The 576,716-nt window shown below is 42.4% G+C and overlaps 11 protein-coding genes and 2 long non-coding RNA genes across 19 annotated transcripts; 4 read left to right on the forward strand and 9 right to left on the reverse strand.

The window, feature by feature from the left end:
• Positions 1-16,089: 16,089 nt before the first annotated feature.
• LOC139223471 (lysine-specific demethylase 6A-like) lies at positions 16,090-42,411 on the reverse strand. 2 transcript variants are annotated; one of them, XM_070855374.1, is made up of 30 exons: positions 42,233-42,411; positions 42,032-42,095; positions 34,933-35,041; positions 34,666-34,715; positions 34,084-34,142; positions 32,257-32,377; positions 31,776-31,830; positions 30,882-30,916; positions 29,988-30,081; positions 29,296-29,422; positions 28,981-29,079; positions 28,585-28,804; positions 26,905-27,042; positions 24,760-24,891; positions 24,524-24,595; positions 24,329-24,436; positions 23,336-23,713; positions 22,051-22,937; positions 21,189-21,318; positions 20,845-20,950; positions 20,547-20,752; positions 20,373-20,434; positions 20,198-20,272; positions 19,941-20,089; positions 19,716-19,830; positions 19,440-19,627; positions 18,812-18,953; positions 18,596-18,722; positions 17,798-17,968; positions 16,090-17,349 (listed from the first exon to the last, which is right to left on the reverse strand). In XM_070855374.1, the coding sequence occupies exons 1-30, from the start codon at positions 42,409-42,411 to the stop codon at positions 17,320-17,322; spliced, it is 4,428 nt and encodes a 1,475-aa protein (XP_070711475.1). In that variant the 3' UTR covers positions 16,090-17,319. The 2 variants fall into 2 exon arrangements, with proteins under 2 accessions (XP_070711475.1, XP_070711476.1); XM_070855375.1 differs by lacking the exon at positions 26,905-27,042.
• Positions 42,355-46,925, forward strand: LOC139223474 (FUN14 domain-containing protein 1). Of its 3 annotated transcripts, none has more exons than XM_070855383.1 (5): positions 42,355-42,437; positions 43,744-43,909; positions 43,997-44,072; positions 44,995-45,129; positions 45,604-46,925. In XM_070855383.1, exons 1-5 carry the CDS (start codon positions 42,410-42,412, stop codon positions 45,679-45,681), a joined length of 483 nt encoding a protein of 160 aa, XP_070711484.1. In that variant the 5' UTR covers positions 42,355-42,409; the 3' UTR covers positions 45,682-46,925. The 3 variants fall into 3 exon arrangements, with proteins under 3 accessions (XP_070711484.1, XP_070711483.1, XP_070711485.1); XM_070855382.1 differs by lacking the exon at positions 42,355-42,437 and adding an exon at positions 42,621-43,331 and having other exon boundaries at positions 43,741-43,909; XM_070855384.1 differs by lacking the exon at positions 42,355-42,437 and adding an exon at positions 42,621-43,331 and having other exon boundaries at positions 43,741-43,909; positions 44,995-45,123.
• Positions 46,926-47,124: 199 nt separating this feature from the next.
• cenpl (centromere protein L) lies at positions 47,125-49,893 on the reverse strand. Its single transcript, XM_070855799.1, has 5 exons — positions 49,826-49,893; positions 48,837-49,011; positions 48,462-48,716; positions 47,671-48,252; positions 47,125-47,588 (listed from the first exon to the last, which is right to left on the reverse strand). Exons 1-5 carry the CDS (start codon positions 49,843-49,845, stop codon positions 47,514-47,516), a joined length of 1,107 nt encoding a protein of 368 aa, XP_070711900.1. The 5' UTR covers positions 49,846-49,893; the 3' UTR covers positions 47,125-47,513.
• A 3,026-nt stretch (positions 49,894-52,919) lies between these two features.
• Positions 52,920-88,831, forward strand: LOC139223472 (peripheral plasma membrane protein CASK-like). 2 transcript variants are annotated; one of them, XM_070855376.1, is made up of 27 exons: positions 52,920-53,768; positions 62,245-62,357; positions 66,240-66,345; positions 67,355-67,432; positions 67,559-67,631; positions 71,943-72,045; positions 72,187-72,362; positions 73,461-73,583; positions 73,937-74,020; positions 74,286-74,385; positions 77,186-77,307; positions 77,506-77,583; positions 77,705-77,785; positions 79,208-79,396; positions 79,854-79,932; positions 80,253-80,338; positions 80,556-80,624; positions 80,722-80,790; positions 81,020-81,055; positions 81,707-81,745; positions 82,198-82,394; positions 82,987-83,102; positions 84,228-84,308; positions 84,414-84,494; positions 84,943-85,145; positions 85,768-85,851; positions 86,938-88,831. In XM_070855376.1, the coding sequence occupies exons 1-27, from the start codon at positions 53,704-53,706 to the stop codon at positions 87,112-87,114; spliced, it is 2,808 nt and encodes a 935-aa protein (XP_070711477.1). In that variant the 5' UTR covers positions 52,920-53,703; the 3' UTR covers positions 87,115-88,831. The 2 variants fall into 2 exon arrangements, with proteins under 2 accessions (XP_070711477.1, XP_070711478.1); XM_070855377.1 differs by lacking the exon at positions 81,707-81,745.
• On the reverse strand, positions 68,288-138,512 carry LOC139223473 (probable G-protein coupled receptor 34). 3 transcript variants are annotated; one of them, XM_070855381.1, is made up of 2 exons: positions 138,483-138,512; positions 68,288-69,996 (listed from the first exon to the last, which is right to left on the reverse strand). In XM_070855381.1, exon 2 carries the CDS (start codon positions 69,950-69,952, stop codon positions 68,666-68,668), a length of 1,287 nt encoding a protein of 428 aa, XP_070711482.1. In that variant the 5' UTR covers positions 69,953-69,996; positions 138,483-138,512; the 3' UTR covers positions 68,288-68,665. The 3 variants fall into 3 exon arrangements, with proteins under 3 accessions (XP_070711482.1, XP_070711480.1, XP_070711481.1); XM_070855379.1 differs by lacking the exon at positions 138,483-138,512 and adding an exon at positions 70,501-70,933; XM_070855380.1 differs by lacking the exon at positions 138,483-138,512 and adding an exon at positions 70,430-70,933.
• Positions 122,440-123,078, forward strand: LOC139223452 (uncharacterized). Its single transcript, XR_011585999.1, has 2 exons — positions 122,440-122,481; positions 122,949-123,078. It is a non-coding gene; the product is annotated as an uncharacterized lncRNA (long non-coding RNA).
• On the forward strand, positions 136,436-137,474 carry LOC139223835 (nuclear receptor subfamily 0 group B member 1-like). The gene is made up of 2 exons (XM_070855836.1): positions 136,436-136,964; positions 137,236-137,474. Exons 1-2 carry the CDS (start codon positions 136,436-136,438, stop codon positions 137,472-137,474), a joined length of 768 nt encoding a protein of 255 aa, XP_070711937.1.
• A 7,761-nt stretch (positions 138,513-146,273) lies between the features above and the next one.
• LOC139223664 (interleukin-1 receptor accessory protein-like 1) lies at positions 146,274-381,648 on the reverse strand. The gene is made up of 12 exons (XM_070855634.1): positions 381,588-381,648; positions 348,834-348,927; positions 282,515-282,794; positions 265,766-265,952; positions 263,297-263,450; positions 229,091-229,165; positions 171,245-171,377; positions 162,697-162,842; positions 159,214-159,360; positions 152,896-153,066; positions 150,007-150,051; positions 146,274-147,648 (listed from the first exon to the last, which is right to left on the reverse strand). Exons 2-12 carry the CDS (start codon positions 348,913-348,915, stop codon positions 146,921-146,923), a joined length of 2,148 nt encoding a protein of 715 aa, XP_070711735.1. The 5' UTR covers positions 348,916-348,927; positions 381,588-381,648; the 3' UTR covers positions 146,274-146,920.
• A 50,073-nt stretch (positions 381,649-431,721) lies between these two features.
• On the reverse strand, positions 431,722-433,430 carry LOC139223899 (uncharacterized). The gene is made up of 6 exons (XR_011586052.1): positions 433,390-433,430; positions 432,984-433,087; positions 432,545-432,763; positions 432,264-432,361; positions 431,945-431,986; positions 431,722-431,778 (listed from the first exon to the last, which is right to left on the reverse strand). It is a non-coding gene; the product is annotated as an uncharacterized lncRNA (long non-coding RNA).
• Positions 433,431-442,408: 8,978 nt separating this feature from the next.
• Positions 442,409-445,680, reverse strand: LOC139223885 (uncharacterized). The gene is made up of 6 exons (XM_070855899.1): positions 445,424-445,680; positions 445,034-445,138; positions 444,776-444,906; positions 444,492-444,653; positions 443,946-444,172; positions 442,409-443,022 (listed from the first exon to the last, which is right to left on the reverse strand). Exons 1-6 carry the CDS (start codon positions 445,488-445,490, stop codon positions 442,932-442,934), a joined length of 783 nt encoding a protein of 260 aa, XP_070712000.1. The 5' UTR covers positions 445,491-445,680; the 3' UTR covers positions 442,409-442,931.
• Positions 445,681-447,671: 1,991 nt separating this feature from the next.
• LOC139223938 (FERM and PDZ domain-containing protein 4-like) lies at positions 447,672-512,804 on the reverse strand. The gene is given in 18 exon segments (XM_070855942.1): positions 447,672-448,814; positions 448,867-448,928; positions 448,931-451,078; positions 451,392-452,411; positions 452,988-453,132; positions 453,265-453,447; positions 453,567-453,656; positions 456,238-456,364; positions 457,649-457,785; positions 458,355-458,474; positions 459,332-459,463; positions 460,193-460,300; positions 460,578-460,682; positions 461,675-461,720; positions 462,866-462,968; positions 464,059-464,210; positions 468,315-468,437; positions 512,542-512,804. Coding segments are annotated over 18 exon segments (6,159 nt in total). The 3' UTR covers positions 447,672-447,719.
• Positions 512,805-515,080: 2,276 nt separating this feature from the next.
• On the reverse strand, positions 515,081-524,710 carry LOC139223872 (MSL complex subunit 3-like). The gene is made up of 14 exons (XM_070855880.1): positions 524,460-524,710; positions 523,177-523,259; positions 522,897-522,992; positions 522,584-522,678; positions 522,401-522,498; positions 522,079-522,207; positions 521,699-521,856; positions 521,321-521,479; positions 520,993-521,228; positions 520,282-520,371; positions 519,833-519,942; positions 519,574-519,673; positions 519,371-519,455; positions 515,081-516,870 (listed from the first exon to the last, which is right to left on the reverse strand). The coding sequence occupies exons 1-14, from the start codon at positions 524,556-524,558 to the stop codon at positions 516,771-516,773; spliced, it is 1,638 nt and encodes a 545-aa protein (XP_070711981.1). The 5' UTR covers positions 524,559-524,710; the 3' UTR covers positions 515,081-516,770.
• A 781-nt stretch (positions 524,711-525,491) lies between these two features.
• Positions 525,492-531,143, reverse strand: LOC139223591 (cyclic AMP-responsive element-binding protein 1-like). Its single transcript, XM_070855560.1, has 8 exons — positions 531,010-531,143; positions 529,894-529,984; positions 529,602-529,748; positions 529,299-529,399; positions 528,887-529,026; positions 528,181-528,360; positions 527,884-528,037; positions 525,492-527,529 (listed from the first exon to the last, which is right to left on the reverse strand). Exons 2-8 carry the CDS (start codon positions 529,975-529,977, stop codon positions 527,385-527,387), a joined length of 951 nt encoding a protein of 316 aa, XP_070711661.1. The 5' UTR covers positions 529,978-529,984; positions 531,010-531,143; the 3' UTR covers positions 525,492-527,384.
• Positions 531,144-576,716: the final 45,573 nt, after the last annotated feature.

Consider the following 576,716-nt stretch of genomic DNA (forward strand, 5'->3'; position numbering starts at 1 on the left):
CAACGTCTTACTCTGCACTAAATCTGATTCTGATCCTAATGATGACCACCAAAGTCCTTATTGCTCATCCTGTGGGGAAAATGAATATCTGTACCAAATTTCATTGCAATCCATCCAATAGTTGTTTAAGACATTTCAAACAAAAGCAATAACTTCAACTTTCAATGGTGGAGCTGCAGGAAAAGTCAGGAGTTCGCCAAAGTTATTAGTGTTCATCCTCTGGGAACCATGAATGTCTGTACAAAATTTCATGTCCTTCTATTATTTGTTGAGATATTTCAGCCTGGAGTGAAGTGGTGCCTCAGTCGAGCAATGCATGAAGCTGAAGCACTGATGGCGTATTATGGTAGACAGGTTATCACAGAATCATTACTTTTTACTGTAAGCTTATTCGTTGTAACATAGCAACTCCAATTGTTTGCTCAAATTGCTCTTCTGCAGCACTTTGTGCCTCTTAGCTTTACAGAATTATGATTTCTGCTATATTACCGCCAAGCATATGGACAGAAAAGGCCTCAGCTGCTTCATCTTGGGCAACAAACTTGTAGAATCTTTGAAATGTCATTCTTTTTAATAGTTTAATGATGGCGAAAAGTTCCATTTTAAAGCTTAAGGGCATAATTAAAGACATATTTCTGAGCTGAGAACAAAACGGTTTGATTGATCCTATTTATTTACCTGAGAGCTTTGAAACTGCTTCCTCCGAGGTCAGCAACCATTTATTCAGCATGACTCATTTGCCTAAAGCACAAATTCCTTGAAAGTATAAACTCATGTTGAAATAAATGGAGCTGCTCTCGCACTCGCACTCCCACAATCCTGCTTGCTCGCTTGCCCACACACATGCAGACACACCAAAGCATGCGCGCGCGCGCTCGCAACCCGACGCGAACACACACATGCAGACTGTGTGTGGAAGCGAATGTTGTTCATGCATGTCTAGTAGAGTTGAGCTATGCGGAGAGGATCTTTGATCTCACCCAGGCAGCCAACCAGCTTCTCCACTATTTGCATTTAGTCTCCTGGGTCTGTTGGCTTCTTGGCCCCTCACCAGCTTCAGATGCAGGTTACAGAGGTAGCCAGAGGGAGATTCCCACACATTCCTGTTTGGGAGAGTGTGTGTTTAAGGTTGCGTGTGTGTGATTTTGTGCATGCGCGAGCCTGTGTTGTTGCAGGCTAAGAATATAGCCATGCTTTGTGTGTGTGTTGGTGCGTAAGGAGGGAGAATGAAGAAAGAGGCCGAGAGAGAGTACCTGGGCCAGCAGCACATCAAAGAGCAGCAGCCTGACAGAGAGAACGAGTGAGTGAGAGCGGAGAGGGCTTTCCAATATATATATATATATAGAGAGAGAGAGAGAGAGGGAGAGGAAGAGAGAGAGAGAGGATAAGATACGAACAGAAAGAGAGCAGACAAATGAAAAGTGAGAGGAGAGGAGCAGGGAGAGTGAGGCCTCTCCAGGAGGTCACTGAGTTTCTGGATCTCCGCTCCTTTTGTCCCACAGCACATTCCATAGCAACAATCTGACCAGTCAGCCAGGGAGCCGCAAAAATGAAAAGAAATATAGTGGGGGAAAAAAAAAAAAAACTCACAGCCCACCTCAAACTGGTATAGAGTACGCTCACAGAGTTATTCTGCAGCACAGATTTGGTTTTAGCCCCTACTACCCGAAAACCCCAAAACAAATTATTAGAATTTTTATTTGACCTGCTTCAGAGGCATTTAGATTTCCAGAACTCCCAGTGCCTTGAAAGGATTAAAAAATGTTCTCACCTGATATTAACTGTTCACTTCTGGTAGTGATTCTCACACTTGTAAGTTCATATGATAGCTTAAACCAAAGAAAAAATGCAAAACATGGCTTACATCACAGGATGAAGCATGTACAGTACATAAATCACCCCTGTTTTGACTGAAGATCATCAGATGGATTTAGTGGTTTTGTGGTTATTTCTTCCTCAGGTATTTGGGCGGAGAGCTTCATTGGAAGCTTGATTTCAGTTTCGAACGATCTCTTGCCTGTACGACTGTAAACCACTAATGAAGTTGGCTAATAGCTCAGACTAATTTATTTCATTTCAAATATAATTACTGTATATTAAAGCTGCTGTCTATTTCTACTTTCAACACTCACTATCGTAAAAACTCCACAGTGCAACTTTAATACAACACCAGTTTACTCATTTAATATCAGTACCTGTGCTTTGCTAGTTTTAGACTGAAAAGACAGGTGTGTTTTCATAGTGCAGCTTTAAACTTCAGGAATTGGAAATATCCCACTTTCAGTGTTTTCAGTGTCCGCTTCCTTTTTTCTTTTTTTCTTTTTTAAAGCCCACAGACAAACTTGCTAATTCTGGAAATATACTGTAAGTCCAAATATCATTGTGTAACAGCATCTGAGATGAGATGCAAAATAAACCTGATTTGTTGTTCAGTGAAGTGGCCCTTTAAACTGGTATTTTCAGCTATGCAAATCAGAGCTGCCCAAACACAGGAATTCTAGAAATTACCTATCGCTCACTGATTTCAGCGCTCTTAATGCATTTTCCTGCGCTCCAAAGTCAGGGAGTTCGCACTTGTTCCCATTGGTAATTTGAAATGTAATTACCCATCATTTTAGAGTGCTTCAGGAGCCTGACACCTACATCTCCCCCTCTGCCTCTCTTTCTTTCTTCCCTTCCTCTCTCTCTCTCTCTCTGTGGCTGTTTTTGTATGCTGCTGGAGGATTGTATATTTTCCACCCCCACACATTTTTGAGCACTACCCCTACCATTACCTATGTAAATGGCTCGGGCTCAGACAGGCGGTTCACAGAACCACCTCTCCTACACCGTGACTAAATGAGCGCTTTTACATGCACACAGGATAACAGATCGTATCTCTGCCGGGGTTATGTTCATGTTCATGTGCATCCTCATGGCTACATATGTCAGTGTGTGTGTACGAATGAGCCTGTAGTAGATATGTAATGTTTCAACATCAGAATGAATGAGCAGGAAATGGTGTTTCGATGCATGAGTAATGTGTGTTAAGATGCATTAGCATGTAGCAACTGTAGTTTTGGGGTCATTAATAATGTGCATATGAGCTTTTATGCTATCATAAACAACAGTATCTATGATTCTAACACACTCATGAAAAATACATGACTTTATTTTGAAGTGTTGTAAAAATTACCCCACATAATGGTGGATAAATCATGTATTGTTGAGCTTTATAGATGAATTATCTGCCAGAAAATATTGTCATTCATTAATTTTACTCTTCAGTTCACTTCAGAAGTCCAGTTTACTAATTTCTGAATATTTTTAATAATGTTTTGACATCTGGTCCTTTTCTGAAGATCCAGCCTGTCCACATCTTTTAACCATGCCACTTTTTATTATGTATCATTCCCAGCCTGCCTTGTAAAACAACCCTAAACCTCACAAGCTCAGTTTTCAAGATGAGATATATTAGTTTGGAAAACATCCACTGAGTATTTCGGAGTCTGCCAGTTTATTAATGAAGCAGGTCCAGGGTCCGGCCCCGAAGACAGAGCAGGTGGAGCCGAGGCCGGTGTTATTACAAGTGCCATGCAGTACATACGCCACAGGAACACCAGACTATTAAATTCTTCTCCTGTCACTTCCAGCACCAGCAAGTGTCTTTGTGAGGACTGTAATCCAATAGTGGAAGTAAAAAACGTGCGCCTATGGTCATTTCATTTTGTCTTATCAACTTTGATTAGAAAGAAACACACATCAGAAACTATAGAAGCTATATGGTGATAGAATCAGGCTGCTTGATTTATGGGCTTTTTTCACTTCTCTGTCATTTTGTGAAGCTCTTTGTAGCAGATTTTATATATCAAGAGAATCTTTGCTATATAGGAGCAGATTATTTGTATACAGATGTGTCCAGATGGAGCTGGGCGATAAATGTACTCTGATTCTTTCTCTCTTGTCTTATTTTTTTATGCTATCGACTGGCAACACCCCAGCACAGGAGCTGCAGGAGTGTTTTTTTGATCCCCGATCTCCAGCAGTTTGAAATTGTTTTCAGCCCACGCACCACCAACTACCTGTGAACTGAGGGCTTTTCAGAATGTCCTTGCTTTTATTTACACTTGTTTGCATTCACCTGCCTCATGCGCAGACAGAAAAACAGCAATGAAATGCTCGCTGTCCGTCAACCCCACCTCCTATCTCATAGGCAAATGTTATCAGCACAGCGGGAGAGTTGTTAAACAATATTGACACCATTTATTTATCATATTTATCATCATTATACATCATCATTTTTTATCATCTCTGATAGTGAAGTTATTCAGCTTAGATTTAAATCAATCAGCTGCACCACTGATGACCTGCAATAGATTTTAATCTACAGAGCTTTGTTGCTATGTAGAAATCAGGCAGCAGCTGTCCTGAACACCTGACACAGAATCAAATATTATCATCTCCTGCCTTTCCTGTCATTTTTCAACATTCTGTCTTTTTGTTTTGAGCTTTATGTGTGCACATATTCAGACAGGCTGCGATCTGGTCTTAGGTAACATGATTTGGACTTGAGTCAAACAAGTCATCAGTTAAGACACAAAAAAAACCCACTGTAACAACGTGAGTTGTTACAGTTTTCTTTTGCGTGTTGTTACGACCGGCTCTGAGCTGCAACACACGGAGCAACACAACACTTAATTACGTGCAAAAGTATATCATTTATTTAGCCAAATGAACACAACCAAAATGCTGGGATCTGAATCAGGTGCCGGGGAGCTGAGAGAGAAAGGGAGAGTGTGGGGGAAGAACTGCTTATATGGACTGCCCACAACTCCATGCAGGTGTCATCAATTAGTCATCAGCTGCACCTTGAACACAGAACAGAGTGAAAGACACACATGCAAAACAATAACAAAACAGTGGCCTGTAACAATGTGCATGATATTTGAATCCAATGCAGGAATGGCGGACTCCGCCACTAACTACTACATAAAGAGGTAACCAATGAGTGAATATTCTTCTGGCTGTAGAGGAAGAAAAAAGAAAAATATTCATTCCCACACAATGAATGAGGAGCTGGGTCTCAGGAGGGTTTGGGTTAGAGAGTTAGAGGGTTTGGGTTAAAGTTAGAGGGTTAGAGGGTTAGGGTTAGGGTTGGGGAAGGGTTAGGGGTAGGGGTAGGGGTAGGGGTTAGGGTTAGAGGGTTAGGGTTAATTATCTGCCAAATGTTCTGTGATATAATCCAACCTCCTGCCAAATCACTGGCTTGAATAGATTTTTTTGAATTTATAAACCACTAACCTGAATTAATGTTTTTCTTGTTAGTAATATCAAAAGGATTTTGAACGTGTATAATTATAGATATTGTACACCTTTGATGGTTGTGGGAGTCATGGGTGAGTGAGCTGTTGTGTGGGATCGTGGACACGCCTCCAACACAGCTGACTATCAAGCAACTATGGGCTGTAAGACTGTCACTTTATGATCGTGATTAAAGTCCTTGTGTTCAAGGTATAGACCCTTTTTTTTTAAATCAATGCAGAGGTGATTGGACTTTGTAGAAGAATAAGGAGCAGCCATATATAGCATCAAAAATGTGGGTTTGAATTTATAAAACATTTAAGGATTATAACTTTGAGATGCCTGGTGGCAGCACTCAGCCTCCATAGACTTATGAACATTTCAACCCCATTTCCATAACTGCCCAGTTCCGTGTGTCGCCAACACCCTTTTTCTGTCGCCATTTTGCACAGGTGGATACTGATATAACTGTAATTATATTAAAAGTAGGTCTAGATTCATTTTCTCCTTTAATTTTACCTCCATCTTTGATGCTGAACGACCATTATTATTGTGTTTTTGCCCGACATCTGTCACCTGTCAGCCTCCCTTGCCTGTTCAGCCATGATGCCAATCATTGCTCATTACCCACCTCTTCTTATATTTGCTACAGCTGCATGAAACATTAAGCGTGTCATTTCCAACTCATAAACCAAATTCACTTCATTGTTTGCGTAATAATAATAATTTGGCCCCTTTTTCGTCACCATTCCACGGCTCTGAAACGCTGTTTCTCTTAGTTTGCTGATGTTCGGTGGAAGCGCAGCACTCAGGGGCCTCAAAGCGGTAATTTCTTTACTGTTATTAGATTTAACCCCTCGTAGTGCCACCGTTGAATCGCCTGTGTGTATTCTCATCTGATGGCTTCTCCGCCTCACACAGCAGGCAGTACTGGATGAATTTAGATCACTATTTATAACCCTGTTGCAGTGCAGGTTGCTCAGATTCTCTTAATTCAAAATTAGCTTGAGCAGCTGATCCAAACTGAGTCTCTATTTCATTTCTAAGCTCTAAAAACTCCTTGAGAGTGTGTGAAAATGATATTCTGTGATGCTGATAGCGTTGCAGCGAGATAAGCTGCTCTCCAAAGTTGCCGGATGGCCTGTAGCTGCCTATTCAAGCCACCTGGTTATGCATATAACTGATATAACTGCTGCCATCATGAGACAAGATGAGTCACAGGTGTTCAGAGCGCTTTGCCGAGGATGCTGTACTGCCCTTCTCAAGAAATACCCCCCCCAAAAAAATTAACTTCAGGTGACACTGAAATGTGGGCTTTGCCTTTAATGGCCCTGCTGTGTGTGTAGGTGTGCGCACATGCACACAATTGATGCGTAGGGGTGTGGAGTGGTCAACTGATGAGGCACTGTGGAGGCTGAGAGCTCTGGAGAGTGGTGTGTGGGTTGGAAGCCTCCTATCCTCACAGCGAAACACACACACACACACACACACACACACACACACACACAAAAGCTGGGGGAGGTGGAGGCAGCAGCGCTTGCTTCGCCGGCTGTCCATTGATCAGTGGAGAGGTTGGTAGACTTAAAAGATCAGTGTGGAGACTGGTGGAGAGCAGAGAGGTGGAGGGATGGAGAGGAGGATACTGGGGTCCTGTAGGATACAGCAGAGACAGAGAGAGAGAGAGAGAGAAAGAGAGATAGACATCAGCAAAGTGTGTGAAGAGATAGAGATGAGGGGAGAAATAAAGAGGCAGATCACGGCGTCTGGGGTTGCCCTGGGTTTTAACAGTCTGGAGGAAGCCTGCTGGTAAGCACTTGATGTTTCTGTGTTTCTATATGCTCTGTATGTGCTCATACCGCCTGAGTGCCTATTTGTATGCCTGCCTGTGTCTCGTGCTGCCCATGCTTCGGTGTTGAGCCACTGCAGAGAGAGGGAGAGATCTCAGTGCAGCAGGCAGCAGCAGGAGGAGTACAAATCTTCAAGGCTTCCTTCCACTGCAGACAAAACCATTCAGTCTGTTATCTGTTCAATTAAAAACAGCAGCGTGCTCCGGGCTGCCGCTGCTGCTGCTGCTGCTGCTGCTGCTGCTGCAGGAGTCATTCAGACTGCGTGCGTTAGTGTACATGTGTGTTGGAGAAGGTGTTAGGGTGGGAAAATCACACACAGGCTTGCTTGCGTCCTCAAGTTGTCGCCCGTGATGAGAAAGAAGAGTGATACTCCCCAGATGCAGCTTGTGCGTGTGTGTTTGTGCATGATTTGGCTTTTTGGTGTTTGGTCTGTGAAATGTCAGATTGATGTGATGTAGCAGAAGGGACTGACTGAGTGACTGTTGCTTTGCGTTGTTCCATCACATCCACACGTCCGAAATAAATCACCATATGGGACATTATACATATTTCTTATGCTGCAGGCAATTTTGAAGAAAAAAAAACATTTACTGTAGTGCTCTTACTGTAACTCCAGCTCAAACACATTTATGGTATTTCTTATGTCTCCTGTGGTGTGATAAGAATATGTCTCTTTTCCATAAAGGTACCAGCTCTGAACGCTGAATACAATACAGCTACAGCTACAGCTGCAGTCACTTATGATGCAGTTAGCCTTACGACCATCAGGTGACCCTCACAGACCACCATTCAGAGCCACATCTGAAATTCCACATTAATTAACACAGACTTTGTCCATAAAACACATGACAGGTCATTGCTGCATATGCATTTCGAGGCTACGGGGAAATCTGATTGGCTGAGCTGTTAAAATAGCCAATAAACGCACATGTGCAACAATAAAAAGTCAGCCAATGCCAAATGAAAATGGAAAAAAAAAAAGCTTGTCAGCGAATAGAACAACAGTAACGTTTGAAATTTTTTTTACAACAAAACTATTATTTCACAGACAAAAGATCGTGCACAAAACACCCAATTTATTAAAAGTTGCATGTATTCAACAAATAGATCCACCTACATGTAATATACAAGTCTGATTTCCCCTTAAACTTCTAACCTGACCGATGAGCACATAGTCCATTCTCTTATTGGTGCATTATTATTGGTGAATTAAATATCAGAGGTTGGATCTTTTTACTTTAATGAACTGACACTGATTTCATGCAACATCGCCTCAGAGCTGCTCCACATCACTTCGAACCACATTCACTTGTGGCTCCACTCGTTTTGCTACACCCCCCTCACACACACACACACACACACACATACACACACATACACGCACACACACACACACACCCCACCCCTCCACCCCCCTCCCCGGAGGTCCCTGGACCCCAGTTTGTGCACCACTGAGCCAGGCAGCAGCTGAAGAATCCCCCTTATGATATGGAGGCAACACGCGTTGACGTGTCGCGCTGCGCTTCCGACCTCTAGTATCGGTATGCGTCTTCTGCACACACACACACACACACAGACACACACACACACACTCACGCACGCACAGCACTCTCATGGGGACATGCGGCCAGCAGACGCAGCCACGGTAAGTGGAGCCACTTTTCATACGGCACTTTATCTCCCGGGGGTTTAACAACTTTCTCCGGGCTCGGTGCGTCGTTGTTCTTGTTGTCCGTGCGGGGAAAAGGGAACTTTAACAGACTTTTTCTCGCTCGTCGGCACCGCTCCGCCGATCACAGCCGATCCACGCAGATTGCGCAACGCGGCGTGTGATCGGACTGAAAAACGTGAAAACAGTTCGCTACTGTCGCTTTTATCCAACATTAGTGTGGTTACTAAACGCTCACTTTGGCCAAAGTCCACCTCATCATCTCAGTTCTGCTTTGCTTTGGCCATGCGGGGCTTCTCCAGGGAGCACATTTCAGCCTCTCCACTTGGCTAAAAAAAAAAAAAGAGGGGGTTTTTACGCACCAAACTGTCGCTTTTCCAACCCAAACACATCTACGGTGTTGTTGGACAATCAGTTGGGCTTTTCTTTTTCCCAAACTTCAGTGTTTCGCTACTTTAAGGGCCAAGTGTGCGGCTTGGTCCCGTGTGTGTGTGTGTGTGTGTGTGTGTGTGTGCAAGGGGGGGGCTATGCGCAAAGTGTGTGGTCTTCAAGCTCTCCACCCCCGCAGAGACGCACGGTTTGCACGCACACGCACACACACACACACACACTCTCTCACACACACACACAGGCTGTGTCTGTCACGGTCGGGCATGGGTGTCTCTGGGTCTGAGGAATGCGCCCGGCGTTTTCTCTGTATTTTTCACATTAAGAGCAGTTTGGGAACCGCTCTCAAAGCCGCTCTCTGAACCGCTGCCACCAGCGGCAAGTGTGCCGCAATAAAACGTAGACTTCCGGTTACCTATTTCAAAATAAGGGTTGGACTTGCAATAGTGACGCAAACAAAGGAAATATTTTTCCACTTAAACAGTAAAAATAATAATAATTCTGGCAGTCTGTCAATGTAACCTCATGAAACTTGCTGTTGAATCCTGTGACTCTGTGAAGAGTTTGCCGAATTTTGTTTGACTTACAATAGTTCATATTCAAATTATTTTCATTATTGATCAATGTGTGGATGAAAAAATGGTAAAAAAAAAAAGTCTTAATGCCAAAATGATGTCCTGAAAAATTGTGCTCTCTGGTCAAACAGTCTAAAACTGGACAACTACAAACATCTGTTCAGTAGAAAAGCCGGAACTAGAAAATGTTTGGTAATTTTGAGGTTATTCAATTATCAAAATAACTGCAGACCAATTTTCTGTTCATCAACTATCAAGTGATCTAATCTCTCTAATATTTCCGCTCTGATAAATGCGATGAGTAATGACACTAAAACTCCACCTATATATTTTACCATGTTTCATAGATTAACAGCCTGCGACAATAGTCCATAATATCTGTTTGTTTAAGGTTATGTTTTTTTCAGTTTAGTTTCTTTTCTTACATTTAAGTGCACTTTAGTTCTGTAATTGTTCACAAGAAATAGGTGCTTTTAATTTGAATGCGAAGAATTGCACAGCTTCCGGTTTGTTCCTGGTGAACTAAGGCTAGCTTGTAGATGGAGGGAAGGGGGGAGGGAGGGTAGCCCCTGCCTGGAGAGGAGAGAGGGGGAAATTCTTGTGTTTTTGGTATGCGATTACCCAGCGGAGAACCCATGACTGAAGGGGAGGAGGAGGAGGAGGAGGAAGACGGGGTTGAGTTTAGGATACATTCCTGGCCTTCCTCTTTAAGTTAACCACATTATTGGAGCTGCTGACATGTTGCCTCCTCACATGATACCCATAAGCTCCCAGCTGATGCATTTCAACTGGGGAAAGTGGTCAGTTGACCTCAGCACTGACAAGCATGACAGTGATACAAGGACGGCACCGGAAAACTACAACTCCCAATAGAAAACTGCACCTGATTGACGAAAAAAGAAAATCCCCACACTTCTTATTGTACTGACACCACAACATCTATTAGCATTAATGCTAAAGAGTGTTCCTGCTGTTTATTAATGACAGGTTATGTCTTTAAGTAAGGGATTTACTGATGGGTTTGCTGAACCTTATGTTTAACTTTAAAACAAAGAAATCTGTGGTAAAGACTTCCCTTTGACTTAGAAACAAGTGATATCATGATACATTTAACTTTGTTGTTCTGTTAAAGAATGACGTGACGACAACTTCTAGCTAGAAAATAATAGTACAATCGTCAGAGTGATGAAGTTCAATCCTTGCTAACTAAAGATTCACATTTACCGACATACTACCACAAATAAAGTCCAAAAAAAACTAGTTTTTCTTGTTTTTTGAGCAGCAAATAGGGCTCGAAATGCAATAAAATATAAATCTAGTGCATGAAAAAAAGAACGACCTTTCCCCGCTCTCCCAAACATGTCAGCCCAAGAAAAAGAAAACCGCCATAACCCCTCCCCTTTTCTGACCCCACCTCCTCTCTGATCCTGTCCCTTAAAAGTCTGAATTCAGTCCATAATTTCTATCAAACTCTTTTTTACTGTTAACAACACCTGCCTGTCAGCCCCCAGGTGGCCACACACACACACACACACACACACACACACACACACACACACGCTCCCTCGCTCGGCGTTAACTTCAGAAATACAGCCACATTACATCTGACATATTAAATGAGGCTTGCCAGATTTGCATAAAAACCAGCGGCGCTCTGCCTGCTCTTCTGACGAAGCCGTAATCGCCCACTCTGTAATGACAATTACTGTAATGGACTGATTGTTGGATTATACCACCAAAGTGGTTTTAGCACACATCTGCATAATTGTTCTTAGCATATACGCGCCTGTGGGCTCCTGGCTGCCATTAGCTGTTGCAGAGGAGAGAGTGATTGAGGGGCCGTTCGACGCTTGAAGAACAGGATAATTGTTTGCCAACTGTGTGGGTGTTTTGAGTGTGTGTGTGTCTGTAGACTCTATACAGTGTGAAAATGCACTGAGCATTGTCTCCTAAAGATTGTTTTTGGATTCTAGATTTGATTTGTTGTTGACAGCTGTCTGAGGGGGCGAACACTCGAGCAAAGATCACTTTCAGGCATCAACTTAGGGGTCCATGAGCAAGGCATCGGACCTATAACCTCCAGCTGGGTGGCAACCGGTACCTTCCAGCTGCTGCTGCTGTCCAAATGAGTAGAAATGTTTGAGATATTTGTGGCAAACAGCATCATGCTGAGTCAATTTCATGAATAATGGTTCAGAAATGAAGGTTATACAAGTAAACATGTCATCCTCCAGGGCCAGTGGGTGACGTGATGCCTCACTGCGCCCAGATTTATCAAAGTTGCAGCTACTGTCTTTCCAGTTTGAAACTGTTAACTTTAATAGTTGCACCTCCACCAGGCCAGCAACACTGAACCATCCCAAACTCCCGCTGGCCTGCATCTAATCAGACAAGCAACACGAGCGTAGAAACTCTGCTTAGTTCTATAGTCTTCGTTCAAAAGCTGTGTTCTGTGTTCAGCTTGTCGTGAAAAATCAGATCTGCGAAACTAAAGTCACGTGACCAACAGATGGACAGACACATCCGTAGTACATGGGGGACTGTGGCAGCGTGAGCCAGATCAACAGCTGAACCCAGCTTTCCAGTAACAGTCCCTGTTTGAACATGCAGCGAGGCTTTGGGGAGGAGGACGTGGGGGGGGGGGGGGGGGGGGGGCTGAGCTGAGCAGCTCTGTGGAAATCTGTCAGACTCTTTGCTCCAACAAAAGTGTTAATTTCATAATCAAATTCAGCAGGGAAAGATGGAGCCAGCGTAGAGGAAGTCATTGTCTGTGCCGGTGTGTAACGATACCTGAAACCTGCACGGAGGCCGGTGTTACTTCATCTCCTCTTCCTCCTCCTCCTCCTCCTCCTCCTCTTATTGCTCATCTCTTGAAAGCAGGCCAACATCCCACACACACAAAATCATGCTCCCTCTCACTCTCTCCTTTTCTCTGAACAGCACTCTGTGCTAATTACTCCCCGTTGCCATAGTGATGGGTAGCACCTCTTTTTTTTTTTGTTATCTTGGATTTGTCCGTTGCAATCATGCCTCGCATCCCATCATTCGACGGAGGCACCAGATTATATTGTTGACTGGATGGAATTCATCTTACTGCTAAGCAAGCGGCATTCATCCCCAAATTATTCAGTTAATAATCATGAAAAGAAATTTTCTTTTGTGATTTTTAAATGTAAAAAACACCTTCATATAATGTAATGGTTTATATTCATCCTCCATTCAGCAAACTCTTTTGTGATGAGGTGTATATTTTTGACTATACAGGTGTATCTACCTGAGCTAGTTATTTTCCTACATTTCCCAGAATGCCTTTCGACAGCTGGTTATATTATATTGGGGGAAAGAGGGGGTTAGAAAACTAGCAGGGGTAGTAATTACAGGGGGAAGGAACAACACAGATGGATCCATGTGTGTGTGTGTGAGGGGTTGGGGGGGAGTGAGAGAGGGATGGAGGGATGGAGAGAGAGAGAGAGAGAGCGATACAGCCTGAGAAAACAAAAAAAAAGGGGGAGATCGTCACAGCTTTAGTGGCGCTCGTCTCATTATGCATTAATTTTTGTCTCTCTGTGAGCCTGAACGAACACATTTAAAACCTCTCGTTTAAAGGAACTTCACTTGAAATTCCACTAATTTAGGGAAGAGATTTGGAGACGGCGGAACGAACAAACAGCAAAGTCTGAGCAAATAGATGACAGTAAACATCACATCAATACAGATTCAGTTCAGATTACACCACCAATATGTGTAACTATCAGTAACAAACCCATCAAAGCATCAGTTTATTGTTTTTCTTTCATCTGTATTTATGTGACATACATTCATTACTAATTAATATTAATTTGTAACGTCAAGATCTAGTTAAATGTTCTCCTCTATGCATGTGCCTTCATGCTACATTATTCTCAATGACCCTGGGTTTTATGAATGGGCAGCAGGACACTCTGCCATTGGCTGAGAGTGACAGCCAATCAGGCAGGATCGTTTGCAACCAAGGCGGGAGTGGATGAATGGACGAGTTAGACATTTTTAGAGGTCAGGACCCAGTGTGTGTGTGTGTGTGTGTGGGGGGGGGGGGGGTATCACACACTGACCTACTTGGTTTATTGCAGGCGTCTATACATAGCTGTGGGAAACGCAGGCGGACAATCAGCTCGGCTAAAATTAGCAGTCAGGGCCACCTGTCTGTTTCGCACAAAGGCGGAAACGCAGGAAGGGCAGAGATGGAGGGAACAGGAAGGAAGGAGATGGGGGGAAAAGAGGGGTGGAGGGGTGGGAGGGCATTGATCATACTGCTGGGTTAACTCCTTCTCTTGTGCTCTTTTTTCTCCCCACTGCGACACAGGGAGACATTGTTAGGCAGTCTGGAGTTGAGGATTCGAAGGGGTGGGTGGTGGTGGTGGTGGTGGTGGTGGTGGGGGGTGCTGGTCCTGGCCAACCAGAGTTCACATACCTCTCTGCTGGATCATTGCCAGACAGAGTAAAGCACTAGTCCAACTTGTTGGGCCTTGAGTGTTGGCAGTAGATATCTCTGTATAGGATGTCAGTCCTTGACAGAATGTTTAATAAAAATGTGAAATGGCCCTTTATTTTTACTGTTAATAATTGCAGAACCCTTCAGCCACCTGCACCCCCCCCCCCCCCCTCCCCCTCTCTGTTAACATATAGCACTATTGTCACTGTACCTCAAAACTCAAGCTTCCTGCCTTTGTCGTCTTAGACAGCCAACAGGAAGTCTTCATCTTCTTAACTGATGAAGACTTCCTGTTAAAACTAGCACCTCAATTCCTAGAATCACAATTCAGCCCACACTGCGTGCCTTCGCTGAAGTAGAAGAGGAAATACATGCAGCATGTAGCAGCACTGCTTTATTTCCACCAGAGAATTCAGCTTTTATTGCTGCTTTCAGATGCATTCAAATGTTGGATATAAAACGGTGGAATCAGAATTTCCTCGAGGGGTGAACTCCTCCGCCTTGTTGTCTTACCTGCAGTTTCATAGTCAGACCTCCTCACACGATTAAAGGGATTCTCTTTCTCTTTCTAGGACCTCCTGTCGGACGTCGAGCAGCAGATGGACACCCCAGGAAAGGCGACGCAAAGTCCTCCAGCGTCCATCTGTGGCAGGCAAGATGGACGCTGCAGCAGCCGGAGGCTCGGGCGGCCATCTTGGGACTGGCGGCAAAGAGGGAGCTGAGGAGGGAAACGGCGGTTTAGCTTCTTTGCTGTGTGCACTTCAGCCTGTAAATACTCTGACTGTTTTAAAACCCTTCAACTACGCCGGTGTTTCCAACATTTTTGGCTCGTGAGCCTCGGTTACTAGCAGGTCAACCAATTAGTGGCTGTTCTTCCTTGTGTTAGTTCAATAACATGTAGAAGCCTGAAGAGGTCAAATCATCCGGTGGAAGAAGGGAAGATTAGAGAAAAGTGTGAAAAAGATATATGTCATGTTAATCATCTTACCTTCTCACATATTGCCAACAGTAGCAGAGTATTTGTGGGTGAAGTGCAAATGGTAAAAAGGGCTTCTGTCTGTTTCAGACCGTTTTTGAAGGACTTTTTGTATTAGAAGTGTATCACAGTGTTCAACAGACTTTTTAATTACCAACTATGTTCTTGGTCAGCGGCCAACACGTCTGATACCCAGGGAACCTGCTTGTTTGTCATATTCCCTCCGCATGACACTGTTTCCCTCCTCATCATTTCCTGGTTTGGCTGAAGTGTGGCGGCCATTTTGGCTCCAGCCGGAGCCGCGGAGCCTCAGGGTGCCCAGCGGTTGCTCAGTAGTCAGTGTAGATCCTGTGGGGCTGGCAGCAGCTACATCTGGCTACTGGGTCTCTGCCGGCTGCCATGTTATCCCCCATAACAAACTGTACGACTGAAGTTACCTTTCCTAATGTACTCTGTAGAGGACTTTTGACATATTTGGAATTCCTTTCTAACAGGATTAGTGTATTTTCTCCTGGTGTTTTCTGTGTAGTTCACACCCTCTGTTTGATCTTTTCTGCCACGCCGCTTTTAAATTTCAAAGAAATCTCTCTAATGCCCACCCACTGTGAGGAGAGAAGCTCTCAGCAGAGTTAATCCGAGGCTGCTTGGGCACTTTGAGACAGCAGGAATTTTAACTTTAAGTAAAACTGGAGATCCTGAGTAAGTTCTGGACCTGGCATACAGTGTAGGATTCTGTGTGTGTCAGTCTACAGCTACATTGTCTGCTGGGTTTCAGGCCGCTACTCATACACCACAATGTCTGCATTATTCTATTTTTATTATTACTATAAATGATTTGTAGGAAATTCATATTGTGGTGTGTTTGAGGAACCAAAAAGCATGGATGATTTGACAACTTTGTGTTTATTGACTCATCATAAAACATTCTTCAAACAATAAAACAATTTTAAATGTCCGTTTCTGTACAATGCTTGCTAAGCAATTTTATTTATATATAGAAAATGTAAGAGGAGTCGTGTTAAAATGACAAAACTCCTTCAAATTTAATGGCAGGTACTCTGGAAAAAATAACAGCATTCCATCAACAAATATTTTCAAGCAATAAATATGTATTTATAAATAGTGTAAATTTACATCAAGATTAGAAACAACGAAACAAAAAAAATCACAAATTAAACTTTATTCCATAAGTCTATGTGCAACCCATTCTCTTTGTGACTTGGCTAGTAAGTTTTTTTTTTTTTTTTTTTACTAATTTTTTCTTTTTTTTTTTTTTTTTTTACCTAAGAAACAAACAAAACGTCATAGTTTTGAAAAGAACAAGACGAAGATAAAAAGTAAAAGCTGTAAAAAAAAAAAAAAAAGAAAGAAAGAAAGAAAAGAAAACCACCTAAACTCTTCACATTACAAATTTTTTTGGAGATTTTGCTGTCGAAAGAGTCTTAAAATTACTATCTACCATAGAAAAAGACCAGTTAGGCTAGTGCTCCTTAGAAGGAAAAGAACTGAAGAAAATCTGGGGAGAAATTCTAGAAATCAAAGCCAACATTTCATCCTGTTACCAGGATAGAAAAAGAAAAAAAAAAAAGGGAGAGGAGGAGAGAGAAAGGTTGTCAAGTCAGTAGTCTTTTACGGGTGGTGTTGCCAGTTGTGATAGTTAACAAGTATCTACAAAACATTTTTATCACGCATTAAGAATCCCACTCCTCCCCCTCGTCCCCCTGTTCCCAACCGTTTTTGATTAAGTCCTCCATTAAAACTGGGCTGAACCATTGTCGCTAGAGGGGGCCGGGAGGGAGGGGGAGGGAGAGGAGAGAAAGAAGTCCTGTTAGCGAGCTCGGTAGCGCCCCCCCCTGGAAGGGCAAGGCTCCAGCACTTCAAAACAGGTTGCATAGACAGACACACTAGGCCGCCTCAGCCTCCAGCCGTCGCTATGGAGACCAGCCATGTGGTGAGGGTGGGGAGACGGCCTTGGCTTTCCTGAATATCAGAAATGGTCCGCGTATGTGGGTGTTTTTTTGTTCTTTTTTTAAATTTTTTTTTATCTTAATACAAGTTCCTGTAAATGGGCTTCATGGCTCCACAGCAGAAGAAGAAAGAGGTGTCACCTAATGTCAAGATGAAGATGAATGAAGAGGAGGGGCCTGGGGGGGAAGATGATACATGAGAATTAGTCAGTTCATCAACGTGGGGCCTTTACGGTCAACATGTCGATAAAGCACAGACAGAACAAAGTGTTTGGTCTCGGGTATTTCCCTGTCACACGTTACAAAGTGCTGCTGTATGACGATCGACTGCAATAAACGTCGAGCTTTAAGCTGGTTTTGTTAAAATCTCTGTGCTGAAAAAGTGTCAAGAGGAACCACACCCGTCAGCAGTCACCTTAAAAACCTTTATTACACAACATCCCCGTCTCCTCGTTAGAGGGTTAGTTGTCAGCGTGGCTTAAGTCCATACAGTTGTAGCTATAAACATTTCTGATAAACCAGTATTTGTTTGGTGGATTCACAGAAAAGTACTGGGGTGTTCTTTCAGTTTGAAAGAAGCAGCGGAGCGCCTCGAGTCCGTCTCTTTGCCCGTCTGGTGACTTACTAATGTGAACTGGTCGTAGACCTGCATCAGGTCCTCCATCCTGTGCTGCTCCAGCACCACAAAGTCGTCCAGCGTGGCGCTGCCTTTCCTGGCACAGTCCTGGCAGTGGACCACGTACTGCTTCTTGGACAGGAGCTCGCGGCGCACAAACAGCAGGTTGAACACCTCCACCTGCACAGACCGCACACACACAGGCGCATGTAAGGGGTGGCATTAACAGAATCTCCGTAGCATTTCTCTTGTATTGTCTGAGCTCTGCTTTGTTTCATCCAGTCCAGACGCATCCCGGAGCTGCGAATGATGGAAGAGTCTCTACGACACAATGACAGCAGACACTTCACGGGATATGGCCACATTCCTGCATTCAAATGAGCCGTTAACATACCCGCTAATTAGCTCTAACAAAAACTGAATTGGCCTTTGATTCGATGTCTGATGCTGTCCAAAATCCAGAACTGACATATCAATAAACATCCCTGTGTGCATAATGAAGTGAACTATCATATCTTGCAGACGTACTGAAAACAGTTTGGTTTCATTTCTTCTTACTTTTCAGATATTCCGTATAAATCTTTAAGTATTAGACCAGCAGCATGACACACCATCAGGGGGCCGATACATTTGGTTCTAATCCAACATGTCCGGTGCAGAGAATGATTCACACTGTGAGCAGTTAAGCACAGTGAGAGCTTTTTTTTTTTAATACTAGAAATAAGTGTGAGCTTCTTACCCAGAAATGTGAAATGCTGTAAAAATTCACACCTTTGACGCTGAAATGTTCCTGGTGTGCTTACTGACCTCACAGATGGTGCAGTAGTGGGCCGGCTCGTCCCTGGTCCTCGGCCGCAGCACCGTTTCCTTGCCGGCGGACGCCAAAGCTTCCTTCACCCACTGGCACTGCTTCAACGTCCGCAGCAGGCAGTACCTGTGACAACAACACGCCGTGTCCGGTTACCAGCAGCCCCGGACCACAGAACCAAACGTACGGCGCAGAGAGGTGACTCCGTTACTCACTTGATCATCTCAAACAGCTTGTGGTCGGACACTTTGATGTTGCGCGCCATGTTCCAGGAGAGGTGCACCATGGGAACCATGGACTTGACGCTCTGGAGCTTGTTCCACTCGTACCGCTCCACGGCCAGCTTGTACTGGTGGGCTGAAAAAGCAGCGGTAAAACATACTGGACATTACCGAACATGAACACAAGAACCAGGAGGCTTTTATAATCAATGACAGACATCATCACAACTGAAAAATATATATATACACACACACATCAGGGGGGGTAGCTGTGTAGTGTTGCACTGGTTAACATGGAGGCGCGATCCTTCCATCATGCACACAACTAAAAATGTGTCTGTTGTAGACAGGAAATACAATCCTGCTGCAATCAGAGCAGCTATCAGCTAAAAAGGTCAGTAATCAGCTAAAAAGCCTTTCAAACATCACAGTAAAGGTCACTGCATCACACATGACTCCTATAGGATGAGCAGTACATACAGAAACTAATGATGAAGAATCTAAGAAATGAGGGGGAAAATGGAGGAGGATGTGTTGACAATAGAAAGAGTTGCTGGAGGAAAGATTATGTAAGCGCGCCCGTCCCATTAACATGAACCATATCCCATAATCCCAGGCGTACCGGTGAGAGGTCCTACGTTCCAGGCGATGTTGTTGCACCAGCCGATGGCCTGCACCCAGTGGACGGTGCCGGTGTTGAGCCACACCAGGTCGCCTGGGCGCTGGATGAACCGGTAGACGGGCACGTCGGCCTCGTACAGGTCCTCCAGGTTGGGCCACCACGAGCCCATCAGGAAGTTGATGTTGTTCCTGCAGGTGAAAGAGGGAAAGAGAGATGTGACGGACGTAGGGCTTGAGGGCGATGGCCAGATGAAAGGAACCGGGAGGTGAATTTTACTTTTCACAGAAGTTGCTCATCACTCCCCAGTAGGGCTCTGGAACTGCAAACCATTCACAGTCTCCTGGTCCGATGTTGATGTTGACGGCGCAGAAGTTGTTGTGCTCCTGGTGACCTACACAGACGTACACAACACCCGTCACTGCACACATCCATGCTCAGAATAGAAAAGAAACTGTGGCCATCAGAAAGTGCCAGTGTGAGTGAGTGTGTGTGTGTATTCACCTGCTATCCTGCTCCCAGGGACCTTCATGTAGAGCTGGACTGTGTTCATACCCAGGATGGTGTGCCCCACGTGGCTGAGCAGGTTGCCGGCGGATACGACTCGAGCGAAGGCCGGCAGTTTACTGAGCTCCTGGAGCTGCTGTTTCCACCTGGTGGTGGGCGGGGCCAGACAAGGAGTCATTAGAACGGCAGACTGTAGCGCTTGGAGGGTGAAACGTGTTCCAAAGTATCTTAGAAGGTAACAAGTCCGTACTCACTTCCTTTCATCGGACACGTCGATGTTGGTTCCAAACTTGATGTGCTTTAGGGGTCCTCTCCTCTTACGGGCAACACTGAACACACACACACACACAAAGAGAATGTAAAACTATCCACATGCAGTTGGCTTCATGTGATGTAAGTCAGGGCACTAAACAAAAGAACATTGGGTACCTCTCTGCTGATGCTGGTTCTGTGTCCGAGGGCTCCTTCAGTGCCTTCTTCTCATTTTCCTCCTGAAAACAAACATGAAACGCATTAATCCGGCCGTATGCTACCAACACATTGTCTTAAAGAAAACATCAGGAACCGCTGTTAAGATGCCCACACAGATAAAGCAGAACTGACCCGTAAGGATTCCTGGAAGGAGGCGGCCTGATACTGGGCGTATTTGGCGATGGTGGTATGAGCGCGGGCGCTTTCGCAGCGCCACATTTTCTTGACGCCGCTCGGGTCCCAGTTCTCGTCCGCGGGCTGAGAAAGCTGAGTCCAGACCTCCACCAGGTGGTCTGGGTTGGCCTCGACCAACGTCTTTGTGGAGAACAGGCCCAGGTCTGCAGAGAGGGGGGGGGTGATTACAATACTGAAGTCTCTGTAGTTGAGACACTAATAACTGCAGAGTACATGATGCAAACACAGCAGTTACCCAGTTTGAGCGCTCCAGCCAGTCCTCTGATGACAGTGACGGGGTTGGAGGGGTTTGTGCAGAACTGGTGCAGTGGGGGGAAGAAAGCGTCCCTCTTGTTCTCCAGCTGGACAGGAAACAGGAAGTTAAAAGATCGCATGATCATCTGCTTATAAAGAGTGAGACTGGCTAGGTTACAAAATGAAATATTTTTTTTCTGGGTGTGCACATAAAAACAGGCAGAATCTAGACAAAGGTTGTCATAGCGATACCTCTCTGCCCATGGACATTTCTGAGCAACACTAACTCACAAGCATTTCACAGCAGTTTTTAAACTGGCTTGCAGCCCTCTGGGTGATACTCACATAGATGCTGGGCGTGGGAGGGTTGAGCTTGTCTTTGGGCAGGGCTGGTGAGGGTGGAGGGGGCAGCCGGGGTGGGGGGCACTTATCGAGGAGGATGCTGCTGTTGGAGAGGCCGTTCCTCCCCAGGTTCCTGCACGCACGCAATGCAGAGAGTGTTTTTAGCCACAGTGATACAAACAGAGATTATAAAGCAGCCAGGGCACAGCAGACAGATAATACTGGCTGTCCCACCTCAGGTCAGCAGTCAGTTTAACTGAATAATCAGCCAAACGCAGGGTGTGATGCCACATTTTACCAATCAAATGTAAATTACTCATTTCCATTTGATAAAAGCAGTGCAACCATCTATTCAACTGAATAATATGTGCTGAAAAATATCTGCATGGCAACAAGACTGCCCAGTAGCCTTCGGTGTTGTTTACAGTTACATAATTATTTGCCTCTGGTTCTGTAGTTGCGCTGCAATTCCACTGGGAGGAGACATCTTCAAAGCAAAAGCGCACAGTCCCACTGATCTGCTCTCATTTGCACCATTTAATAAACAGCAAAAAGCCTTTTAGCTATCTGATAGATTAATCTCAAGCTAATTTTACCACAACGCACAATACAAATGGCTTATAAAGATAATGAAATTGCTGGAGGGGAGCTTCAAGCCTTCCACTGTCATTACCGTAGAAACCAGGCTCACCTGGACCCTCCTACCTGTCCTGATAGAAAACATTCCACAGAACACAGCAACAAAAAACTACCAAACTCATGTCAAACCCATCCAACAATACAGCCAACTGCTCTCTTTATTATAAAGAGCTATCCCGTGCATCTGCAAGACACTGTGATGTGACAGAAAAACTTTCAGTCTCACCTGCAGGCCTTCAGCACGTCTGTGGAGCTGGGGTAGATGGATATTGAAGATGACGATGACGAGGAGGAGGAGCTGTGTGCGTGCGGAGGTGTAGCTTTGAGACTGGCGACGGTGGGCGGCTCCGCCTTCAGCGGGCTCTGAGAGTCCTCAGAGATGCCTCCTTTGCCGTTGCCGTTCACAGCAGGCGCAGCGGGTGTGGTGGTGGCGGGACTAGGGGCGCCCGTTTGGGTGTGTTCTGAGGATTTGGGTGACGGCGTGGCGGTGGACATGGCGGAGATGGGCGAGGAGGCAGCCGAGCTCCCCTGCGCGTGGGGGGTGGAGGGCAGGACGGCCGGGTGGATGTTGTTGATTTTCTTCTGGGACTCTGGCGTGGTGGACGCTGTGGAAGTGGCCCCTTCTGACGGCCCCTCAGCCTCCTCGGGGCCCTTCCCCCCTGCCAGCAAGGCAGATAGTCTAGGATTGTCTGTGCTAAGGCTCGGCTTCTCGCCACCTTCCGCCATCTTGCCACCATCCCCAGAGTGTACGTGATTGGCTAGGCCATCCGCCTGCGCCGTTTTGCCATCAGTTGACGGCAGCGGCGATGGCGTCTTGCCCTCGGAGCCCCCGTTGCCGAGGGATGCGGCGTCTGTTACAAGGGCGGCTGCGGTGTTGCTATCTTTGGTAGCGGACGCACCGGGTGCTGCTCCACCTGAGGTAGAGGAGTGGGGCAGGGAGGGAGGCGATGGGAGGTGGTTGTGAGCCTGCTGCCGTGGCGATGGGGCGTTAGTGGAATGTCCAACCTGATTGTTGGGGTGCACGGGGGCGATGGAGTTGGGGGTCTGAGGGTGAGAGAGGGTCCCCTCACTGCTGGAGCCCGTCACATATGGAACAGACCCCTTCTGGAGCCCCTGAAGGAAGAGGAGAGCAGCTGTTACACATATAGTTCACATTTTGCCAAGTATGAACCTGATGATGATCCGCGCGTGGCTTAAGATGCTGCAAGTTAATAAACAGGAGCTGTGAGCCGTACCTTTTCTATTCTTTACACGTGTTGCATACATCTTTTGGCTCAGTACCAGACACTGAGGACATGAGCAGGAATTCCTGCATACTTTAAATTTACACAAAGTCTCAGGGGAGGATTTCACAGCTTGGTTCATGAAACCTCTTGATGGATTTTCGCAAAAGGTCTCTGACAGTTTTTACAACAGAGCCAAGTGGGTCAGTGGGATAAAACAGAATTACATCCATATCCATTCCTTAGCTGAGCAGCAGATAACATGATTAATTTTCAGTGGTGTCTAACCTGAGAGGAGTTTAGGTGCAGGGCCTGGCGCGGCGTGGCGTCCTGTGTTAGCGTGCTTGTGCAGGTGTGAGGTAGCAGTGCTGCGTCGCCGCTGCCGGCAGGTTGCAGGTAAGGCACGTCTCCGTTGGGTCCTGTGGCCGTGGGCCCCGACTGATTATTACTACTACTGTTACTACCCACAGGGAGGGGGTCTGAGTGTCCGTGTGTCCCGGGGCCCACGGGCCCGTTGGCCAGCGGCTGAGGCGGGCACAGGGGCCGGTGGAGTCCCAGGTGGGGCCGGGTGGGGTGGAGGCTGGGGTTGGGTGAGGGGAGGGAGTTGGTGGTGGGGCCGTTGGGCAGAGAGGGGCGCACCTGACCTCCTGAGGCATTCTGTCTCATCTATAAATGGAAAAATCACAACCAGTTTGAGATTTAACCAAAGCTTAAAAATTAACATCTGAAAGCAATTTATTCTGATTGTTTGGGGAACCAGATGGGTGAACTCCACCACCAAAACCCTCACAATCATTGTTTAAACTTTCCTGCACTAACTTGTGCTGCACTAACTGTGTTATCTGCCAAAACAGACCGGTCTAATGCCTTCACATGCAAGTCTGAATACACACTCTGGATTAATGAGTTTATTTATTAACATCATGGTTTAAGTGATCTCTGTGCGAGCCACTAGATTGTTTCCACAGCAAACGCTTGCCTGACTGCATGCATGCATGCATGTATTTGTAAAACGTATGCATCTGCATCTAAAATATTCATGTTTCTTTATGGTACAATAAATGGACTCTAAATTATTCACATTTCTGACAATTAATTATTTAAACTGATTTTTTTGTGCAAGCATCCATCGGTACATACGTGTCATGTATGAAAATGTTTCTGAATAATGCATACACACACACACACACACACACACACACACGTTGATTTGGAAGTTAAGCGGCATGATCCTCGTCTGGTGTGTGTGTGTGTGTGATCTTACACCCTGGGAGGTCTCACCTGGTGCTGGTGCTGCTGCATCATGGCGAACTGAGCCTCCAGCTGCCCCAACATCTGAAGCTGTGGGGGCTTCAGGCTCGCCCGGTTACTCCGCAACTGTTCCAGCACCTGACGGTGGACAAAGAAAACCTGGAGTCAAACTAAAAGTAGAGATCAGAAATAAAGCAGCATATGGAGGTAAGGGGTATTACTGACCTGTAGTTTCTGCGGGGAGAGGTACCAGCTGGGAACTGGCTGCTGTGCTGGGTTGTTGGCCCATGAATCACCCTGAAATACACATGATGAGGATTGAAAATATACAGAGCATGTGTGGCGTACGGGTTTGATTGAGGACAAATTACAGATCAAAATGCATGACTGACTCAAAGAGGAAAGAGGAGCCTCAGGGAAGCCTACTAGTAGTTACATGATGCTGTCACTGTGGTGTTTACCTTGGCAGGGCTAGAGGCTCTCCGTCTCTTGGTTGGGCACGCCTGGTCCTCTGCTTGGCCCAGCGAGCCCACGTGAGGGGGCAGAGACTGACCGGAGCCCCCGCCCTCTGCACTGTGATTGGGCTTACAAGCCTGGAGGGGAGGGAATGGCGGGAGGCGCAGGCAAAGGGAAGCGAAAAGAAATTTAAGTAGGAAAAGAACAGAACGGACATAACCAAAAGGTCGTGGGGGAGAGGGTGGGTCGGGGGGTCGGAGAGAGAGTGAAGCAAGTGTGGGAGATGAGCAGCGAAAAACAACCACAAATGAGGAGGATGAAAAATAAAATGGAGAGAACACAGACAAAATGCAATTAAGCATGTTTTTGTGAAGTGGCGAAGAGGGAGAAATCAAAGTGCGGCACCAGAAAGAGGTCAAAGGGCGAAGCAAGCGATGGAGAATAAGGAAGAGAGAGAAAAAGGAGAGCAATACTGTGATTCTGCGTTGGCGCTTCGACAAACAAGCAGGACACGTAGAGCAAAACATTCCTGTGTATCTGAAGGCGTCACCTCATCGGACAACAGCCCCGGGGCAGTTCAAATTCTACTGCTGCTCATCAACACCTGCAGCGCTCAAAGCTGTCCTACTGACTCTTTGACAGCAGTTCTGTCTAATTCCTTACTGCGCTTTTAAGACGATGTAAAAAGAAAAAAAAAAAAAAAGGCAGTAGCAGCTGTTTAAGGGCACGATAGCATAATTCAACCTTTAAAGCAAAAGGTTACGACACATTCCACACACTGACAGCCTCACCGTTACCTCTGAGGGAGCGTATGAGCCAGATGTGACTGGTTTGCTGTGATTTGCCGCATCTGCCTTAAAAATCTCTAAACTAGGAGACTATTTTTCTGCATGTGGTCACGCATCGAGTATTATTTCATCATTATGTATCAGGTTAAAAGGCACAAAGTCACATCTGACCCATTAAACTACACAACCAGAATCCCCTTTCACACTGGAATAGGTTCTTACAGTGAACTGGCTCTCAGCAAGTCAAAGCCAACATATTCCAATGCTACAAGATCAGTAACACGATAATGATCACACACAAACATGGACACAACAGGGCTACTCGCATCTACTGTGTGATGGGCGTGAATGCGTGAGGTGGTGATGAAACACTAGGGGGCGTTGCTGAGGCTTTGTGAGCAGCTGCAGGACATCTAAGGTCAGCTACCGAAAGGGGGTGGGGGAGGAAGATGGACAGAGCCAATGGGGAGGGGTGGGGGGGGTACTCTACGGCAGCACGACCTCACCGATCACACTGGGGCCGGGTCAAAAGCCAAAAAGGCCAAACGTCAATGAGTGTGGGGATTACGAACACAGCCACTTGATTTTAGAATTAGAGCACTTTAATCTCATCAGAAAGGCAATCTCTCCCAGTCTGAACCAAAGCAGATTAAGAGCAAACAGCGGTGTGGTGCAGGTTCAACAAGCTTGCCACCTAAAACTGGATTTGTTAATGAAGTGTATGGGGGGTAATCCTGAATACCACATTAGATTAAAAACAGGATTAATAGAAGGAGAATTGAAATGGGAAAGAATTTACCAGAGCCTTCGTTTGATTTACTTTTTGGTTTGCTTGAGCGGAGCATGATGGGTGAAGCCGAGTGACTACTGTGCTGTGGAGAAGAGAGGGAGTGCAGGGCTGGGCAACACTTGGCTGGACCCCTCCTCTTTCAAAAACAGATGCCATAAAGCAGCCACGACCCTGGACGCATTGTGAAATTAAGAGTACCATGAATGGCTTGTTATCAAATTTCTGCTACCATGAAGCTCGAGCTCTCCGATTCGAGTAGAGAAGCGTTCATGTTGCAGCGGAGTAGAGAAATTATTTTCCAATGGGAGCAATTTCTTCTTGGCTTCTTTAGACATCTGCGTTCACACGTACGTACGCTCAGGGCGGAAGGTGGAGTTGAGCTCAAGTGTTACCCATCAGTATGAACAACAGGGCATGCGCATGTGTTGGCCTGCAGGTAGGTCTGCGTGAGTGCTACGGTGGTGTGTTTGAGTGCCTGTGTGTCGGAGTGTGCACTCAGTCAAAAAAAAGGGGGGGAAGGGGGAGGAGGGGAGGGAGGCGGGAGGTGTAAGTTGCTCTATCTGGTCTCTCACCTGCTGTGGTGCACTGCTCAGGCCTCCCTGCCTGGAGGTTAGCTCAGCTGGGATTGGCAGACTCCATGCCTCCTCAATAAGAGGGAGCATTTTACTTTTACCCTGTAGGCTACTGAGCTGGGGGTTACTCAACTGAGCCTAGGGGAATGGAAAACGACGTGAAAAAACAAAAAAAATAATAAAACACAAGGCTTTTTGTCTTTTGAAAAAGCAAACAAAACCAAAAAAAAAAACGATGACCTCAAAACAAGGAAATGATCAGCAATGTCAAATAGGTAGAGGTTATAACACAAGTGAAGCTAAGTTGGAAACTGCGATATGCAAACTTGTGTCTTGGCTGGCTAACACACCTAAGTCATGTACAGTATCAACCACACAAAAGGAGGCATTGCTACTTGAATGGCATTCAGCGACAGTAATCCCAAACACAGTCACAGTTCCATTAAAACAAGCCACTGAGCTTGTCTTAATGAATTTGCGCTAACTGGTGGAAATGTAACATACCTTCATGCATATGTAAAGGAAAATGACATTGCTTGGACAAAAATAGAAATGAGTAAATCAACACATGAGATATGGGGATTGTTAGAGCCCCGGCTGTTAAACCTACAGGAGGAAGGGCCGGCTATCATAAGCTTCTGCATCTCAAAAGGTCAAATTATCCGTAAAGTAAGTAAATGAATTTATATCTCCCTGCACAGCACACACAACAGAAGCCTGCTGAAAGGTTAGCGCTGCTCAAAAAAGGTTCCATTAGGGCCAAAGCACCTTCGGGTCCTCTGGGTTTGAACGTTTCCTTTGTGCCCAATTGGATGCTCTGATCACATCCCCGTGGAATAATAATAGACTTATTCCACACAGTTGTGGCTGCATAGGGGTGCTAACAAAAACAGCAAGGACAGGAGTAGCACAGTAGCACCTATTCTAGTGGAGGGGAATTTAAACTCTAGGAGAGAAAGAGGAGGACGCTGCTGCTGCTGCTGCTGCTGCTGAGGGAGTCAGCCATCTTGGTCAAACTTTTCCAGTAATTCTCAGCATCCAATTGAAGTTGCATGACGACTAGGAAATGTCAGTTATTGGTCAAAGTCAGAGTTCTATCTAGTTTTTGTCTATATGTCGTGGTGGAAATGGTTTTTGGTGAAGCTGGTTCAAGAGAGTGAACCCCAGAGCAGCATGAAGAAAAAACAGCAGCCAGCAGCTTCAACCTGGGATGTCCCAAACTGACCCAAGCACCTTTTGATGGATCAGGAGCTGCTGCACAAATCCTGACACTTTTCTGAACCTGTTTGTTTGTTGCCGGCTGTCAAATCGTTAAGCTCTGTTATAATACGATATGACTTGCGTGTCATTGAGCAGAGCAGAGTTGGGAACCAATTGGCGTTCTTCTCTCAACACCATTATAGAAAATAGGAGAGGACGCTACAGAGCATACTAAAGGAAAGCTGGGGTGTAAACTACGGCAAAAACACATCGTCCTAACTTTGAATCAGTAATATCCATGCTGGCAGCGTGTCTGAACAAACAGCCACTCTGGTTTTGAAAAAGGTGCACCACACCTGTTAAATGCTGTTGCTGGAAAACAACTGCATTTGAGTGCATACTGCTACATCTGCTTCATGTATAGGATTATCGAACTGAAGCTGCATCCAAGCGGTGCTCAAAATTCCTCTCTCCACCCACCTGCAGGCATTTGATGCGGTGTGTCAGCGCGGCGGTGTTGGTGCACCCCTTGCTGCGCGTGGCGTTGATGTAGCACTTGATGGCGTCGTGCGGCTGGTTGCACGACTCGTACAGCGTGCCCAGATCCATCCAGGCGGCGGCGTGGCTGTGGTCCAGCTGCACGGCGCAGATGTAGGCCTGCAGGGCGTCCATGGGCTGGTTCTGCTGCTGGTACAACACCCTGAGGAGGAGACAGGGGTGAGAAGGAGGAGGAAGTGACGATGAGGATAGAGACAAAGTGTTTTTTCCACTTAAAGGGAAAATAAAGTGATTAGGTTGTTGCATTAGGACATTGAAGGTAGTTCAGATAGAGAAGTGTAGACATGACTCCAAAATATCTGCCAGACTGAGCCTTACCCTATAGAGCACCAGGTATCTGCACTGGCCTCTGATTTGTCTATGGATTGCCGATAGGAGATGAAGGCGTCCTGGACCTTCCCAATACTCGAGTAGCACCTGCAGGAGACACGGGCTGTCAGTGCTCACACTTAAACAAATGAAATATTAAATAGCTAATATACAAAGCTTCTTTCTGCACATTTTCTTCATTTGAACAACCGGACTGAGTGCAACAGGAATTTCAGGTATATATCATTATATATGTATACATATAGACAGATTAGCTTAATTATGGCTTCTGATGTGGTGTATGTGTGTGCGTGAGCAACGTACCTGCCAAGGAAGTACCAGGACTGTCCAGAGTTGGGGTCGGCCTCAAGAGATTTCTGCAGACACTGGATGGCATAGCTGTCCCTGCTGGCTCTGTCCCCGAGCTGCTCCACCGTGTGATGCATCCAGCCTGGAACATTCAGTTTTGGTTCGGGTCATCTCTCAAATAATTAATTTTCAGCTCTGATTTCCTGAGTGTAACACAACTAAAGGTTGAAACAATGTTATCTTTGTTAAGACAGACGAGAAACTGAAGTCGTCTCACTTTCACAGGAAAAGGAAGCTCCCCTAAAGTGTTTGAAATTGATATGCATGGTTCTTTATACAAGGTTCCCACTGTCGGTTAAGTGAGAAACTCCCCGACTTTTCCATGACTAAAAAGTTGAATTTCACGTTAGATTAGGCATGTCAGACTCAAGTCCACAAGGTTTCATGTAACCACAGCTAATCAGAATACACATAAGAACCATAAACAACCTGAAGAAGAAAATTACTAACATTACAAAAAACTGGTTAGATGCACAAAATTCCCTGATTTTCCAGAATAATTTATAATATTTCCAGACTTTCCCAGTCTGAATTAGACTTTTCTGAAATTCCACCAATGGGCACCCTGTTTATACGTCAGCATTCGTGTCTTCTTGCTCCACCCAAAATTCTTGCCATACTTAACTTGAGCAAACTAAGTCTCTTACCTAGCTGCTGCAGGGTAGTGGCCTTCACCTGTGCAGGAAGATCCTCCGTCTGCAGGAGGCTCTCGTAGGCCTCCTTGGCGGCCCGGTATCTCTTCTGTGAGGAGTGAAAGAATGAATAATGGGAGAGGAAGTGTACCACGGGGAGGATAATTAGAGGGTGATGACAGGGGAGAACAAAACACTAATTACAAAGGGTCACGTTGTTTACAGCGTCATGGATTCCTTTTGAATCCATAACTTTTGCTCAGCCCTCCTGTCAGTCTCTCAATCTCTCCAACGTGCAGCCTCAGAAAACAGGAATGCCAAAGTAATATTCCTGACGGTTCTTCCCAAAACCACCAAATTTAGTCACATCCAAAGCTTTACTGCTCAGAGGCAGCACGCAGCCGAAGCCTGAGCCTTCCACTGCAGCGTTGTGTTCTGACACAGCACAAAAAAACCCCCAAACACATTAGTCGTGAAGCGCTGCTGCTCCCAGAGCTGGCGAGAGCTACTGTACTTCTCTACTGAAACCGACATAAAGAGAGAGAGAGAGACCACCAGCATACAAAAGAGGGGGAGACGGACTTTCTTGTTTCCGTGGCAACTCCGCCGATCGGCTGAGAGTAATCTCCTATCCCCTCCCGCATGCCGCCCACTCACGCACCCTGCTCCCTCCTCAATTTGTCAGCACCTGGCTGAAAATACAAAAAGAACAGGGCTATCCCCGGCTTTGAGATGCTCTGTGATTTCACAGTGGTGGCTGGGTTATGAGCCATCGCCTTAGCGCCCAACATCCAATCAGCATGCGGCACCTTTTCTCCCAATTACAAATGACAGAAACCAAACAAATGTCTTGTGTCCTTGGGAGAAACAGAACTGACGAACAGGTTAAACAAAACAGAGAGCACTTACCTGAATCTCATACAAATGAGCAATGTGGAACTGAACTGTAAGAGAAAAAGGAGAGGAGACACATTAGGTAGAGGTCAGTTAGCATTTAAGAAAAGGTTTCCCACCCCTTCTGAGAGTTAGTCCTGCTAACATTCTGTGTAAGTCTTTGAAAAGTAGTGCTGCGCTGTCAATGAATAGGTGTCAGAAACCCAAGGTTGCCCATCTACATTAAGTGTAACAGACCAGATAGGTAGCTGTGCTCCTGGCGGCACCTTCCTTTGTCTGGAGCGCTGCAGTGTCTGATCTAAGCTGCCTGAGTGACTCTCAGCAGATGGAGGGAGAGAGGGAGGAGGGAGGGAGACAGAGAGGGTGGGGGAGAGAGAAAGAGAGAGAGAGAGAGAGGGGAAGAAAGACGGGGGCTGCCCTTGCTTCGTGTCTGTGTCTGTGTGTGTGTGTGTGTGTGAATGAGGGGGACACAATGAGGCAAAGGCAAACAGCGAGATGCTGGGCAAAAAATGGATACTGCTGTCGCCAAGGTAACAGGTACCGGGGCGGGAGAGATGAGATGGCAGCGGAATATCAAATAATGCCAGTGCTCTACCCAGGCTGAACCCCTGTAGCTCAGCACACGCCAACACTCAGAAGGCAGACAACACAATAAGACGCTTGGTTCCCCTGCTGCTGAGAACATGCAGGAGACTTTTCCATTCTGGGACCAAATGTTGAGAGTGGTCTAAAAATAGCTCTTTGGATATTTATACCCCAATAATTCATGTAATGTACATATAAAAAGGGGGAAAAATACACTAACAGCAATTCTATTAATCCTCAAATAATACATGTCCAAAACATTCACTGCATATTTATGGGTAAAAACATGGATTCATGTTTAAAATAAATAAGAAAGGTGCTTACTTTCAGCTTTGGACAAAGTGCAGGGGTTGGAGTCAATCAAAGCCAGCTGAAAATGCTGAGAGAACATGATAGAGATCAGTAAATGCGCACACACACACACACACACACACACACACACACACACACCAACCAATTTCCTCCTGCAGCAGACCCCCATGCAGAATACTGCTTTATTTATTACTAGTTGCCAGGAGCCATTCAGCCACTGAATGGCATTGTCACAGTGGGACGCCCGTCACTGTTCGGCTCTGCTCTGCTGAGTTAATCTTAAGCATAAAGCTGCTGTTAATAATAACTCTACATTTCCTGCATGTGCTCCATAGTAAATGCATCAGGGTAAGGGCATTAGTGTGCTAGCGAGGTTAAAACACTGCTTATTTCCACATAGAAACTCAGGTATTATTGTAACATCACCACTGCTATTAAGATAAGATTAATTAGTCAAGCTGGAATAGGTATTCAAGCTTCGGGGTGGACCTACCTTTAGGCTTGACTCATAGTCTGTGTTGACCTTGAACATGAGACCCAGGCGTAGGTGGATCTCCTTGGCCCTGGAGAAGCCCGGATCAATGTACAGCACCTCCTGGAATGCTTTGATCGCCCTGTGGGACGAACAGCGGATATGACAAAGAGAAGGAGCGGTATTAAAAACAGACAGATTGCTGGACCAGGTGGAGGTCCGGTTCATTAGGAATCTCTCTGTGCAAACCCTAAATAGATCCAACTAAGACGAAAGCGTCTTTCTTTGATTTGTTCTGGACCAAAGGAACAAACAGGTGTGAACACGACCTCCGATGCGGCACAGCTGGTGCTCATTCATGTCACGCTGTGTGTTCCACCTTGCACTGAATACTAAAGATGTTCCTTCAACAGAACCTGAGAAGGTAGCCCACTTGTTATTTACTTGTTCTGCTGTGCTTGCTCCACCATCAGGTGGCAGCTGAATTAACTACTGCTGCAGCACAATCTTAGCCAGCACAAGCTTTATTTGCTTATACCTTCACTGTGGTGGCTGAAATTTGCCATTAGAAGCACAGCAGGCGAGCAGGACGTCCTTGGCCTGTTCGAAATATTGGATTTGTCTTTGACTGTAGTTTGCCTGTAGGCGCTAAGAATAGCCATTTGTTTCCGCTGATGTTTGCGTCTTGATGCTGTTTAATCAATCCAGGGGTCCAAGCGGGCCGATTCGCAGCCAGAGCTGAGCTGTAGTGTTTCCATGGAAACAAACATAGGACGGCTTCGCTCACAACCATCATTTTCAGCTGGTAAAAAACAAATAACCATCAACAGACTACAGCTGAGCTCTGATATCCTGCTCTCGCATTCACACAGATGCTCTACTGTGGATAAGCACTCTCTCTCTCTCTCTCAGGGACCAGTCTATCTGCTGGCCCATTCAGCATGTAGTGTTCGCTTTGTCATTACCAACAGCTTTGCTTTACCCTTTGCGATAAAATGCACAACAGAAGGAGCGGTTTGTGTTGAAGAGGTTAACTCCGGGTAACATGATTTAACGTTTGTTTTACTACTGAAATATTTCATCTTTGCGTGTCACAGCTGGTGAACAGAGTGGTTCTCCATCAGCCACTTTTCCTCCTCTACTATAAAGATAAAAAAGTGTAAAATGCACATGTTGTGGTTTTACAGGGGGTTATGAGCTGGACTATTTCGTGACTGGGTGCTGTTGCCAGGCGACCAGTGGAGACTCCGAGAAGCCAGGAAATAGTCAGGCACACAAACCCCCCTGATCACGACAAACTGATGTTTTGTCACTTTGGTTTCTGCAGGGATTAGACAAAACAGCTCCTGTATAGGATGCTAGTGAGTGCCGGTGGGTGGACAGAGCCAGGCCGTTTCCAGTGGTTATGCTATGCTAAGCTAACACATATTTACTGGGATAGACCTCAGAGGGGCGATATGGCCCTGAAATAATATCTGGAAATTTCAGGGTATTTCTGCAGTAACCATAATTTCAAGAACATTCAATTGCTACAAAATAAGTGTTAAGTGAAAACTACACACGATCTGTCAGTTATTTAGTTCTTTAGCAGGTCCGTGCACTACACAGCACTGCTCCCGGGGTGCTCCTCTGACCACATCCACCATGGAGCCTGTAGCAATGTTACTTTCGCTTTCGGCCATGCTTGTTGCTGCGGTGAGTAACTGTATGATGTCATTGTGCCAACAAGCCGGTATATTGTCGTTACCGCAGGATGGACTCACACCCCTAGTTGAGTGTTATCTTCTCATCCAAGTCTCAGCAAAAAGAGAGAATACGCGAGAGAAATAAAAGACAGTTGGTACTCACCACTGAAAGGCATTATAGTGGAAGTAGACCATTCCCAGGCCATACAGAAAGGCAGCATTCTGGGGGGGGGGAGGTGCAAGGTCATTATGATGAACAGTTAACACTTATTGGACGATGCTGCTAAAATAAATAATATTCATAGAATATCGTATAAATTTACAAGGCCGACAACTTAACAGACCTGGCAGCTAGAACGCGGTAACATGGCCGACAAGACTGACTGAACCAACCCAGTTTGCAATGTTATCAAATGCATCCGTGTCCTTGTAAACAAAAGCCGTACATATTTACATAACCTTGCAGCTGCTTCAGCAATCAGAAAAATCAATATCTAGCAATCGGCCTCGCCGCAAAGTGTCAACTTCACAGGAGCGACGCTCGATATGACTGACACGAAACGTGAAACCGCATCTCACCCCAGGCCATACATGCTTCCTGTGTGTAAGCGAGTCAACGTGTGGGAAAGAATGCAATATTGTGTGTGTTTGTAACGGGAGGGGCGAGAGAGTATCGCTAACTGAAAGAGAAAGTGAGCATGTGGGCACGATTGTGGTTGTGTGTGTGTGTGTGTGTGTGTCTTACCTTCCAGTAGTCTGACTGTAAACTGTAGTACCTCTGGTATGCCGATAATGCTGTAATTAAAGAGAGGAAGCCGGAGAGTTTATCTACATCGCTGCAACGCCGCTAAGTAACACAACATGAGTCAGCACTTATGTGCAGCTGGAGTGGAGCCAAGTGGGTGTGTGTGTGTAGATGCTCATAACGTGGATCCACAGAACACTGGACGCACAATTGTTGTGAGCGCTTAAAGCCGCACTCAATCTTCTTTTTTATACTGAGGTTACTCACCTTTCGGGTAATCCTCCAGGAGGAGGTTGAAGTGGCCTAGCTGGCAGAATAACTCGGGCTCCACTTTGCCCTCGGCCTTAAGGATGAGCGAATCGTAGCAGCGAACAGCCTAGGAGGAGAGAGGGCAGGGGGGGCACAGAAACAAATTGGCTCAACTGTGCGTCTGTATTTGATATGTGCATTGCACGAGCATTGAATCATCCATGTCTGTGTTATGCAAAAAAAAACATGGGGGGGAAAAGAGTGTGAGAGGAAACTAGAGAGAGGAAATCATAGGCAGTAATGTCACACAGAACTTTTGAAAGTCACAGCATGGCTGACGTCAGCTCCTAATTCTGGCCAAGTCCACTCACATTCAGCAGATAAATATCAGCTCTAGAATTACTTGCTGGAATGAATTTTGCTGCAGATAAGGACTCGTGCTTCAAGCTTTTATTGGACTTCCATTACAGATCTTCCTGCCCTGATAACAAGAGATACAAAAGTTTCTGCAGCCTCTGAGTCACACTACAAGATTTATGGGTATAAAAAAAAACAAAAGGGCCATGCCAGTGTTTTCACCGGTTTACTAAATAACAATACAATAAGCCAACAATTTAAGATGTTTTCAGATGATCTTGGATCTTCACTGAGCCTCAGTGCAGGCTCGCAACACTAGAACACTTCAAAAGTTAAGTTGCTTTGCATTTGACGGATTCCAACCAATTAAAATCAGTTGGCAGCTGCAGCGCAGCAGTGGGGATTTTTTTCTGCCTAATGCACAAAAATAAAAAGAAGGTACACGTCGAAAGGGTTGAATGTAACACGGGGAGGTCCGGCCTTTTTTGGCCATGATCCAAATCCTTTAACATTAAGTTTCTGCCAATCTGATACTTCTATTTACCTAAATGTTGATTAAATGTTTCTGACATATTGAAATAAAAGGTGGAGTCTGCTAAAAATCGACCCAACCCTACCCGATCCAAATACTGACTCATTGTAAAACTGATAAATTATTACTATGATATGATATGAATGAACATTTAACTTGACATGACCTGGTAGAGATAAGACTCTACTCTGTTGGGACAACAGAAACACTACAGAAGAACTTCATAACCTCAGAAAATAAAGTGTTTTCCACGTCTCTAAATTTGCTGCGTTAGAAAAGAGCTCTTCAATCTGCATTTGCCACATTAGAATTAAACAGGAAGCACTGAGAGTCACTAAGTGGTATAATAAATATGAACTAATTCTACAAGCATACAGTTTTCCCTTCATATTTCTCCATTATAACGACCTGTTTTTCTTGGCTGAAGTAGGCAGTACGCAATCAATCATCAATCGCTCCTTTTTCCCGGTCTTTATTGACAAAATATTCAGTGAATTTCTTGCAGGAGAGGAGCCGAATGGCGCTTTAAATGGCCCTCTTATGGGAACGCACGCAACAGACTCAACACAGGAAGTCGTTGACCACCTCGGTGACACCCGTTATCTGCAACTTTAGGGTTTGTGGAGCCGGCTCATGCAAAGAAAGCCTAACAAAGCCTGGCTATGTTGAACTTACAATGTGCCTGGATTTCTGGGCCAAATGAGATGTGCTAGTACTCTGGGTTCAACAGTGTTTGTATAATCAGGATACTGTATACACATGATCTGGGCTTACAGTCTTTATTTACTCTGCTGCTCTAGTTCAAAATTCAAATCCCAAATTATCAAGTCTCTTCAATCAGAACCAGCGATGAAAATTCTGGCTAAAATTTGGCACGTTCAAGATTCAGATCTTTATTTTGCTCCAGAGGATTTATATCTCAGGCTACAGCAGCATTTGGCCTTGCCTGGCTTCAGATCTTTGAATCCAGCGGTTTTGTTAATTGAAAAACAATCGGTACTATAAGCGCTTTTGGGTGGGGGGTGGGGGGGTAACCATTAGCCAATCAGCACCACAGGCTAAGGCCGTTGCTAAGCTGTGCGATGGCCTGGGCCCACACCTTTAAACCCACCCACTCCACTGAGCTGGCTGATGCGACCACAGAGACAGTCTTCACAATATTACCCCACATCGTAGTTTAGAACCCCAGCAAAAAACCACTATATTGGCACAGCTATGACTTAAAATAACATATTGATCCCCCCCGTTAAAATGGAGACAGCGTCAGACAGAGGATAGAAACGGCCACATTTGGCCCACAGCACCGTAAAACCTGCTGCTCTTCGCTCTCCACTTATCCAGCTAAAACGAGGAGCCCCTGACAAACTGAGCACACAAATCATCCATGTCACTCTCCTCACTGAGGCACCGATGGCCTGGTGCCACACTGAGATCACATCAAAGACAGCTCGGCTGGTCCGCAGTGCTCATTCTGCCATTCAAAGCCGAAGAGGGGCAGCTGCGTGATCAAGTGAAACCGAGGAATGGCTTCCAAGTTTATACGGGTGTGGATAATATTTCACGTCTGTCTGTTTTTATTGGAGATCGTTTCTTCATCAGGGTTTGTACAGCGTTAGGAGTAACATACAAGCACTTTCAAGGTAACTAAATCAAAAGTTTCCAGACTCCAAGACCGAATTCCTTGACACCCACAGCAGTAAGAATGTATATTAACACCTTTAAGCAGCTGCTCATATTATCTTTGATTCTATCTTTTGATCATGATAACTTGATGCTTGCCAGTTTCCAGAGGAAGGGGTCGACTGAGGACATATCTAGCTATGTATGGCTGGCGAGTACCGACTCCTCCATCGCATACAGTCCACCTCCTTTCTGCAGGTTGTGCAGCATGCCTTCCTGTCTGCGGCTCCTCTCCACAGCCACAGTGAAAATCAAGCATTTTTCAGGGAGCATATTCGAATTCAACCTTGAACAGATCAAATTAAAAGCACTTTGCAAACTTTTAACACTTTTTGCCTGCTTTATTTGAAATTGAGGCCATTCATCATCACAGAAGACTAGCGGTTTGGCCTTGGTGAGCAGCGCTGTCGCTCCCGTGAAGAGCTTACATAATGAAATCCTCTGATTACAAGTTGTTAACAGGAGACTGAAAGGTAAAAATCTTTTGCAGCAGACGCAACTACCGAGACAGACGGAGGGACAAACTCACAAAAGCCGGACGATGAAGCGCTGAGTGACGGAGTGGCTGAGGACAGATGCTCCTGCAGTGCTGCTGAAGCATGTTTTGTGTTGAAGATCTCATAATAATAATGCATTCTTCACATTACCTAGTAAAAGGCACAACTGTTCAGTCCACACCACGAACATGGCAGCCCTCTTCACAGGATTTAGGTGATGGTGATGATGATGATACCACCTCAGCAGCACCACCAATGTACATGATCAGGATGTATCATTTGATTCTTCGCAGCAACTGTATTCATATTTACTTTGATATAAAAGTAGTACAGAGTAGCTACAGCCACAAGTAAGAGCTGCATTTATGTTCTTTCATCCCGGTTTAAGTTTTATTCAATGTCTTAAATTATAAATTTGAAAAGAAGTGAATTCTTTAGAAATGAATTGTACAGTCATCTAAAAACTGGAAGTGAGAAGAAATACGTGTTTTGAAATCGGAAGTAATATTATGCTCAATGTGTGGAGAGACTTATAATAACACCTGGGAACACCTGGGGTATCAAATAAAAGAGCTTAAACAGTCTTTTCTCCGTCTTGTCACATACATCAGACGTGTAAAATCATGCCCTAAAGAAAAATATGCACATTCTTTTAGACACAGACTAAAACAAATGGCATAATCACAGCCATTAGCCAAGTAGGACAAGCACCAAATAAAAGGCTAGCTCAGCATCCTTGTGTTGATGCACCTTTGTCTCTACCATAAATCCAACAACGCCATCCCCTGAGCGCCGATTGATTTCACCTTCTTGCTGTGAGGCAATGGTCCAGAACACTGAGCCCAGACAGTCAAAATGAAATGAAACACAACATGTTTTCACTTTCAAGCTACCAAACACTGGCTTATTCAGAACTGGCTCACTACTCCGCTTGCAAACGCAGCACCAAACTCATCCTGTGTCCACGGCAGTTAACTTTCTATCCTGTGTGCATCCTAGTGAGCTAAATAGTATGTTAACTGGCTGTAATCCCTGTGGGAAAAACTGTCCTCTGCAAAGACCCTCTCTTAATTATTTCAGAGCAGAGGTCAGCCACTGCTCAGCACTCAGCCGGTGCCTTAGTCAAGGGCAATGCAAGAGCACCTCTAATGCCTAACATGCATGTCTTTTGCGTGGCCATGCAAACACGGGGAAAACATGCAAACTTGACCCAAAATAGCAGCCCATCGTGAGGGTTAAACCAAAAATTATCTCCAATACAGGCACATAAGTTAAATAAAAATAGGACACTCAAGTTCAAACTGTATCTTCTGCCCAGTTTACCTCATTGCCACCTAGTTACTGGTGGTGATACAGTGACCTAGTTCTGTCAGAAATGTTGAACCTAGTTATCTACGTGTAGATAGAGCAACAGTGCAGCGCGGCCATTGGAAAGTGTCAGACAGGGCAGTCACTCAAAACTAACAGGCAGAAATGGCGGCACAAAACGCATCGAAAAAATAAATGAGGAAATGTGACAAACTGGGATAAAATTCTCAGCAGACTCAAACAGCGATTATCTGACAGTGGAGTCAGCCGTAGGTGAGGTTAATTGTCTGTGAGGAGACATTCTGGCTCATTTGCTTTTTTTGTTTCCAGAAGCCATTCTCAGGTGGGAGCACAAGAAAGCTATTAAGATTCATTGGGTCAAAAATGCAATAGAATCTTTACACAAGCAGAGAGCCTTTACTGCAGCCACGTAAAGCCTATAGTGGGATTTCGGTTCCTAAGGCGTCAAAAGCGAATGGTTTCTTTGCTTTTGAGGAAAAATAGAAAGCAAAAATTCCACACTAATAGAGCTGATGTAAGCTGTTGATCTTGCACTCAGCAATTTCCATAAAGTTACAGTGCTCAGTATCACAATCAGCATTATAGCTATACCGTTTTTTCTCTATACTATGAGTGGCCAACAAACAAAGGTATTCAGTGTATATCAGTCACCTTTCGCAGGCACTTGATTTGCTTATCAAGGCCAGTTACTGCTCTGACGATCTTTACAGGGCATCACTAAAGTATTTCACGCACTAGATGGGTAGGATTGGTGTTAGGTGATCTTTTAGCAGAGGACCTAGGCATGTCTGAACGGATGTAATGACAGCCAGTTGGGCACAAGCTGCATCTACATTCAGGGTCCATCCAGCTTTTACAAACCGCTATGGTATCAGATATGAAAATCTGAGATGTGCCTGACATGATATCAGCCATGCTGGCTACATGACATATCCGGCTGGTGTTGCTGTCAGGCTGCAATAACTTACACATGTGAGTTAGCTGGACTGGGCAATTGCCCCTAGGACAGACCTGTGTGTATTTAACAAGGGTGCGCAAGCCAACAGACGCTGACTCTGGAGCAAGGTCTGGCTTAGGACAATGTCAAACGTTACTGCTACCGTAACCGCCGCTGTCATCAGCCACAAATTCACCTCATAGTGAATAACATAAGCAGTGTCTCCATTGACAGTTACATGCAAATGTCACCGATTCCACAGGGTGCGTGACAAAACAGTTTTTTTATGACAGCATGGGCTGTTTTAACAGGGCTGGTGGCCATTTTTATTGCAACATTACCAAATAACTTAAATCAACAAACTGTGTGTTAAAGCATTCCATCAGAAAAGCAACACATGCTGATGAGGCTGCACTACTTTGATCACAGGAACTGTACAGTTTGATTGAAGCCTAATACACGGATTGCACTGCATGCATGCAAGTATGGTACGCCAGTACTTTCTGCAGCTTCTGTGCAGCTAATGCTAGATGAGTAGTTACACTTCCTAGGTATCCCACACCACCTAGCGAGCAGATACGTGGATGGCCCCCTCAAACCACGAGCTGTCAACAGCACCGTCTTCCCCACATCACCCAGCGTTCAGGATACATTCACACTAGGGGGGTTTGGGGTTTAGCTAGCCCAGCAGTGTGTTCTGCACAGGTGGGCTGAGCCGGTTTAACACGTAGCTTTCTAGTCCGAGAGCACATGCAGAGCTAAACAGGGGCGATGGAAACTGTAAACAAAGGACCCGAACAGCGCCGAGGTCGGCAGGAGGAACACATCTTTACAAAGAGCAGAGACCCGAGAGTTAACTTAACACGCACTGCAGCCACACACAGACGATTCAGAGCAATATATTCACATCAAATTGGTTATATAGCTATCGGTGTCACTCCGCCATGTCCCGCCATCTTGGACAGGCAGCCAGCCATTAACGTTACTTGTAACGTTTGTCAACTCGTTCACACGGAAAACGAGCAGCACACGTCCAGTGGAGCAGCACAATGTCAGAGAAACAGCCCCACACAGCGTGCTGGACACCGGGTCACTGCAAAATGCTCCGCTCGCAGGCTAACCTGGCCGGAGAGTTACCGTGAGACGGCTGTATTCGGTGCACCGTGAAGGCTACCACGTTAACGTTACTTCCACTAACGTTCAAGCAGCTGTACGCGGATAAGGCCACTTATGTGTTTGAGGTCAGATGAGAGTCCAACCACTTTGCAATAAAAAAAAAAACACAACCTCACCGGGACATAAAAGTTTCCTCGTTAAAGTGCAGCGTTTGCACTAATCGGCGTGCTAACAAAACCGTGACGACGTTGTGTTGTTGGTGGTACCACAGCACAAGTGCACAAGTGTGGAATAACGTTAGCTGTCCGGCTAACGGGGCGAGGGCGGCTGCCTGGGAAACATTAACATATGTTGACGTTAACGAGCTGGTTTAATGAAGAGAGCGGCGGCTAGCTGGCTAACTGTTATCCCGGCGTGTGACACCGCGTAGCCGCAGGTGCAGGGTCGCTGTTCATCGGATGAGAGTAGCTAACTAGCCAGCTAGCTTGCTGGCTAAAAGAGGGGCTGCGGCTAGCTGGCCTTGGTCTCCTTAGCGAGTGGGCCACTTGCGCTCAGACTGCTTAGCTACTTTGACAGCAAATTCACTGGAAATTCACTCGAGCCGGTGGAGTGAGTCCCGTGGATCAGTGTGCTGCTTGCTTGTAAAACACATCCAGTTAGATTTGCTACCTTCATCAACAGGGCCTTCGTTCTGGCGCCATCTTCATGAAGCTTCTGAAATCCAAACAGTGAGCTGCAAGCAAGAAGACAACATAGGCGGCTCAGAATCAGTTGCACAGCGGCTCGGACGCATTTTCGACATGCAAGGAGAGAAAACACTTAATTTTCAATCTGTGCGTCTGTGTGAGTGCACGGGGCTGCTATTCTGACCTGTCGATCCCGGCCAAACTGTCCCTCTCCTGGGCTGTCAGTGTCGGAAAGTCCTCCTCTGTTTCACTCGCTTTTCCCGCCGCCATTTTCTTTCCCTCATCACCACCAGAAGAAGCCGAGCCGAGACTCCGAGCAGCAGCGCAGGCAGCAACGGCGAGAGACACACCGCACGATTGCATGGAAAATCGCGACGCGGGGACGAACGGTTTGCTCCGCCGAATCAAAAAAGAAAAACTGAAGAAAACAAAATGATCAAAAACTTTCTTCCAGGATGAAAAGATGAGATTCGATATAGTAAATCCTTTCGGGGGGACAGAAGCGCTCTCCGGGTAGCTCCTCAAACGTCACATTTTTCATCACAAAGTGACACCGTGCCGCTGTTTGAATGCGAATAACTGAATAAGATATCCAAGATGTGAGTATTTGACAATAAAACGCGTTTCGGCCGCGAAGATAAAGTTGTTATAATTGTGTCACCCAAGCGAACCCACGCGCCGCTCTAGCCACGCCCTCTCCCTCCTCTCCAGCCAATAGGATCGCCCGCATCCCACCATATGACTTCCCTGCTATATCATTCTTTTATCTCAAATATTCATATTCTCCCTGCAAACCTCATCTTTTTACATCACGATCATCATGGAAGCATTAAAAAAATATATATATTTTTCCTCTGAACGCGTTTGCCACTCGTGTTCTTTAAAGTGACATATCTTTACCTCACTGGTAAATGTAATAACAGGGTAAAATATAATCTGAGTGATGTGCATTGACACTTGGTTTGTCAGTTGTCGTTTCCCCTTTAAAGACTGCTTAAACGATGACTGCAATGCATCATTCGCTCCCAGCCTGCCGCGCCATTCAACCTCTGTTTGCACTTTCCAAACTTTCCGCCCTAATTCGTGTACATCTCCCCTCGCATGGGGGAAGAAGTTGCAGCATTTCGGTAATAACGTCGCCACATCGCTGAGCCCAATCAAGCGAGATCAAAGCATTTTGACTGACGTGGCACGGCATCATAACGTGGGCGGGGCTTAGCATTGTCAACATCCTGGTGACATAACCAGTTTCTCCAAAATGGCGACGGTGGACCACAGAGAAGGTTAGTGATGTTGTTTGTTAGAAATACGGCTTTATTATCCCAATTAGATTGCTATTTTTATAGTTTTTCCACCAGCGTTAATGACACTAGGATGCGGTCCTGACCTCTAAGCTCACAAAAGTCCGAAAAGGAAATTACAGCGTGTGATATACTGGTTTTGGTAGCCATTTGACGCTAGCTAGCTAACATTAGCTTCCCAAGTCATTTAAATGGAATAAACCAGCAGCACTCACAGCCACGACTGCCCCTACGGCTAGTTTAATAGATGTGAAGGGCCATTTTTACGTTTTGGGGTTGAACAGACTAATACAGGGCGCTGTTATTAACGTCCATCATGTTGTTCCCCCTTTCTCTGGGGGGCTGCTGGTGCTATCTGTAAAGGATTTGAAGTTTCTACCTTGTCTCACAGCAGGTCCGGACGACCCAGAGAGTGAAGATGAGGTGTACGAGGTGGTGGACCTGACAGAATATGCCCGGAGGCACCAGTGGTGGAGCAGGGTGTTTGGGAGCAACTCCGGCCCGATTGCTGAGAAGTATTCCGTGGCCACCCAGCTTATGATGGGAGGGGTGACCGGATGGTAAGGTGTGGGGATCGATCAGTGAATGTCTCCAAAGCCAAAAAATGACAAATGTGAACACTCCTGTCTTCCTCTGAACACATACAGGTGTGCTGGTTACCTCTTCCAGAGAGTTGGGAAGATAGCTGCTACTGCTGTAGGAGGAGGGTTCCTTCTTTTACAGGCAAGAGCACCACAACACTGTGTTGATGTAGCCCTCAGTAACTACATAATTACTACATCTACATTGTCTCCAAGCGATTTAAAGTGCATCCGTTGGAAGATCCACTTTTTTGCCAACTCCATCTTCACTCAAGATGGCAGTTGTACAGCACGATGCTCAGCTGCTGTCCTCTCTACAGCAGAAAGGCCGGCATTGTGTGTCAGCTGGCTCTAGATGGACACAGGCCATCTGGACGCTTGTTTAGAGCTGAGATTCTCTCCGTGTATAATTTTGTCTCTGAAAAACATTCTTGTAAAGAAGACAGCCAGTTGACTTTACAGGCTGAATAGAGAAAGAAGTTTAGATGTTGTTCATGGATAATCTGAAGAATCTGCCTTGAAAGATGCTTTTTTTCCCCACATTGCTTTGTGTCTTTTATGTGTTTTTGTTATTATTTTATCAAGGCTTCGCATGTCGAACAAGGACAGATTTCTGCACCCAGAGAGAGAAGGATTTTCAGTTATTATCTTTTTTTCATTCACTCAGAGTTCATTTATTGTCAGTGTCACATCTGCATTCATGCTCATTCTACACATTTCCAACAACCTTCATATTTTAGTGAAAGTTGAAATGATTACATAAAGGGAATTTGTTTTGCTGACACGTGTCTCAAAGATTTCAGACGGTGATGGAACACAGCGCAGATAAGACCAGACAATGGGTCAGTAGCTCAGTAGAGTGCAACAAAAAGTTACTTATTAGTGGATATGTGATTATTCCAGCATATCATGACACGTCAGAGGGCAGTTTTGAACAGAATATTCCCCAAAAGATGTATTTGGCTTTAGAGTGGAAAGCTGCGACAAAGCCAAATGCTGTAGAGCAAATATTTCCAGATTACTTGTACAGAATCAGTCGTGAGCGCGACTCTTGTACCCCACAGATCGCCAATCACAGCGGCTACGTGCAGGTGGACTGGAAGAAGGTGGAGAAGGATGTGAACAAGGCAAAGAAGCACCTGAAGAAGAAGGCGAACAAAGCAGTCCCAGAAATAAACACATTCATTGAGGAGGTAAAGGTACCTGCACAGAGCTTGCTCTTTGTTTCACGCTTGCGCTTGTTTTTAATTGACTGAATCAAACATTTCTGAAGAGTACTTTGTATGTTTGGTATACTACAGAAACACTAAGCTCCACACCCATCTTAATTCCAATGTGTTATTGGCACAAATACCTTTTTCTTTTGATGTCCTTGTCTTGGTGAGGAGGCTTATTTCATTATTTGCAAAGCAACAGTGCCCTCTAGTGTACCGTTAGCCACACTACATCCACTAGCTGTGACACAGCAGACTGAAGAGAGATGGTAGATTAATACATTTGTGTCCAAAAATAAGTGTGTGTGTGTGTAAATCTTTAGGTTAGAATGAGTTGATCTTGACATGCACTCATGAGGTGCTATCTTATGCTTAACACCTGCTCACTGGTTGAGGCAGCACTGCCTTCTGCAGCTCTTATTGACTCACTCCCCGTCTCCTCTCTCCCGTCCCACGCAGGCCACAGACTTTATAAAAAGGAACATCGTCTTGTCCAGCGGCTTCGTCGGCGGTTTCTGTCTGGGTTTGGCCTCCTAAAGCTGCTGCACACGCCGCCGTCTCCATTTACTGTGAATGACATCACCATATAGGTCACTTGCCTCGCTGTTGTTTACCTCCCAGCCCCGTGTGTGCATCGATTCGCCTGTTGACAAACCAGACGGGGGAGGGGGTTATGTGGAACATCAAAGCATGATCTGTTGTGACAGTGGTATTAACTGTGTTACATCGTCCTACTCCCCCTGTTTTAAATCAACCCTAGCTAATTATTTCCTTTTTGGGAGTGTGCGTGTGGTGGGTTGGTGGGGAACTGAGGTGTTTGGATTATACTGTGAAGACTTCCTTCTGTGGGACCCATAATGGATCTTGGTCAAGCTGCCACAAACCAGCAGATTCCTCGTCGCTGATCTGAGTCGGGGTCCATCCCCTCATGTCTCAGCCCGGCGGATGCTGATCTCACATCGTTCTAAGGTGGTACGTGTGGGCGCCGTTGTAAATATACAGCAAACCCCTTTTCAGAGCTGTAAATACCCACAAGAGTAAATATTATATAAGTGCCATGGAAGGCAGCAGAGTGGGACGCTAACACCACCCCCCCAGTCTAGTGCTTACAGGGATTTTTTTCTATGTAGCTGTGAAGTCTTGAGTTTATGTGCCATTTAAGCCTGCACGCTAACACAATTCAGCTTTTAAAGTTTGCCAGCGGCTCGGGGGGGGTTTAAATAAAGCTATTTTCCCACTCTGAACAGGAGTTGTTATTGATATACAACACATATCATGAGCATAAATCACAACTAAATGTTACATGTGTGAACATTCAGTACTTTACACTTACAGCAGCATATTAAATCCAGATCCTTTATTCCCACAGCGGCCATTAATGACAGGATCGGCGTCTGCTGCACCCTAATTACCACCAAACGAGGCCCCAGTCCTGTCATTAAAGAGCATAACGGAGCGGTGATTGTGACTCCTACGCCCTCGCTATTGTTATTGTGCATTTAGTAGTGGCAGTGTAGCAATAACACAACGGCGATGCTGCAGAATCACAGGAGTTATCACAAGTTGCTTATTTTCTTTTTTGCCTTTTTCTACGAGTGCAATATATACAGTCATGTTTCAGGTGTACTTTTTTTTTTTTTTAATGAGCTTGTTCCACCTCCAACTGGCATTTTGTATGCTAATATTCCCCCATTGTTTCTGTTTAAAGTTATTTTGTAATCTGAACTGTATGAATTTAGCTTGATGTCTCTCTTAAAATAAAGTTGCCTGATTGTTTTGAATAGCAAGTGTTTTTTAGCTTTTTCCAATTTAATGCCATTAAAAGGCCGAAATGAGTGAACGTGGAGCTACAACTTTAAGTTGGTGAGTTGATGTCGAGCACAAATACTAACATGGACCCACAGATATAAGCGTCATCCACAGCTGTTTGGAGTTAGGTCATTTTATTTTTCTTACCAGTCAAACTGATAATCACCACACTGCATCCTTTTTCCTTTTATTTACAACTATAAATGACAAAAATATGTACAGTAGAGTATTTACAAGAGGGGGTAGAACCTCAGCATGTTTGCCAGCTCAAAGACGGTAAACTGGGAACACTAGTGTACTATAATTACTATAATTAATGGCCACTAGATGACTTTTGCTTAGATGCAGGAAAATGAGAAAGAAAAAAAATAGCCTGAATACGACTCTGTTGTCCCTCCATTAAGACAATTGTTAAACAAAAAATGTCATGTTTAGAGAAGGGGTTTAAAAAAAAGGTGTTGGCTTTGATGTTAATATTTATAAAATATCAGTCTGCAATATAAAGCTGCATATATCTTCCTAATGGATGCTGCTACTGTAATGTAAATCTGTCCTGTCACTCAGATGGGCATTTTGAGGAGCGCGCACTCTGTCAGCAGTGTCAGGGTGGTGATCATGTATCTGCTGTTGGAGATCTGAAACAAAAAGGAAACAAGCGTTAGTCCTGTGCTCATCTTTGTGTCTGATGAAAATCGTGTTGTCTGTGTCAGGAGGTACCTTGATGGTGCCGTTGAACTTTGCTGAGCCCAGAGCCGTGGAGACCTGGCTCAGGCTCCCCGCTGACAGATCCAGCCTGAAGTGTCTGTTGAAGTGGCTCTTGAGCCCCTGCATGAACCTCATCACCTCCTCGATATCAATACTATTCTCCTCCTCCACCTCCTCCCCGGCTTTATTCTCCTGCTGCGGGTCCTTTCTCACACTGCTCCACAGCTCCCACGCATCTTGGGGGTGGACGGTGTAGGTGACCTGCAGCGGTGGCGCAACCGGAAGAGTCCAGATCATTTTGAGGTGCTGGATGCTGGACTCTGTGTGGCAGTTGGTCCACAGCGCCACCAGCCACTGTAGGCTCGTGTGGCTGATCTCCAGCGGGCCAAAGCAGCAGTCGAAGGTCCTCTGGAACCAGGATTTGACCAAACTGGTGAGTCCTTCGCCTCCGCTGCTGCAGAACAGGGGCAGGCAGGTGAAGTCCTTTGGGAGGGAGCGCAGGTATTCAGGGTTGCCGTTGATGCAGGTCAGCCAGCCGCTCCACACTGGCCTCTGTGGCTCGTCCTGCCTGCCGTGGGAATGCTTGGAATGGATCTACGGTCGAGGAGGGAACAGAGAACACAGGGCATGTTCAGGGTACAGAATACAATTCAACCCACCAATTTAGTTTTCTCGTAGCAAAGATATGAGACATTCTGCCCAAGGTTTAATGTGATTTTTCCAAAAGCATCTAAATAACTGCAGTTATCTATGATTAAAGCCAGCCTGAAGTCCTCCTCTCTGCCTCTACATGCCGCTCCTACCTGTATGAGGACGGTCTCGGGGTCATCTTCCGCCTCAACCATTCCCTGCACCGCAGACAAGGAGACTCTGAAGCTGCTCTGTGGTCCCTCCACCTCCACCGCCAGGCCCTGCTGCTTCTCTGCAGCAATGAATGCTGACAGCTGCCTGGAGTAGCTCTTCAGCTGGGTGTGTCTGAACTGATAGAGCGGAGTAACGTAGGACAGGTGCCACTCCGTCTTCACCAGTAAGGCCAGCTGGTCCGGACTCACCTTGTCCTTGGTAAAGGAGAGGAGAGGATAGAGAAGATGACCATTCAGTGCGTCTCTCTTCGGAAATTAACATGTTTCCGTTCCCGTCAGTACAAACATGGAGAGCAATAGTCTGAGTTGACTCACAGTGATGTTGTGTGACTTTGGGGCCCTTCTGCTGGTGTTGAGCCTCCGTGCTGTCAGTGCCGGAGTTAAACCAAGTCTTGAGGCAGCGCCCAAGCAGCTGCGGTACGACTGTCTGTAACTCTTGCTTTTGCTCCTCCTCTGGACTACGACACTGTTGAGGGGAGTCCTCGTTGCACTGGAAATCACACAGATCACCACATCATTTCCAGTTAGTGATACAGGCAGTCGGTGTGTAGAGCCTAGTTGTGGTACACATAATCAAGACTGTGTTGAAAATCCCCCCCCTGCATGGAAAGTTGCAGTGATGTCTCTTAGCGTGCATGATGAAATTACACACTTTAGTAGCGACCTGACAACCCCACAGGGGACCAAGATTTGACACTCACAAGACTGATTTTCAGTGGTGTTACCTTAAGATCAGATGGACCCACTTCAAGTTATGTTTTTTTTTTTTTGTTTGTTTTTTTAAACGAAAGCAGCAGCAACGAGCAACTTAGTTCATGTTTGGAGACAACATAACGTGAAATGTACAACGAGACACTACATAGAGCCGTGCTTTGTCAGTGGAACTGAATGCAAAGCAGCATCAGTACGTATCCCCTTCCATCTTGTTTATCTTGGAGATAAACCATAGTGAGAAAAGGTGGAGAAACAATCATAAAATGTGACATTTTGATTTAATGCAGCGCTGCCTTTTGTATGGGATGTTTGCCGAATTGAATAGTGGAAGCCATTGATTCGTAAAATGTCTTTTAACTGTATCATTCTACCACACTGGTGTATTTCAAAACAATGAAAACCAAAACGTCTCGATTATTGAATGTTATTTGGTGTGGCAGCGTCTTCATACGGGCGAGGACAGCAAATAATGGGGCTAGAGAAGCCTTAACACGCCGCTGACACAAATGTGCTGCTTTTGTTGAGGCGGAAGCAAACATACGGTAGAAAAATTTATTTTCAGCAGTAAATAGGCAGAATTTTAGCGTTACCTGTTTCGATGTCGCTCCATGTCTGCTTTATCAGCCGAAGCGGAATGAAACCGGAAACAAATTTGAACACCGCGCTTTCCCAGCAGTCTGCGCGGTTAGAATCCACCAATCACATCAATCCAAACAGGAAGTGGGGTTCTCTTCATACATACATGTCTGTATGTATGTAATTTATTTATCAATTTATCTATTCATTTATTCAGTACAAATATTTCTCACTGTAAATCAAAATATGTTAAGTAACATAATATATCAATTAAAAAATCAAACAAAGTGAATGTGATAAAAGACAAAAGAAAAAAATAAGCACACACATAAGATAAAACAAATACATTATTTATCACTGAAAAAATATCTAATAATAATTTTAATGCTATTATTTCTAGACATGATGTCCATTAAATGAAACCAGCACTACACATCATGAAACCTTGTATCAACCTTTTGCAAGTATAACACTGTTAAATACTAATAAAGTCATCAGTCTGTGACGTGACTGACTATGACCACAGCACTACAATAAAAAAAATGGTTGGAATATAAATAAATTAGTATTTTTCAGTTATTCCAACACTGTAAGTACCTAATGTGGATGTTGAATGAAGAATGCCACGCTTGAATCACGTTGCAACCTGAGGAGCTGCCAGTCCAAAGCTTGTTTTTTCTTTTTGCCCAGTCCTGACTACAACTGTGCACAAATTGAGCAGATTAAATGTCTAATTTCTTGGGATGTTTCCAGTTTATACCACAATATCAGAGCACAGAGAACGAAAGAATGTATAATACAGTGGTATACAGATTAATTAAGAATAAATCTATACCATCCAGGAAAGACAGCACATGTCAAATTATAAAAGGGGAGACAGACTAGAGTTTGACCATTAGGACTGATTCCAATTAGCTTTAGAAGGGAAGGAAAGAAAAATGTGAAGATACATGTGTGTGTATGTGTGTTTGCATGTGTGTACACTTGCATAACTATTATGTATTTTCAACTTCCAGGACAAGAAACTGATCCCCACAAGATAAACATTATATTTTGGGATTAAGAGACAGTTTTTGATTCAGGCTAAGGTTTTGGGTAAGAGGCGGGGTGAGGTGTGTAGTGGTTAAGGTTGGGGTGAGGGTAAGTCTCCATGGGAGGAATGTAAGTCAGTGCTACTGCCCCCTAAGTGACAAAAATAAGCGTGTGTATTTGTATTGGTGAGTGCGCATGTTTCACGGGCTGCCAGTTTCACAAGCAACCACCAAAAACGTTCCCCTCCCTGTTACCATGGAAACTGTGCTTTTTCCTTTTTTCCCTCCCCATGTATGGTCCTTCCCCATTTCCTCTCTATTCATCTTTTCTTGCTATCCCTCTTCAGCCTACACCTTCCTCCACATCTGTGGTTTATAGCCTTCTATATGCCCTTTCCCTACAATGCTGTGAGCTGGTGTGTGTGTGTGTGTGTGTGTGTGTCTGTACATTTGTATGTTGCAAGCACCTGTGTATTGAATGGAGGGCTGTTCAATAGCACACACACACAATCATACATACAATATGATGACCACATCATCAGCCAATCGGATCATCGATAGCCGCTGGTGGGGTTCAACCAATGAGGGGAGCTCGCAGATAATATGTGAGCAGAAGGGATGCAGCGCCATGGAAACTGCAGAGGGTGCCATCAGAGTACAGCGCGCTCTAGTGGCACCAGATGCCTTTTATTTATCACCAACTGCATGACTGGGTTCACCTTTCTGCTTGAGAGAGCTCCTACAGCCGTTTGGTTCTTATTGTCGCCCCAGATCAAACATTTGTCTTTATCAATTACATTTTTTTAAAATCTGATTTCTATCTTTTTAGTATCCAGTTTCATTAAAGGGGCATTTTGCACTGTTAGGTCAAACAAAACACCATTTGAGTGGTTGCCACGCACACTTAAAATCCTAATTTAAACTGTTGAATGTTCAGTCATAAGCTTAAAGCAGCAACACAATTAGTTAGATATGTTTTATAGTGTGTGTTTGTAGTGGAAAAGCTGCATCTCCCTAATAAAAAGGCAAATAGCTTTGGCCACTTTAAGAGATTATGCTGAATGATAATCGTGTATTAAGTGATCAGCTTTCTGAATTTAACTGAATTTTAGTTCATTATTTATCATTCATGGCAACAAGGGTAAAGCTGGATCAAGTCAGACTATTGTTCTTTAACAAATCTGTGTATTTTCTGCTTTGCTCTAAAAACCCATTCAGAACTTCACATTTCTTCCACTTTTCCTCACGCTGTGTTGAAATGGACTGCACTTGGTTAGAGGACGATCAAAATGGAGCAGTGGGAGGCGCAGGGCTTCTTCCATCACCTCCAGGGGGCGTCGCGGACACGTCTCGGCCCGGCCTTGTCTTCCTCACACCTGCGATAATCCCACCTGCGTCCCAGCACCTGACACCTGCACCAAAGGAGCTCCTGCACCTGCCGAGAGATTATTTGAAAGCAATTCGACTTAATCCTGGCATTACTGCACACTGATCGCCCCTAACACGCTTCTCCAGAGCCTTTTGCCTGAATGTTACTATTTGATAATTGAGATTTGCTTCATGATCACACAAAACCCAGCGGGTGGAGGTGAAGATCATAACAATATAATCACCTTTGTCACAATCCCATTATCAAAGTCATAATAATGACATAATACAGACATCAAGCTGCACTGAGGAGCCTCCCTAAGGACCCATGGGAATTAAGGAATCACTGGAATTTGCCATCTCCCCTTTTTGCATTGCGCCTGTTAAATCGCACGGCTGGCAGTCAATATGAGGGGAAATGCATTATTGCTGTCAGAGGTATAAACTGCATATTAAAAGGATGGAGATAAGAAGGGGAAAGGCTGACGTAAGGTAATGGGGTTTGGATGGTCGACGCTTGCGCGGGATACACTGGATGCAACCGTTGGAGGAGATTAGGAAACTGCACCTAAATCGGACCCCCCGACGGACGCCATCTTGGCTCGGGCGACGCTGGGCCCAGCGTCGCTCTCCGCGGCCATTCCGGCTCTGAGCGCGCCAGTTTCCGGGACGATAGAGGGAGGAGTCTGGCATTTCTGGAAGTCGGAGGAGCAGCCAGTAAAAGCCAGCCAGCATCTGAGCCAGCGGAGGAACTGGAGCAACGGTGGACGGAGGTTCGGCTGTGTTGGGATATAATTTCAATATTCACAAGCGCAGACGGTGTATGCTACGGAGCGGTCGTCGACATGCACGCAAAGGTCTTCCATTTGGGCTCGGGAAGCTGAAGCATATTGCAGCCCGGTCATATTACGTTTTCGGTGGGATAAGCCATCTGTGATACACTGGGTGTGCACAGCGCAACAACGGAGCGAGCCAACCGGTTATTTCATCGACAGCTAGCGCGTATTAAACCCAGCTAGCCAACCATTTTCCACAGCCCCGTTAGCTTGCGGTGAAAGGAGCATCTTGGTCGGTGCGGGAAGCGTCTGTGGATGCTGCCGAGGGAGTCCTGTGTCTGGCAGCACCCGACAGTAAGATTCAAAGCCGAGGCATGCAAAGAGGGGGGTTTTTCTGCAAACGAGCGAGGAAATCTCCACGCCCTGGGGTCTGGTCCGTGGCTACTGTTTAGCTAGCTCGCTGGCTAGCCAGCCTACCGGGAGAGCAGCTCAAGTGAAGGTGGGGCCGCGGAGTGACAGCCTTGGACGCCAGCTAATGTGGCTAGCCGGCTAACTGGGACTCTTGAGCGGCCGCTGGTTTCTTAACAGTGACATCGGGGGGGTTTAGATCACCCGGAGTGTGCACTCTGGCACATCAGTAAAGAAAATACATAGAAGTGATTCCTCCATAACCCGTGTGGGTGGGATATCTCGAGGAGAGCATCCTCGTTTACCTGTATGACCATGGCGGACGACGACGTGCTGTTCGAGGATGTCTACGAGCTGTGCGAGGTGATTGGCAAGTAAGTAACCCGCTGCCATGACCGACTCTCCCTCCTTGATCATTTTGGCTGATTTACAGTGTCCTCTCATTTTGCCACGCACAACACTGCACAGCTGCTGAGTGTGGCTCTGCTCACTGCTTCAGGCCCGCAGGTTTTGCAACTGCAAAGTTGGATGTCTGGATGAGGTGAGGTCTCCTCAGAGTGCACTGCAATCTCACTTTACATGGGCTTCAACAACAAGTACATCACTTCCTAGTATATGAGGAGTTGCAGCCAGCGCCTGACGTGGTGACCTCCACAGTGTGATCATGTAGCAATCATTAAGTTGAAGCTGATTGCAGGTTGTGTATGTGTCTATATGAATACTTTAATGCTTTTCTTTACAGCTGGTGAAGAAATTAATTCTCAGTCTGGGTTTGAAACACGCAGGACATGTGGAAGAATCATCTGGCTGCACGTCTAGAGTGTCTGGAGACGGGATTTTCCTTCTCTTAATCCCTCTGTGTGACAGTAGTCTGCTAAACAAACTCATTGAAGGTGTCAGAGGAGGCCTGGCTTTTTTTTTTTTTTTTTTTTTTCTAAACAGCAGTGAGGTGGTCACATATATGGCTTCCTATAATCCAGGAGACCGGCAGGGATGCGTAGGTGTACAGTGCCGTGAACACTGCCACAGTATGCATGTAACATATGTGTGTGGTCAGAGATGGCTCCTCTGCTCCTGCTGGGAGGGAGGCAGGAAGGCTGAGGCACAGTCCTGGGCTACCAGTCAGTCCCCTCCCCCCTCTGAGGAGCCATTAAGTTTGTTCTAGGGGAAAGAGAGACGCTCTCTCCAAACCCTCAGGCCCCGTCCTTTATCCTGAGACTTCCTGTTGCCCTGGTTACTAATTGATGGTTGGTGCAGGACCACTACCTTGGCGTCTCAGTAACTGATACAAGGCAGAGTTGGTGTGGAAACGTTGCCAGCCATCCACAAGTTCGTATGGCTTCACTTGACAGTACAAATCATCTAGTGGCTTGTAGATACAGAGGAGTGGAACGCTTTTTTTTTTTTTTTTTAAACCCACAGAGCACTGTGAGTGATGGATGAAAAAGTGTTTCTCCGTTTTAATTTACTTCACATTACCCCAGGCCTGCAGCAAACAATATTTAAATTTTTCTGATAGTTTGTTTTATCTGCCCTAGCTGCCAGACGAGCGGAGTTAGACGTGTAAGCTGTCAAATAGATGCCTGCTTCCACATAATGTCTTCTCTGCAATTATCAATTGTACGGCATGCACTGAGAACCGCGTTTGTCGAGCTAAATAAATCCAGTCTACCTTTCCAGCCAAGATGTAATAATCTCCACCTGTTTGGTACTCCCTGCAGGCTTAAGCAAACACAGAGGAATACTGTAATTGTAAATCCATCTTGAGTATCCTGAGCAGCTGGTGCAGGGTATGGTCACACGGTCTTTACAGGTCAGTAGAGGAGTACTGCATGAGTTGCAGTCTGGAGCATATCTAAAGCTTTAGTTAAGAAGTGCGATGCCACATTCATGTCACAGAAAAAGACCAGAAAATCCTCCTCATCCTGCCAGTTCTTTTGTGAAACTGCAGCTGATGGATCAAGTGTGTTGAGTCCTGGCGTCCTGGGATGTGTTGCAGGAAGAAAGGGAGGATCATTTTTCCTCAGCTTCGAGGTGGGAGGGGAAGGGAGGCTGAGGCAGATCAATGGAGACAAGTGGAGTTGGGAATGGGATGGCCCTGAGGCTAAGGATATAAATAATGCCCGCAGACAGTGACTGCAGTACTCTGCCATCTCCCACTTTGTGTTTAACCTCAGGTTTTACTGTCAGCATTACTGTAGGTAGTGGGCAACACGTCAGGCAGCTCGAACCTGAGGATGTTAATTAATACAAATTTGAAATGGAAATGCTTTATAGCCACAGGGAACCATCATAAAAACCTTATTTCATGTTATCCTTTCTGGTTAGAGGGGCCGCTACTACATTCTAGCCTAAGTATGTTTTGTAACAGAAGCAAAGCCGTAAGGACATAGCTAAATTTATCTCCACACAAAATGGATTGGCCATTCGTTGGGTTAAATGGTTTGAAAATACTATGTTAATGAAGACCTCCCCACGGCTTTCATTACTTTGTTTTTTAATGCTTTTCCACCTCAAATGAAAGTCAGGATGTTCTTTTTTTGGCAGACTTTTTCTGATCTGTTGGATCAGAAATGTTCCAACAACATGAAATATTTGTAGGTGAACTTATTGTGTGTGATCAGGGCACACTAATTAAAAAAAAAAAAAAAATATATATATAATAAGCAGGAGTGGGTGAAATGAGCCAGTCCCAATTAAGTTTGTAGTAATTGTCCATGACCTCCTGCTATATATTGTCTCATGTTATTGGATGATCTCTGCGCTGTTGTATACCCACATGTCCCTTGCTGACCTTTGACCTCAGATCCTTTCAAACTTGAATATAAACCCTATTATCCACCCAGTCCCTCCTTCAGACTGGTATTGTTGCTCAGAGAAGTCATCTATTGTTGTCCCTGATCGGCTTGTGTCGGAGAGGAGCAGCCTGGCTGGGTGGGATTGAGAGCACAGGGGACGCCATCACTGTCCAGTAATCTCCTCCTCCTTGTAAAGCAAGCCATGTTTACGGTGATTTCTGCTGAAAGACGGTCAGTACTTTGATTTGGAGAGAGATTTTTTTTATGAAGAGATGGCCTTTATATTGACATTTCCCCCATATCTCTCTTTTCTGACAATGTTGTCTCTGTGAGCTTTTTAAATGCCGTAACCAGCCTCTGTGATAGATTTAAACTTTGAGTTTAGTTTGTGTTTAACGCACTATGCAAATGCATGTAGAAGCACTGAGATAGGATTTTGTCTACTGGGATCCTCGCCTTTTGGTGCCGTTTCCTCTCATTATTTTTGATGGAAAAATGCGTTGCTGGCAGCTTAGCAAGGTTTTAGAACGAAGAGCCAAAGAACAAAAAGTCAGAAATATCTGAACTTTTAGCAAGTCGGACCCCTGATTCATCAGGGCTTATAGTTGCATGGCAACAGCAAGAGCTGCACATGTCTGTGTTAGCATTGCTATGAAGAGACACCTGGACTGTCGGATTTTACAGTTTATGCATGTAAATGTTCATTCAAACCTCCTGCGGGCACACTAGCCTTATTTCAATAGATGAAGAAGATCAGACAGGTCAGGTGTCCGTTCAACTTCTGACCGGATTAACTGTGGTGAAAGATGACACGAGCTATCGAACGGTCATCGGCAGCAGGTCCGGCCCATCCTGTGCTCACTGTTTGCAGTTAACATTGTAAATATGTGATGTGAACACAATGCGCTACCCACAGGCCTGTGTTTGAGATTTTGGCTCTATCTGAAGTGTTGCCAAAGCACTGAAGCAATTCAATTCATTTCTGCCTGTAGTGATCGTGTTAGAATAGGACTCGGGTTGTTGAGGAGCACTATTGGAGTCACAGTGCTCTTTATTTCAGCCTTGAGGTGCTCATTAGAGCCAAGAATATTGGGATGTGCGACTCACGCTAAACCAATGAAGTGATCAGTCCTCTGGCTCGTTCTGGATGGGATAATTAAATTCCTTGGATGACATTTAAATCTTAAATTTTCATTGATTGCTTTATAGTTGTAGTTTTTAGTGATCTAATGAAAGTTTCTCTCCAAACAGATGCAACCTTTAGCATACAAATATTACACTGAACGCATTTCTGCAGGAAATTGCCAAATTGTTAAGCCACTAGTAGCATTTCTTTCAGCTTGTCTTAACTTTAAGCACATTAATTTAAAATGTAGTTGTCAGTCATCATATGGTTTTAATAGCTTCAAGCAGGTTTAACCAGTAAAGTAGATGGGGCACAGTTATTCAGGAAACGTTGCCTTTTGCTGCCATTAAATACACAGGAAAGAAAAACAGACAAATCTAACCACCAAATTAGAGAAGCTAGAGGTGGGGTCTGCTCACTGAAACCAAGTAACCACTTTGTTCCATCCGATCAGGAGCACATCTGATTCCACTAATCAGCCGCTTCAGTTGATTAGATGGGAGCCTGGAGTGCTGCTGCTAAGCTGGAATCAAAAGGTGAAGCTACACGGCCCTTTATGGCACAGTTTGGACATGCCTGACATGTCGAGCACAAAACTGTTGCTGCCAGTTTATTAGGCAAACCTGTAATCAATTTGAGGCAGCTAATTCTGTCTGAGCCAGTATTATGTGTTTTTGTTGACATTGTGTCGGAGTGGTGTAAATCCATCTCTGTAGTGATTTGGGAGGCCACAGTTGGTGTGTGTGCTGCTCTGGATTGCTCAGAGATATCTTTCCTGTATTCTGTTCCCTCATGTATGTAAGTGGCATTGAAGAGCCTGTCGCTCAGCGAGAAAACTCTGGGTTCAAGCCTGCAGCTTGGCAAGCATCCACTCAGCTGAAGTGTCCTGAAGCAAGACACTGAACTCCTGCTGGGATCAATAAAGTATCACATTACTGAATGTGTCATCCTCCCATCTGTTTTGTAGAGGAAGATATCAAGAGAGAGCGGCGTTTGTGCCACGAAGAAGTAACGATGTCAGGTCTTTTCACGTTGGCTTGAACAGTGAAAGACGTTTAGTGTGGTCTGAATCGGTGCCAGCTTGTGCTGCAGTGTAGGCTTTTTTAAAATAACTTTGCATAGCCTATATAATATAGTAATCTGACTTGTTTTGCTTCACTAGCACACTTCCTCTCTTCGAACTGTCATCTGTGTGTACAGTATATGCTCCCTCTAGCTGCCCACGCACAGCAGATCAATAGTTGTGAATGGAAGGTGCTGAGTTGAAGCTTTCCGTCAGAATGAAAGGCTCAACTCTACCGGGTGGTTTAAACAAACCTGGATCCTCTTCTGGCTTATGTAGAGGAAAGGATTTTCCTTCAAAGCTTTAGAGCCTCCTGAGGGTATTTCTGCTCCAAATTTCAGTCTGCAGCTGGAATGCTAATTTCTTTGCTAATTTTCAAAGGGTTGTTTCTCTAATTTGCATAAGGAAGCACTCTGGATTATTGTTGCTTAGACTTTCACAGACAGTTAAACAGCACTGAACTTTGCTGAACTTGTTAAATTAACAGCTTTGCACTTGAGCTCGGTTTGGGCAGTAGGGCAAGCGGCACTTATCCTTGAAGTCCTCTGTTGGAATCCCTTTAGTGTTTTCCCTTTCAAAGCACATGCCTGTGTACACATCTCTGAACAGACAGTTGTCACTTCTGTGCATCCATAGGCATCAGCACGAACAGAGTGGAGACAGTTCCCAGTGTTGGTCTGTCAGTGTATGCCACGGCTGATAATGTGCACAGACAGACCACTTAAGATACAACTTACTTGGCCTGGGATTAGAACAGCACCAATAGTTTGCCTACCTGAGAAGCTCCTGCTAATTATGCTTCAGCTGCACAAATATTTTCCCACCAAATATTTGGAGGGAGTGAATTCTGCTCGATGCTGGCCACAGAGCAAAACGCTGCTTCAAGCAAAGACTGTTTTTCTCAGGAGAGCTATACTGGTAATGTTGAGTCTGCAGCTACAGATGTGTCCCGTCCCTGTTTGGGAGTGAAAAAAACCTGAGAGGGAATCTGGCTCATAGCCCACATGGACGTTAAAAATGCACCTAACACCCAGTGTTTGATTTACATAGAGCGGAGAGTTGAAACGAGCCCAGAGCAGTCTGTAAAGATTGCCACTTTGGGCTAATGTTTGATGACTGCCGCTGTCGGATGTGAGCCATGTGTGGGCGTTTTGTATGAGCCCACTCAGCACAGCTGCGGTGATGTCAGTACAGCATGCGGCTTCCTCACACTCAGGCACACACAAGACAGACACACGCACACACACACACACACACACACACACTGTCTTACACTTCTTGCTCTCATATAATGTCCCTATAATAGCTACTGTACATGGCTGAATGGCCAGAGAATTTTTTATTCCAGATGAGATGAATTGCTTTCTGATTTATTAAATTAGCAGCCCCTACCCCCGTTCACTGGCTATACACAACTGCTGTAGCTACAACCCCATTCGGGAATTGATTCCCTATGCCGCTCCCTTGAATTGGCAGCCAAGATTACAAATGGGGTTGATGCATGAAATCTGGCAGGTTGACCCAACCTCACCTCATTGCTTAATGGCGGTAATGAGTTTTATTGACAGACATTAGATCAGTGCCAAGACGGCCTTGCTCTTACTGCATCATTTGTATCCCTGTGGTCGCTGCCTCTGACTAAACTCCCCCAAACCCTCACCAGTGAAACACAGAGCTGAAACCATTATAAGGTTGGAACAGGGGTGTCGGACGTGCTCAAGAAGCACCCCACACAGCTGCTACAACACGTCAATGCTACAGGGCAAAGGTCAGGGGGGTTGTCAGATCCTCACAAGGATTCCAGTGAACTCTGAAGGAAAGAGTGCTGTGTTTTACGGGTCTCTCAGCCCACAGCCTGCACATGCTGCCTGCGTTTGTTTGTTTGGGTTAATCATTACAGCAGATGTGAGAGCGAATCAGCTGCAGCTCCCATACTCATGCAATGGACAGACGCTTACACAGGACGGCTTTCACTCTTGGTTTGACATCAAAGTTCATTTGCTAATTCACTTTGCCCATTAATGGCCACCACTCTGCTTTAGCAAAGTAGGTGCTGGTGTGTGTGTGTGTGTGCATGCATGTGTCTCCAGAAGCACTGGTTCCACCTCTGAGGGTAGTGGAGTTGGGAGATGTGGAGACAGCTGTAAAACAGCAGGGGTGAGTGTGTGTGTGTGTGTGTGTGTGTGTGTGTGTGTGTGTGTGTGAGTGACTCAGTGGGCTAGGAGACAGAAAATGTGCAAATGTCTCAGCTTTCAGTGTCTTTGTTACTGATTGAATCCTATGCTCATTGCTTTGGCATAATGAGAAGGAATTACCATACATCTGTAAGACTAATGTAATACAAGGTATTCTAGATTTTACATTGACTTGACCTGTGCGTCCATGTGAGTGCCACTTTGAGTATTTGGACTCTGTCCAAGCCACACTTAGAAGGTCTGTGGGAAGGTCCAAGGTTGTATACAACAAAGCAGTGTGTTGTTCCATGAGTAGCATTGTAATGATTAATCTAATAGCCATTTAATCTCTAAGTCAATTGACATAAAATGAATCAAAGACAATATCCGATTAGTAGTTAATGTACTGAGGCTGCTGATAATCCTCACTGTGAACTGCATTCCTTGGCAGACTTTGAAAAGAACACTCGAAATGCAGCAGAAATGCGAATCAAACTTTTTGGGTGGTGGTCGGCATAAACCTGCTCAGGTGGCCTATCCAAAAAAATTGTGTCTATGGGAAATACAGATAATACAATGACTTAATACAGCACAATGTCGGACAGTCTGAAATCAGGCTGACACTGGCATTGCCCTCTACTGGCTGACTTTACCCAATGGATCAATTGATCATTATTATTTATTGGTTATTCACAACCATGAAAGAGAAACTACATGTCTGTTATTCACCACAGTTTGTACTATAGAGAAATGTAAGTCCTATAAGTCATAAATCATAACACTAAAGAACAAGTACATTAGATTCAGCTCAAACATCAACTGAAGCATCAACATAATTTTTGTTTCAATTTATTTATCTGTACCGAGAGTGTTTTCAGGAAATGGGAACGTATTAAGCAAGAATATATAATGTTGCCTGTGTTTCACATAAGCTAAAAACATGTTCACATTGTGTCTAATGGGATGACACCTGCCACAGCTGTACGGTGTTGGCTCTGTAATAACTTTAATTCTGTGTGGGGCTTAGAAATGGTGACGTGACACCTTTTGTCTGACTGGAAGAAATGTGTCGGTGTAACTTTTCCTGTGCTACAGAGCGGCATTCCTCTGGAAATTCTAAACCTGCCTTGAATGCAGCTCACAACTGGGTTACCAAATCATGGCTGGACTACTTCAATCACATTTTTATTACAAAATCTTGAGAATGACTTGGATCCTGTTGAATAAAGGACAGGAAAACATGTTGGCATCCACTCCTAACTTCCATATGTCAGCCCCATTGCTGCTATATCAGGAAACCCAACCGTACAATAAATGCCACCCCATTTGCCCAGAAATAGCTCTTGTAGGGCAGGTCTCCCTTGCTCAGGTCTCTATAATAAAGCCTTTATTTTAGCTTTTACAGCTGTGCTGCACACCACTGCTCTATAATTCCCACTGGCACGACTGCGGAGGCTACGTTATGTAGCTAACCACCCACTGTAAATCCAGAATACTTAAAAAAAAAAAAAAAAAAAAAAATGGCACGATGTCTGCCTATTGCCCCATGCTGGTGTGTGTGTGTAGGTGATAATGTGTACATGTTTTTCTGCTAAGTGCTAACTGAATTTGGGCTTTTCCTGTGTTTGCATCTGAGAAATCATGCTTCCGATGTGTGTCTGTGACTAACTTGGCATGTGTGTGTTGCAGGGGTCCCTTCAGCGTGGTGAGGCGCTGCATCAACAGGGACACAGGCCAGCAGTTTGCTGTGAAGATCGTCGATGTGGCCAGCTTCACCTCCAGCCCTGGCCTCAGCACGGAAGGTGAGGGACGCCGCAGACCTGGTTTGAACTGTAGCTGCAGTTAAATCTCAGTGTCTGCTGTCTCACTCGGAGCACCAGATGGGTGGGGTTAGGATTGGAATCAGGACAGGAGAGGATAGCTGTCAGGGATGTCGTCAGTCACAGAGAATTACTCCTTTAAACACACTTGCTTTCATCTATGAAAAGTTGAACGAAGTCGTAAATCGTTTTCTAGACTGCAATACAAACCCCACCCACCTTGTTCTCCCTGGGGGTTAAAACGAATGTTGGGGATAATCTGCAAATACTGTTTGGCTCAGAATTCAAGCACCCAGGCACACACAGAGTGTATGATGGCACTCACACACACAAATAAATGAGGCATAATGTCACACATGCTGCATCCAGATGAAGAATATGTAGGAACTGCGTTTGTTTGCCTGTGTGTGTGTATCTGTGAGATATTAAAACATTCCATGTCTCACCATATGGTTTTGTGCTTTGTCATGCTGAAGTCTATATGCGTATCTAAGAGAGAGAGAGAGAGAGAGTGATAGAGAAGAAAAGATCATAGGTGTGTGTGTGCTAATGCTGGCGCTCACTACATGCCATCTGTGTTGCCCCAGTCAGAGATTAGCCTGGTAGCCAATAACAGCAAGACAAGGAAATTACTCAAGGGAGGAGAAACAGTAGAAGTACAGATTTACACCAGTGTTTCCCAAAAAAAGCTCTGTGTGCTGCATCATTTTGGACATTAGTATGCTAGCATTATCCTGGGACCGAATCTCTTCCCCTGAAAATACAAACTATCAACCAAAAGAGGTCTGCTTTATAGATAATAGCTTGGAATAATGCTGCGGGTGTCCTGCGTCACCTTTAGCATGCTTCGCCCTGTGGTCAGTTGCAGGATCTGTCCAGAAGGGCGGAGAAGTCTTCAAATGGATAATGGGTAGTGCTTCTTGTCGTTATCGAAGCACTCCTGTCATGGAAATGGATTCAGAAAATGAAAATAGTCATGCTTTGTATGTTTTGTCGAAATGTGAGGATGCCTTTTTATCAGAACAGTGTTTTGGAATGAAAAGCCTCTAATGAGCATTGATTTATTGAAACTGTATATATGAAAAGTGGTTCAAAGGATATGACGAGAAGCACATTCAGAGGAGGCTGTGAGGAATACACGAGGTGAACAGGCCATGTTTATGTCCTCTTGTATCTGTGTGGACAGACACCACTTTTCTGCCAGTGTTTAGTGATGGAAATATGATTATTATGGTGTCAATGAACCTTTCAGAATAAATATGTAGGGATAATGATATGATATTAATGACCGGTCTCAATAAGGGAGAAAAAAAGCAAATCCTGACATGTGGGAAGTTGCAACCACTGATATTTATTCAGACTTATATAGACCATTCAGATTTATTTAGACATTTTTGCTTTTTTGAAGACATTTCAGTGCAGTTTTCTGCTTAAGTATGTGTCAGCTAACTAATCAGTTAACAGACTGATCGCCTCAGCTCTGCAAATATTCCATCATCAGGACTAACACTTGCCATCCGTGGGACATGTGCGTCAGCTCGTATGCTAACTTGACTATCACGTCACTGATTTTCACATATCATTAATATTCATGTGCATCGAAATGAAGCCGGAAGAAGTGAAACACTGCAGATGTTTAATTACCTTTTTGACACCCACATTTTCAAAAGTGTCACGAGAAGAAATGAGCAAGGGGCCACTCAAAGCGGCAAGGTAGAGAAGTGGAATGCAGCCAGATCTGGAGAGATCTTATGGAGAAAGCGTCTGTGTCAGCATAAATAAGAGTGAAAAGGAGACAGAACTGCTACAAGCTGAGTAACAAACAACGGTAGTTATGTATGATGTATCTGGTGTGTGTGTGAGAGAGAGAGAGAGAGAGAGCTGTGAGGGAGTGAGACGAACAGTGATTAATGGTGTAATTAAGAGTTTGGGAGTGTTGAACAAAAGGAGAATGAGTGAGTGTTTCTGGAGTTGTAGAATTGAATAAAGAGAGTGAACTAGTGCGCACGGGCAAGCAACATTAAAGCTTTATGGGTATTGAATTTCAGAGAAAAATACAATAGTGCAATTTGCAGTGTTAATAGTCAGATTTGTATTTTAAGTTTAGGTAATAAACATACAGGAAGTGTATAATTCATTATTACCCCAGACAAACTGCCACCAGTGCATGGCCATGATTTCTACTAGCTGGTTTGGCTCCACAGCTATGAGGTGTGCATCTGAGGCAAATAACAAGACCTCCTCTTCAAAACTAACAACGTAACAAGCTGTGAAATTATTTAACATTAGCCTCACAAAGCATGGCCGAGCCTACTCCTCGCATACAAGAATTGATTTGGAAATCAGACATCGATTTGGAACGGGCCCAGTGGACGGTGCTGCTTTCATTCAGCCTGTTCCAGGCCTCTCTGCCTCCCTCCCTCCATCTGAGTGGTTTCCTCACTGCCGTGCGGACACTGGGCAGCATTGTTGCCTTCAAGAATAGATACTCGATGAGACGGGCTGAGGACGAGCGCAAAGAGAAGAGGAGAGAAATAATGAAGGCAAAGGAACAGTAGAATGGGGCCTCTGTAGTGGGGACACAGCGTCGTTTCTGTGTGTTGCATAATGATACTGGTCTGTCACGACACAATGAGCGAACACACACACACACACAAAGATCAGAAGACGTGCAGATGGAGAGTGGAGTGTGTAAATGAGGTTTTTATGGAGCGAGGAGCTCAACAACAGCACATTATGTCTGTCAGCAGTCTGCGTCGCTCTCTCTTATCACTTGTCTCGCCAGCTGTTGGTCATTCTATTCAATATTGTTCACGTCCTTTTCTTTAAAGACAGACGACTGTCCACTCCTCTTCACAGCTCTCTCCCGTCGGTATTGTTTTCTGAAATGAGGCCGTCGGTGGATGAGGGATGCCAGACATGTTGTAATTGTATTTGCACTGTGGATGTGGTGATAATGAGAGGCGATGGCGTTGATGATGTTGCCAGATGTACATTTAAACATGCAGTTAAAATGGTTTTCTAGTGGTGCTACTACTTCTGGTGTCACTCATGAAAAGTAACAAATGTGAAATGACATTTTAAAACTCACCCAGTGTCTCAGGGTAGAGTGGAAGTGCTCTGTGACGCCCTCTGGTGGTGACGTCGAGCGACGGCAGGTCTGCTGAGGTGTGAAAGGAGGAGGGTGGCATGCCGGGCTTGTCCTCTTTGCTTTTCATCTCCTTAGCTCCTCACCATGGGATGTGAAATGAGTCGACAAAGCACCAAACAACCACAAATGAGCATCAGAGTCTTTCTTTCTCAAATGGACATCAGGGAGCTCTGACGCCCAAAGGCCATCTGATGTTTTTGTGCAGTGTGTTCTCTTCATAACACCTCCCACCTCTCGATAACGATAAAATTGAAAATGCAATTTAATTTTAACCACTCTGAACAAGGCAATGCCTCCCAAAACTCATTCTGCTGAGAGTGTATTTATTCCTGGTGTGACAATATAACACCATTTTGTGCCTCATCATCATCCTCACCAAGCCTTTGGAGCTTTAGAAATTCTTTTAAGAACTCTCCACCTCATCTGTCCACAGCTCTGCATGTTTAGGACCTCATCTGTTCCTAAGGGCTGTCATTTAGTGGCATGTTTGTCTAAAATATAGTGGTTTGACTGGATGAATGAGCCAAAAGGGGAAGCTCGCAGTGAAATGTAGATAGATAGATATATAGATATAGATAGAAATACTTTATTGATGCCCATTTAAAAGCACAAACACTGAGCAATGAATAAGGAATATCAGTTATTTCTTCCTTTGTAATTGTTGGATGTGAACAATGTCTCACCACACCCCCTGTCTGATTTCTACCTGCCAGATCTGAAGCGAGAGGCCAGCATCTGCCACATGCTGAAACACCCCCACATCGTGGAGCTGCTGGAGACCTACAGCTCTGATGGCATGCTCTACATGGTCTTTGAATTGTAAGTCTGTGCTGCGCACTCATACTGCACTTTCACCAGGGCAGGAAAGTCCTTACCACCAACGCTGCTGCTGACCTGTCCCACATACAACATCGACAGAAACCAGTGTATAAATGCTGTGTGGTTACTTAGTTGCTGTAAAATAAATAAATCTAACAGCCATACACTGAATTTAACAGCAGCAGGCAGATGTTTCCTGTGAGTAATTTCACACCCTAACACCAACACCGTCAGCCCCCTCATTTTAGCTTTTAATACGGATATATTAGGGGCCCAGACGGAACAAAAACTTTGCAAATATACGCAAAGGTCTTAAAGCCCACATATTAGGCATCAGTGTCATTTAGTTTTACAGTTATTTATATGCAGAAGATCCATGCCTGGGCAAAGAGGAATAAATAAAAAGATTATTATAGTATATGTTTTTCCCCATATCACCCAGCCCTGTTTTAGCCTGACCTCTTGTCTTTTCTAATAAAAATTGGTGTGCTGGAACAAAGGAAATTGATTGCGAATGATATTTATATGACAATTTGCAACGAAATCTGTCAGATTATGTGAGATTGCAGCCCTGCCTACTTACACAGTAATTCTGAGAATAACGTGTTGTTACCTAAAGCGTCGGTGTGAAACATAAAATCCACAGGAGACACTGCAGAGTGTGAGAACAGCTCTCTGCTCCTCGCCCACAGCCTTTGTTGTAAATATCATTTTCTTAATCAACTTGCCTGGTTAATTTGTTTCCTCTGTGTGGATTTCATGTTGGAAGTCTATATCCCATATCGTCATGAAAGCTGCACTGGAAAGCGCTACAATGAAAATATAGTGCCTCTGCGTTTATGCCAGTCATAAAATTGCACCGATGGTCGTAGATTGATGCTCTCTGTTTTTCAAACTACTTTGAGAGCTGGTAGTTCATCTGAATTCATGTGCAAACTGTTCTCTACAATCGGAAGAAACCTCATTTTGACTTGCCCTCATCTCCTCCTCTTTTCCTCACCCTCCTCAGTATGGACGGAGCAGACCTGTGTTTTGAAATAGTGAAGAGAGCCGACGCGGGGTTTGTGTACAGCGAAGCGGTGGCCAGGTAGGACACGCAGTCTGGGAACTGTGGGTGGAACATTTTAATATTAATAGATCTTGGAATAAACAACAGTTTGTGGATGTCCTAAATGATCTGTCCCTCGTCTGTCTCTGCTTCCCATCCGCTCAGCCACTACATGAGGCAGATTTTGGAGGCACTTCGGTACTGCCATGACAACAATGTGATTCATCGCGATGTAAAGGTGAGATCTCTCTTGTGTGCCAAAGACTAACACGCTGAAAGCACCAAACATGTTTGGGGTTACACCAGTTTACTAGGATGGTATCACAAAAAGGGAAATATAGATGCTGTGCAACACAGACTCACACGGCCTGTTATCTCTGTCTAAAGGTCAAACGCATCACAGTTTACCAGAAGACACTGTTATCTTCTTTTGAGCTTTATATTCAATTCTAGTTATTATGTGGCATGTTTTTAACCTCCAGGAAACCTGCCTAGTTTGCAAGGTGTGTGACACTGGGTGGTATCGCACATCTCATGCTGGTCCAGCGCTTTATGAGTTCTCATAGTCAGATTAGCATCGAGCAGCGGTCCCTGAATTAGGATTAGCCATCTAACAGGAGCAACACACACTACCAGACCAGATGGAGCGCTCCAGAGTGACGCCCTTGATCCACACACCAGCCGTTTGACAACACAGCCCTCAAAGGGATCTACGCAGCCTTGTCTTCAGTGTGAAACCAATAGCTGTGTGTGCTGACGACAATTCAGAGAGAATGTAGGAAGTAGGAAATTGGCAAGTGAACTGTTATTGACTAAAGATAGCTTTGTCTTTGTCTAGCCTGTGTGCTGTTGAAGTTTGAGGAAGTAAAACAACAGGTCTGCATTTTTGTCTTGCTATGCATCTCTTTTCTTCCAAATGCACAAGATTTTATTGATAGTAAAAATGTGTTACATACACTCAACATGTTTGCACTGTCTGATGGGGAAATTCACATTCACTGCATTCTTAGAAAAGCAGCTGTCATTGACGTGCACTTCCTCAGACATTTCTTTACTTTCAGTCTGTCATTCAGCTGTTAAACTCATTTTAAGTCTTCGGTCCCACGAGACACAGGTGCCCAGAAGCAAACACCCAGAATAGCTCAGTAGTAGCGAAAAACATTTTTTCAACAGGAGAAGTGTGTGTGTAAAGAAATGCTTTGCTCAGTTTTACAGAGAAGTGACCCACCAGTCCGGCCCGTGCTACAAATGTCACACATTTATGTCTTGTGCTCAATGTTGGCCAGCTGGCGGAAGCATGGTCAGTCCTGTGTGGCGGAGGGTGGAGTTGATGACACACATGCTTGCTCTGGGGGTGCTCAGGTCAGGGTTAGGTAAAGCCATAGGCATAGATGGACGCCTGAACTCCATCGTCGAGCTGTTGGATGTCGCGTCATTTAGGAAGAGAAGCCTGTTGCCAAGTCGGTGTCCAAGTGCTTGGAGGGCGGCTTTGCGCACAGAGCCAGATAACAGAAAGTACATGACGGGATCCAGACAGCTGTTGAAGGCGGATAATAACAGCATCACCTCATTGGTACGATCCACCAGTTGCAAGTAGTCACAAGACACCGTGTCGCTGAGCTGGGAGAGGATGTAGACGGGGCGAAAGGCGTGGTAGGGTCCGAAGCAGACGGTGAACAGGAAGAGGACAAAGAAGGACTTCTTGGCAGTCCGTTGGTATCTCGTTGCATTGGGAAGGTCTGGTTTGTCCCGTGACACCCTCAGCAGCTGGGAAGCGATCTTGGAGTAGGAGACCACCAGCATGATGAAGACTAGCCAGAAAAACAACACCAGCAGCCCGTTGAAGTAGGCTTTCCCTTTGGCTTTGCTGCTACGTGGCCTGTACTGGAAGCATTTGTCCCCGTCCTCCCTGTCCTCTGCTGTGGCAATCATGGGCACCAGCGCCACCAGTGACAGGCCCCACAGAGCCCCGCACGCCACCAGGCTGCACGGATGGCTGCGCCCCCACAGCGTTATCCTCATTCCTCGCCGTGCTCTGCCTTTCCCCTTTAACCTCAGCAATCTGTCCAAGCTGATGAGGCCCAGTAACATAATACTAATGTACATGTTCATGTAAAAGAGATTTCCCACCAACTTGCAGGCCACAGATCCCAGTGCCCACTTGTTTCCATTGACATGGTAGAAAACCCTGAAGGGCAGACACGTCAGGAGGACCAGATCCGCCACGGCACAGTTGATCAGCAACACCCGCACAGAGTTCCGGCTTGTGTGGAGGAAAAGGAAGACCCACAGGGCGAAGAGGTTGCCGACGAGCCCAAAGAGGAAGAACAGGGAGTACATGACTGCCAGCGGCAAACGGAGGGCCTTGTCATCAAATGAACACGCAGTCTGGTTTTGGAAATCGACTGAAGAGGTGCAGATGGAGGAGGGAGGGGGGAGAGAAGTGGCAGCGAAGGGCGACATCGAACTAGGGAGGTAGGAAGCAAAGGTAGGATGAGAAGAGTTGGACAGAGCAGACGCAGAGGAGAGGAAAGAAGAGGCAGAGGAGAAGGTGTTCATCGTGTCTGAGGTGGGACGACTTCAGGGCTCTTAATCATCAGGCTCTGAGAAAGGGGGGAAAAAAGAAGAGTTCAGTGTGTCTCTGAATGAATACAAACAAGCATCAGCTAAAAGGTTTCTCTCAGTCCCTAGAAAACTGCAGTGACGTATTTAATGAGTAATGCACTGACAAGTGAGTCATATGTGGGTTGCACTGGTAAAGGTCACACATGTAATACTCAGTGAAAGGAAATTATAGTAATTTATGTAATACCATGAAAAAGCTACAGCACCTGACAAAAGAGGAGCTCCAGGAGCTGTGTACTGAATACTCTGGTAAATGTACAAAAATGTGCCTGTGAAAAACACGACTCTCTGCTCTCTGAACTTTGTAGATGTAGTGTTGGACTGGTGGGAACTGGAGTCATGACCAATTGAAACTGTCATGCCCGTTTAACACACAAATTCCAGCTCTGCGATGAAGCCGAGGACACTCACTGCCGCTCACACACGGACGCTCGCTCTCTGACTGCTCCACACAGGTGTTTGGATTAAGGCAGAACACTCACCATCAGCAGTCCTCGTGCAGGAGAAGGAGCACAGCTGCAGTTAAAATGTGTGGGAATGTGCACAGAGATGTAAGCGCATAGCGGTCCACTGGGTTTTTATTCTCCATCAAGCTCTAACTTGTTGGAAAACTGGAGTTACATTAATGATAAGATGTAACACAACTACAGTCCTTGTCCGTGACACTTCTCTTCTGCTGGCTTCACCTTTCTCTTCAGTCTCCGGATGAGTCATAAATCCAGCAGACTCCTCTGTTTTTCACATCCCGTCCCCCTCTCTCTATTCTCAGCTTCTTTCAGTCTTTGTCAGCACTGGTCCTCGTCCTCCCCTCCTCCTGATGAAAAGCTTTTTCTTGCCCTCTCCGCTTTCTGGTGCTCGCAGACGTGACTGCTGAGTCTGCCGCTCTTCTTGCCTCTGCCTCTTGTTTTCTCTCTCTCCCCCCTCTCGCTGCATCTCTCTGATCTCGCACCGCCTCAGTCAACATTCTCCCCGCCCCTCAACCCCCCCTACACACACACACATTACCAGATGTGCAAAATCATGAAGACAGGAAATGAGCCCACCACCAGCCTACACCCTGTTCTTTAACTTCATCTGTCACGTAACTCTCCTCAGTGCTGCACTCCTTTCACAATAAAAGCTCCTTGCACTTAAAGTGTAATAGAATGACTGCAAGTAATTGAATATTTGCAACTGTTTGTTCAAATAATCTGATATTAAATAAAATATCTGAAAACTCTGTTTTCCAAACGAATGCTGTCCTGTAAAATGGTGTACTTGCTACCTGCCTCCTCCTGCAGTATTAATCCTACACAAATAGGACTCAAGTGTGAAAACCTGGCAGACGTATTCTCATTTAAGTGCAAATATAGTGAAACAAAAGGGGCATACATTACCATACGCTTTATATAATGGACCATAGCATACACACTGCTGCTGGTCCATCCTGCTCATTTTTATAATTCATTTTGACAGCACTGCCACTAACGCAAGGGATTGTAATATGCAGAACAACAACAATTCTCTTCCACTGTATGTTGTAAATAGCATCATAAGTTGAGGTTCTCTCACTCTCACTCTCACTCTCACACATCTCACTTTTCACATGCCTTATGCACCGACCCATTCCAGGGGCAGGAACGGTTTCCTGTCTGATCAGAAGAAATTGTGGTCATAGTTGCACAAATGATCTTGTCATCATGAAACTGAGCAGTGAGACATATGGGATCTTGCACTTTTGCACAGAAAGAGCAAAGCAATGCTCTGCACAGTGTCGGTAAAAAGAATTAGTCATAACCACATTAGTTAGTTGTTAGATTTTGTGCAGTACCTCTCACTGAGTGAACATAACTGAAGGTCCCACTAGAATAATTCCTGAAATATATGGACCATAGATCTGCTGTTCAACCTTTTCATCTGCTGTTTCTCTGTTATTCCTCCATAGCCTCACTGTGTGCTGTTGGCCTCAAAGGAGAACTCTGCTCCAGTCAAACTGGGAGGTTTTGGAGTGGCAATACAGCTGGGAGAGTCTGGTTTAGTGGCTGGAGGTACAGTAGGACGTTTTTCATTTATGCCTCTATATGCATAGCCTGTGTATTGTCATGTCAATGTGCGCTTTTAACACCAGCTATCTTCTCACCAGGCTTCCATTTCTCATTAACACTTAAAACTCTGCCTGCCCTCTTCAGGTCGCGTTGGTACTCCCCACTTCATGGCCCCAGAGGTAGTCAAGAGAGAGCCGTACGGCAAGCCGGTGGATGTGTGGGGGTGTGGAGTCATCCTCTTCATCCTCCTGTCTGGCTGCCTTCCCTTCTACGGCACCAAGGAGCGTCTGTTTGAGGCCATCATTAAGGGGAAATACAAGGTGAGGTAGGAGCGGATGGGCCAGATACCATCCCAGTGTGCCAGTGTACACGCTCCGTATGTTCATCAGTGCACCAGAGCTGGTCCCTTTAGCTGCAGCTGGGTACAAGTGAGCTGCTCTTTGTCACTGTGCTGCAATGTGTGTCAGGGCTGGACTGGACTAAGTGTGAGCTACATCACTTCAGAACCAGCAGGGTGTGGTGTTAGGTGTCGACACTTTCTCATTCATATAAGTTTGACATTTGTTCTGTAAAGGTGAGACATGGCACTGAATCACCTTGGTCAGATCTTGGCATCTCTGAAGGGCCATCCACACCAGGAAAGATGTCTGTAACGATGGCAATAAGGATGTGAGCATCCACACTGAGCACATTCTGTTAACGGCAGGCGCTGTGTGCTCCAGCTGTGGGAGCAGCTTCGGAAAATGGATAGTGATGTCTTGTTACTGATTCCAAGGGTGTATGTATGCCGTCGTCTTCTCCATCCGCTGGAGTCGGAAGGATTTTTCAAATGATATATTGATAGTTATAGATTATAGTATAGTTCTAGTTCTGTCTGGTGTTAAGCATCAGTCCCAGATCTTTGTGGCCAAAGTCACTGTACAAAAAAATCCGTACAATCAGACATGATTCAATACAGGACTAAATAATTAATGTCTGTTCTGAGCTGTTTTGCCATACCCACTGCTCATTTGGTTCTGTGAGTGCATCAGGTAGGTCATTGTTCCTTCCCTCTCAGCTCTAAGGAAGCCAGCCAGTCAGTCAGTCAGTGAATAAACTGACATTGTCAGCACATAGATAAGGGGTTAAGTCTTCTCATTTTTCTGTTTTCAACTAAGTGTGTGAATTTCCTGCTCAGTGCACTAATCTGCTAAATCTCTAGATTTCATTTTACACAATAAAATCAGTAAATATCTATAAATCTTCCATCAGTGCAGCTTGGCTTTACAGTAACATTATAGACAGTGATATTCTAAATAAGGATGTATTGTAATTGTTTTATTTTCCTTTCCAACCCTCATTATCACCAGTGGCTACAGTGATCTTGGCTGCCAACGTTCTACATGCTTCTAAAGGTGTTTGTGTGTGTCTGTGTCCAGATGAACCCGCGCCAGTGGGCCCACATCTCCGAGAGCGCCAAGGACCTGGTCAGACGCATGCTGATGCTGGACCCTGCTGAGAGAATCACTGTCTACGAGGCCCTGAACCACCCCTGGCTGAAGGCAAGCTCACACAGACACACACTCACAAATACACACAACTGCTACTAATACATGTACTACAAGGTAGGAGCTCTCGCCGCACGTTTCCAATTTTAGCGGGTTATTATCCTTGAACTTCAACTTGATGTGGACATTTGTTGATTTAATGAAATAATCTCTGGTAGCTCAGTCACCTTTAACTGATGCTGACTCAAGAACACTTCCTTCTGCGTGGAACCACAGCTCTGCTTTCATATCCGTTCTGTGACTGCTCTATTGCTGGTTTGTGAAGCCCAAGGACACTTACTTATGTCTTTTAATTGCACTTATGGTTCCTCCATATGCTATCTGTGTGTGTGTGTGTGTGTGTGTAGGAGAGGGACAGGTATGCCTACAAGATCCACCTGCCTGAAACGGTGGAGCAGCTGAGGAAGTTCAACGCCAGGAGGAAGCTGAAGGTCAGCACCGTGCTGATGTTAAACTCACATCTACAGGAATTGAACAGGAATATATTCAACATGAGAGGAGGTGTCACCTTCTCCACAGCGTGTAGCTGTTTCTGAGAACTGACCCAGATTAATTTCTAGTCAATTTTTTATAGATTCTCTGCAGGCCTGTCCTTTTCAGGCCTCAGACAGACACATGAAATGATTGTATCTACATCCTGCAACACGGGGCTCTGGCCTTAAGTAAAAGCTGACTTGTCCCTACTCTGTATCCCAGGGTGCAGTGCTGGCTGCCGTCTCCAGCCACAAGTTTAATTCGTACTACGGTGACCCCCCCGAGGAGCTCCATGACTTTTCAGACGACCCCACCTCCTCAGGTAAACCGCACAACAGAGCACTGGCCTGGTGTAGGTAGGTCTGGTTCTTTCCAAGCATAATATTTAACAGACATTTAGTTTGTGCAGGTTACACTGAATTGTTAATTAATGTAAACTACAGATCTACCTGTACATTTAGCTCTCCACTGATGTGTCATGCAAGATCAAAGATGAATCTCACCAGCATGCATCTGCACTAAAGACCACATTCACTTTTCTTGCCCGGTTTCTAGTCTCAAAGTTTCTATTTTACTGTTTAGATCGCCAGCTGTCTGTGTAGAACTTCCTCTGTGTGGACGGACACAGATGTTGCCACACAGCCTCACTTCCCTGTCTCAGCCACTGGCTTTCACTTCCTCTGATGAACACACTGCCTTCCAATAATTATCAGCAAACAGAAACCGCTGGCGCTGTTGTCATAAACAGTAGAAAATGAGCAGCGTGTTACATCATCACCTAACGAAGCAGTGCAGTGAGCTAAGCTCCTCTCGTTCTCTGCTCAGGTTCAGATGTAGCTGCCGCAGCCAGATACTCTTGTGCCACGAGTGCGTCCTTTCTGCTGAGGCTGGCAGTCTGCTGCAGTCATGCTTCCTGGAGACGGGCTTATTTTTGCCCCTGCAGACATCCAGACATGTTGCCGGCCGACACTTGTGCAGCAGAGTAGATGCTAGCAGCAGCCTGACAGTTTATTCATAGACGTGGCTGCTTTTGCTGATTTCCTCTCTCTGTTGGTGCTCTTTCCTCTATTTCTCCTCTGCTTCCCTATCGGCCTTCATGCTTCCTCACAAAGCCGGGACTCTGACTCTCTCTTGTCTGCCTTCTTTATATTTCTTTTTCTCTCACTGAGGTGTAAAACTCTACATCCATAGTTGCTGTAAACCCCCTCTAATCTCAGCCTCTCTTTCTTTGGTGTTGTTTTTCTTCTGCTGTGCTGTCTGTAGGACTGCTAGCTGCTGAAAGTACGTATCCCGCTCCCCACCCATAGAATCTTGGTGTGATATCATGACATCATCATCATCATCATCATAATCATCATCATACACCTTTTTTTCCTTCCTAATCCTCCAAAATGGCTTCCTCTGGTGTCCCCCTCTGTCTTCTCTCCTGTAAATCCATCTGGTTTGAGTGTGCTTTACTCCAAATGCTGCTTCTTGACTTGTTAAGATGACGTTCTGTATACATGCACGTCATTATTCTAATTACTGGGATCAACAGATCGACAAAATATTCAGATTGTTAAACAAACAAAACAAGAAACAAAGGCGAGGAGGCTTAGATGCTTACGTGCTTTTGTGCCCCGACCAACACGGGGATTTTCTCTCCTCGCCAGGTTTCTTCAGTACGACACTCAGCAGAGTGCCAATCAGATGTTACGTTAAATGCTGAGAGTCTCCAAGAAAGTCTTTTTGGCCATTTGTTGATTAATTACCATAGAGTGGGAGAGGAGCAGTCATTTTAAGTGACAATATCATTTATTTTCATTAATGTCCTCCAGGAATAGTGAGCATTTTGTATTTCACAAGCTTTAAGTGATTAAGCACTTATTGATCTGTACATGGCTGAAAATCATTTATGGAGATGGGTTCAAATTAGGATCCCTAACTGGAGTAGTATGATGCATGTAAACAGGCCTAGAACAAGGTTTTTCCAATGTTATTAATGGCTTAAGTAGCAGGTTTTCTCCTCTGCTGTGTCTCTTTCACGCCTCACAGTAACAGTTTTTAGAATTGTCATTACTAGCCCAGAGTTCAACATGTTTGCAATTGAGATTATTTTCTCCATCTCCATCAGTCATCTGTTATTCCAGGGCTCCCGTCTACACTTTTCTTGTTAACCGGAATCAGACAGAGCTCATCCATGACCGTGTTTAACAGTTGGGGTCGTTCAGGATTATAAAGTTTCAAGGATGGAGTCTCTAGTTTGAACATATGAAATATGTATGAACTCATTTGGGAGAGATGGAGCTCATTTCCTGGTCTGGCTGCGGAGGCCTTGGAAATCTCTGATTATAGTCATGTAATATCTCCCCTACCACTTATGAATTCTGTGCTGATTTAAGGATCGACTTGCACCTTCAAATGAATCAGAGAGTCAAAGCTCATCTCGAAATGACTTGCAGAGCAAAGCTCATGCCAGGGAGAGGAAAATGTAGTCTGACCACGCTGCACTGTCTGTCATCTGAACATGTCACTTCTCCTCCGACTCCTCATCAACAAGGAGCTCGTTCACTATGTAGGCTACTTGTATTTTTGATGCCTTGTAAATTCTTTGTTATTATATACAGTACATGTCATTTTACACTGTTGGCCTTTCTAAAAAAAAAATGGCAAATCCGATTTGAAATCTGTCTTTAGCCTTTCCTCTGCATAGTTTAGCATTTTTGTATGTTTCTACTTAGCCTTTTTCTTGGGTGTACTGCTCCTAACCCATCATCCACACTGTGACTTTCTGAAGTGACTTTCTTCTGATGTTGTATTGATGCCATGTACCGCTGTTTCTCTGGTTTTGCTGCATGTGTGGGCGATGCAGCAGGTACTTGGGGTTAAATAGTTCTGAGTGTTTGTGTGTTTTCTGTCGTGACGTCTGTCGTTTGTCTTTTTTTGGTGTTATTGTTGGCATTTCTTGTTTTTTGCCTGTTTGTGAATGTGTATCAGGTAGTGTGTTTGTGGATCTGTCTGTCATGTTCAGTGTTTGCATTTTGTGTTGAGTGTTTGCAGGGACTGCCTGGTGTAGTTGAATGTATCTGTGCATGCGATTCAGCCTATATTTGAGTGTATAACCCGTGCGTGCATGTGTGCAGGGGCAGTGTCACAGGTTTTGGACAGTCTAGAGGAGATTCACGCATTGACGGACTGCAGTGAGAAAGACATGGACTTCCTCCACAGCGTCTTCCAGGATCAGCACCTCCACACCCTGTTAGATGTGAGTAAACCACAATACCACGAGCTCTTCCTCTGTAATACCAAGATTGGCCGGTAGGTGTCATTACAAGCCAAAAGTCCCTCACTACTGCTGTTTGGGTTTTTCATCTTTTGGTTGAGGTAAAACTGTGCTGCTTCAGTTGTCTCAGGCATTATCAGTGTGTCTAATTGTTGTGTGTTACACTGTGTGTCGTTTCAGCTTTATGACAAAATCAACACCAGGTCGTCCCCTCAGATCAGAAATCCTCCAAGCGATGGAGTGCAGAGAGCCAAAGAAGTGAGGACCTCACCGCTCATGTTCACTACATAAAGCATTCTCAAATGTGACTTTAAAAGCACTTAGTCTGATGTTCAGTAATGTGAAAAGTCCCCGTCTGTGTTATTTACCATGAACCTAGGTACTGGAAACCATCTCGTGTTACCCAGAGAACATGGAGGCCAAAGAGCTCAGGAGGATCCTTACACAGCCACACTTTATGGTGAGATATCTCACACACACAAACACAGCAACACGTATATTTGTCATGTAGAGCTGTTTATTGGTGTGTGAGATCACAACCTAATGTGTCAGAAGTAGGGTTCTTTTGACAATCCTCGTAACTCCCCCGGTCGCAAAGCTGCTTAGCACCTGAGCTGGTGGAGCCCTCGGGCAGGGATAGACACATGCAGGGAAACAGAACAGGGGCAGACGCACTGGAGCGGTGGACCACAGGAAAATGCGCTGAAGGGCTGCAGCCGGTAGCTTCTGCGCCAACAGTCAGTACCACGACTGTTAACAAAGTGTTGCAGCTGAGGCAGACCTGACACAAGGAGAGGACATGGAAACTGAAAAGTGAGGCAGAGGTGGTGGATTTCATGTTCAGGTATAACACTGTCGGAATCTGTGATTGTCATATCAAAAGGAGCGGAGCTTGTTTTGTGGCTGCAGTTTTCACATCAGTTACATGTTAATAAAATGCTATAAAAGCAAAAGTATTATTTAGTGGAGAACTGGACTTTTACTGTATGGAAGCTGGTCTGTATTCTTGTGAAGACACTGACATTTATTTAGTTAGAAGCCCCAGAGACCGACTGCTGATTCAGTCTGTGACACTTAGTGGAGCTGTCACGCCTCAGGTTTGGTTCAATCCAATTAGTGTGTCTTGCTCTCTGACCTGACTGAACAGTGCTGCCAGCTGAATGGGTGTGAAGGGCTTTTGTGTGGTAGCATATGTGAAGAAAGTTGAAGTCCTTCCCTGTGTGGTCAGACTTTATTTAAGAGGCAGTCATCCAAGGACATGCTTTGTTCCTGTTAATTATGAACTCGGTGTGCAGTCAAAGTCGAGCACTTGTTGGAATCCATTGTTGGTGCCTTTGTAAACCTATTTTCTAACAGCTGTTTTTCTGTGCCACACTAATGTTCACCATGTCAAAAGCCTTCAGTGGCAGCTGTTTCAGCTCTCTGAGTGTCATGCAGCATCAGTGAACATGTTGCTCTGGTGAGCATTTGTAAAAACCCAGTGTGTGTCAGTGACATGATTAGTGCCCAAAGAGGATTAGTGTAAGCCACACTCTTGCTAATGGTGGAGCTGTTCACTCACATATACACAGTGATGCTGTGTGTACGTCCACATGCACCTGGGATTTGGTAGCATGTGTTTTACTTATTAGATATTCACACAGACGTGTTTTCTTCTCCATTTTTTTCAAGGCTGGGTCTGTCAATTTCTCTGGGCTTTACTACCACACACAGCAATTATCTGCTTTGCTTGAGGGTGCCACACACTTTGTCCTGTGTGTGTGTGTGTGTGTGTGCAGCGTTACATTGATTCTCATTGTGTTAATGGGCTTCACCTGCCTGTAGAAAAAAAACAGGGATGTCCATGAGAGTGAACACTGATGACTGTGTGTGTACACTCCAGGCTCTGCTGCAGACCCACGATGTGGTGGCCCATGAGGTCTACAGTGACGATGCTCTGAGGGTGACCCCCCCACCCACTTCACCTTACCTGAACGGCGACTCCCCAGACAGCACCAACGGAGACATGGATCTAGAGAACGTCACCAGGGTTCGCCTGGTCCAGTTTCAGAAGAACACCGATGAGCCCATGGTGTGTATACAGAAACAGAGACACACATGTCATGACAGTTGCTACTTGACCATATATATAAAAATAGTGTAGGCCGTTGGTGGCCCAGGGTTAACTTAGTCACCGGGACAATTTCACAGTAAAATATTTTATTTGTTGTGAAGCAAGAAGAAACCTTTTGCATTAGCATATGCAGCGTCACTCTCACAGAAAAGGAAAACGGTGAGACTGATATCTGGTCGACGAAAGTAACAGAAACACACATGTGAAACCACACTGCAAACCTCAGTGATGCTAAACTGACACCACACTTTGAGCACGCTCTGTCCTGCGGCCATGTAGGACAGGAATAATGCATCAGGGTGCAGCTTCAACCGTGGCTCAGCATGCTGAAGTGGGACTGTACTGTAGATAGAGTTTGTAGCAGGGGGTTTGGTCACCGCTGTAATCTCTGACCCTCTCTGTCTGTCTCTTCTAGGGCATCACTCTGAAAATGAATGACCTCAACCACTGTATTGTAGCCCGGATCATGCATGGTGGAATGATTCATCGACAGGGTATGCATCCATGGAACAGTACGATTTGCAGAGGCACATTCAGCCGTTCATTTTGTGGAGCAGAGATTTTCTCTCAAATAAGAGTAATTATAGAGATGATAAAGTAAGTGGAGAGATAACGGTAACTGTCTTATAGGACAAACTTGTGGTAATTGAAGTAACAATGAAATGTAACTCTTCCTTACATTAGTAGTCCTCCCCCTGCAGCTATCTCACTAACCCCGGGGGGTTTTCTGGCCTCTGGTTTGTGAAGCGCTGATTCTTGAACACCCCAGAACCTCATTTGCAGCCCTCATTAATCTATTATTTCTCTGCTCCAGGGACTCTGCATGTGGGAGATGAAATCCGAGAGATTAATGGCATCAGCGTTGCCAATCAGACAGTAGAACAGCTCCAAAAGATGCTGGTAAGTCACACAGATGACACTTTCGACAGTTGGACTGTATTACACTGTGCTTGCACCAAGATTATTTTAATAGACTGAAATATAGACTGAACACAAAAGTTTGGAGTAGATAAGTGTAGTTTTTGAACCAGTTTTGTTATGATCGGGTTCTTGTTGTTGGCTATTGATTCTGTTAAGATCTCACATCACATGCATTTCTTTCCTTTTGTCCTTACAGAAGGAGATGAGAGGTAGCATCACCTTCAAGATAGTCCCCAGTTACCGGTCCCAGTCCATGTCTTGTGAGGTGGGCTGTCACAACCACACACACACACCCTTGCGTACATTTTTGCTTATTCTGTGGGGGAAACAGACTCTGAACTATTTCATGCTTTCTGTTGCAGAAAGAGTCACCGGATTTGTCCCGACAGTCGCCTGCAAACGGTCATGCCAGTGTCACCAGCTCCATCCTGGTATGTTCCTGCTTCCCCTTTTCACTCACACACACCACTATATCTTGAATTTAAATCTGGGCCAGGATCATTATGACATGTTTCCTCCTAACTGGTAACTATCAAAATAAAAGCATACAATGTCATCACAAAGGCAGCTTCAGCTGATCTTGCCCTGTTGTCATGTTTTGGTTAGTGTGCTCTCCTATAAAACAAATACTCACACAAAAACGTCTGTCCCCCCATCCAGGACCTGCCATCAACGATCCAGCCTAAAGGCCGTGTGGTGAGACGTCCTCACTCTTTACACCCAAACACCCAAACTCCTCCAGTTAGATCTGTGCTCCTCCTTTTGCCTCACAATCTGCTACTTACATGACAGACTGACACTCATTCTAACAAGTCCAACTCTGCATGCATGTTCTGATGTGTGTGTACCTACAATCACTCATGCATTCACATTACATCCATTACATCCAGCACTGCTCTCCAATGTCAGGCCGTCACTCTGGTTCACTTTGGCCCCCCCCGAACATTGGAAAGGATTCCTTACACAGATGTTAAAGAAAAAAGCTGATAGTTTCCCAGTCAGGGCAGGTAGTTCACTGTAGTGTAACATGGCCTTGTATTTCCTCACTACATTGTATTGATAAGAGATGAAAGCTCTGTATAAAGTGACCAAGTTTGAGATAGAAAATGTTGGGAACCCTGATTTGTCTGTCACAACTTCCTCTTAAACACATTTCTCATTTGTCTGGTTTGTGATGTGTTCATCATCCCCGAAGATCACACGCACAGAATGCAGTTCAAACATTGTAATATTAGATTGAGCATCCAGTTGCGGGTCCCTCGTCACACCACCTTTGTTAATGCCCCCCAACGTTTTCTACTGCATGATATATGTGTAAGTGTGTGTGTGATGCTCTCAACCCCATAGATCTCCAGATCTGCTATCAAGGACAAATTGTCCATCAAGGTAAGATGTCTCCAAGTGGACCCTTGGTAGAAGTAGATCCCAACTCCTCCCATCCCCATCGCAAAGTTTGGTTCCTCGTCATTGTGGTGTCTAGATCCCATGCTAGCTATCAAGGCTTAATCTTCATACCTGGTTCGTCAGCGGACATAAAAAGGCAAGGAAAATGTGGATGTGTGCGCTTAAGCAGACGCTAAAACGGCCACGCCCACAGGCAGAGATGCGGTAAAACGCTTTGTTGGATCATTTTCGTCGTGCTGTTCATTTATCTATGTCTGTGTCCTGTCCTGCTCCAGCTTACATGCTTTTGGCTTTCCTGCTGCTGTCTTTTTATCTTTCAATGACAAGCGTCAGCGCTGCATTTCTAACTACACATTTTACCAGCCAGTCTCCTTTGGTAGTCTGTGACCCCGCCAGCGCCGAACCATTCTTCTGTCTCTGTCCTGCCCTCACAGATTTATGTACGTGCTCAGTTTGAGTATGACCCGGCGAAAGATGACCTCATCCCGTGTAAGGAGGCTGGCATTCGCTTTCGCGTGGGTGACATCATTCAGATCATCTCCAAGGACGACCACAACTGGTGGCAGGGAAAACTGGAGAACACCAAGAACGGCACAGCAGGCCTCATCCCCTCACCTGAGCTACAGGAGTGGTGAGTAATAGACTGCTCAACCAATCACCTCGTCCATCCACAGGAAACACCGGCAACTAGTTAGATAATCCACTAATTATTAGTAATAATTACACATTGATGCTTAAAGAATTAGCCCCACTGAGAAGAACCCTGAATACTAAACAATACCCTGTACTGTATTTCTGGGCAATTTCAAACTAATTTTCCGGTTTATTGGGTAAACCTCGCAGAAAAGATGCTGACATTAAAACTGTGCTGTAGCTTCGAGCTGTCTGTTAGCTTTTGTGTGTCACATGAGGGATGTTCGAGTTTTTAGGATGTTGAAATGACAAAAGAACACAGATCCTGGTCCTCTGGCTTCATGAGTTGCCTCTCTCTCATGTAGGGATTTTTATTGTGTTTTATGTTTCCTCTCTCATATATGCATGAGTAGTTTTTAGGAAGTTGAATTGCGCTCTCTCTCTCTCTCTCTCTCACTCTCACTCTCACTCTCACTCTCACTCACATGTGACAGATCAGAGTCAAATATGTATTTCCTGTCCATTAGCAAACCCTTGTGGTCTTTAGCATGTCTAATAAATGAAATGACCTTACCTGTGACTGTTTTCAGGCGCGTGGCATGTATAGCGATGGAGAAGACCAAACAGGAGCAGCAGGCCAGTTGTACCTGGTTTGGCAAGAAGAAGAAACAGTACAAAGACAAATACCTGGCCAAGCACAATGCAGGTAAGCGTTTACTTCTACAGCAAACGCAGAAATACCCCTCCTGCCTATATAGCTGACCCCTAATCAACAGTCGAAGAAATCCACGACTACATTTTTGCCGGGGACCTGCTGCTAATTATGCAAGTTGAAACCATAACTAATTAAATTACATTTATAAAAATCTGGTATTTAGTTTCAAGTGTCACCTTTGTAACTAACGTCTGATATGTGTAACTGCTGCACGCCTGTTGCCTTTCCCTCTGACAGACCTCTCCTACTGCTGTCCACTCTCAGTAACTAACAATGTTGCAATTAACAGCTTTTGATGTTTACAATTTTTGTTCTGGTGTTTTTTTGGTTACTTCTTCTTGTACGGTGTCTTTTAATTAACCCTTCCGCTCCCACCCTTTGTCCATATTTCATGCTGTCTCTTACCCAATGACATGGCTGCATGTAAGTAACTCCACACAGCTGGCGTCCAGCTTCTGTGTTTTTCTTCCTCCTTTCTGCTTTGAAGCCTCGTCCTCTTCCTAATGTGTCCTTGACTTTAGACTGACGGCTGCTATGTTTGGTTTTTTATTAGTTTGTAATTCAAATTGACGAGATGCTAGTCAGCTCAGCTTAGTTGTGTTTTTCTGTGTGACCAAGGTTGGTGCAAATAAGGAAGCTTTAATGCTTTCTCAAGGTGTTTGAACCAGCGTTTGGTGCACATTACGGCATTATGTGAATAACTCAGCTCTAAGTCTTAAAAAAACATCCTATTGAGGATTCAATGCATGATTTAAGCCACAGGGACTAAACATTGAAATGAATATTAATCTCATTAGCATTGGCTTTGCTCATGTCCCCTCTGATTCTCTATTAGGTTCGCATTTATTTATTGAGATATATTTGTGTTCATGCTATTGTGGAGTATGTTGACACCAGTTTGTTAGCAGTAAATCCTACCGTCACATTTTTTTAGAGAGATGTTGATTCAACTTCATGGTTATTTTGGCATTAGCTTGTGGTGCTGTTGAATTGGATTCTCCAAAGTAACCATCAGTTCAATCAGCACCTTTGTGCAACAGGTCCAACTACTGATACTACTGATAAACTTCACCTTATTTTTGGGTTGCTGGCTCAATGTTTCTCTCTGTTCTGCAGTGTTTGACCAACTAGATCTGGTGACATATGAGGAAGTGGTCAAACTGCCATCATTCAAGAGGAAAACACTGGTTTTGCTTGGTAGGTAAAAGTTCCTGTTCTGAGCTCAACTTGTTATCACATGACAACTGAGTTTACTACTGGACTGACCAACTTGTCTAATTCAACTTGTCTCCTTTCACTCAGGTGCACATGGAGTTGGCAGGAGGCACATCAAGAACACACTAATTACCAAACACCCTGACCGCTTTGCCTACCCCATCCCTCGTAAGTGAACACACACACTAAAACAGCATGAGGGGGTTACTTATAGCTGGTGGTTAGATTTGAACAGACAACAAGCACAGTACAGGTAAGATCAAAGTCTTTAGTGGAGAGAGAGGAAACATCACTAGGGGGTTACATGTGTCGCACTGGCTGGTGGTTAGATTTGAACAAACACAGTAGTAGACACACCGACCACCATTCTCATCTAACGCAGTGGGGTTTTAGAAAAAGTAAAATTTGAAAAACTTGTCGAGAGACTGTTATTTCCTTCCTCATGCATACACAAGAGAGAGAGAGAAATTCAACATCCTAAAAACTACTCATGCACATGAGAGAGAGAATTCAAGAATCCCCACATGAGCAGCATCAGATATGAGAAGGAGAGAGAGAGAACAGCAACTAATATCTCTGTCCCTCTTCCCAACTGTGTGTTCATCTCTCTGCTCAGACACGACTCGGCCTCCTAAGAAGGATGAAGAGAACGGGAAGAACTACTACTTTGTGACTCACGACCAGATGATGCAGGATATCAGCAACAACGACTACCTGGAGTACGGCAGCCATGAGGACGCCATGTATGGAACCAGGTTGGAGACTATAAGGCAGATCCATGCACAGGGCATGATCTCCATCCTGGATGTGGAACCACAGGTAACAAAGGAAAGAAGCCCCTTTTTAAACATGCAGTTGACTTCATAAATCCACTGATGGTTTTACATGACAACAAAAAAAAGGCCTTTGGTAACTTCTCCATAAAAGTCATGACAGCAATCCGACTAGTGTGGACGGTGACACTTACACTGTAACGCAGCCAATGTCCCATTTCAGGCCATGACACACTTTTAAATTAGGCATAGACCCAACGAGTGAGGATTGAGCAGCTGAAAAGGTTATTGCTCCACATGAATTTGTTCAGAATCAGATTGTGGTGGACTGCTAAGGTGAAATAAACGGAAGTTTACGTAGCCTGCTACAGCTTTTACATTGTGGGACTCAGCAGGCGAGCTAGACTGGTCCGATGTGGGTTTTTCCCTGAATCACTAAGGCATCGGGGTATTCTGGAGTACTGCGTGCTACATTTTGGCCAAATCAGTGTACACAGTTTGTATACAGCCTTTGTTTATGTCTCACTATTCATAAAGTTAGAATGTATGGAATTTGAAGTAGCTTTCAGTAGCTTCACCTCTTTCTAACACATTTCATTTCAAACACTTGCTTAGAGTTTGGGATGAACAATTACAATAAAAATCTCTCTCCCTCTCTCTCTCATCAGGCGCTAAAGATCCTCAGGACAGCTGAGTTTGCTCCCTATGTTGTCTTCATCGCAGCTCCCACCATCACTCCAGGCATGACTGAGGTACAGCTCCAAATACTGGTCTTGCTTTTCCTCATGCTAGTCGTTAAAGTTTACTTTCTTTGCACGTACTAACTCTCATTCAGTCCAAATGCAGCCACACTGGCATTTTAGTCTTAATTCAGAAGCATTTCACTTCAATGTTTAACAACACCTAACACCTAACTTGCACTGCTTGCAAAGACAACAGATGCACTGCCTCACCAATCTATGAGTAGACTGTTCAGTTCCCCATGACAGTGGGATCTTCATTTTCACACATCAAAACAGGAGTTAATGTTGTGTATTAGTAACAGTGCTACAGTAACAGTTGACCAGCACCACGCTCATTTCTGTTTGTGCTTTTTGCTCTGCTCAGTGTTTCTCTCACTGCACGTGACGTGTCCTGTGTGCTTTAAGCATGTTTGTATTTTCTTTGGCATGCCTATTTACATTTGCACTCAAGGTTCCAAAGTGGTGCAGGAAACTGCCTGTGAGTACTGCTTAACTGGTGTGAGTTCAGCTTGTCTGGAGACTAGAAAGGCACGTCTGGCCTCTGTGTTTATGTAGTAGTCGTCTGGCTTTGTCTGCTCGTATTCCTCTCAATTTCCCCTAAATCCTCTAATCCCTCCAACAGTCCTCTTAATTGTGTGCTTTCTCACTTCGTTGATGTCTCCTGTGGCCCAACCATACCCCTCCATCTACTCTCTCCCCTCTCCTTCCTGTGTCCTGAGGCTATTTTTCTGATCAATATTGTGATCTAGATTGCAGTTACTTTCTATGAACTTGAGGCCTGCATTGGTGGTTTACGTACCAAGCTTGATACCAGCTTAACAAAACTATTTAGCTCACTTTATATATGGTAAAGTTCACATTACTCAGTAACATTTTAAAGTGGCTACTCGAGCTAACATTGACTTTACCTCAAGTTGATTGGCTACTATAAAATGTAAGTGGTTAGACACCAACCAGTTACTGTCAGCAGTGAACTTGTTTATCTAGTCGTTAAGTAACAGCATGGATATATGTGGACCACAAATGAAGCCTTGAGGCCCATCAGAAGTAACAACACGAACCAGAAGCCGTCACTGAAGTCCCCCTTTTTCTCAGGATGACTCTCTTCAGCGGCTCCAGAAGGAATCGGAGATGCTACAGGTGACCTACGCTCACTACTTTGACCAGACCATCATCAACAATGAGATTGATGACACCATCCGACTGCTGGAGGAGGCTGTAGACCTGGTGTCCACCACCTCTCAGTGGGTCCCCGTCTCCTGGGTCTACTGACACACACTCAACGGCAATTAGCTCATCACCCTCGACGCTCCATCTCTGATCCAACTCGGATGATAAACGTCCCCTCGAATCACGTCTCTCTCATCAGAATCATGCATTTCTGTAGATAAACTGTTGTTGAAAAAGAGGGAAATGAAGAACTGACTCTGACGCCTCACTACAGAGACTTCCTCCTGCCCCGGCCCCCTTTTTCTCAACAGCCTCAAAGGCATATTGTTGTGTACATATATACATATATATATATAAATGATAAAAAACTACGTGAATATGGTTCTGTCCTCATATAGTTGAAGGGTGGGAGTGGAGGGGCAGTGTGGTAGATATTTTGTACTTTTCTTTTGTAATTGATGGATGGGTGGTAATACTGGAAAGGCAATAGTGAGCATGACCATGACGCAGTCTTTATGTGGGTGCCTGTGTGTGTTGACCTTTTAAGGCACTTCTTGTGGTACTCTGTGTCCCTCCTCTCCTAATCTCCTCGGCCCCTGTGACAAACAAGCCGAACTTTGAAGCACATTAGAAGCTGCTATAGTGGCAACAAGTAACTCCCTCAGCTCCAAATGCAAGTTTGAGTGAAGCAAAAAGCACAGGAAACTTGGCAGTTTCTTTCTCCCTCACCCACCTCCCCCCTTTATTTATTTTGCTGGCCCTCTGTGCCTGTCAGTCTGTTGAAGGAGCACACTGCATCCCTCTGCGCTGTCTTTCCGTGTGTTGCTGTAGCCTATCGTCCCATGCTTCCCTCCTAACCTCCAACGGTCTTTGTTTACATCTCAGTTTGCACAAAAAGGACAATGAAGAAGACATGTACTGCATCTGGCCAACTCACACTTTTCATTTTGTCTTGCCTACCTTCTCTGGTTGCGTTTACCCCTCTCCCTCTGTACATGAAATGCTAATCAGCGGTCAGCGGACCTGGAATATCGTTCTTGGGGCATGATCGGCTATGAAAAAGCACTTCCATCCACCACTAAACATTGCTCCTGAACTGGAGGACAAAGGAAAAGGAAAAAAAAAAGCTGAAAGGAGAAAAATAAACTGCCTTATCAGAGCCTCGGGGAACAAGTCGGTAACACCTATGCACACCCCTGGTTTCTGCCAGGCAGACTGCCACGACAACCAGTTTCTTCTTTCCTCACACTCAAAATGGTGAGCAGCACTTGTTAAAATCAAAGTGTTCCTGGGAATGTCTGTGTGGAAGGGGAGGGCCTGATGTAGGTCAGATAAATCCAATCCCAGAGCCACCATTTTGGAACTGTTAACTGTTGTCTTTAAAAATATAAGGAGTATTCTTGTTTTGAGGGAGAGAAAATAACTAAATTTTGTGTGTAAATGTTTCAATGGTGCGTACGTCATATGAGTGAATTACCAAGAGCCAGTGTATATTAATCCTTAAAAGAAGCTCAGTATGTGACATAACCTCTTCATGCTTTACCAGAAGTAGAACAACGCTGCCCCACCGACAGTCGCTCAGTACGCAGACGCATCAGTTGGAGGGTCTTTAAAAAAAAAAAGAAAAGAAAAATCAAAAAAGTCAATATTTTCAGCTGTGGTGTGGTTGCTGTTGTTCCACTTCAAGTAAAGTGTTTTCATTTCAAGTCCTGTGTAAATTACCTCTGCAAATGACAAAAGCAGCTCTTCTGTATGAAATGTTGTTCTTTTTTGTTATTTCATTTTTAAGAAATATATTTCCTTTTACGTGTTTAAAGAACACTGCCTCGTCTTCCTTTAAATGTGTGTGTGTGTTTGGGCATAATGATTCTGTAGTGGATCTATTTAAGTCTAACAACATTTCTGGATGTTGTCTCACTGGTTTTGCTGTAACGAGTGAAGATCTGTCTATTGGATTTCCCAGTGATCCTATTTTTAATGAGACGCTCCCACAGACACGACTATGTAAATCTACTTGATATCCAATGTCATGCCCAGAAGGGGAGCATAATGAAGGTCTATATAAAATCACATTCTTCTCATGAATAATACAACACTGCATTGTTTGCTGTAGTGCTAGTTCCACTTTCTACACAAGCCCTGTTTGAAAACTCATTGATATCCGTGTCTAGAAATGAAGCTCAGTCCAAACAGCTGCCAGGCCTCAGGTAAGTAACAGGAACACATAACAAACCGATTTCTTTCCGTCTGTACACAGTTTTCAAGGAGAGACAAGTGTCTGGACATTCAAAGAGGCTAGCAGAGCTTCAGTGGACTCTGTTCAGGGTTTACTGGTGGAACTAAAGGCCTCACCGCTGAGGTGCCCTTGAGACTGATAACTAATATTTAAGGCGTTCAGGATTACTATGCTAGTAGTCATCATATCAGTACATTTAATGTTGCTGATTTCCATACTAATCATTATCAGAGTCCATCAATCTTTCAACGATAATAAGAAATTAAAGTTCTTGCAGGAAGGAAGAAACTCAAATACAATCAAGAGGTTCATTTGATGCAAAATGGAAGACTAAAGGATGGACTACAAATGTGTTTGTTCATCAAAAACACACTCTGGTTGCCCTTAAAAGCAACAACCATGAAGAAGATGGAGTTCTCACAAAGTTCAAAATGATATCAGAGCAGCCGAGTGAGGTTTGGTCATCAAGGACCTGTTGAGGATCTGCCTCCAGGCTACAGCTACAATCCAGTGAATGATGTAAGAATAGGAGCGGTGCAGTATGGGAAGTTTAAACAGGATACCACCATCAAGACAGAAACACAAGTCAGCCACTGAGACCCTTCGAGCTGCTAGGTCTCTGGTGTTAAAAGATCAATCAACGTTTAAAAGGGCAGTTCACCCAAATTACAACAGAGAAACAGACAAAAAGCACCACTCTTGGGATCCAGCCAAGCAGATGGTTTAGGGTTTCCATCTCCGAGTTTCCTGCCTCCACTAAATACAGCAGAGATGAATGAAAATGCATTTGCGGTGTTCTAAGGATTATAAAATACATTTAAAAAACCTGCATCTCCTCACGTAAACACAGTACCCACTTCTCTGGATAATCCACAGTCACTGTTGACACTTCTGTGGATTATCCAGAGTGACAGCAACACTGATTACAGGAAGAAATGTTGCCGTTGCATATTTTAAATCTAATAATTTAATGCTACAAGTGCCACAAACAAAATGCCATTGTACAAGGGCGGAGGCAGAAATCTCAGAATATGTCAAACCCAACATCTCAAACCTGCAAATGACATAAAAAGGATTCTTTGTAATTTAGATGAGCCAACCATTAATTTAGGTGCACAGGAGCCTAGAACTGACTTATTAAAACACTTTTAGTAGTCCGTCTCTGGTCTGGTGAGTGACATCCATGGACAGAACCTCAAGGTGTAGCTGAAATGAGGAGTGTCCGCTTTGGGAACCTCAGCATTGCATCTCTGCTTTAGGTGGACGATGTGGTCCCATTGGTTTCTTCAGACTGTGACCCCCAGCATGCACTGGGACACTTTGCGTCTGTCAGAGAATGGTAGACTGATGTGTCTAATGTGGAGGCAGAGGAGGTCAGGTTAAAACAAGATGAAGCAAAAGTCCAGAGGACGACCAGAAGGCTGGGCAGGTGGGAAGAAACTATTCAGGTTGATGGAAACAAGGAATGTAACACAGATTAGGAGGCTGGGGAGACATAAGGAAGAGGCAGGGACACCCAAACTAATGTGGCTGCACTGAAGAGAGTCTGGAATCAGACAGACAGACTGCAGGGCTGCAGTAAGACCAAAGCATTCATCAGTGGATGCAACCAGACCTCACGAGTCATGCAGGAATAGCAACAAGAGTCTCTCTTTGAGGATGGACTGGCATAAGGACTACCATATATCATTTACATGTATGCCTCTAAGTACGTATGCATGCACACAACTCTGACAGAAATAGTGAATTACAATATGGAGAAAGATGTACAATGGTGAAGTAGCAGGCTGGAGGCTTGCTGACCCGCTGCCACTCAGGAAGCAAGCAGGCAGGAAGGCAGCTGGAGACACAGCAGGAGACCAGGGCAGGTGGCTAGCTGTTGATCAGAGCGGTCCGGGCTGTGGAGAGACCAGAGAGAAACCACCTGCTTCACCAGCATCGCTCCTCGTTTCAGAAAGTGTCTTTAGTGGTCCCAAAGAATATGCCAAGGGAACGGTGCTGATGGCCTGCTGAGTCCGTCTCTGGCCAGAAATCAAAGGCAAGTAAATGAGGTGGACTTGGTCAGTTTCCAGAAAATGCCCCAAAAGGGGCAGCAGCATGCAAACACACACGATCCAGAAACAGGATTATTAATTCTTTGCACGTTATTTTCCCTGTTTTTCTAGATTCCTGAAGAGTTGACAGTTTGGAGATAAAAGGTCTTCCCCTGACAGCAGTGATGTGCGGCCTGTCTGATCGCCTGCTGTCCTCATGTCCAAGGTTGAGCCCATCAGTCAGCTGATAGTTGAGTGATGCTCTCCCTCCAGAGACAGACAGGCCTGATGGAATAATTCAGTGCTAAATGGACCGGGGAGTTTGCTGGCTCATCTCTGGGCTTCGCTTCACGGCAGACTGTTGTTTTTCCTCGGCAGTGCGTTTGCAGAGATGGCTGTTTGACTGTGTACTCTGGCTCTGAAGTGCAGATAAGTCATTGCTCACTGCTGCAGTTATGAATTGGTCGGCTTTGAGCTGAGAAAGCAGGAAATCCTGTCATATGATGAGGGGTCAGCAGCGACTCGTGAACCATAGTCTGGAGGCTGTCTTGTTTTGATTTACTGGATATTGGAAGCATTTTTCTTCACTTGGATTTTGCCTGAGCAACATTAATAACCTCAGCAAAGACTGTGGCAGCTTAACAAGAGTTTTTAGAGGAAACAGAAACTGTGACCGGATGTTTATTCATCAAAGGCTTCATTTCATTACCCTGCAACTTCCTGAGGACAGAGTGATGAAAAGTCTGATAAAAGAGTTTTAAACGTATATTACTGGGCTGTTGGCTAAAGCTTAAATTGTAAATTTGATCCACAAAGCTTCCAGATGATACAGTAAATAACACGGACAGAAAAGCTCTTTAAGGCCCTTGAACAAACAGCAGTGGGTCACACTGCAGGATTGTGCTGTTTGGTTGGCAGTGCTACTGTACAAAGCAGGCAACGCAACAACGCCAACGGGTAAACCACACGTGTTTGAGAAAGACCTGCATCAGTTTGAACACTGCTTGTTTCAGCACAAGGTCTTCTTCTCATAAGCTGGGTATAAACACAAAACTGTAACAGAAGGAGAGCTCTCCATGTCTGGACTCAAGGCTTTTCTCTGCATTGGAGCCTGTTTAAGTGCAATGTGAAAATGTGTGAAAGGCCCTGATGATGAATCAGGCTGTTCATGAAAAAACCCTGAAAAATACAGTAAAGGATTCGTTAGCACAAACTTTTATGAAAAGCGTCCAAGTCCTTCATAATTCTGCATAATATTCATCCCACTTGTGTCCCAGAATGATCTTTGTATAATCATCATGATTTGTTCTTGGGTTGAATTCAGACGTACAGTATGTTTTCTGCTGCACCGTGTTACTATAGAAACAGTTTCCTGTACAAGGAGAAACATCTGGCCTTGTCAGGTAATTAGGACTCTGATGGCTACATGCCTCTGTCGAATAACTGGTCATCAGGTGTGATTAGACTCAGTGTCAGAGCTCTTTACTGTCCTTCACAGGGAGAAAAAACCTTTACTGAGGAGAACTCTGCTCAAACACCTTCACAGACAGAATTAGTAGATGACTGAGTTTAACGCTGACATTGTCACTGGTGTCTTCAAAGATGACAACGAGCAGAAAACCAGGAAAACTACCTCAGGGTGAATTTGATCCTTTCAAAGGGTTTCACAGGCCCAAAAGGTCAGGACATTCAGAGATGACAGGATCATTGATCCTTCAACTGAGGTGAAACTGACACTTAGTTAATCAGGGATCACCAACAGATCACCAACAGACTGTGTGCACTCAGGTTTGATTGCTGAAAAAATCCAGACAGATTTAGTTTCCTACTTGATTTCGATCAGGGGTGGCCAAAACTACGGCCCGCGGGCCAACTGTGGCCCACATAACCTCTTTTTTCATTGGCCCACAGGAAATTGTAAAAATGTATTGTAACACAGCCCACACATGGAACCTGCACTGGACTGTACTGTACTTCTTAGTCTCACCACTAGGTGGAGTAATGGTCTTGAACGAGGCAGCTTCTCTAGAAAATGAGTAATAGAAGAAGAAATGTGCCACAGGTGATCCAACATGGCGGAATTAAGGAAACATAAGAGAGCAAGTGATTGTAGAAAGTTTCAGACGCGGTGTGCGATGAGAGAACAGCTGAAAACTAATGAAGATCACTTTTGCGTTACAGAGGAGCTGCTGGATGTTAGCAGTCTAATGAGCACCAGGACAGTGAGGATGTTTTTGAAGCTGTGCCAGATGCAGTTGGCATGATGGGACTTAAATGGGACGAGCTGTGTGGAGGTACGACTGATGGGGCTCCAGCTGGGACAGAGGAGCGCAAAGGAATCTACGGTGTCTGCCGAGGGGCAATAAAGTGGAGGTAAGGCTGCTGATTGGAGCACCAGTTCTCTAGCACAGACTATTTCAAGCTTCCCTCTCTGATGCTGATGCTGGTGCTGATGCTGGTGATGATGCTGGTGATGATGATGCTGGTGCTGATGCTGGTGATGATGCTGGTGCTGGTGCTGATGCTGGTGCTGGTGCTGGTGATGATGCTGGTGATGATGCTGGTGCTGATGCTGATGCTGGTGATGATGCTGGTGCTGGTGCTGGTGATGATGATGATGCTGGTGCTGGTGCTGATGCTGATGCTGGTGATGATGCTGGTGCTGATGCTGATGCTGGTGATGATGCTGATGCTGGTGATGATGATGATGCTGGTGCTGGTGCTGATGCTGATACAGGTGATGATGCTGGTGCTGATGCTGGTGCTGATGCTGATGCTGATGCTGGTGCTGATGCTGGTGATGATGCTGATGCTGGTGATGATGATGATGCTGGTGCTGGTGCTGGTGCTGATACAGGTGATGATGCTGGTGCTGATGCTGGTGCTGATGCTGATACAGGTGATGATGCTGGTGCTGATGCTGGTGCTGATGCTGGTGCTGATGCTGGTGATGATGCTGGTGATGATGCTGGTGCTGGTGCTGATGCTGGTGATGATGCTGGTGCTGATGCTGGTGCTGATGCTGGTGATGATGATGATGCTGGTGATGATGATGATGCTGGTGCTGATGCTGATGCTGGTGATGATGATGATGCTGATGCTGATGCTGGTGCTGGTGCTGATGCTGATGCTGGTGATGATGATGATGCTGATGCTGATGCTGATGCTGGTGATGATGATGATGCTGGTGCTGGTGCTGATGCTGGTGATGATGCTGGTGCTGGTGCTGGTGCTGGTGCTGGTGCTGATGCGGGTGCTGGTGCTGGTGCTGGTGCTGATGCTGATGCTGATGCTGGTGCTGGTGCTGGTGCTGGTGCTGATGCTGATGCTGGTGCTGGTGCTGGTGCTGGTGCTGGTGCTGGTGCTGATGCTGATCCCTGAGATCAGAAATCGACCAGTTTTGAAGAGAGAAGGACCTCTTCATGAGCTCAGTGACCCTCTGTGGTTGGCATGTTTAGTGGATCTCACTGATCACCTGAACACACTGAAAGCCCACTAATGGAAAGGCTGTTTTTTCTTGAATCATATTCAGTTATCAAGCAGAATTTACCTACATTTGATTGATTTTGCCAACTTTAATCCACTAGAGGTCATGTATATCGCCTCACCTTACCAGTTAGCAATCTAGCTCACTTCTAGTGAGTGGCCCAGCCCTTTGTATGTTTCTCTGTATGTGGCCCTCAGTGAAAAAAGTTTGGATAATCCTGATTGGTTGAACATCACCAAGAAGGAAATCAGAATCATTGGTGCAGCGTTTAAATCCATCCATCCATCCATCCATTATCTATACCGCTTATCCGTCAGGGTCGCTGACTTCAGAGAGAAGCCACGCTGGCATGCAAAACTCCACACAGTCCAGGATTCAAACCTGGAACCTTCTTGCTGTGAGGCAACAGTGCTGACCACAGCAAGTGTTTCCTATCTAAAGGAGAAGTATTGTGCAAAATGTGCTGTTTAATGTAGATTTAGCCCCTTTAATGTGACCTCTATCAGCCCTTCAGAAGACCACTGAAAGCCTGAATCCACCTCGCTGTCCTCCATTGTTGCTGTCTTGCTAACACTAGCTCTGGTAATACGATGTCGAAGGTACGAGAAGAGCAAGCAAATTGTTCTGCTGGTGGCTGCAGAAACACACTTTGGATGGACTTGTGAGGGAGATGTGTCCGCAACAATCAGTGTGTGTGTGTGTGTGTGTGTGTGTGTGTGTGTGTGTGTGTGTGTGTGTGTGTGTGTGTGTGTGTGTGTGTGTGTGTGTGTGTGTGAAATGTTACTTCACTTTCTACTGCTTTCTTAATGAGGGCCACTTTCTGTGACCCTTCTTCTGACTTGGAAGCTGTTTCATGCCATTTATTTGGCTAATGAGCCTGAGGAACTTGTGGGAACTGACCAATCAGAGCAGACTAGGCTTTTCAGGAGGGGGGACCTTCAAGGAACAGCAGCTAAAATGGAGCTTTCAGAAAGAGGGTAAAAAGAGCAGTGTGCACAGTATTTGTACTCTGCAGCATGTTAAAATATTATAGCAGGACCCCCAAATACAAGTATGAGGCTGATAGCGTGTCTCCTGTAAGGGCACTTTGACTGACACACCAGCTGTACTGTGAATTAGAATAGAACCTTTTGGCAATAAATAATCTGTGAGAGAGCTTTCAGTACTATAATGACACCAGTGCTTTATGAATCCATATTAAACAGCCAGCTGGTTTTTGTTTGTGCCGAATTAATGAAAAGAACCTCACATTAACATCTAGTCCGTCCTGCCCTCTGAAACCCATCTGCAGGACTTAGCATAGACAAACAGGACCCAGCATAGCGCCCTCTCCCCCTCTGGCAGCGTTCCACACCGATTCAAAACATCTCAAATTAGGCCTCTGAGGTGGAGCACAGGGACTGTTGCCCTCCTATGTCTGAAACTCAGAATGTCCAATAAGCTCTGTTGTGTGCTGAGCATACGTCTGTAACACACACATGCTGCTTTATGCAAAACACACAACACTGATGTTTCACACACACACACACACACACACAATGAGGTAAATCAAACCCTGCTCAGGGTACCTCAGCTCTGATTTGGCTTCTAAGCCTATTGGAGGTTACATCAAGCTGCCAACACACAGCCACACTGAGACAGGATGTTGGCCTACTGTGCTTTCAAAATTAAAGGCACATATTTACCACTGTTAAGTGAAACCGTGTCGAGAGTCAAAATCAAAAGTAACTTGGACACAACGAAAAATGGCAGTTGTGTTAATGAGGGCCCGAGGACCCTATTGAAATGTAAGGAAGTGCATCTGAAATTAAAGCTGCAAGCAGCGTTGAAGGGCCCTCGCACATTTGTGCATGTCAGGGTGTGCGGTGGCTTCGTCCTGCTGCCGGACACCGACTGTTCCATACGGCTCAGAATTTTCATGTATTTTGTTCAGGAGTTACACGTCCTGTGTCTCATATGTGGCGCTAGAGAACAGCCACTAATCACATCCTCTAGTTCAGCATATGACTATGGTTCAAAATTGGCATGTGCATGTCTTCAGAGCCGGACAGTCATCAAACAGTATAAAGGTGGTGAAGATAGGACCTTGTAGAGTTACTGCACGTTTTCACTATGGACCAACATGGTTCAAAGTCACCAATTTAAACCAGTCACTCCTGGCAGGGATATTAAAGACTGAACACCAGTTAGTGAGCAAAGAGGTTGAAATAGGCAACTAAAAGTGTCTGACATAGTGAAATAATGAAACAGCTCAAAGTGATGGATCAACAGTCTGAAGTCATTTGCATGTGGATTTAATCTAACTGTGTCATTTCTTTTCAAACTGCCAGATTTCTCCACAGAGCCGTGGCTCAGGGCAGACGGGCTCTGGCTCATGAAAACTGGCCAGATGAGGCTCCCTGGACAGAAAAGAGCACGACGGGCAGGTACACACACTTCACACTGTTTTTATTTATAAAGTAAAGATATATAAAGATCTAATAAATGAAAAGAAAAAACTGTGAAAAAGAGCCGGGGATCTGAACCTGGAACCTTCTTGCTGTGAGGCAGCACCATGCTAACCACAGCACCTCCATGCTGCCCCTAGAAAAGACAGTGACAAAGAGTAAGAGTGGAGGAACAGTGATAAATTTAAGGAAAAATGTAAGGAATTTCCCCTCTGGGATTAATAAAGTATATTGATATTGATTGATTGAAATAGTTACTCCTACAGGACACAAGAGGGCGCTGTGTCCTCACAAATGCTGAACACCTGAACCCAAACTTCTACCTGCACTGTGGAATGAACTATCTGAAAATAATTGATTACATTTTTCTGTGAACGATTAACACCCGTAGTTACTGGATCTATACAGTTATTGCTAAACTTTCCTGCATGTGTCACTACGCTGCGACGTTTCTCAGGTCGAGGAAATGACCAGTGCTGCCGACTCCTCAGTGAGGAAAGTAGCTATAATTATAACAATTTTTTGTAAAGACGGTTTTAACTTGACAACATTTCTATGGCAGGTTCATCAGCTGAGGGAGCTGACTTCAATGAGGAAGCAGCTGATGTGCCAAAAAGTTGCAAAACATTATCAGGCAGCTTGTGCTCATAGCAAGCCTCAGCAGACAACTTCAGGATGGAGTTAAGGGTCTGAAGTTTGCTTCTTACCACCCTCATCTGGCTGAATAATGGTGGTGCTGTGGTCAGCACTGTTGCCTCACAGCAAGAAGGTTCAAATCCCAGTTTGAACCCGGAATCTTTCTGTGTGGAGTTTTGCATGCTAGCATGGGTGGGGGAAATGTTGAGACGATTGTGTGTTTGGTGTCACTAAAGTACCTCATCACAACCCCCAGGTCCTTAGAAACACCTCCATCAGTGGACTCATGGAGGAGGAGGAGGCTGAAACGCTGCTCACCCACATCTGGACCATCTTTTTTAGAAAGTCTGGTGCTAGAACACCATTCATCATTTCCGTGCACTTTGTCCTGAGCATTTTGAAGTGAGTCCACTCTGTGAGCCAGGGCGCAGTGTGGCTCTCTGTCCTCTCTGCGGCTGCGCAGCTCCTGTGAGAGTTTAGGGAGGGGGCGGGGCTAACGGCAACACCTGCTGTCGCCAGATTGAGCGAGAAAATCGCCCAATTAGCAGCACAGGAAATAAAGTCAGGACACTTCCGCAGCAGCGGATGAGGTCGGAGCCTGAGCAGATTGTTGGAGCCTTTTTTGCGGCTCGTTTTCCTGCTTAAAAAGATGTTTGGAGGAGGAGAAGAAAACTGGAAAACACCATGAAGACGCAGAGTTGTCTTTGGTTAAAGAGGTCAGTATGAGGCTGAGTGGCCAAACGAACACCAACATACATACACAACACACAGCTAAAACTGTGTTAGCTAACGCTAGCTAACGAGCTAACGCTAGCTAACCATGCTAACACGTGGCTGCCACATTTGACTGCTTTTTGAGGCGGATAAACAAACCAGCCAGCGGCCAAGTTCACCAGAATGATGACTAAATGTAGCTCATTATGAGAAGGAACATGTTTTATACTTCACACTGTTACTATCAGAGGAAATCAGCAGCACCTGTGGATTAGCTTCACTACAGTGACAAACATGAGGAAAGAAAAGCCCAGCAACAGACATTAAACACTAAACTCACTATTATTTCTAGTTTGTAACTCTGTGAATGATGTTTATTTAAATAACCAAGCTGCTTGCTGTTACACAGCAGCAGTGTTTCTAGTTTTGGCTGGATTTTTACCACCTTTAGGAACAGAAATAGATCATTCAAATATTGAGTTACTGAAGTTTAACAGCAAGTTTAAAAATGTATCTCAACAGTGTAAATGTAAAGGGAATGAAATGAGAGAAAAGTCATCAGTGCAAATATCCACTTTGTTTATTTCATCCATCAAATGTGTGCAGCCTTGTTCAACATGAAGGTGATCCAGCTGTAACTTGTGATCACTTATTGATTCATTCTTTCTCCTTTCATGCTTCAGGTGGGCTGGTGTTCACTGCTGAGGAGCCGAGGAAGATTCTTCAGGTTCGTCCACATCCTCATAACTTCTTCATCAGCATCATTGTACTATTTGATATATTGTTTATAATAGCTTACATTTATATAGCACCTTTCAAAAAAGGGATTCCACAACCTGAATAACATCTTTCACCTTCAAAATGTTGTGCTTTTTTTTTTTAGATTTTCCAAAATGCAACCTGAGATCATCTTCTAGTGTGACAGGGCTTGTGTTCACTGCTGAGGAAGATTCTTCAGGTTTGTCCAAAGGCTCATTATTGTTTGAGCTTATGACCTGATAACATATTTCACTTTAATAGTATTGTGCTTTTTTTTTTTGGTCTCCAAAAATAAAGTTTGTTTATATCCTGTGTTTCCATGCAGCGTGCTTATATATATATAGAGAGAGAGAGAGAGAGAGAGAGAGAGGAGAGAGAGAGAGAGAGAGAGAGAGAGAGAGAGAGAGAGAGAGAGAGAGAGAGAGAGAGAGAGAGAGAGAGAGAGAGAGAGAGAGAGAGAGAGAGAGAGAGAGAGAGAGAGAGAGAGAGAGAGAGAGAGAGAGAGAGAGAGAGAGAGAGAGAGAGAGAGAGAGAGAGAGAGAGAGAGAGAGAGAGAGAGACTTTTTAAGCAAAAATCACAATTTAAAAATAAAAGACAGAGTTAGAAAAACAAGGAGGAAACAAGAGTTAGACTAGTTAAAAATCACTCAAAATATAAAAGACAAGATTTTAACAAAACCAGTTTTTTTATTTAAGACACAGTGAAGATGCTGCTTTGCTCACTGGACATCCAGCAGGAACATGGAGGCAGATCCTGTCAGACAGAGGAAGACAAGTTTTAAAAAACAAAATTGTTCTTCATTTTAAATAAAGTTTGACATAATGACATCCTGTGTTGTTATTTACTGATACTTTAGATTCTACCTTTACAAACAAGCACCAAGAGAGACAACATGTGAGGAGAAAATAAAAGCTCACATTTCATGTCTAAACACATTCATCTGATGTTGGAGGTAAAGTTGAGCGTTCTTACCAAAAGCTGTTCCTGTCACAGGTTCTTCAGTCCAGACAGGAAACACCACCTGCAACAGAAGACATTTTCACAATAAAACTACAGCTCTTTACTCAAGTAAAAAGGAAATGACATCATAGGTTAAGTTCACCTGCAAACAGACTAAATGTGATACAGTTTGTGATTCCTCACTTCAAAGCTGCTGGTTAAACTTTGTGGTTTGGCTCCTGAAGAACATCCCGTTATACACAGCTACATGCTAATGCTACATGCTAACACTAGCCAGCATGGTAGCCACTGATTAGCCACATGGTGGAAGTGATCAGTGATTATTGATCCTGTAGTCCAGTCATTAGCAGCAAACTCACTGCAGACACTAAAGAAACAGAACTTTAACTAACATTACACTAAGTCTGAGCTTTAACTCTCCTGCTGCAGCAGCTGATTAACAGCAAACAGCTGCAAAGATCAACGAGGCCTGATGAGGAACTTCTGTTGGTTCTAGTGCAAACAGAGAACATTAGAACAGTCAGTGTTTATTACAACAGTAATCTGGTACTTTTGTTCCTAAACAGGTTCACCAGCCACAATGAAACCACCAATAGATCCAAAAATCACAGAGGAAGACTGCTGTGCCGTTATTAACATATACAGATCTATATTAGCATAAATCCTCCTCAGACAGCAGTGAAATGTATCAGCCGTCCACATTAGCATGTTAGCTAGCATTAGCTAATTAGCTTGCTACTGAACACAGATTTGTTTGCCTTTGTTCAGCCATTGATCCTCAGACTGACCTCATTAACCAAAGACAACTCCGCGTCTCCTTGGTGTTTTCCTCTTCTCTCCCTCCAAAGACTTCATGAAGCAGAAGCAAACCGTCCGGTTCTTCGTACCTGAAGGAGAAAAGCCGTCTGGCACCTGGAGCTGTGAACCTTCAGCCTTTATAGAGATGGACACACCGTGCGGCCAATCACAAGCGAGGACAGAGTTGGATCATACCATTATGTGGAAGTACTAATGGAGACCCTCTGAAGACAGCTAGTAGTGGTACAGTCCAGGTACAGAGCCGCAGGACTTAAACGCAGGCGCGTTGGGGAAGAGTGAACACTTGAGTTTTAGGAGCCGTCAGAGCTGAATCTTTGTAAAGAGCCGGACTTCCTGTCACGAGCGTCCTGACTTCATTTGCTGTAGGATGACTGTTTCTGTCCAGTTGGGGAGGATTTAATCATGGTCAGATGAGTTTCTTTCTTCATCTTTATATTCTTTAAACAAATAAAGGCGTGAAATATTTCATTTTGTGTGTAACGAATCTATATAGTATATGAGTTTCACTTTTTGAATTGAATTACAGAAATGAATGAACTTTTTCACGATATTCTAATTTTTTTAGATGCACCTGTATTAATGAACACAGTCACCAGTTTAAACCAGTCACTCCTGGCAGGGGTTTTAAAGACTGAACACTAGTTAGCGAGCAAAGAGGTTGAAATGGGCAACTAAAAGTGTCTGACATAGTGAAATAATGAAACAGCTCAAAGTGATGGATCAACAGTCTGAAGTCATTTGCATGTGGATTTAATCTAACTGTGTCATTTCTTTTCAAACTGCCAGATTTCTCCACAGAGCCGTGGCTCAGGGCAGACGGGCTCTGGCTCATGAAAACTGTCCAGATGAGGCTCCCTGGACAGAAAAGAGCACGACGGGCAGGTACACACACTTCACACTGTTTTTATTTATCCCACATGATCAGTGCTAACACACATCACACGAAGGGAGGCAGCACACAACAATAGCCATCAGCAAATATTTTATTTAACTGACATAAACCCAAAAATAATCCTAAATATGTAAAATGTGTAAAGCTTAACTCAGTAGTGTCTGCAGTGTATGGATGTGTGAACATGTGGGTGGTGGATGTTGAATGATAAACAAACCAAGGCATTGGCTGGGGTGGCAGGTGCAGGTCTAGCTGAGAGAGAGAGAGAGAGAGAACAACTATGCAGGCAGCCTTTTCTGCCAACTGGAGGCCCAGCCCTGTTGGCCAGGTAGCTCAGCCCCTCCTGTTAGATTCTCCCGGTTCTTTTATTGACAGTCCGAGGATTTCAGCCGGAGAGTTCTGCAGTTCCCAATAGCAGTTTTATTCAAGTCACAGAAGTCACAGGTAAAGTACATACAGCGCTGGGCTCGGAGTGACAGAGGCCTCATGGACCTCTGGCAGTGAGCCCCGACTCTTTCATGCATATGCTTTTTAAAGGGTTGGCTGGACCGAGTACTATACGTGACTGTCTCTAACTGGCCATTTCATTGTGTGCGTCACAGATAGTGCATCCCTGGTGTGATCATATAATATTCAAACACTTGTGGATGTTGTTTGCGTAGGCGTGTATCTCTAATCATAACTTTAGAATATGATTAGCACAACAAAATTATTACAATCAAGGTCCGTCTGGTACATTCTGTCTATCTTCTTCACAAAACAATACAGGAGAAGCCACGTCTGTGGAGGTCAGATTGACATATTCTGTTCACTCTCATGAGGAGAGAGTAACTTTATTTGAGAAGGCCTGAAACATTCTATGGTCATATTAAATTCTAATTCAACACTCCCAGCTCCTCCCAGCTCCTCCATCTCCCAGAGACTGCAACAAAGAGCAGAGTGAGACACATGCAAGGGGGAGGAGGAGGAGGAGGAGGAGGATCGGGAGGGGTCGTCACACCCCTACCCTTAAGAATGGGGAGTGAAAATAATTGATTACATTTTTTTGTGAACGATTGACACCCGTAGTTACTGGATCTATAGAGTTATTGCAATTATTACACTGTAAACATGTTTAGAACTACAAATGAACTTTCTTCTGTTGATTCTTGGTTTGATTGTTTTTTATTTTGCCATTGAAATAGGCCATCACTTCTCAAGATAACTTTGTGACTTAAATGTTGTGTCTAGACCCACATCACGTAAATCAATGTTGTCCTGTATCGCTAAATGTTAGAATATCACATTTAATCAAAAGACTGTTATGTGGGGTGGAATTGCTCGCTCTACGTCCAACCCTCCTCCTTTATCCGAGCTTGGGAGCGGCAAAGTGACCCAAAACAGACACTTTGGTATTTATTATTTATTATTTAGTTTTTTTTGGTTTAGTTTTTTTTTAGTTTTTGGTTAAGGCTTTCTATGGCAGGTTCATCAGCTGAGGGAGCTGACTTAAATGAGGAAGCAGCTGATGTGCCAAAAAGCTCCAAAACATTATCAGGCAGCTTGTGCTCATAGCAAGCCTCAGCAGACAACTTCAGGATGGAGTTAAGGGTCTGAAGTTTGCTTCTTATCACCCTCATCTGGCTGAATAATCTCTCCACTTCTGCATTGGAGTGTGGCAAGGACAACACAGACGCAGCAGCCATGGCAAGTTCCTGAAACTTGATATCAGCTGCATCCCTGAACTTCCACATCTCACTCCAGAAGCCCAAACCATTGCTGGACAATCTTGTCTCTCTCTGCAGGAGAGTAGCCAAGGAGCTTGGCTAACTTTCTGTTTCTCCCAGGCTCTTATTGTGCTTTAGAGTTTCCTCTACATTGAAAACTGACATGTGCTGCAATGCTTCAGTGTTGTCTGTCAGTCTCACCCTCAGCTCATCAGTGAGGGAGATGCTGAAGGCTACACACCGCTTTCTCACATTGTTCTTCTCCTCAGGCGCAAAGTGGAGCTCAGCTGCCTTTGACTCAAGAAGGTAACCAGGGTACGGTTTGGGACTGATGGATCCATCAGTTGGCTCTTTGAGTACATCAGTGTTTGCCAGTGGATTCAGCACCCTGCTACTCACAGACTCTATCAGGCTAACCAAGCTGTCAAGAAGCTGGAGAGGATCTACCTGCTCTCCCTCACAAGCCCTGATGGCCAACTGTACCTCATCCAGCACTGACTTCAGAAAAGTCAGACACAAGATGTTTTGAGGATCACTGTACATGGAAACGGGGGCAGCATGATGGTGCTGTGGTCAGCACGGTGGTGCCGTGGTCAGCACGGTGGTGCCGTGGTCAGCACGGTGGTGCTGTGGTCAGAACGGTGGTGCTGTGGTCAGAACGGTGGTGCTGTGGTCAGCATGGTGCTGTGGTTAGCATGGTGGTGTTGTGGTTAGCACGGTGGTGCCGTGGTCAGCATGGTGCTGTGGTGAGCACGGTGGTGCCGTGGTCAGCACGGTGGTGCTGTGGTCAGCATGGTGCTGTGGTTAGCATGGTGGTGTTGTGGTCAGCACGGTGGTGCTGTGGTTAGCACGGTGGTGCCGTGGTCAGCATGGTGCTGTGGTGAGCACGGTGGTGCCGTGGTCAGCACGGTGGTGCTGTGGTCAGAACGGTGGTGCTGTGGTCAGCATGGTGCTGTGGTGAGCACGGTGGTGTTGTGGTCAGCACGGTGGTGCTGTGGTTAGCACGGTGGTGCCGTGGTCAGCATGGTGCTGTGGTGAGCACGGTGGTGTTGTGGTCAGCACGGTGGTGTTGTGGTCAGAACGGTGGTGCTGTGGTCAGCATGGTGCTGTGGTCAGCACGGTGGTGCTGTGGTCAGCACGGTGGTGCTGTGGTCAGCACGGTGGTGCTGTGGTCAGCATGGTGCTGTGGTCAGCATGGTGCTGTGGTCAGCATGGTGGTGCTGTGGTCAGCACTGTTGCCTCACAGCAAGAAGGTTCTAGGTTTGAACCTGAAATCTTTCTGTGTGGAGTTTTGCATGCCAGCGTGGCTTCTCTCCAGGTACTCTGACTTCCTCCCACAATCCCAAAGACATGCAAGCTGGGTTAATTGGTGACTCTAAATTGGCCATAGTGTGAGTGTGAGAGTGAGTGTGTGTCTGTCTCTGTATGTGGCCCTGTGATTGCCTGGCGACCACTTCAGGGTGACCCTGCCTCTCACCTGAAGTCACTGAAAACCAGCTCTAAGTCTCCTGTACCAAGTAATCCACACTACGGGGGTGGTGTCATTAGAAGCATGACTTACAGCAAGACTTAGACTTTCTTTATTGATCCCCCATAGGAGGAAATTCACATGTTACAGCAGCAACAATAGAGAAGAAAGAGTGAAGAAAGCAACAGTAGAAAATAAGCAATAGCAAATAAATATATGTTGTGATGATAAATAAATATTTACACTATGGACATAAAATGTAAAAGTATAGACAGGAATATGAAAGGAATGGAATGATATGAATGAAAAACAGTGTGCTAACATCAGCCAGTGATGCTGATGTTAAAGAGTGTGATGGCTGATGGAAGGAATAACCTGTGGTAGCGTTCCTTCTTGCAGGGTGGATGCCTCTGCCTGTTGCTGAAGGAGCTGCTGAGGGCCCCCACAGTCCCGTGCAGGTGGTGAGAGGGGTTGTCCATGATGGACTTCAGTTTTGTTAGTGAACCTGCAGAGAGTGACACACACAGTGAATCAGAACCACATCTTTGAGGCCACACTCCTCCTTCAGCACTTTATGGAGCCCATTGTTAATCCCCGTCATGACGGAGGCATTGTCAGTCCCTGTCCCCAGGAGTTTGTCTTTTTCAAGACAACACTTCTCCAGGAAAGCCACAACAGCTCGGGCTATAGATCTGGCATCTCCTCCCTCCAACTCAACAAGCCCCAGAAATGTTGAGACGATTGTGTGTTTGGTGTCACTAAAGTACCTCATCACAACCCCCAGGTCCTTAGAAACACCTCCATCAGTGGACTCATGGAGGAGGAGGAGGCTGAAACGCTGCTCACCCACATCTGGACCATCTTTTTTAGAAAGTCTGGTGCTAGAACACCATGAATCATTTCCGTGCACTTTGTCCTGAGCATTTTGAAGTGAGGAGCAGCAGTGGAGTCTGAGGAAGCAGCTGTGGATCAGTGGTAGAGTGGGTCCTCCCTCAGTCAGAAGGTCGGGGGTTTGATGCCCAGCTCCTATGGGTCAACATGACAGCATGGAACAGTGTTCAGCTAATGTCACGGTGGCTCCGCTCAGTGTTTTCCTCATTAATGGCAGCTTGCTTTGGGTGGAACTGTTGGAAGGCTTTGTCTTTTCACTATGTTTTTGAGTTGTCATGCTTTTTTTTATATCAAAGTTTGGACTAGAAATCATCCTTACAATCCAGGCAGCGTGCTCGTGTATCGTCTCCAATAAACGGCTTCAACCAGATTCCCACTCCTTTCTCTGTTTTTGATCGAACACTGTAGACCGACACATGATGAGCCAGCTAGCTAGATTAGCTTCTGTCCCAGAGAGGCACACACACAGTGGACCAGGTGAGGAAGTGACTGAGGCTCTGTGGCTCAAATGTGGCGGCTCTGCGCGTGCGCGATTCATGAGCAGCGTGCACGCGGAGTGGCTCTCTGTCCTCTCTGCGGCTGCGCAGCTCCTGTGAGAGCTTAGGGAGGGGGCGGGGCTAACGGCAACACCTGCTGCCCGGTGAGGACAGTGACTGATGTGAAAGCAGGTATCACTCTGCAGAGTCTCCAAAACACCGGAAAAGTCTCCAGATTTAGTGAAAGTCGACAATTTCCCCATTGTGGGATAAATAAAGGAATATCTTATCTTATCTTAGCAACACGGGAAATGACGTCAGGACACTTCCGCAGCAGCAGATGACGTCGGAGCCTGAGCGGATTGTTGGAGCCTTTTTTGCGGCTCGTTTTTCTGCTTAAAAAAGATGTTTGGAGGAGGAGAAGAAAACTGGAAAACTACCGGAGGAAAACACCATGAAGACACGGAGTTGTCTTTGGTTAATGAGGTCAGTCTGAGGCTGAATGGCCGAACACAAACACAAACAAACATACACAACACACAGCTAGCTAACTAGCTAACGCTAGCTAACCATGCTAACCATGCTAACACGTGAACATTTTGCTGCTTTTTGAGGCGGATAAACAAATCAGCCAGCGGCCAAGTTCACCAGAATGATGACTAAATGTAGCTCATTATGAGAAGGAACATGTTTTATATTTCACACTGTTACTATCAGAGGAAATCAGCAGCACCTGTGGATCAGCTTCGCTACAGTGACAAACATGAGGAAAGAAAAGCCCAGCAACAGACATTAAACACTGAACTCACTATTATTTCTAGTTTGTAACTGTGTGGATGATGTTTATTTAAATAACCAAGCTGCTTGCTGTTACACAGCAGCAGTGTTTCTAGTTTTGGCTGGATTTTTACCACCTTTAGGAACAGAAATAGATCATTCAGAGTTTCAGACTTTAGACTTTAGACTTCTTTATTTATTCCTTAAGCTCATTTGCATTGAAATGTCAGTAATCACCATTAATGACAAAATATTGAGTTACTGAAGTTTAACAGCAAGTTTGAAAATGTATCCCAACAGTGTAAATGTAAAGGGAATGAAATGAGAGAAAAGTCATCAGTGCAAATATCTGCTTTTTTATTTCATCCATCAAATGTGTGCAGCCTTGTTCAACATGAAGGTGATACAGCTGTAACTTGTGATCACTTATTGATTCATTGTTTTTCCTTTCATGCTTCAGGTGGGCTGGTGTTCACTGCTGAGGAGCCGAGGAAGATTCTTCAGGTTCGTCCACATCCTCATTACTTCTTATTCATCGGCATCATTGTACTATTTGATATATTGTAAATTATTGTTAATAATAATAGCTTGCATTTATATAGCACCTTTCAAAAATAAGTGATTCCATAACCCGATTAACATCTTTCACCTTCAAAATGTTGTGCTTTTCTTTTTTTAGATGATTTTCCCAAATGAAGATGCTAAATCCAACCCAAGATCATTTTCAAGTGTGACAGGGCTTGTGGTGTAGTGGGTTATGTCGCAGCCTGAAGAAGCAAGGAGGATCTGAGGTGCCAGGTTCAATCCCAGTGTGTGGCTGCTACCTGCAGCCGAAAGGAACCTTTTCTCCCCAGTAAGGGGTTATGCAGCTCATTTTATTCAAAACCCACAAAAGCATTCTACAAAAACTTTAGGCAGCCATTTTGCTCATTATGCACTTCATTTAAAGCGAAATGTTTTGGCCCACTTTCAGGCTCCAACCAGGGCCTTTTCTCTACAGTTAAATTTAACCTAGTTGGGATCACACACCATTGCTGGTGGTTCTAAAATTACCCGTTTCACATTACACTCAGGATTCTGCTCCAAAATACTGATCTTAGGTGGATCAAGAGCTAAGCCAATGCAAAAAAAGTCACACAATATAAAAGACATAGGAAACAAGATTTAGACAAAACCTCTTTTTATTTAAGATTTAAGACACAGTGAAGGAGCTGCTTCGCTCACTGGACATCCAGCAGGAACATGGAGGCAGATCCTGTCAGGAAGACTGATGAAGACCAATACAAACCTGTCAGGAGGAGCTGCTGGTCTACTTTTACCACAAATCAGTTTGACAATTATCAAGCAACTTTCTTGTAGCAGCATAAGTAAAAAAACCAAACAACTTGCATTACTTTTGATATGTCTTTATTTAGAAATCTGTGCTAAACTGAGGCTCTCATGCAAACAGTTCTGTTTGGATCCACGGCTGATTCAGGTTCTCCTGCTGCTCCTGGGAAAACACAAACACAGCACAGCTTTCATCAAAGAGTGACCAGACAGAAGGTTAAACTTGTCATCTGTTCATGGATCATTTGGAAATTGTTCTCTTCATTTTAAATAAAGTTTGATGTGACATCCTGTGTTGATATTTACTGATTCCTGATACTTTTATTTTAGAGTCTCCCTTTACAAACAAGCACCAAGAGAGACAATCATCTACTGCAAGAGTTTACAAGTCTTCAATGTTTACTGCACTCCAATCCCAACATTTAGTGACATTAACATTATAGAACTGTTGGTGTGTTTGCTACCTGTAAATCATCAAATCAGAGTTTGAGCTGGATTAAAGTGTTTAGTTTGCTCTGAGATTTTCACAATAAAACTACAGCTCTTTACTCAAGTAAAAAGGAAATTACATTATAGATGAAGTTCATCTGCAAACACAGACTAAATGTGCTAATAAGCAGAGGAGCAGACACACCTGAGCTCCAGGTGACGCTGCAGGGAGCAATGTCACTGCTGCCTGATCTACAAACAGGCCACATGCTAATGCTACATGCTAACACTAGCCAGCATGGTAGCCACTGATTAGCCACATGGTGGAAGTGATGAGTGATTATTGACCCTGTAGTCCAGTCATTAGCAGCAAACTCACTGCAGACGCTTAGTAATGAAACAGGACTTTAATTAACGTTACACTAAGTCTGAGCTTTAAATCACAGAGTAAAACTGCTGTGCCGTTACTATCATATATTAGCATACGTTAGCATATAGCCTCCTCAAACAGCAGTGAAATCTATCAGCTGTTCACATGGTTAGCATGGTTAGCTAGCATTAGCTAATTAGCTTGCTACTGAACACAGATTTGTTTGTGCCTCAGACTGACCTCATTAACCAAAGCCACCTCCATGTCTTGTTGATGTCATGAAGACTTGATGAAGCAGGAAAACGAGCCCAAGCAAACTGTCCGGTTCTTCGTACCTGAAGGAGAAAAGCCGTCTGGCACCTGGAGCTGTGAACCTTCAGCCTTTATAGAGATGGACACACCGTGCGGCCAATCACAAGCGAGGACAGAGTTGGATCGTACCATTATGCGGAAGTACTAATGGAGACCCTCTGAAGACAGCTAGTAGTGGTACAGTCCAGGTACAGAGCCGCAGGACTTAAACGCAGGCGCGTTGGGGAAGAGTGAACACTTGAGTTTTAGGAGCCGTCAGAGCTGAATCTTTGTAAAGAGCCGGACTTCCTGTCACGAGCGTCCTGACTTCATTTGCTGTAGGATGACTGTTTCTGTCCAGTTGGGGAGGATTTAATCATGGTCAGATGAGTTTCTTTCTTCATCTTTATATTCTTTAAACAAATAAAGGCTTGAAATATTTCATTTTGTGTGTAACGAATCTATATAGTATATGAGTTTCACTTTTTGAATTGAATTACAGAAATGAATGAACTTTTTCACGATATTCTAATTTTTTGAGATGCACCTGTATTAGTGAACACAGTCACCAATTTAAACCAGTCACTCCTGGCAGGGGTATTAAAGACTGAACACTAGTTAGCGAGCAAAGAGGTTGAAATGGGCAACTAAAAGTGTCTGACATAGTGAAATAATGAAACAGCTCAAAGTGATGGATCAACAGTCTGAAGTCATTTGCATGTGGATTTAATCTAACTGTGTCATTTCTTTTCAAACTGCCAGATTTCTGCACAGAGCCGTGGCTCAGGGCAGACGGGCTCTGGCTCATGAAAACTGGCCAGATGAGGCTCCCTGGACAGAAAAGAGCACGACGGGCAGGTACACACACTTCACACTGTTTTTATTTATCCCACATGATCAGTGCTAACACACATCACATGAAGGGAGGCAGCACACAACAATAGCCATCAGCAAATATTTTATTTAACTGACATAAACCCAAAAATAATCCTAAATATGTAAAATGTGTAAAGCTTAACTCAGTAGTGTCTGCAGTGTATGGATGTGTGAACATGTGGGTGGTGGATGTTGAATGATAAACAAACCAAGGCATTGGCTGGGGTGGCAGGTGCAGGTCTAGCTGAGAGAGAGAGAGAGAGAGAACAACTATGAAGGCAGCCTTTTCTGCCAACTGGAGGCCCAGCCCTGTTGGCCAGGTAGCTCAGCCCCTCCCAGCTCCACCATCTCCCAGAGACTGCAACAAAGAGCAGAGTGAGACACATGCAAGGGGGAGGAGGAGGAGGAGGATCGGGAGGGGTCGTCACACCCCTACCCTTAAGAATGGGGAGTGAAAATAATTGATTACATTTTTTTGTGAACGATTGACACCCGTAGTTACTGGATCTATAGAGTTATTGCAATTATTACACTGTAAACAAGTTTAGAACTACAAATGAACTTTCTTCTGTTGATTCTTGGTTTGTTTGTTTTTTATTTTGCCATTGAAATAGGCCATCACTTCTCAAGATAACTCTGTGACTTAAATGTTGTGTCTAGACCCACATCACGTAAATCAATGTTGTCCTGTATCGTTAAATGTTAGAATATCACATTTAATCAAAAGACTGTTATGTGGGGTGGAATTGCTCGCTCTACGTCCAACCCTCCTCCTTTATCCGAGCTTGGGAGCGGTAAAGTGACCCAAAACAGACACTTTGGCATTTATTATTTATTATGTAGTTTTTTTTTTTAGTTTTTGGTCAAGGCTTTCTATGGCAGGTTCATCAGCTGAGGGAGCTGACTTAAATGAGGAAGCAGCTGATGTGCCAAAACATTATCAGGCAGCTTGTGCTCATAGCAAGCCTCAGCAGACAACTTCAGGATGGACTTAAGGGTCTGAAGTTTGCTTCTTACCACCCTCATCAGGCTGAATAATCTCTCCACTTCTGCATTGGAGTGTGGCAAGGACAACACAGACGCAGCAGCCATGGCAAGTTCCTGAAACTTGATATCAGCTGCATCCCTGAACTTCCACATCTCACTCCAGAAGCCCAAACCATTGCTGGACAATCTTGTCTCTCTCTGCAGGACAGTAGCCAAGGAGCTTGGCTAACTTTTCTGTTTCTCCCAGGCTCTTATTGTGCTTTAGAGTTTCCTCTACATTGAAAACTGACATGTGCTGCAATGCTTCAGTGTTGTCTGTCAGTCTCACCCTCAGCTCGTCAGTGAGGGAGATGCTGAAGGCTACACACCGCTTTCTCACATTGTTCTTCTCCTCAGGCGCAAAGTGGAGCTCAGCTGCCTTTGACTCAAGAAGGTAACCAGGGTACGGTTTGGGACTGATGGATCCATCAGTTGGCTCTTTGAGTACATCAGTGTTTGCCAGTGGATTCAGCACCCTGCTACTCACAGACTCTATCAGGCTAACCAAGCTGTCAAGAAGCTGGAGAGGATCTACCTGCTCTCCCTCACAAGCCCTGATGGCCAACTGTACCTCATCCAGCACTGACTTCAGAAAAGTCAGACACAAGATGTTTTGAGGATCACTGTACATGGAAAAGGGGGCAGCACGGTGGTGCCGTGGTCAGCATGGTGCTGTGGTGAGCACGGTGGTGCTGTGGTCAGCATGGTGGTGCTGTGGTCAGCACTGTTGCCTCACAGCAAGAAGGTTCTAGGTTTGAACCTGAAATCTTTCTGTGTGGAGTTTTTCATGCCAGCGTGGCTTCTCTCCAGGTACTCTGGCTTCCTCCCACAATCCAACAGACATGCAAGCTGGGTTAATTGGTGACTCTAAATTGGCCGTAGGTGTGAGTGTGAGAGTGAGTGTGTGTCTGTCTCTGTATGTGGCCCTGTGATTGCCTGGCGACCACTTCAGGGTGACCCTGCCTCTCACCTGAAGTCACTGAAAACCAGCTCTAAGTCTCCTGTACCAAGTAATCCACACTACGGGGGTGGTGTCATTAGAAGCATGACTTACAGCAAGACTTAGACTTTCTTTATTGATCCCCCATAGGGGGAAATTCACATGTTACAGCAGCAACAATAGAGAAGAAAGAGTGAAGAAAGCAACAGTAGAAAATAAGCAATAGCAAATAAATATATGTTGTGATGATAAATAAATATTTACACTATGGACATAAAATGTAAAAGTATAGACAGGAATATGAAAGGAATGGAATGATATGAATGAAAAACAGTGTGCTAACATCAGCCAGTGATGCTGATGTTAAAGAGTGTGATGGCTGATGGAAGGAATAACCTGTGGTAGTGTTCCTTCTTGCAGGGTGGATGCCTCTGCCTGTTGCTGAAGGAGCTGCTGAGGGCCCCCACAGTCCCGTGCAGGTGGTGAGAGGGGTTGTCCATGATGGACTTCAGTTTTGTTAGTGAACCTGCAGAGAGTGACACACACAGTGAATCAGAACCACATCTTTGAGGCCACACTCCTCCTTCAGCACTTTATGGAGCCCATTGTTAATCCCCGTCATGACGGAGGCATTGTCAGTCCCTGTCCCCAGGAGTTTGTCTTTTTCAAGACAACACTTCTCCAGGAAAGCCACAACAGCTCGGGCTATAGATCTGGCATCTCCTCCCTCCAACTCAACAAGCCCCAGAAATGTTGAGACGATTGTGTGTTTGGTGTCACTAAAGTACCTCATCACAACCCCCAGGTCCTTAGAAACACCTCCATCAGTGGACTCATGGAGGAGGAGGAGGCTGAAACGCTGCTCACCCACATCTGGACCATCTTTTTTAGAAAGTCTGGTGCTAGAACACCATTCATCATTTCCGTGCACTTTGTCCTGAGCATTTTGAAGTGAGGAGCGGCAGTGGAGTCTGAGGAAGCAGCTGTGGATCAGTGGTAGAGTGGGTCCTCCCTCAGTCAGAAGGTCGGGGGTTTGATGCCCAGCTCCTATGGGTCAACATGACAGCATGGAACAGTGTTCAGCTAATGTCACGGTGGCTCCACTCAGTGTTTTCCTCATTAATGGCAGCTTGCTTTGGGTGGAACTGTTGGAAGGCTGTGTCTTTTCACTATGTTTTTGAGTTGTCATGTTTTTTTTTAGATCAAAGTTTGGACTAGAAATCATCCTTACAGTCCAGGCAGCGTGCTCGTGTATCGTCTCCAATAAACGGCTTCAACCAGATTCCCACTCCTTTCTCTGTTTTTGATCGAACACTGTAGACTGACACATGATGAGCCAGCTAGCTAGATTAGCTTCTGTCCCAGAGAGGCACACACACAGTGGACCAGGTGAGGAAGTGACTGAGGCTCTGTGGCTCAAATGTGGCGGCTCTGCGCGTGCGCGATTCATGAGCAGCGTGCACGCGGAGTGGCTCTGTCCTCTCTGCGGCTGCGCAGCTCCTGTGAGAGTTTAGGGAGGGGGCGGGGCTAACGGCAACACCTGCTGTCGCCAGATTGAGCGAGAAAATCGCCCAATTAGCAACACAGGAAATGACGTCAGGACACTTCCGCAGCAGCAGATGAGGTCGGAGCCTGAGCAGATTGTTGGAGCCTTTTTTGCGGCTCGTTTTCCTGCTTAAAAAGATGTTTGGAGGAGGAGAAGAAAACTGGAAAACACCATGAAGACGCAGAGTTGTCTTTGGTTAAAGAGGTCAGTATGAGGCTGAGTGGCCAAACGAACACCAACATACATACACAACACACAGCTAAAACTGTGTTAGCTAACGCTAGCTAACGAGCTAACCATGCTAACACGTGGCTGCCACATTTGACTGCTTTTTGAGGCGGATAAAGAAACCAGCCAGCGGCCAAGTTCACCAGAATGATGACTAAATGTAGCTCATTATGAGAAGGAACATGTTTTATACTTCACACTGTTACTATCAGAGGAAATCAGCAGCACCTGTGGATTAGCTTCACTACAGTGACAAACATGAGGAAAGAAAAGCCCAGCAACAGACATTAAACACTGAACTCACTATTATTTCTAGTTTGTAACTCGGTGGATGATGTTTATTGAAATAACCAAGCTGCTTGCTGTTACACAGCAGCAGTGTTTCTAGTTTGGGCTGGATTTTTACCACCTTTAGGAACAGAAATAGATCATTCAGTGTTTCCTTAAGCTCATTTGCATTGAAATGTCAGTATCATCATTAATGTCTAAATATTGAGTTACTGAAGTTTAACAGCAAGTTTGAAAATGTATCAACAATATAAATGTAAAGGGAATGAAATGAGAGAAAAGTCATCAGTGCAAATATCCACTTTTTTTATTTCATCCATCAAATGTGTGCAGCCTTGTTCGACATGAAGGTGATCCAGCTGTAACTTGTGATCACTTCTTTTTCCTTTCATGCTTCAGGTGGGCTGGTGTTCACTGCTGAGGAAGATTCTTCAGGTTCGTCCACATCCTCATTACTTGTTATTCATCATTGTACTATTTGATATATTGTTTATAATAGCTTACATTTATATAGCACCTTTCAAAAAAGGGATTCCACAACCTGAATAACATCTTTCACCTTCAAAATGTTGTGCTTTTTTTTAGATTTTCCAAAATGCAACCTGAGATCATCTTCTAGTGTGACAGGGCTTGTGTTCACTGCTGAGGAAGATTCTTCAGGTTTGTCCAAAGGCTCATTATTGTTTGAGCTTATGACCTGATAACATATTTCACTTTAATAGTATTGTGCTTTTTTGTCCCCAAAATAAAAACTCACAATATAAAAGACAGAGGAAACAAGATTTAAACTGTTAAGCAAATGCAAAAAAACAAACACTCAAAATATAAAAGACACAGGAAACAAGATTTCAACAAAACCAGATTTTTTTTTATTTAAGACAGTGAAGATGCTGCTTTGCTCACTGGACATCCAGCAGGAACATGGAGGCAGATCCTGTCAGACAGAGGAAGACAAGTTTTAAAAAAACAAAACACAAAATTGTTCTTCATTTTAAATAAAGTTTGACATGATGACATCCTGTGTTGTTATTTCCTGATACTTTAGATTCTGCCTTTACAAACAAGCACCAAGAGAGACAATATGTGAGGAGAAAATAAAAGCTCACATTTCAGGTCTAAACACATTCATCTGATGTTGGAGGTAAAGTTGAGCGTTCTTACCAAAAGCTGTTCCTGTCACAGGTTCTTCAGTCCAGACAGGAAACACCACCTGCAACAGAAGAGATTTTCACAATAAAACTACAGCTCTTTACTCAAGTAAAAAGGAAATGACATTATAGGTTAAGTTCACCTGCAAACAGACTAAATGTGATACAGTTTGTGATTCCTCACTTCAAAGCTGCTGGTTAAACTTTGTGGTTTGGCTCCTGAAGAACATCCCGTTATACACAGCTACATGCTAATGCTACATGCTAACACTAGCCAGCATGGTAGCCACTGATTAGCCACAAGGTGGAAGTGATCAGTGATTATTGGTCCAGTCATTAGCAGCAAACTCACTGCAGACACTAAAGAAACAGAACTTTAACTAACATTACACTAAGTCTGAGCTTTAACTCTCCTGCTGCAGCAGCTGATTAACAGCAAACAGCTGCAAAGATCAATGAGGCCTGATGAGGAACTTCTGTTGGTTCTAGTGCAAACAGAGAACATTAGAACCATCAGTGTTTATTACAACAGTAATCTGGTACTTTTGCTCCTAAACAGGTTCACCAGCCACAATGAAACCACCAATAGATCCAGAGTAAGACTGCTGTGCTGTTATTAACATATACAGATCTATATTAGCATAAATCCTCCTCAGACAGCAGTGAAATGTATCAGCCGTCCACATTAGCATGTTAGCTAGCATTAGCTAATTAGCTAGCATTAGCTAATTAGCTTGCTACTGAACACAGATTTGTTTGCCTTTGTTCAGCCATTGATCCTCAGACTGACCTCAGTAACCAAAGACAACTCCGCGTCTCCTTGGTGTTTTCCTCTTCTCTCCCTCCAAAGACTTCATGAAGCAGAAGCAAACCGTCCGGTTCCTCGTACCTGAAGGAGAAAAGCCGTCTGGCACCTGGAGCTGTGAACCTTCAGCCTTTATACAGATGGACACACCGTGCGGCCAATCACAAGCGAGGACAGAGTTGGATCGTACCATTATGCGGAAGTACTAATGGAGACCCTCTGAAGACAGCTAGTAGTGGTACAGTCCAGGTACGGAGCCGCAGGACTTAAACGCAGGCGCGTTGGGGAAGAGTGAACACTTGAGTTTTAGGAGCCGTCAGAGCTGAATCTTTGTAAAGAGCCGGACTTCCTGTCACGAGCGTCCTGACTTCATTTGCTGTAGGATGACTGTTTCTGTCCAGTTGGGGAGGATTTAATCATGGTCAGATGAGTTTCTTTCTTCATCTTTATATTCTTTAAACAAATAAAGGCTTGCAATATTTCAGTTTGTGTGTAATGAATCTATATAGTATATGAGTTTCACTTTTTGAATTGAATTACAGAAATGAATGAACTTTTTCACGATATTCTAATTTTTTGAGATGCACCTGTATTAGTGGACACAGTCACCAATTTAAACCAGTCACTCCTGGCAGGGGTTTTAAAGACTGAACACTAGTTAGCAAGCAAAGAGGTTGAAATGGGCAACTAAAAGTGTCTGACATAGTGAAATAATAAAACAGCTCAAAGTGATGGATCAACAGTCTGAAGTCATTTGCATGTGGATTTAATCTAACTGTGTCATTTCTTTTCAAACTGCCAGATTTCTCCACAGAGCCGTGGCTCAGGGCAGACGGGCTCTGGCTCATGAAAACTGTCCAGATGAGGCTCCCTGGACAGAAAAGAGCACGACGGGCAGGTACACACACTTCACACTGTTTTTATTTATCCCACATGATCAGTGCTAACACACATCACACGAAGGGAGGCAGCACACAACAATAGCCATCAGCAAATATTTTATTTAACTGACATAAACCCAAAAATAATCCTAAATGTGTAAAATGTGTAAAGCTTAACTCAGTAGTGTCTGCAGTGTATGGATGTGTGAACATGTGGGTGGTGGATGTTGAATGATAAACAAACCAAGGCATTGGCTGGGGTGGCAGGTGTAGGTCTAGCTGAGAGAGAGAGAGAGAGAACAACTATGCAGGCAGCCTTTTCTGCCAACTGGAGGCCCAGCCCTGTTGGCCAGGTAGCTCAGCCCCTCCCAGCTCCTCCATCTCCCAGAGACTGCAACAAAGAGCAGAGTGAGACACATGCAAGGGGGAGGAGGAGGAGGAGGAGGATCGGGAGGGGTCGTCACACCCCTACCCTTAAGAATGGGGAGTGAAAATAATTGATTACATTTTTTTGTGAACGATTGACACCCGTAGTTACTGGATCTATAGAGTTATTGCAATTATTACACTGTAAACAAGTTTAGAACTACAAATGAACTTTCTTCTGTTGATTCTTGGTTTGTTTGTTTTTTATTTTGCCATTGAAATAGGCCATCACTTCTCAAGATAACTCTGTGACTTAAATGTTGTGTCTAGACCCACATCACGTAAATCAATGTTGTCCTGTATCGTTAAATGCTAGAATATCAAATTTAATCAAAAGACTGTTATGTGGGGTGGAATTGCTCGCTCTACGTCCAACCCTCCTCCTTTATCCGAGCTTGGGAGCGACAAAGTGACCCAAAACAGACACTTTGGCATTTATTATTTATTATTTAGTTTTTTTTTAGTTTTTGGTCAAGGCTTTCTATGGCAGGTTCATCAGCTGAGGGAGCTGACTTAAATGAGGAAGCAGCTGATGTGCCAAAAAGCTGCAAAACATTATCAGGCAGCTTGTGCTCATAGCAAGCCTCAGCAGACAACTTCAGGATGGAGTTAAGGGTCTGAAGTTTGCTTCTTACCACCCTCATCTGGCTGAATAATCTCTCCACTTCAGCATTGGAGTGTGGCAAGGACAACACAGACGCAGCAGCCATGGCAAGTTCCTGAAACTTGATATCAGCTGCATCCCTGAACTTCCAGATCTCACTCCAGAAGCCCAAACCATTGCTGGACAATCTTGTCTCTCTCTGCAGGACAGTAGCCAAGGAGCTTGGCTAATTTTTCTGTTTCTCCCAGGCTCTTATTGTGCGTTAGAGTTTCCTCTACATTGAAAACTGACATGTGCTGCAATGCTTCAGTGTTGTCTGTCAGTCTCACCCTCAGCTCGTCAGTGAGGGAGATGCTGAAGGCTACACACCGCTTTCTCACATTGTTCTTCTCCTCAGGCGCAAAGTGGAGCTCAGCTGCCTTTGACTCAAGAAGGTAACCAGGGTACGGTTTGGGACTGATGGATCCATCAGTTGGCTCTTTGAGTACATCAGTGTTTGCCAGTGGATTCAGCACCCTGCTACTCACAGACTGTATCAGGCTAACCAAGCTGTCAAGAAGCTGAAGAGGATCTACCTGCTCTCCCTCACAAGCCCTGATGGCCAACTGTACCTCATCCAGCACTGACTTCAGAAAAGTCAGACACAAGATGTTTTGAGGATCACTGTACATGGAAAAGGGGGCAGCACGGTGGTGCTGTGGTCAGAACGGTGGTGCTGTGGTGGTCAGCACGGTGGTGCCGTGGTCAGCACGGTAGTGCCGTGGTCAGCACGGTGGTGCTGTGGTTAGCATGGTGCTGTGGTCAGCATGGTGGTGCTGTGGTGGTCAGCACGGTGGTGCCGTGGTCAGCACGGTGGTGCCGTGGTCAGCACGGTGGTGCTGTGGTTAGCATGGTGCTGTGGTCAGCATGGTGGTGCTGTGGTGGTCAGCACGGTGGTGCCGTGGTCAGCACGGTGGTGCCGTGGTCAGCACGGTGGTGCTGTGGTTAGCATGGTGCTGTGGTCAGCATGGTGGTGCTGTGGTGGTCAGCACGGTGGTGCCGTGGTCAGCACGGTGGTGCCGTGGTCAGCACTGTTGCCTCACAGCAAGAAGGTTCCAGGTTTGAACCTGAAATCTTTCTGTGTGGAGTTTTTCATGCCAGCGTGGCTTCTCTCCAGGTACTCTGGCTTCCTCCCACAATCCAACAGACATGCAAGCTGGGTTAATTGGTGACTCTAAATTGGCCGTAGGTGTGAGTGTGAGAGTGAGTGTGTGTCTGTCTCTGTATGTGGCCCTGTGATTGCCTGGCGACCACTTCAGGGTGACCCTGCCTCTCACCTGAAGTCACTGAAAACCAGCTCTAAGTCTCCTGTACCAAGTAATCCACACTACGGGGGTGGTGTCATTAGAAGCATGACTTACAGCAAGACTTAGACTTTCTTTATTGATCCCCCATAGGGGGAAATTCACATGTTACAGCAGCAACAATAGAGAAGAAAGAGTGAAGAAAGCAACAGTAGAAAATAAGCAATAGCAAAGAAATATATGTTGTGATGATAAATAAATATTTACACTATGGACATAAAATGTAAAAGTATAGACAGGAATATGAAAGGAATGGAATGATATGAATGAAAAACAGTGTGCTAACATCAGCCAGTGATGCTGATGTTAAAGAGTGTGATGGCTGATGGAAGGAATAACCTGTGGTAGTGTTCCTTCTTGCAGGGTGGATGCCGCTGCCTGTTGCTGAAGGAGCTGCTGAGGGCCCCCACAGTCCCGTGCAGGTGGTGAGAGGGGCTGTCCATGATGGACTTCAGTTTTGTTAGTGAACCTGCAGAGAGTGACACACACAGTGAATCAGAACCACATCTTTGAGGCCACACTCCTCCTTCAGCACTTTATGGAGCCCATTGTTAATCCCCGTCATGACGGAGGCATTGTCAGTCCCTGTCCCCAGGAGTTTGTCTTTTTCAAGACAACACTTCTCCAGGAAAGCCACAACAGCTCGGGCTATAGATCTGGCATCTCCTCCCTCCAACTCAACAAGCCCCAGAAATGTTGAGACGATTGTGTGTTTGGTGTCACTAAAGTACCTCATCACAACCCCCAGGTCCTTAGAAACACCTCCATCAGTGGACTCATGGAGGAGGAGGAGGCTGAAACGCTGCTCACCCACATCTGGACCATCTTTTTTAGAAAGTCTGGTGCTAGAACACCATTCATCATTTGCGTGCACTTTGTCCTGAGCATTTTGAAGTGAGGAGCGGCAGTGGAGTCTGAGGAAGCAGCTGTGGATCAGTGGTAGAGTGGGTCCTCCCTCAGTCAGAAGGTCGGGGGTTTGATGCCCAGCTCCTATGGGTCAACATGACAGCATGGAACAGTGTTCAGCTAATGTCACGGTGGCTCCGCTCAGTGTTTTCCTCATTAATGGCAGCTTGCTTTGGGTGGAACTGTTGGAAGACTTTGTCTTTTCACTATGTTTTTGAGTTGTCATGTTTTTTTTTAGATCAAAGTTTGGACTAGAAATCATCCTTACAATCCAGGCAGCGTGCTCGTGTATCGTCTCCAATAAACGGCTTCAACCAGATTCCCACTCCTTTCTCTGTTTTTGATCGAACACTGTAGACCGACACATGATGAGCCAGCTAGCTAGATTAGCTTCTGTCACAGAGAGGCACACACACAGTGGACCAGGTGAGGAAGTGACTGAGGCTCTGTGGCTCAAATGTGGCGGCTCTGCGCGTGCGCGATTCATGAGCAGCGTGCACGCGGAGGGGCTCTGTCCTCTCTGCGGCTGCGCAGCTCCTGTGAGAGCTCAGGGAGGGGGCGGGGCTAACGGCAACACCTGCTGTCGCCAGATTGAGCGAGAAAATCGCCCAATTAGCAGCACAGGAAATGACGTCAGGACACTTCCGCAGCAGCAGATGAGGTCGGAGCCTGAGCAGATTGTTGGAGCCTTTTTTGCGGCTCGTTTTCCTGCTTAAAAAGATGTTTGGAGGAGGAGAAGAAAACTGGAAAACACCATGAAGACGCAGAGTTGTCTTTGGTTAAAGAGGTCAGTATGAGGCTGAGTGGCCAAACGAACACCAACATACATACACAACACACAGCTAAAACTGTGTTAGCTAACGCTAGCTAACGAGCTAACCATGCTAACACGTGGCTGCCACATTTGACTGCTTTTTGAGGCGGATAAAGAAACCAGCCAGCGGCCAAGTTCACCAGAATGATGACTAAATGTAGCTCATTATGAGAAGGAACATGTTTTATACTTCACACTGTTACTATCAGAGGAAATCAGCAGCACCTGTGGATTAGCTTCACTACAGTGACAAACATGAGGAAAGAAAAGCCCAGCAACAGACATTAAACACTGAACTCACTATTATTTCTAGTTTGTAACTCTGTGAATGATGTTTATTGAAATAACCAAGCTGCTTGCTGTTACACAGCAGCAGTGTTTCTAGTTTTGGCTGGATTTTTACCACCTTTAGGAACAGAAATAGATCATTCAAATATTGAGTTACTGAAGTTTAACAGCAAGTTTAAAAATGTATCTCAACAGTGTAAATGTAAAGGGAATGAAATGAGAGAAAAGTCATCAGTGCAAATATCCACTTTGTTTATTTCATCCATCAAATGTGTGCAGCCTTGTTCAACATGAAGGTGATACAGCTGTAACTTGTGATCACTTATTGATTCATTCTTTCATGCTTCAGGTGGGCTGGTGTTCACTGCTGAGGAGCCGAGGAAGATTCTTCAGGTTCGTCCACATCCTCATTACTTCTTATTCATCAGCATCATTGTACTATTTGATATATTGTTTATAATAGCTTACATTTATATAGCACCTTTCAAAAAAAGTGATTCCACAACCTGAATAACATCTTTCACCTTCTAAATGTTGTGTTTTTTTTGTAGATGATTTTCCAAAATGCAACCCGAGATCATCTTCTAGTGTGACAGGGCTTGTGTTCACTGCTGAGGAAGATTCTTCAGGTTTGTCCAAAGGCTCATTATTGTTTGAGCTTATGACCTGATAACATATTTCACTTTAATAGTATTGTGCTTTTTTTGTCCCCAAAATAAAGTTGGTTTATAGCCTGTGTTTCCATGCAGCTTGCTTATATAAAAAAAAAAAAAGAGAGAGAGAGAGAGAGAGAGAGAGAGAGAGAGAGAGAGAGAGAGAGAGAGAGAGAGAGAGAGAGAGAGAGAGAGAGAGAGAGAGAGAGAGAGAGAGAGAGAGAGAGAGAGAGAGAGAGAGAGAGAGAGAGAGAGAGAGAGAGAGAGAGAGAGAGAGAGAGAGAGAGAGAGAGAGAGAGAGAGAGAGAGAGAGAGAGAGAGACTCACAATATTAAAGACAGGAAACAAGATTTAAACTGTTAAGCAAATGCAAAAAAAAAAATTCACTCAAAATATAAAAGACACAGGAAACAAGATTTCAACAAAACCAGTTTTTATTTAAGACACAGTGAAGATGCTGCTTTGCTCACTGGACATCCAGCAGGAACATGGAGGCAGATCCTGTCAGACAGAAGAAGAAAAGTTTTAATAAACAAAACTGTTCTTCATTTTAAATAAAGTTTGACATGATGACATCCTGTGTTGTTATTTCCTGATACTTTAGATTCTACCTTTACAAACAAGCACCAAGAGAGACAACATGTGAGGAGAAAATAAAAGCTCACATTTCAGGTCTAAACACATTCATCTGATGTTGGAGGTAAAGTTGAATGTTCTTACCAAAAGCTGTTCCTGTCACAGGTTCTTCAGTCCAGACAGGAACCACCACCTGCAACAGAAGAGATTTTCACAATAAAACTACAGCCCTTTACTCAAGTAAAAAGGAAACGACATTATAGGTTAAGTTCACCTGCAAACAGACTAAATGTGATAAAGTTTGTGATTCCTCACTTCAAAGCTGCTGGTTAAACTTTGTGGTTCGGCTCCTGAAGAACATCCTGTTATAAACAACCACATGCTAATGCTAAATGCTACATGCTAACACTAGCCAGCATGGTAGCCACTGATTAGCCACATGGTGGAAGTGATCAGTGATTATTGATCCTGTAGTCCAGTCATTAGCAGCAAACTCACTGCAGACACTAAAGAAACTGAACTTTAACTAACATTACACTAAGTCTGAGCTTTAACTCTCCTGCTGCAGCAGCTGATTAACAGCAAACAGCTGCAAAGATCAATGAGGCCTGATGAGGAACTTCTGTTGGTTCTAGTGCAAACACAGAACATTAGAACCATCAGTGTTTATTACAACAGTAATCTGGTACTTTTGTTCCTAAACAGGTTCACCAGCCACAATGAAACCACCAATAGATCCAAAAATCACAGAGTAAGACTGCTGTGCTGTTATTAGCATATACAGATCTATATTAGCATAAATCCTCCTCAGACAGCAGTGAAATGTATCAGCCGTCCACATTAGCATGTTAGCTAGCATTAGCTAATTAGCTAGCATTAGCTAATTAGCTTGCTACTGAACACAGATTTGTTTGCCTTTGTTCAGCCATTGATCCTCAGACTGACCTCATTAACCAAAGACAACTCCTCGTCTCCTTGGTGTTTTCCTCTTCTCTCCCTCCAAAGACTTCATGAAGCAGAAACAAACCGTCCGGTTCTTCGTACCTGAAGGAGAAAAGCCGTCTGGCACCTGGAGCTGTGAACCTTCAGCCTTTATAGAGATGGACACACCGTGCGGCCAATCACAAGCGAGGACAGAGTTGGATCGTACCATTATGTGGAAGTACTAATGGAGACCCTCTGAAGACAGCTAGTAGTGGTACAGTCCAGGTACAGAGCCGCAGGACTTAAACGCAGGCGCGTTGGGGAAGAGTGAACACTTGAGTTTTAGGAGCCGTCAGAGCTGAATCTTTGTAAAGAGCCGGACTTCCTGTCACGAGCGTCCTGACTTCATTTGCTGTAGGATGACTGTTTCTGTCCAGTTGGGGAGGATTTAATCATGGTCAGATGAGTTTCTTTCTTCATCTTTATATTCTTTAAACAAATAAAGGCTTGAAATATTTCATTTTGTGTGTAACGAATCTATATAGTATATGAGTTTCACTTTTTGAATTGAATTACAGAAATGAATGAACTTTTTCACGATATTCTAATTTTTTTAGATGCACCTGTATTAATGAACACAGTCACCAATTTAAACCAGTCACTCCTGGCAGGGGTATTAAAGACTGAACACTAGTTAGCGAGCAAAGAGGTTGAAATGGGCAACTAAAAGTGTCTGACATAGTGAAATAATGAAACAGCTCAAAGTGATGGATCAACAGTCTGAAGTCATTTAATCTAACTGTGTCATTTCTTTTCAAACTGCCAGATTTCTGCACAGAGCCGTGGCTCAGGGCAGACGGGCTCTGGCTCATGTGCTCGCTGCAAAACTGGCCAGATGAGGCTCCCTGGACAGAAAAGAGCACGACGGGCAGGTACACACACTTCACACTGTTTTTATTTATCCCACATGATCAGTGCTAACACACATCACACGAAGGGAGGCAGCACACAACAATAGCCATCAGCAAATATTTTATTTAACTGACATAAACCCAAAAATAATCCTAAATATGTAAAATGTGTAAAGCTTAACTCAGTAGTGTCTGCAGTGTATGGATGTGTGAACATGTGGGTGGTGGATGTTGAATGATAAACAAACCAAGGCATTGGCTGGGGTGGCAGGTGCAGGTCTAGCTGAGAGAGAGAGAGAGAGAACAACTATGCAGGCAGCCTTTTCTGCCAACTGGAGGCCCAGCCCTGTTGGCCAGGTAGCTCAGCTCCTCCCAGCTCCTCCCAGCTCCTCCCAGCTCCTCCATCTCCCAGAGACTGCAACAAAGAGCAGAGTGAGACACATGCAAGGGGGAGGAGGAGGAGGAGGAGGATCGGGAGGGGTCGTCACACCCCTACCCTTAAGAATGGGGAGTGAAAATAATTGATTAAATTTTTTTGTGAACGATTAACACCCGTAGTTACTGGATCTATAGAGTTATTGCAATTATTACACTGTAAACAAGTTTAGAACTACAAATGAACTTTCTTCTGTTGATTCTTGGTTTGTTTGTTTTTTATTTTGCCATTGAAATAGGCCATCACTTCTCAAGATAACTCTGTGACTTAAATGTTGTGTCTAGACCCACATCACGTAAATCAATGTTGTCCTGTATCGTTAAATGTTAGAATATCAAATTTAATCAAAAGACTGTTATGTGGGGTGGAATTGCTCGCTCTACGTCCAACCCTCCTCCTTTATCTGAGCTTGGGAGCGGCAAAGTGACCCAAAACAGACACTTTGGCATTTATTATTTATTATGTAGTTTTTTTTTTTAGTTTTTGGTCAAGGCTTTCTATGGCAGGTTCATCAGCTGAGGGAGCTGACTTAAATGAGGAAGCAGCTGATGTGCCAAAACATTATCAGGCAGCTTGTGCTCATAGCAAGCCTCAGCAGACAACTTCAGGATGGAGTTAAGGGTCTGAAGTTTGCTTCTTACCACCCTCATCTGGCTGAATAATCTCTCCACTTCAGCATTGGAGTGTGGCAAGGACAACACAGACGCAGCAGCCATGGCAAGTTCCTGAAACTTGATATCAGCTGCATCCCTGAACTTCCAGATCTCACTCCAGAAGCCCAAACCATTGCTGGACAATCTTGTCTCTCTCTGCAGGACAGTAGCCAAGGAGCTTGGCTAATTTTTCTGTTTCTCCCAGGCTCTTATTGTGCTTTAGAGTTTCCTCTACATTGAAAACTGACATGTGCTGCAATGCTTCAGTGTTGTCTGTCAGTCTCACCCTCAGCTCATCAGTGAGGGAGATGCTGAAGGCTACACACCGCTTTCTCACATTGTTCTTCTCCTCAGGCGCAAAGTGGAGCTCAGCTGCCTTTGACTCAAGAAGGTAACCAGGGTACGGTTTGGGACTGATGGATCCATCAGTTGGCTCTTTGAGTACATCAGTGTTTGCCAGTGGATTCAGCACCCTGCTACTCACAGACTCTATCAGGCTAACCAAGCTGTCAAGAAGCTGAAGAGGATCTACCTGCTCTCCCTCACAAGCCCTGATGGCCAACTGTACCTCATCCAGCACTGACTTCAGAAAAGTCAGACACAAGATGTTTTGAGGATCACTGTACATGGAAACGGGGGCAGCACGGTGGTGCCGTGGTCAGCACGGTGGTGCCGTGGTCAGCACGGTGGTGCTGTGGTCAGAACGGTGGTGCTGTGGTCAGCATGGTGCTGTGGTGAGCACGGTGGTGTTGTGGTCAGCACGGTGGTGCTGTGGTCAGCATGGTGGTGCCGTGGTCAGCATGGTGCTGTGGTGAGCACGGTGGTGTTGTGGTCAGCACGGTGGTGCTGTGGTCAGAACGGTGGTGCTGTGGTCAGCATGGTGCTGTGGTGAGCACGGTGGTGCCGTGGTCAGCACGGTGGTGCTGTGGTCAGAACGGTGGTGCTGTGGTCAGCATGGTGCTGTGGTGAGCACGGTGGTGCCGTGGTCAGCACGGTGGTGCTGTGGTCAGAACGGTGGTGCTGTGGTCAGCATGGTGCTGTGGTGAGCACGGTGGTGTTGTGGTCAGCACGGTGGTGCTGTGGTTAGCACGGTGGTGCCGTGGTCAGCATGGTGCTGTGGTGAGCACGGTGGTGCCGTGGTCAGCACGGTGGTGCTGTGGTCAGAACGGTGGTGCTGTGGTCAGCATGGTGCTGTGGTGAGCACGGTGGTGTTGTGGTCAGCACGGTGGTGCTGTGGTTAGCACGGTGGTGCCGTGGTCAGCATGGTGCTGTGGTGAGCACGGTGGTGTTGTGGTCAGCACGGTGGTGTTGTGGTCAGCACGGTGGTGCTGTGGTTAGCACGGTGGTGCCGTGGTCAGCATGGTGCTGTGGTGAGCACGGTGGTGCCGTGGTCAGCATGGTGGTGCCGTGGTCAGCACTGTTGCCTCACAGCAAGAAGGTTCTAGGTTTGAATCTGGAATCTTTCTGTGTGGAGTTTTTCATGCCAGCGTGGCTTCTCTCCAGGTACTCTGGCTTCCTCCCACAATCCAACAGACATGCAAGCTGGGTTCATTGGTGACTCTAAATTGGCCGTAGGTGTGAGTGTGAGAGTGAGTGTGTGTCTGTCTCTGTATGTGGCCCTGTGATTGCCTGGCGACCACTTCAGGGTGACCCTGCCTCTCACCTGAAGTCACTGAAAACCAGCTCTAAGTCTCCTGTACCAAGTAATCCACACTACGGGGGTGGTGTCATTAGAAGCATGACTTACAGCAAGACTTAGACTTTCTTTATTGATCCCCCATAGGGGGAAATTCACATGTTACAGCAGCAACAATAGAGAAGAAAGAGTGAAGAAAGCAACAGTAGAAAATAAGCAATAGCAAAGAAATATATGTTGTGATGATAAATAAATATTTACACTATGGACATAAAATGTAAAAGTATAGACAGGAATATGAAAGGAATGGAATGATATGAATGAAAAACAGTGTGCTAACATCAGCCAGTGATGCTGATGTTAAAGAGTGTGATGGCTGATGGAAGGAATAACCTGTGGTAGCGTTCCTTCTTGCAGGGTGGATGCCGCTGCCTGTTGCTGAAGGAGCTGCTGAGGGCCCCCACAGTCCCGTGCAGGTGGTGAGAGGGGTTGTCCATGATGGACTTCAGTTTTGTTAGTGAACCTGCAGAGAGTGACACACACAGTGAATCAGAACCACATCTTTGAGGCCACACTCCTCCTTCAGCACTTTATGGAGCCCATTGTTAATCCCCGTCATGACGGAGGCATTGTCAGTCCCTGTCCCCAGGAGTTTGTCTTTTTCAAGACAACACTTCTCCAGGAAAGCCACAACAGCTCGGGCTATAGATCTGGCATCTCCTCCCTCCAACTCAACAAGCCCCAGAAATGTTGAGACGATTGTGTGTTTGGTGTCACTAAAGTACCTCATCACAACCCCCAGGTCCTTAGAAACACCTCCATCTGTGGACTCATGGAGGAGGAGGAGGAGGCTGAAACGCTGCTCACCCACATCTGGACCATCTTTTTTAGAAAGTCTGGTGCTAGAACACCATTCATCATTTCCGTGCACTTTGTCCTGAGCATTTTGAAGTGAGGAGCAGCAGTGGAGTCTGAGGAAGCAGCTGTGGATCAGTGGTAGAGTGGATCCTCCCTCAGTCAGAAGGTCGGGGGTTTGATGCCCAGCTCCTATGGGTCAACATGACAGCATGGAACAGTGTTCAGCAATAGCTAATGTCACGGTGGCTCCGCTCAGTGTTTTCCTCATTAAGGGCAGCTTGCTTTGGGTGGAACTGTTGGAAGACTGAGTTGTCATGTTTTTTTTTAGATCAAAGTTTGGACTAGAAATCATCCTTACAATCCAGGCAGCCTGCTCGTGTATCGTCTCTAATAAACGGCTTCAACCAGATTCCCACTCCTTTCTCTGTTTTTGATCGAACACTGTAGACCGACACATGATGAGCCAGCTAGCTAGATTAGCTTCTGTCCCAGAGAGGCACACACACAGTGGACCAGGTGAGGAAGTGACTGAGGCTCTGTGGCTCAAATGTGGCGGCTCTGCGCGTGCGCGATTCATGAGCAGCGTGCACGCGGAGTGGCTCTGTCCTCTCTGCGGCTGCGCAGCTCCTGTGAGAGCTCAGGGAGGGGGCGGGGCTAACGGCAACACCTGCTGCCCGGTGAGGACAGTGACTGATGTGAAAGCAGGTATCACTCTGCAGAGTCTCCAAAACACCGGAAAAGTCTCCAGATTTAGTGAAAGTCGACAATTTCCCCATTGTGGGATAAATAAAGGAATATCTTATCTTATCTTAGCAACACAGGAAATGACGTCAGGACACTTCCGCAGCAGCAGATGACGTCGGAGCCTGAGCGGATTGTTGGAGCCTTTTTTGCGGCTCGTTTTTCTGCTTAAAAAAGATGTTTGGAGGAGGAGAAGAAAACTGGAAAACTACCGGAGGAAAACACCATGAAGACACGGAGTTGTCTTTGGTTAATGAGGTCAGTCTGAGGCTGAATGGCCGAACACAAACACAAACAAACATACACAACACACAGCTAGCTAACTAGCTAACGCTAGCTAACCATGCTAACCATGCTAACACGTGAACATTTTGCTGCTTTTTGAGGCGGATAAACAAACCAGCCAGCGGCCAAGTTCACCAGAATGATGACTAAATGTAGCTCATTATGAGAAGGAACATGTTTTATATTTCACACTGTAACTATCAGAGGAAATCAGCAGCACCTGTGGATTAGCTTCACTACAGTGACAAACATGAGGAAAGAAAAGCCCAGCAACAGACATTAAACACTAAACTCACTATTATTTCTAGTTTGTAACTCTGTGGATGATGTTTATTTAAATAACCAAGCTGCTTGCTGTTACACAGCAGCAGTGTTTCTAGTTTTGGCTGGATTTTTACCACCTTTAGGAACAGAAATAGATCATTCAGAGTTTCCTTAAGCTCATTTGCATTGAAATGTCAGTAATCACCATTAATGACAAAATATTGAGTTACTGAAGTTTAACAGCAAGTTTGAAAATGTATCTCAACAGTGTAAATGTAAAGGGAATGAAATGAGAGAAAAGTCATCAGTGCAAATATCCACTTTTTTATTTCATCCATCAAATGTGTGCAGCCTTGTTCAACATGAAGGTGATACAGCTGTAACTTGTGATCACTTATTGATTCATTCTTTCTCCTTTCATGCTTCAGGTGGGCTGGTGTTCACTGCTGAGGAGCCGAGGAAGATTCTTCAGGTTCGTCCACATCCTCATTACTTCTTATTCATCGGCATCATTGTACTATTTGATATACTGTAAATTATTGTTAATAATAATAGCTTGCATTTATATAGCGCCTTTCAAAAATAAGTGATTCCATAACCCGATTAACATCTTTCACCTTCAAAATGTTGTGCTTTTTTTTTTTTAGATGATTTTCCCAAATGAAGATGCTAAATGCAACCCGAGATCATCTTCAAGTATGACAGGGCTTGTGGTGTAGTGGGTTACGTCACAGCCTGAAGAGGCAATGAGGAGCAGAGGTGCCAGGTTCAATCCCAGCATGTGGCTGCTACCTGCAGCCGGAAGGAAGCTTTTCTCCCCAGTAAGGGGTTATGCAGCTCATTTTATTCAAAACCCACAAAAGCGTTCTACAAAAACGTTAGGCAGCCATTTTGCTCATTATGCGCTTCATTTAAAGCGAACTGTTTTGGCCCACTTTCAGGCTCCAACCAGGGCCTTTTCTCTACAGTTAAATTTAACCTTGTTGGGATCACACACCATTGCTGGTGGTTCTAAAATTACCAGTTTCACATTACACTCAGGATTCTGCTCCAAAATACTGATCTTAGGTGGATCAAGAGCTAAGCCAATGCAAAAATCACACAATATAAAAGACATAGGAAACAAGATTTAGACAAAACCTCTTTTTATTTGAGATTTAAGACATAGTGAAGGAGCTGCTTCGCTCACTGGACATCCAGCAGGAACATGGAGGCAGATCCTGTCAGGAAGACTGATGAAGACCAATACAAACCTGTCAGGAGGAGCTGCTGGTCTACTTTTACCACAAATCAGTTTGACAATTATCAAGCAACTTTCTTGTAGTAGCATAAGTAAAAAAAACCAAACAACTTGCATTACTTTTGATATGTCTTTATTTAGAAATCAGTGCTAAACTGAGGCTCTCATGCAAACAGTTCTGTTTGGATCCACGGCTGATTCAGGTTCTCCTGCTGCTCCTGGGAAAACACAAACACAGCTTTCATCAAAGAGTGACCAGACAGAAGGTTAAACTTGTCATCTGTTCATGGATCATTTGGAAATTGTTCTCTTCATTTTAAATAAAGTTTGATGTGACATTTACGGATTCCTGATACTTTTATTTTAGAGTCTCCCTTTACAAACAAGCACCAAGAGAGACAATTATCTACTGCAAGAGTTTACAAGTCTTCAATGTTTACTGCACTCCAATCCCAACATTTAGTGACATTAACATTATAGAACTGTTGGTGTGTTTACTACCTGTAAATCATCAAATCAGAGTTTGAGTTGGATTAAAGTGTTTAGTTTGCTCTGAGATTTTCACAATAAAACTACAGCTCTTTACTCAAGTAAAAAGGAAATTACATTATAGATGAAGTTCATCTGCAAACACAGACTAAATGTGCTAATAAGCAGAGGAGCAGACACACCTGAGCTCCAGGTGACGCTGCAGGGAGCAATGTCACTGCTGCCTGATCTGCAAACAGGCCACATGCTAATGCTACATGCTAACACTAGCCAGCAGGTTAGCCACTGATTAGCCACATGGTGGAAGTGATGAGTGATTATTGACCCTGTAGTCCAGTCATTAGCAGCAAACTCACTGGAGACGCTTAGTAATGAAACAGGACTTTAATTAACGTTACACTAAGTCTGAGCTTTAAATCACAGAGTAAAACTGCTGTGCCGTTACTATCATATATTAGCATACGTTAGCATATAGCCTCCTCAAACAGCAGTGAAATCTATGAGCTGTTCACATGGTTAGCTAGCATTAGTTAATTAGCTTGCTACTGAACACAGATTTGTTTGTGCCTCAGACTGACCTCATTAACCAAAGCCACCTCCATGTCTTGTTGATGCCATGAAGACTTGATGAAGCAGGAAAACGAGCCCAAGCAAACCGTCCGGTTCTTTGTACCTGAAGGAGAAAAGCCGTCTGGCACCTGGAGCTGTGAACCTTCAGCCTTTATAGAGATGGACACACCGTGCGGCCAATCACAAGCGAGGACAGAGTTGGATCATACCATTATGTGGAAGTAGGAAGGGAGACGCTCTGAAGACAGCTAGTAGTGGTACAGTCCAGGTACAGAGCCGCAGAGAGATGGGGAGCCGGATTTAAACTCAAGGAAAAGAGTGAACACTTGACTTTTAGTTCAAGAAATGAACGAAAACCGTACAAGAAGCAGCATCTGGCCTTTATTGATTTATTTCATGTGTTTGCTGTGGTTCTGTGTTCAGTTGATCATTCAAAGGTTTGATTCAAATATTAAACAATAGTAACTGTGTATTTTTTTGTCTGAGAATAAAACATTGCATGAGCATTAAAAGTGCAGTAACTCCACTCTACAAGGTCCTATCTTCACCACATTTATACTGTTTGATGACTGTCCGGCTCTGAAGACAAGCTAATTTAGAACCATAGTCATAGCCCAACCTTTGAACTGTACCACTACTAGCTGTCTTCAGAGCGTCTCCATTAGTACTTCCACATAATGGTATGATCCAACTCTGTCCTCGCTTGTGATTGGCCGCACGGTGTGTCCATCTCTATAAAGGCTGAAGGTTCACAGCTCCAGGCGCCAGACGGCTTTTCTCCTTCAGGTACAAAGAACCGGACGGTTTGCTTGGGCTTATTTTTCTGCTTCATCAAGTCTTCATGACATCAAGGAGAAGCGGAGGTGGCTTTGGTTAATGAGGTCAGTAGTAACAGCACAGCAGTTTTACTAATTTTTGGATCTATTGGTGGTTTCATTGGGAACAAAAGTACCAGATTACTGTTGTAATAAACACTGATGGTTCTAATGTTCTGTTTGCACTAGAACCAACAGAAGTTCCTCATCAGGCCTCGTTGATCCCCTCAGCTGCTTCTGCTTCAGAGGGAGAAAGGAGACGGTCATCACACACTGCTGCTGCAGGAGAGTTAAAGCTCAGACTTAATGTAATGTTAATTAAAGTCCTGTTTCATTAGTAAATGTCTGCAGTGAGTTTGCTGCTAATGACTGGACTACAGGGTCAATAATCACTCATCACTTCCACCATGTGGCTAATCAGTGGCTCCCTATGGCATCACCTGGAGCTCAGGTGTGTCTGCTCCTCTGCTTATCGTTTAGTCTGTTTGAAGATGAACTTCATCTATAGTGTAACTTATTTCCTTTTTACCTGAGTAAAGAGCTCTAGTTTTATTGTGAATCTCAGAGCAAACTAAACACTTTTATTCAACTCAAACTCTGATTTCTAAAACATTGAAGACTTGTAAACTCTTGCAGTAGATAATTGTCTCTCTTGGTGCTTGTTTGTGAAGGTAGAATCTAAAGTAAAAGTATCAGGAATCAGTAAAAATCAACACAGGATGTCACATCAAACTTTATTTACAATGAAGAGAACAATTTCCAAATAAACAGATGACAAGTTTAACCTTCTGCCTGGTCACTCTTTGATTAAAGCTGTGCTGTGTTTGTGTTTTCCCAGGAGCAGCAGGAGAACCTGAGGATCCAAACAGAACTGTTTGTATGAGAGCCTCAGTTTAGCACTGATTTCTAAATAAAGACATATAAAAAGTAATGCAAGTTGTTTGTTTTTTTTTTTTACTTATGCTGCTGCAAGAGTTGCTAGATAATTGTCAAACTGATTTGAGGTAAAAGTAGACCAGCAGCTCCTCCTGACATGTTTGTATTGGTCTTCATCATTGTCTTCCTGTCTGACAGGATCTGCCTCCATGTTCCTGCTGGATGTCCAGTGAGCAAAGCAGCTCCTTCACTGTGTCTTCTATCTTAAATGAAAAGAGGTTTTGTCTAAATCTTGTTTCCTATGTCTTTTACACTACTCACAAAAAGTTAGGGATATTTGGCTTTCAGGTGAAATTTCAGGATGAACCACCACCAATACATTTCCTGCTTCAGTTAGAATTGGTATTTAAACAGTCCTCCTCATCCTGCTGTTCACATTCTGACATCATGAGACCAAGACGACACCTAACTATTGATCGGCAGCACCTCAACACTGGAGGCTTCAAACAGGAAGTCCTCAGACGGAGGTGTTCACTGAGCTTAGAGGGTCACAGAGTGTCATCAGGAGGTTGGAACAGTGATACAGAGACTGGAAGAGTCACAGAAAGGAGAGGAGTGGACGTCCTTTGGCCACATCCCAATTTTACATTTATCCTCGTTTACCCTCCACTGTTAGATTCTTTCAATAAATTGTTTAAGATGAAGAAACTACCAGTGCATGCTGATACTTAAATGTCCTACTTTCATGATATAATATCACTGTAGCATTAACTTTTTACGTTTTCCATAAATTTCACCTGAAAGTCGAATATCCCTAACTGTTTGTGAACCCTGTATAGTGTGAGTGATTTTTGCATTGGCTTAGCTCTTGATCCCCCTATGGTCAGTATTTGTATAGCTCATTTACATGACCTCCTGATTCACACACTGACCCATAGGAGCTGGGGATTAAACCTCCAACCTTCTGATTGAGGGATGAGCCACAGCTGGCCCCAATTTGTTTTGGAGCAGTAATGTGAAATTGGTAATTTCTGAACCACCAGCAATGGTGTGTGATCCCAACAAGGTTGAATTTAAGTGTAAAGAAAAGGCCCTGGTTGGAGCCTGAAAGTGGGCCAAAACACTTAATTTTTCCCCCCTCTAAATTAAGTGCATAATGACTGCCTAAAAGTGTTTTTGTGGGTTTTGAATAAGATGAGCTGCATAACTCCTTCTTTGGGGAAGACAAACAACAAACCCACCTTCCTTTCCACTCCAGGTAGTAACCACACACTGGGATCGAACCTGGCACCTCTGATCCTCAATGCCTCTGCTGGCTGCGACTTAACCCACCACACCACGAGCCCTGTCACACTAGAAGAAGACCTCGGGTTGCATTTAACATCTCCATTTGGGAAAATCATCTAAGAAAAAAAAAAAATTTTAAAAGTGAAAGATGGGGTCATGGAATCACAAACTAGCTCCAACAATAATTTACAATATATCAAAGTACAAAACACAGCTGAGGGGCAGAGGGTCCAGGCAGCAACTGCACTCAGGAAATAAACTACACAAGCATTTGAGCCATTAAGTCTTTTTCTTAAGCAAGAAATCAATATGTTGAAAATATCCTGAGTGTTTTCAATGTTCTCTCAGCATTTAACAGAGCTGCTGGTAACACTGAGAACAAATCTCCTACCTGAGAGCTTCAGCACAGAGCATGTGTTCCCTCAGTGGCTCCTCTTCTTCAAACGTGTCGACGCTTCAGTCCGCACATCTGCAAGTGGGAGAAAATGGTACGACAATTACATTTTATACAAGTTGTGTTTACAGACTTACATGGTATGTTCAATTTGAATCAGAAATAATTATTAATAATTATCAAAGCTAACAAACAATAGGGAGAGTGTGTGTGAGCGATTAGGCAGGAGGACTGTGAGATGGAGGAACCATAAAGGTGGGGGAGAGGTAGACAGAGGTAGGCTAACTGCTGTAGCTGTCAGCTTAGCTTTGTCTCTCAGTCGAGGCTTATTGTAAACTGTATGTATGTGTGTAGATAAAGGTGCAGGTTAGAGGAGAGGATGGTTAGTCTGTAGACTCTGTGTCTGTGTGAGCAAGCTAACATCAACTAAACTTAATGGCTGCACAGTAAACTACAACACATCACAATAATCAAACTCCATGAACATTAAAGCAAATCAAATACATTAACAAGGTTAAACCATGTATGCAGTAATGTTATGCTATTCATTTATTAAAATTCTGAGCCGCATGGAAGGGGCCCTCCAACGCTGCTTGCAGCTTTAGTATTAACATTACTATTAAAGTAGAAGTAAATGTATTTCTGCAACAGTCCAACATAACAGTAAATCACCACCACTTTAACTAATGAAAACAAATGAATTAAGTATTTAAAGTAAACCAAGCCATCAGTTTACACATTTGCAGAATTAAATTTTCTTGAATTTCTGCTATAAGATATTAATCATATTTTCAGGCTTTGGAGCTTTAAGATCCAAGTGACTTCTGAGCCACAGGAGCACATTCACCTGCTGCTACCCTATCGTGCTTTTATTGTGAAAATATTGGCCGGAAACGGGTGCCCCCAGTCTGCACTATAAAAAACGATAGTGGCCAAAAGCAGCCCATAATCAGACGGGCAGCCCTGAGAGGAGTCATGTCGTGCTGTGAGGACCCGGCGCAGGGGAGCATCCTCTACAGCATCCTGAACAGAGGCGCTCCGTACCCGCAGACAGGAGCGCACACGGCCGCTGCGCAGCACCGGTGCTCCTGCGCGTCTACGAGGAAACTAGTGGCGATCCGGGCTCCGCACTTAGTTTTCAAAGCGGCCTCGGAGGTGCTTGTGAAAACTTTCAGGTTCGTGAAAAATGTTCCGTGTTTTCGGGGTTTGCCGGCGGAGGACCAGCTCCGGCTTGTGCGCAACAGCTGGGCGCCGCTGCTGGTTTTGGGCATGGTGCAGGACTCCGTGGACTTCGACACGGTGGAGACGCAGCAGCCAAGTCTGTTACACAGGATTTTAACGCACAGCAGAGAGCGACGGGAGCGCACCGCCGCAGAGATTCAAGACCCAGGGGTGCCCGTGAGTGACGCAGAGGGGATCAAAATGTTCCTGGTCAAGTGTAGAGGACTGCGCATCAGCGTCAAAGAGTACGCGTTTCTGAAGGGAGCCATTCTGTTCAGTCCGGGTAAGAACAGGCACTGAGCTCAGTTCACCAGGACCCACAATCCTTCTCACTTTCACTGGAGTGGGGTGTTTTAGTAATGTTCTGTTTATGGTTTATAGTGTTCACACTGGGCTGATTCCTGTAATGGTTAGTGGTTAAGAGGACTCCATCACATTTCTGTGTGGCACAAGAATGAGCTCACGTGTCTGAGTGTAGGATGGCTGAGCAGACAGGACCGAGATAACTGTCACTTGATGTCTGTCTGTCTGTCTGTCTGTCTGTCTGTCTGCAGTGACGGAGCTGGAGTGTCGGGACTACATCCAGGCGCTTCACAGGGAGGCAGAGCGCGCGCTCTACGAGCACGTGCGGGCGGCCCACCGGGGGAAGGCGGGCCGGTTCCGCAGGCTGAGCGCGCTCCTGAGCACGCTGCGGGACGTGGACCCGGACACGGTGGCGGGACTCTTCTTCAGACCCGTGACTGGGACGGGCAGCATGGACCAACATGTGCTCGCTATGTTTTATGGACGGTAGATTGTAAAGCTAAAGGACGACCGGGACTCGAAGCACTGCACTTCTACATGTCACACTTTTCCGTTTCACTGACAGCTTTAGATGCACACAGTGCTGGGGGAACCCGTCCTGCTGCACATCATGACTTCATGGTTTTTATGAGGACCACTCCAACCATGCTGACCTCAATAAAAGGGAGACTGAGAATAGCCATGATTACTTCAGACCTCTGTGCAGTCTTCATGCCTGCAGCGATCATTAAAGGCCAGTGTTCAGAGGTGCCCACAGAGCTCTACCACAGTCCCAATAACCCCCAATAACCCCCCCCAGTGAGTCTCCACAGACCTGACTGAGATAACATGACACCCCAGCAACCAGGTTGCTTAACGGAACAGCATGCTGTCCCAACAAGAGCATCAGCTACAGGATAATACAAACATCCTTACAGACGCCTACACACACACACAGTCAGCCCTTCTCCTCCAGCTCCACACTTCCACTTCAGCCAATCACAACCTTCCAGCCACAACCATGTGCAGCACAAACAGCTCCAGAACATCAACTACAGCTGCAGAGCATCTGCACAGCGCATTAAAGCTTCTAGTAAAACCAGTCCTCATGCATTCAAATGCAGCACTACTCGATGGGCATCAGCAGCCAGCGAGCGCCGCCTCCTGAGATCCCACGCTTCAGGAAAGTTACACACACTAAACAAAGCAAGCAAAAACCACTGCATAGAGAGCAACACAGGAAGCATAAAAAAGTATTAAAAACTAAAAACCAAAGTGTTGGATCAGGTGCTGTTTAGTCAGTGATATTCATGAACAGTGCTAGTGAACTCCTGCAGAGACCCTGTGGTCTGATTGGCCCTTAAACATTTTGCAAACAGGCATCAGAAGCATCAGCACTTGGCTGTTGTAACAGATATTTCTCACAGCTCTTAAAATGACTCTGTAATATTACAACACCTACAAACAAGTCATGGGTATCAATTAAAACAGCTGCTCGACAGGCTGCTGTGGAACGCACCGGGGGTTTGGGCTCCATCTCTCTGCTCAGACGGCTTCAGTCGATGCATCTCTGCACGGCGAGGATTCACCACACTCCTCGTTTCATTAATATCGTTCTCCCGGGCGTCGGGGGATGCTGGTACCTGGGAAACAGCAGCCTGAATTAAACCACACAAAGTGATACTGCGGATACTGTGCTCATAGAGAGAATTAGCATTTGGCGCTGAATCACCTCCCATGATGCACTTATGTCCCATCTTTGTCTCAACTTTCAACATGTGTTGTGCTATTTAAGGTTCTAGTAGTGGATGTGATTATAACATGACACTAACCCTCCTGTCTGTGTTTCTTTTTCAATTTAATGCCATTTTTAAAAAAAAAGTGTCCAACTAACGATTATTTCAGGATCAATTTAGCCGGCAATTAAAGCCACTCAGCATAATTTCCCAGAGAACACCATGAGAAAACAGCCTCATAATAAAATTGTTGTTGTCAGTGCTACTTCAGCAACTTATTTTACATCACAAAATCCATCCAAAACATTTAGATGGTTAAATAAACTGTGCGTTGCAGATCAAAATGTGCAGAACAACTGTAGTGCAGCCTGATGAAATTAGCTGCACCATTTAAGAAGATTAAAACAAGCGAGCTCTGCTAGTCTAACACCTATTAGTCTGGCTACTGGTGGCTCAAAAAGAAATAAGAGTGGATCTCCGCTGACAGGCTACTGTGGCTTGATAAATTAAGTCTGACTCACTCTGTAGTGTCCTTGGAAAACACATACTGGATTCTTTAAGCGCCTGAGCTGATATTACAATCGTCCAGCAAACAGAAACTTTTAATCACAGTGACCGCTTGACACGTCTGGGACCTCTTCACTTTTCAGTCTCCCCTCAAGGCTCAAGGTCAGGTGAGAAGAAGTCTGAAAAGTTACCAACTCCATGTTCTCTGCTGCTTATGACAATGACCGTATGCTGAGTGCAGCTTCTCGGTTCGTCCTCTCAGGGCTTTTCTTTCCTCCAGATGCAGCCTTTCATGGCAGCAAAAGAAGTTTAAGCTCAGCCTGGAATATTACCGCCACAATCTTTTTTGCATTAATGCCCGTTTTCTCCTTTCAGCTACTGAGTCCAACACTCGTCTCAGCACAGGATGTCACATCACAAACAACACGACCAGCCTGCTTCAACAGCACAAAGCCTTAAAAACACAGACAGATCCTGTGCTCACACACACTTGTACTTCACACTAGATGTGGACTTCCTTCACGTGCACAGTTAACACGAAGCTGGAAGGATGAGTTGATTTCAGACAATTATTTCTGACTATTATTTTGTCTCTCGTTAACACTTCTGCATGTGGAATTTCTTCTTTTCTTAATCTTAAATATCACTGAATTTTGGCTTCCTGGTCTAACAAAACGAGCCACCTGAGGACATCAGGTCAGGCTTTAGGAAACTGTGACTTTCTTTCACTACTTTCCAACAATTACAAACCAAACACTCAATCTACTAATTGAGAAAATAATCAGATTGATCCATAATGACAAAAATCATTTGCCGTGTTAGTTCTGTGAAACCACATTTGATGTAACCATGGATGTATTTATAATAAAAGAACCCCAGAAAACCTCTGACTGTTACTGTAGTTTATAAACACTGTTCACACATAATGCAGGAAAATGTTTCATCCAGCGTTAAGGTTATATTATAATGAAAGGTCTGATGGAAAATAGCAGTTGATAAATGAACAAGTTAAATCTAATGAGCCACCACGACGAAGCTGAACCAAAGATGCTTTAACAATAATCCTGTTTTTATACTCTGGCTGAACATTAAATTAAGAACAAAACATAAAAGTTGCTGCTTCCACAGCAGCAACTGGCGTTACGACAATTCACACACTTGACGTTACGACAATTCACACACCTGACGTTACGACAATTCACACACCTGACGTTACGACAATTCACACACCTGACGTTACGACAATTCACACACTTAACGTTACAATTCACACACCTGACGTTACGACAATTCACACACTTGACGTTACGATAGTTCACACACTTGACGTTACGACAATTCACAAGCTTGACGTTACGATAATTCACACACTTGACGTTACGACAATTCACACGCTTGACGTTACGACAATTCACACACTTGACGTTACGACAGTTCACACACTTGACGTTACGACAATTCACACACTTGACGTTACGACAGTTCACACACTTGACGTTACGACAGTTCACACACTTGACGTTCTGTTGCCGGTTAAACTAATTGACCACAAAACAGTTTTAATCCTTCTCACTGTGCGCTACTTTTATTTAGAGGTGCTAACTTCCTCCTTTGTCGGTCCCGTTTCTAAAAACACGTCCAACAGTAACATCTTAGTAACGGAGCTGGTAAAAGTCAACAAGTGCTGCGTTCAGTGACTCCCACGAAACTGTTTGATTCAAAAGTCGAAGCTCACAGGACAGCGGACATGTTTCCAGGAGGTTTGTTGCCTTTCTGGCTCTTACCTGGTCAGAAACTGGACCCCCACTTCCACAGGAGCCGACAGAAGGTGGAGCTGAGGCGGCGTGTAAACATGCGCCTCACCTGGCCTACCCACAATGCTTTGCAAACTACACGATGCCTTCACTGTCCCAATAATAAAACCACCTGCAGCCCAAAATATTCTCAGATATAGTGTCAGACTACTGATCTACTGCAGCTCAGATCATAATCATCATAACATGGCATATTCTTCATTATAGATATTTACTCTGTGTTTGCTGTGGTATTCAGAGAGACAGAAAAAAACCACTGCTGGTTTAGGAGCTATAAAAAGTGCTTTGTAAGTAGCAGCAGCAGTTTGTCTAATGGCCGATAAAGCAAGTTTAAAGGAAAATGTGCACATCTCCATTCATCACTATTATAGGTTTGAGACGGCAAAGAGATCTCAGCTGGGGCCATTTAGAGAAGATGTGTGTGATTTGTGTTGCGACTGAATGATCTCCCCATCACCACACTTTCGCCATAATGGCTCAAATTGGGTCTTTCTCTCCCAGCATGCCTTGCGAGGGACGGAGTCAGCTGGGGTGCAGGGTGAGGTCTGACCAGCAGATGGCAGCGTTTCACTTTCAATTTCCCGGTGGCCACTTTTCTCCCTCCATCTCTCCATTGGAGGAGAGGAGCTGGCCACGGCTCAGACTCACTGTAGCAGAGTTTTATTGTGATTATAATGAGATAATGTGATTTCACTTGTCATTTTTGATCTGTTCATTTAAGACATACAACAGTATTCCTTAGACAGCCGGCTGGATCCACAGTCAAATCAATACCCAACCTCCCCACACAGACATCGATACTACTGTAAAATAATACAAAATTGAAGATGGAGCCTCTCTTGCAGGAAGTAACCATGAATTAAAGGGCTTGGTAGGTGATCAGTGATCCATGACTTGCATCTTACACTCTGCATGCACTGGCAATTATGCCGTGTTGAACCATGGTGAGCTCAGAATTACTCCAAAACTGGGTTAACAGCTGCCTGCATCCACTCTCCAAATGCTTTCAGCACACACTCACTCACTCACACACACACACACATTCACACACAGCCTCCACCGCCACCTATCCATGCACAGACAATTGACCTGGTTCTTGGAGTGGAAGACATGTCACACAGGGCACCGAGCACAGAGCTCCACGTAACAAGGCCCTGTGGGACGTGGAGGGGCATGGTATACCTGCCAGAGTGACTAATACTCTCCACCAGTAAGTGTGTTTGTGTGTGTGTGTGTGTGTGTGTGTGTGTGTGTAGGCAGAGGAGGAAACAAAACATCTGTGCATGTGCACGTCTGCTCAGAGATCTGATCTGCTCTCTCTGCAGCGAATGTCTCCACTTTCCCCCACGTCGCATGCTTTTGTTCAGGGAGCTTATTATGCTGTGACACTGTAATGAAGTGAAAATGATTTCAGTGGAAGAGAGGAGGGGGGGGGGGGTGCCAAAGCTTAGGAACTCCCCGTTTTCGCAGACACACACACCATATGGCACTGTGTCAGCACAGATGAAAACATCTGGCGGCTTTCTATGTTCACATGGGTGCAGATGATTAGAATGCAGCTTCATGTTATGGCCACGGCGGCAGAAAAACAAGAACATCATGCTTCCTCCGGTTCAGGTGGAGGAGGACGTGATGAGGACGAGGATGCAGCTGCTCGGCTCTGCACGGCGGAGCAGCGGTCTGACTCATCTAGTGGGGCTATTTTCACCTGTGGGAAGACATTCGGTTTTCTTTACATTGCTGCTGCATGCTGGAAGGCTTCACTCAGCTGGTCTGTGAGAGAAAACAGCACAATGGGAACGGCAATGACTTCACACAACACACTGATTATATTTAAGTTGAAGGGAGCTCTGGCGTGTGCTGGACCGGACCAAGATCGTAAAGCGTAAAAACATCAAGTTTGTGGTTTTATGAGGGATAAAGTTATTATTTCTTGGCTGTGCACAGTTTGTGAGGTTGCTAGGCAACCACTGGCCCCGGCCAGCATGATCCAACACATTAAATTCTGCGAAACTACAACTTAACTTTTGACATGTTTTTGTGCAGCTTAAGCAAATTAAATACAAAGTGATAATCAGTAAGTCGGTCTAACAGGTGCTGGTAGGCAGCCAGCTGTTACTTGGTGTTTTCTAATCTGGCTCATACAAACATTTGATCCTGATGTGCAACCAAATCGTGACCAACGTTTCGAAAGAGCACATTGAGGTTAGTTAACACTGTCTGGCAGAACTCTAAGATTCCTCCCAACATGCATTTGGTTCTGCTTTTCTCTTCAGTGCTGCAAAATAAGTAAATGGCTCCACTATGGGCAGAGCACTCTGAGGCAGAGGGGAAAACAGAGGAGGGCTGTTTATCTACCTTGAAGCTGGAAGAAAAAGAATCCTGTTTTCTTGCAGACATTAGCTGTGACAGTTTAGCTGGACAAACTGAGCCGTGGATTAACTCCTGCTGGAAACATCTCCCCAGTTGTCTTCTAGAAACAAGCTGACAACAGTTTAAAGTGTTTTACATCATTAGGTATGTTTGCAGGTATAAAACCAGTCCTGTTTGAGCCAATAATCAGATTCACAATTTGCATGATCATTTAAAATGAGAGCTGCATCTTTGACTCCAAACAACAAATCCATTTCCTGTTCTGGGAGCCGGTCTGTGCCAGCCGTTTGTGTGACTTCAGCCAAAAGTGCACTAAGGTCAAACAACAATCAGTACATGGACTTTTTAAAGTGTTTCTCAATGCACCGACTCTCCTGATTTAGTCGTATTCCAAAATGAGGCCGGGCTGATTCAGTCTCTGAGTGGAATAAGGAGACGTATTGATTGTTGTTTCAAGGTTTTACGGGAGACCGCAGAGTTATGGCGGTTGGGGCTGCGTTGGCCCCCCGCCAGGAAAAGGGATCCGGGGCAACGTCAGCAATCTGTGCCGCTGCTCCATAAACAAAGTGGGCCGGGTGGCAAACAAATACAGCGCTCTCACTCTCTCCACACACACACACACACACACACACACTGAGGAATCACATTACCGTAAATGTGGTTTTATTAATAATAACAGTATCTCTTTTAATGAACATTGCAGATACATAATAGAAAATAAATCAGAAACAGGAGAGACGTCGTCTCAAGAGTCGTGAAAGTGCCTGGAATAATTCTGTGCTATATATTGTCATTGTTATTCATCATCATCATCATCATCATCTTTATCATCAAAGCCAAGTCGCCAAAAATGTTCAATTCATCATGAAACAAAAAACGTGTATCGCCCCACTCAGAAAATGCAAACGTTTGTATTCACACGGCCTCCCAAAGCCGGGGGGGCCGACGCCAAACTCCTGTCGAAATCTCATCGATTCTACGCGTGAACCTCCAGTCAGGGTTAGTTTTTCTGCTCTGAGAGGCCGTGTGAATAATGACCACTGGTTTCATGAATATGGCTCGATTGTCTTCATCTTAATCACGTTATTGTCTTGATTATATTTACACAACGCCACGTCACAGAGCACGACACAAGGCTCTGCTCACAAATGGTGCTCTTGAACGGAGTCCATGTCTTGCTTTTCATTGGCGGGGGGCGGGGGGTAGGTCTGATTGAGGCGGATAAAAAAAACAGGCCTGGCTCCTATAATCTGTTGGTCGATTGAAAGATCTCCCCACAGTTTACAGCAAACACTTAAAAAGAATGTCAAAAAAAAAAACCCAGGCCTGTTCTGAAATATTCCAAAATCAAAAAGCAATAACGGAAGATTGCAGGAAGATAAACGGGGGAAAAAGCACGATTTTTCCATTTATTGTTTACAAGTTCCTCACTTTGCATATTTTATGGCACTAGATGAAACACCTCTACGTTATGAGATGCTGCAGGTATTTTAGTATGAGGTTAGTTTCTTGAAAAACAAATGGTATGGCACAGCTGCAGGAGGAGTAAGTACACGCGCCGCTTTTACAGGTCTGGGTGGATGTGTGAGAATAGCTCTTGTTTCGTATGATTTGATGAGATCATACCAATCGCCGTGGAAGCTTCCCTCAGAGAAAAAAAAAAAAAGCTCTGTGAATGAGAATGGCTCGCTGTAGCTTGCTTTGGTCTAACGTGCTCTAAGTAGCATTTCTATTGTATAGTTACAAATACTCCAGATTTTAGTTTGCAGTTTTTTTTCACTCTTAGGCATTAATTACATCCTATTCAGAAGGGTTTCATTCGAAAAGGCTATTGGTTTTGAGCTGACACCCAATTACTGGTCAGCAGGTCAAAAATATAAGTGATTACATCCTCTAAAATGTTACTTTTTAAGATTAATAACTAAGCATTTCAAGTGTATCATCACGTCGGTAACTTTTTCAGGTGTTACAGATGTTTTCAGCCTCATTTTGGAATGAAACTCTTCATCTTTATAGTGGTTATGCTCCTTCGACTCCGAGCGTTCACAACCGGGATGTGAAAGGCCCGTTTTATCTGCCTGAGAGCGCAACTCAGCTGGCAAATCATTTCCGCTGACAAGGGGGATGGCAAACAAATAACAGAGCTGTCATTTAAAGAGGAAATGAATAACAGAGGTAATGCTTTAGCCCTGGACAGCCTTGTTTGGTCCTACAGAGGAGACCAGGTGTGGTAAATGCTTCAGGTGACACCGGATGTCGAGGCTTTCCTCTCCTCCGTCCCTGCTGACATCATCTATCGCGTAGCTCCATCCTTACATCGGCTGCAACCCGCCGCACGTTTTAAATGTCAAAACTCCTATTTTTTAATGATGAAAACACAAACACACTTCTTTTTTCTCTCTTGCAATATAAGGGTAAGACATTTAGTGACTGACCTATCGATTTTCGTGAGCTGTGCAGTTCCACATAACAAATCATTTTTTTATGCATGTTTCCCCGATTCCTTCCATCAGAAACTCTGTAGTATAACTTCTCTAAGCAAATATCCCTCAGTTACAAAAATAGACTTTTCTTTTTTCATAAAATAATACACATAATTAATTTTTCGGTGATATAATCATCTGTTAAGGTAAATAGCAAGGCTTTTTTTTTTTTTTTTTTAAAGTAAATCGTGAGAGAAACAGAGATGTGAAGCCTAGCACCATATTCTTCATATCCCCCTTCAAAGATATGACTTTTTCTGAAAGCAGTGGAATATGATCTATTTGGGAAAACCCTTCTTCTCCTGCTCTCTGGACTCCATATTTTGCATATTCTGGTTGAGTCCAGATTCTCAACCTGTACGGCAGCCGGCGGAGCTGAAACTCCCGGAAATCCAAACTGAGTCGTTCTCGTCTCCCAAAGGCTGCGACTTTTAGCCCCTAAACCCCCCCACCCTCCTGAAAAAAAACCCCAAAAGCTTTATAAACTACACCAGCCAACAAATGAAGATAAAGGTAACAACGGTTTATCCAAAACATCTCACAGGCCATTGCTTCACTTTTGTACAAACTGAAAAAAACAGAAAGAAAAGAAAAAGAGTCCCAACTGATGTTAAAACATAAACAAGTCCCAAACACTGATGCTACAAAGAATTAGAAAAACGTATGTACAGGACCCTGTATTCCTTGACTTTCTGGGTAAATTATCATAGGTGTTGGCTTGTGTTATGTGAGTGTTTATACAGGCATACAAAAAAGTTCTCCTTGCGACTTTTTTTTGTTGTTCAGTTTCAATAAAAGCTCTTATTGGACCAAAACAAAAACAAAAAAATCTGCCACCACCTCCATCACTATCCTGTCCGTGTGTCTGACGCTCCGTCCTCCCTCCCCCTGGTGTTTCCTGGTGCAAATTCAACAGCAGCAAGTAGCTTAGTGCTATTCAGGTCCATCTGGCTCCGGTGCGTTCAGGGTCAGAGTGCCAGTGGTGACTCCTGCCTGTGACGGACATCATAAAGGTTCAGTCTATCCCGCCCGACGCCGTCTCTGTCACCAGATGACGCTGGATATACTGGTCTCTCTGGGCAGCAGCGGCAGCATGGCGTTGTTGCCGTGGGCCTCCTCCAGGCTCTGCTGGCGCGGCGACTTGGACTGCGGCCGCTGTCCGTTGATGAGCGTCATGGGGATGTTGCAGTAGGTGTGCTGGTTGCCTAGCGTGGAGAGCGGCGGGAGCGTGCCGCCTGGCGGCAGGTCGTAGTCGTAGCTACGGTAATAGTGTTTCTGCCTCATCTGGGTGTGGCAAGAGTTGTGGAAGGTCGAGCGCAAGTCCGGGTGTGCCGTCGCCATGGCGGTGGAGGTGGCCGCCGCCATGGAGATGGCCGAGACGGTCTGGAGCTCGCTGAAGGGGCCCTGCTCGCTGACGTCCAGCACCTGCTCGTGGGAGATGCTCAGGGGCTCCATGCGCTTGAAGGGCATCTCGTAGAGCAGCTGCTTCCAGAACTTGGAGTTGAGCTTGTTGCTGGACGGCCCGCGCCACTTGATGACCGTCAGCATCTTGATGGTGTGTTTGAGGGCCTCCACTTCCTGGTAGTTCATGATGCCGCGCAGCTCGGCGCACTCGATCAGGATGACTTTGATCTCGCCGGTCACCAGCATGTTGCGCAGCCTCGTCTCCAGCTCAAAGATGCTCCACCCCCTCCGCACGACATAGCTGGGCGTCATGACGATGATGAGGCGCTTGCTCTGGTCCACACAACGTGCCACGTCCTCGATGTAGGCTGAACACACAGACAAAGATACACACACGGATGGGTAACTTGGATAAACAGCAGCACAAATGAAAAGCTCAACTGTGTGTATGACTTATTTCTATTTGCTTGTGTGCTGTATTCATTTTCTAGATGACTTTGATTGTACATGAAGTACACAGAGCTAATGGCTGATGAAAATCTGATGAAATGCATCACGGCAGCTATTTGAAGAACTCTCTTGGCCTCATAGCGACTGCTTACCAAACTACTCCCTTTTATCAACATTTCAAAGAAACCAAACCCAGTTAACTTTAGATGATAAAAGTGTGATTTTTCAAATAAACAAAAGAAGATTGAAGTTGTTTAAATTAAACATTGGATGAATTCTAACATCTACAGTAACACTAATTTATTCCACGCTCTGGCACAAGGATACTGACACATACAATGAAGATAGATATGGTATCATTTATTCTAACATCTAAAGCAAACATTTCATTAAAAGATGCATTTGTAAACAAGGAGGGGATCACTTGGTTTCACTGTAAGTTGACAATAAACATAAAACACTCAAAGGTAACTGTGCGAACCTACATTTGCATCCTAAGGCCTGAAGAGGAGGTGGGGAGTGTGTGTGTGTGAGTGTGTGAGTGTGTGTGAGTGTGAGTGTGCAGCTAATGTCAGCTTTTAGCCCTTCTTGGTGGAGACAGAGTGGCTCCTCAACAGCAGCTAGACAGGATTAACAGGGCTTCACTTCCTAATCAAAGCTTATGACCCTTGTGTGTGTGAAGAAAAAGTGTGTTTCTATTTTTCTGTCTCCTCTCTACGTGTGTGTGTGTGTGTGAATAATATGTTGCTGGTCTTTAAGCTAACAAACGCCACATCTCCTCTCCGTCCTCCTCCCCACATCTCTGAGAATTAACTCGTCCTTTCATGCCACGCTCTGCCTGAGGCTTCATCATGACAGAGACCTGATTAGAGTAAACTTGGATTTGAAGTCGCCCTTTGCTTAGACACAACAAGTCAATCTCTTTGCTGTTTGGTAATTGGTCCTCATGCACTAATTTGTCCCAATGCGTCCCTGGAGCTAAATCTCCTTGGTAGGGTTCCAGCCTGCTCAGTTCAGGTCAAACCAATCAGGAAAAAACAAGTTTTTCCTTTATCTTATCATGAATAAAACAAATGGGAATGGATAAATGGATACTATATAATTAGCTAATGAGTTGCAGTTTCATTTTATGTTTTGAATTGATTAAACTGAAAGTAAATCTGCCCTCTTGGGGTGCTGCCTGGTAACGCTTTATAGCTTTATAGATTAAATTCCTCCTTTCGGAGACCTCACAAGCTTTACAATCAACGTGTGGCATGTGTAATAATTGATTCCTCTCTACACAATAACAAAATCGATGCTGACATTATATGAGGCAGAAAGTCATTCCTACCTTGCTCTCTCATCAACACATGTTGGACTGCCAGAAATTCCAACTTCCTACTAAAAAACATCTAATGGGCGTCTGAGTTCTCAGTGGCACAGTGGCAGTAAGGAAGCACATGAAAGTCTGGTTTGTAAATGACACTGAACTACAGGTGTTACACAGTAGTCTTTTGGTACTGAGTATCTGAGGTGTAGATACAAATAAACAGAAGAATATAAGGGATAGAGGAGGCATTTAGAGTTTATTCCCTTTGCTAAGCAGCTGGACCTCCACTTATACCAGTCAGTGATAAATTCTGTAGCCATCTGTCCTCCATACTTTTCCTCTGGTTTTGTCAAATTTAGTTGCAGCCGCCGTCGGTAAGAACAGTTTGTCCCACCAGAGCCACAGCTCCACCACAGGGGAGGGTCAGAGGTTGTGACACTGCAGTCACAACTCTCCTGAGCCGCCACATGACGGAGTAAAAGATCATCGCCTCACGCCTCCTTTCATCCTGATGTGTCTTCATATGACTTTTGAGCTCACACCTGAACTTAAGAGTGTTTTTGCTGTATTTGGACACACAGGAATGGTTGTTGGATGTTTAACTATAAAGTTTAGACACCAGAAAACCTTTTGAATCTATTTCTGGGACTGACAGTGTGTTAGAATGGTATTGATGAGGTGAACCCTAATTTCCTAACTAAAACAAAAACACAAAAAAAACTGTGTGACTGATATTTAATTTAGGTAAATACAAGTAAAAAATATCTGTAATAATTTCTGTTGTACATAATGGTTTTATAAATGTTAATAAATAGTTGATTAATGCAGTTTATTACCCACTAATAAAGCCATTAGTAACAACTGATAAACCCTTACAAAGTATGACTTGACTGATTTGATCAGAAAAGCTGATCAGTGTGTGTTCATAATAGCGTCAAAATAAAAATCTGGGGAAAATAAGTACCTCTAAGTAGTCTTGTGTCATCCTGGAAATGATCATTGGTGAAACCTAAACATAGATATTTACATTCAAAGTATGATCAGAAGATTGTCAGAAAGGCATGTTTAAAAAAAACAGTTCTGTCAGTGTGGGGACATAAACTCTGGCATAAACTGTGTGTCTCCACCGATGTTCCACTAGCGACCAGTTTATTCCAGCTTAATATGGGACATGTAGCATAAAAACGCCAAGGAGAAGCCTTTGATTTTGGTGACAGGAGATTCAGCAAGGTTGTGCTTTTACTGCTTAAATGTACACCAGATCTGTAAGATAATCAGATATCAGACAGTGGTGGGATGTTTAACATGTTCAAAAAGATCCAGCAGTGTGTGGAGTAGCACGTTACTGATCAGAAGGATTTTTGAGACAAACTGAAGCCCCAAATGGCCAAACTGTGTGTATCTATCGCTGTGGATTAGTCTTCATTAGATCGACTGTTGAGACGCTAATACATTCCCAATGGGAACTAAATGTTTATATATAGACACAGCAAACCAGCGAGCTGTGCCACTGAGCTGGAATAGCACTTTAGATTCCTCTCAATCCTTGCATTTTTATGCCATTTTTCCCATATTACAACAGTCCCCCCCGCATCGAGCACATAATCACAGCAAGGGACTGACTTTATAACCTTGGCACAATGCCACGGAAGAGGAGCATAATTAGTAATGGCGGTATGTGACAGGCAGATGCAAGTATTCAAATGGAGGCTAATAACATAATGGTATTATCAAACTCATCTGTGTGATGGGTTAATCAAAGATAAGCAGAGGGCACGGTGAGGCGCTCCATTAGAAATATACTGTGTAAGACATGCATTAAAGTCCATGCATAGAGAGCTTTTTGACTGTACAGCTGACGTCCTTACACAGCAGCATGCGCAGGTACACTCTGTCTGGAGCCTGGGCTGTAATAATACGGCTGGATTGTTCTGCCAATTATGCTGCATATGTAACATGGGCTCTTATGCCTCCCACAGACTTTACATATGCACTTTAAATGCTTGAGTACATAAAGAAGCAACTAATTCCTGACCTTTCCCACTGAGCGAGCATTTTTAAGGCACAACGTAAAGCTCCTTGTAATTCTCTCTGACAAAGAAAGCCCGAGCAGGTCAGAATGCAGGAGAGGCAGCTGGACTATAGTCAACAGTTGCTGCAGATTAGCTGCTGAGCATTTTGGGAATTCAAGAGCAAGTCATAGGTCGGAGAAGTATTTAGAAGGTCCTGCAATGGAAACCTCCCTTCTGTAAAAGTACAGTAAAGTATTGTCTGCATAAGTTACTGATAAAAATACTCTTTCAAGTGGTATTATGGGTATTAAAGAATGCTATTGGCTGATTATCACTGATGGATTAAGTATAAAGAGCAGATTTGACTCATTTTATAGTTTAAACTGAGAGAAAATCCTAGCCTGCAAGGTAATTTGTGACCATTACAGTTAAATAAATGTAGTTTAACAAGTGCAATATAAAGTAGAAATAAAGTAGATGGTAGCAAAAAAAAAAGGAAATAAAGGACAGCACTTGAGTAAATGTACATAGTTACTTTGCACCACTGGTAAACTCATATGAAAGTTATTCTCAGTCTAGTATGACTCATCTGTTGATCTATTGACACCTACAGGCTAAAACAGCAGACTGTAAAGATCACTTTCATTACTATTATCTGAAATCAAGCACACATTTCTCTGGTCCATTGAGCTTCTACTATATTGTCTCTTCCTAAAACTATGTGACTATGTTTTTCAGGTGATTCTAACTGATGTGTCACCAATGTTTCATTCATTTAGTGTTGGACTCATGAAACATTGTTACATGTAATCAGTTGCTCTTCGACCCTGTTTCTTAATATACGGCCTCTCTGCCAGACATGCAGACTGCAGAGAGGAGCCATTACAACAAAGGCAAACTAAACTTCAGGGGTTCTTCAGAGGCGCTGCTAAGAACACTGGGATACTTCCAAGACCAAAAACAGATTGTTATTATGACCCCGTTGATTGGAGGTGTTTTAGCAGTGGTTCCCGACCTTTCCTTGCCAGACCTACCACAGCCCTATCAGATGAATACCTTTTTTATTTACCATTAGTGATCTATTTAAACATTTATCCATTAGCTTTTGCTAACTACTTGATCCATTTATCCATTAACTGTTTCAGCCTCTCTGCTGCCTTTCTCACTACTTTCCATGCGCTCTTAATCACAGCACATGGTGTTCAGGTGTCACGGCAGACTCCATATGAGGATATATTGTTGAAATCAAATAATAATTTAATGTATTTATTAGCTAAGCTACTCCTCGATCTTTCCACATGCTTCCTAGCAACTACAGAAGTAACAACATAGTGAAAATAGTGTCCACACACTACTGCCTCTAACTATTTACCCCCTGGCGCATAAGTACCTGTGGTTGGGAATCACTGCTTTCAGGACTTTAAAGAGGTGCAAAATGATTGTTCCAAACTATTTTTAGATGTTTTTCTCATGGTATTGTGATGTCTGTGTTGCTATATATTCTACCCTTTATAATATATTGACAACAGCAGTTGCATTAAATTAACTGCACGTGTCAGAAATAATGCAAAACAGTATTTGCTGTTTCCTATCCTAGGCTGAAGAACCCCTAAATGCCAACTCTGAGCAGACTGATCAGTTCAGCCAGTGGTTAGAAATGGCTAATTTCATAATGACTGGATTGAAACAATGATGGTCGTACAGGTCTAGTTAGGCCACAACACAAATGCATAACACAAGACCACAAACAAGGCATGTGACCACTGCACTGACACCACGAGCAACACCAAGCCACAAAACATTCGACACAACTCGACATCGCCGTGAGAGAGAGAGCTTACTTCCTGTGGGGATCAAGTCCCTGTCTGGAATGAAGAGTTTATACCCATAATGCTTCTCCAGCACGTCGGGGAGGATCTCCAAGGCAAAGCGCTCCTCCTCCCGGGTCTCCTGGCTCCACTGGTCCGGGTCCACTTTGGTGTAGGACAGGTAAGCGTCATAGTCCTTGTTATCTGCAGGTGGGGGTGGGGAGACACAGAGATGGGTAACATATCATAGCTCCTGTTATCCACCAGGCACACCGGCAAAGTTTGTTAGCAGAATCTTTATTCCTCAGGTCCTTCACACCAGGCTCTTTCATTTAGTTTTATAACCTCTGCTATCACGCAGGTACAGGGTGAGAAAATAAAGCCTTGCTCTCAGCAAGCCGAATAAAAGAAAGTCTGTCCCCTTGAATACTTGCATCACTTCGTGTATGGGCATTAAAAGGCTCCCCAAACCACTTTGCTTCAATTAAATGAGTATATGTTTTATGATTTGGACATAATGTTTCCTGCTTTGCTCAGCAAAGCTTTGTGCTGCTATACCCCAGATGCTCACAATCTATTTTCACACTGCTGCAGAGAGGGCTATTCACTCACTGGGAGACTTCATTGAGACATGACGCCTCCATTACACTGACCTCTGGGCACCTCTGCCCATCTGTGTGCTTTTCATTACAGCTCCGTCCCCACTGACGAATAATGTTACCTTGATAGCTACTTTGCCCACTGCAGGCAAAACAAATTAGACACCAGCCCGAGCTAAATGCCCAGCGCTGCCTGCTAGGCCGACGCATGGCATGGCTCCATCCCACATGAAAGCTCTGATTGATGACGGATTTGAAAGGAGTGAGCGGGGAGACGGAAAGTGAGGAGTGAGGGAGGACTTTAGCGTTCTCGAGCCGGAGCACTTCAGCACAATGAGTCAGGAGGTGGAAGTGGAAGACATGGAAGCGAGATATCCCAGAGCCTCTGACTACTACAGGAGGGAGATAAAAGCCTTTGGCTCCTGCAGTAACAGCTCAGCTCCAATGTTGTGCTCAAAGCTCACTGAACAGCTGAGCCACTTCATCAATTAGAGTGATTTGGTCCTTGACCTGGACTTTGAGGCATTTTTTTTTTTAAACTGCAGCCATATTTTACTGCAGACATGCTCAGTCATTTCAAGAGTCAATTTACTATTTCCACTTTCTTCCAGTCTGGTGTGGAAGAGTTTCTGCCTCCATCACTGCACAATGGAGGATTGTGTTTTCTGGTTACTCCACAGCAAACTGTTTCATTTTGAGTAAGGAAATAGTGAAGATGAAGTGTTCAAGTGTAGATTTCTGATGCTTTGACAAAGCCAAATTAAGTTCCATTCACCTCTATTGAAGACAAACATTTTAGAAGAGAATATTTCACATTGTCTGCACATAAAACTGAGTGATAAAATGTGTTGCGTGTTGCTACTCAGCCACAAATCAGATTCTGTCATTTGGGGTCATTCATAAAAAAACAATACTAATATCAGATTCTACTGTATGTGTGTCTTTATTTATGAAAACTCTCATATCTGTGCCACAAAAGGGGGGAAACAGAATTGGGACAGTCTGAGCTGCAGTGTGAGCACAGCCGCAGCCTTTGAGGTAAACTCATTAGAGACACGAGCAGGGTTTGGATCTGCGAGTCTCTGCCTTCATTACGACTCTGGTCCCTCTGCTTTTGGAGTGGCCTCCTGCGGTGCGAGAGCCGTGAGGTGATGTTTAGCTCGTCAGGACACCGCAGAAGAAGCAAGCTGAGGATGAGGGAGCCGGTAGAAGGAAGCGGAGGGGTTCAAGAGGAGGGGATTTTTGGGATCAATTCTCAGCACAGTATCCCATTTCTGAAGCTTTTAATATCCTCTTCATTTTACATTCCTGTCTCTCTCAGGGCTACGAGACTGTCAACAAGATTCACTCACTTCCCGGTGGGTAATCTTGATATTTGGCAAGTGCTCTCCACTCTTACAGGACAGAATGTAATTAATCTAACTCGTTTTTATAACGTGCAATTCATTTTACAACATCAGGGACATGTAAAAATAATTGAAATGTAACCTCATAATCACTTAGTATAACCAACTGTGAGGCTTATACTCTGCTGCACTGTGACATAAATCTCCCTCTCTGTTTTTCTCTGCTAGCTTTTAAATGGGAGCTGTGTAGGCAGATCAAGGGCTATTTCAGTGGAGCTCATTCACTCGTCTGTGGTGAGAAAGAGAGGGAGGGAAGGGAGAGGAAGAGGGAGAGGCAGAAGGTGAACCTCGAAGGCGGAATGACCCTCCTCTTGCATCCCGAGAAGTCACTCCTTGCAGGAGACTGGTGAGGTGTATCCGGGGGTGTATCACACCTCCGGAAAGCGCATCCAGCACTCCTCCGTCCCATACTGCAAAGGGAGCGGCTTGACTGACACTCGCTGCTTGTGGAGGGAGGCATAATGTATGCATGTGCGTAGAGAGCCCACAGTTAGCTGGTGAACTCTTGAACTCGCAGTGGAGAGCACCAAAGAGAGTTGGAGGCGTAATCTCTGGGATATCTCTGGGCTCCATCACATTTAATGGAGAGTAGATTGGAACGTAACACACATACTTAACTCTGAAGCAACAAAAGCACATGGGGTGGACTGCTAATGAGACGCTGAGCTCTTTTTTTTTTCTTCTTTTTTTTTTTAAACATACTGTTTTGTTTTCCATAATTTAATTTAGCCAGAAGAATAAGGCTTTGCATCAGACTGGAAAACACAGACTGCCTTAGAGATTCAGTGACTGAATTGAGTTTAAAAATGTATTTCCTTACATGCATACAGTAGGATTTCCTGTGCTCTGTGTTCTTCACGTTTAAACCTTTCCTCATACGCTCTCTGTTGTTAGTTTGTCAGGCGCACAATGCAGTCTCGTCTACTTTTATTGAAATAAATGGGGAACACCAAACATCTCTCAGGATAACATAATATAATTCAACAGAACCATAAACTACAGCCACCAAAGTGATCATGAACACCACTTGGAAGCAATTTCAACAAAAACTGAACATTATGATCTTCATGAGAGCAGGGCTGTTGACTTCACTATGTTAGTTTTAGCTGGGTGTAACAAAGAGACTGGTGCCCAAGTGCATATAGGGCCGTGACTGACAATCACTCCCTTTATCAATTCAGCCTTTAGTCGGTAGAACATGAGGAAAAAGTGCCTTGTCTGTATTTTCCGAATGATTTCCTAGAGAGAGCTGCATGTAAGATGTAAGACTGTACTAATCATAAGCAGGCACAGTGCACATGTACCGTATGTTTGAAAGGAGATCAAAGTGATGAGTATCATTATATGTTAGATTTGACTGTTTATCATGATGAGACAAACCGAATAAACACAGAATTAGTCCGGGCCTATACATTTGACTCAGATGGTCAAAAAGTTAACCATATAGGAATCTAGCTCTCAGCAACATATACTGATAAACTCCTTGTGGGGTTCGTAATAATTGCATGCAATAAACAATAACTCTACTTGCAGACAAATAACTTGGACAGAGAGAGAGATTAAAATTACATTTTACGTTTACTTGGGTTTAAATGGAGCTTTTCTTTTAAAGACACTCACATTTCCCCCATAATTGGTGGCAAATTACAAAGTTTGTTCAAGAAAACTTTCTAAGAAATTAGCCCACCAGAGCTCCTTCAAATGTCTTGTTTGGTTCGGTTCAAAATTCAGATGTATTCAGTTTACGGTAAGATTAAACAGCAGCAGATCCTCACAAGTGTTTGGTAAGTGTCTGTTTACAATATCTGTGATGATGACTGTTTCACATGCACTGAAGCAGTTTAGTGCAAACTCTCCACTTGTCTCCACTTGTCATCCTCCTTTTATTACATCTGATACTTTGGAAAAACAAGTCACCACTTGACCTTCTGATTACAAACGAGATACATGCTTCAACTGATGTTTACCTCTGCATCTTAAATATGCAAATCACACGGGATGCATTACAGCTGCTGTGTGTGTGAGGTGTGAAAACTATTAATGCCGGGTATTGCCAAAGTACACTGAACACAGACGGAGCCTCATAATTCCACGCCGCGCTGACAACACTGACATTCGTATTTATGGCGGAGTGTTGATGAGTTCCCACCTCCGTGACAAGCTTGCTCGGCTGTTGTCATCGTGAAGCCTATTATTGATTCCACTGACACCCACACAATGTGACAACTGAGTGGTCTTTAACTAAATTGCACCGCTGACAAATAGCTGACAGTCCCTCCTATTGTTACGTAAAGCTTACAGTTTTACATCTGGCAGAAGAGCGAGGCAGGCGTTCAATTAATTCTTGGAGTGGCCACGATGAAACACAAGCACTTTCTTGGCAGTGGGTGCAGAGTTATGTTAGGGGAAAAAGTCTCTGTGCATCCCAGACACTAGCTCAAGGGCTTTATTAATGAAAAATGTGTGTGTGTGCAACTATATCTTACATGCAGCTATTCTCCCTGTCAGTGCAGTGGTTACCATAGAGATGGGATCTCGGTTAACCACCTCCTGCCAAAGCTTAGCGACTGTTTGTCTCCTTTCGACGGGCAACCATTTCCAGCTGGGTTCCTGTCTCACGTCGTATCCTCCGCTGCTCACCAACAGCACACTGTCATTGGGAGTCAGAGATGACTGGCTGGCGCAGATATGAGTGCATACATGCTTGCGAACGCGTGCGCGGCAGAGTCGGCAGTGAAGTGATCTAATCGACCGCGGCGTGGAGGAAAGTATCAGGGGTCTCCTGAGAGCTCTGGAGGCAGCGTGCTGTGTCTTATTGAACCTGATCCCCTTATACTGGAGAACAAATTGAAAATCTGTTTCTCTCTTCAAGCACTCACTCGGGTGGCACAATTAAAGGAGACAATTGCTGTTTGGCATTAAGTTCAAGGCCCCGCATTTTTTCCTTCCCTTCCTCAACACAACTGCCTCTGGGCCATCCATTACGGCAAAGCTCGGCTTTCCGGGGCCGTAAGCCCAACACAGCCAGAGGTAATGACTTTCATTGAAATGTCTGATGTAGCAGCCATCACAGTTAAGCAGAGCTGGGAGTGTATGAGGAGAAGAGCGAGGTACGGAATACTTTTTACCTTTTAACGCTCATAACTCTCTCGCCGTCTCTCTTTCCACTACGTACAGTCCCTCAGCCTCTCCCGACTAATCTCATTCCCCCAGAATTCACTGCTGCACTGGTACTTGAGAGACTCATTACGGGGGAATCAAATTAAAACTTGCTCCTTGTCTCAGTTTGATGCATTCTCAAGGCAAGACTCATCCACCAGGCCCAATCAGAGGTCTTTTTTCTTTTACTGCTGCTGATGGGGCTTCAGAGTTAATGTTTTTGTCTGGCACTGGGACTGTGTTTTGATTTGCTTTATGGAGGGAATTCAGTAGAATATATCATCCTCTTGCACTTGCTCATATGGAGTTTGCATGCAGATCTTCAACAGTAGACACATACATGTGCAGAACCAGCCCAGCCCCACTTGATAAAACAATGTTTCATAATTCTGCTCCTGAAATGGGACTTTTGTCTGCTGCATTTTCAGCAGTTATCCACTGGAATAATACCAAGAAAACAACAATGAAATGTACCCTGAAATACAAAGCACGTCGCCAGCAGCTGCTGTATTCACCGTGTTTACATGATCAAGGCTGCATTTTTCCTTTTAAAGCTAAACTCGACAACTGTGTCCATCTGAGGCTCAGAAAGCCAGCCAGAGGGAACTGTTTGAAAACCAAGACTTCATTACCCAGAAGTCAGGTATTGTGATGTCAGGAAACAGCACCCAGCATTAACATTTTTACAAGGCCCCCTTGTGATTGGGCTTTACATTGATGCCAATACAGAATGACAAGAAAAGGAAGCAGACCAGAGATTGGTGAGCTGCTGTTTAGGAGACAGTTTGCAGAATATTTTGCATACAATTTTTGATCTAGCTTTTCCAGTGGGCTGAGAAGACTCCATTAGGAGTTGTGAACGATGGGAGGCTCTTATCTGTGTCATTTAGGCCGATAAAACAGGTGGACATTTACATAAAAATAGTGCCACATGCAGCTTTAAGATATGAAAAATAGCTCAGCTGTTTTCAGAGTAAAAATAAATATGCGTGCAGAGAAACTGCCTACTGATACGGCTCAGGTTTGGGATTTGAGTGCTACTGGGGACAGAAAGGATGCTTTCACAGCAGTGGAAGGCGCTTTAGAAATCATCCACTAAACAGAAAACACTGTGGTATCACAGATTATGGAGGATTATTATATACTGGTGTAAAGGAAATAGCGTTCTGCACCTTATCTCATCTTACCTCCATCTATATCCTCGCTGCCAAAGTGGTTCCTGTAGAAGAGCATGAGCTCGATCCTGTAGCACTTGTATAGCGTCACCAGACAGATCAGCAGCAACAGGATGGCTCCCAGACCTCCGGCCAGCTCCACCGTGTACATCAGCTCTGCTAATATGGCAAACACAGTGAGAGGGATAGAGAGAAAGAGAGAGAGTTTAATAACTTGTGTACAGTAAGCGAAACTAAAAAAACAAGCACTAGTACAAGTGGAGCCAGATAACTTGCCAATGACATAAAACCCTCATTTTTCTGGTCTCGTCGTAGACTTTTGATGCTGTGAGACCATATTTATTCTCTTCTTAGACTCTCCAAAACTCAAACATTTGCACAGTTACACATTCTTCTTGTCTGCCCTCCACTGGAGGCCGAACACCACATTACACTTTAGGCAAAATCTAATCGCAGAGCATCAATACAAGACAAATTATGCACGATGCAGTCATGGCGGATAGGAACTGACTTTGCCGTACCTCCATGTTGGTTTGTTTGTTTTTATGCATCTCCTGCGGCTGTACTCATTCAGTCTATGTTTGTATTGATTTTTCCTGCTTTTTCTCTCCATCTCCTCATGTTGCTTATGTTCTGATTGTGGCTGGATTGTGTCCAGATGACACGCGACGCCAACCGAAATGAAAGTACAGCCACTTCTTTACCTGTCACTTAATGCCTCCTGGCTTGATCGGGGAATAAGAAATTCCCACTGAGGCAGCCGCTGCGACAATAGCGTGTGACAGACCAGAGCGCCACGCTTATGAAGATCGGTTACATGTGTACGCTGCTGCAGAGAGGTGCGAGGCGAGGGAAAGCACTTGGCTGTTAGCTGAACTGCCTGTTGTTTGGCGGATCGAAGCGATCCCCTCTCCCCGCTATCCGTCATCACTGTAGCCTGACATGAACTCATGAGAGGCATCGGTCGCAGCTAAATACAAGGAACTGCCGGACTTCACAGTTGATATTTCAGTTTTACACAACAAATACATTTAAATTGTGTCTTTAGAAAGGCCCACAAAATTTTGAGTAGAGGCCAGACTAGCGGCGTTATTCAGGGGGGAAGAAAAGGTGATATTTTACACTACAGGACAATGGGCTCAGCCATTAAGCTCCATGCTCTGGTAACTTGCCTTGAAAACCAAGTCGCTTGCTTTATCTTTTCATGATCTTGTCTCTTTTTCAAGGCTTTTTTTCTTTCATTTGCAGTGTTTTCTGTCGAATGTCACTCCATCTTTTACAGTTCAACATTTCCTCTTGGCTACGCCTCAAAGAATCTGGGTGGTCAGCCTTCATTGGCTGACTAATGGACAACAGTAAAAGGCTGGAATTGCTGCAATACCGCGCACGCACACATAAACATGGACGGAGAGGGCTCGCGTGCATCACCATCCATCACAGATGCACATTTAACCTCGTTGGAGTGCGCGATGCCCATTCCACTGCAGCGGCCATCAGGCTGACAGCTCCCATGATGAAGGATGATGTTCTGAGGAGCTAACGAGCGTGGCCCGCGCCGCTTCATCACGCCTGTCTGGGCGTCGACCTTCAGCCAAACGTACGGACGGGCGTACGCAAACATAAGGCCGAACAAAACTCAGGGCAGAAGGAACACCATTGAGCCTCTGACCTCCTCTTCATGTGTCAATTTCTCTCCATCCTGAATTAGCTTACTTTTCGAACAGAGGTGTTGCAGCTAACAAGCCCTGTGAGAAGCTGGAGCCAAGCAACTCCACTTCTTCTCCTGCCTCAGTGAACACTGCCTCAGATATCTGGACAGTATAACGAGCCAGCTGCTCCTCAAGCAGCAGAGATTACAGTGGAGGAGGCCAATTCTTCTCTGCCTGGCATCCATATTGTAGCAGTGCTGCAGTGGGACGGATTAAGACAAATTAGCTCCCGACGACTAGGAGGCTGGATTTGATGGAGCCACATGGCATCAGGCAATTCATCACCCCTTTCTCTCCCTCTACTTCTGCATATCCCTCCCTGGTGTCTTCGGAGGGAGATGACAAAAGAGAATCGGCGGAGGAGGAGTAGGAGTTGAATAGTAAAATAAAACAGTGAAAAGACTGAGAATTGTGAAAGTGAAGTGTGCTGCTTCTCTTATTCACAAATCAAGAACCTTATTTAGCACATACAGTTCAGGCAGCTGTCTGCTACTTAATGTTGCTGCTGTTGTGAGAAAATATCTGAGGCCATGTTGCTGCGGGAAAAAAAAAGTTGGTCAGGAGGACTTGGAGAATCACAACTTCCTGACTACAAGAAGTTGTACAAGAAGTAAAAATAGGACACAGCTCCATGCTAACTTTACATATAAGTGAAGACATTCTGATTGATGCTGCGCCAAGACGACCAAATTCATTTGAAGTGTCATGTGCTGTTTTCACAGCTTCAAGAGACAAGGAAGGCGAGGAAAACTTTGACTCATTTTGAAAGGCAGTGTAAACACTGACTGGCCTTGCACTGCACCACGCCACGAATGCGGCAAATAACAACATGGGAACTGCTCGATTTCCCGGAGACCCGCAATCCTGTGAGGACCAGGCTAATCTTCTCTGGTTTATTCTGAGTTTCAACTGTGCAGCATAAACCCCTTTAATATAGCAAATGGAAGGGAACTGGGCTGCCATCAAAGCTGGATCCAAAGCTGCGAGCTTAAAAGAGACGAAAAATATCTTACTATGTAAATGTATTCAACACTGACAACTTTAAGGATGCAGAGACCCCCCTAGCCTCTCCAAAAAAACTCTCACTTATATAACCACACTGGAAAGTGCGCATCTCTGTTTAAAATCATCACGGAATCAACTTTCAAACAGTCATCCTCAGTGAGGCGATATCAGAGGAAGAACTCAAAAATGTTTGCTTGAATAAAAAGACAAGGGGGAGGGGGAAAGGCAACAGTAGCCCGTGATGAATGGTGAGAAAATGTCTGAGTGAGAGTTTGACGATCAAAGGAGGATTTATGTGTGTGTGTGTGTGTGTGTGTGTGTGTGTGTGTGTGTGTGTGTGTGATGGGGGAGGTCATTGCCAGACAGTCAAACAGCTTGTCTGGAATCATAACACCGAAGGCTGCCTCTCTCCAAAAGCGCTTTTTCATTCTCTTCAAACTAATACTACCTCAGGCTGAGGTGGATGAATAGGCTTTCTGCACTATCTACAATACTGTCCCATTTCTTCCCTCCCGGAGGCGAGAAACAACTGGTCAACTCCCAGAATCCCGCTAGTTGTTCTTCTTTGTACTCAGTAAATTGCTGTGAGAGATTAACTCTATTGTCAGAGCGAAGGCCTGTGGTATTAAACTGTATTTTCACCTCCAAAGCTGTAACGTACCATTATTTAACTTTGAGGCTTCTACATAATGTAATTCATGGTAAAATACTGTTACTGCTTTAGATACCTGGACTGTTTTTTCATCTTACAAAGGAATCTCAATGCTTGTGCTCGCCTCACCTTTCTTGGTGAGCTGGATGTTGGCCTGTCGCCGGCCGTTGCCGTTCTCCACGTGGCAGGAGTAGTTTCCCAGGTCGGTCTCCTCCAGAGAGTCGATAGTCAGAGAGACGGAAACCTCCTGCTCCCCCAGGTGCTCCCGAATTGTCCTGCAGCGAGAGAGCAAAAAAAAAGGGATGCATGGATGTTGGCGGCAGTTGATGCAAACAAAACACTGGCATTGGCAGCAGTGAGGAAAGGAGGATGATGAGGCCTGGAATTAATAACCAAAATGGTTGCTGATAAAGAGTCTTCACTGAAGACCAGACACATCTTTTCAATACCTGAATTGGACTGAATTAATTTAATGTTTCCTGAAATTATTCTCATAAAAAATTACTTTCAGCTGCATACTTCTACATCTAGCAGACAAAGAGCAACATTAGCAACTCATTGGAGATGTTTCTGTCCACCTGATGAATGTAAATATAACATTCACCACCAGCTCTGGAAGGAAAACGTCTAATTCTTTAGCTGCCACTTTCTTCACTTGCCAGTCTCCAGTTTTCTGCTGGGCAGGTAGCTTTTCTAGAGTTGTGAAGACCAAAACAATGAGCTAAAAGGGACCAAAAGGCTCTAAAGAGCTCAGTAGTGCTGAGCAGAACTGCTGAATCAGGTGAAGTGGGATTGTCACAACTAATCTCTATAAACAGATATCTGCATATGAATACAGAATCTGTGGGCAAGGGACAAGATTTTGGTATCAGAAGTGTTCTGGTCTCTGTTTGAAGTTTGTTTGTAGTATGAGTGGTATTGTCCAATAATGTGTGAGCACCAGTACACGTGGAGAGCAACAGAGGCTGAAAGAAATAGCCAAAATGCAATGCTGGACTTGCTTTTTTATATTTAATTATCTTCATTCATATGAAGACAACTGTTTATAGAGATTAGCCGAAATGTCGTCGGGTCATCTCGCCCAAATATTCATGATCCAGATATCTGCTGGCTGAAAATTAGCCACTGACCCAAGAGGCTAAATCGTCACCAGACAATAACCGAGGCTGCTCTGAGATTGTGTCACAACAAACAAAGTGACACATAGTCATTTGATTCATTGTTCATACAAAAATACGGACTGCTGCAGCTTTAATCAAGGCTTTTCAAGAGACCAAAAAAAAAACACAGTGGCTTAGAAATGATAAAACATTGGTCTTAACTGGGTTTGCCTCCTACCTCCCTTTACCAGGATGGTAATAAATGTGTGTGGCTGTAGAGCAGCTTTGAGAGACCGTGTGAAAACCAGATAAATCAAAGGAGGAAATTGTTAGATTGTTCATGTTCACTCTAGCTTTGAACATTTTACCTGAGCAAGAGAAAGAGTCGAGAACTGCCTGGTCCCCTCATTTCCCCTTCATTCATTGGAAGAAATACGTGTTGCCTGGTGCAACAAAGTAGATAGTGTACCCACTCCGTAGCTGTAATAATCAGTTTGAGTGTCAGAGTGATTTGAACCCAGACAGATCAGACAGCACGGTGCTGTTGTGGTGTTGTTGAAGGGAAGATTCACTGCTTAAACCAAAGACAAGTGTGTGAACGCTGAGGGTCGGCTGATGCATCGCTGTCTGCTCATTACATGTTTAGCACTCATGGTTGGTGAAACAAAACCACTGTACAAGCGGTTTGGTAATATTTAAACACCAACATGACTTCAAACATTTGCCCAAACCGGGAGTCCAACCGCCTCGTTACGGCCTGTGAGGCGCACATCAAAGTATGTTCGTTTAAGAAGTCTGATCAGGATGTGAAAAAACACACAGAACACAAAAAACCAGACTCAGAACATCAGAGAACATGCAGTGGTGTTTTTTTTGTAGTCCCAGTCTTTGCAGGTATGCTCTGTGACACCTTCCCAATAACAATGTCATATGAAATTTTCTGATTCTGCTCCAAAAAATAAAAATAATATAAAAACTATGGAAAATAATAACTCTAGACTGCAGGCAGTCAAAAAGTCATAAGCAGAAAGTATTGACTCTTTAATAAAATATGGATTTTTCTGACAAAAAAAGTTTGCCCAGAGGAAATTTGAGTTGCACACAGTATGCATCCTAAAATCCATAAATCATGACCTTAGAATTATAAGCTTCCATCTGTGTGGACGATATTCTGAGACATTTAATGATCCACAGAAATTTTCTGGGTGAAACTACCATGAACTTCGCACGTTTACATCTTTCCCACATCATAAATATGCAGATGACTACACCAGACAGAACCTTATTGAATTCCAGGCTCTGTCATCTACTGATGTTTGTGGCAGCTTTTACTTTCCAGGGGTAACTTTTTAGTTCATCAGCAAAACAAAAGTACATAACAAAGGTAGGAGGTGACAGTCCGTGACTGACAAGGATTCAGCATCATATGAGTTATGACAGATTCCCCCTGTGAAAAATACGCCTTTGTTGACTCGCTGAGGCTCTTGATGTCAATTGGTTGTGACATGTTGGTACGTGGATAATAGTGCGACTGTCATGATGCACTACAACGCCAACCTATCACACAACATTTTGCCAAGAGGGTTAGTGAGAGTAAAAAAAAGACCTTTTTGATGTTTTTGTTGCTTAGAATTCAGCCTTTTCCCAGAAATCTATACAGTTCTACTACACCAGCACATGCAAAACATTAAAATCCACTGCTCTGACTATTAGATCACAGCGACTGTGCTAGGAGGACACTATGACACTTCGGCACTTGTTTTTCTTCATTAGACACTTATCATCATTATCAGTGTCTTTCTCATTCCTCATAAATAAGCTAGAGGAACTGCCAGAAGCTGAAGTTAACTAGCTTCAATGAAAACCACTGACAACGCTCACAAGCTGTCAGGAGGAGATGGTACCCAAACCCTCAACATGTCACGATATCCCTTTAACACTTTGGAACAAACTAAACACTTTCCTATAGAGCCCCGCTGCTATTCAATAATCAGTGGCTAAAGGACAAGCGATTTTCAGCGTAGAAGTCAGACTGTAGCTTTTGTCAGTCTATGGGAGGGTTTTTAAAAGCTTTTTGACATCATGACATTACTTTACTTACTTACTTTGTCACAATGCCTCAGAATCAGCTCATGCTAGAAACACTTGTACGTGTGGAGATAAAGACCCAGTCATTCTTAAAACCTGGTTAAGACATTTCTAACAAATCAGCACGACAAAGGGAGAACAACAGGAAAACCACGTTGATTAAAAGAGGTGAATCTCTCCTGCTGGCCCGCTGTGCAAAAGTAGAAATGATATATGGGCAGATAATCTTTTTAAGGTTACAAAAAAATGCAGCCATTTCAAAGCCCTGTTTAATGATGCATGGGACTAATAGCGTGAAAAGGTATAAGTGCCACTTGGGCATTCATCTGCTGCCTGCCGCGGGGCATGTGAATATGAAAACTCTAATTCTTGTTGATCAATGGACGGTCTAAACAAAGCAGATTGTGAAGTGCAATGCAACCACTGCTGCCATGGCAATGTCTTACATTAGTTTTACAAAGTGCAGATAATAATTGGTATATCACATAGAAAATATTACACCCACAGTGAAATTTCTTTCATTGACCATGCACAATGAAGACCCATTAGAGGTAATCATTTTGTAGCTACATGGACTAGCTGCTTCATAAAAACCAATTATGAAGTAGTACTTTTTAAGCTCATCTTCTGCAGGAAAGCACAAAGGTTACTTCCTGGGTTAAGGCTTGTGTGAGGGGAATTAATGTAACCTTTTCTTTTCACTCCTGTGAGCTTCCCCACCACTCATCCTTCTCCATTGAACAGCCAACCAGGCAGAGACACTGGGCTCCACAAGGTTGGGATATAGATCCAGGCTGATGGCTTTTTAAAGAGGGGGCACCCATGTGTGACTCAGCACGGACTGGGCTGAAACACTGTAGGTGTCGGCTAAGACCAAAAAAAAATCTATCTTTGTTTACAAAAAGGCTCGAACCCTATATACTTGTCAGTGAAACTTTTGAGTGGAGGAATATCTGTGTTTGCGCACACGAGCGAGGATTCATGTGTGTGAGAGATAAGAAAGCGTGTGTTCGTGGAAAAGAAGAACCATGAAGCATGAGTTCACCCACACACACACACACACACACACACACACCAGGCAGGTGGTGTGCATAAAGGTCGAGGGCAGCGGTAAACTGGTGCCGTGTTGCTGGATGGAGATGAAAGTGCACAAAGATCCTGGATGCTGTATAAAGTGAGGAGGCAACGCAATGACTCACTGAGATGCTCAGGAGATAAAAAAACATGTACATTCCTCTGGGTCATCTTTAAAAACCTCTTAGAGTTTGAGTTAGGCTTTGTGACTTTATGTTTCATACAGTAACACTAACAAAGATCCAATTGCACTGTAAATCCTTTGTTATAAAGGTTGCTTGGGTACTGTCCAGAAAACCTGAGCAGGATACACCTGAACTTCAGCAGCGATGAAAGTATTCTGCTCCATGGCTGAGAGGCAAGATATTACAGCATCCTGATTCATCTCAAACATGAGCAAACATCTCACATTAGCCTGAAACCTTTTACTGGACAAAAACACCCTCTTTGAACATGCTGTAGCAGGATCATAGAGTCCCATCATCATCTCTCCGAACAGCCTCAGTGTGGCTCCTGAACTTTTGAACTGCACCATGTTGTCATGCTTTGCTCTAAATGCCTCGCTGGCTGTTGCTTCATGAAATAATTTCCCCCACTCTCTTCACCTCTCCTGGCAACATCGGGAATGTTATTCACTTCTTGCCAAGAGTCAGATGAGAAGAGCGATGTCACTCGAGTTTGTACGGCCTGTATGAAGCCGCAGTCACTAGCTGCTTAGCTTAGCTTGGCAAAAAGACCCAAAACAGGGGGAAACAGCTAGACTGGCTCTGTCCAAAGTCAAGATAATCTGCCTACTAGCACCTCTAAAGCTATCATTAACATTTTATATCCAGATGACACCAATATATCATGCCGTGGCATTGGCCCGTTTAAACTATTAACAGTTTGCAAAATGCAGACTTCCTCCTGAAAATTGCAGCACTAATAGGCAGTGGAAGCATTGCTGGACTCTGCAAGTACCCTGATTTCCCACGAATATCTTTAAGGGAATTAATTAAAGTTAGAAAATGAAATTTTACACTTCAACTGCTGCTCAAAAGGGTGCTGCATGCCCGTGCACCAGGGACTGAAACTTTTTCTGGATTTAAACTTCAGCAGCAGGGTCTTTATGTCTGCATTCCACGCTGTGACTTCACCTCTGAGATCCATCAAGTCTTGTTCTGCAGCCACAAAATTTTATATCAACCCAGAATCTCAGTGGTGAAACATTGTGCCAAAAGCTCCATTTCATGTATTACAGGCAGCCCTTTGGGGAATACTCCTGTGTGATTAATTTCCATTTCAAAGCTAAAAGCTCACGGAATGATGTCAGGGAGTGGGTTTGAAGTGGTGCACATTCAAATGGGAGCAAAAAATAAAATAAATAAAAACACACAGGGAGACAGTATCACGCGGTGGCACACAACAAAAATATGCACTTCAATAACTTGAGTATGCAGATACTGTGGGCACCGACTATATGCACTCTGTCTTCGGCCCCTGCACACACATTAACACACACACTCAAGCTCAGGGTCACAGTTTTGATCTTTTCGCTTGTTATGTCGTTGGACTATCATATGAAAGCAGGGTTTCTAACTGCATGTAACACACTCCTCAGTATACTTCACTCTCATCTTTATTATACCTACCCAACGCTGCCACCTGCGCGCTCCCCCCACCCCCCCCGAAATCCTGTAGGCTCTAATTGGCCTGGTGTCCTTCACAACAGTGAGCGGTGCTGAGAGCTGGGCGAAGTGTGCTAGAGGGCTAATAGGGACATCTCGAAATGCCAGGTCACTGACTGGGCTGCTAACTCTCCTCCAGCCTTGTCATGCTTCTTACAGTTAACCTTTTCATTAGACGGCATTTGTTGACAACAGGGATTTTCTAGTTATACGTGGGGTCCATCAAAGCAGTACAGTGGGGCAGGACATGAAAGGGTGTGTGCATGTGTGTGATGTGTGTGTTTCAGTACAGACTCTCCAGAAAAAAATATCTATACCTATATCTGAACAAGTAATTAGCTTTTATTTCTTTAGATTTAGACTGGTCCAATTATAATATTTTCAGGGCATCAGAGCCTGATTTGATACTATTTCTAATATTTATTGCCATTCATTGTATTAACATTCATTAATTAGTGCTCTACATAGTAGAGTGCTAAATTCAAACCACCTAGCTGTGCATGAGGAAACAGGATATGAAGTATGAATGTAATCCAGCATTACTGTTTGCAATTTTGATCCATCTCCTAGCTTACTTATTGCTACTAAAAGGGTTGGTTTACCCAAATTATAAAATTGAATTACACATTTCTCAGCTGCCCTGGTGGCATCTACTCACACAAGTAGCTTGATTCTATTTCCTTACTTTGGAATATCAATCTATGAGATTTCTGCCAAATTTAATTTGAAATGCTTAAATCTTAAATTAAACAGAAATATTTCTTTCCAGAGACCCTGCTAGTCTGTTATATGACACACACCTCACTATGAAACTGTTCTAGTGAGGTGGGTGGATATCCACTGTGACCAGGATATTCTATTTTTCTAGGGAAGATGTTACTAATACATTTGTTCAGTGCCGTGTGCATCACAACTACTGGGGTGGAAACGGAAATCTCAGAGAAACACGTCTCACATCCTTGACAAATAAAACCAAAACGATCTGCATGGCTGGATGCCACTAAACAGGGAACAGTTTCTCATGATTTTGTTTGAATGTGAAACACTTTCCTTCCTCCACCTTATTTCCTGAATGTCCTGGGATGACTGCAGAGCAACACATTCGCGAGGATCAACACTTTCCTCTTCGCTGCTAAAACTCAATGCCAGATTATTTGTTGCCCACATTTTCTTAACAGCACCTGGGACACGGTGACCACGCCACTGCACAAATACATGGCATTCACTTACTTTATGCTAATTTTGAAGCGACACCTTCCCCACGTGGATGTCTGTTGAGGTATGCATTCTGTTTATTTGATTCATTTTTTGATATTTTCTAATCCTCTTTTCTTCAGGAAGTCTCTTGTCTTTGCTGTGCTCCCGCTTCATCTGACAATCTGATCATAATCAACCTGTCTGCATGAATAAAGGTGAAATATAATAAATAACAAATAGTTCTTCTTTCTTGTATTGTGACTCGTAGTCTCGTTTGGCTCCAGTGAGTTCCATAAATTACCCATCAATGTTGTAACAAGTGCTTAATGCAACAGCTAATCCATCAGTGGTGACAGTAAAAGATAAACAAAGAAGAATTATATCACAGACTGATACAATCAGCTATAATAGCAAAGGTAAGCATCGTCTGCTGGGGTTTCTTTATGGCTGATTTTAATGTAATCATTGAAAGCATATTCTGGATGAGTTCCATATGTTAATGTTTTCAAGCTAAAACAACTTTGTCTTTCTCTTCTTCCACTTTTTCCCAGATTGAACTCAATGTAGTGTGAGCCAAAGCAAAGAGCCACAAAACCAGAACCACCATCAGAAAACATCAACTTGTCACTCAGCCAGCTGCTACATGACCTGGAGCTGTTTTCTGTACATTCTCCTCAACAACTTTTCTGGACTTTTTGTCTCACTCTTAGCCCCGCTGGTTAGACCATGAATGAAAAATCCATCCAGAATATTAACTATATGTGATTCTCATGTTTAATATGCAATCCAACTTGTTGTTGAGGTGAAGAAACTGAAGAATCTATGTTCTATATTCTACCTGAAAGCTTTCACCACATTTTAAAGATAGAAACTTGTGTTGTTTTTGTGTCATAACCTAAAGTAAGGAGAGCTCCTATTAAAAAAGCAGCTTCCTACCAGCCAAGGGTACTGAAGGGTGGTCGTCCAGCTTTGGGCGATATGTGTGTCTGGCTGTCAGGTTTTCACCTGATTTTGGAGCAAACAGACCTCTATTTCCAGGGATGAGTGTGAGCCAAAAGATGGAGGTCACCCAAATGGAAAGGGAGGCTAACACGGACATTCAATTGGAGTTTCCATCTGCTATGCTGCTCCGCTGTTACTGCTCCCACTCATATCTCAGTGCAAAGTAATCGCTGATCACTAACGGAGTAATGCCTGAAATGTGCATATATATATTGTGTATGATAAAGAATGCATAGCTATCTACATTATTAAACAGCCACATAAAACATTCATGAATATCATTTAAATTATAGCTTGGGAGTGAAAGGTTCCTTTTTATTGTTCTGTGTGTTCACGTGTGGTCACACAGCTGTAGTAACTAGGTTTAAATAGGTGTTTACCAGTTCACCCCCAGGGTCCTTTGCTGCTTTTGAAGAGATTAGAAGTACCTCATGAATTTGTTATGTGTTGTTCAAGCTTTGTTGAAAATATGCACATTCACTGGATTTAATGAATCTTTTATTCTGTTCCTATCTTATTTTGTATACTACCGTCATACTGATGTCTTACCTGATGTCACTCTCCTGGACCCACTCCTCATCCAGATCCTCAATGAACTTGTCCCCCTTCATCCAGTAGATGAGTGGGCTGATGTCTCCGCTGTATCCAAAGAATGCTCGGCACGTCAGGTTGACAGGACTTCCTGTGGAGGACAAAAGGCAGGATGTGAGGTAACACCTACATGAACATGCATGCCTGGAGAGAAGGTGTGAGTGAGATTGTAACTGCTGTAGCTACTTTTTGATTCCCTCAGAATGATATATTTTTTTAATGTAAATATGAAATAACACATTTGCACCACACAGTTTTCCCAAAGTTACTGCAGCAGCATCTAAGCGGTATTCATCGGACAACAGGTGTTGGGTGACACTCGCATGGCCTCCACATGGTCAGCAGCTGAGCACCAAAAATCTAAAACTAGAAGATCACAATGTCTGTTCTTCCCCTGTGCAACTCATGTGTTGGATATCTGGTCCAATCTGTCGCAGCATGTGCTTCCTGTTATGATACTCATTCTCATTCCAGACTCCAATTTTTACCCTTCAAAGACTCCATAACAGCCTCCTTGAATCCATCAATTCCAAAAATGCTTTCCAGAGGTGCCATCTTAAACCACCCCAGACCCCTTTCCAATTCCCCGACGGCCTCTTAAACTTTAAAACACACACTTGAACCCTCTTTCGCTGCAACTTTGCAGCACTGCTGTACCTTCATAAAAGCTCTTATGCTCTTCAGCAGCCCACTTCTCTGTCAGACCCTACTTTTCAATTTCAATCACAGTAATCTGCAGGAAGCACAGTGGAACACAGTACAGCTTTTAAGGACAGTGATTTGCACTATTAACAAATTAATATTGATATCTCTCTTCTATAGACACTACGCAAGAGTTAGAATTGAGCATCAACTTAATTATAAATATCATAAACTACACAGATTCTATAACACATAAAAACACAGCTTTCAATAAAGAAAGAAAATGAAGGCTGTTTATTCACTGCACTGCTTGATCACACCCCGGTCTAATCATAGCCATTCCATTTTTATTTTTTAAATGCTGTTAAAGAGCTATGGCAAAGTGTGAGTACAGTCAGGTGGGATGATTAGATGGAGACTGCATAGTAATGGTGGTTATACGGTAAACGTGGCCACCATCTGAGGGCGAGCACGTTCCAAGAAGTGGCTGAAACTGCTGTCGCTGTCAAATTGAAGATACTTTTAGATCCCACAGACAAAAGGAATCATAAAAGACGAGTGAGAGACACGAAGACAGACTTGTCTGTCATAAAGGTGAATGAAAGTTTTAAAATGTGACACCTTCATTGAACGTATGCTGTGCGTTCTGCACTTCACTCTTTTTTAAGGTGAAAAACTTAGATGGAAAACATGATACAAATATTTAAGGTAGAAAATGAAAATCAAGTTTAGAATATAATCACGCATGTGGAGCGAGCACTTTCACATTACATATCCATTGGTAATGTAAATCTAATTATTCATTAGTGCAGCTTTAATGTTCTAATGAAGTCTCTGTCACCAAAGCACTTGCACATACTTTGCGCTTTACTTTTGACAAGTACCAGTGTTAAAATCTATGTGTGCTCACCTCTGCTGAGAAACTGAGAATGAAATATCTGAAACAGCTTCAAGTTCTAAAGTTGTTCTAAAATGCTGATTGTTGAGACGTATCAGTTTGGTAGAAGTGGCTAAAGTTGAGGCCGAAGGAACAAAAGCACAGAAAAGCACAGCTGGACAATGCGAGACTTGAGACCTGAAACAATGGAAGAGAAGGAGAGGAGTGAGCTGCTGTTGTACTAGCAGTTATTGTGATGTACAGATAGGCTTCCTGGGATGATGAAGACCATGAGAAAAGAGGAATGAGAAAGTGCACAGAAAACACACATCAACAGACAAACCCCCTGCCTTCACATCAGCAGGGGTTCTCCTCTCTGCTCGGCTCATTTTGAACACACATCCTATGTGACTGGAGATAGATAAACCCCTTTTAAACCTGCTTTCTCTCTCTGCCTTGGATTACAGACCTCTCATTCTTATCACACACATGCTGCAGCTGACGGCACATCCATGAGTGTGGGGCCTGTGCTGCGACAGGCTCACCAGCGGGGGGGGAAAAAAAAAATTGAAGCTCATCATCAAAGCCTGGGAATGACTCTGATGCATAAAAAAGCTGCCGCTGATCAAGGAGGCTCCACCAGTCGTGCGTCCGGGAAGGCAAAAAGGTGATTCAGCATCTCTTCATTAGCACTCCTTGCTCATTGGCCCTGTGGCGAGGACTCAGAAGTCTGTGAGATGGGAGATAACTGTGGCGTATAATTGGGTACTTGCTAGTTCAAAGATAATAGGGATTTTATTTTACCAAGGCCTGCTCTAATTTGGCCCTCTAGTGCAGTCTAGCACTCTCAGGTGATAGCTAAAGCGTTACCAGGGAAAATCAGGTTTGGAGATTCAAACAAGGCCCTGAGTTGGAGGACAGTTTTGTCTCACGGCTCAACAAAAATATTGTTCGCAGCTGAGACGAGAGCTGCGTGTGTGCGAGGGAGTAAGAGACAGAGTGTTTGGGGAATGCTGGGATCTGTCCTGGACCACACACACACACATTCACAAACATACACACATGTTGCTATACTTCCCAAGTCCACCAGGGGTCTCTGTGGTGCTACAAAGCAGGAAGACCAGTGTGTAGGAGGAGCCCATAAAACAACAACAAAAAACACAAAACACACCATTTTGACAGGTGCAGACAACAGTAAAAGGAAACAGGGATCCTTTTGTGTGCCACCTTTGATGTCAAGCCGTGGATCCCAACAGCATGTTGTGTTGTAGCATTGACAGCTTCACTGCTGTGCTGACAACAGCCACGGTGTCACTCTCCAAGACTTATTCCAAGGGGCTCCTCGTGCATATGGCTGCATGTTGTTCCCTTAACGACGGCGTGTTAATTTGTGCCGGCTTTACTGTGAGCAGCTAAGCCTGCACGGGCGGAGGTTGTGTGCTCCGTTTGGGAAATGCACCAACAGCCATGCAGGGATTTAAGTGCACAGATTCTAACATTCAAATCCCAACCTCTGGTCTTGGTCAGGGGGGTAAAGTGAGACTTAATGCGATTGTCTCCTCTCTCTTATCTCCCCTCGCCTCTAGAGCATCTCTCTCAGTTGCTGTGGCTTCAGGACGGAGACGTCAGCAAAGATTCCCGTGGCTAAGCAGCCAGACTGGAAGCTATGAAACCATGAAACAGGAAAAAAACAGGGGAAGAGACAGAGAGAGAGCAGGCGTGAACGCATTTCTGCATCTGTGTGCATGTGACAGAGGTACAGGCCAGCATGAGAACAGATGCATATGTGCATGTCAGTGTGGATGTGAGTGAGAAAAAACAAGAGCTTGACATGGGGAATCACACACAAGGGAGAGAACAAACAATTCTTCTGGGAGAATTGAAAGACTTCCCACACAGAGCATCGTATCGCCCTTGTGCACTGAAGATTACACAGATTACAGATCAGTACATTCGCATGCAGTGCGAGTACCATCCACGTCGACTTAATCTACCAGCATTTCCCATTCAGATCCAAACAATCCAGCTCTTGAGTGGGGAAGCGTTTCTTTTTTGCTTTTAACAGCCTTGAATAAATTAAGCCCTGCAGCTAGCAGGAGTAATACTTCAGAGAGGGAAGCTTTTCGGAGTTTTTTGGGGTTGTTTTTTTTTTTTGGGAAGGGCATTTGCAATCTCAGCAGCAATGAGGACACAAATAGCTTCCTGTTGAATGTTTTTGGTGAGATGGAGCTGGTAATTCATGACAAATAATGCCGCACGAGAGCGGCACACCTTTCAAATTATCAGTAAACTGTAAACAAGGTTGAGTTCTCCGCAACTTGGCTTTTATACCACACTGGTATTAGTGGAGGCCATTGGCTGTCTGGAACATTATGCAGCACACACGCATAAACATCTAAGGACGCTGTTTCATTTATTCTCGCAGCTGACAAAAACAATCTCAGCAGCAGCTAAATGAACGATCCATTACCATAACTTTATTAAGGTTGAATATATAGATATATAGATACGGAAGGGTAATAAATTAAAGTATCAGATGTAGTGAATCAGATGGCAAAGCCTTCACAGTCACCTAATCTTAACCCAACTGTATACGTACCAGTATACGTGTGAGACCACCAGCACCATCCAAACACCAAATGAGGGAATATGTTTTGGAGGAAGGGTATTCAGCCCTCCATTAGAATTCCAGAAACTTGGGGAATCTATGCCGAGCAGCACTGATGCTGCCTTGGAGGCTTTACTAAGCACTTTACTTTGGGTTTTCATTCAATTTGTCACCCATCTGTGTATACTCCTGAATTTATCAAGGTAGAATGTTAAAGGTATTTCTTCAATCATAAAAGGTCTTTGCCTTTTTGCTTTGGACAAGATAAACAGCCTGTGCTTTTAAAGCACAACCAAAACCTCTTCACAAAAGGTCAGAATGACACTTCTGTTGCTTCTGGCATTGATGGAAAATTTCTGTTTCCTGCCTTCGTCCAGACGAAATGATATTCCCTCTACTCTCTAATTAGTCTTTCCTTTAATGCAACAGTCTGGGCTCTACATAAAAGGACTTGAAGATTGCCCTGTAGCTTGTGATCAGCGGGATAGCGAGCGACTGATCTGGACTGAGAAGAAGCCCAGGAATTGAATCAGTGGATAATATGATTGTCGATGGTGAGAGGAGGTTTCACAGATTCAGCGGGGCATCGAGGCAGCATGAAGCCATTCCTGAAAACATTTTTATAAGCTCTGAATGAGAGCAAGCATCATCTTTATCATCTGCTCCAGGACAACATCCAGGCAGTGAAGGGTTACACAAGTGATGTAGCCCTCTAATTGCGGTGGCTGGTTCCCCACTATCATGCCAGATGTGGCGCTTTAATTGTCTCTCTGTTCAGCATTCCCTTTGTTTTGTTTATTACAGCCAGAACCTCTCCAATCACGCATTTTAAGGCAGCCATTGACTGTGCTGTGTTCAGTATTCATTTAGCTACCCCCCCCTCCCGCGTATGGTCAATCTCCTGTTATTCATACTTGGCATTGCACCTCATTATCGCTAAGCAGGCAAACTGCTGCCACCGTTCCCCTTAATTAATGCAAGTAAAGCAGATATCAAGAGACACAATACAGTGTTTAAACTGTTTCCCTGAATTTTATGAGCATGTTAACATGCGGCAATCATAATAGGAAATGCTCAGTGATGTGTTGTGAAATTACAATTTTCTCTGCTCCGTGTTACTTTTGCAGAAGACAAGCAATGTCTACAAATTATTTAAGGTAGTACTGTTGAATATTACAGGGCGCTGGGAAAATGAGTGGGGGTTGGGTGGATAACAAGTCCAATTTGAGCCTTGTGGAACAGAGCATGACATTTGCAAAGATCAACACCGAGTCTTTGCATTGATGTTCTCATAATACAATGTTCTTTAGCACTAAAGAAGCCTCTATTATTGCCACCGATCCCGGCGAAGAATCATTACCAATGTTAAACCTCGTGTTGCTTATAATCTTGCATTGAGAAGTCACAGTTGAATTCTCCTAATGAAAAGCTAATTAGACATTAATGAAACACTTAAAGGGTACTTCACAAAACATTAGACAAATGTCATGTTGAATGGAGGAAACAAGGTTGTGCTACAATTAGAAAAGCATCAGATTTTGAAGCAGATGCTATTTTTGCTAATGACTTTGTGAGCCATTGTGAAATCTTTATGTGATGTGGCAATTGTGACTTAATTAGTTGTGGTTATTCTGCAGCAGTTATTTCACTGTAAGGCCTCTCATCCATCTTGTTACACATCCAAATGTGTACAAATACTCATAAAAAAGCTGCCCGTCCTGTCTTTTCAAATGTTCCTGTCATTTACAATGATGCAGCAGCAAGAGTTAAGTCAAGTGGAAACTTCATTGAAGTCCCAGTCTTCTAGCAAAACCTGAATGTTAGTGTGAAAGGAATTTAGAAAAAGCTTGCCTTGCATTGAGAAATCAGGGATTGGATACCAACAGGACCTGAACGCTTACTGGGCTTTGGTGCAAGACTATGCAGGCACAGGAGGGACTCCTGGTGGGCTTAGCGCAAAATGACAAAGACATCTAGAGAAATCCTAAGCAGCAGCGTGTACTTCAGCTACTGATGCAGGGCTGGAGTGCAGGAGAAAATGGAACATGTGGTAGAAACGGAGGCAAAATAGACAGAAAGAAAGTGACGGCACTAAATAGCAGGTTCTTGAGGCCTTTGTGGGTCACCTCTGAAGCGTGCCGACACCCCCAACAGTCCTATTTCCTAACTGAGGCTCCCTGTGGTTAGATGCGCAGCTTGGGTCCACTTTAGTAATACTTTCAATGAATTCTTTTCTTAACTATCGTCCAGGGGATCTTGAAGTATTCTCTACCCTAATGCACTTTACTCTGTGTGTGCTACATGACTGCAAACTAAATCTAAAATTGAGGTTTTCTGCTCAAAAAGTGGTCATCCAGCATTGCTTATGTACACTCAAATTTGCTTGTTAAGGATGAAATGCTATGACTCATGGCAGTAGCATGGCTGACTCTCAGGAGCTGCTGAAACTATCATATGCTATTTCTAGCACCAGTCTAGCTCATTCGTGACAAATTACAGCAGTGTAGATTTGTGTTACTCACACTAACACATGCTAAAGCAGGTCAGTGTGCTCCCAGTGAAGGGAGTACCTTCATGTACATAAATCTAAAAATCTGCTTCAGGATATCAAAGATGTCTGTTTGCTGTGTCAGACAACACAATATTATTCTGGACCTGTTCTAATCCATGGTCATGAAGATGGAGAATGAGTGTAAGGCGCCAAAAGAAGTTGGGCTATCCTTTGGCCTGTGAGGGGTGAGTCAGGGCTTAGGACATGTTAGAGATCCAGATGGGAGAGACTTTATTAGTGAGTCCGTAGTAGAAAGATGATGGAAAACGAGGGAGAAGAGATGGATGATGACTTGGACTCATGGTTGGTGTCTTATCCCACAGGCCACAGGGATGCCAGCTTGCTTAATTTAACAACGTCGATGACACGTTCTCTGACACGTTCTCTGACACCGTGGCTGTTTGACAGTCGTGATCCTGGAAGTCTCTGGACCTTTCTGCTCCAGAACCTTTGCATGCCATGCATGTCTTGAAAGGCTGCAAACCATTGGCCTATTTTTTGTCAGGGTTCTACATCCATGTCTCTACTGATTGAAGGTGCCTTATTGTAGCAAAGTGGCCCTTGTCTTCTAATCTATCAGTGAAAAGAATCTTGTCCCTAAATGGTCTAGTGGAGCAAACTCACCAACTGAGATCAAGACAGCTTACTGTGCTCTGTTACTGAGAGAAAGAATGAGAGAGAGAGCAGCTACATTCATACCCTCTCCTTGGGAGTCTATGTAATAAAAGCAGGACACAGCAGAGTAGTTGGGACTGTAGGTGCTTTTCCCAGCATTTCAGCAGGCACCATGGTGGATATCTGCAGCACATGTGAGCCGAATGAATAAGGGAGTCCGGGCAGCGACTTTAGTGAGGCAGCAACGTGAAGTGAATGAGTGGAACAGGTTTGAAAAAGCAGGAGGAAAAGCTGCTGTAACTTATCACCTCAAATCTAGCTGCAGAATGAGGGAGGGAGGGAATGAGGGAGGGAGGCAGCGTTAGTGTGTTGGGAAATCATTGCATCACATTTCTCCAGGGGCAGGCAGGAAAATCAGAGAACCCGGGTTTACATGGTGTGACTATGGCACTCCGGTGGCAAGAATGCATGTACTGAGATTCACTTCATTCTAAAATCCATGTAGACATGAGATGTCGATGCTTCATCATGTTTTTCCCTGAAATGATATCGCCTGTTCTATACAAGTGGGAAAGACAGAAATTCTGGTTTTCCTTTAAGCCCTTCAAGTCATAATTTCCAGATGCAAAGTCTGAGAATTCCAAATGGTTTCATAGATATTTTAAAGCAGGTAGTTCAGTGGTAGTAGGAAGGAGAAAAGCTGTGACAAACCCACTAAATGCCATCTGTCGAGCACCAAACAATGGGCAGACAAAATGAGCAACTAGCTGTTCAACAAGGTCAAACATAGTGAGATAAAGAACAAAATAACTGCTATTAGGAGTTGGTGGAGACCAAAAACCAGCTGACACGAGAGTGAATATTGGACATACATGTGTCAGGTGACCAGAAACAGCACTCCAAATAAGTGCTAAGGCTTCTCTCTGTCTGTTGGATGTGGAAATAGGCAACCAGAGACAAGAGTAGTGTTCATGATAGCAACTTTTACACTCTCCCTGCAAACAGTAGCTTGTAGCTTTAATCAATTAATAATGTTTCTGATTAACTCGTTAATCTACACAACAGTGACAGCAGCATCACAAGTTGAATGCTTGGCATTGTTGCACAAGAAATGACTAACGAGTATTGTTGATTACTTCTCTGTTAATTGACTTATTGCTTGTTTGACTTCTCTTTTTAGCCCTATTTGTGCTAATGCTAATGCTGACAGGTTAACTAAATTGCCCATCAGCAGTTACAGTATATTAGACGTTTTGACTACTGCATTTGTTTCATTTTTCATTGTTCATTCTTTTCGCCTTTTCGATGTCTACTCCTCCTATTCATCAAATCTCCTTTGTCTTCTCCCTCACCTTTCTTCCTCCTCTCTCATGCCTTGCAGCATGTCTTGGGAAAGCTATGTGCATAAACAGGTTTCTATAATGAGTGCAGAATCAGGACAGGAACAGACAATGGGATTGTGTGACAGAGGGGCCGGGAGGGAAGAAAGACTCTGCAGGAAGGACGCTGAGGGAAAGGTTAAAGCTCTGGTGAGAGCAGGCATCATCTCCACAGAGTCCTGCTGCTTTTTCCCTGTCCGTCATGTTCACAGAAAAACACAGTGTGAGATCTCTGCCATTGTGTGTGTGTTTGCATGTGTGTGTCTGAGCGAGTGTGTGGCGTTCTGGTGCATAGGCGGGATAATTACAGGGATTTGTATTACCTATGCTTCTGTCCTTACAATTTGCATGAATGTACTGTATAGAGGTAAATAAATTCATGTTCACATGTTGAAAAGGTGCATGTTAGGCTTTTGGGCCATTTGGGTATATCTGTCATGCTCCAACCGTGGAAACAATGTAAAATTGATAATGTGTATTTGATAAACATGTCATGACGAGAAATGTGTTTAAAAGTCCCCGATGAACCCATCTGGATACATTACCATAAGATTGACACGAGTGTCTGGGGACGACAAAATGTCACCATGATAGGAAATATCTGCTATGAAAGAGGCGGCAGGAATTCTCCTTGGGGGCGCCAACATGGCTGTCTGAATGGTGCATTTGCAAAATAAAAGATTTCAATGTTTTAAGGTCAGGAGGGTCATCGGGCTGTGATTGTTGAATGTCAGATCGCCACTGGAATAAAATCAGCGTCTTGTGAGCGGCTACCTAGAGCAAATAACCTTTGAGGCATATTCTCAAATGACCTGATATATGGGGAAATCACATTTAACGCCAGTCATACAGAATAAACCTTCGGAGTCCATAGCTCACCCTTTGATTATTCAGACATACATCTCAGCGTAGACTGTGGGTAATCGAATTGATTTGCTCGTTCCCACCCACGACTCCTAGCTGCAGTATATTTTCCTTGTTAAGCACCGCGGTGGTCTGACCATACTCTTGCAGGTTTGTGCTGTAAGGAGTGAACTGCATACATAGATTATGGAATCAAGCAATTTGATGTGATATTTTTACAATGGACATGAAATTACCCTTATTTCTTGCAATCTTGTTTTATATGACATTATGTGCTGAAATGTGGTTCTGTTTTTAAGGTAGCAGTGCTGCACTGAGACGGCTGTGACTCCATTTAATTTAAAGTTCTTCTTTATCAGGGCAAGCATCTCTGTAATCCAAGGCTGTTTCCTCTCTGATCCTCTATGCCAGACTGAGAATACACAAGCCAGACTGCTGGAGCCGTGGATCTGTGGTGTCCTGATGTCTGTGAAGTTTGTATTCACCACTACCAAGCCGTCGCTTTATTATCCCCACTCTTCTCTTCCAAAGGTGACATTTGTCTAACTGTTCAATCCCTCTAACACGCAGCGCAGCAGTTTGGGACCTATTCAGCTTTATAGTCCTGCTTTACAGTAGGTGTGCGCTGAATTTAGAATTCAGATAAGAAATGGCACGTCTTGGAACTGCTGGGCACTTAAACCCCCTTGCCATCCATTTAATTAAAAACAATACAATAAATTAGAAGCAATGCTATCAAGAGGTGGGAGGGAGGGAGAAGACGAAGTAACTGGAGGCAAGGTAAATTATGACCTTATGCTGGAAAACATTTTAAAGGGGGGATATCATGGTGTGTGCATAAATTCAAGAGTGCAAGTGCTGACCTGTCAATCATGCACTGCTTCCTGACTGCAACAGTGGGGAGCCTGAGGATCAGTATGCATCCATATTTCATGGTGCATTTCATACTGTAAATACCGCAAAAAATGTAATTTATGCATGTATGTATGATGAATGAGAGAAACATTTCTTACCATATGTGGTCTGGAACAACACACACTCGCTGATGCTTGGTGACCTTTCATTAATAGAATTATACATACATAGGAGAAGCTGAGTAAGGAGAGAATAATGATAAACTGCAGATGTGGTCAAATAAAACAAGAAGTAAAATGTATTTTTGAAATTTTTAACCAACAATACACAACACAGTGATGTGATCCACACTCATCACCAAATACCCCTTATCACCGTTTGCAGCCACCACTTTTCACCACCAAAACAGACTGACACACATCTGTTATAATCTGTTAACCAGCAAGCACATTAGGAGCTTTTGGGCTTATTCACTTCATCCACGGTTAGACTACTACCTTCTCTACAGTAGAGACCTAAGCAGTGTTTCCAAATCCACTGTGTGATCGGTGCTCAGTGATAATCCACAAAATTTTCCAAATACTGTATCAGCATGATTTTCCAATAAAATCACAAATAATAAAATGTATCAGATGCTTTGTTCATGCCCACATAATCAGTTCAGATGAGGCTTTGAGGGCAAAATGAAATGAGAGAAAATGTGGATGAAGTAAGTTTTTTTGCCGGAGTAAGGGATATTTGCTAGAATTAAAGGGGTACTACGCAAATATTTACACACAGAAGTCAGTTTACGAGTCATACAAACTAGTGCTGGCCTGTAACAACAGCTGCATAACACCACCTGTGGTTGGAGGAGCTTTACCAGGTCTGAGAAAACAGAGCCTGCACCGCAAGTATGATAGAGATGATAATGAAATATGTTCTTGTGTTGAATTGTGGGAATTGTAGGACGCAGCATCTTTGGTGATTCTTAATGCATAGCAGGGAATAAAAGTCAGGAACATTCTGCTCTGCATTAAGAAGTATTGAGGTTCAATAATCAGCCATAAAAATACGTGAAAACAGGTACACATGAGAATAACTGGAGCAGGGTTTCATTATATTTATTATGACAAAAACATGCGTGTGTGTTTGTGGAAGGACTGGGAATGCTGAATCAGTGGGACAATGAGAGTGATGGAGTGTTTACATGATTGCATTGGTCTGTTATTTGCCTATCCTGACTACCATCCTTGTGCGACTTCTAGACGTGTGTGAGTAGCACCGGGGGATGGGGGCGTACATGAGCAGCATACTGATGAGTTCCCAGCATGTGCCGATCAAATTACACTACCTACTCTCCGTCTTTCCCTTTGCTTGTCTTTCAGTCAATCTTGCCTGTTACTCCTCCCTCACCCTGCTTCTCTCTCGGCAGGTAAACAACTCTGCTATTCCCCGGAGTGATGCTTCTGACTGGCTGCTGCCACAGTATTTGAATTCCTGATGACCCGAAAGCCTTGCCTGGTCTATAGGATAGCTATCAGATGCACCTTCATGTATCAGTCGGACCTACAGCTGCTTCAATATACACCGTACTCTATATATACTCTATACCTCTGACAGGCAGACAACTATGTGGCCCTTGGTTATTTAGGCTACATGTGTCTGAAAGCTTCTGGATGAGAACAAGTTGAATGAAAACTTTATGCAACTAATATTTTTTAATTGACAGTTAACTGCCGGCTCTAACAGGATGAAACACTGATGTTAGTTTAGGAAACTTGGCAGGATAACATGCTGTTATTATTTGTTTATCGTACCATTTCTGTGCACCTCTTTGGCATCATGATCATCGTGGTGCTGATGTGCATGAAAACTTATCATAGTTCAATATCAAACAACTAAAACACGTTGAAATAAATAGTCATTGGAATAAACAATATAAATCTGAGAAATAATACATATTAAAACTCAGCTTATTAGCAGAAAATCTTATGTTATCCTGCTTCTTTTCACAAAAACAGAATTTACTGCAGGTTTTTCTTTCAAAATACCCTTTTTCCAAAGTTGTTTAACTCACCAATAATACTGTATTATTTTGTATTACTGTAATGGAGCATTTGCAGAATTGCAGGCCCCCTCTGGCTCACTGAAGCTGCAGGGGTGTAGACTTTAAAACCCAGCTGCTATAGTGCCAGTGGCACACCTCACTCACATCACTTAGACAAATTAACTCTGGGATTATATAAATCAAAACTTTGAAAGAGAGTTAAGCAGAGTAAGAAGGGAGAGAGGCAGATAAAAGAAGGTTGAGAGTCTACAGCCATGCTACTGGCTCTTTGAGACTGTGCTTTATGCACAGTGGTGCTTTGAGCTGAGTGCTAACATCAGCATATTAACACAGTCAAAATGATAATGCTGATGTTTGCAGGTATAATGTTTATCATATTCACCAATGTATTAATACGTTGCTAATTAGCACTTAACACAGGGTTAATAGGATTCATCAAGTGGGAAACATGAGTATTTGTATTACATTTTGTTCCAGCCTGTCATGTGGCAGTTCAGACATTTCACTGGACAAACAAAAACATTGACCTGCTGGTGGCAACAGATGAAGTCAGAGGATACGTAAAGTCGGTATTTCAGTCGGTATTTAAGTTACCAAAGTGGTGGACTGACGGACCGACTGCCATACTGAGAGCTGTGGCTGTTAAAAAAGACTTTGCTCTTCAAAAAGAGAAATGGAAGAAGCTAAGATAGCAGACATAGATAGATAGATAGATAGATAGATAGATAGATAGATAGATAGATAGATAGATAGATAGATAGATAGATAGATAGATAGATAGATAGATAGATAGATAGATAGATAGATAGATCAGTTGTTGCGCAGTAACACTGACGTGCAGACTGGAGGTAGAGTCACGCTGCGTCTCTTCACGCACTGCAAGCTGGGACACCGAGAGCTTGTTTGGAATTGGTGCTGAGCACTGACAGACGAGAGGCTGCTCTGAATGCTGATTGGCTCAGCGCAGAGCTCGACATCAGGTCTAGGTCAAACGCTTTCAGAGGTGAAGCACAGCAGGGTCGATTGACCCGGAGTTTGCGGGAGTGGATTGGAAACAGAGATGAGGTGGAGTCCGAACACAAGAGGAAAGTATCCTGCCACCGTGGCTGTACTGTGGGAATTTATAGAAATGGAGTGGGATACGAAAAGATTGTGCGTCACTTCTTTCATGAGTCACATCTTCAGTGGATTACATTTAGGGCGTCAACTAGAACATATTATCACCATCATTTAATCTCTAGATGAGGTTTTGTTAAACTGTTTAGTCTGCAAAATGTCAGAAAGGTATGAAAAATGCCATCACCAAGTCCTGAGATGATGTCTTCAAATGTCTTGTTACGTCTGAACAGCAGCTAAAATCAAAAGGTATTTTACAATGTTTTAGTACAAGGAGAGAAGCACATTTGTGAATCTGGAACCAGTGAATGATTGCTGAATAAATATGAATTACTTTAAACAACTGATTATCAAAATAACTGTTGAGTTATGACAGATCTGTTTCAGCTCTAATTGCATGTCAAGGGTGCATTTGTCATGCTTACTTATGCAAAGTAAAGAAAATAATTATAAAGACAGATTAAATGCAAAACACCCAAATGCTTGTAACGTAGGTGGGGATCTTAAAATGGGTTCTAATATATAATACCGGTACTGGACTGTGATCTTACAATGCTATTAGCTAATAAAGTGCATTTGAAAAGCAGAGGCACCTTTGAAGACATCAAAAGGACAATGTGCAAGCACTGAAATGGAGAGGCTAAACTAGCATGGTGAAGCCCTGAGCTGCAGTGCTGTGAGGCCGGGGGTGGGGTTAATCTTAGGCTGGGTAGTGAGGCAGTAATGCCAGAGCTCATGGGGAATTACTGGGGAGATTTGGAGGAAATCTGCTGGCAGCAATTTCCCTGTCGCTTTTATTAGCTTAGATGTGCAATTTGCTGCTGGCTGCTTTAATATGACAGGCTACGTCTTGCTTGTGTTTTTTTTACCCCCCCCCCCCTCCCTTTATATAAGCTGGGTGGTGATTCAAGTTCAGAGATGCAAAGGAAGAAAAGAAAATGTGTCACTGTACTGTATGTTTGTTATGTAACACAATATGATACTGTACTTCCACCCTTAGGGCACTTCTTCATTTCCTTGACCTCTTTGATAAAATTCAAAGGTCAGATACTTGGATTAATGTTCTATGCTTCAGGGCACTTTCAAATCTTGAACTTGGGACAAATGTGGGTGTCCCTGTTTTGTTTGCAGGCCACCCAGCTGCCACACATAGCTTTGTAGTTTGTGTGTGCGTTCGTGTGTGTGTGTATGTGGCGACAAACCGTATCTGTACCAACCCATATCGCCCCATAGGATGCATCCACACATCAAAGCATCCCCCGGAAACATGCTATACATGCACCTGAGCACATATTGTCTATCTTCCTCTCACACTCACACAGAGTCCCTGTCCAGGCCCACAGGCTCTCTGCTGTTTAGTATGTAAAGCATAAAGAGGTGACTGACATTGAATATGGAGAGAAGAGCACTGTCAACATAACTCTCATAGTAAAGAATCGCGGTCAGAATGGAGGTTAAAAAAAGCTGCAGATCGGCAGCAGGGTAACCAAGTGTGAATATTTCTGAAATAATATTCAGGACCTGCTGACTTGCTTAAACATTACTTGGTAGGAAATTCAATACTTTCAGATAGAGAAGCATGCTGGAGCTTAATTACTAAATATTGTATCTTGCTGAGCCCTTGAAATTAAGTTTCATTCAAAGGAAAGCAAATCAAACACCAAGGAGTGAATGATTAGCTATGTGCAAAGATGTGAAGGCACACAGGGCAGGGAGTACATGTGCAGCATCTTTGTTCTGATTACTGTTTCTGACGCTGAAGATAAGCAGCTATCCCATACCTCCTCGTGTCTCATTAGACCAGGAGGTAAACAACACCATATTTCATTTCCTACAAACCGCTAAAACCCCCTGCATTTGTTTCTTATTAGGAAGGAAAGCTACACTGTGAGGAACGACTGCAAGGAAGCCAAAAGACTCGACAGAACGGAGCTGCGCCAAGGCAAGAGGGAGTAACGGTGGGAGGAAGAGGAGCCGCAGCGTATACCATCGATGTATATCAATCAACAACAGCTTTGCTTTCTGATCCGGAGATGGAGTCGGTACGACATACCAGATTAAGGCACATTCACAGACATTCAAACTGCAAAATCTTTGCTGACTTCATATGTAACTCTTTAGATATTGTGTTATATTGGTTCAGTTTTGTTAAAATAAAAAGATCAGTTATCAGTGTGAAACATGTCACGTGGCGGACACATACAACAGGTCAAATCATGTCATGCCAAATACTTTGGGGGGAATAATGAGTGCTATTGCTCTGTTTTCACTTCATTACATGAATCTTGATTTAATGAAGCTCTGACTATAATGGCGGTAGATACCGTGACCGCAAAACTGCTTTTTTAGTATGCAGAGGCAACGGTGTGTGAGTGCTTGTGTGGCTCTGCGATAAAGTCAAACTGTTGTGCCAAAACCACAACTGGCCCCCAGCATCCGGCCCACGGCGACTGCATTCAGGCCTCAGTCCAGCGGCTCTGGACTGACTTCATAAGACCCCCCTCCAACATCTCAGATGATGTGTGTTTGTGTGGCTTCACATTTCCATGCATCTGAGTCCTCAGGACTTCCTACTACTCTGTGGGGTTCTGTCTGGTGCAACCACACATCTTTAGAGCTCTGAACAAAACACTCAAGCGAGCAAGTTGTCTAAATAAGAAGGAACCAATTAGAACAGCGATGGGTGGTAAACATAATCAAAGGCAACATTTCAGCCATCTAAACCCAACTTCAAGGCATAATTAGAATATAAGCAACTCTAGAATACGTAAAATATAATTTGCAGTATTTATATTTTTCCACAGATAGAAAAAAGCTGTTGTGATCACAGTGGAAGAAGTATCCAACTGGATTTGAACACGCAGTGTTTGCTGAGAGGATGTTTCCTGCTGTGATGAGTCTCTTACTTTTTATGTATTTCATAACCGGCGTTTGCTTCTGCATGCTGTGAATGCATAAGAGGGCTGGATCCCAGAAGACCAAAATAATAACTATCTGTGTGAGATTCCCACTTTTTTTTTTGCGGGCGGACATTTTCTCCGTAGACAAGGTGAAATGAGATATCTTAATTTGATTTTGGCAGGTGTGTATTATTTTAAGGTGGATTGATAATAGAAATGATAGTTTTCTGCTGTATTGATGCAAATAATACTTCTAATGACTACACAGGGACCAAATTGTGACAACCTCTGATAAAATTATTATTTTGCCCTACTAGATCTATATTTCCATGCTCAGTCAAGCAGATGCAGTTATTCACTCCCCTCTGTGGATGTAAAGCCCCCGAGGGACACTGCGCACAGAACTGCTTGTCTGGCATTCGTTGGTCAAAGTCTTGGAAAATGTGGTGTTTGAGGGAAAAAAAAGGAGGAACACAGAAAGGTGCCATACCTTGAGGGACAGAACTAATGAAGCAGGTAATGAATGAACCTGCTTCCTAAAACATCAGCTAGCACAGCTGGAGCATAATGGACTGCAAAAACAAATGAGTCACTTATCAGCTAAGTTGTGTCTCGCCCAGTGGTGTTATTGGCGTAAATACCAGAAACTATTATTGTCCAACTCCAAACAATTATAATAGAAGACAAATAACACAGTGATAAATAGAGACTAAGAGATGGGTGATTATTAAAAGGTATACAGACCTTTTTTTTTTAGGTGCAAATGGAAAAAATTAGCCATTTTCGCAGTAATGGTCTTAGAAACTGGGGCGAGAGTCTAATCTGTTTTGACAGTCCATCAGTGTGTTTGATCTGTTTGGATTGTTGCTGCTATAAACATTAGGGATTTTGGGGAGGGGGGCAGCTCTTGGTACCTTCAAGGTTACATAACGCTAGGGTTTAGCTTATAGAAGAAGTGGAATTAACATTTAAGTAAGGGATAATTCACTGTCCTAGCAGCAGTCAGAATGGAGCCTTAAGTTCCTGACACAAACAAGGCAAAGGGTTAAGAAAGCAGGCAGATTCATCATGGGTGAAACGGAGTGGCAGGTGGCCTCCCTACTGGCCTGGTCCTGTTGTCCTCTGGTGTGCCTCTGCCCCCTCCCGGCCCGATCTTGCTCACCCGTCTGCTACCCTTCTGGCCCCTGTTACGGCCCATCAGGCCAGGGAGCCGCGGCCAGGAGCCCAGACCTCAAACACCCCTGCCTAAAGGATATGTGTGTGTGTGCGTGTATGTTGCTGTGGACCTTGAGGGCGTTTCCGCCTCTATCAACACATCCCCTGCTGAGGGTGACACCTGCGAATAACAGTTTAATAGCTGAGTAATGTCTCTGGCCTCCTCCCCAGCTGTGCCGGGGCAGCCTGGTGGGGCATGAGGCAATTGAAAAGCTTTTTCTCTCTTTAGTGTATACACACAGACATGTCCATACGCACAAGTGTAGATATAGTGTATATATTTTTTTCTATGCACACAGAAACGCACACTGATGTGAGCTGATAAAACAGTCAGGAGGCTGTAAAGCTGGGGCAGAAGTGCTAGCAGTCGGCTAACAAATGGGCTTATACATCATATATCTTCATACTCCTCCTGCTCCTGATGCTAATGTTTTCCCTCCCATTACAGGTATGCGTGTCCGCTGGGGGAATTATATGGTACAGAGCAGTTTCAGGCTGTGCAATCTCTGCAGACCAAACTTTATTATGGTGTGAGCATCCTGTTTTGTTCAAATCCATACATTTTGCAGAATAGCGATATTAAAGAAAAATGCTGCTGCCTGCCGTAAATATTGATTCTGCGATCTGATGAAATATTCCAATTCATAAAGCCCACTGATTATCCAGCCATTGAGATTATAAAACCGCCTAAGTCAACTGTACACACATTCAAGAGATGCTGGAGAGGATAAATATTTAAAACTATGAAATTAAAGATTTTCAATGGTAAATTGGCCGCAGAGGGATGCAAGGATAAGCAGAAGCACTTTTGTTTCTATTCAGTTTGTGAGCATGGCTGCATCTGTGTCTCTCACCACTCCAATGAAGCCACATTCATAACGCATCTTATCCCCACCCCTGTGCATGCTGCAGACTTTTCATCTTATAGTACACAAGGTTTAAATTGGCCTTTCTGTCGGCATGTGAAACTTTGTTGGGGAATTTTCACTGAGTCCTTACAGACCAAAGCTAAAAAGATATCTGGAACACCGAACCCTCCTTTGAGGAATGGGAAATAAGTTTAGATGTTACAGAGAACCTGCTAGGAGGCTGAATGCAAGTAATAAAGGACTAAATCGCTACTTATGAAATCTATAAAAACACTCGTAATAGCTGAAACAAGAAGAGGTGTTTCTCCAGACAGTTCTACATACCTGAATGATAAATGGTTATAAAAATAATAAAATAATAAGAACAATCTTTACAACAGATATATCCTGTTGGGCTACTGTTTTTAAATAGCTTCCATACCATATAAAATCTCACACTTTATGGAAGTAATATTGTACTTGACTGATCCTGTCTCTCTCTTCCTCTACATAAATAGATACTTTGCTTAATTTTCCTTCTTTTGCCTCCATTCCCATGAAATTAGAGGGGCTTTCTGTGCCTGTCAAACCAAACACACAGTAATAAAGGTCTTTACCGTAGGTGCACTCTCTAGGATTGTACTTGATGCGTAGAGGTAAGAGATCAATTCCTATTTGGTTTCCCAATCTCTGAAACAAAGCCAGCACGGTAGAGATCTGCTGTGTTTTTATCAATCCTTAACTCTCAAAATAACATGATTTATCTACACATTTACACATGTTGTTGTTCTAGTCTGACTTTGAAAGATGTATTTGATAATGTAATAAGACCACCACAGAGAACTGGGCACGCCAAGTTTGGAGCAATAGAAGAAATAACAACAAAAACACTTCCTTGGCTGCAAGAACAACACAATCAATTCTAAAATATTACTTACTCACCTAACCACAGGCTTCGACTTTCAGCATGATGTGCTGCACAGCAAATCTTTTTGACTGAGGCATTTTGTGTATCTGTGTGTGGACTCTGTGTGAGGACGTGTTTATTTCTAGCATTAGGTTGACTGATTCCAAAGCTTTGTTAGAAACAGCATGTTCCTCCTTGGCCATGTCCACCTCTGCCTCACATGTTGATCTATGAGGATTTATCTCTTAAGCCCAACTTTGTGATGAGGATTCACTTGAACTAATGATAATGAAAATAAGACTCATCTTACTATATGTGGGATAATGGCATCTCTGGCATTTGCCCGAATAATTTGTGCTTTCCTAAGCAGTCAAACAGATGTCAGCATATAGACAGACAGAATGCCGGGTTCACTTGTCTTTTGCTTCCACAGAAAGAATATCCTTCGAGCAGCCTAATTATTACAGACAGATGGATGGCAGGGTCACAGCAGATGCACCCACTTAGTATTAAAACCACCACTGCACCAATTGATCTTGATGTTCTTGTAATGTTAAAACCTTAGAGGACTGAAATGAGAACGGCAGCAGTGAATAATGGTGGTGGTGGTGGGGGGAGAACAGATAACGCACTGACCGAGCAGACTAATTAACGAGGGGAGAATGAGAAAACCGGAAACTAAGATGAGGAATGAAATGGGTTTGATAGCTAATCACAAAATCTTGTGATTTCCATTGAGTGATAATTACCCTGCGTAATTTCTCCAAGCTGCATGTTCCATCCAAACATCATTGGAGAAAAAGTAAAACAAAGAGACAGACAGAGAAGCAGTGGGAGCACTTCTTTACATCTTTGACTGTCAGCTGTGGTAGCTGAGTGGCATTCATCCTCCCCTCTGCTTTTACCGGCCTGGTCAGTAAATCACAGTCTCTTTTTTTTTTTTTTCGCTTTTCCTGCCTTCTGCTGAGGTCAGCTCAGAGCAGTCCAGACGTAAGGACAAGGCATCCATCACCTTTTTATATGTCCAAAGCCTCGGCCGCTTAATGCAGCCTGAGATAGAGCAAAAGACAATCCAATCAGCCAGCTGAGATTCAATCCTGCCACATTCCTGTGATTCCCGCTATTTCTGGACTGAAAAATGCAGAGAGTAGCAGAAAGAGGATTTCGGGGAAAAAAAAAAAGAGGGACGAGAAGAGTAACTACTTGCTGCCTGGGTTGATATATTTGGGATGGATGCAGGTAAGTATGGGCAAGTTAAACACAATGTTTGTAGAGAGGGAAATAATTTCCCAGGAGACAGTTCTTTAAAGAGAATGTGATTCAACATAAACACAAAACTGATGAGCACTCTCATCATGTCATGGTAAAGAATTCTCCTCACATCAGGCTGGAACTGGAGCAAGATAAATTTGGAGCCATTTTCTGGAAACAGCCTCTTGAGACTAATAAGACGTTCTCAGAAAGAGAATTAATGTCCACTGCATTGTCCCCCCCATTCTTCATCCCTTAAGATGTGTGTGCATTGTCAAAACAGGGAACGAGAGAGTCGGTGTAAACAGATTATGCCTACTAGAGACAATGGCGGATAGCCGACATTACGCCCCAGTGCTGAAAGAGCCAATTAACCTCCGTTTGGATGCCAGGAAAATAGGAGATAATCTACTGTCTCACCAATTTTAAACCCTCAAATCCTTGCACAGTCGATGGCTACCTAACCTCCGTTTGGTTGTCCAAAACTGGGTGGAGGGAGCAGCTCCGGGCTGATCCCAGAGATAATGACAAGATTTGGAAGGATAAGCCGGTCCAGTATCTGCTGTTACAAGGCAGCCCCCCAACCACTCCTCTAAACGCTGCCTGTATTACCTGGCCATTAAGTTGTTACCAAGGTATTACACAGGCAATAAAGGTTGTTGCCAAGACAACTTTCCACAGGTTGAGTGGTGCATGACTCCAGGACGTCTTTTCATGGCTGTCACATAAATTAGGTCCTTGGTTTCAATGCAAATGGCATTTTTTTCTTTTGCTTTTTACAAAATGAATATGACAAGTGAAGACATATAGTGTATGTGTTTGTGTGCAAGAAAGGAGAGACAGTGACATTGATTAGACACAAGTATGAAGGGAAACAACAATTGATTGGAGCAAAAGTAATGAGGGGAAGTGGCTGTGTACATAAAAACCAGTGAAGGAAAGATTAGAATCCAACAAACAACTGCATTATTTTATAAAAGAAACTTTATTTAAAACTCTGGCGACCACAAATGCAATGGATTATCTAAAGATTATAGTAATACTTTCAATTGCCACAAGTAAATTGTGATCATTTCCCTTCCTGTCTGCAGAATATTACCACTGAGTGTGTTAGAACACACACATCACCATCAGTTATGACGGCCTTTAGCTTTTCAATTTGTTGTCCACGCAGTTTTGTAGCTGTACTCACTCATCGGCCGTGGGGTTGGGGGGAGGGATAAGGGTGTCATGTGAAAATGTGTCATCGCATTATTCATTTTCTGTTAGTCAGCAAAAGTTAGTAAGCAACATTTCTGAGATAGTGAGTATGCTCCATGGTTATCATGATCAAAGTTATCGGCCCCTCCCTCTGAATCACCCTCCATTAGTCACCTTCGTTTCAGACAGTTGGAGTCGAGCAGTGGAGTGTTTGAGGGCTGCCTCTACATCCATAAAGTTAGGCTCCATTAACAAACCAACACAACAAAGCCAGTTCAATCCTCAAACATTAATTTTAAAGACCTTTTTGTTCTTTCATCTTAAAAATGGAGCATGTGTGCATACACAGAGCGATAGTTCGCATGTATGCACTTGTTTGTATTCTGCCACAAGGACATATTAAGATTCAAATCATGTCTGCCTCCCATCTTGATGAATGGAAAGAGTCTGCAAAAACTTCCCTAAATGGCCCTCTGGCATGGCTGGGGAATAAATTGAGCTAATCAAGGGTGGCCTCACAATCACTGCATCCACAAAGTAATCAAAGAGTTGAAAAGGAAACACACTGCGCATGTAGATGTAGGAGTGTGAGTAGATGTGTGTCAGAGTCAGTTTCAAGATATCTCCTTGTCTGAGCACTAAAAGCCACTTTGGAGCGTTGCAGTCATAATTGGTGCTTTTCCTCCATTCATTGTATGTGCATTGTCACGACACACGTAAAAAGCCTCTCTGTCACAGCTGTATGGACGCAGTAAGCACACAGGCAAGTGTCCACATTAATAACCACCTCATTCAGTTGACAGACCGCTCTGGGGGACCCCAGAGAAATGTAGATGCACACAGCCACAGAGTAGATGCATGGTAAACTAAATGCTCACAGTCAATAAAAATGAGCTCTTCTGCTCAAATGGCATCTTCATGTCAGGATCCAAACCTCAGTGGACGCAAACAAATGACTGAAAGGGGGATGACTTCGCAAAGTCCCAGTTAGCTTAACCCTCCTCCTTCCATCCCATGCGGTTTTATTCTGTTCAGTATGAAACATGGCCAAATAACAATTTATTCCTGTGGGCCTGATGACCGTGGAATAAATCCTGGGATTTGGGCAAAACAGCGCACCTGCTTTCCTTGCTAATGGGCACGCTCGCACTCCCTCCAAAAAGTGTTTCCTGCAGCCAATTTAGTCACTGGCGAGGATATTCTCAGAGGTGGCAATCGTAGCAAACAAACAGTGGGTGTGTGTGTGTGTTGCTTTGACCGCATCCCCCTGTGGAGGTAGACTGAAGCGTGATGGATAACCACTCGGCCGAGCTGCTGTTCTTTTCTACGAGCCTGGGTCCAGTCCCGTGGGCGTCGCTGAATAAAACTACGCTGGAAAGGCAAATTCTACACAAATTCAACTTGATCATCTCATACATTTTAAGCTCACACCTCTGAATGGCACTTTAGGTCTGAAGACTGTTGACTTTATCTGCGGGCACAGGCTAATTTTTAACATTGTGACAGCTCCTGCTGGTGTTTTAACGTCACACATTAACCTTGTGACATTGTCTGTGCAAATCTTTGTTACTTATGCTCGTTTCCTCCAAAAAAGGCTTTTCCCTAACAAGCACAGGGAGCAGCATAAAGCCAAAACACATGAGCAAATGTTAAAACTGCAAGCAGACATTTTACACATAACCGGAGGCAAGACTGTCCATAATCATTCAAAGGTTAGGGTGCTCTTAGGTGCCAGCCTTTGCCAGCATAACAATTTTGCACACTCGCTCCAACACATTACAATGCCCTCACCACCAATGTTAAGCATCAACTAAATATGTAAGTCACCTTCTCAACTGTCATCAAAAAACAATCAGTTCCACTAAATCAACAGGCAGTGCTCAGCTGCAGCATAATGAAAATGTGACATTGAAGTCCGATGTGGGAAAAGTCAGAGAAAATTGAACCAAATCATACTGTCTACGAAGGACAAATGCAAATCTCTCATTTGAAATGGAAAGTATGTTTCACCTACACCGACTTCAAGTTTCATTCGCAGAACAAAGGCAAATGTTTAACAGCTTTCCCTTCACTATTCTTTGTCAAATACTTTTAACATCCCAGTGGGAGACCCAGTGACTTACGATTCTGTACAACCAAAGGGCGAAGACAGATCTAGTCAAGCTGACATCCTGCGAAACATAAGGACACAAGTCTCTGCAGGTACCACAAAAACCTGCCTTTCTCATACTACCCTGAGTGGCCTAAGTGCTCAGTCAGTCTGTTGAAACAGGCGCTGGTGTGCAGCATGTTGGTGTAATGGCTCAATGATGGGAACATTACTGAGGGGACAGAGAGAGGCTTTCTCTAAAGGCAATGGTCCATAATCCCTCTGTTTGTCACAACAAGAGGGTAAATCAAGACTACGTCAGACCTGAAACAACTCTCCCGTCTGCTCGCTCTCTCTGTGAAGAGCTCTTGTAAGAGGCTTGCTGAATGAAGGGAACTGAAGCGAGGGAAATAGACTTGCATTTGGAAAGGAATTACACAGATATCCTTGTGGATATCCACTCTTCGGAGGGCAACCAAATCTATGTTGGGATTAAACGCGATGTACCTTCACAAATCTCCTTTGAATGTGGCAGGGCTTCACATATATTCTTTTTTTTCCAAGTGCAGTTGGATAATTTGGACTGTGTGTGTGTTCAGGACATAATACATTGTGTTTTCATACCTGGTGCAACCATACATGGTCAGTGGCAGACCTCAGGAAATACAATTTCCTGTCTGTTTGCATTACTCAGGCAGGAAAATGAATGCAGTATTAGATGTCTTTGATTTACAATGAAAAGACAAGACAGTGATCGGCATTTCGCTCTCACGCGCACTCACACACACATCTGCGACTCACTGACCACGTTTGATTGTCCGTATTCCTCGCCTCTGCTCCCTTCCTTTGCTTCATCCCCCTTTCACCGATACTCGGTGCATCTTATCTCTGTCGACCCATGCCTCCCTCGCTCACACACCGCTGCCTCTCCTGTTAAGAGGCGGGACTGCTGTGAGTGAACAGGCCCTTCCTCTGCACGGCGCTGATAGAGCTTTAATCTGAGGACTGATGCTCAGGAAGAGGCTGATTAAAGGGGACCGATGAGAAAGAGGCAGGGCCTTATCACGGTGAGTGAAAGCATCTCAAGTCTCCGGGCTAATTGGCCGGGGAGCGAGTGGCCAGCTGCTGGCCAGAGATTGGGTCACCTGATGGCTCTCCTTTCACACTGTCACTGGGTGTACTTTTACACATTCTCTCCCTCGAGTTTGCTCCCATTTAATGAACTCGGCCTTGTGATCCGCAGAGCTCTCTCGAAGCCGGGCTGAATGTGCTCCAGCGAACTTCCCCGCCATATGGGGAAAACCTGGGAAGCCTGATGTAATTTTTTGAAAACCCGACTGGAAGGGGGCGGGGGTAGCCATCCTCGAGCTACAACTCTAGGTAAAAGGATTAATTGAGCTTAACAATAGGGGCCGGTGAATCACTCACGGGATCGCTGATACAAATGCCTTGTTTACACAGGAACATTTCCTCGTGACACCCCCTTGATATTTGCACAAAATTGCTGAGGTAATTTACCCACTAAAATGTGTCCAAACCTTCAGGCCTCGTGACAGTGTGGGTTTGGACAAGAACTAGGGCAAGAAATTAATTACTTTCTCTTTTTTTTTTTTAGTTTCCTCCAAGCTGAGCTCTGTGTCTGGCATCCTAGAGGCAAGACCTCTACACAGCAGCAAAAACTCAGCGCAGAGAAATAATGAATCACAAGAGTGAATTTTCTTTATTTTAAATATGCATTTTCATAAAAGGTACAATGCAGTGCCCACAGTATCTAAATGCAATCAATGTTATGTTGTTTTCTTTCTTCGTTTTGACCATTTCTGCCCTGGAGGGACGGTTAGATTCGCACAAAAATCTTGTTTAAATAATATGTAACCTGACTTGACTAATAGGTTATGATAATTTGGTATTTATGGTAATTGGACTCTTTCTTTGTTCCTTAATCTATGTAAATTTCACTGAGATATGGGGAAAAGACAGGGAGTACATTCCTTGCAATCTCTCCAACCCTTGTACTTTACATTGTTACTTTCTGGCAGCTCATGTATAATTAGGCCTTAAGAGGAGCGTTTTGGACATAAAATGAAATAGCTTAGACCTCAAATGAGGCGAGGAGCTCTGTTCTACATGCTACCACTACAAGATGTCTGTTGGATGAATCCCGGTCCCTTGTCATCGCCCCTCACTCCCCCCTTTCCAAACTGCTTGCATTAGCATAAAACTCTTGTCAGACAGCATGCGGGATTCAGCAGAAGTGTGATTGGAGAAAGAGAAGGCTTTTCAGAAAGGAAGAGTGCAAGACTCGCATCGGGTCTGGGGGGAAAAACTCATTTTCCCAACCCAGATCTGCACCACAAGCAGAACGGATGCGAAGCCCCTTAAACGTGCCAAGTTCAAGCCCATTTCAATATTCGCTCTTCAGCAAACCTAATACCTGTGACATTAAAATAAAGCTGCTTTCGCCGGATTTGTGCACTAGCTTCCCTGATAAGATCAACAGGGCAAGGCAACACTTGAATACTGACAAGGAGAAATTGGCTGCGAGTGCACTTCAAATCCGCATAAAAGCGAGACCAGACTCTCAGTCCCCTTGTACATGCAATTTTGAGCATAAAATCATTGTAAAAGTCTTGAACAGAGAACTGATTACTAAGATTTAGTGTTATCAGAGGTGAAATAAAAGCACTTGTCAGCTATTCAACAAAAAGGTGAGATATAGCAATACAATGATAAATGTATAAACCGACTATCTTAGGGATCATGACTGACAAATGAGAATCTCCAAGGTACAAAGCACTTGTGCTGAATCCAGTAAGTGTTAGATCACTTTGATTTGCAGTATGTGATGTGTGGCGTCATGTTCAGTAAGGATAAAAAATGACTTATCAATCCATGACATTTTTTTTTGGGGATGTTTTACATTATAACTGCTGAGGTAGAGTATTCTTCCAGTTATTCTTATGGTATATTTCAACAAGAACCCCAACAATTCCCCAGTCGAAGTAGAAATGAGCAAATCAGCAGGAAAATCCAGAGGAGGATATCAAAGATAGAACAGTCAAACGTCTTTGATTTAACAAATGCACTGCAGCATGTAGCCTCTCACTAAAGCTGAGTGATAGCTGGTGAACAGAAATACTGGAAGACACGTTCATATCCACAGAGGTTTAGATGTCCGTTCTGTATGCAACGAGGCACTCAGTGTTCACACAGAGGCTCACCCCACCCTTACACATCACACTTGAGATGGAACAGTGTATTTTTACTCACTATGCCAGCCTGCAGAGCTTTGTTTATGGTGAAGATAATTGAGTCTATAAAGAGAAACGGATCACCTGAAAAGCAGCACAACAATTCATTACCCACTATGTACTGTTCCATAAATTCACACAAAAACATATTTGTTATTTACCCAAGTCTCTATTGCTGTTCTCTATTTCACAGTTAGTGCCACAAACCTTAAATAATTTCTGATGAACATATTTAAAAATAACTCTGGCATAATTAAAGAGAATCAATAATGCTGGATCCTTTAAAGCCCTGGAGCTTTAGTAGAGATGACAGAGAGACACTTTGTAAAATGTCTGTGAACTTGGGTGTTTTAACTTTGCGGTTTTCCTACCCTGAGGCAGAATTAATCACAACACTGGAGGGTCACAACGTCTGCCAACGCAGGTAAAAGGTCTTCTGCTGCATTAAAACTCTTTATCTTCAAAATGCCAACTTTTTCAGGAATTATGAAAAGAGAAAGAAAAGAGTGAAGAGACCAATGTAGATATGGAAGAACGTTATTTATTAACCAGAAGTTTCAATGGGACCTTTGGTCGCAACACATCCTGAGGGTATAAAAAGGAATATTTAAAAAGTCAGATAAGGAAATATAACTTCTATTTATTGACGTTTCTACAGCTGCTCCGTCTAGTGCAGAGCTAAAAACTGAACTTTTTGTTGCAAAGAGCTAAAAACGTCAATGTTTTAATTAATTCAAAGGTTTATCTTCTGGTTTTAGTGTTTTCTGAAGGACACTTCATCTTGGTGTAATACTGGTTTAATCCATATTGCAGCAATGATCAAACTCTTTTTTGAGATGGTCTGACCAGGGGCACCAGCAGCTCCAAGCCAGTAGCTGCTGATGTTTTAAAGTTTTAGTTATCTTGGCTTAATCATAGGGAGCCCTTATATTTTGGTGTATGCAAAAGCATCTGAGACTTGAGAACCTTTCTCTTTGAATGAAAGACACTACTAAATTCACATTATTTTCTACATGAGATTTGTTAAGAGTTTTTGGTTACACTTTCAGGTTTGATTTTGTAGCAGCTTTACTGAGAGAAGCAAGAAGGCTGGATATTCCCTGCAGCATAGAAAAGAAAGGGTGAAAATCAAAAACGATGATATACCAGAGCCTGACAACATAACCAATCACACTGTCTGAGTCTTAACAAATAACATTTTGACTGCTTGGCAAGTTTGTCTCAACATACTGACCAGCCACACAGTGGTGGAGGGAGTAAAGTACTAATACTACACTGCAAAAACACTCTGCATTGAAAATGTCAAAGTATGGAAGTATTATCAGGAAAATATAGTAAACTATTAAAAGTAAAAGTACTAAGTTCAGAAAAACCCTCTCATTTCAGACACTGGAGACATTATTCTACATGAAAAATTACTGAAACAATCATAATAGTTGGCAATTAATTTTCTGTCAACCATCAACCAATTGATTAATAGGCTAATCACTTTAGCTGTACTTGCATAAATTGTTGGGTAGTTTATATCAAACCATCATTATATTTTATAAACTCATTCATTTATTATGTGTAAAAATGTTAATGTGTAAAGCAACTAAAGCTGTCAAATAAATGTGGAGGAGTAAAAATACAAGAGAAAGCAACATGAAAAGAAAAGATGCAGGTAAAAGTATCTCAAATTTGTACTTAAGTGCAGTACTTGAGTAAATGTTCTTAATTGCATTCCACCATGACACCACAACATTAAATGATGGTTTAATGTCTGGTCAAACGCCTGTTTTGTGCTTTGCTAGACGAGCGGAGACAAGCAGCAGGAATTACAGGGGCACAGACACTGAAAGAGACAGACATTGAGAATTAGAGGTACACAGAAGCTGAGCGAGACAGAAAGAGAGAGAGGCTTTGCATGGTGTAAATCACTGGGCCTGAAGCATGATGCCAGGCCTGCCAAGCAGCTGTTTGGTATGCAGTGTGTAAAGCCTGTTCTCTATCGGAGCTGACATCCCGGGCAGAGGAATTATGATGAGAGATGATTGTATCATGACTGTAATTGTAAATGTAAATCCTGCAGCGCGGCCACCCTCTTTTTGTGCATAAAGATGAGTTGCCCAAACAAAATTTACATTCCACTTCATATCGTGCGGCGACTGCATTACTTTGACAAACAATAACCATTGACAAATGAATAACATAAAAGGAGATGATTAACTCCAGAAAAGCAATCTGGGCAGATAATTTACGCTGTGCTCACGTGCTGAAGCTTCCGCAGGCGCCACTTGTTTTTTTGCTGCATGTATGTGTACGGCTATGGCAGCAGAGATTTGTCTTGTGTAGAGTTAGTGTGCATGGAGACCCACACAGTCACTTGGCTGTCATTAGAGCACTCAGTTTTAGCCTCAAATTAACAAATGCTACACTGGAAAACTTCTAATATTCTGGTAAATTCATTCTGGTAAAAATAAAATGCCACATGTGTGATGAAACAGCTGCTCATTATCAACAACAAATATGTGCCACAGTAATTAGAGCAGTGTAATCACTGGTCTATGGTGATTAGACGCATACACAGACAGAATAGAAGGTATGGTCTATCGCCCTCTGTATAGGACTCCAGAGGCATCCATCTCATGCAGGCAGTGCAAGGAGATTCAACACCGCATTGATACAACAACCGCAATTAGCATACACAAATAGCTGTGTGCTGCTCCTCATTTTTCATCAGCCAAAGAGGTAAACGAGCTAACAAAGTTGGCTCAAATTAGCCTAATTAAAGAAGCTAATTGATCCTCCTGTCTTTATATTGGTATTCTTGTCTGTGGAGGATTGCTTATAACACTGCTTCACAGGTTTGAACATACTTGCTGCACTTACAGGCTTTTATTCATCTCAGAATTATCCATAGGAATGGTGCCAAGAGTCAAAGGGCCAGTTCACCTAAATCACTCAAAAAACCTTTTCACACTTGCATCTAATAGGAAAGCATCCAACGATAGAGACAGCCTCTGTTTTTTTTTTAATCTTATTTCTGTTTTGAGAAAGCTTCCTGACAACTTCTGACAACAATGCAACAGAAATAAAAGGAGTTTCAATTATGCTGCTCACAGCACTGACAAAGACATTTGAACTGGCCAGCTGTGAACAGTTCTGAGTGGAACTATTTTCTTTCCTGAAAGGGAACAAAGATGTAAATAACATCTGTTTTACCTCTGCTGCAGTGAGGTGGCGGCAGAAATGTCTGAAAACCTCAGCAAAGTATTGAACTGCTTGTTTTAGCAGTGTTCAGATTATTGACAAAAAAAAACACAGTGTTATATTATTATCCACCGCAAGTGTTACCAGCAAAATGATCAATTGCCATGAAAAGCATAGGAAAGATCCCTGTATTTTCTTTTTAGTTTTGACGACCAACTTAGAAATTTTGAGCAAACAAACAAAAAAGCAGCTGTCAGTCACTGCAAAGAGTCAAAAATCTACAGTCTGGTCATCAAAGTCTGAGCTACGTCACTTGAAAGTCTGCTACCTATCAGACCCCTTTCCATTTCCCCACTTTACTTTCTGCCCATATCCCCTCTCAATGAGGTGATTGGCAGCTCTGGTTAAATCAGCGACCCAGAGTCCAATTACATGGAGGGGGTGTGAAGTATATAAGTCTGATTACGGGTCCATCTTCCCAGAAATAAGGACTCTGTCACTGTGGAGCTCCGGGCCTCACAGAGCCAGCCAAGCCTGGCCACAAACGAGAGTGGTATTCTCTTTTCTGTCACTTCTCATTGTTGTGAAGCAGCCGCCCAGAATGCGAGCAAAGTAACCTGCAAACAGGCAACGTAGCAGAAAATGCAAAGACAAAGTCTGGTATTTACATTTATCAAACACATGAGCACAAGCAAGCAAAAACACACACACAAACACTGTGTTTCTCTCTCCTTCTCAAGTGGCATGCATGATTGCACATCCATGCATCCTCGGACACTAAACAGCCTATTTTTAAACGTTAATAAACTGAATTCCAGTGGAGCTCCGTCTCACATCCCCAAACACAACGTCAAGTGAACACTAACATTAATAATGCAGATCCCATCACAGTGGTTAGTCTTATCTACTTATAGTAAATGAAGCCCATAGCATACTGCAGCAAGACTACTAAAAAGCAATTATTGCTCTCAGCTGTGGTGAGCCCCAAATTAATGAGGGAGAGTGAGACAGCGGAGGTTTGGGTAAAAAATCTGCAGGATAATTTGTTTAGAGTGTTAGGAAAAAAAAGTTCCAGGAGCCCAGCTGACTGTATTGTTCTGGTAAAGTTGGGGAAGTGCAAAGGTAAGAGTTCCCTTGGTAGAAGAGACCCAAATCTAAATGTATGCAGCTCTTTTTAAGAACATAGAAACATTTATTCTGCTCATAATTTTCATGCTAATGACACATTGCTGCAAACAGGTTCTTGTTTTACAGAGATGAAGCAGCAAAATGTGTCTTCATTTGAGAAACTGCAAAGAGAAAAAGATAAACATGACAACAAAAGCAGGTTTGAGTGTTCTGGTGCAGCGTTCGAGAACATTTTCTTTCTCCTCTGTGTGACGAGCAATGATTCCTCCCCCTGTCTAGCTGACACACGTTTCAACCTCTCAACAGTGTGAGTATCTCCCGCACTGGTACCACTGGGGCCAGAGGAGGCTGACTTTCAAGTGGGGGCATCAAGTCAGGGCTAAAGCCTTCTTCGAGTCCCCTGGCTCTAAAGCTTAGGCTGCACACACATATCTGTGCATGGGTGAGTGAGTGTTTATGTGGGAGGGGTGTGCGCTGAAAGGTCAAGAATCAGCCCACATCCTCCCTCAGAAGGAGGAGAGGAGAACAGAGGAGAGCTGGGTGCTGGGTGTGGGTGGGCAACTGAATAAATACAATAAACATCATGAGAGTATGCCTGCCCTGTTCTCAAACTATTTGCAATAAACATGCATATAATGTCAGTGTGTCTTCATTAGTTTGCACAGACTGATAGAGAGAGAGGTTGACATTTGACACTGTTGCATAAGCACAATAAGAAAATCTGTGTCCTCCCACTATTTACGAATGAATACAAAGATTATATTCTAATGAGTGCCACAGGGTTTCAATAACACAACATGGAAGTCAGTTCTTACACTCATCTAATAATATATGAATGACAAAACAGTCAGACTCCATCCACTGATAAAGGCCATGAGATGTGATTACAAGGTTGGGACCAAAGAGATTGATTTTTCCTATTAACAAGTAACTTTTCTCTCATTCCTCTGTGCCACTGAGCTCCGATGATGTCCAAAAACTATTCAAAATACATTGACGAGCCACTGTGTTGCACTGACTGGTGTGTTCCTTCACACACACACACACACACACACACTGTAGCTTATTTTAAGTCTGTCCCACATTTATCATCCTGCAGCTTGCAACATTCTCACCAGCGCACCAAATGTGTATCCATCCATGGCTTAAAATAGTCCCCAAAGATTTTCAAATACGCTGTTTACTGTGGTTTGAGTAACATTTGCTAAGTGGCCAGCTGTTTTAGGAAATTATTTAACCTTTTTTTTAAAAAAAAAAAAAATGAAGCTATGCATTTTTGACCTGTTTTTACAGATTTGCATCTTAATGGATAAATGAGCTTTAGGCAGGGTGGGGAAGTCAGAAGGTGCTGAGAGATGAGGGTAACACAGTGTTGCTTTGGTCTTTTCATGAGATTCATTGACAATAAGACAAATATTGGGTAATGGCAGCCTAATCCTTTAACTCTTCTGCTCTTAAAAAATGCAGCCTCCAATCTATTACTTCACTTGATTGCTAACGTTAAAAGTGTGTTCAGTTGGCCCCTAGTGGCATGTAGCCATGCTCAACAGTCTTGGTTTTATGTGCTGAGGTTTCCAGATATCTAGCTCTGACATTTCTGCCTTCATCCCCATATAATAGAAGCAAACTAAAAGTACTTTGTGGTGTTCCAAACATTGGATGTTAAATTACCTGGAGTAAAACACATTCTATTAATAATTCAATACTGAGAGCTCCAGGAAGGAAACACCAATAATCTCCATGTCCTATATGTTTTTTTTTTTTTGCGATTTAGTGACCCTTTAAAACAGATTGCATTTTCCTCTTTTGTTCAAACACGGCACCTATGATCAACACCTCTATCTTTCAGTAAATGTCTTTGCAGTCCCTGCTGTGTTCCATTGCCTCACATCTCAGAGCAAACGCTGCCATTACAACAATCTACTTTCTTATGAGCAACTTTGTTTTCTTGACTGCACTGTAATCTCTGCAAACCAGACTCCTATATCAATGCCACCCTGCATTACCTCTGACACTCATCGGTGCTCTGGTAAAACATGAAATATAGTCTCATAAAGGTCTTATCAGCCAGACAAGTGGACCTAAGAGTTCCAGACGAGTGCGCTTAAAGGCTCATGGTGAGTTTAAAGGATTTAATGATGTCTGGCCTTAGAATAATTTGAACTGGATGCAAGCTAAAAGACTCTTTGGTAAGCAGTGCAGTTGCCAGGTAACTTTTATCAATATATGTAACACAAATGGGAAACACGTGTCGCCAGACCTTCAAAGTATTTTCTATATTGGTGCGTGATGAGATAATTTTGGGATCATTTAATATGATCCACTTAGAGACTCTCTCTCAGATAACCAATAAGCTGATGTCAAAATCTCGAGAACATGCCGGGGAACGAATAGCACGATGCTTGTTCGAAACTCATCTATTTAAATCCACGCTGTACTGATCAAAAGCCTCAGCTGCCATCTCATTTAGCACATGAGACAGCTTTCAGTGGCAAAATTCAGACTCATTAAACAGTGGACGCAAATTCGGCTCCTGCTGTCCAACTGTTTGTAGTTTACCTGTCCACTCAATCAGCTTTGATTCATGTGGATTTGTCCAGTAATCACTAATGTTTGTTTATGCTTTGCCTTACCTCCCCACTTATCCACTCAACAGGCACTATTCAATCACTTCACCATGAGGCAAATTAAAAAAAAAGAAACACAATTACTTCTCCCCAGGGTGGTGTTCTGTTGTGCTAATGGTTTGCTTTAATCTTGTATGCGCTCATGACAGTATTGGCAAAAAGTCATAGAGATATGGAGATCTTCTCCTTACGCCAAATCTTGGCAATATTCCTCCATTTAACACTACAGAGACCAAAATACTTAAGCACTTGCAATGATTTTAAAGTCTCTAGTTGATATTGCAAGGTGAATCAAATTACAAAAGCAGTATTGAAATCATCTCCTGTATTTTATAATTAAGGCTGACACACCCGTCTGTGTGCTCTGTATTCTGAAGAGAAAAAAGTCCTGTTTTAGTGCTGGCCTTGGGCTGCCAACATCAACAGTGTGACAGAGGAATTCATGCTGATAAGCAGGTTGAGAAATCCTTGGCACTACAAAGCATTGTTAAATGAGACCTTGATTGGTTTTTAACGATACTGAAACACAGTCACACACAAGGTGTTCTTATATAAGAATATGATGAGCCAGGAAGAGGTGAAGAGACACAGTTTGCTCCACATTATCACACTTGTTCCACTGAACAAAAGGGGGAAAAAGTCACTTTGAGTGAAAACATGGAAGATTTGCTGTGTAAGTGTGGAATGCTAACATGTAAATGCAATAAAAGCAATATTTATTTTAAGTTTACTAACTAACATAAGCTACTGATCATTCATCATTAATTCATGACGTATTCAAAAGTTAAATCCATATTCAAAGTAATACATACTTGTTCAATTAAATACACTACATCAAGTGTGTGTTGCTTTGATTGTGTATTGAACTTTTCATTTCTAAAAGGAATATTCTCTTACTTATTTCCTCTAAAAGTGACACAGTCTATTGGCATTAAGCCATGGTTTAGTTTAGCAGTGATAATAGAGACCTACCATCAGACACATATTTCCCTCGGCCAAAAAGAATCATTGCTCTTGTGCACTGGATATCTTCACTATATTTTTTATGGAACTACTGCAAAGTTCAAGTTGAGTTCAGCTGAAAGCTCACAGCAGTCCATCGTTTTTCGGTTTGAGCTAAATTGACACAGTGTGTAAAGTCCTGACAATCTCATCTGCTTCCAAAACTGCTTGACCCATAACCAATTGAAATTTCAAATTTCTATGTGCACACATGCTGTCTTCAGACTACAAATGCAGACTGTAGCAACACCTATTTTCTGTTAATTGGCAATACTTTTGTTTGCTCACAATCTCCAAAAGAAGCTTATTACAACAAGTGCAGGCTAAATTATTGGATTGGTTGAAACCTGGCGAGCCCTTTGCACTCCTCATTGTTTGAGAAACTACTGTGTAATCAGCTGCTGAGTGGATTCATTCATTTTCATCGTGTCCATGCTCCACAACAAGAACTTTGGTCCACTATGCTACAGCAGTGTTTGTGAGGAAATCAAAAAGGGCTAAAAAGTAGGTCACTCAAACAATCTACTTAGACCATAACTTCAAAACATTTTTTTTTTCATCCAAGTACACTGGTGGATATTAAAGTTTCTCCTTTGCTGGTGCCTGAGAGCAACCAGTGTTGGCCAAATGTATTAGCATCAATATGGATTTCCTTCAAACACCTTGGGTGTTAAAAAGATGATGGAAGAAGCCAAAAAATGGAGTGAGACTTTTGACAGGGAGAAGGAGCCAAAAAATTCAGTGTGGTTTGCAATATAATATTAAACAAAGGCACTATCGGAACCTATGGAGACTTCATAGTATTCATAGTATAAATTTAATGAAAAATAATGGTAAAATGGTCTACTGCATTAAATGTATATTTCACTGCTGTCGAGCCACTCAATAAGGGAGACAGGCTCCCAGCTGTCAGAAACTATTGCACAGGGCCCTTGAACATGCCGCATTTCCCTTGTAGTAAACTTTGCTTGTAAAAGTCAGTTTTTAATAATGAAGGAGAGTGGAAATTCCAGCTCATACTGTATTACTTGCAATGATATGGTGTTGTACAACTCATAACTCACTGGATCATTTGACTAGTGAGGCTGTGATTGACAAGGTAGACTAAATATATTTTGGTGAATTATAAAAACAATCCTCTGTACTTTTGTTTCACAAAAAGAGCCCCAAGTATCCGATCAAATTACACATGCTTCCTACAGTTGGCAGACCAACCTCAGGCACTACTGCACCCTTATCACTATGAATTACTGTTATACTGTAATGCAACTGTAAAGTGTGGACTGCATTAGAAAAAGAAGCCATGAATGAGCCATTTCCCTCTGGGCTAGAAGATTATAACCCTACTGCTAAACCCAGGGATAATCGGAATTTTCTGTCCTTGGGTGCGGAGTAGCTCGATAGAAAAGTCCTTCAAATTATGTCAATCTCTACCTGTGGCTATAGATATTTCAAAAGAGTTTTCACACCTCAATATAATTGCTGCCATTGAACCACACAGTGGCATCTGTATTTCTGATGTTCAGCTTTGGGAGGGAATGAGAAACATACAATTGCAATGTTTGATGTTAACCCTTAGCTTTCAATCGCATACAATCCAAGTCAAAGACGTTAGCATTTAGCTGCTGAAGACCCAGACATTTTCACCATGAGCTGCCAAACAGATTATGAATTTTGGACTCCAAGTGAATGTTAATGTCTGTCCATGTCTGTTGAATATGTAAATAGACAACTGTTTGCTAACATGTTAACCATAACGACTTCATTAGCTGGATAGTCCAATGTCCCCAGTGACAGTGTCCATATCCTCAGCCTGGGCTGTGATGTGTAGGTCTTTTCACTGAATCTGCTCAAAACATGCTAATCACAGCTAAAGGTCATGGTACATTTGCTGCTGTTGCTCCCTGGCATTGGAAAAACCTCCTGTAAAACCAAATCAGTGCCTATTTTTAATAAGCATGGTAAAACTCAATTGTTTTGTCTTGCTCGACTGTATGACTTATTGTGGGATTTGTATTCTTGTTATATATCTATACGTTACTAAATATCAATGGTTTGAACTTGTATTAATCATACAGGCTTGTGACTGGAAAAAAAGAGTCTACTTTCCAAATCCCGTTCTTGTTTACAATCCCTGCTTGTGTATTTATGATTTGTATATTGTGGCCAATGACTTATGACCTTGATCCAAAGCTGGGAAACTGGGAGCTCCATCTCCTTTTGCTTCGTAGGAGGAGGATGTGCGGAGCATGCAGCTGACCTGGATGCCAAACGGAGCGCTAAATGTGAAACGATGTACATTAAACATGGTGATGTATGGCATGAAAGGGAGACGACTTCAAAAAAGGAGAGGAAGCAATGAAAACAGAACTGCCTTAACATGATAACATGAGAAAAGAAATTTGTCTTTTGGTATGATGGGTTGGTTACAGATTTGCCCCGCATGCCCAGAAGTGACAGCTGGAACCTTGATCTTATAAGACCACATATATGTCCCAGGAGGTCCTGGTAAGTACCATAACAACACGGATGACCAGATCAATCTCAATCAATACCCATAACGAGCCTACTTAAGGTCCCCTCATAATCATGGCCTGTATTCATCTTCGACATGAACCCATAATCGCAAGTTTTCTGTACTGCCACTTGATTATGGCTTAACTGCTTAGCCCCCCCACTCTCTAAATCAGTCGCTATTGTGTCCTGTGAGGCACGCACCCGCTCGAACACCTTGAATCAATAACCTTGCCGGTGTTTTAGCTAAAGTCACAGAGGCTGTAGTGACGCTTAACAGCCCATTAAGGTGATGGAGACCTTCAGTCTGGTGTGGGTGACATTTCGGGGACAAGCCATGAGCTCTGAACACCTGAAGGAGGTCAGGTTCACAAAGACAAACTGTCCTTTACATGGTAAACACATTTGTAATTTCAAAGGAGTTTATTCAATCTTGACATCCTAAATATCAGGTTGAGTAAGTTAAAGATTTGAAAACATTCTTTCTCTAAAATCTGTGATTATGAGTAAATGGTAGGGAATCCTTTCTCGGCATAGAACAAACACAAGGTGGTTAAAATGTTTATTTAGCAATCCATGACAGGTCTCTGTGTTTCCTTAGCTACAGTGCAAAACAGCTCCTGACTAAGTTTCTTTTGTCTTCGCTCTATTGTTTCATGACCTTAGTTGTATAAGAGACTTGTTCTCCATTGTTTTCCTTGGCGGTGAAATTGATTAACATTGGGCTATAATTGCAGCAAAGATTTTGGGCCAAACATTGGGCACCATTATCTTTCACAATGTGTGACAAAATGGAGTCGTAATTGCTATCAACCATTTCAGACAACAACCCTTCTAAATTCAGTGGAAGTGCAGTCCATTAAGTTGCGCATTTGCACTTGCATGTGTAATTGATGATTACCCCTTGCTGATCAAAAGGGACTTAATGTTGCTGCAGACGGCAATAACAGAAGAGGAAGAAGAGGTGGGAGAGTGTGAGCGAGGCCGCAAAAAAGCCGGAGGAAGACCATGAGAGAGCAAATGAAAGGTTAAGTGCAGGCAAAGTCCAAGTGAATATTCATGTATGTAAAATGATATATTTGCTCCCTGAGCCTGAACGAACCTTGTTATTAAAAAGGACACTTGGCTGCCAACAGATTATCTGTTACTATTCACTGACATTGCAGAACTGTTTTGTACATATGTTTCAGCCGTAATTCACAAGAGGCAACTTCTAAATCCAGCTTTACAATGTTGATGGATGGGTTTGAGTGGTGCACAATAATCTGTGCTACTTTTGATAAAACCACCTCAATTTAGCTCACACTCGTGCATGCATCCTTGTGCATGATGACAGACGCACACACACACGTTTATATGTACATTAATGTACACAACGGACACAATTCACGAGATTACACAACGCTCAACTAATCCCACATGGCATAAATACATGTGGCCGACAGGCAGATTTCACAGCCTTCAAAAGCCTCACCGATGGGGGAAAATATAACAGCACACAGACCTTGGATGTTCCTTTGAGTTTTAGCAGCCAAGTAACACATACTGTAAATAGCACCCATTTCTTTCCAGTCAACAGACTGTGTGGGTCAAGACTCTGCAGAGCATAAACCAGACATTACACAACTGACTATGGACTGTCAGCTAAGAGAACTGGTGTGTGCGTGTGTGTGTGTGTATATGTGTGTGTGGGGGGATGATTTGCGTGCGGAAACGTCACAAAAACGCACATGCATTTCTGCACACAAACACACACAGATACACACATATAAAGACAAAGACACTCAAGCAGTCTACTGTGCGGCTCTCTGCCTTTATGCAGGTTGACACACTCGTTTTAATGCTTCAGGCACTGACCGCATTTCACCACTGGAAGAGAGAGAGAGAGAAAACAAGGATCTCCATGGCAACAGCTTCTGCAGTGTGTTGGTTGTAACATGTGTGATGACATCATCCAGACATCATCAAACAACGTGCATCTGAGATACCTGCTGATGCGTATCCCCTCTCCTGTCAATCAAAACCGGAAGGAAGACGAAGAGGAGGAAACCCATTGCAAAAAGAGATGATATTTAACATGTTTACAAGATTATTGATACAATTAGACATTTCATTTGTCAGATGTTAAAAGTAGCTCTGGATGATTTTTAGGGTTTTTTGGCAGAAAGCAGCGATCCGCCATCTCTTGAAAGTGGGTCGATGGGAGCAGTGAGAGTGAATCAAAACATCGTGGGCTGGAATAACACAATAAGATGAAATACACCAGGAAGAGCCCAGATGAATTGCAGATTCTGGTGACATTTCTGTATTGGTTTGCAACTGCGAGCGACTCCTATCTTGTAGTCATGTGATCCATTGTTTATGTATATTCTTTATAGCTGGTTTAAGTGTAGTTTGCCGTGAAAAATATGCAGTAAAAACATATGGGCGACTTCCTGATGGATTATTCATGTCAAATGTTTCAAATATCAATGACTTGTTTTGGAAGTTATGTAGTAAATTGGCTACAAAACAGGAAAATACATTTGTTATGGTCCTTTAAGTTGCTGTTTAGATCCTTGCTGATCACATTTCAGGGAATAAGGCTAGAGGTAATTTGTCTGCTTTGTAACTACACATGCACATTTGACTAAATTAATGAATGTTTCCAATTTTAGGAATCACTGTACCCAACAGAAGGTACAATCATTCTTCTCACCTGAAGGAAATCCTCCTCTGGGAGAATAACAGTGACACTGGTAGAAATCACACTACAGGTACACATGGGGAGTAATGGTTGTTGAATTCTACCACAGCGAGTAAAAAAGAAACTTTATATGTCTGCGAGAAAGGAACCACGAGGGCGGTTAGTGGTGTGATAGAAACATGTGAAAGGCAGCAAAAGGAAAGCTACACAAGAGGGAGCAAGGATAAAATGTTGGGAGAGTTGAGATGAGAAGAGTGAAATATGGCAGAGAGGGAAGACAGATAGAGAGATGCCATAAGCATGAACAGATGGCTGAGAATGGAGTCAGAGAGAGAGAGGGAGAAGGAGAGAGGGAGTGAGGGAACTACAGACAGAAAGAGAGAGAGTGAGAGAGGGGGAGGGAGGGAGGGAGAAAAATCTGGATCAGGCTGAAAAAGGCCTCGAGTTCACTTTGGGGAATGCAGTAAGTAGGACAGGCAAAACTTAAATTCCAAAAAATGAGACCCAAAAATAACCCAAAGGAGAACAAACCACTGAGGCCTGGGAGCTATGTTAGATGGTCAGTCAAAACAGAGCTGGCTCCCCTGCTTTGAAGAACCATCCCCTCTTTAGGATTCTTAATCTACCTGAGGATGAGCACAAAAGGGGGTTGAAATCTTAATGGTAATCTATGCAAATTCAGCTATGATGGAAAAATGATAAACAGGGACAGTCCTGATGCAAATTAAGTCTCTTAAAGGAGGCAGATTCATCCATATGTATGCAAAGGTGGAGCTATATCATATATTGTATATAAGGTATAAGATTGAAGTCACAGCACAACTTCTTCAAAGTTGGACTCCGTGCTACACTGGAGAGCCTGTTTGGTCTGCAAGCCAGCGGTTCACCATTGTCTACTGACACCTTTTTGCATGCAGCCAGTAAAGGAACAGTTCTTATTCTTTCCCTCACGCTTAAGGCAATGACAATATACAGTAAGAGCTAGTCATTAACTCAACAATTCCTTCATATCGTTTAATTCCTGAGAAGCCTATTTGACCATAAGAAATGATGTGACTCATTAAGTGGGTTGAACCAATACCATTATATTGTAATATGAAACCAACCCCCATGGCCGATATAAAGCGGGCCTGTGGCGGTCGTCTACCCGTCTCCACTAAACTCTGTGCATGTCCTATCTCTGCTGTGTGTGCTCTCCACTGCTTCACTACGCAATCTCTAACCCAGTGCTCCCACTCACACATCCTCACACACAAGGCACCTCAGGAAGTAGCCTGCATTGGTATTCTCCACCAGACGTGGGATGGGAGTGGAACGGCTGGCAGATTGACAGCTGCTGGATGAGCACAGATTTGCTGCATTAGACCCCTCGACAAAAATGACACGGACATATGAAGATGCGACGCCACTGTGCACGTAAGCAGCCATCTCAATTATGGTGGAAACCCTGCATAACCCCCCAAACACGTACGCACATGAACGGCACGATCCAATTTGAATCAGTGTTTACCATTCGTGCCTTTGGGGATCTGCTGGTTCTGCCTTTCACCTGATGAGTCATACACTTCTGTGGATAAGAAACATGATGTTGTGTTTGAGTGTAATATGGTGTAAGCCCTTGATTTGTATGCCCCCCAGAGAAGATATGCTTTTTTAAAGATGAATATCTTTTAGGGGAGCTCAGTGTACAGTATACGAAGGCTTCTCTTGGTACGTTTGGCTCTTGGTCATATCACTACAGATGCATGTTAAAGTAACTTCCATTTAATGTAAGAAGCCTTGAGCGTTGCCCAAACTCCACTTTAAAACAGAACTCACTCAGTCAGTATTTATGAATGGGAACAGCTATCACCCAAGGCCAAACACTGGAGATCCGATCCCAGACAAATGTGTCTGATTCATCGCTATTGAACTGATGTAGGGATGATTTTTTAAAACTTTTAATTGTATAACACCAGCAGTCAGTTCTGGTCACAGGCCAATGCTTTGGAACAGTATCTGACCATGAGTTGTATATGTGTTCATGTAGAAAGCATTAAGGTAGTGTTTGGACTGAGCTAACAAAAGTCATGCCTTCATCCGAGCTAAACCTTCCCCCTCAAACCATTTTTTTTTCAACACGATTGACGTTTAGCTGACATTATTACCCACCTTTAGAAAATAAGCAGTAACATTAGCTAGTAAAGGCCAAGTTCAGATGGTAACAATCATGACAACCCGTCAGAATCTGTCTACTGGACATCCTGTCTGACAGGGAAAAATCAATACAGCAAAAGCCATAACCTATTGTCAGATTCTGACAAATTCCGGGAAAAATGGCTCTGTGTGTGTGTGTGTGTGTCTGTCTGTGTGTGTGCGATATTTGGCTTTCTCTCAGTCAGCTGTCAGACATGCTGCCTTCAAGTCATATTGGAAATACAGAAGCAGAGAATATATGAATACCCAACAAACTATTAAATATGAAAACATACCTAAAACAACACGTACACACTGCACAACATACACGTTAGACCACTGTCTGTTAGGGGGGGTGCAGCCTAGAGGAAGCAACTATTATTCAGGTCACATTAAATTTATTTTTAGATAGCTTGCAAACTGTGGCAAAGACAGTACAGCACCTTCTCCATTTGAACTCAGCCATACTAAACCATGTGGAAAATATATGCTACCTGTCTCTATTGCTTTCCATGCAGTAGGTTAGTTTAAGTTGCAGCTAAAATGGTCCCAAGCCAATTTAAAATGTACTCCTGTTTGATTAATGTTTTCTAAAAAAAAAATGCAGTGCTCAACTGTTTTAGGAAATTGCTGAGATTGTTTCAAAATGATATCATATATTAGTGGCCTGTTTTTAAAGATTTAAGTCTTCTGCAGATACTAATGGACTTGGAGCAAAATGCCACACACTAGGAGAAGTCAGAAAATATCGACTGCTGCGTTGTTGGTTTTAAGTCATTTCATTGGATATGTTGACAATAAAAGATACTGAATCGTGCCAGTCTCATCTTTTGACATGAGCTGCTGTTGAAATTCATGCTGGACTTAACAGTGTTATACAAAATACTGTCGCGCACTATACCAAATATTAGAAGAACCCATAAAATGAAACCTGTGGTGCAGGCTATAGCGGCGGTTGTATAGCTTAAGTGTGCACTGTGCAGCTGTATCGTATAATGAGAAAATAAACAAATACATAATAAAAATAGATCAGACTTAGCCCCTCGGGTCCATGTGCCTGTGCCCAGTAGTCCAGTAGCACTTGCTCAATAATCCATCCATGTGTATACACGGCATTTTATTTTCTTGCTGCACAGGCAATCAATTCAGGTTGGCAAGCATCAAGCACTGTTGGCATGTGCTGATTTCAAACGGCGTGGAAACTGGCACAAACCGGCACTGTGTCCACAAAGCCATCAGGTTTTTTGAAATATGCTACCCGTCTGACCCATCAAAGTGCCTCTCAGTCACCGACTATGTTTAAGGGACTGATGCATCACAGTGCTACTGTATGTCCCATGTGAGCGTCCTGTGTCAACAGGAAATATATTACATGTATTATATTGAAGAATTTAGGACACAACTTCATGTTCCTCTCATTGTGTCAAAAACTAATGTGGAAAGTGATGTATTATGTTATTGTTTAGTAATCTGGATGAGTAGCTACATGTGGTACTGCTCTATTATTCTGTATTCTATGCTGGAAGTAGTCCAGCGTGCAGACACTGGACTCTATTATTTTTAATAGAGTTTTCTGTAGGACACTGATAATAATGTATTTAATGGTGAGTAATGAACTATAAGCTTCAACTAAACAAACACTGAGAGGAGAAATTAACATAAATGATCGTCTCTATTAGTCGTGCAGCAGCCATGTATGTAGCATCACCATAAAAACACAACATGCATAAACATCAGCTAAAAAATCCACAGTTGCTCATATCGCTGCAGCTACAGCACTGACTCTGAAACGTTTGGCAGAACAAAGAGCGTAGACAAACCTCACAGTGCAGTGACGACGACTACACACACAATTTACAATTGTTTTAAATGGATGCTACACTGTTTGGGTATTTATCTGAATACATTTGCTGTATCGACTAATGGAAAAGGAAGGAAAAGAGGAACTGTGTGTGTGTTCAATGTTTAAAGGGGCACCAGGTATAGTAGTGAAAGCACTAACACACCTGCCCACATGGTTCCCCTCCACTTTTTCCCTTTTAACACACATGAAAATACGAGCGCACGTAGAATCATCAATCAAAAATCATAAACACATACTGGCACAGACAGTCACGTGGGTATACTTGTCTCTCTCTCTCTCTTGCTCACACACACACACACACCAACACACACACTCGCTCCCCCTTCGCCTCCTGCTTTATTAGTTGATGACTCATAGCTCTGGGTCTCCTAAGCTGGGACAATCCACACAACTCCACACACACTGCTTATACAATGGAGCACCGCAGACACACCTACAAGCACACACAGAATGCAAACAGACACATGCGCAGACACGTGTGCGCACACACACACACACACACACACACACAGACACACACAGACACACACACACAGACAGGGGCGACTTGGCAGCATCCAACTTCACAGCCTGGGGACTCTGAAGCTGCCTGGTGTTGATAGGTTAGTGCTGTTTTTCTTTTACACATCCAAAAAACTGAGTGTGCTAAATATCAGTGCCACCTGCTTCTTCCATGAAATGGGCTAATTGAGTTTATCCTGGGAAAACCTTACTTATCTACTAAACCTACCACCCTGACTGGTTATTGATTGTGCAAATTGACAACTCAATATTGCGAGGTGGACCTAATATTTAGGTGTAAATGTCACAGAAAAATAAATTTCCCCTGTGGCATCAATACAAATCCAAAATTTTGCTTCAGTGGTATTTTTCCTCAAGAGTTGATTTATTTATGATACTTTGATGCCACTGTGAATTTATAATTTGTTTGTCTGTACAAAAGCAAGACCACAGTATAGCAGCTCAGCCAAGTTCTACTTCTGCTTGCCAAATAAACTCAATCCAAACGTTTGTTGGAGTAACTTTGGAGTGTGAGCGCTGACTTTCATGCCTTTTAGTAAAGCTGCACTGTGCAGTTTTGCACTTTGACGGCCCCAAGTGGCAACGGGAGATAACTGTTTGAATTTTTGAGAGTTGGAAGGACTTTATTACCAACAAAATATGCATGTGATGTCAGGAAGATGCATTCTCCTAATCTTTAAATTCACTCTTCTAAGTGGCTGCAAGAGGAGGAGATGGTGAGGAAGAAAAAAAGCCTCTGGCTAACACTGAGCCATCCTTCTGGAGGAGTTTGGTTTCTCTGTATATTTGCTCTTTGACTGCTAAACATTTGGACTGCTTTTTGTATTTTGTTACAAAGAGTTGATCTGTTAAATTATGTGTGGAGATTTCCTGACAGTGCCCATACTCAACAGCCAAGTCTGGATCCAAACAGATAAATAAATCACACTGATACACACTGATGAAGACAGGATATACATAGCCTCTATACAGAGCCTTTACATTATACATAAACCTTTTATGACAAACACTCACTATTGTGACTGACAGCAGTGGAACTGGGTGATACTGGCTGCATATGGAAGTGTTCGCCTTGTGTCATTATTTGTCTGAATATTATGAGCGTCAGAGCAAGGGAGACAGGAGAGGATGAAAAAAGACAGACAGTGAAAGTGATAGACAGGCAAATGAAGAAGTAAAGGAGAGACAGAATGAGCTCTTCCTATTTCTTTGTACAACGATCCTTCTGGCTGTTTTTATGAATATATGTTGCCAGTCTGCGTGCAAGGAAATAAACCTTCCTCAGACATAAAAAACATAATGAAATCACCAAAGGGTGCCAGACAGGGTGCATGAAATTAACTGATCCTTGGTAACACAACATGCAGAGCAGCCAGTCACGACTGAAAACTATCAGCTTCTGCCCACAGTGTTGGACTAACCTCATGGAACCATGTGACTGTCGCCATGACAATGACCTTCCGGCTAACCTTAACCATGTGGTTTTATTTGCTTTTACTTAACCATGCTGCCTTAATGGAGCTTCGACAAGTACATGACTGCATTTGGTTTGTTCTTTGTCTCAGTGAAGCGTCTTGTGCAAGAGCTTCAACAGGATGTCTTGTAAGATTTTAGAGTACTGTGAATAAAATGTCAGGGACATGTTAAAAACCTCAAGTTGCTGCATGTTATGAAAATAAAAAAAAGAAAAAATTTAAATTCTGCCTTTCCACCAGCTTCAGCAATTAATGAGCCAGCGACCCGCCGATGCCGATGCACAAGTCCTCTAAAAAATGCTTTGTCTTAACTGTGTTGCTGTCATAATTGAAATCAATATCAGTGCTGTGGTACTGCGTGGAAGGATGCTCAATATCTTCTGTCTGTCCAGAGGTTAGCAGGGACAGTGAATAGCCTGGTGTGGGTTTGCTAAAGTAGAGAGGGAGCCTTCCATGTTACGGTTAGCCTGAGTCTCGGAGATTAAACTCTTGTGCTGCCAAGACAGCTGGCACAGTGGCTGTGCTTTCTCTCACCAGGAACCAGGGAAAGAAATGAAATCTTTGTACAATGAAATATTTTCTGGGCACTTTGGTTTCATTGTTGGGAACATTTTGGTCCCTTCCAAAAGCAATAGGTTTGACTGTGAAAAGACAATTTTGAATTTCATGTTGGCAAGTACATCTTGTGACTCTCACACAGAATTGCTTGGGGAGGCACTGCCTACACATAAACTATGCCCCAACTGCACACTACTGTATGAACTTATTGAATTCAACTGTGTATTCAGGGGAAAATTACAAAACTGGGTACACTGAACAATTCCGGCTAACATGCAGAGTAAAATTGCTCCATTTTTGAGTGTAGAGTTGATCTTTTCTCCTGCAATGCAATTTACAACATAATGCAACAAAACAGAAAAAAACAACCAAAAAAGTAGATTAATTATATATAAATGATGTATAATATATATATATATATCTTCATCACTAAATGCTGTAACATATACTACAAACTGGGATACAGTGGTTATATGGCACTGTTAATGCTGTGAATATGATGTGAAACAATGAACAAATTCAGACATATTTTAAATGTATTATATTTGCTTTATGAGGATGGTGGTGAACATTTTCCAAATTTCTATTGGTGTAATTGAGCAGCACAATTAAGAGCCACGATGTTTTGATTCTTATATTCTTCAGAAATTCCATGTGTGGGATCTGAACAGAATATAACCTCTGCTCTACCTTGTTTTCAAATACACAAGTACCTAGGAATAACATCACAACTGTTCCCGTTCTCTTGAATTTGGGGCACATGCTACTTTAAACCTGGCAATTCGGACCCTGCACTTACAAACTGGGCTGAAAAGGGAATTATTGATCTAAACAACAATGACAGGCTCTCCACATTTGGGGAATTAAAAGTATAGAATTTCAAACACCCACTTTCAACAAATAAAGAATTTGACAGCTAAAACACAGCACGACTTTCCACTTAACTCATCTCTCTTCTCTTTGGAAGAAACAATGAATTGAAATTGTCAAATACGCAACCTTCATTCATTGTTCACTCTCTCACTCCCACAAGTCATCAGAAAGCGGAAGAGTAGCTTTGAATAATGATACTGCAGAAGAAATAATGAAGGCAGAGTGGAAACATATTTGCTCACAGTCATACATTTTAATTATTAACCCCAGATTCCAATTTTTGAAATGCAAGTCGTTAATGAGGACCTATATTACTCCATGTTTTTTTTCCTACAATTAGTTGGTAATAGTAGATGCAGAACAGAATAAATTCAGTGGTTTAAAAAAATATCACTGAAAATTGGGTGAAATACACGTGAAGGCAATCAAATAAAACTAATCAGTGCAAGAAATGTCATCATGTTCCATATCATGAAGCTGTAGAGATGACATAGTGTGAGGCCAACCACAGTCCCTATTCTATTTTATTCTATTTTGGTCTGCAGAGAGGTCAGGGCTTATCCAAGCGTGTCATAATCCCTCCCACTGCCGAGGAAAAAATATTGTTTCTTTACCCAAGGTATAGAAACAAGGTGTTGCCTGACTCATAGCAGTTATGAGACAAATATCCGCAACATTTCATCTGACACATTCATATTCCCTGTTGCATGACCGCCCACGGTCCAAACAGAGGATCACAACTGTAGATACAATGGACTAACACAAAGCGGACGAAACACTGTATCTGTGTGGAGAAAGACAAATCTGACCATATCGCTTCGCTTTAGTACATAAACCCCTTGAGGTGACAGTGTGAGGTGGTAAAAGACCTTTGTGTGTGAGTGTGTGCATGTGTGGTCGTTTGTGTGAATGCTGAGCATTAGCTTGTGTTTCTGCTTGTTTAAAGAATATTGCATTTTGCCTGTGATTGCTCAAATATCTGTGTGTGTGTGTGTTTGTGCGTGTGCAGCAGTTGTATCATGACATCATAGATTTGTGCTCTCATGTGTCACTTGCTAAAGTTTGCTGCCACTGTCATCTTCCTCCCCTCCTGACCGTGATCCTGGCCCTCTAGCTCTCTGGCAAGACATCAGAGGCTGCTCTATCTCTCTGTGTCTCAAACATACACACACACACACACAGACATTCACACACATACACAAAAAACACATACACAATCGGAAGTTGGCCCAAAAGACCAATGTGAGACCAAAGACAGTGCAGAGGGAGCATTGCGGAACCAAGGTCACGCTCCGGGCGGAGAGGAGACACTGTCATCTCTGTCCAACCTGGACGCACAGTTACATAAATGCAGCCAGAAGGAAACCAATATGGCCACCTGTTTGGCTGGAAATACAGCGAAGGCAATTAGTTCAACCAGGCAACACACATGTGCTGCCAAGGGAATGATGATGAAGGGAAAGTTTGCAGGGTTTGCATTTTGGCTGTGGGTTTTTGCTGTGGAACTGGCTTTACAGGGGAGGCTGATAAAGCTACACTGCTGCTCTTAGCATTCAGGGGGAAAAGCTGAACAAAATCCAGGGATAAACTAAAACTTTACAGAAAAAAGGCATCAAACAACCCAATAAATTAGAATAAAAAGATTGTCTTTGAGTCACCAGACCAAATTAATGTCTCCTCGCCTGCTAGCAGTGTGAATAGTGGCTCACAAAAGAGCAAGGTGACACCACTGTGTTGAGGTTAAACTGAGGGCTAATCTAATGGCTGTAAAAATCACTGTGCTTAACTGCCACACTAAAAGGTGAGCTTAATTTTAAAGCAGGTGGCTCTTGGGTGCCAAGCTGTCACACATTGCCGAACAAGTCACAGAGCGAGTCTTCCTGCTGTCTGTAATCCATATGCCGGTGGTTGGATGAAGTTGACTATCAGAGAGTAGTGCTGCTACAGCGCAGAAGCTACTGATACATGACGGTAGGAGCATGAGAAAGTAGACATGAGGCAGTGAGTGTGTGTGGAGAAGGAGGGTTTTCAATTTAAAACTGAAGCTCTGATTTGAAGTACGCAGCTGATCATAGAGCAACAGCTGGATGGGAACTGCACAGACTGCACTCTGTTAGTACATGGGCTGTGGAAGCACTGGAGATATGAGTCAGAGAAAGGCTAAATAAAGCAAAATCCAATGCTAACCCTGAAAAACTTGTGGCTTTAAAGTTACACAGTGCTGGAACAAACCCAAAAGCACCAGAGCAAGTGCCTGAGGGGTTTGTTGTACTGAAGCATAAGGTCTTACAAACACCACTACTGCAGCCTTGACAGCCTGAACAGCTAGTCCACAGCTGTTAAATTAACTTAAACTCTGGTAACTGTAATTTATGGTGTAATACAGACACACATGCAGAAGTCAAAACACCACAATAACTGCAGCGGTACCTTATTTATAAACCTGTGCAATCATGCTGTAGTGTTTTATTTTACGTCCACGTAGGATACAAGTCTGACAAAGGAAGAGGGCTTGTGAACTTCTCAAATTGCCTACATAGAGGAACCCTTTAGCCCTTAAACATAAATATAGAAAACAACAAACCAGACTTTCTGTAAACTACATGACAAAGCCCAATTTATGATTAATAGGTCTACCCAGAGATGAGAAGCATTGCTGGCACAGACAAGAAGCAGTATATCTTAATACTCAAGTGCCTTGACCAGTTCTTGATGCTATTTTCTGCTAAGGAGAGCAAACGCCTTCAGCCATTTTTCCTCTTAGTTTGCAGAGACAGGTACAAGGCTGCAGGTGGGAGCCGCTGACAGGAAGCAGAGCGGGGAACGGTCAATGTGGGATGATAGCTTGACTTTTGAGGTCAATCATGATCCAAAATGTGAACATGGTATCAGCCCTGCAGTCACGCTCTAGTGAACTTCCTCAACTATTGAGGGAAATTAGCCTCCTGTGGTCCAGTGGGGTGATCAGGTCTCGTGAAGCACTTGCAGACGCTACCCCTCATTACGGTACTTATGTAAAACACTAATGGGAGTATTCCTTTGCCAAGAATCCCTTCAAATCACCACTAGAAACCCCCTCCTCTAATATGACAGTCACGATTTATGCCTCCACGCTGCAGGGCATATTAACCATTTGGGACAGCGTGCCGTCTTGTATCCACTTTCATCTGCAATAACTCAAGGTAAGACACCATCATTTTTCATCCCCTCTCTGAATCTTAAATGATCTTGCTCACTTTTTCTCCCTTGCTCCGACTCTTCGCCCAAACTCCCTCTACCTTCATTTCTCTCTCATTCTCTTTCCTCCTCTCTCTTCATCTTTATCTCACTTCGTCTTCCCTCCCTCCAGGGCCTTGACTCATGTGGAGGCTTGCCAGGAATGTAGATAGGATCACTCGCAGATGTACAATAACTTGAGGGGAATAAATATGCCCTAATTGAGAGAAATGATGTAATATTGATCCTAAGGCTTCTGAACCTTTGGCATCATTGGAGCATTCTGCCGAGCTTGTGACATTTAGAGGGATGGCTGCTGTGTATGTGAGTGTGTGTGATATTGAAGATAGGTGTTGTTGGGGCCTATGCTGTGTGAAGCTCTTTTTCTTTGTGGATCTAAAATGCATCTCATGCTTTGTTGAGAACGTCCTTGCTAAAAAACACTAGACACACGAGACTAGCCGAGAAGAAGCTAGATGATGATGTTTCCCTGCCTGCAGAATGTACTGAATTTAACACTGAGCTGCTGCATTGTATGAAGTGATGCTTTGAAGATGTGTTTAATTTAAAACTTGAGTTGGAAAATATCAGCATGTGTTGTATGTACCTGTGCCATAAAGCCTGGTGAGTGGCTTTAACACTTGAGTCTGGTTCCAGGCTGCCTTTAGACTTAAAAGTGGTACGAGTGTTGCATTCTGCACACATTCAAGAGAAGTTGTGCAACTTTAGGTTGAAATACTTTGTGATTTCATTATTATTTATATTGTAGCATTATGTAAATCAAGCCCAGTATTTGCTAATCCTTGTCCTTAGCTACAGAAATAAACTCGGCAGAAACACTACGATGCTTTCATCCATCCCGTCTGGTGTATTTGCCGGTTTAGTTTAGTTTGTTTGGACTGATTGGAGAGCTGTCAATCAAACGCTGCTGCGGCTCTAAATAACCTGCGTGAAATGGCTTGAAAAGCTTTGTCTCAGTCCAGTTCTAAACAAACTGGTGGTGTGATTAGTATGGGAAACCACAGGATCTTATGGTAATGAATAAGTGATTTTAGCATGAATTGAAACCTTTAACACCTTTGGAGGATAGGTGTGATGTAAATTTGATCATCTGTCAATTAGAGTGGCTCTCAGCTCTGCTGTCCATAGTGGAATGCATCCGGGCTTTTGCATATCGACATCCATTGTATTTATTTCTGTTTTTTTAATTTAAAATGGTTTCCATCCTTTTACTTTGTGTTATTTTATGCTGTAGTTTTTCTTTAATGTACTTATTGCTTTATGTGAAGCACTTAAAATTGTCTGTTTGAAACATGCTATATGAGCTGCACTACAAAGTGAGCAGGTGTCATCGGAAGACAATACCTGATTTCTACATTACAAATGAGGAAAAAATAAAATCAATGAACCCTCATGTGAGCATCATGTCTTCCTGACCCTTTGACATTTACATCCTGTCTCCAGGACTCTTGGTATTTACCTTGAACATGATCTGTCACACAAGTCTACCTATCTGTGGCATGGTGTGCCTTCACCCCACAGCAGATTGTCAACAGGACATCCAACATATCAATATGAATTATTAGATATTGAAAATGGTGCCTGAATCAATGTGAGAAGAACCAAAACATCACAGCATCACAAGATCCATACAGCTACGGGAAGAAATCTGTTCCAGCATAATGGGATGATCGACATCCATAGATTGATAAAGTCAAGTAAAGGTTATACGTTTAAAACCATCTGTTGGACTGAGTTTCAGCCACAATCACACTTAACAAGGTGGTGAAAGCTGACATTTTGCCTGCTGTCCAAGTGTAGTTCATCATTTCTCCCCAATGGTGCTTAGTTCTACGGAGGACGTAAAAAAAGCACACACAAGTGGGATGAGTCTCTCAGTTTAGATGTAGTTTCATGTGAGGGTTTCAATGTCAGTTTACAGGAAATGGATGTCTCACAGCAACCTGACCTGCACAGAATAACACTAAATTGATGTGGCTAACCTCATCATTAACAAAGGACTGCAAATTCTAATTTGATGTGACTGCAGACTCCAAATCAATTCAGGATAATGATGGTTTTGCTATGAGCTGCCCTCAGTTCATACTATTAGACAATACAGCTCCTACCGACGATGGATTTAAGACCATTTTCCAGTTTACACTGTTATTATTCACCAACCAAAAAATGAGGAAGCTTAACCTCTGAGAGTAGTGCAGAGTGTCACATTGTTATAGAGAAGCAGCGTAGAACAAAGACATTCACAATGGGTGAGGGGGTGATATGATTTTCAAACTATGTAATTAAAAGAATGTTTTTTATATTATTTGGTAGGTGTTCCAAATGTTAACTCTTCATCAAAAAGATATTTAACAGCATGTGTACACTTACATGATATGAAAATCATAATTTCATGGTCAACAGAACCTGGCTGGAGGGATTTGCTCCCAGATATTGGATGAGGTTGAGCTCTCTGTGCAGCCAACAGCTACTACACCAAACTGAGAAAACCATTTCTTTACTGACATGGCTTTGTGCATTGGTTATTGTCATGCTGACACATGACACATGTTGCAAGTGCTTCAACTTACAATTCTACAATTCAACCCATAGGGTTATTTGGCAGTGTATTTGTATGACCCACCCATGAATAAGTGGACAAAAATTGGCTGTTATACAAATACAAGTCAATACAATAATAATTAGATGATCTAAAAACAATCATACGTATTTAGTTTTGCTTTAAATCCTGTACTGCCATTCAGGGGACATTCATTCTAAGAAACGCAGGGATAATTTGGTAATAATGGATGTTTCCTGACATAAGGATGCATCCCAGACCTTTGACCCATTCTTGTGTTCACAGATTGTTGCTGAGCTACTGCCCATCTTTGACTGAAAATAACAAATTCACTTTCATCCCTCGGAGAGTCCCAAAAGGCATTGTGGGAAACAAAGCAAATCACTAACTGAGCCACAAGAAGATAAGAAGACAAAGCAGTTTGGGGGAAAGAGAATACAATGAAAGAATCAATTCAATTAGTCTGACATAAAACAACTCTAGGGATGCATTGAATATTACAGACTGATGATGCATAACAGCACTACAGAAAGGTGTGCTTTATGGCTTCTTAAAGTGAAGCATTCATGAGAGACTTTAAAGGAAAACTGTGAAGACTTTTAGCAATGAGTCTCAGACACAATCACAGTTCTTTCTCTCTGCTGCAATTTCAGAAAACTTGCTGCTGTGTCGTAATGCCAAGTGTCAGGGGATGAAGTGTGATATCCCGAGGAGGGAAGCAGTTGAAATGGCTTGAAGTTTCAACAGCCAATCAAGGTCGCAGGGGAGCTTGCTGGGTATTCCCAGAATGAGCATCACAAACAGTGCCACAACGGTCGCAAATTCAATCTAACCTGAAATAAAATGTCAGTATAGGTAGTCAAGTAAGGCTGAAAGTGGCAGGTCAGCTCTGCATAGAAAACAGTACCAGAACAAATCAAACCTGGCAGCAGAGTAAAGGCAAAAGAAGGCGGCTTGTGTCTGGAAGTTGGTTTGAATCCCTGGTTGTGTCGTGTTCAAGAACGCACAAGTGGCAAAAACATTTTTGTGCATTCATTCGACAGAGAAACACAAACATGTTCATGCATTAAGGAATTTAATCACCCCGTTGTCGAACTGTTTAGTGTTTACAAAGCATGCACATTAGCACTCTACTAGAATCAGACTTGCACTGCAGTTAGTCTGCTTGGCTAGACTGCAGTCAATTATTCTACACAAGATAGAGTGAAAGCAGTGCGCATTGAACTGTCAGACTGGATTACAGAGCCAAACTGTATCTGATCTGTCCCGCAGAGAAAGCAGTGGGAAGACATGCCCACCGAGGGCTGCGAAGACCATTTATACAACGTGTTTTAATCAAGCATTTTAAATTTAATCAATTATAACTGAGGAACCACATCCATTAGGAGACAAAAAAAGGGAGTGGGCCGTGGACGAAAAGTGTACGCTGATTAATTGGGACCCCACCAATTTACAGATTGCTCTCTTCTCTCTTGAGTTTCTCAACAAGAGCTTGAAAAGTGTCTCTCCACATTTGCCTTTCCCTATTCCCTTCGCTCTCTCCCTCTCACCTGCTTAATTAACTGTCAACCGAAGCCATTTATGCTTCTATATTTCATGGGAGAATGAATATTAAAATTCCGCCAAAACTGCCACAACTCTGGAAGGATATGCTGACAAGAGCGTGCTAGCCCAACATTGAGAAGAAGTGATAGGCTTGTACAGGCAGAGAATCAAATAGGTGTTCATATATTATGTACACAGAGCTGCTGACTCTGTGTAGAATATCAATGGGTGCAGAGGTGTAAGGAGAAGCACAAAAAATACACAGATTCTACTAATCCTCATCCACGGGAAATAAGAATTGGGATGAAAATTTGATCTGATACAGTTAGCTAAGGGGATGAAAGTCTAGAAAGCTCAAAAATAGAAAATCGGTGAATAAAAAATACAGTAAAAAAACGACAGTTACAATATTATCAAAATTATCCCTAAAACGGAGCGTAAGCCTAGTTTGCATGTGTATGTATGTGTATGGGAGGACTGGGGGATGAAAAAGGAGGAAAATGAATTATGTATGATGTTTCTTTTTTGTACTTTTTTCAATAATAGATTAGTAAAAAGAAAAAAAATCTAAGCTAAAACAAAAAAGTAGCATATTTTGGGACCAATAATTCCTGTTCTCTCAGCTATCAGGTAATGGATTTTGAAAATCACCATCATCCACTGGGAACACACTTAATCAGATGAAATAAGCCAGAGAGACGTTTATCCATCATCAATTCGAAGCTGCAATGATTTGCGCCTATTTTCTGATTGCCACCTTTTACCTCTGCGAGCCAGTTGTGTTCATCGTCCATGACAAATTTACTTCAAAGGAAGCCTTCATCATGACCCATTTTCCGTTCCACCAACAGCTGAGCTCTCGCCCAATAAGGCACAAAGCGGGAATTTTCCCATGAGCCCCTGTGCATCAAAAGCTGGTAAGGCAAACGAAAGACTACCGTTCCGAGGCACCCACATGAATCAGAATTAGAGGCAATCATTTGAAGTAATGTTCAAATCAGAAATTTGAAGGTAATGTGAGGGAAGACTGTTTGGTTTCACAAAAGTACCACATAGATTCATTACAGACTCATTGCAGTTGAACAAACATGAGCTCCGTGCATGTTGCACAATAACCGAGTTCGATGTGATCAGTGTAATTACAAAGGTGAGGTTCTCCATAGGATAAGAGGAGAAAAAACAGGGAACATGGCTTTCATACCCACTGAATCACTTTCTTTTTCATACACAAATAAGTCGAATGACTCATCCTGTTTTTCTTCTATCATTTTAACAACTCAAGGTCCATTCACAAAAGGACACAGACAGAGAAAGACCTAATTGAAAATCTTGTCCTCAACAAGCTGCAGGCTGCTTCAAGTCAGATCTGTGCAGGTTCAAAACACAAATGAAACCTATAGGAAGGTATATGGAGATCAATACAGCTCAATTGCTGCAACAGTCCAATGCCATTTATTAAAGGGAGTGGTAAATGTTTATTGAGACAGCACCGGACAGTTAAAAGGGTTCGCTACATAACAAATGAAAGTCCATTCACTTCAATTGTATTGGAGACATAATGCTAAACCTGTGCAAGTAAAACCAGAAGTGTCAGCATGACTAGACATTTGACTAAATCTGCACTTCTATCAACAACGAGGCGTATCACACATTAAAAGGGATTAGGTAAAGGTAGGCTAAACTAGTGTCTCAAAAAATGTGTCAAATAATATGAATAAAAAATGAACTGAGGGTTTGGAGTTCCTGTAATAGTTCATATGGTAAATTCAGCATCATCTATGATTCCATAGGAATAATTCCATTAGTACAACAACAGAGTCGTACTAACTAATCTGCTGAACCTTCATTTGTAAAAAAAAAAAGGTTTTTACAACATTACTTTGGATCGCTCTACTTTGCCATTCTTTCGTGCAGCTTTGAGCTACTCTCAGTGAAACTCAACACTTCCTGCAGATGTTTCACATCAAAGACCTGCTAGAGGCATTATTCAATTTAAGCTGCTGGAAGCCTTTTATGTATGTGAGACATTTGCAGGAAGTGTTGAGTAGCTTGACAGGGATCGTAATAACATTAAAGTAGGAGCAATCTGAATTAGTAGAATTGAATATAGCTTAGAAATCAGTGCTTCTTTTAAAATAGAAAAACTAAGAGCAACAGAGTGGTGAGTGTGACATGACTATGTCATTCCACTGACAGAATTAGCACTGAGTATCCTGAAATGATCGAGACAACAAATAAGCCAGGAGGACGTGTTGAGTTTGCATTAACGGCAAACAGCATCAACAGCTACTTCAAATGGGAGCACATTGGAAAACAGGGAGGACTCTCCCTAAAACACAATGATAAATAAAGAACAAACAATAAATGCCAGAAAACAATTAAGATTATTTGCTTATACCAGCAGACACCAATATTTTCACCGTAAGGAGGGACTCTACATGTATCGCTGAAAACAAAGCCACAGTTAAGTAGAAAGGGCTCTACTCTGAGGGAATTGGCTTTGATCGACTAATCTAGAAATTTGAAGCAATGCCACTGTGTTGAGCAGTCCACAAGTATGATGCCGCACGCTTCATCGACGGACCGAAAAGGAGATAACAATGTAAGAAATGAAACGTGTACTCTTACCTATTGCCATCTCCATGACGCTTATTTGGTTCTCTGAAGGGAAAAGGATTTTTGGCGGCTTGTCTGTCAGGGGAGCTGTGAAAAGACAAACAGAGAAAGGAAGAGCACATTAAATTCCACATCTTTCTCCCCCATGGACAGTGGGTGTATGATTTATTCATTAAATACCACAATAAAGACTACATTAAAATGGGAACAAATACATAGAAATATAATATTTAAAGAGTGGACAGAGAGAAAAAAAGAGGATAAATTACTGTGACTCAGAATTAGCGATTCAAAGCTTTAAACATCAATGCGCATGCTTTCAAAGCAGCAGCTGCTTCAATACTAATGCTATTCATTCCTTGTAAAAATGAGTGTGTCAGTGATGATATGGCTTTGACATGGTGTGCAATATAAACTGTACTGTATATAAAGCAGCTGTGCAACTAGTCAACCATTTCTGAATCTACAGTATACCCTGAGGTAAAAATCATTCACAGCTGCAGTGGGCATAGGAAGGTTAAGAGCTGCTGTGGGAAATGCAGCATTTTCAGCCGTGTACAGCTAATAGAGCTGGAAAATGTGAGTTTCTCAAAATACCATAAATGCTATCTATTAGAACAACACAAATTTAAAAAAAAACTGGGAACAAAAGCAGATCAAACCTTCTAAACAAGCAATATGATATATGTCAAAATGTCTGCCATGTGTGAGTTGCTGATTTGAAAGTGTATCACAGTTACATTGGAACAGCCTTCGTCCCAACTCGAAAATACACCAACTCCAATTAGACAGCTGCTGAGTAACAAAAGACGTGCACTTAGAGGCTTCTCATTATAATGATTCCCTAATTGGTTCTAGTCTTCAAAGTGGTATCAGAGAGGTTTTCTATCTGTGCACGCTTGGAAATACTTGGAGGGGTGAAGCTTGCTACAGTACAAATGACTTGCGGTTCGACTGCAGCAGTGATTGCTGAAAATGAAACTGGAAAAATGAGCAGTGTTTAGTGAGAATGGAGGAAGATTTTCCATGTTCACAATGGACGGGTTCCTCCATACACAGGTTCACAGCAGAAAGTCAGCTACAGTTGAATGCCGTTATTGACTAATAGGATAAAAATCAACCCAATAAATGAACAGAGAGGACCAGTTTTCTGAAATTCTCTTTCCATAGTCTTCAGCTACCTGTGAGAGCATTCAAAACTCCATTTGGTCTCCATGATTGTGGATTCCACGAGTAAATTTAACTATTTTGGCATTTATTTCACCAAGGACAGTTAGATTTGACATTAACCCCTGTATACTTCTTTATCTCCTTCTTTCTAGAGACCTAACACGGATTTACATTTCAACTTCCTTCCACAACAACACATTTGACCCGTTTTCTCTCTGCCACCCTCTTGTGGGGGCTTGGTCTCCTTGGTTATGGTTAAAGAAAGCTCACAGTCATGGTTAAAAGAAACCAACATTACTGCTGGTAGGAGACAGGATGCAAACGATGGTCTCCTGTCACATGCTTTGTTGACTCATTCATCCACCATAACCCCTCTTCCCCAACAGGCTTTGTGGCCCAACATTATGCTACTTCCAACTTGGTTCCCAACATAATTAGTGAGGCCGCTTGAGGTTCCTGCCAGCCAAAACATAAGCCAACACTGGCAGTTAAACTACAATTTTTGAGTCTGCACTTGTAATGAAGAAGCATAAATGGCTTCTGATTGGCTTGATTTACTTTTAGACACTATGTAATCAGTGGAAGATGGTGAGACTAAGTTTTTCATGAAATAAAACATCATCTTAGAGAAACATTGCAATAAATGCTAGAAATCAGCATACTTTTAGTAGCCATGTCTGATGAGCAAATCAACTCAAAATGTCAAATGTGAAATTAGTGAAATATTCAACGGGGGCTGTATGTAGTCTGCTTTAAGTTGTCCTCTATTGGTACCAGCCTTTGATTTGTTTGGGTGCACCTCCTACTTCAAAGGTACTGTGCAGTATTTTCAGCCAGAGATTCAGCCCTCCTTTAGTGGTGTCCACTCACTCTGCTAATGAAAGAACACTTCCATAGTCCTGATGTCCAATTAACTGACAGACAAAACCATAACGTGGTCTCAAATAAAGGATCACGCGATTTGTTATGAGGAGAGCCATGAAAGCAGATAAAATGCCTATGTGAGCTCATTAATTACAAATTCAAAAAAGAACCATAGCGAATTATGCCTTTCCCTGTGCCTGGCATGTTTCGATGCTGTGTAAAGAAATCTCATTACCTTAATTACCTTTTTCTTGATGAAATATGCTTAGATTATTTTGTTTCATTACGACTTGGAAAGAAAAAAAAAAGTTTTTCCACTCTGATGGTTTGTCTTACTCGAGACAATGCTGAATTTGAAGAGAGAAAATGGTGCACGGGAAGGGATGTGGCTGCATGTATTTATAGTAACACGAAAAGAGAGCTCAGCTGGGGATACAAACATCAAACCACAGCTCTTTGCTTATACTCTTCAAGTGAGTTTGAGAGTTACACATATAATTTTGCATTAATGTTAAAACAAGACAAACAAGAAAACATTGTCTTAACCCATTTGATACTGAAATAGATATAATATAAAATAGAATAATTGTGATAACAAATCCAACTACTAAAATATGTGCAGCTGGAGCACTGTAGTTAAAAGTAAAATGGATATCTTAATCACTTCTGCTTTTCAGGTGATGGAGATTAAATCAGTCAAGTGTTATACATTAGTGAGAAAACCTCCTACTAACTGCCTCCAGTAGCTCCTGGATATAGGAAAGAATGATAGTGTTTAAACAACTGACTTCCAGGACATTAAAAACAGGGAAACTGAGGTTCATAATAACCTGATAGCTTTAAAAGCTAATATTGCACATGCTAACCAGAATATCTAGAAATGTAATGATGTGCTACACTGGGAACCAGACAAATCTGCCAGTTCATGTTGTATTTGCTCTGGCAGATGTGTCTGGTCCGCCTCCCGTTCAGGCAGATTTCCAGCCGACCTGACCCGACTCGTGCCAATCACAACCGTTTATCTAATATGGGGCGAGTTTGATAGGATGGATATACAGAGGAGCGCTGTTGTGGCATTTTCCTAAACAACCAAGATGGTTAATACTGATGTGGAACCTTCTGTTGAATCCACTATTGAGAATGAAATGAACTGGGTAATATATTTTCTCTAAAAAAAACCCCTGCACTTTCAAGCTTTTGTTGATAAAAAAAGATGAGTATGCTATACCTTTGATAACAAAGTTTCATACAATATGCTATGCTGTTGCTCTGACTGGTTGAAGGTCTATCAAATTGCATCCAGAGGCATTCTGGTCTGCGCTCGATTGAAATTGAAAGTTGATTGAGAGGTTCCAGGCTAATTCGCATTTGCGATTTGTCTGGCGATGACATGGATAATCATGTGCTATTCATGCAGTATTAAGGCAACACAAGTGCACACAACACATTTAGGTTTACCACATCAGCTAGTTTCTGTTTAAATTTAAGTGGAGAGAAAGAAAAGGCATTATAGGGGTCTAACTTAGCATGCAGGCTTGGGCCCCTAGCTTCACAGCAGACCCAGGTAAAGGTAAAGCCATCAGCCTCCATACAAACAAAACACATTTACTGGCTGGACAAAGGTTCAAAGGAAAAACTTTGACTGTTATATCAAGAAATGTTTCACCACAAACAGTCTAATTCTGTACAAAAATAACATACTGCTCATAATATGCAACTCTGTAGTAGAACAGTTAGTTTATGATACATTACTTGTTAGAGGGACTGTTTGTAGGACCTAAAGGCTCTCCAGACGTGACCGTCAGTGTCCTTTAAGACCAGAGGGAACACACACACTACTGCTGGGTTATGTGCTATTTCGGACGTTTTACCATCTCGAAACTGAAGCCTAGTCTCCTGTGTCCTTTGCCTGAGACAATTCCCTTCTTCAAATTTCATCTGAGCAAGATTAATATAGTGGATCTCAATTAAAAGGCAAAGACATACCGTTCTCCCTCACTTTGCAATTTAAGCTGAGAAGATTGATGTGTTTCAATTTGAAAAAAAAAAAAAAGAAAGATGCCTGGACAGTATCGGGAACACAGAGGCTCTCTCTCAATCAACTGTGGATTCTCATTTTGATTTGCAGGTTGCCCTGAGCCAGGTGAAGGTGAAATCCCAAACCTGGGAGGTAATCAGGTAATCAAAGTTCTGGTGACATTTTTAACAAGCTCATTTTTAAGCTAACGGTAACAAAGTAGGAAAAGGCTGTTTAGCTCTGGTAGAAACGCTGCCCTTCAACCAAATCAAGGGCACGCTGCTGCTCATCAGTGGGATCCCACCATGCTGGAAGGCATGCAAACGCACACATTCACACAAAGACACACACATTTGAGATGCATTAGTGAAGCTGGCTGGTCTTCAACTACAAAACCATAATTCTGCGGTGGGTTATTATGAGTGGGAGTGGGCAGGCTTTTTCGCTGAGGGGCTACAAACACATCCAGCCTGACCTGCTTCTCTGCACACAAACACACATACAGTATGAACACACTCCGCACGTGCACACATGCATGCACACATAAACACTGAAAGGCCTGACGTCGGTATCAGCTGGGGAGAAAATCTTTAAAGTGTCCCTCACAGGCCCTGTGATCTGCTCGCGCTGTGATCACATGATGATGGATGTGGTGATGGAGGAATAAAATAGAAAAAAAAGACCTTGTTCTCTCCCATTAACTCTACCATCACCTTCTTTCCCTTCACCCCATCTGTCTATCGCTCACTGTATGCCTTTGTCGCTCTGTCTGTCTGACTGTCACTCTCAGGGGTTAGAGAGGGAAGATGAAAAAGGAGGGAGAGTAGGGAGAGGAGGGAGGGAGAGGGTTGTGGTCCTCTGTTCACACCTCATTAAAGACCACTTCAGCAGACATAGATTAAGAGGAGTGCTGTGTGTGTGTGTGTGTGCCTGTGTGTGTTTGTGAGCATGAGATCGTTAGAGGGAAAGATGCAGTTCTACAGGGGAAAATAAATGAAAGCGTTTTCGAGAACTTGAGAGGCAAAATTTGTAAGTCATACACATGCACAAGGAAAAATCGCCCTCTCAAGAGTAACAAATTCCCCCCGTTATGCTACTGATCGAGTTTCTTCCCATCAGAAACCACAATGGGACTGACATGACACTCTGTCTTAAGATTTTCAGTCTTGTGTAGGTAATGTGTACGTACATAAAAAATAATTGAGCATTTCATGTTGATGTTGTTAATTGGCTCAGGCTCACTGGCGATGAAAAGATGATTATCAATCTGTGTATTTGATCAGCTGTGGTTGCTAGGGAACCTCTGGGGCGTTATGACAATTCTGAGGTGTCGAGACTTTTCACAATCATAAGGATTCATTCAACACAACAATGACTAGTTTTTTGAGACCGTCCGGACCAAAGTGGTGGAGTGCCGACCATTATTGTCATACCTAAAGGCACGCTGCTGGGGTGGCTCAGACCGAAGCAGAGATTCACTGCAGAGTAAACAGCTTGTTAAAATTAGAGCCGCAGTATCGATGCAATATCCACCAGGAGAGTATAGGAGGCTTAATTCAGGTAATAACTTCTGAGAGAGTTCAAATATTGTCAAAACAAGATGAAGGGAGATCTGCAGCTATGTAAATGGGAAATTGTCAAAGCTTTTATTTTGAAGATATAATTTGACTATCAAATCAAAGAGAAAATCTACATACTAATGAGCTTAACAAATGATTTAATTACATTGTCAACTCATCACTGACTATAAAAGAGGACAACAGTTGGCCTAACTTCAAACACTATGGCCTTTAAATGCCTCTTTTTTCATAAACAGAATTTCAGTATCAGTGTGCCAACCTTCCTGGCTAACACCTGATGTATTAGCAGATATGTCATTAAAGTCATGTATATGTACCTGTGGACACTAATGTGTTGAATAAGTTAACAACAAAACTGGACCTAGGCCTAAGGGAGCTCCTGAGCCCTGGGAAGGAAAAGACATTTGTCAGCAGCTGTCAGGGACTGTTAAAGTTTTGAAAAAGTAACTGGTGTCCTCAGGGCAGAGGGGATAAATGGACCACGATTCCAGATAACCCACAAACTGAACTCACTTTGTCAAATACAGTTTGTGCTGCTAGATAATCAAAAGGAGATTAAAAGCCGATGAAGACAGTTGTACTTATTGTACAGTACAATATTGTGTTTGTGGATGTATATTGTATATTTGAGAGGCTATCATCAAGTACTTACACGGTGTTATTGTGCCCGTTTCATAGCGAAATATACAGGTCAACCGACTGGAAAACTGCCATTGTAAATTCTTAATGTGACCTCATCTGAAGAAAAAGTGCTTTCATTACGACACAACAGAACCGGTACAATTTTCCTACAGCAAACAGATTTCACAAACAGCAGTGACTGCATAAAATGTGCAGACCAGTCGGATAGAACAGTTCAGTATTCATGAGAACAATGATGCTGCTGATGCCTGTGATGATGCTGTGTGGGAGTTAAATTTTATAGTTCAGGCAAAATAACTGTTATTTTAGCAGAGGGGGGGGGGGCCTTGCGGCTGTTGCCATGAAACATCTGCCTGAGGGCAGCGGGTGAAATGTAGCTGTGTCAGGATGACTGCAGTCTCAGATGATGTCTTTTATGAAGTAGATGGCGTTTAACTACTACAGAGGACAACGGAGAGCGATGAGGGACGAGCTGTATTTGTCACCTGATACAGATTTCTCCACAAGCTCTATCATTTAGCAATTTGACGTTTCTATTGAGAAAATAAACTTAATTGTTTTCCACAATCTCTCCAATTGCTATGATAGCAACATTGCAGGTTCAACAACAGTCACTGTCTGGCCTTATTGGACTTCACCTTTTAGACAACAGCAGCAACTCGACCATCTCAACGTGACATTTCTCTGTTATTCCCCCCCCCGCTCATACATCTGTATGTGTGATGCTTTGCCGCCTCTTGGACACCAGATCAAATTATTTGTTCAGGTGTTCATTCCCCGTCTTAATTAAAAGCTGCTCTGATTTAAAGAACTTGTGTGTCTAGCAGAATGGCGTCTGTGGTGACTCAAATTAATTGCAGCAACTTCTCTCAGAACAAAACTGTTTGTGGTCTCCTTTTGCAATTGAGTCATCATGGGAATGCTTTAGAATTGCAAGCAAGTTGTGTGCTGCGTGACGGGCTCAGGTACTTTGGGCATATGAAACACTGGGCACATAACAATGGATCTGTTTTGGTTTCACATGAGAAAGTGCATTAATTGGCTCAATGTGTAAGAAATTATTCTAATTTGACTGGACAACACAAGGTTTTGCTGAATTCTCCACTGGCCCTCTGTTATGGAGACAAGCAGTGCTACCCTTGATTTTCTGTAGTCACCATATATCAACATTTAAACATTTCATGGGATTATAAATAATCATAGTAGCCAGTGAAAACAGACTGATCTAGCTGCATATTGTTTCCTTGTTTGCATGCTTTTGTTACTATCACACTTTGCATGCCAGGTACTGTAATGACCAAACCACTCTGAAATGGACAGACTAGTACAGATGTGTCACAAAATACTTTGGAACAAAAAGTTGGATTTGTTGTTTGTCACCTGCCATTCAATCCTCATCCTCAAACCCCCTGGTCCACCTCCTGCCAAAGCTCTGTTGGCTTTAGCTCTGTAGAGTGTGTAGGTTTATTGGACTAAATTGAATCCACTGTCATGTTCCTGGTGCCATCCTGAGATGATGAGTGCTTTGTGACATGGCAGCTTATACTACTGAAAGTACACAAACACGGTGAGTAATGTTACGAGTAAGCTGTGGCTTTCAAATAATGCTCGGCTGGCTTTGAGGTGTCTAGTGTGGGCCCAGAAAAGTATCTCCTCACCATTACATTCTCACCACGAGTGTGCAAACAAGGCAGGGTGCCTCTGTGGATTCAAGCTTTTTTTGACAGCCTACTATCCTGGCATGTTGGACCAAAACTGGTCATACTTGGAGATGTTTTCTTCTCCTCAATCATCCAGTTGTGGTATTGGTTTGCCCGCTGTGGCCTTATTTTCTTGTTCTTAACTGAAAATACAGCAGTGAAGGCCTGACATGGACCTGCTTCTATCTGCTTCAGTGCTGAGATGTCCTTGGGCACATCACTGTTGAGCTGTGCTTTCATTTACACTTTCTAATATCTTTATGACTGGTCAAATACTCCTGACCCCGCTCTTTGATTTCTTCTGCGGCACTGCTGCTAACTGCTTCTATACCTGTAGTGACTGAGAACCCCATAAGGACGGCAGTATCAGAGATTCTGCAAGTGTAACAGAACCTCTGTGAGATTTGTTATGCTGCAGTCACTTGTTATGATGGATATTTGTGAAGTGCAAAAGGTAAATCTTTTATCTGAAAGAGGATACTGCTTGTTAAAAATGAGACAGATGCACTGAGAGACTGAAATGGTGGTCTTTGAAAGCACTGAAAAATATACTATTGGAAAAAAATGAACCCTAAAGAAATGGCAATGCAACACTCTGTGTTGACTTGTTGAAAAATACCAATATATAAACCCTGAACAGAACACAATAAGGGCATATTTCCTCATTGAAAAGGGTGTTGTTTTAGATCCATCAAAACAATTGAATATGAGTGGGCTCATAGGATGGGACAATACATTCTGGGGAAATCACATAAATCATAACTGCAGGCACTGGGAGTAGCTGAACTGACTCCCCAGTGAACGCCTTTGAAAAATAAAGGCACTCCACATAATTACCCACAGTGGTCATATATGGTACACTGAGATTTTTGCTGTAATGAGATGTCTTTTTCAATCTGATGCATACTTTTTAAACCTTGAGCAACTGTAAACATTTGCACTGCTGAACAAAACCTGTCCACACATGGATCATGTGCGACTAACCACGCATGGTGGAGAAAGAGCTGCTTGTTAATTAGAGAGGCCTGTACTCATTACTCACCTGTTTCCTCAGCGGGGCCACCCGCCTCACAGACGTGTTATTCACTTGACGATAAGGAGGGTGGGAGGCGGGGGAGGAGGGAGGGAGGGTGATATGTTTCAAGCCGCCTGGACTAAAATATCCCAGAGGGGAGGAGTTGAGGATGAGTCAGAGAGGAAGGAGATGGTGGTGGAAAAGAAGTGGAGCTGCAAGAAAGCTTGAGGTGCTTTATGAAAAGGGTTTTGCGGCGGATAGAGTGGGAGAATGAGCTGGGAAGAGACTGAGAGGAAAAAAATGGAGATAAGAAAGTAGAGCCGACGGGAAACATCAACATGTAAAGGTGCTGTTTGCTGCATCTTGAACAACAGGGAGAGTGTGTTTGTTGGGTGATTGTTTGGGTGTGAATATGCTTAGTGATGGCGGGGGAGAGCTGGCTGGGTTAACACGTGCATCTTGCTCTCAGATTCCTTGCTGATTGCCATCCTGTCATATTAGTCTTGTATCTCATGCAGGCCTAGTGGGTGAGTAAAGGTTTAGATATCAAATTACAGTCAGCGACAGTCAGTGATTCCTAGTTCACTTTGTTGTACAGGATCACATTGTCTCAAACAGATGCTTTCACATCTAAAAATAGATAAATAGATATTTGAGGATGCCAAAAAAAGATATTGATGAAGATCCTTATTTAGAATGAAAATCATGAGTGGAATAACAAGAAAATGTATGGAATCAAAAAAGTATCTAAAAGATTTCGTGCTTTGGATGCTACTAATGCTACAGCCTGAATATTTGTGAGCATGTGACACTACTTGACTTGTCAAAGCAGGGTTTAAAAATGTGGCTGGAACTTCAGTGACATAAATGCAAATATGCAAAATGCTCTTTTTTTTTTTTTTTAACAGTTCATATAGTATATATGGACGAATCTTTACAGACGTTTAAAAGAAGTGCTTCATTACCTGATTCAGGGTTTTTTGTGCTCAAATTCCAGATGTTTCTACACATAAAAATAATTTGTACATATGTAAATATTCTGCATCTGTACAAACATCCTATCAATCATGGCTTTCTTCACTTAATTACAAAACATATTTGATGGTGACTTTGTGATTTCACAAGCACAACGAAATGAAACACAAATATACTTCAAATACTTTTTTGATCCCATAAGCGTTTAAGCTCCTGTATTTTGCACATGGCTTTGAACTGTTGCATAGCAACGGATGTGTGTACCTCCTCCACACATAACTCTGTTCAGTGTCACTAGTTTGAGATGCTAGTTTGACACGGGTCCTTGCAGGGGTCATTAATCACATATGATTACATGACACCTGCTGGACTGGTGTTCTTTACAGCATCAGCTATCACTCGTGCGAAGATGTGACTTTTGACTGAGGCTTAAATGCCAGCTGGCCTTCATGAGTGATGACAAGGCAGCAGGTGGGATGTTGAACTCTACATGTAGGTTATCAAACATTCTGGATGATGAATGATCTTTAGCTGAAATCCAATATTTTCACATGAAATACACAGGGTTCTGTTGAAGGGAGTTTAAGTAAGAGCTGCACACCAAATTACACAAACCGTGAAAGATAGTGATGGCGTGACAAAAGTGATTACCACCATGTTGGCATGATTTCCTTTCTCAAAAAAAAAATGTAACTACTATTTTCTTGGTATCCCCATCAACACTATGTTAGCTAAACACTCTAATGGCTCTTCTGTAGTGTCTGGTGTGAAAATAGACTGGTGGTCTGATGGTCGTCCCAGGCTCAAAAGCACTAAACCATGTTAACATGCAGGTTTCTGCTTTTACACTGCTTACAAAATACATTAACATTCTGGAAAGCTTTTTCCTCTGCAGGGGAATTGTATTCCTGCAGCATGAAAACAACAGAAAGCCAAGTGAATTAATAAAAAGACAGAATGGAAATGATGTAACAGAAGTTTTCCTATGAAGGGGTTGGTGTACAGAATTGTCCACTTGACAGTTTATATGCAAAGAAAGAAATAATGGAGAGAGAGCACATTGCTCTGCAATTTCCACTGAGCATGAATATGCTTGGGAACCTTATACAGACACCGGACATTTCTATGAGGCAGAATCAAGGAAAAATGTACTATTGATTCATACACTTTCTTCCATATACTGCATTCTCAGCAAGCATTGCTTGCCGTTTGTCTTAGCTTTAAATTTAACTACTTGACAGGCAATACCTATGTACTTCCCTGTAATTAAAAAGTGAATTAATCTTGAGCGCCGGCTGTCATAAATTCCCCCATTTTCCCCACAGCCTGCTTTCCGGTTCCCCTCAATAAATATATTCAGAGCAATCAATAGGGGTATTACTATGTATATATCGCTGTGGGAATCAGCTTGGCAGGTTGCCTTTGGCAGTGCAACACGTCCCGCTTTGCCCATGTTATCCTCCAAAATGGCTGTCTCCAGTTCTATATGAGGACTTGGCTTGTGTTGAGGGGACGGTGGGAGTAACATGTGTAGGAGTGTTTGAGCAAAGGGTTGTTTACCTGGAATTTGCTTTAAAAATGTTTGAGAAGAAGTTGAAGAAACTAAATGGCAAAAAATAGACTTTCAACGCTCGCCTGGGTAGGAACACACCAGAGACGGAGAGAAGAGGAGAAAGGAGAAACACCGCTAATGTGACAAGTTCTGCTTACTTGAACATTTGAAATAAAGTGAAAGAAAGTTGCAATTAGGCAGATGTGTAAACCAAGACTGTGTGCTGTAATTAATCATGATTGCGTTAATTACACTTTGTTTTTGCCATAATGAGGACTAAGAAGAGACAAACAGCGGAGGAAAATATAGAAAATGAAGGATCTTATGCCAAATGACACTCTGCAGCCACACAGTTGCTATATTGAGATTTCATTGCTGTGGATATTAAAAATGCCAATTCTCTCCCTGCGGCAAATAAGTTCTCTCTCATTCCAGCTACTCCAGCATAGTGAATTATTTCTCTGCTCCGTCTGTAAAAACTTGTCTTTTAAGTCCATTATTTCCCTATTTTCCATAAGCAAAGCTATGTCTGATACAATCTTTTAATTAAGATTTTACAAGTTGCTTCCTCTAGCTCAAAAAAATGATTTTTTTAGGGCTACAGCACACTTCCCAAGGACAAATTACATCTTTGTTTAGCTTGGCAGATCACTCATCTTGCCGATCTCATCTGTAGTGAGGACTACTTCTTTATTTACCCTGTGCTGCAGGAAGTTCATATTACACAGAAAATAGAATGAGGAGAGTCCTATGAACCTTTAATAGAGATTGTTCAGAGGGTCGGTGTTTCAGTAAAGTTGTTATGAATGTAATCGCACAATCAAACTTTGATTACTGAAATAAGTTCGGCTGAGCTTGATTTTTAAACTAACTGTCTGTGTTACGCCCAGTTTAAAACATGATTAACTACATACCAAATATCTAAACACTTAAGTGGTGACGAACTTTCCCCTCAATTTTATCAATCATTCACCAGAAACCAGCTGGAAAAAGCTGCCTCCCTTAGTCTTAAGCCTGGTTTATCTACTGCTGTACCAATTCTTGTTGCCATTGCCTTCTTAACATGCTATACAGTACATGCACTGACTGTATTTTCTGGGCAAAAGGGTTGGTAAATAGTAAATAATAAATGTGAAAAAGGACTTTGCAAGAGCTTCCACAAGCCACCGAAGTCAACCTGAGTGCCAGTTATCAGTATGTGTCAGCTTGACTGGGAACCACCACTGTTATGAACTTTTAAAGTAAAACTGATGAAAATAATTTCATGTGGCATATGGAGCCATCTACAAACTCATCAAAATAAACGCTAAATAAACTAACAGCATACACAGGTCTGGACTGGAAAACCTGCCAACTGCTCCAATGAGGTAAAAAAAAAATAGATGATTACTTTTGTTTATTGTCATTTTGGGTTTATTGCGTCACGAACTCACAAGGTCAAGTCTCAGTAGTTAATCTGACTGTCCAAACTTGATGACCATGAAACAGATTATGAAAATTAGCTTCTCATCATGAATGGGGGAGATCATTGCCAAATGAGAAAGACCTGATCAACAAAAACCTTTTTTAACATTTACAGGATACTGTCCAAAGCAAAAAGCAAAATAGATCCCAATCATATTCAACCTTATAAAATGTTTTTGGGATCCAATATCCCTCTCAGCACAGTTTAGACTTTGATTACAGTAATCTATACACCCCTTGTGTGTAAGTGACCACTGTATGAAATCAATACGATGCTTCAGGGCTAGCTTAACTGTGATGGTGATGCAGTATCTACTAGGCCCAGATAAGTATTATTGCTGTATTAGTGTGTACCTCTGTAATACAAAACAACCTGTTACAGCCTCTGTTTCTCTACAGTCCATTCTGAGCAAATACATCCAAACTGGACATGAGCAAACATGTTGCCCTCCCAGCGTTCCTGTCAAACAAACTGGGTTGATCAAATATTGGCATTTGACTTTAACCACTGCGAGGTTTGATTGCTGGTGCCTGAAATGATTTGAGCCAATGTTTTTGGCACTCGGCTCGGCGCTCAAACATCCTTTGGAATGCGCATTGAGTATAACACAGACCCCCTGAATTATTCATCAAAGCTACCTCCAACATACCACTGGAAGAAAAATAAGATTAAACCAGTGGGCTTAAGCACTTCCATAAACAAGGATATGATCGTCTTTAATAATAAAATGCTCTCAAATGGATGTTACATAAGCAAAATAAGAAATCCTTGGCCAGGCAAACAGTGAGGGGGCATGCATCTCAGAGGTGGCATGACATCATCTACTGAAAAGCAACCAAAATCTGCTGGTAGCTGTTGTCCAGCTACTGTTACATTATTACTTTCACTATTCAGTTTTTCAGATATGATGTTAATACCTGTGCAGCTGCATTTAAGAAAAGTGTTTCTGAAATCCTTCACACTAACCCTCCTCCTCTAGTAATATTCCAACATCCTTTGGCAATATGACTAATAAACCTGACTGAATCATTGTGATCTGTGCAGCGATAGCTTCTCCTCTCTCACACTCTCTTTCATTGGTCTCTGAGCCTTGTATCCTTCCTCTAGTTGAAACCTTTCTTATCACAAACACACACATGTGAACTTCGTACATAGCCATCTGCCTGAGGACCTGCATATGAACCTGAGTCATCAGTGACATTCTCTTGCATCAGCATCGCGAGCTCGAAATGACACCATGACCCCGATTGTGATCAAGTGACATCACAAGGGGAGGCTATGACCATGAGATAACAGCTATTCTACCTGCATGGCCAGTGCACAAAATACTGCAGAGCAGAGGTAATCATGGGTCCACTTGGTTCCCAGTGACCCAGTGAATTGATGTTATACAAAGATACACATAAATGTCTAAAATGCAACTCAAATGCAGACTTCATTTGTCTCTGCCAACCAAGATAATCAGTGTTATCTTAGGCACAAAAATGATGGTTGGATTTAGCAAAAAATGGTTTGGTTAAGTGACCTTTGTTGTCAAGGTTACAATAATAAACACGTGGTTAGGTTATGAATCGATAGTGGTCATGGTTAAACCAGTCTTTGACAATGTCCTGAGACCTCCTCTCTTGCTTCACACATAACTACTGTATAATGGCCGCTGGGGGGCTCCGTCACTTGAGCGTAAACAAGAGTCAGATGAAACAGCTGGTACTGTTCTCCATGGGACGACAGTCTTCTACAACTGTAGGTCACACTGGACGTCATGTGCATCTCTGAATGACATCTGTGCAAGTTCCCTTCTTTGAAGCCCAGAGAAGATTTTTCCAGCCTTCAGTTATTCCTTGTATGTGTTCTGATGCAATTTGGTCTGTTAGTCAGTCAGCGAAGTAACCAGTGTCTCTGGTGTAATTGTTGAATGTTGGAGCAACATGCCGACTTTGGAAAGAAGCCTATCCCCTTTGATTCAAGCTGACACCAAAATCTGACATTTAAAGATGATGTTTTAAATATTAAGCTCCATTGCAGCTTCAGTGGGAAGATTTTCACACAATGCAAAACCCACTCATCTGTCAATCCAAGCTCTTACTCTGCCCCTCATAAAATATCCATTACACCTTTTTTTCTGTTTTATTACTATGCATTATCGGCTTCCGAGTATGAAGAGCACTATAAGATTCAAACTTGATTTGACTAATGTGAGCGAACACTCATACCACAACTCCACTGCTGCTTCACCTTCTGCCTCCAGTCTCTTTGTCCCACTAAGTCCAAGCTGCCAGTGACTGCTTAGTTTTGGTTCAACCCCTGCTGCAAGCTACTAAGTGCTCCGTTGTGTGAGTCACTAACCTCCCACGCCCCTAACACACAGTCTGCACCCCTCTGAAACACAGGAACTCCTCTTTTCTTAATGAAAACAAAACAGTTGACATAGAGGCTTCTCGACAATCTGTTTATTATTTGTCCTGCTCACCCATTCGTTGCACTCTCCAACCGAAAGGACCTCCTACACTGGCCAGCCCCCTATTAAAAACTGTGTCTATTTGACTTGAACTCTGTTCCAACCTCCTCCTCCTCAGCTTGTTGCCAGTGGCCTGTTTAATTCCTGCTTGGTGCCATTTCTGCACAGTGGCCCCCTATTGCTGAGCTATGAATCCCTTCTCCGAGCTCCGCCACCATGCCTCCCATCCCCCTTCCTTCTCTCCTCCCGCACCCCCCCCCCCCCCTCTTCCTTCCTCTCAACCCCTTTGCCAGTGGCCCTGCAAATCTCCGGAGGCAGGCAGTGCCAAGCGTTCCAGCTGTTTAAACAGGTCAGTGGTTGGTCTTGTGTGCCAGCCGGGGTAGCTTTGCCATTGTGGTGCCCTACATCGCTGGTTTGTGCTAACCCCCCTGAATCCATTGTCCCTGAGGGAGCTGCAGTGCCCAAACTGTACTGGTACTCAGCTAAGAGATGCTGGATTTACACACATTTCAACCCAGTGGCACCACCAAGGGCGGGGCAAATGGTTTTAAGACTGAAAAGATCTGAGCTGTGTCACAAAGGCATAAAAATACACTAATTGAAGCTGGCAGGATAAATTCACTGAGTGTGCAGAACGTTTGGACAGACAGCTCTTTCGATGAACTAAAATGAATGTGAAAGCTGTGAACCTTTAATTTCACCTTTTACATCCACTACAGTCATTCAGGGGAGATGCCCTTTACATGGAAGAAGGGAGGAGGAAGAGGTGTATTCAAGATTTAAGCCTCTGAAAACCTTATAGAACTAATTACAAGCATGGCATTTTTGACATCTACTGTTCACAATGCCACATTGTTATGTTACCATGCCATGAAGTCAGAATAGTGGAAGATTGGAGAATTTGGAAACTGTCCATCTCATATAAAAAACAAAATAAAGAAATAATATTTCTCTCTGAAACATGGCAGTCAGGTCATGACAATCTGACAGTATTTCATGGTAACATAAAGGAGGATATGTGATAATGTGATTTTTTAAAAATTTGTGATAAATTGAAGAACAATTCTTTGATGTCTTAGATTTAAAAAATGGGCACTAAAAAAGGTCAAAGTAAAGGTCACTGTCACACTGAAGAAGATTTTAAAAATAAATGAATGAAGGCTACAAAGTAGCTGAGAGATAAAACATGTCTGAGACATGTGCACAAATTTGACAAGTGGATTGTAAGAATAGAAATAGTCTTCTTCTGTATTTCCATATATGGCCTCTGAGGGAAACGCATACAAGGACTGCACAGCAAACATGTTTCCAGTGTAATTATGCAGCAACCCCTGCAGGCTAATCAGTACAGAACACTACTACATTACTGTTTGAGAATATCTGTATTTTGCTCAATATAAGATATTTTATGTTTATTGTGGCATCAAGATTTAATTATTTTTTGTTATATCAAGATTATTTGCTTTAATGAACATTACGAGAACTTTTCTTGATATAAAACCATATCTCATCATTTTTGTTTGTTAATCTGAGATCTAAATCATACTCAACTATTCTTGTTGATGACATTTCTTTCCCTTAAAAGACTTCTTCTGTTGTTAGGAAAATGTTATGTGTTATGAGACTTATCTTGTAAGACATTTGCTGTGTTTATTGCAGTTGCATAACATGCCCGTGGCTACATTACTTGGTTGATGCCTCTTTGGGGAAATTATTATTCATATTTTTTTCTTCATGTAATTTCATGTCTAAACCCAAATTTAAAGGTTTATATTCTGTCTCTGCCTTATATTCTGTGTGCGTTATAATCTGAGCTTCTCCGTCCTTTGTTTTGGTCATTGGGACGGCTGTGCATCCATGCTAGTGCATGTCAGTTGCTGTGAAACTGAGCCGAAAAACACATCCCAGTGACAGACCCAGCCAGTGGTTGTGTACAGAACAGATCAGAACAAACAAGAGAACCAGCTGTGGAGCCATGGCGACAGGAGACCTCTCCTTTAGAGAACCTTTAACGCTGCACTGATAGTTTTTTTCAACAAGGCTGGTGAGTGTTCAATGTGCAGGCCAAAACAATAAATCAGAAGAGGCTAAAACACTCGATAGAACTGGCAGTCTGGTGATAATTCTCAGTGGGCTAGTCACGAGGAACGACCCATTTCACCACGGTGTTTTCACTGCTTGCCACTGTGGCAGGCAGTTCTTTTTTTTGGTCTGTACTTTTGAAATCTATGTGCTCAATTGAGAACAGCATGTAGATTATCTACACATCACTTGTTTCAAGGAGTTGGTTCTTTGAGACAAACTGTAGGTGGCGTACTGCAGGTTAAACCGTTGCGAAAGGAAAGGAACGAGACGATGTAATCAAAAGACTGCCGGTCAAACCTCAAACGGTGAAAATGCAATCATATGCTAACATTACTAAAGGTTTCCTTCTGTTCCCCGTCCTCCAAAGTGAGACGGCCTGATGATTTTACCTGCCACTGCATTTAGCATGTGCCAATTCCACATCTTGGCTTTCACATTACAGATATTGATTAGGAATATTAACAAAACATACTGACTTCAACAAACAAAATGGCTGACTCAAAAAAGCTCACATACATAACTTTTTGTTAGGCACTGACAAAGTATTCTGTCATTGAGTAAACATATAAAGAAAGAAACCCAAAGCCAAAGGCACTTTCTAATGTCAGCGAGGGGGCACTTAGTGCTAATGATAGGTCTGACCCGTATACAGTATATTGTGGAGAGATAGTTCATTTGAAATTACAATCTAATTTAGACATGCTCCAGATCCGTCACAGAGATATGAGATGTATTAAATCTAGATCTATAATCCCACAACTCCATGTGAGTTGAATATGAATAAAGCATATTCGAAGTAGACGAGTAACTCCTCATTGAGTATATGGGGGTGGCTTTCTCTCTTTCTCTCTCTCTCTCTCTCTCACTCTCTCACTCACACACACACACACACACACACACACACACACACACACACACACACACTCCTCCTCTCTTTCATATCTCTGCATGTGGCAAACACATTTCGCCCACAGACGCAGCTGATCAGCCACCTCTTTCCCCCTCGCGGACCTGAGCAGCTCGCCCACAGACATTCAACATCAAAGTTAATTTCCGGACTTGTTCAGATGATCGAGCAGTATGTGAGTGAGGTCTTGGCTCTACTGACCAGTGTGATGAGGCTTACTGCTGCGCACCGTGGACAGTGACACCAGCGCTGGGCAATCAGCACAGTGGGTGTGCGTGTTTGTGCGTGTATGTGTTTGCGATTCTGCTCAGAATCTGATTTGATACCTTCATCACTGTTAAGCATGACAGCTACACTCCTTCAGGCCAAAGTGCGAGATCATTTTTTACAATCGCATTCAATATGCTGCCCGCGCAGTCCGTCCAACCCACATATGTGGTAATGATCACTCATAGTGGGCGGTGACGGCTGTTTTAGCCCAGGTGCAGGATTTTAATTGGCTGCTTTAGCTGTCAAGGAGTGCAGGGACCTTTTGATTTGGCCAGACTGTCACACAGAGAGCCTTAATTGGCCTGCGGACAAAACATGAGGGAAAAGCATTACTTGAAGTGCTCATGCATGAGCCATCATAATTTATTACAGAGACATAGCAATCTGAAATGCCATTAAACTCAAAATGCCATTAAACTTTAAAATAAATTAGGAACTGATTGTGTTATGAGGCTCTTAAGTACTCAACGCTAAATCCTGTATATCTTCTGCTTATAATATAAATCATTTTGTTTATTATATAGCAACTAAACAGAGTGGGAAAAAGAAAAAAAGAGTGGAAAAAAACAGGAAGGCAGACTGAAAGTAAACAGCCTCTGCAGAGGTTTGCCCATGGCAAGGAACAGCCAAGTCTCCTCCAATGATACAAATGCACACGTCAGCAAGCCACAGACGACCTTTGCTAGGAGCTGAATGCAACTTGTTGACAGGACCTCACCTGTGGTACACACATCACTGAAGAAATGGCAGCAGGCTAAAGCCTCAATTATTAGTACTGTATGTTTTTTCAAAGTCTAGATAGGGAAGGACAGACAAGCTGGAGGCACAAGGAGAGCCTGGGACGTCCCGTCTGTCATAGCTCTTATGTTGCAACCATTACCTGTATGAGGGCAATAAAGAACAGATTTCATCACGGTTGAAAATTTCCTTCCTCCCTACTTGGCAGGTTACTGCTTGGATAAATGGGCATATACAGCATGGCCTGTATGTACTATACTGTACCATCATAGAACTGACACCTAAATGGACAGAGAAAAGCACAAATCATTCTTTAATTATAACCTTTGTGGCTCACTTCAACAACCTTTGTTGATGTAACTCTCAAGCTGGCAGGAAAATGGCTCTGAACTGTCACCCCCATCACACATCCACCCCCATAACTTTCTTCTCAATCTCTCATTGTAAACTCGCCATCTTTATTCATTTTTTTTCTCGAGAAACATTGTGCTATCTTATAAATAAATAAAAAGCCTTGCAATGCTGAAAATACGCCCCGAGTCACTATTCTGCCTCCGCCCCCTCCTTTTAAACTTCAACATAAGCCCGCTTTAGTGCCATTAAAATAACGTGTCATGACAGTGTAGCCTGGGAGCAGTGCAATCAATTTCCATTACATCAAGGCCCAACTGGGCATCGCCACTGAACTAAGCGCTGGTAAGCAATCTCCCTGACCGAGGGCTTGTGTGGTGGTGTGCCTGTTGTGTGTGTGTGTGTGCGTGTGCGCACGCGTAAACCGTATTAAGGGTGTGTGTCAGCGTGTGAAAGGAGGACTTACTAGACTTCACTAACACAAGCTTAAATTTTCCTCCATAAGTTCCTTGCTTTGCCAGTAGAGGGACTGAAAATAAGGTTTCCTCCCACATTCTTTTCATAGGGAACACTTCATCCTTTCAAAACATTTTGGTCACGCTCCAAATAAGGAAACAAGCCAAATTTTCACAAGATAATGCAAAGTTATCACCTGATGAACAATTCTGTCTTGTCTAGGAGCAGTGAGTCTCTCCCTGAAGTGATTTAGAATGCACCTTTTGTAAAAGACCAATCTGCAACTAATTAACATCAGAGTAATTTATGCCACAAAATTGATTTTTGCTCACTATAAATTATGCAAGAGTCCCATCCACCGTCCCTTCCCACCTCCTTATCTCTCTGGTGGAATCAGTGGATTGACACGTGGCTGAAGTGTCCTTGATGGGGCATTTCTACAAACTGTCAGAGATAGGGGAGGCAGAAAAAAGGGGAGAGAATATCTTCAAGGCTACAGACACTTGCACTTGTGGCCTTGAGATGGGCAATAAATCTTAAGGCACTGAAAATCAACCGAACAACAGACGTACAGACACTTAAACACAGCATTTAAGTGAAAAAAACACAGATGTGTGTTTAAAAAAAGTCTGGTTTTCTAAAAAACCTTCTGGCAATGAGGAATTTTGGTTTTCCACATCTACTACTTAATCCCTTCCTCCATACTACAGTGGTGTGGAATTACATTAACACTAGTTTAGCACCGATTTTCACATCTCAAAAGCTAAGGCACTAAGTGAGCGCTAATTAGTAGAGCGAAGGCATTAATTATGTAACACGTCATCTTAATTAGCAATCCCAGATGTACGGTGTGTCAGAGGAACATTTGTAAGCACAGTTTGCTAATTGATAGATATTTGACAAGATGTATGACAGCAGCCCGCTGAAAGGGTCCTAAATCAACTGGAATAACACTGAAGATTTCAAGGAGGGAATAAGTCGATGACAGACTATATCAATGTTGTGTGTTATTCATCTGTGCATATTTTTTACTTATAATGTGAGAAACTTATCTTTTCTGTGGTTCACTTTCAGCCGTCAGCGTACAGAACAGTAAAAGCATCACTATACCTGTCAAATCATGAGGAATATGTCAAATCGCTGCCCACTGTTAGTAATTAGGGCCTTTAAGCTCTTGATCCTACTTTCATGCTGGGGGATTATTGGGAGAGATTCTGTCTTCCTTCTTAAAAAAAGCTCAATCAATGTGCTGCAGTAGCAGCACAGGCAACAGACCACCTGACCTTTTTGCATTTTTGCGCCATCTGTTCAAACCGGCATCACATCTGTTGCTTGGTTTCACCTGCTCCATGAAGACTTGTTCATGGGGCTTCATCTCTGAGGGCAAAGGGGGGTTTGGTAAATATCCACTCAAAACAGTTCTGTATTCAGATTTCTACACACAGGCTGGTTTAATCACACATTCCAGCACAAGCAGTGTGTCATGAGGATGCAAACAATGAGGGATAAACCAAGTGCACCTGCCATTTTGGTTGCCATTTTGTGTGTTCATGGGCACCACAGGCAAAAGTGTTGGCAAATGTGGAGGATAAATAGGTGGGTGCGGTCATGAATAATTTTCTCAGTCAAATTATTTGTCCTACACCTCTGAATCGCTGTGCTGATCACACATGAGAAATCTGGGGCTGAGTACACCAAATGATTGGTGCTCCCTTCCACAATGCAAACCACAGGCAACAGACATACAATTCACATCAGTGATTGGGATAAAAGTTATGTTCACTGCAAGTGTTTCTGAGTGTTTATTGCCATGGTTTGCTTTATTTTGCGGCATAGTTAGGAGCAGAAAAACTGTCTGTGAAGATTACTGGCATATGACACACTCCAAACACCAACAGCCATTATTTCCTGCTGTATATTTGGACACACACTGGTAACGTCTTGATGCATCTCACTGCTCATTAGGATAGGCCACTGTTGTACTTCCCAGAGCTGGCAAGCGTCAGATTTCCATAAAAGCAGTTTTTAAAATCCCATTCATTCCCTGTATGTGCAGGTCCCAGCTGCCTACTGACTACTGACTACTATTTTGTTCTGTATGGCATGATGTACTCAGTATGTCTTTACTTTCTGCATCATCACCACTTTCTACATTGTGAACGCTGGATGTAAATCGTGCACTGCAGAATGTGTCATGTACTCAAGTGATAAGAAAGATGGCATTCAGTTAGGTTGGCTGCTTCCACTGTGCATGCAGCAATGACGCCACTATTGCCAAAACTGTGAGTGATGCAAGAAAAGAGCGTGGTCCATGTCTGTTACTCACTCTTACATGTTATAATCTTTGTACTTCCAATACTTTGTTTTCCCATTCCTGATAATGATTTGTAGAGCTATACAACACCAGGTGTCCAGATACTTAGCACTAAAAATGCATTAAATTCTCCAGTCCAGCCTTGCTAGCCTTCTGTCCTAAATCTTGTGACAAAACGCCAAGGGAGATAGTCCTTTGTTTGCTTAAAACAGCATTTGTGCCCAGAAAGTGCCACCTCATCAAACAAGGGGACACTGATCAAAGTCATTTCACCCTGTGGAAAGCTGGCCAAGTCAAACTAATTCCTGGAGCTCTTCCTCTGCGGTTTGTTCATGGGGCTCAGAGAGGGGAAAAAAAAAAAAAAAAGAATCCAGAAAACGCTGCCAATTACCTGTCACTGTTTCATTCGAGCAAACAATAATGCACAAATATGGCAGACGACCTTAGAATATAAAGGGATATCGAAGCAGGAGGAAAGCTTTCCCAAAGCTCTGTGTCCATTATTGTTTTTTAAATCTTTATCTTTGGGATCCACAACAAATCATAGTACTGATACCTCCTTTTCATGCAAGTCAAAAAACATGTTTGACAGCTATACACACATTGCAGTGGAATTACAGCCTTTTCTGATATACAGTAACCAAGTAACCACTCCAGTCTGAGAGCACCATGCTCAGATATTTTCTCTCCAGTTTCGCCCACTTCCTCCCCTGCTGTAAGCTCTGCCATCACATCTCCTGTGTGCTGCTCCTTTGATGGCGCCAGCAGGTGGAAACCCACTGGGATGCTGAGTGTGCACTACAATGTACACATACCGCTACTGGATTGATCAGAGCACAGGGTCGGGTTGACTCACCGGGTTGGGTAGTTATGGCAGGGGAACGCATAACAAACAGCCTGCCAAACCGCGGGGGATGGGGGCATCGCTGGAAACATGGGAGTTGTGGCAAACAGCTGGACACAGTGGAGAGCTACAACACTGACTGGGGGAACTGTAACATGTGGAAAATCCACAGAATAGAGCAACAGCACTGACACACATTCTTTTTTATTTCAACCTGATTCAATGGGAATGTGGCTTTTACATTTAAATAAGCTGCATGTTAGTATTAGTCAGATCAACAGAAATAATTAACAATTAGATAATTAATTCATCATTTAATTATTCATTGAGCAAAAAAAATGTCTTCTGGTTCCATCTTCTAAACATTTGCTGTTTGTCTGTTTTATATGATTGCCTAGGAGGGTCCAATCTTTTTCATTTAACTAAAATAAAGAGTTGTATCTAACTAATATATAAAAATATAACTGCTGTAACTGTATGGAAAATAAAAAGAGTGGGAGAACTTACGGACTGGACGCTGACATTATCATATATTATTTTCACTTCAGCACATAAACAGGCAGGTTGTTTATGTGACTTTTGAGTCAGCTACATATTTTCTTTAAATTCATTAAGTGACTATTAGCTGTCAGCAGACAGAACCCGGCAACAGTGGCTGTTTTGCCCAAATATATTTTATGTGATCATTCACTTTGCCATGTCTCATACAGTATGTTTGCCAGCTCAGAGTCCCAGTCAGACTCACAGTCACAGTATGGTTTGACTATTTTTGATAATAATAAGTCATGTTGGTGGTTAGTCATTGCATTTTGAACTGGTCTTGCCGCTTGGTCCAGTGTGCATTCTGGTGCGTCTCTTGAATGTGATGGTTGCGTATGGAAAGTTCTATGTGCCTGTTCCTGAAAAGTCAGTGACCTGCTAGGAAACCACCTGATCCTCCTGTAATCACACTAATGAAGAGGGTTTATCACCAAACGTGTCCCGAATATAAGGGTTAGTGGGGGATTACTAAACCTACAAGTAGATTCAGGAGGCTGTTATCACCCAAAGCTGCAATGACCCATATTAACATCTATTGTTAGGTGACGACGTTCAGGGGCTGTAGTAATTATGAGCAAAGGAGAAGTCAGATGCCACAGAATAAAGAGCAACAAAGACCATGTAGGAAGGTCAGATGTGTCAAACACAGGCTCTTCATCCAACAGACCGCCGTTTGTGTCCTGTATGAAATCAAAGGTCAACCCAAACTTTTCAACCCAAACCATCACCTGTTCCTGAACCTAACCATGTAGTTTTGGAGCCTGAAACGTGACCAATTTTCATTGTTAATCACGTGTGTATTGTTGCCACGGCAACAAAGGTCTGGGCATCCCTATTGCTGATTTCTCCAAGTAGTGTCGATAATAATAGAAGATATGCACCTTCTGGCCTACTGCAGCTGCCAGTAGATATGCCTGTATATCCCATAGTAAGGTATAAGTACACAGTCTTCAGTTCACTGTACTGAGATGGACATTGTTGTTTGAAAAGTAGAGTATCCTATTATGGCAGTATAACTGGCATCATAATATAAATACACTATTACATCTTATCACATTTTGTTTTTTGGCACATTTTCTAGCACCTACTATTACTAATTAAGCTCCAACTTATCTCCTCCAGCTCCTTCAATTATCTGCTGCCGCTACTGTTGGTCTGACAAAAGACATCATCAATTTGTCATAGGCACTGATCATAACTTTGACATTTTATAGACAAAAACTTTTGATCAATTAAAAAAAAAGAACAAAAGAGATGCCCATATCATGACATTGTTATAAAAATAAGAGGTTTCTGGTGCTTCAGCAAAAAGGCAAAAAGGTAATTGTCCATCACTGAAAAGGCAACATTTCACAGATCATCCTCAAAGCAGTTTTGTTAAAAGATGTCTGCCTTGTGCAAATTAAAGCAGCACAAGACACAGTTTTATCTAAAAATACACCTGCCTCATCAGCCTTAATCACAAATAAGAGCTGCAACAGAGAAGAGCTCTCATTCTCCACCATAAATGAGACCCAATTATGTCATAAACCCAAATTAAATCCTGACATGCGGTATGGTCAGTGGTGGGAAATCTTCACTGGCGCACAGCTAGTAATGAATTGAAGCTCGGGAAAATGCAAAACTTCCTCATTGATAGCAGTGCATGAGTGAGCCGGTGCGTGACGCTTCTGTGAAAATTATTTGTTCATAACCTCCGGCCTTTCCAACCATTAAGAAAATAAAATGCTGGTTGCATGACTTTTAGTTAATGAGTTCCATCACACTGTTTCAAAGATAACTCACTGCCGCCCAGGATTTCTAAAGGGCAAAGTTGGCTAGTGTAGAAGGGCTTTTACAAGTTTTCCTGCACCATTTTTAGTTGTGCCAAACACTGTTCATTCAAGGTAAGAGTCCTCTGCTAAAACTCTCCCCAGTGAACTCTGGGCCTCTGTCTGCATGGAGGTACAGGACAGTTTATTAAGAAGAAAAGGCCAGAGGTGGAGACTGCTTGCAAAAGCACTTCTAATAAAAAACAAACAATAAAGGTCCTTATGCAGAATTAACATTTTGTTCAGTCTGTGCTGAAAACAGATGCCTTTCAGCACGTTAAAGCCTCCATTTGCACAACATAGTCTTATTTGTCTCATTCTGCATTAATCTCACTTGACCAACCTACATTCACACAGCTCTTGTTTACTTTTGAACTTTAAGATGTAATGATATTGATCTCTGAATGGCGTTTTCATTGCCTTTCACAACAGGCACTTCAATTTGGTGCCATAGTTGACTATACAATTTAGTCAGTGGCGGGAGAAGAAAACAGTGGGGAAAAAAGCCACTGTCAAAGCCCAGCTTAAGACTTTCCATTATTGGCTGTAAAGGAAAGCCTCGGGTTCTGCCTTTCACCACTGATTGATATTTGGTCTTGACTGGGGTGAGAGACTATGGCAGAGGTGGGACGTGACAAATGGTGAGACCACGGCTGAGGCAGAAAAAGGAGATGATAAAAAAGATGCCGTCATAAATTCTAAAAAACTAACGCTACAATAACAAAAACTGCCATTTTAGATTTGGTATTTTGTTTTGCATTGTCCTGCTGTTTACTCTAGTGATGTAGTGTGCTTTTTCTAAGACAGACGAGCAAACGGTGTAACACGTGCATTTAGTGTCCTCCTCATATTCTCCAGGGCCACACAACCAGTATTTCATTTTGGAAAACACATTTAAAAAAGCCATCCATTATGCTTTATGCTTTAAGACCTCTTTACTGCTTCTTTCTTTCTATACAGGTCCTTGTGCTGTGACATGATTATACATGCTTTTCTTTTTTAAAAAGGTCAATCAGCTGCATGGTGTTTCACTCATGTATTAGGTCAAGTGCTTACTAACTTGTAGAGAACGTGAAATTGCATCTTGTAATCTTGTAATAACAGGAAATGGAGATTGCGACCTCACTCACATAAAAATATTGGTCATTAATGAGAAGTAAGCTCTCCAACAGCTTGTGAAGAGAGATCATTTTGTCACTCATACCGTTTCCAAGACAAAAGAGGTGCTTTCATGCTCTTTTCCCATCATAACCTTCCAACACTCACCGTAATACATTCAAATATAAGGTGGCTGAATATGGACAGTTTGCCTTTTCCTCTGAGGTTAAATATAAAGAAACACTAATAATAATAATAGATTAAATGACTATGTGTATGTGAAAGGGGTTTCCCAGTGAACCACAAATAATTGTGACTCAATCTAGCAAGTTTCCTTGGCCCTACGGAGCAGTCTGACATCTGTTAGCTTGGTGCTTTGGTTTAACGACCCACAACTTTACTGTTTTGGTTCACTCTCACAGCTCTCATCAGAGTTATTTCCTAACTCACCGGCCAACCGTTTCCAGCGAAAGAGCTCTAAAAACCCACTGAATGCTACCTGCTCAGCACCAAGCGGCAGTTGGCATTTAGCAGCCATATATTTGCTTGTTGGTGGAGAACAAAATGACTTAAATTAGTACAATTTTTCATGTACATGTACTTTTGGACTATTTGCACATTCATGGTTCGTTTCAAATGCAGTTGAGTAATCTGTTATTAGCTGGACTACGTTCATTAAAGTGCAAATTACTGGGTAAATGAAATAATGGAAACTATTTAAAAAGCCAAGTAATTATAACAGCTCCATCACCCACACTGTTAATGTGGGTCTGCCCATTCAATATGCTATAGTAACTGTGGTGTGATCTTTACTGTCTGGCAGGCATGCAATCTTTAATTCAGACATATTGTGCCACTGAATGCTTCCCTTCTCCTCATTTTTATCATCACGCCATCATATGGATCATCATGTGAGATAACACCAAACCTGGTCCAAGTGCTCATGGAAAAGCCAGAGGGTTTCAAAAATATTCTAAGAACTAGCCAACTGGCCAGTGCCACTGCTTCAGAACATAATGAGGGTGTGAAGATGATAATGCCAAGGGTTTGACATATACGCAATCACTGAGTACCAAGCACTGAAATCCACCATGTAGCTGTGTGTATTTCTCACAGGCAACTTCCACAAATATAAATGGGCTTCGACACGAACACAACACAAAGGAAGACAGCAAGTTATAAATCTCCCTCTTGAAGATTGAAGAAGAGTCGAGATGCACCATCAGCCACAGCAGGAGGCGATGAATTGAAATCACAGCAGACTTACAGAATAATGACAAGCTTCAAGTTGTATGTTCTCTGATAAAGTGACAAAACATCAAAGGTAATGATGTAAAAAAAGCAAAAATTAATAAACCTCATCAAGCACCTGCTGATTACACTGTTACTTTCTGAATCCACTCAGTGCATCATCTTCTCTTTTCAACCAGCACCTTGGCCAGATTAATTATCTTCCATCAATTAAAGGAGCAATTACATTCCAACCTCCTTCATATGCTAATGAGTCAACTCAGGGATGGGAGAGGAAATTGGTAATGGCCACCAAATGGTGCTGGCAGGATATATACTTGCAGGGTAGAGGTTTACGAGAGGCAGTGGTGTCATATTACGCCAAAGAGGTAAACTGTTCATTAAGATTAACAAGAACACGGAGGCCCTGTTAACATTTTAGTGTTCACCAATTGAGTTCATAGTGTGCCTGATGTAATACTGAATGGTTCTTAGCAGTCATTTAAACCCTGCTGCTGGTGTTCTTGGTGTTCCACAAACTCTCTGTGTTCCTCTCGCTGCCACCACCAAAACAAATGCCACATTTATTTTACTCAGCGAAACTAAAGTCATTTGGCTGCTCCTGGAGAACAATAGACTCGACTGAAGTATAAGAAAATCAATATGTTTCAGCTTTAACAGCATTCATCATGGTGGCAGTATTGCATATATTATAGGTAATGACATCCGAGATGTGCCAGGTCAGGATGCAAAAAACAATGATTCCAATATTGAAAAGAAAGCAAACAAAAGTTTTGCCCAAAGTGTCTGATGCACATATTGGACGGACTTCAGTTTGGGAGATGCTGCTTGTGTTTCTAAACGATGACGTTGCTTACGGAGCACTATTGTATTTTTATGGCAAGGGGTAAATGGACTGTATTTATATAAAACCTTTCTGCGTTACAGGACAAAGTGCTTTACAATGCTGCCTCTAATTCTGATGGCTGCAGAGCTGCCATGCAAGGCGCTGGCATGGGAGCAACTAAGGGTTCCATAGTAACGGCCACCATTATTGATAATTCCAGTTTGTTATTTTACTAACACAGCATGGTAAGGTAGCCTGAGCAACCCTTGGCGTAAAGACTAGGAGTATGGTGGAAAACATATGCTCATTCTATTATTTTACATTGTTCATATGGTAAAAGCACTATGTCCTCACTCTAACTGGGAATGATTACATAAGTGAACTCAGGACACACACGGGCTGTTTTGATATGAACTCTTGTTTCCAACCACAGCGGTTCTCAAAAGGAAAGACATGTTTTCTTGATCATTTTTGACTTGAGTAAAGGGAACATTATCTGGGTGGAGCAAAGGTCGTACTGAATGAGATCATAGTCGAGCACTTCCACTACGAACTGAGGCTGTGACAGATTGTATTCAGGTCTTTGTTTGTTCAAATAAATGTCTCCTCACCTGCACAAAAAGACGACTATCTGTCTCTGTCATTATTTGGTGTTCCATCGAAGAGTTTGGTCGCTTTTTGAACAGGAGCAGATTGACTCCATTCACGATATGTTAGGATCCATCAACAAGCATAATACAGCAGCAATAAATCCCTGTTTCCCTGTCTCTTCTGCATCAGCTTGACTGTGTGTTTTTTTAAAACAACTTAATTGAAACAATTTTACAAGTTCAAGACACCCTGTGTATATAGCTTGAGTCAATTACAAACTCTGTAAACTGCAAAAGCCATGAATAGTCTTGTACTCTACTTAAAATGAATGTTCTGAACTTGTGCTGCACTTCTGTTATTCTTTATTGTCTACATTTGCAGAAAATAGCCTCTAGCTTACAAATGCACAGCAGAAAAACGCATATCAAGGGAACAGTTCCCATCATTCAATAGTGGTCGCTAAGCTGAGGAAGCAAAACAGTTCCTTTCATTTCCAACCAGTCAAATCTGTGCAATAATATACAATAGTAAGCAAGACACTGAAATAGAATGGTGCTATCCAGCAAGACACCACTTGCTCACTCGAGAGAAATTAGTTTTGAATGTGCTTGATTGAAACACTGTTGAAACAAGTGTTGCGGTGAGAATCTCTTTAAGTCACCAAGCTACCAAAGTATCAGATCCGTCCATTTGAAGCACTCGGATGTAACGGACGGGAGCCTGTTTGTCTGGCGTGCGATGCTGAGGTATCAATTGTATTACCACCACACAACAGAGCAACTTCTTTCCTCAGGCTGCAAGACTTCTCAATTCATCCACCCCCAGTCCACCATAAGAATAGGGGTTTTTTTTTGTGTAGAATAAAGGAACATTTATTTTGTTGTGCAACCCTGTGTTGTAGAATGACAAATAAATGAACCTTGAGTCTTTAGGGTTAAAATATCAAGTGAATGCAACAGTCAGACATTTTATGTATCATGATTGTTTTCAGCCTCTCAGGACTTTTGGTTATTTACATTCTCCCTCTGCAAAGCACGTCCCTTCTCTTCCTCATCAAAACACACCTCATTGAGTGCTGGTTCATATTAAGAAAAGCAGGTTAACAGCATCAGTCCCAGCTCATTAGCTACACCGACAGTCTATTTTACACACCAAAGTTGCTGCTCCGCTGTATATCTATTTCATCACTGCTCCTTTATTCTGTGGTGTTTAATCTAGGACATCAAACGGTGCACCTTACAAAGAAGTCATAAAACCTCAAATTTCATTTTAAAATAAATGAATGTTGCTTCCAATTATCCAGCAAGGGAGCTCATTATGATTTTAGTGGTGCTCATTATAATAAAATAGAGTCTGACCTTTTGTCCCATTGCAGCGCTTTGAGAGGGCCTGTAGGCTGTTGATAAAGAGGGGAGTGACAAGTGTTTTGATGGTGAATGGAATTGTTATTACAAAAAAGTTCATATATACTTATTCCAGATTTAAAAAAAGAAAGTAGGCCAATGAAAAGGTCAGGTCTGAGCCACAGATCTTTATGTGGAATACTAAAAGCTCTTTTCCACTGCAGGAAAGTAATGACATGTATTATCACAGATTCCGCTTCTGCTTCTTCACCTTGTTTGGGGACAAGGTGCCAGAGCTGAACATCTGGACTGCTCAGGAGGCGATACTGAGTACAATTTGCGGGTACCCTCAGGGGTTACCAGCAGTGCTGCCGAGCGTGATTGGTCGATCAGACGTGCATCACACGCCATTTTATTACTGCCTCTGTATCAATTAGGACCAATCCTTTAAAAAACAACAACAGAGAACTTTTGCTGGATGATGCTGGACAACAATATCACCCCTACTTTTAACACTGCTGCCTGCCCCACAACTGGTTGTTGTACTTGCTACAACACATAAAAATTCCAAACGTTGTTACAGCTTTTGTGTTTGTAAGTGCCATAAATCCTAAATGTCCCAATTTGTAAAAAAAAGTAGAGACACAATAACAAAACTAATACCAAAGCCTCTCATGTTTACTAAAAGTTTTGTTATGGGGGGTCCCTATTTGTTAAGCTCCTACAAAAGGGATAATAAACATGGTTTGTAGTACACTCTAGGTAATGGCTCACTTTTGAAAAGTTCCCTTTTCTGTCACAGTTGGTAGAGCTATTATTTGGCTCTGTTGTCATGCTGTGTTGTTACCCTTTTTCAATTTCATACTTCTTCTCACTGGCCTAGATGGGCATATAATGGGGATAAATGGCTGACAATTTCCTAAACAATTGAACCTTAGAATGCTTCTTAACATGATTAATTGTGAAAATTAGTCAAACTTGAGTGTACACAAACAAGTAATGTGGATTACAACTAGTGGGGGACACTGATTTAATGTGAAATCAGTTATACAATTTTGAGGGAAACCAAGAATGATTCACCCAGTTTGTGAAAGCTACTACAACTGCTGGTCTAAACACCACACGCAGCAGTTTTTTGCAAGAACAAAATCTTCTTCCTTATAGGATGTGATGTGTTGCATGTGTACTGAAGCAGCAGACCAAAATAGAAAGCAGATCAAAAGCACTGGGTAGTTATCATGATCAGTACAGCCACTGTGTCTGCACAAAAGAAAGCACCACTCACACAAACTCAAAACTTCTTCAATCGAAAAACTGAAAATAAACAAATAAATCCAGAACTCAGAGGAAAGCAATCCAACCTAAATGGAAAGCAACCAAGCCAAAAGCAGAGTGAACGCTGGCATTACTATCCAAAGATAAAACACACTTCAAGCTTCAGAAAAGAACAATGAGATCTTGTATTACACTTTGTTACCTCCAGGCAAAATTGTATCTTGTAACTTACAGTAAAAGACAATTTGCTGTTAGTTATGCTGTTTATTTGCATCTCTGCATCTTAAAAGTATATCTAAGTATACCAATATACTACTGTGGCCCGGTGTAACCCACTGCTACGTGATGGAATTGTTTTAGGTGCTATTTTTTCTACAAAACTGAAATTCTGTCAAAACAAAAGCAATCTCTTCCTTTCCTTTCACACATACTGATAATCTATCAAACCCTCAAATAAACTTATATGCATGCATCTGCTTTCTATACCGCTTGAGGGTTGTGATAGCTGCAGCCTGTCCCAGCATGCACTGCAATCCTGGACATGCTGCCAGTCTATCAGTAGGCTAAAAAGAGACACACATTCACATACAGGCAGGCTGGATGTGGGAGGAAACCCACAAAGACACAGGGGAAGAGTATATTTCTTTCTAAAAAAAAAAAAAAAATCATAAATGCCACTTCTACTGCCGTGGCCCAATCATCAATCATCTTTTGCCACCTTTTTTGAAATGCTGAATGTCTCCAAAGTAGATAGAGAGATTAAGACTATTCCCCCAGGATGACATTTTGAGGCTGGTGAGAAAATGATTTATGACTTAGCTCGGCCTTCACTGGAGTCTGTCTTTAAGTCTTTAAAGGGACTATAAAGTGTAATCAGGTAGCAGTTAACAGTAAACACTTTGTCTGACCCTCACACCCACACTGTGCGATGGCGGCTGCACCGAAACAGCCCCCCTGTATCAATCCAAAGCCTCTTCTCTCTATTTTGTCTCAGTCTGCGTCATGCGGCACTTCTTCGTATCCTTGCAGACGTGAGCCACCACAGGAAATGTGAGCTCAGCCAAGTGAGTCACAGAGAGAGAGGGGGGGGGCTGGGGTCGTGTGAAATTATCTAAAGCGTGTGGACAAAGAACGTGAGCTACACTTTTAAATTAGCACTTTATAAAGGAGCGGATTCTTTGCATTTAAACCATTTTAAATCTAGACAGCGACATGATGGCCCCGATGCTATTATGATTATTTCTCTGATGATTCATTATGTTCAAAGCTTGGTAGAGGCAACCTGAAAAAAAAAACAACCTTAGAATTTAAAATAACTGCTAAAAACGTAAGCTAATTTAACTAAACACTATTAAAATACAAATTATAAAGTCAATATTAGCTCTGTGTTGTTTATTGATCACAAACTTGACGAAGCAATTTGACATGGCTCAGGACGAGGACTAATCCTAATCAGATAACCTAAAAATGATGTGCCTATAATTAAGTTGTACATTTTGGGCCGTCCCTATCCACAGTGCCCGCTGTGTCAACCTTGGCGGTGACAGTGTCAGCGGCAAGCAATCTGTCACCCACTTAAGGTTCAGGCTTAAATATTTCAACAGCCTTAAGAAAAAGTGCTGAACTGGCTCTGTGTGAATTCCACTACTTAGCAATTAAAGCAGCCTAGAAACCACATAGACAGTGACGCTATTGACTGCGGCACTTGGCAAAAGGTGCAGGGATCAGCTTGACAAAAAGCTTAATTTTTTAATACCAACAACCTCAAGCCACATTTTCTTTTTTTTTGCCAGATCACAGTTGAAGGAACACAATCTGGAGAAACAAAGGCATGAGCAACAAGGAGGATATTCTTTGGTGAAATACCTTTGTTTTGAAACACATTAAATATAAATTTGCATTGAGGCCTTAAGTGTACATTTACTGGCATGCCTTTGCTGCAGCTAGCACAGCATCAAATCAAGCTCTCTGTACCTCTATCAGTAAATGCCAGCAGTTAAACATCTAAGCAAAAATCAGCACAGATGATTCTGCAATCAAAGAATTTAACCCTTTGAAGGAATATAGAAGATTTCTTTACCTCTGACGGATAGCTCAGTAGTCCTCCGTACCACAAAGTTCCCAAACTGTAATTCGCAGGTGTAATTCCCATTGTCGTCTTCCCGTACTTCCTTGATAGACAGAGTGTCCCTCCTCCTCTCTATGGTTTGCCTCCACTGCTTTGGCTTGCATTCCTTTATTGAAAACACAGGAAAAGACCGTGGGGATACAGAATGTCAGAATTAAGTAAATACAATGTGTCACTGTCGGATGTCGAGTATAAATTATGGTTAAAATCAGCAGGAAACACACTTTTACTTGCACACCTCTAATCATTACGAGCACAAGAGAGACTTTATATTTTGTCGTATCTTTATGAAAACAGGCTGAGTCCATAGAGAACCCTTTGTTACTAAACATCCTGTCATAAAGAACTACAGTGGCTTTCTACACTGTTATTTTAAGACCACCAATACACAAACGTTCTCAAATTATGCACGATTTAAAACATTAATTTTGTGCACCAAGACACTAAACCTGTTTTAAACTGTGATTTATGGGATTGAATGGCTGTGTAGGGAGGACTACTGCACAGGTTTGCATCAGCTATTCGTAAATACTTGATACTTTCAAAGTAGTGATTTACTAAAGCGGGTATCAGTACTAAAGACATTTCATAGCTAGTAAAGATTTATGTCTAATGTGTAAATGAGTTACAGGAAACATCTGTGTACAGCCTAATCACAGCCCAGGGTTATGGTTTGTCTAGCCAAACCAAATCTTGGCTTTTTTAACAACAAACCTCTGCTTTTGATGTTTTACTTTGCAGGTGACGAGTTCTGGGATTTAGGAGAAGAAGTGCCGAGCTAAGGATGTTCATGAGGACAACACTTGATGTACATTTAGGTAACTATTTCTTCACCACAATATCCCGCAAGAGACACATATCAAATGACAGGAGGAGGGGAGCAGACATTTAAATTGTCTACAGCTAAGATACTGTATCTTCCAGGTTCCATAAATAGTGAAAATGGAGGACAGGATGGTGAATGTGTCCAGAACTACTGAGGCTAATGTGTTTAACAAGACAAATCATATCTGTGTGGACAGAGAGCAGAGATAGGGAGAACCTGTGTGACTGTGTGAGAGAGAGATAACTAGCTGTGCAGTGTAGTTGGTTCTATCAAAAGCTGTGTGGTGTGTAATGCACCATTATTTTCTAATCCCGCAGGTTATGTTTGGATTCGAGAGCAGATTATGTGTGAAATCTGGTTTTATATGTGCGATGCAGTGCAGTGTCATAAGTCTAAAACAGTCAACCTTGCATCAGCTGACAGGCTGTCGCTTGTTTCATTTATGTTTCAGCATCTGTGGCTCATTGATACACTAGCTTATCAGTTATCAGCTGGCTTGTAACAGACAATCATATTCAAACAGGTGTAATCTGGCATCCCCACTTTCACTCTGCTGCTGCAAAAGGGAAAACTCTTTGTATTCACAGGAGTCATGTGGGTGCTATAATTTTCATCTAACACTGCAACATGACAGTAGGCAACAACTGGGTAAACATGGATTGAATGTGTCCTTTAGTGTTGTTTAGAAGGCTACTAGTGACAAAAACCTCACAGAGATTCTTTTAAACTTCAGCGTACCCTTTCACCAGTATTCAGGTAACAAAGGACCCAGGGGATGCCACATAACAACCTAAGTATAACACAGGTTGACTCTTTATTTCTGCAGTATCCTGTCATGTAGGCGGTGACAATGAAGCAGGTATGGACTTCCAGGGACAGCCAAGGCCTTCCAAATTTTGGGCCACAGAAAACCTGAGGCAAAGGAAACTGGGGCGCAGTGGGTTCAGTTTTCAAATTGTGGTCCAAGACAGGCCTCCCAGAATTCAATCAGCCCCCACTGGCAAAGCAAGAGCCAATAACTGGAGGGTGAGGAGCCACAGTCATTATGAGCTATTTTAATTTGATTCAGTGGGAAACCGAAGAAGCAATGTAACCACCTAATCCAGCACACTTTCACGTTTGATGAATTGGCCCCCAAGCTTCGCCTAACAGCTCTGTCAGGAGTGGCCTGTCGGACACTGGAGGTGTGAGTGGGTCAGTTACACTGTGGGCGTCACAGCTCTCCATGAGGAAGAAGAACAAGTTGAAGTTTAAAACACAGGAAACAAGAGACATGCATGTATGTATGCAGTGAAGAGCTTTATTTTTGTTGGTTATATATTTATTTAGTTGCAGTCCAAGTCCAACAGGAGATGGTATATGAAGCTAATTAGTTCTAAATATAGCTGGTCTTATCCAGGTTATTCTTCAAATAAATAAAATAACTTCCCTTTAATTCTAATTGAAATGCTGCATTTCTATAATGTGCGTGTTGAGGTCCAGGTGACGGACAAATTCCTTGTTTAGCCTGCATCTCACACCATTTAAAAAGAAACGATACAAGAAATAATGTTGATTATTTGTGCACATGCCACATAAATAGGGTATTACCTTACCTTGTACCACACAAGCTCAGGCTCCACTCCCGGCTGTACATAATCCTCAATGCCCTGGCAGATGATGTCTTTGCTTTTGCTAAGTTCGGCCTTCTCAAAGAACCTCATTTTGGAGTTGTAGCAAAGGTCGGTGTCATTCTCTGCCACAGTGAGAGACATGGACACCTTCATGCAGTATGTGGAGTTCCTGCAAAAATACAAAGTTAATGAATCAGTCTGGGAAATAAATGAGTTTGTATCATACTGAAGTCTTGCCAGTTGCAGCAAAGAGAAGCTGCTGGCAGTCCATCTCTGGCTTCACATAAACCCACAGTCTGCGCTACCAAAATCTCCACAAGGCTCATTCATTAGATTCCATACGAATTACTGAATGCAGCAGAGGGACATAGAAAGGACCGTCCTCAAATTATCATCCACATAATTTATTGTATATTTCTTCATTCTAGGAGAAAACTTTCCTTTTGCTGAATCTTGAATCCCCGTTTACTATTTGACACTTAATCCGGACGATTACAGGTTTTTACAATGTTTTCTCATCCATTCAAATATGAATACCATAATGCATGATGACCCTTCTTCTCTAAACTATTAATGGAAAACTGAAAGCATGTGTGTATCTATATATATATATATATATAGTGTACATGTGTGTGTATAAGAGGTAGGGGCTCGGGCAGTAATATGGAGTGACAGCTCTGAATGTCAACAGCACTTGAAGATTGATTGAGCCTTTTGTTTTCACGTGTTAAGCAGATACAGTGCGAGCTAGCAGAAAATTACTTGCTACAATTGATGTACTGTAACTGCTCAGGTCATATACATAAAGAGAATTTATTATGCAAGAGAGAAGGAGCGTAAAATGCAAGATTACTTGTAATGTTTGGAGACTACATGGCTGCCTGGTCTCACAGATACTGGCAAATATTCACCCCTTGTGGAATAAACATTTCATTTTACTGCTTGATATTTCAGTATACCTTCAGTGATTTGTGTTGCCTTTCTTTTGGGATCACTTGTCTCGTAAACACTAAACTGATCTGGGTTTAATGTCCTCTTGTGCATATTTAGAACCTTGTAGGGATCCTGATCAGATCTACTTGTGCTCCAGAGCCACAGCAGAGGGAAAGATACAGCTGCTAAGCATTTACAGCCATCCTGTTTGGGTCATTAATGGGACAGCGATTTTGAGATTGGATCTGCTGCTTGAGTAATTCTTAACAGAACATGGGAATCAATGAACACATTGATTCACTGTGAAAGTGTTGCTATTTGAAGGAGGGGAACAGAAGCAAAGGTCCTTGATGATCAATAAATTCAATAAAAGCACCTTTTCTTTGCCCAAACTGGCTAATAAGACTGTCACAATTGACAAGTACTCTGGTCTGACTGCAGTAAATCCCTCCTGGTTAAAAGACCAAACAAATTGGCAGTGTTTAGGAAAATCTCATTGCTAATTTTCCAACTAAAGCTGGTTACACAAATTGAGCTGAACCAACAAACAATTACAAACATGTTAAATCCTTACATAATTGCGCAGCATTAACTGCCTCGCGGATTAGTACAACACACACTGGTCTTCGCTACAGTGTCGGCAAACAATCCCTTGCCCTTCGAACTGGCCAGTGCCGCGCGCTCCGCTTACAGTGAGTGTGCCATTTTCATGAAGCCCGGATGCAAATGTGACATGATGTGGAGATTATCCCAGACAACTTCTACCAGATGGACACCTGTGCAAATGAGATCCCACGGGTGCGCTCTCTTCCCTGTTAAATATTCTGGGCAGCAATGATAAACTCGCCCTCTGGAAGAGAGAGAGAGAATTGTGTCATCTGCTCCGCATGAGTGATCGATGGTGTGGGCCAACACTTTGTCCTCCGATGTCTTTCCAACATTTCACATCCATCACGATGCCTTTTGAGCCTGAAGAGCCGAGTGATCTTTTGACTATTCACGCAGCAGGTACAATATTCATGAAGCCTATCCAAATAACTAAGTAGGAAAATGATCCTACTGCTGCACACTCCAGAGACTTGACTGTGTTCTCCGCACAGAGCGTTCCATCCTTGTGGAACCCTCTGCGTACTGCAGATACAGTGATAACAAGCTAGGTGATACCATGGCATTAATGGGCAAGAGTGTCTGTCAAATGTGTCAAACTGAAGGGGATATGCAATGTCATGGCAATGATAGATAGCATCCTGCATACATCAAGTGAGAGAAGTGCCAGGCTGACAGCTACTGTATACAGCTGGAGGGCAGGCAGAGGACTTGAGCTGCAATATGCGGCAAATGCAGTGAAATTATGTGCAATGGTCAGTTAGGAGTTAAGCAGCCTGCTAAAAAGATTATGACTGGCATACTGTGGAACAACACCACAGGCTCTACTTACTGCGTAATACTCATGAGATTTAGCACGAGGGTTGATTTATAGATTTATGTATGCAGTCTGTGCATCCTCCAGAGTTAAATCTCTCCTTACTATAACCATTCACCATCTAATATATATATCTTTAGTTTTGTTGACTGTCAATGAATGTAACCCATCAAAGAATGAAACCAGATGGAACTTGCCCTTTAACTCAGCAACTGTTCCCTCTGATATTAAATAATAGGCAGCAGAATTGATTTGAAATTCTCCTGAGAATCTACGGCACCTGTGGGGAAATTAATGAACTAACTTAATGAATCTCTTAATTAAAAAACTCCTCTCTAATAGAAATTGGATGATGAAATAATCGCTGATTACTCATTACAGCTGACTTTCGATGAACAATAACGTTCGATGAGAATTGTCTCACTGTAACCTACACATGACAAGGCAACGGGGTCAAAGGTTCATTGAAGGTTACACCTCGGCATAATGTCATTACAGGGCAGTGAAATAAACCCACCACAGATAATAAGCCTTTAAAGATTTAGTATAGCATGTTGACCTACAGTATGCTGTACAGTAAGATTAAGGTCTTGACTCTGGATTGCATTAACATTTCAGAAGGGATGACTGAGGTTTATCTTAATGCAGATGTAGATTGACGTAATACAAATCACTCGGCAATAAAAAAATAAAATGAAATAAATGCACACAAATAAAGTTGTTTGGATGTGCTCTGAGTGGCTTTAGGTGTTACTGTTGTCTTTTCACTGCCTGACTAATGTTTAAATGTAATGTCTAGAAGAAGCAAGCAATGTCTTAAAAACTACTTACAAATGAGAACTACATAATCAGTGTACTTTAAGAATTTGTCACACCAAATCCATCTAAGTTTTAGATATTCTTTATGTTTTCTGAGGTGTGTCCTTCGTCTGTGGAGGGAACTCTCTAAACCCCATACATTTTTTTTCTCCTTCCATTCGGCATCACTTTATATCAGCGTAAAGCAAAAGCTAAAGGGAATCACATCAACAGGGGCACGAGTCTATGAGTGACATCAATCGTACAATCCATCTTGTTGCCACTGGCGTCAGCATATACCTGAGATCGGATCTGAATGTCAAACCAAGCCTGCGTCAGGATGTGGAGGGCAGATGTAAAAACAGCCAGAGATCTTTCCTGAGAGAGCGCGCATACGCAGCAGTTAATGCAGCCTGGCATGATTAGATGTGCCACGTCCCTTTACAGACAGATGTAACGATCGCTACAGACAGGAAGGAAAAAGTCTGGTCAACATCAAATAGAGGGAGAGATGAAGGCAGGTCTAAACTGGCACAAGACTGAAAGGTCAGAGAAGTGGTCTTGATGCTGAGCTAGTTTCTCAAGCACTGCACCTCTGGACATAGGTGTCAACCTATAGCACATGAGCATTACATCAGCTCCCAATAGGCTGTTACCACCTTCCCTGTCCACAACAAGCAAAGATTAACCCAGACCTAGATAGGGCCGGCCCAGTTATCCTAAATCAGTATTTTACAGTCCCTGCATTATTTATGGCCAGAGCGAAGGTCATAGTGAGCAGTGAGAAGACTAGGGCTCCTACCTGTAGCGCTCGCTCATAATTCACCTGTCAACCCTAGAACCAAGCCCGGAATGATTAAGCACCCCGTCTCCCCAAATCTGACTGTGGGCCAACATGCTCCTACTTAGCCTCTGTCTAAGATTGTGGCACTTGTCTGCCATGCTGGAACAATCGACTCCTGCCTCAATTATAATCCATCCACCTCTTCTCTCTCTCTCTGCTTGTGGTTCATCCCTGTCCCTGCTTCCACATGTCCAGCCAACCTTTTTTCTCGTCTTGTAGTACACAATTTCTCAGGGAGGAACACGCAGCTCGGCAGATTATTTAGTTTGGCCACGCTGTGAAAAACAGCACCCTGCAAACTGCACAGCAAACTGCACCCATCTACAGTTGTGTCCACACATATGAGCATGGACGTACAAAAATAAAGCAGTATCTCTGCAATCTGTGTTCCCTGCCAGACCAACAACATGGAAAGAACAGCCTCTACTGAATTTAAATAGAACTTTATTTACAGTATGTGGTCGATAATGCATATATTTTACTCTTTACACTGCCGTATTTTGATCCTTCGCAGTAAAGGTGGGATTACTGGAGAACTTAAAGCTGAAGAAAATAACAAACACAGAAGTGATTTGAATAAACTTTAAAAGGAAATTTTCCAATTGCTAAACCCAAGCTTTGAAAATGTTTTCATGAGTGGGCATCCATTAGACCCTACAGTTTCCAACATGATAACATGGACCAAAATGGGTTCCCCCATTTTGTTGTTACCACTTGGATACAAATGTGGCCTGTTTGTGCTTATGTTTTACAATTACGCTTCAGTCAGAGAGCCAAGGACAAGTGTGATTTCCATCCTTAAATCCTTTGGATTAAGAAATTGAGTCACAATTTGGGAAGCAGATTAAAACTATTTTTCATTGTGCCGGAAACAGAATATTTTTCATCCATATGGTTTATGGACAATTGAGGATTCTTAGAAAACATTCAAAACAGAGGTACTTGTTTAACATCATTATCCTGCAGGTTTATCTCTCAGAAAATAACAGATGCTTTGCTTTGTGACGACATAAGAGGCATAAATTAGGGCTAGTGCTAATGTAAAGACGCACACATATACACATATACACTGACATATTTCCAGCATAGACCATTCAAGCCCCCCCCCCGAACCCTTGAAGGACTCCCCTGAGTCCCCAAACCCAACCTTGGTAACTACTGTTCTAAATGAACATAATGCAGTACATATAAAGCTGCAAAAGCAATCATCTCATCCCCAAAACCTACATTAACCAAAGAACTTATTTTCCAACAAGTCGGAGAATTCCTCCAAGCCTTCCCTCGAGTTGTGTGTCTTGAATTGACAGCAGCACTTCTTGTGTGCAAACGCATTAGTCAGTCATTTCCTTGTCGTTGCCTTCAGGGAACTCATTTTCCATTCCACGACACCCTCAACTCATCGTTATGCTAGCAACCTGATTTCATAACAAGCATAAACAATTTGTCTCCATTGTATTCTCTTCTAACTCCGTCATGACCTTATTCATTGGTCCCCAGGCCATCTGGATGTAATGTATGAGCAGCCATACTGCTGTGCATATCAAATACAAATCGTCTCAAACTAGCAGTACGGCTGCTGAAATGGGCTGTCGCAGTAAGAGTATGTGCTATATTGGTGAAAAAATGTAAACAAATTGCGCTTGTTGGGCGATTGAGAGGTCTGTTGTTCTGTTGCTGAATGTCATTATGGCTTTGGACAAACTAAGCAGGTTTTTGGGGGGAGATGTAAGTGAGAAATGTTCCCTGCAACTGACCAAAAAATGAATTAAAGCTTTGCAGAAGCACTTGTATCAGTTTTCACAAGTTTTGTTGGGCTAGTTGTGTGCTGGCTCGCTACTATCTATAGCTCATATACATTGTTTTCCTTGCTCCTTTTTTAATTACACATGTATAACTTTTACATTAAAGATTCATTTGTGAAATTTTGTGTTGGCTAAAAAAATGAAAGGTGATGCTGAATGAGTTGTTCATGGCTGATTTCAGCACAGATGTTTATTCCTTGTGAAGCTATGCGGACTTAACATATTAATATCATTGCTTGTGACAATGACTCTAAAAAGCCACTTCATCAGTAAATCTCTGTAAAATGCTTTACAATATATAGTATCAGTTCGGTATCAGGAAATTGGCTCTCTCTGCTTTATGCATTTGGAAGGAAGCTTCTGTACCACGTCTTAGCCACTTTTCCATTACACTCTCATCCTTAAGATACAGACAAGCTGTGAGTTCTCTCCTATATCATGGCTTGACTGATAGCTGTGCTATTGCAGACGTCTCGCTTGGAGCTCCACCGTCCATCCAGGGGGAAGGGAGGGGAGACGGGGAGAGGCGGACGGAAGGTTGGCTGTGGTGCCAAAGTGATTGTGCATGGGGAATGGTATTTCTGACATTTGTCTGGCAGATAAAAACCACCATCAGATATGAGGAAGAGAAGGTCAGTGTCCCTGCTATCAGATAGCAATGGTTTGGCATCTTGTTTGATGACTTTTTCTGCTCAGAGTGGACCAGGAGAGCCAAGAGGATGGATATATGGGGAGGACATGCAGAGGATGTGACTATATAAAATCCCTCAGTTAGTGATGTGGAAATATTTAACCTGGATGTCATGTGGCACTTCATCATTCGTAGAAAAATAACTAACTGAAATTAATAAAAACCCTCCGTATGCCAGAATTAAATAAATAAATAAAAATATAATTTTCTGCTCAATTGTCCCACATGCAGATTGTGACAATTGATTTGAGTCAAGAGTCTCCTAGAATAAAATCTCTGCTGGCCCTCTCTCCCTTTGCTCCCTGTAGCCAGGAGCCATTTGAGCTTAGCTTAATCAAATGGAATCAAGCATGGGACAAATGTCCAATAAGAGGGAGCGTGAAGGGCATGCAATGAAATTGGCTGAGACCGAAATTCAGGCACATGGTGGATTAAATTTATATTCCAATTTCTACAAAGAGTACCCAACATACATCAAAATGAGCATATGTAGGCCTGGTTAGAAATCACAAGCTCTAGACACTTATTCTGTGCAATTCAATAAATAGAAGCTGAAATCTATTCAGCATACTCAAGTGTTCTGTTTTTGAAAACCCAAATGAGATATCTGGAATATAAGAATATTACAGCTTTTCTGCTGTATGTTTGGTTTCTATTGTTTAAACTGTAATTCTGATTAGTATAGGGACTGTTATTCTAAATACTATGTGCATCTAAAGTCAGTAAGTATCAAGACTTTGCAGTCACTGATTTGCCTGGAAATGAAAGAAATCCAGAATGATTTTACTAAGTGTTTAGAAATGTTAATGTTGTTGAACTTTTCCTTTTCCTTTGAATGAGTCAATGTTGTGTCTTCCTCACAGTGACAGTACAATCCAATAAATTTGTCTGGTTTTCCATAACATGCTAAATGCCAATCAATGTTATGGAACGGAAATGCTCCTCCACAGCACGTTAATATCTGCAGATATAGATCAATTCAAATACTAAAATGTTCAAGTTAGGCGCAGCATGAGTGGAAACAACTCAACATTTAGAGCAAAGGCCTCACAGGTAGTCACTGGTGAATTATAAAGGTGCTGTATGAGGCTTTACACACATAGTAGTCACCTTTAAACAAGCAAAGAATGTGTGTTTCTCAGCACCCCATGAAGAAATGAAGCATAAACAGACCGTAGAGCTGTTTTTGCAGTTATAGATAGCGTGATTCATGTCATACGCTAATCATGTTTTCTGGCTCTAAAAGCACACATTTTGGGTGGCGCATGAAAAATGACACTTGTTTAAATTAATATGAATCCAGCCCATGAACTAGTCTGCACAAACACAATATAATGTTCTCCTTATTGGAGCTTTTATTTATTTCCCTCTTGGCAGTATAGCAGATCACGGGATGACGACACTGACATACCAAATACACACATGGAAAAACATCCATCTGCTCTGTTTTCAACCTTCTGTAACATACTTAACACTAAGATTTTTGCTATAGAGAAAGAGTTTGAATAAAGATCAGTGAAAAAGAAAGAAAAAGATACAGATTTAAAAGTAATGAAAAGTATTTTGACTTCATTTTTTTTCCATTTGAGTGCCTGATGAAAGTCTATTAGTATGTAGATCCTGGCCCCAAAATGGTTCCATGTACAAACTCTTCTTTGACACTTCCATTGTAACATCTGACGTCCACGGTGAATATCCGGCCAAGTTCACTCTGCCACTTCACATGGCTGAATAAAGCACAGTGTGAAAGGTGGACTGAGCCCAAACAGCAGCCCATACATCATCAGACAATGGCTGCTGGACAACAGCCTCCACTAAACTGCACAGAGCCAACTAAAAGGCTGTCCAAACAGTGTGTGTCGACAGAGCAGTCTCTCCATACAGCTGTAAGGAATACTGAATATAAGGGAACTTCATCAATAACCCCTGGCTGGTGGATGGAGCAGCTTGGCAAATCCATATCACACAATTATCTAAAACCCCACCTGGGCGCTGTGCGAAACTGCTGCCAGAGGTTTGGCACCAACTCTTTCATAACCTCTTAAAGGAGTAATGTGGAAGATGCCCTTCTTCTCAGTCACTGCTGTGGTGTGTCTGTGCTGCACTGCTGTTGTGGATGATCTCTTGATGAAGTTTATGCTGAGACACTGTGACCATCACAGCTCATGTTAACTGTACTTTTGCTCTCCGGACAAACTGCTGCCAGACACATAAATATATCGCAGCACCTTTGTGGGTTGCTAGGCGCTAGGGATGGCAAGTTCACCACTTCCCACACCTGTTCCCAGAGCACAAATTCTAACATCTTTGCTGACTATAGTTATCCATTAAAATATCTCAGCATCCACTACATGCATTGGAACTATTCCAGCTATTAACTATTAACAGCTCTAATGTGAAATATGCCAATGACTGTTGATCCCAGTGAATTTCCATCTAGCACTACTGCAGGTCAGAATTTTAATTTGTCCAATACTTTGGTTTATGATCAAATCATTTCCCCATCAGCCTCGGCTGTGTTTTGTACAAAGAAGCCAATGTTATGTGCATGCTAACAAAGATGTTGAACATATTGGAGTATCTAAAGAGAGTGAATTCTAAAAAAAATCAAAACACGTGGTAAATTTTAAGATTCCATATTTTGTAGGCAGGGTATTTTATGTTCAGTAAGATTAACGGGTGAAAATGTAATTTTTCATTTCAGCGCGACTTCAAAATGTCATCCATATGTGTCTCAGCAGTGCACAGCACTTAAAAATAAACTCTATTAATAAACATCAATCAGGGCACCATTGTTATAGCCCTCCTCTGCGAAGCTATTCCACCGAGCCACAGCTAACTGATTGTCTCCTGCCAGGTAGCTTATAACACAAACACCATCCTTATATTATACATCATCCATAACCCCTGGCAGCACAAACCGTCCCTGCTGCTCCTTAGTCTAGCGTCTCTCATTGGCTTTGACAGCTGGGTTGGATCAATTGGACAGGCCCTGACTCGAGCTGAATGACAGAGTGTTCCAGACGGCCCATTCTGACTGTCACTTCCCTGAGAGATCACCAGCCACTCCTGCCTACGAATACTAACACAGTCAACATGGCTGCGGTCTGGGACGGGTGGGAAGTGTTTTTTTTTTTGTTTTTTTCAATGAATGTGTGCTCTCTGTTCATGGTGTGTCTGTATGCGCACAGGTGCCAGGTGAGGTGCACTCACAGCAGCGACTCGGGCTTAAATAAGCAAATGGACGCGCGCACACACACACACTCTCACACACACTCACTCCTTTGTTATCTTCCCCTCCCATTGTCCTTTGCTGGTGACAGCCCAGGCATTGCAGGACATGCAGGAAATCCATTAATAAGGCTGGGGCAGTGGCAGCATGCCAACACCGGTGAACAGGGTCGAAGGTGAAACATTAGCTACCTGCCAAGGAGTGGGATCCTCCCTGCACTGCTACATCTGTCCTTAATCTGACGCGGTAATCCCTGTACTTTCCACAGCGATCGATGCACCGTGGACGTGTGTGTCTGCTGTGGCATTTGTATGTCCAAGTGTGTACTGTGCATGCTTAGATCTGTGCCTCTGTCTGCTTAAGTTTGTACTGGGGAGGAATGTACTTCTTGAAACTGTTACATCTAGCAGGAAAAAAAATGAAAAGAATAAGGTGCTTGCAGTCATCTTCAGTGCTTCAAGTGCTAAATGTTTGTCTGATTTCTCTATAGTGGACTCAGATGATGCCACAATTCAACATAGAAGATAGTGAACATGTCTCTCAAACATTGCACATGACCACAACAGACTTGAATGGATGTGTTTGGAAGCTGACATCAGGACACACCATCAGTTTCTGCTCAGAATTCAATACATAGTAAGTATATAGAGTCCATGAGTGATCAATCAAGTATTCCACACAGCTAGCAATAACTAACCTGATGCAAAGCTGGGGGAACACTTTAGGATTATTAAATCTTTCTCCACGAAGACTAGAGAGCCCACACTTAACAGAAAGATTTCTTTAGTCTCAAAAGTCTGAGAATGTGATTAGAGTCATGTTGCCGGCCAAACCCAGGAATTCCACATGAATGTGAAATCTTGCGTGTGATTGCATTGAAACCAGAAACAGACTAAATCAGTTTGCTTTGATAATCTGTGAGGCATTTGAGCATAAATGACAAAGCAATGGAGAAAACGTGCTTCATTATGATGAAAGGGTGAATGGAGAGATCGGGCCGCAGAGGACTTTAAACTCTGTGGAGAGCTGTCAGTGAGTGAACTCCATGAGACTGAGGTGAACCTCAGGTGAGCTGTGCCATTTTGTGTTCGCTTACCATTTCCTTCTAGTTTTTAAAACAATCATTTACATGTGTGATGTGGACGGTCCTGATTCCAGATCCTAAATTGGCCCTGATTTCAATCATAATGAGAATCTTGCAGTGAAATACAAAACACATTTAAATAACTGAACGAGCGTGTGTGATTTTATGTAACCCAAATCATTACAAATGCACTTACATTGTTAAACGTTCAAATCCAAATCACATACTTTGAGAACACTAGTGAACCGTTTCCAAACATTTAGACCATGTTTTTCCTTTTTTCCTGTCATGCTGTCAGCCAGACCAGCTTTTACTTGGCTGTCTCTGCTGTCAGAGAGGTATAAAATAGCTGGAATTAGCAACTTTGTAATGCTAATAGGCTTATAGAGACACTTGCAGCAGTACTGGGGAGTTAGTGGTATCCTCCAAGTACCTGACTGGCCCGTGTGTGTATGTGTCTTTCTACAGTAAATGACATACTTTGCTGCTGCATACGACTGAGCCCCTCTGGGTATAACATCTGAAACACCTCGGTTTGACATACAGCACTGCTCATCTGCTCCCTTCCACTCCTATACTGTACGTGGTCTATGCAGTCCCTCATCTTATGTCCGTAATGCATGCAGATCTGTGTGTGTGTGTGTGTGTGTGCATGAGATTGGATGCACGAGAGTAAAAGAGACATGCTCGGAATGTGGAGTGTGTGCATGTGTGTGTGCATTGAAGTTGGCCTGCTTTTACATACAGATTGGATGCACATTAAGTTCCTGTCAGTAGCAGCTAGTCTCAGGGGAGCAGAGACCTGACATGTCGTGTTTGTGTCTGTGTGTCTGTCTGTGTGTGTGTGTGTGCACGTGCACGTGTGTGAGCGCGCTAGCGTACGACGATGCCCTCTGACACCCCTTAAGTGCAGCTGAGCAAATACGGAGATGTGACGTGCGCGGGCCCACTGCTGTATGTGCTCATGTATGTTAAGTGTAAAGTCACAGGGTGTAATGTAACATATGAAACGAGGGCAAAAAGACTACATTTGTATGCATCCGTTTGTGTGAGAATGCATCATAGACAATGAAAGAAAGAAATGAAGCAATAAAAGGGGAACAACATTACACACCGCAAAAAAATCCATCCTACAAGCAATTTAACGTCATATTTAGTCTAATGGTTCAAACAAATGACAAACTGTAGTGCTGTGAGATAGCTGTACTTCAGTGAATGCACACAAAGCTTGATACAAGGAACAAACAGAAAAGGGAAGATGACTCAAACGCTACTATTAACATGCCTCTTGATTAAGAAAGTACTTGAAACTAGATGATTTGAATTGGAAATAATTGTGTTTATCTGCGCCCTGCTAGCACATTCCCCCAGCTGCTTTTCAAACACAAAACTTTGCTAAACGCAAAACTTATTAAGATGTTTGTGTATGTGTTTTTTTTTTTTTCATTTCGTGGTGCAGATGTGTCTCTGTCATAATTTTTATCATGCCACATGGTGTCCAAGCTGCTCACAAAGCGTATTTCTATTATATTTTACAAGGCTTTCTTTCACATGGGCAATACGCACAGATAAACGTATCTACTGAAGTGTTGATTATGCGACATTTGTCTTGTTTTTTTACTTGTAACCCTGGCAGTAATAACTACTCGGGTAGAACACTGCTGTTTTTTTTAAACCTCAATCTTCACAAGTTCTTAAATACTTATATAACTCATTTTTGGCCTACACAACCTTCAGTATGATATAATTGAACTGAATGTGGATAAACTCACAAGATATAAAGATATAAATTCTGATGTCAGACAAACATAAGAATATTTTCAAATATTAGTGGCATTGAAGTGTAAAGTGTGTTAAGTAAGTCACCAAACAAACGACATATGTTCCCCTGTGGGGATACTATAGAAAGCTTGAAGTGATAATGCTCCGGATTTCTTTATTTTCTCTCGTTAATGCATTTTCATTGCAGTCCTGCTCAATGATATCTGCTGCTGTTTTCCTGACAGAGAGACATGATCAAAAAGGCATTCTAGAATTTGTTTTGTATGTATAGGGAAATGATTTAATAAGCCACCTATAGAAACAAAACAGTAATATGACTGGACGGGATTTCGGTAGATTAGGGCGAATATGATAAACATGTAACTATAACCTATCTTCAATTGCCATTATACTGATTCTTGAATTGGAGAAGAGAAATAGTGAATGTTGACAAATACAAATTATAGTAAAAAGAATTTCTAGACAAGAGCCTGTTCATCATTTCTGTGTATCTTGAATACATTAGTCTCTATCAATACTTGCTTCGAGACAATGACATCATGGCAGCCCATAGTAACTGGGATGGAATTGTTATAACATGCTCAAGTATGAAATGTATCCTGTGAGAGACAATTTATTGTTGTGCTGTTTATTCATTCGTTCCACTACTGAGCTCTCTAATTCTTTAGGTCCCTTCATGTTTCAAAAGGGTGAGGATCCTCAAATAAAAACACTGCCAAGAGCCTAATCCAAATGTGATATGTTAACATATGCATGTGTTGATCATCTATAGGACCCACGCTAGCTGAGACAAAAGAGAAGAGCAATCCTCTGATTTGGCTGTGGTGACTGGAAATTGAAATGACTCACGTCAACATAACAGCTCGGCATGCTATGTGGTTGTAAAATTGGATGAATCCATTCCTGCGATTTTTAACACGTTGTCACACTTGAGTGAAAAATGAGGAGAATGTGACTAAAGCAAATGTGGTTGCAAACGTCATACTTAGCCAGTTTAAGGTTAATAGCTTAGTCTTTATAAGCAACGGTTCAAGTGTTATCACAGCAAAAGTACTTTGGAGTGGCTCTCTTAAACCTGAACTACTGAATGACAACATGTGACATGTATGGACTACAGGGGCATTTTCAGACAATCTCTGCCATATATAGATTCAGTTTTAGTTTTATTTCCTGGTTTCCTTGAAGCCATTGTTCTGTCATTCATCTGGACTGAGCCTCAGCTTTGTTAATGCGGCTCCACTCAACAGAACTCACAGTGTATGCTAATACAGGCCTATAAATCATTCTAATTTGATGGTCCCATGTGGTCAGTTCTGATGCATTGCTATGCACTTCAGGATGCTGCATTAAACTAAACATGTGAGACACACACACACACACACACGCAGTACCCAATAACCTAATCCTCCCAAGCCTTTCCAGCAGGCCCTTCCCCCTGTTAAAAGCCACCTTATGTCGCTGTATAGAGCTGACTAATGAGCCAGTCAAGAGGAAACGCCCTTTACCTACAAGGTTAATAAGTTATTACTATATAATAAAGCATATGCAACGTTGCACATTATTCAGCTCATTGCATCAATTCAACTGTTGCAAAACTGACAGTAAACACACTGTGACAAATGAACGTTTATCCCTTTATTTTCTATCCTCTTTTACAGCTGCTTACCTTTAAGCAACGCCAGTGTAACTTCTGGTTTCAATGGACACTTGTCGATCTGATTCTTTTAAAACATGCACTAATCAATATTTTTAAACTAGCAATTAGTCAAATGATGATGTCTAATATGAAAGGAGTCACTGTGTCAAGCCCACAGAGAATTATCATCTGATTATGCCCCTCTGACTCTTCCACCCAGCGATAAAACATTTGGCTGACTTTCAGCTCGTTGTTTGGGATTTACTGAAAGTAAAGTCCAGCCATTGCATCCCACTGTGCACTACCTGCTCAGTGCCAAATGGCAGACAAAGTTAGCAGCTAGTTAATGAGCAAATGGAAGGATCTAGCAAGCTGGTGGAGACCAAAACAGAGCTAAGAAAGGAGAGTTTATATTGAACTCAAGTGGCAAGAACCACAACTCCAAATGAATGTTACTGTCTGCCACATGAGTTGCTTGCTTACTAACACCTTTGCCATATCAACTTTACAAGACCATGTACTAGAGTTCAAACGTGTGCAATATTTAGTTTCTTGTAGAGCTCTTCACCAAGTGGCCAAAATAATGGATTAATGCAGCTTTAGAAAATTATGTTGACAAACTGAATGGACATTTCATCTAATCATAAAGTCCTTTATAAAGGAAATGAAAACAAAACACTGCCTCATGATTCCCGAATGTAAGGATTTGCTGTTGCCTTTTTGTGTTTTATTTAATTGTAAATTGACTATCTTTTGTTTTGATGCACTGTTGGACAAAGCCAGCTGTTTGAGGAAGTCAGCTTGGGCTCTGGTGTATTTTGTAATTAACTGATAATTAGTGATGGCAAAAACATGGTGGTTTTTAAAGATAATTTCATCACTGGTCTACATGCAATCACATCATGAACTTGTGGGAATATACACATAATAATACTGTCTACTATGTGTCTCTTTCCTATAAAATGGTGTAGATGTGAACACCCTCAGCTGCAGTGGATGCTTTGAGAGAAAATCAGTGGAGTTGATTGTAGCATCAATGCTGGCATTGTAGATAAAGCTCAGAGTTGTAAATATTCTCTTTGAGTGGCAAATATTTGTTGAACATCAGGCATAAAAAAATAACATCCTTGTTCTGATTCTACCATGTGCACAGTTATAGTAAAACCATCAACTATAGCAACTATGTGTAACAATAGTCCAAAGAAATGCCCACAGAGAGAAATGCTGTGCCATGGAAAAGAGCTCTGTATTCAAAACTATTGTTATTTCTCTCCATGATGGGCAAATAAGTGGGCAAATAAGTGTTGCCCCTTAATTTGTTTCTGAATGGTAGAGACTGGCGACAAAGCAACTCTACTTGTCCAAATCAAATCTCATGGCTCTACTTTCTGCATGATTACACAATAACTCTGAGCTGACTGATTGTCTACCTCCAGAAAATGCTGCCAATGTTGCTGAATAGAGCCATGAGAATTGTTGGACTGGTCCTCCCAGTTTCTATTCATGGCGACCGCTACAGCAAAGGGAAGAGTGCTAATGGTGATGAATAGCAATGACTAAAACCTCTTAGAATTGAGTTAGTGAAACACAAGGAAACCTATGCTGAATGCAACTGCTCAAGAGTGCATTATTCAATCCATTTTTTGTCAGTGTAACCAATGTCCTAAATTGTTAGTGTTTAGGTTGAAATATGAATAGTTCTGTGGATTTTTGTAATTATAAAAAGATTACACTTCTATCTTTCAGGAATATGTGTTTCAAAGTTTCCCTTGTCTTGTGAAAAAAGGAATTTTTATGGCCGTAGAGACAGTGGCTTTGCCTTTTCTTTCTGACTGGCCACAGACAACCTCCACGTTAATGAAAGCTTCTGCCAATATGAGGTAGGAAGCCAGAAATTCCACCACTTTATACAACTCATAAATCAAACAATCGTCTACCTCCACCATCAGGCAAGTGGAAAAGGAAGATAGTGCGAGTCCCCTTCACTTTTTCTTTTTATCTTAGCTGCCTTTCCTCAATCTTCCTGTGTTGAATTACTGTCCATTCTCTTTCATCTCACTCCTCGCCCTTTCACGTTTTCAGAGAGAAGGACTTGTGAGGGCCAAAGAGTTATGGATTTACCAATTGCACCTAATGGCTTACTGTCCCCTAGAGGAGAATAAAGAAATAATTTAGCATACAAAGCGAAGCAAAGGGGCCTCATACTGTTAAATGGTGCTCCGTGGACCAAAGACCAGTGATCTTTTGGCCACAGATGAGAGACTTCATTAGAAATCAACAGGGGGGACTTTAACATAGCACTACTGGTGCCCGCAGGGTTCCAAGAAATGTTACCTTCACTATTTTACTGACACACGGCTGGTAAAACATGTCTAAAATGGTGGAAGAGCTTCTTGTGACTGCTTGCTCCACTTAAAAGGAAAAACAATGAAAACAACAATTTACATTTTATAGCAAAGAGGAGAACAGTATACACAATATCTCCAGGTAATGTTGGTTTACTCACCTTAAAACACAGGAATAGTACCCCACATCATCCAGCTCTGCTGGTCGAAACCATATGGCATCGTCCTCCTTGCTCATCCTTGTGCCGTCAAAACTGATGGGTTCCTCAAAGTCCCCATGTCCCGCACTTTTGTACCACATAAGGCTAAGTCCTGCACTCTGTGCATGGGTGTAGTTGGCCCGGATATATCCATAGAATAAAGCGCACTTAATCCGTACAGGTTCCCCCAGAAGTACCTTGTATTTCAGGTAGTCCACTGACCAATCCATGCAGCCTTCCACTGAAAGAAAAGGGCAGAGAGAAGGACAATTAAGCAGGAGTTACCCACAAAAAAAAGCCCATCAGAGGAGATTTGTAATCATGAAAAGTGTACGTGGCAACCAGGACAAGATCACTTTCAGTGCTGGCATCAGCCTGTCTGTGATACAAGGATTGCTGGCAAAGAACATGAACAATCAATCAAGACGCTCTTTCCCTCCATGCAGCACAGATGCCTACAATGTCTCCTTTTTGTGTTTCACAAGAACACACAAATCAAATGAGGCTATTACTACATATACACATTTCACACGTATGACTAAATGAATTCACAGCAAATGTAAATGGCAGAGAGCAAGTGGGCATCCTTATAATGTGTATACATGTTTAAGTGCTTCATTACCATCCTTTTGAATGTTAAACTGACCTCTCAACATATCAATTGCTGCATTCAATCATTGTTTATTGTTTGCCACTACCTTCACCCATAACTTATGTGTCACCATCTCATACATAAATTGAAGCTACTGTGTATAAGCTATCACCAGTATGTGCTTAAATGGCGGTGATGGCACCCGTTTACTTTTTACCTGAGAAAATTAGAAGCTGCTGAAGTCTGCATTTATTTCATCATTAGGTCTCATATGCTGTTTTTAGGTATACTAATGGAACTAGTGGCTTGTCTCTTATGGTGCCGTTGCACACTGAGCAATAAGGCTCTTCCTGTTAGGGCATCTAATAAAGCCCATCAACTGCCAGTCAAAGACGTTACAAAGACTGAATAATAACGCCTTCTTCATGCACAGCAGACAAAGAGATGGTTTAGATTCTCAGACTTATTGTCCATATCTGGGCGTATAGAAGATTCATGAGAAACACCAAATATTAAATTGACACTTAATCCAAACCAAGTTCTCACACACCAGTGAAAACTCACACACACTACCAACTCCTGAGTTTCTGATTGAGATTTTCACACACATTGTGTACTGTGACAGGGGTACAGCAAGCAACAGTCCATGTATCAAGCAAGCAACACATACGCATGGTTCTTAATAATGGGGTTCACACAGAAATGAGAGTCCTGTGTCCTGTATCACAAAGCAAGATTAGTGGGTTAGCCAGCTATCTGCGGGCTTAACTCAGGCTTTCGCTTTCCTGAGCCTTTTCATCATATTAACTATGACTTATAAATCAGATAAGTGCTCTCTCACTGCTTCATCTTCCCATATCCATTTTTTCCCTTCCTGTTCCTGACATCCTCTTTTCCCTCGCTTCACCTCGCTGCATCACTCTTCCTTTAAAAACAGCTGGCGAGCACAGCTGCCGCAGACTCAACAGGCTTCGCTAATTGAGCCTCTATAAATGTTTTATTTACCAAAGAAGCAACTCGACCGCCAATCAGCGAGGTGCAGCGCGTGCAGCAGTCGTTGGGGGTACTGTAACTGGGGGAGGGGTGTTGGTGGGGAATTGATTTAACCATGCTGATTTATGTTTATTGTATCGCATTGTGTGGAACTGCAAGGGTCATGCTGGGAGCGGCAGCAACAACACTGATGCTTTAGGTGCTGGAGAAAAGATGAAAAAAGGGAACAGCCTCCGCTGAATCACCTGAACAGTGAAAAATGAGGACAGCATAATGTCATATTGAGATACTTCCAGGGCAGCTGTAGTGGGGTTTAACAGCAAAAGGTCCATCAGTCATCAAGAACTTGCAATAAGAGCTTTTGGTGTCAATCCATCAGAGTCAAAGCTAAGTTCAATAGTCAAAAATTGTAGGGAGAAATGCAGAACTGAGGCAGAGAGAGCGATTTCTCCTCTAAAAGCAGCCTAAATGTGCCAGAACATGACATGGAGTTATGACTGCCATGCTGTACTGTGTCTTTTTCCATCACTGTGAAACACGTTCATGCCAGAATGAGGAGGTGATTGATTCACCAGCTAGTGCAGCTGATTGGCTCCCTTCAGATGACAGCGCACCATATAAAAAGGAGCCAAGATGGCGCCGCCACTGCACAGCAGTAACACTCCTCTCCCTCCTCTCTCTAACTAATTTAATTAATTAGTCAATGGGGGCCAAATTGGTCATTTTTTTGCCCTGGTCCTCTAGGACTTTAATCTATCCATGCTTGATTTGTGTGGCCAACAGTCCAAAACCTAAAGATATTTCATTTACCATGATGTAAAACTGAGAAAAGCAGCAAATCCTCATATTTTAGAAGCCAAAATCATCGAGTTTTGGCACTTTTGTTCGATAAATGACTTCAGAATATATCATGTATGTATGCATGTATACCAATCTTATATGTATACTTAATGTAAGTTCTCTTGCAGTCGTTGAAAGGCTATCTAGGAAATCAGTTCGGAAGATGAGGCAGGTGAGATAAGAACTGGTACAACAACAGATTAAATACAGCACTTTATCATAGAACTGGTTCTCGAATTTTTCAGCCCTGTCATTTGACTGGTAGGCAGATTTGACAGCTCATTTCACCTGTATAATAAAATCAATTCTAAATCAGCAATAATAAGTTGCTTTCTTCATTTGATGTGCCTAAGAACGCTGTGCTGAGATGCAAAACACTCTCTGAACCTCTTTTTGATTTCCTCATTCAATTGGATCCTAACTTGTATAACCTCAACCTAAATTGTATGAATGAACTAGAAATGAAATTGAGCAAAAAAAAACATTGGTGGAGAGGGCGGCGTGTCCTCTCCTCGTAGTGATTAAGTCTAACTGTTGCTATGGCAGCAAAGGGTCTACCCTCGCTTATCAAGAACTTGCTAATTAGTTTGTGGACGATAATAACTTTGAGGCTTAAGGTAAGACAACCACAGCCAAGATGGTTTCACTTCTAATCATGTGTCCTAATTGAGAGTCTGGAGTGTTTCACTCTCACAACTAATAAAACCAGCAGGGGAGTGTAAAAGGTCATATACTGTAAGCAGGCGGAGGCTCAAACAGAGAACAAGATTAGTCTGGCAAAAGTGCACACGAAGTAAAGCTAATCTTTCTGGTTAGTCTCTTAGGTGTACATACACACAACAGACTCTTAAAATACTGAACATGTTATAGAGGAGTTTATGCTGCAGTGGCACTCTGCAGTACACATGCAGGGACTAAGAGCCCACACAACCAGTCATGATACTATCAAACAGTGATAGACAGTAACTAAGTAAATTCACTATATTACACATCACCCCACTTAAGCTCACACACAGCCGTTCACATTTTTTTTAAAAATGCATTCAAAAACAAGGATCCGAACTACTGAAAGTTCTTTTCCTCCCATCTCTGTGTGAACCCCATGAGAGCCATGTGAACCATGTAACTGCAGTGGTAGGAATTCTGGATGAGCACCAGAGCCGCTGGAATAAAACAGCTACATTGCAGAGAGTAACCCGGATCACACTTAACATGATGTTGAGCAGCACTTCAGGGGTGTGGAGTGCAAAGTGACACCACAGATTTTTTCACCTTTTTGTATCTAGAGGAAAGATTTCTTTGAATTCTCTCTGTGAATAAATACTAATGACAAATAAACTCGACAGACGGGAAGCAGAATGAGATGTAATACAGTACATGACTGGATAAACCTGTAAAGGGGCCAAAAGGCAAAAATTCATTGGTGAGCCCCAACTGGTTCCTCCCTACCACCTCATGAATGTATCCTGTTACCTCTAAGTTTCCATTGATTCCAGTGCAACAGTTCTCATATGCTGTTAGCTTGTGGTATTTTCATTCATTTAATAATTCCATATTTTAAATTGTAATGTAGGCACTTTTACTTATGCAAAGGAGCTGAGCACTTACTGCCTTTGCACCTTTAACACACTCTTCTGGCCCCAAAGAAAGAGACACATTTACTCAGAAGTGCTCTCAGTTTGGCTGCACATACCGGCTTTGGTACCAGAAACTGAAAGTAAATGCAGGAACCAGGAACAACAGACAGCCTGACTCTGTCATTGCCTTTCTCATCAGCACCACAAATAATTGCTCGTCCAATCTTTTTTTTTTTTTACCAGCTGAACATTTTCCCTCTTACTGAACAAAATTAATGTCTTACAGAGCTTGATTTTATACGAGTACCAGATATTTGCTACTACACTGTAATATATTATGTCGTGCAAAATGATGCAAATGCCTCTGCACAGCTAGTTTAACAAAACACAAAGTGACAAATACTTAAATCTGGATATTACAATCTTTGGAGCAAATAATTAAATTACATACATATTAGTGAGCATCTGATAAAAAGACGTTAAAGAAATGGAAAGTGATAAAAAGTGAAACGGTTGATTAGAGCTGAAAACATACGCAACATGTAACAGAGCGGCTTTTCAGCAGTGAAATTACAGTCGGATAAAAGATCCTCCTTAAACCACCCTAAGGCATTCGATTACTGCACAGGGTTTTGAAAATATCCCCAGTTTAAAAGCAAAGTTAAAGAAAAAAAATTAAAAGCATCAAAAGCCCTAAATTAATTTCCCTTTAAGGGTGAACTTCAGCCCAACTGTTTCAAAGGACTTGCTGTATTTATCTCTAATACCGCCACGAGGAGCTTGCCAGCACCAATATCTGTTATCTTCCACCTATCCTCAAATTGCCCGTTCCAGACTTTTGACAGAGGGTTATCGTTCATTTCAGTAAGTGAGGGTGGGGATTCTGCATAATCTGTTGGCAGGAAACAAACATGATACAAAGCATAATTGAACTCGATTAACATTTCCCTGCTCACCAGATTTCCATTCTGCCGGATCACAATTGGTAAGGGAATTGGCCAATCTACTGAGTGATAATAACAACTCCGGCAGCTCTTCAGCGACTGGGACCATCAGGCATAAGCAACATTTGCGGCTGTGCTACACATGACCCATAAGTAAAAATGAGTAATCCTTCAGTAAACTATCCCCGAGTGTGTCCGTGTTCCTAGCAGTTCTGTTTGTCAGCTGGAAAAATGGTAACTGGTAAGTGTCAGCTGTCACGCTTTGCCAAAAGATCACAGAACAAATGTCTGCACGTCACTCTGCATGGAAATCAGGATTTAATAGAGCCACATTCACTGACACCGCATTGAAATGGGGTCTTCTGGCCATATCTGGATTTAACCACACCATTAAACAAAGACAGGGCCGTTTGTCAGGCCTGCCTTGTTTTTATGTTTGTCATGTTCGTCTCATTTGTCCAACTGTGTAAAAGACTGGGGCCTCATTTATAAAAAGGTTCATATCCTCGTGTTTTATGCTTGTGACCAAAAAGAAACAACAGACCTGATGAAAACGGGGGGAAGGAAATGCCAAAAGTAATTGGCTGCACAGATGCATTTCCATATCTATGGTTAAAATGCAAATATAGAGAGAAGTAAGCTTTAAAATCAAGGTATGGTGGAAAACAACTTTTGGGTCTTGATGGGCTAATCATAATTTTAAAATATAGATATAAACCATTATTCACAACATTCCTCTCTGAAACACAACTTGTTTTAATTTGACCCTCACTCTTAAAAGATTCATATTGGAAAATCAGCCTCAAGGCAACTTGTGCTTACCTACTGAAATTGTTTTTCTGATTTTCAAATGCATTATGATGCATATAGTTTTATAGAAACTATCCTGTTTCAGCGGAGCTTCTTCATGCATATATAGGGAGGGTGTACTAAAAGTAACTCCTGTGTGCAGCTGACTGCTGAAACGATGTAACACAGATGTGACCAAGATGCTAGTAAACACACATTGAAAAAACAACTATGATGCATTTCAGGTTTAAAGGGCACCACAATAAAGCTAAACAAATGTTATGTCATCGTGTCCCTGCTACATTTTACTGTCAGTTGGGACCGAACGTGTGCTCCTTCTGGAGAGGAGGTGATCAGCTCATAAATTGGGTTACAGGTCCTCTGAGGGGTAATCGTATGCAGATTGAGTCAGGTCACCACAGAGACTCCCACAAAGTGTCTGTTCTCTCATAAGCACTCAAGGAGATGGTTCGCTACCATTTTTCTCCATAAAAGCTCCAGCGTAATTCAATCAGAAAGGCGCGCATACATTAGACCTAGGCTGATTGGATAAACACACAAGCATTCGTACACACATCTACACACAATCTATGAGGTGACGCGACATCAACCTTTACTTGCCCTCATGAAGTGTAGCGTCTTAGCTGGCCCTGCTCCAGGGTCCCTAAAGGAACTTATCAACTTCACAGCCATTTTAGCTAGAGGATGGAGACAGGGGAGGAGAGAGATGTCTCGAAATCTTGACCTGCCATTTTCCACCTTGTGAAAACGCTGTCGCAGCAGAGTGGGTCTCAATTAAGAGGAATATGGCTCTGATGTGTGGGAAAGGTAACCTCTCTGCTGCCGACACACAGGGGGAGATTACCTGCATGATTGAAGTACCTCCAGCAGGTTGGAAAAAAAGAATGAGTCATCAGCCAATAAAGCAATCAGCCAAGGCCATTTGCATGTGGTAGCATGTTCACACACACACACACACCATCGGACCTCTCGACCACTGAGAAAGAGTCAGGTCTTGTGGACCGTACACTGTTGGTGTTACGCCAACGCAACAATAAGGAACTGCAAATGCTAAAATGACTGAGTTATGGGCCATATGGTGATATAAAGGAGAATCTATAACCACCTGGATGTGAACATTAGCCTATAAATATACAGAGAGGCAGTGCAGAGGAGGAGGAATGTTAAAGGAATAGTGCAACATTCTGGGAAATATGCTTCTTCACATTTTATTTAAGAGTGAGATAAGAAGCTCCATCTAGTTTTTGCATGTTATGTGTGGAGCTGGAGTGAGTATGTGTTTAGCTTAGCATAAAAACGCAACACTAGGAGCTGACTGCAGCTCCTTAGTTTAAGGAAAACTACGCTTTATTACAATATAGGGTTTACGCTTGTAGCCACAGGTTGCCCTTATGTGCCCTTGAGTGCATTTCCAAATATTCCTTTTCCTTTAAATTTAACGGAAAGGAACCCTACACTATTCTAAGGTTTCTTGTTTTGAGAAATTACAAAAAAATGTTTGATTTCATGTAGATGAAAAGATTGATATTTTGGCAGGGTGACTCCAGCTGCCCAGCTCATTTCATGATTGCGGTGACATTTACCTCCCATCCTCCTCCCCGTCCCTCACGAGCAGATAAAACGGCTCTATCTCTCCCCGTCTCGTCTTTACTCTCATGACACTTCATCTTCATTTGCCGTTTGTCTCTCTCTCTCCAAAACTCCTTCTCTTCCTTGACAGCCACCGGGCTGTCATTTATATGCAAATACTCATATGTGATTGGGAAAAAGAAAAAACAAAAGAGAAAAAAACAGGTTTTCTTCCTGTTGCAAAATAAACATTCCACACAAGCTTTCCAGCTTCCCCTTCTGTATCAGATTCAGCTACCCTGATTGGACACGGCCTCCAGACAGAGCGGCACCTGCTGTCTCCAATCATGGGTTAAATGCTGACGGGGACGAGGCCGACTTCGCCAGGATGGACCCTTGCGGGGAAGAGAATAAGGAAGAAGGCGCAAAGGAAAAAATAAACACACACACACACACACACGTAGAGGTAGGTAAGACTAGTTTGGTAGAAATGATTCAGCTAAAGTAGAAGCTTTTCTGATTTTGTCTTCAAATGCATAGACACCCATTTAGAATTATTTTGTGTATTGCAAGAGCCATTTTTTATTTCAATAAGTCTTTTTTTGGAGAGAGATCTGGTTACATTTGCAGCTAAAACACACCAGAAAAGGCACTGAATTTGACTTCCATTTCAAACTACAGCCTATTTTGTCTTTGCAATGCAACAGAAGAGGAATCGTAATGGCTGAGCTTCATAAAGCAAACAAGTACTGCTAATGTCTGCAGTGCATTTCAGATGCACATGCCAGCAAATACGGTGATAAGTGGCCACTTCTGGGCTGTTTAAGCACAACACTGGAATGCCTTAATTTATGTTTCTGAAGGTAGCGCTCTTTGTTAAGCAATAGTGGCTATTGCCACTCATGCAAAGCCAAACCTTCTGTATGAAATGCACAAACTTCTAAGTGGTAATTGACTAAATCGCTGTTACATAAACTGGCATCAGAGTAGCAAAACATTATACACGATACATCCTCTAAATATTACTTTAACTGGCAAAAATTGTAGCCTATAAATGTTTCCCTAATTTTATTACATTTGGTGAGGATGCAGAATACTAATTAAACTCCTAACCTGCATATGAAGTAGTGCTACACTCATCTGCACAGAAACAGAAGCACAGTTCTCTTCAAAGAGGTTTGCAAATCAGACAGTTTGACTCTGTATAGGTGATTAGGCCTGTTTTCCCGTTCATGCTCAATAGCACTCGTATCAAATTTGTAATCCAACACTCGTCTATGTCCAAATCTGACAAAGTGACTTAACATCCCATCGGATCATCTCTGCGTGACAATCTGTGATGGTTTCTACTCTGACTTTAAAGGGGTGATTATATCTCCCAAACAGCATTTTGATTCTCCTTGGCAATCAAACTATGAAAATTGCCTTGTATCCATATGTTTACTCCCAGTTTGTGCCTATTTCAGGGGAACATTTGACAAGGAGCAGATGTAAAAGTGATCCTGTTATAGCTGGGGTGTCTCCTCCACAGAGAGCACTATATAATCAGAAAATCATCCTTCTGTTCCCCACGGCGCCAGTAATCCTCTCATCTAACAAACAGCCTTGGGAGGCGTCGAGACACACAACATAAACAATACTGACTCCTGAAAAAAAAAAATACCCGAGTGCTGCATTGCAGACATGACTGCGCACATAGGACAAGAGTGTGGATAAGACTTTTTTTTTCCACACACTCTCACCCACCCACACAGGTACAAAATACACGCCAGGAACACACACACACAGAACGGGCCACACAATCCGCGCTGCCTCCGCTGGCAGCCCTGTCAGCCTGTTATTCTGTGCTGTATCATGGTGGTGTGGGTGCGCTAAGCCGGTGACTCAGACCCTCGCCAGTCCACTACAGACACCGACACACCATTTGGGCGTTGTGCTCCGGTGCCCCCGCGAAATGAGCGTTGGTGAAAATAGAGCGTGCCCAGATGGATAGAGAGCCTTGTCACATCAGCCTCTGCGCCAGCCGTCTGTGAAATGATAAGATGGCAAGAATATGTAACAAAGCAAGCAGCGGGCAACGTCCTGATGGGCGCTGGTGTCAGCTCTCATACGTCAACTCTGACCTTATTTTTGTCTCTCGTTTTTTCCCACACTGTTAACTACCAGAGCAGCATCTCTTTCTCTTGTATGCTTTTGTACTTCTCTCTCTCCTCCTCCTCTGTCTCTATTTTACCCTTCCTCTATCTCCAAGCTATTCAATTCTTGTCGAGAGGAGTGGGAGGGTGAGGGGAGGCTGTGCCAGTTCAAAGAGAGAGGAAGAAAATTATGATAGAGAAAAGATTCAAGCTGCAGATCAGCAAGGACAGTAAGGTCCCCAAAAGCCACACAAGTAAGGACGTCTGTGCTTTAAATCACTTTGCCATTGGCAGTCGCCAGTAATTCAGCAAGAGTGGATGGTGACTCAGTTTCTTCATAGATGTCTTCAAGGTCAAGGAATGTTGAAAGGAATTTAGAGGTGAGGAAGTGGAGCTGCGGAGAGATCCATTTCCGCCTGGCGCACACAACCTGCTTATTTGCAGACACCTAAAAACATGACGGCACTTACATTCAGTGTGCACAACAACATACACACACATCCACGCTACAGTCGCACACTCACACAGGCAGCAAGGGATCCAGGGAAACCTAGTGGCCTGGAACAAGAGTAGAGCCAGAGCTTCCCATTAGAGGACATTACTGTCAAACACTGGAACGAAAACTACCTGCTGTACACTGATTACCAACCTACCCCCCGCTACAATTCAATTACAAACTAGATAATATGATGCACTGCACTCATTCTCTGTGACAGTGTTCAGCCAGTGACATGGGGAAGTGAGGACAGCTGGCTGAGATGTTTCCTGAAAATGCCAATGCCTGTTTAAGTCATATCTCTGCACCAGAGGTGGTATTTCTGGCTTTGTCTTGCCAGCAGGTCCATTGCTTTGACTGAACGGGGAAGCACGGTCTCACAGTGCAAGAGGGCGCGCAGCAAGATTTCCACCTTAAGGATGTCACAGGTAATAAACAGGGTATTAAACTGAAGCTTTCGGCTGGTTTGTTGTTCCAATGAAAAGTTAAACCTGCAATTAGAAAATAAATAGGCAGGGTTGAATTCACTCATGATTGACAGCATTGGAGCACTTAGCCTACGAAGAAAGACAGAGAACGAAGACAGAGTTAACTTCTGGACTTTGCCTGGAGCTGATGGTGCAACTTGTGCAAAAGAATATTTCTCTGTGCTCCCTCCCCAGGACAAGACTGAGGCCTATCAACAACAAGGGGAGCAGTGCGAGGGGAGTCGCTCATTCCAAATCTGGGGATGAAGGAGAAAAATGCAGAGCAGTAATTGGTAGAGAATGCACAGACTCTGCCACAAGTCAATCATCTCCCATTTTCTCTCCAGACTGAAGATGACTAACAGCCTCAAATGAGCCTTTTTAAAACAATTTTACCTTTGGAAGGAGATTCTCCTGACATTACAACACCAATTATAGTGAAGACTGGGGAAGAAAGCAGGTCTGCAAATCACACATTAACTTCATACTGTAAATCTAAAAAGGCAAGTGAGTCATTTATTCTATCAGTCAAGCTGCCAGCCTTCAGATAGTGAATTATAAGTTGGTCTGAATGTAAACTGTTCGAAAATCTCTCCAAAACAGCCTGAGAGTAAAGTTAGTACAATAGAATAAAATATGATTTTAATTTGACAGTTTTTTCCTTTGTAAGAAAATAAATAAATAAAAACAATGCAAATTCTAAATGAATAATATTAAAACACTGCAAATAGGGAGCGCTTGTATTTAGGTCAGAAACACTTTCAACTTCATGAAACTAATTAAATAAGAGATGACGGTCATTTTGAGCTACTTTTTGGTTATATAACCATGCAGGCATACTTTGAGCCACACAAACACAGCTATATGTTCCACTTACTACACACACAAAAAAACAACTCCCTCAACACACAAACTGCAATTCCCTTATCCCTCAGCCAACCAGCTGATAACAAGCAGTTCATTTTCCTGATTCGAAATAAGCCATCCTATTCTGCTCCAATTAGAAGCTTAGTCAGAATTCCATTACCATGTGCTGCACCCCATGTTCTCCCTCCAAATGCCCCCATGGATCAGGCATGGGGAGCGGGGAGGGCTGAGCAAGTTGTGGGTGCCGAGGTGCATAACAGTTTAAAAAATGTATTCATGCACGGTGTCAGCAAATTAGAACCTTAATGCAAATTGAATTTACAATAAATCCACCTGGAGCTGCCATAGAGGGAGAAAAAAAGGAAAGAAGAGGCAGAGAAGGGAGAAAAAACCCTAGAAAATGAAAATGGAGATCCTGGCAGTATGAGCATACATTTGCATATACATAATTAATTAAACCGGGGTTCACTGCTTTAGATGGATGACCGTCTGAGGGGAAACCGGAGAGCTACTGAAAGTGGAACAGTAATAAAAAGGTTAAAGAAAAGGTGATTCTTATTTCAGCTAAAGGGATAATCGCCAACTCATCAACTCATCAGTGTCTGTGTGTTTATAAATGCATGCTGTATTGTATGTACTGTAGGTTTGTACCACCAAAACAAAATATGAATGCCAATTATCACCACTCACTCAGTTTGACAACAGCAAAACAAAACTCTAAAATAATCTGCAGTCCTCCAGTGAAAGACTCGGTGGGCTTGTTAGTGAGAACTGCAGGTTCGGGCGAGGTAACAATGGGGTAATCCAATATAAACAAACTATCCGCAGAGGTGGTTGAGTACACTAAATTAATGCAATTGTTCCATGGCTGTTCAGACTGGCTCTCTCATTTGGCAAGTGCTCCCACTGCTGAATGTGGGCATGTAGAGAACTGAGGACTTTGAAGGTGTCACCAGCTTCCAAACATACAACAGTAGTGGGGTAAAAAGGCTTATTTTATATTTCCTTCCAAATATGCTGGTTTACATTTTGTTATAGCCGCAGGAAATGGTGGTGGTGTTTGGGAGCTGGCGAGGACCATGAGTCTTTAACTCCTCCCAACAAGCTACATCTAAGATTCATTTATGCAGTTTGCTGGAGAAGAATCTAAGCATGAACGTGGCGAGTTATTCTTTTTTTTCTCCATCTGAAGCACTGAGAACAACCAGTGTGACTTACATTCTGAAAAAAAGTCTGGACTTGAATCGAATAGTAAAAAGTGCCACAGTGTCAAATCATTATCAAACATCCTGCTGTCAAAAACATCACTCTGTTATCACACACTGTTAAATATGTTGAAGTATTGCAGTTCTGCAAAAGCTATAAGAAAGGGCTCCCTTTTGGCGCAAAATAATGGAAACAACAGCAGATACAGCAAGTGTGATAACAACCACAAGACTTTAGGACATAAATAATATGATAAAAAAATACAGACAAAATGTAATAACCATGAAATTGTGAAATTTTTCAATTTTGAAACTCAGCTCATTATCGTGAAATGTTATTTCTTCTTTTCACAAAAAGCCGCTGCGGGTCATTTTTATCCCTACCGCTTTTAATTTCAAAACGTCCCTTAACCAAAGTCTGTATTTTCTTCTTAAGGTATTTTTCGCCCAATGTGTGTTAAATTTAATGCTGCCCATTTTTAATCGCAAACTTTTTATCTGTCGATCAAGACAGACGGAACAGATCAAGTTTTGTGATTGGCTGTTGCTTTGGCCTGAATGAGTCACATCTTACATACTTTGTCCATATTTTTTCATATAATTTACAACTTCATTTTCGGGAATTCCTCAGAGGTGCACTTTGCAATGGGCCAAAGTCGCCACCTCTTTCTTTTTCTTTGAAGAAAAGCTGCACTCACTGCAGTCGTTCCCATTTACTAAGAAACTATGTGCTTCGACACAGAATGGTTGACCAATAATGACTAGGCTGTTTTGGCGCTGAAAATTGGATACCAGATGGTTGCATCAACATCCTCTGACCTTGTGGTAGAATCAACCTGCACGTACATCTACAAAAGACACGTGGGAGGGAAAAATTTCACTTTTCTTCCACAGCTAATAAAGACAGAACATTCAGAGTTCAGCTACTTGGACCTGCTGAACTTCCTCTTTCCCTCCCAGGCTACTTCAACAGATAAGCTGAAAAAGGGCTGGAGGTCAGAGTAAAACAACTCCAACTACAGTATATCTGTGCAGCAGCTGCACTGGATAAAAAGCAGTGGCTCTGATATTGATCAAGTGCTAAGACCAGTGCTCTAGTATATCAATCAAACCAAACCATCTCTGTTGTTGAGCCATCAATAGTAAGGTATGCCTACCTGGATTGCAACATCAACACATTTTAGCGTCTTTTGATATGACTGAAAATATGAAGACTCCTTTTTTTTTTTCCTTTTTTAATCTGCTTCTGCTTCATTCATCCTCCCTCGGCTTTCTGTCCCCGGTAATCAAGGAAAATCAAGGAGGCAGTGCCCTTGGTTGGACATCAGACAAAAAAACATGTTAAAGCTTTAGGCTGTTAGAGAGCTGTGAAAAACCCTAATTCCCCTGCTGAGATGAAGAGGATGTCATAAAGAAATTGAATTAGATTTTTCAGCCGTTAAAAGGCTAAAAGTGGTCTGACGCGATGAAAAAAGGTAGTCATTGTTAGACTGACAAAGCATCGTGCTGGTACTCGCTCAAAGGTTTGACAGTGAAACAAATTAATTCTTAAATCTCACTAATGTCGAGTCTTTAGATCAAATTTAATCAGTGCTGCATCACTCCAACTCTTTTACCATGAATATACTTTGACAAATAAAACAACCAACAAACAGTCTCCCACTAATTCTTGTAATGACGAACTTTTGAACCTCAAAGGATTAAAACCTAATTAGGTTTCAAACAAAAGCCCTCACTGTAAGCTTCCTTCGGGTCAGTCACACCTTCATCATTCATTTTTCCTGTCAATCTGTTTGAGTTTAAAGTCAGAGCAAATGAAACGTGGTAGGCAAGTTGTCATCTCCCTTTTCCCTCTGCAGAGAAAATTATAATATGAAATGCAGCGTCAGTATTTTAAGGGGGACACTGTCTTTTTTTTTTTTTTCTTCTTTCCACTATGACAGAAAGTTGCGGTTTGCAAACCACTGTCATTTGTGTGAAAGCTGCCTCTGTTTGTCCACAGTGTGTGTGGAGCAGTACGAGTTAAATAGGAGTAAAGACCAAACCACTCTTAGTTACAGTATTAGTTCCTGTGTCAGTGTCCCTGAGCAAGACACAGGGCTGATATCTGGTCTCTACCCCTGAGCTCTGACCTCTCTTTGAAGGGAAGCAAACAAATCATTTCTCTGAAATTATGTATGAAACCGCAAGGCATGAGGGAGAAGGCCAGAAGAAAATAAATATCAAAGTTTGTTATTTGACAAAAGACCTCTGTCATTTGTCATTCCTCCTCTCCTTCTATCTCTCTCTGTCTCTGCCATCTTGCGCGGCTAAATCTAATAAAGCAGAAATGCCATAAAAATAACCTTAAAAACCCTTCAGCCTGCCAAATTCCGACACCGGCCCAATTGAGATGCCATCATAAATTCTGAAGTCTGTGATTCTTTTATAGACAGTATGGGAAGAGGTGAGCTAAATGGATGAGGGAGATGGTTGCCAGTAATGTATGAAAGGGGGAGAAAAAAGGGGGGAAAGAGAGGAAAGACATAAAAGCAGAGTGAGAGGGAGACAGAGAGAGTGTGTGTGTATAAAGGGGGATAGAAGGAGACAGACGAAAACAGACTCAAAGACAGGCTGAGAGCCCATCTCCTAACTGCGTGCATATTAATGCGGCACTGCGGAAATCCAGCCAGGCAGGCAGCAGCCAAGGTCACCAGAGATTACCAGGACCATGACTAAACAGGCTGGCCAACGATTACCGGGTGCACCCTCTTCTCCTCTTCCCATCAGCCAATTCATCCAGTCCTCCATCCCCGGCACCTCTCTCACCCCGCGTCCGTGAGAGTCCTGGCTCAATCTGATGGGTGATCGCTAATAAACCAACAAGTCGCCTCTTTCTCAGCGATCCGCGAGAGTGGGAGGTGGGCTGCATACATGAATTTTGATCAGGGTGCACATAATACCAGGGGTTGTGATGATGTAACAAGACAGAGTTTCTTGCCTCTTCTTCACGGTTTCTCTTGCTGCCACCCTCTCCCTCCTTCCCCTCCCTCCCCCATGCGTTCCTCTTCCCAGCAGTGTGGGTGGGGATGACACAGAGGAAGGAGGGACGAAGGCAGTGGGCGGTGGTGACGGTTGGTGTGGATTGATTACTTTAGCCACCAACCACAAATGAGTCTGTATCCCCCCCCCTCCATCACCTCCATTAAACAAGCGGTGTCATTAATAGGCTATTTTAGGCCAAAGCGTTCCATTAGTGCTCGCCGTGCCCGCTCATCTGTGGAGGCAGGTTAGGATAATATACACATATATGTCATAAAGCATTGTGGGAAGCACTGCTGGCAACAGAAGGAGTGCAGAGGCTCTGGGGTAGAGGACACACACATATAGTTACAGATGTATTCGGAGGCACCCTCAGTTCCTTAAAAAACCTCATTTACTCACACGCTGATCGGAGTGGGGCTATAAAAACGCTGAACGTGCTCCGACACACACACTTTCAGAGTTTCTTTAGACGGCCTCGGCGCACGACTCCCTTTCGATTAACAACCAAAATTTCCTGCAGAGTCTAAATATATGGCTCCTCGCTGAGCGAGTGCTAGACAATCGATTCTAGTCTTTGATGATCTTCTAATGAAAGCAGTAAACATGCAGATTAGAGACTGCGAGTAGCCTTTCTAAATGTCTTTCCTCCTCCCACTTTATCTACTATCCACTACTTAAGAAACCATCAAGAAGGGTAGAGATCCCAAGATAAATAGCACCATTTGTCAAAGTAGAAAACTCATTTCTGGCTTATTTATCTTGTAAATATTATGCTGGAAACTATAAAAAAAACTGGAAAAAACTTTTCCAAACTGGCTAATGTTGATATGACCATTAACTGATGCCGTCTACTGGAGCAGGACCTTCCACCACAGTTATTGACACATGTCTACTGCACATGTGTAACTTATAATCACTAATAAAGAGCTGCGTGAATTTAGCCTGGTTCCAGACCACTGAACAGCATTTCTGGTTCTACTCACTGACCCCCATTTCAAGGTTGGAGCCATGACGAGAGATATATTCTTCTATTTGCTCCACTGCATTTATATGATAGATAACAAGGAGAAAAGGGCCTCTGTGTAAGGGAATGTATTTAATCGTAGTTTGTCAAATTTTAAGCCCAGGTGCCTGTGCAGGCTTGACCTTTGTGTGGTTACTTCCCACCAGCAGGGATTCATGTGTTACTTCTGTGCACCACATTAGGTGCTTAGATTGAAACTTTTGGTGCAGTATCACCATCACCACGCTCTGTGTAACCTGGATGCCAGGTGTCACCTTTTCAAGTCAGAATGCCAGCATCTGTTGGGGACGACTTTTAGTGAGTTAGATGACAGTTTTATTGAATTTAAATATATCAACATGCTATTTTTTTCTTAAATAAGTTTCCCACCATAGGAGATAACTGTAATGAGGTCCTGCAGTACATTTCAATTTCATTTCCTATCCTATGAACCTTGTAAACAGCTACTCAGATCAACACATTGACAAGTCGAGCTGGCGGTAATGACTTCTCTTTTTTATTGGAATTAATCTGTCTTGCAGAATGTTGGAGGAGATAATTAACTGGTGCTTTCATCTTCATTTTAACTGGCATGTTCATTAACGTATTTGCCGTATCCGGTAAGAAAAGAGACCTAATGTTTCTGTTAATGAAAATAAACAAATAAATTACTTGGACCAGAGGCAATCAAGTTGAGGCAAGGTTTTGGCAGGGTGACAGGTATCAAGGCGCGCAGAGCCAGCTTCATTTGCTGGGAATAGGGCAATCATGTAAGGATCATGCGGGTGGCACGGACGTAATGATCGTGATAATGTCAGCTGGCGAGTATTAAAATAAACAGGTCCCGAAGGTTTTGCTATCACCACTGTATCCTATCCAGCCTTCATTGCTTCCTCTGCATTTTGACGTGTAATGATAATCACAAAATTATTGCTTTTTATAGCATTATTTCCAGTGGCTACTGCACTGACACTGTGTTGTTCAGTATGTCTTAGAAAGCAAAAAATACCTTCAACATTTCAGGAAAACAGAATGCATTTTCCCATTAAAAATTCCTAAGAGAAGATTTACAACCCATGAGGAGAAGACAGCACTCTTGGGCACTGAAATACACCTGAAAAAAGTCAAACTCCCTCTGTGTCACCTCGTCAGATGACTTATCTACCCTCAGTGCTTGCCCAAAACCCAATATTGGGTAATGGAGCCCAGCTGTCAAAGATGCTTAATCTTTCTGTCAAGAAGGCAGATATATTCTAAGAAGGGAGAACATATTTTCCCCATCTATTCCCCGAGTAGCTTCCGTATCTCTGCTGGCAGTCAGAACAGTATCTGAAATATCATATTAAAATAATAAGGATGGTTAGATAGCTAGCTGGGCAGAATGAAAACCAGCAGAAATATAATACAGAATGGATGAAACCCATTGTTTATAATAACACTTTTTAAATGATTTAAACAAATGTGCAGTCTTGTATCTGTCTTACACTCATTTTTCTTTTACATCTAATGTTTCCACACATTAAAATTTAGCTTGTTTTACTGCTGCAAAAAGACACAGCTTACAGTAACCACGGTCTTCTCATCATAAGCGCCAAAGATATGCTTCTAATAGGATGCAAAAAAGATGGTGATTATGCAGCTAGTCCCTTTATGATGAAAAAAAAATAGTACGAAAAAAAAACTACATAAACTGTAGATTTGTTTGTGCACTGCAAATAACATTTTCACCCAGATCGGATCAGATCAGATCTTAAAAGAGATTTTTTGCTTTATTACAATTTTTCAACTATTTTGAGGGGAAAGAAACGCCTAATGGAACTATTATGCTTTCCATTTAAAGCCTCTTGAAAAAGCACCTTGCAATTTTGCATACACATGTTTAATGTGCAACAAAATCAATACCAGTTTTTAGTATATAACAGTATTTTTCTTATCTTATTATTGGTCTGCCTTTCAACACATTTCTGACTTCCCTACCATGTCTCTGACGCTCAGCCTAAAGCCCATTCCTTCCTAATGAAGATGTAAATGTTTAAAAATGGCTCAAAATATGAATAAAGAAGAATGGCTGAGTGATTTCCATGATACACATTTGGTGCTCTAGTGAGTTCTCACATCAGCAGGACTTTGTCAGTGGGACTGTCTCAAAATATACTACAGCGCCCGTGGTCATCGTAATGAAGGAGTATGTCACCCAGTGGAACAGCGTGGCTCACTCATGTGTTTTTCATAGTGTTTGGACTACGCAGGTCTTTGGCACAGAGGAATAAAGCTATATCAGGCTTTGGATACACAGGCAGCAAACAACACAGCGCATCTATTCCTGATTCCAACTTCCAAGCTGGAGTAGTAAGAAGAGCACAGCTATGGAAGACCGTCATAAAGGAACGTCAGCCTCCTGTATGTGCAAAATCTGTGATGTTCTTAAAGATTTAGGTCTTACATAACACATACACAGCAGACACTCTCAGCACATACATAATGTTGTTCACTATTCTTGCTGTGTGCACAAACAGCATTGCATTAAACACAGCATTTGCATATTACCTTGTTCAACCTGCAAAAGATCTTAGTGCAAACTGGAATGCTCCCGTGCTGCTCGGTTAGTTCCCTGTTGCACTTTCAGATAGCTTTTCATTCAATGGCACTCTACTGGCTTATCGCCTCCCGTCTCATCCTCTTCCCTCCCTTTCTTCCTCTCTCCCTTCCCTTCAGCCCTTCTCCTCCTTTGACTCCTCTTGCGACCCTCCCTCCTCTCGTCACTATAGCTGTACACAGTATTTGTATATCAGTCGCTGAGGAGCTGTTTCTCTGGTGGCAGCAGTTGTCGCCCTAGAGTATTCTTGTCTGGCATCACAACATAACTCAGAGATCAGAGAGCTGAGCACTGTGCCTCTTAATGGGAAGATCTCCCCCCACAGGCTCCTCTACCGCATGCATTCTCTCCTGCTTTCATTTAATCCTCTCTCCTCGCTTGCTTCTCTTATTTTTCCCTCCTCTCCTCTTTCCTCCAACCTGCTTTTTCCCCTTCCTTCTACTCTCCCCTCCTGCAATCCTCTCTCTGCACCCCCCTCCACTTCTCTAGTCTTCTATCTCTCTGAAACCTCTCTTAACTTTTATTCCCCCCCTTCTATCTCTTTTCTGCTCTCTTCCTCTCGTGTGCTTGTTTTGAACACACTAGAACCAGGACATGGGTCTCTGGGGGTGCCGGGGCTTCTTATATAACATTATAAAAAATTCACACATTGCATGTTCTTATTACGGAGAGGAGAAGAAGAAAAAAAAAAGAGGGAGGAGAAATGTGGTTGGTGGGGGGAGTTGGGGCTGCAACCACAAATTAAAAATAACTTAGGAGTGTGCAGAAAGGGGGGGTTGAAAAAATACAAGTACAAAACAGCCTTCAGTGCCATTTTGGCAGTCGGGATGTTGAATCCTGCCACCATGAATGATCAAAAACAAGCTAGCCAGCTTATAAACCGCCTCTGAAATACAGCACAGGAAAGTAGAAATGCTGCAAAATTCCTTTTCACATCCACCACCGCATCTACATAATGCGTACTGTGTTGCACAATGCAAACTCATTTCTTCCCGATATTACTTCTCCGATGGAGGTTTCCTCATGAAAAAACAATACAATTACCATTACATTGATGCCTGTCAAGCCACGGCCTTATTTCCGCATGATCAATCCTCAAGGGGGAGTTATTGTGGAAGCAGCAAAGGATTCTGGTGCCTAATGGTCCTCCACTTACAATATTCCCCTCGTCAACAGATATGAAAGGCATTCCAAACAAATATCATAACAAAGTCGAGCTTCACTTTCATGAGGCTACTCATTTTTTCTGCTAGCCACAACAAGTTGAATTGAAATTGCACCAACAATGAAGTCATTGGTCATTTTCTTTTTCGTGCGGGCATGTAATATAGCTGATTTAAAAGCCATAAAGGCCTGTTTACCACTGCTATTCACAGATCATCTGCAGAGCATGAATTATTAATCGGCCAGAGTGTCTCTTTCTCCCTTCTCCCTGTTCCTTTCTCACTGTTTAAAACGCCATTCCATAATGTCATGCGGAGGCATTAGTCATTACTCAACAACCTGCTGGGGAGCTGGGGACTCTGGGTAGAAATGTACAACGAGAACCGATGTCTCCAAATCATTTGACTCTAATGAACATCTGCAAGGTCAAGTCAAATAAGATAGAGAGAGAAAAAGATATTAGATTAAGCAGACATGCTTAATTGTCTTTTTTTTTCTTTCTCTGGCTCCTTCACAGTATTTTTCTCCTGCACACACACACACACACACAAAGACAAATGTGAAGACAAACATTCACACAATCATCTCATCTCACTCTCTCTTTCTCCTAAATGTTCTTTATTCCCTGTTTTTTCGTCTCTTGGGTAGAGTTAAGGCCCGGCGTAGCTCTAAATATGGCCTAGCATGGTTGTTACTTAGCAATGGAGCCCTTATGTCTGCAATGTTAATGAGGAATTATCAGAAATTAATTAAGATTAAAAAAGGTCCCAGGTGAAGGACTTGCTTATTACAGTGCCATGTAAATCTTCTATAATCCCCTAACATGAGAGGAAGCCAAACACTCCAAAAATTGTGAAAATACACTGCAAGAGTGCATTGTTCACTCCCACTCACACTCACATGTACTGCACATGCAAACCTCCTCAGTCCGTATATCTAGTAGGAATACAGCGTATACACACATACTGTACAAATAGGGCCAGCTGTTGTTTCCTACACTCACCATACAGGCTCACTGAGAATTGTAGCTGAGAAAAATGAGAGGCAGCTATGGGACGATGGGACAGGGCCCTGTTTTCTGCTAATGAACAGGTGAGGAAAACAGCGCCGGCACTGGATTACACCATGTCACGCAGGGCCACAAATCCCGCATTAGCGATCCATCCTGTGCTGTGTGCTGATTTGTTGACTAATGGACAAATGCCAGTGACACATTTTCCAGTTGCCTTCCTGCTTGCAGCATTTGCTGCTTCTGGCATTGCTGGTTCCACCAAGTCAAAAGGGGTCGCAGCATTACAGTTAGACTAACGACCTGCTTGTGCAGTGCTTTTTAACTACACAAATGCATGCTGAGCTTCCTGTCAGGGGCTTTCCTTCTGAGGTGGGTTTATCATCATTCAAAGGTGAAGGAACTTGCTGTGTTGCCACAATGGACGGCAGCTCAAGGTTAATCAGTGCATGAGGAAAAAGTGTCCCTCCCTTGTAATAAGGCCTCTGCCTGTTTCCTCTCAACTGGTGGCGCATTATGTGGTAGACACCAGCGGAGCGATGTGACAGTTTACATCAAACATCTCTGTCTCACCCATCATGCATCTCTGGGGTACGGGCCAAGTCCTTGTTGAGATCTGGATGCCCAACATGGAGTCGACAGCAGCTTGGGCTCAGATAACACAACAGAGTCATCTCTCACAGACACATGCACACACTGACACAGCAGTATTCTCCATAATAAATAAGAAATGAAAGCATGAGGCACTGGCTGGCTGGCCTCTAAAAAGTTCAGCATCAAAGTCATCTGCTTCTGGCTTTTTAAAGATTCTATTCTTGCTTTCTCCCCTCTTGTTTTTGGTTTTGTTTCTTGCGAGGAAGACATTTTATTGATGCTGACAACATGCTGCAGTGTAGGAGGAGTGCCCCAGCAGGGAGATGAAGGAAGTTTAATATCCAAAATCTGTCTAGTGGTGTGCACCTATGAAGTGCTCCATTGTGAAGGAATGAAACCAAGCGATAGAGTTTCTGACACCGTCCCAGAACCACCTCAGTTCATAAGCTGTTGCCACTTTAGCAGAGAACTAAATTCAGTAAGATGGAGTGCATCTGTCTTGTCGAAACCTCAAAACCAGTTCAAACTGAAAAATCTAAATAATAAGTTTAAATTATTTGCTTTACAGTATTTCAATACTTAATTAATTTAATTAAACACATTTAATTACAAACACAAATTACACAGTATGTTACTGGTAGCAATTAGCATTCACAAATGTCAAAGCAGCCTTCATTCCATGGTGTTACTGTTTCTGTCTACAAAATATTTGACCTTCTTGATGCTCATTTTTGTGAGACTGGATGTCCCACATAACAAAGCAATGATATCAAAGAGCAACAAACAGGAAGTTGCGTAACTACATAGCACTGCAGCATGGTACGAATGCCGAATTGTGCAGATTTTCCACATACTAACCCGGCGCTCTGACACCCCAAAGCCAATAAGGCTCCCATTATGAAGGGAAGGCATTCTGTGGAGCTGGGTAATACCACAGAAAGGCATGTTAAGCCTGTTTCTAAAATGGCTGAAAGAAATGGTCTTCTTCCCCTCCCTCAGTCCTGTTTTAGGAAGCAATCTAGCATTTGGAAATTTGCATTTCTTTGCAGGAGAGACTCATTAATTCGGAATGATTGTGGAAACTGTGCCATTTGTTCCACTCTTGTGACTTTTAATGCACCAGAGAAACAGGGTTGTTGCACAGGGGAATGATAATCTGAAACCACACTGTAATTCTCTGGTTCTAACAACAAATTCATGTTACTGCACATTCATGCATACCTGATAGGAATAACGCTGATCATTAATACATTTACAATGCTAACTGCCCATTTATTAATTATTTACAAATTTCACAGTTAGCTTTTGTGGTCTTACTCTGACGTTTAGTTTAATGAATTGTGGAAATAATTTATATGTTTACTTTGACTTTACCAAGCTCCATTTCAAGGAATTGATCTTTTGATTGGCAGAAAAATGATCAATTGAAACCTAATCAACCAAATCTAATGATGACTAACATATGATTTGAGTTTTAATGACATTAACTGTGCTCTCATTTGAAGAACAGGCTGTTGGTACTATGGAACTGGCTCTAAGAATGCATTAAGCTGTATCAACCTCACTGGTCAAAAACATACATATAAAGTATATTTTTGTTCATGTCCTCATATTGAAATGCACAGTAATGTTATAACAGCAATCTCTCCTTTTTGGGGAAAGCACCTAGACCAGATTACTACTATGAACTTGCCAACATATATACAGCACTTTCGTGAAGTAGTAGGGTAGTAGCACATTTTTCATTGTAGTTGCTCTGTACTCTGATGCTTTAATTTAAGGGTGTTAAGTCCACATGAGATGAATTATGTAGGAATTTCACTCTATATATAGTTCCTCAATAGCAAGGGAAAAAGCTATGTGAAAAAGTTGGAAAAGATAAACTACAATAATGTTCTAATGTTTAATATTTGCTGTCAAAGCCTGAATTGTTAGTTCCACAGACACCTGATATCTTCCATGGTGATGTTGTATCGGAGACAGCTTCTCTGTATACTTGTTTCTGGCTTGTTGTCTGGTTGGTTTGCATAAAACAAATGTGGACATAGACACTGGGTGTCTGCATACATGGATGTGTTACAGTAGTCATACATTTTGGGCTACACCTGGATGGTCCACGTGGGGCCTGGCAGCCAAAATCTCCATGGTTTCCTTGTCTGAGTGTGAAAGGATAAAGCTTGTAACTGTAGACATGGGCCATATTTTTACATATAAATTACCAGGTGTTAAGAACATTTTTGGTCCAGCAGGTCTTTCTCCACAGAGATAGACCTGTAAGGTCATTTGTGTTTAACCTGAAATAGTGCTCGGTTCAAAGCCATCGTACTCAATTGACAAGAACAGGAATTTTAACATGGGAGTTGCTGCTCTACTGCTGTCTCGATTAGATTGCATGACTTTATTTTTTCTGAGAGTCAATTCAGGTCCAGTACAATATTTGTGTTACACACAATAACAAAATCAAACTAACCAACTGGCCGGTTTGCATAGTGCAATACAACGGCTGTTTCAAGTTAAACAAAAACGATCTTATGGGTCTATCTCTGTAGGGATGTTGTCAGACACTTCCAATGACAATCTGAGTCTTTCAGAAGACTCAGACAGTGGACAGACTTTGATCTGATGCAATCGCCGCGAAGGATTACATTACAGCCATTACAGCCTGTTTGCTGTCTGTCCTGAGTTGCTGGTGGAGGTGAGCTAATGGCCCAATTCCATAAATTTTGTACCTACCAGTCAATATGAAATCAAAATATGTAAACATAGCATCCAAGCTTGCGAATACAGGAGTTACACTTTCATAATCATCGTCCTGCTCCACTGTTCTAAAATTGGGGTACCAATGTGCAAAAATGGGCAACAAGTAATGAGCTATTTATTCATGTCAAGTCAAATGTGCTGGAGTATGCAGCCAAAACAATGATATACTTTCTGCTTGAATTGTACAGTGTGTGTGTCTTCTTGCAAACCAGAAACACAAATAGAGGAATTTAGCCAAAAGCAGCTACGTGTGTGTCGCATACAGCAGGTATGCACACTGTACAGACCCAAACTGCAGAGCTTTGAATTTCAGCCAACAGTAACCATTTAATCTTAGGTGTCATCACAGAAAAGCAAGGAACCGGAGAGCCCACACAGCGTCTGTATCCAACCAATTTACCCACAATGCTATCTGAGCTGAAAATAGTCCAGTGAAGCACATTTTGCTGCTTAACTACACAAAATAGAATATTCAACATATCAGTTTTTGATATAGGTGGCAAGTTATCAAATTACCTGGCCAGGCTCACTGTATTTTAAGTTACTGAATATCATACAGCCAGGCATATTGAATAATGTTTATATTCAACTCAAGGATAGCAAAAGCAATTTATTCACACTGCATAAAAGCAGCCTAAACTCTCTTTGAATACTGTGGATGTTTTTATATGGACAAGAATGCTTTGGACATTTTTTGAGAACTGTAAAAATCATCCCAGACTTCTCCATTACAATAGCTGTATACTGGGTTGGGCATTTGAGGAGTCTATGAAAGATTAATGTGCTAAAAAAAACAGGCACTCCATCCATCGGGGCTTGGACAGGCTTGAATCCACCACAAAATAGAGCTATTTCCATTCAAATATATCCACAAGTTACTTGATGACATTTATTTTCAAACTGACAGCACTGCTTAACCCTCCATAATTGGCAGAGGCCAAAATAAAGGTAGAAAACACAAATCTCAGCCTTGCACACCCCAATGAAGCTTCAAAAGAAATAAAAAAAACAGAAACAGGCTTTTCAGGCTGGTATTCTAACTAGATACAGTTTGAATACACAGTAGGATTTCAGCACTCTGTCTTGGCCCTGATCCATAATTTAACTAAGAGCTGATTCAGAGCGCAACTTAAGAACTCTGTATAAACTTTTATTATTGGAACACAGAATAAGAGCATGTTTTCTCCCTTATCTTAAAAAATGCTGAATGAAGTTTTGCTTGGTCGTTAAAATTCTGTTTTGTGGAGTCGACAAAACGGCTTGGCCCTCAAGCAGTTCTTATTTACTTGCCAGCCAACGTTGCCCGCCATGTTGTAGGGTAAATAAGGAGTCTGTGTGTGACAGTCAGGGATAAAGCTCTGAATACAATCATCACTGGCAAAAATCAACCAAAACAACACCACGGCCATAACTAGTTGCATTAAAACAGTAAACAAACATTTGCACCATCTTGAGATAAAAATGCTGATTCAATACACCCCCCCCCCTGAATTGTTTTCTGCCAACTCTGCAGGTGTGTGAAAGATTCACATTTTTTTATTCTAGGCCATTTAAATGAATCAGTGTCATGCATGGCTGGCGCCCTCAAGACTCGATGAATACTTTTGCACATGAAAAGCGAAGGTGGGGAAGAGGCGGCGGTGAATCCATTAGCCTTGCTATGTCTCACTGACTCCATTGTTTTATTCTGTTTCCTGGAAGCAGAGGATTCACCTCCGTGATGCTGCTGCACAGAGAAGAGGGGAGGCGATGAAAAGCATGAGCCCGGGCCACACACAGATACAAATGGGAGAGCAGGCTACATGGCAGGGAAATGAGCGCTAATGGTGGTTGTGTAGGAGGGTGTGAAGAAGGTTGGGGTGTTCTATGTTGTTATTCACCAATGGGGATTTAGCACACTGTGACCTAAGACCAAGCACAGTAACCTAAAAAACAAGCAAACAAAGAACTCACCATAAAGGGAAAGTCCAGTATTTGTCAAGCTGCACCTCATCTTATTAAACCTCACACTCTCAACCATTATGACTGTATCAGTAAGAAGTATGTTCACATTGAATGACTCTGCACCGCATAAATTAAACCCAGAGCAGAAAGTCGCATGTCCTTTATGTAGTGAAGCGGAAAGTGAGGGTGTGGAGGTTGGAGTGGTGGAAGGGCATATAGCCCATCCAACTTTCATGGAGGAGACTACAGCTTGGATCATAATCCATAAATCATGATCCGCGGATTCTGCAGAATCAGCTAATATCAACGTTCTTCTTAGGTGATACATTTGGTGTTGGGCTGCGATTGAAATTAAACACAGGACATAGTCCCCTTCCTTAATGAACAGATCTACTTCCTGTTCAATTTTCAACAAGCTTGGGCTTGATTGCATTTCTTTAGAGAGGCTGGTGAGTAAAACATTGTTGGGGATTTTCCTTCAGAGCACAAATAGATCATAAGATATTACTAAGGTTACAACTCCATTGATCTGTAATGAAACAGCGCCCTGATTTCATTGCATTTGTTGTCATATTAATGGGTGGATGACTGGATCACTAAACTCACATAAAAAGTAGCATCTTAATTTGCATCTCTTATTACCTTACCCTTTGAATACAATAAAAATGATTTACTTAATTTAGAATAAAAACAAAACTAATAGATCAAATTGTACAAAAAACACAGGAGCCATGTAAGGAGCAGTGGTTTAGTCAATACCCTGGTCCAAAAATAATAAAACAGCTTTTAAAACTTGGTTTAATATAGGCCGACTTCAGGCCTATTATGTCTAAGCTTTGGCTGTTATCATACGGGAAAGCACGATTCATCAATCAAATTTGTATCATCAGATACTGACAGCCTCGGATCAGGGACCAAAAAGGGGATCGTGACATTCCTACTTTTCACTTGTCACCTTAAATCATTTATTTACTGAGCTGAATTCATCCACCAACAGGGATACTTTTCTACAGATGTCAATGGGCCTCCAATCTGCAGCACCTCTGAGTGAATTTGTGTCTTCACACCAACCACACATTTACATCCGGCCCTCTGACTGTGATTGTTGTAATTAACAGGAAAATTGCTGAGAAAACTCCAAACTGGTGCAGCTTTGTTCTAGCACCCACTGTGCTGGGCTTTAAGGGGTGCTCTTGACATTTATATTCAGCTGAAACACTGATTGCAAATAATGGCAATAGAGCAACATGCAGATGCGAAATGGACAAAGTTAATGATAGCACCGTGGGACAGAGGATGTTGGCAAAAGGAAAAAACAGGTTGAGGTTATCAGAGAAGAAACAGGCTGCTTGATAAATATCAGACAAAAACGCAAAGAGATAATGAAAAATATTCAAATTAACAGACTTTCACAAAAAATGACGCTTGATACATTTCATTAGAGTTGAGAGAGTTAGTAAGTGGCATGACAATCAAAGCCATTCATCATTAAAGACGTGATCAAATTAATTCTTCTGTCATGAGCTGCACAAGTAGTGACTGTGTTATGTAGTTCTTCATGTGAGCGATGTTCTCCTGAGCGGTGCTCACTAATCTATTCAGCCATTTGCTGTGGACAGATATAACAAAATGAAGGCCTGATGGGAATGAACAGCTGAGGAGTGTGACTTGTAGAGTGAGGGAAAGGTCAGCCAGAGTGATGAACTCTTCGGGTCAGGTAGCATCAAACTGAGCATTGATCACTCTCCTGTATGGATCTGTGTAATCAAGCCGGTGTCTTTGCTTAATACAGCTATTTGTCTACACAACGCGGCTGGTGTCTATAAAAAGGCAGGACATAATAAGCAATTCTGCAATGCTGTATGCACACAAACACACACACACACACACAAGCCGGCCTTTGTCCAGCCTTAAATGAGGCCTGCAATCCGACACACAAGGCTTTACTGCTGAAGACTGCAGCTACAGGATGGGTGTCGCAGTCCTAAATGAGTCCAAGTGCCCAAATGGGAAAACTGTGGATCCTAAATGAGGCATTACTAAAAGAATTTGGATTCCTCCCACTGCACACAGAGAGGCTGGAAAATAATATTTTATTTAGAGTTTAATTGCAGCTTGTGGCCCTGAGTGCCTCATCAGACAAACTATAATGGAATCTAATATGATCGTAATGGTTACTGTCTTCACTCTGCTTCTCTGCGTGATCCTGGAGCATATGGCACCGCAAGCATTTGTCCTTTTCTCTTACAGAATGAAATGACGGCTTGTGGAACACTAACAAGACAGATGCATTGTTAAGCCTTTAGATTATCTCAGGCTCGTACCCAAAGCAGCATGCAGAAGAATACCGGTTTCTGCAACAGAAAGAGCTTTAGAGTGTACTGTACAGGGTCCTAGAGTCATGACAGCAGCAGAGTGGCACTGAAAGTGAACACTTTGTCACAGATGCTGAACTATTCTGCCTCTACAGTCAAAGGTCATGTTTTCCTTGCTTGGACAGAAATACAGGCATTTTTTGTAAGTTGTACAACATGCTTTTCATCTATGTGTAGTAAAATGAAGAACATTGAGATGATGTGAAAAAACATGCTAGATTATGAACTCTTGTCATTTTATTAAATTTGCAAAATGCAATAAGGTATCATTTGTCCATTTGCACCTGCATTTGTATCCCCTGGTTATTGCTATTCTTGTCTGGCTGTTGGAGTCATGAATTGGAACGGTACAGTCGATGCTGCAAATAAATGGCCAAAATTGCTCCAGCACCTGCAAAAACCATGTGCCTTCTCTGCTCATTATAGCTGTCTGACTGTGAAGCCCTCAAGTTTCACTCACAGCAGGATTTGTCATGCGGCTGGTGTCCACTTGCTTCACTTCCAGCTGCAATTGTGAAGAATTCATCACAAGAGTAGCCTTTGACTTCACCCTTTGTTGGCGTGGATAGAGTTCAGCTGAAAGGATAAAAGGACGAGCTCACCCGGCACCCTGAAGGCCTAGTCGGGATGTCGTCAAAAGGATCCCAAACTGTTTAAAAGGTCAACGCAACAAAAGTAACATGAAAAGAGTGTTGTTTTGACATCACTCTTTTTAAAGTCAGTCTCATCCACTTTATTCATAGTGGAGAAGATAACAATACCGAGAGACAAGACCGCCTGAGAAGTGATTGTCGGGAGGAGGGAGGCACGCGGCAAATGACATGACACACTTCCAACGGCTTTCTGGCGGAGACAACAAATCCACCCACATCTTTATCTGTGATCAAAGGAAAGATTTATGATTCTCTGCATTTGTAGTCCACCCTCCTTTCTCCTATCTCCCTGCCTCTCACACATTATCTCTCCAAGTTAGGGCTATCAGAATGAATTTGCCAGCCGACATTTTTGACCCTCCACCAATCCAAAGACGAAATTTCCCCAGAGTGACACTTTCATCAGGCCACTTACTGTCTTGACCTTCTGCAACTTGTGCCCTTTCTGTGGTATAAACATAGCTAATGCGCATTAGCCTCTGAGTCTCGGGGCTATCTAAAGGCTCATGGTAACACAGGGCATATGCTGGAGTCACAGCTTGTCTCGCTCTCCTTTCTGGGCTGACAGACAGCTAGCAGGCCGAATGGACGGCAGTACGGCTGAGACAGTGATGGGCTTACAAGGTTAGTGGTGCTCAAAGAACAGCTGTGTGGACTAGCTGACATTTCTGTGTTTTCCGTGTTCCCTGCTACCCGTGGTGGACATTGGGTTTGCCCCAGGAGTATCAGAAATCATCACAGATTCAGTGTTAACATGACATTAACATGACACTTGCAAATACAATTTGTCATATTTTTGTGACTTATAACCCCTTAAAAAATACCATGACTACTCTTAAACCCTGTCACAGACACATATATGCAGAGTAGTACACAGTTCAGCCGAGGGATGACCTGTCCAAGCTGTTTCATTTAGACCATGGGGATATTTTACAAGAAAATACTGAGATGTATAAAAAAATCACAGGTATTATGCAAAAATCACCAAACCTAAATGACAGACTAGGCGGTGATATGCATAATACATGCTCTGCTGATTGGGATATTTCTATTTTTTCTAACTAAACCTCTCACTTAGACTCCATCATGCCTTCCCAGTTCCTGTTATTCATGATTCACTGTCTGGCCAGTCGTCCCCATGTTCTTTGTGCAAACTGGTTACTTTGTGGAGCCTATCACCTCCTCCATCAGCACCAAAACCTTCAGAACTCAACAGAGGGGGTGCACTTTCCCCTGCTGACTCTGCCCCACCACCCCTGCGTCTAGACTGCAGAGGGATCCTGCCTCCTCTCTTACCTCCATGGGCCTATGTGCAATGAAAATGCTTCACACTGATGGACCAAAATGTTTCTGTGTTGCTACCTTGGTAATTACTTTCCATTTCTCACTGCCTATTAATATTACCCATATGACCATTACATCAACGACTCGTGAGGCTTTTCTTATCTGTCAGCCTATGGTTAAGGACTGGTTAGTTTAGGCAATTAAAGCTATGTGATTGAGGTTAAAAAAGGTTGTAGTCATGGTTTAAAGAGGTCAAAGTTGACTGTAGTAGGAGAAGGAGGGTGCAAACCACAGTGATATTAAACTCACAAGCCATCCTCGCTGATCATCTCTCTAGCCAGACGTTTTGTGTGCTACTCCTCTGGCAATGCTCTCTACATCTGTCTTTGCTACATGCAGAGGACAATCACAACTCAGCAACTGCAAGAGCTTGTTTTTTTCCAGATAATGCAAACATGGGTTATGCTGGGCATTTGATTAAATGACCAAAGCTATTGACGTTCTTTTAATGAATGTCTTCATATATAAAATAGGCTTTGCTCTGTCTGCATTTGTTTGTATTGATGGTTAAACCTCTTTCCTCTCTCATAGCAAATATGTACACACACACAAAAAAAAAAAAGATTAGGACCAAACATGAGAAAAAGAAACATATCCAGAAGCAGCATACTGTCCTCAGAGTTCTTTAAACCCACTTCACCGCAGCATCTCACTAAATGCAGAGTATACTATCATTATTTGAGAGCTGCCCTTTTCCCTGGTGGACAGAATCGCTTATCAGCAAGAAATGCATTAGCACAGCTAATAAACTACTCGCCTGTAAGAAACTTGGAGTGACACTCCACTGCCACGGACTAAACTTTATTTAAGCAGGCAGGTTGACTAACAACACACTTTTATTCACAGTGACAACCTAGCAGAGTTTGTACAGAGAAGAGCTCCTGCTACAGTCTTTCAATACCAGCCACTGATGCCAGTGGGGTTAAATGTCTTGCTCAAGAGCAATCTGGAGGCACAATAGAGGGAATAAGTTTAGCATAAGTTTCCTTTAGCTCATGTGCAGAATTTGCTTTCTGCTTTGGGGATTTGAAAAAGCTACTCTTTTAACCACAAATACACTTTCTTTTCCACTGGGCTATCTCTGCCCCAAAACTTCATATTGGTTTTCTAGCAGACTGGAACCAATCTGCACGACAGGAAACCTTCCCCAAAGCTAGTGCCAGACTATCTCTGTCTCACAAACAGCTCAACGGGCCTCTATTTGTGCTCCCGATTCTATTTTGCTGTAGCAATTGCATGCTGTTGTGAGCAGGTAATGCATGATGTATCTACATATGGAAAGTGTATTCATATTGGGCATTTTTACAGATTATAAGCAAAATCATATGATTCTACAAACAAAAGCACAACATTATGAAAATATACCATAAGTAGTGCAGAATGCCTGAGAATTACATAAGAGTAGCACAAACAGGGGCTCTTTCACTGCACAACTCTGTTTACTAAGTGTCCCTGGTGTTCCTTGGTCTCAACAACCATTTCCCAAATCCGAGGCAGGTTAAACATGATTCTAACCTAGATGGCTTTCTTTCAAAGGAGGGCTAGCCCCGATTTTTACTGGGTTATCCTCTGAAAGTGGAATAAACCCGGGGTTAATTGTTATCAGTGAGAACTAAGGATTACAGTTCAAAATGACAACTGAATCACACTTGTATTATTCAGTTAAACTTACTGAATAAATGTTGTCAGCCTGCCTGAGTGTTTTTGTGTGTTAGCCAACAGAGAGACCGTGTTCAAAAGCTCTTAGCCTGTCCTTCACTGTAGCTATGGTTACTTTAAGCCATTCTGTCCACTTGATGTCCTTTGGCTACAATGACAACAAAATTAAGGTAAATAGGATGCCAGCTTTCCCTTACAGTACACAACAGCAGTAAACAATTGCATAAGTGATTCTTTTATTTGTGGTTGTGAGTGGATTTGGTTTATTTTTGTGTCTTTGCACACAGAATCCTGAACTCCAATGATGAAAACAATGTCACAAAATACATATGATCAAATAAAAAGTCAAAAAATTAGGTCCAGGGGCCGGTAGCACCGATGAGGCATACCCAGTGTGCACTGACAAGGCTTAATCCCTCTTCTCACTAAGACCAGGAGTAAATCTCACACCTAGTCAGGAGCAGGTGTCAAGTAAGAATCTGGGCCATTTTGACTGTAACTGCACAGACAATGACGTGTCTCGTACAGGATGCTACGATAGATTGGGGACAGAAGCAACCAGTTAAGATATTTTCAATGAGGAGCTGATTGAGAGGTTTGGATTCTGCAGGAGAAATCTATTTCAGCTGTCACTGGGCAGCAGTTTGTGTCGGACCATAGCGCAGTGATGTCAGCTGTGTCCAATGCTTGCCAGGCGGTTACAAATAAAGTAAACAAAAAAGTTAACAGATTTAAGTCAGGTGAGTTATCCTGATCAGCACCATGGACAGCGTCATAGGCTGAAGGCGCAAAGGGAGGAAAGGGAGACAGAAATTAGCGTCCACTGTGCTTACACATTGACCAAAGATCACAGCACAAAGCAGAGCTGACCAAGATATGCGCTCATCACCTTATGATATTGTTGTGTCGCACTGGTCGTAACATCGGACAGCTTTCACCAGCTTTCATCACTGTTTAGTCAGCGTTTTCTTGTGCTGCCTGTACAGCTCTGCTCATTTTTGAACTCCGTGACCATGAAACTTCATTTTCTTTTTCTCTGATCCTGCATATTGATGACGCAAATGAGAAGTTATCAGCGACAAGAACAGCAAGAGAGCGGGAGACTGTTAACAACGTATCCTAGCAACACAAGCTGCTAAACAATAGCATTTGTGGTGTTGGCATTCACATGAATGTGCATGTTAAGACCTGGCGTAGTTATGACTAGGCTTAAGTCTGGTTGGTGCAAATGACTTAAAGTTCTGTCTAAAGACTAACTTAGCAGTTAGGACCAGGCTTAGTAAAGACCAATTGGTGCAACCTGCCGCAGAGAGTTAGGTGTGAAAAAGGTTTCTGTGCATGTGTTGCTGAGTTAGCTAGATGTGTTATCTGTGTTGGAGCAACTATTCCACAGCTGAGATATACTGCACAAATCTCTCGTAGAGAAGTAACAGTGAGTTACTTTAAATCAGCAGTGCAGATTGTCAGTGTGTCTGGTGCTGCAAGGATGAGCCTGTGAATGGGAAGAAACTGAAGCGCAGAGGAAGGCACTGAGGCTTGATGGATGTATTTCAAAATAAACATTTGACAGATTGGAGGTTGAGTTATTTAAACATTTCTCAGTGGCAGGGCTGCTCTGGAGGATGAAATGATCTGACTGCTTTAGTTAAACCGTGCTGAGAAAAGGAAGCGCAAAGTCAGCTCACTGGCGAACATGAACGTCCAACAAAGGGTAGGTACAGATGATATTTTGGGGATTTGGGGAACAATATCAAAACTGTATTTTTATGGCCTTGTTGCATTTTTGAAAACAAGGTAATTGGTTGATTGGTAATTTGTTTATTCCGCTAAAGTCAAAGAATGGATTCTGAGCCTATTGAATAAAAGATTATCATTCAACAGACACTGCCCTCACTCACGATGCTCAATCTGCAGCTGCAGAGTAGCTTGCATTACATTTTCAAGGTATCATTCGTTTAATTTGGTTCCTGCAGACAGTTGAAACTCTGGAAATTCAGCCAGGGTGGCATCAAATGAGAATGTTCCCAAGCTTGATTTCCAGCAACCATCTGCAGTGTATCTACACAAGTGGAACTGGAGGAAACAAAAGTAGAAAAAGCACCAGCGGGAGCTGTGTAGCATGAAATTTCTCTGTGGTCTCTGAGGTGCAGTAGTCTGAACTACTACAGCACATTCTATGATTGAGACCTGTGTCCATGGCGCCCGTCTACTATGCAAGCAGACGGATACTTTCTGGAGAATAAATGTTAAATCTAACTCAATATGGATCATCCCCAAAACACAGGGATTCATTGGAATGTAAGATATGTAATTGGAGACTGCAAGTCACTTACTGTTTGGCACAAATAAAGTCAAGCTGCAATCAGCTCAAACATAGACTTTAGTTTACTGTTAGTCTGTCGGAGCAGGTTTGTTGCTTTCACAGAATGCATTACAGCCTTAACACCATGACAAATTGCCTCAAACTGCAAAATGTAAGAATAGCAAAGTATTTTCTGATTATTCCTTTCAAAAGTCTATAAGGAACGAGAAAAACTCTCCAAAGCCGGCACACAAAAACTAACAGGAAGAGGTTTTCATATATTCTCTGCTGTTCAACTGCAAGCAAGAATCTCGAGTTAAAGCTAACCCAGGTTATAAAGGGTGTGTGAAAAGGGTTAACATGACTGAGAGCTGTGGGTTAGCTGGGTTTTAAAGATGGGGCACAGTGAGAAGTGGCCTGTGGAGAGTTAAGTGCTGAAGCACAAGCTTGATGTGAGCACATCAGGTCAAGATGGGCAACTGAGACTGTCAGTGGACTGACTGCGCATGTTCCGTCTGTGTTCATGGGTGCATCAGTGTAACTCAGATTGTGTTAGGTGTGTGACTGTCACAGCAAAGTAAATGTGTGACTGTCAAGTAGACAGCTGAGACCCGCCGCGTCCTGATGTTTGCAAATCCGCCCACTCCTATATGTCTGTAGAGCCCTGCGAAAGCTGCTCAAAGCCCAAAGAAAAATATTTGAGGAAAATGTCTTCCATGGGTAATGATCCCTGTCTGTTTAGTAGCTCAAAAGTGCAACAAGACACACTCTTATAAATCTACAAATATGTTTTTAGGAGGACATTAAAAAAACAACCCAGCAAAAACATATAAACACACAAAAACAGCAATTGAAAATAAATGAGCCTTCACTCACCTAAAGTATGATTTTGAACCATTTGAGGCCAGTTTAGGAGAGGTTATCATTTCCCTCCAGCATCCATCAAGCACAAAGTACTGTGTTTTCACTCTTCTAGTCTTATCTGACATCTATATACTTTATTATCTGACACCTGCAGCTGCACGCAGCCTTTAAGAAAGTGAGCTGTTCAGGAAAATGAACATTTTTGACTCGGGGCCATTTAGGAAGCAATCCCAGTGAGCATGAATGGACCACAGACCCCTCTAGCTTAATCCAAAGAGGTTAATGCATTAAAGATGGAACACTTCCAAGCACTGAAATACAATGACATTCTATTGAAGATTTGCTTTTACTTTGAATGCTTAAATACACCATCCTCAACACCTCAAGACTTAGTAATCCAAATTTTGAATCTGGAGTTGTTGATATAATATAATTCCACCAGAGAACTTTTCCACCAGAAAGCGGTTTGATTACCTACATGCGCTCACACACAAATCATAAAATAGTTGTACTACTTACAGACAGGGGGCAAATGAAAGAAAACATTAGGAATGGAACAATTTACCTTCTGTTCTGTGACATGCAGAGACCTGAGGCACAATTGATGGAGGAAGAGGGTCTAAGTGACCGGCCGGTGACATACAGTGAGTGTGTCTTGCATTTCCATCATCACTTGGTTCAAGAATACACGTGGTCGGACACAAAGCCGACCAATCAGAGCTTTTGTGAAAGGGATAAAAGGGAACTGTCATCTTCCTATATAGCTAGCAAGCAATGAAAAATATCTACAGAGAAATGGTGACAAGTGTGGATGATATCAACACAACTGTAGAGGTGTATGGGTCGACTTACAGAAATAGCAACTCTTGCATTTTTTTAATGCTATGAAAAACATGACGTTAACCCCTCCTAGCAATCACTACTGCAGCTTCCATATCACTGAAATGGTGATTCAGGATGGTCGAGCCATTTGTAACTGAGTTACAAGTCGGGCAAAACAAAAATGGAGAATCGTGACAGGGAGCTTTGGGGCCGTTCTGCAGGATCATGGCGGCCCGACTCCTTATCGAGACACTCTATTATGATGGTTTTTCTATTCGTCAACCACATCTATCATTTATATTGACAAAGATTAATTCAAACGCAATCCTATTATGTAACTTGAAACTCAAATTGTCACTTGCTTGTAAGGGCACAAAATGAACAATACAAGTGTCTTGCAGGCTGTCAACAGCACTCCTTTGCTGACACATTAAGTACACAGTCACAGTGAGTTTAAGCCTCCATTCACAGTGGCCATCGAAGACCACTCAAGAAACATTTCCATTACCAGAGAGAGCAGCAGGGCACCATTGGGTGGGGGACTGCTGGAGCGGGAATGTATATTGAATCAATAGAGGTCTGCACAGTGCAGCGAGGACAAACATACAGCAGAGCTCTGCAGGGTCTGCAACAGGCAGTGAGCACATAACGACAGGGGTCTCTGATGTTAACCTGCAGGAATTGAGGAGGGACAAGGGATGGTGTCAGATGGAAAGGAGTGGGTTTATATGAAGGAGTCACAGAAAAGGCCAGATGGCACAGACAAAAAGAGATGCATATGTGTAGGGACAGGAAACACACATAGATGGAGAATAAACAGAGCAGGCTGAGCGTGAAGCCGTGCTGTGATTGGTTGAGAGAGGAACAAATGTGCGCCCTGTCACTGGGAGCTGGGCGGCGTTAGTGACAGCAGAGTCCATGCCAGCGGTGGCAGATGAAGGAGCAGGGGGCGCTGGAGCTGTCAGGCACCCCTGTACCCACATATACAGCTCTTTGTGCCATTGGGAAAGGCCTATTTGTCACTAAGAAACAAGGCTGTGCACAAGGTTTGAGTTTTAAATGTACAGCTTTACAAAATGGCCACAGAATGCACTATGTTAGAACCTTGAAAGGGGCCATAGAAAAGCGATTTCCCTTTCAATTTCATGTTTATTTTACTGGCAGCTGTCATATTTGCCAGGAGATATTGCCCTCTTTGTTTTCAGACTCACTGGCTTTCCTTTATGGGAAAATGTCAAATATTATCTTTCACACCGTGGGGATTACTCGAGTTGCGCATGCAATGAGTCAGGTCCATGCACAATGATATCCTTACATAATTTAAGGTACTCAAGTATTCTGTTTGTTGACTTGCCCCGCATTTATAACAATCCTTATGAGGTTGTATCCAAATTATGCAAGACCCACATATGATGAGCAGTGATATGCTGATTTTAGCAAAAGAACTGAGGCATGTCATCACTTTCCTCAGTTGTTTCCTGCAGCCTAAGCAAGTGTAGTCTACTTTATTTCAAATATTGTTTCTATCCAGGTAGACCTCGAAGAGTTGTCACTCAGTCTCAAGCATAGAGTTGCAACTTACATTTTTCCATCAACTTTGTCTGCATCTTCTGCTTATTTTCCTTTTGGTTATGATTTCCTACATTTCTGACAACACTTAAAGACTTAGCTTGACTTGCTTGTGTTCAGCTGTGGGTTATACTTAATGTGTGGGTGGACAGAGCAGCAGTGATAGCAAAAGTGGAGGAGGAGAGGTTTTCTCTGCTCAAGAAGAGGTGAGGGTTGGCTACATTGCATTCTGGGCTATTGAGTCTACTGTCGGTAAAGAAATTGGTATCTTTGCAACCCCTTCTATGGATTTCTCCCTTTCTGATGACTGAACGCTACTGAGAAATGTTGAGTGGAGAAAAAAGCCTCTGCACTTATGATTCTGGGCTGAAATGTTTGTGCTATCAATTGCTATTGTAGCGCCACTGAAAGTATCTGGACATAATGTCATGATGCCCGTTGGACCACTTATCTACAGGAAGAAGAAAAATACACAGCTGCCAAAAGGATGACCCAGGATGCAGTGCACATCACCAACAGCTATTTCACAACAGTGTGAGGCGGAATTTTTTCTTGAAGCACGTGTGCTGCAACTTCGCTCATTTGTCACCATGTTAAATCAAAATGTTGAAAAACGTATTTAACCCAAAATAACCACTAATAACCCTGAGTCTTTTTACCATTAATTATTCCACAACTTATGGCCAAAAAACTGTACACAGCAATAATATTAATCTTGAGGAGGAGGGTAATTTATTTTCTCCGGCATGTAGCATGTAAAGATAATTAAGTAGGGGGGCGGAGGGGATTTTCAGCATGCTCACTTGTTGCCGTCTCATATGTCTTGGCATCATTCCCAACACTTTAAGTTGATGTCAAAAGTTACCCCATAAACCACCTTCTGCTCCAGTGGGAAGCACTAATCTGCTTTTTGTTATATCGCAGCTACGATGCATTTGAATGAGCGTAGTATGGACATGTGTGTGTCTTGTAAAACCTATGTCTTCAAAGAAAATTGTCTCCTATTTGGACTTCCATACTCATAGATATACATATAAATCTATATGTGTGCCCATGTTGAGCTTTCATTTAATTTCACCTCTGCCACTTAAAATAACCTTCAAATTTCATTCAAGCTGCAAAAAGTCCTTTTTGCAGACTAAAGGGAAAATAAACCCTGTTCTTCCAAGGATCCATACTGGCCACTCACCCAGAGGGAAAAGCGGGGAAGTGAACATGTTTGTCATAATGGGATCAACATGATTTAAGGTCAGTGTAGTGTCAAATAAATACACTAACACAGACTTTCAAATATAACACACACTGCCACATCTTTTAAAAGTAGGGCATGATTTCAAATTTGTTTTGATCTGATACAGTTAAGAATACCAGTAATCTTACCTTGGTGCCCAGTATGTGCTTAATTATGCTTTGGGCAAATGCATTATACAACTATAATTCAATATGCTAATATTAAGTTGATGTTTTGCATTTTCATTTTCCTGAAACTTAGTGTTAGATCGTAATTGTAAAAGCCTCAATAAATTAGTTCAGCTGACAGATAGTGTACTGTACAGTATGCATGTACACTATTCTTCTTACTGTATAGTTATAGTACTAGTTATAGTTGTATAGTTCTTATTTTACATCTAATTTGGGTGTCAGTATTGGAGAATTATGCTTAGACACTGCCAAAAGACAGCTTCTTTACACAAAGTGCCTACAAATACAGGTCTGACATTTTGCCTGGAATATTTTTTTGACTCATGAGTTGAAGATGAGACGACATTGAAGAAGAGATGAAATTCTCATGAGAAAACATGGGCTAATTTTTAGCCCAATTAAGACAGTGAGAGGGCGAGTGAGCACAGTTCAATATGATCTGATTATAGTGCCTGCTGAGAAAACACAGCCAACATATCCACCACAACAGCTTTAAGGTTTCCATTGTGCCTTTGTTTCCCATGCTGAGGTATCATAGGATTCCTATCACTGTCAGTGGACATGCTGGCAGTATGTCGGGTGCACTGTGGCCCGCCTGGGGGGACACTGACTTCCCTAAAGCCGTTCCCTGTCACAGAAGCCCATAATTGGCCCCCTGCTTCTCACCACAGAATGCGTTTGTGTACAGTATGTGTGTCGGTGCACGTACGTGTGGGCGCCTGCGCACTCGCCTGTCAAACTCTTGGATGACGCACAGATCCATGGGCACCGAGGAGCCCTGAACTGCTATGAAGACATTCTGTCAGCTTAGAGATGCTGGGAACTGCTGAGATAGTTCAATCTGCAAGCTTTTTCACAAGGTTAAAGTTGGGGATTTTCGGGGAGGATGTGCCATATCTGATCGCAGCGGAATAGTGCAGAAATAATAGATGTATGCTGTGGAAATGCACTGCAGGGAGGGAGATTTGGCCACAATGGTGGAAATGTGATACAGAAGAACAATTCGCTGTTATCTGTTGGAAATGCTGGGTGTGATGCTGAATGAAGCAGTTCATACCCATGTCGTGACTTTAATTTGAGATGGGTTTTAGAGTGGAATATAGTGGGTACATGAAGGGCAGGACTTTGCTTTTGCTGGACCACATAAACAGAGTTGTATGAGAGCTTGTACCCAACACAGGGAAGAAAGCACAGCAGGCAGAATTCAGCCTCGATTCAAAAGTGTGTTTTCTGTGCAGAAAACACAAACAGTCCATTAAGCCCAAACCAAGGAAAATACTGCAGCACATTAAGTCAACAAAGAGGCTGAGAAACCCTGCAATAAATCCACACAAGTCGGATACATGACACATCTATGTTCAGCCAACAGTGGTAGTTATCAGAGGGTAACTCACCGTAAGGTGTTATTACAACAAAGCCACCATGATACTGGTGATTCTGCAACTCTATACAAAATCCTATCTTTGTTTTTTTTCTTTTTCTTGAGGAATACTGGTCATTTGTTTCTGCAAAGAAAAACAACACTATTTAGTTATCATTGTATGCAACCAGTGGAAGGAGACTCTAAACACATGCAAGGGGGTAAGCTAATTTCAACTGGTCAAAAGCCAAAAAGGTTGGGAACCATTTCAAAGAACAGATGAAACAACGTGAAACACAGAGCTATTTTGGATTATGCATTAGTTATTATGTACCTGAATTAGTGAACCACCTGACCCTTCAAAATAACAAATGCTGTGGTTACACATGTAATTAATCATTACCACAGATACTTTTACTAAGATCTAATTTTACCAGACATCCTAGCCAGCCTGTTCTGGTAGTCACGGAACAACTTAGTTTTATTTCTTGCATGTTACTCTATAACGTTTCACAGTCTAAGCAAGCAATATAGAAAAGGTCAGACAAGCGAAAAACCAAAATAATGATCCAACTTGAGAATGTATTTTTGGCTACTATCCAATGTCTATCTACACTTATCAGTCCGACCCCCCATCCCCCTCCTTTCTCTGCTCCCTTGGGGTCAAACATTGGAGGTGCTGCTCTTGTTGACAAGTGAGCGCTGAGGGAGATGGTGTTGGCGGAGACCTGTGATGTGTCCATCCTCCGGAGAGGTGAGTCTGACAGTGAGAAGACCCATAAGTGGAGGTGCTGTCAGATTATGCAGTAGCCCTGAGGCGCAATGCATTAGGAGTAGGGGGGGGTGTCATAAGAAGAGTGTAGATGTATATGTTCAATGATAGCTGTCGAAAAGCTGTCATTTATGCTGGACAAAATCCTAACTTTTGGGGGGAAATGAACAGCTTTCTATGTGAGGAGAAACACTATGTGACTCGAATGACACACCAAGATGCCTGTTGAGTAAAACATATATATACATGTATGTGTATGCTTGTGTGTGCAACAAGGAGAGCCAAGGTCAACGAGAAATCCAGGAGATTGTAAGCCAGAGAGAGATAGAGAGAGATAGAGGCCAGATAGAAAGACAGAGTGAGTCATCACAACACTAAAATTTTACAATACTTCAATCTGTAGCGGTAAGCACATCAAGCAATAATTTTAACGGGACTGTCAGCACGGCAGCATCAGTTTAGTGAGGTCGATACAAAATTTAATTAAGGAGAGCGTCACAGTTATGAAGAACACTGCTCCGTTTGGTGTCAGAAGACTGCAAAATGTGAATCTTTCTTGATAGCAACGATTTACATTAAGATGAAAGTGAAAGGCAGGAAACAAGGGAGACATGTTTGTTTACCTAATTTCAAGATGTGAGCAAGAAACCATAGAAAATCATCTTTTTAGCTGCGGTGCATGACTCTACACTGTAATGTGTTGTGTGTAAGAGCAGCGTTTCTAAATTATATTAACGAAACCAAGAGGAAAAATGACTCCCTCCAGTTGTATTTCTATGTTTCTTCTGTGTTTTCAAGTACTCACATGCAGGACTGGCTTAAACAAAAGCATGAAGCCTTTTTCTTAATATCTAAAAGGGGGTTGCAGTTGTCAAATCAACCATCAAATCATTAAAGTAAGCATTTCCATGACATAATCTAACAGTATGTTTCTTTCTGATGAAGATTACATTTACAGCGCAGCATCAAAAAGAAGAAAGGCAACGAATGATCACAAACAAACTGTCCAAAAAACAGCTATGATTGGAGAACAGCAAACCATGGAGGTTTAATGCAGTGATGATCAATGTCAAATATAGTCAGAGCTACAAATTCCAAGACAAACCATCAATAATTTATTGCACGTCATTACATCAGTTATTCCCATTTCTAAGCTTCAAAGTTTCTGGATCCTGCTGCTGACCTTATTCAGTGTTTTTAGACAGTTGATGTTTGTAACAGTGAAAAAGCTATTCTGAAGGGATGAAAGTTTTATTGAAGTATTTTTATGTCTTATCGGCAGCAGCCATATCCATTGCCTGCTGGTACAATCCTGTGGGCAGCTCCTCAAGGTTCACAGGCTAATCTCTTTTACCCAAAAGTGCCATTGCACCACCAGACCTTACACACTGAGCACTCCTACGACTCTCCAATCACACAGGAGATGTGATGTGCGGAGAGGAAAAACCTACCTGAAGGACTACATTATTTTTACTAAAGGAGATAATGTGATATTAGATATTGCATATTATTATAGTGTTTGTCTGTATGTATTTTCACGAATAGTACCATGTCTTTCAAAACAGATAATACAGTGTTTCTGATAAAAAGCACATTTGATCACTGACTGGATTTCGTGGCTAAGCTGCCTTTTTCCTCTGCCTTACTGCAAGACCAGAATAGGAAAGGCTTCTAATTAGCTAATGTAGGTTAAGAGGAATGATTTACATTATGTTTGATGCACTGTCAATCATCAGTCACAGGGTCAGATTGTGCAGGAGACAGATGTATGAGATAGATATGGGTAGTAGGAGCACAGAGGGGACAAAAGCAAAGCAGAAATTGACAGACTGAAGAAGGGATGTCTAAAAATGAGATGAGACGGTGTGAAAAGTAAGGGCGAGAGAAATGTAGAGAGAAATTCTTAGAGCCAAAAGTAAGAGTGGAAGCGATGGGGTGAGAGTACATAAGGAAAAAAAAAATGGGGGGAGCAGAGCCACAGCAGAGATTACAGATCCGCACGCAACCACTCTTTTCAGCTGACACAGGAGAAAAGCTACACTGTAGATTCGCATAACGAGACCACTGGACCATCATTAAAATCCAGGGGCCGCAAGACAAACTGAGCCCCACCTGACTGTCGGCTGTTGTTGGCCCCCAGAGAAACGCGCCTTGTTGAACCTGCTCCTCTTCTGTCAGCACTTTCATAAATAATTCACTGAGCACTCTGGGGCAAGAGAGCCATACAGTGTACAGTACTTCTCCCCTGTCTTTCTCTGCATCATTTTATTGCCCCATATTTGCACCACACAAACAAGATGCACTCATTTACATAGCTTGAGGAGACCTCGGGGTGCAGGTCATCAGAGCTGTCCATTCAGAGAGCATTTAAACAGTGCAGCGTAAAAAGGACACAGCTCTGGGCTCTGTGCTATCGTGTAGTTGGTTTTCATATGTGTTCATTACAGTAATGCAAACTGCAGAGATTTCCAGCTATGCTTCAAAATCCTGATCACAGGTTTATAATGTTTTGGACAGAACAGTAAAACGTACTGTAGAGCAGAAAGGCAGAATGCCAGCATTACGAATAACAAAGCACCTTTATCAGTTGGGATGTATTTTGGAAAAACAGCTAGTTCTCCCCACCATTACCTCCATCTCTCACAGTTCAACACAGGTTGCAGCGACATCCCTGTTCACTGCCTCATCTACATGATCAGCCCCCAACACTGGCACCAGACACTTAAAGCGACACTGAGGCAGTTAGGGCAACCTCTACTGATTCAAGTGTTAAAAAGGGGCCTTGCTTAAAGAGAAAAAGCAGCAGGATATAAGGAAGTGCACATGATCTTCCTGTGTCATTCACTCTCTTAATCCCTCGTGCTTTTCATAAAATGGTAAAAAGATATTTCTACAATTGGTCCTGATTCTGCATCAAGTGCACGCTTGCATGTGAGAGCGTGCTGTACACATGTTGATGTAGCAGTGAGGCTTGTGTTTGACAGTGACATGCAGTGCTGCAAGGTCCACAGAGCATAAAGTTGTTCCTGGACTATTCCAGATGTGAGGTTCAAAAGGTTTCTGGGTTCCTGGGAAAGCTCTTAGAGTTGGAAAGAGCAAAAATACAGTGAGTAAATATACTTAGAAGATAAAATTCAGAACGTGATGTATTGGAGGAGAACATCCGTTAACTACACACGCTGAAACTCTTGGTAAACTAAAAGTGTAAATTGGTCCTTACTGCCAAAGAAAGATTAGCTTTCCTGCCTGTTCTATCTTGTTCATATCTGCTCGTCTCCACATCCACAGAGAATAAAGAGATTGAGTTGCTTAGGCCTACTGAGAAACTGGATGGCTCCCTGTACAGTATACAGTATATATATTTTCTTATTCTACAAGGCTATCTCAGAATCAATTCAAATGATTTACACAGAATCGAGGGGGAACAAAGGATGACGTGTGCTCAACATTTAATGTGCACTCCCACAGCATAATATGCATTATAGTTGTAGCTGTCTATTGAAAGCTAGTTTGATAAAAGATAAATGACTCACACAGCAGCACATGTAATAGATTATGACTGAGGTTTGTCAAGCATCATATAGAAAACTGAGCCTTGCACCTCATGTAACACCCAACATTACTAAAGCCTGCTGAGATTGACACCCCTGTTTATTGTTACACAACACTATGTGACCAGAAAAATTCATGGAGGCGTTAAAAGAGTGAAATGGAGTCTTCTTGCCAGGTATCAGCATCTGTAATGTCATTCCTCGCCATGTACCTGGCTGTTTCTTGCATCAATGCTTGCATCACAAAAAGGATGAATTCATAAATACACATGATGCACACACACACACACTCTCCACCACCAATCTACGACTTTAAGATCCTGTTCACCCAGAGACTTGAATACTATAGCAAGTACGTGTCAGTTTTAGTTTAATCGTTAGCCAATCTGCTCTGGGGAAAGTGGGTCATGTGGAGGCTGAACGGCTTTATCGTACTTGAAAGTTACTGAACCGTCCTTCCTCACTGTCCTTTTTCCCTGAGAATGCACCCCTTCATTTTTTTTAACATCACAGCCGCCTCTGCACACATCCCTCAAATCTCTCCTCCTCACTCACCCACCCACTACCATCCCTCTCCTGTCTTATCTTCTCCTTCACTCCCTCGCCCACCGCCTTTATTCTAAGGGATTGAAGTTAAAAAAATAAAAGTTTCAGCCTAACAACTGTGTACATGTGTTTGATATTTCTATGTCATATGTGCGGCTTTTTCAACATCTACTCATACCAAACGACAAAAGGCTGATTTTCATGACTTCCAAACGGACATATATAAGTGTTTTCAGAGCCCTCTATTGGACACAGGAGGCCAGCCACAAGCAAGGAAATAACATGTTACATTGCGTACGTGACATAAGTTAATGTTGTATAACAGCTGCAGTTTGGCTATGATCAGGCACCAAAAGTACTTGGTTAGGTTTAGGAAAAGATGGTGCTTTGGGTTACGTTAAGTTAGTTATAGAAGCGAATTTTACGTTGTATACATAACATGTGACTGTGTTACTTCCTCCATTGCTCCCGTCATAATTGCTATGCACTGTTTTTTCTTTTTTTTTTGTGGGGGCTTTTTGGAACATCTGATACAAATTGTTGAACTAAGGTTCAGGATTCAAAACCTTGATCTGCCATCATCTGGCATGATCTAAATCTAAATCTGCTACTGTAATCTTTGAAAGAAAGTTAAATAAATACAATAAATGTGTAACAAGGGCCTTTTTTTCCACAACTGATTGGGTTTGTGCCATTAGAGTAAAGTGCACTTCAGAGTTTTGTGCAGTTAATCAAAGGGAATGTAGCTCTTGTCCACAGTCTCATTTGTGATGTATTGTTCATGCTTGCCCCTACATACAAATGAATTAAAAATACACTAAATGGGCAAAAGTATGTATAGTTGAACATCTCCTTCACATTAATATGCTGCTAACAACCTCCACTCTTCTGAGAGGGCCTTCCTCAGTATTTGTTGGGTGATACGGCACGGCTCAAAGTCGACATTCAGATCATACCAAAGATGTTGGACGGGGTTTAAGTCAGGTCTCTATGCACGCCAGTCAAGTTGCTCCATACCAATCTAGGGAAACCATTTCCACCACTTATATCTGAAACATATACTGTATATACGTATACTGTAGAAAGATTTCACTTGAACCAGAGGCTGCTTTATGTTAAAACTGAAACAATGACTCACCAAAGTGATCTTGAAATTGTCAAACTTTTCATTTAACATTAGAAAGACAAGTGGATCATGTCTAATTTTCTGTGTTGTCTAATATCTGGAACAATAGAAGGTCCATTAGCCACAGTGCACAGACTTTAATTGCTGTATATGATAAAGTAAGACAGAGGAGATGGAAATTATGTGCATTTAAGTCTATTTTATGTGGAGAATTCAATTTACCCCGTCCTTTGGTACTGTGTATTTAAAAAAAAGAAATAAAAATCCCTCTGTGTAATCAAAAACTACTTACTCCTACTTGTGAGAAACTTCATATTTGTGTGTTCTCTAATCACTAAGAGTGAGGTACACTGTGATCTCTAAGCGCTGACATTTGCATATTCTCAGTAGCTCTCTTTGATAATCATTTATCAAACTGATGAATGGTTGTCATATTATGCGTGATTTGTATAGACGCTTCACAACCGCCTGACTGAAAAAGATTCTTTACAGCAGCGACTCAGTAAGAAGTGGGGGGTAAAACCAAGCCTTATTGGTGACTGAAAGGTAATTAGTATCTTGGTGTTCTGTGTTTTACAAGGGAAAAATATGCTTCAGCTGCTAATGATGAGCTGCTGAGTAACACACGATTCCTTTGCTGAGCTGTTAATAAGCGGCAACAAAGAAGGGAATTAAAGCAAAAAGTAAGAAATGAGAGGAGTTTACAGTCAGACCACCGGTGTTCCTGCCAGCATGCACACCCCAGAGAGTAATTCAAGAACTTAATACAAACAAGGTCAACATGCAGATACACAGCACCACTCCCCCTCCCAGGTCTTATTACAGTAATGCATTTAGACAACTAGCCTCATTCTCCAATATGAGCTCATATATCCCTGTACTTGAAGCCCCAGAGAGCCATTGCAGTTTACCATGTAGTGTTGAATTCCTTCAAAGAACCACACAGTGTCCTCTCTCATCAGCCTCCTATTTTTCATACAACAGTTTCACCCAGTACTGGTTCTTTTCTATACACAAGCAAACAGCCCTGTTTGTTATCAGGTCAGAGGTCTGCTGAGACGCCGCAACGTCTCTGCAGTGAAAACCAGACAAACAGCAACTGGGATTTGGTCCGATTTCACGGTAGAGCAGAGGTGACTGACAACTTGTAAGATTCATCCCCGGCGCATGCTAATGGAGGCTTGGAATATAGCAAAAAAAAAAAATGAATTGGGTCTCATAAGACTCGTGTTTTTTGGTGAATTGCTTTGAACTATTCTTAAAAGAAAATCCCTCAAGTCATGCTGTGAATATTTGCTGTGGCATCAATGGTCTTACTCAAGTGCACTATAAGTGTGTTCCATACGCCTGTTTTGATGTGGTTTTTACATTTGCAAGAAAAAGGGCATGTCAGGATTTTATTACTTACTATTAAATGTAAATTAAATTGCTCAATACTTCAAAAATGTTTTCTTTTTAAGTTTGACAGTCTACTCTTGACCTTAAGTGCGGCAGCTGGCAAAAAAACAAAAGGAAAAAAAACCTCAAGGTCAATTTACTAGCTTATTATGAAGCTTTAGACCGTATGGTGTGCATTAGTAGATTGAGTTGGTCAACTTTTAAGCTAAAATTGATGTAAAGTCCCAGAGGTGCTCAGAAGCAATGTTGTGTTTGTTGTACTACTTGAAAAGCAAAGTCATTCATGAAAGTACATAACATAACATAACATAACATAACATAACTTAAATGCCATATAACAATGACATGTTGTAGCAGGTTTCCTGAAGACGTCAAGTTGTTCTTTTGAGCATGTAATCTTGTTGCACCTTTTGAAGAATATCCAGATGATGAAAACATGTGACAATTTGCATTTAATTTGACCATATTTTTGGACATTTGCACTAAAATTTCAAGGACATTATGACAGCATCCCAAATCAGCAACTTCGTTTGCTCAGAAAACACTCAGTTGCCTCAATGGTTAAAGCCCACTGCTCTTAAATGGGTGTCAAAACAGTTCCATCAGTTCTGTAAGTGAAGAGAAAACAACTACTACTTCAGGGCAGCTTCAAACTTAATACTGTTTCTGGACAATTGGACTGTTTTTGCACGAGGGGTGGAAAATCCTTCAGGTGAATCCCTGATCCCCCTTATCTCTTCTCTTACCCTCTCCAACCAGGTCTTATCACCTCCTGGACAGTAATTAACAGGAATTACACTGAGCTCCTATCTGCTGAGCCCCCGTCGTTACCACAGAGAGCCCTTTAGGGCCTGTCTGCTGGGAGATTACCGCAGGAGAAGGGCTCCTCGATCAACAGGCACCACACCACTGTTGTGCTTTAGTGCCAAGCTCGGCCACGGCTTTGGTCACTTGTGCAGATAAAGGTAAAGCTGGGTGCTAGGGTGAATTTTAGTAATATCTGGAATTTGTCTTCACACAGAAATGTAAGAATGAATCCCCTTGGTGACTATTTTGTTCGACAAAATTGGTAAAAAAAAAAAAAAAAGACTGAAAAGACTATTAAGACTGAAATCTACACAAATGCAGTTTGTATTCTATTTGAAATGCACCTCACTTCCTCTTTAGATCTTAAAGAGATACTGGCAGGGTTAGCAAATTCAACTGTACTATAAAAATGATGCCTTTAGGTGAATTGGAGGTTTGTGAGCTGTATAATTGTATGACTTCCAACTGTGTTGCTTGGTTCATGGAAACTGAACCTTTACCTTAAAACCCAATTGTGCAAATGTACCTAGATACTTTGTACTAATAACAGAAGGGTAAAAAAAAAGGGTGGATTAAAAGATGGACAATTGTTCATGACACATCTCTTTCACCATTCCTTTGCTCTCTCGCACTCTTTCTCTCCCCAAGCCCTGCACACTCTAAATGTTTAACAGGATCCTTGAGAAAAGCCTCTCCACTTCTGTTTCCGTGGCAACTGGCATGCATTGGAATTGATGACATCTACTGATCGCCCACTTACTTTGCACTAAAAACGCTCTCCCAGTGAACTTCGCCAATGCCATTTCCCTCGCAGAAAGATGACGCTACTATTCCCACAGTCGAAGGGAGACGGGAAACAGGAAGAGGCTTTCCATGTGACAAACATGCCCAACATTTTTATTCTGTCTATCTTAAGCACTGGGAAGGTTGACACGGGACATTATTTTAGACAAGCACCAGTGACCAGTTCTTTGAATAATGTGTAAAGGAAATGGATTTAGGGAAAGAGACTGGTCAATCTCTCTAAGTTTAAAGGATCCAACATGACAAGCCTAACAGCACCTCAATAATTCATGGTCTGCTGAGTGCCTGTGGGGAGATTTGTATACCTCACTTACCTATGTGAATCAGGGACTCAGCATGAATTGCTGTCTATTTAGCTCAACTTCGAAGCTGCAAACTCATTTGAGAGAAAGAGTGAAACTCCGTCCTTATTCGGACCATCTAGTTAAACGTTTTTGTCGAACAGTGTCCCCATACCTCACACTTTCATTTTCTTCCTTAATTAACATAGACGGCCAGCCAGACAGCTCCGGAGGCCAGAACCCGTGGCAAGACCACTCGCTGTCACCTTGTTACCACCCTAATGGGTTCAGACGAGGTCCCGCTGACACAGGAGGGAGGGGAAATGAATTCATGATGCCCAGCATCGCATACTTTCCACTTTGCCTTTGTCTCCCTTTGCCCTTCCTTCCTACCCACCATCCCTCCACCTACACAGCTTTGTTTTAACTGTTGGCACCACACAACAGAGAGAACATATTCGACATAATCACACTGCACGCACCAGCAATCTGATGCACAATTCATTCAGCTTCATTAAAACCAAACACAGTCACACACACGGACGCTGACAACAAATTAACAAACACATTCCTAGAGTGTCCTTTAAAATCTATTCATTAACTCTGAGCCACATTTCATCCGCTGTTGGTTTTGTTAGTAAGTGTTTACAACTCAACAATAAAAAACTACTCAAAAAGCGTTTGGTGAAGTCAACAGCGTTGAGGCGGCTATGATGGCTTGTTTAAACAATCGCTCAAGTGCTACTACCTTCAACAGCTAAAGGACTGCGGAGGCAGGCCACCGTGTCAAAGAGCTGGATGTCATGCATGTGAGCAAGAGGCAAGACACTGCACTGTCAACCCAATTAGGCTGCTGAGGCACACACTGACTCCATTCTGTAGGCCTGAAAGAGGTCAAGGAACATATAAAACAGAGCCATTCCCCCTGCTAGCCAAGACTAAAAGGGAAAAATGTCCTTTATGCTAAAATCATTAAGGGTGGATGTGCAAACAAAACCTCTGTGGGAAACACTTTCACACAGTGACCAATTAGGAGAAGGAACAACATATGTTAAAAGCAAAAGAGATAATTGCCATGCCTTCCTTTAACAGGAGAATGCCAAATGCCAAAATCTCAAGATTCTCTCAAGGTCATTGCTGGAGCATTAATCGTGTCTAGATTAGTTTTAAAACCTGAGATGCAAACAGCTAGTCCTTCAGTGGCATAAACAGTCCACCAAGGAAATGTTTCGGGTGCATTGTTCTGATTATACATTCAGCACGCTAATTTGTTTGTTTAATCCAATTATTTGGTGACTCTATTCTGCAAATTTCTCAATTTCCTTTATCCCACAGTCAATAATCCTTAACCCCCCTCTGAGCCAGTCGGAGAAGCCATGAATGCCCACTGGGTTGTCAGCCCCGAGCAAATCTACTGATCAATTGTACATGGTCAGCGTGGGTGTTTGATTGGATAATCTGCGCCACTGTCTCACGTGTGTGTGTGTGTGTGTGTGTGTGTGTGTGTGTCTGTGTGTGTGTCTGTGCGCGCACGTGCACGCATGCAGAGAATCAATATTCCAAACAACAGAGGTGTATGTAGTTTGAATGCTGATTTAATAAGTGCGGTGAGCTTTCAATCTAAATTCAATTTACTTGGCTTTAGAATAAACAAATAGTTGACTTGACAGACTTTGTTCTGGAAAGTGTTGAGTGTGTATTTGCATGCGTCTATCTATGTGTTCAACAGCCCATGGTTTGGTGGTCACTTGATCTCCTGCTCTCGTGGCTGAACACAGTTTAGGGTCAGTTAACAAACATGCCTAGAGGACGTTCAGAAGCAGCAACCTCTAGATGGTGTTCTAGATGGGTGCTTGGATCTGTCATTAGCTACCCTGAAGCGCATTTTCAAAGGGTTAAACGTTCGGATGCAGCTACAACTGCAGAGGTAGCCCACATGCAAAAATTAGGTCATTTAAATCACTCAATTATAGATGTTGACATTGCATGCACATTGTTTAGCTCTAATGCTGGGATCACAATTCCATGATATAAAATGTTTTCTAATCCTTCCTCCTCCCCTCCACACTGGAGATCAAAAGAAATGGTGGAATTGCTTCCCATGGCACATTTGAAATGGTTTTCTGACAGTGTAATACCAAAGTCATTTACCCAGCTGCATTTGGCTTTTTCTATGAATTGCAGAGATGTAGTTTTCTTATTTTGTTTGATGTGCCTGAGCCATGCAGAGAGTCATTTAGATTTTGCCATGCAACTCAAATGAAATACTAACATGCCATTGACTTAAATCAATAATACTGAGTCATGTTACTGAAACCTTGTATTTTCCCTGCATGTAGCGGATGTAATTTATTAATTCTTTATGCTACAGGCGATATAACTGTGCTTCAATGGGATGTGAGTATTTCATGATGTGTGCAGTATATAAATATGTCCTCATCATCCTGCATAGCTCCCTAGATGCCATTTCTTGCTGAAGTGGTTAACTCTGACCCTGAGGAGGAAAAAAAAAAAGGTGTGAATGGTTAGCATCACCTCCTGGTAGAAATAACTCCCATGCCAAACAGTTTCCTTCCAAAGCTAATCTCTCATTTGCATATTAAAGGCAATGAAAGACACATACAGAACCATAATCCTCAGCTGTCCTTGTGTTTTTCAAGACCCGGCACTTGGTGTACAAAAAAGCAACAGAGAGCCTTAGAGAGCGTTGCGAACAGCAAAAGGAGGCCCTTTAAATGCCTATATCAGGGTGGCATGCACATTAAACATTATAATCAGGCCATATTTGAATTTCAATGCCAAGCCAATGAAAGGTGCTGGAAAGGGATTTAGATACTTTTATTTTGGGATTGAACTGGAGTGTTTCAGGGCTGGAACTGGTACAGATGAGTTGTCAAAAATCAAAAGGCATTAGCAGAAACGGTAGTGCTTTGTTATCCTTTTCCCAGCTATTTGCCAGATGTGTTTTCCTGAAATCTGTCCAGACATATAGGCCGTTATATAATTAGGTTTATTGTAAATTCAACAGCTTAATGATTGGCGAATTAATAATCACCATCCTCACTTTTTATTGTGTTTGCAGGTCTGGAGAAAAATGTGAGGTCAGCGGCCTTGCAAAACAGGTGTTAATCATCCATCAAGCTATTTGATCTGTTTCTCTACTTTCATCTGATTTGTTGATGGAAAATGAAATCTCCACCACTCATTAGGCTCTGTGTGAATGAAAAAAAAAAAACAACATCTTTTGTCAAACAGCAGCTAGCAGACTTCACAGTTAAGCTATAGGCCTCATTACACACGCTCAGAGGCTAACATTTCGAGAATCAAACTTAATTGGCTGCCTGAACATCACATTTTTATACAGCAATTTATTTTAAGTGTTTTTGATGCCAGATGATATGCAGGGGAAACTTCAGTGAGAGGCTGAACGGAGCAGAAAGTTTAATTACCCAGTGGCAAGATCACACGCACAACTCAGGCAAAGGTTGTGGAAAGAGGGAAATTTTTAATCCCGTTTCCGAGGGAGATTGTACGAGGGCGTGCGCTAAGAGTGCAGAAACACTTGGGATTGTGAGGTTGCAGTGTGCTGTGTTGCTTGGCTACTGGCAGAACACAGAGATGCAACGCCTACTAACATCTGTAGTGCCTAACAGTTAGAAGACGATGCTAATAGAGACTTAAAGCTCGTTGGATGCTGCAGTCTCTGTACTGTCACAGTGAAGGCAAAACCTACAGTATCTCAACTGCCTTCGACTAGAAATCTTGTGTTGTTATGACTTAAGAGGCTCACTCACTCTGTGTGTCTGTTCTCTTTTTAACTCCTCTTTTCTGCGCTAACAAAAAGGTATTAGAAGCAAATTGTGTGCATCTTCAGGAGTTCAGTTCTCAATCTTTTTTATTTACATTTCACAGGTTAATAGAATGTAATAGTTTTAGAAGGCCACCACAGCCATAAAAGCATTTCATGGGCATTTGATCCACAGCTTAGAACTTTTCACATTTACAGAGCTGCTACTACATGTCATATAAAATGAAATAAATGAAAGATACTTCCTGTAAATTACAGATGATGATGCCCCCCCCCCATTTCCCCTCGAGCATCACGGAGAAACACACACTCCTAATGTAGCAGCTCTGTACATGTTTGTTTCATGAATGCAGAGGAGCTGTGGGGGAGGCTGTGCAGCGCCAAGTTGCACTGCGATTGGCTGATAAAGAGACCAGAGAGGCTTAGACCTGGGAGAGGCCTTGGAGATGACAGTGGAACTTAATTGATATGTAGAATTTATTGATCATTGCACTGCAGGGAAATCAACTGCCATCTTCTACCATTTTTTGGACCCTGGAGGGACATAAATGAGAGGTCTTAAATATTTCAACTATGCGCCACATCAAGCGCAAGCAATAACATGACAGGGAAATATGTGACGGAACTTCACTGTAAATCATACCAAATGAAACTACAAGGCACGCTAACAGAGAATATTGGAGCTAAATTTTGATGTGAGTGGATTTTTAAAAGCAAATCTGGTGGCTCTTAATTAAAGTAGCATTTTTCTCCCCAAACAATAGGCACTTTAGCATTCGGATAAAATGACATACTTTTCTGTGGGGGGAATACCAGGTAATTCCCTGCTAATTATAATAAAAATACTAAGCAGTAGGATTTGAATGGGACCCGCTTGTATCTTCAAAACAGTGGTGAGAAAAGCAGCCAGGGCCTGGAGAATAGAGTCAACCTGGTTTGTTTCCAAAACTCCTGCAGTGCGTCAGTCTTCTGCATCCAACAAAGGCGTACTCCTCAGCAAGCGGGCTTAGATCCATTCTCCCTTGCAAAAAAAAAAAAAAAAAAGGAAAAACTGAAAAGCCCCAAACTTGGCAGGACTCCCTTGAGACCTGTAAGGATTCACTGTGCCTCTGCTTGTTGCAGAAATAGGTTGATTGTGCTTTGACCAATCCCAGTTTGACTAAAAAAAGAATGGGAAAAAAAGGAAAAACGAAAGGAAAGAAAATGTACAAAGAGAACAAGAGAGTAGTGTTTTTTGTTCTTAGCTGTCATTGAGCGACAGGGAGACTGTGAACAGGGAATGAGCACAGTGAGAGAGGATGTGTTCAAACTTTCCAATAAAGGAGCATTGAAAAAGGCCACACGCTGAGTGCCTGGCTGATGCGAGAGAGCTTGACAGCCTCATCAAATGCTATGTTGTTGGGAGACTTCCTGCATTCACAAAACTTCACCTTTCAAGTGACCACGGCCCCATTGTGCAGGGTAGGCTAATTAAAAATCGCAATTCATGCAGTTTCTTTCACAACGGTGACGCCGAAGGCAGGAAAAGGCCCCAAATTTCCCATCCAGTGACATTATCAGTCATCTGAATTTTTCCAGTCCACTCCTAACAAGCAAATAATTGGTTTACAAGATCAAATTGGGAATAGAAAATTAGTCATCCCATCCTCCTGGTTTCCTGTGTATTCTTACATTGACTGACAACATACAGGAGAGTAGTGGATTGATTTGGATTGATTGATTTGAAAAGTTGAAAGTTGATATCACATAGGCTATATACTTTAGTTCCCCTGGGGAGCATTTTAATAATAATAAACTTATATAGTACTTTTTAAAACAACAAAATCACCTCAGATAATACAAAATAAAAGGAATAAAACCAATAAAATTGGAATAAAGCCAATAATAAAGACAAGAAGAGTGATAATAATGAAGCAGATAAGACATCTGCAGGTAGGGAGTTCCAGACCTGAGGGACCATGACCGCAACCTTCAGTCTTGATTCAAGACATAGCAAGAGCCAGCAGACCCCCGTCTGAGGATCTGACGCTCTGTATGCAGCAATGTAGCTGGGAGCAAAACCCTGAAGTACTTTCAAAGTGATCAGTAAAGTCTGCAAGTCTACTCGAAAACTGACAGGTAACCAGTGGAGACGGACTAAAACGAGGCTAACCTGCTCTTGTCTTCGAGGATTTGTTAAAAGCTGAGCAGCTGTGTTTTGTACCAGCTGAAGGCGTCAGATGGTTTCTTGTCTTAACCCAGAATACAATTAATTACAATAATCTAGGAGAATTAAAAGCATGTCCCTCATGAGATCAGACAGAGAGGAAAAGATCTGATTTCTGAGATGGCCTCAATTGATAAAAATAAGACTGAACAACGTTTGTATTATTAAAATCAAATTAGAATAATATAATTCATATCAATATTCATCATAAGTAATCAAAAAGTGAATGGACACTGGCTTTGAGGATCCTTCTTGTTGGGTCATCATTCAATAAGTGATATTTCTAGCAATGACCACAAGCCATTTAATTACATAATAAAGGCCAATGAACTTTAAAGGTAATTCCACTTTCCAACCCTCAGCTTGTAGAAAAAACACACTCATTACTGTTAGACAGTTGTCTGTAATCCCCATCCGTGCTTAGTGTATGAATGAGTGCATTAGAGAGCTAGATAGAAGGCACTATAAATCTTCTTTCAATTGATTTACTTATCTTTCATCTCATCGCCTTAACAAATACAAGCACACCTTACCTATTATTCCTGCAGATGGACAAACCTCCCCACACTGATATATATATGTGTGTGTGTGTGTGTGTGTGTGTGTGTGTGTGTGTGTGTGTGTGTTTGTGTATGTTGTTATGGCATCAAAACACTGCAGATTATCTACTGTGTGTGGAGCAGTGACAGTTGGGTGGAAAAATCTAAAAATCTCATCTTTTGTCCCAAGCCATCAATCAACAGAAATGATCTCTGAGTAAAGCTATAAGTCCTTGGTTATGCAACGCACTCTGTAGAACACAGATGGCTATGGAAGTAATGCATGCTCTTCATAACAGAGGAAAAAAATACATTTTAAGAGTGACACAAAAGAAGTGAAATGTAGCTCTGCTTACAAATACCAGCAAGGATTCAGAAATGTGTTTTTTATTATGTAGGTTGCTCGTGCTTTTAAACTCCCTGCACTGTAAATTGGGGGACTAGCGGATGAAGTATGAGGCTAATTATAGAGGCCGATAAAGTTGTAAAATGACAAGAGACAATGTTGCCATGCAAATCAATGAACTCCCCTCAGAAATCAAGCTTAACTGAGTTGCATCAGGCCAAAACAAAGTTAGTGCTTCAATCAATAGAAAACCAATGTACTCTAAGAGTCGCAACACTGGGGGAAAAAAAAAGAATTGAATGAGATTGCAATGGCTGAGACAAGTGGAAATCAAATTACCAGTTTGTCTGATTTCTACAAATGACAGACTAAAAAATACTTGTCTTTTTTAACAGGAGGGCCTGCTCTCACCTCTCAAGATAGACCTTTTTATCAAGGATGAATGTGAGCTATCATTTAGTCCAATCTCGCTCCACTCCAACAGATACCGCAGGTGTCTAATTTAAAGGCAAAGCATGAAATTTGGTCTCCAGTCAATATTAGGGGAGATACTACTTTCTGTGAAGAAATACAAGCACAAAGTGCAGATGCTGCTGCAGAATGGGGTTCTTACATGAATAAAGCAGGTCAGGATTTTGGTAAAACAGCCTCTTGGTTTAAACCAATTAAAATCCAATGATGATTATGGGATTAGGCATCAGTGTATTGCTTTAATTACGCTTTAATTATTCTGTGAGACATCTATCCAACTCCCCAGTGATCCTGTCTGGCCTCCAAAAGAAAGTCGTCAATCAATGGAAGCAATAACCATCACTTCCTATGCACGGGGGGTTGAGGAGAGATGTTAGGTGAAACGTAAAGACAGGAAAGGTAACAGAGAGAAACAGCAGAGATCAGAGGGGACAGCGGCACCATTGCGATGACAGAGCTTTTTTATCTTTGTGCTAAGATTGCTAGATAGACAGACAGATACATGAAGGCGAACAACGACGCAGAATGGGGAAGGGGGGGGGAGTACCCACATGGATTAATCAGGCGGTGCAGCCCTAGGTTAAAATGTGTGATATTTTTGGGTACAGTGCCATCGCCGCCTCCAGGCGATTTGCATAGTGCTGAGGGACTACAGCATCATTTCCCCCCATCGTTCAGCTCTGTGAGCAGTCAAGGGGAATCAAAATAATTTCTAGGAACATTACTGTTTATGTCCAAATAGTTCTATCCTCACTACAAATGTTACTTATTTACTTTTCCCTTTTCTTTTTTTCTCCTTTGGGGAGTTTTATTTCCCCTCAAGTCCTCGTCCTTAAACCTGGGAGTCAGATTTCCTTAAATTAAGCAGTGGCCAGCCTTCTCTATGTTTAAATCCTCTTTTGGACTAAAGCTCATTATCATCCACACATATAATCTCTCAAATTGGTACCAAATGCCCCAGCTGTTAAAGTGGGCTGCATAATTTGCTAAGGGAGCCTGAAATGAACATATTATCTTTTAGAGTGAAATATTAAAAGTGGAGATAATACTATATATTGTATTTAATGTTGAATGCCTGCAGACAGTTGGGGTTCCAAGACAATGAGCAGATAGAGGAAAGCACAACACATGAAGGTGGGAAGAAAATTGAAGCATTTTACTCCCATAATTTATACACATTTCAATAGTTAACCCTTTAGCTTTCAAGTTAAAAGGTGAGAGCAGAATGTCTTCTTACTTATACAGACACTAACTACTCAAAGGGGCAGAAGAAATGTAAATTTTTTGAAGTTGCCAAAAAAGCACCAACAGTAAAAATGAACTCACGTTCACTAAGTGTCATTCAAAACCAAACATATGCTCCTATACTCATATTTCTGCATCAGCTATTGTGACAATAGAAGGGAACCTGAACTAAATATTAAATTAGAACAGTGCTCTGAGTTGAGTGTAGATCTCTGCCAGTTGATGCATAACCATAACCATAACCATAACCATAACCTAACCTGAACCTGAATCTAACTGAGGAGGGCACCGTGATTCCAAATGCTATCTGATGGGGGAACAGACTTTGACACAAAAGCTGTTAACACCAGCTCATTTATAGTCAAGATGGTGAGGAAGATGACAGGAACGGGGATTTATTCATGTCATATCGTGCATAACTTCAGTGGATCATAACATATTGCAACCCAGTATCACAGCAGTTTGTGAAACAGTCACGAAATCTAATCTATTGATTCGTGTCTTTGGACACAAATTTTACATTTTTTTATGTCACTCAGCACATCTGTTAAACTTTTGTATTTTAATTGGAATTATTTCATGTCTGCATCACACTTTTTTCTGTCAGTCAGGACTCAGGAACACATACTGGGTGTATCAGGTATGGAATTATTCTGCAGATGATTCAGTCCAAAATGAGACCAAACTTTTCCATGGATGCCAGTTTTTGAGCCACAAAGGTCAAAATGTGGCCTGCAATAGACTGCGTAAGGCTCATTTTTAGCCTTGCTGATTGCCATAAATGCATTTTGTTCTGTGATGTCAAAGTGAAGCAGTTGTTGAACACTTGTGGCCCCTATCGGATGGTTAAGAGGCGTGAGGATCCGCAGTTAATGATGGTGTAAACGAGTCAATAAAACTGGTTCTTCAAAAAATGTTAATCACAGCAATTGCAAGATAATTCAGCATACATGTATTAATCAGGCTGACTGGTCCAATAGCATGTGAGATTAGCTGAGGACTGGACTCACACACACAACCAAATGCATGCTAATCTGTGTGTGTGTGTGTGATAAAACAGTGAAACAACAAAGTGGCTTTAGATTATGTAAGCAGTAATCACTGAAGCTGAAACCAAAGTTCAAAGAGTAACTAAACATTTTTGACTAACGCTAATTGCTAATGTCTGTGACTCTGGTCCCAATGATGGTGTTTATTGCAACAGCAGCTCCCTCGAGTTATGCTGCCCTCCAGGCCGAAAACAAATCTGTTTGTTAAGGCTCAAAAGGGCCTTAAGATGCGCTTCCTCTATTTCCCACGAAAGGTCTCAGTAACATATTTGGCTTAATGTATATTGCAATTCTAAAGCTTATTCTTCCATTAGAGACATATTAAGGCTAAAAGATTAGCATGTTTGGGGGCATATCTGCTTGACTGACAGGTGTCTGACCCTATTAGCTCCACCCACACTCCCACCCCATATCCCAAATCTGGATTTCAGTAAACCCAAATCCAATCATCCCATAAGCTTCATACGCCCATGGGTGGCATTTTTGGGTGACATTTTTCTACAGTCACCGCCTTAAACCTAAATGCATCAAATAAATAAAAATAGCTGTAATCGGATACATCTTTGATCCACATGCAGAAGCACCGAAAGCACACTTGAGCTTTAAACTCCACCACCCACAGCTACACACTGGATCTTCAAAGGGCTGCAGCCCTCTACCCCCTTTCCTGGCATTTTTCTCAATTGCTGTGGCGTTGTAACATTATTACAGGTCAGGAAACAGGCCACAGAGAGACTATTCTGCTCATAAATCAGGTGATTGATCGTCATCCATCTCACACAGAGGACTGTGGCATGTGTCCCCAACCCAGAACACATATCCATAGTAACCCCAGTTGTCAAGAGGGCTATATCTGGCACACTTGTTGCGTTGCTTCTCTCTCGCTCTCTCTCGCTCTCTCTCACTCTGTCTGAGCAGTGGGAGGGAAAACAACTCCATGTGGCAAGTCATTTCATTTCTAATATCATGTGTGTGATCAATCTCCCCTGCAATGAACGGGCGGCACAGTGGAGGCAATCATTCAACATTTGTGGCAGGTATGTGGTATTGACCGAGGGAAGATGAACCACGGGTATGCACGGATGTGTGCCTCTGGATATGTGTGTGAGTGACTTAGAGGGAGGGAGATAGAGCTTTCAATCTCAGCTGAAGCTTCCTGGATTTATTCTAGAAGGATTTTTAAACTTCATTTCGAACCTTTACATCCCAAGCAGTTCTCACTGACAACCTCAAGTGGAGTACAATCGATCGGATGGCCCCTCTATATTAATATTAAAGCAATTTTTATTACTTTTGCAAGAATTATCTGACATTGTGGGGTTTTCATGCAGAAAAAATATGACCCGTCTCTGCCACAAAGTTCTTGCTGACAGCTTCCTGCCATATTTAACGTCCTTTAATATCAATTACAAAGTCAAGTGGCTTGCCATAATTGAATTTGTGCTGTGCGCTGACGTCCCCTGTTAGGAATCACTGTCTTGTCCAATTAAGAGGAGCCTTATTATTGGCCAAATTGTGAGTAGCCCCATTAACGTGGAAGGAAGATTCTACCCTTTAACTGACGTACAGTATTAATGTTGACATCCTTCCAGAGTTGTGCGTCACGATGGGTGTGAGGACTGTAAATTTAACTGACTGTCAGGATGTCCTTGATTCTTCATCCTGTAAGAGTGGAAAAAAGAAGTTGGCGAAGAGAGGGGAAAATATATGTTGTGGACGTACTGTAGCGGCAGTAGATAAATACACGGGGAGAGACGGATGATGAGCGGCTGCTCTCTAATAGGAACCAAGGTCTTGTTGCGCTGGCGTGTTTTATTTACAGCTACTCTTCATCAGAGTGACACGCCGGGTCCTCGGACCATCCTTAATAGAAACTAGAGGCAGAGGAGGGATTCTGTATTCCATTTCCGAATGGGAACACATGTCGAAGAGTGGCCTTTTACATATGCATGAATAACAGAATGATGCATTCACTGTGAGTCAGTGTTCTGGGTAATATATTGCTGGAATTACTGGAAGACTGTGGAAAGGTAAGCATCATTTGTCTGGGGACTCATCAATGTCTGGTGAAGAAATGGGGACTAATGACTGTACAGCAGAGGGGAGGAGAGAGGCTAAATTTGTCTCAATCAATGTCAAGGAATATGATTGTGAATCTACAACTGTCATCAGTGTTCACTGGGGGGACGTGTGTTAACAGTTTTGCTAAGGGGTGGCTGTTGGTGAATATAAAACAGAGTCGTTTCCTGCCATGCAGAGAGTAAACTTTAAGAGCTGAGTGGACCAAAAAGCTGAAAAGCTGCTTGTTTTTGAAAATGACATGCAATTGCTCTGAATAGACGGAGCTATTGTCCCTGTGTGTCCACGGGGGTAAATGTTTGGTGGCTGACAGTGACGCTGCCCTGTTTTGCCTCATTGGAAATCACCGATGAACAATAAAAGCTCTTGACAGCCCCTTTTTTTTTAGAATGGTTTCCTAACTGCTGTGTTGATTTGGGACATAAAGCAGAATCTTACAAATTAGATGAATGGTAAAATAAATCAAGCATGGACTCAGAGGAAATTCACTGAATATTATATAAGTTTTGCCCCCCAAAAAAAGCCAGTTAATTCTCGAGCTCAAATGTCGGCTTTTTTGTCGCTGTAACAAAAAGACAGCAGGTCCAGTCCTCTACACAGCAAATACGTCATCATACCGTAACACCATAAAACCTGTCCTAAGCAAGAGGCATCACAGTAAATCCCTGGGATAACAGAAACCCCTGATGCCTGGGAAGTATGGGAAGCTGCCTGGAATAAAACTGAATACCAAAGATAAGAAGACATAACCGAGTTAACAGTGTAATGCAAAGAAATGGTGATGCCCATAAAATATTTTTGAAAGCTAGTAAAGTATTTAGAAAATGTTCTATTCAGTTGCCTTTGCAATGTGTGTGTATGCCCTTTTATTCTATTCTGTATTCAGCTATGCTAAAAGTCATTCTCAGTAACCTCCGAAGCTCCTTCTCACTGATTGTAATCCATGTTCGGAGGTGAGAAAAAAGAATAAATGCATAGTTATTACTTCAGAGAGTCTAAAGTGAGACCTTACATGAACTCTGTAGTTTCCATTTCATATCAAATAAAATGCAACTGTGGGGTGCACAGAAAAAGGATTCTGCTCTTTTCGGCACACTGCCAAGTAACCAAACAGGCACATTTAGGGATTTCTCACATGGCTCTTGCAAGCATCTATTGTATAGTATGTCACAAGTGGCCAACAAGGGAGTTGATTGTGGGGTTAATACAAACACAGCACCACAACCCATTTTCAGAGAACAAGATCTTCTTTTTTAATAACCAAGGATAGCAAGCGTGATAGAAATAGAGCAACAAAGCTAGACTTTGTCCACGAATCAGTCAAATCCCAAAAAAGATATAATTCACTTTTGATTATCCACAATCGACCAAACAGATTTCCAAAGGACTCCACTTTTGCCACTTTTGTACATGCTAACCTCCTAGTATATTTTTTCTATTCTAGAGGTTTTTCTGCTTTAAATGTCAGCAGTTAGGCATTTAAGTGATGACGGATGAGGTACTGGAAGGGTAAACGAAGGAGGTCAGTGGCTTGTAACCCTTCAATTTCATTAGGCAGTGGTACTTAAAGTGTGAAAATGTCTTCAAATAATCAAAGTAGTTCTTTTTTGTGTGTTTTTTTTTCTTCTAAAGGTTTTGCTGACCACGTTGTTCTTGTCCAGGAACACTACACACTGTACTCAGACCACATTCATATGTGGGAGTTCCCATGTGCAACCAAAGGGTTTTAGTGTTGCTCTACAGATAGAAGCAAATCATTGCTAAATGTACTGGACAAAAAGAAACTCTCAGAGCTGCATTAAATCTGATCCATTTTGGTGCCTTTTGAATCATAAAAAATCATCCAAGAGCAAGGAGATTTTTTACATGAATTTTTTTTGCACTGAAAAGGGCAGAGACGGATTATAAACACCGATTTTTACACAGAGAGCCAAGAGATGCTTCCTGTAGACTAAATGGCATGGAGTTCAAACACAGACTAACTCCTGAAATGAATTGTACATCATGGATTGAACATCACTCACTGATAGCAGGCTATACAACAATGCATGAGCATGGGGGTTCACTTCAATCTTGATGTGCTGTATTAAGCAAAAATAGACATAATTATTCTGTTCGCCCAACCATTCAGGCCATATCAGCATTCTAACAAAGAGGAACCACAGCAGAGGACAAATGGATACATTCTCCTACGTGTGCATGCTGAGGATTAGTATGGCAGGTATGCATTGTATGTTTTTGCACTGTTTCACCCCAAGTACAAATGCAGACAAAGCATTACTCAAAGACGGGTGTTTTGAATTTAATCGTCTACAGATAATAGTGGTGCACATACAGCACTGTGCAGGGGTCTTGGAGTTTGTGTGCAACTCTGAGCCCAGTGAAGAGGAAAGCAAGTGAGATAAAGGATTCATTGTTCCTGAGGGAGTCAATGAAGTCATTTAATTTCCTTTAATGGGCTGACACTTACAGGTTTGATTGTCTACAGGGAATTTCCTTTATCAAAAGGTACAAACAAAGAGCAATATATGAGTTTGGACTGGCTCAGTTTGTCTAATCTGATATTCAACCAATAATTTGACCAAATTCAGATGGATCCCTATGTTCATCCTTAAGAATTTGTAGATAAAAAGTGAGACTTTTAAGAGTTTTGATTGAAATTGAATCAATGTCAATGCATTTGGATTATATCTGGTAAATAGAAGCATACAAACCGCTGCAGGACCTAACCAAAACCTGAATTGTCACATATTGTTACATCACATGTAAGGGGTACCAGGTGAGAGAAAGTCGTACTGCAAGTTTAGAGTTTTAAATGAGACTGTAAGCCTAATTTTTTATTTGCTATAAAAATATGACCAAGCAAATCGCCAAAGTTCTAGCTCACAAACAAAGGAACCCTAAACCATGAAAAACGTTACCTTGAAAAAAACATGTGCTATCACATCAGGATACTCACCTTCCCACCCCCGCTGTGTCTTTCCATTCCATAAAAATGAAAGCATTGCAATTTCAAACTGGCTTTCATTGCCCAGAATCCCTTTTACAATGGCACTCTAACTTGCAACCAGCACGGCTTCTAATAAAGCCGTACAAGCTAAAAGAGAAGGAACAAAGGACGGGGGTCTGGCTCGGATGGGGTGTTCATTTATCAGTGGACACATTTCAAATCCTTGCCCCAGGCAATGGCTCGTGAAGCATCCGAGGAGATAGCCCGTAGGGACTTCTGCTGGAAAAGCAGAAAACCCTTTGATGAGCCTTGGGCCATTCCTGCACCTGTGCCTAATATGCATGGGTAAAAACCCAGACGCAAGCAGCCTCTGGTTAGAAAAAAAAAGCCTAAAAACAGTTTGGCAAAAGACTTGTTTTACGTTTCATGATAGCCAATGATGGCTGTTCCTCTAGCTTGCACTTATCTTACTGTAGAAAGTAATTATTTTGAGTCAGGAGAGGGATGTGTGTAGTATTAGTGCCACAAAATGTATATACTTGGATCTTCCTACATAGGCCACAGCTGCATCCTGTGATGCAAAGTTTCTCAATGGATCCAAAATGTAACTCACTCATACTCATTTTATTCATTCAGTCAGTCACTCACTGTTGACATTTGCACCTAAGGAGGCGATTTGAGGAATGAGCATGTTAACAAACATCACTGAACCAATATCATTGGCTCACCTCCTCTCCTCAATACCAACAAACTGAGCGGTGTTCATTGCATCTACTGTGTAGATGTTTGGCAATATTGTGCTTTTGTAAGAACAACCTTACACAGGCCAGACAATCTGAGTGAGTGCATAACTGAAATGCACAAGGTTTATGTGATCTATCATTGTGTAATTAATAGGTGTTGCAAACCCTTCAACAACAAACAAGTCTATGTGCCTATTGTCTTCTGCAGCAAATTAAAACAAGATTATAGCATGGCACTGATCCGCAAACATCAACAATTAAATATCCCATCACCACTCACAGAACCTCCAATTGAATAACTGTGTGCTTGTGGACTTCAAAATCAAGATGTTGAAAGACAGGACAGCCCTGTTTTTCATCATGACTGGCTGGAGTCTCCAAGTACAACAGCACAAGGCCATGTGATTCCCCCTGATGGTGACTGAATCCCAGTTTGTGCTTTCAGGCACAAGAAAAGGGGTTTAGCTTTAGCTGTAAACATATTGGATACTCTTGAGTAAAATATAATAGAATTTAGCATTTTCCGAATTTGGTTTTCAGGACTGTCTCTCGTTAGATCAAAAAGAAGTACAGTAGTTGTGGCAAAAAGACTAGACTTACCTGAGCCTCTCTTCGACACCACTTTCAGGCAATGGACCACAATGGCATGAAGCAGGATCAGAAGAGGAATGGGAGCTTTCATTTTTTACCAGTCCTACAAGGAAAAAAAAAGCTTGAGTTATTATTCAGTACTGCAACAGGCTGTGAACACACTAAATCCATCCAAAACATCAAAAAGGGGTGTTTTGCCAGGAGATGATCAATCACAGTTCTGATCTAAAAAAAAAAAAACAAGTTCTGATCTGATAATTACAGAACTTTTAAAAGATGTAAGGTCAGCTGGAAAAAAATCCAATACCAAAAATTGTAACCCCAAAAGTGTCTGTCTGCCTGGGCTATATTAATACCAGCATCTCTTCAGGGACTTACTGTACAGCATAATCAGGGGGAAGCTGTTGATGATGCAAATGTCAAGATGCATCTCTATCAAGGCAAACCTGGTTTTGCAGCTTTGTCAGCTACCTACAACACTAATCCAACCTCTCCCCCAGCCACCATGACATAATCAGGTGCCCACTTCGATCAGGATATCTCTCCGTTAACATACAGGGAAGCCGTATGAGATGGTGGATAAAACTGAATGTGGCTCAATACACTGAAAGCTACCAAAGTTGATGGTAATGACAATAATGGTGATGTTAATGTGAATTACATTGAACTGAGGTCAATGTCAGTCAAACACAGTAAGATTGAAAGCTATCACTCTCCGGAAATGTCCCGGTCTATGTGCATGTTTTAATGATGAACACAAAAAAACAGAATCACGGTAACAAACATATTTTGTGATAATTTTATGCAATGGAAAAGCAATTTGTGATCAAATAAGACAAAATGAGGGAAAAAAAGGAGAAAAAGAAAAGAAAATGTGTTAAAACATAAATTATAATTTGGTCCTGGTACTATGTTTGCCAGCCTCAGAATAAATATCAGTTTAATGCTTGACTAATTAAATGAAACCATATCCTAGGAACAGCTGAAATTAGTCCTAGCTATGAGTAGTCCTTAAATCAAACTTTATTGAATATAAAACAGAACTGGTCTTTAACTCATTAATGTAAACAGAGTTTAATCAGATCTTGCCAGTAGCGAACTGGATTCCTCAGTGATATGCTCATTGTAATAGTATTCCACAGTGATTCCATGTGACTGTATAACTGGTTTTTTTTGGCTACTAATTCATTTCGCTGCTACAGACAGGGGTGCCATCACTGCTATGGCTCGACAAGTTGTCCATATAGGCTACAAGGGCGCTTCCATTGGCATTTGAGTCACGACAAAGATGCTTCACATAGATTCCACAAAGCTGCATCAGAGAGCCTTTGAGGGGAAACCCTGAAAAGCCACAAAAACCCTTGAGACATTCACAGAGGCATGCAAAACTGGCCAGCAGCCAAAGATGGCGACATTGCCGTGTTCTGCTCGTCAAAGGCCTTTTGTCGTCAGCCCTTGCTTCCTGCAACCAATGCCACCTCAGAAAAGCTACACGCCACCACACAAAAATCTTATCTTTTTAATTAGTTTTCCATGTTGGGTGCAAGTCTGCAACATTAGCACAAAAGCCGAGGTCTCTTTCTTTGGTTTCAACACAGAGGAAACGACTGAATCACCAGTTCTGCTCGGTCTCCCTCTAGCTCACAGTGATATCCTGGACTAGTAGGCATCAAAGCAAACACTTATTATCACTGAAAAGGTTAAAATCATGCCATTGAGATGCAGGGTAATTAATTTTTTGTTGATACCAACTACACTGATGAGCAAATATAGTAAGTCCTCTTCTGTTGGTTACACTGATCATACACTATGTCTGCATGTGTGCAGAGCAAAAACTGTGGATTATGGGATTAAATATATTAAAGAACCACACATGAAAACATGACATAGTGCTTTGCTATAAGCTTGTGTGCAGGCGTTGAGAGGAACGTAGCTTCAGAAGTGAGGTTTCACAAAGCCGTTTCCAAGGACACTGATCTCACCGTTTTTTTTCCTCCCACCAAGGTTAGGGCAATGGAGACATATAGGGGGTAAGGGTATTGATTGGAATGGTAGCAAGAAAAACTTAAGTAGTAGCATAAAACAGAACAAATAATGTACTGTAAATATAGGCTGAGATGAATAACATAATATGCAACATTGCAGTGCACAACAATTGCCGTAAAGTACAACGGTAGTGCAAAAGTAGTAGATGCAAAAAAAAAAGTAATTACAAAGAGTGTCATGTCAATGTATACTGAGCATTGTGGTATAATGCAAAAAGAGTAAGATAATATTGGTTATGGAAAAGGAAAAAGACAAGAAAGTTATTCAACATCATCTATAAGCTATGGCAAACAATTAAACACTGAGCCCTATTACAGGGCAATACATTTTACTATGATACATTCCAAACCCAAAGAGATTCAGTTTAATACCACAAAAGACAAAGCAAAGCAGCAAATCCTCACTATGGATGTGCTGGAACAAGGGAATGTTCAGTATTTTTTCTTAAAAAATGGCTTAAGTGATTAACAAAATAGCTGCTGATCAATTTTTTTGTTGGTCGACTAATTGTTTCAGCTCTAGTTCAGTATTATTAAGGGCTAGATGTGGAGCATGTAGAATAGATGAAGGTGAGATAAGTGACGTGTGAGTCCTCATTGGTGGTGGTGTGGGGGAGTGTCTTAGAGCCTGAGGGAAGACACTGCCATGTAAGTCAGCGGATCTCTCTGTATCTCCTGCCAGTCAAGCAGCAGGGTGCACAGACTTAGGCTGGACTAGATGATGTCCTTAACAGTTCTGTTAGCTCTGCCCAGGCACCAATGTTGGGCCATACGATAATAATGCTCTCTGTGGGTTTCATGATCTGCTGCAGATCTTAGGCCTCGTGTATGTGGTGCCAGGCTGTCATCTGAGAGGTCGGGATAGTTTACTTTATCCCTCTGAGGAAGTCTGAGGGAAGCACACAGTAGTTGTATTTAGTAGTATTTTGTCAAGGTGTGTCTGCTGATCCAAACTGCCAGTGTCTGCTGGTGAGTCCACTTACAGAAGGTAGTACTCAGACAACGACTGCTGAGCTTGTCACAACAACATTCAGACATAGGTGCTGTTATTTTTGAGAGAGCTGAGTGGAGATGATATCCTGTGGATCTGTTTGCACCAAATTCAGTCCAGTGGGGGATCTTTGGCATGCTGCACAACAAGCTCTTCAAAGCACTTCATAATGTTGGAGGTGAATGCCACAGGAGGGGAATTGTCAAGGCAGGATGGCGCACTGAGGAGGGTTTCTGCAAGAGTGATGTGCTGAGTATGTTGGTTAAGACATCAGCTAAACGTTGGGCTTCACATTTAACCTCATCGGGGTCTCTCTCACGCCTTCTGCACACACAAGTGCCAGGTCTACTGAGGAGAGGGGAGGCTGCTTTAATGGCTGGCTCTATTGAGAAGATCAAAGCAAACATAAAAGGTGTTGAGCCAATCTGGCACCCACTCATGTATTGATGTGGGCATTCTTGCTTTTGTATTACATGGTTACCCTCCAAATGTCTACGTGGCTGGTATCTGTGCTATGCTTTTCTCTTTGTCCATGATGGCTGCTTTCCGTCTAGCTCCTGCGGTGTTACACAGATTTTTTTTTTACTCTGGTAAGACCCTCAGCCTCATGACTTTGCCTTTGTCACAGCATGATCAGCTAATTTATGATGAAACCAACGATACATATTTGCCTTTGTTGGAATGGCTCTCTCGGTTGCTATGTGTCAGTCCCTGCGCTCAAGCTGGAGAGCTGCTACAGTTCCATCAGTCCGTAATTTAGCAACTGATTTTACTGATGACTTGCGTCTCTTAATCAGCTGGGAGGAAACATAACATAAAAGTGGTCTGATTGTTCTCGATGGAGGTGGAGAGGGCTTAAGTAAACGCTGCAGAATACGGTGTGCATTGTGGTTAAATTTGACCATATCTTTGACTCCCTGCTTCTGCTGGTGATGGAGTGTATTTAAGATGGTGGCCACCTGTTTGAAGAAATGAGCCACTCAAAGGCTTATCAAGGTCAAACTGAATTTGTTATCAGTAGTCATGAAAAGGGTGTCAATGTATTATTGTCGCTATCATCCTACTTCTTGGCACATGGTTATTAGCTAGTGAGGAGTGAAAGATTCAGTGCGGCTGTCTAACTGTCAGAGATATGATCAGGAACACAATAGAGCAGGAAAAAAGCAAGAAGACTTATCCCCCTTCAACAAATGAATGGATACTGGACGTCCACAAAAACATGAAATCTTGGAAAAAAGATAGCCCTCCCTTAAAAATCAGGCAATGAAAGCTTATCCTGTCAAGCATCTCATAGTGTGCCATTTTTTAAAGAAAAGCTCATCCAAAAGGTGCTGTCACCTGCCTCTCATTCTTTGATTGTTTTTTTCCTCAAGCATCCACTTTCTCCCCTCCCTGACAACGTTTCCTCCTCAGCGGATTCATCCAAAATTCAATTACTTTCGAGGAGGGTTCAGCAAGAGAAATGGGGCACTCTCTCAACACTCTCTGGGCTCGGAGTTGGCCCTTAGGAATGCATCTCCCTCTCAAATTCGCACACAAACAATTTCAGCAATCGACGATTGAGGCTTTGCTGATTTACTACAGCTTGCCGGGCGGATACTGAGATGATGATTTATACGGATCTCTCATTTCAAGTCTCTCTTGCTCTGTCACACATTTCTTCAGGCTGTTCACACTGAAGGCCCTCGTGCTCAATTCTGAACCACTGCTCATATCTGATGTTTCTGGATGACTGTTCATATCTTTGTAGGGTGTTACCCATATCAGATACCAATGGGAACTGACAGCAAGAAGCAATAACAGACATCCTTTTTTTTTTGTTGCCCACCCATCTCCCACTTGTTTGGAAAGCATTTCAGTTCTGTATCTTTGACTATGGTGTTAAACGTGGACATTTTGTTTCTTTTTACTCTTCCAGTGTTTAGTCATGTCATTCCACGTGCAAGCAGTGGCTGAACTGACAGCCATGGGTGTCACAATTATGAAATTATCTCTTATTTTCAGGGAAGCTCTCAGTGAAGTGTCAGAAAAATTCGATGTCCCAATCCTTTGTCAATCCTTGCCTTGAATCACATATCCAGATTGGAATAGAAAGAAATAATTAAAGCTGCAACACCCTCAGTTGTAGTTTGAACATCCACCCTTTCTGTCTCTGTCATTGCCCCCCACCACCCCCAATCCCCAACCGCCTTCCTCCCCATGTCATCCCCCTGCCCACTTCCTCCTACCTCCAGTCGGAAAATTGATATGTACTCTGCTGGGTGAGTTATTAACATTTCTATTTGTGAGGAACACTTTTCAAGCCCTTATACCCTTGGCTGACGCACACACACCCACACGAGTCTGTGCTCTCCTCACTGAATTATTCCATTTTAGATTATCTAATAACCCTGCAACCACAAGCCTCCATGCTCTTAACATGCACACAAGAAGTGAGAGAGAGCGAGCGAGGGAAGAGGACGCTTCTCAAAAGCAATTGACGTCTCTAAACATGTTTAACAACTTGAATGCCTTCAAATGAATGTTTCTTCTGCGTTAGTGTAAAAATATGCACATAGTCCATTTCCTCCCTGGCAACAGTGAGGAAGAAAACAGCATGAAGAATCAACAGCACAATCGACAGATGAATAAGGTACAGTACAATGAGAGACACACACTGTGTGGACTAATATTATGTAATAGTGCATTTTCATCAGTTGCTAATTTATCTGTCTGTGGTGAGGATAAAACATGGTCATGTCATTTCAGAAACTGTTTCAGGAACAGCTTTAACGTTGCTTAGAGTTGCTGCCTGGAGACATATTCTAGCCCCTGGCATTGACATTGTTCTAAAATGTGATGTTCTTAGTAGTAACGTGCTAAAATGTGTTTCAATATGATTCAAAACCCTCTTCAGAACTGTGGGAAGATAATTCTAGTGCACAAAAAACATCTACCTTTAATTTAACTTGCTTTAAGAGGTCCAATTTTAGAATGACTTAAAAAAAAATATCAGAACCAGACCAAAAAATGTATTACCATGTGTAATTTCTGTGAATTGTAGAACCCGGTTGGTAAAATGCTCAAAGGAACAATGCTGCGGACATGACCTCAGTGTCCTCACTGCTAGCTATGTCCCTGGTGCTGATAAAAAAAAAATAAACATTCCAGTGTACTCATCTTCAACCTACCACTGATGCAGAAAAATCCTATCCTTATAATACCACCAACAAAACTCCTGTTTGATCACAACTTAAGCAGTTCAGTACAAACCGTAACCGTAATAATACAGCCTAGCTTTCTAGCTTATGCATGTTGAAATAACAACATCACAGCTGTAGCTATGATCTGGAGCTCTGGGTTCAGGGAATCTCTTGTTGCTGTGATGCACTTGCTGTGTAGAATTGCCCAACATTCACTCAATCTTAATTTTATAGATATATATGTGGGAATAATGAACTCAACAAATGACCAAATAAACTGCTGGTCTTTGAATTTGCCCTCAGCAGTTAGTAAGCGATGTTGAATTGACAGAAACTGCCCTCTGTAGGTAAAATATGGGTGATACAGTATATGATGTATAATTTATATTTTAGGGTCTTGGGAGCTGTGAGCTTCTAGTTAGCTTGACGAAATGCCCTTTCAATGGATTCCATGGATGAACACAAATGTGCACACATACAAACTGTCTGTGCAGTCACGTCCATTTCTTAGTCCCATTACCTGAGCTGCCTGCTAACTAGATTCTTTATCCTGCCAGGCTGTCAAAGAAATGGGATGACATTAAATGAGCGGCGCTCTCTCTTTGGATATTCCAGGCCAGGGCTAAGAGGGCCGAGGGAGAGCCTGCTGGAATCACTGAGAGGAAGAGGTGAAAGGGGAAGAGAGGGTGAATGAATGCTAGAGAAGGGAGGAGAAGATAGGATGAGGAGAAGGTGGCCATGAGAGGCACTGAGGCAGTATCATTAGAGGGTGCCAAGCAGCAGAGCGCTGAAACACACATAGGATCAAATAACTGGGGAATATTCTGCAAAGTGTAGATTCTTGGTTAAACTAACCATGTTTTGACATCATAGTGGAAAACATCTGAGTTTTACTGGGCTGACTGCCTCTATAATTGTCTATAAAAATGTGTTGATGTGATTTAAAAGATTACACCAATTTGTCGCGTCTACAGAGCACATTTTCCAGCGTTAATAGATGTTGATTTTTCAAAACACAGACACTTATTAAGGCTGTCAAAGAGTTGTTTGTTCACTCACAGCTGCTATGGGCTCTAAAGCTGCTATTCAAAATGTCTAAAAGTTTTAAATTAAGTCTATTGTATATGGATTTATGGCAGAAACAACATAACTATGATGCACATGCTGCTAAATTAATACTGACGACTCTGCTCTAATGCTAGTTTCCTTATTAATATGTTATGCCTAATCAACTTCATGTAGCTGATATAGCACAATACTGAGACTGTCAAATTTTTCAGCAAAACCACTCCTTTTATACTATCAGAACAGTCACTACGTACTTGTGGTGAGGTAAAAAGAGAAATCTGGCTCATCTACTTTGTTCTTGCAGCAGCTACGTGATAAAATCTGTGTTGACTGACTTGGATTAGCTGTTTTTCAAAGTTACCAGTGTAACAAAATGCAGGAAGCCAGTTAAACTCAATGCATGTATTTTTTCCCCCTTGGGCTTGATCTGCACTGCTGGTGTCAATCAAACCCAATCAGAGATCAAGGTCTGAAATAGGATTCACCTCGAGAGGAGGCATGCTACAGTAGCTGCTGAATGACACTTGTAAAACCCTGTGCTGCAGGGTTATCTGAAGTCTAACATTAGCTACATCTAACTATAGCAGCAGTAGGTGTACTTCAGAGGAATATTCCCAATGCTAAATAAAATGAAAATTCATCAAGCCGTGGTTGAGACTTCCAATAGCAACGACAAGATATTCACGGGCTGAAGCTTTCCTCTCTTTATCTCTTTCACACACACAACCTCTAACACACATTCTTACTCAACACCTAAATTTAAATCTGTGACACTGAGGCTGATCTGCTGCTGAACCGACGAGTTAACTCTACAGTATGCTAATGCTATTCATTGGAGAGCATCAAAGTCTGAGTTCTTCAAGCAGCAGTGACTTTAAGAAAGTAAAAAACACTGCATATTTTACAGTATAGCAGCAGGAAGACTTTTCATTAGATGTGTGTGTTTTTTTTTTTGGTTGGCCTTTTTGGATTCTCTAGTACTACAGAGCAGTTCTTTATAGATTACAGGAAAACATAATAAGGGATCAATAAAATGTCCAACATAAATGTTCTTAACCCATAAAACTGTAACTAAGTAAAGGCCTGCAAATTTGAGAAATAATGCCCTGGTGGATTTTGTGGTTTGCAGTTTCACTTCAGCTGAATATACGGTCTTGTTTAAGCAGCACAACCGTGGGCTGATTTAAGGGGGAATGAAAGAGGATTGTCGGATTATTAACACAAGTTAATAAACGCCTACCCTACAGCAACTACAATCATTAAGGCTGCTAAACATTTATCTTGCTGATTTTTTCCTTTATCAAATCAACCACCAGGAAGAATCAACTTGAGCCATAAGCAGAGTAAATGCATAATGCAGCCAACAGCAACAAAACAAACAAAGCCTTTGAACGCATAATCAAAGTCTTTCTTCTCACAATGTGCTTGAAATTGTACAGTCAATTTATCTGACTTTGTCTGCTGAGGTTGTACACTGCTTGACAGTACTTCAGCTTTCATCATTGATGAATGCACAATTCCAGGATAATGATGGATGAGCAGCATGCGGCTTTGGAATGATTTGATTGAAATATACAATATATTCTATTATGGCACGGAGTCTCCTTTGTTTGGTTTAAATTTCACCATAATAAAAACTATGCACACATCTTCTCGTAGGACAGGGCCACAAATTGAACTTGGCACCTAAATTTTTACATATAACATAAGGTATATTGAAGGGTTCATACATTGTAAAAGTAGGCACATGCAAACCCATCAATGTGAAAGCTATTTATCTTCACTGCAACTTTTCTCTGAAAATGTCCCTGACATGTCTGAACCAAACAGCGCTGCAAGCAAAAGTAAACTTAAGTGCTAAGGTGAGCAGACATGCTGTAGTTACCACTGAGAGCTTAACGGCGCAATGCAAATAAGCTTTCACACAATAACAGACGACCCACATCTCCATGCTAGGCAGCCGAGATTCAATATCGTAGGACAAGGAGTGCTGCGTCCCCAGGCCCTTCTTGTAAAGTGGCCCATAAATCAAGAACCCTGTTGAGAGCCGGTCTCTGTGGGTCTGGTCCAGCAGGGGGGAAACAGAGCCGCGCTCTGGCTGGGAAAAAGGCACAGCAGTAACCCCACTCAGCTGTAATGCAAAGGATGTCTGAGCAACACAAAAATATTGCCGTCATTAGCCAAACTGGGGATTAGATTATTACTGGAATTGTAATGTTTGAACATACAAATGATGCTGTGGCTCAGGGTGTTCAGCCATGCGTCTAACTGAACTGGGTCAAACTCTATACACTTATTAATGGTTTTAAATTTCAAAGCTCACATAATATGAGTGTACATAATATAGTAAGGGGTGCTAATAAATAAGTCCAGACAAAAGAAAATCATTTGAAAGTCAGTTCACTTAAAACTCCTGACAAAGACTATTTGTCTGTCTTGTCTAAGCCCTGTACAGCAATCAAACTCATGCATTCAAGGTAGATTACTTGGTCATAATGCAAATCACAGCCAAAAAAAAGTTTGATCTGTCACAACATTACAAATTGCTGTGTGGTGTCTCGTCAACAGTTTACCTGCAAACTCATGTAGAAGTTGTAGGATGTAGGATCTTCTCATCAGTACATTTGGCAACTCACGTTTTCTTTTTTAACTCAACACTAATTCAGCTCTGAACGCAGGCTCTGGCTGTGTTGGAAATCACCCACTCACTATTCCTACTATAGTCTATATTTATACTATTCCTAATGAGCACTCAATAGCTTGAGTTTAACTTACATGTCCAGCAGAGTTTATACAGTGCTGTACAGTGCATACATTTTACACTTCCAGTCAAATACATAGACGCAAAGTAAATCTAACACACCAGGCAATAAATACGGAGTCATTTCAGACACAGTCTCGGTCTGACTCTGACCTATCCTGTACAAGAAGCAGGTTGAAATATATGTATAAGATTAGCTGAAAACACTGTGCTGCCCCAGGTCTCGTGCAGTGGCTAATGACAAATGAACTGCTAATGAAGCGCTTCTTGATTTTACTCACTATTAATCCCTTGACGTAGTTGTTCTATTTAGGGCCTGCCTGGTCCACAGCGGGGAATTTGGCACGGTCAGGTTTCCTACAGAGGTAAGTCATGTATGCATTCATATACTACACACAAAGTCTGTTCTTAGATATGGATGGGGCTCCCTCTCAGCTACATACTGTTTGAATGGCATGCACATTTTGTTTCACTGAATACTTGAAAGCTTTTGCACAGACGACGGCACCCTAAATGGGCCTGTAAAAAGCTCTGCCTAAATAGCTTAACACCAGCCACTTAGAATACAGGTCAAAATGTGAATTAAGATTGGTAGTTGGGATAATGTTTTGATAACATCAAAGAGCTGTCTCTCTTCTGCTGTGCGGCTAGCCTACAAATGCACTGGACTGCACAATAATGTAGTCTGGGTCTCCAGTTTTTCCCCCTGCCAACTAGTATTTTGTGCAATTTTTTATCTCCACACCAACGTATGGAATGTCACAACAAAGCCTTCATGAATGAGTAAGCACAGATCCGATGAGGAGAGGAGGGGAAATGGGAGGAAAAATTGCTCATTTTGCTTCCCCTGGCATGCAATTTCCATCCTCTATCCACATCTCTCTAAAAGCTATCTAAAACACATCAACTTCATCTTTCTAGGCTGGATGGGCCTCAGAGGATCACCTCCAGACATGGCACAATGACAGTGGTGGGGCTGAAAAGAAAGGATGAAAATGGTAATTCTGCCCTCTTGCTTATAGCGATGGGCTTCTCATTTTACTGCTGATTAAAAAGGGGAAAAATTCATTTTAAACGTCACTTGCCCCTAGCAAAGAAAAATACTGTATATTGAGGTAATTGATCATGCCTCAGATGGCCATTTCATCAGAGGAAGTGCAACATGAGTATTTCATCTCCTCTTTTAGCCGTGTTACAATTGACCAGCACATTTTTTAAGCTCCAGGGCGTGCTACACTGTGGCTGGCCCACAGTCCTTTTATTTTCTGCTGTAACAAATGGGAAAATAAAGTGCTTTTAAACTGCATTTGATTTTGGTCAACTTTATGCTTTAAACCGCCCCTCACCAAAACACACACACATATACACACACAATAGCTTGCATATGTTTTTTCAAGAGCAATGTAAAGAGACTGTTTGAAATGAAGCCATTACCGTTCTTTTATTGTGGTATTAAGTGATGTTCCAGTTGGACAGGACAGCTATTCCCTGCAGAAAGTAAATAAAGCTAGCATAGCAACCACAGATACTCAGCTCAGTTCACAACCGCACATGAAGGCATTCAGATCAAGGTCTAAAAAAAAAAAAAAAAAAGAAGAACGGTGGCCGTGACAATGATTTGCCGATTTGAAGACCGTTATGTTTGATACATTTCCGCCAAATAACAGCAGGGAAGAGCACAGGGGGAGCTCATGGGCCAAAAAATGAATGCAGGGCCAATTTTGAAGGCCATTTATTTTTCTATACATTCTAGTCTCCCATCAGCTGGTGATTGTGGTTCTGTGACTATGTACACAAGGCCTGAGAAGTGGGCTGTTTCTTTTGAACTCTTGATCTGACAGCAAAAGAAAACCTACATTGTGGTAACAGAATTGTAATGACATCTCTTCTGGAGGCCGTGAAGTGAAATGGGTGACAGCTTGCTGGAAGTCCACCAGGCAGGTATAGAAATCTTGTTACTGTATATCAGAATATACTGTATATTGATGGTATCATTTAAGGAAAGGACATGTGGAAGATCATACTGCATAGCTGAATTAGTGAAAATGATCCAAATGAATTTACCACTGCACTGGTGACAGTCCAATACAAAGACTACAATTAATGACTATTTTCATTCCCAGGAGGTGTAGCGACTATTTTTCTCAAGTAATTATTCACTGCTTTTTAGCCTATAACAAAAAAAGATACTTGCTATGCTCTGAGGTGATGTCCTTAAATTGCTTGTGTTGTCTGACTAACAGTCCAAACCCCAAAAAGAATTTACAGAGCAAATCCCCACATTTGAGAAGTCGGAACTAATGAATGAATGAATGTTGGGTCTTTTTCCTTGACACAAAAAAAACTAATGGTAAATTTCAAAATAATAATTTTGTTTTGTCAAACAACTTTGACCGACATTAAATCATACAACAGGAATATTTAGCCTTAATAAAATGAATTCCACTGCTATTCTGATTACAAAAAAAGTTCATTTTTCTTGTGAAACATTTCATAATTTTAACTCTTAAGGCCTCTTAGAAATATTCAAAATAAAATGTGATAATGTGTCTGAGAAGGAAAAAAAACATTTGGTTGCAGCTACCTGCAGCCACTGCTTTAAAGAAAGGTCTCCTACTCTAATATGGCCTATTAGCTGAGCAAAAACAACAAATGGAACGATGCACCAGAAACTAGTTTGTCACTAAGGCCTGAAATGTTGGTATTCCAGCTTGATAGTCATGATTCTTCTTTATATGGGCGAGGCGACATGCCCAGACATATTGTAATCTGCCTGATCTACCATACTTGTCAATTCATGACATGATGGCTGCAACAAAAATAAATAGCTTTGAATCAGATCGATGCCCAATGATTGCCATGGAAAATGGAACAAGGCATGGGGAAAGAAGAATCTCATCTTCACTAGAATTGGATTTTCAAAAGATTTAACTGAGAGTGTGTGTGCTATGCATGAAGTCCACAGATTCTAATGGTGAGATTCCACAACAGTCAATAAGTCTGCGCAGCAGTGCCATGCAGGAATGGAAGGTGCTCAAGCTGAAGTATGATATTTGCACACATGCTCATGGTCACACACGCACATAAACAAACAAGCTGGATCATTTCTCAGTATTTCCATTTCCCCTTGAGGCTTATTAATGTAATCTAATAGCCATGATTGAGGTGGCCCCCTCTCAACTTCCTCTCCAACATTCTTCCCTGCAAATCCTCATCAATTGCTCCAATCACTCCTCACACAGAGCCAATACTCCACAGTGAGACAACCGTTATTTCCCACCATATTAATGAACTCTTTCATTTGAAAGCCTTTGACTGCTCACCCTTTGATTGCAAAGTCAAGGCCAATAGGCCTTGGTGACAGCTTCTTGAAAATTAAAAGTATCAATCAGGACAGGAAGGGAAGAAGCTTGCGATGTCCTCAGGTCCTTCGGTCTACCAGAGACAGAGCTGTAAGCTGAATGGGGTCAAGTGCTATTTGCAAATGCTTGTCATGGTGTGTTTTGACACATTTTATTGCAAGACGAGCAGGGCTTGCCTCGTGAAATAGGAAAATAAGATTAAATGTTGATTATTATGGGCAAAAAAACCAAAGTTGATCATTTTGTGACATTAATTACATTGTATGGCACATCACCATGTTGCTGACACCACAAATAACAAGTAACTCATCGTTTCGAGCTGCTAATATGGTAAAACTGTCAGTGTAGCTTTGATGTTCAAGAGCGGAAATTCAACCACAGGGTTTATTAAGACGGGGAAGTATTCACATGTGCTGCGAGGAAGTAGTCAAAGTTGTTCTTGAAATAAACCCACAAATGAAAGAACTTTACTCGTGCATTAAAAATGCCCTTTAAACCAACATTCAATTCATCAAGGAGCAGAGGAGGAATTCAGTGCCAATGGGTAAACTTGACCAGTATAAAAAAAGTGCCAATGCTGAAAGACATAATCTCTGTCTAAATCAATTTCTCTGTGAGAGCACTCTACTCAGCTCAATATGTAGCTGCAGGGCTTCCATTAAGTGGCCACTGCCACTTACCTATTAATTCATGTGTTGCTGGTTGTTCCTGTGGCAAGGCTTAACCCCAGATGTTGGAGACGAATCAAGATGTTATAAAAATAACATCCTGAACCGAGCAGATATCCCCTAAAGCAGAAAGTGTCGAGAAGAAATTGGAGTGGAAAGATTTAGAGCAGAGCATGATGCAAGTAGATTATGGGGCAGTTGAAATGGGGAGCAAATGTTACTGTTGACAAAATTAGAAAATCATATGTGATTAATGAGGTGCTGGCTGATACTGCCTGTAGGCCTTGGCCTTAGAGGAGTAATAGATTTACAAGAAGACATGAGAAAAGAAGCATCTCTGCAGCAGTCATTACTTGATAAAATGTTGAGATGTAATTTGGAGGCTTCAGTCCCTTTTGCAGCTCATTTCAGAGGGAAGTTTTCTCCCTCTTTTTTAGCCTGCATCTGCTCTAACTTTACAACAGTATAATGTCCCGACTCCCAGATATGTTTAAATGCTACACCCCAGTGTGGTCAGAGCCAGAGGTGGGCTTCAACATCCATCTGGACAATCACAAGCCATCATCCATCCTGGCAGGGGAGGGAAGCAGGGGTGAGGAGAGGAAATACTAGCGAATACAGAGGAGAGGCACAGAGAGAGCTGACTCGCTGAGCAATCACTCAGCAGAAATAATTTGAAATAACTAAGCCCGGGTTCTTCTCGCCTCCCAACTATGACACACAAGCGCGAGTTATGGGATTGCGCGCACGGAGCGACACGCACACGTGCACAAATTCGCATACACCCACCGACACACGCACGCAATTGCACTTCTACAGCCGCACACACACGACAGCACTGGCACACATGCACACGCACACTGCTGACGCACCGAAGCGACACGCAAATGCGCACAGTGTTACACAATTAACGTCGAGAGAGAAAATAATGCGTAAAATTAACCGCGCGTGTCCACTGGCACACTGTAATCGCTCTGCGTGGAAAATTAGGTTTCAGTAAAGACTACAGAGGACTTCAGCAGTCCACTCCACTGTCGTACTGCAGCCGTGAACACTTCCATTGAGGAGGCTCCGTCCGCAACTACAGCAAAAAGAGCGACTCGGATTCGTGCGTAACTGAAGGAAAAACATGTTCGTTCCAATTGCGCATTTAAGTGCCGCATATTAGGAGATCATGACTCCTTTAGAGCGCGTCGATAAGTGATGCAAATCTGTGCATATGAAATGCCAGCGTCATCCAAATTAATCGTAGGTGCCCACAAACTGGTGGAAACATGTCCACAGAAGGCAGCATGAGCATCTAACCAACTTTGGAAACGTTAGGACGGAAAAAAAACATTTAACTTACCCACAAGCAGTTTCCAAATGATAGCGTGCACTGTGCTGTCAGTTCTGATAGCCCCACACCATCACGGTGTCTCAGAATCTGTTCTACAGAGTGAAGCGGTAACGGGTTTTTTAAAAAACAAGGAATCCCAGCTGTGAAATAGTCCACTTCTCCGAAAACGCAGCGTCTGTCCCAAAATTACATATTGCCAGCGTTGACTGGCGCAAATCAGGGCACAAAAACACCTGCAGCCGGTCACTTTGCAACAGCAGGAGAGAAGAAAATGAAGAAAATCATGACAGTGATTAGGGGAATGGTCGACAGAATCAGTGAAGGACTATATCAGAGGAGGCAATTAGTCTGATTGTCCTATTAAATCAGCTGCTCAGCGGCTCGCGGCCACACAGCCCCGGCAGGTGAGCGCTGCGTTAAGCAGGACTACACGAGCGCAAATTTCCAAAGTGATGTGCAAAAGAAGACACATCGGATGCCGTCTCTCGCTCTCTCTCTCTCTCCCCCCTCTCTCTCTGGGTGATGCTCTGTCAAGGCGAGATGCGTCAAGCGTGCAGACGTTGGCTAAGACAGCACAGGATATTAAGGCCATCAAAATAAAAGCACGCCATTTGTCATCAAGTTACGTGTTCGTATTTACAGGCAGCAAACCTTCGTTTCACATACAAACAAGTGCAGGATAGTTGTGTGTTTTCTTGCCAATTCTTGCCAAGTACAATTTCAACGGATTCCTGGTTGACTGTATTTGGAGCTGTTCGCTATGCTGATGTATTTTCCTGGAAGGCTTTTATTTTGAAGGACAAATGAGAGGCGTTGTTTCCGTATTTTCTCCGCCTTGACCCTGGTACCACTGTCAACGCTCCTGGTCAGACCTGCGTTCCTCCGGAGTCTTCGTCCTCTTCATGGCGCACTGACTGAAACCTGCCCAGCGTGAGGAAATCCTCCTCCTCATGCGCCTGTTGTAGGACATCAATTCTCTATTTAGGAGGGACTTTTAGCGGCCTGCTCTGAGAACACAGCGCTGATTTGAGTGCACGGGCGGGCAGGCGGTGCAGTGCAGCTCAAGTTTGAGGATAGACGCACTGCCGCCCAATGGAAATAACAGAAAAGGTCTGAAATGTGAAAAATACTCTCAGCAAGCTTCACAAGTCGCTTGAGTCACAGCGTCTTGTTATTGCATAAGAGAAGTGAAATATGAGGTAACAGGGTAAAGATTTTAAGGAAAATCCACAGAGGGCCATATGGGGCAAGGGAGAAACATATGTACACGTTTTTTTTTTATTTCCTAATGATCCTGAAAAAACCATGTACACAGATTTATATAAATCTTTGGTGATGTGAGACAATAAAAACATTTCTCCACAACAGCAATGTTGTTGTGTGACCCCAAGGAATCAAAGCTTCTTCTGTCCAAATCACTGGATAATGAATAATTAATAACCACAGAACATAAACCATCATTTCAAAATATCCAGTAGTTATTGAAATCCACAGTGAGCTTTATTGGGAATTTAGAGGAACTAGTTTAAGAGGCATAATGAGTGCTAAAGCAAGGCAGACCCACCAAATCCCTTATAATTATGTACCAGAGCTATGAGTGACCTTGTACAAACAAGGTTTTCATTTTCAGCAGAAAATGGTCCAAATGTTATGGCCCATTACCGCAAAATGAGATATTTTTTTTCCTTGTCTACTTCTGATAGGCTTATGGAAGCAATCGTGTTTTCATTACGTTTTGATGAAACGGAAAAACAGGGACTCTCCAATTGCACTGACAAATGGGTCTCTATTGAGAAATGAGCTTTTTTTATATTCAAACTCGGTCATACAGTGGGTTTAGTTTTCACATTAGTTACTGCGGTACATCCTCATCTGACACCAGTACATTCCACTCTACATTTATCACCATCTTCTTCCTGTTTCCTGTTCAATATTAACTGCGCACTAAGACGTATGTGACCAGGCCACTGAGAGGCCTGAAAGGAGTTCAGTCCACATTGTTCAGGTATTACTTGTATTTATGAGTAACCAAGGACTCGCATCCAACAGGCAAGAGACAAAACCCTGAATCACTGAGGATGATGAATGGACAGCGAGGGTGCCTTCCGATGTTCCTGAGCTGGAAAGGTGTGATACAGATTAAGGACTGGTAGGTAAGCGAGCCGCCGTGTTGGCCAGCCAGGCCGTAAAAAAGGGACTCGCTTGATTTCCCCCTCACTGGGCTACCCCTGTCAAGACTTTGGCCTCTGGCACAGCATTTCTGTGAGGCGAATTTCGATGAGGGGAGGGCTTTGAGGAGGAGAAAAACCATCCTCCTCGGACTGAAAATGTGCACTTGTGAGCTTTCTTTGTCGTGCGCGGACCCTGACGTGAATAGAGGTTCCTTAATGAGCAAAGAAGTGGACAAACAGGCATTGATTCCCCCCTTCTATCCGAGGTTGCCGTCCGCAAATGGCCTCAACTCAATCAACCGGTTAGTGTGCAACTTTGAGGACAACTGTCGAGTGACGGTTGATTGTTTGCTGCACTTCTTTCTGCTCGTTTGACGATTTCATTGTGAGCCCGAAAGAGCAAAGGTGTGGTGTTAAGAGTAAATACAATGACGTGATGTAATCAATGGTTTTATGAATCGCTTTCAAAAACACATCATCACTTATCTGAAAACAAGGCTGTTTTCTAACCCCTTCAGAAGCTGACAATTCAGCAATACATTTCCATTTAACAGTGGTATGAAGCTTCGCACTGTTCCAATTAAAAATGACACATCTACTGATGTGAAAAACTTGTCGTATGCTTAGAAAATGATGAACAACATGAAGGTGAAACCTGTACTTTTTAAATAAAATGAATGATATCTGCAACAACAACAAAAAAAAGCAGAGAATCTCAGTCAGATCTTGAAGCAGAATATCTTATAAGGACAAACTGCAGCTGGTAGTTTCGTAAATGTGTTCAAATTGTGTGTGATGGTGTTCTCCCTGGAGTGATGGAAAGATGATGAGATGAGGAGAAATGGTTTTAAAGCACCAGATCTAATGACTCAAACAAACACTAAAGCACAGGCCGGGCTTTTCAAAACATCTGCGGGACTGAGGTAATCTTTGATCACGTAAAGAATAATAGTCGTATTGGTGCAACCGTGCTTTAAGACACCCCAGCACCAAGCGGACTCCAAACGAAGCTGGATACATCTGTAAGCTGATTACTGTAGAAGACAAATATGATAATCCCCAGCTCCTGTTGGCTGAGTCATATAAAAAGCTAGATTAAAACACCAACTTAACATGTCACCAAGGGTAACAGCCCATCTATGCACTTCAGTGGCCTCTTTTGGAGGACAAACTGCACCACTGACAAAATTTGCCACCAACACAAACTCACTTATTATTTTGTGCCACCTTCAGTGTTGCATGACTAATTTTTACATCTATCAAAATCCAACCTTAGCAGTATGTACATTTGAGCAGAAACTAAAGCACAGTACGTGCTACAGACACGGATATGTATGTTCCATTGTGGGAAGGCCACCATGTAGTCTCCTAAAAAATGAACTAGGAATATTAACACCCGACTAAACCAAGCAAAGCAAAGACACTCCAGTAGGTACCAAACAGGAAGTGCTTTTGGACACGGCTTAGGATTGTGCATGAGACATATCTCCTTGGCTCGATCTGTCGACTGTTTCGGGTATTGTTTGCTTAGAAAATGTGGAATTTAAAAGTCTCTAGCATGTTTGCTAATTGGTACACAATTCCATTTCCACAAGAGCGCTGGTAGGCTTATAATTTGGGTCCAGGGTGACAGTTCTTGCTAAAAAACACAAATAACCCACTACTTTCCCCACTTACTCAAGACAAAGATGCGGCAGGAAGTGTTACAAACAAGTAGCTGCAAACAAGTGGCAAACATTGTGTTGAAGTATAGGCATTAAACATTTATATTTATATTTGACACCTATTTCACTTACTTTAAGGGTCATTTCACATGTAATAATCTCTAATTAAATGTACTACAGATGAAGAACCCACTGCTAAGACACAGCCATATGTCCCTGCCCTGCTTCTCGAGCTTCGTATCGCAACCTAATTTTGACTGGGAGTGATAATCAGACATCACTTTGTGAGATGGACCGTTTTCAGAGAAGGCTACACATTTAATTGGGGTAATGAGGTCACTGAAGGAAGCCTGGAAGCCCTTCTCCAATTACTGCCTACCAAACGCAGAGTACCAACAGGACTGAGCAGAAAACATCTCAACATGACAAAGTTATTACTGTGCGCCACACAGATTAACAAAGCGTGACGCTTCCTATTAAGGCACATATGCATGTTTTAATTTGTCCCTGTGCTTTAATAATGGCACAGGATGCAGTGGGAACAAAAGAAGACATCAGACAAAAATGTCTTTTTCATCTGCACATTTTACAGTGGATGAGTCTAACTTGCACACAACGTTGTCACTATCTGTGTGCGTTTTTGGGATAATGTCATCGTACAGCTGATGCATAATTCACTGCTCTCCTCCAATTCAGTTCAGCTCCCCAGAGAAGATTTAATGGGATACAACTTGATGCAAGTTTGAGTGTGATTAACTCAGTCCACGATGTTCCTGCTCAGTTACCAGTTTTGGACATTCGTGGGAAGCCGTACCTCCTTTTTTCAGCTCAAAAATATTCAAAGACTTATTATAGTCGTACCAAAGGGCTTATACTTCGTAATTATAATGCTGTCTCACATTAATGCAAGTATGAGCAAGCAATTGTTATCAGTCAACACAGAGTTCTTGGATGTGACTGCAGCGTAGGTTCCTTGCAGTCTGTTGCACACAGATCAGTTTAAAGTACTGTTGAGGCACCAAGTGGCAAGCATATTCTGTCTCTATGTCATGTTTCTTTCAGCATGCAAGGGAAAGCAACACATCGGGTGTTGCAAAGTCACAATGAACTCCCGCTGCTCCAAACAAAGAGGGACCAGACAATTTGCGCGTGATGGACGTTGATTTCTCTGACAGTAGAAATCTCCGTGTCATGTCAGCTGTGGGAGTCCATTTATTTCATACGGCATAGAACATTCGCCTAGGGAGTGGTGCATTCATATAAACATGTTTTTGTTTTGTTCAGGCTTTTGTGGGGCTTGCCGACTTTCAGAAAGAAAATGTTGGTTTGCCTCTGTTGTGTTGGGCTGTGTTAGCAAATATCTTAAAAATAGCGATAAAGACACACATTCAGTGGTCTACAATAAAATCCCACCTGGGCCTTTTTTCCTCCAACATTATTCTTTCCAGTCTTATGCAAGTAAGAAGTCACTGCACTGACTATCTGCTTGCCTAAAATAAATAGCTGCATGCTCTGGCAGAGGTAAGTCTGGTTGCAGATATTTTTATAGCCCTCCTGGCCTACATCTGACAGCTCAAAATGGTAATTCTTGTCAGCAAGCCACCATTTACGCTTAATGCGTTTTTACTCTCGAGCTCGTCTGAATGGCCTTGTCTCACCTGTGCAAACAAACTAAATAAGGAGGAGGAAAGTTGGGGTAAAATGTCCCTCACTTGTACTGCTCAAAATAGCCACATCGAATAACTGAAAATTTAGACCTCTGTCCCCTTTAAAGTAAACTGCAAAGAGGTTCAGAAGGAGGGGGAATACAATCCACAGCAAAAACAGAAAAAGAAATTTAAAGGAATTAGTCAATGCATGATGATAGTTGTACTCACACATGGAAAGTTTGGTACAACAAACAAATGAGCCAATGACAAATATAGTGCTCAAATTCAGCTTTTATTAGTAGTTTCTTCATAAATGTGGACTTTCATGCTTTACCCAAGTTGCCCACTTGAATCCAATTTAATTTTACTCAAACTCCAATGTGACTTTTGTTTACAAGCTGAGGTACACTTTTAATTGGGCTGCATGAACGTAATGAAACCAATTATAAAAGTGAGAGCAAATAAGTCTTTTGCATCATGGTTCAAACTAAAGAAAGCAAATTGTAGCGTTGGCAGACCCCCTTTGGGCCTCCGAAACTACCCGTATCCCACCCACCTAAACCCCAGTCTCTGCATGACGGCTTGAAAGGTGTATGGCTGGTTGAGAGAAAGCTGCTGTGCTTAGCTGCGGAATGATGAAAGCTCTTTCTTTGACTGCTACTGTTTGAAGCTCTCCCTACATTTTTTTTCTTTTGCAGAAGCGTATATGTTTTATACTAAAAGGGATCGAGTAAAGAGAGCAAGGTGCATGAGCGACCTGCTAACCTTAGAAATGTGTGTTAAAGAAGTGGACTTGTCACCCACATTAGCCATGTTACATCATTGGCTTCAGGTGCAGAACCTTATCCATACCTTTCTTGACACTTGTGTGTGTTGGAAGTCAATATTCTGCAGATATGTTCCAATACGAATTCTGTCTGCCATGATAAAGAAAAAAAGCAATCCTGCAGCATATATTTTGTAGATACATTCAAAATGGATGTTTTATGTTAAAAAAACAGAAAATCCAAGCACTTTATAGTCCCTCCAAAACAGATTTTACTAATGCTGAGAAGTTAAATATAAAGTGAATTCATAGAGGTTTGCAGCTCTGTAATCATATTTTGATGATGCAGCTCAAGAAGAAAATTAGGCCTTACATATATATACACTGGGGAGGCAGGATTGAGCAGTATGTTATCTGAGGCAAATGGAGATGTGTGTTTAACATCCGTATTCTAAGAGTGCAACTTGACGTGGTGTTTTTGTTGTTGTTTTCTTTTCCATTTTGCACAGATGTAGGCAGGAGTGCAGAACAGATTTTTGTGCCCTGTGCAAATGCAGTCTCTGTGGACTCCTTTGCAAAAATAGGTTAGCTATACAGGATGAACCATCCTCCCTAATAGAAGCAAGTTGAAGACGTACAAATTATTTTACAATTTGGAAAATTCTTTCATATTCTATTCTTTCATCATGTGTAATTTTAAGGTCTTGCTAATGCACAAGTATATTGCATCTGTGCTTTCCATGCTATGCTGCAGTCTGTTACTTTTGTGTCAACTCTCTGCTCTCTGCTATGTTTGTTTCGGCTCGAAAAATAAAATTTGCCATCCACATTGGCAAAATATAATAACCTTAATTCCATCTATTACAATTAAAGTACAGAGGATCTAGCCAATAAAACAATTTTCTCATTTAGCCTACCTCAACTAACAATGCTGCAGGCCATCATGTGCCTTAGCTTATGTTATCTTCATGTTATTCACTGCAGTCTGTGTCTAGAGTGCTCCACAATCAAGTACAGTCACAGTTATATTTACAGTTTAAAAACTGAATGAAGCTAAATGGGCTTGATGAAGGACATGTCGTACTATTGCTTCTACTGTATGGGTCACAACTTCAAAGCCAACCTGCTCTGGCATTTGTGTGTTCAATGGAACGGGAATGCATCAAGTCTGATCTATCCACCATGCCCTGCATGCTTCCCTGAAATGTTGTTTGGAGGGTAATTGAGTGATATGAATAATAAGTAATTCCCAGTGAGCTGTGTTCGGCTTTGTAGTGGTAACCAGGCTATCCAGGCCTTGCACTTTGATTTATGAATGATGCATCAAGAGGTCCAATCAAGATATTCAGTATGCTGAGACAAAAAGGCACTATGCCTTCACGTGGACATCGTGCTTTACTTAATTAATGGAAATAGACCCAGGTGATCCACGTGCTCTTGCGGTTAACCCTTAGATCATATTTGAAACACGCACCTCAAGATGAAACAGGAAACATCCATTAATACTGACGAGGAAGCAATGACCCCGCAAGTGGAGCGCTTAATACTGATTCAAGTTAATTTTGGGGTACTACAAATGGGCAATGTTCCCAGTGACAAACAATAAAAGCTCTATTGGTACAGGATTAGAATAATGTGGGCATCTCATGTTACTAATAGATGACCATTCAACTGCCGTTTCCTAAAATGCATAATGCCTCCCACACAGCTGGCATGAGAGCCTGATGTTACCACATCGCTTGCATTGCTCAGTGGGACTCCATATGGAGGAGCGCCATGCTCTCATCCAAGTGTGAGCAGTATAAGATTATCCAATTTCAGATATTATGCAGGGCATATATCGCCCCGGTGAGACTGTCAAAGAAGAGTAAGAGCCACTGGGATCCTGCTGGCAGAAGAGCAGGGAGGTTGGTACATTACTCTGTATATTTTAGGAACACTTAGCTATAGAACTCGCATTAGAGGTTCCTGTCTTCAAATGCCTTATGAGACTGTATAGAGATGCTATTAAACAGTGATAAACACTGACATTCCTCAGAGACTCTTAAACAGGAGGAGAAAGGTAAGCTAATTTTTCCAAAGACATTTGATGGATGACTATCATGACTTGATAAACACAAAGAGCAGCCAGCCTTGTCTAAGAGTTGGATAATGGACTTATTGGGATTGTGGGGAAAGCCCTGATCTGAGGTGTCTGTTTAGCTTTAATTATCTCTGATGAGATAATGATCATGTAAAGTCATCTATGTCACCACTTTAACTCCCCAGTCTAACAAAGTAATGAAATGAAACCGACTTAAGACGACGAGGAACAGTGGGCGTAGTTTATATTTAAAGGAAACACAGCCTGGCCAAGTTTAAAGACATAGTCCTTTTCATTTCAGTCCTGGTTGATCTGGTAGCAACAGCAAGCACAAAATACTACTACAGCGAACCATCCTCGAGCAGCTACTGTGCCAGAAATATAACAGAGGAGCAACTGGTGTACCTGTTTACAGCACAGCCAAATAAACTCAAGTCATTTTAGTTAAGAAGTGATCAATAATTGTCCTTTTAGCTATGAGTAACGGCAGTCTGATTTCATGCTGCACACAGCGTGAGTAGATTTTCACATAGCAACAGGGCAGCTAGTTCCTTTGCTGAGGAGTTGGAGGTGTGTAGCCTATTGCCTTAAACTCTTCATCATCAAGCAGGAGCTCAATGTGGCTGCTCCATGTTCCATTATGCACTTTGATGAACAATCTCCGTAATCGCTTAACTTGCATTTCCAGTGACTACTGAACAATGAAAGCCACTCTGTTTTTCACCAGTGGAATGCTTTTAATGTGAGTGGGAAAAATGTTTGATTTGCTGTGTCTTAACACAGCTCTGATAGTTGTATGAGAGTGAACAGTGGGGTGATATCAATGATATAATAAAATGGGAAACGATAACGCTAGATTACGTGCATGTGCTTACTGCTGATCCCCAGTGCTGTGAAGGCAACTGGAATCCTGGTGGGAATGGAAGACTTTGCCACTTACAAAGAGAACTTCTATATAAAGGAGGTACAGGGTTTGATTTTATGAAAATCCTAAGGATTAAGACTTTAAACTAGTCAGCAGAAAATTGAGATTTTCCACTGACTTATGTACAGTTGTTTGAGCTGCTATGTGCCAGCCATTCAAGCAACAGCAGGTTTTGGTAACTCCACATTCACTTTAGCACTCAGCCTTCATGTTAGTAAAGAGCAGGCACCACCATTTATGTAACACTTAGTCAGAAAGCCTTCCTATACTCAACAATGAGTAAACCCACAACCTTGGCCTCGTCTCCTTTAATTATAGCTTACGCAAGGTAGCGCGATAAAACATTATTCTAAAATTATTCTGCAAGGTTGAGCGCAAAGCACTCTCTGCTCTGAACCATACCACCATGTTTTTGTTCATTCTTTAATGGGGTCTCGGTTCATTTGGACTTTAAGCTCATACATTTCTAATGGCAGTTTTTTATGTTGCTTGTAATATCTTGACTAAAACAGAATGCATCTGCACTACCAAAGGATTTTGAAAAATTGTACAAACTAGTGAAGTCACTTAAGTGTTGTCTCCACAACTGGATTTGAGGGAAAGCGTTAAATCTTGAATGCCATCATGTGAAGTTGTTAGATTTTCTTCGTGTATTACTATATCATTAATTCATCGACATAAATGATTAAAATATGTTGATGTTAGATAAATGTTAACGATTAATAATCACATGAGAAATTGTTTTTACTGAAACTGAGACAAAAAAAGTCAAAACAGGGAACTGCCTCTAAAAGGAATCCTTTCCAACACAACACTATTGTTTCAACCAGCTGCCCTTGAAATAGACAGATCGAGCCTTCAATGGTAGAACAAAGCTTTTTACCACAATTCCCAGGGCTATGATTACGGATAAGACTTCCCTCAGGCAATTTCGAGTGAAGGGCAGATGAGGAATAGAAACCTACCATGTGGTCTAACTACGGGCCAATTAATTGGCTACAAAGCCAGATCCAAAAGGATGAATTCTTTGTATACATATGGTGAGCTATATTCATACACAAATGGCCAGAAAGATTGACAGATAGAGTTTGCAGTGCTTGTGCCTATTCTCCATATAGAGAATGACTCTATTCATCACTTTGTGGCAGCTCTTGGCAGAAAATGGCGATCAGTCTCTGATGGCATGTAACATAGCTTTGGAGAGCCATCACGCTAAAGGCCAGGTTTGTTTGAAGTTCGCTTTGCAATGCATCAGTGGGGATGACCTAGATTTGCTATCTCTCATTCCTCCAAGACTGCAGAGAGAGACAGCCTCGTTTCAGCCCTTTCCATCTTCTAACTATGTCAGCTTGCCTGTAAACATTTGGCACAGAGTCACATCACTGCGTCTCCCTGTTTCCCCGCAGACGACTCTCTTTTCCTGGTGTCAACTCGTGACTCCCCACGTGCTTGTCCCCTAGGATGGAGGTGGAAGGCTGAACAGCAGAGTTTTCAAATGGGAGGGAGATACAGTACAGCATATAAACAAACAAATGATGAAAAATGCACACAAACTCTCCTGCAACTGTAAGGACACATCATGAAATAAATACAACAATTGGGATCAGAAAATAATGAATAGTACAGGCTTATCTACTTCTCAAGATTGTGCAAAGAAGAATTAGACTCTTAAAAGAGAGCATTTGGACTAATACTGAAGAGATTTGGGTCATCTTGTTCCGGTTTTATAGCTGCAAATGAGAACCATCCCTGAACTTCTTGCGGGAGGGACCATGTTAGTTCTGACCCATGAAACACAACACAGGTTGAACCCCAGGTGCACCCTGAGCTCAGCAACATGGCCTGTCTGCTTGTTTGTCTGCATGTCATCCAGTACATCTCCTTACTCCTCGATCCATCTGCTTTCTTGGCGAGTTTGACTCATTGTCTGACGACACAAAACAAAGAGAAAAAAAAAAACGATTCCAAAAAAAGACATTCTAACTCCGTTGGGAGCTGGCCATGTGCCTCTGAGGTACGATGTTTATTTTGATCGCGTCTAAAAGCGGTCACTAAAAAAGAAGCAGGCATTAGCGAGCCCCCCCCCCCCCCCCCCCCCCCCCCCCCCTCGCATCCCTTCTTCCCCTCTGCTCTCCTTCCCACACACCCACAGGGAGCCGTCGTCGGTGCAGAGCACACTGGAGTGAAGGCACAAGAACGGCATTAAAAACTGCTGCAGCTGAACAGCCGACTCAACAAGCAACAGAAAGAGTGTGTGCCACATTTTTAATTATGCATGCTGCACAGCATTACATAGCCCCGTCACTCTGGGAAATTGCACTTTTCTGCTGGAGTATTTTGTTGGTTTCCTTGGTGACCGTGTAATCTGACATCATTAGACAAGTATAGTATGCTAGCCAGAGTCACAGGTGCCTCGTTCCAAAATATCCACCCTACTCCTACCTAATGCGGTCACACCGACTACTACCTCTACTACCTCTCACTGTGCGGTAATTTTCATTAGAAAACACCTTTGAACAACTCTGTGAGACCTCAGGGTGCCAGTGAAAAACAGTGTTACAGGAGTGGAGCGAATTAATGTTTTTTCATGAAAAATCAACCGCACACTGTAGCCTTGTGTGTGGGTTTGAATTTTGGCTTGACTCCTGGCTATTTCGCTCATTCGGCTCTGCTTCTTAATATCCTCTGTGTGCAATAGCAGGTGCAAATATAAACAAACACCGGAACATGATGGATTGCTCAGCTTCTTCACAGCAAATGAAGAAGCACCAATAAAAAATTCTGTAAGGCAATAAACTCTGACTTACAGTTTCTTTCCACTAAACATTCAACACCTCAAGTCAACAAGTGGTCAGACTCAGCAGCTCTATTTGCTTTTTCTATTTTGTGCTGTAAAGAATTTTCTTGCAAATCTGAGTCTGTCGCTCTTTTTTTCTTTTTTTTTTCAATCAAATTTTCACTTTGAAACTCAACTCAGTCTCCCTGGAAATAACATTCATATTAGACAATTCTGCAGTTCATGATTCATGTTGAAAGCCGAGGTCTGTGCCAGAGAATAAAGCAGCATAAGTTGCATGATTTTAAATATACATTGCTTTTAGTTCATTTGGTCATCACATATGTCACAAAAAATGGGCGTGCTGTTGCTTTATCACAAAACAAGAGTACAATGAACCCAGGAGTGTGAAAACCAGGAGGCTGAGGAGGAAGATGTGACTTTGTGCAAAATCGATATTAATGGTGTGATATGTATATGAAATGAATAGTTTGATCCTAGATTCAGTATGTTAGCAGGCAGAGACCCTGAACATCTTACTTTGAAAGCATGGTTTGGATCAGGTTCCTCTAATTCGTTACCTACCGACGTAAGTCTACCCAAATAAACCTACTTAGTTAGGGTTGGGGAAAGGCCGCTGTAATGGTTAAAAAGAGCCCAACGCGTATAGGCTACTGTTGTAGGTGACAGAATGTGAAGCAGAGACTGTACAATTTGAAAACTCAACAATCCAACCGAAACTTTCCTCTGAAAGGCCTTTGTGGCACTCCAACAAGGCCATGCAACATCCATCTTTGCTACTAAGAGAAGAAAGACACTCACATAATGAAAACAGGTTCACATGTCAAGAAAATGTAATTTATTTCACATTCTGTATTGAGGTGACTATATGATGCCTTCTGCCCGAATTATCCAGTGTGACGTGGTTTGGAGGACTGCGACACATTTAAAAAGGGATCTAGAAAAGCACTTCACTTTTCTGTGATTATGGATGTTTAGGTTTACATGTAACAGTGTCTGAATTTTAAACCCTTACAAAGATCCACCCTCCTCCGATACTTAGGGCTGTTGATGCTGCTCAAGAATTGAATGTAGAATAAGCAATAAAGAGAAGCAAGTGACAGAATCTGTGTTTTCACAAGCTTTGGTTGGTATCATCATGAAAAGCCTGCACAATCCTGACCTTTTGCTTCCAAAGATGATTGTCAGGCTGGGGGATGAGATGAAACGCTGCAAATGTTTTGAAGTGTTTACTATGCTCCTGCCTGTTTGGTGAAGCAGACCTTCAGAATTTGTGGCAACAACCTTTGATAAATGGATGAAAAAACTATGGATGAAAAGGTAATGATGAAAAATGTCTTTTGAAATCAGTAATCCATTATTCTAAGGGATACAAAAGTAAAAAGAAATGCAGTAACTTAACCCACCCAAAGCTTACCAAGGATTTCAATTCGAAAAGTCTCTTTTTTAATGAATATATCATTTTATCTGTTTAAGATAGATGAGGATTATGGACGTCTTCAAAATGTGAAAGTTTGTCAAAAGTCTGGCTGAGTTTGTTAAAATTGTACTTTTGTAGCATTTATTATTGATAGAAACCACTGCTTGCCTGTCACTTGACTGCGATCATAAACACAAAATCCTCATATGTCCTCAAATCCTCAAATTTAAAAGGATGATCACATGAGAGGCACAAACTGGGGCTAAAGCTCATGTCAGGCCTTTCAGTTTTAATTGGTATCAGATTTTAGGGCTATCATAAAGAAGCTCAGGGAGAGGAAGGACATGTTTTATCTGGTCTTGATCATGACACATTTTCTGTGGAAAGATTCGGCTCGTACTGCACGAACATCATCTGACTCTGGCACTTCATGCACAAACTTGAATTAAATATTTAACTGGAAGTCTCCACAGAGTTTCCTTCCTGGTTTAACAAGCTACATCACCGCACAGCAGTTTTTCTCTCGCACAATTTGTACTGACCAGTTCAAAAGCAACAATGCTCGAGACTTTGCAAAATGTTCCAGCTTGCAGTTCTGCAGAAGGATTAATTCTCTTTATCTTTAGAAATTAATCATCTTTGGTAAACACTGATATTTTGACAGTTGTGGGGAGTAATTACAGTATCAGCAAGTGTGCAGCATCACTAGACCCTCCCAGGCCTCCAGTAGATCCTCTGATATCACCTATCATATCCTTTGAAACATAACGGCACTGGTAGATCAGAGTTATTGCAGTAAAAGGACAGCTTAATCCCTCTCCTTTCAATCTTCACTACATCAAATCAGAGTAATAGTTTTCTGTGATCTAAATGTGTTTTATGTGCAACCCCTTTATATACAAAGAGAGGACAAAGTTACAAGAACAAACAATGTCTATAAGAGCTTAAAAAAATTAATTCTTGAACTATAAAACGTAGTATTTCTTGTAGGGCTATATTACAGAGGACTGCAATCCATTTATTATGTATGTGACTGCTGTTTTTTATTGTGTTTTAGGCAGATTTGAAGAATTGCTGTAAAGTAAGAATGCTTTCAAAAACATAAAATGTAATTATGTGCACACACAAAAAAATCTTTTCCTGATAGAGACCTTCTTGATGCAGGATAATTACCTTGTGTCTTGTTGCTGTACTCAGTCTTGCCATGATGACCTGTGACATGAAACTGTCTTCCACAGCCTCACCTTGGTAGGTAGTTTGGCTGTTCCTCACCCAGTTTTAAGCTTCCTACGGTCGTGGAACTGTCATGGCTACAGCCGTGTAAAGGGACAGAGTCATGGTCTTCTTGTGTACATGAGGAGACAGTTTACTGGTCAAACAGGTATCTGAATATAACCTGCCTCCTATTTATAAGGGAAGCACTTGCCTAACTCCTACGCTCATCCATAATGATCATTCCAGTCAGGTCAAGGCACCCTGTGTCTAGGCCAAAAACACTTTGTTCCCCCTTATCTGAGCCAAGCAGAACTAGAACAACAAGAGTTCATATCACAATCCGGCCTGAGCATGCATGCCTTCATGTCATGCAACCATTTCTGGTCTCTGGCCTTTCTGGGAACACAATAGCCAATTTGGCGCTGAGACTTCCTGGAATGCTATTCACAGCCTTTTTACCACATTGCTACACATGACATTGATGATCATTAGCACCTGTTTGGTATCAGTAGTTAAACATACACCTGACTATTATCCTACAAATACTGATTTGACATTTTCTTCTGTTCGCTCATTTTGCAATTTGTAAATCGTTAAAAATAACCAATTAAATGTTATATTTTTGAAAGCACTCTTACTTTACAGCATTTATCCACACCTGCCTAAGACATTTGCACAGTACTGTATATCTAAGTCAAAACCTGGATTATGTAACTTTTGGAAAGATAAATATTCTTCCTCTTACTCATGAGTTCTGTCCAACAGCTTTACAAGGTCTGGTCTGACCACTAGCTTACAGTGGCTGATGTAAACTAATGTTAGCAAACTTTAGACAGATATTGCTGACATTACTGAGTTATTTCACTGACTTTGTGGCTTTTCTCAACTTGTGCTACAATTACATCATGTTTCAGCATTTACTTTTACCCTGTAACTGTCACTTAAGGGCACTGTTACATAAAAGTAGCTTCATCCAGTTTGGCTTACTACGGCACACTTAAATGTATTCACGATATATGGAAAAACTATACTTTTAAAGTTGCATTAATTTATTCCAAAACATATCATTTAATGCATATCTTTAGAAAACATGTGTATAACTTTAACTACAATGCATTGGTTAAGATCACCTTTTGCCCATTTGCTGAGAAACCTGGCGATTTTTATGTCCCTATGACATTTTATTAGCGCCACTATTAAAACAAACTATACACACTGTAGCCTCTTCGCAATTTCTTTTCCACAACTTGTGGTGGATAAATTACAAAATGGTCTTGGTCAAACTCCGCACTCTGCTGGGTCCTCTCTAAACAAAAGGGTCACCCTACATCATCCAGTTTGTAGTTGTACTCAAAAGGTGGCTGAAGAATTAGGATAAACACACGTTTTTCACACACAATAATACCTTTAGCACTGCAGATACTAATAACACCTGTTATTTGATCCAGACCTCGCTGTCAGCCATTGTTGTTGTATTAATAAAGCTAGTTCTGGTAATAAGATTTTGAAGATAGGAGCAAAGCAAGCAAATTGCAGAAATTCATGTCCTCCCACCATCTGAGGAAGTCAAGACTCAGTGGATTTACTTTGTTTCGGATGGACTTGTGAAAATCCAGCAGTTGTTGCGGGGACATTTCCCCAAAACACAATGTGTTGTGTTGTTATTTCACTCTGCACTGCTTTCTTAAAAAGGCCCGGCAATGGTACAAGCTCATGGATGGATCGATACCTGGCTGTCCATTACCCGACTTGGAAGCTGTACGTTTTGCCATATTTTATGCTGTTTTTGCTGTTTATTTGGCAGGTTAGTCTATTGAACTTCAGCATGTTTGCATATCAGGTGTTACCATGTTGGTCAGCTAAAGTGTTTCCACTAACCCCAATGTCATTTGCAAGAACAACCAACTTGAGCTGAACACACCATGGCTGACAACCACCACCACCAACCAACCACTAGCAATGAAAAAACACTGTTTATAGCTATGCGGAGAAGAGTTTGTGTTGAGTTTTTACTCCAGGGACGCACTGGAGGAGGAGACACCACAAAGTGCAGTGATATGTCGATTCTCAGCGAGCAGCAGCCTGGCTGTTCACAGCAGAGGCACATTTCTCTGTACTGATCAAGAAAAGATTCTGCTCCTCTACTCCTTTATAATAACACTGGGGCTGATCTTTATCAATAATCTCATGAATTTATAATGTAAAGCACCCACTCCCACATCTCCCAGTGCTTCTGCGTGTGTGTATGTCTCATCTCCTCTGCTGTTTGTTTGGACACAACTGAGAAATATGAGGAATAATTTTGTAATTTAAAATATAAAATCCCAAAACACCTCGACTAGCCTCGAGGGTATTGAAACTCCAGGACAACAGCAGGGAGATCCCTAGCCAGCAGCGGGCAGCCCCAAAGTCCTGTTTTTTTTTTCACGTGTAACATTGTGCACGCTATTGTATACATGGCCTCTTCAGTTTCTGTGGTTAGCCTGCTGGTGCCCGACAGCCTCCTCTGCAAGGAAGGGCTAAGGGGCAGAACCGAAATGCAGCAAAGAGGGAGGGGAGGGACCTGAAGTTGGACTCTTTCAAATTCTAAGGGCTAATCCGACTAGAAAACTTTTTAGAGGTGTTTTTGAAAAATGAAAACTATTTTGGTTCAGTACCTTTCTGCTGTCAGTCAGCCTGATGAAGATGAAGGCAGGTTAGCAGGCTGCTGTCCACTCGGCTCCCCAGGAGATGCTGCTCACAGATGTCCGGACAAAGGACACTGTTTACGGAAGACAGAGTCAGAGTGGATTGGATGACAGAACACTAACATGCTCATCACATTTTGCCTCCTATGAGGATTCCCAATAAGTCTGCTCTCTTCTCAGTCCTACCACCTGCTGCTTCATAGAGGCAGGAGCAAAATTGGAGCAGTAATTAAGATTACATCATGCAAACATGTTTTAGTAGGACCCCCAAATATAAATACAGACCTGAAAATGAGCCTAATATGTCTTCTTTAAGGCCACAGTACCTCAAGCAGCACTTTTAAGCCTTGGACAAAGCTTTTAGTTGGCTCTGATGCAATCCATCAAAAGTTATTTCATCTTTCTGAAACCAAAAACATCTGAATGTCCTGTGCTTTTTAAATGAAACACGGTCATGTTTTTGTGAATCCTGAGTGTGTGCATGCAACAAACAGCCAGAAACACGTTACTCTGATGAAATCATACAACAGCCAGGGTTAGCACTTTGTTGTCAGGGAGACAAAATCAATACTTCATGAGCAGAAACTGAGTGCTTTTCATACAGTAATTGGAGCCAGCTTTGATATACTGTACATGAACCCAGACACCACTGAGAAATGTCTTGGTAACTGATATCTTGACATCTTGGTTGCTGCATGCTCACAACATGTTTCCTACTCAGTCTGTCTAGAGGTAGCAAAGCATTGCAGCCACTTGTGTTGTGTGGAAAACTGTAAAAAGAAAAAAAAAAGTGTCTTAATCCGTTGGCAAAGGTTGCAAGCCTGAATGTAACATGGGCAGTGGGCCACAGACTAAGAGGAACTGAATAAGTCTCTTGTGTTGACAGGTCTGTAATGTGATGAGTAAAAAATAGCCTCATATAATTTCTGCAAGAAAGACACTTTTAAGGTATTAATACGGCATGTAATGAGCTATCTTTCTCAAAACAACATCTCAAATGTTATTAAGTTCAATGAAAATTGATCAGCTACAAATAAGTCCACATTGGAAGCTGCAATTTTGGTACAAGGCCAACTTCGGCCAATGGATCCTACTTTCAGCAGAATCTCAGATAAAGCTTTCTGAAGCTTTTGTTATCTTTATTGTCATTTTGCTGACACAATTCCCAACTCAGCACAGGTACACAGATATGGCCCCAGATTTGCGGATAGCACAGATCCCTTACAAAGCAATACCAGCTAACAGAGTTCACAGGGGGACGGCTCTCTAATGATTCAGTATCGGAAACTTTTTCAAGCTCGTTTCTGAGGGAACTAAATTAAACTTTCAATTCAACCCAATAAACTTAATTTCTCCCTGCAGGGCAATATTCATGTCAGGCATAACATATAGAGTAAAACACAATCTAATACATGGACACACAGGACTAAGAGCAATAACATTATTTTATAGAGAGCACTACTTAATTTTGAAGGAATAGCAATATTTTTGATCTTTGAATCAGTGCTGAGTGTGTGCATATCTGCCACCTTCTCACGCTCACCCACTGCATGCATGTACTTTTAGATTAAGGTGACATAAAAGATGATTAAAATCAGCACATTGAAGAGTAGTGTCTCTTGTATGGACGTTAATAAGAGCAATTAGTAGAAAATACTTTTTCACACAGCACATTAGTTGTTGTATTTCGGTGTGATCGCTATAACTCCAGATATATTGTACCGACACTCTGCTGTGCCATATATTGTCTTTTTTATTGTATACATTATATATAATTGGAGAACATATTACAGCTAAATATTCACAGGCCATGCATGCACAGAGTGTGTCAGTACTGGAGAGAAAACAATGTTATCTTTTCCTAATGTTTCCATTACAACATAGCTGTCTCAAACTAAATTTGAAATTATATTTTCTACTTCCAGTGAAGTAGTTGATTGAACAAGCATGAGATGAAGTTTTCCCGCTCTCATTAACAACTGTGATGGCCTGAGCCTCTGTGTGTGGAGTTTTAGTCCATATGCTCATTTCCTGCAGGGGAGAAGTAGAAGGCAAAAATAAAGCTTTTGGGGGACTTGAAAGGGAGAAAGGAGACGGTGGACAGTGCCATGGGTCTTTGAGCCAGATGATGTATTAGACAATGCCTGAATGTGTGGTTCTACTTCTAATAAATCTCTGCCTGAGATGGAGAGCGCAAGGGGTCAGTTTTAGCTGTGATTGCTGTGATAAAGACTGAGTGCACCGTTACTGATAGAATACATGTGTCCCTTTTTTTTTTAATTGCCGCTCCAAATCAAATTTGAAGATGTTTTTTTTACTCCATCTGTTTCTCTGTAATTTGTTTATTTTTTTGTTTAATAGCAAGCTGTATCTGAAAAATAACAGATTCAAATTTTTGGGGGGAGAAGATGATTAGTTGAATAAATTTTGATGCTACTCCAGATCTTTTTGCCAATACATGTGTTTAATGGTAAACAGAAATGTATTTGATGCACTGATCTATATCTGGAATGAAAACAATGGGTGTTGAGGTTTTAACTCCAGCGCGTGTCCTTTAGAGTTTAGTGTTAATCCTGAGCCCTCAATAAGGACTATGTGTTTCTTTCTATGTGATACTTGAGGCACATCACTTCTAGCTTTACAGAAGAGAGCCCCAAAGGAGTGTGACATGGTGTAATATGCATGCTGCTTATTATGGCATAGAGCCAAGAGAGCAGTGGTCTACCACTATATTAGCCATTTGATCTCACAAAGATTCAATATCCAACCTGATCATCATAAATAAGCCCTGCTACAGTGAGGACTGCTGAAGAGATGTCCCAGTTTTACTTTCAGCTAAAGACACAAAGTTTGAAATTAAACAGTCAACAGTTTTCACTGCTACTACTGCTTTGGTAGAAAGTAGCTCAGATGAAATCTGTTTACAGCGTGTTCTGTGGGTAATTCAGAGAAAGTGGGACATTTTTTCTGGGAAGAGATGTTCATGAACATCTAAACTTGTGAACTTGACAGCTCTGTCCATCTGCATTGTACTAGAGGGGCAGAAGAAATCTCAGAGGCAGATATCTCAAACCCAGAACAAATCACGTCAGAACTATCTGCATGGAAACCGCTGATTGTAAATGAAAACTCAGATGAGTTTTTCTTTTTGTCTGATTTTGTGGGTTGTTTGTCATTTGCATGAGGCAACACATTTAAGTGCTATCAAATAGAACCATCCTCACTGCAATCACTTCCTTTGGAGACAAATCCATTGTCCAAACTGCTCATCCTCATCAAGGGTCGCCAGGCTGCAATCATCATACAATCCTGAAAATAAGATCTGACCTTTTGTGTTGGATTAAAACTGTATCTTTACAAAGAACAGACAAAATGTAGACACTGTTCGGAGTGAAGGGGGGTGATGATTCCTTTTCTTTTTCCTGAACACTTTGGACTGGTTTTCATTGAGAGACAGTGTTGGCTGTATTGTTTTGTGGAAACCTAGCTCTGCTTTATTATGGCAGACCCAACAACCACCACCAAAAACTGAACTAGGACACAATGACGGGGAATGCTGCTCACTGGGGTCAAGATTAGAGTTAAGACCAACTCAATCCAATATCAGTATCAGGTGCTGATCCAGATGGAATTCATTCATCGGATATCAGACTGCCATCACATACCCATGTACCAATCCAGATTCCATAGCATGATGTTTTTGTGAGTTATAAATATGGAATCATGCATTTTTAAGCCCATAGCCAAAAAACTTGTGGGAAATAAAATGATTTTTTAAATAATTGAACAGCATCAAACACGCCAGAGAATAAAGCAGCCAATGTGAGGACAGCAACTGAGACAGTACTTCACTTGGGTCACATGTAATGTCTGGTATGAAACGGGTGGAGCAGAAGGCTCAGACCCTGAGACAGGCCAAACTCCTCCTTCAGGGTCTGCACCTGCCTGCCTTTACAATTTACACCCCTGTTGTTGCTTGTATGTGAAACCTACTTAACCTTCAAATGAATCACTTTGGAAACTGAATGCATTTTTGCACAATATATTTTGTGTGGTTTATTACAGCCTAATGCAGCCTTACACATAATACCAAATATATATAACAACAACAACAATAGTCAAGAAAAAAAGTACTGGTATTGGTAAGTATCGCAGTTGGAAGATATCCAGTCCCAGCTATTTCTTTTTTCATCCCGTTTCTTTCATCCTTTTCACGCTGCAGGTCTGGACTAGTATTCCATAATGACTGCTCAACCCTAGACTTGGCCAGTCTGTAGCAGACTCTAATTGGAGGGAATGTCCACATTGGTGTTAAGAACGCAGACACGGCAGGTGTGTAGAACCAATTACTGACAGCATTTCACAAACCTAGATCCACAAGTTGTGTTTTGGAGAAACACAGCAACAGGTGAAACACTTGATACTGACTTCAAAGTGTGAAGCATGAGGATTTCCTCTGGCTCGCATGCTCTCCACATGCCATCTTTACAGCCGACCTTAAGACATTTACTCATGAACAACGTCAGATGTGATAAAAAATGAGAGCTTACATGGAAAGCTCTGTCAGATAAAACAGCACATGAGTGCGTAGCAGAATATCAGGAGGGTACCTGCTGTGAATCCATAATAACAAGCTACATTATTCCTTATACTAATAGATGGTGGCTTGGATGGAGGCTTGGCCGGAGCTATAAAAATGAAAAACGTTACAGTGATAATCTTGCAGATTACCACTTTAATGTGGGCTCCTGTAAAAAAATATTAACCTCGTAAGCTGCGTTAAACTATAATCTTAATGGATTTTATTACAGGCCTCCTTAAAATTCTGTTTAATTTGCACTTCCTCATATTCTAATCAGCAGATTAGAATATGCACGTCCCATCTTATTCAAAGCAAATGCTTATTTTTCAGTGCAGTTCAATTTGAATAACAGCTACCTGCTCTTCTGAGAAAGAAGGTACGTGTGAGTCAAACCAAACAGGCCAGGTCGAGAAAAATATCTGATCAATAATTCACTCTAGAACGATGCACTTGCTGATAGTCTAACTATCAGTTACTGAGCAACTGAGTGAGGTGGAAAATTCAACATGAGAGCTTAAATTGAAAGGGCGAAGAACAGAGTGGGTGGGAAATCGCATAGATCACTTTGGATGAAAGAGGAGAAACATGAAGGAGAAAAAGTGATGCACAACACCTGGGATGAAATATGTCTTCTACATGCTTTATCAAAAGCACCTCCAGGTATCTGATAGGTGGCACTATCTCGGCTGCTATTGGGAAATATTACTTCATCCGTGCATGCTGGTGCTAACAGGCAGTTTCTACACTACAAAAAGTGTCTCTTATTCAGTAATGATAGCATTTTTATTGGAGTTGTAGCAATGCCCAGAACCCATTATCAGCTGGACTAAAGAGCAAAAATAAGATATAGTCGCTTCCATCTTTACATGACCACAAGGGGCCAAAAAATATGGGTTGTTTTGTGCATTTGAACAAATAATTTGTGCTATAAGTTTTTTCTAGTTGAGGACAGTCCCCAAGTGGCTCTATGAAGGCCACACCATCACTTCCAAGACTCCTTGTGCTTCTTTATGCTGAAGATAGTTCCAAATGACATTGGCTGCAAGTTTGGGGTCGTTGTCCTGCTGCAGAATAAATTTGAGGCCAATCAGACGCCTCCCTGATGGTACTGCATGATAGATGAGTATCTGCCTGTATTTCTCAGCAATGAGGAAATTATTAATCCTGACCAAATCCACAACTCCACTTGCAGAAATGCAGCCGCATACTTGTAAGGAACCTTCATCGTGCTTCACTGTAGCCTGCACACGCATTATTGTACTGCCCTTCAGCAAACAAACTACTTTCTGCTACAGCCAAATATTTCAGATTTAGACTCATCAGTCCAGAGCACCTGCTGCCATTTTTCTGCACCCCAGTCCCTATCTTTTTGAGCACAGTTCAGTCGCTTGGCCATGTTTCCATGTCAGAGGTTTGGCTTTTTGGCTGCAATTCTTCCATGAAGACAACTTGGGTGTACCTGGTCCCACTGGTTTCTGCTGGTTCTGAGCTGATGGCACTGCTGGACATCTTTCGATTTCGAAGGGAAGTGACACAGACTGCTGATTTACTTATTTTCAAGGTATCAAATTTTCAAAAATATAGACATAGCCTTTTGTCCAGATTACTTCTTATCTAGGTAATTGGATCATTAAACGATCAGTTTAACGATTACCTCGAAACAAAAGAAGCAAAAGGATTGGAAGGGCCCTCCTTTACTGTTTGGTGGTTTAATGTTTTACTGTTAACCATTTTCTGTTTGGTCAAACTGAGCGTGACGTTCCCCTGAGACTTCCCCGGAGCACACACTTAAATGCCAACTAAAATCCCACTAAAATGTTTCAGACTTGTGCACCACTGCACAGAAACAAAGTCTTATTTGCACCAACAACTTCCATGCTATATACATCCTGTATTCTCAGGAGCCCGTTGCTTGTACTGTATGGTTATACTGTATGGCACCCAAAAGAAGAGAACAGAATATGTGGTCACTGTTGGACAGGTGAGGTTGAGAAAGAGATGCACTTCCTCCCACAATCTCACAACATTCAATGAAGATAAGGGACATTTACTTCGACAAATTCAGCTCTGTAATCTCAGATTTCAAACAGTTTAACAGGCTCTCCACATTAAAACTACCCCTGGGAGAGGGAGACAGGGCAGATCTCTGTTGTATATACTGTATATATAATCAACTAATCAATCTTGATGCTGTATTAGTCTTTTTATTATTGCGTATATAATTATAGGACAAATTGTATTTTGCTTTTTATCAATTCGTTTTTCATGCCATTAAAGCCAATTGGATTTAAACAAGCAAATAATAGCAATTTAGATGTGTGAACCTGCTGAGCAAAGCATCAGAAGTTTCAGCTCCTGGTTAACTTAGGTGCTACACTGAAAAGTGGGTAGAACCACCGTTATCTTCTCTCCTAACTGGTAGCCTACCTGATGAAATCCACATTGGCGCTCTTACGCACATTATAGCAGGTTTCTATGAACAATCAGCTCTGCACGGTTCTTCCCTTATTCGGCTTGTCAATGTTGTTCACAATCATTTTCACGTGGCTCCATTTCTATTTGGTAACAAATGGGAAAACAGCACTTGTGAGTACTTTGGGGTTTTGGGAGTTCAGCACAATCCCTCCAATGTCCCCGAGTACAGTTCATCCCCTTATGGAATGATGTATGGGAGAGCTTAACCTCTTTATTTTATGATCTGATTAATTTCTTTGTCACAGTCTTTGGTGACAAGCTGTAAAACAATATTCAGAAGTGGACATTCTTTGTGTAAAATACAATATGTTGAGGGGTATCTACTATTTCATAGAATTTTTTTTTTTCCTCGATCCAGCAACCTCCATGAAGGGCAGATTTACTTTTCATTCCTTCTTTCCTGATATCATTCAGACAATGTCTTTGTTAGAAGTGTCCAAGGGCAAAGTGGAAATGCGTGACCCTCTCTCCTCTTCTTCAATGGAGGGTTGAGCTCCAGCACTGCTGCCAGTGTCAGATGCCAGCATTGATAAAGCCAGAGGCAAGATGGCAACTGTCCACCCTGGAGCCTGCATTTTAAAACTGCTCCTGCCTGCAGCTTTCAGATGGGCACTAACTGCATAGAAGAACTCTGTCTCAGCTAAGCTTTAAGTCATTTGTTCTGTTTTATTTAATTACAGTTCTTAACAGCTTTTCTTTAACAGAATTTGCAATATAGCAATAGTGTACTGTGAAAGGGTACCTTATAGACAGATGAGTTACGTCTTTCAAAAATTGTCAAAAATGTCTCACTGCTCATTTTTTCAATCCACAATGTAATTTATTTCCGCTTTATCATATTAGCTGAATTATTAAACTAACATTAAAAGTTACATACTGAACCTTTAAGCATTTCAGTGGCAAAACTATGAAGGAGTCTTTCATGCAGCTGATGTACTTTGTTGAAGGCACAGTTCCCAGGTGTTTTTTGCAGATAAAGAATCAGTAATCTTGAGATTGGAGGAGACCATGAAACATGGCTGGAGGGTGTGTTCCTGGTGCTTACTGAGTGGCTCATGTGTGACTGGATTGGTCTTTAGCATTTAATTGCTGTATTTGTCGTTCATTTTATAAAACAGTTTCCTCCCAGTGCTCAAGTGATAGAATACCCAACTTAAAACTATTTCGGTTTTTTTTTTAAGTGTTATAGCATAATTTACTCAGTGCTCAAAGTACAGTAAAATGGTCCCTGTCAGTGTTTTCCTATTATATCTGATGTTTCTGGATCAATATTACTGCTGCATTAATGGTAAATGGTCTGTCGGTCTCTATTTGTATAGCCCCTTTCTAGTCATTTCAACTACTCAAAGTGCTTTTACATCACATCCTCATTTACCCATTCACACATGATTCATCCAGGAGGAATCTAGGTTGGAGGAGAGTATTCCTTCACACACATTCACACACCGAAGCCATGCTTCAGGAGCAAGTTGGGGTTCAGCGTCTTGCCCAAGGACACTTCGACATGCTGGCTCATAGCTGGGGGATCGACCGATTGAGGGACGACCCACTCTACCTCTGAGCCACAGCCGCCATTAATGTGTATGTTGCATTTTACTGCTGTAGATTTTTGAGGTTGTGCAAATTTTAAGTACTTTAGAGACTGTTGGGAAGTTTAATCTACAGCTACACATCATGATCTATAACACCACATGTGTTTGTAGTGTTGCTGTCCTATGAGAACCCTGTGTCTCTAAAAAAGCCTTAAAACTTTGAGATAAACAGCCGGTTTTCATCTTTGTGAAAATGCATTTTTCAGCTAATCCGATAAATACTTTATGTAGGTTAAGAAGAAGAAGGACTTTCACCACACAAATAAAGGAACAGTTCGTCCTTCATGTAATCAGAAACATTAAAGCATCCAGAAATGCATTGTTTCACTGGACAGGAACGGGTTGAAAAATTCTAATCTGAAAAGCAACTAAAGTTGTCAGACAAATGTAGAAGAGGAAAAAAGTAAATTATTTCTCTCTGAGATGCAGTGGAGAAGTATAAAGTTAATGTAAAGTAAATGTGCTTAGTTACATTCCACTAAATGAGCACTGGCAGTAGCAAAAACTAATTATCAATGAAGTCGCAGAAACACCATCCAGCTAGGCTGATATTTCACCTCAAACAATTCTTTTCTTGCAGCTCAAATTATTTCCTTTGAACGTTATTTTAAAATTAGTATTGACCTCAAAACTTACAATCCACATTCAAAGAACTTTTCCCCAGTTTGAGGACTTGCTGTGATAAAATTTATGTGGAACTTCCCTCTGGCACTGTGCCATCTGCTGTTGGAACCGCAGCAATTAAGCCACAAATAATAAGCCTATCACAAAGGTTTGAAAGTTAGCCGTTAATGATCTGCTTGCTATTGATTCTAATGTATGAGCTTTACAAAGCCACTGTTACTCAGAGACATGCAGAAAACACTACACTAGCATTAGAGATCATTACTTTTGCCATGACAGCATTACTGTAGTCATATATGTCCTGACTAATCAGACCTTTTTTAGCACTGTAATCTGAACTAAACTGTATATCACAATGCTAAAGTCTCCATCTACGTGGTCACTTGTTATATCACCCGTTTCATTGCCACATTTACAATACTCAGCACATTAAACAGACTGATGACTACTGAGTTACCTACCTAATTTACTACACTTTAACCTATGACTGTGAATGACTCAGTCCCTTTACAGAGTGCGGTTAGAGTGGTTATTGAGCACTAATTTAGGATCACCCCTCTGAGATTTAAATTTGTCTCCTTTTTGTGTGATTTAGCAGCTTAGTTGGGCTGGTGTGTGTTTTTCCTATCTCCTAGTCTCCAGTTTTAGCTTTGTAATAATGGCATCTTCCTTGATTTCTTCTTCCTACTTCTTTTTTATGTCTGGTAATAGTTGTGATCCCCGATACCCCTTGTGTAGATGTCAATCTTATGGGAACTTAGTGTTTACTACAAGGTTGAATTCTGAGCCCACTGCTATTTCGCCATGCATGAAAACTGTAGTGGTCAGAGGTGAAACATTCAATTAACAGCAATGGACCGAACATGAACTAGTTTGTTTGATCAGTGTTGTCTCGTATCAGACAAGAGCATAGAATAGCAACATTGCAATTATAACGTGGCAATAGCTAAATGCTATGTTCTGCAGGTAATCGGTCATAAACCAAAGTAATAGGGACATGAATGTGTTCTACCAAATTTAATGGCAATTCCAAAAGTTAAAACCTCTTATAAAACACTGAAAAGTCCAAAGTCATTAGGATATATCCTTTGGCAACCATTTCAGACCAATTCATATGATATTTGTAAGACACTCATGAAAAGTCAGGGGATCATCAAAATCAGTACCTTAGATGTTTGAAAAAAAATGTCTTGGCTGCAAGTATGACTAAATAGTGTAAAAGATTATTACTGAAAACATCAAATTGTCTTTTCAGTTCACCAAACCAGCAGGTTATTTTGCCTAAAAGCTGTGGTATTAGTATCTAACTTTCTAGAAGTGGACTTGAAGGACACACTTGCTTTCAGTGTACTCAAGTCTTCCTTCCTGTTCTCATTTGAAGGAGCTTCCTGCAACAATGTTGCTGTTCAGAGTAAAACTTAATTTTGCACTGAGGTGGATGTCATATGTCGTTATGTTGTCAGGTTTCAGCAAAATCAGCCAATGAAGAGTACACTGAGTCAAAAGGAGATGGCACACTCTTCTCTTTTCCTTCAGCTCTCTTTATCCTGTCCTCCCACTCTCTCCCCCCTTTTGATTCACTGCACAGTAAACATCACTCTTTCTTTTCTCCTCCACTCACTCAAGACTTTTTTTTCTGCCATACAGGTCTGTAGCTAAAGGGATATATAGTGTCTCTTTACGTGAGCGTGCTCTCGTGTATGTGGGTGGGTACTAGTGGGTACAGTACTGCTTCCTCTTTGAACTCTTCACAACGATGGCCAACCAAAGCTGTGATCTAAAATTTATGTGCCATGAAACGTGTGTACACACAAGCGTAAAGAGAGTGCATGTGCAAGAGCTTGTGCATAGGGTCGGAGCCTTGAAAGCCATGCAGATTAAGACTAATGAGAAGAAACTGAGACCCATTCTTAAATGACAGGTAGGTATAGAGACCCTTGTGCAGCGTGATGTGACATTGGAGTTATTGGACATTACCGCCTTGAAACAAAAAAACACTCATTCATTCTAAGTGGGAAGTGGAGTGCGTGCAAATACCAGAGTGCAGTCAAAATTGAATTAAATTAATTACTTTGAGATTAAGGTTGGACATACATAAGGAAAAAAAAAAAGAGTTTAAAATTGGAAATTTAGGACAGAGAAAGTCTAAAATAGGTCTGAATTAATTCAAAAATCAGACAGACAAATCTGGAAAGACAAAGATTAATAAAAGTTAAAACCCTTTGAAAGTTTAACTTTAATTTTGTCAAAGTTAATTTATTAGTCACTGGGTGTACCACTCAGCCTGTGAAAACAGTTATATAAGGACTTCTGTGACTCTGGAGGACAAGACTCCAAGATGACTTGAGTGACTTGAGTAACTTGGCTTAAATTTAAGAGACTACCTGCATACAAACTGGGGGAAAGAGACATATCGGGACAAATCTGGAGATGATGCTGAACATTGTTGCACAATAGTGTTGGAAATGGTGATAAGTGGTAAATCAAGACAAAACACAAATAGTACACTCTTGACAAAAGTCACTGGATTTAATTGTATTTAATGTAGGTTGAATAGTGTTATCATGTGCTCATCAGTATAAATACCTTGTCGCTGAATGAGCATGTGGCGTTTAAAGAAACTGGGCTCTGTATTGAATAACAATAATTTAGGATTTCACACTTCTGTTCAGCTCTACAGTCTATACTCCTGTGTGTGTCCTGTGTCTGACTATGCTTATGGTGTCTAGGGTTTACGTGAATATACAAGTTGTAATACTGTGCAACATAGAGCTATTCAATCTTTTCTGAGAGTGCACAAATTTACTTTAACCTTAGAGGAGATATACCTCCAGACATCAGACATAAGTGTCAGATGCTTCGTCTTTGGAACAGGCTCATTAAGATGTCTGAGCTGAGACTTAGTAAAACATATTTAATCAAGACGTTCATAAACAAAGATGAAAACCTTTTTGTCTAATAAAGTATAGCTATGGTGTAAAACATTATGTGAAGTATATTCTAAACAAAGGACAACAATCCCTCTGTGCACAGTTGCGTTCAGGAACCACTACCACTAGCCACAGAGACTGGAAGGTTCGATGACACTCCAGAGGAAGACAGACTTTGTTTGTTATATGAGCAAGGTGAAATTGAGAATGAGGTTATTTTTTGGTCAGTTGTCCTGCTTACAAGGACACAAGAGATTCTTTTTTGTAAAATGTCCTCCATTTTTGCTGTTTCTTTTGTCTGGATGACTGTGAAAAACTTGAGTTATGTTTTAGAAAGGAAAGTTTTTTTCATTGCAGAGTTTCTCTGCAAAGTCTGGGAAAGAAGACCAAGATGTAAAATAACCTGTAACTTAATAAGTATGCAAATGCTTTAACACTGCAACTGTAATTCTGGGCAAATTGTGTGCGTGACACAAAAATAAACAATGAATGAGTCAATCAATCTTGATAAATTCTGACAATTCTTTTTTTCTTTAAATCCGTCTGTCCAAAATCCATTAACTGCATACTATAATTTCTGTAGTGCTCTTTTATTGTTGCCAGGATAAATACAAGATCCCAGGTAGATATTAAGGATATATAGTGCAGAAAAACAGAAAGGACACGTGTAGTGTAGGTTTTAGGAACGAGGCCTTGCAGTATGCATTTGATTGTCTTTGTACCACTTGATAATAATGTGCTGACTTAAATGTAATGGAAAGTAGCTTTTGACAATGTTGCTCTTTTCAGTTTTACTTTTAACTTTCATTTCATCGGTTCACTTCAGTTCACTACAGTAACATTACAGATGCACTGCAGGGGCTTCATCACTAAAAAAACACAACATTCCTGCCACCGCTGCTCCTATCTTAACTGAAGTTTCAACAATAGATAAAAACTAATCTCCCAATTCCACAAGCAATTCCTAAACTCTGGCTGCGTCCTCATATGGACTGTACATGTATAGATGTTTTTTCCACCACTGTTGGGTGTTTTTTTGACCAGGAAATCCTATCTAGAAACTCCATTCTTTAGTTGGCACTCACCCTGTAATAACTGTACCCTTGATAAGAATATAATATCAAAAAGCTTGCTAAAATGGACGAGAAAAAGCAGGCGTTCGCTGAGTTGGAGACATTAATCGTTTTGATGGAGGAGGAAATCCCCACCTTTTTCCAGTTATCCAAAAGCTTTTAAATTCTTTTAAACTCACACTTGCACATATTTTATTTCTGACCCATGTGTGTAAACTTGACATAGAAGTACAAAACTATTTCTGTTTATACAGTACGAAAGAAAAATTATAAATTAATTATAAATTGTGGTAATCAAAAACTAAATATTTAATGAATACCTGAAATAATAAATGATGAAATAAAATAATTTCAAAAGATGAAGCAAAGAAACACGAAGCCATGAATGAAATTACAGAGGAAATGGGTCATTTTTGACCTATGTTGTGCATTAGAAGGGATTTACATAGTCCTTCGTACTCATGGGTTGGTATCATTTTCTCCATATTTGTGATTTTATTTTCTCTGGACATCACTGATTGCTTTGGAAAAGCTGTGTGTGTTCGTTTTCCATGCCCAATACAACATGTAGCTCAGAGACAAAAACATGAAACCAGCTTTGATCATGTGGGGAAACTTAAAAGCCCCTCTGGATCATCACAAAGACTGGCTTCCTTGAGGCCTGTGGATTCTGGTCACAGAGATAATCTGATCTCTGCCCACAGGAGGCAATGGCTTTCAACTTTGGCAAACCTCTTTTCTCTCTTAACCAAGAGTCAGCCGCTGAGTCAAGCTGCACCACATCTTTAGCCCATATTTTCTTCTAGTTGTGTATAAGAAATTATAGGCTGGCCAGTTTGCCATTTACAGTCATGTTAATAACTAAAAGTTAGATTCTTTTGCAGTTATACCACGGCAAAATATGTAATTGCCTTGCACACACCTTTGAGTATTCAGCAGGGCAGTGAAAGGTGTGACAAATTGAACAGATTAGCTTCGACTACAACATATATTGTTTAATGCAATTTCTCCTGCATAAATTTGCTGTAGATGTGTTTGAGTGTCTTTTGTCTATTTTCTCTTATCTCCAACTCGCAGACTTAATTACCCATGTGAGTCCATGTGGAGCGCACAACAGAGAGAGGTGGTGCACCACTTGTGCTGGTAATTATTTTGTACTTCACCGAGCTTGTAGACAACCCACTGAAAATGTAAGCAGCATCCATGATGACAAAGCATCAGCAATGGGCTGCTCTGGGCTGATTACAGAGTCGTAGCCTGTAAGATGGATTAAGCAGAGAGGAGGAACATTAGCCATCTTGACATAGAGGTCAACTTTGTCCTTACAGTGGGATGAGTCACATTTTCTTTCAGCTCATATGTTTGACTTTAATCAAAGCAATTCCATCAGTTCAAATGAGAGTATTTGGATAAAGAATATAAGCAGCAGCAGTAGAATTACTCATTTACATTCGAGGATGGTAAACATACCGTTACTGTGCATTACAAGATTTGAAAGTAAATACTGGATTATTAGATCGATTTCTCCTCTTCAGTTTATACTTAATTTCAGAGAAAATAATGCCATTTTCCTAAACTATTGGGCATTTTGTGCGTTATCTTTGACAATTACCATTAAATCTACCTATTTGTGCTCTAAATGAAATATTTTAGTCCACAGTCTCTCTCTTTTTCAGGCTCCAAACAATCCCTGATGCTCATAATGAGATGCTTTACTTAGGATAAGGTTTCAAAACTGGCTGGTCATGCTGAGCTCTGCATGCTGGCCAGGTGTCATCACTTTACACCAGCATTCAGAGACAAGACCCCTCGCTGTCACCAGCTGCTGTCCTCTAATCTCTATCCCCTCCTGTCTTTCCTTTTTATTCCTGTGCTCTTTTAGTCTTGTTTGTTTCTCATGCTCTTTCCATTGCTCCTAATTTCTATCCCTTTGCTTTTGCCTCCCACTGTTTCTGTGTATGTCTCGCTCTCCCGACTGCTGTTGCGGATTGTAAACTCACCCTACAAAACGTAGCAGAGAATTAAAATGTTCTTTTGATGTGGTTGGGATTACACAAACGCCTACAGCATTCGCTAGCACATTGGTTATTTCTACAGCGTGGTGGGCAAAAGGTCAGGACTAACACCTTTTAAAAGTTTTCTTAGACAAGTGAAAACCTGTGAGAACTTTCTGGAGCTATTCCCAACAATTCTGAACAATTATTAATTACAAGCTGTCACTGGCCTTGTCCATGGGAAAGTAAAATCATTAGGTAATGAGGCATTGTCAACAGCGAGAAGAGGATGCTTGATAAAACGTGCTCTTGTTGACAACTGATTATGGTAATTTGAAGAAACTGCTCAAGATTTCATTCAAACAAAAGTTTAACAAATTGTTGCACCATAAATGTTGATTAAAAGCTGTGAAGCCACTGTTCCATGAAGCTTTTCTTACAGTGAAACTGACAAACGACATTAACAAACAGCACAAAAAGAACAGCGGAAGTATATCTCGTTTGTGCTAATCACTGTGGGGAACTACGTGTCAGCTTTAAAGACACATTACCTGCAGAATCTTTCCCTCATCTGCTACAGAACGAGTGCTGCTAATTTAGTCCAAAGATCTGTCTGATCACTCAGAGCATCAGTCTGTGGGTGTTCGGTAATTACAAGATGTGCGCATCACTGTGGAGAGGGATAATCAAGGACATGCAAACGCAGTACATTTGGATGAGCTGAAAAAGCTTGAGAACAGCAGCTGTCATTATTTCTGCACCATACCTGGAAACCTGCGAGTCCACAGATAAGGAGATTTTAAAACAAGAAGGTAGGTGTGTGTGTTTATAGTATGTGGAAGTTCATACATATAAAAGATTCAGAGATCTTATTACTTCCATTATGGTCACGACAAGTAGCACTCACACTGAATAAATATCAAAGATAATGAAATGAATTGGGCATTTATGCAAAGCCACCATCCGCCTTTTTAAAAGAATTCAATAATCTAATACAATTAAGTTAAATCCGCAATCAACTGAGAACATATCAGAGATCTTTGTGATATTTGCACAGTCTAGCTGTGATCGATCAGTGCATCCAGCACTTCTCATTCTATCATCTCTTCCTCTGGCTTTGTGCTTTTGGAATTATGCCTGGTGGTATATCAACACCAGTCTGCAGTCATCAAACTGTAACCCCTACCAATGATTTACGTTCTACGCTTGTTAAATACTGGGCTTCTAATCAGTGTTACCAGCTGGTGTTGGACGGATGTGCCATGTGGGAAGAGCTTGGATAAAAAGGTGAAATGAGGTGGACTAAAATGACAAGTATACCATGTTTTTTCCTACTTTCTCAATATATTATGTCACGTTTATTTGTTTAGCTCAGTATCATGTGAAACCTCAGGCTTTATAGGCCCACAACAGCATTATTGTACAATAATGGACCCACAAAGGACACTTTGTGGTTTAAGAAGTGACTACGGTGTGGTTGAGAGACCTGATGTATCATTGAGATACATGTGGCCTTCACCAAATAACAGCAGAATATCTGAAGTACGCTAACCACAGAATCGATGTTTTACTAACTGTGCATTTTTCTGGATTGTTACTGCATAGCATGCTACCTGTTGCATGTTGTCTCTCTTATTCATACCAGTAGTCAAAGACAAATCCGGTAAAATATCCAGCATAGAAAGTTACAGACAATTACCTTGGTTACACCATCTTTCTGCTTTATACATGCTTTCCATTTTTTTGGTGCAGTTATAGCAAAGGAATATGAAAGAGCTTCAGGCTACATTTCATAATGCATTCAGCATCTTGTTCAAGCTTCTAAGATGGATAAAGGCAAGTTGTGTGTTTGTAACTAGTAATGTTCCAACCTTTCATATTGTGTTGAGAAATGTTTAAATGTATGTGTTGATTTATTAATTAATCCTACTGGCTTTAACTGAGCCCACACAAAGTGACACTAGCTTTGGGAAACACTGGAACGAATGTCTGTATGCGTTTTATCACAAGCAAAGAAACAGATCATATGAAAACAGTGCATGAACATGTGCCGCAGAGGAACACAGCTAACTTGTTCAAGCAACTGAAAAAACACCATAAACTGTAGTGCGATAAATTACTTTTAGAGCACATTTAAACACAGCTTATGCTGACCAAAGCTCTATATAAAAGGACAGCACCTAAGACCTCTACAAAATAACATTAAAATACTAAGACAAAAAGTAAAACAAAGACAAAGACAAATAATAATGCACCTCTAGTCTGGACTCAAAAACAGATATGCAGGAAACGCATCTAAATATCTAACTGCAACTGTTGCCACAGTCATTGTGCATCAACAGCAAAGGCTCTGTCACATTAAACATACAATATTTGCTATGAGATCTAAGAGACCTCAGAGCCAGTCAATGAGGTGATACAAGATTTGACCAGGCTTGAAAGCGATCAGCAAGGTCTTAATGTAGAACTCTAGTAGTACATATTTTGGCGTATTAGATAATAATAGTAGTTTGAATGGTAAAGTTTTGGAACTGGTCCAGTAGATTGCCTCAGCTGGCAGCCGCAAAACGAGCTGCAATGGCTACAACCTGATCCTTTGGGACAACTGTGCCTGATCAGAGTGCATCTACCATCTAAAGTGTTTGTTTGCGACTGACAGGCTCAGATTAACATTCAGTGTCTGACAACAGGGAAAGAATCCCTACAGAGATTGACCTTTTATTTTTTTTTGTTAAACAGTAAGATCCATTTTTTTGTTTAGCCAGAAACAGCAGTTAAAACAACAAACAAAAGTTATTTTGACTCAAAATACTGCGATAAAACTATTTTATTGATTTTAAAATAAGTTTACTGCTTGGGCTGTAAGAACTGCGTCCATAGATACGGTCTGTTATACATAGCCATAGTTCTGCTACACATCAGAAAAGAGTCTTCAACAAAGCTGTATAATTAAGTCAGACAAAGTCCCCTGTTCTGCAAGGTGAGCCCCAGTGAGTCTGCCAGCAATTTGGTGTTAAGCTTTTATTTGTAAACAACTCAAATGAGAAAATTCATACATTGACATGAAGTGGTGCCCCAGGCATTAATTATCCTAAAATTGTTGGGAGGCAAACTGGGGATAGATCAAATCTCCTGTGATCCAAGGGACATCTGTATGTATCTGACAGTAGAGTGCATACATACTGTTAGCATGTAGAATGATACACACTACGTACTAATTAATACAGCTGTGACGTCGTTGACTGCTGTTGGCTCAGTCTGCTCATCTGTGGGAGCTCTTGCTCATCACTTTCTTACATTTTATGTCGGCTATGAAAATAATTGATTCCCTGAAGAGAAGGAACCAGTGAGCAGCAGTGACTGTCCACTTTAACATTAAAGCTGAGCTGCAACTTGATCAAGTGTCAAGTGGCAGCTGGACTGCTTTGAAACTGAACCTTTGATAGTGAGATGCTCAAGGCTTTAAACCTGGTTAGTCAAATGTAAAACTAATGTTCATGCTAGTGCAGCTGGTTGAAATGCCAAGTGTAACGTAATGATGAAGAGTGGAAGGACCAGTACCTTTTCTTCTCAGTCACCTATACTCACTGAAGCTGAATTATTGCAACGCAGACCTCACATCTCAATGTGTGTTCTGCGTGGGCAGCTTCCTACACAGAGAAGATATGAAATTCGGCTTTGTCAAAATTGAAAATTATAATACATTTGATATGTCTGTCTTTGCCTTTAGCACATTCTGTACAATTGATGTGCAACACTCAGAAAGGTGTGTGGGCAGCACATGCTTTTCTCAACTGTTACAATAATTTGTTATGAATATGTGGAAACAAAATTTACATGGTTTCCATGTTTGGTATTCACCTCATGGAAAGTGTTATGCTTCAACCAATTGTTTATAATAACCAAGCACATTAGCATTTTAATTAGATGCAGGCCATTTTTTATTTTGCATCTTCTGTTCAGTTAATAATAAATAATTACTGTACTTTAATGTAATACTCGTCATTTATCAGTGATTAAAAAATCTTCCCAAAATGAAACATTTCCCTCCCTCCTTTCCTGTTTTAATTTCATTGTTCACACAATGTGCTATTTCTGTACCCGCGCCCCCCTTCAGTGTAGCTTGCAGTCAATAACAGTGGCTTCAATGAATATGAATTTCCCCTCTGCTATGATCCTTTTATTGTGACTATCTTGGCTACTAAAAATATTCACCTCATGATTAAGGTGGAGATCTGGCACTGTTGCTTTCATTGTCACTTAAAAAACACCCTCTATTTCACTGGCTGTGGAGTAAAATTTCTATTTGATTATTTAGCTATTCTACCAGGAGAAGCAGCATATTAAACCTCCCAATTCTGATCAGGCAGATGCAACAGGCAAGTGCACTCTTGAAAGGATTGATGCTGGGGAAAAAGGGCCGTGAGCCCTCCATAAAGAACATCTACAAATTGTCTTGACTCGGCAAGGACAGCCACACAATAAAATGTCAGTGATAGGGGTTTGATCAGAGGTAGAGGTTGAAATAGTTTTCTGGCAGGGCCTTGCCATCTAAAGTGGGCAGAGAACCCCAGGGGAAAGGAGATTATCTTTGTTTTACCGAAACACCGTTGTACCCAGTTGATTCAAGAAACATGAGGCTAGCCAGTTATGTACTCTGAAGAGCTCCATATCATCAGCACCATTTAATCTTTGCCCTGTTGTGTGAAGTGTGAACAATCACACAAAAATCAACATCTTGATTTCTCCAGTTCCTCTGTTGCTATTTAGAGCTACCACTGTATGTTAGAAGCCTTGTGTAGCTTTTAATGTTGCAGAAAATGTATCTCTCCTATGACAGTGATTCTATAGTCCCCCAAGAGCCACAAGGGCAATTTTGCACTCTTCTGAAGTAGCTTTTATGTCCCCTTATAGCACTTTTTGATTACTTTGCATGAAGCAATTCTGTATCAGCACAACTTTAAATCCAGTAAACATGCACGCTTACAAAGCTGTATAGCTATCATCTTCCTTTCGAGTGTAACAAGGCATAATCCAAGGAGTACATAATTAGGTAAATGTCAATGTCTTACATGGTGCACAATGGGGTATGGGGACAGTGGTCACTGGGAGAATGACATCTAGCTGAAAATTAATTTAGACTTTGGCTTCTTCTTCTCAACTGAATGAATAAAATGCATATTAATCACAAGAATCACAAATACAAACATCTCAAGTACCACAAACAAACATGGATGGGAGTGGAATCAAGCTGCTTTGTGTGAAAAGAATTCAGCACCACAGTTGGGTGGACAGCACCACCTCAGGATTTACTGTTAAGGCAAAGTTAACAAAAACAGTATAGGATATGTAAATGCAATCCAGAGTTAGCTTAGCAAAGGAATAAAGGGTTGACATGTGCAAGTGTGAAAAATCAAGATCTGGCATTGCATTCTGTTGAAACCTAATCCAAAAATCAATTCTGTTATCAAATCCAAATCAAAACCAAACTATTCGGAATCTTTTACTGAATTTGCATTTGGCTTTCAAGGTTCAGTCATTTAAGTGACATCTGCAATTACCTGGAAATGTAACACTACCTGAAGCTACAGCCTGATAATGAGAGGAACACCCTTCTACATAAAATGTTAATTAAATGTGCACCTGACACACTAAATTAACATAAGCTACCATCTTTTTTTTTCACAAGCTCCTTAAACTAAATACTGGAGGTGCTGTTTCAGAACTATAAAGTTGATGAGTGCAAACTCCATTAAACTTTTAATGGGAAGATTGTGACTATTGAAATTAATTTCATCACAAAATAAAATACACAGTCCACTTTGCATCATAAAACTGTGCTAGAGTTAACAAAAGTTAAAGCTGATATCCAATTCTTCTAAAACTTTAAATGTCTGTAAAGCACTTTGAAACTGCCTGGTGTATGTACTGTGCTACATGAATAATTCTAGCCTGGGAGCTTCTTAATACATATGTACATTGAAATGTGATTTAATTTAAGTTTACTGTTGTACAAGGCTGGATTTGCACTGATGAGAAAGTGCAGCATATTCCACACTGCTAGATTCCGTCGTAATATTACATTTAAAACATGCTAGCATGACTTGGACAAGGCTCACAGGTGTGGGCTTCATACATCACCAGGCCATCAAAGAACATCTTCTTCACATGTAGCAGTGCCAGCATTATGTATGCATCGCCAAAGCTCTGTGGGGCTCTAAATATTGTAAAAGATCCATTTGAGTGCGTGCAAACTCCAGCCAGTTTATTCCATCAGCAACACCTTCAAATACGGAGAACAAAGTCTCTGGATCCTCCTTTTTTTGGTAAAAGCCTCAAATTACCCGAAATAACAACATTCTCAGAGAACTCTAAAGGAGAGGAGGAATTATATCACTTTCAGCTACCATTTTACTACTACCAATTAAATCAAGTTTGTAGTGCTGCAGATTTAGTTCTGCCCGCTCTGTTTGTTGCTGCAATTTTTCTACTGCAATATTACTGTCAGTTTTAGCGTGTTGTTTCACCTTTGTGTGCCATTTGTAACATTTGTAATTCTTTTTGTTGCTCAAACCTCGAACCAAAAATAAAGCCACAAATGGCAGAAAACCCAGCAGACAGAGCAGGAGACTCAGAACAGAGGCTTTTCAACTGAGAAAATAGGCTGTTCAACACTTTCTATCACTAAAACTCCCATTTCCACAAGATTGGCCATCAAAATTGCCTCAACACTGTCCTTTAATCTCTTCCCATCAATTTTAATCTTGTAATGTTCTACAATTTTCAATAACTGGTGTTTGGTACATTTGGTACTGATGGAGTGAGGGTTAGTCAGCAATGTCATTCATCGAGAAAATGCTCTCACAAAACAATATAGACCCACAAAAACGTACATTTACTTTACAAACTTGGAGGTAAATGATAATGACTATGAATGTGAGGCCCAGTTATTAGCCTTTATAAGGTATTTTGTTCCCTCTGACTGCCTTTCCAAAACCTTCCTATAGACACTTAATGTCTTCATGTAGGTCCATGGCAGGTATTTATGCACCAACTCCTGTGCAAATTTACTGCAGCACTACAAAAACATATAAACAGAACCCAAAGGGATACCATAGCAGGGAACGTCCAAAATGATTGTGCACAGACCATCACAAACCCTAGCCAACAGAATAACACTGTGACACAATAAACAACAAGTCTTTCCACCCCAGACAACAAGCAAAAACTGTGTGCTCCCTCCAAAATACTTACCTAAACAAAGACCAATCAAGGCCTGGACTTCTACAACTACCAACTATGTAACAAGTAGCACCTCCTACTATTAATTTGTGTATGATGCAACATCATTGACAAATTAATCTTCTGTCTACCTGCATGGATAACATTAAAACAGCAGAACTGTGCATTGAAATACGAGCCTCTGTGTCTACTGAAAATCACTTCTGCACCAAAATGGAAACAGATTACCCCCAAATTTGTTACAACCTGGCTCTTGGGCCATGACAAAAAGAAGAAAGTACGCACAGTTGTATTGGGAAGAACAAGCCATCATATTTATTTACACAATGTAAATAAAAATGATGGCCATTGTCATTTCATACATGAGTTAATATTCATTAACTCAGTGTATAGTTAATGTGTATATATACTGAATATAATATATATAGTGAATACACTGTTGTTAATATTCATTAACTCGGTGTATGAAATGGTCAGTGTCCTGTTGTATGGTGTCAGATGTGGTGTAAAGATAAACACAACCAAACCAAGCACAGGTGGACCCAGTTGCTCTACCGTAAACTCCTCCTCCCATGACCTAAAGGGAGCCACAGCACACAAGCAGCAGCCAAGGTCATGACAGACAGGTCATGATGGCCCTACAGGCCATGGCACATCTAGAGGGCCGTCACTCTAGAAAAAATGTTGCAAGGAAACACAAAGGTATTTTGAGGGTATGTGAAGGTCTTTCAGAATAATTTTCAGCTCTGGCCTGCTAGCGGTTTCATATTATTTGGAGTTGGCAGCTGTAGTGCAGATGTATTGCAGGGTGACTAATGCCTGGCTATGTATTTAAAAAAAAAAAACTGTTAGGGCACTTTCAAGCCAAGCTAGATACAAATGTAGAAATTGGATGGGGTGACTAACAACAGCCCAAATGGAGCACTACCAAACAGATTTTTGCTAAATCAGAAATGAACATCTAAAACTGTCATGCGCCCTGTGAATTCCATCATTCTGTAGAAGATAATTATGATGCTTTTATTCTGCTCACTGTTCTCTTCCCGACCGTTATTAATCCATTTTAGAGAGAGAGGACATCATGACAGATGGGATACTTCTTGTGCTCGTGTCCTCCCACTTTGATTGCAGCGACCCATCCATACTGCCCAGGGGGCCATATGTGCTGTACTCCTCCTTGAAGGAGTGCAGGGAAGGGGCATGGAGACACGCCAGCTCGCTGTAGCCTTGTTTTCAGTACAATGCCAAACATGCCAAACACAGGCTTTGTCACTATTCAAGACAGTGAATTAACCGACAGTCTCTTAATGCTCTCTCCTCTAAAGTCAGCAGTTTCTGATTCCAGATTAGGTTTTGTAGGAAAGTTAACACAAAACTGATCATGCCATTTTGTATTCTATCCAAATCAAATAAACATCTTGCTGCCAGAAGAGATGCTTCACTAACTGGGTTATTGTTATCAATAAACAAATAGCAGTTTGGATCTCATATTACAGTAAATCGCACTGAATTGGCCTCAGCCCTGACAGGCGCCACAGGGTTCTACTGAGAAGGGTCGACTGTGAAAAAGTATCTATTGGCCAGAATCCCAGGATACTCCGTCATGTCAGAAAGAGCTTTTATGGACCATTTCCAGCAACATGTGCCATTTCTATTGACCTCAATAGTCACCTCCACTCATCAGTGCTACCCCAGAGTGCTGCTATTGCAAGGATTGTCACCTAGGTTGGCTGTTATCTTGAAGGCACAATATCTTGTGAAGAGGAAAGAGCAGTGGAAAGAGATTGAACAGGTCAATTTGCATCAATCGTCCAGGTCTCTGTCTCTACAGGAGGCCCCACTCTGCGTGCTACAGTCTTTGTTTCTTGTCAAACACCAACCCAGATTGGATGGAAGTAATGAGGTCAAGGAAGTGATAAAATGTGATGCAAGTACAAATTTTGCTTCTATCCACTTATTGAAAGCAGTCACATTGAGATGTACAGTCTATTTGAATCCTGCAGTTGTTATTAAACGCTTTCCTTCAGTTCTGACCTCATTAATCCCAGTCAGAACATAAAGGATCACATTGTATTCCAGGAAAGCTACAAGTTAATGCTTCAGCAGGGAAACACAGCACCCATCACTGATTTAAAGTGCAACATCCTAACACTGAAGCCATTACAAAACCAGACTAACATAAATGACCCTCGGTGGCTTTTCAGTCTCACTTCATCAAGAGTGATATGAACAAACTGATCCAGTCAGCTGGGTCCACTGTGTTAGATGCTGTTCCAATTGCCTCCAATCTAGTTCCCTTTGTAGAGCATGAATTGCCTCTGGCAGTTGGATTCCATTCATCATTCAGAATAAATGAAATAACATACTGTAGCAATACCAAAAATATATATATATATATTTTATCAGTATGTTTTTGTTTTTTTTTGCAGTGATCAACATAGATTTGTAGATGGTGTTACACAACTCCTCAGGCTGATAATAAATTAGAGACTGTGAGTAAGGAACTGGTCACATTTCTCTGGTCCAGAAGGTGACATTTATGTAAATGCAGCATTCTAATCTGTGTCAGTAGCGCTCATAGAGGATTGATATTTTGACAGCATGACAGACTTAAGCCATCTATTTTTAGGAGATGGCTTCAACTGTCAGAAAAACTGACTGAACTGTCTTGCATCAGGAAAGATTATGTTTGAGGGCATATTCTTATTTGAGCTTTGACTTTTTGATGGCCTTCTGACCACAGGTTCTGTGGGTTTATTTTCATTATCTCTCATTAATCTGTTAATCATTTGCTTTAGGTAATGGATTAAAATGCCCATCACCAGTTCCGAGTGACCGGGTTTATATCTTCAACTTGCTTGTTCTGTCTGATCAACAGTCAACATCAATCAAAACATTCTCACATTCTTTCTGTCAATCAATTAGATCCCTAATCAAAGCACAGTACATAACTGTACTCTGTATGATGTTTTGTAAGCGTTTTCATGAGCATACAACTTCAATAGAGGCATGGGGGTACTGTTACATCTCTGTATCAGCATTAGCCTCCTAACTGTGTGCCATTACTTCTAGCAATGCGGTAATTCCCAGCCAGTTTTATGTTCTATTTTTTTTTCAAAAGTAACATGTCAGGTAATACAAATGGCCTCATTTCCAGGTGCACAACACCCCCTGCAAGTTTAACAATTAATGCAATGCTTTTGACAAACTACCCTCTCAATAAACTTCTGGCAGAGGTGGGATTAGCACAAAATAGCCGTTGAATAATTTGAGTGCACTGTCAGAAGCAACTTACAGAACAATTCTGCAAAATGGATATGATCACGCACAATTACTTAGACATTAGTCAGTGTTTTCAGCATTAGAGGATTTTACACTACACTGGGTTTCTTGTCACTACTCTTCATAGTGTATATCCATTGAACTTAGCATTCACATGTGCTGCGGCTGACTAAATGTTCCCGGAGGCGGCGAGCATTTGACCCAATGATGGCCCTTATTCTCCCTAGCAGATGCAGAGAGTGCAATTACTGCTCAGACAATTACTACTCCTCACAGTGCACAGCAGGCCGTTAGGTTCAGAGTCTGTCTAACACGTCCCTCAAAAAAAATCTCCAGAGCTCTGCTGAAATGAAGGACTCTTCTTTGGAGGCATTTTAAGCTGTCATATCAGAAAATAATGTGTGTGAACTTTGAACCCACTGGAGGTGACATGGAGATTTTCGTATATGATTGACAGCAGTGTATATGTAGCTGGGTTATGAATAATATAGCATTATTTACGGTTACTATAAAAAAAGTGATTTGAATTTTCATCAGAGAGCAAATATTACTCCAGATTCCTGCAGCAGTCTAAATATGGACGCATTTAAATAAGGATATTCACTTTGACAATAAATGGGAGATTCTCCTCTCACTGAGCTTTGAGGGATTTGGTGCTATTTTGGGCTTTTATGGCCTGGCTCTCAGGTGGAAAATACTCTGGAGGAATGAGGGTTTTCTCCTCATATTATTAATCAAACCAACAATGCATCCAAAGAAGCCACTGGCGCAGAATGTACTTTTTTGCCCCTCAACGACACTCTGCTGACCAATTTCCCATCACTTGCTCTGACTCACCCCATTTTGAAGAAGCAGCACAATGACTTTATTACCGCGGCACAAGCAGACAGGGACTCATAAAGCTGACGGGTGTGATAACTTGTCCCCTACCTTGTCATGGCTCGGAGAGGAGGATGGAACAAAGGTGTGATGGAGAAGGGCATGAAGCCATCGTCCCGCAGTGTGCTCAATGGGTTTTCCCAGTGACACCCTGTCGCTCCAGATTTAAAGAGTGAGGGGAAGGCCCAGACAGTGAAGGATGATGGAGTGCCGGAGATGCACACAGGGCTGATGTACCTTGGTGTTTATGTCTCTCTGTGAATCTCCTAAGCAGTTTGTTCTCTTGACTGAGGCACTTTTAAGCGCTCAGGGTGAGAAGGGCATTCTAGCTTTCTGACTTTCATTTAAACCTTTTTTTCCCTTCTAGAGATCATTTGGTAAAACACAAACTCTTTGAGAAAAGTCTATGTTTTTTTATATCAAATCATGTCAACATATCATCATTACTTAATGTGGGCACCTATCTAACCTGCTGAGTGAGCTAGACTGAACACAACTTCCACATCCTCTCAAATTCAGGACTGTGACAATAAACCACAAAAGCGAAAAGAGCATCCTTTGTGCCTTATGCTAAAAATACTGTGAGCGTTTTCACATCTATCACTGCTATGGTTAGGGTTAGGTTAATTTTAGGTAACTCAACCTGTTTGATTTTGTTAAAGAAAAAACTGTGAAAAACACTTCACAGTCAGACTTTTTAATATGAAACACCAGACCTTCTAATGTGCAAGAACTTTGATATAAATATACACTTTATTGTGAAGCACTGCGTGAGCTTCAAATCCATATGCGCACTACAATATAAAATAATAGTAATAATGCTTTGATGGTGGGTGCTTGATGATGATTATTGAAGCACGCTGCTGCAGATAATTTAGACACAATTGATGAATTATTGTGGGAAAGTGTAATCGTTATGGCTACCAATGGCTGCTCTGACTGTTGGAGGATCTCACGAATGCATTTTCAAAGGAATTTTTTCTTTAGCATTCTTTTTTCTGACAGACTGGAGGAGTCTATGCATATTTCTGTGTTTGACCAAAGAGAGTTTTTGCCTTGAATCTACAGAGTTTTATACATCTTGGCACAGGAGTAGCACAAAGGACAATGTCCCATAACGCTTATACTGTTCCCCAACAATTATTATTATTAGTAAGTATTAGTGTTGGTCAACAGTTGACAACAGTTTTCTGTTGAAATAAATATTAAACTTGTGAGAGTTGTGCGATTTGAACTTTGACTTATGGGTCAGAGTGTTCTGAATAGCTGAGCTGTTTAAGAGGTCATCATTGGTGGGAGGCTATCATCTCCTATTCACAGCTCTGCAAGTTTGCCTGGGGGTATTGGCGACCTCTGCACTGACGCAAACTTATTGCTGGTGTAAATCACACTGCAGCCACACACCACTCCTGCCCTCTCGCCATGAATATTTAAACAAGTATACATACATACCACACTGCCTTACATTGTCTGGAATAGTATTACTGGCCTGAAGTTACATGTGAATCATGCCTTTGTCTCAGAAGTGCACCATTTTTCTTTAAATCTTTTTTATATACAGACATATTCTGCACATTCTGATGGCATATTAGATTAGAAAATATCCAAAAGGAATACCTGCCTCGTGCAGTTGATGTTGTTTTCTCTGTGAGGTTACTGGGGACACAGAAGTGACGGGGTGTATCCACACTAATGCATCTCTGCTCACAGACAGATGACACACCTCCAGACCTATCTGTTCATTTACCTCCACAATCAAGATTCACGGCTCTATTTTCCACTGCCCTGTTTGCCAGAGGTGCTCTGTTTTCTTCAGTGTTAAATGAATTAAATGGGCGGACTGCCAAAAGCACTGCTCATTCCACATACCAGATATAGCAGCGTGTCTGCATCTCTGGTACGTATAGACAGGAATTTGGAGTGCGTTCACAAATTGCCTGCAGCTGATTCAAGGTGATGGGTTTTGGTTTTTAGAGCTCTGCACTGTGACCTCTATTTTTACGGGTCAAACTGTGTTAATGTCATGATAATACAAAAAATATTAATACTGGCTTAAAGTTATAATTACCAGAAGGATTACTTTTAAATGCCAGTGCTGATTCCACACTTGGGTGCACAAAAAAGTTGCTGAAGAATGTCAACGTGAGGAGCACAGTTGCCCTGCTAAATGAGCTGCAATAAGCACTGTGCCTGAGAAACAGCGAGCAGCAGACAGCCGAGCTTCGGCTCTGCATGACTGGCTCTGTCAACGGTAGCATACGGTGGCCTGGCACTGGCCAGGTGGCTCTTACATCTGGCCCATTAGCTCTCAACCACTGCAATGACTCTCCACACCACTGAGAGCCTGTTGAAATAATATCATTAGGACCTGTAAGTGCTGAAGGCCGCCTTGCCCATTGCCTGCTCAGGATAGCGCATCACAGAAACACTCTGAATCTGACCTGTCAGCTCTGAGGCCGGGGCCAGTCCTGAATGGAATATCCTGCAAAAACTGTATCAGGTATCAGTTTAATGTCCTGATACAGATATGATCAAATTTATGTACTGCTCGACAGATTCGTCAACAGAAAATTAATTTCATTTGGTAATTGATTTTTGAGTAAAAATGATGGTTCCAGCATCTCAGATGTGAGGATTTGTGGATTTTCTGTTTTATATCATTGGAAATCAAATAAGTCTTGGACAAAATAGGAAATTCTAGGTACATTGGGTTCTGGGAAGAAGACACTATTAGATTAAAAGACAATTAACATTGAAAATAAGAAGACTTCATTTAAATAGTTGACTGTAAAACTTTGTTAGCATTTTCAAAAGCTCAACAGCAGCAATGTGTCTCTCTGACTAAAAGAGTTTAAATAATACAGTCGAGCTCCTAAAGCAATACAATACAACACCTTTACACACATATCTTTATGGATATTTTCATAGAAGCAGCAGCACAAAGTAAAAGGTGCTGTCCTTGGTGCTGCAAACATTCAGCAGGATTTTTCACTAAGATGTAGCAGCTGAGTTTAAATAATAAATGTTTTTGTCTGGGACCTCAGCCGAGATAATCTAGAGACACGTCTGTCTCTCGTGAATTTCGTGTCCCTGTCAGGTCACGGTAGTTAACGCGAACAAAGCGGCCAGGTCTTTGGCCTTTACTTTCCAGTCTCCAGTCCCCTGACTCTCAGGGACAAACCCCCGTCTCCAAAAGCATGCCTCTTGCCCTGAGCACTGCACCAAGTGACACATTCTATCCATCAACTGCTGCGCTACAACATACGAAGCAAAAAAGTGCAGGGATGGCAAATTTTTCATGCATATGATGTTCGGGCTACAGCACATCCGCCTACGTTAACTGGGGAGAGGGGGGGGGGGGCTTTGAAGATGGATTACCAGATCACGTCACAAGAAAAGAGGCTGCTATGAGCAAGCAGCAATTTCAGGAGAAGGCCCTCAGAGCGAGTAGAGTGTGGGGAGAGGAATACAGATGCTCATTTGGTACGAGTTTATTTCTGTGTCAACACAAGAATACTGTCAGACACTTAAGTCCCTGAGCTAAAAGCCATTCTTCGTTCTCATAAATTAAAGATAAATAAAATAGATGTCATGGCTTTTAAATTCAAATTATAGAACTACTGACATTCACAGATTAGTGGTGATGGAACATGATTTTTTTTGGTTTTAGCAATCAATTTTCTTACAGCTAGGCTATATTTGGCATGTTAAAAATCTTCACTTCAGCACTGTGTTTTATGAGTGTAATTCTATTGAGCAAAAAATTAAATGCATAATTCAGGGCTGAGCAGGCTGCCCAATTCATTTTACAAAAGGGGACACAAGCCAAAGAAAAAAGAAATGGCAATCTGTGGATTGTTCCTTCATTTATCATGAGCAATACAGCAGTGATGAAGGAGGCAGACTTGAGACGTTGCTGTATTTTTCTCCTGCTGGCAACAAGTCTGTAAAAAACAAATAAAATTTTTTAAAACAGCTTTTTTGTCCTTAAATGACAAGGGCTTGCTGATGAAGTTACTCCTAAATAAAGACAGACAAGCGTAATGAATGCCTGGGTCCCTCTCTTGCCAAAAACTGCATTACAGTGCTCCTAATGGTTTCCCTTGTCTGAATCGAACTATCTGCAGACGTGCTCCCAGTAAGAGTGAATTAAAACCCCCAGAGATAAATAGTAGTAGGAAATGGGGGGTCATAGGGTGGGGTAAAAAAAGGCCAAGCAGATCCATAACCCCATTCACAAACTAGAAGAGCACTCGGAGATCACAGACCTACACCAAGACAGTCCAGACTTCTATGTTATGCAAATCTGAAAGCACAACACCTACGTCTAGATACATTTCCAAAACTATATGAATGATGTCAAAAGCAATGATCTGTTTTATGTTTAGTCTCACTATACCATTTGCTTTGCCATGGACACTGGTGTTACAATTTGGACAACATTACTGCTTGAACGTGAGTGGGATCCAAATCCAGCTCATGTAAATTGGGCCGGTATTTTTTTTCGATAGCCTGATGACAAACAAACTACAGTGAAAGCATAACCTCCTCGGCAGAGGTAACCGGGGGAGCTATTATCATAAGCTCTACAAAATGAACGACAATTCATCACATCCAAGGTTAGCAGCTCTCACTCAGCAGTGCTTTTTCATCTCAGGGACAGCATGTGGGAGAGGGTACGAGGAAGGCTGTAACACCAGCATGATTACACAACTCTGTCATAGCACCAAAACTTCATGTCCTTTGAAAACTGCAGAAATTAAACACAAAGAAGCATGAAAGCATGAATACAAATGTATATACCATGCACTTTCATATGTATGCTTCCCAATGTTGTTCTGGTCTTTCCTAAAAATGAGCAGATTTCATGTTGTGTCCATGAATAATGAAACGAATGCCTGTTTTTCCTCACATGAAAAGGATTGTGTACCAACTCAGAAAGCCATTCCAAATGAAAAGGTGAGCTGAGGGCAACTGAAAAAGCTTCAGTGAAATGGTGATTTTCTGACCTGGAACTTATCCTCCTATTATCTACAGCCCTACTGTGGATGGTGCTAAACATTTCATTACAAATTAAAAGGGAGCACTCAGACATGCACGCACACACACAGAGCCACAAAGTGATTTACACATCCATTCAACACAGTAACAGTGGAAAGTCACCAACCAGTGACCAATATGAAGACTATCAAGTCTCTGCATGTTTTCTGGGCATCTGAAATATGACTTTTGGCAGCTGAAGTCACAAAGTCAGTCTCAGAGCACAAACAATAAGCCAAAGTACTGAGCTCAATGTGAAAGGTCAAAATTACCACGTCGCATAAACACACCAAAGTATTATAAGGGTCACCAATGCCACATAGACCAACCATCAGCTGACGTTTTTTATCCATACGACATTGTTATATGGTTTTCCAAGTGCAAAAACACCAGTGCGGTGCTTGGGCATTGTTATGACAAATGAAAAAGAGAAGGTAAATGAGGTAAAACTACGCAGAGAGAACATTTTCCAGGAGATAGAAAAAAAGGATTATAGAAAAAGTAGCCAGAAGAAAAACACCTTTGATACAAAGGTGTTTTTCTTCCTCTTTTCTATCTTGTTAATCACTTCACCTCTCAGATTTATTTTGTGACCCTTTAGGAGGTCCCAACCTCCAAGTTGGCGACCATTGAACTGAACATTAATTTTGCCTTCTGCTTGCATAGTAAATTGGGAACTCGGATGATGTGTTCAAGGTAATTTGAATTTTGTGTACAATGTAATGCAATACTGTGTAATACAACACTGATGACCCGGTCACTACCTTTCCAACAGAGAACTGACTCATTTTGGATGTAAAAGGTATTAAAATGAGAGAACCATTACCTTAAGCAACACTTCTCTATTAAATCGTCTGTTTGTATTTATTGCTAACTGAGGTTGGAACTCATGTATTGGCTCCCAGTATGACCTCAGTCAAAACACTGGCTCCAGTTCCCAAGAATTATTTAGCTCATCAAACAATGACTTGAGAACAGGTTGTACCCTCTTGGGTGCTAACTTTCCTAGTTTATTTTCATGCAGGACTTGAGCTGTGCAGAGAAAGGAAGAGTTTAAATGTGTGGGCACACTTTAAATTGGATGATATGGAAGATTTTAAATAACCTTGTGTGGCCTTGGTGTTGCCGTCTGTCCCTGCAGCTCTGTCTTTATTCATGCTTCTCTCTACTTTCCTATTGTGTGATATCTATGTGCCTAATATTTACGTTTTACATTTGCATTTTTCTATTGATGGAGATTGGATATGTGCCCTGCACTTCATTGGCACTGGGCTATTAAAGTTAAACTTCAATATATCTCATGGCTTCTTTTTTTTTGGAGGAATTTGAGTCATGTCTTGGCTGTCTGTGAGAGAGGCACAGCACTAAGACACAGCAACGTTATCAGGCTTTTTACATATAAATAATTACTTCTGGGACGGCAGCACATCACTGGCACTGTTTTTATAATAACAAAGATGACGGGACACTGGGCAAGCTCGCTGTGGCTACGGGATGCTTTTGAGGCTGATGGTGTGAAGGGAGACTTTTAACTTGACGAGCGGGAGGCATTGGTGGAGGAAGACAATGTATTCAGAGGCCATCTCTGCCAGAGCCCTATGGTTTGTCATTTGACTCAGACAACTTCTGCTAGCTCAGCAAGTCAAACCTCTACAGCTCATTACAGCACACTGGACCGCTGTACTTTGTCTGGTGAGTCAGACTCCTGTAGCTCATCCTTTTAAGGCTGGCCCATTGTTTCAAAAAATGTCACCTCAAAATACACTTGGGCACTCCTGAGCTGCTGCACATAGAATTAAGCCTTCAGTTGGGTGCATACTCTGAGTCCTTCAGGAGCTGGATCACTACTACTCCAGCTCCCACACTCTAGATCTATTTCATTAGGTTACATATCCAGTCTAACTCTGTTAAGTCCTCTAGGAATATCAAGCAAGTTTGAGACCAACCCGATGGATGTGACTTCCTCAGGTCAAGCGCTGCAACAGTGGAGCCGGAGAGTTCTGTTTCCTTGCTTGCAACATCATGATTTCCATTTCCTGTGATGGACAACAACACTATCATTTCTTTTGTCTGCAAACTAAGCAGCTAAATGAAGAATTCCAAAGTTTCTTACCTTCCACACAGACGTGGAAAGCCTCCCTTGCTGTTCTGAGGACAGCCGAGGTGTCCTTGAGTTCTGTTGGAAAATATTAATTCATAAGTATAACCATCAACATACATGTGCTCATGTTTTCATTTCAAAGAGCCTTATGGCAACATCAAAACCTGCTAATAGAGGTCTGCAAAGGGCGGGCTGGCTCTGTCCCAACAGACCGACAGCAGATGTCGGTAGCAAGGATTTTTTTTTTTCCCCCTTTTTCCCAAAGCTGCATGCGTGGGGGCAACTTGCACCGTGCTGGACAGTCCACAGTTACATCGGCTCCAGCACCAGACCGCTACTTGTAAAAACCTGTCACACTCGAACAGCATTTATTCGGAGTCTTTTGGAGTTTTTCAAGCAGAAGCCATTCTGGGAAATGTGAAGGTGCGCAGCGCAGATTGCAGATCTTGAGCTCAATGCAGGGGGGGGGGGGATTGCAGGAGCTGAATGTATGCAGCAGAAAATCCTGCAGATGTGTCCTGGAGCTGGTACTGTGGTCTTCAAAACAGCTATTGCTACAAACCAATACTACTACTACTACTACTAATAATAATAATATTCTTCAAGAGTCTTAATTCCAACATGTCCACATATAAGTTGAATTTAACAGGTATTACTGACACTAAGGGTTAAGAAAAGTCAGGATTATAGGATTCGTCCTGTGCTAAGGTTACACTTTAAATATTTATTCAGTCTTTACATCTAGTATTCCAGTAATGACAGGGTTTTTATACAGAGCTGTCACCTGTCTGTCGCTCTTTAGCCTGAACTGTGAAAAAGACAAGAAGACAGCAATATTCAAAATGATGAAAGGTTGTAAAAGGTTAACAGACAGTTTACCTGATCATTGGGTGAGATTCAGACAATCTGACAAAGGTTCTGTAACAAATGGCACCTTTATGTAGGAGTAAGGCCAACCTGCAGAGACAGAAGTGTGTGCTGGTTGAGATGGCAGGTCATGGGACAAATAATAAACTCAATAGGGTTGATTATATTTTCTCAAATGTAAGGCTAAAATTAAAATTAAAAACACTATATTTATTTTTCCACCTCATTTGTGTAATTACACCTGTTCTTAAGCCTGTGGAGGCCTGACTGTGCTTCATCACTCTCCTGTTAGTGTTATTACACTGAGCCCTGACCATCCATTTTATAGTGCGTCACTAAAAAGGTGCAAATGTTTTGTTGCTTTTCTTGTAAAGCACTGAGCTAATTGTTTGAAAATGTAGGAAACAGCAACTAAATGGCGCTACAGTTTATACTGCTCTTTATAAATAACTTCACAAAACAGACAAACAAACAAATTAAGGATGCAGACTGCGGAAACAACAAAGCAAGTTTATCGAACTTCAACTCAATAGGAAACCAAATGGAGCCTCTGTGTGTTTAAAACAGCAGACAAAAGTACTTTAGTGCCACTTTTCCTAAATAAGTTTAGGGGACATAAACATGTTGCTGTAATTTCGCAAGTATGCTAATTATTTAAAAAAAAAAAAAACCGCTCACCTGTAGCTGAGCTTCATGAAAACACGCCCCGCCGCCATCTTCCCTTGGAGCTAACTACCAGTCCAGCTTGTGTGCTGTTTCTCCTGTAACACAGCGTCTCGGCCGGCAGGGGGCGCCAGTACGCGACAATTCCCAAACTATCGCTAAATGTAGCTCGTTCATAGAGAGGAAGAGACATTTGGCTACCTTGTTTAATTCTTTTACTGTATAAAGGATTAAATTAGATCTTCTAGCTGTAATATTAGTAAAAGGGGGAGACATTGTGGTAGTTTTAGCTTCGACTTCTTTCAGCTTCCTGGTCACGTCGTGCCGTAGTACGGTAGCCTGGTAGGACAAACTACACCATTACCACTGTTACAGCAGAAGGCGACAGCGCGAAGAAAAAAGGCACAAGTAGGAAATAAAGTGATTAAATAAAAAAGTTCATAATTCAAAATTTAGATACTGAATTATTTGATATTCATGGAAAAGACTTAATCCAACCTCAATTCATATTTGAACATGTCGTTTTAAACAAATTAATGTCCTGCACAGTGGGACTTTTCCTTTTTATGTCCTTCTCCAATGTGAATTTACGATTTTATACGAGTTAATAGAATTAATATTCACAAGCTGCTTTTCAAAAACAGTCTATACCACTGGGAGTAGACTGACCCCTGTATGAGATGATAATTGTTTTATAAGATGTACAGACAGTAAGTAAGAACAATTCAAAAATGTATGATTTCAATAACAAAGTTAAGGCTGAGAAGATTCAGCCGTGAATATTGAAAAAGACACATAGAAATTAAAAACCCCTGTTGTTCAGGAGCACTTTAATGTCATGCAATTTCCTGTGATCCAGTGTCAGAGTGAGACGCCTCAAAAAAAAAGCAGCTTGAAGCTTGTAAATCTCACTCCCAACAGAACGTATCTAATCAAGTTTGCTCTGTCTGCTTGTGTCTACATTGTTTTGCCAAAACAACAGAGCAGCAGGGTGTCATGGTGATTAAGGAGACCGCCCTTCAACTGGAGGATGCTGTGCTCAGGCCCCCGTGTTGGCAAGCATCTGTCCGTGAACAAAGTGAACCCCGCCCGCTCAGGCGAGGTCTGCCTCTTTGCCACCTGGGGAGGATTTCCATCACGGTCTCAGAGGCTTTGGGGAGATGAGCGTATACTCTGCAATGTAGATTATGTGTGGTTCTGCCGCAGTTTGGCACACACTCTACTTCAGGAGGATCAATTTTTTGGCGACTTTTCTTTTTGAAGAAGTTCATTTGTATTGCACCTGCAGCACGCTGAGTTCAGGGCAGCCATATTGGGCTTGTTTGACCTCAACTCAGGGAATTGATCCACATGAAAAAGCAACAAAATTCTGTAGTAAATGATATTTGGTGGCCTAATCAGGCTGGATTTAGGCAACTTTTTTAATGTGAAATCAAGAACTGAACCACAACTCCTTGAATTCTACACCCTGACAAAGAATTTCCAAAGGGATAATCTAAGTAACGCATTTTTCTAATTGAAAAATCCTGGATCGTCACACCGGCTAGATCTGCAGCATCATCATGCCAAACTATCCACCTGAGACTGCTTTGCACGCATAATTAGAAGCTCTCTTCTAATGTCGAAATCACACATGAGGAAAAGAGAAATCAGGCTGATCTGACAGGGAAGAGAGTGATGGTGGCTTGTTAATTCATAATCACCCTGAATTAATGATTGAGTGAGACTGAGAGGCACGGGGCATATGGAAAAGAGAGGGCTGCAGATGCTCCCCGGCGCCTGGGGGGCTTCTAGGAATGGGAGCAACTCGGTGCCTTGTCACACACAAACACGCCTGTATGTATGCCCATAAGCATAAACACACACACACACACAGACTATCCCAACATGAAAACATCTCTGATAAGGAAATGTTTTCAGTTTTATTCAGCATTCAGACCACATCAGACAATATTTTTTCAGTTTAAATCTTAGTGGTTTGGATGCTGACAGCCTGAGGGAACCTAAATAATGAAAAAGAGATATTTACTCCTCCCTGGGCAGTAAATCGCTGAGGGAATGCTTGAAATGAGGTCCTTTCCTCCTCCTTTTGCTTTCTTCCCCCTCTTGTCTTCTTCTTGTCTTGACATCGCCAAACATATCAATCCAATTAATCAAAGAAAATAAAGTTTATCCCTGAGTAGATTTGTTTTGCAGATTTACCTGAAGTGCTTTCTACTTCAGCTGCTCAGCCATTCACTGCATATCTCTACAGTGGATTTGCAGCCTGGTAAACAGACGGCACAAGTACAGGCCGCGGTTGAAATGAACGCCGCCTCCTCCGAGAATCCCCCCTGACCCCTAAAGCAAAAGCAGAGGGTTTCTTTTTCTTTGACCAAAAGGATTATCTGGACAAGCTACAAAGAAATTTCTGTGGAGTCATTTCTTGGTGTGAGAATATTTTGCACACCCTATCTTCTGTCATACAATATAGTCAGTGGACGCTGGAATAAGTGTCCAGACTGCGGCACTGTGAGCAGCATCTAACTGTCTGCTATCAATATGTACAGCTGGCATAAAAAAGGAGGAGAAACCCTTTCATCCCTCGACAATAAAGCTGGGAATGGATGCCTGGCTGGTATTTTGTAAAAATGAAGGATTGCAACCCCAAGAAACTGCGAGCATTCTTTTTTTATTTTTTTCTATTATTATTTATGCTCCTAGAATCAGGTATGGATTGGGATTTGGGAATGACTGCTGGCTAAGCTCGTTCTCCAGGATCAAAGCATGGACATATCATTAGCTTTTCACAGAATATCTGTTATTCAAAGCTGCTTTCTTAAAAGAATTGCCTCAGTGGGATTCTATAGTTTCAAAGTGCCTACAACAGTGTACTACAGTTAACTTATCCAATACTGACACAAAGCAAAAAAAAAAGACACTGTACACTACCTGCCCAGCAGCAAGCAGCAGTCAGACAAAGCTGGCGAACATAGTGGAGCGTTTCTGGATATTTCTCCTTCAGGAAACCAGATCAGAGCTAAAAAAGAGTGTGAATACTGGATTTAAATTTGCCAGATGACAAGAAACACAACTCCCATCTATGATAATGTTACTCCGTAACCGCTGGATGTGTAAAATTAGCAACTCTCTGCTCGTCACATCAACTTGAAAGGTGAGTTTCTGTCTCTGTTGAATTCACAATTTGTTTTTGCTTCCCCCATGTGGCAAAACATAAAGTTACTGAAAGCCTATAGCTCTGCCCTGGTAGCTTGAAGTGATTATGACTGAAAGGGTAGAGGGCACGGATATGTGAATGAGGCAATCTTCCTGATTGAGACTGAATAATAGAGACTCAAAAGTGTGAACTCCTGCTTAAACATGTAGTTTGAGCTCATGGGTGGTGAGGGCTAATTTCTAGAGACACATGTTTTTGACCAATTAAACTGAAATTCCTTCTGGCCGGACTGACGGTGGAACTGTTTCAGAGACACAGCTGTGGCAAAATGAATACGAGCAATTATTAGAGCCAATATGTGACTCAGCAAACAGCATTGTGATGGTGCTGCCACAGACGGCGCTCACAGTGTCGTTTTGTGTTCAAAGAGCCCCTGTGAGGAGCTCAGTGTTGGCTGAGGAAGCAGGTCTGATTAGGATGCACCTTCACAACTGGAAGGTAGACTCAGCAGTCAGAAACGCAGAGGGGAAGCCTTCACTTTCAGACGGAGTTGCTGTCTGTGCTGCAGTGCCAGCTGCAGGACTCCATGATCGGTCCTCTAGGTTTAGCTGTCAGATGCTCTCCTGAATGCTTTTATTGTACAGCCTGCAGTGAACTCCAGTTTGTGCTCCTCTGCCTCTTAAGTTAAGTATCAGTCACAGCTGAAGATATGCATTGATATTGGAATTCTCTAATTATGAACCTCTGCATTGTATTTTTTAGTTTTTACATTAGAATTTGCTCGAGATTTCTCATTGTTTCTGATTCTATGAAAACCTTAAGGAAGTCTAGATTTAGCAAGTTGAGGGTCACTTCTCCCGCTTATCGTGTTGCACTTTAGTTCGGAGAGGCGAGAGCTGCTCTTTTCACATCCCTCTGGTACTCTGACTGTTGTACCCTGCTGACTTCATCATTACCGGTGGCAGCTCTGGTATATGCTCCATTCACAGTGCTAGCCTTGAAGTCAGGAAATCGGAAATTTGGCATAAATTAGCGACAAGTAAATAATGCATAGTGCATTTTTTAAATAAAAGAAGACGCTCTTGTAGAGGATTTTTCTTACTCTGCAGCTTCTGATTACATTCAACACAATTTGGCGTGCATGCAGCAGCAAAACGTTCTGTTTTCTAGTTGTTAAAATGCTCCCTGTTATTGTCAGATGAACCAAACCAGATGCCTCCATTGTTCACATGAATGTAAATGAGTCCTGGCACTTGATCTTTACTCCTCATTTTCCTCTTGGGCACCATCTTCAGAAAACTCATCTCTGGCCTCCTCCCACCTGCCACAGAGGAGAAGGTGGAGAAGAGACTGTTAACTCCACAACCCCAACTCTAACTCGCCTGCTGTGTTGATATTGGGATCCTTTTTTTAAATAACTTTGAGTTTTTTTCTGGGTTAGGCCATCCTGACTAAAATAGGTTGGCCTTCATCTTAATAGAATAAGGTCTCAGATGTTGGCTCAGAATATCAGCTCCTGCCTGTGATGCTCCCGTCTTGCAGGAAATGTCTTTCACCCTCTAACATCTCTGTTTGATGATACTTTTCCTCCCATATTGCAATGTATATATTTGCAGAAGTCCTAGGTCACCACCGTGGAGAAAGTTACTTGCCCAGAATATTAAGCAGTTGCTTTCTTAAGTCGTAAGTTAAAAATAACTCAGTGAGGTCTCAAAAGGAAAAAAAAAACATGCAAGATAGGATCAACAACAATTACATGCCTACAGGAAATGTTCCCAACATCTGTCAGGCTTTAAATGGCTCGCAAAACAAGAGGAAATGAGGAGAAACCTTCGTCTCAGCCGATTCTCTCTATATGTGCTTTTAACTGGGATATAAAGCAAAGATCAAATGGACACACATGTTCATCATGCTCAGCTACAGAGAGGCAGCTTGGAATTTGAAATAAAGCACAATATAACGCTACAAAGCAGACATATTCTCTGTATATGTTATTTTGTGTGTTTCGTGGCATAAAAGAATCATTCCAATTTACGATATATTGACTTTTTACACGGTACACAAGAATTGTCTCGTCTTTAGTGCTGTTGTTTAGTCCCACATGAAGTGAAACCAATAAATGTTTGGTAAATACTGACCAAAAAGGTTATGGAATTAAAAAAAACATATAAATATATATACTGACTTGTGATTTATGTGTAGGTAACAGCTTCTGCTATTTCTTTGATTATTTTTCTCTTTTTTTGTTCATCTTCAGGGAGGCAATAACACTTTAAGGTCGCTTTATTGGGCGTAGCAACAATAGGTGGCTCTATAATTCACATTATATTACAAACAAACACCCGCATCACTAGATAAGCGCCATCTTTCAAGAGCCAACTCCATCCAGCTGGGAGGAAAAGCCACTTAACCCAAAACAGGCTGCGGGAATAAGAGATAGCACTCTGTCAATCTGGGAAGTATTTGTATTGGGATTCATCTATAGATCCCTTTGTATTACTGAAGGGATATTATTACGTTTCCTTAGACACAGTTTTTCACACCACCTATCCTTCAGTTTGAACTTCATGAGTTAGAAGATGCACATGTACTCATGTAGCATTATCCCAGTCCCATGTATCCACTTGTATGTGCAGTGTGTCCCATACAGATGGATGGATGGAGAGGTCCAATGAGCAGACCTCTCATTCTCACTCTGGCTCATTTGGCCAAAGGTCTGCGCAGGTTCATCTCCGATTGCGGCCAAAGGTTAGCCAATGACTGATCCACCCATGCATCCATGAGTGAAGGAGAGGCAGCAGATCATTAGTCTGATGGACTCTCAGATTTGACCTCATGGTGTTGTCAGTCCTCACTAATACCCAACACTTATAGTTTTCATTATCAAGGCACATTTCAGTCAGCCCTTCCTATTTGTTCATTTTCTTTTCTCAATGATTAAATGAACGGTGTGTTGTTGTGACTACTACAACTGCTCCATTTCTAAAGCAGCTGATTAATGCCACTCATCCCAGCTCATTATTACAGAAGTGTGCATTGGCCGCTCCTCTGTAGAGATGGGAAATATCAAAATGCACTTAAGTGTTCCTTCGATGAGGTAAACCCACAAGAGGTATGAGACCAAAGCTGCACCTCAGTGGTTGTTTGGCTTGTTTTCTCGCCACTATCCCAGCTCGCCTCTGAACACAGATGGAGATTCATCTGTTGCCTGTTCCCTCTTGACTCGTTTTCCTTTTCTATTCCCATCCCCCCCCCTCCTCCTCCTCCCCAAGAGCCTGTCTGCCAGCAGAAGCCCTGTACCTCACCGTGCGCTTATCAGACAGTTTATCCTTTTCCTGTGGGCGCCGTCCTCCATCTGTGGCTGTGACAGCCAATCGCCACGCCGAGGGTCCATTCCAAGCCGTGATTTAGACACCCAGCCTTGCCAGCGCTGCTCTATCAAGCCACTCTTTCCTCTCTCTCATGTGAATTTTTCACACGCCATTCCCTCACGCAAACAACGTTTAACCCATGCATGAAACAGACACAATAAGAAGTCCTTTCCCTTTTTTAGATGTTGTCTCACCTTCACTCATAGGTACAGTCACAGTGTACTCAACAACATCCTGCACCAAACAAAGTGAATATAGCGTATTAAATGCAAAGTGGTGGAATGATGGGAAGGCACTAATGAATAGGCCATGTGTAGATATTCCTCAGTGCCTTGGCTTCTCCCTTAATAGCCTGGCTACAGTCGCACCGCTCAGCACTTGCAAACATCCTCAAGAGGTATCTTTGTTAATATTTTACTCAGTAGAGATAGTAAATAACAAGCAAGGCATTTCCAGAGAACAAGAGCAAACAGAATATATATATATATATATATAGAGAGAGAGAGGGAGGAAGAGGCAGAGAGAGTGAGGGAGAGAGGACGGCTGTCTCCAGGGTGTCAGCCACAATTGCTTTCTCATTTTTAACTTGTCAAGTCGGCTTTATCTGTTTTATCACCAATGGAACTCCAAACGCACCAAAAGGCTAAGGCAGCTTGACAGAGCACATATGGCTATCACAAATTTCGACAGGGTAGCAAAAGGAGATTTAAGAGAAATGCCTGCTGTGTATCAGCTCTTTTCCCCGCTCCTCAAAGAAAAATACAAAACAGAAAATAAACACAGGAGAAGCTCTCATGCAAGCTTCTCCAAAACCATGCTAAATGGTGTTTGTTCAGCAAGGTACGGGGGAAAAAAAGATAGTGAACAACATCCCGCTGCAACTGCACAACCTTACGAAATCCACAAACTGAATTTGAAATGTCTTTTCAAACAAATGGAAATAGACAAATAAAAGTAAGAATCGAGCCAAGGTTGAAGAGCACCTCCCATCCCAGCACAGCAGGTGAGTGAGAGATAAACATTTGTGCAAAGTCGGCCGGGTCTAGTCAAGCGGCTGCTACTCCTGGTTCATTTGCAGTTGCCAGCGATGTGTTAAATGGCCATCTGTGATGGGGTGAGAGCCCCTGTAATGACTTCCTGTCTGCGAAGGAAGACTGGCGTGTAGGGAGGGCTGAAGCTCACAATCCGTTTGAAAACATGAAAGGTGCAGTTGGGAGCAGAAAAACAGTGGATGTTGGTGCTTTTTTTATTTGATAAATTGCACGGTGTGTGACCTCTCTGGAGTAGCAGTCGACATGAATTCTCAAAGTGAGTTCTTTAACGTTTAAAAGGGGGGATACCGATAAAAGAAATTGTTCTTTAAGACACTGCATTCAAAAATAGAGTCATGTGGAACAATTCGGACACCTCTTTATGAGAAATATGGACATATTTGATCTCTTTTTCAAACAATATCCATAGATAATAGTGGTGTAATTGAACCAAACCAAAGGAGAGTTTAAATTTGTCATCATTTGTTTAACAAAAAGTGAGCAAAGATGCTAATTCCTACTTCACTTTGGCTTAAATAACCTCAATTAGACATTTCCTATAACTGCCTGCTTGTCTCTAACATTGACTGGAAGGTTTTCCACACTGCTCCATGCAGGTGTGATGTTTGAGAGGTTTCTTCCAGGTTGACTTGGCCATTCGCTGGAATGTTTTGGATCATCGTCATGTTGCATCGTTCACATTCACTTCAGGTCTCGTGTTTTCCCTCAAGCGTCCTCTGATACAGTAAAGAATTCCTAGTGGATTCTACACCGGTGAGTTGGCCAGGCCCTACTGCAGAAAAGCAGCCCCAAACCATGGCATTTCCACCTCCATGCTTCACAGCTGGTATGACAAACTTGTAGGTTGGTTTGTACCAAACATGTCCTCCATTACTCTGCCCAAATAACTTGAGTTCATCTGTCTGAAGCACATTCTTCAGGAAGTCCTGGGCAGGAAAATCTAAAATGAAAATCTAACTTGTGCAGTCTCTCTGATAATAGATGCATGTGCTTTGACACTGTGGCACAAGCTTCCTGTAGGTCCCATGATGACATTTTATGATTGTTGGAGACTTCTTTGAGCATCTTGTGTCTGCCTCTGCTCTCAGTCTGAACTTGCATGGGCAGCCTGACCTGGCCTCCATTATCCCTGACTGTTTGGAGATCCCAGACTCATATGCATCTGCAACTTTCTTTGTGGGGACTTCTGAGGACTCAAGAGTACCAAAGGTTTTCACTGTCAACAGACTGTTGATTATCTCTGAGTCCGTGTGACCACCATGCCTGCCTAATAACATTTGAAAACATTCAAATAAATTACAATGCTCATTTTCAAACGGAGACCACTGGGAAAACAAATGTAAACTGACTGATAAACTGAATAATTATTTTTTAGAAAAATAGGCCTGTATGCTTAGCAATTTGAATAAATTACACTACTCCTTCTCAAAGGGAATAAGCTTTAGCCAAATATAAAACTGGCACATAAAATCAACTAGAATGCCATCTTGTTATAGGCATTATTGCACAGTGAAACAGGAACCTGTTCCTGTTTAAATCTGCACAGATTTTAATGCTCAGCTTCCAGTTTCTACCAATAACTGGTGATATCTGATAGACTCTTATGTAAGTGTTGCTCAGAGGGATTCTGGTCTCCTTCTGCCCTTACAATTTTCAGTCTAGCAGAACCGTTACAATTTGTTCTCTCCGTACACAAAACAATACTTTTTTAGAAAGTAGAAGACATGTCCGCCAGCTGCAGTATGTGTCCACAGTCCATTCGTGAAGCACGGATCATTATTTTGCAATGCTGTCAGAAAAAAATGCTGACGCTGATAAGAGGAAACAATAAGCTCGGACAATTTTGGATCCAGATGAGAATCATTTTCACATAATACCATACACTTGGTTCTAATTTGAGGAATTTTAAGTATCACTGTAAAACATCACAGGCCCTTTTAGTTTCTCTTTAACTCAAAGTGCTCTGATAAGTTTTAGATTTTGAACTCAGCTATTCTAGTTTTTGTTACATTTACATTTATTCATTGTCTTGACTACTTGAAAATTGTGTCAAATTGACTGAACTTGCTTTATCAAGTTATCAGCTGAAAAAAGAAAGAAAAGAAAAATGGCGGGAGTGACTCTTAGAGCTACAGAGGAAAAAACACTTGCTTCCGCAGGACTACTGCTGCCGGCGGAGGGATTCTATGTGCGTGCAACGGCCATCCAACTGAGGCGGAGCAATACGGAGGAACGTTACAGCAGGTGGAGGTGAGTGTAAATGATTTTAAAATCTTTTCCATTAACTTTGGAGTTGTAACATAAAGATAATAGAGTTATAATAGAGCTAAAAATGTGAAATATAAGAACATGGGTTTGTTTTAATCTGGTGTAATATTTGTTTTTCATTAATGAACTACTGAAGTTCTTCATTGGACTTCGACATGAAGTTTGCTAGCTTCAGTTGACATTAGCAACGTTAGCTGGTTAGCTAGCTACACAATCGAGGGAGCATACTGTGGTAGCCTCAATTGACATTAGCAACGTTAGCTGGTTAGCTAGCTACACAATGGAAGGAGCATACTGTGGTAGCCTCAATTGACATTGACATTAGCAACGTTAGCTGGTTAGCTAGCTACACAATGGAGGGAGCATACTGTGGTAGCCTCAATTGCAATGGGGGGAGGGGGTTCTGACGGTTAGCGGTCATTATGATGGTGTTTAATTTCTTTTCCAAACCTCACCTTGCATAACATTACCTGACGTTACGATGTGGCTCCTTAATGAACCGCACCGGTAAACGACTCATTCATTTTACTATGCAATAAAAAAGTGAACCTAAACACTGTAAATTTAAGTCTGAATCACCCCAAGCATCATTTTCTGCCTTGTAATCTTTAAAACCAGATTTTTTCTTTTGTATGTCAGCTGATATGACTACATAAATGCTGATACTAATATATCTGTGATATCCTGATCTCCTGCCAATATCAAGGTAGTAAAAATGCATTTTTTCTGTTACAGGCGAGAACAAGCATGTCCAGTTCATGAAGTGGAAATGTAAGTTTGGTGCTTCCTCCACCAGTTGCCAAGGAAGAATAATACAACATTATAAACAGTATCATGGACATCATCGAAGGTGTTCAGGTCTTGTCTGTATTTATGAAGACTGTTTGAACACATTTCAAACCCAAGCTGAACTTAAATACCATTTGACAGAACACGTAAAAATTATGCTGTGACTTGTGTGCATTCTCAGAGCCTAGTACATTAACAAATATTTTGCTCATTTGAGGAACAGGGAAACGGTTAAATGTCCGTTTGCATCCTTGAACTGAAAGACATTGTTGAGCTACTATCCAGCCACTCACTCAGGAGCAGAAAAATTGCCTGAAACTTTTGTCTTTAACTGTCTCACGGCCGAATCGTTTCACCCACAGTCACATTTTATGCATCAGAACGTAGGAAAAATCCTTGCGGACAGCGGATGAGCAGCAGCTCATCAGTGACGTTTGAGCCACCAGAGGGCAGCAGAGCAGCAGTGGCAGCATTCACACTGCAATTTCTTCAGGAATTGCAATTTTTCTAGTATTTAATTTTAGTAAGTAATTATTTTCTAGTATCTAGTACTCTTGTCTTTTTTTTTTTCCTGGAGGACACAAACCAAAACAGAAGAATAACTGCCCTACTTGGTCTTCAGAGGATTCCTCCGACATAATCAGGATGTGTGACGTACGTCAGTATATTAACTGATTTTATGCACACTTTTCACTTGCTTAATTGGAAGTTTTGTTTGTAATGCTCATTGTTACAGAACTTGTGTATCGTGTAAGTATTACTATGGGTTAAGATGGCAATAATGACTGAAGACCTTGCTCTTTGCCCTCTATTTATTTCAATTGTACTTTGATAAACATGAAATTACATTTAAAATGTAGCATAAAGTAACCACTAGAAAATTAGAACTCATTTAACATATTTTATGTATTTTCTTTGACTGGCAGTAAAAAAAAAAAGTAGAAATGTCAGTTAAGATGTCTGTGTTTTCGTCATTAGGCTCTTGGAGAAACCCTTCATGAAAGGAATGCAGGTTGGACTGTTGATTGGACACAAAGGCCCTCTGCTTGATGCATTTCCTCTGGAAGTCTTTAATGTGGCTGTGGTGGTAGAGGAGACAATCATCCTACATGACCCCAGAGATGTGCCCACAGGTTTTGCCATGTTAATGGGGGCAATCTACTGCCTCAACCTCGAGTACCCCCGTAATATGAAGTACTGCTTTGAGTTCCTTCAGAAGGTCATCGTGAGCATTAAAGCGGACCAGTGCTCAGCTCAGAAATAAACTGCTGAGATATCACCTGTAAACAAATGAATGTGCATCATAGCTCCTGGTAGAAAGGAGTTGTTGTTTTGGACTCTTGTTTGTTCTGCATATTGTTCTTGTTGTTGGCAGTGTAGTTTGTAAAGCTTCTTAGATTAGATTAGATTAGCCTTTATTCATCCCACGGTGGGGAAATTCACAGTGTTTAGATCCTTAACACAAATGAGTGTAGCAACTACAGCAGTGTAGTTTGTACAGCTCAGGTCTGGTATGGTCAAAGCAGGTCAAGAAAAGGAAAGAATTAAGGTGGAAAACCTAATGCTGTCCTGAACTGTATTGACTGAAACTGAGCAAGTTTCAAAATGTATCTCAACAGTGTAAATGTAAAGGGAATGAAATGAGAGAAAAGTCATCCGTGCAAATACTCACTTTTTTATTTCATCCATCAAATGTGTGCAGCCTTCTTCAACACGAAGGTGATACAGCTGTAACTTCTGATCACTTATTGATTCATTCTTTTTCCTTTCATGCTTCAGGTGGGCTGGTGTTCACTGCTGAGGAGCCGAGGAAGATTCTTCAGGTTCGTCCACATCCTCATTACTTCTTATTCATCAGCATCCTGTAGTTCTCCACTTTCCAGCGTTGCTGCTGACTGTAAACACAACTTGTATAAAATGTAATTGTTGTACCATTTTCTCCCACTTGCAGATGTGCGGACTGAAGCGACAACACGTTTGAAGAAGAGGAGCCACCGAGGGAACACCTGCTCTGTGCTGAAGCTCTCAGGTAGATTTGTTCTCAGTGTTACCAGCAGCTCTGTTAAATGCTGAGAGAACATTGAAAACACTCAGGATATTTTCAACGTATTGATTTCTTTTATTTCCAGGTATTTACATCTGGGTCTGATACACAACTTAGAAGATAGCATTATTTGTAACGGAACACCGAATTTTTAGGCGAGCAAAAGTATTGGAACAGACTTCAAATAGATTAAAGTGAAGAAGACTTAATATTTAGTTGCAAATCCTTTTCTTGCAATAACTGCATCAACCTGTGACCCACTGACATCACCAAACCTTTGCATTCTTCTTTTGTGATGCTTTTCCAGGCTTTTGGTAGGTTACTCCCTTCAGTATGCTCTTTAGCAGGTAAAATGCATGCTCTATAGGGTTTAAGTCTGGAGATTGACTTGGCCAGTCTAAAACCTTCTACTTCTTGCCCCTGATGAACTCCTTTGTTGTTTTTGCAGTGCGTTTTGAGTCATTATCTTGCTGCACTATGAAGGATCTCCCAATCAGTTTGGTTTTTCAGTTTAAATTGGCAGACAAAATGTTTCTGTAGACTTCTGAGTTCATTTTGGAGGAGAGAGGTCTGGGACATTCTCCCTCCTTTCCCGCCAGTACGTGTTGGGAAAGAAGCACAATTGTTATGGCGCTTTTCCATTACACAGTTTTAGCTCTACTCGCCTCGGTTGGTTTTCCATTACAGTTCACCTCAAAGTGGGCGGGGTCGTCATAGCAAGGCAGCCTGAAACTCCGGTGGTGTAATTTGTATGCGGCACAAACACAGCTAAGGACATTGAGCGTTTGGTTTGCGTGCAGCCGTTTACCTCGTTCACAGAAATAATAAAAGCGCCCAGTCTGTTTTGAGCCGAGTAGGTACTAGTGGAAAAGCGCCATTAGTAATTAGTGTTGCTGCAACACAGCATTCACACTCTTGTTATCCGATTTATTTATTCTTATTCTTGTTCTTCCTTGCAGGTGTGTCACAGCACAACTCTCAATGAAAAGAGCTGCATGAGAGCAGAGTGACAGCGGATGAGCAGCAGCTCATTAGTGACGTTTGAGCCACCAGAGGGCAGCAGAGGCAGCATTCACACTGCAATTTCTTCAGGAATTGCAATTTTTCTAGTTAATGTTAATATTAGTAGAGTTTGGCTGTGGTGACGTGCAGAACAAAGTGCTGCACACAGGTGAGCTATTTTTCAGTCTTTGTACGATTTGATATATTTACCATGACCTGATTAACATCTTTCACTTTTAAAGTGTTGTGCCTTCCTTTTTTCAGCTGGTTTTCCCAAATGAAGATGTCAAATGCAACCTGAGCACTTCTTCTAGAGCGACAGGGCTGGTGGCGCGGTGGGTTAAGTCGCAGCCATAAGAGGCATTGAGAATCAGAGATGCCGGGTTCGACCCTCACCTACGGCACAAGTGCCTGGAGCGTAAGAGAAGGGACTTGCGAGGGCAAGACTGGGGGGGGCGGTCTATCTCCCCAGCGTTTCCAAAGGCTCAAGTAAAGGGTTATGCAGCTTTTTTTTTTGAAAACCCAAAAAAACACTTAGAAAAATTTTTAGGCGGGGATTTCCCTCATTTTTAGAGAGTTCATTTAAAGAGGGGAAAAAATATTACTAAGTATTTTCTATTGTAAGAGAGAGAAGAAAAAAAAATATACTAAGTGTTTTTTGCCCCTAAAGTAGTACAAAATTGCAGAAAATTAATTACTTAAAAAAAATAAGTGTTTTGTTGCCTCTAAATCCAGTGTAAAATTGCTAATATTTTCTTCCAAAGTGGCAGCTATCGTGCACTTGATTTAAAGGGGGAAAAAAAATTACTAAGTGTTTTCTACCTGCTTACAGTCCTAAAGTGGGCTTTTTTTAGGGTTAAAATCACTAGAGGGTTCACATTACACTGAATCCAGGATTCTGCTCCAAAATAAGTGGGTCAGCAGAAGGTTTGACCCCCAGCTCCTATGTGATGGTGGGGCATGTAAAGGTGCTACAGACCATAGGTGGATCCAGAGCTAAGCCAATGCAAAAATCACAATATAAAAGACATAGGAAACAATATTTAGACAAAATCTCTTTTTATTTAAGATAGAAGACACAGTGAAGGAGCTGCTTCACTCACTGGACATCCAGCAGGAACATGGAGGCAGATCCTGTCAGACAGAGGAAGACAATGATTAAGAATACAAACATGTCAGAGAGGAGCTGCTGGTCTACTTTTACCTCAAATCAGTTTCTGACAATTATCTACAAACTATTTCCAGAAAGAGCAGCAAGCAGAAAAAAAACAAAACAAACACTAAACTGAAGCTCTCATACAAACACAGTTCTGTTTGGATCCTCAGGTTCTCCTGCTGCATCCTGGGAAAACACAGCACAGCTTTTATCAAAGAGTGACCAGACAGAAGGTTAAACTTGTCATCTGTTCATGGATCATTTGGAAATTGTTCTCTTCATTTTAAATAAAGTTTGATGTGACATCCTGTGTTGATATTTACTGATTCCTGATACTTTTATTTTAGAGTCTCCCTTTACAAACAAGCACCAAGAGAGACAATTATCTACTGCAAGAGTTTACAAATCTTCAATGTTTAATGGCTCCAATTCCAACATTTAGTGACATTATATAACTATTTACCTGTAAATCATATTAGAAAAGTGGAACAAGTAGTTCAGGGGGGAAAATGAGGTTGAGTTTTTACCCCACAGGTTCTTCAGCCCAGACTGAGTAGCCACCTGCAACGAGAAGAGATATTCATAATAAAATACAACTCAAAATGACATTATAGATGAAGTTCACCTGCAAACATCAGACTACATGTGACAATAAAGTTTGTGGTTTCTCACTTCAAAGCTGCTGATTAAACTTTGTGGTTCACCTGATCTCAGCCACAATAAACCACTGATATTAATACTTACCTGAGCTTTTGGTCTTTAAACTCATTTAAGAGAGTCTGAAGTTTCATTACAGCAAAACTCCACTTTGTTGGGCAGGAAACAAACTTTGTCCCTTAACTGCAACACGTTCCCACCGTGATGCATTCATGGCACCAAGTGATGATTTTTGCCTCAAAGGGTGCAGCGGAGCAGACACACCTGAGCTCCAGGTGACACCACAGGGAGCAACGTCACTGCTGCCTGAAGAAGATCAGTTAGAAACAAGCCACATGTTAGCCACTGATTAGCCACATGGTGAAGCTGATCACTGATTATTGACCCTGTAGTCCAGTCGTTAGCAGCAAACTCACTTAAACATTTTTCACAACTATAACATTAAATTAAACAGGACTTTAAATCATCGTTACAGTAGGTCTGAGCTTTAACTCTCCTGCTGGTGCTGCAGAGTCTGTATGCTCACCTGTTTCATCCTCTTTCTCAGCAGCAGCTCACTTTTATCAGCAGCTGTTTAACAGCGAACAGCTGCTACGATCAACAAGGTCTGATGAGGAACTTCTGGAGGTTCTAGGACAAACACAGAGAACATTAGAACCATCAGTGTTTATTACAACAGTAATCTGGTACTTTTGTTCCCAGACGGGTTCACCAGCCACAATGAAACCACCAATATATCCAAAACTCACAGAGTAAAACTGCTGTGCTGTTATTAGCATATATCCACACCAAACAGCAGTAAAACAAAGCAGCTGTGCACGCTAGCTAATTAGCTAACTAGCTAGCTAAGTAGCTAATTAGCTAGCTAAGTAGCTAATTAGCTAACAACTGACCACTGATTTGTTTGTGTGGCCATGCAGCCTCAGACTGACCTCATTAACCAAAGCCAACTCTGCCTCTCGATGATGTTTCCGCCAGTCGTTCCACTTTATGAAGCAGAAAAACGAGCCCAAGTAAAGAGTCTGATTATTAGCAGCTGAAGGAGAAGAGCCGAACCTTCTGACTTTATTGTGATTGGCCCACCGTGCGGCCAATCACATGCGAGAACAGAGTAGGATCATACCATTATGTGACAGAAGGAAGGGGGACGCTCTGAAGACAGGTAATGAGGTGGTACAGTCCAGGTACAGAGCCACAGAGAGACGGGATTTAAATTTAGAATATTTAAGTTGAAATTTAAATAGAGATGTGATATATGTAATGGAAAGGATAATTCAATGAAGTATGTTGCTACTATATATAAAGATATTATTCTTCCACCACTCATTGTAAACCAGTTCACTTGACCTACATTTTCATGTATGTTTAGGCCCTCAAACTTGCAATTTATTTCAGATGCATTTCCTTACATTTCAATAATTACACCACAGTTTAGCTGAGATGAAGATCAGGCTGCGTTTACCAGGTACACCTTGATTGAATATCATGCATGCAACTCTTATCCAAGTCTGTAATTCTTATGAAAAATGATACACCACCTACAAATGAGCGTGGGTGATACTGCGCACTTAAAAGCAATATGCATGTTAACACATCTGATTATCTGCAAAAGCATCAGTGACAAGCATGGATGCGGTGGTCCTTAAGGAGATTATGGCGTGATTGAAGTTAAGTTGAGTGGCCGTTTCCAATGTTTCTAATGTTTCTAATGTTTCTCAGGAAGCCAGTCTGAATATTTTGGCTGAGCATCCAAGAGGAGGAGAGTTAAATTGACGAGACGGATCATGTTTTAAAGATGCACTGTAAATTATAATATATTATGATAGTACAATTAAAAAAGTAATCCTAAAAGTGTAGTGAAGCACAGTGTTTGAGTAATTGTACTTAAATACAATCCATTAATGTTGTTTGCAGATGACAAAGCAGACCCCCCCTTTCACTGTTTCACACACATATATGCGATGCAGTGCTGTATAACAAATAATTTTCTTTATACAGAATCACAGGTAATTGCATCCATGTTGAGATGTCACAGTTGTCATGAACCGCAGCAGATGCAGGACTGTATAGATATTTGCGTGTCCATTCCAGCAAACCTCTGAAATGAAATTAAAGATTGAATAAAAATAAATAAATGCAATGTAGAATGTGGAAGGTCTCCCCTTCGAGGGCATTTGCTGCTGCATAATTGCCCATAATCATCTTTTCACCGAGCCCGCTGTGTAATTTTGTAGCTTGACAGCTCTCTACTTTTGTGTTCTACTTTCAGCGCCATCAGCACTTCTGTGTTCAGGTTCTGTGGCGGTAATTTAGCTTTCAGTCCAGATCTTTCACGCCTATCAGTGTGACTCATGATCTAAATTTAAATAGGATTGCCGCGATGAATGAGAAAGAATGACAGCAAACGTAGACTCCATCCTCATCCTCAGTACAGCATGTATTGTGCAAAATAATGCATTTGTAAACCTAGTTAATCTGCCATCATATCACTTACAAGAATGGACCGTAGAGCCTTTTGCTCACTTACAAACTTGCTCAAATGTATTAAATAAACTCTAACAGAAGCAGGCTAATGTAAACATTGATGAGTTTTATGCTCAGGATTAAATTTAGCTTTTTTTTTTGACATCCTCATAACAGCTCCATAAACTTTGTCAAAATGAGGTGAGTGTATCTTCGCTGTGGCTGTGCAGCAGAGTGAGTGGGAGGAATCTTCTGGCTGCCTGATGCTGCCTGGATGGAGCTTATTCCCTTGGAAAGAGGCAAAGTGAGGACAGGCGCTTGGCCGCGAGCGCTTTCCACTCAGCCATGAAAACAGCATCACTGTCCCCGCTGCTCGGCTGTTTCAGAGCTTGCCACCAAATCAGCCTGTGCTAATGACACATGACCCCGGGACTAGGGGGGGCCTCAGGGCCGGTCAGCGGCTCGGCTCGTCATTTTAAGACCCCACCACCCACAATTATACTGCCCAAATCTGTTGCCTTTCACTGACTCTCGGTAGCATACACAGCAGTCCCTCAGAGCAGTGGACACTAGGTGCTCACCTGTCTGGCTCCAATGTGCTGGGTAATGCAATGGTCTGGGAGACGGCGGTGAGAATTTTGATGAGTTTTTGATGTATTCTCTAATATTGTTCTTTATTCGTGCCCTGTGTTTGTCTGAAAAGGCACTTTGTCACAAAGCTTTTCTCATTTAAAACACTGAACCTGACTTGACTTTATTTAAAAAGGCAATTAGGCAGCAACCACTGTGGCTGAATTTTAAAAGCCGATGTGATGTGTAATAATTTCCTCCAGTCAATAGGAACACAAGTCAACTTCACCCTTGTAGTGCAGAGTAAGATAAGGTTCGGAGCAGTTCTTTTTCTATCATGCGTCATTAAAGAAGAAACGTTTTGTCATGCACAAAGTCAGCTCCAGCTCATTCCCCAAAACTTGGATTTCATTCTCTCTGTGAATGGATAACAAAGACAGCAGTAAGTCATTAACCTGATTCCATTATTTAATACGCTCCCTCAGAAACTTAAGGGCGACATCGCCAAAGCCATAATGCCATCTACCCACCCAAAGCCCACAACTGCCATCATATACTTGCAGGGATTGATAGTGAGTTGATGAGCTGCTGAGGTTTCCAGCACTCTCCTCCCTCCTCCTCACACAGATTCTAAATGATTTACAGCCGTGCCACGAGGGAACAAAGTTCTTCTCAAGTCAAAAAAGGCACAAATACTAACATCTCACTGTCTTGAATGCAGCTGTGATGACACATTATGACTTTACAGTCAAAGCCACATACGGCCGAGAGCGTGATCTCCACCTGCAACGCTTTAGCTCATTGTATCCATCATTGAATACTTGAGCAAAAGAGCAAAAGAGCAAAAAAAAAAAGGGCAAAAACTTTGGTGAACGTCTTTGCGGCTGGCTGCTGATAAAGGTCGACAGTAAACCCACAACGCTTTAATTCATTTATGGCTGTTTTGAATGTGCCATGGCGCATTCGCATTCTCATCTTATCAGCTTGGCTCCGGGCACAAAACAAACACTCCTCGCTGACCAGCCCTGGATAATATAAAAATGAGTAAATATGATAAAATATGAATAACATTAATAACTGTGTGCATCATAGAGAAACTCTTGGGCCAGCTGCTACTGTCACTGTTTTGCATTGGGACGTTTTGCCTGGTGGGGCTGTCAGCAGGTTTAACTGGGCCCCCAAGGCCGCCTTGGGAGAGAGAAGGTGAGGCAGGAAGAGAGCGAGGGAAGACAAACACTAGAAGAAACGCACTGACAGCCGTGCCGCGGTGAGCAAAGCCAAAATACAGAAGCACCTTGTAAAAAATATCAGGCTTGTAATTAATAACTTCACGCATATTTAACATCTTCTTTATTCATGAGCACCTGCTTCCATTGACCTGAGGGGTGCGAGCATTCAGCCGGCATTTCAAACATTTGCAGTTGAGAGACTAGATTCAGGAGCCAAACCTTTTCAACTCATCTAAAAACATACATTGACATAATTCGCTTTGACACTGCCATTAGGTAGTCATTTACTCCCTCAGAAACACATACTGCTGAGTGGTGCTCACTCTTTGTCAGTAGTCAAGAGCATCCTAGTATGCTTGGTGTCCAAGACACATAAATATCAGAGTCCTCGAGTGCATCCACCTTAAATGTCTGCCAAGTTACCACTGAATGGAGTTTGCTGAGACAGAGAGATGGTGACCATCTATACATACATCCCTCAAGTCCCACTGCAATTTATAATCGGGAGGAGAGGAAGATTGCTCTGGGTTTAAATAAGACTGGTGACCTTTGTTACATGTAATAGTTCATCCTTTTCTTCACCATCTCGTCACCTTCACTGTGTAGAGGGTTTTTAAAAAAAAAGAAATACCAGAAAAACAATTTAAAACACAGGTGCAGATTTCTTTGTAAAAACTACACATTATAGTGTGTTTTAACTCCAACTGGACTCGTTTCCAGGATTTGATAGAGCTCACTCATTTCTCTTGACCTTTTGCCACCTGAACAAATTGCTTCGCTCTTCTGTAACTGAAAAATCCATCAGCTCTCAACCAAAAATAGTGGGCTCTCACTGGAAATATCTGTTGATAGAGAATAAATGGAATGATTTATCAGTGCTAAAAACTGAAGACTCGAACAACAATGAAATGAAAATTTACATATTGGTAAAAAAAAAAAAGGAGGCTTTGAAGTGATGGAGAGGCTTTTCTGAACATGGTTATTTCTAATGTGGCAGGAAGGCAAAATATTGATGATAGCACAGTGACAGACTTGATTAAAAGAGTAGTTCGACATTTGCTTCTTTGCCATGAGGTAAATGAAGAGATTAATCCCACTCTCACTCTGAGGCTGGCTGAGTGGAAACAGTTAGGCTGGGTTTGTCTGAAGATATCAAAATCAATACAAGAGTGAACTATGGCAACAAGTAGAACTTCTACTAGTCTGTAACATGGACTTGGACCACAGCAATATTGTGTAACGCTGCCTTCAAACGCAGCTTGAGTTTACGCCAGAACACTGTTGCTAAGCAACATGACCAAAGATAAACTAGTTAGGATTATAGTTATGGTTATACTAACCTTGTGACACGCAGCTTGTACGGCATTAGTTTGTGGACACAGTTTGCGGCTAGCTAAATGTTATGTTATTATTACAGCCTCTTATTTCCTGCATTAACGAAACGCTAATGCAGGAAATAAGAGGCCGTTGGGAATATCAACATTTTCCTCATACATTAAATTACTAGGGGGGGGGGGGTTCAAATGGACTCATCACAAACATGGTGAACACGGCCCCATTTCAAAGCACCATAACCTTTTCAACAGCGTTTCGATTTGTCATAGCAGGAAAAGCAAAAGTGCTACAAATTATATTAATAATGGCTTGGTTCCATTTAGCTGCCCCAGTAAACCCAAGCCTGTGAGCCAGCGTGGACAAGACCAGGAGCCTGAAATGTAATCACCCAAATGGAATGCAGCCATGATTGTTTCAATTACACTTGTGGTCACATGTCAAAGTATGTGATATGAAAAAGGTTAACGAATTCAGACCCAAGAGGCAAAATAAATGCAAATGAATGATTGAGCTATCAGTATTCAGACTGCTTTTCACTGTTTTAATTAAGTTTCAGCTATTCATTTTTGTTGTACTTCAAAAACCATCCCTTGTGGATTCTATAGCTGTGCAGCTTTAAACATTTAGACAGCCGGTTTGGACAGCAATTCAATAATCGCAAAACTGAACGCTAAAAACGTATATTTCAATGTAATTCTGATAATCACTGACATTCTCTGTCAGTGATAACTTCCTCTAGGTCACAGAGGGAAAAACTATGACTACTCACGATACATGCAGTATATCTACGTGGTCGTTTGGGGAAAGAAGTACCAGAAATAAGAGGAGTAAATGGTCCACAGCTGGTCAGGTTACTCTCTGGAAGGAGCCTACTGGTGTAAAACACCATTAAACTTGGAGAATATAAGACTGTAAAGGACATGTCCAACACTGTGGCAGCAGGTTTTGCCCTTGCTGTTCTTATCTTTGTAGCTGCTCAGGTTTTTGGCTTTATCATTGTAATTCTGGCTACGTGGCACCAAAATGCTCCCTTTCCTTTTCTTTTCTTTCTGTTTTGGCCGAGCTGAAGCGACAGATGTTTGAATGTCAGTACAGACGTCTGTGAGAGGAATTTAGCCGTGTAAGACTATTCAAGTCATGTACAAACACTCGGTCACGGCGTTCACCCACTCTCAGTCCCTCCTGTGACTCCTTGGGACTCAGTAGTTCTGGTTTTCTACCCTCACAGCTAGTCGATCACCGTTAATTACCCTCACCTGGCGTCCCAGGTGTAAACCAGCCTTTTTTTGGTTGAAAATGAATGAAAAGCAGCACAGCTGTGAGGACCAGGATTAAAAACCACGGATGGAAACCTCACATTCCACAGTAATTCCTGAGGAACACAATCCATCTGTGATGTCCAGGGCATTGCAGGAGCTATTCTGGGAAGTGTTGTAACTTATTTCTTTTTTTGTAAACCCAATTTCCTTCACCTTGCTTCATCTTCCTCAGCAGCTTGTGATTTTCTACATTTCTCCATCCCTTAAAGAACTCACTTGTTGTGTCCCAGCTGAGGCGCTGCCTCTGTTGTCCACTCCACTGCAGCATCCACACCATGACTGTAAACTGTAAAAAAGAATCGACAAAGCTGTTTCTTTTTAAAGGCTCCTCCAGATCAGATGTTTCCTTTGGAGCCCTCAGGGTCCCATAATAAACTCTACACTGTGTATTTGGTGCATTCAGGTACCTACTTTTGACCTGTAACGTGAGGAGACGCCATGTGACAATATCATACTTGCAAATTATTTGCTGAAACATGTGATGTTGGGAGGACAGTGCTAGCATTAACTCCAGTCTGTTGTTAGCAGCATGGAGGTGATGTGATTCATCGCTCCAAAGGAAAAAGTCAGTTCCTGCACACTTTCGGTCAAAAGGACCTTTCTGATTTAAGAAAGGCCTTAAGACTTCATAGCTCCGTATGCCTCAACCTTCACAGTTGGTTTGGTTTGAATATGCGGGTGGAGAAAACAATATCAGCAGCAATAGAGTGGCAACAGCTTCTCCCATCTATAAAGGAAAGACAGAATAATATTGTAAATAGATAACTCTGCTTCTTCAAGGATGGATATTGAAACATCAGCACAAAATGGGGAGTTTTGAAAGCAGCTACTGTGCTTTGACCTTCAGTGTCTCCATGCGACAGTAACTCTCATCCTTTTTAGACAGATATCCACAAAAATACAAAAGAAAGAAACGACTACAGTGCCACTTCTTATGAGTATTAAAGAGTTTTAGGAAGGGTTTTCCCATGCATCTCTAACGCCACATGAAGCATTAACACACACTGAAAGCATCGCTAATAATTTAGAACATTTAAAAGCAGAACTGCATCACTATCAAATGAAAAGGTGAGTAATAATCTTACATTCTCTCCTGGGTGAACCTCTAGTGACAGGGTGTGTTGGGAACATAAACTATTGCTGATTTTAGATAAGCTGAACGTTGCACAGTGAGGGGTGTTTATAGTGTGGAGGTAAAATACTGAATTTAGTGCTCTATAAAACTGCTATGCAAAGAGGCAAACAAACAGGGAGGTCTGTCTTTGGACCTGGACACTCTCTGATCTTGGCGCCACAGCAAGAGCAACCTTAAAAAAAATAAATCTAAGGCGCAGGGGAGCTGTAATGCAGTTGTTGTTTTTTTTTAGTTTTGCAGACATGTCATAATAAAGCCATTTTAACTTCTCCGCTGCTTCACTGTGCCTCGGACCTCTTTAAAGGGGTCTCTTCTGGGATGCCAAGATCAGTGAGCTCCAGTGCTTACTGCAAAGCACTCCTCCTCGTACGTTCAATTCTTTGTTTCTGATTTTGCTGAGGACTTTTTAGTAGCCTCTAAAGTGGTTCAGGAAATCCCCTGGATTCTGCTTTGCAGAATATTTGCTTAAGAGACTAATCTCAGGTGAGAACCAGGCCGTGTATTTAGCCTCTAGTTCTGCAACTGAACATTTAAGGGGGAACAATCTGTAGTGGTTTCCTGTGGTAATTTGACATTATTGCTAGGAAATGATGACCTTGCAGCATTATTTTATCTAAGAGCAAGTGATTGGATGGCTTAGGCTTTGAGAAACACTCTGTTGTATTATCCCCTGTTGTGTTATTAGTATGTTTTTCTGTAATGAGAGGCAACAAGAAGGACTCCAGAGGGATTTGATGTAGGCCAGTACATGTGGGCTCAACTGTGGGAGTCTGAACCGCCACCAGCCCACCAATTTCCTCTCTAATTTACGGATTACAATTTAACACCATGTATCTGTGAGAGTGGGTCGGCCACATTAACCAACAGTATATTGAATTGCCATCACTGTAATATTACTACGTCCACTGTGCAATAACCTGGGGACAAATAATTGCATTAATCCAGATTTTTAAAGTGCACACATCACAGCCATTACAGTAACAATGTAGAAATGATAAAGTAGATAAAAGTCTTTGTCCCTCCTATATGAGTAACAATAACATATATTACTGGACTATATTTGCACAGTTCATTTCTGCAGAAATTACACAGCAGGAAGCTTTCCAGCTAACATCTCACCTTATGAGCTTCCCATTGATTATCTTGAACCATAAATAGCATTTAGAATTCCTTTAATATTTACTCCACAGAGCGCCATGGCAACAAGCTGTTTCTACAGTGGTATCACCATTGCTCCTAAACTGAAGTCACATGCCAGACTCCATCCACAGTGGCACCGTGACAGATGGTGCTACGTCAGCTCCACCTAGTGGTGTAAAGTGGTAAGTTAAAGCTCACACTGCCAGAACGGACAAATGATTCCACTGATCGATTAATCCCATTATCTCCTGAGATGGCCGATCTTTAAAGAGCAGCAACCTCCAATCAAGGTGCCTTGCAAACTCCGCAGTAGACTATCCCAGCCTCCTCATCAACAGCCTCCGCCTTCAATTTAGGCAAGAACAAGGACTACAAATGTAGGTTTTAATGCACGACATGGAAAATGTCATGGCAGGTGGAGGTTTTTCCATTCTTTCACTAGGAGAAAGAACATACCATTATTTAGAGTGCTGCACACAGACGTGATGAAAACAGCTCAGATGCACACGACAAGTTGTGAAACTGTAGTATCTGTCAACTCTCACCGGTTTGATCTTTGCAGTAACTGAGTATATATATTAAGGAGGAGCTGTGCCTGTAAACAGCACACACATGGAAGGGATGTAACGCCCCACCTGGTTAACTATATGTGACGATGTACAGTGCAGCCAAAGACCACGACAGATAAAACAAGCCCTTCAACAATACAAAATGACACCTTTATTGAAATTACGGGTCAATTTCATCAAAATTCTTCAAGTTTTCAGGACAAACAACAGTGCAATCAGTGACAAAGACAATTCTTTACAAACAAGACGCAGAAAACAACTACAGTCTGACGGCTAAGGCCACAGTTTCGTTTCAAGTATTGGAACATTCAAAAGGACCCACACACACACACACGCACCTCATAAAGCAAAACGAGAGGACATTTCAATAGTCAATGCAAAAAATACTCATACAGAGTTCTAAAAATATACATTAATTTTATCATTGCAAAAAGAGAACATTTTTGTCATAAGCCATTGGGAAACATGAACATGTCTGCATTTTCAGCCATTTGGAAGGGGGTTTTAATGACCTTATGTAACCTGCATTATCTGGCTCTTAATACATTTCCATTTGTGACCCTGCCCTTTGGAAGAATACTGTAGTGGCTTTCCCAAACAATCACTAGCATGTGAAATGTTTTTGGCCCTGTAACATACCAGCACCTGTTAGGTCATCTATGGAGCACACGTTTCACTGGGGTATAGCCCGCTGATTAGATAGTGTTTCTCCTCTTATTTTCTGTCCTCAGCACATCCCATAATCCTCTGCAGCTCCTGAATACAGGGCACAATTGACTGGCTGTGCAACTGAGCCATCTTCAACCTAGAAGCAGAGAAACAGAGGAGTCATCTGTTAGACACGTTTCACCAAGCTGATCAATTCTATTACACCACTTAGATTTCCAGGGATATGACAGCATCTTGGCTTGTTAGCTCATCAGGATGCTACATAGTCAGCACAAACAGAAAGCACTCTTGTAGCTAGCAAGTTTACTTTACCAGCTACCTCAGAAAGCATCATTTTGAGTTTGTACTCCTGGGTGGTGAAGAAGGTGGAAGTTAGACCCGGCTAAGTTACTCAGAGGCTGGTGTCCCAACCCAGGATTACAAGATGAGTGAAGATGAATTCAACAGATGGCAAGACAGGACTCCAGCAGGATGCCACTTTGCAGTGCTTTAGCTGGGTATTTAAGTCGCCAGTAGGTTGCTCACACATCAGCAAAGGGAGCGCGGTAGGCTGATAGTATGTCACAAATCACAGTTGGAGCTGTGAATGTGTTTTGAGGTTTCTCTGCCCTACAGTGGCCAAAAATGCTTAACTCAGATTCAGGGTAATTCCTGTAATGAAAGGTTTGCTGTAGACTGATTTCTGCAGTAACCTGCCCTGACCCATTTTGCTTAAAATTCAGGCGATTGTTCAGAAAGATGTGTGCTGGCTGCAGTACACATCTTATTAGTGCCACAAAATAAAAAGGAAAATGGAGTGACTTTAGTGGTGCATTGGCAGACCACTTAACATTTCATTCACTGTGACCTTTAAGGTGCACGCATGATGGCAAAACACTTGTAGAATTTAAAAGCCTGAGCAAAAATGATAGTTTCATGGGAGTTAAGCAACCAAAATAAGGTGCTGACATGATAATTTCCTTGCTGAGGATTGCCTTCATTTGATTATAATGGATGTATAATTGAACACACCATGCATTGTTTGAGGCCTTATGTGGACTGACGGCAGGCTAACGTTACCTTCTGAGCAGCTCGCGTCCTCTGTTGGGTTCAGGGTGGTAGTGCTGGAGAGCAGTGAGGCTGTGAGCTGCCAGGATGCTGTAACACTGTTCTCGGAGGGCGTTATGGTTCGCTGTGTCCCACTGCGGCAACTCGCTGGTGTAGCGCCACGCCATCAGTGTGTGCTCCAACACGGCGTCCCACTCTTTGTTCCTCAGAAGAACTTGGCCCCACTCCTGACATGAAACCTGGAGGGAGGCGGGGGGATAAGGAGGAAAGGATTAGGATGACACAATGACAGACTCAGCTTATGAGCCATACAGAGGTAACATATGGAGCAATTTTTAATACATTGGTGACAAAAAGTCCCTTTATGAAGGAAGGAAAAAAGGCTAAATTAGAAAAGAATTGCAGGGGTGTGTTTACAGAGCCAACAACTCATTTTAAAAGTCTAACACACAACACACCACTTTCCTGTAGATGATAATTAGACCGTTTACATGCAAAATTAAATTCACAGGTTTCCAAAAAGTGTCATCATTTACACAAACATGCCGTAATACTCACTTTGAATGCCACCAGGTGAGGATAAGCCTTTCTGTAGCAGTGAGCGTCCCTGTTGGAGCCGAACCGTGAGTAGGGTATGGACCTGTACACGTTTGCTTTCTTTAGCTGCAGGTCTTCCTGGAGATACTTCAGGTCTGATGAGAGGATTCTGGGCTCTTGGCTCTAGGATTCAATAAAAGCACATCAGATTTCATTGTATGCAGTGAAGAGGGTTAGAAACTACACAAATTCTACTTGGGATGTAAAAAGTTTCATGTCCTCTTATTAAAATCAGGCGTGAATACCTGTTCTACTAGGATGAGGGATCTGATCAGCTGTACAAGCTGCTGTTTGGAGAGCGGGGTATGGTGCTCATTCATCTTCTCACACTGCTCCTCTATCCCCCCACTCCACAGCCCACCAATCGACAAGTCCACTGCAAAACAAAGGGACATGATTAGGACAAGAAGACCACCTCAGACAAGGGCACTGAAAACTACACCAACATAAAGCCACACACAACTTTTGCAGGTAGATTGGTGAAGATTTGGCTTTGCACTCACATGATTGTGCACGCTTTGTGTTTGTGGCAGAGCTCCCCCTCCTCGGAAGTGGGGATGGAGCCAAACGAGCACTGAGTATTTCTAGATAGGACCTCCTCATTCGAGCTGTAAAAAAATAATAATAAAGATGTTAAATTAAAGCTCTGCTATTTCCAACACACTACCTGCTAAGAATTGAACGTAATGTAATGATATACAACCATTATTATACCAAATTGGACCGGTTATCCCAATTAAAGTTACTGTCCACGATAACTTATTATCGGCTAATTCATCCTCGAGGCGCGCGCCTGTGACAACATTAGCATGGTAGCTAAGTGGCGCCTCCTGCACAAAGAAGTTACACCAGCTTTAAAAAAAAAAAACAAAGATGTCTTCTGTCACACTTACCTGCAATTTTGGGCTGTGGAGCAGGTATTTCCACCAAGGCACGTCGTGGCTGGCACACCGCTGCCATTGTGACCAAACTTCTGGGTTGAGATGCGGAGCTAACTACCTGCTAGTAGCCGGTGACGCTGTTAGCTAAACTTTAAAACCCCACCGGGCGCCTAACAGTAACTTTTCCACGGCACGAGTCGGCTTCGGCTGCGGGGCTCGGCAGCCTCCTCCAACGGCGTCAGTGCAGCTTCCGAGTTTTTTTTTTAATATCCGTAAAGACAAACTTGAGTGAAAGTAACTTAACACTAGCGTTTCTAAAATAAAAACAGAGAACTTCCACCTACCGTGTCCCACCGGTACAATGCAGCTGAAGCGCGCGACACGAGTTGCCGCGCGGGCGTGGTTTACTCCATGAGAGCACCTGATTGGTCAGAGTCACAGCATGCGTAAAAGAGGCGCCCAATATGCAAATGAGACGGCCTCCCCCGTCCTCCAGCACGTCTCCTCGACGCACGCACGCACGTCGTGCACGCACAGCATGGCGTTAAATGGTTTATGAATGACTGAAGCTGCATACATGTCATTCAGATCAGTCACTTCTCATGGATACATTTGAATTTTCCATACATACAAGCATACATTCTCCTTTTCTCTCACTAATGTTGTGTCTTAAACTATATGAAGATTGTTTAGTATATTAATATAATATTAAAATAGTGATATAATTATGTTACCTTGAGCCTTGAGCAGGCCAAACTGGAGATCTTTTGGAATTCCTTGTTGGTATAATAGCGTCTTCTTGTTTTAAACCACTTGCTTGGCCTTTATTCTCTGGTTGAAGGTCAGTTTCTCTGAGCAGGAGTAGAAGAACGCTAAGCAAACACACGCATTGTCCAAAAAGTGATAATGGCTGTAGTGTGGGCTGCAGTGTGTCAGATCCCCTTCATATCTACTATTATCTGTAACCCCTCAACTGTCGTGCACAAGTCAAAAGAACAGTAAAAGGTACTTTGAGGCTTCTTTACCTCCGATATCTGACTCCAGATTAAAATTTGATGAATCACGTCTGTAAATGTATATTTGAATGAGAGCTTTGATGGAAGCAAACAGTAGTTTATGAAATGAATATTATTGATTCTAAGATGGAAGAAATAACACACCAGTTACAGTGAACTGTCCAAACTAAAAGACACACGGCGAGAGACATAAAAATATCTGTAAAATACTTTTTAATAGATTGGTGGATTGTTGAAAAAAAAAAAAAAACAGGAATTAATCTCTTGTCAAGAGACACAACTGCATCTTGATACATAGAGTGGAATAATAAATTATTCAAGCACAGATCCTTTTCCAAAACAGGTGATAATAAAACACAAAAAACCCTCAAAATAAATAGAATTAACACAGTGGTCAATCTGAAATATCTCTTAATAAATTCAAATATTTTCTAAATTGTTCATATAATATTAGAGTTTTATATATTTTGTCTCTTATAAGGGAATAGTTAATAATTTCCTGTTTATTATTATCTGAAAATAATCTATATGGTAAAATATGAAGCAGTGCTAAATGCAGTGCGATTTCTGTGCCTGCAATTCCAACATTTCTAACAAATGATCTTGCAAACAAAAAAACTGCATTGTAAAGCAGCAGGGTTGAAATTAGTTCACTCTAACATAGTTACTCAGCAATTCAACCAAATATTTATCATGTGAATAAAATGATAGCAACAATTTCCTCACTGGACTGACAGTGACATATTTTCACTCACATTTCTACAGGTACATTTCTAGAATTATAAATATCTGTAGTAAAACTGCACTTTATGAACTGATTGAACTGAAAGTGAATTCACTCCAGTCCTGTACAATAATAGAGCAAATTAAGCTGAATACTCAATGGCTTCTTGAAACTGCTACGGCAAATAATATAATCATATTGTATTTATCTACATTATATACACGTCTTTTAAATAAGTTACATAATGCACACATAAAAGGGTATCTATTAGGTACATCATATTACAAAGATCTGTGACAGTATGGCTTTGTAAATATACATTACAATATTGTCATCAGAAAAAGCAAGTACAGTCAGGTAGGGCTGCCTCTCAGCATCTCAATTTTCATTTTTGACTTTATTTAACTTTAATTCTAACTGCAATGAGTCTAACACGTCGCTGATTTTGATATGGAGACCATGCAGACCTTATATGAAAAATATAGGACTCTTCCAGCAATAGCAAGATGCTGAAAGAAAGACCTCCACTGACTGTGTAGGCCACACTATAAAGCATGAGAAGTAGCCTCTACTTGCTAAGCAGCGTTTTAAGGGAGCGGGTGAGTGCGTTAGCAATGGCCGACATGGTACTGGAGTGGCGGACCAGGGCCTTCATGCTGTGCTCCCCTGGTGCTCCCACGGTGGCAGCCTCGGCCGCTTTCAGCAAACAGATATAGTTCATAACGACCTCGTCAACCTTTGCCACAACCTCTCTCTGTTGGTGTGAGGCTGAGGCTCCAAGCCCCCTGACCAGACACATACAGGCTTCGCAGAGACAGCATAGCACCTGGAAGCTACAAGTTACAGCCAGCAGCATCTCCTCAGGAGTACCGTGGGCCTGTGCCATCCTCCGGCACGCCCGGCCTAACTCTTTTGACTCAACAGAGAGGAGCTGCTTGTATTGGGAAACATCCTGGAGAGGCATTTGGGGTCCGCGATCGCAGCGACCTACACTGGATCTCACCAGTGCAATGAGCTCGCTGGCATCACGGCGGACATCAGTGAAGCCGGAAGGGAAGCCATACATGCGGTCTTTGAGTGCATTGATTCGTGCAAGACGATCGCTGAAGCTCATATTATTGAGGACCTCCCCGTACAGCTGCTCTCCAGCTGCATCCATTGCTGAGCCGCAGGGAAAAATGGCTGATGCAGAGGCACCGTCGCTGTCAAAATCATTCCCACCACGGCTCCGCCTGGGCCTTTCCCATTCAACGTCGTCCTCTTCACCCTCACTCTTGCGTTTAAAGAAACAGTAACTAAAAGGCCCATTGCATCTCCAGGGACTGGTGTCCAATTTTTGAGAGCCCTTTATGTGTTTGGCGTCTTTCTGCAATGGAAATGCCACAGAAGCCCTTCTACTGTCTACCCTACTGCCTGTCGACCAGCAAGTGGTATGGGAGGATACAGAGCCTTGGGAGTAGCTCTTGGAGAGCCGCTTCCTTGTTGGCCTCCGCTGGACTTTGGTCTCACCTTGCTGGGGCACAGACGGTGACATGGGCTGCTGACTCCGGCTTCGGGTGGGCTTATCAAACAGAACCTCCACACTACCAGAACTGGCAGTCACATTGCTGGTGCTGCGTTTGAGCTCCCGGCCCCGTTGAAGGTTATTGCAGAAGGGATCTGTCTGTGCCAGGGTTGGGGCAACAACCTGAATGTGGTTCTGATTCTGCCGGGACTGGATGGAATGGACGGAATCCGGTGCGCATCCTGAGTTGCTGGAGCTAGCATTGGCTTGCACGGAAAAAGGCATTGGAGGAGGAGGTGGTGGGGGAGGAGGTGGGGGAGTTGGAGATTGTGGGTTGGGAGATGGAGATGTAATGCAAGCCCTTGTGCCAGTAGATGCCTGCCTGATAAAAGCTGAAGGATGGTCTCCCCTTCCTAGTGAGATGGTGTTGAGGTCTGCTCGTTGACCACTTAAACTGGGGGCAGCAGAGAAACAAAGAGAATCATTAGGACGAGGATGAGGAGACTGACGAACTGCATGCTTTGCTCTCGGGTCTGATCTGAACCAGTCCTCTGTGCTGCCACTAGGTTGGCTTCTTGACCGAGGTGGGTGACGGTTAGTGGTGCCCCCACCCTCGCGGTTTCCACCTGTAATGAATGCCCCATCACGGGTGACACAGCCTTCTCTCTTATACAGTGACAGGAAGTGCTCTGGGTCCATACCACTCCTTTCTAGTTCACTTTCCAGGCCAGAAAAGGAGCTTCTCCTCTCAGCAGTGGCCGGCCTTGAATCTAGACTGTCATTCAGTCTCTGAGCATGCATGTCAGGACTTCTCTTGAGTTTGGCAGGAAGAGTGGCAGAATGGTATGACCGTGGATTTTTATTTGCCAGCATAGTGGCTGCATTAGGGGTTACTAAATTTGGGCTGAGGAATGGGGATGATATGGAGGAGGGCATACACGGACAGCGGGCAATGGTGTTCCCCCTATTCTTAACCATTTCAACAAGCTGAGGGTTGCTAGTGATAAAGCGCCTGGTGTCCTTTTTCACTGCCCCTCCCATGCCTGCACTGTGCAGCTTCCCTCCCTGATGCATCTGGCTGACTGTTAGATAGTTAATCAGTTGTCTGTAGGCTTCACTGCCCTCTTTCTGGTTCAGCCCCTTAAAACAGGCCGGTTGTTTAGCATGCAGGTCATTGTGGGGCCTCTTGCTTCCAGTACCTGTTGTCTCTTTATGCTTCGACGGGGTGGCTGATGAGGGGCGGCCTGGTTCAGCCCCAGCAGCAGGAGGGTGAATGTTGGGTAGCATTTTTCGAAGGAGGGCAGGGTCTGCATGAGGGTGGAGGTCTTTTCCCTGAGTGCTTTGGGCAGGGATGCTGCGAGGGATTCCAGGCTTGTTATCTTCATAATTTATCACCCTGAGCAACGAGGACGAGGAACTAGAAAGCGGGTGCCTTTGCAAATGGTGGTGTTTTGATTCAACTGCACCAGGGCCAAGCGGTGAGTCAGTTGGGGTGGCACAGGCACTACTGTTCGTGCTGCCACCGGCATCCAGTGACGAGCACAGAGAACCTTGTAGTGAACTGTGGGCTTCTCCTTGCAAGTTTGAAATCCTTTTTGCTAGATGGTATTCACACAACCGGGCAACACTCTGCTGTCTAGAAATCGGCTGATTGTCACTTTGTATGTCCGACCCCTGGTCAGACCCCACTGATCTGGATTTTTTGGTTGGGGACAGCAACGATGCTACAACTAGATGTTCATCTTGCTCAACAGCCGCAGCTCCATTATCTGCACTACAGTCCCCCAAGTTGACAACATCCAATAGGCGATCAGAGGTGGAGGAAGGAGGGCGGGGAAGGCCCATTCCGAGGCCTTCGGCTGCAGAATTTTCTTGCAAAAAAGAATTCTGTCGTCTTTGAATTTCCCCTCGCTCGCAAAATGAAGTGCGCTGGTCCATGTCGAGACGGCCGCGGCTCCCACTACTCTCACCTCTATGCCCCTCCCTTGTGCTGAAGGTGTTATACTTCCCACTGGAGTCTGCAGACTTTCTGTGATGCTTGCCTCCCGGTGTGGTGGAACTTGGGCGCTGGAGAGTGGAGGAGAAGTTCGTCTGGGGCCTCACCTCCAAGCTGTCTGGCCCCGATGATGCGTTGTCCAACTGCGGGCTCCGTCTCGGAGGAACAGCTGGGGGGTGAAGGTGCCGTGTTGGACTACGGGGTTTCCTTTGTATCGTTCCTCCTGTGCTGGGCGAGACGGGGAATTCTGTTTTCTCCTCAAGTAAAGGTTGATACCCTTCCCTCGTAGCCACCAGAAGACGCATGTGGCTCTCACTGAGCCTGTGTGTAGCGGCCAGGTCAGAGATTTCAGTCATCTCTGAGGAGTTGGTCTCGTTGCCAGAATCTGAGGACGACTCTGGGCTAAAGCCTTGAGTCCCGTAAACACCTAGAAGATAAGAGATACAAAGTTCAATATGGGTCATTCAGCTAAAAGTTAACTGCTGTTAAATGTGCACTGTATTAGATATTAAACAGAGCAAGTAATGAGGAGGCACATATTATCATTTGTTACTGATATTGTCAATGTGTTTAGGGAGTTTGGTAACTTAAAAGGGGCAAAAGGTCACAGAGAGTTAAATTGTACAGAAAAAATGCATTTAAGACAAAAAATAACTCCCGGCAAAAGAGCAAATTTTGCAACATGTGACACAAATATTAGCGACCAAAAATGAATGTGCTTGGATTAGTATTCAACAGACCTGGGTTGTTACTGTTGGGTGCTGGCGGGGGAGGCCTCTGTTCAGACACAGACAGAGCCTCTAATGCCTGTAGAGTATTCATGACTGCGTTTTCCAGCTTTCTCTCCCCTCCTACGCTCCCTTCCCCCTCACCATGCGTTGGAATGGCATCAATTAACGATACTGGGATATCATCGTTGTCACGCGTGCTCAGCGGCCTGCCCTCAGGTGCCGTGTCCTCGTCTGAACTGTCCCGAAAGCCTGGCGGCGGAGCTGCGATTGCAAGGTTGAGAGTCTGCAGCAGGGTGTCGTCTTCGTCGTCGTCGACGCCGTCATCTCCCTCAGGGGGAGGCAGTGACGTCAGGTCGATGATGTCATCAGTGGAACCAGAGAGGGCGAGGAAAGTGGCTTTGCCGGCTGCCGTGGCTAACCCTCCTCCTTGGTTACCGCAGTTTTCATCCCCACCTCCTCTGTCATCACCCACTGGTGTCCCCCCTGTGGAGTCTTCTTCACAGGAGGCATCATCATCGTCCTCTGCATCGTCCGTTGTGTCACGATAAAACAGATCCCTTAGCAGTGGCTCCTCACCACCTTCTTCACTTATAATGTTACTATAGACATGAGTAAGACCACTGAATTGAAATGGCACCCTGTCCTGTGGCCGAAAGTCCGTGTTGTTGTGCAAGTAGGGCGGTCTGTGCTCGGGCACCTCAGGGCTCTCCAACAGTCTTTCGTAGCCCAAGTTCCTCGGCTTGTTCAAGGGTGGGTCCCCTCCAAAAATGAACGACACTTTGGCGCTCCGAGGAGAGTCTTGAGGTTTGTGTCTGGTGGCGGGGGGGAGAGGAGGGGGCAACGGACTTCTCCGTGTCCCAGGGTCTCTGTCTGGGTTTTGGGGTTCATGGAAGTAAGGAGAGATGCTGTCCTCTCTCTGCCCGTTATCTGAATACTCAGAGTCCCTGTTGTAGACCTCCTGGCTTGGTGACGGCTCCTCGCCGTCCCCCAGAGATGTGCTGTATGGCCACTCCAGGACACGATCCTGACCTGTACACAGCAGCAACACAAGGTCTTATTACTTTATGTGTTTTATATTTTATGTTGATTAAATTTTAAAAGGGCAGCCTCCTCTTCACTGGAGGTTTGAGTGCTCCACTTTGAGACTTTTGCCCTGTAAAACCGTCATATTTAAGCAGGCTTCTGTGAAAATGTGTCAGAGTGAAGCGTGTTTATCAATTCATCAACACTTTTTACTGGTTTTATATGGACTGTTCTGCAAAGACAAAGATCTTTCCACTTGTTTCGATGGATGTGTGATTGACTTCTTGAAACTTTTTTGCTGTGCTGTGTGTATTTCCACTGCATCTCATTAACAAAAGATTTGTCCAGACATGCCAGGTCATCTGCCCTTCAGACGTAATTTCATTACATTTAAATGCCAGCTGAACAACAGCAAAGAGCTTTGATCAGAAAATATTACCAACTGCAACTGAGTTTCATGCAAGATTGCATTTTTGTATAAATGAGTGGTGTAACTTGTCTTGGAGGAACCTGTGCTTTTGTAAGTTTTTAAAATCCATACCAGCTTGACCACATATACATAAATAGTTACTAAAATCTCACCAGTGTCATCCCCTCCGGTGCTATTGTAATGGGGCAAGCTGATGCTGAAGATAGATCTCCGTGAGTCCACTAGGAGGCGGTAGTAGCCTGCTGTCATACAAGCCAGGTTCATTGCATCACTCGACTCCATGATCAGTGTGATGGGCTGTGCAAAGAAACGAGGGAGGGAAGGTTGGAAGGAGAAAGAACAAACAAAAAGGACAGACAGACTCTATAATTTGTGCAGGACAAAATAATGTGATGTGGTGCGACTGTTTCCAGACAGCACAGCACTCACCCTCACATCCAGAACATGAAGCTCCAGCCGGACGTTGGTCTCATCCTCAGTGAGGATCTCGATGCGATTGACGTGGCTGAAGTCGGCCAACAGGGCCACCAGGTTGGTCCGGGTGTTGATGACATGGCTGATGCCGTAGCGTGGGCCCACTAGCAGAGTCACCTCCGTCTGTTTCTCCCCTTGCTACAGAAAGCAGTGTGTTTAATTCAAAAACACGTCATGAAAGATTTTAACAGCAGAGATGCAGTTCTAAACCAAAGTCAAGCTTATTCTCAAAACTTTTCCAGAGCGAATGGCCTTACCAAAAGTATTGATTTGAACTCCCTCCCTCCGTAGAGTCTGAGTTCACTGAGGTACCTCAGGTAATGCACCTTGGCCTGCAAAGCAGTCAGCTGCACAGAGAGAAGTGAAATACATTTGTGAGCATCCAAAACGAAATCACTTCAACCTCAACAGACAGCATTCCTCGTCCAATGTCAGGATGTAAAGCGCTCTCAAGCCGTTTTGATCTGCGCCGCTGATTTTCCATTATATCCCATCATATCATTTAAATCTGATCAAAATCTGGAGAGCTGCTACGCTGCAGTACTCTTTATGGCTCGCTCATGTGGATGTGCGCCTCTCCAGCCATTTAGGGTCAATGGGATTTTCAAAATCCAACCTTGAATGTACCAAAAGTATATTCTTGCAAAGCACTGATGCTTTCACTGTAATACATCTATGACCTAACACGTTTTATATATCCATTGTTGATTCTTCATCTCAGTACAAACCAAATTATGTGTCTTTCTTTTAAGTTAACTGCCTTTTTATTTACTTAATCGGGGAAATAAAATCATTTTTTTCTCAAACACTGCATGCTCAGGGAAGGCAATACATTTATTAGACAATCAGTCTTCTATGGTAGACTGTATCCAGTGATGTTGCACCTTTAATCCACTAACATTTTACCTCACCGTCAGTCTCAGAAACAAAAAGGCTAATGAAATGTCTGACCTTGCTGGTTGAAAACCAGACATCTCTATTAAAAAAATCATTCGGTTTTTATGAATTTTAACCACCGCCTTTCCACAAACCTGAGCGAGCAGCCTCTTTTGGTGAGTGATAACTTCAGAACTATAATGAGAGAGCTAATTTGGAGCGTCAATGTTTTGAATTGCATGTCATGGTGCTGCTTAGCTGTATTTCAGCCCTAATGAATAGAGTGGATATCAACTGCTACTGTGAATGCAAATCATTAGCCAGCACATCACGCTGCTCGGGCTGAGAGGGAAGAGATCAATACCCTTCTAGGATGACTGACATTTTATAGACATTTGCACACATATCCACATATATGGGGTTGGGTGTGTTAAATGTGAGCTACAGTCCTTCATCCACCACATGAAGCTGTATTAGGTAGATTAAATTGCGCATAATCAATCCCAATTTACCTGCTCATTGGTTATTTTGCCCAAACATTGAACTTCAGTGAATGATTCACGGCTCAGAGACTGCATACCTACTAAATACTAGTGATACAACCTTTATAAACATAATTTTCTCTTTAAAAACCCATTAATTCTTTAACTAACCACAGAGACAATTATGAATATACTCTCATGTGTCCTTAACATCCAAACATCATCAGGGTTTTGTGCGATTGGGCACACATATGCTCCACTTTTGACCTCATTATTATGTACGTCAGCTATGACATAATACAAAATACACACACAGAGAGCTCAGGCACATAGGGGAAAATTGTGATGACATATGTTGATGTGAAATATGGGTATCATTGGGAATATTTACAGTCACACACAACCTGGATTGCCTAAAAATCTGGGAATGTGTTATTCTCTATTTTCCTCATTGTAACGAGTCCCATAAAAAGAGCAAAGACAGTTATTTTCCTGCTTTCCTGTCCTGTCTGTGGAACCCAAAGCTCATTCGCTACGACTGAAGATATAAATCTTTAAAAAGGGGTCAAAAATATTAAGTGTCTTTTAAAACAAAAACAAAAAAAGGCTGAGAAATGTGCTAAAACAGCTGGACTCTGCACTACTTAGAATTAAGTAGTAGTAATATTCAGCCAGGATTAATACATATTTGGTGCTTTGGTGAGTATTAATGGCAGGAAGACGGTGTATGAGGGATCAACTCAAAATAAACATTATTGCTTTTAAGGAACATTTCGTGGCTTACAGATGTGTTTCAAGTCATTTCCTGGACGCACGTGCAGACAAGTGAGCTGCAGTATATCATTCTTTGTTCGTTTTGGTCTTTTAATGGGATTTCTTGACAACATGAGCAATACAAGAATGTCGCCAGCCTCATTTTGTGGCCTCAACATGTGTTATTGCAATAGAGTAATAATAGTTATGCCTTGTGAAAAAAAAAACACTCAGTCATAGCTGCAGTGCATTCACACCTACAGCAGGAGCCCACAAGTGTGAAGTTAGTGCCATCCCGGAGACTGAAATAGCACCTCTGTATTCAAATTGTCTAACTGAGACTCACTTCCAGTTGCAGCTAACCTCATTTGCATGACAGCTGGTGGTAAATCATTCGCTAAAGTTGAGGCTGTTGCACGGGTTAATTTTGTTTGGGCCTGCTGCTGATTTGTACGTGTCAAAGTAAATATGGGTGTTACAGAATGAGCAGAGCAGCAGCTGCATGCATCATTAAAACAGTTTCATAAAGAGCTAAAAAGTTGAGCTGAGGTTGGGTCAGCAGCCCCTGACTGGGACATGTGAATATGAATATCTTATTATGCACGCACTTAGCTTGTTGTTCACATTAGCATTCAAGATCTAGCTCACCGCAGGTCTTAGGCTGACAAAGGTGAGAACCTTTACAAGGTTGAGCATGACAGCGATGCTATTTTCGGATATTGCATCACAAAACAGACAGAGGGTCGGTTTGTGCGCATGTGTGTGTGTGTCAGAAGTTTATTAACAAGGACAAAGGAAGACAAAGAGAGCTGCTTACTTTTTTCCCTGGAGGCACGAGGTTCTGGTTGGTTTTGAGGATGTGTGTCAGAGCCTTCTTGATGTTTTTCTCCTTCATGCTGGACAGCACGACAGGAGGCAGGAACAGCGACAGACCCCACTCCTTTCTGTGGAGAGGAGATTGATTTAAGCATAAACTCACCCCTATGAAACAAACAAGTTTTTTTTCAGCTTGTTTTTCCGCTCATGATTGTCATCAAATCCATGAGAGAAAATCCTGAATAATACAAGATTGCCACAAATTCTCTGAATGTTTTCCTTTTCAATTTTGAAAGTTTAGGCTATTTTGCCTCCATAACATTTCTTGTTTAATACCAGTGGAAAGAAAACGTCCAAAATAAACATTTAGGTGTTTATTTTACTACCCTTCATCTGCCTGTATCTGAAGATTTTTCCAAAATTCATAACTTTAAAGGATAACACTGAGATCGAAATGACTGGTAGGTACAAAAAGTTTGGAATCATGCTATTCAAACCTGCCAGACTCCATTGACAAAAATAGTAGTTTTACCTTGGAGGACACAGGAGTGGCTGGTCTACTTCTGCCTCCGTCAGTTAGTTGTTTGTGTTATTCTGTGTTACACAAATATTGAGTTGGATCCGAACTAATTATTCGAAATACCAAAGTCACACAATAACACAAACAAACTAACTGATCAAGACAGCAGAAGACCAGCGACTCCCATGTAAAACTACTGAGTTTTACAATGGAGTACGGTTTCTATGTTCCAAGCCTCGGAAATGTTTCCCAGCTAACTGGCAGGCAAGAGGCCTTCGGTTGGGAGCAGCAATTCTGAGTGGCTGCCATTGTATCATTCATACTCTAATTAATAAAACATTATTTCTTTGTGGCTGTTTTCTGTATTTTAGAAGCCTTTTACCACTAAGAAGTGGTTTACAATTTTCTCTGTAATAAATAAATAAATCACCAAATAAATGGCTTTATCAAATGTTTGGATCTCTCTTGTAGAAATGTATGCAAATCAGTCCATCTGTAATAAGGTAATGCATCATCTCCATATAAATACAGAATTTAAGAAAACTTTTGAAATAATTATCTTAACAAAAATAACCAACTGTGGAAGTTTCATGATGATTGATTATAAAAAAATATCATTAAATTCATTCATTCATTAACTTTTAACTTGCAATCACATTTCTTTGGATAAGGTGATTTGATTAGTTTGCAATAGGTGTCTCCAACCAATTCATCTCTCCCTGATAAACTTCTGAGAACACATCAAAAATAACTTTTAGAAAAGCAAACTGTCTGAGCCAGTCTATCATTTATTATTGATGGCGCGGCTCCAGGCTGTACAACAGTTTAACATTACAGATCATGTTTGCAGTGAAAACTACACAACCACGGCCGCACTTACACACAAACTTACTGGATGTACTTGAGAGAGACCTTCTGGCTCTGCCTCGTGGTCATGTTGAGAATGTACATCTGCAACGCGGCCAGTCGCAGCGCAGCGTCGTACTTCAGCTCCGGGCCGAACCGCTCCAAGACCACATCGTTACAGCTCTGTGGCAAAGCAGGAAGGAAGGTTACATAAGAACCCCAAAGTCAGTTTTTAAGGCGTGTGAAGTGCATTTTCATCTCTGAGTAACTCAAGCAGGAGTGCACTCTGCTCCCCGCTGAGCTGAAACAAGCTGCTCCAAACCTTTGTGGCTTGAGATTCCTTCAAAGGGATTCAGTTTCCAGTCCCTGATGCAGGACTCGGAAGCACAAAATGCTGAAAACTCAGAGGGTAAGATGATTAGCTTTACTTCTCTCAGGCTATTTCTCTTGACTAATTATGAAAGGAATCCAATGGGGAAGCAATTTATTAATTTAGAGAGTGGGTTTATTTGAGGACTTTATTTGCAAATGAGCCTTTTGTTTTGACAGGATCTATTCTGTATCCATCGGAGTAACTTTCTGTATCATCACAAATTATCTCCAAACCATTTGGGAGATCGTGCCTCTCTCCAAGGTGACATTCAATTTCATTACTCACCTGTTTCAGGATTTTGTTTTATCCGAGTCAACAAGTTTGATTTAACGGTGTTGTTAAAAACCTGTTCCGGGGCTTTACTGGTGATTTCGCTCACCTGTACGTAGAGGTATTCAAATGCCACAGCGTCTCTCCGGAGCAGCTCCACGGGGTCCCTGGGCACGAAGCTGACTCTGAAGAAACACTTCATCTTGTCAGAGCCAGGCCTCTGGGTCACCTGGGGTGAAATACAGTGGAGCAAAAAGTACAGTATTTGCTTTTGAAATGCAGTGAGAAGTCAGAGAACTATAAATTAGTATTTAATGTATGTTATACTATCACCGGCAGCAGCGTTAGTAGTATTGGCATATGAGTGTTATTCAAACCACTTTACAACCTAAAGACATGGTTGTGTAATTCAGCAGCAGTAACCCAGAAAGAAATGTAAAATTAAATAAAAGACGAACTAGCTTGCGGTGCTTGTCTGCATTTGATTCCATTTCCTATTCAAGACAAAACCACAAGACCAGCATCATCTTTTAAATATTGGATATATTTTATAAATTATTTATATTAGAGAGGGCGAGGGGGCCTATTTTCCAATTCAGGGACTACCAGCCTTCTCCTATACACCTGTCACTGAGATTGACACTGAGGTGGATTACAGTGTAGTGTATGTTTTATCAAGCGTGTCAGGGAAGAGTGACTCTTAAACATTCATCTGCCATTGTGTGTGTTTGTGTGTGTGTGTGTGTGTGTGTGTGTGTGTGTGTGTGCAGAGCTTCACATCTGAACTGTGTGGTATGAATATTAAAATTGTCCTCTTGTGATCCTGCAACCTCATTAGAATGTAGCGGGCACTGTGGATGAGTGTGTGTGTGTGTGTGTGTGTGGTGTTTACGCATTTGTGTGTGTGTGTGTGTGGGTAGGTGTAATGTGAGCTGTCGCCCCTGCTGTGCCAGTGCTGATAAATGACACTGGGGTCCAAATGCTGCTTGAATACTGAGCGGGAATGTGTGTGAGCAGGTTGGCGTGCGTGTGTGTGCAGACAGAAAAGTTGAAAAAGAAAGAGAGCTAAGGAGAAACATCTCCCACCTGAGTAAGCATCTCCTGTTCATGCAGGAGGAGCAGCTTGCTTCCAGAGCCTTCCGTCCTCTGCTCCAATATGAGGGAGAAGTGCTCGATGCATTTGATTGACAGCTTCTCTTGCAGGGTCAGGATCACATCCTGAAGTAAATACATCACATGCATATTTAATTAGAATAATTCCTTAATAGCTATGACGCATGCTGCACTGGTTTTGACATTAGTCCACACAAAATGTACTAGCATGACATGATTGTTCTCTTGATTCCATCCTCTTTTTATTTTTTATTATGTGAAAGACTGATAACTTTTATCATGACAAAGGAGTGGAGAAGATAATTTCACAATCAAAATCATAAATTAAACTTAAGAAACATTTAATAATGCTGCTGTGTGATTCAAAAGAATATTATGAGAGAAATGGTGAAGAGAGCATATATTTAACAGGCCATTTTGACCTGCATCTAAGAGATAAGAAGACAAAATAGAAATCATCAATCAACATTAGACTTCAAGCAGGTGACTCTGTAACTCTACAGTATTTGAAGTGAAGCAGAAAAAAGGAGTTGACTCAGCTCTGCGTCCTAAATTGCATGCTGGGAGTCATAGTGGATCACAACAGAATAAGAATCTACAAGTCAAAAAATTTAAAATATGTTCCTGCCACGTGCCTGAATAAATGAGGTGCTCAAACAAATGGAACTGAAAAAGTGCTTGAATTTCATGGTCTGTGTCTGTGCACCAAGACACACTCATTTGCACCCTAAATGAATTTCTCCCTTTGTAATTATAGATGCTGCAGATACTGCTAATTCTGTCGAGTGTACCTTAAGGGAAGGAACGAACACACACACACACACACACACACACCTTGATAGAGGTACTGCTGTCGAAGCGAAAAGACTTTGTCTGCCCGTTCTCCAGGTAGACCTTCAGGACATTTGGCATGAACAGAAGAGAATTGTCCTTCACCGGATTCTGCAGAGGAGGAATATGATCAGTCTTTTCATGCGCTGCATTTGTGGACACTTTAATACAAAATGTGAGGTTTAATACGTGAAGTGTCATGTCATAACACATTTGTGGGATTGTCTTATCTGTCTGGCACTCACTTAACTGTCTGTCTTAATGTGGTAAGTGGCAACCATCTGGCATTGCTTATATAGGTCATACATAAGTGTTTGCACTTGTGTGTACGTGTGTGTACGTGTGTGTGTGTATGTGTGTGTGTGTGTGTGTTTGCGGTAGAACTGACTGGAACCTGGCCGTTTATAATGACCTCCTCTGCAAAGCGCACTTTGACCGGATTGGACTTGAGCATGGCTTTTTTGGCTGCACTGATGAACGCTGACTTAGGGGACTAAGAGGCAAGCATCCAAAGAGAGAGAGAGAGAGAGAGAGAGAGAGAGAGAGGAGGGAACAAGGAAGAAAGAGAGAGACAGATGGAGGGAAGGAGATAAAGAGAAGCATAAACACATGCACAGAAAACAGATTTCCAGCACATTAGCTCTACATGTGATATTTGTAAATCAATAAAACTTTAGCGCAACAGCCTCGGAAATTGGAAAAGAGCAAAGTAGGTGTGAGCAAAATATAATTTGCGGTTTACCAGAAACAAAACCTTGGTGCAACACAACAGGAACTTAAAGGGAAGCAAGGAGCCGGATCAATACATTTAATTGGAGCAATACAAGCTCATTATTTCATCCCCTTTAAAGGAAAAGTCTGGTGTTTTTCCAGAACAAAAAAAAAACAGCAATCTGTAATTTCCTAAAATAGCTGGGCGCTATGTCCAGGAGGACATAGTGCTTTTGTTGGGGACTATTTTTTGTGGTGGATTAACACACATTGATTCAACATTAACAACTGTGCCACGAGGCAGTGCTCTTCTCTTGGAGACAGCAGTTGACAAAAAACAGTAAAAATGATGACAACTGGGCAAACGCCATTTGCCGATGAAGATCATGTGATATGATAGAAAGCTCCAGCATTGCCTGTAATGAAAGACACAAGCCACAAATCTATATCTCCCCAAATATGACGTTAAGGGACTCCTATATGTGCAGTAGTGGAATTTATTTTTCAAGAGTATGGTTATGAGAATTGAGAGGAATTCTGACACAAACAACATTTTAACATTTTTAAGAACCTGCAGCAAACTCTGTTCTGAATGGGGTGTTAGCGCAAGTGGCTTACAGGCCATAGATAAAGTGGCCAAATGGAAACAAAGTATGATACTCAGAGCAACAACACATTCAGCAGTTTTTTGATAAATATGTCCGATATGCTCAATCATTTTGGTGTCCTGCGCAACTTTAAAAATCATTTTTTCGCAAGAGGCGATCTACTCACAGGATACGGTTGGACGACGGTCAGCATGATGGATTCTTTGCAGCTCCTGAAGCGAGAAGACAGCAAATCACAGAGTCAACAAAAATCATCAGAAAACAACAATCGCAGTGAACAATAGTGGCAGATAAGCAACAGCAACTTGATTAGCTAGGCTGAAATGGAATGAGATGCCTCTGGCAATCATCACTTGCACACATACACACTCATTAGATTCCCATTTAAAAAAACATGCAACAGTATTTTCTGTCAGTCAGGGTGAACTGTGTGCATCCAACCAGCAAAAAAGGGCTTTATTTAATTCAGAATATTTATTTTCTGATTGTTATGTGATGATGACTACGGTTTGTGTGCTGAGCAGAACTGCATTAACTTTGCATTATGCAGATGGTGGGCAAAGCATGACCAATACTTGGCGAGCGCTTCATTACAGTTTCACAAAGTTCAGTGAAATTAAAGATGAGATTTTAAAAGATCTTGAGCAAACCAATAATAATGACTTTATTTAATTATGACTGTTTTTTTCATTGCGACATTATTTTTTTATACTGACAAAATTCAATATTACAGCCAGCGGATTGTAATATAATAGTAATTGACTTTATTAAAGGCAATCCCTCATATTAATCACATAAAGCCACAGTATGTTTAAAGATATCTGCCCCTGTCAACTGAATACAAAGAGAGATTTTTTTTTTGTGGTGCTCACATCGTCAGAAAAAATACATTTGAAAATCTTGTCAGGATCATCTCTCTCCAGGAATAGTAATCAGATCTCATATTTTTGCAGGGACTATTTCTTCAATATCAAGCAGTATTAATCAAAACCGAATAACCTTGAAATTATTTCTGGAAAGAGCTGCAGCAGTTGAATTTGATGATTTTTCTTTTACTTCTGTGAGCACAACAAATTGATCCCTCTCACCAACCACTGCATTAGAGTGGAGGCAGACATCTCAGACAGGGATATCAGACAATCTGGAGAAATAAAACCCAAACTTTGTACATTGCTGGATGCCACTAAAGCTAAGTAGAACAATATTTTTTCCCCAATTTGATTGATCTGGCCCCTTTAAATCTTAAGCTATCAATAACCTTTTGCACAACTTTGTGTGACTAGGAAATTCACCACCTGCTGAATGTGAACTGAGCTATTACAGCTTTAACTCTGACAGATGAGAAATGTGCGTCCACCTGACGAGGTCGATGACTCGTTCTCGAGGAGCCGAACCGACGGGTTCATCGTTGATCATGATGATCTCATCGCCTGGCAACAGCTTCCCCTCTGATGGACCACCTACACACACACAAACACATGCAAACGAGCCATAAGTTGATCGCAACGCAGGTAGAGAGCCAGCCAAAGACGGTCTATGAACGCATCAGTGCAGGAACAGCTGAACGGACACTGTATGCACATTTACATGCATCCTCCTTTAGGTAAATGGACTGCACTTGTGTAGCAACCACAGCTTCAATTTGGGGTTCGGTATCTTCCCAAAGCAACAGCGACTTAATTAGCTGTTGTTGTAAGCCTACTTTGACACGCAGAGCGGAGGAACTGGGAATCGAACCACTGATGTTCCGATAAGTGCACTACATGCTCTACTGCTGAGCGTGTGTGAGCATTAATAAAGTGCTGCGTTCACAAGCAGATGTACTCCTGTCCATGGCCAACAACTCTCAGTAGAATATTTATTCCTTCAGTCGTCTGCTTGGAATTTAGCGCTGATTGATTATTGAAACACCTAATCACTGCATGTGTCTGTGCAGTCACTGGTGATAGGAGTCTGTAAGCAGTGGTTTGGCTGATTGCAAAATTACTGTCAATCAACCAAAATAAACAGTACTTCCAGCAAAAAATAACATTAATTTGTGTTTGTTTTCTTTCTTGTATGGGGTCAATACTACTTACTTGTGCAATTACAGACTGGAAAAGCCAACGCTCTGCATGGTTTCCTTATAAACAATGATTACAGCAACAGCAAGTTTTCACTGATTAGCACTCTTCAAACAGTAAGGAGGAACTAATAAAATCACTTAGTGCAGTCTTTCAATGTGGAACTCTCTACTAGCAAAGCTGCTTGTTTATATACTTTATTTTCTGTGACTTTCTAGCACTATGTTGTCCCTCTGGTGTTGAGTGATTCCAATGCAGGCATTGTGTACTGCTCTTCTTGCTGTGAATCATCTGACACCCGAAGAAGTGAATGGACTTTTGCATCAGGGCCACTTACAGTAAGACAGTCCAAGTCAGAGCAGAACATACCTCTGCATGGTTGTTATTTATTCTATCAAATACATGATTTAAAGTTCCAGTGTGCTGGATTCTAACTGTGGTAACATCAGAGAAGACGCGGCTACAGGCAGCAGAGCAGAAGGCCTACCTGGCGTGACCGAGCGGACCACCACCGGTTTCTCACTGCCTGCCACGAAGCCGAAGCCCAGGACCGGGTCCCGTCTCATCTCCACCAGGCGGGGGGCGGGGGGGACCCCATCCAGGTGAACCTCCTCCAGGGAGCTGCTCTGAGACACTTGGCTGGAAAATACAGAAGCGGAGGAACATAGTGATTAAGGACGTCATACAAAAACCTTTTACAGTTCAGACAATCGGCTGACCTACTTATATACAGTGACGTAAAATGACTCAGCAAATAGTTTCACTTGTGTGGCTGGTAATGGGCACAATGACTCTCACAAGGACCAAACCTATCCTGCTTATAAAAGCAGGATCTCTTAAAGAAAATGATACAGTGCACATTCAAATTCAATCAATGCATCCATTCCTACAGTAGTAATGAGCCTTAGCCCTGAAAGATAGCATTAAACGTAGAATGAATGATTCGAGCTATCCAATCAGCTGTTCATAAATCAGAGCCTTGGCTCAGGTTTGGTCATTAGCACAACATTTCATGCTTAAGAGCCACTTATAAAAGAGAGCACAGGTCCCGCATTCATAAAATGAAGCAGATTTGCTATCTGGAACCAATTTGCCTCTTATATCTGTAGAAAAGTCTGTTCTAAATAAAAGTGTACTGATCATTTAATCAGGTCAATGTGGAACGGACTTGGATGTGTATTTTCATATGTGCTCTACGAAGGTCTGAATGCTGCTGTTGAATATTACTATCGTCACTATTATCAAAGCACATGGCCCAACCATTCTAACCCTTAGACAATTACGTTTGTGCTTCTGAGGGTTGTTGGCAACTTATTTCCATGTTTTATTTGACTAACGCTTCGGACAGTTAATGTAGTAACACCTGGGATATTCAGCTTTTTATGGGACACTCAAATTCAGTCTTAATTAGCACAATATCATGAATGTTCTCCAAACAAGTTGCTGGAAACATTAAAAAGTGATCCAGAGATTCATGGAGCTGATGTTATCTTAAGCCGCTGGCCATACAGCTCATACAGTCTGCCGCCGTCTGTCATCTCCCAGTGTCTTGACATTTCCTGGGCACACTGTATATCTTTCCAACTTAAATTGTCGGTTTGATGCTTGGCCGTGTGTTGTTTGCTTCGTTTTTATCAGCAGTCATTTTTATCTGTGCGGGTGTGATTCACAAACCCTCGCAGCTCTTGGTTTTCCAGTTTTATGCTTAGGTGGATAGAGTGATAACAGCGGTGATACACGGCAGGAGCAGGAGGGCAACAAGTTTCCACTTGATGTAAACTGACTGTATTTCGTTTTGCTCTTTTGAAGTTACTACTTTTTGTTTCTTTATTTCCCTGCAGCATCCCATGATGATTTGAGCCAGTATTTGTTGAACAATAAGTACTTACGTTTGAGGGACTGATGAAACATTTCTGTGAGTATTGTTAGTGGCTGTGTGGGGCCTCTAACATTTAATGCAACTTGAATGTGGGTTAATATTGGTGACATTTCACTTTGTCCCTTCCTTTTCCTGATTGCTAGTCACTCAAGAGAAGAGCACCACTAAAATGTAAATGCACCAAAATAAATTACACCTCCCTGCTTGCTGAACCTCAGACGTCTCGACCGGGACACTGAGAATGCAGAATGCCTGCTAATTGAGAGGTGATACTCGCTTTCATTAGGGTTAACTCATTCCCTTTCTGTCTCTATATCTTCCCCACTCTCTATTTCACAGCTTAAAAAGCTCACTTGGCAGCCATTGCTTCCTTCCTCTCTTCATATTAAGCCCAGTATAGGGTGTCTACTGTTACCTTAACATCCATTCCATCTTTGTCTCCACCGTCCATACATGAGAGTATACATTTCTTGCCTTATCCTAACCTTAATATAGTCACAGCTGTTTTATTTGTTTGCAAACGCTGCTGAAATTGTGTGCAACTGCATGATTTTAGCCTCGCTCACTAAGGTAATTTCCCCATTTTTTATCAGGTAATGTTCCTGACCAGTGAGGCTTTTCTTATGGATATTTATCTCGTTATTACAGTATATATTCCTGCAGCTTTGCCTCAATCCGCCCTGATGATGAAGCATGTTCCAGCCGTCCCGGATGCGACTTTATCTCCAACCAATCCGGATCAGCCTCAATCTCTGCTCCACCTCCCACCTTCCAGCTTTCTCATTACCTCTCTCTTATTACCGCATGGATGTATATATTGTACACATGGCACCGAAATCTCAAACTAAATCTGTCTGCAACGAAGCATGTTCCAATAGGTTCACCATCCCTGTCGGGGGTTTAATCTCACGGCGGGGCAGAGCCCTGATGTCAGGGTGAGTCTGAATACAAAAGGTCAGATCATGGTATCACTGCTACACATGGCGGAATGGGAAAAGCAAGCACGCCTGTGCAATTCACAGTACATGTCCCAGGTGTCTCATACCAATGGTACTTGTTGATGTTGGGAGCATTTAATCATGACCAGAATTGCCCCTTAATCTTAACAAGTTGGATTCACATGCCTATAATGCCTATAATTCACATGCCTGGCCTCCTGGAGTTCAACCTATCACCAGGTTTTTCTCCACCACTCCGCTTCTCCATTCACACCACGAGCTCCTTCTTGCAGCTCACATCCAGACTGCAACTGCTCCTTTGCACCTTCAAGCCACGGTGAAAGGCTGCACTCCGGCTCAACCATCGCACTCCTGTCTCCTGTCACTCCGAGGAGCCTGTGGACGCTCGCCTCTGTGGGTTTTTCCGGGTGGCTTAATATAATGTGAAATGACACTCCTGTCTGCTATCTAATCTACTGACAGTTTCTCAGTTGAACATGTAGAAAATGTCTTGGTGTATCAATACTGTAATTTATGTTAGAGGCCTGCTCACCTGTGCAGTCAAGGCAACTACTGTCACTACTGTCAACATTGTTGTGAGGATAGCCCATTGACAAATAAAACAACAAAAACAGTTCAGTTCATTCACAGCATCTCATGGTAGGCACAATTATTTTACAATTAGAAAGACTAGATATACTGCACGTAAAGCAATTTGTGCACCAAAAGACATTCATCAAAATCAGTCACATCTGCCTAAAGCAGCAGTGGACAGTTAATTCTGCTTTCCAGCTTCCTGGGCATTGGGTCTGTCAGCATCCCCATTTTCTCCACAGCGCTGATAAAAAGGGAAGTGATGCCAGGACTCAGCAGCACACAGTAAATACTAGGAGTGACAAGAATTGAGTCTTGCAGTTTGGCTCTGAGATTAAACACAAGAACAAGAGCTTGATTCATACTGATGGAGAAAGTCAGAGAGATCTGCACGGAGCCTGTTCCACAGTGTGCTTCATGTGGCTGTATTCATCGTGCATAACGTTCTGTATGCCAAGCTCTCATTGCCGGCCCAACCTGAGGATTTGCATGTTTACCTGGCTGAATTTTTCTCCCTGCATGGCAAATTTGCACAGAAAACAGACACTGCACACACAGGTAGAATGCAAAATACCTGAACAGTTACAGTACTTTTGTGCATAAGGGGAGGAAGAGGCCGCCTGATTAAACCTTAATGAACAGGTTTAAGTGTCTATTGGCTCATGCTTTGTACCTCATTTACAATACACAAACATGTGCTCCTGTTTTTTTCTCAGTATTTAACAGTAAAAACAAGAATAAATCTAACTTTGATTCAGTCTGCAATCACTTATCACGTTCATTGCTGTATCTTAATTGTCTACACTTATCAGTGTGGTACCAAATTGTGTACATGTATTCTCCTATTGCTACATATTTCCGTGGCTAGATGATTGGTACTGGTCCAGCAGATTGCCTCTGCAGCTGAGAATGAGCTATGATGTCATTGCATTTGCGTCAGATTGGGGCCAGTCCACGAAAAAGTGCTTCTCTTTGCCACTGACCGTCTCAGAGTTTTATTCTACAGAGATAGACCAGTAAGATTCCTTTTGTTTAACCAGAAATAGTCATTATATCACTAGACTCCATCTGGATAAACAAAAAGAATCTTCCAGATCTATCTCTGTCAGACATTTTCAATAATAATCTAAGCCTGTCTGTGGCAAAAACAAGCACTTTTGATGGGCATCTCCTCAAAGGGTTACATTATAGATTATACATTATAGATTGTTTGCTGTCTGTTTTTGGCTGCAGGCTGAGGTGATGTACTGGAGTTATCCTTTAATTACACATTTTAAGAACATACACATGTAGGCAAATGCATGCTGGTGTCTTTGATCGTACTGTACATACTTGGTGAGGCTATCCCGTCCCTCCCTGGTGCTGTTCATGCTGTCCCAGCTGTATGGAGGCCCCTGTAGTCCACCCCAGGAGCCTGGGCCAGGGGGCGGCCAGCCCGACATTTTGTTCTTATGGCTGAAACATAAAGGATGGGAAAATCAGCTGGATTCCTTCTAGTTTCACCTTAGTTGTAGGAAATATAGACAAACAAGACCAGCATCTTAATTCACAGTAGAGGTGAACTCACTCCGCTTGCAGAAAGTCACCTCCAACAAAACAAGCATTTAATAACATTTAAAGGAAAACTGAACTTTTTGGTTATTTTTACAGAGCTGGGATGAATCTTAAACATTGATTGGGAGGTTTTTATGCATGGATATGATTCACAGAGCACAGAGCTCATACATAAACATCACAGCAACTATATCTACTTATTTCAAGAGCTAAATCATTTAAGTAAAGAATCAAAGGTGATATCACAAATCGTTTCCTCCCTCTGTGGCTAAAAACACTCAGACATGCTCTGCAGAGTTCTGGTTAGATCCCTCTCAGGCCAATTAGTGTGACTTCTTGTCTCCAGGGTTGTGGCTTGCAGCGTGAGATAGCACTGCTTAACGCAATCGAACACAGTCAAGTAACAGCTCAACGGGCGTGCAGATGGGCGATCAATGACTGCATGTATGGGCAGAGCTGCGGTCGCTGCTCTGCACAATTGTACGCGAGCAGCGAGGAAAAGCACTGATGTGATAGCTGATTCGGCTGCCGCAGATTACGCCAGCAATGCCGTTGAGGATTTCAGGAGAGTGGAGAATGGAGAGAGACAGAGGGAGAAGATAGGAGAAGAAAGTGGCTTCAATGTGTCACCTCAGTGTGAACAAAGTTCAGCCTATAATGAGAATTAAAGGGAACACCCTCCTGAATCCACTGTGCTCAGTTCAAAGTCTCCAATGTGACACATGCTGCAGTGACTAATCATGCACAGATCATAAAGCGCCCATCCCATAACTCCTCACAGAAATAATCACAAATGCAATAAAAGATCGTCAAGCCAGAAAAAGGCAATGAATTTTAAGCATCTATGCACTTCATTCTCATATTTGTTTCATTTTGGAGAAGGCATGCCCTCAAAGGCATAAACCATGAGGACGAGTTTACTGTCCTGACCTCAAATCTGTCACAGCAAACTGATGCACAGCTACAGCAACAATGAAAAGATGGCAGTTGAGTGGCAAAATTCAGACTAATATTATCGAGGTTGCATATTCTCACTTGGCTGTGTCACATCACAGCTTCAGCTCTTGGACCTCCATCATTGACCACAGTGCAGGCCTCATCTGATTGGCCCCAAGCCAATACAAATTCTTAAAATAGGAGAAAATGCGTACTAGATGAGGACGTCATCACCGTAAGAATCCAGTCGGTCGACTCCCATACTGTGCTGCTGATGGGCTGAATGCATCAGTCAGTCATGTCATAGCTTGCAGTGTGCGAAAAAGAAAGTTGTCCTCAGATTAAAAGCGGATAACAAGCTCCACTGGAGTACAGTGAAGCTGCTGGCGAACGTGTCAGACGCTCTCAGTCATCCTGCTGATCAGCTGTCATGTAGGAGAGGAAAAATGAAAGAAGTTTACTGATGATACTAGTTGTCTCAAGAGTCACACTCAGCTTCCGTGCTTCCATTAACACCCACAACGAAGAAAACAAAAACAGCTGATGCTCAAGTCATCCTTACGAGCAATAGATCCATTTCAGCACTCTCGGGCTTTTGAGTTTGATTCCCCTGGATTCTGTTGCCAACTTGCCATCCACGGATTTCAGTCAGACGCTTGTGTTTCTTCTGATCTTCAGTCATCCGAAAGAAAAACAGACCCACCGCCACTTCAGAATCCCAATCAGAGGCTCTTGCGCTGAGAATATACAGAGGCTGTGGCGTTAACGGCTGTGCAGATCTCCAGTGTGTAGCCAGACATTCATCTCTGTTTGTCATTGTGCTGCTGCTGAGAGCAGCTTTGGTCCAAACTGAACTAAACTGGCGTGGCCTCGCCTCCTTTATCCCATAATCCCTCTCATCACAGAGAAAACAAATCCACGCTGTGTGTGTGTGTGTGTGTGTGTGTATGAGTATTTGTGTGTGGGTATGTGAGAGAGAGAAAATGAGAGGAAGAGTGTGTGCAACTGTGCATGTATATGAGAGGATGTGTGTGTGTGTGTGTGTGTGTGTGTGTGTGTGGAGTAAGAGGATTTTCTGAGAGCAACAACGTGTATGGAAACACCGCTCCATCTTGGAGCTGGAGCCTCACAGCGGGAAGAGGGAAGTGACTCTTAAAGTTCACCTGGATGGTATTAATATTTCACTCTTCACTTCTGGTCTTCCTCCAGCAAAGAAATGCCTTTTTTTTTGGTGTCTTTTTGTTTGTCAGAATGAGACAGAAAAGGGCAAAAGGTTCTGCCAGTAAGATGAAACTTATAGCGTCCTGGTAGGCAGGTAAACGAGGCGAGGGTGCAGGCCAACAGTCTCCTACAGCTCCGTGTGTCTACAGATTTGTATCAACAACAGTGAACGCAGCATAAAGCCAGATAATTGCGTTTGCCATTCATAACGGTTACAGCTGCATGGTTAAAGGGGAACCCTACAAGTAGCACAGACAAACACCTTCCTCTGTTCTTCAGCTGGGATGATTCAGGCTTCTTTCCTGGCTTCTCTTGTTTTTTTTTTTTTGTCTCCCTCAGCGTTTTTCTAAAATGCGAATGCAAAAGGTTAGACTTCTCTGTGCAGACACGTACAAACACTGACAGATCACAACAAAAAGTGCAGTCGCTTGAAATGTAACCTCTGCCTTCACATCATGAAAGTTGTCTCCTCGATGAACTACGCAGCCGAGTTTTCGTCCAGCTGGCGTAGCACAAACTTGCTGTGTTGACATAAGCCCCCCCCACCCCACACACACACACACACACACACACACACACACACACACACACACACACACACTCTTCCCCCTTGTTTGACGCGTTTTCCATCAACATACCAGAAATCCAAACATATGCATTCAAAAAGAGCAGCAGGGTGTTTTGTTACCTTTGCTGAAAAGGCCAGTGTATTGACTTCAAAAAGAACTTTTTTGTCTTTCTGACCGATCAATTCATGTTGCTCTCTAAAACAGGGATCAGTTTCTCTCTGTCATTCACACTACTGCTCGTAACACAAGCTCAATTGATCTGTCATGACAAAAATGTACTGACAAGAACTACTTTTTCCAGACAAAATTCTTTTGGATTCTTTTTAAAATGTATTGGCATGGGTTAAGCAGCAGGCGGTGGTACGGTATTGACTTAATAGATTATATGTATAGACAGGAGATTAACTGATTTATTTTGACAGCATAAAGAGACTTCCTGTATAGATAGATCATTAATTAGCAAAGAGAAAATACTACCTATTTCAGAGGAGGTTTGGTAATCAACAGAGCAGTATATTTTGTTTAATTTCAGCCTTGTGGGCTAAATCCTGATGTTTGTTTCCTCTGTAAAACCTCCCCTGCCTAACTAATTCATCATCCTTCATAGAGCGCCATCACAGAGATTGATCCGCTTTCTCTCCTTTCATTAGGTTGTTTAAAACACTAAGAACAAAGATTAGATCACAGTGGTGTATTGCGTGACAAGCCCTGACCTCTTGCACGAGCGCAGTTTCAATGTGAGAGAAAGAGTGTCAGTCAATCATTGCGGCTTTCCACCCAAATATACTTCGCCACAGCGTGAAGAACTGCTCGTCTTTATTTAGTAGCAAAGACGGTGGTTACTGGAGCCTGCCGGGCTGCTTTTTGCTGCATCATATGTCAGACCTCACCGTCACAGAAAGCAGTTGAGCCAGCTGGCGCAGACCTCTCTGCACAGCCACCACATGCTCCAGTCAGCAAGAACGCACAGCCCAGGGTGCATCTCAGAGAATGCTTCATTTCTCGTATAGCGCAGCTTTGATTTGGATTGCCATTGTCCAGCAAAATAATCCATCATGGGGTTCTGCCAAGGTAATATCTATAGTAGGCTACCACACACACACACACACACGAGCCTAACATGTAACATTAGAGTACATTATAATCCCCCTTTCTCTGACATGTATTATATTTCAACAGTAGATGTGATTGCTGTGGCTTTCGCAGAGAATTCTGCAACTCGGGAGCCACTGGGAACACATCTTTATGTCCACTGATAACCAGTGTTTGCAGGGTTGCAACGACTGTCTCCTTACTGCCAGGAGTGGCACCAAGCTAGCTGGCCTGCTGCTAACTCAGTGTCGTCTCTGTGCCCTTTTGGAGCCAGGCTAATGTTATTGTAAGGTTGATGTAACAGGGGAACAGGTGAGAATGACTTAATGCCTCCTAGGTAAAGGACTGGTGCTGCATAATGATCAGTACTGCTGATAAATCATTTATCAAGCAAAATTGCCATTTTATGGTTCCAGTCTTTATGGTTTTATGGTGCCATTTTAAGGATCTGCTGTTTTTCCTATCACTGTAAATTGAATTCATTTGGTTTTCAGCTCTTGGCCAAACAAAACAAGACATTTGAATGTTTTACCTTCACATCTGGGATACTGTGATGCCATTTTTCATAATTCTGTCCCATTTTATGTGATGTTCTGTTTGTGTGGCTTTTTCCCCCTCTCTTTGTTTTTGTTTGACCTGATATGTGACTAATTTCCAGCTTGGACTCTGCTGTGCAGCTGAACATTAGTCAGCCTCTGTCTGACTGCCTCTTCAAAAGCAGGGGATCTGAGTCACTGGGGCATTTCTGCGATGAACTTTATTGACACACATTTTCAATTTAGAATTCTAATCGTATTTTAAATGGGACAATGTGGCATTTAAAAAAGACCCAGCCTTAGGATTGAAGCCTATTAAAGGACGGTTTCTGCCAATGGCCTGGCTACTTACAACTGCTGGGAGTGAAAATACTTTTGTTTGACCTTCCTTTTTTTGAAAAGACCACACTCTCTCTCTCTCTCTCTCTCTCAGCACAGGACATTAAATCTTGTAAAACCCCTCAAGATCTTTATCCAGACTGACTGAATTTGCACAAAAGGCGAAGAGCCCTCCCAAGATGCTTTACCCTACATTATGACAATGCTTACAGCCAGTAGCATAAAACCTACGTCCCTCTGCCAATTCTCACCACTTTACACTCTACAGAACAACTAGGGTAATTTAAGCTCAAGCATCATTCTATGGAAGTCTTCTTCTTTTTTCCCCTCTTCATTTTAAAAGCACATCTACTGAGCGTCCTGCATGCTGGCGGATCCGAGGACCCCCATCAGCTTAGACGGACATGTAGGTTAAGTGGAGGGTGGAACAGCATAAAATATACATAGAAAATGTAAATCAGGCTTTTTGTCCCTTCCTTCTCAGGTTATTTATATCCTGTATAGACTGCTATAGTGACTGAAGTGCTTTAAAAAATCTACTCCAATCAAAGGTATTCCAGCTTCAGCGGCTTGAGATGCAAAGCAGCAACTTTTTACTTGCTGTGATTCTGTAAAGCTTCACAATTAGCCTCAAGTAACTCTTCTGGAGCGTGTTTCAAGAATGTATCATCATACTCAGCAGGAGGCCCCATTAAATAAAATCAGGCTCTGGTTTAAAGGGCCCAAGAAAACACAGGGTGTTTTTCCTCTGATTGTGAATTGCAAGCACCACAGAAAAGCCAGAGATATGGGATGTAAATGACTTAAAAAGTATTTTTCTCTGGTTCTGGTTTAATGTTACCATACGAAAGCCAAGCTACAGGAAAAAAGTGAAATAAAAAGACAACAATAATAAAAAAAGATTTGTTCCTTTTACATGTCGTCGCAAACTGAATATCATTTGGGTTTCCGACTGTTTTAAAGACGTCACCTTGGGCTCTGAGACTCAATATTTTCTGACATGATTAATTGATTAATTGAGAAAACAATCAGCAAATGAATCACTAATGTGACTACCCTTAGCTGCAGCCCTATATCCCATGATTTATCAATTATTGAGAGCATGTAATGTGGCACTTGTATGCGTCTTACACACTTTATACACCTAAAACTGAATTAACTCGATTTGTGCTGTTGTCAGTAGAACAGGACCGTCCAATTTGGCATTGATCTGTCACTAGAAATTTCCTAATTGCTTGCTAATGGACCTTCTTCCCTCTTAGTCTTCCTTATTATGCTCATTAATGTTCCGACTTAACACACTCTAAGCTCCTAGCGAGACGACTCCAGCCGTGGCCTGACCCTCCTCTCGTCCAATCCACGTCCTCTCTCCTCCTCCTCCTCCTCCTCCTCCTTTTTCGGTTTGTTGGCTTTTTTTTTGTTTCACTCTCTCCTGCTCACCCAGTCTTTTCTCTCTGACTTTGTGCTGGTCATAAATGAAACATTGGTACAGTGGCCCTGAAAGTGCTCTCAGTTCATATAGCTGTTCTATCTGAAGACCGCATGCTTTGGCTCTCAGTGCATTTTTACATACAGACGCATGCATGCATGCACATAAACACATGCACGCACAGTTTATTTTTATCAAGCTCCATCCTGCAAGTTGTTGTCAGTAGAATATCTGTCCAATGTGGCATCTATCTATCACTAGAAATTTCCTAATTTGCTTGCTGACGGAGCTTCCTTCCTTTTAGTCTCCCTCATTATTCTCATTAATCTTCCATCTAAACACAATTTAAGCTCCTAGCAAGACAACTCCAGCCGTCGCCTGACCTTCTTCTCATCCAATCCGCATCCCTCTTTCAGTTTGTTGGCCTTTTTTCACTCTCTCTTCACTCCCTCAGCCTGTTCTCTGTGACTTTGTGCTGTTCATAAATGAAACATTGCCGCATGTTGTTAAAAATTGCCCTAGAAGTGCTCTCACTTTATATGGCTTTATCATCTGAAGGCAACATGCTTTGGCTCTTTGGCGCGCGCGCACGTACGTACGTACACACGAATCCGTGACCCCTTGAACATTAATTTCAATTCTGCATGCTCTCTGAACATCTTGCAGAGTAAGGATGTTTGCTAAACAAGCATAATCAAATTTAAAATACAGATTCAAGAAAGTGCAAGAGTTTCACAAAGCTGATAATTACCAGCAGAGGCTTCAGAAAAACTTGAAAATAAACCACATGCTAACTCACCGAATGCATCAAAAGCAACTATTCTTAAGAGCAATCTCTTTCTCTCATAAACTAAAATGATGATGAATCTATTCATGACTCATGTTTCTTGACTCCTGTTTTCCTCATATTGCCATATTATCATTTTAGCCCATTTCTGTTTGTTTTCTCATAGCTTGGTCACACTTTAAAATTACATTCACGTTATTTCAGTGGCTGTAGTCAGTGAAGTAAATCCACACAAACCACCCCTGACCAATACCAATATGACATGAGTTGAAATACAAATCCATGTTTTAAACAAACTACGTGAACTTGTCCTGTTAAGCTGTTGCTCTATTACCTGACACTTACTTACTTACTGTCAGTGAGCAAGCTCACTTACCTCTTCATTGAATGAAATGATGTATAATGTTTCCAGCTTCCTGGTGTTCTATCCACTAGCTGACTGGCTGTAGCAGTTCACCTACTTGCTCTGCTGCGGTCATAAAGCCACCAAGCCTAACAGCATTAGGAACAGTATCAAGGCATTTCTGCATCTTACCAACTTTTGCTCTCATTTTTCATTAAAGAAATATGTTGATGTAATATTTGTTATTTCTGTGAGAGGACAATTATCCCAAAAGAGAATTAAAACATGCTATTTATTTACTTTTTTACATCACATCTGGTTCCAGCTACCATCCTCAGCCATATGCAATCATTTGTATTTTTTCCCATCAGCCACCATGTTCCTAAATCCATAGCCTATCAGCACTAACTGCAGAGGCGGTGAGTCACCGCTATTCTGCTATTTTATGGTTGCGGGTAAATGTTGCATTTGTCACCTTGCACTGTGCTGCACTGTGTGCTATAAAGTTATTTCCCTGCAAATTAACTGTCCTCTGAGATCATAATAAAGACTGAACTGTACTTGCTCTGATTAGTGGGATTTAGAATCTTTATGTCCCCTTGAGATGAAACTCGGCTCCTTACAAACACTGGCTGGTCTTCATGGTGTGGAAACATGCCAACAGCGTGCGATGATGCAATCAATTAAAAGCCCACCATAAAAAGCTTCCCCTTACAAAGGGGTGAGCGAGGGAGCTGCTTCATTGAGGCTTTCATTCAGCAGATTTCAGGACCGCGGACAGCTCCCCTTCTGTTACCCAGCACCGCTCAGAACAGGGATACTGATTTTCAAAGTCGATGCTGTGCAAAAGCCAATGTATGATGTTTCCTATCTGCTGACACACAAACACACACACAGCGATACACAAGCACAAATACATGTCAGGGGTATGTCAATAAGCACACACAGCTGCATCAATCACAGCTGTCTGACCTGGTTAAACCTCCGACCACTGCTTCCTCATTTTGCACTGAGGCTCCCATCAATAACACCTCAAACATACAGTATGAGAGAGTCTTTGTGAACTCTCCATCTGGAGAAGACTGGAGGCCTCAGCTCTATTTGGACACTTAATGTATATCATGTCTCTGTCCTTACTATTCTCTCCTTGTTGCTCTCTCTCACACACTGTGAGTGTACCAGACTAGAACTGGGCACACCCTGTTCTTTCCCAATGCGAAGATTTGGACTACTCCACAGGCTGCTGGCCAGACTCTTGACCGTGGCAAACACACACACACACACACACACACACTCATTTCACTCACCGCCCTCGGCCTCACCACTAACGGGATTCAGCGGCTCGAGACAAGCGCGTGAGTGTGTCGGAAAGGTCCCATTTCACTTAAAAGTAGGACTTTTCTGCGAAGGGGGGAGCTGCATTTTGGTTGGACGACAGCAGCGGGTGCAGCTACAAGCATGTGTTCATTTATAAGATAAGATAATCAGATGAAAACTCCCCTGGGGGAGCTGAAGATATAGGAGGAGAATATACGCACACCCAAACAGAACGTAATGAGCAACCTTAAAAAAGAAAATCTATTAAACTGATTTGTATGCAAGCTAAAGGACAGGTTGAATAAAAAATGAGGGAAGAGTGTGAATATTTATATACCAAGACGTACTTGCCATTACTTCAATCAGTTGCTAAAGACAGAATAGATTACTTGATAATAGGAGTGTCGCCACAAATATAAGTAAAAATGTGTAAGGGCATGGCCAGCGGACATGAAATCACAGTATATCAGAGCGGTTGGTTGTCTCACACACTAACCCTCTGTCCCACTAACGCTTCCCATAAGGCATTTTGTGTCAGTTGGCATTGTACTGATGATAGATGTAAGGCTGTGTGGGTCTTTTGTTTATCAGTTGACATGGTTGCCTTCTTGCTATCCATTAAGTGTAATTGATCTTTTTATGGCTACAGAGTCTCTCTCCGCCTAACTATACTTGTATTTTGAGTGTAATTCATTCAAAACACACAATAAACTCAATAAACAAAGTCAATAATGAATTTGACTGGTAGAATTATTATTTGTTTTTTTCCCCGACATGAACATATAATGTCTGTTTTGTACACTTTGTGTCGTCCTTTGGGAGCCACACAAGTTAAAGCTTTGATTGACTGACTGGTGTGATGGGAATGGGGGAGCTGGGACAAATCAATAAGGAGAATGACCCTTACACTGCAATAGGAGTTTGGGCTTGTTCAGCAACAACAGCTGCTTTAGATGATGTATCACCTCTGGTATTTAAGTAATCTGGTATAGTTAGTTTTCTCGACTGGAGATCTGAAGAACTGAAATGAAGCTGACAGAGTTACAATGACAGATTGCTAAAAGGAAAACTGCATGAGGTGAACAAAGGAGAGGAAAAATGCCTTCAGGTGTATGAGGACAGGATGAAAATGATGAAATATGTTATGCTAAAGGAGTAGGCTCCCTTGCTTGTAGTTCACTTATGTCTACAATCTGTCACTGTGTGGCACATTGTTAGCTTCCACTACATCTGTATCAGCAGACCTACAACACTTCGCGCTACAGCACTATATCTCTGTGGGACAACACAGTCCGCAGCACAACACCACATTGATTCTTTGTAAATGTCACGCACAGCCCCGAGGGGGAACCAAGGGGCAGAAAACACAAAGGGCAAAAAAAAATAATTATGTTTTTAAAAGCAATGTGATGATTGGCTGTTTGAAGCATGTTCACGTCGTGGTCGAATGCATGATTTTTGGATTTGGCCCAAAGCTCCACTGGAGCAGCACACTGTTGAGGGCAAAACACATAATAGTGCAAAGCAACTTCTTCTGTGTTATTGTATTCTATGTGAACAGGCACTACCGACACCTTTTAGCTGTCAATTCATTGATCCGAGAGTAAGCCCTGAGGTGCCACTTGAAGACCGGGATCAAACAGATGGATCCCCAGAGACGAATAAGACTTTCCCAGCCTGCGATGAAGAAAACAATTGAAATATCAGAGCTTAGATTATCCTTTTGTAATTAGTTTTGCTTTCTGTGTCACAACCCTTTATTCTCATTCATATTTGGACTGGGCAGGAGTGCTGTGACTGAGATGCCGGGCTGGTTGCATGATGGAGTGACGACCAAGCATCGACTACCTCCGTCTATTTGGTTCGAGTCACTTGTAAAAGGTTAAAGAAAGAGCACAGAGTGTGCAAATCTGCTTGCAGTGTGTAAAAGAATCCATGGCTGTGGTGTGGTGTGTGTGGATATACGCTAAATACACTCAAGTGACTTAATTTGTCATTGGGTGCATTCAGCCCACGTCAAAACACATACAGGCTGAAAACATTACAGCCGACTAGAACATCTGCGACGAACATTGAAGCATAATTCCGCAGGCTAAAAATACCGTGGCAGAACAAGCGTTGCTAAACGCCTCCTAAATAAGATTACACAGGAGGATGGTGATCATTAGGATGAATAAGGAACACTTACGATCATGTCTCGTTTCTTGAATCATAATGTCGCAATGAAATTCTCTTCAGTCTGCGAGTGCTTTGGCAGTTAAAAGAAACAAAGAAGATAAAATGTGCAGTTGGGTAGGATATTGCACACATAAACATGTTTGCACACTGTCGAGTGTTGTCTCGAGCACTCTAAGACACGATGAACTTGCAAACATCAAACAGACAGAGAGACACTTGAACATTTTGGAAAATGTGCTAATTTTCGGTCTTTCTGAGAATAAGAAATGAAGATCAATATCAATCTGATGTCCGTGTGCCGAGTAGAGAGGCGGAATCAGGATGTGGCTGGAAAACTAGCCTGGTTCTGTCTACGTGTTATTGATGTGTAAAAGAGGCTTCATCTCTCGCTCTCAAATGTTACCTCTCTCTGTGTGGTTGTATTCTCAAGGGCTTCATTTGTAAACTGCTTGTCAATCTGGGGACGCTGACATCCCAGCGTGGCTCGTACTTTAACACTGTGCATCCCCTATGGTGGTGAGAAAAGAAGATGCACAGCCACAAATAATGAAATGAACTGATTTAGGTTCTGGCTTGTAAAGACAATGGACTTAAGGTATATTTTTACAAATCAGCTCCCACAAAAAGGAGTTAAACAAAGCATGACGTATAAACTGACTGCGTCTGCGCCTTGCTTACAGTTTGCTTCCGACCGTCTAAGGGTTTTACACCAGTGACAATCCAGTGCTTCCTGTTTTCCAATTTGTTGCACTTGCATGTGAAGAATGCCGATGTGCAGCTCAGTTGTAACCCTAACCCATTTCCAGGCGGTTCTCTGCTGCTCCTGAGAACCAGAAAGGCTGAACTGATGTTTGTCTTTTCAATTTCCTTCAAATTGAATTAGTCAATTAATTCCAATCCAATTAGGGAAAGTAATAGCCATGCTCAATCAGTGAAGGAATGGGTTTAGGCCTCAGCTCGTGTTAACGTATTACATACGTGCCACGCTTGAGTGCCATGTGCGTAAGCATGCGCACTGTACTGTATGTAAGTTTACAGTACATTTGGTGTGTACACAGAGCACACAGTTGCACTTAAGTATTATGTGACAGTATTTGGAGCAGAACTAATCACTCCAGTAGCCTCTTTAGCAAACAGATGCATCAGCAAACACACAACAGGCTAAATTCAGCGTGAGCTCATCCATCATCTGCCTTGACACTCAGTTACCTTTACACATCTTTTTGGCTATATTTAGTCAGATCTTATTTGTCAGTCGCCTTCCCCTCCCCTTGCAGAAATATAAGGCTGTACACCCTCACTTACCATGTCCTCTCCCTCACTCTTTTTTATTATTTAACTTTTACTCTATCACTCTGCTGGACAGTTAAAAGGCGAATGAATTAGCATTTTAAAGTCTATGTAGTCCACTTTAGTATAACAAGCAGCTTATGTGACATTCAGACGTGATATGAAACCACCTCCTCAACACCAATGCAAAACAATTTATGCAACTAAATACAATTTGGCGGCTTGAACAATTGATATTAAAGATAAATGACAAGCATTCATTAATTCCACATTTTTTCTGTCATGCTTAATTAATTTGTTCTGCACTTCTGTCTTCTTCCCTGTTGCGACATCACCCGGAATACCAGTGAGAGTGTGTGTGTGTGTGTGTGTGTGAGAGAATATAAGATGTAAGATGTATTTTTAACTTTCCATCTCTCCTACAACCACAGAATTGCTCACTGTATGTAGTAAAACTCAGCCAAAGTGATCAATTATTGAGTATGCGGTTGCTAAGAGGTATGTACTGTATGACTTTGTGAAATATCCTTAGCACTGGCCGTGGTCAATCTACTTTGAATATACTGTATTTCATTTTAGTATATGTGAACCCAGCTGCCAAAATCACCCATGTGTCCTTGGTGTTTTATGCTTTACTCTTTAGCAGCTAATGAATGTATCCATGAGCATTTATCTGAAAAGGGAACAAGAGCAGCTGGATGGGTTAATGGTACGGAAAGTGGAGGGCAAAGGCACAGTACACTGAGACTGCACTTCACTCAGTAAATATAGCGGGAATGTAACATGTTGGCATTCGTGGTTGAGTTGTTGCGCTGGGAATCTGCCTAGATACTGTGGGCCTATTTGTATGACTGGAAGCAGGTGCCTGAGTCTGTCCAAAGGTACAGAGAAAACCACATCTAAAGCTCATTATTAACACATTTATATCTTTGTTTTATCCTTTCAAAAAGTGTTGTTTTACAGGGGTTATGTGCTGGACTATTTCCTGGCTGGGCATATATTAACTTCCTTGAGGGAATGGAGAAAATGAAGGCCAAATCTGAAATATGATGTAAAATTGGCAGTCAAGCGATGCCACGCAGTCAGTGGTAAACAGTTTCTACGTATCAACATTAAAGTAGCCTGTGTGAACACTTTCTTTGATGATTATTTTCAAAATCACTGCAGTGTCCCACGCTGTGCTGAGGAAGAAAAAAGGAAACAGAAATGCAGATAGGTGACAAACCAACATAAAGTGTCTCAGTGAGGTGTTGTGCCACAGCTTTAGTGCTCCTTAGTAAAGACTCCCCAAGTCTCTGGAAGTATCCTGGAAGGATGAGCACCATTCTCCCAAAAGATATTCCCTAATTTAGTGTCTTGATAATGATGGTGGAGGGGAAGTAAATCTAAAAATTTTACTGCATACATCAGCTACAGAATATTCAGTTAAAAGATGCAGTGTTACAGCCGGCTGCTAACTCACCCTAGTGTCTACTGTAGTGTTAGAATGAAGTTAAAACTTCACAAAGAAGATCAGTCACTTGAGTGAATCATCTTGGGACACATGGGTGGTTTTAGTGCCTTTGTTCTCAGGGATTGTTATGGGGTTCAACCCAAGGCCAAACACCATTACGTTCCTTGTGATGATGGGCGTTGGGGAAAAGCGAAGGTTGTCTCAGCATAAAGAAACACTTTGACTTGAACTTCTGCAGTTGGAGTTCGGTTGCAACAAGGCAGCGGAAGCCTATGCACCGATGTGTCATTAAATAATGCACTAAGCAGTGTTTCCTCCTAACCAAGGTTCCATGCAGAATGCATGAACATTAAAAGGGCTAACAGAGAAACATGTTGTATGTCAAATTCTCTTAACATTTACAGAACATGTGATGCACTGCTGTGGGCAAAAATTCAATAACAGCATCCGTTTTTGCATCACTGATCAGCTGCCATATTATAACTGGATTTCAGTGTGCTTGCTGATTGAGAATTAAAGCGTAATTGGGAGACGATGCTTGTTTGAAAAGTTATTTGTTTTTGCCGAGGAGATACGAGGGAAGGAAGCTCGGCTGGTAACGGAACAAGAAACAAAATGGCTTTTTGCTTCATTTGCATAATTGATCAAATTTGGTCTCCCGTCAAAGGGGAGCGGAGGCATGAAGCGCGCTCACTGCAGTCTTTCAGCATTATCTGGTGTGAGAGATGACTGGAATTATGGGAAGTAAAATGTGGTAATCATAACATAACAGAATAGTAGTGTTCACCAAGAAAAGAATCCCTGCAGTAGAGAATGAAAGACTGATTAAAGCAGTCAATTTCATAGCGGAAAATTAAAGTTACTACTGTGGCTTTATACTATAAAATATACATTTTATTTTAGCATATCTCAACAGATGCATAAAGATGTATTCAAATATATTTCAGCACCCTGACACAATCAAAAACCATCTGAATGGCAAAGATTGATCACACCTATGAAGACAGACTGCACCGGGTTTCAATTACAGCCAGGAAGAGATAAACAGATAATGGATGGATGTGCTGTAATATAAAGCAGACAGATAGGTGAGGGAGAAAGAAATGTGGGATGTGATTTCATATACTGAATGAAACAACCAACAGTGTGCTCACCCTGCCGGCCCCTCCTACAGTGATCACCGACCAAATCCCTTAGGAGGATTATCCAGACTCAAATCAAGAAAATCGTGCAACTTTAAGGGTTACAGGCAGAGAGTGAGAATGAGAGAAATGGAGTGGGGGGTGGTGGCAGCGCTGTAGTCCGGTGTTATTTTTTTTCTACTCCCCAGCCTCTGATTGTGTATTGACATGTGTGCTCTCCTACACTTCCTGCACCAAATAACTGCAAATATGTGAAACAGATAAAAGTGGCTGATAAACATTACAAGCTATAGAGACATGTAGTGTGTTGTTAAAGGGCATGCTTGGATATTTCTGCTTGGATATAAGTCTATTTATATTTTTATCTATAATAATCAATGCTCATATATATTTTTAAGGTTATGACCTCAGTAAAAAAACTGAGTAACTAGTGAAGTACTGAAGTTGTAACCACTTTGTCACAGACAGGACTTGCACATTTGAGGTTCAAGGTGGACAAATCAGGAAATTAAACCTCAGTATACTTAGAATTATGCCCATATTGGACAATTCTGCACCTCATGATTTACATCCATATTATCCAGAGACACTGGAGGAAGTTTTGTGCTCCATTTGTAACAAGGTGAAAACATGGTATTGAGGTTGGTGGATGAGCATGTGGGACAACAGTTTGCCTTTTTACGAACCATGACCACAATCTCACACTAACCTTAGAAGGTGCCCTGAGGAGTTCTCCTGTAAAAAAGGCTTACAAAATAAAAGAGGGACCCACATAGTTACTCCATCCACTATTAGAGGTCAAAAACTCTAATAATTAGCTTTAACGAAGTGTTTCAGTTGACTAACCCTGACCATACCTTATTTGATGTGCACAGAGTTAAAAAAAAACCTGTCGACACAATATTCTGTCAGGTGATATAGTAAATGATCATTACGAATTGTAATTATACCAAATGGGAAAATGTGTTGAGACATAATAATTATATCTGCTGAACAGATAAATATTCCTTTTGTTTGCAAACCATTTGTTTGAAAGTATTAAATTGATTATGGGATTTTAAGTAACACTGACTCACTCAAAATTGAAAATCACCCGGCATACTCTTTATGATGCCACGACTTGTCAGATGGCTCTTGGTACAATGGAACTTTGCCCTCTGAAGTAGCAGCATGCATTGGCATAAAGCAGAGGGCAATTTGGCATGCATTATTGTAATCTGATATTCAGAACACAAACAAGCCCTGCTGGCTAGTTTCACTGCCAAATGCCGACACACTAAAGCCAAGCTTTCTCCACGCTACAAACGCTGATGCAGGACCTGCCTTTGTCTTCAGGATGCACGGATCGAAATGGATGAGACAGATAAGGTTAATGTTCCCGAGAGCCAAATGCGTGATGACACATCTCTCATTAGTCCATAGTAAAAAACAACAAACAGAAAGACCACAGATCCTTCTCACCTGCTGCAGCTGTTTTACATCCCATCTTTCAATGAATGATTTATTACGACCATTATAATGTGATAAATGATCCACAGCTTCTCATTAAAGTTTATGAAGCAAGTTTGGTTTGTATGCCATCTGCAAACAGAAGGCTCCAAAATTGTGTTATGACAGCTCACAGATATGCAACGGTCATCTGGGTACAAAGTGCAGCCGACTTGCCAGTGATGCAAACACTCTCTGGGTGCCTGTTAGCATATCGCCTTTATTAATTTTCACCATTTTACAGCCTGTCGACGACGGATGGGACCAAATGTGTGAAAGTGGGTGAGCATTATGACTGGCTGACAAAATGGTAAAGCATAAGGAGAAGTGCAAGTGGTTCCCAGGGGGGTAAAATTCTTGGAAAACAAGGGGAGGGGAAGCGTTTCCTCTGAAAAATAAAAGCTATTTATTCAAATCAGATGTCAAAATGTGATAATGTGCAACACATGCACAGTTTAGGCACTTGCTTCTGTGCTGTGTGACACATTAATCTACATCAGTGTGCAAAATGAGTGTTCTACATTTTATGTGTTGTTTGGAATATTCATTTCCTCAATGAACATTTTAACTGTTTATCTGTCTCATTATAATTTACAGGGGTTGTTCTAAAGGATTCTGGATGTTAACGCTGTGCTTCACTGGCATACAACACATCGCATGGTTTCTTTACATATGTAGTTGTTCTTTAAGGCACAGCTAGACTAGACAGAAAAATGGAGTGATATGTTACTAGACAAGACGATATATCAAAAACAGGAATACACTCTGTGTCCATGTCCTTCTGATCTGATTTTCTTTTTTCTTTCTGATCTGATGCCTGTATGATCGGCAGGATGACGTCATTTGTCTTGACATCAATGTTATAGTCAGTGACCAGTTCGCTGAGGGTACGGGACCTTCAACAACATAGTTACAGTAGTCAGCACCAGCTTAGGTTAGGGAACAGTTGTAGTCACACACACCATTTTATTTGCAAATTCTCTATAATTGTTGACTTCAGCTGTAGGTGAAATAGAGATTGGCACTCTAGCGTGCAGCTTGATTTTGACTGGACTTTTTTTTTGTCTTACAATCTTAATCCAATCCAGTTCCACATCACAGTGTGCACGCACAGTATCAGCAAGCAGGTAGAGCATACCACGATGCTGAGTCCACACACGACGGGCTCCGTCTCAGAAGGGCCTCCAAAATAAGTCTTAACTTTGGACTCATGAATTTGAAAGACAATATACCACAGTGGGTCAGTTAGTTAGCACTAACTTAACATTTAGCTCATACCACAGCTGATCTTGCTGTAAGGTCAGATCTCTGCCCTCAAACTTTGGTGAATCTTCCGTGTATGTATACGGGACGTGTTTGTGAAAAACAAAGATTGTTGTTAAACACTATGGACACTTGAAATTTGTTCCCTCTTCCTCTCCTTCCTTCTATCTCTGAATAAAGCGTAAAATGCACTCCAGATGCTCCAGATGCCCCAGATGCTCGTCAGGAGCCCTGTTTAGCGGGCTTAGAGATGTGAGTGCACGAGTCAAGGATCATGCAAACATGTATTGTACGTGCATGCCCGTCCACGCCTCGCTCCGTGTGGCGCGTGTGTGAGCCGTACATAAAACCACAGTGAGCAGGGATTGTTGTGTGCTGAGCTCCTAGAGTCTCCTCATAGAATCTCCTCTGTCATGATACTGCTTAGTGCGTCTTCACATTTAAGGTCTGAGGCTGGTTCGATTTAACTTGTTCAGTGTGCACTGCTGCCTTTTGAAGTACTTAGTAGTCTTGTTACACCTCTTCCTTTGGCTGTGTGCTCTCCACTGGCTCACCTTGTGTTCCCATCCGGTAACATTGTCTGTCCTCTCCTGTTTCTTTATTTCTTTCATAATCCACTAGCACTATCCGCTTCCTCCTTGGACTCTCTGAGTGCATTCCCTCTTTCATCTCCCACTGTGTTGTTGCTGTTGTTGTCGTGCATTTCATAGTATGAGATGTATCTTATAGTTATTACTGTGATTATGAAACAAAATGAGACAAAAACACAATCAGGCAGTTTGTCCATCAGTTTGTCCAATATCAGATGCAGCTTCCTTTTTTGCTTTACCCTCATTAAATATATTTTCTAGCCTTGTCACCAAAGTCTCCCAATTAAAACACATATAGCAAAAACTTTTTAGGGTGAAACACACAACAGCAGGCGGAGTGAATGTAGAGTGCAAGTAGAAAGACGGAGAGACATGACCTGCATGCCCTGTGAAAACTAACTCAGTGACATGTGTCAAGAAATTGGAATAAAAAGTAAAAAAACATAATGATACACAGACACTCACCCAGACAGCTTTGGCATCTTGGAGAAACCAAACATGTCCATGTGGTCCTGCTACAGAGCACTACGTCCCAAAGCTCAGGTGCTCCACATCAGCATTCTAATCCACATCCAAATCCCTTTACATTTAAAACCCAGGCAATCCAGTTTCAACCCGGATCCATATCAAGTGTCAACAAAAGCCTTTCGGACACAGATTTCAGAATTTCTTGCAGTTTCAGAAAATAAACTCAAATGGCAGCAAGTATCACCCTTGTTGAATGCCCCATCCAGTGCGCAGACAGTCTAATTTCCTGTCTTTCCACAATGCTGCGTTCTTAAGTGATGACAGAGACAGTGAGGGTCACCTCCCACCTCTCTGCTCTCTCTGGGACGAGTCAGCCCTTTCGGCTGCTCCCCACCTGGCTCAGTTGAGCTGAAATAAGCCCAATGTGTGTGCTTTCCATCTCAGCGCATGGAGAAGTGCAGTGATCCCAGCCGCGGAGAGCAGGGGGAGAAAAGAGGAGGAGGGAGGAGGAGAGAATGGAAGAGGGATTGGATAGAGAGGGAGGGCGAGAGGGAGGGAGGACAGAGCGAACGGATGACGGATGCTCTCTGGCTCCGGCTTTGCCCTCCGTTCATCGGGGCTGCAAGTCCCTTTGCGGGGCAGAGGAGGGGATGGAGGGAGGATGCAGGGGAAGGAGGGGTACAAGAGCAGGAAATCAAGATGAAAGATGGAGGAGGGACAAAAAGGAGAGTAAAAGTGCTTTGGTTGTAAAGAGAAAGCAACTGAGAAAGACTGGAGTGGGGGAGGGGGGCGGTGATGGGAAGAGAAAAGCTGACTCTGCAGAACGGGACACTGATGGGAGCAAGACCCCGTCTCAGGGTTTTCTTTTTTTTCCCCTGTTGGGTTTACTAAGTGAGCTTGTACGTGTGCATGCTCATACTGCATTAATCGTGTAGACCACAGACGGCTTCTCATCCAGAAGGCACATTTGGTTTGGCATTATTTTTCAGTTTGAAAATGTGACTATATTTTCTGAAGAAACAGAAGTCCTGATCAGTGTGTAGCTGGCCTGTGTTTCCAAAGCACAAAGCACAAACTTAATTTTGAGTCTGAGTTTTCTTTGACATAATATGTTAATCCATTACTTTCAAAATCTCATTTGGGGAAAAAAAACAAAGACTGTCTTCTAACCCTAACAACAAGCCCGAGTCTTGTGTGTGTGTGTGTGTTCGTGCGTGTGCACAGATGGCTCAGCCTTAGCATGATGCTGCTCCTGTCGGCCCCGTGCCACGAGGGGCCAAGGACAAACTGCAAATGAAGCTCAGCGGTGATGATAAACTTTAATTGTACGTGGAAAGTATGTTTAGCATCCTATGTAATCAAACGCAACTCAACTGGGCGTGTGATTAAAGTATGTTTCTCCACTTATGAATGCAATTAGTAGTTTTTTTTCCCCCTATTTTCATTATTTTAATGTAGTTCGCACAGGCCTGTGACAGCAAAAGGTAATGGGAATCCATATTTAGACAGCTAGTGAGTTATTTTGTTTAACCAGCCAGTGGTCCCCAATGTCAACAGATAGTCCTAAGTGAGACTAATTAGATTAGATTTAGATCCTGGCATTTTCTTAAATTTGTAGCAGCTGTCAGTTCAGGACAGCAGAGGGACATAATGTCAACTGTCACATGAAATAAGAGAAATAGAAGATATCCTCAAGACGAATGGCACCAGATTTGAGAGCTCATAAAAGTTATCCTGATGGTTGAGGACAGTCTAATCACTATTTATGAGTGTGAACCTTTCTTCAGGGAGCAATGCAAGACTGCACATTAGATCACATTAAAAGTTTGCGTCTTAGATTTGACTTCTTTTTTGATATAACAGTTCGTCAGAGTCGGGCTTGTCCCCGGCTGAAGGAACAACGCAACATAATGTTCCATCTTAATTAATTATACAGTCACATGTCAAATCCTGTGCATGTCACCTTACTGCCAGAAAATTTCTAAAGCTTGGTAATGAGCAGTCGAAATGACCAGAAAGGCGCAAAACAAATACAGACCATTTACCATTTCATTCACACAAAGAGGTGATTCATTTAATGGATTCGCTATATGTATGTTACTGGAAAGACAAAGACAACTCTGGAGCTAGAATTGTGTTCAGTAATCAGTGCAAACTTTGAGTTTTGATATCAAGATGTCCCTTTTTGCTTGTTGTGTCTCTGTGGCGTTAAGAGGCCAGTATGCTCCACTAGAACTTCTTGTCGGATGGTTGGATAGCTTCGAAAAAAACATTCTCTTCCCTCCGAAACCAACAATCCAACATTCGTACCCACTTCCCCCCATGACTGACCAGCTGAACGGAGGTTAGAAGGAGCTAGGGTTTGAACTTCACTCTCTAGCTCTCTTTCTTCATCCTTGGCCCAACTATTTCTGTCAAACATCATGAGAACAACCAAGAGCCACACAATGAATGCCTTCCAGGAGAAACTGTCTGCAAATGTGCGCTGTTGTCCTTGTATTCAAAAGATATCATGTCTCCTCCATCTGAACAATGGCCTGCTTTTCACCCCGCCCTCGGTGGTGGCAGTTCGGATCAGGCGTAAACACTTGTGATTTCGTTGTACGAACCACTTCCTCTATAGTCCCCTGTCCTTAAATCTGGCAACTGCACATCTTTCTCACCACGAGCAGATCAGACAGGCAGACCTCTTCAATCACTCAACACTTTAAACGGTGTTAGAATGACGAGGTTCTCGACAATAAGGCAAGGTTCTACACTTACTGCTCTTTAAAGCTATACATACACAGTGGTGCCTTGGGCTAAATCAACATCAACATGCTAACATACTCCAACATGCTGATGTTTAACAGGTGTACTGTTAACCTTTATCACCATTTTAGTTTAGCATTAAAATGTTGCCTTGATGATGGCCCTTGACAAAAGGTCATAAGATGATCCAAGTCATGACATGACTTTGAGAGAGGCAAAATTCCATGGCAATCTATCAATCATGGTACTGATCCTCTGAATGTCTCCATAAAATTTCATGGCTATCCGTCCAGTAGTTATCGAGATATTTCAATGTGGACCAAAGTACCGACCAATAAACTGGCACTGCCAACCGAGAGCCACGCTGCTAGCATGGCTTAAAATAACGACAAGATGTGGACAGTGACACAAAATCAACAATGCAAGTTGATTTTCCTATAACATGGAAATCAATTGAAACCAATGGCTTCCCGGAAGATAGAGATTCAGTCAAGCCTCTACTGTAAATCAGCTCACAAATTTTAGCACAATACTAATACATTATATTAATGCACTCCGTTAATAGAAAAGAACCTAAAACATTGTAGAAATGTACAGTATATTCAGTGTATGTCTGTAAATGAATCATGTGTCCCCTCTCTTACTCTGTGTGCAAAGCAGTAATGTCAGAAAGCAGCAGATTTACGTCAGGCAGCTTTGAAGCGAAGACTCTTTGATGACCCCGGTCCTCCCTTAGGCACACACAAAAGCACATGCATCCCCACACATCAAATGCACTTTGTGGGTGGCAGGATATAAAAGACCTTCTTGCCTGCTCATAATTTCATACTGGTCACATCCCATCTCAGGACACGAAAGAGACAAATGAATGAAGACCCTTTTATCTGTTGGCACATTCAATTTCCTGTCAGCATTTATTACAGATAGAAGCTATTTTGGGATTTCTAATATTGTGCATCACTGGGACCAGTTTTCAGAAATCAATCGTGATTCTTGAGCTTCGAAATTGTGCTACTTTTTTCTGTCTTGTGTCAGATTGGTGATCTCCATATGGGAGGTTCCTAGATAAGAGGACATCTTTATGCCATGAGGACAGCAAAAACAAACCAAAATTGCTGAAAATAAGGTGCCGAATCTGCAATTGATCAATCAATATATTTGACATGACAGAGGAGCAAAGAACAACAAGCATGGAGGACAGCCACCAAAATAAAATGCAGATAGTTGGCCTTTAGCATTAGATTAGGAAAATAACATCTCTGAACAAGAATTGATGCTACAATGTACTTCTGCATGGAGGCTGCATGTTGCATCAGAAGCTGGACGCAGTGCACTATAGGAGGAGCTAATTGGAGCGGCGAAGGAAGTGATTGGTTCCCGTGTGGGTAAGCGAGAGGAGTGCTACCTTTACGCTTAAGTGATTGGATGAAGTGATTGAGGGGGAGGGGTTCCTTTTAAATTGACAGGATGATAAAGGGAAGTAGGGATCTATGAGAATGGAAAGGGGCCAGGAGACAGAAGGGCCAAGGGGGAGGAATGAATGAAGAAGTGGGAGAGAGTGAATTAACTTTTGCCAAGGTTCACAAATTCTAATCTCATTATTATGACTTGTTTTGCGAAGGGATGCAAGATAGGAAAAACAGTGTGTTGATTACTAATGATGTTTTCCACTAACCTCTGAATGTGTTCAGATGTGTGCCATATCTGACAACTTCTGAAAAGATTCGAGTTCAGACTGCAGACACACCCAAGTTTTCTAAATCCTCTGGAGCCATAAAACTGCTTCTGATTTTGCTTCTTCTTTGAAAGTCGGAAAGACAGCAATTCCATTCACTAAAACTCACACTGAAGCAGAAACACAAACATTAAAACACAGACAAATGTGACAAATTCAAGGAAAAAGCTTCCTGCTGAGTTTTCTTGACCCCTGTGTGAGGGGTCTTTGTCTCTGTTATGCTGTGGGGGGCCTTTGGTCTGGCTCCACTTGTCCCCTTAAAGGAAAGGCTCCCTGCAAATCAATACAAAGATGCTCTGAGTGATGACCACCTTTCGTTTCTAATCCCATGGAGGTGGTCTCTTCCAGGATGACATTGCACCCATCCACAGGGCTTAAGGGCCCGCTGAATGGTTTGGTGGGTATGAAATTGATGTGAATCATATGCCATGGCCTTCACAGTCACCACATCTCAAACCAGCTGAACATATGTGGGAGATTTTGGACTGACATGTAACACGGTGCACTAAAACAAGCAAATGCCCAAAAAGATTGTTATTAGCCATATGGCGATGTCCCTCCTGCCAGCTACAATCATGCATCATGTAGATAACTCCTCCTTTCAACTTCACAAAATCAGCCTCTCCTCATCCACGATGCAGCACTTTCAACATGATAGACAGGAATAAATAGAAATGGGACAGAAGCACGCCGCATGGTGCTGCCCAGCACAGCATCGCTCGTGGCCAGTTCAGACATTCCAATAGAAAACAATGCAATCAAACAGAAAGAATGGTGTTGATTCCTCCAGTAGAGTTCAGAGAGATCTAGTATCAAAGCTGTTCTGGTAGCACGTGGTGGCGCAACACTTACTAAGACACTTTATTCTGGTTTTTCCTTTAAATTCCTGTCAATTTGCCTGTATTTTTTAACAAGTCTGCGTCCTTAACTTTTTGGAGAGGAGTGTGTGAAGGACATACAGGATGTTGTACTTTTAAGATTGTACTTTACTTGCACACTTCACTGATTCCACCTCCAGTTGTCCACCCATTCAACTTTTAAAGCTTCTGTGACAATGTTATGAACAGTGTTCCATCTCAGAGGGACTCAAACAGTGCCAAGTTTGAAAACTGCAATATGACACATAAGGTCTCGTACTAGAACAAGTTACAAACAAAAGAGTATTTTTGTCCCTACAGTCTCTGCTTATTGATGCCCTTAAAATGTGACTTTAATGACCAATGACTCGTGATATCACTTAGTCTTTTAATTTAGAATGACTACATATCCTCCCCAAGCCAAAAAAAAAAAAAAGTTATAAAACAGTGTGCTGAGAATCAACTCTTCATTTTTCTGTCAGCTGAACAATCAATCCAGCAGCATCCACTCATGTTCAGCGAGCAGAAGGAAAAGGTGCATTTGGCAGTGCAGACGACAGATGATACCTCCGACTGTCACATTTGGATGGAAAAAACGACGGCGGCAGTCGAAACTCAACTCAAAAATCAGCTCGGACAACACACACAGTTGCAAATGTTGCACAGCAGCAGCTCATTTGGCTTTTAAACGACCTAAAGTTCATTTGAAAGCAATAAATACAACATTTCAAAGCACTGATTGTTTATGTATATGTCCTACACTAACTTTTCTGTTAACATTTGGAGAGACTGGTGAAGAATAACCTGTGGACAACAGATATTCTGGGGATAACTCAACATAAATGCATGCATAAATTCCTGCTTTAACCACGTCAAATGTGCCTTGTTTCCATGCTGATTTGAACACCCCAACTAGTTTAAGAGTTTGAAGAGAACAGAAAATACTGTTTTCAAATTCTGCCAGTTATTCTGCTAGCCGGAGGTCATCTTTCCTCTTCCAAATTCGGAATTAAAATAAAATCCAAAAAATCGGTTTTATTCTAAAGAGTAATAATCTTTACAGTCATGAAAGCACCTGACAGACGGGGCAGCAGGACCTTCCTTTTATCTTTGAAGGCTGCCGTCTGATCTCTTCACTCAGCTGATTTAAAACTGCGATGCTTATTACAGTGAGGACAGATAGGAACGCCACCGGCATCCCACTGCTGGTTTGTGTCCCATAGAGATAAGAGGAGAGAAAGCAGTCTGCTCGCCTCTGTCCACTAATGAATAACAATATAGCCCAAGGTCACCATCCAAGTGTGAGTGACTGCGTGAGAGAGAAAACCCGGACAGACAAAGCATGTGCGCTGCATTGTTACACACCGCATTGGCATTCAGCACTCATCTTGTGGTCTATGATGGCTGACACACACAGAGTAAATCATTAACCTGCGTGTTCGTGGCCTATCTGTATGTAGACATCTCCTCTGTCTCCTTTAAAAAGAGCAGGATGTAGCTGTAGTATCCTATAATGAGATCTCCACCAAAGGCTGCTTCAATAACAATAAAGTCACATGGATTCAATGCTTTGTATTGAAACATTTCCATCATACAACACAACATCTGGCTGATCGGCTGATAATGAAATGAAGTTTTGCCTCTTTTTTCTACCGGTGGAATTAGGACCTCGATGACTTTGACATTCCCTTGAGTGCGAGTGGCGTTCATACATAAATCACTGTCACATTTGCAATAGCCATCTTACTACTTGCTCTGTATTCTGCACACCACCAAATACACAGCTGCAACGAATTGTGCTTATGTGCTACTTATCCGCTTTACAAATTACATTTGAATGGGAATGCTGCTACTACCAGGATTACGTTCACTGGCAATGCTTTGTGACAATTCATAAAAAGTGACGTTTGTAAACGGCCACAGGGCGGTCAGAGAGCAGTACTGTATTATCAATTCCACTATGTTTATTTGACCGCTTTAAATTCTACGTACAAAACAAACTAATCTATTTACAAAATATGATGCATATGATGCTCCATCTTGGCCAACTACAAGTACTGCTTACATATTAATACATCATTAATAATGATGTCAGGGCCCATTGTCTAAAATAACTACTTTTACTTTCACATTTTGTGATTAATACTTACATGCATGTACTTGTAATGAAGTATTAGTGGGCAGCACCTCACAGCAAAGAGGTTCCAGGTTCGAACCCACTGACCAGCAGGTTTGTGGTTTGAGCCTTAAACCGTTCTGTGTGGAGTTTGTATGTTCTTGCGTGGGTTCTCTCTAGGTTCTCCAGCTTCCTCCCACAGTCCACAGACTGGCGGGTCAGGTTCATTGGTGTCTGCGATTGACTGGTGACCAGTCCAGGCTGTCCCCCGCCTCTCACCCTGTGCCATCTAGTATTGGCTCGAGCCCGTGACCCTTAAGGATAAGCGGTTTAGACAATGGATGGATGGATGGATGGATGGAGTATCACCATATCACCACACAAAGCAGAAGAAGCTGTGAGGTGAAAGTAGTCCAAAATGAACATGTGATATCTCACTTAAAGCTTCCCCGTGGAGCTTTTGCCCACTAGTAGTGCTGTAGACCACTGTTTTGATGAACGGGCCCCGGTAACGTTTGCAAAGTCTGTGATGCAACCCACAAGCACAGCTGTGGAGAACACTGAAATAGCTGTGCAAACGATTTATGAGGCCAGAAACGCATTCATCTTTAAGGATGCACATAATAATGAGCTGTTTACTTTACCAGGTACAATTCTTATAGTTATTATTGCTTTCATTTGTACAGGAGGTGGCCTCTTTTAAATAAATAAATAAAACCATGTCACACTCCGCCTTACTGGGTCACAGCACTGTCTGAGGGATTCCGTCATAGTATTACCTCATCCTTTATTATTTTTTTGATTAGGACGTATACCTGATTGCTCTGTAACGTCCAGCATTTGTGGCCCAATCCATAACCACACAGTGATGCTGTCCCATCTGCACTACATCATAATGAAATACGAGCACAATAAAAGTGCAAATAAGTCAGTCATTAAACTCTCTGTCACCACACCAAACACATATGGCTGATATCCCAGCATGCAACAGTGCCAGGCTAGGCATTTCTGGCCTGCTCCGTGTCATTACAGCGGATCAAGCGGACACCAGCCTTTCGCACACGCACGCACGCACACACACACACACAGGCACCAACTTTATGTGGCTCTAAACAATGAGATCATAGAATTTCATTCCAGCACTCCCTTTAATCCAAGCTGCAATCTCTCTCTTTCTCTCTCTTCCTTATGACACAGGCCTAATCTGATGGGGTAGACAACCCTAAAGCGAGGGAGGGGAGGTGTCGATGGAGGGGAGGGCGTGAGAAAGAGGAGAAGTGGACTGAAGTGGTGCAAAAAGAGGGGGTCCAGGGGGGTGTATGTAAGGGAGGATGATGAGGGTGTGAGGGAGAGAAAGGTCAGGGAGGAGAAACGGATTGGAGGGATGGATGGAGATTCAAAAGCGAGAGGGGCTTGTCCGACGAAGGTGTGATGTGGGGGTCGATGATGGATTGGGCGGGAAGGAGATTGAAGGATGGACAGAATGAAACAGATGGGGAAAGGGCAGAGGGGAAGGGATTATATGACATGAGGAGGAGAGGAGAGAAAAGGAGGAGAGGAGAAGTGAGAAAGCTTATACTTCATATAGATATAGAATAAAGCGCTATTCAAGATCAAGTAGGAGGTTTATCATCAAATTTGGTAACAAGGTAGTAGAGAGGGTCGAATTATGCTGGAATTTTATAGAAAAAACAAAGAAAATCTGATTTAATAGAGAATTCCTTCAAGCACAGCACATGAAATCAGTCCTACATTTATGGGCTTCATTAGATCATCAATAAGAACATTGGCTTTGCCATCAGATCTGTAAACACACTGGCTCTGGTAGATTTATGAACATATATGCAAATCCACAAATGGACAAGTGAAAGCCATTAGTGTTATTGATCATAAACATAAAAAGACCATATGCTACAGGCAAGTGAAATGAGCACGTGCACCATCTTCCTTCATTTCATTTCTAATTTCTGTGGCCTACCTTAGCACATAAGCATAGCTGATGTGCTGGCCTACCAGTTAAGACGTACTGTAAACTGTAATTGCAATTTCCCCACTATCACATAATAATACGTCTTCCACAGGAGAAGTTCCAAAATCTTTCAGCTCACTTGTTTTGACAAGGACAAGCTCCCACATTGAGTTTTACAGTATAAATAGATCCATAAAAAAAGGATGGACACTGTCTAGCATTCATTCTGAGAATCATTCTGAACTTTTACAGCCTTTTTGCTCCTCCTCATAATAATATCCCATAAAACTTTTCCACCGGCCCAAGAGGATGCTGTTTTCTATTAAAAGTTTGTCTAATGTTCTCCCAGAGCTGCTAACTCTTTATCTGCCTGGCGTGCCTGCTGTACCTGGCAGCAACCGGACCGTTTCTGATGCTTTGAACCCACCGAGTGCTCCATGTGGGTTTGAACAAATATTATATTTGGCTCGGGTCTTATTTGTCTCTGCCTCTGTGTCTCTCCTCCTCTCCTCATGCCTCCTGCTGTCAGCCCGCTAAGCGTCCGTCTTCAATAACCGAGTTTGTCGGAGACACTTAAGAGATGAGCAGGAGTGGGAAACGACGGGAGCTATTTGTCACCTCGTGGCATATTAGCGAGCAGCTGGTTGCCCCGGACCCCTGAGCTTTGTTTGCGGGGTTCCACGCAAGGAGCTATAAACACACACACACAAAAAACCACCTTCCAAGCAAACAATGAGGTCTTCTTCTGGAGTATATATTCACCTGCTGGTTGCAGGCAATGCACAGGCTCTCATCATGCACACTCATCAAAATGCAGAGATAGAGGCCCATATAGTCTGAACAAATTGATCAAATGCTATTAGCTATTCTTCAGGCCCAGCGTGACATTTAATTACACACACATACACACACTCACTAAGCTTGAATGCTGACGAGAGATGTGTTTTTTTTTTTGCGAGCCACATCTCTCGAGGCGTCCAGCAAAGCCAATAGTCTGACTGCCAAATCCACTCACACACATACACACACACACACACACACACACACACACACACACACACACACACACACACACACACACACACAAACAAGCATGTCTGTCTTTCTGCCTCAGTGAAAAAAGAGCTCACTTCTTATTTAGGGAACTCATTATAAAAGGTACATTTCTTAATTGAACTGCATAATAACACAATCATATGTGGCATGAAAAAACATAATTATAATATTAAGCAAAATAAAACGGCTTAATCAAGTGTAAATGAGAAAATATAGAAATACAATAAGTAACTAAGAAGAAACAGTGTGTTTTTGGACGGCGTGATCAGCAGGCTAAGGACCAATAACTTGCGATGCCAAAGAGGGCATCTTATCTCGTCAAACAGTGCTAGTGTTTCTAAACATGAGCAGAGACGAGAGGAAAAACAGTGAGAGCCAGAGTAATGGTGCAAGTGTCCTGAGCACGACTGGAAGCGATAAACAACTGTTTTTTTTTCCTGGAACAGGAGCTGAGAGCCTGCAATGTTTCCTGTGTTGCACTTTTAAAGCAATTTTACCCACTGGGGTGTGTTTGGACTGGAGTGGGGACATTTTGACAGCACAAACGATGGAAACTTTCCATAAGGATTACATCAGAAAGCAGCACCATCAGATGTTTCCAGGCATGCAGAGGTAGTGACAAAAACTCTGGATATTTGTTGAAAACACAACTGTGACGAGCCAATGAATATATTCCTAGCATGTAATTCATGCTATTCCACACGCTTAAGGCTATTTCATATTTAAATGAATTGTTTGGGATTAGCTTGTTGCTCTCTTGCGGAGAGTTAAATGAGATGATCGATGCGGTTTTTATGTGTGGGACCATTTCTTACCCAGGTGCACTGACTTCCTGTCTGGTAACTGGTGGTCACATCTGGATTCCAGGAGGAGGTCAATCCCACACACCACCCCTCATGAAAACTACAACCTGTCGTTTTTACACTTCAGCGTTTATACGGATTAAAAAGAGATAACCTCTTAATTAGTGAGCTTTAGAGGTGTTGGTGGGAGGATTTTGTTGCCTTTAGAGAGACCTTGGCGAGCTGTTCCCCTGGCTGCTGGCTTGAGCAACATTTTTTTAATAGACAGATATAAGAGTTGCATTGATCTTCTTATCTAGCGTCTGGCAAGGGAGCAAATAAGTGTATTTCCAGAAATGTAAAACTATTCCTTGTCATTCTGCTATTTCTATCTGAGTTGTTTTCATCCTTCTCTATTACTGCTAATGTGCTAATTGGTAGTTACTATTGCAGAAGTCTTTATTCTGTCTGACAACATTACAGAAAGGATCCCCTCAGATGACTTTGGCGTTGTAAAGGGTTAGTTCAGATCCAGCACAAGATTTGTGTAGCACACAGCAACACAAACAAACGAACTAATCGAGTCAGCAGTGGACCAGCTACCCCCATGTTCTGCAAGGTAAAATAAAATTTTTTGTAGATTTGAACAGTGAGGGATCCTTTCGGTAATTTGTCAGACACTTCGAGTAACAATCTGGCAAAAACAAGCTCTTTTAGTGGATGTAATTTAATCAGGTGCAATTTCCCAAAAGGATTGCATTGCAGCCATTACAGCCCGTCCACTCTTATCCATACAATCAGGAGTGAGACAGAGACCTGCGGAGGTGACTGTTCGCACCACTGAGCCCACAATGACTGATGCAGAGTGGTCATGATGTATTATCCTGCCAAATAAAGGAGTTGTGTTTGCACTAGATCTTGTAAAGCAGTTTTCCTACCTGACTTTATGCCATGAAATTCAGCTTTTAATTCTAATTCTTTAGTTCAATTAACTCGTCAACCTCAGTTTTGGCTGAGGTACAGTATATTTCACACACAGTACAACCATGGTGCAAACAGAAAGTAGACCCAGGTGGTATTATTACATTTTGCTTTGCAGGTAGTTCTCAGTAAACTATAGAGCCTGATCACAAATGAGCTGGAAGTGAGAACTGTCTGTAAAAGGGCTTAAATGACGTACACGACTGGTGGCTCACTGAATTTGCGCTGTGATCTGAATACTAATAAAGCAAAAATGAAATGAAATATAATTTATCAGCATATCCTTGCAACAAAACTTCAGCTTCTAATCAAAATTCAGTGCAACTCTAATCCAAAAAGTTGAAGAAAGCAGCAAGAGAAACAAATATAATGTAACAGCAGAATATTATGGGTGACAGGAAAGTTATAAACCCGAATGTTAGCCATCTGTTGAGGTATTTAACATGCAAGGGAACACAGCTCAGTACCGCGCAAGTGGCATATGGGTTTTAAATCTCACAGCTCCTACGGCAGACATGCAGAGACAAACATCATGTGATAACCCCACTGAATGTAAACGCTGTTGAACTGGCGGGGCTGTGGCCATATCTCCATTTAGTCATTAAAGGATTGCCGCTTTACACATTAGCTCATCCGACATTTATGAAAGATCTCTGACTGTTTGGAAACAGGCGACGGATTTGGGCCGCAAATCCCCACTTAGAGCAACACGAGGTTACATGTCTGGTCCACACACACACACACACACACTCACACACACACACACACACACTCACACATTAAGTCAGACTATGGATATTGTGGTTGTGTGATAAGTGAGATTATCATCATCTGCTTCCATTTAGCACTTGCATGATCAACAATGAGACTAAATGTATATGTGTAATACTGTGTCAAGGAAGGAAAAGAGAGAAAACACTGCAATGTTTTCATCTCAAATAAGGTTATTTGAAATGAATGGTATTTGGCATGCTATCTATGACCAAGCCTAGACAAAAAACAGACAATATATAGAAAAGAATTAAATATATTAACAGTTTAACTTTGACCTCAATTTCATAAGCACTGACAAGAGAGAGTTTAGCAGTCAGAGTCAGACACACACTGTATGGGTGCAAACAGCAGCAGGAAGTTTACTCGACATTTGCTCTCTGATCAAAGCCACAGTGGAAGCTGACGCCCCATTCCTGTTGGCAGATTTGCAACCCTGTAGCATCCTGGTGAGGAAGCAGTGGTAAATAAAACTCAAAAAAATATATAAAACATTGTAATTGTGTGTCTTTCATACGCTTCCTTCTTGAAATGCTGCATTCGGGTGGCTGATTGTTAGTGTGGTGCATTTCATCATGCGTTCCAAATCATTTCCGTCTGCTTTCTGCGGCCAACAGGAATTTACATGAATTTCCATCCGACAGGCGGAAGAAGAAGAAGAAGAAGAAGAAAAAGAGGAGGAGGAGGAGGAGGACGACGACTAGACTTTGAGCACCTGCCAGCAAACTAATCGGCCTATGACCGATTTGGCCAGGAGGCCCTTTCGGTCGAACCTGACCAATCTGAGAGCAAACATCCAACGGGGCACAGGGGTGGAGCGACAGCAGATTATCATCGAAGGAGGAGCACTTTCAACAGACACACAACCTCCCCTGAACCTTCTTCGGAGAATGAGAGACTTGAATTTGGTCGGGGTGTATTTAGCGCTCATAAAAACAATCAAATGGAAACAATCTAATGGCATCAGATTCACTTAATCTTGATAAAAGGTTTGCCATAACTCAGAATGTGACGAACAGATAATACTGATCAGATTTCCTTGTTATGTATAAATCCAATGAGAATGAGTGGCTAAAGTAACAACGGTGAGTATTGGTTTACCTGAGGCTTACATGTGCTGTGCTTCTACTACATACACAGCGCTTCCTTCAGCGTTAGCATCAGTAATAGCAAAGATAGAAAGAAGTTGCTCTTCTTGACGTCATGAATCATGATGTTTTATGATTTAAATTCTGGTTTCATGACATTTTCAATGGTAAAAAGACAAAAACCGACCAAACACATCCCTTTCAAACATGAAATGCCTCAACTTTCAACTAAATTCCTCAGAATGAACTCTCTAGAAGCCCCAAAGAGAAATCCTTTTACTATTTTTACCTGTTTATTGTATATACTCGTCTGGTAGGTTTTTGGACAATATAATCAGCCACCAGAGCAGTTTTTAGTTTTGTTGCTAGCCCTCTGTAGAGCAATAGGAATGGGGAAAGCAGCACAGCAGGTTCACTTGATTTCACTTGTATCCCAATGTGTGTCACTCATTCCGCAGCTGCTGAGTCAACATTCAAATATTTGGAATATCAGTGCTTTGAAAACCAGAACAGCAGGTGGAGAGATTGAAAGAAAATCAGTTCACGTCTGTCTGCCTGTCTGTCCGTCCGACTGACACAGCAGAGCAGAGTCTGAATCTGAATCAAATTTCATTTGTCTGCTTTCTGGGCCACATGTTTCCCGGCCAATGACCTATCACCTCGTTGCTGTAATCCTTCGACAATGATGCTGCGATCTGGCGCTTCCTCAATCTTACAGTTCACTGCTGACCAGCAGCTGCATGGGTTTATGTTTAGGTAGAAAGAAGGAAAAAAAGGAGACAGAAGGGAAAGCGGACTTCTTTTCTACTTTTTATATCCCAAGTGCTGCACCGTGAAGTTGTAAGTATTCATACTGTATTCTGTAGCCACAAAATAAAAGCCTGTACACCACCCCTAAGAACACATGCAGTCTGTTGTTAATCAGGGCAGGACACTAAAGTTTTCAGATTAAAACACCTCAATTTCGAACGTATTATCAGTTGAATCCCACTTTTCCTGTAAGTTCAAGCAGCTGAGAGAAGTCCTATCCACTGACTATGAGGCATATGTATTAGTACGACACCTGATGTGAACACATCCTATATGTAAGTGGGCTTTTTTCTATTTTAGGTGCATTAATTGAACTACTCCCCATTTATCCACATACTCCTCGTTGGGAATCGCTGCTAAGGTCCATCAGTCACGGGATTTAAATGTATGCGTGGTTTTATGTTTTGGATTATCACTCCAATTGATTAGAGAGTAAACACACCATCCGGCTGTTGAAGGGACGATATTAAAACAATTAAATCCCCCCCCTGAGCCACAGTCAGTCACTAAGTAAAGCCAGCAACACACATACAGCATTCACACATACAGCGTGCATTTACATTCTGCACATCCACAGTCCAGGGAGCAACATGCATACAAATAAAGGCTCCACATGATAAAATTTTATGAGACCACACCATGTGCATGCACATGGCCACACTTCAAGCAGCCAGCTAGCTAAACCCCCTCAATCCATGATGTAATCTCTAAGTGTGTTCAGTAATTACAAGGTCCTGGATTCCTCTGCTGCTTGGAGCCACCTCGGCCTTATGTAACAGACGACTCACGTGCCGTCGATTCACTGAGCAAGATTACAATATGGCTGCTTTAAAGCCTGTAGCAAGACAGTCCTGCATTAAATCCATCGGCTTGCTCAGATCAGCTTGATGACAGTCAAGAGATGAAGGATAAAAGAATGGGTTGGTGGAGCTATTGGCCTTAAGGAGACTGCTAGCAATAATTCAGTCAGTCAGTCAGTCAGTCAGTCAGGTAACACGTTCAACACATTAACACACAATTAATCATTTATATTAAGCATCCTCACAGGGAAGCCTGTCAAGACGTGACTGCCCTGTAACACTATACAAACCCATACAAATGGTTTCAAAAACAGCTGAGAGAGAGAGAACCCAGAATAAATGCAGTTTTCAACCGCATGTATTATGTCTGTGCAGTTAAAACCAGTATTAAAGTACAATGCTTAAGTACAATTACTTGTACTTGACATTAGTATTTCCATCTTATGCTACTTTATACTTTCACTTCACTACATTTCAGACTGAAATCCTGTACTTTCATTCTGTTACATTTATTTAAGAGCTATTGTAACCAGTTAAGATCAAGATTTGACACACAAACCACTTATAAAATCTCCTGCATTATTATAGCTTAAACTGCCCAACAGAATAAGGAGTAGATCAAATTAGCTCCACCTCGGCCAATTCTCAAAATATCACTAATAATCATCCATAACGTGATAATGTAACACTGACAGTGGCCATTCATCACAAAGTACTAATACTTTTACTTTTGATGCCAACAATACACTTTGTTGCTTTACTTACACTCAACTTTGAATGTAGGACTTTTTATAATTGCATTAGAGTTCACACTCAAAATGACATCATTAGACACAATGAAGAGCTGACTTTGGCTTGAAACAAACACAAATACATAATCCACCAAACACTTAATCCATGTACACTACATGAAAGCAAAAGCAGCAATAAGGGAAGGCATCAAAAGACCAATCACCAAAAATAAACCTGAAACATCTCAATGGTGTTCATGTAGAGTCTGAGGCCCAGCAAGAGGCCCATAAGTGCCTCCAACAGCCTGCAGCACCCTCCATGTGAACCTCCCAAGGTGCTTAATCAATGAATCCCATGCTAATTAGCTGATTAGGGAGTGCTGAGAGAGGTGGCAATGGCTAAAAATGTATCTCCATCTCAAAGATCCAACATGGTGACAGCATGCGTTCTGACTACAGCAAGTAAACTGCAAGAAGCAATCAAGGGACACCAGAACTTACTGCAAAGCGGCTAACATCCCCGGTTCATCGTCGTCGTCGCACGGCTCCATCCTGTCAGCCAGACTGGACAGATGAAGGAACGAACGGGTGGAGAGAGTGGGATGGACGCCCCGGTCCCACCACCACCAAAAGCCTCAGAGCGTTGGAGAAAGAGCTCCTGTCCCGCTCCCTGAGTCCAACTCCTCCACTAAAAAATCCACCTCTGAATCTCTTTAAAAAAAAAAATCCCCAAACTCAATTTTCTATGTGTGTGTGTGTGCATATGTGTATGTCTGAGTGTGTTCCTGTTTTTCTTTTTTTTTTTTCAGTCCTAGCTTGGTGCCAAATGTTCCAGCTTAGCACCGCTGTGCAGCACCGCTGGTGATGGATTTAGCTGGGGCATCTGGGCCAGCAGGGATAAACTCCATTCACACATACACACACACGCACACACGCACACGTGGACACTGGCACACACACATGCATGCACAAAGTGTCATGCACTGTGAGATCGCAGGGGACAATGTTGGGGAAAAACTCCCCCACACGGCATCATCAGAGACATGACAAGTGTGTGAAATACACTGTGTCCAGCACACTCTCACACACACACATAAGCGCACACACACTCCTGTTCCCCGCACATAGCTTGCACACAGAGCGGGTGGATCAATGCATGAACAGATGTGTGCCAACTTTAGAGCTGCTACTAAGCGCAGACATCAGCAGCAGTACTTACAGCGTGTGTGTGTGTGTGTGTGTAAGTGTGTGTGAGTGTGTATCTCAGACACAAAGAAGTCAGATGCCACTCCTAAACCCCAATGCCAACGAAAGCTGGAAGATGTGTGTGTGACATATAGCAGACATTTCTTGTGTGCGTTCGTGTGTGTGTGTGTGTGTGTGTCAGCGCATGAGAATCAATGATTCTCTGTGGTCGGAGCAGACAGAGGTCAGCTGTGCCTGTGGGCATACAGCGGGCAGAGGGAGATTAACACAACAACAATGTATATACAATAAGAGGAGGACACAACAGAAGAGTGCTCTTCCTTGCTGACTCAGTGGAGGAGATAAACAAGGACTGGTGATAATGAAATCTGAATGTGTAGCCTGAGAAACAAAATGTATTCACACGCTGTCCCATAAACTAGTTTTACCCTCCCTTTTCTCTGTAAAGAGTGAGATGAACACAGGCGATGGGAAATTACTTAAACTCACTGCAAAGTCAACTTTATTGAAAGACTTATAGTATAAAACAAGTTTAAGACAGCTTGTGTCTACAGTCTACAACGTGCCGCGATTACAGCAGTTGTAATAAAAAAGCTCAAAAAATGACAAAAAGTTAACTACACTGAACAAAGATATAAACGCAACACTTTTGTTATTGCTCCCATTTTTCATGAGCTGAACTCAAAGATCTAAAACATTTTCGATATACAAAAAACAACCATTTCTCTCAAATATTGTTCACAAACCTGTCTAAATCTGTGTTAGTGAGCTGGGCTGTGTGATAAAACTGAACATTTCAGAGTGATCTTTGAGTTCAGCTCATGAAAAATGGGAGCAAAAACAAGTGTTGCGTTTCTATTTTTGTTCAGTGTAGTTATAGGTTTAGGTTAGGTTACACACTCTGCTGAGTGCTCTTGTACAATATAAACTCCCTCCAGGCTGCCACAGATTCACACATGACCTGTGTCTGCTCAATCATAGCCAGGGTAAACCTGGACAAAGAGAGGTGAGAGAGAGTGCCTCCAAAAAGGATCTACCGACTGGAAATTTGAGTGGAGTGGACACACTGCAAGAATGCCAAAGGAATAAAGTTCAAAGGTTTGGGTGTGGAAGGCATAGAGCAGAGCACAGAGTTTGCATTGTGCTCTCCATGCATTATTGTTGTCCCATTGTTCTCCTATGGAGAGCACTAAGACGCCACACCTTGCCACAGTGATACCTCAGTCGATTACCTTTTTCTGCCCACAATTTAACCTGTAAGAAGCTAGCAGACATCGCCCAACCTCTTCTTGATCATGTGGTTTTAACTGTCCAACACTGACACTTTTTGACAGGGCTGTAATTTCATTTGACATAATTCCCCTCCTTTCCTTTTACTTGGCACACACTGACCGGCGCCACACAGTGCCTGTATGCTCCGCTTCCCTCCTTGAGACAGAAAGCCTCCCACATCACTGAGGAACCTGCATCCCGACAAAATTAGACCAGTACGAGTCCAGAAAGCTGATCACAACCTGAAAGAGAAAGGCTCAAATTGCAACTGAATACAGATCGCAGAGAAAATAGACCCTCAGCATCAATGAGGCACTCAGAAAGTAAAGCCAAGAAGTAGTGACATTGAAAAGATCTGTGCTTGAGCCCCTGCGGTGAACTCTACAGACTCTACAGATACAATGTGTGCAGCAGAGCACCTATTGCACAGGACATATAGGAGGGATCTGAGGAAGTTACAAAAGGTTCTAGAAAGAAGAGTGTTTTGGCCACAAAGCAAAAAGACTTATGTCATAAGAAATCATTATACATTTATATCCTCCATCTTGACTGTTTGCCAGCAGCATGGCTGCAGGAACACAGATCTTATTTTCAAAAATGCTGTGTTGCCTTGTTAGTAATTCACTTCTAGAGCGATGCAAGCAGTGCATGCTTTCTCCTGTCGATATCAATAGCGAGTTAAGGATGTTAGTGAATAAAAATGGTCCTGTTCCGCTGTTGAGGTAGAAATTTCAGAAATACAAGGCCATTGGAGGCGTTGTTGGCCCAGTTCAATAAAACATCTGTGATAGCAGGCACTCAACTTTATAACATCTAGCTGGCTGGTGAAAAGTGCTGCCTGTCTGATTATCCTTCAGATTGATGACTGCATGGTCCGATGTCCTCTGGAGTCACCCTCAGTGGATGAGTACATCACTCTTTTGACAGCTGAATTTGGCTTCTGTATATTGGAATATCAATTTCTTTGTATTACAAAAAGCAAATGGATGTTCTGCAGAATTCTACCATGACATGAATTATAGTCAAAGGAAAAATCACACAAGTTAAGCTGGCTTTTGAGGACATGACGAGGCAGTTCTGGCAGGATAATGGTAATGAATGAACGACATTTTATCTAATATTCCTCATATTAACTAATCAAATTATTCTAGCCTATTTGCAGATATAATGCTAGCCCTGCACATTTCAGTGGAGGCCAGCTCCGTTTGCTACCTCTGAGATGCCACCTGGTACAGATTCTTGTCCAAGTAGCTATCTATAGCCACGTCTACTGGGACATGACTACTGATTTGTGCCAATGACCCCTGGGTGTCTAATGTTATATATAGCACAGTAAAGAATTAAGCTTAGGCTGAAATATGTGCTGATACAGTATATTGTGTCGATACGATATATCAGATATCAACCAGCTAGCGTTTTCCACTGCAGAAATGGAGGCTGCTCCCTGAAAACAGCTCCATCAAGTAGTCTGAAAAACTGCAACTAGATCAAGATCAATCACTTCAGTGTAACAAGTGAGATCAGCATCTAAAGGTGGAATTTCTCCTGCATATTTTTATATGAGTGTTTGCTCGTCCTGCCTCAAACGTTAGGATCAGTATTAAAGTGAGGTTAAGGTTGTTATGAAGGTGAATGTTAGGCAGTGGTAAAGGTGAACATGTTGGGAACAAATATGGGATTAAGGAATGAAATTAAGCTCCTCAGTGCCCCAAGACAGATACATACAGGTGTGTATGTGCATGTATGTGTGTGTTTCGTGTGCACGTTATGCTGGAAATGACTCCTGGCCAAATGACGAGACCTCGGTCGTGTCCATCTGGAGGCTTTGTGGACTTTATGTAACGGTGTTTGTTTACTGGGAAAAGCGAGCAAAAGAGTCTCCTAAGTAAAGGCAATCGTATTCTTTTATCCATTTACTACTGTACCATGAGCCCGATTTTATGTAATACTACGTGGATTGTAAAGGGAAAGAAGAGGATGGGAGGAAGACAGGGAGGTGGGAGAGATTCCTACAAGGGTGTCTTGGTGATGGCTCGTTTTTTAAATTCAAGGTGCAGGGACCTAATTGGCAAAATGTAACGTCATCCCAGTGCAGAACAAAGAGCAATAATCTCATCCATCTGTATCACTAACATGCCATGACATTCTCATCTGATGCAGACAGCTCACTCCCAAGTGCCAAAGGTCCTCATTGTTTTATTAAAAAGAAAGCAGAGATTTCTCTTTCACGACACTCTCTCCCATCAGTCACAAAACACCTCACTTCCCCACATTGTTGCTTGTTAACACGACACAGTTGCTCATTTGGCTGTGAGCTCGACAACTTTCCTCCACATGTAATTACTCTAAAAGGTCAAGCTTTTGTCAAAAAGAAAAAAAAAACAAAAAAAAACAGTGCTATCTCAGATCGCGGTGCTCTAGTTTTTTAATGAATCTTCCATGTACTACCCCCCCCCAAAAAAAGCACCGTGGTTAAATGTCAAAATGTCTCATTTTGAGATCGTGCAACTCTCAAGTCTGCATTCCTCACACATCCGGCTCAGAAATTCAATTGGTGGTCCAAGGACACTACAATTAAAGGTCAAAATTTGAAACTCAGATGGGATGCATCCGACAACAGTGGAGTGATTTAGAGATCTCAGCACTGCGTTCTACATATGCTCGCCTTTTCGATGTCACTGGTACAGTGCCAGTTTGAGGCATGCCTGTTGGGAGTGCAGGCCCTGTCTCCTGGTAGAGCTGCTTACAGCCGTGTGTAGGGGCCACTCATCCAATCGATTTCCCACTCAACACTGCACGTCCTCGGGTCCTCAGAAATGCACCCGCCAAGTGTGACATAGATTGAATGAGTGTTGCTGAGAAAAACGAAGAACACAACCTGTGGGGGATCCTTAACTCAGCACTACCGTAAGAGTCACAGTTCTTACGACGCTCATGAGCTTATCAAATCAACTCACAAACAGTGGTGTACAACAACAGCAGATTACTCTGTCATGAACACGATTTCATTCATAACCAACCAAAATAATCATATCAATAACCACAAAGAGAAATTCAATCACTGATGCGCCTTTAAAATATGCGTAATTTCTTCTAAAGTGTAAAAACACCAGCGCTGACAGTGGACTTCACTGCAAACTACATCTTAGTCTTAGTCTAATCTCTAATTAGCTGACCACAGATTGTGTAAAAAGGGCATCAAAGAAATGAAAGAACAGTCTTGTTAGTGCACCAACATGCTAGAAGATGCCTGTTTATCAATATGTCTTAAGTTGTGAACACTTTTTGCACAATTAAATCAGACTTGTATAGAAATTTAGGGTTGCAGCTAGCAGACTTTCATTGCTATCGGCTTTAGTAAAAGTCAATGGCCTTTGACGAAGTGAAAATTAGCATCACAGCTAGAGGACATTTTCTCCAGTGAGCAGCTTTATTGAGCGCTGGTCAAGCCAGTCGCTGCTTGATCTATTCACACTATTGCAGTAGCAGAAGCCACTGGTAAGATTCTCTACTGGCTACATAACTCATTAACCACTTATTAACCCATCCCATTTGAATGCTGCAAATGAAGTATTCTCAAGTATGTTCCTATTGTTGATCAGTCTAGGCTGAGGAGCAGGAGTGCAGATACCTCTCCGGACTGCACTGCAGCATCTGACACTAAAGCCAGACCTTAAATTCTCTCAAATTTTATGTCAAAACGACAGAGCTTGAAAGAAGTAGAAAATGCACTTACTACAGTAAGATAAGTGGGAGGGTGCTGATCTATGAAAATGCCACATACTGTGCTTGCCTGGAGAGATAGGAACCAGTTTCTCCCAAATTCTCCGGAAGACCAAATCGCTTAGAGCCTCTGCTCAGCCCAAATGAGGCACAGGAGCGTGGAAACGCACTCATATTTGATTATCTGTGGGCATTTTGTGGAGAAAAGTCTGATAGTTGAATAAAGAATCTTAAAGGAATGAATTAATTACATAGCCAGGATATATATGACTACAGAAAACGAACACACACACAAGAAAACCATGTAAGTATGTATGCACGCTGCACAGACACACACACACACACACACACACCCTGTGCATCCTCACTACATTCCTCCATAGTGTATAGCACTACACTCGTCCACAGATCCCATCATTACATCATAGACATGGTGAATGAACACTATATCTTATCCTACCTCATGACTCAGTGTGCCATCATGCTGCGCCTCTCTGCCCGACTGTATCCTAATCCTCAGGCTGCCACCAGCGGAGGGGCAGGCTCCAACAAAAACAATAACCACAACTGCAGCAAAATTACTTTATGTTTGGGTCAGTGAGGGTGGCGTGACGAATGAGACAAAAAAAAAAACAAACACAAAAAAGGTAGCATGTGGAGGAGGAAAACAGAATGAGAAGAAAGAGATGCTGGGAGTTGGAGTAAGCTGGGAATCTATAGGGCAGATGGTTCAGGCGAGCTCTGATGGGGTCAGGTGATTCAGCAGCAAGTCGAGAGATGCTCAATCTCTGGATCAGATTTTTTTCTTTATATATCTAGAGCTCTCCCCCCCTTGTGGAATGTGTCTCTTCTGGCTGTCTCTCTTTCTCTCCCCCTCCCCTCCTCTACATGTGGGGATGTGATGTTTTGGTTTGTTCATGAAAAGACTGCACAGCGAGCGCAAGGATCAGAATCATTTTTCTCCAGAAATGCAAATTTTATTAATTTTGTTATTAATTGCACGTGACGCCCCCCCCCCCCCCCCCCCCCTCCCCCAGATGGTCCAATCATCGCTAAGCTTCCCTAAAGGCATCAACCAACGAGGTTTAAATTCACTGTAACCTTTTTAGATTTTAAATGCAGCGCAACAGCATGAACCGTTTCCCTGCGCATCACCGAGCCAGAGAAGAACAAGAGCATGGAAAGAAGGGAAATGTGAGGAGGCAGAGAGAGAGTGGAGGGACATTAGCAACGTTTCCAACAAACTGTCAAGTGAATTTTGCTCAAACTTTTAAAACGTCCTAAAAAATTAAAAAATGTATAAATATAAAATATAAATATATAAACATAGTATAAATATTAGTATTGCCAACAAGATTTAGATTCCCTTTCTTCACACCTGAATGTAAAAATGTTCAATACAAACAAGTTGAGCTGACATGCCGTTTCCATACAGACGTCCCATTTTAAAGATGGAAACCTGCTGCTGACAGAGAAAAAGAGACAAATGTATTTATATTCGTCAGCCTGCTCTGAAATATTCCTCAACCAAGGTTTAATCAGTCGTCATGTGAAGACGCTGAACACTCCACAGGGAGTTATGGGTGATTTGAAGACATCGTCAAGAGCGTCAGCCAGCGAGCTGTCTGTCTGTAGAAAGGTAATTATATATGTGGTGGAGTGAAAGAAAGAAAGAAAGGGAGGGGAGAAAAGAAAGGCTTGATAAGATGAGCAACAATCCCGGGTTTTCCCACTTGTCAGAGACTGGGGTTCTCTGAAGAATTCGAGGAGGAGCTGTGATTTATGGTCTCTATCTAAACTAATGGAGGCTTGTTTTATCCACTCTCACAGTCCTGCTACTGGGAATCAGACTCCCATTACAGAAGCACTCATGATTAAAACCAGATGAGACAGATAATCATCGGCATTGTGGGCTGAAAGCTAAGTCTCAGTGAGCGCACTCGTGATCTTGTACTGTTGGGAGAGTTATTCTTCGTGCTGATACATTTTCACTCGGCAGGGGGAAAGAGCAACAAAACTATTTTTAATGACTCATTTGATGACGTGGCCTCATCACACTGTCAAAGGAATGCCTTTACAAGCTCAGAAGAACCACGTATTGATATTAGTTGGCTTAATGAAAATGTATTGATCAGGCCTTGTGTTTATACTCATTATATCACACTGAAGTCTGCATCAGCGTGATAGATGACACAGGAATGGTACATGGCACTGATTAAATACACTGACAAGCCTACGAGAGCTATTAAAATGATAGGTCAAACCAAGGTGGCGTATTCAATACTCAGTGCATCATGGAGACTGGCATGTTTACTGTCGCCATGATTAAATTAGAATTGAATACGCACAATCACACATACATTTTACCACAAGGGTCACATGAAAGTACAGGAATTGGAAGGACACTTTGATCTTCTGACTTTTTTTTTTTTTTGCACCAACATAAGGTTTTGGCTTTGGGTGAAACATCCATGAAATTTGGTATAAATATTCAATATCCCAAAAGAATAGGAGAACTGGATCGATCAGCACCAAGCTTGACAAAGACTTTCATGATTGTCAGATGATGAATCATCAGGTCAACTTTTTAATGTGTCGAAAACTTGAATTTCTGAATTTCTTTAAGACTCTAGCTTGTTTCTGGTAGATCGCTATTAGAAAAATTACCCAAATACCCAAAAGTCTCTCATCCTGTAATAAATGAAACATCTGTAGCAAAGCTAATTTCCAAATAGACTACATTATGTGCACATCTTGATTTTATATCATCTGATTATATTGAAAAAAAATTCTACTTCTCGCCTGTAAATTGCAAATGAAAGTATTTGTGTCACTAATTTTCACCTTCTCCCCGATGCATTCTATTATCATATTATTATTGTGAGGATATTATTATTACCATGATGTTGTACTTACTCATCATTTCCAAGAAAAGATGTTTCCCTCCACGCAGCCCCCCTGGTTCGCACTTTAGAGGAGACCTCAGCCGAAGATAACTTCTGTGGGTGCTGGTCCTCGAGCGGCTTAGAGCCACTGGGAGCCGTCACTGGAGTCATGACATGGTCAGAGCTGACTGATGTGAGGTCAGTGCTGAGGTCAAACGATGTCCAAGAAGAGTCAGAGGAGGCTGAGGGGCTGGTGTCCACCTTCTCCTCTCGCAGTCCATCTTCTTGGTCCATGGTTGAGGGGTTGGTATCAAACTAAAGAAAGAAGATGAGTGACCAGGAGAAAAAATGAGACTAAGGAGGTGAATGCGTCAGAGGATGTCTTGATAAAACAAAAGCTTGGAGTGGATGAAAAGAGGGGCAGCAGAAAAGATAAATTAGATAAATGAATGGAAAGAGATGTATCTGTGCGCTCCTGCTGACCAAAAGCTCCACACTCTCTCCTCTTCTGTCTCAGTAAAATACTGGAGAGAGCAATGGAAAGACAAAAGACCAATCACAGGAAACATTAGACAAAAGAGATGGTGATATGGATGTGAGGGAGGGAAAAGAAAACCACTCAGGGACTGAAGAGGACGGCTGACAAAGACACCAAAGGGTGGGATGGAAAGATAGGACCCGGCCGCTGCAGACGGAAGGGGGCCGAACAAAAGAGGAGGAGGAATCAGGTGAAAGGTGCAGGTAGAGGCACTTATGAGGTGATTGCTCACATCTCATTACATCCCATTTTTTCCAGCCCAACAATTGAATCATGTGGTAAGTGATAGAGACGGTGCGGGACGGGTAATCGATTTGAGATGCCTGGAGAGGCTTGAACTGGTGGCTTCTGCGGCTACATGATAGCGGCGGGCAAGAGAGTGCCGTCTTGGGTTGCAGTGATAAGCGGTTCGTTACAAGAAGTCTGACCCAGTCTAAATACAATTAGGGCTCACCACTAAAACCCATTAGGACGCTGATATGGGGGGGCAGGTTAGCCAGGCTCCCACAGGTACACTGGGAATACACTAAGAGCATCGTTCTGCAGACAGATGATACAATGCACATCAAATCAAAGGTTCTTTTAGTATTGACCCTTTTCAGGGTATTCAAGAATGGGCCTTTACAGCCAGTCAACTGCACCAGAAGCTTTTTCTGTACAGTATAGTGTCTCGATTTCAAAAAGTCTGGCTTGTAACAAGCAAATGTTATCTTGGATTTTCTATGTGAAGTAACGGTGTCAAGATCTATGCAACACAACTCTGAGAACTCAAGAACAGAGTGCCAAACATTGACTAGTTATGATTTATAAAACACACTGATCTGATCAGAGAAATAGTCTCTACACGATAGCTTTAGAATAGAAAGAATTATTAAAGGAATAGTCGGCAGGATGTCGGCACTCCTGCCTGCTTCTCGACACTGGATAGATGCCGACCTCCACCATCTACTGAGTAACACAGTAGTTCATACAACCCCACTTCAAAAAAGCTGAACTACTCCTTTAAGCTCCGAGGGCTCTGTTTTTCTCATTGACTACATAAAACAGCAAATCTTCTGCATTCTAATGTGTGTTTCCTAACAGCAGTCCACTGACAAATGCAGGGAAATGATGTTATGATATGCTAGATATTGTGGGAAGCAGCTCACTCACTTTTGTCTGAGAGTTAGACGAGAAGATTAATGCCACTCCTGTACTTGTGAACTAGAAAGCTCTTGTTCAAGGGCACCATAAAGGGCCTAAAGGGTCCAGCATGCTTCAAACGGACTGGTTTGTCCAACCACATCTAAAGGCTTTACTTGACCACACAAGGACACCAAGGCCCTCAGGTGTGTGTCCACTCATGTATAATGAGTTATAGGATGGTAAACCTATGACCTAAAACTCTTTAGCGCCACTGAATACTTCAACTAATGAAGTCTGAGAATATTTTACATTCAGCCGTTATAAAATGGTATGTGCTTTAACTCTGCCTGCTGAGGTCCCGAAGCACAGGGGGGGGTTTAGGACAACTGGCTCCAAAAGTGGCTGATTCATAGCAACATACTGAACTTTCATCTTTTTTTAAATCACCTTTGATTAACTAATGTTAGAGTCAAGCTTTCGTATAAATGAGCACCCCTAGATTTGATAAGTATTGCTTTCAGTAGCTCAGACAAACACAAGTGCCGTGCTGACAAGGAGAGTGGATTCAAACTGCCTCGTGATTGCAAGAGCATTTTTAGGGTCTAACCTCTAATCTGCTATAGTCCAGGGACATGGAGGGTCAGGGCAGCAGACAGAATCCCCCTTTATACATTCAAACTTTTTAATAAGGGAGTGATTTGTGAGGTTTTTGGTGATTCAAATGCATTTGTACGTATTCATCTTACAGTAACGCTAAAAGCACAAAAGGCAGGAAAAGGTGCAAAAATGAGCCGGCATTAATAAAGATAGTACAACACATCAGAAACATGCCTAAAATCACTAAGGCCAGCATGAGCACACACAATCATGGTGCGTTATTCTTATATGAACAAGCGAATTTGCTTTACAAAGTCTTTATTTAAACTACATGTAGAAAACGGGGCTAAAATGAAACAATGCTGAAGATAAACAATAGAAAAGTCTCACAGGCTAGGCAGATTACACATCTGTACACAGAAAACACAGACGCACTGCATTATACATACAAGTGTGTTACAATACAGCTATTTACTGTATAGACAGATAGAAACAGACTGTGTATGACAGGTCTGGAATGAGCCTTGTCAAGTATTTCTTGTTCAAACTATGTATGAGCAGTGATCCAGTGGTGTGCAAAGAAAAATAAATAACATACTGATCAACAAGTGTTTTGGATTTACATTTTCACAATGTGATGACGAGTACACACGACAATCGTGCTGTAAGCCACATAAATGTGGACTACATTTTAGACACGTTTAAGTGAATGTCTAACCTTTCTAGTACTCAATGAACTGAGTTGGTTTAAAACAATCAAGTGGGAACAGTATGAGCAGCCTGGAGTTTTTAACTGTGTGTTACGATTACCTGTCGACAGCTATTATGACATTGTTTTGCATATGAAGATGGAGCAACACATGGTTTACTCTCTGATATGTTGTTCACAGCGCACGTTTCGCCATTGTGCCTCATCTTTTCTGTTCGAAGGTGGCCACAGCGAGAGGCAGGCAGAAGAAAAAACACAAACAGCTGCTACACATTTATCCGACATGCACAGGACAAAACGAAAAGCAACACAAGAAACTGAGTGGACATTACACATCTTTTTAGATGTGTAATGTCCACTTAGTCTTTTTAGACTCATTCAGACGGAAAAACAACATTTCTGATTGTTTTTAAGAGTCAGTAAATTAGAATTGCTCAGCCAAAGCAGCGAAGCATCTCCGGGATAGGAAAAGAAGTCCTAGTGTGGCGTTAAGGATATATCCGGAGGAGGATCAGTGGTGGCACTGCATGGGAAGCGCTTACAGGAAGACACTACATCAAGAAGGGCCAAGCTACAAAACAGACAAACCAGCATACAATGCCCCAGAGACTATCCAAAATGTTTTTTGTAGGGCAAGCAGAACAAGAAAACAGAGTGTGCCTCATTCTGTGTGCCCTTCCCTTCTGTGAACAGGCCACAATATTCCAAAACTGTGGCTCTGAGCAGCAACAGAGTCAGAGCAGGAGTAAAAAAGGGGCTTCGGCACACAGCGCTGATTATGTATATGCTTTCACAGTTGAGCCATCCTCCAATATCGGAGGGGCTGGAGAACTTTCCAGCTAAAGCCTGGTCTTAAAAAGTGCAGGCCAGGTAACAAAAAGCAGTTGACGTGGACAGACTCAGCGGTAGCTTTCTCCTATGAATTAACTCCTATATGGGGCCTACAATGAGGCAGCACACACCAACACACAGCACTCGACATGCTTTGGAGCAGTACATTGAAGCGAAGCAGTGCAGGGTGGCTTGACATGCAGGGCAGTCCCACAAACAGAGCGTGGGTGAGGGCTAGCGGCGGGGGAGAAGCAACTGGTTCCACAAGGCCACAGCAGGAAAACTAATGTGAGGCCCGAGGATGGCAGACGTTGGTCCGGGAAAACAATGCAGCTGAACTCCAGGGAAAGTTCCTCTTTGTTCCTCTGTCCACGAGCCCAGACAGGTCAGTCGAGACAAGCTGAAAGGTAGTTCAGGGTGGAGACAAGCACAGGAAGGAAACACAATGGCCACATCTCCTTTAATAAATTGGCCTCGGTTGTTTCATGCTGTAGTGGGCCTCTGATGCTGACACATATGCAGACTCATGAAAAAAATCCTCATGGAACTCTGCCAGAAACCTATGAGAGAGGGCGGGGAAAGGGAGTACAAGAGAGGGAATTCTGTTGAGATATTCTGGCATCCCGCAATTTTCAGCAGTCTTCTCTGGTCACATTTAACACAGAGACAAACACAACGGACATGACAGGCTTACAGGAAGCAAAAAGCAATGACAGGAAAGCATCTCGATGTCACGTCGCACTTCACTTCAACTTCTGGTTTTCCTAGATATCCCTGGCTTATTCCACATAAATCCTAGACCCCTTGCCCTCTGCCCCGAGTATATATGTCAGAGACAAAGCCCCCTCATCCGTCCCTATACGGCCAGCAGAGAACCAATCGTTATGACAGAACGACTGAGAACATGAGAATGACCGACCAACAGTCAGATACGGAAAGAGTGAAAAATCCCCCCCCCACCCCTCCCATCTAATCAGTAGCGGGGAAAACTAATCCGGAATCTTCTTAGTATCCGCTACTCGGCCAAATCCTCTAAATCTTGCCATCTCATCTTAGCTCCACCGGCCTTCCTAATCTCAATGCAAACAAATTATCCTCATCAGAGAAGAACTTAAGAACGCTTTGACAACAGCTAACAAACAAGACCACCTAATGGGACAATAAAGGGAACATGTGAGAGTCCCGAAGTGAGTGAATCAAAGGTGAGGAAGGTTTGGTTTAAACGAAAATTATATTTATTTAAGCTTAATTCCTCCCTATAAATAAAAAGGAAGGTCCTGAACAGGTTTCAATGCACATTTATTAATTGGAAAACATTTTTTTTTGCTCTTGGTGCCAAAAATTCAGGCTTGTGCTAATCTTTATAGCTGTAAGATCAGTAATAACACAAGGCAAGCCGCTTTGGGCATACACATTGTAAATCAGTATAACGTGTGTGTTCACATGTGCACACACACACTCACACTTAATCATAATCATTCTTGCAGAGAAAGGGAGAGTGAGAGATCAACTGTGGCCAAATCCCAGAATGCACTGCACTTCAGTCTCTGCAACATCAATCAGTTTTTTTTCCCCGCTCGGCACAATCTGCCACGAGGCTGATTTCAGAGTTAAAGGCATGAAGGCTTTCCCAAAACACGCCAGTGTTTGGGTTTGTGTCCAGTGTCGTGCAGAGTCTCCAGCACGGTGAGAATATTAATTAGGCAGTGTTTTCAGTATTGAATATCATCAATAATATAGTTCTGCTACAGAGGAGATTGAAACTGCAAAAGTAATTTTCTCTGAAGCACTTCACTCGTCTTTGCACCCAAGTTATTGTCTGTGCCAGTTTGCAGAATAATGTGACTTGCAGTGCGGTGCCACTGGAGTGAATTAAAAGACTTTCTGCCCATGTTTCCCCTACTGCTGATGACACTGGATGAGGTGCTTTGCCAAGAGGAGCTACTACTGCTGTTGAGATAAATATAGGTCTTGGTATTTTATTTTGCAGTAAGTGCTGCCGTCCTGTTTTGACAATGCCGTTTTTGAACTCTAATGCTCCCCGCCCAACAAACACACATGAATACCAGTTCTAGCCTCTTTCAGAGGACCACCTTGTGATTTTTTTGTGGCACCAAGTACTGAGCTCCAGTTTATTTATTTATATACATTTTGGTGGTGGAACAGAGGCAATTTTGGCTCTCAGCTTCGTCCCTGTGGCCACTCCACGGTGAGTTTAGGTGTTGCTCCACAGCACTGCTCGGTGGCAGGAGGCAGCACTGCAAGCGTTTGATTAGAGAATGAGAGGACCTAAATCCCCCAGGTTTGGGACTGGCTGAACTGAAGATCGCTAGGGAGGATTTAAAGATTAGACTCCCGCGCTTGTGTAACGCCCACTCATCTCCCTCCCTCTAACACATGCTCTTTCTCACTCCATTCCTCCCCCCAATGTTCTCTTTTACTCACTCTTCCTTGCCTTTTTGCTTTGGTGTTTCTCAGGTTTTTTTGGGTGTGTTAATAATATCTTGACAATCAATATTTCTGTCTTTCGATGAATTCTTTTGGCTCTAACTTGTACTATACTACTGTCACGTAAAATGAGAACTTCTTGCAGTTCAACTCTGGCAGTTATTATTGAGCTTTAACGCTTGGCTAGGTCAAATCCTGGTTAATGCACTGTGTGGGTTATTAGCAAGGTGCATTTTAAGCTGACGTGCTTCCTATTTAATGTCCCGTTAACGGATTGCAGCACCTCACCTTTTTAATGATTTTATCCTCCAAGGAAATTATATGATTTCACAGTTTCTGTCCACCTGGCAGCACAATCCAGTTTTTGATGAAGGGAGGATGTGATTTCAATATGAATGCTTTAGTGAAGGAACTGTAAGACTTCAGGCCTGAGTGCAGAAGGGAGAGTCCCATTCTTTGGTTCAGTGTCAAGAAAAGTGAAAGCAAAACCTGTACTTAGTCCCGTGAACTGATTTAAATTAAACTGTTTCTGTCCCTCTCTTGCTTTGTAAAGTACTTACCTTCGAGATCCCTTATGCTTAAAAAAAAGTAATAATACTGAAAATATCTTACCTAAGAAAGAGTTCCAAATGCTTGACTAAAGCTCGGAGATTCCTCTCAGGGATCTGCATCTTTCCCAAGATCTCAGGAAGCTTCACTGGAACAAAAGCAAGACAGTGGGTATGGGAATAACAAATAAGAGGGAAATCTCTCCCCTCCACCACAATCCAACAGCCGAAATCAAGTATGAATAGTGTGAGTAAACTGACACCAACCAAAAAGCCTCAAGAGGTGCTGTGCTCCGTACAGGTAGGAGGGTGGAGGAGGCTGGTCATGAAGAGGGTAGTTATCAGGAGTCAGCTTCCAACTTAGGACCTGGTTGAAAGACAAAAAAGTCTCAGATTCACACAAATTTACACTGAAATACTAGAGAGACTGAAATTTGTGTGGTCTGACTGACTACGCTAGTGTCTTTGAGCACGAGATTGTGTCCCTTCCAGCTAATACTATCTTCATCCCAAATTATTTCATCACCTCGTTTAGCTCATTGTTTCTGCGACTCTCAAGGCCATAGAAAGGGCCACTTCGCTCTTTGCTTGGCGTCGAGGGCAACGGGGAAGATGAGCCACTGTGCACTGGTGTTTCTGGGTAAAGAGAAAAGAACACAGAACGGTGTCAGAAAGAACCAACGCAAGCAACAGATTGTTATGAGAGATCAGAGTTAGCCTTAGATGAGTCTAGTTATTTAGCCCATGAAAGGGGATGAATGTGGCAGGAAAGAAGTTGGCTAGCACCATCTACTGGGCAAAACTTGTTACTACAAGCACTAAATGTGTCACTTCACTAAATAGGAATATACTACCTTTCCTGAAATGCATTATGTTCATATTAATATGATTAATATCGTAATAAAATAGTCCAATTAGGTCACAATTTTCAGGTTGAATGTTGCAGTTCGAAGTAATGTTTTAGTGTCAGCTTACTTCTGTCGAGGTTGAGGAAGAACTTGGGCTGTGATGAGGTGTCGACCAGACGGCGTTTGAGCTGTGGGGACGCCGTGGCACTGCCTCCACCTGGATCATTACGCACACTGTATTTATAACTCATAACCCTGTTACAATAAGCTTCACAAAACAAAACAGATCACACACAAATCGACATACAAGAGATGCAGATGCTAGATGTATATAGTTTAGACCTTATAGTTCAGACAGCTCTTTAAGAGAATAATTCCAGCACTTTCAAGGTGCCTACACCAAAAATTACCAGACTCTCAAAGCCTTCATCACCATATCTCAATTGTAACTATAAATGCAATTGTGAAAAATCTCATTTACAGAATACCTTTACACCCACAGCAACGGTCAATTTTACCAGCTGTTCATATTAACTTTGATTGCAAGCTTTGATCATGATTATTATCTGGTGAGAGACAATGGAAGACAACGAACAGATATAATGGGATGGTTTCATTTCAAATATTGAAATCTCTGGTTTACAGAGTGGTCATCTAAATGAAACATCAGGTTACTCTTTCAAAGAGTATATTCAGACTCAAGCTTATTCCTAACTTTGAAAACACAATGGTTAAAATTAGACATTTTCCAAACTTTCAAGATTCTGTACAAACCCTTTTATATGTACTGCACTGTTGGATCATTTTCAAAATAGCACCAAATGTAGTGTAAGCGTACCTCCACTGCTTCCCTCAGCTGGCCGGTCACCTCCAGATGTGTTCCTGGTGGAGCGTCTGAGTGACTGGGACTGGTACGAGATGCAGTCCATGTCAGGGTGGCGGCGGCGCTTCGGGGTGGGGGCCGGGGCGGTAGGCGTGGTGGCAGAAATATCGCTCAGTGCTGGTTGGCTGTCAGTGGACTGGGGGGTGGGCGGGTTGTGTCCCAATGGGCTCGGGCTACGCTCTCTCTGGGCGCTTCAAACACAAGTGGACAGAACAAGGCTTATAGCTAAATGGAAGAGCACAATGGTCTGCCACCAAAACTTGATTCATCATGACACACTTACTTGCTGGAGCAGGGGGAGCTTTCATTGATGGCCAGGAAAAGCCTGGAGGAGCTGACCTTTTTGAACTGAGCTTGCTCACAGGGGTAGAGGAGGATCATGGGTAGGGTGAAGTCAAACGTGATCCTCAGGCCGTCGACCATCTCCTTACACAACTCCTCACTTAAAACACAGCAAATTTGAGGATAATTAGTTAACATTTATAATCATTCACCAATAGTACAAGCTGGGTCTGTACCAAATCTAGAAAAAAGACATGGAACTGGGAACCAATATAAATCACAAATTATGTTCAATTATTGCCCAAACTAACACGTATGTCTTTCTGGTGGATGATGCACATCTGTTGTGTTTCTCTGTTCAAAGTGTCTGCAGGCTCACCTCTTCTCTGGAGGGACTGGCTGTGGGCTGGTGCTCTGCGTGGTGTTCTGTTGCCGCCGGTACCTCTCGTTGGCCATGAATGCTTTATTGATAGCAAAGTGCTTGACGTAGGACTCTAGGATGTGCACGACATTCGTCTGACAGGGAACCATCACCAGCTAGGAGGGAAACACATGGCCACTTCATGCAGGCGTCCTAATCTTACCATACCAACCAGATGTACCCTCTCAATTGTTGTGAATTCATGATTAGTCTTAAAGCCAAAATATGATCCATACGTACAATGAAAAAGAACCAAGAAGAAATTCATACCACTGTTGACATTTTCCTTCCTAAAAGTATAAAATGTGTAACACTGCTTAAATGTCTGCTGCATGCACCTTCTTCCTCTTGTTGATGTAAAAGCAGTCATCCTCCAGCTTCTTCTTCAGAATATCTGGGATGCTGATGTCAACATGGACAATCTTCTCCTCACATTCCCTCTTGACAGTGATGTCTGGCTCAACCCTCTGAAACAAAACAACATATGAACCTTCAGGTGCATTGTCCATAACAAACTGATAAGAGTAAAGCTCTAGAACCTGCAAGGCCACAGGTGTACTAGGAGTTTACTAGATGACACTTTAAACTAAAGGCGTAAAATGTAAATGTTGGTCTAAACATGTCCTTGTCTGAGGTGGAAACTGAACTGATCCACCTCACCATTTTGTTGATATCCTCAGAGAAGGTGCTGTCCCCGCTATTTGAAGATTCAGGGTCAGAATCGTCACCGTCACTGCTGTCCGATGACGAAATCAAACCTAAGCACGGAAAAATGCAGAGGGATTAATTTGATTGCTGAGGGAGGCTGGGAGAGGAATACAAAGACGGCGGAAAAGTTCTCACACGCGTCGTCGCTGTCATCCTCCTTGGGGAGAGTCTTCAGAGTGGATTTAGTACCAGACTGACGACGACGCCTCTTTGCCCATCCCTTTCTCTTCCTATCGCCAGAAAAGAAAACAAAGCGCACACTATCTGTGTTGTGCAAAGATAGAACAAACCCACAGGAAGGTCAAATCCACAACAGCAACGACAGAGAGCACTAGACTTGTGGTTGGAATTACAGGTGACATGTATGGTCACTGACAGCATTGTGCCTGTCTGAAATCAATGATAAATTACTTCTGTGACCGAATGAATGAACTGAATATGAACTTACATGCGACCTAGAGCTTTGCGAGCCAGTTTATGTTGCAATTTACGGTTTTCTTCAACGTCCCTTAGGACATGATCCTCTGCAGCCCAACGATCCCAGCTATCCAAAAACACACATTTGAAAAATAGAAATCACACACACACACACACACACACACACTCTTGCATGGTTTGACAGCAGTGTTTTATAGCTACATTACACATGTTGATGAGGTTTCGCAATGAAAACAATACAATGAGTATGATATAGCTAAGTTAGGTAGGCGACAGTCAGTTTGCGTTACCTCCTGTTCCAACCATTGAAGTGAATCAGGTACTTTGGGATTCTTCCTCCATGTTCATCTGTACCGATCAAGACATCAATCACCTGTAATGTAAAACACACAGTAAGAACAGTTCTGCTGAAGGCTCATGTGGTTTTCAGGGCTTTTCTCTGTATATCATAACACTCATGAGGTGGAAGGCATGTGCATTTAGACAGGAACTGTTCTTTAGCATGTTATTTGAGTATCTGTGTATTTGCATTTCAACTGGAAATAATATAGTCCTTGTTCCACTATTTCTATGCTGGAGTCACTTTGCAAATCAGTCTTATTTCATGAAACACTGTTCTGTTCAAGGTTCTACTTTACAAAAATGGGAAAACAGTCATTGTCACTCAGTCTGTGACAATGAGACTAATAAAGTATGATGCTAACCGCTTGAAATGTACTGAATGCTACGGCTAAGTTACAGTTTAGCCTAAGCTTTCCTCATTCTGCAAGGAACACTGTCACTAACTTAACTGAGCATTAAATAGAACAGCTACGACACAATAATGATGCGGTACACAACAGTCAATGCTAACTATTAGCTACGCTCGGTTAGCCAAAGCTAAGCTAACACAGACTGTAGACTGCGCTCTGTTAGCGTTAGCTAGCTAGCAAGCTAATGAAAACAATAGCATTACGCACTTCGCCGTCAAGAATAAAACTCGGCTGGAACATTTTTATCTGCTTAAAACACCTTAGTATTATTAATATCTTGGCTGTCTAGCAACTATAATAGCAAGACAGCAAATAAGTGAGTTAATATGACCGTTATGTTACAACGGTCGGTGCTTGTGTAGCAAACGTGTCGGTGCGTTTGTTTATTAGCTATTAATAACTTTGTATGATAGCCACCCATTTATAACTACTTTACTGTTCTACAATATATCGCTAACGTTCATTTAAACAACATTGTTGTTGCATGTGCTTTAATAGCTTCATTGAAATGCCTCATCATGCAGCCTCTTGTTAAATTAACGAATAGCAACGACATTAAAATGTTTTTGAAATCATGCAGTTCAACATGAAACCTGCAAGCAAACGTACCCGGAAACCCTGCAAGAAATCTGAACAGCTAGCGAACCTTACACTGTACAGTCTAAGCTGCTAATGCTATTTTGCACAGGCCCTTAGTAGCCTTCACGGCACGACTCATACACCCCAAATCTTACAGAAAAACCCTGCTTTTGTATCTTAAATTATGCGTTGAATTACAGAGCAGCGAGCTTTCTTGAGCAAATAATGAAAGCTAATGTTACCTTAGCGTCATACAACACTTTAGCCTTGGTGGGGTCGGGTTCAAAGCACAGGACTCTCTCTCCTTGGTGAAATTGATATTTAATTCCCCGCGAATTCATTTGTTCATGGCGACGTGCGGGTGAGGGGGCATCGATCTGGACCTTATAAACCCCTTAACCCCTCCCTTCCCAGGCACTTTTCTGTGTGGGGTCTTCCAGCTAAGCAGACCATGGTGGGATGGCGCTGTTCAGGGACGAACGCAGCCATTCTATTGCTGCCTTCAAGAACACGCGTAATTTCCCCAATTCAGGCCTCCGGTAACATCGCAGGGTTTGGCTGTGACTATAGTGTGTGGGTGTGCTTCATTGAAACTCCAAGTCAAGTGGATGTCTTGATAAAATAGAAAGCAGCATATTACCATTGACAATCAATCCAGTACCAAGCGTCAAACTGAACAGCACACAAGCTAATGTAGTTTGTAAATCATCATATTAAAGATTTCCTATAATCATGAAGGCAACATTAGAAACGCAATTCAATGACTTGATTTGGCTTCTAACGGACACCGTAGTCGTAGTGCACTAGTAGTAACTACAAAAACTGGCCAACAGATGTCAGTATTTATGGAAAATGTAGTTTACAGGATGATATGAGGAATATCATTAGGGCCCGAGCACCGAGTGTGCAACACTCGGCGAGGACCCTATTGTAATTCAAAGAATTATTATAATTATTTTTATTCTTTGGACACTTAGACACACATGAAGTCCGACGCCTTAATGATGAAAAGTTGTCAAAACGCTGTACAAAAGTCTAACGGCTTGGTGTGGGCGGAGCCTCAAAGTTTGGTTTCCGCCATGAAACAGGAAGTGGATTATAACTCGGCTGTAGATGGTCAAATCTGGCGGAAATGTATCATATTTGATGATACACCTATTCACTGACACTCATAGCGCCTCCTAGGTGCAATGGGAAATGTCATGTTTGCATTTGCATCCAATAAAGTGTTTATAAATGAAAGATTACCAGAAACACATTTATTAACAGCTGCCAAAAATGTAATATTTGAATAGCTCTAACATAATGCACTGTAATATACAAGTTGGTGCTGACATTTAGAAATTGTGAATACAAAATTAATGAAAAGCAACATAAAAAAAGCATACTATGTCAATACATAATACCTAAAATAATACACTATGGCATTCCATTATCATGAAAATATCCATTTTGTTCACTGTGAAGTCATTGTCTTTGATTTGGTCGCACTTTACAGTCCTTATGCAGGGTGCTTGATAGGTGCAATCGAGTCGTACTCGCTGAGATTTGAGGCTCCACACAACTAATAACGTCTAATCAAATGATGATGATGATGATGATGATGATGATGCCTTGGTTATCAATAAGCAACAGAACACTCATGGACACCTTAATTCATTACTGGTACTTTCAAGTAAAACCTTTGAGGCATCTCACCTGCAGCAGCGGGGTCAGTGCTGCACGACATTTTGCTGTTAAGTCGTGAGAATTGTGGTCGGATTGTATGTGCAATGAAAGTGCGCACGCGGCTTTGTAATCCTGTAAACAGACTTTGGAGACAGCTGAGGATGTCACTACACAGACGGGTCATACTGTCTGATTGTTAACCTCCAACTCCAGGATTAGTTCTTCTCTTCCCTCTTCAGCTATACAGAATTCCAACATTCCCAGTGACAACAAGGTGGCGACAGCATAATACACCAACATACCATGACTCCAGTGTCTCCAAAGTCTGTTTAGAAATATGCAAAGTATTTCTTTCATTGCAAAACAGGTTAAGGCTCATTATTTTTGGTTTTAATTCCAAAAGAATACAGGAATAAATTAAAGCAAATAAAAAAAAAATGGATTGAAAAATCCATAGTACAAAAATATAGGTGAAAATAAAATTGTTTAAAACAGCTTTTAGCACAAATAATGTAATTTAACCTTTTTTTGTCTACACTGCAGACTTTGGTGCATGCACAATTTTTCTGAGCCGTTTCCATTGCTGGAGGCATACGTCAGGGGATGTTTTTGTTAACACTGGTAGAAATCAAAAACAATGAGCCTTGGTAATATGATTGGGAACATGCGTCAGAGACCCAATAACCACTTGAAGAGCTCTGTAACCATAAATGTTCCACTTGAGATTCTAACTTCAGTCTCTCTTCATCATGAATCTTTAAAGCTGCATTTAACATGAAAATTTTACAACCCAATGTAATGATTAGCTTTTTTGTTCATGTCGCATCAAGGCAAGTAAATGAAAGTTAAAAAAAAAAAAAAAACAAGTCGATGGCATTATGCAAACAGATAATCCAATACATAGTAAACCATAACAAAGCTAAAAGATAAAATGTCCATGACATTGCGCATCTACAGTTCAAAGCATTAGTAAGTAACAGATGTTAATGCAAGGGCGCAGTTACAATTACAAATGTTGCACACGAAGGTAACCTCTTCAAATGATCCAAGTGTCTCGAGGAGATTAAACTGTAAAAAGTTCCGTCGTTAGTGGCGAGAGTAATCGAGCAGTTCCCCGTTGCTGGTGATGTTGCCCAGTTTGTCCAGGCACCGTTGACTGGAATGCTTCCCTTTGGTGGTGTCAGAACAAGAACAGCCTCATTGTCTGTCCCGTCACTTCACCACAAGGACCCTGTATAGATGTAGACTCCCCCAGCATCTGTTCTTAACACCGCTGCACCCTTTCATCGGAAACTGATGGGAACAGAGTTACGATTTCAAATCGCTGAAGTGTGGGGTGGGTTTTCTATTCCTGGTGAGTCACTTTGCAGATTTTTCAGCAGTTTTTAAAAAGAAAGCAAAAGAGTAGAAAAGAGGGAGTGGCATCCAGATGCGTGGCTCTGTGTTGAGTCTCTGTACATGGGGACAGACGGGCACCTGGCAGGTGTTTGGTGGCGTTTCTACTCAGATTTGTGGCAGTACAAGTCTTTGAGGGCTTTGAGTTCCTCGATGAGGGTTTTGTTCTGGTTCTCCAGCACAGCCACACGGTTCTCCAGACACTTGACGTACTCCTTTTTCTTCCTGCGGCACTCGCGGGCTGCCTCCCTGTGTGACATAAAGACATGTGTGAGTGCATGTCTGCTATTGAGGTCTGAGCATATGCATACACATCTCTCTTTCTACTTCTACATTGACATATATATAGAACATGAGGACGCAGACCAAGTGGCCTAACAAAATAAAAGCCACACACATCTTTGGAGTAATTACTGCATCCTTTGATTAAATGACTGGACTATCAATCAGGTGTGTATTTTGATAGACCAGTGATTACAAAAAACATTTCAATACTGCATCGTCACTTGCAAAAAACTGACATCAACAAGTAGTTTGATGTCCCAGCACGGCAGCACGACAGCTTCAGCAACACACCAGTCAACCGCGTGACAATACACAAACCTGTTTTTCATAAGCCGGACCTCCCTTTTGCGTGTGACTTCCTCTGTGCCTCCTCCTCCCCCCAATGCAGGTGAAGTCGCCATGACCACCCCAGGAGTGATAGTGCTGGTGGGGGCTGTGCGGATCTGATAGGCTTGGACATCACCAGAGGTGGCTGCCAGACAAAGACAGTGTTTATTTTTTTAAACTAGAGAAACATAGAGCACCAAACTCAGACAAATTCCCATAACACGCTTTGATAGTTTGCTGTTCACACTGGTTCAAACTAAGAACCTTCTGTTGAATTTATTTTCCCACCTTGTACAACCACCTGGTTGCTGGGCACTAAAATCTGCTGCCCGTCGCTGGTCTGGGCGTACTGCAGGATGGTGGCACCAGACTGAGCTGCAGCGTTGGCCATGGTCAGTGTTTGCAGGCCCTGCACTCCATCCGTGCCGTTGTTGGCCAGCTGGATGGCCCCACCCTGGGTAATGGCAACTGCAGAGAGACATTGTCATGTGTTTACAGTCATAAAGTAACTATGATGTTCTGCAAGTCCAGTGCATCACACCTGGTGATTCTAGTGTGAGGCAGCACTGGCAGGTAAACACTAATCCAGTATTCAAAATATCCTTGAACATGTGATGTCGCTGACTCTACATCTACCTTTTTCTATTTCAAACTCTGCAGTAATGATCAACTACTTCTATTTGTTATGCATGTTAGAAACTCACATGTACTGTACTTTTGCTGGTACAAGCACTTGTGTGAGCAATACTGATATTTTTAACTGCTCAACTAAAATGGTTAATTATTAACACCCTGAAATGTACGCAAATCAAACTACAATATTCACTCAGTATTATGCCACATGTGATTATCAAGAGTTCAACTGCCGCTAAATTCACTTTGCCTCAGGACGACACATCGTTACTGAGACCAAAAAGGCACCGCTTAATAGCAGGAAACTCTACATTTCAACAGAACCCACGAGCTTACTGTATCCGTGTCCAAAAGTACTTACTGTACTGGCCGCTGCTCGTCTGATAGATGGGAGTGGGCATGGTGACTGTGGTGATGGCGGGGGCTGAGTCGTCCTCAGACTTCTCTTCCTCAATTCGAGGGACTGCTGGAGCGTCCGACGATAGGTCATTCAGAATCTTCCTGTAGAGGGGAACAGTCAGAGACATCTGAGCAAACTTTTCCCATTCAAAAAGACCATCCGTAAGAATTATACAAAGGCTTTCTTCCTTGGGTACAAGTTGCACATTAAGTTTTTTTGCTCAAAAGCAACAGTAGTTGATTAAATGGAGCATCAGGCAACACTTCCAATCTCAGACATGTGACACGGACAAAAGATTAAAGCAATAAAATTAAGGGCATGTTTGGGCAGGATGAAATTGATTAATACTTTAGCGCTTAGATGTGTCACACACCTATAAGACGGTCTTCTGGACAGGATCTCTCTCCTCTTCTGAGAATCTGTCACGCTGTCTACAGACTCCTGAGAGTCCTCACTCTCAGCAACAGTCGAAATCTGCAAAGCAACAAGAATTGTCAGTTATATGGATCATCTCAATGCCATTTTCAAAGACGTGTGTCATTGCAAATATGTAGTTGTGACACAGTAGCCATATTTTAGTTGCGAAATCTACCAAGCATGAAACAGAACAACAAGCTTACAACTACTATCACAATGTTTCTGCAAAGTATGGTGCTCATGGTTTCCCTCCTCTCACCTGTACAGTCTGGACTTGTGGGGACTGGATAACGGAGGGCTGAGCAGCTTGGATCACCCCATGCACTTGGACTGTCTGGCCATTAGGTAACTGCACTAGGGTGACTGTGGGGCTACCGGACGTCACATGGCCTGCTGCTATGGACGCCTGCAACCATGACAACCCAAAATCATACAGTGTCTGCATGCAAAAGTCCTGAGCAGCTGTCAGCAGTAGCACTTAGGCTTCCTTTCAAAGAGTAATCTTGCAACTTATACTGTAGCATGTAATTAACAGTGATGGTAAGATTTACCTGGGCCAGGGTGATCTGCTGGGCCTCAGACTCTGAGACTGTTTCACCACTTTGCTGTGTGTCTGCACCAGCCTCCATGGTCATTTAAAATCTGCAAAAAGTAAGAAACTACTTGTCTGTATATGCAACACCATGCTTTAAGTAGAATTGAGCAGCACAGACAGTGACAAAGCCATCTAAGGTGCACAGCAGACACTCTGCAGGCTGTGCCTTGTCTACAGTGCTTGTTGATACTTTAAGAGGGTGTGGTTTAGCTGAAATGCTAGCATTTATTTTATTTAAAAAGAAAAAAAAACTGACTTTCCTTTCATAAACATGAGAGATTTTAGCAAACCCATTCATTTAAAAAGCCATTTAGCACACGTGTTATTCAAGCACTGACAACACAACGTCAATGTACTGATTTTAAAATGAGCTGCTACAATGTAAGTTGCCAGAAACGCCGGAGGCTAAAGCTAACTCCTTGGCTACTAACTTACAGCTAGCATGTAGCTAGCTTGAGCAGTTGGCGCTCCATTGCTACTGTTAGCATGCTAGCAAGCTAACGGGAATGCATTTGAATATTAGCACAGTTAGCAGCCAGTTATTTAATGTCAAGACTCTATTTCAGCTCATTTTTTCCACTTTTTAACAGCCCGTACTTCAGTTTTGTGCTCTGCTATAAGCTTTAACTCAGTGTAAGGTAATACAGCACTGACTAATTCATTACGTTTAGCCGCTAGCTGTGAGCCTTTATGGAGGGAAACGTCTGCATGTATTGTATCCCAGTTTTGTTTGCAACTAGTGCACCCCACTTTCACTTACGGATCTGGAGGCTAAATTCTAGTTTTTAGCACCGTGTTGACATGAATTAGCTCAACATGGCAACTTGCGTTTGTTAGTTATTTCTAGGCTGTTTATTTAAAAGAAAAAAGATGCAAGCCCACTCCCATATTAATACCTATGTCTCAGATGTGTTCCGTGCCAGCGAGCCTTGCAGAGACTGACTCATTTTGTGAGCCTCTGCAACACCGCCGCCATGATCTCTTTGTTGGCTTTGTGCGGATATTAGGCGCGAATACCCTCTCTGGGCAGCCATCTATCTGTTTAGCAAACATCGGATGCGTATCCTCTTACCAACACAGACTCGCTTCGTCACTCCCGGGTCTACGGAGCTCCACTTTTATTCAGACCGACACGTAAGAGACCGCGTCAGGCTACACCTCCGTCGCGTCACCGAGAACAACAACACGGAGAGGAGGACGAGGGAGACGACGACAGCGAAAATCAGCTCTATCGACTGGACTCGAGTGAACACGGAGAGGGCCGGAGAGTCACGAAGGCAGCCGAGGAAATGGTGGAAACCCACGGAGATAGCCGAGATAAGGGCTCGACGTCCTCGTACCGATTCGCGCATGCGCCAATGTTGGGTAATAATAAATCTTAAAATAACACTTAAAATAATAATAATCAATGACAGCATGCTCAATGTCAAGTTATTCGCAAGTCTGGTGCACATTGTGTGGATATATTCTGCCCCTAAAAATTCAGATAATTTTATTTCTGTTTTTGCAAATTTAATACCTTGTGAGAACAAGAATACTGTTTTCAAGCTCAAAAACCTCAAACTAAATAGTCAAAAACAAACATTATATAGTAATTCTACAATATTAAAACTAGAATCTTACTTATATTTATTTTTCTCGTGACATTTTATCTCCTGACAATTGAATTTTTGTAATGAGTATGCACTCATTTATCTTTTTCTTTTTACTAATTACACTGTATTTAGTTGGAGGCAGTTTCCTCTGTTTATTATGGATCAGATGTTAGTTTTGTCTTATAAAACACTTTTAGGCACACATTATTGGATTGGTTTTGAAATTCATGCTGTGCATTGCTGTTGCGATACACATGGTGGCAGCAGCATCCTTCTTTATTTCTTCCCAGCTTGATAGTCTGCACCGACTGTGCCTCATTATGGGATGTTTAGGTGCATGTTTCTTGTGTCTTGTTATGTCTGATATGATCAGTTATCTGTGAATTTGACGAGTCTTAACTATTATGCCACCACCAAACCACACTGTGATTTTAATAAGAAACCAGTGGGCTCCAGCCCTCTATCACTTATTATGTACTATTTACAGCCCTCACGTTTCTCGTTACATTTGCTTCTCCTTGGTCGTCCAATCTGGCCATAAAATGCACTCATTAACTCTGTCACTCGGTGTGAGAGGGCTGGTGCTGTAGGACTGAAATGGGTTCTAAGCTGTGGCAGCTGGTCAAAATCCTGCAGGGAAAATGAGACTTCAGACCAATTTATGACCATCATCTCTATGTGCGAGGTCATTTCGGAGGTCTCTTAATACACACATGCACAGACACACAGATGTCAAACATATCCATCTTCACCTATCAAGTGATTGACTACACTGGTGGTGCAAACGCAATCAATACTGACCCAACCAATCTCCTTCTCTTCCTTAAAAACTGTTTGACAGAATCTTAAATTTTGCACTTTTCCAGTCAAAGTCAAGCACTGATAATGAATGGTGAATAGGTGATGCAACTCTCATGTCAAATCTAATAAATATTTGCTACTAAGGCATCCCCTTATCTGTTCCTGAGTCCAAGTCAGTGACTTGATTGCACATTGATTTCCCTTAATAATGATCACCAGCAAGGATAGCCTTAGCAAACCATAATTAGCCTCCAAGAGAGGAGAGCTTTCGTTTGTTATCATTCACTGTGCAGTTGACTATGCAAGCTGTGCACATTCAGATTACTGTAAGTGTTTTTGTGAAAGTTAGTCAATTTGTATGCCTGTTGTGCACATTTGATCAGTTTGTCGTTGTTGCACACAATAATGTAAGTGCTACCAAGATTTTGTTTAAACTATGGTTTGTTGGCTTTTAAAATCATTCTCTAAAGTGACACTGACAAAAGTTTAAAGGTGACATGAACAGACATGAAGAAAAAAAGCAGAAAACCTTAAGGGTTTGCAAGGACTTACGATTAAAGATATTTTTTTATGATCGATTAATCATGAAGATTAATTAATTAGGCTAAATTTTACCAGAGCCCAAGATGATTTTTTTAATCAACCAAAACCGAAAGATACTCAATTTAGACTGAGAAAAACAGCTTACAATCGCTTTTCAGAAGCTACAACCAATAGTTTCTTGGCATTTTTGATTAAAAACCATTTTTATTACCATACAATTATTAAAATTATGGCTAATTAATTTTCTGTGGATCAACTAATCTTCTCAGCTCTAGATTTGTATAAATACATTTTAATTTAGCTTCCAGTCAGTGAAACCCAAAACCTTTCACATTTTCTGTTGAAAACACATGAATGCACAAACACAATCAGAGCCTCCTTGCGTTATTCACTTCTTTATCACATCACCATCACCACCATTTTCTGAATGTATCTCCACGTAGACAGTGTGCCTGGTGATTAAAGCACATTTCTGATTCTCGCTGCTTATGCTGGTGAGCACTGGCAGAGAATATCTGATTGCGAGGTTTTTACTAGAGCGCTCTGCAGCAACCACACCACAGCGACGACCCCGGCTGCAAATCACTGCTGAAACACCCACAAACAGCAGGGTAAAATGATGCCACAGACGTCCAAAATGGTGTAGGAGGAGGATAGGAGTTTAATCTTCAGAATGTGAAGTAGAGACCTGACTCCAATCCGTAGCCCTTTCCTTTTTCCTTAAACCCAGCTGTCAAAGCCCCTGGCTTAGCACAAGCCTCCAAAACCTCATCGACAGCAAGCTCTTTGACACTTTCTATTTCCCCAATTTTTTGTGCCTCTCTGTTTTCATCGCCACCTCTTTCTATGTGTGCTTTTTTTAAAATCACACAGTTGTATGAAAAACCATGACCCTGTCCAAATCATGATGCGAGGCAGCGCATGCAACAAGCACCCCTCGGCATCGGGCATGTCTTCAGCAATATTGAGTGCATTAATAACATGGCTGATATACTCTGACAACATTGCCGTCCAATTTTAAATGCAGTCCTCAATCAAACTGAGTGGAAATATCATACCTGCCACTCAACTCGCTCTCATTGTGGGAGATGTCAGCTCATATGGGCGTGCAGGAGGCCGCGTGGCGCCGTCCAGAGAGGCTGAATATGAATACATAGGGGAAAACACGCAGCACATTTGAATACCACTGACCTTATATGCATGCTTTTCATCGTAGGTTGAATTACCTGAATCGCATATGAACCAGTGCACCTGGCTGGGGTTGCCATGGATACTGGCCCCCACAGTCTGTCTCTCTCTATCATGCACACACACATAAGCCAGGTTCTCAAATCTGGAGATGTGAGTTTCAGAGATATCCAGTAAAATATTGTGTCGCTGAGGTGCAGTATCAAGCTGCAGCTGCAAGGCAGGAGAGTTATCTAACACACAGAGATTGTGCTGACCCAGACCTCTTGCTAATCTAGGCTGGAGGCAACACCGTGTATTGGGCGATCTCAATCAATCCGTCAAGGTGTCAGCTCCTCCCCTCCCTCTCTATCTTTTCCTCCTGCAAGGATTTTTCACCCACTCCCCTCCCCCTGCTTCTTCCATCTGGCCATCCTTTCTCTCTTAAAGGTTAGGTTTGGATTTTTTCAATACCCTCATGCCCATGACTACATTGGAAGAGTTATTGGTCACAGTGACCGTTCCTCCTCCATCAAAATCCAGTCCTTGTTCTGTCCAAAAAATTAATTCCAACGTTCAGCCAAAGCTAATATAATGCTTCAGCAGTCTGAGTCACACAAATCAAGCGGGTATCTTTCAAAGTTGTGTTATATTTAGTATGTTTTATGTTTCCACAGACAGTATTTCCTCACTGAGCCAGGGCAGAGAGGCACTGGTGCTTTCAGATGGGGTCGTGGCCACAATAAGAGTTCATATGAACGCCCCCTTCTCGTGGTTTTCAAGACTTTGGATGGTTGTGACGTGTTGATGGTGTTTTCAGAAATGGCGGAGGCCATGGAAGTTAATTATTCAGCGGCTGGTAAGCTCACGTAGCCCACACAGTAACAGGTTTAGCCATGAATTCTGGCGTCAGTATGTACATGTACATGACCTCCCATGTCATATCCATGAGCTCCATGGGTTCCAATTAAAGGCAGCATAAGTTCAGGCAGTCAAATGTAGATTTGCTGCTGGGATACAAAACCACCAATAAGCCTTGATGCAACTGCAAGGCCAAACGTGCCCTTTCTGTCGTACTAGGGATGGACAGATTAAAAAAAAAAATCTGCTTTAATCATTCACATTTACTGAATTTCCACACCAGTTTTTAGTGCCACAGTGACACCTTGCATAAGAACACCCCCCCCTCAGGTCATTACAGTGAGGTACAAACAGGCTGGTAAGGGGTGTGCATTTGGTATTGGCAAATAAACTGATCTGAAGTACTGGAATCTGTATCAGGAGAAAAGAAGTTGGATCGGTGCTACAAAACTGACAGCACTGTGTACCATAACGCAAGATGCTGTTGTTTTTAATGCAGTTGTTTCATTCTTAATGCCTGGTAAAAACAGACATATTAGCTTCAGACAGACTTTTCAGGTCTAGCTCATTTAAATACTCTCATATGAGCCGTTGGCCACATGCAATCCCTTTCTTCCTAACTCCACTACACTGTGCTTCCTTTCCAGCAAATATCAAATAACACTAGTAAATACAAAACAACATCTCTTTCAGAAAACCCTCACCGATAGTATAAACACGGCAGTGAAGGATGCCAATTTCAGTTATTCACTTTAAGCACCATCTTGTTACTCTCAGTTCAATTTTTTGTGCTACTGCGGCATCTGTAATTTCCCTCTTTGATTGCCAGGAGTTTAAAGCTGGTCTCTGGTGTTTCTTTATCGGCTGTGTTTGGCTTCCCACGGTTAGACAAGCTTTTTCCACACACCTCCGTGTTTGTTAACGCAATTCAGTTCCAGCTGAAACCATCTCGTCCTGTGAAGAAACCAGAAATGCACACTTGGAAACTTGGATCTTTCCTTTAATTAGGGTTCTGTGTAAAGAGATAACCGCTTGTTCGGGTATTCACGCTTGGAGGTAAAACATGTATCCGGGCCCTGCAAGAATTTGATTGTCATGGAGGAAGTTCCACTCCGATGAACGTAACACTTTCAAAATACTGTGATCCAGCAACGTAAAAGGCGGATTTTGTCTCATTCACATGTATCAACATCAGTTCCATATCAAAACATTTGCTGCAAGATATAAAGAAAAAAATCATCCTCACATTTTAAACACAGAAGTGCATTTTTCATATTTTAACTTTTGATCTATGACTTTTTCCAGCTTGTTTTCTTTCTTAAATGAAAATCGACTTTCAATCCCCCCTGTTGCCTTTTCTCTTTTGGTGAGCCAGTAGGAGGGCAAGACAGTGGTAAAGACAAAAACACACACATGATGGGCGAGGTGCCGGAGTGTGTGTATGTGTGTGTGTGTGTAAGTGTGTGTGGACTTGCCGCAGTGCTCCTTCCCGTCATAACATGTCATTCTGGACAACAGAGGCAGAGACTGCGGCTCAGTGACACAGAGCGTAAGGTCATCTGTCAAACAGAGAAGGCAAGTGTGTGTTTGTGTGTGTCCATGCAGTGCGAGGATGTGCTTATGCTTGTACATCTCCTCCATCTCGGCTCGACTCGGCGTGTGATTGTATATGTAGTATATGTTGTTTGTGTGGGTTTTGCATGTAGCTTGAATATATTTCTGATTGAACACGCGCATGTGTGTGTGTGTGTGTAAAAGACGTATATAAAGACCCTGGGAAGCTGTCACTCACAACGGCAGAACACCGTTACCGTACAAACCCTGCTCTCATCCCTCACCTCCTCTTCCTGCCGAGTTCAAAAGTTGCCATGGCTACTGGTGTCCCAGCGGGAACACAATGTGCTCTGCCCCGGGGCCGTCGGAGCAAGCGCGCTTGGCAGGTGGGGAGGATATGGTGACCTTTGACCTGTCAAGGTCTTAGCGATGGAGAAGAGGGGTGGGGGGTTAGGGGAATAGGGCTGTGCCTGGTTGTAAATTCAGCTGATCCTCGCAGAGGATTGGTGTAGGGTTGTGGCCGTGTAGCCTGTGAGCCCGGCGACTAGTGCTGGCTGCCTCCTGGATTTCAGAGGCCCCTGAGCGAGAGAGATAGCCGCCTTCTAATCCGCAGAGTCTCTCTCACCTTGCCTCCTCCGTGTTTCTCAGATAGTGCATCTTTTGTGTCAGATCTTTGCAGCTGTCACCGCTGTTGCTTGTAAGAATGATGCCGGCTTTGTGTGGGTTAGTGTGTGTGTGTGTATGTGTATAAATGTAAAACACACATAAAAAGACTGATACCCCCCCCCCCCAACCCAAAAGAAAAAAAGGTACCAAAAAAAAGTACCCATGGGGCAGGGAGTGTGGCAAATATCATGTAAATTTAAAATTTATTCCAGTCTTTTTGAGTGTCACAGTATGTGAGAAATTCTCTACAAATTGCTCATTTTGCAGAAATTATTCATAGATACCAATCTGAATAAGTTCTGTGTTTAGTATTGGTTTAGATGTGACTGGTTCACAACACAAGCAGTGTGACTGAACCAGTCACATCAGATAATTCACTTCTCACCTGACAGAGTCTGAAAATAATGTTTTTATTTTCCCCTTATGTTTAAACATTATTACATTTTAAATGTTTTACTTGACACCTTTTATCATCTTGAAAAGTGGCGTCTCTCATACACTTGACACAGAGCTCACTTGTGTCCAAAGTCACACGATGCAGAAATATCCGCGTTGAAAAAGAGCAGCCAGAATGTGTGTGTGTGTGTGTGTGTGTGCTTGCGTGTGTGTTCCCATGCCTGTGTATGCATAGGGGAATAGAAGGGGACAGTCAGGAGAAGGGTTATTTACTGCACGGCCCAGGCGACCTGTCCGTCCTCACGTCCAGCCCCAGCAGATTAAGATGCAGCCGCTGGCGGCTGCCAGAGCAGCCTGAGATTGATGGGGAACACGGGGGCCACAGAGGCCCCGCAGAATTCTGAGCAGAGCCTGTGGGTACCAACCAGCAATGTTGCTAGCAGACAGCAGCTCTTCTCTGCTTCCCGCTCTCTCTCTTGTCACCCTTTTTTCTATCTTTTTTCTGACTTTTCTTTATCGCTCTGTTGCTCTCTCTGGCATTTTCTTCTCTCTGTCACTCTGCCGCTCTCTGCATCCCTGTTTTTCTGTCTCTCTGTCACTCTATCGCCCCACTGTGCCCCCCAACCAGTCTCACAGCCCCCCCTGAAGACGCTGTCTCAGCAGCTTTAGCAGATTTGGATGTCATGAAACTGCAGGTGTGTCAGCATCGTGTGTGTGTGTGTATGGGGGAGGGGGCAAAAGTGAGAAGGAATATCCTCTCCATAAATAATTCTCTGGTTAAGATGGGTTGCAGGAAAGTTAACTGGGAGATGGATGCCTGTGTGAGTGTGTGTGTGTGTGTGTGTGTGTTTATGAGTGCTAATAAGGATCAATCGCAGCTTCTAAGCTGTCTGCACAGCCAAGGAATTTTAGCTGAAGGAAAAAAAATAGCAATTATCCCAGTCTGTCAACATCTGCATGTGTGTTTATACTCGCTGGTTGTTTCGAAATAATTCTGATGCTGCAGTGATGGAAGCGGGAAGAGATGAGGATGAAAGATGGATGCTCGTGTGTGTGTGTGTGTGTGCTGAACAAACTGCACTGGCAGGGTTTTTGTTGGAGTCCCCAGGGCAGAAGACGCATGAGTCAGCGGCCAGTAGGATTTATAGCCAATTGATTAAATTAGCATTTGTTCTGCTACTGGGGCAGCAGCCTGTCAGTATAAACATACACCGAAACACACACACACACACACTTGGGCAAACAAACATGCACCTGTACAGAAACTGCAGTTAAGGAACGCAGAGGAAGAGAAACAAGACAATGAGGACAGAAAAGAAAAAAATCCACCAAGAAGCAGTAGACAATTAGCAGTGATGTCAATATGTCAACTTGATTAACATCAGGATCACTGGGATGTAAATACTCGAAGAAACACACACTGCACTCCCACAAGCCTCCTTCCTAAGCAGCTCCTTCATGCGATACAGCGACTGAGCAAGGGGGTCGCACACACCGGGCTTGCTGACAAGCCTTTTTTATGACATTCATCAAAGCCATCTGCCATTTTCCGCTCAATTAATTTGTTATGGGAAGTGGGATCAATTAAGTGCGCACTGTAATGGCTTTATATCCTTGTTTCCCTTTTATAGCCCAATATTTTCTGTGCTCCACTCTGGCATGAAAAGGCGAAATCGATATCCCCAGCTATTTTCCCCTCCCGTGGACTAATTTGTTTTTGCCACTCTCTTCCTGGCATGATAAACTGGCTGTAATGAGGGGTTAGGGCGAGGGGACAGACTAAACATAAACCCGCACTCGAGCCAACAAGCAAAGTGGGCATGCTCTTTCCAACGCCGCCACTGAGTCCAAGAAACTACAGGATCTAATCTACCCAGATCTCATTTGGATGACACAAGCAACGCTGTTTCCCACACTTAACGACAGGCGTAGTACCATCAAGAGGGATTGACCTTCGCCCTGTTATCATCCAACACCCTAGTCACCAGTAGCAACAGTGAGTGGCTTAGGCGAAGGTGGATGTGGCGATGATAAGGACAATGGACAGTTAGTTTGACAGTGGCAGGTGGAGCAGCGTCGGCTGGTGGCACCATTAGTACGAGTGTCACGAGCTGCCGGTTTACTCGCCTCGCTCACCTCGACCCCTGTGATGTATTGATCGCTTCCCCATTAAGCCTGCTGATGGGCTTGATGATATGATGAAGAAGTGGGGGAGTGATGTGGGTGTGTTTAAGTGTGTGCATGTGCATGACTTCAGAGCAGGTTGAGGACCATCATTACTCCTGGAGCAGGCCTGATGACATTGCCATATTGATTTTGACATCATCTAGTTGGGATGTGCTTTAGAGGCTGGGCCTTAAACCAAGACGACCAAAGTGTCACCTTGTTTGTGACAGCAGGCTTACAGGGCCATCAAGGTCCCAAGTGTACGTCCATGAGCTTAACACAGCTTGGTTCGAGCTGAGACACTGTCAGAATCTTATTTAATGTTACAAAAAAAAGCTCCGTTTTGAGATATCAGTCAGCCAGGATAGCTGTTTTCCCTGCTTCCCATCTCCTAACTGGCTTCATATTTAAGGAACACATATGAGAGTGATATTGATCTTCTTTCAAATTCTTGGTGAGAAAGCAAATAAGTGTAAAAGTCCAAAATGTCAAACTGTTCCTTTAATAGGGTTAATACTGCTTTGAGCAACACATGGAATTAATTAAACACTAAAAGGACAATACAAGAGATGCATTTAGCATTTACCCTAATTAGTTCCACCTGCGTCTCATTACCTGTCTGCTCTCGTACGTTCATTCGGCGTCTTCCCTCCTTTTTGGGCCGGGTCGTCTTCATTCCGAATGAATGGCCAGTCATTCACTCACAGTAAGAAGTCGATGAAGACAACAGGCTTTCGGGGCCTTTGAAAGACACCAGTGTGATGTGATGTTTCCTCTGACCGGACACAGCTCATCCAGAGCCACAGAAGACAGACACATGTCATCCTCCCAATGACTGGCAAAGTGATTTTAATGTTGAAAAGTTCCCCTTCACACAAAGAAAAGTGCAGCCTCCTCCTACCAATGTCTGTTCTGCAGCAGGTTTGCCTTCCACCCCAGAGGTCACATTCCCCTATTGTTTTCAAAAGTGCATTAAAGCAGTTGTTGCTGCACTGGCAAACGTAATTCATCATGTGATGGATGGTGACTCTTTTAATTTTACCAACATGACTTTGTACCTCCATAAAGCCAAAATCATGTTATTTGTATTGAAAGTGGCTCCGTTCCACTGGAACTGAGAGCAAAGAAATCAATGCACGTCTCCGGTAAAATTTGCCTGCCAATCTGCCTTAAGTTTTTGTTTTGACACTTCATTGCAGCCAGAAGAAGTATGTAAGAGTGCACCGTAATAGAAAACATGAAAACGGTGCCCATTAATGGATTTTTGAAAACAATGGGAGGCTGTGAGCTCTGGGAGGTAAGACAGACCTGCAGAGTAACACACAGTAGCTCCAGACGGGAGAAAACAGTGGTGGTCTTAAACCTTGTGTAATAGAGGCAGGAAAAAATAAATGACACTGGTGTTATCTTTTAAATATCAATAAATCAGTTAGTTTAATTACTGTAAACAAATGAAACAAATTACCAGCCTCTATATTGCATTTGTATTGCAGGCCACTGGGTCAGCCTGCTGAATTGGTTTACAGTGTAAGAATGAAGCACATTTATTCCATGTCCAATTCTCAACATAGAAACAATCATATTAACGAACTCTTCCTGATTTTCTTGCTTCTTATCTGTGAGTGCTTCCATGTGAGTTGTGAGCACACCGTCATGCTGCCGTGTGAGCACCTGTGCACCTGCTACACCTCTAACGCCTACGAGGTCATGCTCAAAGCGGGCGGGGCGTCAGAGATGAGGGGTCACCCCGCTGGACGCAAGTTTCATTCATAATCAGGCAGCAAACGCTGGCTGCACATGGTGGGGGGAGTGGGGGAGGGGGGGAGCGAGACTTGGCTGCCTGTCAAGACCGGCTGCAGATTAAAACCCCATCGATCCAACTGTAATTTATTTATCAATTCAACTAAAAATTAAACATTGACCTCCTTCTTTAAACCCCCCCCCCCTCCTCTCCTTTTCATCTAGTTGGTCGTAGTGACTTGAATACAAAGCGAGCAGTCAAATGTGAGGCCTTTTATTCCAAAAAGTTACGGAAGTCATGGTGAAACAGCATTTTTCTCTTTGTTCCTCTCGCTTTAGAGTTCAAAAGCGAGACTATTAAAAGCTCTACACTTCAGCTCCTGCTTTGCTGCATCTCTCAAACCCTTAGGACTTTTACTTCTGACAATAAACAACTCATATATTTCTCACTGCCGTGCCAAAAACCAGTTCCTCTCTCCACCATTCGTATGCTCGTCACTCCTCCTGCTCTTCTGATCTTTTCCTCCCTCTCTGGCTATCACTGGGTGCTGTCTTTCTGGGTGCTGTTATATACTGTAACTTTCTTATCACCACATCAAAGCCTCGTCTCCTCTTTACACCAAACCCCCCCATCCCTGCCCTTCTCTGTCCCGCCCGCCGGTTACAGATGTGTTGAGTTTCTCTTAAAACCCAAAATCCCGCTGACTGCAAAAAACAAACACTCATCGCATCATTATAGAAGCTTCATCCTTCTCTCTCCTTCCTCTCTTCTCTCGCCCCACCATCTTTCCCTCCCTGCTCTGCCCCCCCCCCTCCGTTCGGACAGAATAATAAGGTTACCTCACTCACGCTCGTGTCAGACAGCCTCTCCTCCCTCGTCCCCTCACCTCGCGCCCTGCTCTCTGTCGTCCTCCTCACCCCTTCCTGAACCCTCCCCATGACCAGCCCTGTAATCCAATTAAAAGCACATTAAGGCCAAATGAATAGCAGTAGATTTAATTAGCTGCTGACGAAGGTTTGCTGGCTGGCTGGCTGGCAGTCGGGTGGGTGGATGGGGCACAGAGGCTCACACAGAGGAGACGAGCCTTTACCCCGCCGGTGTTGAAGGGGCGAGGAGCGTTCGCTGAAGAGTCGGTGCAGGTCACATGCGCTGCACTGTGTGTGAAATGTACTGTAACTGTGCAGGACTACAGTAAAAACGGTCTTTGAGGATAGGTCACATCTTGTCAAGTCAGTCTCAAAACATTACACACACACACACACGGCCACGTGTGCATGGAAAGAGTTCTTAATCAGTTTAATCATTCCTCTTCTCCACATTTGCTGTGAGGAGATCACACAGCTGTGATGTCTCCAACGGAAGAGATGAGGGATTTAATCCACGGTCCTCTTTTGCGTTAAAATACGTTCATTCCAGAACAGCTGAAGCTTATCAACAGTGTCTTAGTCAGATCAAGTCAGTATTTTCAAAGCTTTTAGTACAAAGGTTGCCCCTGCTGGGTGACTCAGTCCTCACTCGACTCACTCAACATTTTTTGTCATGCTTCTTGTCGTGCCCTCTTATGCAACACACAACACATCTAATTTCTGCTTTTTTAGCTGTCTCTTCTCTCATCCTCCCCCTAACTAACTCTGGAAACTGGATGCAACCTTTTCCTTTGCTGCAGCCTCCCAATGTGCACAGTCAGCAGAGTACTCAGCGTAACCCACTGTGGCATTTGCATCATGCCCCTGCGTGTGAATGTGTGTGTGTGTGTTCAGCCACTAATGAAGAGAGACAGTCTCTGCTGGGGTCCCCTTTTTTCCAGCCCCCAGAGGTCTCAGGTACAGTAGGTGGACACTTTGTGCATTTGCTGGTCCGTGCTTGACTGCCCGTTGGAGAATGTGCGTGTATTTGTTCAAGTTGTCATGCACGTGAGACGGCTTTGATGTTTGCATGCGTGCAAGCCTGCTTTTGAACATGCGTGCCTCCGCGTGTGTGGAAGTGCGTACGCGCATGCATCCGTGTACATACATGAATTTGTGTGTATGTGTGTGTGTGTGAGTGAAATGAGATCCAGGTCCTGGCCTCTCCATTTCTCTCTGCAGGTAATAAAAATATAGAGTGCCCTCCAGATCCCTTTATAGAGAGAGAGTTGAGACCGCAGCGAAATCTAGGACAGGCTCCATTGATTTGGAGGCTACAGTATTACTAGCCATCACAGCCAAGGCAATATGAGAGGCCTTTTTTAAATCACACAGCTACCTCGAGCCCAGAGGGACAGAGAGAAGGCACAGAGAGAAAGAAAGAGAGTGAGAGAGAGAGAGAGAGAGAGAGAGGAGGGGGAGGGATAATTGGGAAAACTATCCTTATTTTGTTTCCTCTCCTTGCCACCCCATCCTTGTTGTGCGGATTTTATCACAGAGAGAGAGAGAAAATATTTCAAATTTCTACTCATATTTCTTTTTGAACAATGTCTTTTCACTAACAATCAAATCTCAGCATGTTCAAGGAGACACAAGAAGACGTAACATGAATGGCGCTCTCCTCTCTGTATTGAAGTCCCTCGGTATTGTGATCATGTTTTCTTTTTGTTATTTGCATTGAAATTTACATTTTCATTTAGTGAGTCAGGTGAGCGTGTTGGTGTGTTATATCACTCGTGGGTCCATTAAACCTGTTAAAAGCCCATTGTATCCTTCCCCAAATGTCAATCAGGGAAAAAAAACATCCTGCTTTCAATTTGGTTTTCATCCAACAGGAGTGATTGGTACCATTTCAAGACCTGGGCTTTTTATACTTCAAAGGTGTGGACAAATGAAAGAAAAAAATGTTTTCATAGTGTCTACTTCTCCTGGACTGGGCTCTTCCAGATCTCAGGAGAGCTGTGGAGTATTCTGGGTCGGGCCAGGAACCGACCCCCTCTGTCTGGCTAAATAAGATAAGACCCTGTCATTGTATCCCTCCACTCCACAGCCCTGACCGCATCAAATATTCATGGGCCACAGCAGACTCTTAAGTAAACTGGCCAATTTGTTGCGGAAGACGTGCATTAAGATTGGCTGGGCCGATATGCGACTGGCCCCCGGGGACGGGCCAGACAGGGGCGGGCGGCTGCCATTTTGGCTCTGCTGTCTCTATTGTTGCCATCCGTCAGAGCGGTGAGGGACAAGGGAGCAGCACGTGGCGGTCTGTCTGACGGTAATGGGTTGGGTGTGAATGTGAGGGCGGGGCAGGAAAGCAGGAATGGATGGAAGATAACAGGAGGTCACAGGAAGCAGTCTTTCATCGGGGATGCATGTTGAGAGAGAGTTAAGGAGGAAGAGGAGGACAATAAAGGATAGAGGTGGAGTCGTGTTTGAATGACAAAGGCTATGAAGTGGTGTGCTGAGGGGGCCTTGAGTTAGAATGAGAAGAAGGACAAAGTGGTGTGGCTGCTGATAGTCATATTGTGTGATGGCTGCTGAAAGTGTATGGACGAGTTGTCTGCAGCGCACACTTGAATGGTAACAACTTAATAGATCATATCACAGGGCCAAACAAAAAGTACATACGTAACAGCACACACACACAATCACACAAACACGGCACCAATTGTTCACCGAACACTTCTGAAAGATGGCTGTCGTTGCGTCTCCAAACAATAGATTTCAGAGATAGACCCTTTCCACATTATATCTCCCCGAGGACAGAAGTTGACAAATCACTAAAGCACATTTTTATTTTGCTTTATGGGCGCAGAAGTTGAGCGGTGGCTACGGATAGACACAACTTTACGCTCGGCGATTCCCTGTAGGGCATCCGATGGAAATGAGCTGAGAAAGCTGTCTGCAGAAACGTCTGTTAGAGAAAAAAAGAAGAGGAAGAAGAGAAAAAAATAAGTAGATGAAGCTCATAAAACCTCAACTCGTAAAACTGTGGAGCGGATCTAAGAAGTGAGGATTCCTTGAGGCGGGAGAAGTAGGCGAGTGGGGAAGGGGGGCTGTAATCCTCGAAAGCAGCGGGGGTGAGATCACGATCTGTGGCCGCCGAGCGGGCGGCGGGGACAGAGATGGCAGGGCGCGGTGAGGGCCTGGCACAGTTATTAGGTCACTTCCGCAGAGGACCGGCGGGTGTTTAGAGAGCGACCGGGTTGCCGGGTGACCCCTGACAGCCTGCTCGTCATCTGGCACCAGGGAACTCTGGGGGATTGGCGAGAAGCTTGTTGTGAATATAAAATGTGACATTCTGCCTTTCACTTACAGAGAGAAAAGAAAAGAGAGAGAGGGAATAATAATTTGAGGTGAAAATGGCTACCATTTATTTCCCATGGAGATGATATCATTCTTTGTAGCATTTAATTTCCCCTCCTTGAATTGTAGTTGAAATTTGTGGCACAAAACTGCATTTAAATCATTTGAAACCTGCATTCACTGCATGGAAACGGCTTATTTCTTAGACCCTCTGAGAGGTTTGATTGTTGCCTCAATGGGCTGGGATGGTGAATGAGGCCATTTACATGCTAATAGCCATGCAGGGCAATTTTCTTATCATGTATGTAAATGAACACATTTGCTGGATCTATGTTGGCCAAATACAAACAGTAAACAATATGCTGACTTCATGTAAACGTTTCACTATATTTATTCATTCGGTAATTAAACACTGCCGACACACATGATTCCTTGGTGATAGGCTCATTAGCATTAATTAACTCTAATTAGGAAAACGAACCAATCTATCACACCTGTGGTTTCTTACATGTCTTGAAGATTTGGTGCGTTCAGCATCTGTAACATGAACACTACCTATATGAATATTTCTATCAATCTACCATTTCTATAATAGTAAAAGGCAAATGGCAAACATGTATGTTCACATGAGTGGGAGTATTGAGGCCCGTATGCAGGAGCAGTTATTAAAGTAGGAGTAGAAAATGTATGAGAGGAAAAAAAAAAAAAAGGTGCATATGAAGCCAGTGTGTGTGGGTGTGGATGAGGATTATTCTGAGCTCTGCCATCTGTAAACAGGCGGACAGGTTTGTTTCCAGAATGATGAGACAGAGCAAGTAAAACAGCATAAAGTCAGCGGAATGCACACTTTCGATGAGAATAAGATTGAATTTATCCATGTTTTTTGTTTTGTTTTTTGCTGGTGGGTTTGTGTGTGATGAAGGAATAAAAAAAATGTTCCTGTTTGTCTTGTGAAATGGTGAGACAGATTCTGCATTCTGACTGTTTTTGCCGTAGTTCAGGTTCAAGTTGCGTGGCACAAACTTCATACACGTGCAGTTTCACTTGCAATGAAGTGATAAAATATTGGAGCAACAGGAACAAACAATGCAAAACAAAATTTTCTTTCCATATATTGCATGCACGATGTAAGACCTCCACAACAGTGCTATGCAAAAGTCATCCTGACACATTTGGTGTCTTTGGAAACTCCACCATTAATTAAAACAAAGCCTGACTGCACAGTTGAGGCTGGTAATGTGGAGGCCACGAGCAGACCAGTGCAGTGTAAGGGGTTATTAGCTAGCAGTTTGCAAGCCTATAGCATTATGTACAATCACTGCTATTAAAGCCAAAGAAAGTAACTCCATAAACTTTAAGAACAGTCAGCTCTCATGCTAGAATATTTTAGTTTGTGAGCACTATAGGAACCTCTGGAATATTGCAACAAAACCAGCCTTAAATTCACTCTTCTTCTTTTTCTTACTCCCAGCCCTGCATTTTCATTTATTTATTACACTGAACAAAAATATAAACGCAACACTTTTGTTTTTGCTCCTATTTTTCATGAGCTGAACTCAAAGATCTAAAACATTTTCTATATACAAAAAAAACAACAATTTCTCTCAAATATTGTTCACAAATCTGTCTAAATCTGTGTTAGTGAGCACTCAGGTTGTTGATTGTGGCCTGTGGAATGTTGGTCCTGTGAGGTGGGATGGATTATCTGGGCAAAGGAGAAGTGCTCACTAACACAGATTTAGACAGATTTGTGAACAATATTTGAGAGAAATGGGTTTTTTTTGTATATAGAAAATGTTTTAGATCTTTGAGTTCAGCTCATGAAAAATGGGAGCAAAAACAAAAGTGTTGCGTTTCTATTTTTGTTCTGTGTATCTATATAGAATGACCTTAGCCCAGAACACACTATAGCATAGCTATACAAAAAGAGTAACTTGACAGCTAATGATAATTTTCATATGACCTTGGTTATGCATCATGAAGTTTACAGACGAGGGATAAATTTCTGTTACTACTCAAGCAGCAATAAACACACAAACAATAAGCACAGATTTAAAGTGATAATCTTCAAGACTTGAAATGAAATCAAACTCTGTTTTTTGATACTATTCATTATACATGTTTTTCTGCATTTGCCAAACAATGTATTTACATTCTCCAATGACTATAGTAGTTTTCGTTAGTGGTGGGGTCCGCCATTCTCGCCCTGCATTCAGATTGCCTTCTAACACATACTTTCAACATGAGTTTGTTTGGTTGCACTATAAACTGACACACCAGTTGCTCTTCTGTCATTCTTGTGACAAAGCAGCTGCTCAAAGAGTGTTGGCGGTGGTTTTAAACGGCACTTGCTGTTGCCACGGTAACCACAGGTATTGCTTAACCAACGAGGGCTGAAATCTGAAGGATGGCAACTTGAGGTGAGCTTGAGATTGTGGTGTGTTTGTTGTCTTAGTTTATCACTTGGAGCCAATGAAATAACTTCAGAAACTTTAATGCTGTCATGTTTTCGAATGGCAGAACGATGACAAAGCTGGAATACTGAAAATCAACTTCATGAAAAGGATGCGTCATACGCATGAACGAATTCCTTGGTCTCTTTTGGTTATATACAGCAATACAGTATCTGTACAAACCAGCTGGGATATGACTTGACATTCTTTTCAATGCCAGAAGGCCAACATATAGTTTTGAATTAGTTTCCACCTTCATTTTGCTGCTTTTCTTTTCTTACAGAGTGGCATTAACCCAGGGTGCACTTATGTAGCTGAATAAAAAAGTATTGAAAATGAATGATTTTACGTAATGAAGTTTGAAGCCTAGATATTCATCTGAAAGAGCGTGTACCATTTGCACAGTCCTGGTGACAAATGTCCGAAAGTGTGTTTGCTGTCATTTGTGTATGCGCATGTGAATTCACAAGTGAGTGAGGAGGAAAAGTTTGTGAAATATGTGTGTGTCCGTACCTGAATAAGAGTGTTTCAGTCTATATGCCTGGGTAAGAGTGTGTGTGTGTGTGTGTGCATGTGACCGACTCAGAGGTCATTCCCATAAAAAAAAAAAGTAGAGGGGACATTTTGAGCGGGAGAGGAAATCCAATTAGGACCCCGGTACAGTCGTGGTGGCATTTAACAAATAACTCTTCTCTGTCTCTCTCAGCAGCGGCTGGGCACACTAATAATAACACCCTCGCTCTAAGTTATAGTCTTATACTGTATTATGTCTCCTATATGTCTGAGAAGAGTTACGTTTCTATTCGCGGGCCATGATGAAGGCATTAGTCAACACATACTGTAACGACCAATCATCGGGGGTTTTATCCATCATGTGTTTATGCATGTGCACACACACGCACACACACACACACACACACCCTCGCACCTAGACCCATCCATTTCCTGAAATACGTGTATTATCCCAAGGTGGATAAAAAATCAATGAAAAGCAATATTCCTATTGGATTTAGTTTATGCCATCGACCTATTTCAGCGAGCCGGTGCGTAGATCATCTGTGCGGCGGTGAGTGGATGACCTGCTAACCTCCATCCAGGGTCACGGCATTAATGCTCACTGCTGCTCCTCAGATAGTGGGCTTACCTGTCGTTTACATAATAGATTCTCAAGGAAAACTGATGTGGGTTTAAAGCGAATGTCCACTTTTAGCGCCTAATTTGGACAAAGGCTACATTTTGGAAATTAAAGACTTAGTCCTCTGAGTGCCACTTGCTGCATTTGTTGTCATTAAGGTCTTTTATTAGTATTATCTTACTACATTAGACCTGCTCCAAGTTAAACTTCAGGCAGTGATGTTGTTTTTCAGTATTAGAATTAGCATTTTAGAACTGGCCCAACAAATGAATCATCAAAACCTCCACAGACACACCATGTGATGCCCCCAAAGACCAAAATCCGGCCCCATGTGTCAACCGTTGCCTTGTCTCTCTGTTTCCTCCCACCCAAGTGTCTCTGCAACCCCTATATTTGAACCTGACGTCACAATGTGACATGGTGGCAGGAGACCAACCTGGAAACTCGTGGCACCACTCGTCTGGGAAGATAATGAGTTCCCACAGGCCGGAGATAGGGCGCCGCGTATGTGTGTGTGCGTGTTGACTGAAGGTGTGTGTGTGTGTGTGTGTGTGTGTCTTTCATTGCTCTTGAAGTACAGAGAGACAGTGGTAGAAAGAACAAGTGAAATTCTTTAAACTTTAAACTTCAAATCGCCCCAGTTTGGTCAACCCCCAGCAGGATTTGGCTGTAATGAGGACTGGTTTTGCTCTCTCTGTCTGCTGCCCTCTGTCAGTTTCTCTCATTCTCTCGTTCGCTTTCTGTCTGTGCTCTCCACAGTTGATGGTACAGACAACAGATCACTCCCAGGAGACCTAGCCCTAAAACATTATCCATCATGTTGACAGCAGTACAGCTCAAGAGTCTTGAAATGAAGGAAATATCATGTACTACACATAGATAAACTCCACCTTCAAGCTCTTCTACACTGTGTTTTTCTTTCCTGTTGCACTACATTTTTTTCCACTTTTACTGACAGAGTAGGTACTGAAGAAGCAGGTAATGCTTTGTTGCTCAGAGGTTACAGGTTCAATATTATTGAAGCAAAAATCACAGTTTTCATGATCAAATGGCACCTTAAATCCATATTTATCTGACAGGTATTGGAGCACTACCACTTTGACCAACAACAGCTTGTTGTACAGGGAATACTGTGATACAAGTCAGCAGGCAATTGCTGGCACTATGTCATCCTGGCTGTATACGTCCTTGTAAAAATAAAACTGTAAACAGACAAGTGTGGACAAGAGGGAATGGGTGAGATATATGATGAAGAGTGTGAGGGGAAAGCGCCAGATGAAAATATTTCTTGTAACTTTAATTTGGTAGCGTTAAGAGAGAGGGAACCCTCGTTCAAAATCCCATTGACATTTGTGCTAATCTAACGAGGGACCTCGACAAGTTCAGACATGTCTGTAATAACAGCATGAGGGAGGGGACAGACAGTGTAGACGCTTCTGAGACAACAGCTCTTTCTGCTGTTTTATCCACCATTTATTTGACTTGTTTGCGGCTGGGAGTACACCCTCCATCTTCCTTTGTGGGATAGCACCCATCAACAGAACAATCAAAAATCAAGTGTTTTTAGTTTGCATCTTTGAGTCCACTTGATTTTGAAACGTGTGTCCTGTGTTGACTCATCTAGCGAACGTCAAGGTTGGACGATTCTGCAAAACCTTGGATTAAATTCAGACTTTTTTAAAACCCAATACCACCATTTCAATATGTACAATATCTGTGTGTAAAAAAAACTACTTTTGAGCTGGAACTCTGGTCTCCTGCATGAACATCTGATGTGCTACACATCCTCCAGCCTCCAACACACTACATAAAGGGCTCACTGTTTCCTGCATTGGTGCTGCACTTTGGCTGTGGATGTGAATCATGAGGTGTGGAATTGTCCAATGTGGACAAAAATTTTAGGGATAACTGGGCTGCAAAACCTGCTTAGAATTAGTATGCAGCATGAAATCGGGGCGCAGCCCCAGTTTGTAGCAACTATCCTGCTTGGGCTGAAGAATTTGTAGAACCTCCAGGCTTATGAAACACTCACCAAACTCATTGTATATTTAAAGCATGCATGGTGGCCTTTGTAAAAAAAAAGTTTTCACACCACACAAAATGTGGGCTGAAATATTTGAACAAGTTTGAGAAAGTGCACCTGGTTATCTTGCAAGACACTCAGAGGCATGCAGGACAATTCATGAAAAGAAGACTCAAGTGCACCTCGTGCTTCTTTCAAGCATTCTGACTGCATTCAATTATGACTTTTCCAAGGTCTTGGCGGGCTGAATGAGGCTGAAGGTAAGGAGTGGGCTAAAAAGAGAGATGGAGAGAGGATGGAGGACGAATGTGTTGAGGTGTGTGACGACTCTGTAAGGAATGATAAAGAGACAGAAAGAGAGACCGCCGGTTTTACTGCACCAAGGCCGACATGCTTGGATTTATGGATATGAGTGTGTGTGTGTAAAGACTGCAAGTGTCCTAACTCCACTGCTGACCTTGTGAAACTCCTAAAAACTGTGTTTGAATTCATTCATTGCAATGACTCTGGCCATTTCCAATGGGTTTATTAAGTGAGGAGCAATACACGGTCATTTTAAGAGGGTTTTAAAAGATAGATCTGCCCTCAGATACTCTTACAGAGCAATAAATCATGAAACTGATCTTCAAGGCATACAGGAGTCGTTTTGTGATTAAATGTCGCAGCCTTATTCTCTGATGTGTCCGATGTCTTTCTCTGCAAAGAATTTCTCGCCGTATAAATGCTGAGCAAATGCTTCAGCAATAACCCTACGGACTGTAGTGACAACTGAAGGAATGTGTGATTGCTGTAAGCGCTGATGTTGACTGGTGTGATTATTCAGCCGACATATGGAGATGACTGACATTGTAGTTAAGTGTTGTGAAGAAGGAAAAAGTTTCAACACGTTTGTTGGGCCTAAAGATAAAACACCATGCAGCTACAGCTGAATGCATCGTATCAGTCATGATTAACAAATTGTGTATTTCATCATAATGAGATTGGAGTATATGTATTTGATTAGATTTACAGTACTGTGTGCAATAACAGAGATGCAGTATAAATACAATGGAGGTGGATTAGGCTCCCCATGATCCATATGTAAACACTACATATGTCATTATAATAATCGTATTTGATTAGGGCGCAAAGAAGAGCATTTTAAAACTGTAATGACTGTATAAAGGTGCTGTTGAGGTCTATTGTGCTCCATAGAGTTTAATGCATCACATTACACATGAGCTCTAAACTGTACATCATCATAGTGAGCTTAAGCGCTGTTGAACATTTTAAAACATAAATGGTGTTTGGACTAAATGCAATGAATCACATGTAGATACAATGATTGCTTAACTGGATTGTTTTAACATGACTAGTAATAAGAATAACTAATAGACGTGACAATAAAGACACATGAATAGTAGAAAACGTTCTCGGACGTAGTTACAAATCAACTGGCTTTAAAGTTTTAAGCATGTTTTGAAGGAAAATCTAAATTAAATGTTCATTGATGTAAATGAATGCAAATGTAATGAAAAAGAACAAATCCACACAAAATGTGCTCAGATTATGTGAACATATGTTCAAATTCTTGTAGAATTACAGGTGAGCAAAGACAAGACAGAAGAATTATAATAGGAGGACATGATAACATGACTGTGGCTGCTGCTGCTACTGTCTATGTACTGTCAGCATACATACAGTACAGGGAGGAAATGTGTATATATAAATTGACTTCAAGACTCCATTACCAAAGCCTGATCTGGGCATAATGATAAGCTCACAGCGACGTCAGTGAGGGGGAGGTGATTATTCTATTCACAGCAGTGGAAAGGGAAAAAAAGAGAATAGTCAGAATGTGACAGTGGAGCAGCAACCTTGAAACCTTAGGTGGGCGAGAGAGGAGCCTGAGGGGGCTTTATGTTAGTGAGCGAGAGAGAGAGGGAGATCATAGGCCTATTGCTGCTCAATGACAGGAGCCTCCACGCGGGGACAAGGACACATGCGACTTCACTTCTCTCCTGCTCTCCGCTGGTGAAGGGACACGGCCTCCACGTCTTCACCCCTACTGTGCAAAGAGCAGAGCAGATCATGGATCCGCGGTTCATTACTGCACATTCTCACCTCAGAGCATGTCACATGTGGGTATGCATGCAAGTACCTAGATATGCATGTAAAAACACACATTTCAACCTGGTTTCACGACATGTGCTATGAACACTGATGTCTTAAAGGATTATTCTGCAGGTTTTAGCTCATTTACCATAAACTTAATATGCTTTTTATCACTTCTGGTGATCGATTGATGATATTTCATACAAAGCTACATATTCAAGCTTCATGTAAGTCCTACTTGAGACTAGTTTGAAGTGGAATTCTGTCAGTGAACATAGTTTATTGTTGTCATGTGGCAATTCTGTGTATGATTTAGACTATGATTTATTTTGGAAAATGGTCAGCAGCAGTATAAAGAATAATTACACATGTGAAAATAGCAAAGAACACGCTGAAACATCCAAACAAATATATTACCCTGAAGAAAAGGGACAACAGTGGTTTGACGTGTAAATAGTATGCACGATTAAGTGTGGAGGTGAGGACAGTGGAGAGGTAGATTCACTTAAGTCTCTACCTCAGTTCAACGATGGTCCTTGGTGTCGTGTGCTAACAGCCATCTTAAGAGTCCAGAGTCATTTTTTTAGACGACCTTTTCCCCACACACACACACAAACTAAAAAAAAAACATGCACAGGCAAGCTCTCACACACATCCATTCTTTCCCTTTAGGATAGCATCCGCTGGATGAAAGGTGCAGTCCCCCCACCTCCCCTCACCCCTCCTCTCTCTCCTCTCTCTCAGTTGTCAAACATCAAAAAGAAGGGTGCTGTCTCCAGAAAGACTCACCCAGGGCCCAGAAGGGAGGGGTTGGGTTTCATTTTTTTTTTTTTTGGTTGAGGGTGATAGATAGAAAAAGAGAACATGGCTGACGTTGGTGCCTTATTCATGCCCCCCACACTCCCCTTGTGTGTTGGCGAGGACAGGGTTCCACTGATTAGTGCGAGAATGTTCTAAAGAAAGAGAGAAGGTGCCATGCCGCTGCCTCTAGCAAAGTTACACAGAAGGAGAGAAGTGTGTGACTGTGTGTGTGTGTGTGAGTGTGTCAATAAAAGGGAAAGAGAGAGAGAGGGTGAGAGACACAGAGATACTACACTGGTGCAATGATTAAGTCATTTCTTATACTCGCCTTTGAGTGTCTTGTCTTTGATGCTGTTAAAAAAAAAAAAAAAAAGCCCCTCCCACACAGACATCATTAAGGAACAGAGGAATTGTCTCTCAAGTTGGATGATGAGGATGGAGGGTGGTGGTGGTGCTGGGGGGGGGAGTGTCAAACAATTCATCCACAAAGACACAGCACGGCAGATTTGTATCACAATCTTGGCATTTTGTTGTCTTTGTTCTGTTGCACTAACATGTCTGCGGCGCATTTGGTTAGCTAACGGCACTGCTGTGCTACTGAAGGCTAATTTAACAACGTGGCATCGTCTTTTGGAATCACTGCTTGAAGCATATTTTTACATAATGTGTTACTTCCTGTCTGTTTTAGTCCCGCTTTACCCTACAGTAATCATTATCAGAGTCATAGAGGTAGCAGCTGCGCTAGTCGTGGTGCTTTAATTAGTATATATACTCTAGTACAGCAGGAGTTGTACTGTTAGTCAGGGATGGAACAAGTATTGATCAAACTTTTTCCTATTAAAATAAAAGTAGCACAAAGCAGAAAGGATTCCTTTTACTAATAACTATAATTTCAAAGCTGTACTGTAAATATAAATATATAAAAATAAATCAGTATCTAATTATTTTAATAAAGTGTAAGTAAGGCGTTAGTGAAACAGTTGCAGTTTGTTTAGGTTTAGGCACCAAGACTACTTGGTTAGGTTTAGGATAAAGGTCGTTTAGGGGTCGGTTAAAATAGCTACGATTTGTTGGTAACTTCATTTCTGTCATACGTAAGGGCCGACTTTTGGTTTCACAGGACACATGAAGTCCCGTCTCCTGAGTGAAATTGCTGTACTTTGCTCCCGCCATAATTTCTACGGAGTCGTTCTACTCTACCAATAGGTGATACTGGCCTACTGAGCCAGTTTAGAGGTACGGTAGGGCCATACTACCTCATATCTATGCTGCTGATGACAATGGATAACAGCCATCTAATGGGCTGATAACAGTCGAGGCGGATGTTGTTGGTAGTTTTACTTGCAGGACAAAAAATAGTATGTGCTTTCAGGTAAATGTAGTGGAGTCAAAAGAAGAAATATCATGGAGAAGAAATAACCTGCTATTATTGTAGCTGAGCTAATGACAGCAATAGTGGCAGCAGGCAGCAGTGGTGCCAACTATGTAGAATCATCAGATTTGTAGAAATAGAAATAGTTGTAATGAAAGACAAGTCAATTTTTATGAAGCACATTTCATTACAAATGAACTCAAACTCACTCGATATCAAAGTGCATGTGCAAACACCCACTCAGATGCAGTGAAGACACATCCACCCATACTCAGGCATTAACTACACACATACAGACAGTCTGACACGCATACAGTAAGCTTGAAAAAATACAACCTTTTCAGTCTCTCAGGTCTTGAGAAAACTACCGCCATGCCATGATGGCATGAGCCGTGCGCCACCATTGTCACTGATTTTGTGTTTACCTGTCCCCGCCCTCAGTGCAACTATTAAACTATAAAATCTATATTAAGCGGTCGGGGCATTTGACACAAAGAGCCATACGCTTGATCATGTCGGATAACAGTAGATTGTGCTTTTGATTAATGTGTCAGTCAGGGAGGCCATGAATAATATTACTGAGAGCATGTAGGTGCAAAGTTCTGCTCAATAAGCTGTGGTGCTGACTGAAACAGTGAAGTATTCTAGAAAAACACTGTTTATGCAGCATGTGTTTTGATAATACTAAAAACATAATCTGCCACAGTTAGTATGAGTGTGATTGAAACACACAACAATGGCGCTATGATACTAGATGATATTGAATAATGACCACTAAGTGCCACTTTAGATGCTAAAACCAGACAGATAATCCTACTTAATCCAAATAGCAGGTATATCCAGTCTAATATTGCATTTCTACATGGCTCCAATAAAAATCGGACCACGTGATGGAGAGACGGAGGAGAACATAACCGGTTTGTTTGTCTTCCTTTATCCTCTGTAGGATGAAAAGAACGCTGTTAAGTCTGATGTTGTTGGTTCTCTGAGCCGTCAAAATGAAAGACTCCTAGACTGACAGACACAAAAGGGCTTTTTGAGATTTGTTGCAACTGCAGGAAGCTGCCTCTCCCTCCAAATTTGCCACTTGACAGTGATGGAGTGCCTGTCTAATGCAATGATGTGTTAGTCCACAAGTGTGCACGTAGAGGCGCACCCGCAAACACAACTGGGAGTGTGTTCAAAGACTAGAAGGCTGTCTGACAACATCATTAGTGTGTCTGTGTCTGTGTGTATTACGTCTCCTTTCTTCTCTATCTTACCTCTTTCACCCTCTCCCCCGCTTTCCCTCTGTCTGTCTCTCTTGACGGGAATCATGGGGAAACAGGTGGAAGAGTATTCACAGGGAGCAGACATCATACATTCCTTCTGTTATGTCTCAGAAGCAGATCAATGTGCCTGGGTTGGAGATATGCACTGCTACTGGATGACAATGGGGAAGGCGCAGATAATTCCCTCTGCAGACATGAAGTGAATCTAAGTCTGGGCCCAGGTTGTACAGTATTCCTCTCAGCAGAGCACTCACTAAGTGTTCAACCCACAACCGTGAAGCTGTCGCTTTCACTCAAGCCTCTTATTTCCATGTTATATGTGATGTGGCCAATTTGAGCTCCCCAATTACTAGCTACACACACAACAACAATTCACGCATCAACCATACACATCTAAAACTGTTTTGGATGCAGCTGCAATTGTGTGCTATCATTTTTCTTTTCAAACAGACTTATTCCCCTTAACAAAAGCTGAAAGAGAACGAAGCGAACAGAAAGAAATGGAGAACCTAATTTCTGGTGTTGTGATCCCACTTAAATGCAAACCAAAAAGAGTATTTTTCCCGCAAATGATGATAACTTGCAGCGCTTCATTGACTCCTGATAAGCGCTGTTGGCTGCAGACAGCTAAACTTGGCTTCATGACAAATGAAATTAGCAAATGATCACGGTGGTCAAAATCAGCAAAAAAACTAAAGACAATTCCAGTCGGGTTACTTATGAATGTGTGCACCCGTTTCATGCACTTTTTTCACGTTGTTTTCTATCTCACAAAAATAATAGACAGAAAACAATGGAGAGACACACACAAGAAAGAGAAAAGTAACACAACAAAGTCTGCAGAAAAAGAAAGAAGAAATGGGGGGAAAAACACAAGGAGGTAAAATTGTGCTCTTCACTGCTGGGCCTGATGCCCCCTTCTCTCCACATGAGAGGGGGGCCTCTGATGAGGTGTTGATTGCCTGTGGGCACAAGTGGTTTCTCCAAACACTCTAAAAGTGGCCTATCCTCTGATTAGATTCAAGTGTTATAACGGCAAATAGGCTCAGGCTCTCGACCATACATTACAGCATTGAGATGGACCTCAAGGCGAGGGCTTTCATTAAAACCGTGTCTTGTAAAGACCCGGACGGACCCAAAGGTCATTTAAAGAAGAGTGCAAGTTATCTTCGGGGTGTTCGTTTCCCTAGACATCAGCTGTGCCGTAGCCTCTTTGGAGCACAACAATGTGTTAGATTACTGCGGGCTTGTAGGATACTCCAAACAGAGGTGGGTTACTGTGATAGTGTTTTGGGCTGCAGCAACACCCTGTGTTTTCCTCAGGGGGGCTGAAAATTGAGTGAATATATGCAGGACCCTGCACACCAGTGGGATGTTCTAAGGACTAAAGTGGTGCAATTGTCTTTATGTATAGTGTTCTTTCTGAGAAATACCTTTTTTCATTGTCTTTCTCCTGTGTGTTGTTGCTTCTCTGCTGGTTTGCGTTGCATAAAGGGTTTACTTTGTACAAAACTTGATGAGACTTGACAAACCAACCAAGCAGAGGACCAAATACTTTAGAATTGGAATTAGAGTGTTTTTACATTGTTGAGATTATTATTTGTTTTTCTAATAAAATCTTCTGGGAGGTTTTTCAGTACAGGACATGTGATATTCAGAGTTTGCAAAATGAGCTTGATGTAAAGGTTGGGAGTTCAGGCAGCAGGGGTAAGGACCCACATGCAGGCAGGATGACTTCAGTCAGTTTGACTGATGAGTGAATTGAAGACAGTTGCGGCTAACGTGGACCAGGTGAAGACAATCACAAAGGTGGGAACCTACACAAGGGCAGGAAGTAGGTAAAAGAAGCAAGAGGAGGATACTACTACAAAATAAAAGCAGGAAACAAAGAAAGAACAACAAGACTACAAAATAAAAACCGAACAAGCCAAGTGAGAATCATGATATGAACTTAGTCCAGTGTCTTTAAAATGTCTGCTCAGAAAAAATGGCTAAATAGAAAGAGATAAATTTGATTCCTCTGCTGTTGTGTTTAAAGAATGAGCTGCACACTGTCACAGCTTACACTTACAGTTCAAATGTAGGACGATGAATACTCACAGCTGCACAGTAAGTATACAATCATGTACCGATATGTAGCTAATACACACAAACCCACGAGCCAAGACTGACATCTGTCTCCAAATGTATAGACGCACAGACTGACACACACACACACACACACACACACACACACATGCTCATGCTGTCTGTGATGCACACGGCGATGCACAGGCTCACAGACGAGACATGAATATTTAAGAGGCTTCAGTCTGCATGTGTTCCATATATGTCACCATCAGCGTCTCAAGAGCTGGTTGGAGGGCAGGGGGCTGATGAGGAGTGTGTGTGTGTGTGTGGGTGGGTGTGTGTGATGGCAGGCTCAAAGTGGCCATCTTCATATATCATGTAGCTCCTCCTTGCCAAGAGCTGTGCTTCTGTCAAGTGTGTGTGATGAGCACCCATAAGACCTCTCTGCTCCTCACCCCCTCATGTGTGTGTGTGTGTGTGTGTGTGTGTGTGTGAGCAGAGAAGAAGGGAAAGAGAAAGACAGAGGGAGAGGGAACATCATGTGCTTCTACCGCTTTGAAAAAGCAGGTCAGTGGGGTAGGTTGGACTGTATGTGTGTGTGTTTGTGAGTGTGTGTATTCGGGTGGGAGGCTTGTGTAAATCCTCTTAGAGCAGTCAAGTTAGTGAAATTTGATTTTTTTTTCTCATTGCAAGTAGCATGTTTCATTCAGGAATGATCACAATATGTTTCACAAAACAGTGTGAAAAGTGAACAAAACAGATGGATGGAAACTGTTCACGTTTATCTCAGAGAGCAATGATCCTCAGGAACATTTGGTGGATTGTTACAGTTGTGAAGGCTAAAACTCTCGGCTAATTATCTAAAACCTTTTTTATCGTTTTAAAATGCCATTCTGATTAGGTCCTAACTGATAGTGGATTTCATACTAACATTGATGTTAGAAAGTTAAACATACCGGTGCAGTGCTTCCCAGAGTGGCGTCGGATCGAGGTCAGATCATGTTCGCACCACAAACGAACTGTACCAGAGTTCGTTTGTAACCAGAATGGAATCACCTTTTTTAAGAAGATCTCAGTCCAGTTGATTTGGTCCACACCTGAGTGCAATTGCTGTGTTCACACCTGCCCAAACGATCTGCACCAAGGGGGTAAAACGCTCCAGGGTGCGATACAACCGAACCAAACAAGGCAGGTGTGAAAACACCCTTAAACTCAGGTTAGGCGGGCACAAAGGAACTTTCCCCCTTCGGCAGATACAGGTGAAAACAGCATTCCCATGTCAAACTGTGCACATTACACATTCTGCACAGTGAAGGTCAAACATCACTGTGAAGTAACAATAAGAAAAACACATTTTAGGGGAGTGGAGCAGGAATTTAAATGACCAGTTGCTGACTAATACCCCTGTATAGATATAAATCCCCACAGCTCAAACATACTGAAATGCAACAGAGCATTGCAATAAATTAGTAACGCTACGGTGGCGACTTCTATAGAGGCCAAAATGATGTGCAGCCTGATGTGTGCTTGTCGAGATGCAACCAGACATAAAGGGTTAATGAAACGACTGGTGATGCCTCGCTTTCCACAACACTGCATGATGGGTAAACGACACCCCCCACAGAGTTTGACAGTAGCTCGCAGCGGTCCGTCACCTCATGTCCACTCACAGCTTGACGCCTGGCACTTGTGATGTTATGGGATATGCACACACAAACCACAAGCCTGCACGAGCTCCTGCATGGCTATTCTCACTGATTTACAAAGAGAGCCATCTGACTAAATACATGTTTGCATGAAGGTAATATTAATCTATAAGTTACCTGGAGACTTCTTATAATACAATAACACTGTAAAGGGGATAATATCATGTAGTCACTCATTTAAAGGATTTTAATAGACAGAAGTGACATCAGCAAAAACTTGGTTGTTTATTCCAATTATTTGGGAATCATTATCTTGTAAGAAGTATTTTAATGATTTAGCAAGCCAAAATTTCAACTACCTCTTGTACAGTTGTGTGTTACAGGTATAATATCCAGTAATTTAGATAAAGCAGTGGAGTAAAAGGATAACGTACCATAAAATACAGTGCAAAAAATTGTATTTTAGCAAACATAATTAGTTCTTCATTACCACCACTGGATCACATTATATTGTGAGGTCCCCCGTGTTTTTGTTAAGGTAGCACCTATTCTTTTGAAAATGTGTCTCATGTATTAGAACAAACTCTGCCATGGCAGATATGAGGCAGAAACAATCTATGCGAACACGTTGCCCTTGTCCGTTGGGCTCAGCTCCATTGTCGGCAGTTTCTGTTACAGAGCAATCTGTAAGTACTTAGCTGCTAAGGAAATTAGCCGCTCCACCAGCTGGAGAATGGTGAAATCATTGTGGAGGCCGGTATGCTTCTGTGCGCCTGTGTAATTGTGTTTCCAGCAAATGTGCTCGCAAAGTAGGGGGCTCCGGACCTTTTCTCCCTCCACTCCTTCCAACTCCTCCTCCTACCTCCTCTTAACTAAAACCTCCATGCAGCCCTCTAACATGCGAGCACGAGCTAGCTGCACACCAGGGCCACGCCAGCGCACCGCAGCCAACCTCATTACCGTGTGATTATGCGAAATCAGCAGAGAGGAGCGAGAGAATCAAAGCCGCCACTGGAGATGAGTGAGTTGTACAGTAAGTGTCCCTGCCCCAATGGATTGGTGGGGGAAAGATTAGAGAACTCGCTCCCAAAGACTCACGGAGATCAAATTCTCTCTTAGTTTGCCTGCCTCTTGGGCGTCAAAATGAGTTTCAGTGATGAGGCGGATGTCGAGGTCTATCCTCCGGTTGCTGTGGGGATGTGAGACGAGCAGGTTTGGGTAAGCTTCGAAAATGAGGGAGATCCTCACTATGATAGCCATAAAGAATTCAGGGAGCCTCGCAGAGAGGAGTGGGTTGAGACACCGTCATTTATATTCAAGGACAGCTGCAGCCGAGGAGTGAGTATAAAATCGATGTAGGGGCTTTACCTCGTCTCATCCTTACTTTTTGTTCATGCTGAAAAGACGGCTCTGTGCTCACTGTCGCAGACCTCAATAGTGGCTGAAGTGATGTTTAGGGGAATTGAACACAGGGTTGACAAAATGGCAGGCAGGCAGGCGCGCATGCATTCATACACAAATAGGAGCACAAATGCGAGCCCAGACACACACAGTCACATGCACGCAGCAGCCATCAGTGCTGCGTGAGATAACGAGACCATATTGAGGATGACCGGAGGGGTGGGGAGATGGAAAGGAAAGAAGGATGAGTAAAAGAGTAAGAAAGTGGTCACGCTTGGCTTCTTTTTGCCATGTAGCTGCCCTATCTCTTCGCCGCACTGACCCTCTACATGACTAGCTCCACGCCTTATCAGTGCTTTCCTTGGTCCCTCGGTCTTTCTCCCCTGGCGCCGCGTGCGACTCAATGCTGGAAAACGTAACGCCAGATATAGGTTGAGTCATAGAGCGGCACTATCATCTTTGGACACGGAGCCCGTCGGGCCACAGTCATCAAGCAGTGCAAGGTGTGATTTAAAAGTGCAGATTGGTCTTTCCCTCAGGCGTATATAGACACACATATGTTCACAGAGTGCACACATGCACAAACACACACTTTAGTCCTCTATGAAAACACACACAGTTATGAGCTTGCCTAAGTGCAGCCTTTAATTGAAGTGGTAGTTGCAGGTGACGAGCTCATTTATATGCATTTCTTCAGCCTAAAGCCAATAGCTGACACACATTCAAACACACTCGCACATAAGCAGATACACACATTCACACACAATGGCAACAATACTTATTGAAGCTGACAGGGGCCTTATCTGCTTAATCCAAATTTACATACACCACTTCCGTTTGGTATTCCAACAAAAGCATTAGCCCCCTCCCTCTCCCATGCAAATAACCTCAACATTGGGCTTATTGTCAGGACTGCTACTGATGGGGCTGTCCGTGCCAGCCAGTTTGGACAAGAGGTCCAAGATCCGGAGCTGCTGAAAGTCAAATGTAGGTGCAGGATTAGAAAACAATAGTTCTGAACATGGGGGTTTGGGGTCCCTTCCAAAGGGGTGCAAGATGGTTACAGAAAATTAGAATCTTTTTTTCTAAGCTTGCTTTTCTTTTGTGACATACTGGACAGTGTTCAGCTGGACTTCTAGCCGTGCACCATGGCTACATTAAAGCTAACATATGCCTCATCAAATCCAAACCTTTTAGTCATTACCTTTGCTGCCCTTCGTCACATTATACATATATATTGTGATTGTACAGCAGTCATTTCCCATCTGCATTCAAACGAGGTAAAATGAAGGTTACCAACACTGTAGGTGTTTATGCAAAGACCGCCATCAAGTGTAAGGCTGTGCAGAAAATGTGGCCCTCTTCCTCCTTAGACAACCTCAGAGTCTGACTCTGCACACTGCAAACCAGTTTTCTCTTACTGGTTCTTTTACTCTCGGTGTGATCATACCAATCATATGTTACAGCTGTTAGTGGTGGTGTAACAAATGTGGGCTGTGCCTTTCAAACAATGCAGGACACACACTGTCCCAATCAGTCATTAACAAATGCGCGAATCTTGGCATGAATAATTTGGAGTCCCTAGTAGCCCTCCTCAGGACGTGCAGGGAGGGGGGTTGCTGAATCAATAGCCATAAGGAGTCTGGCTCCCGTTTGCTTTCAAGATCTACAGCCAAAGGACCCAGTCATCAAAAGTTAATGAGCTATTTAGATCATGCTGTTTCCTCTACTCTCTACTGAGAAAACACTGCTGGACTAGGGATAAAAGAGTCCCCGCACGACTGTGTATGTGTGTTTTTTATGTGCTTTATGTGTCTCCTATAGATCTACAGAGGGAGATTGGCAGCTGAGACGGAACAAAGCAGGGAAAATGGTTATCATGCATGTGCAGTTGTTCCCGCATTGTTCGGTGCAGATGCTTGACATGGGTCGCAACCCTTTTTCTGGCCAATAATGTGAGAACAAAGCCTGTTTTTGAATCCCAGTGTAACACTGCTGGGCTGCTCAGGCGCTGCAGCGGCCACATCACTTGGCTCTAGTCCTCAGTGCTGTGCAGTGAACACCGTGTGTCTTCTAACATCAGCTTTTCAGAATTCCTTCAAATATTAAAACATGTTTTGACATACTTCATACTTCATTGAATTAACTCTTGTTACCATAATGAGACTGTATGGAGATGCATCATTTTCATTTGGCAGCACTGACAATCTTTTCTCCAATTGTTCCCACTTTCTGTGTCGTGTTTTTAAGTTGCAGTGTGGTTAGAAAATGGATTATGTAAACTCAAATTATATAAGTGTTAACACATCTCCGTCTTTCCTAGTTATTTTTGTCTGTGATTGAGTCCGAATCACATTAAACAAGTTAAATAATGATCCAGGGCAGTGGAAAATAATCCATATGGTTTCCTTTTTGTTCTTTTTATACTTATTCTTTCTCGTCGTTCCTTGTTAAGGTGGACATTTATAGCACTGAACCATGCTTTGAATCCAATTAGTATTGCTGATGTCCCTGGTTTGTTACAGCCTTTAATTATGGTCATTCCAGAGGCTTCTTCCGTCCTCCCTCCTTTCCCACCTTCTCCCCCAGCTCCTTTATGTATTTTTGCCTTACCCCCCTTCCCTTCTTCCACCTGGACTCTGCTAACGATGCCTGAAGCAGACCAGCCGACATGTCACCCAGGACTCCTGCCAGGTTCGCTCGCTGGCAGTTTCCCTGGCCACTGGCCTTGTTAAAGAGATGGCACATAAATGTGGCAGAGGAGTTGTGGCTGTCTAAATTCCCTATAGAACAATGGGAGAATGGAGAGGGAGGGGGGTCCTGGTTGCTAAGACCACAAATTGTGTGTATGTGCAGCAAAAAAGAAAGACATGGTCATTAAGAATGAACGTTATTCCCACTGTGGCCATTTTGAAGGCTTGGGGAACGAAACACAACTCCATAGACTTATAAAATATATATAACTCAAAGCGGCCAGCAATTCCCATCCCAAATGTAATGTCAGTTCAATATCACTGCTGTGGGAGGAAGGTGTAATGTATAGCAAACTTCTCTTGCACTATTACCAAACAATTTTGACCTCCCTGCCAGTCAAGCAATGTTGGAAAAGAAGAAATCACACTGTGGTGAGCCAAGCAGAGCATTGATTATCAGGATGCACCCAATGGAGTTTTTATCTGTTGATGCACATTAGCCTCCATCTCTCTTTGAAATACTCCTCAACCCCAAAGGGCTCAAACCTCACCGGTGACGATTAATTGGTCAACCCCTGTCGTTCTGCCTCTGCCAGTCTGCCCAGCCAGTTCTCTATCTGTCTCCCTCCATCTGTCTGTCAGCTTTGATGCCTTTCCTTCTCCAGCGCTTTTCCCACAAAAACCAAATCCAGCAGCTTGAGAATCAGGCGCCGGGGGTTCAGTGAGAAGAAGAGATGGGGGATGAACTTTGGCTTACTGTCGGGTTTGCAGAAAACCTCTATAAGAAGGCAGACTGATCAATGATCACCAGCTGAAGGGCCTTACCTCTTTTGTTGTCAGACCAAAAGCTGCACATCTGCAAACAAATAAACAAAGTGCGTCTAGCGTGAGCAGTGAGCCACGGTACATCCACAATATTATGACCCTAAAACTGAGGCAGCTAAATGTCAGCCATCATCAATTTTATCACCTATATGAAAATACTGTGACATTTAAAATGTCTTCTGTGAAAAAGGCTTCTCTTCAGTATAAAGTTGGTACCATCTCTAGTAAAAGGGGACGTTGCCCTACACACCTATAAGGGCGTTTTCATTTTGGCTGCTCATATGTTTCCTTAGGTTGAGGTTAAACAGGGTGATGCATGATATTTCATGACAATTCAGGGTTAGGGTTAGGTTTAGCATTGACCCCTAACACTAATTTTCAGAGTATATAACTAAAACAAGTGGTAACATTTTGGTAATTAGCAGCAGGATTTACTGTCCACTGCTGGAAAAGGAAAAAAATAAGAGAGAAAAAGAAACTGTTTTCTGTGATGGAGCTGGGGCCCACTAGGGATGTTCATCGGTCACTGATGAGCGCTCTCCACAGGACTGGAGCAACAGCCACTGAATTATTGAACACAGTGGCGTCCCTAAGGTGGGACGCCGCATGGAAGTCTTCAGTCTCTGGGCCTGACAAAGAGAGGAGAAGGCTTGATGAAACATGGTGGGATGCTTACAAGCCATCCGTCACGGTACCTCCCCGGTCACACAGAGGCAGGATTGGATTTCCGGCCAGGGGGATTTGTCGTGTCAGGCAGGGGAGTGGGGATTGAGCAATACCTCAGCAAGATGGTGTGATAAGAGTAGCCATGATTGTTTCCAGAGTTTTCTAAATCTTCATGAATTAAATATTTTTTTCAAGAAAATCTAAAGCATATGTCAATTTTCTGCTTATATCTGTGGTATGTGTGTGTGTGTGGCAGACTGTGCATTTATGTGCAGTATATTTATGTTCTGCGTGTCTGCTTTATTACATGCATACATGCGAGTAAGTTATGCGTCTGAGCCCGTGAGTCTTATGCCTGACCCAGCGCACCAGTAGTAATACCATCAGAGCTCTCCTGCTGAGCACCTGTTTTATTACATTACATACCCCTGATCCTCAAGCTGCATATGAAACCCGATAACAAGCCACAGTCTTTGATTTACCTGCCAAAGAGACCAGCTTTGGGCTCATGTTGTCGGTAAGAGCTGGCTCCACTGAAATCAATTGCTAAATCTGCAGTCTAATGGTGCTGGTGTGCTAGAGATATTACATCAGATACTGTGGACTTGTTGTGGAGGGTGAATTCTTATCATACTTATTGTTTTGATACAAGAAAGCAAGCAGGGTGATGTGGATTATGCAGCAGGGGTTAAAGCAGCATGTTAATGTATCGCAATATTTATTCTAGTCTTTTCTCCTAAAGAGACGGGATCGGGTTGAAATAATTCACACACTTACACTTCCAGATTTTTTACTCCAGGTTATCCAAATCATATGTTTCCTGCTGCATGAATATACTGATCACTGCAGTTTGTAGCGCACAAGGTGCTCTTGTAACGTTAACAGCTCAGAAAATGTCTCCTGTAATGGAAAGTGAAAACATAAAATGAGGGGACAGCACAAATGAGCTGCAGATTATACGTCCCTCTTAGTAATCACATTTAAATGAACTGTTTATAGTGTTGGAAACAGTATTTTCCAATGAAGTCACTGAGATCACAGATCATTATACATACAGGAATCATTTTGTTTTCCAGATTTTCAGATTTTTTCCCTTCAGGTTTTCATTTTGAGCATTGTTATTTAAGATGAATTTTACCTTTATTGGACCAAATCCAGCCATCAGACACAAAACAAAGTGTGACGTGCAATAATTGTCCCCAGCAGGAAGTGAATCAGAGATGTTGTGGTTGGAGATAATGTGTCTTAGCCACTACGCCATCTGATTGCCTCGTTATACTTTTGGGACTTTGCATTATTCACTGTGCGGACTATACCTTTTTTCTCTGAAAGCTTCTTTTGTCCTGCACCTTCTGTACATTCTAAACAATAGACACGTATTCTTATTGGAATAAACCTCCTTGTTTTGCATGAAGCACCCACCTATTCTTCTGTGCAAACAGATGCAGGTATCTTACCTACGCACGCACACGTCTCCCGGTACACACTAACACACACCCACACACACATGCAGACACCTTTTCCCCGCTCCCTCCCTGTTTCGGTGTCCCATGTGGGCAGTTGCATCAGCAGCAGGGCCTCTGACTGTTGTCATGGTGTGAAACATCCCTGTAACCCCAGCGGGTTCAAGCAGCCCCCTCTCCTCGCGTGTAGGATGCAAAGCACCCTGCAACTCAGCCAGCTGCTTTCCACAGGTGTTGTCAACAGATAGAGGATACGAGAGGAGGAGGAGGCAGAGATGGAGATAGAGTGCGACTCATCTGGGTTTACAGATCGTTGCGATGGTGCATATTTTCAGCAAGTCTCCTGAACCTCCCCCTATCTGCTCACTTTTATAGGCTTTGCAGTCTGCTGCGTCACAAATTGCCTAGCAACCACACCTGGCGTCATTATTGTGACCCATAGGAGAATTGCCTGTGCACAAACACTGGCTATATAGCTATATAACCACCAGGCTGGAGAGAGAGTTTGCGGATCAAATCAGTATTTTTTTTCTTGCTGCGTCAGACTTGATCATTCAGAAATGATCTCTGAGTGGTAGTTCTCTCAACATTATTCCTCAAATATAACAACATTTCTGCAAAAAAGGCCAAAGGATGTCTGAGGAAAAGAAAGCAGAGGATCATGTTTGCTTCATCAACTCTCATTTAGGCTTGTGCTGATCTACAGAAATCCCTCTGATTGGTGCAAAGAATGGAGGCTCAAGACTGCAGCGTGTGCAGGAGAATGAAGAAGCGAGTTTGGAAGAATGGATGTAGATAGAGACAGACTCGGAGCGATAGAGCAGGAATCGGCTAATGGTCAAAATGGGGCCGGGCTGCTTCCTGAATTGTTAATAAATCCTCTCAGAGGCCCTGATGAGCGTGATTGATTGGTGCTGGCCTATAACAATGTGAGCCTCTTCAGTGCACTCAAACTCATTTACCTTTCACTGGCTCTGCCTTTCAATTCCTCTTTGTCCAACTGTGTCTTTATCTGCTCTGATCCTCAATAAGCCTTTATGTATTGTCTTTGAATATTAGAGTGCATCTGTGGAGTCCTAAGGCAGCATTCATCACCGTATCTCGCGAGGAAGAGTCACTCGGCTCCTGTGAAAATAGTCAATCACGGCGTGTGTGTGTGTGTTGTGTGTGTGTGTGCATACCTGGGACTGCTATCAGCGTGTGCTTCTCTGTGGAAGATAACCATCATTGTGTGTGTCTGTGCGTTCTCATATGTGCTAAATGGATATGCATGTCCACTGTGTGTACTTTATTGCATGCGATCATATGCGATAGCTATCGGTTTGTGTTTGCGCTCCTGTTTGGGAGATAACTATCCCTGCGTGTGTGCATTCATGTTTTACACCCCAGACAGACAGGTAAACATCATCGCCGGGCCTTCTTCCTCTCCACACAGATACCGTCCCTCATCTTGTTGACTTCACCTAAGCCTCCAGATTGTATTTTGACACGTGCCGATCATCCCGCTCCCTTCCTGGCATCTGACACCAGACACAACACCACCGCCACCGAGATCTTATTAAACAGAAGAAGGGTAGACGCAGAGGAGAAAGTGCCGCCGAATGAAAATGGGAAGCTGAACAGACTTTCACGTCAGTACTGAAAGGAGAGAGGAGGCGCGTGAGAGTTGATTTTAATAAAAATACAAAAAAAAAAAAGGATGCCCTCTTTTGCAGGGAGGTCAGCGTTGCTGAGAGAGAGAGGAAAACAGAGAAAGAGAGGCATATTCGATGGTAAAGTGCAGGCTAATGCGTTGTCAGGGCCGAAGCGGCACTCCTCAGACAGAGAAGATAAGATAGGAATCCCTGGCAGCGTTGTGAATGGCGTTGCCAGGGTACTTCATGAAATAATCTATGTGTGGCGGAGATGGGAGCGGAAAAGCCAAACATTATTCAAACATAGGTGAGGAAATGAAAATGGTCAGTAAGAAAAGAGTGTGTGTATCCTTTTGTAATATATTCTTGATGTATTCCACATGAGTGTAAGTGACCCAGAAAAGGCCCATTTAACAGCGTCCTATTAAAGGACCTTTCACTTGTGGTTAGTGCATGCGCTCAACTAGCCTAGCATCTTTTTTCTTCTCCTTTTCTACCTCCCCTCCTTACCTGTGTGCCTCTATCCTCTCTCATTTCTTTCCTCCTGCCTCTCAGGTGCACTAAATCCGAGGCCAATCTGTCCCCTCGCCATCCATCCACTTCATCCCCCATCTTCACCCCGTCTTCTCTCCTCAGCTCCCATCACTCCTTCATCTCCTCTCTCCCTCCCCCGCCTCCTTCACTTTTACCTTTGCTATCTCATTTCTTTTTCTTTCTCTCTCTTTGAAATGCCTGTTGCTGATCCATCAGGCTGCTGCTGGAGTATGTTCCCACTCGTTTCTCACAGTGAGTAAAGTCTCTCTCGGAGGAGGTGGCGGCGGCCCTGGGAGGTAGCATCTACTCCAGTAGGGTACCAGCCAGTTATTAATTACTCCCCAATTCCTCATCTGTTCTCTGTCTGCCGAGAGAAGTAATTACGTCTCTCCCCGTTTCTCCCCTCGTCGGCATCAGAAATGACGCGATAACCAGAAACCCAAATTACTCCTGCTGATGAGACAATCACTGAGCGAGAGAGAGCAAGCCAGAGATTTTTCAGCCCCACTGTGCTTCACCCATCGGGGTAATGGCACCTCGATCCGGTTTGGGATGTCTCCCCCGATGCATTTGCGGGGCGTTTCCAATTTCCACCTCGCAAAACACTAGAAGATGGGGAGGGAGAGATAGGCAGAATGAATTAAGGATTTTTTTTTTCTTTCTATCTGTTTTTTTTTTATGCTCCCAATAAGAGAGTGCAATCATGAGGCGGTTCCAGCTCCAATCAGTGTTGTGCAGCTGGAGAAGAGCTGTGATGGAAGAGGGACATTAGCACCGGATCCTCATCTGCCACAGAAGACAGAGGAAAAGAAAGGGTGGAAAAACAATTAAGGATGCTTTCTTCCTTTCTGTTTTTTTCTTTCTAGCTTTCAAAAACACAAAAAATCGTGGTATCCAGGTTTCTACACAGGTTTATGTGGATACAAAAGAAAAAAAGCGTACAGTGTAATGTGCATCACTGAGTAAAAATTCAAAATGACATGTGGTTTATTTGTATGAATTCAGACACACTTTGTAGGCTGATTCTAAGCTACACTGTGCGATAGCTCGTAGCACCAGTGTAAGTGATAACATTTAAAGACAACTGCATTCCATTTTGGTGAGCCAGTTCCACGGTCCAGGTATTGCTCATGCTGGCTCACTGGAACAGAGCCATCATTAAAACAATTTGTTTCCCTGCTCTGACAAGTCAAAATGTCTGTTGATGTCATTTTTTTTTTTTCATTCTTAGGGTTTCTACTGCTTCATGTGACAAGCTGTCGTACCTGTAAGGCAGCAGCATTTGATAAAGTCAGCAGACGGCCTTGCTTCATCTACATTTTTTATGCCAATTCAGAAAGCTTTTATAGATTGTGTTGTTTAGTTTGTACTTTTTGAGATAGCGAAGACCGGTTTAGCTCACTGATAGGACAACAGACCAGACAACCAGACGTCCTGGTTTACACCATTATGAAAATAACTCTTAGAATGATATTTTGATAGATATGATGATAGTTTTCAGTGCTTACACAAGGGTTTGTGAGTCATTATTACCTAACCTATTACAAAAACGCAAACGTTGCACCACGTGTCTAAATTAAACACTGACTGGTCTGCAGGTGTGTCAGTCAATCAGTGTGTTCTTGTCTTGTCTGTTGTTAGTCTATGAGGATGGCAGACTCTGTCACTATGATCATGGTTAGCCGGCATGCCGAAGAGAAAGTTGTTTTTTTTCTCCACGGGGCTAAACTCTGTGTTCATGGCGTCCATGGCACGAAAGGTGTGTTCAGTTGGTGTGCAAAGCTCTGAAATAATTGTGCCCCTTCCTGATGAAAAAACACCTATGGTGCGTGCACGAGTGCCCACACGTGCGTGTGCACGTAGGGGTCCTGGTTTGGTGGTTTGAACATATGGTCACCCTGATGGAACAGGCCGCTTTCATGGCTGACATTTTGACATGTCACAGTAGGAAAAACACAGGTGTAAATAATGCAACTAATTAAATCCATTTAGCTGTGTCAGGTTGGGGGTGCTGGTATTGTGCATGCTGGCTCACTGTCACCTCTTACTGGGAAACCTGTGCAGGAGTTAATATTGAATACGTGTACTGCTCCTACTGTGACAAGTCAAAATGCCTCTAGGTCAGATGGCTTCTCGTGCTTATACAACACATTTTCTTGCTGAGCAGATTGCATATATTGTTACATTCAAAACATAGTTAGCATTACTTTTAGAAAAAGTTGACATTTCCTCCTTGAAACAAGAACAAATTTGAGTGACAAAAAAATTATATGAGTCAAGAAAAGTTGTTATCAGTGGAAACAGATTTAAGTGAACCAATAATACCAATAATAAACAAAAATAACATGATAAAATGGAGGTTTTTGCAGTGTGCGCAGCCAAATTGTTCTGCTCCTCTATAGGAAGCCTGTGTCAGGGCCGATCGAGACATCTCCAAATGCATCTCCCCCCCTGCTTCCCTCCTCAGCTGTCAAACTGCAGTTTAAATGGAGCAGAAGAACCAGCAGCCTAGTGCTGTTCTCTATATTGTATTTCAGTACCTGTCAAGTGCTTATTGATTGGCTGCAGTGGATCAGGACGGCTGCGTTGCTCCAGAGAGTGTGTGTGTGTGTGTGTGAGTGTGCAGTATATGCATGTGATAGTTCATGTGTGCATGGGGAGCTGTGCTGGAGGTCTCTGAACTGACAACGAGCCCTCCGAAATCACACCACCTAATCCACCTCTCTCTTTATCTTTATCTCTTTCTGTGTCTCCTTTTCTCTTCCCCATCAACCCTCGCTAACTTCTCCTAGCTTTGCCGTCTTTGGTCCAGAATGATTTGGATCCTAATAGTCTTTTTACAGCCGCTGGCTAATGTTGCCATGGGGGAATGTAACAGGGCCATAACGAGACAATCCCATCCCATATGCAGAGGATATGAGGGGGAATTTGTCTGCCTCAACAGTGACAGGAGCAATCTGTACTGTGGGGTAGTTCCAATGAAGCACCCATCGGAAAAAAAAAACCCTCAGTGTATTCAGGATTATGGTGTAGGAGCCCATTGAAAATCTAATGGACTAGTCACATCAAATAGACTTGGTAGGAGCATGCTCAGATGAATACAAGAATGCCACTGCGCGCACACACTCACACTCAGAAAGAGAAGCCATTACCACTAAGGGTTGAGCCATTACTCTCTGTCCAGTATGCCAGTGTGTGTTTGTGTGTATATGTGTGTGTGTGTGTGTGTGTGCGGCCCAGCCATAATGTTTCCAGTCCCAGAGGGGTCTCAGTACAGTGCGGCCCTCCTAAATAATTACCACAGGTCTCTTTATATAAGAACAGGGCAAAGCAATAAAGAGACCTGCGATATTGCGTTGTGCATACTACACCGATATAAAGAGTGTGAGCAAGACTGCTTGGAAACATGTCAGCCGGTAATTTCATAGACCTGCAATGAAAACACGTTTTGCAATGTTAGTGTGGCTGCTGCATTATCATATTCCCAGTGCATTTTTATTTTTTACTATTTTTACTTTACTTTCCTTTTTCCTAGTCAGATACTGGAGAGTTTTACCTCTCCGGGCAACTAAAAAGCATTAAAGGGTCACAAGCAAAAAAAAAAAACAAGATTAGGAGGAGCGTGTTTGAGAGTTTTACAGTGTCAGATGTTTGAATTCTTTATATGATGCTCAAAGCCATGCTCGCCCTTTCTCCTGTGCATTTTTACACACCTGTCGCTTGTTTTATAAAATACACTATAAGAAAATATTGTAAAATGCCCATCAGAAGTTCCCACAGCCCAAGGTGATGTCTCCACGTTGCTCACATGTGTTTAGTTTGTTATCACGGAGGATGAAGAAGTGCTCCATCTACAAAATATCTACATTAAAATGGGGCTGAATTTGGTTTAAAGGTGTTTTGGACGTCTGTGTTACATGTATTCACAGTGTCAACAGCAGTATATTAAATTATGGCTATTTAAATGGTGTTGAAAGAAGTTAGATGTAACTGTGAGTCTAAAAAAAATATTCTCTTTTAACTAAATTTCTTCAGTTTGAATCTCTAACCAGAAATCTGCATTTATCCAAATGATTGCTGCTGGATTTTTCTCCCCAGCTGAGTCCTCAGTCACCAATAACTTAGAGATTTGAACGTCTCATTTTCTGAGAGAAGCGTCCAGCTGTCAAGCAGTCACAGATGAGGCAATACCAGATGTTTTAAAACTCATCTTTCGCAAACTTACCTCATTTTCAAAAGTACATATCTGGGTAGAAAATGTGACAGTCTTCTATTAAAAGTCTTTTTTAACAGGTGTCATTCAGAAAGGGAGGGATAAGCTCATATCACTGATGCAAATCACATCTTTTCAACAATGAAATGACCCGCTTCATATTGTCTGAATTTTCTTGAAAAAAGTAGATCATCACGTATTATTTTCACCAAGTAAAATAAAGTTTTTCAGACTCCTGTTTTTTTAGAGAAGTGGTGGGTGGATGTTCTTCAGGAACACACGTCCTGAAACATCATTTGGTGGCGTAGGTTTAAACACATTTATCTGTGCCAAGTCCCCAGGCCGTGTTGGGAGGAGATATACGTGCCTGCCGGTGTGGCACATAGGCTGTCTGTTGCCTCTGATTCCTCCCCCCACCAGTCATAATCTGCGTAAGTCATCCTTGATTAACCCCTGCTGAATGACTCTAATTACAGCCAATTAGCCTGGGCAGAGTGAGACGCTCTCCATGCAGATGAATGTGATGGAGAGGTGGAGGGATAGATGGAGGGATGGAGCGGGGTCGAAGAGGAGGTGTGGAGAGCTGGGATGATTGAGGGATAGAGGTGCTCAGGGCGTGGAGAGAGTCGAGGTGTGGTGGGAGGCGGGATGGTTGAGAGAGAAATAATGAGGGGATGAAAGAGGCGAAGGGTGGTAGAATCTAAAGAAGCCACGGCTGTTGGATGACTTTCCAGCCGCACGGACAACCAGTCAAGCAATAATGAATGCACACTTGTAGGGGCAGATTAACAGCGATGAAATGTTTCTTTATGCCTTTGAAGATGAGGCTGTATGGTGAGAAGAGATCTGGACCCTGACCCAAGGCTGATGGGTTTGAAAAATGTAGCTGGGTTTCTACTCATCTTCAGGCTGAAAATACAATCTATTACTTTTGCTTTATCAGTCAGACTTCCAGATTTTGTTTGAGTGCCTGTTGGCTGCTCAGCTAATGGTTGGTGAGAGCTACATTGCAGCTCTTAACGTCTTGATATTAACATACTGATAGGTTGATAACACATTGCAGCGGAATACGAACAGTGTACCTGCAGAGAAAAAGAGGCTCGGTGTAGAAATAAAGCAAAACAGAGGGGTGAGGACGAGAGAGTTGGAAAGACTTATGATGTTAAAATATTGACCTCGGGCCGGGATCAAGTTGAAAAAGTTTGTTGGCTGTTGGGCCCGGGTTGAGTTGGGTCGAAAATTAAACTCTAACAGAAAGATGTGACTCTCTAAATGCCATGTAGTGCCTCCTTGCAAAAACTTTAGTTTCTCTAACTCTTAGGGTTAAAATGCTTTTAAAGGTGTGCTTCTCTGTCTTTGAGCGCATTTTCGGGCCAATCTTACACTACTCTCCCCAAAACAAACTGTCCCTTTAAATGATAAACATATTGTGTTCCATCCCCCAGGCCCTGAGTTATTTTTTTTAACTTTTTAATTATTGTTTTTTTTTTTGTCTGTGTACCCTTTACCCTCCATGTGTATCCATCCGCTGTGCCAGCCAGCCAGTGCGCTCAGAGGCCTACCTACCAGATACCCATGCCAGCCTCCCCCGGCCCTCCCCTGCTATCAACCAGCAGCAGGGGTGGAGAGGCCAGACTGAAGAGCCCACTCAGCCTGCCCAGTGATTGCCTCAGTCTATCATCACCCAGAAGATTTCTATTATTGCAGATGGATGATTGGTCTGGCTAGCTGCCGGCCTGGCAAAGCAAGCTCATTTTAGAGCAGTTTGAAGTGCGAGCCCCACTGTACTGAGGCAAACGGGAGGGGGACGGGGGGGCGAATCGAACGGGGGGGATTTGGTGATTTGGTGTTGAAATAATGGAGCAGAAATGGTCGTAATGACAAGGCACGCTGACGCTGGGAGCATTATGCATACAGGACGAGGTTGTTAATGTGGACTGCCTCTATTTCCGACAGCAATTTAAACACTAATGGGGAGTGCTTTTCTGCTAAATAAATAGACGCCCCGCTCTCAGAACAAGTAGTTTGTTTACTGTTTATATGGCGATGCTGGATCGACCCAAACCCCCATGATGAATGCGTTGCATCTGTGTAAGCGTCATGCTTCCCTCATCATTCAGTAAGACATCAGAACTGTTTGCTCACGGGATGAAAGGTGCCTCAGTGAAATGAGTTAACACAGTTGGAGGAATGAGCTTTGACTTGATGAAAAGCACCAGAAAATGTCACTTATTTCAGGGTTGTTGTGTCTTGTTGGATAATAACGTGCTTTTTTTCCCGCTCCTCTGCATCGAGTTAGTTCTAGCAGTAAACACCCAAATGTACCGCTCATCCTCTCTTTGCCTCATCACACAAAGGACACAGTATTCACCACTGCAAACAGTTATGCAAAGGGTTATTACTTGAATCCACTCCCGCTATCATATGACTATCATATGGCTATAACCCCCCCTTCCCTTTCCTTCAAGTTGTTGTTCTGTAGCAAATCAAATTACCACAACACATTTCAACTATGAATATGACTATTTAAAGCACTTCATGGCCCAACTCAGCAGCATTGGTTTTACTTTGCTGCCCGACTTGAGGTCAGTTTGCTCTGTTGTTGAAGCACTGGACTCTGCGACCTGCAACCTGAATCGATAGTCTTAAGGGAATTTAAAGTATCTGACTACATGGCCTCTGCACTTGGGAGATTGGAGAAGTACACAGGAAATGCAACCCCAATATTGATCTCTGCATCCAGAGCTTTAATATGGTGTATTACAAACAGGGGTGTATGTATGG

Source organism: Pempheris klunzingeri, chromosome 24, assembly GCF_042242105.1.
Source record: "Pempheris klunzingeri isolate RE-2024b chromosome 24, fPemKlu1.hap1, whole genome shotgun sequence".
Classification (NCBI taxonomy): Eukaryota; Metazoa; Chordata; class Actinopteri; order Acropomatiformes; family Pempheridae; genus Pempheris; species Pempheris klunzingeri.

Excerpts from the sequence above, each read along its gene's own strand:
- LOC139223473 (XM_070855381.1), bottom strand. The coding sequence starts at position 69,952 with ATGAACACCTTCTCCTCTGCCTCTTCTTTCCTCTCCTCTGCGTCTGCT.
- LOC139223591 (XM_070855560.1), bottom strand. The coding sequence starts at position 529,977 with ATGACCATGGAGGCTGGTGCAGACACACAGCAAAGTGGTGAAACAGTC. Across the intron at positions 529,400-529,601 it reads CACAAGTCCAGACTGTACAG|ATTTCGACTGTTGCTGAGAG; the intron begins GTGAGAGGAGGG and ends GTTGCTTTGCAG. Across the intron at positions 527,530-527,883 it reads GTCCGGCTTATGAAAAACAG|GGAGGCAGCCCGCGAGTGCC; the intron begins GTTTGTGTATTG and ends TATGTCACACAG.
- LOC139223664 (XM_070855634.1), bottom strand. The coding sequence starts at position 348,915 with ATGAAAGCTCCCATTCCTCTTCTGATCCTGCTTCATGCCATTGTGGTC. Across the intron at positions 282,795-348,833 it reads GGTGTCGAAGAGAGGCTCAG|TGGAAGGCTGCATGGATTGG; the intron begins GTAAGTCTAGTC and ends CTTTTCTTTCAG. Across the intron at positions 171,378-229,090 it reads CGTCATGGAGATGGCAATAG|GAAGTCCTGTCAACCTGACG; the intron begins GTAAGAGTACAC and ends TGTCCTCCACAG.
- LOC139223885 (XM_070855899.1), bottom strand. The coding sequence starts at position 445,490 with ATGGCAGCGGTGTGCCAGCCACGACGTGCCTTGGTGGAAATACCTGCT. Across the intron at positions 444,907-445,033 it reads CACAAAGCGTGCACAATCAT|TGGACTTGTCGATTGGTGGG; the intron begins GTGAGTGCAAAG and ends TTTGTTTTGCAG. Across the intron at positions 443,023-443,945 it reads GGACGCGAGCTGCTCAGAAG|GTTGAAGATGGCTCAGTTGC; the intron begins GTAACGTTAGCC and ends CTCTGCTTCTAG.
- cenpl (XM_070855799.1), bottom strand. The coding sequence starts at position 49,845 with ATGGAGCGACATCGAAACAG. Across the intron at positions 49,012-49,825 it reads ATGGAGCGACATCGAAACAG|TGCAACGAGGACTCCCCTCA; the intron begins GTAACGCTAAAA and ends TGTGATTTCCAG. Across the intron at positions 48,717-48,836 it reads CAAAGTCACACAACATCACT|GACAAGGTGAGTCCGGACCA; the intron begins GTGAGTCAACTC and ends TCCTTTACCAAG.
- LOC139223835 (XM_070855836.1), top strand. The coding sequence starts at position 136,436 with ATGTCGTGCTGTGAGGACCCGGCGCAGGGGAGCATCCTCTACAGCATC. Across the intron at positions 136,965-137,235 it reads AGCCATTCTGTTCAGTCCGG|TGACGGAGCTGGAGTGTCGG; the intron begins GTAAGAACAGGC and ends GTCTGTCTGCAG.
- LOC139223872 (XM_070855880.1), bottom strand. The coding sequence starts at position 524,558 with ATGAATTCGCGGGGAATTAAATATCAATTTCACCAAGGAGAGAGAGTC. Across the intron at positions 523,260-524,459 it reads AAGTGTTGTATGACGCTAAG|GTGATTGATGTCTTGATCGG; the intron begins GTAACATTAGCT and ends TTTACATTACAG. Across the intron at positions 519,456-519,573 it reads GCACCTCTTGAGGCTTTTTG|TGAAGCTTCCTGAGATCTTG; the intron begins GTTGGTGTCAGT and ends CTTTTGTTCCAG.
- LOC139223471 (XM_070855374.1), bottom strand. The coding sequence starts at position 42,411 with ATGCAATCGTGCGGTGTGTCTCTCGCCGTTGCTGCCTGCGCTGCTGCT. Across the intron at positions 24,892-26,904 it reads TGAGCAGTGCACCACAGCAG|GCTTGTAAGCCCAATCACAG; the intron begins GTGAGAGACCAG and ends CCTCCCCTCCAG. Across the intron at positions 24,437-24,523 it reads TCTCCCCGCAGAAACTACAG|GTGCTGGAACAGTTGCGGAG; the intron begins GTCAGTAATACC and ends GTCCACCGTCAG.
- LOC139223472 (XM_070855376.1), top strand. The coding sequence starts at position 53,704 with ATGACCATGGCGGACGACGACGTGCTGTTCGAGGATGTCTACGAGCTG. Across the intron at positions 77,786-79,207 it reads TTACACAGCCACACTTTATG|GCTCTGCTGCAGACCCACGA; the intron begins GTGAGATATCTC and ends TGTACACTCCAG. Across the intron at positions 80,625-80,721 it reads CCCAGTCCATGTCTTGTGAG|AAAGAGTCACCGGATTTGTC; the intron begins GTGGGCTGTCAC and ends TTTCTGTTGCAG.
- LOC139223474 (XM_070855383.1), top strand. The coding sequence starts at position 42,410 with ATGGAAAATCGCGACGCGGGGACGAACG. Across the intron at positions 43,910-43,996 it reads ATGGGAGGGGTGACCGGATG|GTGTGCTGGTTACCTCTTCC; the intron begins GTAAGGTGTGGG and ends GAACACATACAG. Across the intron at positions 44,073-44,994 it reads GAGGGTTCCTTCTTTTACAG|ATCGCCAATCACAGCGGCTA; the intron begins GCAAGAGCACCA and ends TGTACCCCACAG.